The 576,716-nt window shown below is 44.3% G+C and overlaps 3 protein-coding genes and 1 long non-coding RNA gene across 30 annotated transcripts in view; 2 read left to right on the top strand and 2 right to left on the bottom strand.

Annotated features, from left to right (window-relative positions):
* PPRC1 (PPARG related coactivator 1) overlaps nt 1-8,627 on the bottom strand; it is a gene marked incomplete in the record, with an annotated part of 55,153 nt that extends 46,526 nt beyond the window's left edge. Inside the window, 1 exon segment of the mRNA XM_056530777.1 lies at nt 8,501-8,627. Coding sequence (XP_056386752.1) covers nt 8,501-8,581 — 81 coding nt within the window.
* Nucleotides 8,628-137,957: 129,330 nt separating this feature from the next.
* LOC130282775 (uncharacterized) lies at nt 137,958-199,947 on the bottom strand. 6 transcript variants are annotated; one of them, XR_008846529.1, is made up of 5 exons: nt 194,831-195,182; nt 157,098-157,304; nt 155,030-155,163; nt 154,007-154,262; nt 137,958-139,224 (listed from the first exon to the last, which is right to left on the bottom strand). It is a non-coding gene; the product is annotated as an uncharacterized LOC130282775 (long non-coding RNA). The 6 variants fall into 6 exon arrangements; XR_008846528.1 differs by lacking the exon at nt 137,958-139,224 and having other exon boundaries at nt 153,915-154,262; XR_008846533.1 differs by lacking the exons at nt 137,958-139,224; nt 157,098-157,304; nt 194,831-195,182 and adding an exon at nt 199,828-199,947 and having other exon boundaries at nt 153,915-154,262.
* Nucleotides 141,653-378,201, top strand: LDB1 (LIM domain binding 1). Of its 20 annotated transcripts, none has more exons than XM_056531455.1 (13): nt 141,653-141,899; nt 348,909-349,011; nt 349,397-349,498; nt 351,533-351,577; nt 356,349-356,424; nt 356,563-356,665; nt 358,219-358,391; nt 360,445-360,567; nt 361,138-361,221; nt 366,320-366,443; nt 366,535-366,683; nt 368,973-369,044; nt 377,864-378,201. In XM_056531455.1, the coding sequence occupies exons 1-13, from the start codon at nt 141,875-141,877 to the stop codon at nt 378,092-378,094; spliced, it is 1,410 nt and encodes a 469-aa protein (XP_056387430.1). In that variant the 5' UTR covers nt 141,653-141,874; the 3' UTR covers nt 378,095-378,201. The 20 variants fall into 20 exon arrangements, with proteins under 20 accessions (XP_056387430.1, XP_056387437.1, XP_056387428.1 ...); XM_056531453.1 differs by lacking the exon at nt 141,653-141,899 and adding an exon at nt 227,020-227,038 and having other exon boundaries at nt 366,535-366,677; XM_056531452.1 differs by lacking the exon at nt 141,653-141,899 and adding an exon at nt 227,020-227,038.
* Nucleotides 378,202-446,403: 68,202 nt separating this feature from the next.
* On the top strand, nt 446,404-575,345 carry LOC130281998 (prominin-1-like). 3 transcript variants are annotated; one of them, XM_056529808.1, is made up of 25 exons: nt 446,404-446,521; nt 477,153-477,726; nt 500,621-500,676; nt 508,361-508,566; nt 510,376-510,496; nt 514,211-514,274; nt 515,701-515,790; nt 523,097-523,287; nt 524,728-524,802; nt 526,573-526,636; nt 528,721-528,880; nt 531,322-531,474; nt 534,791-534,914; nt 538,069-538,145; nt 542,810-542,894; nt 545,608-545,754; nt 547,026-547,091; nt 549,735-549,830; nt 552,055-552,108; nt 553,500-553,580; nt 556,717-556,785; nt 556,990-557,079; nt 561,619-561,731; nt 563,986-564,009; nt 574,865-575,345. In XM_056529808.1, exons 2-25 carry the CDS (start codon nt 477,597-477,599, stop codon nt 574,917-574,919), a joined length of 2,391 nt encoding a protein of 796 aa, XP_056385783.1. In that variant the 5' UTR covers nt 446,404-446,521; nt 477,153-477,596; the 3' UTR covers nt 574,920-575,345. The 3 variants fall into 3 exon arrangements, with proteins under 3 accessions (XP_056385783.1, XP_056385787.1, XP_056385786.1); XM_056529812.1 differs by lacking the exons at nt 446,404-446,521; nt 477,153-477,726 and adding an exon at nt 482,211-482,287 and having other exon boundaries at nt 574,865-575,344; XM_056529811.1 differs by lacking the exons at nt 446,404-446,521; nt 477,153-477,726 and adding an exon at nt 485,492-485,621 and having other exon boundaries at nt 574,865-575,344.
* The last annotated feature ends 1,371 nt before the right edge of the window (nt 575,346-576,716 follow it).

Here is a 576,716-nt window from a genome sequence, read left to right as displayed (position 1 = left end):
GCAGGTCAGACAGGAAACACCTGAACGCTGCTCCGCATGAGGGACAAGTAGAGACGGCAGCTCCGCACTAATACACAGAGCACGGCGTACTACATGTAGACAGGGAACTGCTCCGACTGCCGCCTACACATCAGGGGGGACATCATCTGAAACGCTAAGGGTGCGTTCACACGGAGTAATTCAAGAGGAATTTACTCGAGTAATTCCTCTTGAATTCTCCGCTTCAAATTAATGCACATCTCCTCTGCCCATTGACTTTAATGTTATTTACGCTGTCCTGTTCACACTGCGGAAATTCTGCTAGTAGAATTCCGACGCTGAATTCCGTTCCGCTTGAAGAACGAACAGAAATCAATTGAAGTCCATGGTTAAAAAAAAAAATTCCGCCAGACATCGTTTTTGTGCGCAATTTGCGGGCAATTTGCGCGCAAATTGTGCGGAATTCCCATGCAATTTGCACGGAAATGGCTGAAAAACCCTTCACTTCTTACTCTCCCATGTACGCGTGCAATTCCGCGCAAATTTCCCGTGATTTTCGCGCAATTTAAAAAAATAAAAAAAAATTCCGCCCGTAAATTTTTCAGCGTTAATTACTCTTCATTTACTCCGTGTGAACGCACCCTAATAGTAAAACTATATTTGCTGCCCACAGCAACCAATCATAGAGCAGCTTTCATATCTTAACCCTTTAGGATCTATTCACACGTACAGTATTCTGTGCAGATTTTATGCGCAGGATTTCAAGCTTCGTTCTGTCAGTTTACAATGAAATCTGCAGCAGAAAATCCTGCGCATTAAATCTGCGCAGAATACTGTACGTGTGCATAGACCAGTGGTCTTCAACCTGCGGACCTCCAGATGTTGCAAAACTACAACTCCCAGCATGCCCGGACAGTCGTTGGCTGTCCGGGCATGCTGGGAGTTGTAGTTTTGCAACATCTGGAGGTCTGCAGGTTGAATGAAGACCACTGGCATAGATCATTGAGGAACAATTAAATTTTTTCCCTCCTTGCCATTTAATAGACTTTTGGCTGTCCGGGCATGCTGGGAGTTGTAGTTTTGCAAAAGCTGAAGACACTGTTTGGAGAACACTGGAATAGACTTACAAGGCAAGTTTGTTGTGCCTATTCTTAGCATTTTCTTCTGAACTTTCAGACCCCAACCGATCATAACTTTTCGCATGTGTATATAACATGTCAATTTTTATTCATTTTTTTTTTTTTTTTTTATATACAAATCATTTAGAGAGTCTGTATAAAATAGATTTTATACTAGCAGCAATGGAAAACTACAACCACCATCATGCCCTGACAGCCACAAGTTACTCCTGCCGCGGTACTCTCAGATAAGCCGTAAAAGGGGTACTCCACTGAAAAACATTTTTTTCTTTTATAAAATCAACTGGCTCCAGAAAGTTAAACAGATATGTAAATTACTTCTATTAAAAAAAATGAAACCCTTCCAGTACTTAGCTGCTGCATACTCCACAGGAAGTGTTTCCAGTCTGACCACAGTGCTCTCTGCTGACACCTCTGTCCATGTCAGGAACTGTCCAGAGCAGGATAGGTTTGCTATGAGGATTTGCTCCTACTCTGGACAGTTCCTAAAATGGGCAGAGGTGTCAGCAGAGAGCACTCTTTCAAAGGAAATTCAAAAAGAAAAGAACTTCCTCTAGTATACAGCAGCTTATAAATACTGGAAGGATTAAGATTTTTTAAATAGAATTTACAAATCTGTATAACTTTGTGGAACCAGTTGATTACAAAAAACAAATAAAATAAATGTTTTTCAGTGGAGTACCCCATTAAAGGGGTACTCCACTGGCCAGCGTGGAACAAATGCTGTTTTCACGCTGCGGGGGTCGGCCACGTGGCCGACCCCCGCAGCGTGAAAACAGCATTTGGAACATTTAGCTCCACGCTGGCCAGTGGCGTATCCCTTTAAAAGTATCTATAAAACATGACTGACTTCATGCCAACTTAAAGAGGTACTCCAATTGGGGGGGGGGGGGGGAGGAAAATTAAATAAATAAATACTAATAAAAAAAAAAAAAAAAAAGGTCGTCAAATCAACTGGTATCAAAATAAACTTGGCCCTCAATTTGCAAAAGAGATCTCTATAGGGAATAAGGTCACTGGGGGAGATTTATCAAAACCTGTCCAGAGGAAAAGTTGCTGAGTTGCCCATAGCAACCAATCAGATCGCTTCTTTCATTTCTCAGAGGCCTTTTCAAAACTGAAAGTAGTAATCCGATTGGTTGCTATGGGCAACTGGGCAACTTTTCCTCTGGACAGGTTTTGATAAATCTCCCCCAGTGACGCTACTTACTCAGTGCACGGCACATGGCCGCCTCTTACTCCGTTCTCCTCCGCAACAGTCCAGTACGATTCTGATCAAGGTCCTTATAGGACCGAAAAGTCAATGTTGTATATAAAGACCGGACATAAAATCTAAATCATCCTGCATTGCAAAGTGCCAAGTTTATTCTGAAGCCATTACAGGCAGTGGGATTCCTACTTTAGCACCGAACAGGGAGTGCCATATCTATTGTTCTAATCAACTGGTGCCAGAAAGTTATACAGATTCGTAAATTACTTCTGCACATAAATCTTAATCCTTCCAGTACTTATAAGCTGCTGTATGCTCCAGAGGAAGTTGTGTAGTTCTTTCCAGTCTGACCACAGTTCTCTCTGCTACCACCACTGTCCGTGTCCGAAACAAATCCCTATAGCAGTGGTCTTCAACCTGCGGACCTCCAGATGTTGCAAAACTACAACTCCCAGCATGCCCGGACAGCCGTTGGCTGTCCGGGCATGCTGGGAGTTGTAGTTTTGCAAAATCTGGAGGTCCGCAGGTTGAAGACCACTGCCCTATAGCAAGCGTCTCCTACTCTAGTCTGGACAGTTCCCGGAACAGACTGAGGTGTCAGCAGAGAGCACTGTGGTCAGACTGGAAAGAACTACACAACTTCCTCTGTAGTGTACAGCAGCTGATAAGTACTTGAAGGATTAAGATTTTTAAATAGAAGTCATTTACAAATCTGCATAACTTTCTGGCACCAGTTGATGTGAAATATATATTTTTTTCCCCACCGGAGTACCCCTTTAAGTGTCTGATCAATGTCTGGCAGTGCAGTCACTCCTGCTCTGAAGCGCTGGCAACTTTCTATCCTAATAGAGAAGCAATAAAACTCCATACAAGTCACAGTAATACAGCGATTTTCCGGCAAAGCCTCTCTAGCCTAAAAGTAGGGTGTTACTTTAAATATGTTGCAATAAGTGACCCCAGAAATGCGAAAATCCTAGGACTGAACTAGTGACTCATTCATTACACTTTTCCAGGCGATTCGTTGATTCATGCCGGGGCCGTAAACTATTACAATGACTCAGGGAATAATTACTACAATTTTAATGCTTTTCTTAAAGTGACAAGACCGTGTAATGCTTCACTTCACCTGTGGCGGTGCTGTGGGGAAAGCAAACATGCTGCCTGGTTCCCACTGCTGATCACTTAGGACAGTGTTTCCCAACCAGGGCGCCTCCAGCTGTTGCAATACTACAACTCCCAGCATGCCCGGACAGCCAAAGGCTGTCCGGGCATGCTGGGAGTTGTAGTATTGCAACAGCTGGAGGCGCCCTGGTTGGGAAACACTAACTTAGGATCTTTACAACAGAACAACCTCTGTATCCAGACTATAGTCCAGGGGACCCTTATGGTAGATAGGATTGTCCTATGCAAACAAACCCTTTAACCTTTATGATTCTAATGGTTAATCCTGTAGAGCGGTGACACTGCTCAAAGTGTTGCAAAACTACAACTCCCAGCATGCCCGGACAGCCTTTTGCTTACATTAGTGCAGTGTTTCCCAACCAGGGTGCATCCAGCTATTGAAAACTACCACTCCCAGCATGCCCTGGACAGTCTTTCGCTTACATTAGTGCAGTCTTTCCCAACCAGGGTGCCTCCAGAAGTTGAAAACTACAACTCCCAGCATGCCCAGACAGCCTTCGGCTTACATTAGTGCAGTGTTTCCCAACCAGGATGCCTCCAGCTGTTGAAAACTACAACTCCCAGCATGACCGGACAGCCTTTTGCTTACATTAGTGCAGTGCTTCCCAATCTGGGTGCCTCCAGCTGTTGCAAAACTACAACTCCCAGCATGCCCGGACAGCCTTTGGCATTACTGATTGTGCATTAGTGATTGTGCAGGGCAGTGTTTACCCACTCAGGTTGTCTCCTGCTGATGCAAAACTACAACTTGGCAACAGCTGGAGGCACCTGGGTTGGAAAACACCGATTTACCTTGTTGAAGCAAAAGTGTTTCGCCAACCTGCAGCTCTCCAGCTGTTGGCAAACTACAACTCCGACACTATGTTCATGCTGGGAGTTGTAGTTTGTAACCATATGCGCCAATCCAGCCAGTCCTAATTCCCATAGTCTCAATCTGCACCATTTTGGTGGAATAACAAAAAAAAGTTGCACATTATGGCACATGCCATATTGGCACAAAAATTAGCAAAGGACAGGAGATGGCAGGGGGTCCCAGAATTTGGACCCCCGCAATCAGATACTTATCCCCCATCCTTTGGATAGGTTAGAGTTTCCCAACCAGGGTGCCTCCAGCTGTTGCAAAACTACAGCTCCCAGCATGCCCGAACAGCCATAGGCTGTCCGGGCATGCTGGGAGTTGTAGTTTTGCAACAGCTGGAGACACCCTGGTTGGGAAAAACTGGGATAGGGGATAAGTTGTCCTGCATGATAGTATTCCTTTAAGAAAAATCTATTTTATTTATGTTAACTTTGTTGGTACAACTTACAGCTAACGAAAGAAAACCAAAAGTAATCAAAAACCCCAAAAAATATAACAAAAAAGTAACCAAACAAAAAAAGTCATGAAATAAAAAAATAAAACCAAATAACAAACATGGTGGTAAAAAGCAAAGTGCAGTAAGTGAAGCGATTCAGGGCGACAACACTGTGGTGACTGACAATGATGGTGACCATGACCCGCTAGTCACTCCGGCACATTACTAGTTAAATGTGATGTCAACAAGCGGCATGGGAGAAACTGCGCACACAGAGCACATGTCACCGGCAGCAGAGCTGTGTACACACGGCCAGGATCCTACCCACAGAGAACACTGGACATAAAGACAGCAAAAATCCATAGACATCAGCAGTCTGAGGTGAGAACGCTGCCCGCGCCAGACACGTGGGGCCCATTCCGCAGCGCCCCCTTCTCCCCACCCAACAGACCACCCTGCACTGCCTGCTACTACAGTATATGGGGAGTTCTCCTTTACACATGTATATACCATAGAAATTCTATATACTAGTGCAAAAGGAAAACTCAGCAGATAAGGACCATTTGGCCTATCTAGTCGGTCCAATATCCTGAATTCTATGAATAGTCCTTGTCCCTATCTTATATGAAGGATAGCCTTATGCCTATCCCTATCTTATATGAAGGATAGCCTTATGCCTATCCCTATCTTATATGAAGGATAGCCTTATACCTATCCCTATCTTATATGAAGGATAGCCTTATACCTATCTTATATGAAGGATAGCATTATACCTATCTTATATGAAGAATAGCCTTATACCTATCCCCATCTTATATGAAGGATAGTCTTATACCTATCCCTATCTTATATGAAGAATAGCCTTATACCTATCCCTATCTTATATGAAGGATAGCCTTATGCCTATCTTATATGAAGAATAGCCTTATACCTATCCCTATCTTATATGAAGGATAGCCTTATTCCTATCCCTATCTTATATGAAGGATAGCCTCATGCCTATCCCTATATTATATGAAGGATAGCCTTATGCCTATCCCTATCTTATATGAAGGATAGCTGTATACCTATCTCTATCTTATATGAAGGATAGCCTTACACCTATCTTTATCTTATATGAAGGCTAGCCTTATACCTATCTCTATCTTATATGAAGGATAGCCTTATGCCTATCCCTATCCCTATCTTATATGAAGGATAGCCTTATACCTATCTTATATGAAGGATAGCATTATACCTATCTTATATGAAGAATAGCCTTATACCTATCCCCATCTTATATGAAGGATAGCCTTATTCCTATCCCTATCTTATATGAAGGATAGCCTTATACCTATCCCTATCTTATATGAAGGATAGCCTTATACCAATCTCTATCTTATATGAAGGATAGCCTTATGCTTATCTCATGCATGTTTAATCTCCTTCACTGTATTTGCAGTGACCACTTCTGCAGGAAGGCTATTCCGTGCATCCACTACTCCCTCAGTAAAGTAATACTCCCTGATATAACTGCAGAAACCTTTCCCCTCTAATATAACACTATATCCTCTTGTGGTAGTTTCTTTTAATCTCCTTTATTACCCCAGATAACAGCTGAACCAACACCAACTACAACACTCATCATCACTGCAGTGCGAACATCTGTGATGACATCACAACACATGGAACGAGACAACTACAGCACCACATCAGATCCTAGACCAGTGTTTCCCAACCAAGGTGTCTCCTGCTGTTGCAAGAGTACAACACCCAGCATGCCCCGACAGCCGTTGTCTTTGTAGCTTTTCAACATCTATATGGTATTATGGGTAACACATTGTTTTTTATATACTCACCTCTCCCTGTTCCTGCCCTTCTCTCCTCTTCTAGGCACCAGCACTGTCCCTGTGTTAGGACGCTGTGTGTGGTAGTAGTAGTGCCCAAGAGTGGAGAGAACAGCAGGATGAGGGAGAGGTGAGTATCCGAGTAATGCAACCACAAAAACTACACCCAGTGCAGACGCCTACCAACAAGTCACCAGTTATAGCACAAGTATATAGTCACCATACTTCTACATGGCCAGAGACGCTGCAGCAAGATGAGGGCTGGAAGTGAATAGGGAAATAACCCACATTTTTTGGTGGCATTTTTAGGGACAGTGGCAGTATTTCCAAAATGGCAGCATGGCATCCATCCCCCCCAAAAAATTAATTAATAAACAAACACTTTGGTGTTTTTCCCCCTATAGGCTTCCATAGGTGAGAGTGTGGGGAAAAAATAGAAATCACAAAAATAAATATAAAAAGCTTTTGCTGCTTAAAATTCAGCACTTTTAATTTTAACTTTATTTTCTCAGAAAATGCTGCCGTATGTCGGAATCTCTGCTCGGAAAATGAAATACGAGCAAAAAATAAATAAACTTAAAAAAATAAAAAAAATGTACCATAAGTTGTTAAAAAACATGGAAAAAAAAGGAGGTATGTTTTTCTTTGAGAAAAAATAAATAAATAAACATGGCCAAGTGTGTCTGTTCATAGCCTTAGGGAGGGCTCCCTGGTTTCTACTTGTTGACATTCTAATACAACTGCAGGAAGTCATAGTGAGCGGAGGGTCAGAATAAAAACAAAAAAACGCATTATGTATTAGGCTGCGTTCACATGGCCGTCTAGACCCGTCCCATTCTTCTCCAGTCAAAAGTAACAGATTTAAAAAATAATAATTTTTAACGGACAACAGATGTTATCCATTTGTATCCGTTATTGTTCTGTTAATAAACCAAAAAATATATATTTTTTTGTTCTGAGCATGCTTGGAAGTAAAAACGGATTGAAAAAAAAACTGATGCAAACGGATCACATTAAAGGCTCATCCATTTAAAGCTGGAAGTTAGAATAGTCTTAATACGATTACCTGCTGTATTAATAACCCCCCCCCCCCCCCCCCCCAAAATATATATTGGTACATTCCCACTAATAATGTACCATAAATGGTGGTGAGATATGAATTATTACTGCATTAGTAGTGGGAACATTCCATTAGTTACTGGGGGTATTATGAACTATTACTACATTAGTAGTGGGAACATTCCATTAGTTATTGGGGGTATTTTTAACTACATTCCATGAGTTACTGGGGAGTTTTATGAACTATTACTACAATTCCATGAGTTACTGGGGAGTTTTATGAACTATTACTACATTAGTAGTGGGAACATTCCATTAGTTACTGGGGGGGGGTGTATTAAAGTATTACTGTATTAAGGAGAATATTCCATTAATTATTTGGGGTATTATTAAGTGACTTATGGTGCATTATTATCAGGAACACTCCACTATATATTGGAGGAGGGGGTATTATTACAGCTGGTAGTATTATTAGGACTGTTCTATTCCCGGGGTGGGGGTGCATACACATGCAGGGCACATGGAGCTCCTGTGCCGGGCGTCTCCTCATCTCTCCCGGGCCTGTCTCCACATGTGCCCGGCCGCCTCCACGTGTGCCCCGGCTCTCTCTACACGCACACAGGCCGCGCAGTGAGGGAGGCTGATGGGTGCAGGGAGCGGTCTCTCCCCGGCCGGGCCCCGGCACACACACGCGTGTCTCTCCCATCCACGTGTCACATGCAGCCGGCTCCCGCAGCCCTTCTCTCCCCTCACAGCGGCCGCCCCGGGCCCGGAGCAGCTCAGCCGGCCTCCGCCCCCCTATCGCCGTACCTGTAGAGGGCCGCCGGCGGTGAAGAGCTCCATTCCTCCGATGGTCAGCGTCTCCTCACCCGCTCCCCACCGCGCCGCCATCTTGGCCCCTCAGCTCCGAGCCTGAGCCGGTCTACAGCCTGGGAACACGTGGTCCTTGCCGCATGGGAGGGGGCGGGGCCAGACGTCACTGTGCCGGGAATAGAGCGACTCAGAGACGACATCTTGGTTGGGGCAGATTGTATCACAGGCAGAGGTGGACTGACAACACTCAGGGGCCCGGACCAAAAAAAGTAAGGCCCCCCCCCTGCGATGCTCTGCTGCTGGTCACACTTCTGCCCCAAATCCCTCCACCAGCCCTACACACAAAATAAGCTGCATTTTATATATAAGAAACACTAGGTAGGTAAAATAATTTTCCATGACTAATAATACCAGCATACAAAGAGTAAATATATGGAGAACATATATACCATCACACAATAACTGAATAATACCGCAATACTGTACTGAATAAAACCACTATACACAGACCAATATATTATACAGGATCTGTATACAATATAAGTGATTATATACAGGACCATATGGCAGTAGATATCAGCTGTACGCAGGATCTGTAGACCATATAAGTGATTACAATTACATCAAGGAACTCTCAATAACAACTTTTCTGATCAGCGACGTCCTCTTTCCTTTTCTTCTCTGTCCGGATGTGCAGCCAGCAGAGTGAGAGTCTCCCCCCCTTGGGTGTGATGGAATGTGTGCCCCCCATAAGAGTGACAGCTATAGCGCCCCATAAGTAACAGTCACATGGTAAGATAGTTCATAAGGTTGAAAAAAGACCAGAGTCCATCAAGTTCAACCTATATCCCTAATGACTCCCTACTGAGTTGATCCAGAGGAAGGCAAAAAAAAAAAAACCTCATCCTAGATGTAAAACTTCCTTCCCGACTCCAAATATCACACCAGAATAAATCCCTGGATCAACCTTCTGTCCCTATAAATCTAGAATCCATAACCAGCGATATTATTATTCTCCAAAAATGGATCCAGACCCCTTTTGAACTCTTTTACAGAGTTCACCATGACCACCTCCTCTGGTAGAGAATTCCACAGTCTCACTGCTCTTACAGTAAAGAACCCCCATCTGTGCTGGTGTAGAAACCTTCTTTCCTCTAAACATAGAGCATTCCCCCTTGTTATGGATACCGTCACAGCCCCCATAATAATAACCGTCACAGGCCCTATATTAATAACCGTCACAGCCCCCATAATAATAACCGCTACAGCCCTGATAATAATGACTGCTACAGCCCCCATAATAATGACCGATACAGCCCCCATAATAATGACCGATACAGCCCACATAATAATAACCGTCACAGCCCCCATAATAATAACCGTCACAGGCCCCATAATAATAACCTTAACAGCCCACATAATAATGACCACTACAGCCCCGTAATAATGACCGATACAGCCCACATAATAATGACTGCTACAGCCCACATAATAATGACCGCTACAGCCCACATAATAATGACCGCTACAGCCCACATAATAATGACCGCTACAGCCCACATAATAATGACCGCTACAGCCCACATAATAATGACCGCTACAGCCCACATAATAATGACTGCTACAGCCCACATAATAATGACCGCTACAGCCACCATAATAATGACCGCTACAGCCACCATAATAATGACCGCTACAGCCCACATAATAATGACCGCTACAGCCCACATAATAATGACCGCTACAGCCCACATAATAATGACCGATACAGCCCCCGTAATAATGACCGATACAGCCCACATAATAATGACCGCTACAGCCCACATAATAATGACCGCTACAGCCCACATAATAATGACCGATACAGCCCCCATAATAATGACCGCTACAGCCCCCATAATAATGACCGATACAGCCCCCGTAATAATGACCGATACAGCCCACATAATAATGACCGCTACAGCCCACATAATAATGACCGCTACAGCCCCCATAATAATGACCGATACAGCCCCCATAATAATGACCGCTACAGCCCACATAATAATGACCGCTACAGCCCACATAATAATGACCGATACAGCCCCCGTAATAATGACCGATACAGCCCACATAATAATGACCGCTACAGCCCACATAATAATGACCGCTACAGCCCACATAATAATGACCGATACAGCCCCCATAATAATGACCGCTACAGCCCCCATAATAATGACCGATACAGCCCCCATAATAATGACCGCTACAGCCCACATAATAATGACCGCTACAGCCCACATAATAATGACCGATACAGCCCCCATAATAATGACCGCTACAGCCCCCATAATAATGACCGATACAGCCCCCGTAATAATGACCGATACAGCCCACATAATAATGACCGCTACAGCCCACATAATAATGACCGCTACAGCCCCCATAATAATGACCGATACAGCCCCCATAATAATGACCGCTACAGCCCACATAATAATGACCGCTACAGCCCACATAATAATGACCGATACAGCCCCCGTAATAATGACCGATACAGCCCACATAATAATGACCGCTACAGCCCACATAATAATGACCGCTACAGCCCACATAATAATGACCGCTACAGCCCACATAATAATGACCGCTACAGCCCACATAATAATGACCGCTACAGCCCCCATAATAATAACCTCTACAGCCCCCATAATAATGACCGCTACAGCCCCCATAATAATGACTGCTACAGCCCCCATAATAATGACCGATACAGCCCCCATAATAATGACCGCTACAGCCCACATAATAATGACCGCTACAGCCCCCATAATAATGACAGCTACAGCCCCCGTAATAATGACCGCTACAGCCCCCATAATAATGACCGCTACAGCCCACATAATAATGACCGCTACAGCCCACATAATAATGACCGCTACAGCCCACATAATAATGACCGCTACAGCCCACATAATAATGACCGCTACAGCCCACATAATAATGACCGCTACAGCCCACATAATAATGACCGCTACAGCCCCCATAATAATGACAGCTACAGCCCCCGTAATAATGACCGATACAGCCCACATAATAATGACCGATACAGCCCCCATAATAATGACCGATACAGCCCCCGTAATAATGACCGATACAGCCCACATAATAATGACCGCTACAGCCCACATAATAATGACCGCTACTGTGACAACTTCAGTGCCCCAATAGGATTCAGCGCTCATAAGAGTGACAGCCACAGCCCCCATAAGTGATAGTTACAGCTCCCCCTATAAATTACAGCTACAGGGCCCCATAAGAGTGTCAACTAGACCTGCCCTATAAGAGTGACAGCCACAATGGTTCTAGACATATTGCCCCCTATAAAGATGACAGCCATGGTGTCACACATCAGAGTAAGAGCTCAGTGCCCCCTATCTGAGGTGGGTAATGGGCCCCGGCTGTCAGGTCACCATTGGTGGTTAAGTGATGGGAGGCAGGACCAACATCTGTCCCTCCAATAAGGTCACAGAGGGGAACCAGGAGAGAAGCCCCCACTGCAGGGAGTCTGCTGGACTCATCCGTCATCCGCACTATGTTATAGGACTAAGGAGACCGTACATATCCCATACATAGCTGTGAAGATAACCTGATTACAGTCATCATGGCGTTTAATTGTGTATAACACGGGCTAAACAATATCCAGACCTAACACATGTCCATCATTGTGATGAATAGCAATAAAATCTCACATTATAAAGCCAAACAGCAGGTGGGGAGGGGGATCATTAAGGGGGTCAGTGGGGAGGAAGGTGTCCGGCCACCTGTCCAGTGCTGACCATGTGTCACCCGGCATTCAGAGGTGTCAGTCAAAATGAAGCGTCCTCCGCACCCTGAGCTGCCATTACCACTGCTGTGTCCAAGGAAGGGAAGCTGAGCCCCATTACGTCAGTGTCTCCCAATCACAGTCGGGGAGATTTATCAAAACCTGTGCAGAGGAAAAGTTGCCCATAGCAACCAATCAGATCGCTTCTTTCATTTTGCAGAGGACTTGTTAAAAATGAAAGAAGCGATCTGATTGGTTGCTATGGGCAACTTTTCCTCTGCACAGGTTTTGATAAATCTCCCCCAGTGTCTCTTGCTGGGGCAGAACTATAACTTCCATCCTATTGTTTTCAATGGGATTCTGCTGCACCGCGCACATGGCGGAAACATCTTCACCGGAAATTCTGATACCGGTCTCTGCGGAAAGTATAGACGTGTCAATTCTTTTGGCGCATTTCAGAGTGGTCCTAGTGCTGGCATATTTAGCCCGGCGCCCGCTATTTGCGGAATGTCTGCCCGTGTTTTCCGAAGTGGACATTTAGCAAAAATTCCACCTTGTGAACATGGCCAAAGGCCGCTTCAGGGTGTGTTCACATGCTAGTAACTAGCAGAGGGTTTCTCGCTGCAGGAATCCTGCTGCGAGTTACGCAACCATTGATTTAAATAGGTCCACAGACAGTCCGCAATAGTGTCAGATTTGCGGACAGTCCGCGGACCCATTCGAATGAATGGTGGCGTAACTCGCAGTGGGAAACCCGCTGCTAGTTACTAGCGTGTGAACGCACCCTCAAGCAGAGCTTTGCTCTAAAGAGCGGGAGAGTTATCAAAACTTATCCAAACTAAAAGTTGCTAAGTTGCCCATAGCAACCAATCAGATCGCTTCTTTCATTTTTCAGAGGCCTTTTAAAAAAAAAAAAAAAAGATTGGTTGCTATGGGCAACTCAGCCATTTTTCCTTTGGAAAGATTTTGATAATTCTCCTAAGGGTCTATTTACACTGTGAAATTTCTACAAGAAATCTCCACAAAGAAATTCTGTACAGATTCCTCTTGCAGCAGCCTCCCATTGGTTTTCATTGTAAATCCCGCCGCTTAGGTAACACATAGAAAGTTTCGTTTTGTAACTGCCAACAAGAAATTAGAATTCAAACACAGATTGAATAAATTTAATCTTCCCGGGTAGAATCCTGTAGATTGCCGTGGAAATAGCAGATTCTAGACCCTTTTGAACAGTGCGGATCCACTGAGAAAATTAATCAAGGAAATTCATAGCTGAATTTCCTCCGTATGAACCCATATGGACTTTAAAGGGGTACTCCACTGCTACAGCGTTGGGAACATTTTTTTCCAAGCGCTAAGTGAGGGCGCCGGTGCTTGTGACATCACGGCCACACCTCCTCGTGACGTCACAGCCACACACCCTCAATGCAAGTCTATGGGAGGGGGCGTCACGCCCCCTCCCATAGACTTGCATTGAGGGGGGCGTGGCATAACATCACAAGGAGTTGTGGCCGTGATGTCACAAGCCCCGGAGCCCGCACTTAGAACAAAATGTTCAGAACGCTGAGTACCCCTTGAAATCCGCAGCATTTATGTTGCGGAAATTCATTAAAATTTTCTGTATATTTTTCCCAGTGACTTTAAATCTTCAAGAAATCCACAACAAGTTTTGCTGTGGAAACGCTATGGATCCACAGCAGAATCAACCACTGCATATTTTATGTATATTTACATATTTTAAGTCCATAGCAGAAAATCTGCACAAAATCTGCACAACGTGGTGTAGATTTGCTGCTTTATATTTGCCAGAGAAATATGTGCAGAAATATGTTACCCTGGCAATGTCTAATCACGGGGGTCCGACTGCTGATACCCCGGCGTTCTGAACATTTATCATAATGCCAGCTGTGCTAGACTTCGATGCGGCCTTGGTTGTCTTCCCACCTCCATTCATGTCTATGGAAGAGGCAGAGATACAGCGTTCTTGTATATCCAGATCTCCCATAGAGATATATGGAGGGGGCGTGTCAAAGATCGCTCCGTTCATGCGGATTCCTGGGGTGCCGGGCAGGAGATCGCGGGGGTCCCAGCAGCCGGACCTCCCACAATCAGATTTTACATTAGGATCTCCAAGTCTTGGCCCCGCTCTCTGGAGTGTGTGGATATGTCTCTCCATTTCAGTCGTTTCTTATTTCCGCCCATATACACAAGTCCAGTGACCTGTATATAGAACCACTAATTATATCGTATTATCTGGCGGCAATGTATATAATTATGCTGAGATGTTCTGTCCCTCTAAAAATCTGTCTAAAATATTATTATACTATAAGGAGTGCTATAAGGACATTGCTCTGTACACGGACCTTGTACTACAGCATGTGCTTACCGCCATATAGAGAGACCTATTCCATAATACTGCATGTGCTTCCTGCCATATAGTGAGACCTATTCTATAATACAGCGTGTGCTTACCGCCATACAGTGAGAATAATTCTATAATACAGCATGTGCTTTCTGCCATATAGTGAGAATAATTCTATAATACAGCATGTGCTTCCTGCCATATAGTGAGAATGATTCTATAATATAGCATGTGCTTCCCGCCATATAGTGAGAATAATTCTATAATACAGCATGTGCTTCCCGCCATATAGTGAGAATAATTCTATAATACAGCATATGCTTCCTGCCATATACTGAGAATAATTCTATAATACAGCATGTGCTTACCGCCATATAGTGAGAATAATTCTATAATACAGCATGTGCTTACCGCCATATAGTGAGAATAATTCTATAATACAGCATGTGCTTCCTGCCATATACTGAGAATAATTCTATAATACAGCATGTGTTTACCGCCATACAGTGAGAATAATTCTATAATACAGCATGTGCTTCCTGCCATATTGTGAGAATAATTCTATAATACAGCATGTGCTTCCTGCCATATAGTGAGACCTATTCTATAATACAGCATGTGCTTCCCGCCATATAGTGAGAATAATTCTATAATACAGCATGTGCTTCCTGCCATATAGTGAGACCTATTCTATAATACAGCATGTGCTTCCCGCCATATAGTGAGAATTTAATTCTATAATACAGCATGTGCTTCCCGCCATATAGTGAGACTACTTCTATAATACAGCATGTGCTTCCCGCCATATAGTGAGACCTATTCTATAATATAGCATGTGTTTACCGCCATATAGTGAGAATAATTTTATTATACAGCATGTGCTTCCTGCCATATAGTGAGAATAATTCTATAATACAGCATGTGTTTACCGCCATATTGTGAGAATAATTCTATAATACAGCATGTGCTTACCGCCATATAGTGAGACCTATTCTATAATACAGCATGTGTTTACCGCCATATAGTGAGAATAATTCTATAATACAGCATGTGCTTCCCGCCATATAGTGAGAATAATTCTATAATACAGCATGTGCTTCCCGCCATATAGTGAGAATAATTCTATAATACAGCATGTGTTTACCGCCATATAGTGAGACCTATTCTATAATACAGTATGTGCTTCCTGCCATATAGTGAGAATGATTCTATCATACAGCATGTACTTCCCGCCATATAGTGAGAATTTAATTCTATAATACAGCATGTGCTTACCGCCATATAGTGAGAATAATTCTATAATACAGCATGTGCTTACCGCCATATAGTGAGAATAATCTTTAATAAATCACGGCGCTTCCTAACCAGGGTGCCTCCAGCTGTTGCACAACTACAACTCCTAGCATGCCCGGACAGCCAAAGGCTGTGCGGGCATGCTGGGAGTTGTAGTTGTGCAACAGCTGGAGGCACCCTGATCGGAAAACACTACTATGGTGGTTGCCAAAGACATTAAGAAAACGCTATAAATATAATTTAGAATAAAAATAAAGATAATTAATTTGTAATAAAAGTTGCAAATCAGTTACTTTTTAAATAATCTTTATTTACAACAGAGAAAACAAGACAGCAGCAGGGGCCTCAGATACACGTCACGCTATCGCTATGCGTACACTCATCCCGGTGACGTAGCCTCTCAGTTGGCGCGAAACACGAGCACTGGGGCTGCGTCCTCCGCGCTGATTGGCTGTTCAGCGCAAAGACCACGCCCAGACGCTTGTTTTCCCGCGAATTCGGCCGCGTGTTTCCCGGAGCTGGGTGTAAACACGTGGTCGGGCGGAGGAGGAAGTGAGGGGGGCACTGTGCTGGAGCGGGGGAGGGGTCTGGTGTAGCCTGGGCTCAGTAACCCTTTCATGGCTGTATGGTACTGAAAGGCAGGAGACCATAGTGTATAAGTATTGGTCAATAGCTGTGTGACATAGGGGTGTGCGTTTTCACTCAATGCGGTTTCTGAATGTTAAGGTATGTTCACATTGAGTTCGCACAAAGCCCCCTTTTTTGTGTTTTTAAGAAACAATACCTGTATAGCATATTTGCCACACTATCGGGTTCTTTTAAAGGGGTACTCCACTGGAAAACATTTTTTTTTCATGGTGCCAGAAAGTTAAACAGATTTGTGAATTACTTCAATTAAAAATCGTAATCCTTCCAGTACCTATCAGCTGCTGTCATGATCCACAGGAAGTTCTTTTCTTTTTGAATTTCCTTTCTGTCTGACCACACTGCTCTCTGCTGACACCCCTGTCCATTTTAGGAACTGTCAAGAGTAGGAGCAAATCCCTATAGAAAACCTCTCCTGCTCCGGACACAGTTCCTAAAATGGACAGGGGTGTCAGCAGAGAGCACTGTGGTCAGACAGAAAGGAAATTCAGAAAGAAAAGAACTTCCTGTGGGTCATAACAGCAGCTGATGAGTACTGGAAGGATTAAGATTTTTTAATAGAAGTCATTTACAAATCTGTGTAACTTTCTGGCACCAGTTGATTTAGAAAATAATAATATCTTTTCCAGTGGAGTACCCCTTAAACCCATTATCTGGTCCTTAAGGACTCAGACAATTTTATTTTTATGTTTTCCTTTTTTCCTCCTCGCCTTCAAAAAAAACCTAATTTTCATCCACAGACTAGTATGAGGGCTTGTTTTTTGCGCGACCAGTTTTCCGTTGTAATGACATCACTCACTTTCTGCAGACTTTGTGCAGAATTCATGCAGAATTTCCACAATGTACTATTCTTATTACAAAAGTAAAATGTTGCTTAGAATCCGCACGAATTCCGCACGAAATTTGCACAATATCGCATTTAGCAGAGAAAAGAAAGTCCTATCGACTTTAATGGGCTTCTGCAACTGAATTCCGCAAAAATTTAAGGCATGTCTTAGCAGAATGTGGAAACTTTAGCTGAAGAACTTCCGCAAGCAAAAATTTAGCAATGTGAATAAGGCTATAAACACATTCCCTTGCAGAAATTCTGTCGTGTGAACAATAGACTAAGGAAGCACCCGGGACAGGAAGACTATTGCTGCGGGGGATCGGAGCAGGACACTGGAGGGATCGTGGGAGCACTGGAGGTAAGTAGATATAAATTTTTTTATACCCCACATAATGGCCGTTATTGACAAAAAAAACTCCCACCGGAGTCCTCCTTTAAATTAGTGTATACAGGCTGAACTAAGTCACTAGGTGATTCAGTTTGGGCCATTAAAATGAAAAGCACCAGCTGCTCTCCGCCACAGTATATGTCAGCATTTCATTCTGGCCGACAGATACCTGTGACAGAAAGTGAAAATGCTGCATGAAGGCCTAAGGGCTCTTTTTTCTATTTATTTTTTTTTTTTTTTTTTAATTATTATTATTTTTTTTACCTGACCTCTTGTACTTAAAATGACATCCTTTATTTCATTATAAAAGGAAGTGGGTTGAAATTTAAACAAAAAACACTTTACATCTTTCAGGTTTTCGTTTTTACACTAGTAAATGTGGCTACGACTAAGCATCATTGATCTGTATCATGTTAGTGTAAAATCACACTACATCAGCGCTCCTGTTAAATCGTATTGGGCGCAGCGGACCTGATTTACCTCTATGGGTAATCACAACAACCCCCAGTATGACTACGCTTAAATTAGCAGAGGGGGTGGCTCTGTCCGGCCATAGAAGTAAATGGGGTCTGATGCTCTCTCCTGCTTTAAAGTGTACCTGTCATCAAACCATATTTTCTAAACTAACTCAGATCATATTCACTAACTACTCCTAACACCCCTCCTGCCCTATAAAAAATTCCGAGCTATAAAAAGCTGTGTATCATACCTTTCCCCTTGCTCACATTGTGTGAGCTCCCGGCAGGAGAAAGTGGGCGTTCCCCAGCAGGGTGTTGTCACTGAAGCCTGCGAGAGCTGTGCCTCCCCATGCCCCGCATGCACTTACTGAGTTTTGACTTCTGAAAGTCCGGATGGAGACCAAATGAACTGTTTGGTGACAGAACAGAGCCACCTAGTGAGAATTTTAACAGCAAGTAAATAGCAAAGTGTCTTATAATAACATAAGAAACAATATATATTAAAAGTTTAGTTTTGTGACAGGTGCTCTTTCACCCGTGTTTTATTTTGCATTTTTTTTGTATCGCCGTTTTATAAAGAAACTTTAAAAATAAAAGATTTTACAGTGTGTGAGCTGGATAGGGACACTTTTTATTTGCATTTTAATCTGTAGTTTTTATTGCCACCATTTTGGAGGATATATATATTTTTGTATTGATTTATAAAAAAAAAAATTTCTGGGATGTGATGTGACAAAAAATTCTGGCATTTTGTATTGTTTTCATTTATGGCTTTCACCATGCTTAAAAAATAAAGTTATATTTTACATAAAATTTTGGATATTTCTGTGAGCGCTCGTCTCAGAAGCAGGAACAAGACAGAAGCATTAAGGGATTTGGGCTTGGTAGGTGTGATGGGGACACCAGCAACATACTACATTTTTGGACAATATTGAAATACCCCTTTAACAACAGCCCAGTGCTGTCAGGGTACTTCCTTCCTTCTAGATTTTGGATACAAGAGGGAATTCTCTTGTATACAACACTGCTCCAGGTTTTAAGGAAATGGGGGGAGATTTATCAAAACCTGTGCAGAGGAAGAGTGGTGCAGTTGCCCATAGCAACCAATCAGATTGCTTCTTTCATTTTCCACAGGCCTCTAAAGAGGCCTGTGGAAAATGAAAGAAGCAAGCTGATTGGTTGCTATGGGCAACTGCACCACTCTTCCTCTGCACAGGTTTTGATAAATCTCCCCCATGGTGCTGATCCAAACCCTCTTTGTACTGTGTCCTGCAGGTGAGAGCAGTCGCAACTAAACGTATGCCCTATTGGTAGAGCACCAAGCTATACCTTATCAGTATGGGGGAATAATGTATGGGGAAATAAATGCAAAATAAGGAGGTGTAAGATCGTGAATGTCAATGAAAGTGGTGGAGAGTGAACCCAGGAGAAAGTAATCATGTTCTTGTATAAGATCCATCTGCTGATCCATCATTTACCTAAAGAGAGTTTAAGTGTAGGATCACACATAGCGCATCCACAGCGTATTTGATGCTGCGGATGCACTACTGACCACATACCGCCCAACCGTCACGGATCCGGCGGGACATTCCCGCTTTTGCAGTGATGTCCCGCCGTCCCAGAACGGCCCCCACATGTCCCGCTTTTAACTGTAAATGGCTCTTATGAGTCATCTACAGTTAAATGTGGACCTCAGTGCGAAGTTTGACAGGATGAAGAGCCATTGGCTCATCCTGTCAATCACTCTTGTGCTCGCTGGCTACATTTAGCCAGGAAACACTAGAGACTGGGACACGAGACTTCTGCGCACGGGTGACGTCATCAGGCGCCGGAGCGCAGAGGACAATGAAAGAGGCCATGCTGAGGGAGCCGCCGGACAGAAGAGGATGTTCAGGGAAGAAGATGGCCGCAGGAGGTATGTATACATTTATGGGCTGGGGACAGGGCCTGGGGACTATGCTATCTAATGTAGGGAAACTGCCACCTAATGTGGGGAAACTGCTACCTAATGTGGGGGAAATGCTACCTAATGTGGGGAAAATGCTACCTAATGTGGGAAAACTGTTACCTAATGAGGGGAAACTGCTACCTAATGTGGGGAAACTGCTACCTAATGTGGGGAAACTGCTATCTTATGTGGGGAAACTGCTACCTTATGTGGGGAAACTGCTACTTTATGTGGGAAAACTACCTAATCAATACATAGAAACAAGAGAGGCACTAATAGTATCAACCATAGGCCTATATAACATGTACACCAAAGCCTTGACAAAGCCTTAGCGAAAACGCGTTCGGGGTGAGGTGAGGTATTGTATGGGGCATATGGTCTGGCCAGTCTTTCATATGTTATTTGTGACCTTTTTTCTTCTCTTCCAGCCCTTTTTCCCTGTAGTGTATAATCATTATAATCATTATGCTTGTCTTGTTTGCGTCTTGTTGATTTTCCTGGATATGGCATACTTCAGCAATCCAGCTATACCGTTTGACCTATTACTATGTAGGTTGATCATTTCCATCAGACGCTTCTTATGATATACTCACCTCCATTTTTTCTGTGTGTGTAACTGCTTTCATAACACTGCCATCTTTTAATCTTTTGGATTGTTTTTATTAAGTTTGTAATAAAAACTACCTAATGTAGGGAAACTGCTACCTAATGTGGGGAATGTGTGTAAGTCTTTGGTCAGCCCTGGTACTGCTGCTGCTCTACTGTGGGGGAATCTGCTGCTGTACCATGGGAGACACAGCTGCTCTACTGTGGAGGACACTGCTGCTCTACTGTGGGGGACACTGCTGCTCTACTGTGGAGGACATTGCCGCCTACTGTGGGGGTACTGACGCCTACTATGGGGGAACTGGCACCTACTATGGGGAAATCTGCCGCCTGCTATAGGAGACATCTGCCGTCTACTATGGGTGGAATCTGCTGGCAACCTAATGTTGGGGACTTCTGCTGTCTACCAAATGTGGGGGACTTCTGCTGCCTACCTAATGTGGGGGTGTTTTGCTACCTACCAAATGTGGGGGACATCTGTTGCTACCCACTATACTAAGGGAGGCATTATTACAGTTTGGGGCATTATAGTTATTGGAAAAGTGCGGAGCCTAAAATGTTTTTTTTTCCGCCATGTTCTCCAGAAATGAGTTGTAGCCAGAAGAAATCATCATGGCGTTTGAGCTGGAGAAGAAAAGGAAAGTGACCGACTCCGATCAGAGAAGACGTCACCTGATATATGACCCTAAAGACGTCATATGATATATGACCCTAAAGACGTATTCCCATTCTGCAGCTACAGGTGTGGTTAGGGCGTGGCTAGGGGTGTAGCTTGTCCCTCTTTGCCCTTAGCAAAAGTTGGGAGGTATGCTGACCGTCCCTAGAGTGTGCCTTCTGCTCTGTCCTGCGTTGTCTGCTTGTAGCAGTAATCCGCTGTTATGAGCAGACACACAGGGATGTGCGAGTTGTGCATGCATGTGCAGTGTACTCACAGACATCATGGCCACTCTCGGCCTAGCTCAGGGAGTAGGGGGAGCGACTGCAAGGTCTGTGAGTGCATTGTGCATGTGTGCGTGACTAGTAGATCCCTGTGTGTCTGCTCATAGCGACGGATTGCTGTTACAAACAGGCACAGCAGGAGGTACACTGTAGGGATGGTCAGTAGTGCATCCACAGTGTCAAATAAACTTTGAATGCTCTACGTGTGACCCTACCCTATAGGTTTCTTACCATGTCGTCCTCCTTCCCATCCACAGTGGTGTAGAGAAGTTTTAAAAGTGTCCTGCATGGTATGGTAATGAGCCTCAAGTATTCTTATGAGCGCGCAGCATCCCAAAGTAGTCACTGTGCCCCAGCTCTAATCAGGCCTATTGATGTGTGATCGACAGTCCAGGCACTGGCCATCATAAGCGCTTTGTTTGCTAAAATCTTGCACAGGCCCAAAACCATTCTTATTAGCCTGTTGACCATTCTTGATAAAATTGGTGTTCAGTCGACTTACTGCTTATGTATGCAGGGCCTTTATACCTATCTACAAAAAATGTTATACCTATCTAAAACAATTTTTTTTTAATATTATCCATACGGCTTGCATGCAATAAATTTAATCTTGTGTGTAAATTCCGTGGTGTAGAAGCCATGTGTGGTCATTCCCTCTTCCTCTAATCACCACTAATGCAAACACAATCATTTCAGGCCTGGCTGGTAACACAGTTTACATTGCAAGTGACGGCTTAAAACAACTGTTATAAATACTTCCTCAAGGCTAGATAACTGCACATGGCCGGTTACTGCTGGTGTAGTAATTCAGCTTTTTTTTTTGTTTTTTTTTACTGAGGGCTCCAGTTTACCTTAACTTAATGAATAATTGTCATCCTAAAATCCAAAAAATGATTTTATAACAGAAATGTGTTTTGAGCTGCGATTGGCTACTGTGAGAAAATCACTAAATGTTTTCTCTTACACAGTTTGATAAATCTGGGCCATAATGTGAGTCCTGCTCCCTATCTACACACAAAGAAAGCTTGTGAGTCCTGCTCCCTATCTACACACAAAGAAAGCTTGTGAGTCCTGCTCCCTATCTACACACAAAGAAAGCTTGTGAGTCCTGCTTCCCCCACCTACTCACAGATAAAGTGAGAGTCCTGCTGGATGCCTACCTAATGTGAGGAACCTGCTGCCTATACCTAATGTAGGGAAACTCTGCAGCCTATACCTATTGTGGGGGTACTGCTGCCTATACCTAATGTGGGGGAACTGCTGCCTATACCTAATGTAGGGAACTGCTGCCTATACCTAATGTGGGGGAACTTCTGCCTATACCTAATGTGGGGCACTTCTGCTGCCTAGCTAATGTGGGGGACTATCTACTATGTTCTTGCCTAGCTAATATGAGGACAGACTACCAAACTAATAGGAGGGCTACCTACTACCTACACAGGGGGTTTTCATACAGGGGGCAGCTATCTGGGGGATTTACCTACAGGGGGCATGACTATCTATCTTGTGGACATTAATTACCTCGGGCATGACCTACTAGAATCCACTACCTCCTGGGTACACTACCTACCTGGCGGCATTACCTACCTGTAAGTTCTGTAAGCAACATCTTATTTTCTATATGCTAACACATAATACTCTGGAGTGCCCCTCCTGAGACTAGACTCTAGATACACCACTGGGTGCAGAGGGGTGCTGGCTACCTACTTGACTAACTACCTGGCTACCTAACCTTATACCTGGATGCCTAACTACTTACCTACATACCTGACTACCTAACTACCTACATACCTGGCCTTCAAACTTGACTGCCTAACTACCTACCTACATATCTTGCTACCTACCTACATACCTGGCTACCTAACTACAAAAATAGCTTCCTAACTACGTACATACCTGACCTTCATACATGGCTTCCTAACTAACTAGCTAGCCCCTACCTACATGCCTGGCTACCTACTTACCTACCTGGCTAGTCATCTACCTACATATCTGGCTTCCTGATCTACTTACCTAGTTACCTGGCTACCTACCTACTTGCCCTTTTACTGTGCAGGACACCAAGGAGGGCATTATCACAGTTTGTGGGCCTATAGATGGGAATATTGTGTAGAGGAGGGGAAAGCACTGAAAAAAATCAGAGTCTGACATGGCGGTCTTATCCGGACGGAGAAGAAGGGGAAAGAGGACAATCAGAAAATACGTAATTGTGAGTCCCTAGATGTAACTGTAATCACTTATGTGGTATACAGATCCTGTGTACAGCTGATATCTACCTCAATATGGTCCTGTATATAATTACTTATATGGTATACAGATCTCTGTACAGCTGGTATCTACAGCTATATGGGCACTGTATATAATCACTTATATGGTATACAGATCATGTGTACAGCTGGTATCTACAGCTATATGGGCACTGTATGTAATAACTTATATACACTGCTCAAAAAAAGAAAGGGAACACTTAAACAACACAATGTAACTCCAAGTCAATCATACTTCTGTGAAATCACACTGCCCACTCAGGAAGCAACACTGGTTGACAATCAATTTCACATGCTGTTGTTCAAATGGAACCGACAATAGGTGGAAATTATAGGAAATTAGCAAGACACCCCCAATAAAGGAGTGGTTCTGAAGGTGGTGACCACAAACTAATTCTCAGTTCCTATGCTTCCTGGCTGATGTTTTGGTCACTTTTGAATGCTGGCAATGCTTTCACTCTAGTGGTAGAATGAGACGGAGTCTACAACCCACACAAGTGGCTCAGGTAGTGCAGCTCATCCAGGATGGCACATCAATGCGAGCTGTGGCAAGAAGGTTTGCTGAGTCTGTCAGCGTAGTGTTCAGAGCATGGAGGCACTACCAGAAGACAGGCCACTACATCAGGAGACGTGGAGGAGGCCATAGGAGGGCAACAGACCAGCAGCCGGACCACTACCTCCGCCTTTGTGCAAGGAGGAGCACTGCCAGAGCCCTGCAAAATGACATACAGCAGGTCAAAAATGTCCATGTGTCCACTCAAATAGACAGAAACGTACTCCATGAGGGCCAGACATCAACAGGTGTCAATTGTGCTTACAGCCCAACACCGTGCAGGACATTTGGCATTTGCCAGAGAACACCAAGATTGGCAAATTCGCCACTGGCGCCCTTTGCTCTTCACAGATGAAATCGGGTTCACACTGAGCACATGTAACAGACGTGACAGAGTCTGGAGACGCAGTGGAGAACGTTCTGCTGCCTTCAACATCCTCCAGCATGACTGGTTTGGCCGTGGGTCGGTAATGGTGTGTGGTGGCATTTCTTTGGGGGGCCGCACAGCCCTCCATGTGCTTGCCAGAGGTAGCCTGACTGCCATTAGGTACCGAGATAAGATCCTCAGACCCCTTGTGAGGTCATATGCTGGTGCGGTTGGCCCTGGGTTCCTCCTAATGCAAGACAATGCTAGACCTCATGTGGCTGGAGTGTGTCAGCAGTTCCTGCAAGAGGAAGGCATTGATGCTATGGACTGGCCGCCCGTTCCCCAGACCTGAATCCGATTGAGCACATCTAGGACATCATGTCTCGCTCCATCCACCAATGCCACATTGCACCACAGACTGTCCAGGAGTTGGCGGATGGTTTATTCCAGGTCTGGAAGGGCATCCCTCAGGTGACCATCCGCCACCTCATCAGGAGCATGCCCAGGCATTGTAGGGAGGTCATACGGGCACGTGGAGGCCACACACACTACTGAGCCTCATTGTGACTTGTTTTAAGGACATTACATAAAGTTGGATCAGCCTGTAGTGAGGTTTTCCACTTTGATTTTGAGTGTGACTCCATATCCAGACCTCCATGGGTTGATACATTTGATTTCCATTGATAATTTTTGTGTGATTTTGTTCTCAGCACATTCAACTATGTAAAGACGAAAGTATTTCATATGATTAGTTCATTCATTCAGATCTAGGATGTGTTATCTTAGTCTTCCCTTAATTTTTTTTTTTCAGCAGTGTCGTATACAGATCCTGTATAGTATACTGGTCTGTGTATAGTGGTTTTATTCAGGACAGTATGGCAGTATTATCCAGTTATTGTGTAGTGGTATATATTTCCTCCTTGTATACTGGTCATGGAAACTTATTTTCCCTACATCAAAGTGATTCTTAAATAAATATATTATATATACAGTCATGGCCGTAAGTGTTGGCAACCCTGACATTTTTCAAGAAAATTAAGTATTCCTCACAGAAAAGGATTGCAGTAACACATGTTTTGCTATACACATGTTTATTCCCTTTGTGTGTATTGGAACTAAATAAAAAAAGGGTAGAAAAAAAAGCAAATTGGACATAATGTCACAACAAACTCCAAAAATGGGCTGGACAAAATTATTGGCACCCTTAACTTAATATTTGGTTGCACACCCTTTGGAAAAAATAACTGAAAGCAGTAATTTCCTATAACCATCAATAAGCTTCTTAAACCTCTCAGCCGGAATGTTGGACCACTCTTCCTTTGCAAACTGCTCCAGGTCTCTCTTATTGGAAGGCGCCTTTTCCCAACAGCAATTTTAAGATCTCTCCACAGGTGTTCAATGGGATTTAGATATGGATTGCTGCCACTTCAGAACTCTCCAGCGCTTTGTTGCCATCCATTTCTGGGTGCTTTTTGACGTATGTTTTGGGTCATTGTCCTGCTGGAAGATCTCGGACAAAAACCCAGCTTTCTGACACTGGACTGTACAGTGCGACTCAAAATCCGTTGGTAATCCTCAGATTTCATGATGTCTTGTACACATTCAAGGCACCCAGTGCCAGAGGCAGCAAAACAACCCAAAATCATCATTGAACCTCCACCATATTTCACTGTAGGTACTGTGTTCTTTTCTTTGTAGGCCTCATTGCATTTTTTGGTAAACAGTAGAATGATGTGCTTTACCAAAAAGCTGTATCTTGGTCTCATCTGTCCACAAGACGTTTTCCCAGAAGGATTTTGGCTTAGTCAAGTTCTTTTTGGCAAAATGTAGTCTTGCTTTTTTATGTCTCTGTGTCAGCAGTGGGGTCCTCCTGGGTATCCTGCCATAGCGTTTCATTTTATTTAAATGTTGACGGATAGTTTGCGCTGACACTGATGCTCCCTGAGCCTGCAGGACAGCTTGAATATCTTTGGAACTTGTTTGGGGCTGCTTATCCACCATCCGGACTATCCTGCATTGACACCTTTCATCAATTTTTCTCTCCCATCCACCCCCAGAGAGATTAGCTACAGTGCCATGGGTAGCAAACTTCTTGATAATGTTGTGCACTGTGGACAAAGGCAAATCTAGATCTCTAGAGATGGACATGTAACCTTGAGATTGTTGATATTTTTACACAATTTTGGTTCTCAAGTCCTCAGACAGTTCTCTTCTCCTCTTTCTGTTGTCCATGCTTAGTGTGGCACACACAGACACACAATGCAAAGGCTAAGTGAACTTCTCTCCTTTTTATCTGCTTTCAGGTACGATTTTTATATTGCCCACACCTGTTACTTGCCCCAGGCGAGTTTATAGGAGCATCACATGCTTATAATAATCTTAGTTTTCCACAATTTTGAAAGGGTGCTAATAATTTTGTCTAGACCATTTTTCCTCCCTTTTTTGGTTTAGTTCCAATACACACAAAGGGAATAAACATGTGTATAGCAAAACATGTGTTACTGCAATCCTTTTCTGTGAGAAGTACTTCATTTTCTAGAAAAAAATCAGGGGTACCAACATTTACGGCCATGGCTGTGTATATTTATATATATATATATGTGAATTCTCCACATTTATTGTCTTAACTCCTGCATATTGGTGAGATGTAACCTGTGTCTTCTGCTTGTGAGCTTAGATTTGCTTTGGACTTGATAAAGGGAGGAATCCCGAAAGCTTCTCTACAAAATTCTGTTAGTCCAATAAAAAAGGTATTACAAGATACTGCAACATTTTTTGATTTGCATATATATATATATATATATATATATATATATATATATATATACATACATACAGTACAGACCAAAAGTTTGGACACACCTTCTCATTCAGAGTTTTCTTTATTTTCATGACTATGAAAATTGTAGATTCACACTGAAGGCATCAAAACTATGAATTAACACATGTGGAATTATAGACATAACAAAAAAATGTGAAACAACTGAAAATATGTCACATTCTAGGTGGAAAGTGTCCCCAAGTGCAGTCACAAAAATCATCAAGAGCTATAAAGAAACTGGCTCACATGCGGATCGCCCCAGGAAAAGAAGACCAAGAGTCACCTCGGCTGCGGAGGATAAGTTCTCAGCCTCAGAAATCGCAGGTTAACAGCAGCTCAGATTAGAGACCAGGTCAATGCCGCACAGAGTTCTAGCAGTAGACACATCTCTAGAACAACTGTTAAGAGGAGACTGTGTGAGGCCTTCATGGTAGAATATCTGCTAGGAAACCACTGCTAAGGACAGGCAACAAGCAGAAGAGACTTGTTTGGGCTAAAGAACACAAGGAATGGACATTAGACCAGTGGAAATCTGTGCTTTGGTCTGATGAGTCCAAATTTGAGATCTTTGGTTCCAACCACCGTGTATTTGTGCGACGCAGAAAAGGTGAACGGATGGACTCTACATGCCTTGTTCCCACCGTGAAGCATGGAGGAGGAGGTGTGCTGGTGTGGAGGAGGAGGTGTGCTGGTGTGGAGGAGGAGGTGTGATGGTGTGGAGGAGGAGGTGTGATGGTGTGGAGGAGGAGGTGTGATGGTGTGGGGGTGCTTTGCTGGTGACACTGTTGGGGATTTATTCAAAATTGAAGGCATACTGAACCAGCATGGCTACCACAGCATCTTGCAGCGGCTGCTATTCCATCCGGTTTGCGTTTAGTTGGACCATCATTTATTTTTCAACCGGACAATGACCCCAAACACAGCTCCAGGCTGTGTAAGGACTATTTGACCAAGAAGGAGAGTGATGGGGTGCTGCGCCAGATGACCTGGCCTCCACAGTCACCGGACCTGAACCCAATCGAGATGGTTTGGGGTGAGCTGGACCGCAGAGTGAAGGCAAAAAGGGCCAACAAGTGCTAAGCATCTCTGGGAACTCCTTCAAGACTGTTGGAAGACCATTTCAGGTGACTACCTCTTGAAGCGCATCAAGAGAATGCCAAGAGTGTGCAAAGCAGTAATCAAAGCAAAAGGTGGCTAGAACCTAGAATATGACACATTTTCAGTTGTTTCACACTTTTTTGTTATGTCTATAATTCCACATGCGTTAATTCATAGTTTAGTTTTGATGCCTTCAGTGTGAATCTACAATTTTCATAGTCATGAAAATAAAGAAAACTCTTTGAATGAGGTGTGTCCAAACTTTTGGTCTGTACTGTGTGTATATATATATATATATATATATATATATATATATATATATATTACTTTTGGTTTGACAGTCAACAACAATTTAGTCATGTCTCCACTAGGTGGCGATATACACATAACATAAATGCAATGAAGCACAAATGAGTTTATGGGCAACATTTTCACAGACAGCAACCATTCAGACAATGACATAATGCATTGTAATATACTGTGCATTCAGTTATCTTTTATTTTATTATTTCTTTTATATGTTTTTTGCTGATATCAGCAACTGTGATACAAAACTGTTCTGCGATCTTATAACGAAAATAACACTAATGATATGCGTGACATTTATTCATAGTTTTTATTCAAGCTGAAAAATATAAAACACAAGCAAACATAATTTAACATAAAAAACAGAGTCTGTAGACAAATGTGTGGGTCCCTTAGTCTATGTTCACACGGCAGAACTTCTGCACAGAATTCTGCATGAAAAATTCTGCAGTAAATTCTGCAGACATTTATTGCCCATTCACTTCAATGGAATTCCTACTGTGGAAAACCTGCAGCAGAAATGTTACTGTGTGAATGGGACAGCGGAATCCCATTGAAGTGTATGGGCTATAAATTCATGCAGAAGTCAGTGTAGAAACTTTGCTGTGTGAACTCGGCTATATTCTGCGACTGGTTTTGTGCTGGCCAAACCAGGGCAGCAATAAGGACTTGCAAGAGGGGAAACAGGACTAATGAACACTAAGTACCAGAGATGGTATCCAGGTGGGATAGACAGAAGCAGAGTCCAGGTGCAAACTTGGTCAGAACTAGAAAACTATGTGGAAACAAGGGGACTTTTGTCAGTATTCACAAAATAGGCTATCTTAATGGAACGTAGGTTACACTGTGCTGACACGTGGGCCAAGACTGGGTACAGAAACAAAACAGAAGAAACTTGGATAGACCACCATGATGAAGTGGCATGTTGTCAGCAGAGGAGAAGTGGGCAACAGCGTAGTTGGTGACAATGTGATGCCTTAAAGGGGTACATTTTTTTTTAAATCATTTAAATCAACTGGTGCCAGAAAGTTAAACAGATTTGTAAATGACTTCTATTAAAAAATCTTAATCCTTCCAGTACTTTTTAGCAGTTTTATGCTACAGAGGAAGTTCTTTTCTTTTTGAATTTCTTTCCTGTCTTGTCCACAGTGCCCACTGCTGACCCCTCAGTCCATGTCAGGAACTGTCCAGAGCAGCATAGGTTTGCAATGGGGATTTTCTCCTGCTCTGGACAGTTCCTGATACATACGGGCGTCAGGTGTCAGCAGAGAGCACTGTGGACAAAACAAAAGAAATTCAAAAAGAAAAGAATTTCTTCTGTAGCATACTGCTGCTAAAAAGTACTGGAAAGGTAAAGTTTTTTTTTAATAGAAGTAATTTACAAATCTGTTTAACTTTCTGGCACCAGTTGATTTAAAAAAAATTGTTTTCCATCGGAGTACCCCTTTAACCCCTTAAGGACACAGCGAAATTTTCACCTCTAGGATGCAGCCCTTTTTTGCACATGTGACCACTGTCACTTTAAACATTAATAACTCTGGAATGCTTTTACTTATCAATCTGATTCCGAGATTGTTTTTTCGTGACATATTCTACTTTAACATAGTGGTAAATTTTTGTGGTAACTTGCATCCTTTCTTGGTGAAAAATCCCCAAATTTGATGAAAAAATTGAAAATTTAGCATTTTTCTAACTTTGAAGCTCTCTGCTTGTAAGGAAAATGGATATTCCAAATTTTTTTTTTTTGGGATTCACATATACAATATGTCTACTTTATGTTTGCATCATAAAATTTACGTGTTTTTACTTTTGGAAGACACCAGAGGGCTTCAAAGTTCAGCAGGAATTTTAAAATTATTCACAACATTTTCAAACTCGCTATTTTTCATGGACCAGTTCAGGTTTGAAGTGGATTTGAAGGGTCTTCATATTAGAAATACCCCATAAATGACCCCATTACAAAAACTGCACCCCCCAAAGTATTCAAAATGACATTCAGTAAGTGTTTTAACCCTTTAGGTGTTTCACAGGAAAAGCAGCAAAGTGAAGGAGAAAATTCAAAATCTTCATTTTTTACACTTGCATGTTCTTGTAGACCCAATTTTTGAATTTTTAAAAGGATAAAATGTATACTTGAATTTGTAGCCCAATTTCTCTTGAGTAAGCACATACCTCATATGTCTATGAAAATTGTTCGGCGGGCGCAGTAGAGGGCTCAGAAGCGAAGGAGCGACAAGGGGATTTTGGAGAGTACGTTTTTCTGAAATGGTTTTTGGGGGGCATGTTGCATTTAGGAAGCCCCTATGGTGCCAAAACAGCAAAAAAAAAAAAACACATGGCATACCATTTTGGAAACTAGACCCCTTGAGGAACGTAACAAGGGATAAAGTGAGCCTTAATACCCCACAGGTGTTTCATGACTTTTGCATATGTAAAAAAATTATAATAATTTTTTCACTAAAATGTGTGTTTCCCCCAAATTTCACATTTTTGCAAGGGTTAATAGCAGAAAATACCCCCCAAAATTTGTAACCCCATCTCTTCTGAGTATGGAGGTACCCCATAAGTTGACCTTTAGTGCACTACGAGCGAACTACAATGCTCCGAAGAGAAGTAGTCATATTTGGCTTTTTGAGAGCAAATTTTGCTCGGGGGGCATGTCGCATTTAGGAAGCCCCTATGGTGCCAGGACAGCAAAAAAAAAAACATGGCATACCATTTTGGAAACTAGACCCCTTGAGGAACGTAACAAGGGATAAAGTGAACCTTAATACCCCACAGGTGTTTCACAACTTTTGCATATGTAATAAAAAAAATGTTTTTTTTTTACCAAAAATGCTTGGTTTAGCAAAAATTTTACATTTAAAAAAAAGATAATAGCAGAAAATACCCCCCAAAATTTGAAGCCCAATTTCTCCCGATTCAGAAAACACCCAATATGTGGATGAAAAGTGCTCTGCTGGCGCACTACAGGTCTCAGAAGAGAAGGAGTCACATTTGGCTTTTTGGAAGCAAATTTTGCTCTGGGGGCATGCTGCATTTAGGAAGCCCCTATGGTGCCAGGACAGAAAAAAAACCCACATGGCATACCATTTTGGAAACTAGACCCCTTGGAGAACGTAACAAGGGGTAAAGTGAACCTTAATACCCCACAGGTGTTTCACGACTTTTGCATATGTAAAAAAAAATTATTTTTTTTACACTAAAATGCTGGTTTTCCCCCAAATTTTACCTTTTTACAAGGGATAATAGCAGAAAATACCCCCCAAAATTTGTAACCCCATCTCTTCTGAGTATGGAAATACCCCATAAGTGGACGTGAAGTGCACTGGGGACGAACTACAATGCTCAGAAGAGAAGGAGCATCATTGAGCTTTTGGAGAGAGAATTTGGCCATGTGCATTTCCAAAGCCCCCCGTGGTGCCAGAACAGTGGACCCCCCCCCCACATGTGACCCCATTTTTAAAACTACACCCCTCACGGAAGGTAATAATGGGTGCAGGGAGAATTTACACCCCACTGGCATTTGAGGGATCTTTGGAACAGTGGGCTGTGCAAATTAAAAATTTTATTTTTCATTTTCACAGACCCCTGTTTCAAACATCTGTCAGACACCTGTGGGGTGTAAATGCTCACTGTACCCCTTATTACATTCCGTAAGGGGTGTAGTTTCCAAAATGGGGTCACATGTGGGTATTTATTGTTTTGCACTTATGTCAGAACCGCTGTAAAATCAGCCACCCCTGTGCAAATCACCAATTTAGACCTCAAATTTACATGGTGCACTCTCCCTTCTGAGCCTTGTTGTGCGTCCCCAGAACACTTTACGCCCACATATGGGGTATCTCTGTACTCAGGAGAAATTGCGTTACAAATTTTGGAGGCTTTTTTTCTTTTACTGCTTGTGAAATTTTAAAGTATGGGGCAACACCAGTATGCTAGTGTACAAAAATGTTTTTTTTTACACTAACATGCTGGTGTAGACCCCAACTTTACCTTTTCATAAGGGGTAAAAGGAGAAAAAGCCCACCAAAATTTGTTAGGCAATTTCTCCCGAGTACGGCGATACCCCATATGTGGCCCTATGCTGTTGCCTTGAAATACGACAGGGCTCCAAAGTGAGAGCGCCATGCGCATTTGAGGCCTAAATTAGGGATTTGCATAGGGGTGGACATAGGGGTATTCTATGCCAGTGATTCCCAAACAGGGTGCCTCCAGCTGTTGCTAAACTCCCAGCATGCTTGGACAGTCAATGGCTGTCCGAAAATGCTGGGAGTTTTTGTTTTGCAACAGCTGGAGGCTCCGTTTTGGAAACACTGCTGTAGGATACGTTTTTCATTTTTATTGGGGGGGAAGGGGGGGGGGTGGTGGTGGTGGGGGGCAGTGTACCTGTGTATATGCAGTGTTTTACTCTTTATTTTATGTTAGTGTAGTGTAGTGTTTTTAGGTTACATTCACACTGACGGCGGATTACACTGAGTCTCCCGCTAGGAGTTTGAGCTGCGGCTGCAGCTCAAACTTGAAGCGGGGAACTCACTGTAATCCGCCGCCAGTGTGAATGTAACCTGTACATTAACATGGGAGGGCGGGGGGGGCAAAACTACAACTCCCAGCTTGCACTAACAGAACGTGCATGCTGGGAGTTGTAGTTTTGCAACAGCTGGAGGCACATTGGTTGGAAAATACTGAGTTAGGTAATAGAACCTATTACCTAACTCGGTATTTCCCAACCAGTGTGCCTCCAGCTGTTGCAGAACTACAACTCTCAGCATGTACTGATTGCCAAAGGAAATGCTGGGAGATGTAGTTATGCAACAGCTGGAGGCACGCAAGTACAACTCCCAGCATGCCGAGACAGCCATTTGCTGTTCCTGAATGCTGGGAGTTGTAGTTTTGCAAGATTTAGAGGGGTTCAGGCTAGAGATCACTGACAGTGGTCTCTAAACTGTGGCCCTCCAGATGTTGCAAAACTACAAATCTCAGCATGCTAAGACAGCAAACTGCTGTCTGGGCATGCTGGGAGTTGTAGTTTTGTAACATCTGGAGGGCTACAGTTTAGAGACCACTGTCAGTGATCTCTAGCCTGAACCCCTCTAAATCTTGCAAAACTACAACTCCCAGCATGCCAACACAGCAAACAGCTGTCAAGGCATGGTGGGAGTTGTAGTTTTGCAATATCTGGAGGGCCACAGTTTAGAGACCACTCTCTAAACTGTCACCCTGCAGATGTTACTAAGCAACAGACTCCCGGACACGCGGCGCCATACTCACCTCCACCGCCGCCATGATCACAGCCGCCGACGGGTAAGTGACCGCCGCTGCCGCCGCTATTACACGGTTCCCCCCGCTGTGCCCGGACACCGATGGGTGGGCATAGCGGGGGGAACCGAACTTTACCCCCCCCCGCCCCCAGTCTGCTATTGGTCGGCCGCTCCGCCGATCAATAGCAGGGATAGGAGGGGTGGCAACTCTGCCATCTCACTCCTATCTCTTCAAGGGGGATCGAGGGTGTCTTGGACACCCCCGATCCCCCTTATTTTATTGCGGCGCCGCCGTTGATGGGCAGGTGGAGAGCGCTCCCCCTGCAAACACCGTAGATGCCGTGATCAGAACTGATCACGGCATCTATGGGGTTAATACTGCCGGGAGCGGCGCGATCGCGGCCCCGGCAGCTGCGGTGGGACTCCGGCTGTGATTGACAGCTGAGTCCCACCCGCGATCTCCTGCGCTGCCCGCGGCAGAGCAGGAGATCGCTTGGACGTATGCATACGTAAATTTGCGCGAACGTGTAGTTCGCCTGGACGTATGCATACGTCCAATAGCGGGAAGGGTTTAAGGGTCTATTCACATGGCGGAATTTCAGCCTCAAATTAAAGCCCATAGTCTTCTATGGGATTCCGCACTTCCATTCAACCTTCTGAAATTCCGCTTGCGGAATTTCAGAAGGTTGAATGGGAGTGCGGAATCCCATAGAAGTCTGTGGGCTTTAATTTGAGGGGGAATTCCGTCGTGTGAATAGACCTTTAGGCTAGGTTCACACTACGGAATCTCCCGGGTAGAAAAATTCCAGCCTGAGATTCCGAGTGCAACTGATTTAGTCAGCACTAGCACTTACTTTTGAAGGCTGCTGCACTGCTCCCTGAAATCAGCTTGTAGAGCACCGGCCACCGCCTTCACACTGCACACAGGGATCCTTCCGCAGCTCTCTGTGAAGGCGCGCGCAGCACTTAGACGCTGCCCACGCCCTCAAGCTCCTCCTCCACGCTCCAGACCTTGCTTCCTCCTTCAAAGCAGCTGCAGCCTGCAGCCCGCTTCTCCCCATCTTTGGCCGGCCTGTTACACTGCGAGCTGTGTTGGCCGCCCGGCACCCCTGTTGCTATGGCGCCCTGTGCGGCCGCACAGCTCGCACACCCCAAAGGCCCGCCCTGCAGAGATGATAGAAAATGGGAAGCTTTTCTGAACAGGAATGCGCATGAGGCTTTGCAAATCAGCAGTATGCTCTCATTTCTTTGTGAAACTTTCCTGCTGCATATATGGATGTCCCGTTCCCTGTTCCCCCCCCCCCCCCCCTAACGTACCGTACAATATATTGCTGCAGTATGAAATCCATTACAGTTGTACCCAGCTTAAAGGGGAACTCTGGTGGAAAACTTTTTTTTTTTTTTTTTTTTAAATCAACTGGTGCCAGAAAGTTAAACAGATTAGTAAATTACTTCTATTAAAAAATATTAATCCTTCCAGTACTTATTAGCGGCTGAATACTACAGAGGAAATTCTTTTCTTTTTGGAACACAGAGCTCTCTTCTGAATCACAAGCACAGTGCTTTCTGCTGACTTCTCTGTCCATTTTAGGAACTGTCCAGAGCAGCATATGTTTACTATGGGGATTTTCTCCTACTCTGGACAGTTCTTAAAATGGACAGAGATGTCAGCAGAGAGCACTGTGCTCGTGATTCAGCAGAGAGTTCTGTGTTCCAAAAAGAAAATAATTTCCTCTGTAGTATTCAGCAGCTAATAGGTACTGGAAGGATTAAGATTTTTTTAATAGAAGTAATTTACAAATCTGTTTAACTTTCTGGCACCAGTTGATTTAAATTAAAAAAAAAGTTTTCCACCAGAGTACCCCTTTAATCTGTCATGATATCACAAGTGAGAGAGACCACCTTCATCCAGACATGAAGCATGAGCCTCCAAGATTGCTTATAATGGGGTCATCCAGTATTAGAAAAACAGATAATTTCTTCCAAAAACTTTTCCACACCTGCCCTCGGGTTGTGTATGGTATTTCAGCTCTGTTCTATTGAAGTGAATGGAGCCAACTAATAATACCACACACAACCTGAGGACAGGGGTGGTGCTATTTTTTTTTAGAAGATATCAGCTCTTTTTTCAAATTCTGGTTAACTTCTTTATTAAAGAGGTATTCTGGGTTTATACATCTTATCCCCTGCGCATGCGCAGCGAAACGCGTTGCATCTAATAAATCCATTGATTTTACTTGGCTGCCTGATGGTTCCTCTCTGCGCCAGACAAACTCCTGACTCCTTGGTCATTCGGTTTTGATTTTACTTGGGCAAAAAAAGGAAGCACAAACCTGTCTTGCATAGGCATCATAGGTTAGATCTGCATTCTGGACTTTCATAGGAAAGTGCTTTAGGCACTTCGCCCACCCAAGGTCCATCTAGTTTATGCTCTTACTGGTGATGCAATAGGTGTTGGTTATTATAGGATTACACTAATCAGTTTTTCATGAGCCAATGACAACATCTTTATTTCCAAACGTTAAAAGCCAAGAAAGCAAACCTGCAACAGGGCACCTACAGTACTGTGCAAACGTTTTAGTCAGATGTGGAAAAATGCTGCAAAGTAACCATGCTTTCATAGTTTGTATGGTTGAAAAAAAGACGTACGTCCATCAAGTTCAACCAAGGAATTGAATGAAGGGGTATGGTGGGATGAAGGGGAAGGGATGTGATTATAATTCTGCATAAGCATTAATGTTATTTTGTTCTAGGAATGTATCGAACCCTGTTTTAAAGCTTTCAACTGTTTCTGCTGTGACCAGTTCCTGAGGTAGACTATTCCATAAATTCACAGTTCTTATGGTAAAGAAGGCTTGTCGCACCTTTAGACCAAACCTTTTCTTCTCCAGACGGAGGGAGTGCCCCTTGTCTTTTGAGGGGGTTTAACTTGGAACAGTTTTTCCACATATTTTTTGTATGGGCCATTTATATACGTTGATCATTTCCCTCCTTAACCCCTTAAGGACCGGGTTTTTTCCCGTTTTTGCATTTTCGTTTTTTGCTGCTTTCCTTTAAAAAATCATAACTCTTTCAATTTTGCACCTAAAAATCCATATGAAGGCTTATTTTTTGCGCCACCAATTCTACTTTGTAATGACATCAGTCATTTTGCCCAAAAATCTACAGTGAAACGGAAAAAAAAATAATTGTGAGACAAAATTGAAAAAAAACCCCGCCGTTTTGTAACTTTTGGGGGCTTCCGTTTCTACGTAGTACATTTTTTGGTAAAAAAGACACCTGATATTTATTCTGTAGGTTCATACGGTTAAAATGATACCCTACTTATATAGGCTTGATTTTGTCGTACTTCTGGAAAAAATCATAACTTCATGCAGGAAAATTAATACGTTTAAAATTGTCATTTCTGACCCCTATAACTTTTTTATTTTTCCGTGTATGGGGTGGTATGGGGGCTCATTTTTTGCGCCGTGATATGACGTTTTTAACGGTACCATTTTTGCATTGATAGGACTTATTGATTTTTTCACGCTATAAAAAGTGTCAAAAATGCACTATTTTGGACTTTGGAATTTTTTTGCGCGCACGCCATTGACCGTGCGGTTAAATTAATGATATATTTTTATAATTCGGACATTTCCGCACGCGGCGATACCATATATGTTTATTTTTATTTACACTGTGTTTTTTTTATGGGAAAAGGGGGGTGATTCAAACTTTTAATAGGGAAGGGGTTAAATTATATTTATTCACTTTTTTTTTCACTTTTTTTGCAGTGTTATAGGTCCCATAGGGACCTATAACACTGCACACACTGATCTTTCACATTGATCACTGGTTTCTCATAAGAAACCAGTGATCGATGATTCTGCTGCTTGACTGCTCATGCCTGGATCTCAGGCACTGAGCAGTCATTCGGCGATCGGACAGTGAGGAGGCAGGTAGGGACCCTCATGCTGTCCTGTAAGCTGTTCGGGATGCCGCGATTTCACCGCGGCTATCCCGAACAGCCCACTGAGCTAACCGGCAGGGTTTTAGTTTCACTTTAGACGCGGCGTTCAAAGTTGAAAGGGTTAATAGCGCGCGGCACAGCGATCAATGCCGCGCGCTGTTAGCCACGGGTCCCGGCCGTTGTTAGAGGCTGGTCCCGACCCGCTATGACGCGGTGCCACGCCGTGGCCCCTCGTTATAGATCGAGAGCGGACACATGACGTTCCAGTATGTCATGTGTCCTTAAGGGGTTAAACATCTCTTCTCAAGACTAAACAAATGTAATTATTTTAATCTTTCCTCATAGCTAAGATGTTCCATGCCCCATATTAGTTTAGTCGCGCGTCTCTGCACCTTCAACAGCTCCACAGCGCCCCTTTTATGGACTGGTGACCAAAACTGAACAGCATATTCCTGGTGAGGCCGTACCAATGCTTTATAAAGGGGTAGTATTATGTCTCTGTCCATCGAGTACATGCCCCTTGTGATACAGGACACTATCCTGCCGGCCTTAGAAGCAGCTGCCTGACACTGCATGCTATTCTGTAGTCTATGATCTACAAGTACACCCAGATCCTTCTCTACCAGTGACTCTCCCAGTTAAACCCCCACCCCCAAGACATAGGATGCACGCAGGTTTGTAGTACCCAGATGCAGGCCCGTCGCTACAGGACCTGCAAACCAAGCATTTGCTTGGGGCCCCGAGGGGGCCAGTGCTTGCCCGTCCTGTAGTGACTGGGCAATTCCCCCCATCACCAGGGCAGGTGTCCCTGCATGTATATGTGTATAAGCAGGTGTGTGTGGATAAATATATATATATATATGTGTGTACATATGTGTATGTTTATGTACTGTGCCTGTGTGTGTTACTACTGTGGATGACTATATGTAAAGTGCATGTGTGTATCTATACCAGTGTTTCCCAACCAGGGTGCCTCCAGTTGTTGCAAAACTACAACTCCCAGCATGCCTGGACAGCCAAAGGCTGCAACCTCTGTAGGCATCCTGGTTGGGAAACACTGATCTATTCTATCTGTGTGTGTATGATTAATGTACAGTATGTAATGTGTACAGTGTGTGTGTATGATTCATGTACAGTATGTAATGTGTACAGTGTGTTGTGTGTATGATGCATGTACAGTATGAAATGTGTAGAGTATGTGTGTGTATGATGCATGTACAGTATGTAATGTGTACAGTATGTGTGTGTGTATGAAGCATGCATGTACAGTATGTAATGTGTACAGTATGTGTGTGTATGATGCATGTACAGTATGTAATGTGTACAGTATGTGTGTGTATGATGCCTGTACAGTATGTAATGTGTACAGTGTGTGTGTATATGATGCATGTACAGTATGTAATGTGTACAGTATGTGTGTATGATGCATGTACAGTATGTAATGTGTACAGTATGTGTGTATATGATGCATGTACAGTATGTAATGTGTACAGTATGTAATGTGTACAGTGTGTGTGTGTATGATGCATGTACAGTATGTAATGTGTACAGTATGTGTGTATGATGCATGTACAGTATGTAATGTGTACAGTGTGTTGTGTGTGTATGATGCATGTACAGTATGTAATGTGTACAGTATGTGTGTATGATGCATGTGCAGTATGTAATGTGTATAGTGTGTTTGTGTATGATGCATGTACAGTATGTAATGTGTATAGTGTGTTGTGTGTATATGAAGCATGCATGTACAGTATGTAATGTGTACAATATGTGTGTATGATGCATGTACAGTATGTAATGTGTACAGTATGTGTATATGATGCATGTACAGTATGTAATGTGTACAGTATGTGTGTATATGATGCATGTACAGTATGTAATGTGTACAGTATGTGTGTATATGATGCATGTACAGTATGTAATGTGTACAGTATGTGTGTGTATAATGCATGTACAGTATGTAATGTGTAGAGTATGTGTGCTGTGTATAATACATGTACAGTATAATGTGTACAGTATGTGTGTGTGTATAATGCATGTACAGTATGTAATGTGTACAGTATGTGTGCTGTGTATAATACATGTACAGTATAATGTGTACAGTATGTGTGTGTGTATAATGCATGTACAGTATGTAATGTGTACAGTGTGTGTTGTGTGTATAATGCATGTACAGTGTGTAATGTTTACAGTATGAGTGCTGTGTGTATATGATGCATGTACAGTATGTAATGTGTACAGTATGTTGTGTGTGTATGATGCATGTACAGTATGTAATGTGTACAGTGTGTGTATAATGCATGTACAGTATGTAATGTGTACAGTGTGTGTGTATAATGCATGTACAGTATGTACTGTGTACAGTATGTTGTGTGTTTGATGCATGTACAGTATGTAATGTGTACAGTGTGTGTGTATAATGCATGTACAGTATGTAATGTGTACAGTATGTGTGCTGTGTGTATGCAATGCATGTACAGTATGTAATGTGTACAGTGTGTGTGTTATGTGTATGATGCATGTACAGTATGTAACGTGTACAGTATGTGTGTTTGATGCATGTACAGAATGTAATGTGTGCAGTATGTGTGTTGTGTGTATAATGCATGTACAGTATGTAATGTGTACAGTATGTGTGTTGTGTGTATGATGCATGTACAGTATGTAATGTGTACAGTATGTGTGTTGTGTGTATGATGCATGTACAGTATGTAATGTGTACAGTATGTGTGTTGTGTCTATGAAGCATGTACAGTATGTAATGTGTACAGTATGTGTGTATAATGCATGTACAGTATGTAATGTGTACAGTGTGTTGTGTGTGTATGATGCATGTACAGTATGTAATGTTTACAGTATGTGTGTTGTGTGTATAATGCATGTACAGTATGTAATGTGTACAGTGTGTTGTGTGTGTATGATGCATGTACAGTATGTAATGTTTACAGTATGTGTGTTGTGTGTATAATGCATGTACAGTATGTAATGTGTACAATGTGTTGTGTGTATGATGCATGTACAGTATGTAATGTGTACAGTATGTGTGTATATGATGCATGTACAGTATGTAATATGTACAGTGTGTTGTGTGTGTATGAAGCATGTATGTACAGTATGTACTGTGTACAGTGTGTTGTGTGTGTATATAATGCATGCAGTGGCGGATCCAGGGGGGGGGGAACGGGGATGCGCTGGCCAGCATGGTAAGTGACCAGCGGCACATCAGCTTCAGTGCTCCGACCACCGCTCCTCCAGTCCCGGGACCTACTGCTATGGTGGCCGGACCAGAGGAGCAGTGGTCGGAGCACTGAAGTAGGGCAGTAATCAGGCATACAGCCTCCAGCCATACACTGTATGTCTGGAGGCTGTATGTCTGTGGGGGAACATACTACACCTAATGTGGGGGAGCTATACTGCACCTAATGTGGGGGAACTACAGCCTAATGTGGGGGACTGTACAGCACCTATTGTGGGGAACTATACTGCACCTAATGTGGGGAACTATACTGCCAAATGTGGGGGAACTATACTGCACTTAATGTGGGGGAACTATACTGCATAATGTGGGGGAACTATACTGCACCTAATGTGGGGAACTATACTGCACCTAATGTGGGGGAACACTGCAAGCCTAATGTGGGGAGAACTCTGCTGCACCTAATGTGGGGGGGAACTCTGCTGCACCTAATGTGGGGGGGGGGAACTCTGCTGCACCTAATGTGGGGGGGAACTCTGCTGCACCTAATGTGGGGGGGAACTCTGCCGCACCTAATGTGGGCGGAACTCTGCTGCACCTAATGTGGTGGGAACTGTGCCGCACCTAACGTGGGGGGAACTGTGCCGCACCTAACGTGGGGGAACTGTGCCGCACCTAACGTGTGGGGAACTGTGCCACACCGAACGTGGGGGGAACTGTGCCACACCGAACGTGGGGGTAACTGTGCCACACCGAACGTGGGGGGAACTGTGCTGCACCTAACGTGGGGGGAACTGTGCTGCACCTAATGTGGGGGCCTCGTATCGACGTTCGCTCACGTCGCGCTCCCAGAATTCAAGGGCCAGCGTTACTACGTCCTGACGCCGGCCCTAGAGCGTGACGTGCGTGAACATCATGGGGGGGGGCCTCCATGTTCATTTTGCTTGGGGCCCCCAAATTCTTTCAAACGGCCCTGCCCAGATGCATAACTTTACATTTATCCACATTGAACCTCATTTGCGAAGTGGATGCCCAGACACTTAGTCTTGTACACTGTAACTTCTGCACATCCTCTATAGACTGTACTGTGCCACAAAGCTGCAAAGATAGAAACAGAGCTGTTAATGCCATCCTCTATATCATAAATTAATTAATTAAACAAGAGCGGTACTGAACCTTGGGGTACACAACTAATAACTGGGGACCAATCAGAGTACAAGTCACCACTCTCTGGGTACGATCCTTAAGACAGTTTTTAATCCGTTACAAAGTAAAATTTCCAAACCCAAAGACCCTAACTTACCTATCTGACGTCTATGAGGGACAGTATCAAATGCTTTTGCAAAATCCCACAACACTATGACAGACATTTATCAAGCGATTTAGTTAAAAAAAAATTCTAAAAATGTCGCACAAATGTCGCACCTGCAACTACGCGATTTTTCGTGCGACATTTTGACTGGAGAGCGAGAAAAGCAAGTTTTCCAAAACTTAACTATGTAGTAATAATTTTAAAATGGACTACGGGTAGTCTGGTATTTATTAACTGCGACAGTCGCAACTGCACACAAAAAAGCCGCAACAAGGTTAAAAATTGACTAAATTTACTCCAGCTCAAACATGGAGCAGAAAAAGCTACTACCAAAGTAAAAAAGAAAAAATTGCTTACATGAAAGAAAATTATCAACAGGCTGAAACCAATTGATAAATAAGTCACACGTAAGCAAAAAAAAAGTAAAGAAATAAGTACTAAAAAAAGGAATACATAAGCAAACATTGATAAATGTCCCTCCATATCCGCAGCCATCCCTCTGTCAAGGCTTCTACTCACATCTTCATAAAAGCAAATAAGTTTGGTTTGACAACTTCTATCCTTAGTAAACCCATGCTGGTTATCACTTATAATACTATTCCCCCCCCCCCCCCCCCCCTATGTATTCCTGTATGTGCACCTATAACAGAGCAAGCCAGTCAACAATGGTACAACAAAGATAGAGCCAACCCCAAACAGTGCACCTATGATAGAGTATGTCAGTCTACACCAAAGATAGAGCCAACCCCAAACAGTGCACCTATGATAGATTATGTCAGTCTACACCAAAGATAGAGCCAACCCCAAACAGTGCACCTATGATAGAGTATGTCAGTCTACACCAAAGATAGAGCCAACCCCAAACAGTGCACCTATGATAGATTATGTCAGTCTACACCAAAGATAGAGCCAACCCCAAACAGTGCACCTATGACAGAGTATGTCAGTCTACAATGGTATACCAAAAATAGAGCCAACCCCAAACAGTGCACCTATGACAGAGTATGTAAATCTACACCAATGATAGAGCCAACCCCAAACAGTGCACCTATGACAGAGTATGTCAGTCTACAACGGTACACCAAAGATAGAGCCAACCCCAAACTGTGCACCTATGACAGAATATGTCAGTCTACTCTAAAGATATAGCCAACCCCAAACAGTGCACCTATGACAGAGTATGTCAGTCTACAACGGTACACCAAAGATAGAGCCAACACCAAGCTCTGCACCTATAACAGAGTATGTCATTCTACAACAGTACACCAAAGATAGAGAAAGTAAGAAAAGGCAGCCACCGGCACTGCCACTACTAGTAATCTCAGTTCAGTTCACATGGATTAAGTTGCCGTACTTCAAGCACCTCCCCTGTTTTGGTTGTGCACAGTGCTAAATAGCATATGTCAAATTGCGAAAATAAAAGAGAAGACAGTAGCCAGCACTCACCATCCAGGGGTCGCTTTATTTTGGGATATAGTGCATTAACAGACGATCATCGGGCAGGGTTAGGAGGAAGGGGGTCTCGGAACAGCACTGTTTAGCGCTACACCTGCGCTTCCACTAGCCGATCGGGTGTAGTGCAGGTGTATCGTGAAGTGCTGTCCCGAGACCCCCTTCCTCCTCACCCTGCCCGCTGATCATCTGTTAATGCACCGTATCCCGAAATAAAGCGACCCCTGGATGGTGAGTGCTGGCTACTGTCTTCTCTTCTATTTTCGCAAACACCAAAGATAGAGCCAACCCCTAATAGTGCACCTATGACCGAGTATGACAGTCTACAATGGTGCAACAAAGATAGGGCCAACCCCAAACTGTGCACCTATGACAGAGTATGTCAGTCTACCAACCCCAAACTGTGCACCTATGACAGAGTATGTCAGTCTACAACGGTACACCAAAGATAGAGCCAACTCCAAACTGTGCACCTATGACAGAATATGTCAGTCTACACTAAAGATAGGGCCAACCCCAAACTGTGCACCTATGACAGAGTATGTCAGTCTACAACGGTACACCAAAGATAGAGCCAACCCCAAACAGTGCACCTATAACAGAGTATGTCAGTCTACACCAAAGATAGAGCCAACCCCAAACAGTGAACCTATAACAGAGTATGACAGTCTACAACGGTACACCAAAGGTAGAGCCAACCCCAAACTGTGCACCTATGACAGAATATGTCAGTCTACACTAAAGATAGGGCCAACCCCAAACTGTGCACCTATAACAGAGTATGACAGTCTACAACGGTACACCAAAGGTAGAGCCAACCCCAAACTGTGCACCTATGACAGAGTATGTCAGTCTACACTAAAGATAGGGCCAACCCCAAACTGTGCACCTATAACTGAGTATGACAGTCTACAACGGTACACCAAAGGTAGAGCCAACCCCAAACTGTGCACCTATGACAGAGTATGCCAGTCTACAACGGTACACCAAAGATAGAGCCAACCCCAAACTCTGCACCTATAACAGTATGTCAGTCTACAATGGTGCTCCCAAAACAGAGCCAGAATGAAGCATAGTATTTATACCAGAGCCCTTCTGTGTGCCTACAGAGTCTGGATGAAGCGGTGACTGTTAAAAGAACCAGCCTCCAACATGCCCGACCCTTTGTAGTGCTGGGAGCTAAGCGCGACCAGAAGTACCTGTCAGCAGCATGTCTCTCTCTCCTCTTTGATATAAGCATGTTTATGGGGAAATAGCTGTGGGTAGTGCAAGTGTTCGGCTGACAGCTATGATTAAAAGTCTTCTGGCGGCCACTAATCTATAGCTCAACATATAAGAGGTTGTCTCAGAATGATCAACCCTTTCTATATGGCTAGTTAGGTCATATGGACATCATAGAGGGGGCCCCTGAATGGAGCTCTCGGTTACCCAGACTAAGAGGGTCTCTTGTTTATGCAGACCAAGCCTGTTATATCTGAATTGCCTGCACATAATAGCATAATAGTACATCACATATGCAGATAGGGGTGTGAATCGCCAAAAATTTGGCGATATGATTCGAATCGCGATACCAGTGTGGCGATTCGATATATCCTGATATATTGTGATACCGTCTAGGTGACGATACATCGCGATGTATCCCAATTCTGTCTCAAAAACAATGTATTTTACACTTTTATTAAAACTTTTTTTTTTATACACTTTATTAGACTTTTAGGAGGAATCATTAGATTCCTCAGACAGATGAATAGAGTTCTATTGAACTCCATTGATCTGCAATCCATTGATAGAGCCTAGTCAAGCCAGGCTCTATCAATGACAGAGCCACGGGACAGCAGGAAGCAGAGGTAAGCCCTACGGCTACCTCCACAGTGGATCGCCCGCCCACGATCGCGCTGCGGGGGGGGGGGGGGGGCATCCACCCTACTAGCCCACCAGGGAGCATTCACAGATCCCTTTACACGCCGCTGTCAGCTTTGACAGCGGTGATCTAAAGGGTTAATAGCCAGCCGCGGAGATCACCGCATGCTGGCTATTAGCGGAGGCCCCGGTTACTGAAAACAGCCGAGGGCTGCAGAGTATGGAGCGGGCAGGAGTGCGGAGCCCGCTCCATACAGACTGCAGAGCGCCGCATGCTGGATATTAGAGGCGGTGATGCATCAGCGGCCGCAGGCTACTGAAATCAGCCGGGGGCCGCAGAGTACGGAGCGGGCACGAGTCGGGAGCCCACTCGTTACACCCAGAGCGACGCCACGTCAGATCCGGCCCTGCTTGCTCGAGACGGAAAAATTCACCTGCCTTGCTCCACAAATGTGGAATTTGTATCTCCTGACGCCCGGGACATGCTGTTCCGGGCATCAGGAGATACAAATTCCACATCCCTAAAAGGATCGATTCTAAAATATTTTGAATCAATTCAGTATCGCCAAATGAAAAATCGCGATAATCGCGCAAATCGATTTTGTTGTTGATTGTTGTTTAGGTCACACGTGCTATATTTTGCTGCCTTTTTTTTTCTACCAATTAAATTTTCCTACCAATTAAAGTCAATTGGAAGCAAAATCAGCTGCAGAAAATAGGCAACAAAATACGGCAAGTGTGACCCTGCCCTAAGAGTGTATTCACACATACAGTATCCTCTGCATATTTTATCTGCAAAAAAAAAATTTGCAGCTTCAAATGTGCGCAGTATACTGTACGTGTGAATGCACTTTTAGGGTAGGGTCACACGTGCCATATTTTGCTGAAAATTTTCTGTAGCAGAAAATATGCAGCAAAATAAGCAGCAAGATACGGCTCGTGTGACCCTACTCTAAAAGTGTATTCACACACATGTACAGTATCCTGCGCATATTTGATGTTGCAGATTTAAAGCTGAGTTCCATCAATTAATTTACAATGAAATCTGCAGCTTCAAATATGTGCAGGATACTTTACTTGTGAATACAGTTTCGGGAAATTATTATTTTTGCACGTGTAAAAGAAAATTGTATAAAATGGCCCAGATTTATCAAAGTGTGTGAGAGAAAAAAATAGAGTGATTTTCCCCCAGCAACCAATCACAGCTCAGCTTTCACTTTACCTCAGCTCATTAGCTGCGCTGTGATTGGTTGCTGTTGGAAAATCACTCTATTTTTTTCTCTCACACAGTTTGATAAATCTGGGCCAATTAAATTATATATAGAGAGAGAGACATATTCTGGCTGCTCAGTGTTTGCTGAGCGTTTGGAACAAACTGTTCCGAATGCTGGAGCCGGGAGCTTGTGATGTCATAGCCCCGCCCCCTCATGATGTCGCGCCCCACCCCCTCAATGCAAGTCTATGGGAGGGGGTGTGACAGTCGTCACGCCCCCTCCCATAGACTCGCATTGAGGGGGCGGGGCGTGATGTCATGAGGGGGCGGCAATATGACGTCACAAGCTCCCGACTCCAGCATCCGGAACAGTTTAAACACTGAGCAGCGGAGTACCCCTTTAAAGTTAATCCGGTCACCAGTGTTGCGACCAGTTGCGGTATCTACCGTCCTTACGGCATGGTTCTCCTGTCGTCCTTTGAGGATTTCTGGTTCTTAAAGGGGTACTCCCGTGGAAAACTGTCCAGAGTAAAAGGAAATCCCCATAGAACTGTCCAGAGTAAAAGGAAATCCCCATAGAAAACATATGCTGCTCTGCACAGTTCCTAAAATGGACAGAGATGTCAGCAGAGAGCACTGTGCTCGTGATGTCAGCAGAGAGCTCTGTATTCCAAAAAGAAAACTATTTCCTCTGTAATATTCAGCAGCTAATAAGTACTGGAAGGATTAAGATTTTTTAATAGAAGTAATTTACAAATCTGTTTAACTTTCTGGCACCAGTTGATTTAAAGAAGAAAAAAAATCTTTCCACAGGAGTACCCCTTTAACCCCTTAAGGACGCAGGACGTAAATGTACGTCCTGGTGCGGTGGTACTTAACGCACCAGGACGTACATTTACGTCCTGTGCATAACCGCGGGCATCGGAGCGATGCCCGTGTCATGCGCGGCTGATCCCGGCTGCTGATCGCAGCCAGGGACCCGCCGGCAATGGCCGGCGGCCCGCGATCTCACTGGCGTCCGCCATTAACCCCTCAGGTGCCGGGATCAATACAGATCCCGGCATCTGCGGCAGTGCGCGATTTGAATGAATGATCGGATCGCCCGCAGCGCTGCTGCGGGGATCCGATCATTCAGGACGCCGCACGGAGGTCCCCTCTCCTTCCTCCGTCCGGCTCCCGGCGTCTCCTGCTCTGGTCTGAGATCAAGCAGACCAGAGCAGGAGATGACCGATAATACTGATCTGTTCTATGTCCTATACATAGAACAGATCAGTATTAGCAATCATGGTATTGCTATGAATAGTCCCCTATGGGGACTATTCAAGTGTAAAAAAAAATGTAAAAGTAAAAGTAAAAAAAAGGGAAAAATCCTCTCCCCCAATAAAAAAGTAAAACGTCAGTTTTTTCCTATTTTACCCCCAAAAAGCGTAAAAAATACATTTTACAGACATATTTGGTATCGCCGCATGCGTAAATGTCCGAACTATTAAAATAAAATGTTAATGATCCTGTACGGTGAACGGCGTGAACGGAAAAAAAAAAAGTCCAAAATTTATTAAAAGTTTTTTATATGCAAATGTGGTATAAAAAAAAGTACAGATCATGGCGCAAAAAATGAGCCCCCATACCGCCGCTTATATGGAAAAATAAAAAAGTTAGAGGTCCTCAAAATAAAGGGATTATAAACGTACTAATTTGGTTAAAAAGTTTGTGATTTATTTTAAGCGCAACATTAATATAAAAGTATGTAATAATGGGTATCATTTTAATCGTATTGACCCTCAGAATAAAGAACACACGTCATTTTTACCATAAATTGTACGACATGAAAACGAAACCTTCCAAAATTAGCAAAATTGTGTTTTTCTTTTTAATTTCCCCACAAAAATAGTGTTTTTCGGTTGCGCCATACATTTTATGATATAATGAGTGATGTCATTACAAAGGACAACTGGTCGCGCAAAAAACAAGCCCTCATACTAGTCTGTGGATGAAAATATAAAAGAGTTATGATTTTTAGAAGGCGAGGAGGAAAAAATGAAAACGTAAAAATTAAATTGTCTGAGTCCTTAAGGCCAAAATGGGCTGAGTCCTTAAGGGGTTAATGTAACATGACCAGTATCAGTCGGCTTCTATGGACAGAATACCTCAGTGCTGTCTCCCTCCATACTGATCGTACAGGGTGCAGCACATTGTCATTCTGCACCATGTGTCTGGTAAATGCATATTGATTGCCGGGTGTCATTTTGCGTTTACAATCTCATGTGAAGGCCTGGGAACATACTGGTACGATGTCTGACTTATTGTGGTTATACAGGACATGACTGGTGATTAGCATCTGGATGTTGATGAATCGTATTGTAGTCTATAGTATAAAATGTCAGCCATATAATGTATCTTATCAGGATAGGACTGAAGGATTGCAGCATAGACAGGGTCACAACAATTGTTAAGTGAATAGATCTATTTCCAGCTGTTACACACTGTTGATCCGTATATGTTTGGGATGAGCTTTAGTACTACGGTTTTAGGTCCGGTCACAAAACTGGATACGGGTCAATAATGAGCCGACCGGAGTCACCGTTTGACTCCGGTCTGCTCATTAAAGTAAATGGATTTCAGCGCTGGTCCGACTGGGGTACGGGAGCGCCCGGTTTTCCCCTCCCCCAGCCGGATCCGGCACCCGAACTGTGAAAACGAGGTGTGAATGCAGCATAATAAAAGTAAGAATCACCCCCCTTTTCCCCATAAAAAAAAAAAACTGTATACAGTGATCCCTCAACATACGATGGTAATCTGTTCCAAACGGACCATCGTTTGTTGAAACCATCGTATGTTGAGGGATCCGTGCAATGTAAAGTATAGGACAGTGGTCTACAATTTGCGGACCTCCAGATGTTGCAAAACTACTACACCCAGCATGCCCGGACAGCCATTGGCTGTCCGGGCATGCTGGGTGTTGTAGTTTTGCAACATCTGGAGGTCCGCAGGTTGTAGACCACTGTTAGAGGAAGTTGTACTCACCTGTGCCCGCCGCTCCGGACCGTCACCGCTCAAAAACCGCTGCCCTGTATGTTGCCCTCCATCGCTGTCACCGCGTCCCCGAGGTGTCCCCGACACTCCAGCAAGGCCTCTGCTTCCCCGGCATCCTCGCTCTCCATCGCCGCCATCACGTCACTACGCACGCCGCTCCTATTGGATGATGGGACGGGGTGCGCAGCGACGTGATGACGACGATGGAGAGCGCCGACGATGCAGAGGATCCTGAAGAGGACGCGCCGGAGCCCCGAGGACAGGTAAATGATCGTCAGCGTACCACACGGGGCACCGTAAACGGCTATCCGGTGGCAGCTGAAGCAGTCTGCGCTGCCGGATAGCCGTTTATGCGATGGCCCCGACATACAAAAGCATCGTAGAGGCCATCGCATGTTGAAATTATTGTATGTCGGGGCCATCACAGGTGGAGGGGTCACTGTAAATAAATATAAACATGTGGTATCGCTGCTTGCAGAAATGTCTGAATTATAAACATTTATTGTTAATTAAACCACACGGTCAATGGTGTACACGCAAAAAAATTCCAAATTCCAAAATAGAGAATTTTTGGTCACTTTTTATATCATGAAAAAATGAATAAAAAGCAATCAAACAGTCAGATCAATACAATGGTACCGCTAAAAACTTCAGATCACGGCGCAAAAAATGAGCTCTCTATCTGCAAAAAAATAAAAAAGTTATAGGGGTCAGAAAATGACAAAATCAAACCTATATAAGTAGGGTATCATTTTAACCATATGGACCTACAGAATAAAGATAAGGTGTCATTTTTACCGAAAAATGTACTACGTAGAAAAGGAAGCCCCCAAAATTACACAAAGATGTTTTTTCTTAAATTTGGTCGCACATTTTTTTTCCGTTTCGCCGTAGATTTTGGGGGTAAAATGACTGATGTCATTGGTGGCGCAAAAAATAAGCCATCATATGAATTTTTAGGTGCAAAATTGAAAGAGTTATGATTTTTTAGAGGTAAGGAGGAAAAAAATGAAAGTGCAAAAACAGAAAACCCCCGGGTCGTTAAGGGGTTAAAGTCAGCATCCCTTGAAGTCTTACCCGTAGTTGAAGTCCATGGAAGAATTTTAAATACAGACCTGAACAAAATTATCCTTCTAAAAAAAAAACACAATGCTCCCTGAAATAACTTGATACTGACAAAAGTAAGAATAAATAATTTACTAAAAATTAATTGATAAAAATCAAACATTGGTTTTTAATGGCAGTTCAACAGAATAATTTAAAAACAAAGTAATGAAACTGTCCTGGACAGAAGTGATGGTCCCTGAACTTAATATTTTGTTTCACAACCTTCTGGGGCAGTCACTGTGATCCAGCGATTCCTGTTACTTTCAATGAGACTTCTGCACTTGTCTCCAGATATCTTGGCCCACTCAAAGGACAAGCTACAAAGCTTCTGGGAGGTTCGGGTATTTTTTGGGGCATTGCTGCATCTGGCACAGGGTGTCTTGGATCTGTATTGGCTACAATGAAATCTCAAGACTATCAAGACATTCTGGAGTGAAATGTGCTGCCCAGTGTCAGGAAGCTTGGTCTTAGGTGCAGGTCATGGGTCCTCCAACAGGATTAATGACCCAAAAAAACACAGCTGAAAACACCCAAGACTGGCTAAGAGCAAAACATTGGACTATTGTGAAGTGGCTTCTATGAATATTGATCTGAATCCTATTGAATAGTCCGGAGAAGACACCTTCACACCTGATACATCTGGAGCAGGATCTTATAAGGAGAGAGCCAAGATACCTGTGTGGTGTCCCGGTACCGCATCCTATCCGGTACCTTTGTATATAAGTCCCCATAGCCAGAGTCCCTAGGACGTCGGGGTTCTTCTTAACTAGCCCGCCCCTAATCACCTCTCATTTAGGTATTTATTATGTAATAATTCTTCAGGATTTGTATATATATATATATATATATATATATATATATATATATAGGATTCTACAAGTGTATATAAATGGTTAATTACCTATGCATAGCGGAACAGGACCTGCGGGTCACGTGACCGGGTGAACTCTATGGTTTTGTGCTTAAGGACCTTTGGAGGCCCCTGTGACATTTATCTCCCATCACTCCTTGTAACGGTGAGTGACAGTTGATTGGACCAGTAAAAGAGGCCCTGCCCATATAAGGGAGCGGCGGCCATTGCTCACTCTCTTTCCTCGTGGGCTGTTGATGGAGAAGGATCTGCGCTGCTGTCATCAGTGAGTTTAGGCCTGAGCCTTGCGGTGACGGCTGATATCTGCTAAATTGTGAGTGTGTAAAACCCTAAACACTCTGTAAGACCACCAGACCTTATCTATCCCCTAAATCCAGATGGATCTTCGCAATATTCCATAATTCAGAGACTTTCATGAGAAGTCAAGGTCCGCAACAATTGTCAGTCATTGCAATAGATAGAGACTGTATTCCTGAGACTGTTACTGTTCATTGGATGTACCACAAACATTTAAGTAAAGTTATCCAAGTTGAAGTACCTTGTGGACCTTCAGTCATTTTATGTATGCACCTATCGTTACTGGGAAGGGCGGCGATAGGCCGGAGAATTACCTCAGCATACTAGCCCTCAGCCTGGCATCACGAACTATAGGGTTAACATTAACCCCTCATCTACCGAAACAACTCCCCAACTACCATACACCCCCCAAGGGCTACCACAAAGCCTTTTTGGCGTTGCACGAACAGGATTCGGGTGTGTGCCTACTACAGTCACCACTAGTGAAAGTGTACTCCCCCCCCCCCCCAGAAAACGAACTTTATTCATGTATTGTGACTTATATGCTGGAGTAAGGGGTTGCGCACACGGTGCTGTGTGGGGGAATTGCGAATTTAAAGTAAGGAGGGAGGCAAATAGCACAGCGGAGCTACAAGCTGTGAAAGAAAGTACTGAAATTAGCGCGGGGCCTCCCTGCGCACGTGATCCAGAGACCCTGCCCACTGAAGCCCTCGGTGCCGTGGCGGCCATTTTGTTGGGGTCTAGTGCCGGAGACAAACAAAAAGAGGACGTTCAGCGCGGGAAAAGGCGCAGAGTGCGACAAAGGGTTGGAAGCTGTAAAGAGCCGGAACAGTACGGGACTTTAAGACACCAGATTGACGAATTGAAGTCCTATATAGAATCACTTCAGCTACCTATCAACGCACTCAAATTTCAATTAAAAGCTGTTGGGTTTCAAGTCACCGCCCTCAAATTTGAAATCTACACTCTCAAATTCCAGATCAGAGAACAACTGCGTATCTTCTGGAGACCTGGGAATTCAAGATCTATTTAAAGGGCCAGCATACCAAAAACAGAAATGTCAGAACCTGCAGCCCCACAGCCCCCATCCGAACAGAAAGGGGGCAATGCTCCAGTGGCCCCACCCCAAGTTACAAGGGTGTTGCCGCCTTCACCAACACCTTCTACTTCACAAAGACGTACTCTACTTGTGATTCCAGCAAGACCTCCATCACCGGCGGAGCAGGACCCAGCAAGTCCACCTCCAGTCTCTCCCTATGTGTTGGGAGCCCCTGTTGCTGCACCTGTCTTCTTGTGGAATCCTGTGCTTCCCACCTACAATGGTTACCCTTTTACATTGAGAGACTTTAAAGAAAAGTTTTACAGCCTCTTCGGATTTTATGCATTACCCCCTCACCAACAGATACAGCTGCTTCTGGGACAGCTCCAGGGACCCGCCTTGGAAGAATTGCGTACCTGGCCGGCCGCTGATAAAGCTACAGTGGGACAGATTTTTGAAGGACTCTCTCAAGTGTTTGAATCGCATTCTCCCTCAGAGGTACGCCTCAGACTATATGAACGACGTCAGAAGCCGGGGGAGACTCTCAGAGCATATGCAGTAGCTTTACAGAGCGCATTAGAGGCGGTACAGAAGTTGGACGGCATCATGCCCGATCAGGGCAATCGAGTACTGATGGACCGTTTTATAGAAGGGGCACTGAACAAATGGGACAAGGCCCAACTTAGGAGGCTGGCCGTGCAAAATCCCGACATGGCTTTCCCAGCTTTTAAGAGACTAGCGGTTAAAGTAATAGAGTCGGGACCTCAGACAGAAGAGACTAGTGTTCCCGCTACCGAATCTTGGGGGCCTTCACCCCAGCCGCCTGTCCCTTCTCAATCTGCCCCATCAACACCTGCTTCTAGCCTTTGGACAGCTGACTTACAAGACATCAAACAGGACATTGAACAGTTAGCCAAGGCCTTTAAAGAGATGGCTGTACAGCCAAATCCTCCTAGATCTGCAACACCACCACCTAAGAAGGCTGACCCTCGCCCTGTTGGTCCACCTAGTACCCCTCCTGTGAGACCACCTGGGTGTCAGAGACCCGATTGTAGTTATTGTAACAAGAATGGACACTGTAAGAGCCAATGCTGGGCTTTAAACGGGCGTCCCCTGGGGTCGAGGACCGCACCCCAGGAGTAGCGGCTGAAGGTCCAGAATCAACCAGTGACAAGAAGGGACTGTCTATGTATGTAGCTCCTTGTCCTTATGTACAGGTGATGGTTGAAGGTATCCGGTTACAAGCTCTGATAGATACGGGGTCTCAGGTATCCACTATTCCGCAGGGGGTTTTCTATAAGTATTGGGGCCCAGAAAGGTTGTGTGAACCTCAGGAAGTGGAGTTTAGAGTAATCGCAGGGAACGTGAAACCAGTACCCAGGCATGGCTACTGGGAGCCCACGGTGCAGGTGGGAAAGCATGTCCTAGAAAGGCAGGGTGTGATTGTCACCAATGTTAGGGACAAAGGGGCAGCTGATTTCATTTTAGGCATGAATATTATGAGGCACTGTTTTGTTGATATTGTCTGTGCACTGCATCCATCTCTACCTGTCACCCCCAGGCCGGTGAGCTGCCCAACACCACCTCAAAATCCTCCAAGCAGGACAGAAGTTCATGAATCATCAAGGAGAAATCTGTCGAGTAAGGATTCAAGATATCCGGGCCGTTAGTCTACAGCCACAGACGGAGACAGTTATTTGGTGTCGTGCCCGACCAGGGGTGAAAAATCAAGATTGCCAAGCGCTCTTGGAACCCCTTCTACTGGAAGATTGCCCCTTGGTGCGAGCCGCTAGAAGCCTGGTAACAGTACGTAATGGGAAGGTTCCAGTGAGACTTATTAACCTCTCTCAAGTTGCTGTCCAACTACCCAAGTATACCCCAGTATACCCCAGTGGTCTCGAAGTCACAAGTGGCTCAACGAGGACCTGACCAGAATCCTGCGGAGCCTTGGTGGAGCCAACTGCAAATAGGGGGCGAAGATACCTCCAAGGAACAGGTGGAAGGAGTCATGCAGGTGGCTAAGAGATATCAGGAAGCTTTCAGCAAGTTTCCCACAGACTTCGGCAGGACCACCATGATCAAACATAGGATTCTCACCGGAGACAATACACCCATTAAAGAGAGACATCGCCCTGTGGCTCCTGGGATGTATCAGACCATAAAGAAAATGCTCGTGGAGATGAAAGAGGCCGATGTCATGCAAGAAAGCCAGAGTCCTTGGGCTGCACCTTTGGTCCTGGTGAAGAAAAAAGATGGGACTATCCGCTTTTGCGTGGATTACCGGAAATTGAACAGCATAACTCATAAGGATGCCTATCCTCTCCCTCGCATCGAAGAATCTTTGACTGCATTGGGGTCGGCCGCCTACCTTTTCCACACTGGATCTGACGAGCGGCTACTGGCAGGTGCCAATGGCAGAAGAGGATAGAGAGAAGACCACATTTCTGACCCCTATGGGTCTCTTCGAGTTCAAAAGTATGCCCTTTGGACTGTGCAATGCACCAGCTACTTTCCAACGCCTAATGGAGCGATGCTTGGGGCATCTTAACTTCCAGAGTATTCTGTTGTATTTAGATGACGTCATCGTCTATTCTCGGACATATCAGGAACACCTGGATCACCTGAAAGAAGTTTTCCAAGTTCTTATCCAACATGGATTCAAGGTTAAACCTTCCAAATGTCACTTGCTAAAGCCACAAGTACACTATCTGGGACACGTCGTCAGTGCCCAAGGAGTCCAGCCTGATCCAGACAAAGTGAGTGCTGTGAAAGAGTGGCCTACGCCCAGGACGGTGCCAGACGTCCGAAGTTTCCTGGGATTTGCTGGATATTACCGGCGCTTCATCCCCCATTTTGCTCAAATTGCTGGACCCTTGACCGAAATACTGAGAGGGACTGCCCGGGATAATTATAATGGGAGGCTCCCCATACAGTGGGTTGAAGAACAAGAAGATGCCTTTCGAGCCCTGAAGTATCTCCTCATGGAATCCCCCATTTTGGCGTATCCTTATTACAGCCTGCCGTTCCGTTTATACACAGACGCTAGCTTTGAAGGTCTAGGGGCGGTCTTATCTCAAGTGCAAGATGGCAAAGAGAGGGTGATTGCCTATGCCAGCCGGCATCTCCGAGGTGCTGAGAAGAATGATGCCAACTATAGCTCCTTCAAGCTGGAGCTCCTGGCCCTGGTCTGGGCCATTACTGAGAAGTTTAAGGACTTCCTGGCTGCTACCCCCTTCACGGTCTACACTGATAACAACCCCTTGGCCCATTTGAACACTGCTAAGTTGGGAGCTCTGGAACAGCGTTGGGCCTCTCGGTTGGCCAACTATGATTTCAACATTAAGTATAGCAGCGGAAAAAACAATGTTAATGCGGATGTACTTTCTCGCATGGCCCTGGGAGAAGCACCTCCTGCTGAGGATGTGTGGGAAGATGTAGAAATGCCTTCCTTCTACCGAAGGTTCGTGAGCCAGAGTGCTCTAACTGCCCAGGCGGGTGACGGACCTGAATCTCCCAAAGTCCCTGAAGATCTGTCCACTTGGAAGACACTTCAGGATGAAAGCCGGGTTATCAGGAACCTCCTAGACTATTGCCTCCACAAGAAAGTTCCCACTCGGGTGTGCAAGGCCCACGGAGACTTCAAATTGAAGCGGCTGTATCGGCAGAGGAATCACCTGTTCCTGCACAAAGGGCTGGTCTACCGAAATTCCCTGGATCCAGTTTCCGGAGACCGCATACACCAGATTGTGGTTCCCAGAAGAGATGCAGGCATGGTCCTGAATGCCTATCATGATTAATCCGGACATCTAGAAATGGTGTGCCGAGTGCTCTGTGCGCAACGTGATAAAGAACCCACGAAGGGACGCAAGGGCCCCTTTACATCCCATCTGTACAGAAAGGCCGAATCAAATTGTTGCCTTGGATCATGTGAAGCTGGCCCCCACTCGATCTGGTTATTGTCATGCTCTAACCATGGTGGATCATTATTCCAAGTGGGTGGTCGTGGTCCCTGTCAAGGATCTTACCGTCAAGACTGCTGCTCAGCTCTTCTATCGACATTGGATCAAACCTCTGGGGTGTCCCGAATCGGTCCTCACGGATCGGGGAACCGCCTTTGAAGCCCAGTTGTTCCAGGAACTTTGCCGGTTGCATGATTGCAAGAAGCTCCGGACGACGGCCTACCATCCCCAAGGGAATGGGCTCTGCGAGAGGATCAGTCAAGTGTTCATCCAAATGCTAAGAGCTGCCTCTGTTTCAAAGCACGAAGAGTGGCCTCAGTTGTTGCCTGAACTCCTAGAAATTTGTCCACTGCTCTACGGGGTACACGCCTTTCTTCCTGATGATGGGCCGACACGGCCAACTGCCAAAGGATCGAACCTTCAGGCTACAGGCACCTTTCAACAATTCTCCTCAGGTTTACCAAGGTTGGGTGTCAGAGCATCAACGAAGAATTGAGGAAGCCAAAGAAATTGTTGAGAAGAAAATGGGTGAAGTTCATGAGCGCCAGCAGAAAGATTATAATCGACATGCTTCGGCTCAGCCCTTACAGCTTGGAGATAAAGATTGGCTCAGAAAATTTCCTAGAACCCATAAATTGGACTCTGTGTGGGAAACGGAGCCACAAACCATTACTGCAGTCCCTTATCCTGAAACGGACGTGTACGAGATACAGAAAGACGGTTCGAGCAACAGGTGGTCCTCAGAAATAGGATAAAGGTGTGCCTGAAAGAAGATGTGCTTTGCCCATCTTCTCTTACTCCTTCTGCTCCTCCTGCTACTTATACTCCACCTCCAACAAGGCCAATGAGAGAATATGTGCCGGGGGAAGGAAATCATCCCACTATGGACGTTCCTTTGTTCCCATCTCAGCAGCCTACCATGTATTGGGGTATACCATTCCCAGCTCCAGCCAGCCGCCACTGGTTGCTCCACCCAGACAGTTGCTGGTAGCCGTACTGCCTGGCCAGTTGCCAGTAGGTGTTGCTTCCTGTCAACCACAATTGGTTGCTACACCCAGCATCAGTCCAGCTCCAGTGACTGCTCCAAGTATTGATGCCACTACTCCACCTGTCTTCAGAGAATCCCCCAGTCCAAACGAAGATATTGCTTTTGTTTCCAGCCCTCCAGCTGGTCCCTCGGGGACTGAAGAAACCCCAAGTGAAGGAACTTCTGATGACTCGGAGGTGGTGTTGCGGCGGTCTCAAAGGACTACACAGGGCAAACTACCCATAAGGTACCAGGACTCACATTTAGTACCTACACACATAGTATCTTTGGTTACCCACTTCAATGCTCTGCCTATCGCTTTTCAGTACTCTAGATTACACACTTAAATGTACTACCTCAAGTTTCTCAAGTACATACACCAAAATAAATATCTCACTCAAGAAAACACTTTAGGGATTGTAGCATATTGATAACCAATTCCTTCCACTGTTAGGTACACTTCTTCTTCTCCTTCTTTGCGTGTGTGAGATGCTCTGCCTGGCCAGTAGGTGCTCTTGCAAATATAGAATTAAACACGTAATTCCAAGAATAACCTAGTTAGGTTGTTTTTAAAGTGCTCTAGGGGTAAGTAGCGTGTAGCCGATAAACCCTAGCAGCCATCCTTACTGTGAACTAGCTTCCGGCGAGCCAGTATAACCTTTCGTGTAATAACAGGTAACTTAATGTTGGCGAATAAAATGTGTGAGATAATAAAAATTGTTTAGTCAGGTTGAAACTAAAGGTATAAAGAGCTGTACCAATGTTTAGTTACACATAAAAATGTGTAGAGAGCTAATAAAATGTCTTAGGAGCTAGCAACTACATGTCAGATAGCTGCCTAATTGTCTAGTAAGCTTTAAAGTGTATAGTAAGTTAATAGAATGTTTAAGAAGCTAGAAACTAAAGGATAGATAGCTTTGTTAATGTCTAGATAGCATTTATGTCTAGATAGCACCAATGTCTAGATAGATTTCTATTGTCTAGTCCAGATACTAGTGAGAGTATCAGAGAATGTAAATGTGTTCAATGTTTACTTAGGATGTATAGCAAATGCAAATTTATAGATCATCCTGTTCTAGTCCCTCTGTCTTAGGGGACAGGCGTTGAGGTCGACTTATCTTAAGTAAAGGGGTTTGTGGTATCCCGGTACCGCATCCTATCTGGTACCTTTGTATATAAGTCCCCATAGCCAGAGTCCCTAGGACATTGGGGTTCTTCTTAACTAGCCCGCCCCTAGTCACCTCTCATTTAGGTATATCTAATAATTCTTCAGGATTTGTATATATATAGGATTCTACAAGTGTATATAAATGGTTAATTACCTATGCATAGCTGAACAGGACCTGCGGGTCACGTGACCGAGTGAACTCTATGGTTTTGTGCTTAAGGACCTTTGGAGGCCCCTGTGACGTTTATCTGCCATCACTCCTTGTGACAGTGAGTGACAGTTGATTGGACCAGTAAAAGCGGCCCTGCCCCTAACCGTATAAGGGAGCGGCGGCCATTTCTCACTCTCTTTCCTTGTGGGCTGTTGATGGAAAAGGATCTACGCTGCTGTCATCAGTGAGTTTAGGCCTGAGCCTTGCGGTGACGGCTGATATCTGCTAAATTGTGAGTGTGTCAATCCCTAAACACTCTGTAAGACCACCGGACCTTATCTATCCCCTAAATCCGGATGGATCTTCGCAATATTCCCTAATTCAGAGACTTTCATGAGAAGTCAAGGTCCGCAACAACTGTCAGTCATTGCAATAGATAGAGACTGTATTCCTGAGACTGTCACTGTTCATTGGATGTACCGCAAGCATTTAAGTAAAGTTATCCAAGTTCAAGTACCTTCTGGACCTTCAGTCATTTTATGCATGCACCTTTCGTTACTGGGAAGGGCGGCGATAGGCCGGAGAATTACCTCAGCATACTAGCCCTCAGCCTGGCATCACGAACTATAGGGTTAACATTAACCCCTCACCTACCGAAAAAACTCCCCAACTACCTTACACCCCCCAAGGGCTACCACACCTGCAGTCTGGAGAAGACACCTTCACACCTGAGACAGCTGGAGCAGGATCTTCTGAGGAGTGGGCCAAGATACCTGCAGTCTGGAGAAGACACCTTCACACCTGAGATAGCTGGAGCAGGATCTTATGAGGAGTGGGCCAAGATACCGGCAGATTAGAGAAGACACTTTCACCCCTGAGACAGCTGGAACAGGATCTTATGAGGAGTGGGCCAAGATACCTGCAGTTTGGAGAAGACACCTGAGACATCTGGAGCAGGATCTTATGAGGAGTGGGCCAAGATTCCTGCAGTCTAGAGATGAAACCTTCACACTTGATACAGCTGGAGCAGGATCTTATGAGGAGTGGGCCAAGATACCTGCAGTCTGGAGAAGACACCTTCACACCTGAGATAGCTGGAGCAGGATCTTATGAGGAGTGGGCCAAGATACCGGCAGATTAGAGAAGACACCTTCACACCTGAGACAGCTGGAACAGGATCTTATGAGGAGTGGGCCAAGATACCTGCAGTTTGGAGAAGACACCTTCACACCTGAGACAGCTGGAGCAGTATCTTATGAGGAGTGGGTCAAGATACCTGCAGTCTGGAGAAGACACCTTCACACCTGAGACAGCTGGAGCAGGATCTTATGGGGAGTGGGCCAAGATACCTGCAGTCTGGGGAAGACATCTTTACACCATGGACAGCTGGAGCAGTATCTTATGAGGAGTGGGCCAATATACCTGCAGTCTGGAAAAGACACCTTCACACCTGATACAGCTGGAGCAGGATCTTATGAGGAGTGGGCCAAGATACCTGCAGTCTGGAGAAGACACCTTCACACCTGAGACAGCTGGAGCAGGATCTTATGGAGAGTGGGCCAAGATACCTGCAGTCTGGGGAAGACATCTTTACACCATAGACAGCTGGAGCAGTATCTTATGAGGAGTGGGCCAATATACCTGCAGTCTGGAAAAGACACCTTCACACCTGATACAGCTGGAGCGGGATCTTATGAGGAGTGGGCCAAGATACCTGCAGTCTGGAGAAGACACCTTCACACTTGAGACAGCTGAAGCAGTATCTTACGAGGAGTGGGCCAAGATACATGCAGTCTGGAGAAGACACCTTCACCCCTGAGACACCTGGAGCAGGATCTTATGAGGAGTGGGCCAAGATATCTGCAGTCTGGAGAAGACACCTGAGACATCTGGAGCAGGATCTTATGAGGAGTGGGCCAAGATTCCTGCAGTCTAGAGATGAAACCTTCACACTTGATACAGCTGGAGCAGGATCTTATGAGGAGTGGGCCAAGATACCTGCAGTCTGGAGAAGATTCCCTCATACCTGAGACAGCTGGAGCAGGATCTTATGAGGAGTGGGCCAAGATACCTGCAGTCTGGAGAAGACACCTTCACACCTGAGACAGCTGGAGCAGTATCTTATGAGGAGTGGGCCAAGATACCTGCAGCCTGGTGAAGACATCTTCACACCTGAGACAGCTGGAGCAGGATCTTATGAGGAGTGGGCCAAGATACCTGCAGTCTGGAGAAGACACCTTCACACCTGAGACATCTGGAGGAGGGTCTTATGAGGAGTGGGACAAGATACTTGCAGTCTGGAGAAGACACCTTCACACTTGAGACAGCTGGAGCAGGATCTTATGAGGAGTGGACCAAGATACCTGCAGTCTGGAGAAGACACCTTCACACCTGAGACATCTGGAGCAGGATCTTATGAGGAGTGGGACAAGATTCCTGCAGTCTGGAGAAGACGCCTTCACACCTGAGACAGCTGGAGCAGTATCTTATGAGGAGTGGGCCAAGATACCTGCAGCCTGGTGAAGACATCTTCACACCTGAGACAGCTGGAGCAGGATCTTATGAGGAGTGGGCCAAGATACCTGCAGTCTGGAGAAGACACCTTCACACCTGAGACATCTGGAGGAGGGTCTTATGAGGAGTGGGACAAGATACTTGCAGTCTGGAGAAGACACCTTCACACTTGAGACAGCTGGAGCAGGATCTTATGAGGAGTGGACCAAGATACCTGCAGTATGGAGAAGACACCTTCACACCTGAGACAGCTGGAGCAGGATCTTATGAGGAGTGGGCCAAGATACCTGCAGTCTGGAGAAGAGACCTTCACTCCTGAGACAGCTGGAGCAGGATCTTATGAGGAGTGGGCCAAGATTCCTGCAGTCTAGAGATGAGACATTCACACCTGAGACAGCTGGAGGAGGGTCTTATGAGGAGTGGGACAAGATACTTGCAGTCTGGAGAAGACACCTTCACACCTGAGACAGCTGGAGCAGGATCTTACGAGGAGTGGGCCTAGATACCTGCATTCTGGAGAAGATGATTTAACACCTGAGACAGCTGGAGCAGGATCTTATGAGGAGTGGGCCAAGATACCTGCAGTCTGGAGAAGACCGCTTTACACCTGAGACAGCTGGAGCAGGATCTTATGAGGAGTGGGCCAAGATACCTGCAGTCTGGAGAAGACATCTTTACACCATAGAAAGCTGGAGCAGTATCTTATGAGGAGTGGGCCAAGATAACTGCAGTCTGGAGAAGACACCTTTACACCTGAAACAGCTGGAGCAGAATCTTATGAGGAGTGGCCAAAATACCTGCAGTCTGGGGAAGACACCTTCACACCTGATACAGCTGGAGCAGGATCTTATGAGGAGTGGGCCAAGATACCTGCAGTGTGGAGAAGACACCTTCACACCTGAGACAGCTGGAGCAAGATCTTATGAGGAATGGGCCAAGATACCTGCAGTCTGGAGAAGACACCTTCACACCTGAGACAGCTGGAGCAGGATCTTATGAGGAGTGGGCCAAGATACCTGCAGTCTGGAGAAGACACCTTCACACCTGAGACAGCTGGAGCAGTATCTTATGAGGAGTGGGGTAAGATACCTGCAGTCTGGAGAAGACACCTTCACACCTGAGACAGCTGGAGCAGGATCTTATGAGGAGTGGGACAAGATACATTCAGTTTGGAGAAGACAACTTTACACCTGAGATAGCTGGAGCAGGATCTTATGAGGCAGTGGCGTTGCGACCCGGGTGCGGGGGGTGCGGCCCGCACCGGGTGACACCAACCTAATGGGGTGACACCAAGACGCTCCGCAACCCCCCCCCCCCCATCTGTGCCCGACCGGCCTCCCATCCCCCCCCCCCCCTGCGCTGTGTGTGCGGTGCGCCCGTCCGCCAGCAACCCCCCCTCTTTCACCTTCACTGTGCGCCCGTCCGCGTCATCACCCCCCTCACCTTCACCAGCATTGTGCCCGTCCTCCGCTCCCACGTCTGCGCCGGCCTGACGTCACACCGCATGGCCGCGCAGGAGGACGTGAGTTACGTCACTCGCACGGCGCCCGCTGAGGAGGAGCGCTGCGCTGGATGGGTGAGTGTGTATGTCTGTCTCTCTGTCTGTCTGTCTCTATCTATGCTTGTGTGTGTGTGACTGTGTGTGTGTGTGTATGTGACTCTGTGTGTGTGTGTGTGTGTGTGTCTGTCTCTCTGACTGTGTGTGTGTCTGTGTTTGTCTCTGTGTTGTATGTGTTTTTTTTTTGTGTGTGTGTGTGTGGGGGGGGGGGGGGGGCTGTATAACCAGCGATCTATTGTGGGGAGACTTTGACCCATTGTGGGGAACCTGCAAGGGAACCTGCGGCCTAATGTGGGGAAACTACTACCAGATGTGCGGAGTCTATGCTACCTAATTTGGGGAGTCTATTCTACCTAATATGGGGAATCTGTGCTACCTTATGTGGGGAGTCTATGCTATCTTATGTGGGGAGTCTATGCTACCTAATGTGGGGAAATCGCTACCTAATGTGGGGAATCTGTGCTACCTAATGTGGGGAATCTGTGCTACCTAATGTGGGGAAATTGCTACCTAATGTGGGGTAACTGGTACATACCTAATGTGGGGGAACTGGTACCAAATGTGGAGAATCTATGCTGCCTAATGTGGGGAAACTGCGACCGACCTAATGTGGGGGCACTGCTGCCTACCTAATGCTCCCCCCCTGGCAGTAGCACCCTCATCGACTGCTGAGACACAATTAGCTCCTAGCAGGCTATAACTACCCCTCCCCCTTACTACAATAAATACTTAAATAATAACTGACACAACAACAATTTAACTTTTCCGTGGGTGGGGATCGGCCACAGCTTTATTTATAAAATTACTTATATAAATAACAATTTAACTGTAACAAAGACACCGATTGGCTTCTTACCAACCCGAGAGGTGCTGCCACACCGTCCTGTGTGGAGGTCTACCCCGGGTTGACCCCGCTTTCACCGTCTTCTTACCGCCAAGCTGTGACTTACAATAAACAAAGATACAAAAAGGGAGGGAGGGAGGGCAAAACTCCGGGTCCTGGGCAGATTGAGGGGGGAAGGGAGGCACCACAGCTATAAATACCCAGGGGAGGGCCTCTGAAAGCCCGGGAAACTATTACACCCCTGATTGGTGCACTCCTTCCCCCCCCACCCATGGGACATACCACTATAGTTACCAACAAGTTTTACAGGCGGGGGAGGGGGCTAAAAAACCTTGCCTGTATATTTCTTAACCCCTTAACTGCTCACCAGTCAGGGGGCAAGCTAGTTATGCACAGCTTGCCCCTCCAGACTGCTGAGACACAATTAGCTCCTAGCAGGCTATAACTACCCCTCCCCCTTACTACAATAAATACTTAAATAATAACTGACACAACAACAATTTAACTTTTCCGTGGGTGGGGATCGGCCACAGCTTTATTTATAAAATTACTTATATAAATAACAATTTAACTGTAACAAAGACACCGATTGGCTTCTTACCAACCCGAGAGGTGCTGCCACACCGTCCTGTGTGGAGGTCTACCCCGGGTTGACCCCGCTTTCACCGTCTTCTTACCGCCACGGAGGAGACCAGTTAGCCCTACACTGGGCTCCGACCCCCACCCAAGAGATAGTGGATAGCCAACACCTGGGGCCACCTCCAGCCCCCCAGCACACCCAACACATTTCCTCTCCAGGAAATCCGCTCAGCGCTTCTCCTCTCCAGGAAATCCGCTCAACACTTTTCCTCTCCAGGAAATCCGCTCAACACTTTTCCTCTCCAGGAAATCCGCTCAACCCTTTTCCTCTCCAGGAAATCCGGGTACCTGCCACCAGGACCAATTTTATAAATTTTTTTTTTTTTTTTTTTTTTTTTTTATAACCCGTGTGAACTCATCTCTCAGACTCGCCCATGCACCGAAGGGTGCTGCAGCACTCGCACCACCTCGAAAGCCGCTCTCAAAACAAAAACACACCTGGGAAACATCAAACTGGGCGAATATAGCAACACAACATGCAGATCGCCCGCGGCCGTCGTGCAGCGCTACCCTCTCCGGAAACCCAGCCACCTCCGCCGGCCCCGATACAAAAAGAGAGCAAATCAAGAACTCACAAAACAGTCATTCGCGGACCCTCATGGAGCACGAGCTGCGTGTCCCGGATCGCCTAAACAGTCTCGGACCGACGGGCCTTTATTATTTTTAATTTTTATTTTATTTTTATAAACTTTTACCATGAAACGCACAAAATAGGCACCCAAAAACACAGACACCCAAGTCCCATGGAAGGAGACGAGGAGAAAGAAAAAGTGCCCCATCCACATAGCCCTGAAAAAAGCTAGCGCAAAAACTCGGATCAGAAAAACAACGCAAAAGCGACAACCAAAAACCTGCAGCCGCCACTAAGCGACCCAAAAACAGATAGGAAAAACCGGCCGCCAACAGCAAGGCCACCCACTCGTGGGCCCAGCCCCTATGTATACACCACCCGCAAAGCAGAAAGAAAATCACCCCCTGCCATGTGCCGTGCAGCACAGCGGGAAAGCCACCCAACTTTTTATTTATTTATTTTTTTAGATTATTTATTATTTTTATTTTATTTTTATTTTTAGCTGATTCACATGAACAGGTGAAGATCCCACATCACATACTCAGAATGTTATTTGGATACACTGAGAACACTGCCCAAATCTCGAACCTCCTTGGAGAGGTGACACAGCAGATAACTTCCGTCATCACATCCTATTAAAACGAAACAGGAAATCAAACATTAGCCTCGTAAGGTCACTTCAAAGGGCATTCCAGGTACCGAAACCAATATTTATTTATTACTTTTTATTTTTTTTTTTTATGTTTTTATCCCCTGTCCACAGACCCTTTAAAACCTCCGGGACCCTCCACGACTGTAGATAGACATCCCGGCCTCCACACCAACACCAACCACTCGCAAGTACCGTACCGTGAGTGCGACCAAGTCGCAGGAGCCACCAAAGCGGACCACAAATTACACCACTCTCCCCGATGACCCACGGGCCGGCCACACAAGCAACCCTCCGGAACTACAGCCAGAGAAAACAGGACAAAGCGTCAACACCCAATACCGACCCAGGGAGCATAGCCCTGAAAGAAATTGTAACTCCAAACAGCGAAGCACTAGATGCAACAGACAGAGCACAGGAAGAAAAACACGCCCCGTGATCACTCAAATCACACACTAGAAAAGAAGAAAAGCATCACAAAATTAGCGCGCAACCAAGCGCAGGGGACTTGCAACCCACACAGTAACGTTACAAGCCTAGAACATGAGCTGCCGAAGCAAGCACCCAAAGTCCCACAACCAACACCAAGGGAGAAGCACAAACAAAACCCCAAGCATGGCAGAAACCCACTGACTACCAAGACCCAGGGGTAAACCACCCCACAGCACCACTGGAAAACCAAACACCACACCAACAACCGACCAAACCAGCCACATCCGAGAACAAAGCGAGCTCCCCGTGCAGGGAACTGAAAGCAGGCCAGGCCACCGCATGACCCTTGAAAAAACCCCAACCAACCGAAATGTCAGCCCAAAGCGTACCAGGGGCACATATGCGGGGGCCCAAATACCAGACACCCTCGGCGGCCAAAGACAACCTGCAGGAAAAAACTCCGCCCAGAACCATATTCCATGCGGAACTTACAGTAAACCAGCAAGGACCGGAACAGGGGCACCTAGCGAGCCCCGAGGAAACCAAAACAGAGAAAACGCAATCACTCCCCGTCCACAGGAAAACTGCAGACCAACGCCAACGCGGCATGCGGAAGACAGCAACAAACCACACCCCAACAAGCGTAGAGCACAGGAGTATCCCCCTCCGGAAAACCACCACAAACAAAAGAAACCACGAGGAAAGACAAACTGAGACTCAAAGCGAAACCTACCCACCGCCACATCAGCTAAAGCACCCAGCACGACATACAGGAGTCCCATGCCTACCAAAGATCGGGAGCAAAACAGGAGAAAACATCAGACAATACACTAGGACAAACAGAGCAGCGGAGAGGGACTACAACTAGTGACGGAGAGAAACACCAAACAAAGGGGGAGAAAACCAAAAGAAACAAAACCGTAACTGGGTGCCACCGATTCAAAATAAGGAACAAGCCTCAGGAGCTAAATCCACAAAACCCGGTTATCCAGAGCGTAAGGCCAAAAGACCACTCACCTAAGCGTGCACCGCAGAAATTGATACCACACCAAAGCACCCCGTCAAGAAGAGACGTACCCAACTCACAACCAGAGACCAACATAGACATACACCTATATCCGAGACCCAAACCCAACAAACCCACAGGAACAAAAGGTGGAAACTACCAGAACAGCCATAAGCACACTAACCGGGGAAGGAGAGGGAACCAACCCAGCTAGCCAGTTGAAGACAACTGGCCTGCCAAAGCACCAAGGGCAGGCACGAAAATAGAGCCCCCCCTGCCCCCCCGCAACAGCACACTCACTAAGTCCAGAAGATGGAGAAGGCACAAAAGCAGGAGGAACCACTTCACCACCGCAGGCGTTGAACAAGGCACGCTGGAGACCACCTGGTTGCGGGTACTCTGCCGCCGCCCGGAATGGCGCCGGGAAACCAGCAGCAGAGAACTCAGGAAGAGGGACAGCAGCGGAGAGGGTTTGGGGTGCAGTGGCTGCCTGAACCATGCGCTGTGATCCGAAGTTTACAGCGATACAATTGTCGTGTCAAACAGAGTTGCGATATAAATATATATATATATATATATATATATATATTTTTTATTTATTATTTTTTAAATTTTTTTTTTTTATAGGTATGAAAAGCGACCAAAATACGCTATATGGGACTGTAGACTTTATATATTTAATTTTTAATTCGCGCTTACACACGGATCAAATGAGGATATATAACTTGATAGTGCGGACATTGACGCACGTGGAAATACCACATGTGCCTGTGCATTGAAATCTACACAGTTCGTACATTTTTTTTTTTTTGTAGTAATTTTTCTTTTCTTTTTTTTTTTTTATTCTTTTTTTATTTTAATTTTTTTTTTTTTTTTTTTATTTATTTAATTATTTATTTTTTAAATTAATTAATTAAGTAAATTTTTTTTTTTTTTTTTTTTTGGGCATACGCCATTGAAGGAATGCTGCAATCGAAGACATATTTAGATAGTACGGACATGTACGCACGCAGCGATACCATATACATGCTTGATGTAATACAGTTTTTTTTTATTTTTTTTTATTTATTTATTTAATTATTATTAGTTATGTATTTATATTTTAATTCATGTTTTTTTGTATGGGGGAAAAAGGGGGGGGGGGGGGAGGAGTGATCCAAACATTTATCATGGCAAGGGTTAAATATTTATTTATTTTTTTTTTTATTTTTTGTGCGCAATGCTATAGCTCCATAGGGAGCCATAACACTGCACACACAGATCACTTGCCATGTATTAACATGGCAATGATCTGGGTTGTCAGTGATTGATTGCTCAAGCCTGAATTTCAGGCTTGGAGCAATCAATCCACGAGCGGACGCGCAGGAGGCAGGTGAGTGACCCTCCTGCTGCGTCCCAGCTGATCGGGACATCGCGATTTAATCGCGTTGGTCCCGATCAGCCCGACTGAGCAGCCGGGACGCCTATACATACATTCAGATGCGGCGATCAACTTTGATCGCCGCATCCGAAAAGGTAATGCCGGACATCTGCCCAATCGGCGATGTCCGGCATTAGCACGGGTCCTGGTTGCTAATAGCAACTGGGACCCGACGGCTATGATGCTCGCTCGCCTTGTGAGCGCGCATTATAGCTGGGAACACGCAAATGGACGTTAATAAACGTCCATTTGCGCAAGGCTACACAAAACAGCCGCAGCAACCCAGGGGCCGCCACCGCAGACGGAGGGGACAGCAACGGGGAAGGAGGCAAAGCGCGCACATAAAGAGCACGCCTGGCAAAGGGGCTCGGGCCAGGGGCAGAGAAGTGGATTGGAGGAACGGGCAAGGAAAAGGATTAAAGGTACGGGAAGAGGATTAAAGGAACGGGGCAGGGAAGAGGAGTAAAGGAACGGGCAGGACAGGCGGACGGGGGGGTGGTGGTGTCAAAGGAGAGCGGGACTGTGAGAGGGCGAGAGGTCCGCCAGCCTCCCGAACCTAACGCCAGGGTGCAACAGGAGGGGAGGCCAGCTAGCCACAAGCGAGCATGCCAACCCTCACCCTCCTGCTCCATCCGGGCCATAATATAAGGGGCAGATACATACCAACCGGCAGACAAAACTCCGGGTCCTGGGCAGATTGAGGGGGGAAGGGAGGCACCACAGCTATAAATACCCAGGGGAGGGCCTCTGAAAGCCCGGGAAACTATTACACCCCTGATTGGTGCACTCCTTCCCCCCCCACCCATGGGACATACCACTATAGTTACCAACAAGTTTTACAGGCGGGGGAGGGGGCTAAAAAACCTTGCCTGTATATTTCTTAACCCCTTAACTGCTCACCAGTCAGGGGGCAAGCTAGTTATGCACAGCTTGCCCCTCCAATCCACCAGCAACACCCCCCCCCCCCCCAGCAGCACCTCCATCAGCAGATCCTGATGGTGGATGATGGAGGTGCTCCTTCCAGGAGGATGATCCTGCGGATGGATGATGGGGGTGATACTGCCAGGGGGGATGGCCAGTAGCACCCTCATCATCCTCCAGCAACACCCCCCCCAGTAGTAGCACCCCCATCATCCACTAGCAACACCACCAATACCCCCCTCCCGTGGTAATAGCATCAGCTAACGGATGTTGAGGGGTGTTACTGCGGTTGTGGTATTATATTCAGAGGGTGCACTGTATGGCAACGTTATATTCAGAGGGCGCAGTTTGTGGTAGTATTATTAGAGATGAGTGAACTTACAGTAAATTCGATTCGTCACGAACTTCTCGGCTTGGCAGTTGATGACTTATCCTGGGTAAATTAGTTCAGCTTTCAGGTGCTCTGGTGGGCTGGAAAAGGTGGATACAGTCCTAGGAAAGAGTCTTCTAGGAATGTATCCACCTTTTCCAGCCCACGGGAGCACCGGAAAGCTGAACTAATTTATGCAGGAAAAGTTATCAACTGCTGAGCAGAGAAGTTTGTGATGAGTTGAATTTACTGTAAGTTCGCTCATCTCTAAGTATTATATTCAGAGGGTACAGTATGTGGCGGTATTATATTCAGGGGTACAGTATGTGGCAGATTTATATTCAGAGGGTACAGTATGTGGCAGATTTATATTCAGAGGGTACAGTATGTGGCAGATTTATATTCAGAGGGTACAGTATATGGCGGTATTATATTCAGGGGTACAGTATGTGGCAGATTTATATTCAGAGGGTACAGTATGTGGCAGATTTATATTCAGAGGGTACAGTATGTGGCAGATTTATATTCAGAGGGCGCAGTTTGTGGAAGTATTATATTCAGTGGGTACAGTATGTGGCAGATTTATATTCAGAGGGTACAGTATGTGTTGGTATTATATTCAGAATGTACAGTGTGTGGTAGTATTATATTCAGTGGGTATGGTGTATGGAAGGTTTATAATCAAAGAGTATAGTGTATAGTAGTATTATATTTAGAGGATACAGTGTCTGTCAGGTTTATAATAATAATTGTTTTCATATAGAGGATGAGAATCCGCTGACATAGTGAGGAGACGTCTGGGCGTCACATTCTGCAGGGAGAAGTTTTAGCTGGAACAAGTCCTGGCGGTATGTACCATCTGAATTAGATAAGGGAAGACTATAGAGAAGAAGTCACCTGTAATCACTGATATCATTGTGTATTCTCACTATAGAGAAGACGTCACCTGTAGTCACTGATATCATTGTGTATTCTCCTCACTATAGAGAAGACGTCACCTGTAATCACTGATATCATTGTGTATTCTCCTCACTATAGAGAAGACATCACCTGTAATCACTGATATCATTGTGTATTCTCCTCACTATAGAGAAGACATCACCTGTAATCACTGATATCATTGTGTATTCTCCTCACTATAGAGAAGATGTCACCTGTAATCACTGATATCATTGTGAATTCTCCTCACTATAGAGAAGACATCACCTGTAGTCACTGATATCATTGTGTATTCTCCTCACTATAGAGAAGACGTCACCTGTAATCACTGATATCATTGTGTATTCTCCTCACTATAGAGAAGACGTCACCTGTAGTCACTGATATCATTGTGTATTCTCCTCACTATAGAGAAGACATCACCTGTAGTCACTGATATCATTGTGTATTCTCCTCACTATAGAGAAGACGTCACCTGTAATCACTGATATCATTGTGTATTCTCCTCACTATAGAGAAGACGTCACCTGTAGTCACTGATATCATTGTGTATTCTCCTCACTATAGAGAAGAAGTCACCTGTAATCACTGATATCATTGTGTATTCTCACTATAGAGAAGACGTCACCTGTAGTCACTGATATCATTGTGTATTCTCCTCACTATAGAGAAGACGTCACCTGTAATCACTGATATCATTGTGTATTCTCCTCACTATAGAGAAGACATCACCTGTAATCACTGATATCATTGTGTATTCTCCTCACTATAGAGAAGACATCACCTGTAATCACTGATATCATTGTGTATTCTCCTCACTATAGAGAAGATGTCACCTGTAATCACTGATATCATTGTGAATTCTCCTCACTATAGAGAAGACATCACCTGTAGTCACTGATATCATTGTGTATTCTCCTCACTATAGAGAAGACGTCACCTGTAATCACTGATATCATTGTGTATTCTCCTCACTATAGAGAAGACGTCACCTGTAGTCACTGATATCATTGTGTATTCTCCTCACTATAGAGAAGACGTCACCTGTAATCACTGATATCATTGTGTATTCCCCTCACTATAGAGAAGACGTCACTGATATCATTGTACATTCTCCTCTCTATAGAGAAGACGTCACCTGTAATCACTGATATCATTGTGTATTCTCCTCACTATAGAGAAGACGTCACCTGTAGTCACTGATATCATTGTGTATTCTCCTCACAATAGAGAAGACGTCACCTGTAATCACTGATATCATTGTGTATTCTCCTCACTATAGAGAAGACGTCACCTGTAGTCACTGATATCATTGTACATTCTCCTCTCTATGTCCTATTAGAGCTGTAGTCACTTGTCAGTTCTACAGTTAGGTCAGTGAAACTACAACTCCCAGCATAACCTCACCACTGCTCAAAGGGGTACTCTACTGGAAAACATTTTTTTTAATCAGCTGGTGCTACAAAGTTAAACAGATTTGTAAATTACTTCTATTTAAAAATCTTAATCCTTCCAGTACTTATTAGCTGCTGTATAAGCGATTCACAGGAAGTTATTTTCTTTTTTAATTTCTTTTCTGTCTGACCACAGTGCTCTGTGCTGACACCTTTGGACAGTTCCTGACATGGACAGTTCCTGACATGGACAGAGGTGTCAGCAAATAGCACTGTGGTCAGACTGGAAAGAACTACACAACTTCCTGTGGAGCACACACCAGCTTATAAGTACTGTAAGTATTAAGATTTTAAATAGAAGTAATTTAAAAATCTGTTTAACTTTCTGGCACCAGTTGATATAAAAGTAAATGTTTTCCAGTGGAGTACCCCTTTAAGTAATTCTGGGAGCTGTATATTTCAATGGTGAAAATTTCTTTAACACTTTCCCATTCTGTGGCAACTGGTATATCTGATTATTATACTGGAATTTCTCACAATGCGCTACAACAGTGGTGTCTGTCACAACAGGCTAAAAGGTACGTATGGGGGTGACGCCATTTTCTACCGCACCGGGTGACACCAAATCTAGCAACGCCACTGTTATGAGGAGTGGGCCAAGATACCTGCAGTTTGGAGAAGACACCTTCACACCTGAGACAGCTAGAGCAGGATCTTATGAGGAGTGGGCCAAGATACCTGCAGTCTGGAGAAGACACCTTCACACCTGAGACAGCTGGAGCTGGATCTTATGAGGAGGGGGCCAAGATACATGCAGTCTGGAGAAGACACCTTCACACCTGAGACAGCTGGAGCAGGATCTTATGAGGAGTGGGCCAAGATACCTGCAGTCTGGAGAAGACACCTTCACACCTGAGACATCTGGAGCAGGATCTTATGAGGAGTGGGACAAGATTCCTGCAGTCTGGAGAAGACGCCTTCACACCTGAGACAGCTGGAGCAGTATCTTATGAGGAGTGGGCCAAGATACCTGCAGCCTGGTGAAGACATCTTCACACCTGAGACAGCTGGAGCAGGATCTTATGAGGAGTGGGCCAAGATACCTGCAGTCTGGAGAAGACACCTTCACACCTGAGACATCTGGAGGAGGGTCTTATGAGGAGTGGGACAAGATACTTGCAGTCTGGAGAAGACACCTTCACACCTGAGACAGCTGGAGCAGGATCTTATGAGGAGTGGACCAAGATACCTGCAGTATGGGGAAGACACCTTCACACCTGAGACAGCTGGAGCAGGATCTTATGAGGAGTGGGCCAAGATACCTGCAGTCTGGAGAAGAGACCTTCACTCCTGAGACAGCTGGAGCAGGATCTTATGAGGAGTGGGCCAAGATTCCTGCAGTCTAGAGATGAGACATTCACACCTGAGACAGCTGGAGGAGGGTCTTATGAGGAGTGGGACAAGATACTTGCAGTCTGGAGAAGACACCTTCACACCTGAGACAGCTGGAGCAGGATCTTACGAGGAGTGGGCCTAGATACCTGCATTCTGGAGAAGATGCTTTAACACCTGAGACAGCTGGAGCAGGATCTTATGAGGAGTGGGCCAAGATACCTGCAGTCTGGAGAAGACCGCTTTACACCTGAGACAGCTGGAGCAGGATCTTATGAGGAGTGGGCCAAGATACCTGCAGTCTGGAGAAGACATCTTTACACCATAGAAAGCTGGAGCAGGATCTTATGAGGAGTGGGCCAAGATACCTGCAGTCTGGAGAAGATACCTTTACACCTGAGACAGCTGGAGCAGAATCTTATGAGGAGTGGCCAAAATACCTGCAGTCTGGAGAAGACACCTTCACACCTGAAACAGCTGGAGCAGAATCTTATGAGGAGTGACCAAAATACCTGCAGTCTGGGGAAGACACCTTCACACCTGATACAGCTGGAGCAGGATCTTATGAGGAGTGGGCCAAGATACCTGCAGTCTGGAGAAGACACCTTCACACCTGAGACAGCTGGAGCAAGATCTTATGAGGAGTGGGCCAAGATACCTGCAGTCTGGAGAAGACACCTTCACACCTGAGACAGCTGAAGCAGTATCTTATGAGGAGTGGGCCAAGATACCTGCAGTCTGGGGAAGACACCTTCACACCTGAGACAGCTGGAGCAGGATCTTATGAGGAGTGGGCCAAGATACCTGCATTCTGGAGAAGACACCTTCACACCTGAGACAGCTGGAGCAGGATCTTATGAGGAGTGGGACAAGATACCTGCAGTCTGGAGAAGACACCTTCACACCTGAGATAGCTGGAGCAGGATCTTATGAGGAGTGGGACAAGATACCTGCAGTCTGGAGAAGACACCTTCACACCTGAGACAGCTGGAGCAGGATCTTTTGAGGAGTGGGCCAAGATACCTGGAGACAAGTGCAGACGTCTCATAGAGAGTTACCGGAATCACTGGATTGTAGCCATTGTCCAAAAGGTTGTGCACAAAATATTAAGTTCAGGGACCATCATTTCAGTCCAGTCTTTATTTAGTTTTTTAAATGATTCTGTTAAACCACAATGTAGAAGTGTGTGATTTTAATCAGTTAATTTTCAGATAAAGGGGTACTCCGCTGCTCAGCGTTTGGAACAAGCAGTTCCGAACGCTGAAGCCGGCACCCGGAGCTTGTGACGTCATGGCCCGCCCCATCAATGCAAGTCTATGGGAGGGGGTATGACAGCCATCACGCCCCCTGCCATAGACCTGCATTGAGGGGGCAGAGTGTGACATCATGAAGGGGCGGGGCTATATAGTCACGAGCTCCCGACGCCAGCTCCAGTGTCCGGAACAGTTTGTTCCAAACGCTGAGCAGCGGAGTACCCCTTTAATGTTAATTCATTATAACTTTTGTCAGATTCATGTTATTTCTGGACCATTGTGGGTTTTTCTGTCTTCAACAGAAGGGACCAACAAAATTATTCACATCTGTATATATCAGTTTCTCTTTCATAAAATTTTGCACAAAATAAAAAAATTATGTTTGTACACCTGAGACTATGTACAAACATAATTTCATTATTTTCACATCTGTTAACCCCTAAAGGATGCAGACACTTTTCATTTTTGTGTTTTTGTTTTTCTTCTCCACACCTTTTAATGCCCATAAATAAATTTTCCACCATATGGGGCCATATGAGGGCTTGTTTTATGGGGGACCATTGTACTTTGTAATAACATCACTCATTGTACCACAAAATCTAGGGTGAAGCCCTTTATTCATTGTCCATGAAGCTGCTGTAGATAGCAGAGTACATCACTCAGTTACAGTCATGGCCGTAAATGTTGGCACCCCTGAAATTTTCAAGAACATGAAGTATTTCTCACAGAAAGGGATTGCAGTAACACATTTTGCTATACACATGTTTATTCCATTTGTGTGTATTGGAGCTAAACCAAAAAAGGGAGGAAAAAAAGCTAATTGGACATACCGTATATACTCGAGTATAAGCCGACCCAAATATAAGCCGAGGCCCCTAATTTCACCCCAAAAACCCAGGAAAAGTTATTGACTTGACTATAAGCCTAGGGTGGGAAATACATCATCCCCCCATGTCATCATCCAGACAGCCCCGTTAGTTGTTACGGGCTGTCCATTTTCACCGGGAGGCCCTCTTCTCCAGGCCGGCCCCGGACTAGCGACGTTGCCTTGACGACGACGCACAGGGACGTTCATGCGCAGGTGAAGATGGACAGCCCGGAACGACTAACCCTACCCACCGGACGGGCCCTGCAGCATAGGTGGCCCGGACCAGCTCACCCTTCCTTCCCGCCGAGGGGAGGTGAGTAGAAAACTTAAAGGGGGGGTCTGGATGATGATGAAGGCCGCAGTGGTCTTCAACCTGCGGACCTCCAGATGTTTCAAAACTACCACTCCCAGCATGCCCGGACCGCCGATGGCTGTCCGGGCATGCTGGGAGTTGTAGTTTTGCAACATCTGGAGGTCCGCAGGTTGAAGACCACTGAAGAAGGGATTGACAGGAAGAGAGTTCACTCGAGTATAAGCCGAGGGGGGGCGTTTTCAGCACGAAAAATCTGCTGAAAAACTCGGCTTATACTCGAGTATATACGGTAATGTCACACCAAACTCCAAAAATGGTCTGGACAAAATTATTGGCATCCTTTCAAAATTGTGGATAAGCATGTGATACTCTTTTAAACTTACCTGGGGCAAGTAACAGGTGTGGGCAATATAAAAATCACACCTGAAAGCAGATAAAAAGGAGAGAAGTTCACTTAGTCTTTGCGTTGTGTGTCTGTGTGTGCCACACTAAGCAAAGACAACAGAAAGAGGAGAAGAGAACTGTCTGAGGACTTGAGAACCAAAATTGTGGAAAATATCAACAATCTCAAGGTTACAAGTCCATCTCCAGAGATCTAGATTTGCCTTTGTCCACAGTGCGCAACATTATCAAGACGTTTGCAACCCATGCCACTGTAGCTAATCTCCCTGGGCGTGGGCAGAAGAGAAAAATTTATGAAAGGTGTCAAAACAGGATAGTTCGGATGGTGGATAAGCAGCCCCAAACAAGTTCCAAAGATATTCAAGCTGTCCTGCAGGCTCAGGGAGCATCAGTGTCAGCGCGAACTATCCATTGACATTTAAATGAAATAAAGACATAAAAAAGCAAGACTACATTTTGCCAAAATGAACTTGAGTAAGCCAAAATCCTTCTGGGAAAATGTATTTTGGACAGATGAGACCAAGCTAGAGCTTTTTGGTAAAGCTCATCATTCTACTGTTTACTGAAAACTGAATGAGGCCTACAAAGAAAAGAACACAGTACATGCAGTGAAATATGGTGGAGGTTCAATGATGATTTGGGGTTGTTTTGCTGCCTCTGGCACTGCGTGCCTTGAATGTGTACAAGGCAACATGAAATCTGAGGATTACCAAGGGATTTGGGGTCACACTGTACAGTCCAGTGTCAGAAAGCTGGGTTTGCATCTGAGATCTTGGGTCTTCCAGCAGGACAATGACCCCAAACATACGTCATCGTCAAAAAGCACCCAGAAATGGATGGCAGCAAAGCTCTGGAGAGTTCTGAAGTGGCAGCAATGAGTCCAGATCTAAATCCCATTGAACACCTGTGGAGAGATCTTAGAATCGCTGTTGGGAAAAGGCGCCCTCCAATAAGAGAGACCTGAAGCAGTTTGCAAGGGAAGATTGGTCCAACATTCCGGCTGAGAGGTGTAAGAAGCTTATTGATGGTTATAGGAAACGACTGATTTCAGTTGTTTTTTTTTCCAAAGGGTGTGCAACCAAATATTAAGTTAAGGGTGCCAATAATTTTGTTCAGACCATTTTTGGAGTTTGGTGTGACATTATGTCCAATTTGCTTTTTTTCCTCCTTTTTTTTGGTTTAGTTCCAATACACACAAAGGGAATAAACATGTGTATAGCAAAACATGTGTTACTGCAATCCTTTTCTATGAGAAACACTTCAATTTCTAGAAAAATTTCAGGGTGCCAATATTTACGGCCATGACTGTATCTCTGGCAGCTTTTGAAACAAAGGGGCACTATACTGGAGACTGCAGGGTGATTACCCCTTTAACCCCTTAACGACACCAGATGTAAATGTACATCCTGGTGAGCTGGTACTTCACGCGCCAGGATGTACATTTATGTCCTATACATAACCGCGAGCATCAGAGCGATGCTCGGGTCATGCATGGCAGGTCCCGGCTGCTGATAGCAGCAGGGACCCGCCGGTAATGGCGGACATCCGCGATCGCGCGAATGTCCGCCATTAACCGCTCAGATGCCGTGATCAACACAGATCACGGCATCTGCAGCATTGCGGACACTAAAATGGATGATCGGATCGCCCGCAGTGCTGCCTGCCATCATCCAGAACGGCAGACGGAGGTCCCCTCACCTGCCTCCGCTGCCTTTCACGGGTCTTCTGCTCTGGTCTGCGCTGAACAGTATTAGCAATCGAATGATTGCTATAAATAGTCCCCTATGGGGACTATTAAAGTGTAAAAATAAAAGTTTATTGAAAACCCCCCCTCCCCCAATAAAAACGTAAATTGTCCCACTTTCCCTATTTCACCCCCAAAAAAGTGTAAAAAAATATTTTATATACATATTTTGTATCGCCGCATGCGTAAATATCCCAACTATTAAAATAAAATGTTAATAATACCGTACTGTGAACACCGTGAACATAAAAAAATAAGTCCAAAATAGCTGCTTTTTTATAACATTTTATTCCAACAAAAAAAAATTAATAAAAAATGTGTTAAAAGTTTTATATAGGCAAAAATGGTATCAATGAAAAATACAGATCACGGCGCAAAAAATGAGCCCTCATACCGCCGCTTATACGGAAAAAGTTATAGGTCTTCAAAACGGGGATTTTAAACGTACTAATTTGGTTAAACAGTTTGCGATTTTTTTTTATGCGCAACAGTAATAGAAAAGTGTATAATCATGGATATCATTTTAATCATATTGACCCAAAGAATAAAGAAACCTTCCAAAAATTGTAAAAATTCTTTTAAATTTCCCCACACAAATAGTATTTTTTTGGTTGTGCCATACATTTTATGGGAAAGTGAGTGATGGCATTACAACGGACAACTGATCCCGCAAAAAACAAGCCCTCATACTAGTCTGTGGATGAAAATATAAAAGAGTTATGATTTTTTTAAGGCGATGAGGAAAAAACAAAAACCTAAAAATAAAATTGTCTGAGGCCCAAATGGGCTGAGTCCTTAAGGGGTTAATTCTTAACTACTCTGGATCAGCAAGGATACTATCAGCATTCCTAGGGGTCTAGACCAGCAAGAAGTTAATGCCTGTTGGTCCAGCCTGTTGGTCCATCAATCTGTCTTTCTCTGGTCTGCCTTCTAGCGCCAATTTACATGTTTCACAGATCCGTATTAGCTAAAGCAGTGGTCACCAAAATGTGAATCTCCAGCAGTTGCCGTTGGCTGTCCAGGCTTGCTGGGACTTGTAGTTTTACAGGGGTCAAGTCTTGGGAAAAAGGTGTGGGAACTCACCCAAGATTTCCACTCAAGGGCTGGTCATACAGGACTCAATGGGAATGGTGTTCCTGCTGTGGAAAAAGTACAGGAACTCAGTTCCCACGCGTTTCTACAGGACTTGAACCCTGGTTTTGCAATATCTGAAGGTCCACAGTTTGGAGATCACTGGCCTGTAGCATTTGTTGACCATATTGGAACCTGAGGCCATTGTATCTTTAGGTATCACTGTATTCTCTTGTTTTGCACTGATCCAACCCGACAGAGGGCGCAGGGGGTCATCTCAGAATCAGATAAGAGTAAAATACAGATATAAATATCAGAATAATAATAGCGTTTTATTCTGTTATTGTGATCGGACTTGACAGGTTCCCGGAGCGTCGCAGAGACTGACCATGTGTGGAGTCACATTAACAACTTCTTCTCATAAACAACAGACAAGGTCACCCCATAACACACCATTAACTTCGTGTACGGGCAGCACCGTCAGCGTTTCCTATGCAAAATGCCAATGTTTACAAATGCCACGGACAAGATTACCAGTTTTTTTTTGTTTGTTTGTTTCGCTGGAGGGAAATAGAGTTGATGTTTCGCAGATAGATGCCGCAACGATGGTGTGCTCAGAATAGAGATACAAATGTTTTGTGAGGTGCATTAATAGAGATAGGAGCATAAAACTGTTACATTAAAGGGGAACTCCAGTACAGTACAAATAATTCTATATCTACAGGATAGGGAATAAGTTTCTGATCGTGGGGGGGTCTGACCACTGGGACTCCCCGCAATCTCCTGCACAGTGCCCTGGTTCTGTCCATGCACTGGTGACAGAGCGGCGGTGGACTCCCACCCCTCCATGCATCTCTACGGAAGAGCCAGAGATACAGCGCTCGTGTATCTCTGGCTCTCCCATAGAGATGCATGGAGGGGGCGTATCCACTACTGCTTTATCCCGTGGTCGCCACAGCTCTGTATACGTACCGCTGGCCACTCTGTGCATGGGAGAGTCAGGTCACAATCATAAACTTATACATTATCCTGTGGATAGGGACAAGTTGTCAAGTTCCCCTTTAACTTCCCCTCGCCATGTGATATTTTCCTGCAGAAATGTCATATATGCCCCAACCATGTATATATGGGTCATCTTCATCAGTCCCATAAAGTTTGAATGGAGCAAACACTCGACCACCGCTCAAAGAGTTCCTGTCATGATATTGTTAAATTTTATAATCCTCCAGTTCACTGTCCCCATCATGATAAACCACCCCCTGCCTTTATTTTTTTTATAATTTTTTTAGTTTTCTACCTTGATATTGCTCTGTTTTTTCTGCTCAGTCAGATTCACAGACTGGGAAGGGGCGTTCCCCAGCAGGTGTCATCTGAAGCCATACAGGGGAGAACTTCCTCCCTCACTCTGCTACACACAGCCCAGAGCAGTCCAGTGTGAGATGAGCTATGATTGGCTAAGGCTGAATTTTCGTGGCAGAGCTTTTCGGCATGGAACATGTTCATTCTTCCACCAAAATCCATTTCCTCATTGGAAGTTCTGCTATGGAACCTCCAATGTGTGAACAGTGGACAAGCCCTTACAGCAGTGTTTTCCAAACAGTGTGTCTCCAGCTGTTGCAAAACTACAACTCTGAGCATGAACAGACAGCCTTTGGCTGTCTGGGCATGCTGGGAATTGCAGTTTCGCAACAATTGGAGGCTCCCTGTTTGGGAAGGCACTCTATTATGGGCCACTGGGAACAAGTCCTTACAGCAGTGTTTTACAAACTGTGTCTCCAGCTGTTGCAAAGCTACAACCTGATGAGCGCCAAAAATGTACTAACCCATTTATTGTGTTTTTCTTTTCTTCTCGTTTAAGATCCACTCGGCTATGTTTACATGGCAGAAATTCTGTGATTCCGCTCAAAATCTGTTCTGCAAAGCTTGCTGCAGATTTTTGCGGTTTTTCGGAATTATTGCAGAATTTCTTAGTGCTCAAAACACAGAATTCTGCCAAAATTCAAAGCCCCATTGATTTCAATTGTATTCCTACTGAAATTCCACAAAATTTAAAGACATCCACAGAAATTCCACCCTGGGGAATGGGACAGCGGAATCCCCATTGAACATAATGGGGGAGATTTATCAAAACCTGTGTAGAGGAAGAGTGGTACAGTTGCCCGTGACCAATCAGATTGCTTCTTTCATTTTTCACAGGTCTTTTCAAAAATTAAAGAAGCGATCTGATTTGTTGCTATGGGCAACTACACCACTCTTCCTCTACACAGGTTTTGATAAATCTCCCCCATTATGTTCAATGGGGATTCCGCTGTCCCATTCCCTGGGGCGGAATTTCTGTGAATGTCTTTAAATTTGCGGAATTTCAGTAGGAATCCAATTGAAATCAATGGGGCTTTGAATTTCGGCAGCAGTCCACCGTGAGCATAGCCTTAAAGTACAAATTTCTGGTGCATTTACAATCAGTAGGGGCCCAGATCTAGGACATGACTGTGTGCATGAGCCCTAATGATGACAAAAATCATGAAATAGTATGTGGAGCATAGCTGCAGTATTAATGTCTTCCTCCATATGGCAGTGCTGTAGATGACATTTTATATGTCCTCTCTGCTACAGCGTTGATACTATCTACTAAAAGCTAATTACCTGAGCACTGTCAGCGGTTTAGTTTTATTAACCAAATGCTAATCAGAAATAGTATTACATTGATTTGGTTGTTTACAGCGACGTGTTTAAAGCAGTTTCTTTGGTGCTTGCGGTAAGTGGTGAGATTGTGGTGGGCCGCTATAGGTGTTTTCGTCCATAGCTTACTATCTAGAATTCAATATGACACATAGGTGGTAGGGGGGCAAATACTTTACAAATACACAGTAGACCAGATCGTTACCATTATAGAACCTTCTGCATTCAGTAGCAGGACATAGGTACATACTATTGTAACTGTAGGGCCACGGATCACTTTATAGACATATACTGGACAAAGTGCAGTGCAACAATGCAGAATCTATCGCAGTGGGTTCAGAAAGGGTCTTGCGGCCCCCACCTATACAAGTAATTTACACAAAATGGATTACAAAACAAATAATTCCGTCAAGGAGTAATACCATGGAAGCGCTAAGGAACTCAAAAAGTCCAGCAAGGAATAACCTTTCATTCCTTAGAGTTTTGCTAATGAATTCACTCCATGTAAAACAGCCGGGGTGTATCAGGATTTTCACGTTCTTTGATGATTCTCTTTTCACGTGATAGAGTTGTCATCTAAACACATATCCTATTGACTACTATGTGTCCCCTCCAGATACCTCTGTCTTCTGCAGAGACTTCTGTCCTTTCCAAACACCATCTGCAGATAGGTGTCTAGCCTTCATGTACCTCTGTCCCCTGTGGACACTTCTGTCCTCTCTAAATACTTCTATCCCCTTCACACACCTGTCCCCTCCAGATACTTCTCTTCTTTCCAGACACCATTGGTTTCCTCTTACCACCTCTGCCTCCTCCAGACACTTGTTCCCTAAATACATCATAATCTCTTCTGTCCCATCCAGAACCTCTGCCGCCTCAAGACACTTCTGCTCCCTCCAGTAGAGCAATAGAGAGGGAAGTGCTTTTGGATGTATATGGAGAGGTATTAGCAACAGAGAGGGAAGTGCTCATAGGAGTACAAGAATAGGTATTAGCAGAAGAGGAAAGTGCTCATGAGTGTATAGGGAGAGGTATTAGCAGTAGAGAGGGAAGTGCTCATGGGTGTATACGGAGAGGTATTAGCATTAGAGAGAGAAGTGATCATGGGTGTATAGGGAAAGGTATTAACAGTAGAGGGAAGTGCTCATTGGTGTATAGGGAGAGGTATTAGCAGTAGAGAGGGAAGTGCTCATGGGTGTATATGGAGAGGTATTAGCAGTAGAGAGGAAAGTGCTCATGGGTGTATATGGAGAGGTATTAACAGTAGAGAGGGAAGTGCTCATGTGGTGTCCCGGTACAGGACCTGGTCCTGTCCCTTGTCTAAAGTCCCCTCAGCTAGAGTCCCTCCATGTCAAAGGGCTCTCCTGCAGGGCTTACCCCTGGTCGCCTCATATAAATTGTGTATAATTGTATGTATATACATAGGTATTATAAATGTATAGGACCTTAGCATGTCATGTGACTAAAATTATGGTTGTACTATTGTTCAAGGACCTTCCAGGGTCATGTGATGTACCCAGAGTTCACTGGGTTCAGGACTATCAGGTTTGCATACCAATGAGCTTAGTCCAGCCCCTTATTATATAAAGGGTTGTAGCCACTAAATTCTCTCTCTTAGTTCCGGATTATCAAGCGAGCACAAATATCTCAGCACAAAACTCAATTCATCTAGGCCAAAGCCTGAAAGAACCAGCAGCCACTAAACCGTGAGTTACCAAGCTCAATCTACCAAATCCTGTGTGACTACTGCCAGCTAGAATATTCTAATTAGTAGCACAGTGGCCTGCATCAAAGCTCATTGCTTCAAAGTCCCAGCAAAACCTGTGAGGAACCTGCATTCCGGTTGTCTCTTAAGAGACTGTTATGTATAGAGACTGTTGCATAAAATCTTCAAGTAAAGTTCTTCAGTTTATTCATAAAGTCTGCTGTGGACATTCCGTTACTTTCCCTGCCATTTCTGGGATGGTTGGTGGTAGGACCATTAACACTGAGGAAATCGCACCCTGGCATCATGATATTTAAGGGTTAATACCACCAGACCCTGCACCTACATCACCGGAACACCCCAGACCCAACAACTCTCCTGGTCCACCACACTCATAAGTGTATAGGGAGAGGTATTAGCAGTAGAGAGGGAAGTACTCATTGGTGTATAGGGAGAGGTATTAGCAGTAGAGAGGGAAGTGCTCATGGGTTTATAGAAAGAGATATTAGCAGTAGAGAGGGAAGTGCTCATTGATGTATAGGAAGAGGTATTAGCAGTAGAGCAAAGTGCTCATAGGTGTATAGGGAGAGGTATTAGCAGTAGAGAGGGAAATGCTCATAGGTGTATAGGGAGAGATATTAGCTGTAGAGAGGGAAGTGCTCATGGGTGCATAGGGAGAGGTATTAGCAGAAGAGAGGGAAGTATTCATGCTGCTGTACAGAGCACTGGTGAAACCTCGCTACTAAATTACTACCTGGACTACAGGATAAAACTTACCAGGAAAGGTTAATGGACCTTAACATGTATAGAAGAAAGACGAGACAGAGGGGATATGATAGAAACTTTAATATACATAAAGGAAATAAACATGGTAAAGGAAGAGAGGAAAATTAAAAGAAGAAAAACTGACATAGTTCTCTATTAGAGGGGCAAAAGTTGCTGTAATAATATCAGGTAGTATATAGCTTTCCTGCAGAAGTAGTCGCTGCACATACAGTAAAATAAGTTAAGCATGCATGGGATAGGCATAAGGATGTCCTTCAAATAAGATAGGGCCAGGGACTATCCATAGTATTTCTGTCCCCTCCAGACACCCCCGCCTCCTTAGACACTCCTGTTCCATCTAGAACCTCTACTTCCTCAAAACTTTTCTGTCCCCTCCAAAAATAATACTGTCTCCTCAAGACACTTCTCTCCCCTCCAGACTTATCTCCTCCTCTGTGTGTACAGTGTATAGAGACATAGAAGTGCAGGATCTCCTCCTCTGTGTGTGCAGTGTATAGAGACATAGAAGTGCAGGATCTCCTCCTCTGTGTGTATAGTCTATAGAGACATAGAAGTGCAGGATCTCCTCCTCTGTGTACAGTGTATAGAGACATAGAAGTGCAGGATCTCCTCCTCTGTGTGTACAGTGTATAGAGACATAGAAGTACAGGATCTCCTCCTCTGTGTGTACAGTGTATAGAGACATAGAAGTGCAGGATCTCCTCCTCTGTGTGTATAGTCTATAGAGACATAGAAGTGCAGGATCTCCTCCTCTGTGTACAGTGTATAGAGATATAGAAGTGCAGGATCTCCTCCTCTGTGTGTACAATCTATAGAGACATAGAAGTGCAGGATCTTCTCCTCTGTGTGTACAGTGTATAGAGACATAGAAATGCAGGATCTCCTCCTCTGTGTGTACAGTGTATAGAGAAATAGAAGTGGAGGATCTCCTCCTCTGTGTGCAGTGTATAGAGACATAGAAGTGCAGGATCTCCTCCTCTGTGTACAGTGTATAGAGACATAGAAGTACAGGATCTCCTCCTCTGTGTGTACAGTGTATAGAGACATAGAAGTACAGAATCTCCTCCTCTGTGTGTACAGTGTATAGAGAAATAGAAGTGCAGGATCTCCTCCTCTGTGTGCAGTGTATAGAGACATAGAAGTGCAGGATCTCCTCCTCTGTGTGTACAGTGTATAGAGACATAGAAGTGCAGGATCTCCTCCTCTGTGTACAGTGTATAGAGACATAGAAGTGCAGGATCTCCTCCTCTGTGTACAGTGTATAGAGACATAAAGTGCAGGATCTTCTCCTCTGTGTGTACAGTGTATAGAGACATAGAAGTGCAGGATCTCCTTCTCTGTGTACAGTGTATAGAGATATAGAAGTGCAAGATCTCCTCCTCTGTGTGTACAGTATAGAGACATAGAAATGCAGGATCTCCTCCTCTGTGTGTACAGTCTATAGAGACATAGAAGTGCAGTATCTCCTCCTCTGTGTACAGTGTATAGAGACATAGAAGTACAGGATCTCCTCCTCTGTGTGTACAGTGTATAGAGACATAGAAGTACAGGATCTCCTCCTCTGTGTGTACAGTGTGTAGAGATATAGAAGTGCAGGATCTCCTCCTCTATGTGTACAGTATAGAGACATAGAAGTGCAGGATCTCCTCCTCTGTGTGCAGTGTATAGAGACATAGAAGTGCAGGATCTCCTCCTCTGTGTGTACAGTGTAAGGGGCATAGAAATGCAGGATCTCCTCCTCTGTGTGTACAGTCTATAGAGACATAGTAGTGCAGGATCTCCTCCTCTGTGTACAGTGTATAGAGATATAGAATAGCAGGATCTCCTCCTCTGTGTGCACAGTGTATAGAGACATAGAAGTGCAGGATCTCCTCCTCTGTGTACAATGTATAGAGACATAGAAGTACAGGATCTCCTCCTCTGTGTGTACAGTGTATAGAGACATAGAAGAGCAGGATCTCCTCCTCTGTGTGTACAGTGTATATAGACATAGAAGTGTAGGATTTCCCCCTCTGTGTACAGTGTATTGAAACATAGAAGTGCAGGATCTTCTCCTCTGTGTGTACAGTGTATAGAGACATAGAAGTGCAGGATATCCTCCTCTGTGTGTACAGTGTATAGAGACATAGAAGTGCAGGATCTCCTCCTCTGTGTACAGTGTATAGAGATATAGAAGTACAGGATCTCCTCCTCTGTGTGTACAGTGTATAGAGACATAGAAGTGCAGGATCTCCTCCTCTGTGTACAGTGTATAGAGATATAGAAGTGCAGGATCTCCTCCTCTGTGTGTACAGTGTATAGAGACATAGAAGTACAGGATCTCCTCCTCTGTGTACAGTATATAGAGACATAGAAGTGCAGAATCACCTCCTCTGTGTGCAGTGTATAGAGACATAGAAGTGCAGGATCTCCTCCTCTGTGTATACAGTGTATAGAGACATAGAAGTACAGGATCTCCTCCTCTGTGTGTACAGTGTATAGATACATAGAAGTGCAGGATCTCCTCATCTGTGTGTACAGTGTATAGAGACATAGAAGTACAGGATCTCCTCCTCTGTGTACAGTGTATAGAGACATAGAAGTGCAAGATCTCCTCCTCTGTGTGTACAGTGTTTAGAGACATATAAGTACAGGATCTCCTCCTCTGTGTACAGTGTATAGAGATATAGAAGTACAGGATCTCCTCCTCTGTGTACAGTGTATAGAGACATAGAAGTACAGGATCTCCTCCTCTGTGTGTACAGTGTATAGAGGCATAGAAGTGCAGGATCTCCTCCTCTGTGTACAGTGTATAGAGACATAGAAGTGCAGGATCTCCTCCTCTGTGTACAGTGTATAAAGATATAGAATTGCAGGATCTCCTCCTCTGTGTGTACAGTGTATAGAGACATAGAAGTGCAGGATCTCCTCCTCTGTGTGTACAGTCTATAGAGACATAGAAGTGCAGGATCTCCTCCTCTGTGTGTACAGTGTATAGAGACATAGAAGTGCAGGATCTTCTCCTCTGTGTGAAGTGTATAGAGACATAGAAGTGCAGGATCTTCTCCTGTGTGTGTACAGTGTATAGAGACATAGAAGTGCAGGATCACCTCCTCTGTGTACAGTGTATAGAGACATAGAAGTGCAGGATCTCCTTCTCTGTGTGTACAGTGTATAGAGATATAGAATTGCACAATCTCTTCCTCTGTTTGTACAGTGTATAGAGACATAGAAGTGCAGGATCTCCTCCTCTGTTTGTACAGTGTATAGAGACATAGAAGTGCAGGATCTCCTCCTCTGTTTGTACAGTGTATAGAGACATAGAAGTGCAGGATCTCCTCCTCTGTGTGTACAGTCTATAGAGACATAGAAGTGCGGGATCTCCTCCTCTGTGTACAGTGTATAGAGATATAGAATTGCAGGATCTCCTCCTCTGTGTGTACAGTCTATAGAGACATAGAAGTGCACGATCTCCTCCTCTGTGTGCAGTGTATAGAGACATAGAAGTGCAGGATCTCCTCCTCTGTGTACATTGTATAGAGACATAGAAGTGCAGGATCTCCTCCTCTGTGTGTACAGTGTATAGAGACATAGAAGTGCAGGATCTCCTCCTCTGTGTACAGTGTATAGAGACAGAGAAGTGCAAGATCTCCTCCTCTGTGTGTACAGTGTATAGAGATATAGAAGTACAGGATCTCCTCCTCTGTGTACAGTCTATAGAGACATAGAAGTGCAGGATCTCCTCCTCTGTGTGTACAGTGTATAGAGACATAGAAGTGCAGGATCTTCTCCTCTGTGTGAAGTGTATAGAGACATAGAAGTGCAGGATCTTCTCCTGTGTGTGTACAGTGTATAGAGACATAGAAGTGCAGGATCACCTCCTCTGTGTACAGTGTATAGAGACATAGAAGTGCAGGATCTCCTTCTCTGTGTGTACAGTGTATAGAGATATAGAATTGCACAATCTCTTCCTCTGTGTGCAGTGTATAGAGACATAGAAGTGCAGGATCTCCTCCTCTGTTTGTACAGTGTATAGAGACATAGAAGTGCAGGATCTCCTCCTCTGTTTGTACAGTGTATAGAGACATAGAAGTGCAGGATCTCCTCCTCTGTTTGTACAGTGTATAGAGACATAGAAGTGCAGGATCTCCTCCTCTGTGTGTACAGTCTATAGAGACATAGAAGTGCGGGATCTCCTCCTCTGTGTACAGTGTATAGAGATATAGAATTGCAGGATCTCCTCCTCTGTGTGTACAGTCTATAGAGACATAGAAGTGCACGATCTCCTCCTCTGTGTGCAGTGTATAGAGACATAGAAGTGCAGGATCTCCTCCTCTGTGTACATTGTATAGAGACATAGAAGTGCAGGATCTCCTCCTCTGTGTGTACAGTGTATAGAGACATAGAAGTGCAGGATCTCCTCCTCTGTGTACAGTGTATAGAGACAGAGAAGTGCAAGATCTCCTCCTCTGTGTGTACAGTGTATAGAGATATAGAAGTACAGGATCTCCTCCTCTGTGTACAGTGTATAGAGACATAGAAGTACAGGATTTCCTCCTCTGTGTGTACAGTGTATAGAGACATAGAAGTGCAGGATCTCCTCCTCTGTGTACAGTGTATAGAGACATAAAAGTGCAGGATCTCATTCTCTGTATATACAGTGTATAGAGACATAGAAGTGCAGGATCTCCTCCTCTGTGTGTACAGTGTATAGAGACATAGAAGTGCAGGATCTTCTCCTCTGTGTGTACAGTGTATAGAGACATAGAAGTGCAGGATCTTCTCCTCTGTGTGAAGTGTATAGAGACATAGAAGTGCAGGATCTCCTCCTCTGTGTACAGTGTATAGAGATATAGAATTGCAGGATCTCCTTCTCTGTGTGTACAGTCTATAGAGACATAGAAGTGCACGATCTCCTCCTCTGTGTGCAGTGTATAGAGACATAGAAGTGCAGGATCTCCTCCTCTGTGTATACAGTGTATAGAGATATAGAAGTGCAGGATCTCCTCCTCTGTGTACACAGTGTATAGAGACATAGAAGTGCATGATCTCCTCCTCTGTGTGTACAGTGTATAGAGACATAGAAGTGCAGGATCTCCTCCTCTGTGTATACAGTGTATAGAGACATAGAAGTGCAGGATCTCCTCCTCTGTGTGCAGTGTATAGAGACATAGAAGTGCAGGATCTCCTCCTCTGTGTGTACAGTGTATATAGACATAGAAGCGCAGGATCTCATCCTCTTTGTGTACAGTGTACAGAGACATAGAAGTGCAGGATCTCCTCCTCTGTGTATACAGTCTATAGAGACATAGAAGTGCAGGATCTCCTCCTCTGTGTGCAGTGTATAGAGACATAGAAGTGCAGGATCTCCTCCTCTGTGCGTACAGTGTATAGAGACATAGAAGTACAGGATCTCCTCCTCTGTGTGTACAGTGTATGGAGACATAGAAGTGCAGGATCTCCTCCTCTGTATGTACAGTGTATAGAGACATATAAGTACAGGATCTCCTCCTCTGTGTGTACAATGTATAGAGACATAGAAGTGCAGGATCTTCTCCTCTGTGTGTACAGTGTATAGAGACATAGAAGTGCAGGATCTCCTCCTCTGTGTGTAAAGTGTATAGAGATATAGAAGTACAGGATCTCCTCCTCTGTATGTACAGTGTATAGAGACATAGAAGTGCAGGATCTCCTCCCCTGTGCGTACAGTGTATAGAGACATAGAAGTGCAGGATCTCCTCCTCTGTGTGTAAAGTGTATAGAGATATAGAAGTACAGGATCTCCTCCTCTGTATGTACAGTGTATAGAGACATAGAAGTGCAGGATCTCCTCCCCTGTGCGTACAGTGTATAGAGACATAGAAGTGCAGGATCTCCTCCTCTGTGTACAATGTATAGAGACATAGAAGTGCAGGATCTCCTCCTCTGTGTGTAAAGTGTATAGAGATATAGAAGTGCAGGATCTCCTCCTCTGTATGTACAGTGTATAGAGACATAGAAGTGCAGGATCTCCTCCTCTGTGTACAATGTATAGAGACATAGAAGTGCAGGATCTCCTCCTCTGTGTACAATGTATAGAGACATAGAAGTGCAGGATCTCCTCCTCTGTGTGTACAGTGTATAGAGATATAGAAGTACAGGATCTGTGCAGTGTATAGCATACACCATTGAGATGAAGACTGCAGAAAATAATTCTGCTGTTAATGCCATATGCACGTTATATAACGGCCAGAAATAGTACTGTTCCTCATGTATACACAAGGCAACTTATTCTGAAAAGTCACCTAAAAAGACCGGTATACTGTTTTGTTTTTTTACAATAAATGTCACTTTCCCATTGAAGTTGATCGAAACAATCCACCATAGAATCGGCAGTAGATCTGCAACATAAAACACAACTCAAAATTACCGTGCAGCTCAGTTTCCACGTGGATTCATTATTGACCTTTTTCTCAGTATGTAAATGAGATTTTTGAAAAACCCCATTCACATCGCTGCTTCTATAATACACTGCAGATTTTCTGCAGGTAAAGCCGCTTCAAAAACTGGCAGCATATCCGACCCCTGGGCATCTCCATGGGCATCTCCATGTATAATAACATGATATAAATAGTAGTATGGGCATTTTAACAATACAGGGAGTGTTGAAGTGTCAGCATTTTGGGCAGGTGAACACAAGCTGCGATATTGTGCAGCCCAACATACTGTACTGTGTCTCCTGCTGAGCTCTATTATGCTTCTGTTTAATTATTTAGGGTTCTATCTGCTTTATTGCTGTTTATTTCCACTCCAGATTTGTTTGCAGAGATTGTGCTGTCAATCAGATCTGCTTCACACCAACATTTCTCGGTAACACCAAGATCTCTAGTCAGAAATCCTGAGTCTGCTGTATTAAGGATTATGTTAATAAATGGTAATTCAGCTCAAACATCCATTGTGTTTCCATTTCTTAACAAAATCTCTGTTTACTGTTACTGAATTGGAACTTTCTTATTTACAATCAAATGTTGGAAAACCACAGAGCTAGTAGCTGTAGCGCTGTACATTGACGTTCCAAGCCACCCTGAGGTCAGACCCCCACTGATCGTATTGTTATGGCATGTCTCTATAACAAGTGGTTATGTCAGATTTTCTTTTTTGATTCAATTCTGGTCTGTTGTGTGCTAAATTCAACAACTGTACTGTTCGATAACAACACCTTCGGATCAAAAGATGGCAGATCTTAGCAGTTGCCTTTCCTGGGTCTTAAAGGGCTACTCTGCTGCTCAGCAAAATGTTCTGAACGCTTAGAGCTGGCGCTGGGGGCTTGTGACATCATGGCCCCTTGTGACGTCACACCCCGCCCCCTAAATGCAAGTGTGGTATCCCGGTACCGTATTGCATACCGTACCTTGTATGGTGGTCCCCAAAGTCAGAGTTACTACGTTCAGGTAGGGTCCCCCAGGTGGGGCAGCCCCTAGTCTCCTCCTCCTTCTCTAATTTTATAGTGTTTATGTGTATATATTTAATAATGTATATTAATATAATTACCTTTATAGCATCGTAGGACCTTCGGTCATGTGACTATGTTAATTCCTTTGGGTTATGCTTTAGGACCTTTCAGAGGTCACATGGTGTGGTCACATGTTAGACCATGATCCTCTGTAAAGATGATTGACAGAAGTTTTTGACCAATCAGCTTAAGGCCAGCCCCTGCCCATATAAGGGAGCTGCAGCCAATGATCGCTCTCTTTGGGTTGCTGCTCTCGTGGATGCCGGACTATCAGGACGGAACTGCGCAACTTACAAAGACAAGCTAGGCCAGAAACCTACCAGCCTCAGCCTGAATCAAACGTGAGTCCTAAACTAAATCCCCGCTAAAGCTAGTGTGACTACTGGATCGAAACTAAATCCCCTAAATCCAGTGGAACAGCGCATATCAGTTTCCGGACTTTAAAACGCTCAAGGTCCCAACCACTGTCAATATCCAAGAGACTTTGCTTGTAAAGAGACTGTTCCTGTTATAAAGCCTGCATAAAATCTTCAGTAAAAGTTTCAACAGTTTTCAGCAAACTCTCCGGTTGTGGACGTTCACTTATTTAATACCTCCCTACCCCTCTTGGGACGGGTGGCGGTAGGACAAGCATTACAGAGGAGCCTTCACCCTGGCATCACGAATAGAAAGGGTTAACCAGGCACCCTTTAGTTACCGCACAGCTACACCCCATATACCCTACAACCCCAGGCTACCACACAAGTCTATGGGAGGGGGTGTGGCGGCCGCCACGCCCCCTCCTATACATTTGCATTGAGGTGGCGGGCCGTGACGTCACAAAGGGCCAGGGCCGTGACGTCACGAACCCCCAGGGCTGGCTCTAAGCGTTCGGAACATTATGCTCTGAATGCTGAGCAGAGGAGTACCCCTTTAACAGTAGATCCTAGTACTCAGATACCCCCAGGACTTTCAGTAAGAAGTGACAGTATAACAACCAGAGAGTCACTAATTTGCATGACCTGTTCAAGTGACAGACATCCCGGCCAATTATATTATTAAAATGTCTTCAACCTATTAAAGATTTTACACCAATAAGGAATCCCCCCAAGTTATATCTCCCCGTTTTTTCCCGGTCTTTCCCACTTTTCAAATCCTTTTCCCTCCCTCCCTGTTTATAAGCATGTTTTGTTAAGCCACGGCGGAGAAATTGTACATTATTTGTTGTCGAGACGTATGCTGACTTGTACCCCGGGCTTGTCTTTCTGTAAGTAACAATTATTTTTGATATTTAAAAGAAAACCGTGGCCTGCCCCACCCATTAAAAAGTTATTGGTTTTGGTGTTTTATTATGTATAATGTCATGCAAGTGTTTTTCTTCCTTTTCTCCCTGTCCCCTTTCCTAAATTGATAGTCACGGCAGTCTGGCTGAACCACACTGCCTGAACCAAACAACTTCAAAAACAATAGTCCATGCTACTATTAACATCAACACATGCTAGGCTGAAGGATATTGCAAAGATAAGATCTAATGTTGTTTTTCAACACATTTTCTAGACCGTCAACACTGATTTGCTTGTTTGCACATGGACATAAGTAAGGCGGGAGCTTTACAAATGTGTTGTCACAAATACTTAAACTACAAATCCTTCCCTGTATTGTAAAAACTGTGTTACCAATGACTGTTGCCATACACACAGACTCTGACGCAGATCTGATCTGTCATACATAAGCAACATTTCCTAAACTGAATAACACTTGTCACCAGTACCACCACGGCCACTGACACTGTTCTCCCCCAGCTTCTTTCCTTTCGGCTGCTTCCCTTCTCTTATGTTAGTGCTGCCCTTGGCCTTCCCACATGGTACTTTTCCCACAACCACTCTCCTTTTGCTGGTACATCTAGTGCTGCATGACATACATGCAAACTGATAGTTTCTTAAAGAGCCAACATGCACTAAAGTTCTTTCCCAGCCATAACAGTTAAAGGGGTACTCTGCTCCTAGATATCGTATCCCCTATTCAAAGGATAGGGGATAAGATGTCTGATCGCGGGGGTCCCGCCGATGGGGACCCCTGCGATCTTGGCTGCGGCATCCCAGACATCTGGTGCACAAAGCGAATTTTGTTCTGTGCCGGATGACTGGCGATGCGTGCGGAGGCTCGTGACATCACAGCCATGCCCCCTCAATGCAAGTCTATGGGAGGGGGCGTGATAGGCGGGGCGCGGCCGTGACGTCACGAGCCTCCGGCGCTGCACCCGATGCTCTAAACGAATGCCGGGTGCCACAGCTGAGATCCCGGGCGTCCCTAGTGGCAGGTCCCCCGTGACCTTTGGATATGGGATAAGATGTCTAGGTGCGAAGTACCCCTTTAAAGGGTCATCGGAACCAAGGCATCCCTTAGAATACTTTTGAGTGCACTCCTTGGAGTAGCACCATGTCAAATCGGTTGAAACCCAGGTAGGCCTTATGTCTGTATATTTTTTTTTTATGTGCCCTATAGAGCCAATAACATTTCTTCAGTATGACAAGTCAGACTTTTCTTCCTACTCTAATAAGTCTGTTAGTACATTTCCCTTGTGTGAGAATATTGATTGCCAGGGAAATAGTTTTCTCAGCACTGGAAGCTTATATTAATTTGGTATGAAGTATCACACCAGCCTCCACCGATTAGCTTGTGGGCAGATCATCAACGAGCCAGCGGGGAGCCATTCGGTGGTATAGTTATACTTCTGACTTCCATGACACAAATCAAATATCTTGGATCCAGACTGCCATCATGGTTCCTGGATGGGAAGCTCTTTCCAGGAGCCAAGCATATGTTTCTTCTGTACAGGAAACCATGATTTCTTTGTAGGCAGCGATCTGGTGATGCCTTCTGTCATGCACCCCATACTGATCATACTCACACCGGGGCAGAAGATCAGTGGTGCAGATGAAAACATGTACACATAGCACACTCATCTGCTAAAGCACCAAACAACTTTCATACCAATTGTTGCCTATGGGGCAGGAGGGTAAAGTGGCATCCTATTTATCTTCCACAGCTCTCTCCTTAATAGCTTCTTTGGATCGCTAAGCAAATTGTGGCATGTCCACAGTCTTCCTCCAAGCTTCCGACCTTCTGTCAGCTTTGCTGTTTTCCTGCTAGTGTCTTAGTGCTTCTTTTGCCAAACCCTGGCTGTTAGGGACCTCCATTCACCAAGGTCCAAATTTCTGTGGTGGGCCAGTACGGGAGGTATTACCCCGTGCCTTCACTGTCCTGTCAGGCAGCCTCCTTTAGTGTTCCCAGGGCCCCCTGCACTAGTTTACCCATTGTAAATATCTTGTATTGTATAAAATGTGTTATCACTTTAAGAGTTATACCATGTGATATACCATGTGATTGTTACCCAGGAGGTACCAGTGACCAGGTGATCCCAGGGGTGACCTATGGGCTCCCTGCTAATCTCCCCCATATAAGCCCTGGGTGGAGCTTCTCTCTCTTTTACACCAAGTCTTTGCTGAGGTCAGTTGTGCCTAGTGTGTGTGTCCAGAGAATTGGAGGCCTCAAGTCAAGTCCTGCAGACACAGTCAAGTGCAAGTAAGCTAAACCTGTAGCATTGTCCATCATCAGTCAAGTCAGTCTTTGTCAAATTGTCAAGCAACGTGGCCTGCACTAAATTGTCTAGTCCCACTACAAGTCCCAGCAAGCCCTTAAGGTCTCTGAGTCACTTGTCACCTCCGTGGGCCCTGGCTGAACTGTATAGACTTTACCATCTGTCTACCCTCAGTAAAGCTACCATTGTCTGTTAATTGGCGTCAGAGTCATTATTGCCCCCAAGCCAAGCCCAGGATTCAGTGGTATACCTTCGTGTGGTTATAGGCTAAACCACACCCTGGCATCACGAATACAAGGGGTTAATGCCATCTGCCCCTTGGGCAACATCTGTGTTCCAAAAAGAAAAGTATTTCCTCTGCAGTATTCAGAAGCTAATAAGTACTGGAAGGATTAAGATTTTTTTTTAATAGAAGTAATTTACAAATCTGTTTAACTTTCTGGGACCAGTTAATTAAAAAAAAAAGTTTTCCACCGGAGTACCCCTTTAATGATGCACGTTAGCACACCAGCAGATGACAAGGCTCCCCAAATCATCGTAATTGGGGGGGGGGGGATTTGGGGTTTTGATGGGTTCTAAGCTATAATCATCGCAATTATGACAAATCACAGCTTGAACTATCTTGCTTTGCATGTAACGAGTCTCTCCCATATATTAGTTTCACCTTTTAAGTTGCATTACTGAAATAAATTAACTTTGCACGATATTAAAATTTTTCGAGTTTCACCTGTATTGTTCACTTTGAACTGTGTCCCAAGCAATTCTGTTCTGACAAAACCAAAGATGCCCACATGTCATTGGTCTAGGCCACACCAACTTGGAATAATACAATTGTGCACTTCTTGGCTATACTTTCAAGGTTCTTTTAGGAACTTGGTCTTACATTTGCTGCTACTTCTGCTGTGTTACGACTAAAGCAAGAAGCTTCTATGGTGGGTTACTTTGCCATCAATTTCTGCACCCTGGCATGGGAGTTAGCATGAAACAGGAGATCATAGAAGGTCCCAGCAGTCGGACTCCCTGCCATTGTACACTTATCCCTATCATGCGGGTAGAGAATCATCACTTAAGGGATTGTCCCACCATTAAAGGGGTACTCGGCTGCTCAGCGTTTGGAACAAATCATTCCGAACGCAGGAGCAGACGTCGGGAGCTTGTGACATCATAGCCCCACCCTCTCATGACATCACACCCCGCCCCCTCAATGCAAGTCTATGGGAGGGGGCGTGACATCCGTCACGCCCCCTCCCATAGACTTGCATTGAGGGGGTGGGGCGCGGCATCATGAGGGGGCAGGGCTATGACATCACGAGCTCCCGGCGCCAACTTTAGCGTTCGGAACAGTTTGTTCCAAAGTTGAGCAGAGTACCCCTTTAAGTTTTGAACATTCCCTCTGTGGGCTTCAGGTTCCAAGAATTCTGTGGACTCAGCTTGTTTTTTGTCAAAAAGCTTCAGCTTTCTTTGCTGCCTCCATAAGAAACTCTATGCCTCTCCTCTGTAATTGGGTTACCATTTTCTTGGGGACATATCAGTCAACATATGGACCCAGTTTGTCTTCAGGTCGGAGTTACCATTTTCTTGGGGACATATCAGTCAACATATGGACCCAGTTTGTCTTCAGGTCGGAGTTACCATTTTCTTGGGGACATATCAGTCAACATATGGACCCAGTTTGTCTTCAGGTCGGAGTTACCATTTTCTTGGGGACATATCCGTCAACATATGGTTCCGGTTTGACTTCAGGTCAGAGTTCAATTTACTGTGACAGTGGAGCTGCTAGAGTGGTATATGTGTCCCTCTAAAGTGGCATATTTCAGACAAAGTGGCAGTTCACTAATGGGGCCTGAGCCTGGTTGTAGGAGTTGGAGGAGAGAAGGTTGTGCTTTTACTCCATCTACTCCACTCATATGTTGAGCTAAGTCATCATGGAGAATTCCCATAAATGAGGTGTGAGCCTCTCAAACAATGCCCCCAGTCTGGGGAAGGAGAGGCTGTGCCAAGGCTCACAGGACGGGAACAAATTGAGGTGAACAAATGCTTGTTTGTTTGGGGTGCTGCATAGTAGGTGCCGGGTCTCTGAGTGAGGGACACTGTATGTGTGTAGTTAGAGGTTAGACAGCCTATGATTTATTTTTGCACTGTGTTTTATTTTTTATTTTTGTGTTAAGATAATAAAGCTGGTTATGGCCAGATTTGAATCTAATCAACTGTGTTAGACTGAGAATTTCTTCCCATGCCAACCATCTTAGCCCGACGATGGCAATCCTGTAAGCTAACTCACAATATGGTTCTTCAGTGTTCCTGTAGTCCTGTATTTGTGGGGCTGACTTAAAGGGGTACTCCGCTGCTCAGCATTTGGAACAAACTGTTCCGAACGCTGGAGCTGGCGCCGGGAGCTTGTGACGTCATAGCCCCGCCCCCTCATGATGTCACTCTCCGCCCCCTCAATGCAAGTCTGCGGGAGGTGGCGTGATGGCTCTAGTAAAGCTACCGTTGTCTGTAACATGGCATTGGAGTCATTATTGCTCCCGTGCCTAGCCCAGGATTAAGCGGTATACCTTAGGGTGGTATTGAGGATAAACCACACCCTGGCATCACAAATACAAGGGGTTAATGCCATCTGCCCTGCATCTCACACTCTCTACCACAACTTTTGGCGTCACGAACAGGATACGGGTGTACGCCTTATGCCTAAAGTCCTTCCCAGACTGAACTGTGTCCAGTATTGTCAGAAAATCACATGCCGATGCGGATAAAATTTGAGCCAGAAAGTGTACGGGACTCTGTCAGTGGACCCGAGGCGCTTGTGAAATAAAGGGGAGGTGAAGAAAAGACTGTCATTTGATATTGTGAACTGCAGAGAGTTGGTACCCGAAAGGGTTAACTTGGTCTAGTGCCTCCCGCGCGTGCGAGCGGTCTCAGCTCCGCCCCGTCAGTCCCCAGCGGTGACGCCTCTTCAGTACAGTAAGGAGGAACCAAAGAGCCGCCCTGTGGTGCACAGGGGAAGATTTTGCCAACCGGACCAAAACCGGAAGTCCCCTGGGTGCAGCCATATTGAAAGCTTCAGCTGCTGCGCTTGTCTCTGCTGTTATCTTTAGAGCACCCACTGCAGTGCAGACTCTGCAAACACCAACGATTGTCAGTATTAAGTCTCCGGTTCCAGCAGCTGTCAGTATTTTCCCGTTAGTGCCCACAAGTCTGACTATTTACAACCGGGTGCCTGCAAAACAGAGGGAGAGCATCCATTACAGTACCCCCATTAGTCAAGTCAAAGCCGCTGCAGTGCTTCAGCAAGCATCTTAAAGGGGGCACACCTTATTTCTCTTAAAGCGACAGTGCACTCAAAAATCAACAGGATGTCAGAACCCAGCTCTCCAGATCAACCAGGCAGCAGCGCCCCTTCATCTCTAGCAGCGAGGTCATCACCTGCCCCAATAGTTGGGACCTTGCCCGCCCTGCCTGCAGTCAACATCAACAGTACTGGTGTTCCAGCGTCTGCACCGGTATTCATGGGGAAACTTGTCCTCCCTACCTACAATGGAGACCCCTTCACCTTGAGGGATCCAGAGTTTGTTCGTCTTATACGCTTTCCCTCCTAACCAACAGGTGCAATTGCTCACAGGACAACTAAAGAGACCAGTGTTAGAGGAAGTCTGCACCTGGCCAGCCTCCGAGAAGGCAACTTTAGAGCAGATCTTTGAAGGTATTGAGTCACATTCTCCATCAGCGGTACGTCTCTGGCTCTATTAAAGAAGACGAAAGCCAGGTTAGACCTTGAGAGCATATGCCGTAGCCCTACAGAATGCCCAAGAGACTGTCCAAAAATTAGATGGTATAACTCCCGAGCAGGGCAACAAGGTGTTATTGGACAGATTTATTGATGGGGCTCATAATATGTGGGACAAAGCCCAGCTGAGAATGTTAGCGGTCCAAAACCCCAACATGTAATTCCTCGCTTTCAAAAGACTGGCTATTTAAGTGATTGAGGCCGGTACTGAGTTAGAGGAAGTTTGTACACCCCTTACACCCGTTCAAGAGCCACTAGGGGCGGTAGCCAAACCTATACCACCACCGTCACAACCCCGCCCCAGTGTCCTCTACTTTGCCAGCGACCGCAGCCTCAGATTTACAGAGTATTAGGTAGGACATTGAACAACTGACTAAGGCTGTGAAGGAGCTTGCCACCTGGGCCACTCCACATGACAGTGAATCACCCCTGCCTAGAAAACCTGCCCCTGCTCCTGCTCCCCTGCAATTACCGCCTTCCTCCGCCCAATAGACCCTCGGGGACTCAAAGACCCTTTTGCACTTACTCTAATAAGTCAGGATATTGGAAAATACAGTAGTGCTGGGATTTAAACGGATTCCGACCCTCAGGAAAACAGTCATCAAGTCCAATCCCCAAACGACCTAAGTCAGGACTCTCACTTTATGTCGCCTCCTGCCCCTATGTAAAAATTGTCTTAGATGGTGTACCCTTGGAGGCATTGATAGATACAGGGTCACAAGTGTCTACTATACCTAAAAGTGTTTTCTATCAGCATTAGGATACTAGTTTATTGTGTGAGCCTGATGATGTTAACTTCCGAGTAGTTGCAGGTAATGGGCAACCAGACATGGATACTGGGAGCCAACCATTCAGTTGGGAGAGCATGTACTTACAGGGCAGGGAGTGATTGTAACTAATATGACAGATAAGGGGTCTGCAGAGTTTATATTGGGGATGAACATTATGAAAAAATTTTGCTGAAATTTTAGACGCTGAGCATGCCTTTCTTCCCCATCTGTCCCCTTCAGGCCAGCGGGCTGCACAGCACCACTTGAAAGTTTTACAGGCGGAGCAGAAGTTTGCCAACAAGCAAGGTGAAATTTGCAGAGTATGAGTTCAAGACAGGTCGGTGACCTTACAACCCAACACGGAGACCATCATCTGGTGTCGTGCACATCCCGGAGTCAAGAATAGGGACCATCAAGCCCTGCAGGAACCTATGCAATTGGAAGATCACCCTCTTGTCTGAGCTGCCAGAAGCCTTGTCACTGTCACCAACGGGAGAGTCCCGGTGCAGTTAGTAAACCTGTCTGATTCTGCTACTGTCTTGCCCAAATACACTCCTGTAGCCCAGCTGTACCTCCTAGAGTCGAAGGAGATTGTGACAGAACGTCTGGTGGCCCAACAGCGTGCAGCTCAAGTGGCTGAAGGGTCCTGTGTGAGCTCTCCCGAGCCCTTGTGGGCGCAACTCCAGTTTGGAGACAACACTACCCCAAGGGACCAAGTCAATAAAATCATCAATGTCGCCAAGAGGTATCATGAGGCTTTCAGCAAGCACCTCACAGACTTCGGGCAGACTTCAATGATCCAGCACCGTATCCTCACAGGTGATAGCCCATCTATCAAGGAAAGACACCGTCCGGTCGTGCCAGGCATGTATCAAACTGTCAAGAAGATGCTGGCTGACATGAAAGAGGCAGACGTGATTCAAGAAAGTCAGAGCCCCATTCGCTTCTGTGTTGATTACAGGAAACTGAACAATGTCACACATAAAGGTGCTTATACTTTGCCAAGGATCGAGGAGTCACTCACAGCCCTCGGGTCGGCTGTTTACTTCTCCACCTGGACTTAATCAGTGGATATTGGCAAGTGCCCAAGGCCGTGGAGGATCGGGAGAAGACCGCATTCCTGACACCCATGGGACTGTTCAAATTTAAAAGTATGCCGTTTGGGCTGTGCAATGCCCCTGCTACGTTCCAGCGTCTGACGGAATGGTGCCTATGCCATCTGAATTTTTAAAGTGTCCTATTGTACCTGGATGATGTCATTGTGTATTCCAAGTCCTAACAGGAACACCTCAGTCATCTGTCAGACATCTTCCAAGTCTTAATGAAGCATGATTAAAGATAAAATCATCCAAGTGTCACCTGCTCAAGCCTCAGGTCCATTACTTGGGTCATGTTGTCAGTGCAGAGGGGTTCCAGCCCAATCCTGAAAAGGTGGAAGCTGTCAAGAACTGGCCTACCCCTCGCCGGCTACTACCGCTTCTTCATTCCCCACTTTGCCCAGATTGCAGAACTCCTTAAAGCTCTTTTACGGGGTACGGCGAAGGAGAACTACAATGGAGGACTATCTATTGAATGGGCCAAAGAGTAAGGCCCCGTTCACACTACGGAATTCTCGCAGCTGAATTCCACGAGCGGAGATTCCGCCTGACGGCCGCCGCCGAAGGTGCTTCGGCGCTAGGGCCGTGGGGCACTGAGCCGTCACCATTGACGGCTATGCAGTGCTCTTGGTATCCGCGCAAAGAATGAACATGTTCTTTCTTTGCGTGGAACAATTTCAGAGGCGGAATTGTCTGCCGCTGAAATTCCGCAGTGTGAACGGGTCTCGCAGAGACCCATTCACACTAATGTTAAGTTCACACCGCGGAATTCCGCGAGAATTCCGTAGTGTGAACGCACCCTAAGAGACAGCGTTCCGAGCTCTTAAACATCTGCTGATGTAGCCACCCATCTTGGCATATCCAGACTACAGTCAGCCGTCCTGGCTGTATACTGATGCCAGTTTCGAGGGTCTGGGAGCTGTTCTGTGCCAAGTCCAGGAAGGACATGAGCGAATAATTGCCTATGCCAGTCGCAACCTGCGAGGAGCAGAGAAGAACGATGCCAATTACAGCTCATTCAAGTTGGAACTTCTCGCCCTGGTCTGGGCCATGGCCGAAAATTCAGACTATTTGGCTGCCACGCCATTTACTGTCTACACGGACAATAACCTGTTGGCCCACCTGAACACTGCCAAGTTGGGTGCCATTGAACAGCGATGGGCTTCAAGACTAGCCAATTACATTTTCACCATCAAGTACAAAAGCGGCAAGTCAAATGTCAATGCCGATGTACTGTCTCGAATGACCCCCGGCGAAGAACCACCTGTTGAAGATGTGTGGGAAGATGTGGAGATGCCCCCATTTTATCAGCAGTTTGTGAACCAAAATCTTGTGACCGCCCTCGTGGATGGTGAACCCAGGTCCGAAAGGTTCAAGAAGACCTATACACCTGGAAGACTCTTCAAGATGAAAGTTGAGTCATGGGGGATCTGTTGGACTACCTTCTAGCGAAAAAGGTGCCAACCCGTCCACGCCGGGCCCAGTGTGACTGTGACTTGAAACGTCTGTGGCGACAGAGGAAATGACTGTTTTTGCACAAAAGACTGTTGTACCAAAACAGTCTCTGGTCTCTGGTGATCGATTTTATCAAATTCTGGTTCCCTGAAGAGACGTGGCGATGGTCCTCAAAGCATACCATGACCAGTCGGGACACTTTGGAGTCCATAAGAACGAAGCTACTGTCAGGCGAAGATTCTATTCGATCAGAATGCTGAGTGACATTGGTAAATGGTGCAGTGAATGTGCAGTCTGTAACGTCATCAAGACGTTGACGCAAGAGCACCCCATCCAGAGTGAAAGGCCCAACCAGTTGGTTGCGCTAGACCACGTCAAATTGTTTCCTACCCAGTCCGGGTATACTTATGCTCTCACCATGGTGGATCATTACTCTAAATGGGTTGTCGTTGTACCCGTCAAAGATCTCACAGCCAAGACAGCCCAGATGTTCTACTCCAATTGGGTGCAGACCATTGGGTGTCCAGAGTCCAGGACCGAGGAATGGCCTTTGAGGCCCAACTCTTCCAAGGGTTATGTCAATTCCATGCCTGTAAAAAAAACTCCAGGACTACCGCTTACCATCCCAAGGGGAACTGGCTCGGTGAGCGCTTGAATCAAGTCTTTATCCACATGTTGCGAGCAGCCTCTGTGTCAAGACACGAAGAGTGGCTCCGACTGCTGCTCGAATTACTGGAGATATATAACAACACAGTCCATTGTTCTACGGGGTAAACCCCTTTCTACTTGATGATGGGGTGGCATGGGCAGCTGCCTAAAGACCCAACATTTGGGCTCCAGGCCCCATTCAACAACTCTCCGCAAGCCTCCCTAGAATGGGTCTCTGACCACCAGAGAAGGATCCAAGAAGCCAAAGAAATTGTCAGCAAAAACATGGGCGAAGCTCAACAGAGACAACAGGAGGACTATAACCATCATGCCTCTGCCAAACCACTTCAATTGGGCGATAAAGTCTGGCTACGGAAGTTTCCAAGGTCCAACAAGCTAGATTCTATCTGGGAGACAGAACCATACACGGTGATGGCCATACCCTATCCTGAGTGCAAAAACCTGGGTATGAGCCACAAGTCGTTCACCAGAATCAAATCAAGTTATTTCTCAAAGAAGATCTACCAATGCTCCTAGCGCCACCTCCTCCAGCTGTCAGACCTGCGAGAGAGTACGTCCCGTTCGAGGGAATCCACCCATCTATAGATTTCCCCATGTTTTCTCCAAATCAGCCTGCAATTTTCTGTGTCTCACCAATCCCTCCACACCAGTCCCAGTCTTGTACCGTGTTTCCCCGAAAATACACCCTACCCCGAAAATAGGCCCTAGCTGGATTATTGGGGTGGGCTGCAATATAAGCCCTACTCCGAAAATAAGACCTAGACCAGTGGTCTCCAACCTGCGGACCTCCAGATGTTGCAAATGTTTGCAGCATCTGGAGGTCCGCAGGTTGAAGACCACTGACCTAGACAATGCCCGGGCTGCAAATATTAAAAAACAAACTTTAACTTACCTTCATCCTCCGTTCCACCGTTGCTAAGGAACCGGCTTCACTGTCCTCTGCTGTTCTCGCTGCGGTCCTGGGGATGGGAACGTCACAGAGCCTTCAGCCTATCACCGGCCGCAGCGATGTCCCGCCTCGGCCGATGATAGGCTGAGCCCACTGTGATGTAAGAAGCAGGCCGGCTTCTTACGTGACAGTCGGCTCAGCCTATCATCAGCCGAGGCGGGACATCGCTGCGGCCGGTGATAGGCTGAAGGCTCTGTGACGTCTCAACACCAGGAAGCAGCAAGAACAGCGGAGGGACCACGAGGCCGGTGCCTTAGCAACGGGGGAACGGAGGACGAAGGTACGGTAAGTTAAGGTTTGTTTTTTAATACCCTATTTGCAGCCCGGGCACAGGAATAGATACAGCGCAGCAGCTGATAATTATTTGGGGGGGAGAGAAGCTGTGCTCGCGGGTGACAAACGATTAGTACCCCGATGTGGGGTGCAGCACTGGGCTGATAGCTGGGCAGAGCTGCGCCCATCACATGATGATAATGGGGGGGGGGGGGGGGTGTAAATACCGGGGAACAGCCATGTTGTTCAATGTGCATGCCGTATTGTAAATAAGTAAGCCCTACCCTGAAAATAAGCCCTAGTGTGTTTTTTGTGGCTAAAATTAATATAAGACCCGGTCCTATTTTCGGAGAAACACGGTAGCTGTTGGCTCCGGCCTATACACCAGTCTCCAGAGCGCCACCCTGTCTCCAGCCTCTGAGTCCAGCCAGTCCTGAACTAATACCAGCTCCTGAGTTTACACCAAATTACTGCAGCAATCTGAGAAAGACTATACAGTGGTCACCCTTCAAACATACTAACCAAACGCAACAGACCAAAGTATACGAATAACAATTGTTTAATTCTTTATTGGTACAAAAAGATATAAAATCACAGAAAACACATATAAATGGGGAGGAATGTTGGATACACAGACAAGAAACAGTATAATGATAGCACCACTATACACATGGCAGCAAGGTGCTGTACAGGATATAAACCTGAATACTAATATAACAGTAATATAAAGTATGTCACCAAAGAAAAAATGTGGCTATCATATAATCAATATCATATGGCCAACATAGAATATAAACACCAAAAGAGAGACCATACAACAACAATATTAATAGAGATGTAGACAATTTTTATTAGAATACAACAATGGTATAAAAACATATAAAAGACATGTATATGTAAAGGTACCACAAAGACTCAGGCAGAAGGGAAGAGAGTGAGAGTACTCCTACAAAAAATACATTCATATATGTAGCAAAAAAATGCAAAGTCTAATGCCTGGGAAAAGAAAATACCTCTAGTAATAGTGGACTAGACTATCAAATCACTAAGAGACTGCCGTGTTGTGTTGGCATAAGCAGGAGACATGTGGTCTCAAGCCTATGTCCGTATCGTCACAGATGGCTAGAATAAGAAGGTGTAAGGAAGTAAAGTGCAACAGTAAATATGTAAAATATGGAAATCATACAAGTACATGACCAGAGCACCCAAGGAGTACCTCTCACCTCTTACCCCAAACGCGTTTTCGCAAACAATGGCTTCCTCAGGGGGCGTCTTTGTGGTACCTTTACATATACATGTCTTTTATATGTTTTTATACCATTGTTGTATTCTAATAAAATTTGTCTAGATCTCTATTAATATTGTTGTCGTATGGTCTCTCTTTTGGTGTTTATAGTAATAATAATTATGTCAAGGATATGGCACAAATAAATATGCAACAAATGACATATAAATCAACAAGAAAACAAAGTATGCACCCTGCCTGTACACCTCACCTTGGCCCCGAATGCGTTTTCACACTTGCTTCCTCAGGGGCTTTCACACTTTGTTTTCTTGTTGATTTATATGTCATTTGTACTAGTCATGTACTAGTATTCAGGTTTATATCCTGTACAGCACCTTGCTGCCATGTGTATAGTGGTGCTATCATTATTTGATTATTACACACTCACCGTTTCTTGTCTGTGTATCTGACATACCTCCCCATTTATATGTGTTTTATGTGATTTTATATCTTTTTGCAGCTCCTGATTTTGCTGAGGGAGAGCCAGCTGCAATGCCAGAAGTTCCAAGAGCTCCAGAAATCTCAAGAGTTCCAGATTCTCTAGAGGTGGTGTTTCAAAGATCCCAAAGGTCGACGCAAGAACAACTACCAGCTAGGTATAAGGAATAATGGTAGGGCTGTGTACAAAGTTGTCAGTATAACACATAGTCTAATTCAGTCAGCTTACATAATGTATTATATAAGCTAAACAAATGTCTAGTTAGGACTGTATCTAACATGTACATTTCCACTCCATAATTCACCTGTCTAACATTTTTCCTGTCCACGTGTACAGGGTACTCTCCTGGCCAGAGGGTTCCCCTGAAAATATAAATAAAGCACGTAGAGCGACAGAGTTGTTGTATATAAAGGTAACACTGGTATGTTATATAAAAACATGCATAGAGTTCTGGGGAGAAGTGGTTAGTGCCGAGGGGCCCCAGTAGCTAAGGCATCAGGTAGAGAGCCTCAGACAGCCTGATCCGACTCCAGTATATTAAATGTGATAAAAATGTAGTTATAAGGGTAAGGACTCTTACATGTTTATGTCCCGTTATTGAAAGGAACATGTATGGACGTTTTCACAAAAATGCTATATGGACTTGTCTCAGTTCTTTTTATTCAGATCTGTGAAGGACATTCGACAATAATGCCCAAGGAACTGTCAGTCTAGGCCCTAGTGGCCACTTCCAGTTGTCCGCCCTCCAGGACTGGGTGCCGAGGATGGTTTTGTTTAAGAGGGGGAGTTTGGGGTGGCCCAGTACGGGAGTTGTTACCCTGTACCCTTGCTGCCCTGTCAGGCAGCCTCCCTGTAGTGTCCCCTGGGCCCTCCCTACATCTGTTCTACTGTAGTTGTATATTATCCCCTATTTTATGTATATAAGAATGTTGTATCTTTAAGAAAGATTAACATGTGATCATCAGTTGTGATGTGAGTTGTCATGTGAGTTGTCATGTTACCCAGGAGGTATCAGTGACCAGGCGACTTAACCTCTTAAGGACGCAGGGCGTACCACGCCCTGTTCCCGGTCCTGGTATATAACGCGGGGTCACGCCGTGACCCCGCGTCATAGCGGGTCGGTCCCGGCGGCTAATGAAAGCCGGGACCCTGGGCAAATAGCATGCGGCACCGTTGGTTGTGCAGTGCACTATTAACCCTTTAGACGCCGCATTCAAAGTTGATCGCCGCGTCTAAAGTAACAAAAATACATTCCCGGCAGCTCAGTCGGGCAGCTCAGTCAGTGAAATCGCGATGTCCTGATCAGCTAGAAAGCAAGCGGAGGGTGCATTACCTGCCTCCGTCACATCCGATCGGCGATTGATTGCTCCAAGCCTGAAATCCAGGCTTGAGCAATCAACCGCCGATAACACTGATCATTGCCATGTTAATGCACGGCAATGATCTATATAGCAGATCAGAGTGTGCAGTGCTATAGCCACTAGAGGGGGCTATAAGGCTGGGTTCACATAACGTTTTTGCCGTGCTGTTTTCAATCAGTTTTTCTAAAGAAAACCGTATGGAAAAAAAACACGGATGGAACCGTATGGGAAAAAGTAAACTGTATGCGTTTGTAAACGGTATACTGTTTTTAAAAGTGTATACGGTTCCATCTGTTTTTATAAAAACATAAGTTTTTGAAAATGTTGTCCATTTTTAATGGGAGGGGTGTTGGGTGGGGACTTTAGGATGCAAATGCGCATGTGCAAATTAAAAACCGTGGACGGTTTCCCATATGGAACCGTATACATGTGTGTTTTCCATTGACGTCTATGTTAAAAAAAAACGTATGGGGTTGCAGTACGGTTTTTAAACCGGAGACAAAACCGTGGTCAACCGTGGTTACTTTTTGCCATACGTTTCGATCCGTTTATTTTTTTTGCCATATGGTTTTCTTTAGAAAAACTGCTTGAAAACAGTATGGCAAAAACGTGGTGTGAACCCAGCCTAACAATTAAAAAAAAAAAGTGTGGAAAAAAAAGTTAATAAAGATCATTTAATCCTTTCCCTAATAAAAGTAAGAATCATCCCCCTTTTCCCATAAAAAAAAACTATGTAAATAAACATATGTGGTATCGCCGAACTATATATATATATATATATATATATATATATATATATATATATATATATATATATATTTAATTAAACTGCACGGTCAATGGCGTACATGCAAAAAAATTCCAAAGTCCAAAATAGCATATTTTTGGTCACTTTTTATATCCTGAAAAAATGAATAAAAAACGAGCAAAAAGTCTGATCAATACAAAAATGGTATCGATAAAAATGGTATCGGAGCAAAAAATGAGCCCATACACGGAAAAATGTAAAAGTTATAGGGGTGAGAAAATGACACATTTAAACGTATAAATTTTCCTGCATGTAGTTATGATTTTTTTCAGAAGTAATACAAAATCAAACCTATATAAGTAGGGTATCATTTTAACCGTATGGACCTACAGAATAAAGATAAGGTGTCATTTTTACCAAAAAATGTACTACGTAGAAACGGAAGCCCCCAAAATTTACAAAATGGCATATTGTCTTCATATTTTCAATGATTTTTTTTCCGTTTCGCCGAGGATATTTTGGTGAAATGACTGATGTCACTGCAAAGTAAAATTGGTGGCGCAAAAAATAAGCCATAATATGAAATTTTAGGTGCAAAATTGAAAGCGTTATGATTTTTAGATGGTGATGAGGAAAAAATGAAAATGCAAAAATGGAAAAGCCCTTAAGGAAGACCAATGGGACCCCACCAGGGTCTCCTCCATAAAAGCCCTGGGAGGAGCCTCTTCTCTCTTTTAGTTCCTGAGTCTTTGCTGAGGTGCAGTCGAGCCTAAGAGTGTGTCTGGGGTCATAGGAGCCTCAAGTCAGGTCTGCAGCCACAAGTTACAAGTCTACAAGTAACTACAGTCACAGCTTAGACTCTCTTCAGTCAAGTCAAGTCAGTCACTGTCATCTATTGTCAAGTCAACGTGGCCTGCACTATATTGTCCAAAACCACTTCAAGTCACAACAAGCCCTTAAGGTCTCTGAAGTCACTGGTCACCTCCGTGGGCCTAGCTACACTGTATAGACCAGTGGTCTCCAACCTGCGGACATCCACATGTTGCAAAACTACAACTCCCAGCATGCCCGGACAGCCAACGGCAACATCTGGAGGTCCGCAGGATGAAGACCACTGATATAGACTGTACCATGTGTCACTCAGTAAAGCTACCGTTGTCTGTAACATGGCGTCGGAGTCATAATTGCTCCCGTGCCTAGCCCAGGATCCAGCGGTATACCTTCGGGTGGTATTGAGGATTAACCATGCCCTGGCGTCACGAATACAAGGGGTTAATGCCATCTGCCCCTAGGGTAATACCATCTGCCCTGCATCACACCCCCATACCACACATTTTTGAAAAGGCCTCTGAAAAATGAAAGAAGCGATCTGATTGGTTGCTATGGGCAACTCAGCAACTTTTCCTCTAGACAGGTTTTGATTAATCTCTCCCTTTATCACAGACTTGCCACCTGCCCAGAGTTACACCACCACATGGACTGCCGGCTCATATTATCTATGATTGTAAGATGCAGAGCTCTATGTAAAGCCTTAAAGATTACCCTTGACATTTCCTCTGCTTGCTATCTACACGGCAATGGTCAGACGGGGTGGATCAATAAAGTCCTCAAGCAATACCTTCCGTACTCTGTACTGTGATTGCTCATCAGAATAATTGACTCATTTTTAGAGTTTGCCAACAAAAACTATGGGGGAGATTTATCAAAACCTGTCCAGAGGAAAAGTTGCCCAGTTGCCCATAGCAACCAATCAGATTGCTTCTTTCATTAACAAAAAAAAAAAAGGCCTCTGCAAAATGAAAGAAGCAATCTGATTGGTTGCTATGGGCAACTCAGCAACTTTCTGTTGTAGCTTGGGGGGTGTAGGGTGAATAGGGTGTAGCTGTGCATGTCAGGATCCGGACTGGTATGCAGCGAGGACACTGGTGGTGGATCCTCTGTGTCAGTGAGGTGATGACGTGGGCCGTACCAGGGGAACGGAGTCTAAGGGGTTACTGGTTTTCACCAGAGCCTGCCACAAAGCGGGATGGACTTGCAGCGGCAGGTAACCCCCAGGTCGTTCCACCCGATAGCGACTCAACCCTAGCTGACAGCTGAGATAGGCGCGGTACAGAAGGACAAGGCAAGAGCAAGGTCGGACGTAGCAGAAGGTCAAGGCAGGCAGCAAGAGTCGTAGTCAGGGGCAACAGCAGAAGGTCTGGAATACAGGCTTGGGAACACAGAAAACGCTTTCACTGGGCACTAGGCAACAAGATCCGGCGATGACAGGAAGGGCAAGTGGGTTTTTATAAGGAGGGCACAGGTGCAGGTACTGATTGGGCCAGGCGCCAATCAATGGCGCACTGGCCCTTTAAATCTCAGAGAGCCGGCGCGTGCGCCCTAGGGAGCGGGGCCACACGCGCCGGGACTGAGCAGACGGAGGACAGGGCAGGTGAAGAGATTGGGATGCGAGTGGGTTGCATCCCCGCCGGTGACACTAGTGCAGCGCTCCCGGTCAGCGGGTCTGACCGGGGCGCTGCACAGAGGTGAACGCTGCGAGCGCTCCGGGGAGGAGCAAGGACCCGGAGCGCTCGGCGTAACAGTGCAGTGATGAAAGGGTGTTGCATTAACCCTTAACTGTCGTGACGCCAGGGTGCGGGTTCCTCTGCATATATATATCCTACCGCCACCCGTCCCAGGAACGATAGGAAGGAATAAAGGGATTGTCCACAACCAGGATTGTAGTAAACTGGAATTAACTTTACTGCAGATTTTATGCAGGATGAAATCAGCAAACAGTCTATATAGAGGACCGGTACTTAGGCTCCTCACAGGTTGGTTGGGACCTTGTAGGGAATAAGCTTTGTGGCTTGTTTTATGCTGTTCCACTGAATTTATGGGTTTGATTTAGGTTCACTAGTCACGTAGGATTTTAGGAGAGAGTTGTATAAACTCACAGTTAGCAAGATGCTGAAGAGATAGGCTTCAGGCCTAGATTTGTCTTGTAGGTATGCACGGAGCTGTGTTCTCTCTGATAGTCCGGAACCCAAGAGAGAGATCATGGGAAACAGCACCCTTATATCTGAAGGGGCAGGCTCAAAGCTTATTGGATCCCCAAACCTGTCAGTCCTATTACAAAGGATTGTGGTACATCAGGTGGCACAACCACGTGACCTGGAAGGTGCTTAATCTTAGCATAACACATTTACTGTAGATCACATGACCTAAGGTCCTGGAAGTAACCTTTATAAAATAAAATATATACAATATACACATTAAATTAAAGAAAGAAGAGGCAACTAGGGGTTATACCATTAAGAGACTCCTATCAGGACGAAAGAACTCTGACTATGGGGACTTACGACACAAGGTACAGGACCATGTCCAGTACCGGGACACCACATCTCCTCTGGACAGGTTATGATAAATCTCCCCCTATATCTCCAAGAACCCCAGTAATTTAGCTTATGAGAACGTCTATGAATGAAGACCAAATATTCCCCGGCCAATCTCTGCTCAGCCTTTAGAACCTGCCGGAATATTCATAGCATCTGGACAGAGGTTCAAGAAACTTGAAGGCTACTGCTGCTAAAGTCAAGAGAAATGCTGATAAACATTAATGTCCTGGTTCCAAAATTGCTGCGGGGTATAGAGTCGAGATGACTGCCAGAAACATCTGTTTAAAGGCTCCATCCTTCAAGCTTGTTCTGCGCTTCATTGGACCATTTTTTATATTGACGCAGATAAACCTGGGTATGTTATATCTCAAGCTGTCATTTTCTCTCCGGATTCCCAACAATTTTTACATTTCCATTCTGTGCCCTCTGGTGAACAACATGTTTTGTACCAAGACTCCTTCTGCTTTTACCCTTGAATTTTAAACTGAGTTTGATCAAAATTTGGCTTGAAGTTTCTCTTCAAGCTTCGCAAAATATTTTTACCTTGCCTTGTTCCTATGCCACAACCCCGTAATTAACCAAAGCTTCTCATGACAGCTACGTAACAACCAGATGCACCCTCTTAAGGGGCATTGTTGACTTGTTTTTGGGAAATGGCTACTTCCTGTTTCTGTGGCCTCCCTCAGACTACAATCCCCAGGATCCTTTGTTTCAAGGTGGGAACCTATTGCGGCACAGCCACACTCCCTTTGATCACAAGCTGTGGATCTGTGTGATGATGAATACACGCACATGTGTGCCAATAACGTCAACAGGGAGCTGGCTTCCCACACCACAGACAAATCAGCCAAGCCACCTTTTAGCACCTGACATGTGATGTATTGTCTCGGGCTGCATAGCAAGCTAGAAAAGGTGAAAGACAACACTTATTTTGTAGGCTTCCCGGGGAAAGGAAAGAAATTCAATACCAGCCACCAAACACAGATAAGTGAAGTATATTAGTAGCTAACTTTGCTACCCATGTCTCACATTCAAAAATTCTGGAATACCCCCTTTAATGGCTTTTGTTGAAGCCCATGGGTTACCCAACAGTGGTGTCTAAGTAGTCTCATAAGAACTGCGATTGGTAATCTCTATTGAAAGAATAAACATGTTCGTTTCGGTGGTGCCCACAGCTGGCGGGATCAACATGTTCATTCTTTCAACGGAGTCCAGAATTGAATTTCTGCTGCGGAATTTTCCACCTTAGAAATGTTGCAGTGTCCATGGTGTAGCAGAATCCCATTGAAGACAAATGCGTCGTTATTTCCACTTCTTCCACGTGAATAGGCTATAAGAAGCTGGTGTCGTGGAAATGGTGACTGCTGGTAGTGAAAGGGTTACATTGCAGATATACTATAAAACGTATGTGCATCTATTGTTATATCGCCTACAGCAGGGTAATGTTCTGTAGATCTATGGAACGTTTTGTAAATTAATTATCCGTCTCAGCTAAAGAAGTGAAACAAAATTGCTCAATGCGAGAACTACAATGCAAGTTAATAAGTCAATAATGCATTCCGTTCTCGGAAGATACTTCAACATCTGAAACTGTTGCCTGGAATGTGATTAGCGGCAGCCGTACTTGCTAGGCTGCGGATAAACCTAGATATTCTGTCAAGTGATTCTAGTGATCTCTACAATCGGGTGGCAATTATTATTCAAAGGGCTGAATAAAATCACCTGCAGTTTAAAAAAATAAAATAAATCGCACTACAAAAATCTCATAGGGAAAAGGTGCAAAAGGCTGTAAGGGTCTATTCACACAGCAGAATTTCCGCTTGCGGAATTTCGCTTGCGGAATTCCGCCTCAATTTAAAGCCCATAGACTTCTATGGCGTTCTGTGCTCTCATTCACATTTCTGAACTTCAGAAGTGTGAATGGGAGCGCGGAATCCCATAGAAGTCTTTAGGCTTCAATTTGAGGCGGAATTCCGCCAGCGGAAATTCTGCCGTGTGAATAGACCCTAAGGGTGCGTTCCCACCTGGCGTATACGCAGCGTATTTCACGCTGTGCAAAATTTGCGGCCTAAGCGGGAAATACGCTGCGTATTCCTCGGTCACTATACGCACAAGGCTTTCCGGCGGCAGCCCTGTGTGTGCAGTGAGTTTTGGAGGCGGAGCCGCGGGTCACAGTTACGCCGGCAAACGGCCCCGCCTCTAAAACTCACGACACACATAGGGCTGCCACCGGAAAGCCTTGTGTGTATAGTGACTGAGGAATACGCAACGTATTTCTCGCTTCTGCCGCAAATTTTGCGTGGTGAGTAATACACTGCTTATACGCCAGGTGGGAATGCATCCTAATAGTGATTTCCATGCGATTTTGTCACATGATTGTTATGTCACTTCTTGTTTGCTGTAACACAGGATGTGTAGGGGTTAAAATAGCAGGGGGCATAAGGGGTTGAAACTTGAAACCTATATTCTTCCATTTTGCAAGAACGACTGCAGATGCCACCCTTGACAAAGCAATCCAATATCACTAGAGTGATTTATCCCTATTGATAAATCGCTGTGAAATGTCTGCTCCTCTCTAGCTACATTTGTCTCAGGTCTGGCGCTAGGACTGCTCAGAAATGGCATCCCCGTAGACGGCATCTCCATAGACGGCAATGCATTACTGATCGGGTTCTGCAGAAAGTATTGACAAGTCAATTCTTTCTGCAGAGTGCGAAAACAGAGTTCCTCCCTGAGCATGATGCAGCAGAACCCCAACTGAAAACTATTTCCGAGCTGTATTTTTCTGCTGGATTCCGCACCGAAATTACGTTGTGGGAATGGGGTCTTAGGGTCTATTCACACGTTAGAATTTCCACTTGTGGAATTTTGCCTCAAATTAAGGCCCATAGACTTCTATGGGATTCCGCACTCCCATTCACACTTCTGAATTTCCGCTTGCGGAAATTCAGAAGTGTGAATGGGAGTGCGGAATCCCATAGAAGTCTACGGGCTTTAATTTGAGGCAGAATTCCGCCGTGTGAATAGACCCTTAGAGTGATTTTGTTTGATGCAGTTTATGAAATTTTGGCTCCATCATTGGAACAGAACAGAAGTGCCAGAAGATCCACCGCACGCTGTACACCAACAGTGCTTACTAGATGGTGCTAACATTGGGTTCCATCATGTTGTCCAGCATTTTACTAGACGACATAACAGGGTGCTGTGCTATTTTGTCTGGTAATTTTTATGGAACCTTCCACAGAGGCTCCTGACAGAAACTCAATTTTTCAAGAAAAAGAAAAGAAAAAAGGGAAATCACCTGCAATTTTGAAGCAATATTTGTCTGATTAAAAAACAAAAACAAAAAAAAAAAAACTATTGATATCTCTACTGATAAATCACTGTAGCACAGTCTAGGTGTATCACTAGCCCTACTTGACACAAACCCATATACAGTAAGGAACCACAGTTGCAATACAGGGCTTTCTGGGACTTGCAGTCTTAACCGACTGTGACATGACTTTGATTGAAATAGACAGGACTTGAGCACACTTGAATTGAATAGTCCTGACCTGACTGGAGGGGCAAGCTGTGCATAACTAGCTTGCCCCCTGACTGGTGAGCAGTAAGAGCTTAAGAAATATACAGGCAAGGTTTTTAGCCCCCTCCCCTGCCTGTAAAACTTGCCAATGGCTACAGTGGTATGTCCCATGGGTGGGGGGGAAGGAGTGCACCAATCAGGGGTTTAATAGTTTCCCGGGCTTTCAGAGGCCCTCCCCTGGGTATTTATAGCTGTGGTGCCTCCCTTCCCCCCTCAATCTGCCCAGGACCCGGAGTTTTGGCTGCCGGTTGGTATGTATCTGCCCCTTATATTATGGCCCGGATGGAGCAGGAGGGTGAGGGTTGGCATGCTCGCTTGTGGCTGAGCTGGCCTCCCCTCCTGTTGCACCCTGGCGTTGGGTTCGGGAGGCTGGCGGACCTCTCGCCCTCTCACAGTCCCCCCCCCCCCCTGTCCTGCCCGTTCCTTTAATCCTCTTCCCTGCCCCGTTCCTTTAATCCCCTTCCCGTTCCTTTAATCCTCTTCCCTGCCCCGTTCCTTTAATCCCCTTCCCGTTCCTTTAATCCTCTTCCCTGCCCCGTTCCTTTAATCCCCTTCCCGTACCTTTAATCCTTTTCCCTGCCCGTTCCTTCAATCCACTTCTCTGCCCCTGGCCCGAGCCCCTTTTGCCAGGCGTGCTCCTTATGTGCGCGCTTTGCCTCCTTCCCCGTTGCTGTCCCCTCCGTCTGCGGTGGCGGCCCCCTGGGTTGCTGGGCTGTTTTGTATAGCCTTGCGCAAATGGACGTTTATTAACGTCCATTTGCGTGTTCTCAGCTATAATGCGCGCTCACAAGGCGAGCGCGCATCATAGCCGTCGGGTCCCAGTTGCTATTAGCAACCAGGACCCGTGCTAATGCCGGACATCGCCGATCGGGCAGATGTCCGGCATTACCTTTTTGGATGCGGCGATCAAAGTTGATCGCCGCATCTGAATGTATGTATAGGCGTCCCGGCTGCTCAGTCGGGCTGATCGGGACCATCGTGATTAGATCGCGATGTCCCGATCAGCTGGAACGCAGCAGGAGGGTCACTCACCTGCCTCCTGCGCGTCCGCTCGTGGATTGATTGCTCCAAGCCTGAAATTCAGGCTTGAGCAGTCAATCACTGACAACCCAGATCATTGCCATGTTAATACATGGCAAGTGATCTGTGTGTGCAGTGTTGTGGCTCCCTATGGAGCTATAGCATTGCGCACAAAAAAAAAAAAAAATTTTAAAAAAAAAATAATAAATAAAAAAAATGTAAAAAAAAAAAAAAAAATAATCATTTTACCCTTGCCATGATAAATGTTTGGATCACTCCTCCCCCCCCCCTTTTTCCCCCATACATAAAAACAAGAATTAAAATATAAATAAATAAATAATAATAATTAAATAAATAAATAAAATAAAAACTGTATTACATCAAGCATGTATATGGTATCGCTGCGTGCGTACATGTCCGTACTATCTAAATATGTCTTCGATTGCAGCATTCCTTCAATGGCGTATGCGCAAAAAAATAAATTAATTAATTAATTAAAAAAAAAATATATAAATAAAAAAATAAATAAATAAAATACAAAAAATTTAGAAATAATAAAAAAAAAAAAAAAAGAAAAGAAAAATTACAATAAAATAAAAAAGTACAAACTGTGTAGATTTCAATACACAGGCACATGTGGTATTGCCACGTGTGTCAATGTCCGCACTATCAAGTTATATATCCTCATTTGATCCGCGTGTAAGCGCGAATTAATAATTAAATATATAAATTCTACAGTCCCATATAGCGTATTTTGGTCGCTTTTCATACCTATAAAAAAAAAAATATATATATATATATATATATATCGCAACTCTGTGTGACACGACAATTGTATCGCTGTAATCTTCGGATCACAGCGCATGGTTCATGCAGCCACTGCACCCCAAACCCTCCATCACCTCTCCGCCCCGATTTCCCGAAAAACCACCACTGCGGCCGCTGCTGTCCCTCTTCCTGAGTTCTCTGCTGCTGGTTTCCCGGCGCCATTCCGGGCGGCGGCAGAGTACCCGCAACCAGGTGGTCTCCGGCGTGCCTTGTTCAACGCCTGCGGTGGTGAAGTGGTTCCTCCTGCTTTTGTGCCTTCTCCATCTTCTGGACTTAGTGAGTGTGCTGTTGCGGGGGGGGGGGGGGGGGGCAGGGGGGGCTCTATTTTCGTGCCTGCCCTTGGTGCTTTGGCAGGCCAGTTGTCTTCAGCTGGCTAGGCTGGGTTGGTGCCCTCTCCTTCCCCGGTTAGTGTGCTTATGGCTGTTCTGGTAGTTTCCACCTTTTGTCCTGTGGGTTGTTGGGTTTGGGTCTCGGATATAGGTGTATGTCTATGTTGGTCTCTGGTTGTGAGTTGGGTACGTCTCTTCTTGACGGGGTGCTTTGGTGTGGTATCAATTTCTGCGGTGCACGCTTAGGTGAGTGGTCTTTTGGCCTTACGCTCTGGATGACCGGGTTTTGTGGATTTAGCTCCTGAGGCTTGTTCCTTATTTTGAATCGGTGGCACCCAGTTACGGTTTTGTTTGTTTTGGTTTTCTCCCCCTTTGTTTGGTGTTTCTCTCCGTCACTAGTTGTAGTCCCTCTCCGCTGCTCTGTTTGTCCTAGTGTATTGTCTGATGTTTTCTCCTGTTTTGCTCCCGATCTTTGGTAGGCATGGGACTCCTGTATGTCGTGCTGGGTGCTTTAGCTGATGTGGCGGTGGGTAGGTTTCGCTTTGAGTCTCAGTTTGTCTTTCCTCGTGGGTTCTTTTGTTTGTGGTGGTTTTCCGGAGGGGGATTCTCCTGTGCTCTACGCTTGTTGGGGTGTGGTTTGTTGCTGTCTTCCGCATGCCGCGTTGGCGTTGGTCTGCAGTTTTCCTGTGGACGGGGAGTGATTGCGTTTTCTCTGCTTTGGTTTCCTCGGGGCTCGCTAGGTTCCCCTGTTCCGGTCCTTGCTGGTTTACTGTAAGTTCCGCATGGAATATGGTTCTGGGCGGAGTTTTTTTTTTTTTTTTTTCCTGCAGGTTGTCTCTGGCCGCCGAGGGTGTCTGGTATTTGGGCCCCCGCATATGTGCCCCTGGTACGCTTTGGGCTGACATTTCGGTTGGTTGGGTTTTATTTATTTATTATTTTTTTTTTTTTCTCAAGGTTCGTGCGGTGGCCTGGCCTGCTTTCAGTTCCCTGCACGGGGAGCTCGCTTTGTTCTCGGATGTGGCTGGTTTGGTCGGTTGTTGGTGTGGTGTTTGGTTTTCCAGTGGTGCTGTGGGGTGGTTTACCCCTGGGTCTTGGTAGTCAGTGGGTTTCTGCCATGCTTGGGGTTTTGTTTGTGCTTCTCCCTTGGTGTTGGTTGTGGGACTTTGGGTGCTTGCTTCGGCAGCTCATGTTGTAGACTTGTAACGTTACTGTGTGGGTTGAAAGTCCCCTGCGCTTGGTTGCGCGCAAATTTTGTGATGCTTTTCTTCTTTTCTAGTGTGTGATTTGAGTGATCACGGGGCGTGTTTTCTTCCTGTGCTCTGTCTGTTGCATCTAGTGCTTCGCTGTTTGGAGTTACAATTTCTTTCAGGGCTATGTTCCCTGGGTCGGTATTGGGTGTTGACGCTTTGTCCTGTTTTCTCTGGCTGTAGTTCCGGAGGGTTGCTTGTGTGGCCGGCCAGTGGGTCATCGGGGAGAGTGGTGTAATTTGTGGTCCGCTTTGGTGGCTCCTGCGACTTGGTCGCACTCACGGTACGGTACTTGCGAGTGGTTGGTGTTGGTGTGGAGGCCGGGATGTCTATCTACAGTCAAGGAGGGTCCCGGAGGTTCTGAAGGGTCTGTGGACAGGGGATAAAAACATAAAGAAGTAAAAAAAAAAATAAAATAAAAAAAAATAAAAGTAATAAATAAATATTGGTTTCGGTACCTGGAATGCCCCTTGAAGTGACCTTACGAGGCTAATGTTTGATTTCCTGTTTTGTTTTAATAGGATGTGATAACGGAAGTTATCTGCTGTGTCACCTCTCCAAGGAGGTTCGAGATTTGGGCAGTGTTCTCAGTGTATCCAAATAACATTCTGAGTATGTGATGCTGGTATCTTCACCTGTTCATGTGAATCACCTAAAAATAAAATAAAAATAATAAATAATTTAAATAAATAAATAAATAAAAAGTTGGGTGGCTTTCCCGCTGTGCTGCACGGCACATGGCAGGGGGTGATTTTCTTTCTGCTTTGCGGGTGGTGTATACCTAGGGGCTGGGCCCGCGAGTGGGTGGCCTTGCTGTCGGCGACCGGTTTTTCCTATCTGTTTTTGGGTCGCTTAGTGGCGGCTGCAGGTTTTGGTTGTCGCTTTTGCGTAGTTTTTCTGATCCGAGTTTTTGCGCTAGCTTTTTTCAGGGCTATGTGGATGGGGCACTTTTTCTTTCTCCTCGTCTCCTTCCATGGGACTTGGGTGTCTGTGTTTTTGGGTGCCTATTTTGTGCGTTTCATGGTAAAAGTTTAAAAAAATAAATAAATAAATAAAAATAAAACTAATAAAGGCCCGTCGGTCCGAGACTGTTTAGGCGATCCGGGACACGCAGCTCGTGCTCCATGTGGGTCCGCGAATGACTGTTTTGTGAGTTCTGGATTTGCTCTCTTTTTGTATCGGGGCCGGCGGAGGTGGCTGGGTTTCCGGAGAGGGTAGCGCTGCACGACGGCCGCGGGCGATCTGCATGTTGTGTTGCTAAATTCGCCCAGTTTGATGTTTCCCATGTGTGTTTTTGTTTTGAGAGCGGCTTTCGAGGTGGTGCGAGTGCTGCAGCACTCTTCGGTGTATGGGCGAGTCTGAGAGATGAGTTCACACGGGTTATAAAAACATAAATAAATAAATTTAAAAAATTGGTCCTGGTGGCAGGTACCCGGATTTCCTGGAGAGGAAAAGTGTTGAGCGGATTTCCTGGAGAGGAAAAGTGTTGAGCGGATTTCCTGGAGAGGAAAAGTGTTGAGCGGATTTCCTGGAGAGGAAAAGCGCTGAGCGGATTTCCTGGAGAGGAAATGTGTTGGGTGTGTCGGGGGGCTGGAGGTGGCCCCAGGTGTTGGCTATCCACTATCTCTTGGGTGGGGGTCGGAGCCCAGTGTAGGGCTAACTGGTCTCCTCCGTGGCGGTAAGAAGACGGTGAAAGCGGGGTCAACCCGGGGTAGACCTCCAGACAGGACGGTGTGGCAGCACCTCTCGGGTTGGTAAGAAGCCAATCGGTGTCTTTGTTACAGTTAAATTGTTATTTATATAAGTAATTTTATAAATAAAGCTGTGGCCGATCCCCACCCACGGAAAAGTTAAATTGTTGTTGTGTCAGTTATTATTTAAGTATTTATTGTAGTAAGGGGGAGGGGTAGTTATAGCCTGCTAGGAGCTAATTGTGTCTCAGCAGTCTGGAGGGGCAAGCTGTGCATAACTAGCTTGCCCCCTGACTGGTGAGCAGTAAGAGGTTAAGAAATATACAGGCAAGGTTTTTAGCCCCCTCCCCTGCCTGTAAAACTTGCCAATGGCTACAGTGGTATGTCCCATGGGTGGGGGGGAAGGAGTGCACCAATCAGGGGTTTAATAGTTTCCCGGGCTTTCAGAGGCCCTCCCCTGGGTATTTATAGCTGTGGTGCCTCCCTTCCCCCCTCAATCTGCCCAGGACCCGGAGTTTTGCCCTCCCTTTTTTTTGTATCTGTTTATTGTAAGTCACAGCTTGGCGGTAAGAAGACGGTGAAAGCGGGGTCAACCCGGGGTAGACCTCCACACAGGACGGTGTGGCAGCACCTCTCGGGTTGGTAAGAAGCCAATCGGTGTCTTTGTTACAGTTAAATTGTTATTTATATAAGTAATTTTATAAATAAAGCTGTGGCCGATCCCCACCCACGGAAAAGTTAAATTGTTGTTGTGTCAGTTATTATTTAAGTATTTATTGTAGTAAGGGGGAGGGGTAGTTATAGCCTGCTAGGAGCTAATTGTGTCTCAGCAGTCTTGATAGCCTTGACTTGACTTGACTTTGGGAGCTGACTATTACTGCCTTGCGCTGCCTCACAGTATGGAATCCAAATTGGGTGCTTACCGCCAGGGTGGACCAGGGCAGCCTGAGCATCTCTACCCTTCTATTCTTGGTTGCTATGGGGCCTGTCAGATTTTTCTATCCTCCCCTAAAGCTTGTGACTAGACTGGACTGAGGACCTAGTCTGCAAGATCCTTGTGAAGAGTGAAGTCGCTTTGAACCAGAATCTTAGCAACTGGGTCTTGGACCTGTCCCCATGTGGTGAGGGGCAGATCACACAGCAGAGATTTTGCCTTTACCTTGACAAAATCTTGGCGTTTCTCTCCCATAGAAGTCTATGGGAGAGGAAAAAAAAACACCATTAAAAACTCCATGTGGGTTTATCATTGGCGTTTTTTCTGGAGTTACTTTACCCTATTTCCTTCACATGATAAAAGAATTACATGACCTGTCAAGATAAAAACGTAGGCAAAGAAAACGCAAAGACTAATACCCACTGTTTTTGAAAAACGCCACAAAAACTGCAAAAACTTAGATTACCTTCAAATTGGTTAAGACAAAGTTCACACGGCTGCTGTACCCTGACCCATAGTGTGACCACTTGTTTTTTTTTTTTTTTGCATCGAACGGACCCAGAATAGCTCGGAGCAAAACTGACACAGTCAGGTCCTGATGGATCCCATTAACTTGAATGAGGTCTGTCAGGTATACGGTATTTTACAGGAGTTGAGTGAAGTCTGAACTGTGAAGCCAGAAATGTGTTGTAAACTTTAGGTGCATTTTTTTGGTGCATGGCGACCCTTTAAACCTGTGCCCCATTTTATGCAAAACCTTACCATTTCTACTAAGCCCCACCACTTGTCCCACCTGCTAAATTTGTTTGAAAATGTGTCTAATAACTTTTATTCATGACTTTTATATATTGTCTATTGTAATGGTTTTTCTTTTTGTGTGTTCCCCCTTTCTAGTGACTATATCCAGCTATAAACGTTCCTGGAATGTCTCCAGTGTCTGAAAACAATGTTACAAAATGTCCAGTCGGAAAAACGCTTCCCGCGATTGGCTTGCGCGGAGCACCCTTTGACCCGAAATACCCCACCCCCTGCTGTTTCCAGACAGTAAAGTGTCTCTCTTAGAAGAGGGGGCGTTTCGACCCTAAACGATATATTGATTTCGTATCACAGGACTGAATCCGATGGTTCTGCTACATTCCACGTCCCGCATTCCTGTGCGTGTCATGCGGACCGTGCCCATTGGGGCAATACATAATAAGCCATAATAACAGTGGGATGTAACCGGTGATAAACACAAGTCTCCAGTGTGGAGTGTATGCCAGACGGAGGATCTTTCGGGTGGGGTTGGTGGAAGGAAGGTTTACGAGTTTTTTTTTTTTTTTGCTGCACAGAAAAGAATTTCCTTTGTTGACATCTAGACATAAACTAGTTTCAATGGCCGCGTTTGAAGCCTCCATATAAAATGACGGGTTGAGCTGCGCTGCGGCGGCTACAGGAAACAATGCGCACTTAATTTACTCCAGCATTAATGTGAAATGTTGCTGTTCAGCACTCATGCCTCCTGTCGGCTCTTGATAAATGGCCCCCCACTATGTGTTTTACCTGCAGTCCCTTCTTTGCTCAGCATCCCAGTCTCCATGGTTACTGGGATCTGATACCCACAAGGAGCGTTCTGTAATTGTTAACACTTTCTGTCTTTAAAGACTCCGCAGGAGTCCTCGTCGCCTGTTCCGTCCGTAACTTAAATTCTTGCGAGGTTCGTGTAGTCCTCGGGCGACGTGGGGTTAAGTAGGAAAAAAAAGAGCAATAATGTGGTATGGATTTTCATATGAATAACTTGTTGCCATAACTATAGCGGAACAACCTGGGAATAGATGCATCAGGGCTTCTTGTTTTCCTCTGTCTTTGAGTGGGGGGTGGTGGTATATCTTTAAGATGGCAATTCTGTATCCATAACTGTTCTCCAAATTGCGGACCTCCAGATGTGGCGAAACTACAACTGTCGTTGGCTTTCCCGGCATGCTGGAAGTTGTAGTTTTGCAACAGCTGGAGGTTCAAACTTTGGAGACCATTGGCATAAGCTATGAAATCTCACCTGAAGAAGCATCTGCTCTGTCCAAGCGAGCGTGCGTGTATAGGTGAGGATCGTCAGAGATAGATCAACATTTAGGCCAACTTGGGACAGATAGGGGGAGATTCATCAAAACCTGTGGAGAGGCAAAGTTGTCCAGTTACCCATAGCAATCAATCAGATCGCTTCTTTCGTTTTTAACAAGGCCTCTGCAAAATGAAAGAAGCGATCTGATTGGTTGCTATGGGCAACTGGGCAACACATCCTCCGGACAGGTTTTGATAAATCTCCCCAATACTGTATATATATTTGTGTGTTTATTACATTTTTTTTACCACTTTTTCCCCCTAAATGTACTAAACCATTTTTTGTTTGTTTGTTTGTTTTTTCTTCTCATTTCAGATCCGTGTACCCTGTGGACTACTTCAGATTTGGTGAACTATAATGACTAGCTTTTATTTTTGTTTAATATTAATAAAATGGTTAGCAAGGGCTCGTGAGTGAGTGTTTTTAAAAAATAAGAGTTTTATTAACGTGTTGTGTTTTTTTTTTATTTACTTTACAGGCTTAGTAGTGGAAGCTGTCTTATAGACGGAATCCATTACTAAGCCGGGGCTTAGCGTTAGCCCCAAAAAAGCTATCGCTAACCCCCAATTATTACCCTGATACCCACCACCACAGGGGTGCTGGGAAGAGCTGGTACCAACAGGCCCGGAGCGTCAAAAATGGCGCACCTGGGCCTAGGTGGTAACAGGCTGGCGTTATTTAGGCTGGGGAGGGCCAGTAACAATGGTCCTCGCCCACCCTGGTAACGTCAGGCTGCTGCTGCTTGGTTGGTATCTGGCTGAGAATGAAAAGACGGGGAACCACACACATTTTTGGTATAAATAATGAAATATTAAAAAAATAAACGCATAAGGTTTCCCCTATTTTTATTCTTAGCCAGATACCAACCAAGCAGCAACAGCCTGATGTTACCAGGGTGGGCGTGGACCATCGTTACTGGCCCTCCCCAGCCTAAATAACACCAGCCTGTTACCGCCTAGGCTCAGGAGCGCCATTTTTGACGCTCCGGACCTGTTGGTACCGGCTCTTCCCGGCACCCCTGTGATGGTGGGTACCGAGATAATAATTGGGGGTTAACGATAGCTATTTTTGGGACTAATGCTCAGCCTGGCTTAGTAATGGACTCAGTCTATAAGACAGCTTCCACTACTAAGCCTGTAAAGTAAATTTTAAAAAAACGCAACACCTTTTAAAAAAAATTTATTTAAAAAAACACTCCCACACAGCCCTCATTAACCATTTCATTAACGTTAAATCAAAACAAAAAACAAAAAAAACGCTGGTCATCATAGTAGTCCATCAAATCCAAGTAGTCCACAGGATACATAGATCTGAAGTGAGAAGAAAATAGGTTAGTACATTTATTGAAAATAGGTTAGTACATTTATTGTCACTCGCTCGCACATCTACTGCCACCCGTCCCGCACTACTAAAACTCCCAGCATGCCCTTGCAGTAAGGACATGCTGGAAGTTGTAGTGGTTAACACCAAAAAAAAAGAAGAGGACACTAGCCATATCATAATTTAGAATACAAAATAAATCTTTATTGAAAATTACAAAGGTAAGTATAAAACTTTAAAATAGCAATGGCACAATAGAGAATACCTATGGTAAACACACACCAAGGAAGGCTATTAAATAATATGCGTAAAGCCAACTAGACCCACAGCCATGCATACACGGGTAACAATATATAAGCATATGGTATAGAGAGCTATATCAAAGCAGGGGGAGGTCAGAAGCAGAAAAAACAGTACCAAATGGTATAATAAGCATTACTGAGGGATGTGCCAAACCCCGACATATGTTTTGCTCTGTCGAGCTTTCTCAGGGTACGCCCCCTGAGGAAGCTCAACGGAGCAAAACATATGTAGGGGCTTGGCACATATTGGGACCATTAGAAAGATTATTTATTTTGCCTAATACTTTGTTCAGGGTGGCTTGGCTGTACTTTGCTTTCTGTTAACATAACTTGTATACAGCAAATAGTATAAACTCTTGTCAAGCACCTGTTTTTTTACATAGATTTGCATGTATTTTGCTGCTCATGACGTCACTGTTTTTGTCGATGGTAAACCTTGTAGCAAGTTATTGCTTGTCCTACTGTGTAGCAAAGCAGAAAGAAGTCGCACTCACCCGGACTAAAGTCCGGGTGAGTGCGACTTCTTTCTGCTTTGCTACACAGTATTACTTGAAGTTTTTCTCATTCATGAATGTCTTCACCCGAGGACACAGACAGCTGCTATCTACACCTATAGCCATATGAGCCAAGTAGAGCTACCTTACGGGACTTTAGTAGTATACAGAGCAGTGCCTGGTACACCTATTATTTGAGTGTGTTTTATTGCTTGTCCTTCTGAGGTGGAGAATGGAGAAGATGTATTTGAGGGCTGAGGGTCCTAGTTAGACTCTGCACACATATGTCTGGAGATCCTTGGCGATTCCATATGCACAATACTAAATTTGATGCATCCGGCATTTTTTTTTTTTTTCCAAATCAACTGGTTCCAGAAAGTTAAACAGATCTGTAAATGACTTCTATTAAAAAAATCTTAATCCTTTCAGAACTTATCAGCTGCTGTATGCTCCAGAGGAAGTTGAGTTCTTTGTTGTAGTTCTTTCCAGTCTGACCACAGTGCTCTCCACTGCCACCTCTGTCCGTGTCAGGAACTATCCAGATCAGGAGAGGTTTGCTATGGGGATTTGCTCCTACTCTGGTAAGTACTGGAAGGATTAAGATTTTTAAATATATGTTATTTACAAATATGTTTAATTTTCTGGCATTAGTTGATCTCCACCGGAGTACCCCTTTAAAGGAGTAGTCCAGTGGTGACTCAGTGGTGAGCAACTTATCCCCTATCCTAAGGATAGGGGATAAGTTGCAGATCGCGGGGGGGTCCGACTGCTGGGGCCCCCTGCGATCTCCTGTACGGAGCCCCGACAGCCCGGGGGAAGGGGGCGTGTCGACCTCCGCACGAGGCGGCGGCTGACACGCCCCCTCAATACAACTCTATGGCAGAGCCGAAGCGCTGCCTTCGGCAATCTCCGGCTCTGCCATAGAGATGTATTGAGGGGGCATGTCGGGCGCCGCTTCGTGTGGGGGTCGACACCCGCTATCTGGGCCGAGAGCCGGGGCCCCGTACAGAGAGATCGCAGGGGGCCCCAGCGGTCGGACCCCCCGCGATCTCAAACTTATCCCCTATCCTTAGGATAGGTGATAAGTTTTCCACCACTGGACTACCCCTTTAAAGAACATGGGTAAAGGAGTAAAGGAAACTTCAATGTTCCACAACACAGGTTCTATACAATATAAGTCATCATTTCTGTAATGATATAGTTCAGTTAGTGCACATATGACAAAATAGAGGGAAGGGGGGACAAACAGGAGGCGCAACCTGTGCCGTTATTCCAATAGGAAACAGTATTACAGTCTGTGCAGTGCTCACCTGGTGGTGTTGTACGCCGGGTACAACACCTATTGTAGCGTGTCACCCAATAATAGGGTATAGAGCCGGGAGCTGCCCGAGGTAATCCCGTGTCAGAGGCAAGTTCTGACCGGTAGAGCATAGCTGAAGATGTCCCGTGGCTCCGGGTGAAAAAGTCCTCGTTGCGGCGCTCACTCGGAGTTAGCTGGCGGTAGTCAGGAGAGGTATGTGTAACCTCAGTGGACAATAACCGATGCGGATATATAAAATAAAGAAACTAAGTTTATTTAACAAGGGACTACGCGTTGCGAGGGGCAGGACCCCCTCGGACCTGATGAAGAGGGGGTCCTGCCCGTCGCAACGCGTAGTCCCTTGTTAAATAAACTTTGTTTCTTTATTTTCTATGTCCGCATCGGTTATTGTCCACTGAGGTTACACATACCTCTCCTGACTACCGCCAGCTAACTCCGAGTGAGCGCCGCAACGAGGACTTTTTCTCCCGGAGCCACGGGACATCTTCAGATAGTTCAGTTAGTAATATACAGATCTACAATATCTTATTGTCCTATTACAACCCCCATAGTGCTACCTACATAGAATCTGGACTTATGGGCTTCCTATGGATGGGGGCTTGTTGCGTCTGTCACCACTGGATCTACTAAAGTTTTGTTTGTTAAAGTTTTAAACCTTTAACAAGTTTTTGCTTGTCCTACCTAGGTGAAGAATGGAGAAGATGTGTTTGAGGGCTGTGGATCCTAGCGAGGTATTGCACACATCTCTAGGGCCATCTTGGATTGCAATTCCAGATGAAGAATGCTGAATTTGAGGCATGTGTTGTCTCATCTGTTGCCCCATAAGCTGAAATGATGGCACCAGACCTAAGGACCATCCATAGTCCCGCTGCCAGACTTATGTGAACCTGGCCTAAGTGGAAACTAGAGGTGTACCTTGAAGAACTTGGATTTCAGTAATGAAAACTTTAATGTTCCACCCTACAGGGTCTATACAATATTAGTTATTATTTCCGTAATGATCTAGTTCTTATTATTAATATAAGTTCAGTTAGTAGTATACAGATATAAAAAACTTATTTTTCTATTACAACCCCCATAGTGCTACCTACATATAATCTGGACCTACGGACTCCCTGGGAATGGGGGTTGTTGTTTCTGTTACCACTGGATCTCCTTAAAAAGTACCTGTTACAAATAAAGTTTTCTAAACTTGCTCAGGCTATGTTCCCTAACTACTCCTAACACTCCTCCCACCCTTAAAAAAAAAATTTCAGAGCTTTAAAAAGCTCTGTATCTTACATTTATTCTTGCTCACATGACATCCCGGAAGCCTGCTGGAGGACCACTTCTGCCCCTCAGATCGTTGCAGTGCTGTGATGAATAGAAGACCTCAGGCTCAATGCATGTTTCAGTGAGGCTCTATGCAGCTGTCAATCAAGCTCAGTGCAAAGAAACACTTCCTGAGTTTGGTCCCCTGCCAGGCCGGGAGGAGACCAAACTCACTGTATTAATTGGGACAGAGAACAGAACAGAGCCACCTAGTGTCCGTTTTTTCCATAACATTTTAAACATATTTATGTTGATCATTTTAAAACTAAGTGAATGGGAAAGTGTCTGCTAAATACACAATTAACATTATATTAAAAGTTTTATTTGGTGACAGGTACACTTTAAGTTTTTCATTGCTGGACAGGATGGAGATTATGGCCAACATTTATCATTGTCTTTAGACTGTATTTTGTATCTAGAAAAAGGCACAGGAAGGGTTTATTTGCACCTTTTGGTTTACACATTTCTGCTGATTTTGAGTTGCAATCCACTGATTTTGGCAATACACATGATATGGATGGGCTTTATGAACTGCGCATTTTTGTAAAAAGGCGCAAAAAAGGCGCAAAGCCACTGACAAGTCTCTAAAACTACACCAGCCCAGACTTAGCTTTTTGGTGTATGTGAAGAGAGAATTTTCAGAAAATGTGACCTGCACAAAATTTATCAAGCGCTCTGTGACCATTTAATTAATTTGGCGCTTCTACACATTATCAGCACACAAAAAAAAAGTCGAAAAATGCTTCACTTACATCTACAATGATAAATGCCGGCCAATGTATATGAAGGGTTCCTGAAATATTATCCCCATGGGATCTATAGAGTGTGAATCAAACAGTTTGACAGAGCTTCCCGGCCACTGGTTTACGGATGTGAAAATGTTTCTTCGTCTGAGATTCTCAGCTGTCATTCAGACAGGGATTCTGACAGCCAGATTGGTTGTAAGTGCATTGATGGCCCCAGTGTCTGATCGTGATACATCATTTATCAAAACGGACTGAGGAGAGATAAGGGCACGTCAAACACATTTTACTAAAACGGCTAAAAATCAATCGGTCTTTCCTAGTTTTAGTGCCTGGAAAATATTGAGTGAGCACTGATTCTTAAAGGGGGCTGCCCCATTAAATCCATGATTCTGCGCCTTCTGGCTGTTTGGTAAAACCCATGATGTTAAAAACAAGTGCCACACAAATAAAACCCACCATGGAACCAAAGTCTGGGACCACTTTTGTCCATATACTGGGGGAGATTTATCAAAACCTGTCCAAAGGAAAAGTTGCCCAGTTGTCCATAGCAACCAATCAGATCGCTGCTTTCATTTTTAACAAGGCCTCTGCAAAATGAAAGAAGCGATCTGATTGGTTGCTATGGGCAACTGGGCAACTTTTCCCAACTCTCCCACTGAATCTAAATGGACACTTTACACAGATTCCCATCTAGTAGCGCGTTAGTTCTCCTTTGGCCTTTAGGACCGCAGTAGTTTACTGGGACATAGGTTCTATAAGGCCATTAATCATTCTGCAAGAATATTGGACCAGGGATCACTTTTTACTGACTTTTAGGAGATTTAAAGGGGTACTCCGGTGGTAAATATATATTTTTTTTTTATGAACTGGTGCCAGAATGTTAAACAGATTTGCAAATTACTTCTATTAAAAAATCTTTACCCTTCTAGTACTTCTTAGCAGCTGTATGCTACAGAGGAATTTATTTTCTTTTTGAATGACTATAAGAAAAACGAAGCGGATCACTCACCACAACTTCAGATGCTGAGTACTTTATTCAATCAATGCTGACAGTGGCTGTACAGACGTAACGGTAGGGCAGTTGGTCTTAGGGAGCCCCGGAAGGGGCTCCCTAAGACCAACTGCACTGCCTTTACGTCTTTACAGCCACTGTCAGTATTGATTGAATAAAGTACTCAGCATCTGAAGTTGTGGTGAGTGATCCGCTTCATTTTTCTTATTGTCATTTTGGATGATTGCCTTGCCGCACCTTTCAGCGTGAGCCTGATGTGAACAAGCGCCTGAGTTACTGACAGCCCTCCGCACCTCACTAGATACCCTTAAGCAGTGCCAGGTGTACTCTATATTTGTGCTTCTTTTCTTTTTGAATTTCCTTTTTGTCTTGTCCGCAGTGCTCTCTGCTGACACCTGATGCCCGTATCAGGAACTGTCCGGAGCAGGAGAAAATCCCCATAGCAAACCTATGCTGCTCTGGACAGTTCCTGACACGGACAGAGGTGTCAGCAGAGAGCACTGTGGACAAGACAAAAAAAAGAAATTCAAAAAGAAAAGAATTTCCTCTGTAGTAAACAGCTGCTTATAAGTACTGAAAGGATTAAGATTTTTAAATAGAAGTAATTTACAAATCTGTTTAACTTTCTGGCACCAGTTCATTTAAATAAAAAAAAGTTTTCCACTGCAGTACCCCTTTAAGTGACCTGGAATGTCTAACACGACTCATGGGGGAGATTAAAGGGGTATTCCAGGCCAAAACTTTTTTTTTATATATCAACTGGCTCCGGAAAGTTAAACAGATTTGTAAATTGCTTCTATTAAAAAATCTTAATCCTTCCAATAGTTATTAGCTTCTGAAGTTGAGTTGTTGTTTTCTGTCTAACTGCTTTCTGATGACTCATGTCCCGTGACGTGACATCATCATTGAGCAGTAAGACAGAAAACTTCAGAAGCTAATAACTATTGGAAGGATTAAGATTTTTTTTATAGAAGTAATTTACAAATCTGTTTAACTTTCCGGAGCCAGTTGATATATATAAAAAAAAGGTTTTGCCTGGAATACCCCTTTAATCAAAACCTGTGCAGAGAAAAAGTTGACCAGTTGCCCATAGCAACCAATCAGATCGCTTCTTTCACTTTTAAAAGGACCTCTCAAAATTGAAAGAAGCGATCTGATCGGTTGCTATGGGCAACTGGTCAACTTTTCCACTACGCAGGTTTTGATGAATCTCCCCTCGGTCTTCCAAATCCTGGCATGAATGAGTATCTTCAGAGTTGCATTTTTACTCTCTATAGTACAGTGTTTCCCAAGCGCTGTCCTCAAGTCCCCCCCAACGGGTTATGTTTTCAGGATTTCCTTAGTCTTTAAAGGGCTACTCCGCTCCTAGACATCTAATCCCCCTATTCAAAGGATGGGGGATAAGATGTCTGATCGCGGAGGTCCCGCCGGTGGGGACCCCCGCGATCTCTGTGAAGCACCTGGAATCCAATTAGAATGCTGGGTGCGGGTAGTCGTGAAGTCACGGCCATGCCCCTCGTGCCGTCACGCCACGCCCCCTCAATGCAAGTCTATGGGAGGGGGCGTGGCAGCCACCACGCCCCCTCCCATAGACTTACATTGAAGGAGCGCGGCGTGAGGGCACGAGGGGCATGGCCGTAACATCACGACCAACGTTCGGAACAAAATGCTGGGGCAGCGGAGTACCCCTTTAAGAGGTGATATAATTGTGGTGATGTCTGAAGCACCGAGCAGAATAATATCACCTGTAAAAGGACTAAGAAAATCCTATAAACATGACCTGTCGGGGGGACCACTAGGATACACTGTACTATAGGAAAAGGTACGACTAGGTGTGCTAAGGCTTGTAACCTTACTGTCTTGACCATGGAGGAATTATTTAGTATGCGCACACGGCTGTTCAGATGTTGTAGATGACCTATAGCACTTGTTTATGATATGTGTTCTTCACCCATGAGCAATGGCCTCGCTGCATCACTTAACAACACGCTCCACGCCTGCTCATCCCCTCCTATAATTGTGGATGGAAGAATGACAAGAGCGCTCGTCTTATGTTGTCAGGAAGCCCTCTCTCCCCTCCGTCCTTCCACAGGTCAATGGACACAGTTTTGCTCTAATTCTCTCAATCTTCCCTGGCAAAACCCTTTGCTGCCGGATATGAGGCGGTAGGGGATTGCTTTAGAGATCGCACCGCCACTAAAGGGTTCAGGTTCAGACTGGAAAAAAAATTAAAATAAAAAATTATAAAAAAAAACAAATAAAAAAAAAAAAAAAATATATATATATATATATATATATATATATATATATTAAATTTGAGTAGCCGTATTAGTCCAGTGATGCAGATGCAAATAAAAAAAAAAATACTGCAACATTTTTTGATTTGCATATATATATATATATATTTATATATATATATGTATGTATACGTATATATATATATATATATATATATATACACATGAATGTAATAAGGACACTCAAGTGCATGAGTATTCCAGACCGATGGCCCTTTCCTGATGACTAATTGTAGCCATTGTTCTCCCGCTCGCAGCCATTTGATACATAATCTTTTAATGCCACCGATGACAAAAAAAAAGCGAATGCGACACATTGACAGATACGATTTTTTTTTCTCTCTTTTCTATAATTGCTCTCATGAGGAAGAAGGAGGGGAGACGCAGCGCCGAATATCTCATTGGTCTCCAGAAGAAACCTCATCTCTAAGCTGGTGAGGCGGCGGGGGAGTCGTGCAATGATTAGCCCTGCCTTTTCCCTATGAGATAGCGAGGCGGAGGGTGCCTTTAGGGATTTACTGAGGTGGCTGACTAAGTAACACAAAGCCCAGGCGGCCAAGTGCAGATGTACAGAGTTATCAGTCCAGCCGGGGTTCCTTTTTTTTTTTCGTAATTTTTTTTTTTTGTCCTTACACCAGTGTTTCCCAACCAGGGTGCCTCCAGCTGTTGCAAAACTACAACTCCCATCATGCCCGGACAGCCTTTGGCTGTCCGGGCATGCTGGGAGTTGTAGTTTTGCAACAGCTGGAGGCACCCTGATGGGGAAACACTGCACTAATGTAAGCAAAAGGCTCTCCGGGCATGCTGGGAGTTGTAGTTTTGCAACAGCTGGAGGCAACCTGGTTGGGAAACACTGCACTAATGTAAGCAAAAGGCTGTCCAGGCATGCTGGGAGTTGTAGTTTTGCAACAGCTGGAGGCACCCTGGTTGGGAAAGACTGCACTAATGTAAGCAAAAGGCTCTCCGGGCATGCTGGGAGTTGTAGTTTTGCAATTGTTGGAGGCACCTTGGTTGGGAAACACTGCACTAATCTAAGCAAAAGGCTCTCCGGGCATGCTGGGAGTTGTAGATTTGCAACAGCTGGAGGCACTCTGGTTGGGAAACACTGCACTAATGTAAGCAAAAGGCTCTCCAGGCATGTTGGGAGTTGTAGTTTTGCAACAGCTGGAGGCACCCTGGTTGGGAAACACTGCACTAATGTAAGCAAAAGGCTGTCCGGTCATGCTGGGAGTTGTAGTCTTGCAACAGCTGGAGGCACGCTAGTTGGGAAACACTGCACTTATGTAAGCAAAAGGCTCTCCGGGCATGCTGGGAGTTGTAGTTTTGCAACAGCTGGAGGCACCCTGGTTGGGAAACACTGCACTAATGTAAGCAAAAGGCTGTCCAGGGCATGCTGGGAGTTGTAGTCTTGCAACAGCTGGAGGCACGCTAGTTGGGAAACACTGCACTTATGTAAGCAAAAGGCTCTCCGGGCATGCTGGGAGTTGTAGTCTTGCAACAGCTGGAGGCACCCTGGTTGGGAAACACTGCTCTAATGTAAGCAAAAGGCTGTCCAGGGCATGCTGGGAGTTGTAGTTTTGCAACAGCTGGAGGCACCCTGGTTGGGAAACACTGCTCTAATGTAAGCAAAAGGCTGTCCAGGGCATGCTGGGAGTTGTAGTTTTGCAACAGCTGGAGGCACCCTGGTTGGGAAACACTGCACTAATGTAAGCAAAAGGCTGTCCAGTCATGCTGGGAGTTGTAGTCTTGCAACAGCTGGAGGCACGCTAGTTGGGAAACACTGCACTTATGTAAGCAAAAGGCTGTCCGGGCATGCTGGGAGTTGTAGTTTTGCAACAGCTGGAGGCATCCTGGTTGGGAAACACTGCACTAATGTAAGCAAAAGGCTGTCCAGGGCATGCTGGGAGTTGTTGTTTTGCAACAGCTGGAGGCACCGTGGTTGGAAAACACTGCACTAATGTAAGCAAAAGGCTGTCCAAGGCATGCTGGAAGTTGTAGATTTGCAACAGCTGGAGGCACCCTGGTTGGGAAACACTGCACTAATGTAAGCAAAAGGCTGTCCGGGCATGCTGGGAGTTATAGTTTTGCAACAGCTGGAGGCACCCTGGTTGGGAAACACTGCACTAATGTAAGCAAAAGGCTGTCCAGGGCGTGCTGGGAGTTGTAGATTTGCAACAGCTGGAGGCACCCTGGTTAGGAAACACTGCAATAATGTAAGCAAAAGGTTGTCCCGGCATGCTGGGAGTTATAGTTTTGCAACAGCTGGAGGCACCCTGGTTGGGAAACACTGCCTTACACACACAAACACAAGTCCATCTTTATGCAGTTTGTGCAGGAATGTAATGTTCTCAGCAGCTCGACATGCAGATCCAATCCTGTAGCCAGATCTGCTCAAATATGTAGCCACCAAGGAATCAGGTTTCAAGAGTTTAGGAACTGGGCAGTGCACTGAGTCAGAATCAAAGTATTTTTTTCTTCTTCTTCTTAGCAAAAAGAAAAGTCAGCTATGTTTATCTTAGGAATACAGACCAGCTATGGGGGGTGCAGAGGTCTTAGGTGCACTGGTGCTTTAGGGGGGGGGGGGGGGGGGGGCAAAGGTTTCTATGCTTAATCAGCACCAGTAATATGAAAGGCACAGGGTAGATGAGAGGGGGGGGGGGGGGGGGGGGCTTTACAGATTTTGCATTGGGGCCCTGGAGTGTCAAGTTACTCCTCTGGCCATTCGGTGGAGCGGTGTTTCCAAACCAGGGTGCCTCCAGCTGCTGCAAAACTACAACTTCCCAGCATGCCAAGACAGCCTTTGGCTTCGGCGTTATGCTGGGAGTTGTAGTTTTGCAACAGCTGGAGGCACCCTGGTTGGGAAACACTGCAGTATAGATTGTAGATGCCCAAAAGGGCCATTGACAGGTGCAGTTGTTGATATCTTTGGGATGAATGTGCAGTCCACGTCATGGATCATGGCAGGTCTGCACTGCTTTTGGTATGGTGGGGGTCACTGTAGTACTACAAATCCCATAAGAAGCCACCAATCTGGGCTGTAATAGGGCTAAAGGCAGCAGAGGTGTAAGTGTGATTGGTCTAGTGCCCATTCTAGGTCAGTACCCCATACGCGTTTCAGTCTATGCACCAACCTGCAATACTAACCACCAAAACTTATTTGCCAGCGTTTCCAAACCACAGTGCAAGTGCTCTCTGCTGACACCTCTGTCCGTGTCAGGAACTGTCCAGAGCAGGAGAGGTTTGCTACGAGGATCTGCTGACACAGACAGAGGTGGTAGAAGAGCACTATGGTCAGACAAAAAGGAACTACACAACTTCCTCTGGAGCATACAGCAGCTGATAAGTACTGGAAGGATTGAGATTTTTAAATAGAAGTAATTTACAAATCTGTATAACTTTCTGGGACCAGCTGATATGAAAAAAAAAAATTTCTCTCCAGAGTACCCCTTTAAAATCCATCAATAATAGATTTTAGTCAGTAGATCCTGTTTATGGACTGTTTTAGGTTAACCACACTATCCGGATCAATATTTCCAATAATAATATTATGTCCCTGAATGCCTTTATATGAGGTGACTAGCTTTCTAACCTAATAATTCTGGTCTCCGGGCCTGACATGATGGCATTAATGCAGATCGCTGCTCGCCCTTCATTTGCAATTTAGACTAATACAGCAATAAGGGGTTGGGAATATGTAGTGTTCGGTAATGCAGAGGAATCAAGTAGACGGTGGACTTTATCATTATGGGCAGCGTTGTGGTTAGGATGGCACCGTAGGGACTATGAGGGGTTAGCTTTGAAGCCGCAGTCGGTTTGCAGTTCACATGTTTGTATTCTGATCATCTGGACTGGAGGTTCACAGTGTCTGCGATACATTAATTCCTCTAGTCACTAGACTATTACCGTGTTATTACTATCGGTTCCTCCCCAGGTTATGATCTGTCACCATTTTCTATGCCTCAAGGTCACCCCCATGCTTGTTACTTGGTATGACCCACCCAGAAGAATGAATGACAACTGCCCAGATCACATTTCTGTCACTGTCAGATGTAAAAACTTTTGATACGTTGTACATCTTGGCAAAACAATCGTTTTTCTAATATACTTCTTTTTAAAAAAAATCACATTTTATTAAAGAAAACTGCCTTTAAAAATCCCACCACAAGGGGTCCCCATACCACCTCGGACACTGATGAGTCCCACAGCAGCATGAGTGTGTCCAAGAGTCATGGACACGAGATGGCTGATTGACAAGGCTGCAGGAGGAACACAGGATGCAGAAACATTACTGTAACACAGAGTTTTACCAAACATGAGCCTCCAAGCATGTCTGGAAAGTCAAATGATGTCTGGGCATGCTGGGAGTTGTAGTTTTGCACAAAAGTTGTGGGTAGAGTGTGGGAGGGGAGGAGTCATCACAGTGCAGGGAAGAGATGGACACGCCCCCTCCCTTTGACAAGATGGAAAAGACATTGAGCAGCTGTAATATGCAATAAGGGTGATAGAGACATAAAAATGACATGTACATGATCAGGATGAGGTACTGAGTAACATATCATAGTTTCGTTAGTTTCGTTTCGTTTTTTTTTTTTTTTTGGGGGGGTGGGGGGGATCTGACAGGTATGCTTTAAGCACCCACTACTGTAATCCTCCCCAATGGGCAAAAGGATTCATCTAACTATTCAAGGTTTATTTTTCATCTGTAGAAGAAAGATAATACCCAGCACAAGTAATGCACAGTAAAGATTTAACGCGTCCTTGTACTACACTATGGCATTGTGGTGGCCCAGTACAGGATGGTGTTGCCCCGTACCTTTCCTGCCCTGTCAGGCAGTGTCCCTCAGTGTCCCCAGGGCCCCCTGTGGTTGTTTCTCCATTTGTATATATGGTGTATATTAAAAGATGTGTTGTGCCTTTAATAAAATTTACCATGTGATTGTTACCCAGGAGGTATCAGTGACCAGCTGACCCCCAGAGTGACCTATGGGCTCCCTGCTGGTCTCCCCCATATAAACCCTGGGTGGAGCTAGCTCTTTCTCTTCTCTCTCTTGCTTCCTGCTGAAGTCCAATGCAGTCGTGCCTAGAGAGTGTGTCCAGAGTAGTGGAGGCCTCAAGTCAAGTGCAAGTAAGATAAAGTCACCGTCCTGTCAGTCACAAGTCAGTCAAGTCAAGTCTTCTGTCTACCCAGCGTGGCCTGCACTAAATTCTCCCATCCATCTACAAGTCCCAGCAAATCTGCAAGGTCTCTGTGTCACTAGTCACCTCCTTGGGCCCTGGTTGTACTGCATAGACTGTTCCAACTGTCTAAATAAAGCTACTGTTGTCCGTAACTTGGTGTCAGTGTCTTCATTGCCCCCCGTGCATAGCCCAGGATCCAGCGGTATACCTTTGGGGGGTTAAGGCTAAACCATGCCCTGTTGTCACGAACACAAGGGGTTAATACTATCTGCCCCAAGGTTAGCATCTGCCCTGCACCTCACACCCCGCCACACCACAGTATAACAAATCTTCACTGTGCATTACTGGTGAGTGCTAGGTATCATCTTTCTTCTACCTTTACCCTACCTTGTGCACAACCGCAGACTCCAAAGAAGTGCCGACATTTCCCTCTATTTTTCCTCTGTGACAACAGTTCTACTTTCAGGTTCTCATACATGCTACAAGTTCATTGTCGATACTGGGCACCCGGCCTTGTGTCACGCTTTGTTTAAGCTCAAAATAATTTGCTGAATGATCAAAACTTTGGAGCGATTGCTAGATAATATCTCAGTATAGTGGATGGCTGGGGTCTGGTGATGCATCTAATTTGGCTGGTCTCCATTTGACTACTTGGTCTCCGTGATGCTCTTCTTTTGGCAGCTGATGTCATAGATGAAGCTGATGGTGAAGCGATAGGAAAGAAGATACAAGGGAATTGATTAATTGGAATATTGATTAATGTAACCAGTCTGGTCACCCCCTGTCTCCAAGTGTAAGAAAGAATGAGTCGGGTTAAGTTCAGCCCCTAATTTCCTTTCCAACGATGGAAGATGATGGGACAGTCAGAATTTGCCCGATACTTGGTCAATACCATCAAAATTTACAGGATCTGCCAATAAATATCTATAAGAGTATGTTCAGCTAAGATCTAGACATCTCATCCCCTATCCAAAAGATAGAAAATACGATGTCTGATCGTGGGGGTCTTGCTGCTGGAGACCCCCGCGATCTCGGCTCTGGTACCCCAGACATCCTGTGCACGGAGCAAACTTTGCTCCGTGCCGGATGACTGGCGATGCGGTGCAGAGGCTTGTGACGTCCCGGTCACGCCCACTCGTGATGTCATGACCACGCCCCTCAATGCAAGTCTATGGGAGGGGCTGTAATGTATGCGACTGTAATGTATGTGAATTTGTTTCTTTTATAATGAGTGATGGAGTGGAATGTTAGTGTCGCATGTGGTATAGTGTGTCGCATGTGGTACGGTGTATAGCTTAGGAAACCTGTGCTGTATATTATACTGTCATGCTTTGTATGATTGTAATTTATCATATGATTAGTAATGATGACTGAATGATCAATAAAGCTCCTTCTGTACCTTTCTACAGATAAGTGACTCTTACTTTTTGACAGTAGAACACACTTAGCCAGACTTGCCAGTTTCAGTCGATACAATGTGTATGGGGGACTCCCAACTATTAAAGCATTTCCCCAATGACACATTATCAGATTTTGAGACAAAGATGAGTCCGGCATGCCCAACCAAGTTGCTACCAAACCAAGAATGCTTGTCTACTGGTGAGTCAGCTATTGGCCAAAATTACTTTTCAGCTTACAGCTAGCCAATGTGTATAGAATAGAATTGGGTGATGTCCAATAAGCCAAAATCTGTATTTGTAGAAAATCATTTACATTTAAGCTGGTCATACACTTGAGATATAGTCATCAATTTCAGCAGGATTGGTTGATGATTGTATGGGATCCTTATAACCGTGCCCTGATATCAGAAGTGTGTGTGTGTGTGGGGGGGGGAGGGGATTAGGCCACAGCTTATGTTGAAATGGACATTCACACTTGGCCAAGTTTACATGTTTATGGGGATGTTAGGAAGAAAGGTTATTGGGCAGACAACCTATATGAAGTGTATCGCTATCCTAAAGGTGCCACTAGGGGAAGTCTATACCAATCCAACATGAAGATGACGACCTAGATTTAGGAAATTTGGAGATCTATTTCTCTTATCTCTTCTTATCCAACTCAATGTATTCTTGATTTGTCATCTCATCTTCCTTCCAGTAACATCATAAAACATAAAAAAAAAAAATCTCAGTTCGGGAATCCTTAATTCCCTCTCCTAATGTAAATGGGGGAGAGATATCCATCTTTCGCACCAGGCAGTAATGTGACTTTGCTGCAGAGCGTCAGACGACCTTTCCAACCATACATCCCAAGAGATAAACAAGTTGGTCCCCCCCCCCCCAAACGTCGAAATTAAAAGACGTCAACCATCCATGTCATGAGGAGCAAACGTGACGTCAGCGTCTTTTCTCCCCGAGTGCTCTTTTGATCGACTTCTTCGGTATATGGTACCTTGGGCCCTCTTTGCGTCTGCCAAAAAAAAAAAAAAAAGACGTGCCCGTACATTAGCGATGGGCAATGGCACTACGCCTACATGCCATCAGAGCCGCCATCAACTGCTTGGATGTCACCCAAACTCTGCATTAATTTTCTGCCTTTGTTACATAACAGATATCTCTATCGAGTGCAGCTTTGTTGTGCGCGGCGGAGCTTTTTTCTTATATGTCTGGTGTATTGCTTCTTTTTTTTTTTTTTTGCACGTTTCGTCTGTCTCGGTAGCGCTGCTTCTCCTTTTGGTTTTTTTTCCGTCTCTCGTCTTTGCTGTTGCGTGTGCGCTGCCTGTCTGTGTCTGTCAGCCTGTGTTAGAACACAGTATGTAACTGAGGAGAACACTCTGTGATGCAGTATGCCTTGTCTCGGTGGCAGGACACCTACAACCACTTCTCCCCGTCTGCCTGTCGTCCTCTCCCATCAAACACGTCTCCCTAATCAAGGGTGCAATCAGCGTGTCTAAGCCCCCCCTAGCCCCCTATATCACCATATATGTATACATCTATCTCTATATGCCTGCATGTGGGTGTGCGTCACATGCTTGTTATTCATTGCACCCATTCTATCTTCTCTCTCTCTCTCACTCTCTCTCTCTCTCGCTTTTCTCTCCCTCTCTCTTTCACTCAGGTCACTTTGACAAGCTCTCTCTCCTCCCACTAGCATTGCAATTAGCATATTAATAAACCACAGTACTGCCAGCAGAGAGAGAGAGAGAAAGAGAGAGAGAGGGAGACACACACACACAAGCACACATACAGAGACAGAATAAAATTCCTTCTGCCTGCTTCCTCTGAGGCCCAATTTCTGCCTTTTACGGGGGCTTGTTTTGTTCTTTTGAGATCTCACAAGGGCATTTTATGCCAGGAGCCTTAGCCGTGGGCAACCAGTACCTGCTCGTCTCCACACCAGGCATGTGAAGATGTCAGTGGGTTGCGCATGTCCTGGTAAGTGCTCCTTCTTCTTATGTTTTTTTTGTCGATTAACTTGCTATGTGTATTGGGTTTGCTGCAGGAGTCGCTGGCTTTTTATTTTTATTTTATTTTATTTCGTCCATTGGATTTGCAAAAAATTTTTTTTTAATAAAATAGGGAAAAAAAAGTACCTGCTTCTTTTTTTTTTTTTTTTCTTCTTTTCATATACCCGGTAAGGGGCAACGATAAAAAAAAAAAATTCCCAGAGTTCCCAAAATGTCACCCAATCAGAAGTGCCTCTGGACTTTTGACCTTAGGTCAAGAAAGGGGGGGGGGGGGGGGTTATGGCAATGTGCTCATTTCTGATCATGCTAATGCGAATGACGTTAATAGATATTGTCATAGCCCCCCCCTATAGAGGAGCGTTACTTATTTTATAACAGCATAAGAATAGGTCATTATCCATACCCCCCTTTTCTCCAATCTTGCGCCCCCCCAGGGGTTACTAAAGGTTGTTGCCAGTTTTGTCGTCAGTGAAAGACCCATTTTGGACCTAGTTTTGAATGATACGCTTGTGCGTTTCCTTCTCTTCTGCTGTTCTAAGTTAACTCTTACAGTGCTGGAGACCAGACAAGGCAGCTTCGGAGTTGCCTGTTGATCACCTTGGTGTGAAAAAAATAAAATAAAAAATAATAATAATAATAAATAATAATAATAATAATAATAAATAATATATATATATATATATATATATATATATATATATACATATATATGATCGTATAGGTATTAGTCTAATGCTGCTGTTGTTGCAGGAGGATTGGAGAGAGATTCACTTTAAAGCAATGTAGCTTTTGCCGTCTGGGTTGTGAAGAAGCGGTGGAGTTACTGCAGACTGGTGCACATTTTGTGTACGCATATTTCTTGCCCTGTTTAGCAAGGACACCTTTCCGGAAAGAGAGAGAAAGAGAGAGAGAGAGAGACAGCACTGACTGCGCCGCAGGGACACATTAGCAATGTCCTAAGGAGAAAAAAAAAAACTAAAAAAAAAAAAAAAAAAAAAAATATTTTTAAATAAATAAATTAATAAAACATTATGGAGGATAAAATAAAGGACTCCACATTCATAATTACCCCCACCCTCTCCTGAAGACCAAACTCTATAGCAACGATGTTACTCTGTGTTGTTTGTTTTGGAGATGAGATGGATACATTGTATCACCTTTTATAGGGCGGCGCATTGAAACTGAAATTGTAAACAAATCTGTTTATGTAAACAAAAGCGACTTTGAATTATTTTTGGGAGGGATATTAACCGATTCGGGGATGGGAGCGAATGAGCCGAGACTTGATATTGTGGTCTCGACATAACATAACAGTACCACAATCAGCTGGGGGAAGATTTTTGCACAATGTTCTTGTTGATAGAAATAGATCTAAGGGGCAGGATTATCGCGGTTATGTCTGGCTCGGTGATATCGGGAGGTTTCTCACAGTTTTCGGTCCAAAAGCAGCTGTTGCGAAACTACAACTCCCAGCATGCACGGACAGCCAAAGGCTGTCCGTGCATGCTGAGAGTTGTAGTTTCGCAACCGCTAGAGCAGTGTTTCCCAACCAGTATGCCTCCAGCTGTTGAAAGGCTACAACTCCCAGCATTCACGTCCCTGCATGCTGGGAGCTGTAGTTTCCCAAAAGATGGCGGCATACTGATTGGGAAACAATGGTCTAATGTATCTTCTTTCATGCTGAGAGTTGTAGTTCCGCAACAGCTAGAGCAGTGTATCCCAACCAGTATGCCTCCAGCTGTTGAAAGGCTACAACTCCCAGCATTCACGTCCTTGCATGCTGGGAGTTGTAGTTTCCCAACAGCTGGCACCATGCTGATTGGGAAACACTGGTCTAAAGTATCTTCTTTCATGCTGAGAGTTGTAGTTTCGCTGGAGTAGTGTTTCCCAACCCAACCAGCATGGACCCAAATGGCACCCATGGAAGCGAAGATACTTTAGACCAGTTTTTCCCTACCAGGTGTTACATAACTACAACTCCCAGCATGCAAGATTGTCCGTGCAGGCTGGGAGTTGTAGTTTTGCAACAGCTGGCGGCACACCGGTTGGGAAACACTGGTCTTAAATATCTTTGCTTCTATGGGTGCCGCCATTGAGTCCGTGCTACAGAGGTGTGGGGGAAGGGTCAGGCTGAAATTAGTTTTTTGTGGTGCTATATGGTGTAGAAATGTCTGTGCTACTTTTACAGGAATATGTTGTGTTTGAAGATTATGTTGTGCAATTTTTCAGCTGTATTTGCTGCTAAGATCTGCAGACACCAATGGATAGCTGTTAGGGTATAAGAGCAAACTGTACCTTCCCAGGAGCTGATGGTGGTTGCCAAAGTTATAAAATTGCCTTTTTATTTCTTGGCAAAGTGTCAAGGAGGCGGAGCCGAACTGCTCAAGTGCCACAAACTTGCACACCTCACCCTGCTCGCTCGCCCTCACCTCCCAGTCCCTTCTAAACTGACATACAGAGCCCCGTACATCAGTCAAGAAAGGGATGGAAGCAGGAATGCCAGCCTGTGACACTTGAGCAACGCGACTCTGCCTCCTTGACACTTGGCTGAGAAAATAAAGAGGCCGTTTCATAGGTTTGGCAACAACCTTAAAGGAGTAGTCCAGTCCTGAAAAACTTATCCCCTATCCTAAGGATAGGGGATAAGTTTCAGATCACGGGGGGGGGGGGGGGGGTCCAACTACTGGGGCCCCCGCGATCTCCTGTACAGGGCCCCAACAGTCCGCGGGAAGGGCGTGTTGACCACCACACGAAGCGGCAGCTGACACGCCCCCTTGATACAGCTCTAATGCAGAGCCGGAGCGCTTCCTTCGGCAATCTCCGGCTCTGCCATAGCGCTGTATTGAGGGTGTGTGTCGACCGCCGCTTCGTGCGGTGTCCGACACGCCGCCTTCCCGCAGACTGCTGGGGCCCTGTACAGGAGATCACTGGGGGCCCCAGCGGTCTGAAACTTATCCCCTATCCTTAGGATGGGGATACGTTTTTCAGGACTGGACTATTCCTTTAAGCTCCGGGGAGGCAATATTTGCTTTCATGCCCTAAGGGCCCATTCCACTATGGAATATCTACCAGGAGAAATTCTGTGGGCAGCAGTCTCCAGGAGAACTAGGACCGCCCCCGGATGTGCGCCATCCGCAATGCAGTCCGGACGGATTCCCGTCAAAAGGTGCATTCTTTTGGAAGAGTGGGGAATGTGAACGCTGCATTAGAATCCCATTGAATGGGAGGCTGCTGCATCCGAATTTTCAAGGGGAATACGTAGTGTGAATGGGCCCTAACAGCTATCCAACAGTGTCTGCAACTCTACAACTCTACAATTCTATGCAATAGACATCAACTAACACCAACAAGAATAAAAAGAATACAAAAAGTCAACGGCAAATAACTTGTATTGGTTGCATTGATATGGTGATCTGTATCTTGTACTGTTTTACTGTAAGTATATTGGTTATATGCCCTGTCTCTTTGTTGTGCCCTGCCAATCATTTATAGCCCTCAGATGCTTTTCATGCATGATTCTATTATATTATTACATTACCGCAGGGCCTGGTTAAAAAGGATTATACAGGAATACAAAAACAGAGCTAATTTCTTCCAAATACAGCACCACCCCTGTCCGCAGGTTGCATGTGGTATTACAGCTTGGCTCCATTCACTTCAATGGAACTGAGCTGCAATATCGCACACTTCCTGACGATAGAGGTGGCGCTGTTATTAGTAATAACCACTTTAACAGAGAAGAGGTCTCCCGTACAGGACTATCATCTATGAGAGGGTTTCTTGGAGGACCTAGCCCAATTATATCAATTGTGTATAGATTTTCATGGGAACTGTGTAATGCTTCATGTCAGCTGTGGTGGCGATGCAGGGACAGGGGTACTTCGGTGGAAAACTCTTTTTTTTTTTTTTTTTTTTTTTTTTTTAAATCAACTGGTGCCAGAAAGTTAAACAGATTTGTAAATAACTTCTATTAAAAAAAAAATAATAATCTTAATCCTTCCAGTACTTATTAGCTGCTGAATACTACATAGTAAATTCTTTTCGGAACACAGAGCTCTCTGCTGACATCATGACCACAGTGCTCTCTGCTGACATCTCTGTCCGTTTTAGGAACTGTCCAGAGCAGTATACTGTATGTTTGCTATGGGGGATTTTCTCCTACTCTGGACAGTTTTTAAAACGGACAGAGATGTCAGCAGAGAGCACTGTGGTCATGATGTCAGCAGAGAGCTCTGTGTTCCAAAAAGAAAAAAATTTTCCTATGTAGTATTCAGCAGCTAATAAGTACTGGAAGGATTAAGATTTTTTTTTATAGAAGTAAAGAAGTAATTTAGAAATCTGTTTAACTTTCTGGTACCAGTTGATAAAAAAAAAATAAAAAAAAGTTTTCCACCGGAGTACCCCTTTAACACTTGCTACAGGGTTGATCATGACTTTACTTTGCATTGACTTTCTGTTGTGTTCCCCCACAGAGTACAGATGTTTACTTGGTGTTTTTAGGTGGTGTTTCCATACCCGGGTGCCTCCAGCTGTTGCGAAACTACAACTCCCAGCATGCCCGGACAGCCTTCGGCTGTCCGGGCATGCTGGGAGTTGTAGTTTCGCAACAGCTGGAGCCACCCTAGTTGGTAAACACTGCACTAGCGAATGATCCCTCTCTACTAGGTAACTGCTTATAGAGTAATTCCTTCACTTGTGTCTACTATTATAAATACATTAAAGCCTTTATCCAGGATTACAAAAACACAGTTGCTTTCTTCTAAAAAAAAAATTAAAAAAAAAACAAAAAAAAAAAAACAGCACCACCCCTCTCCTCAGGTTGTGTGTGGTATTACAGCTCTACTCCATTCACCTCAATAGAACAGAGCTGCAATACCACACACGACCTGAGGACAGGTGTGGCACTATTTCTGGAAGAAAGCAGCTATGTTTTTTGTTTTTTTTCTAATCCTGGAAAACCTTTTTTAATATATTGCAGGACTTACACTTAGCCGTCAGATTATTTATACATTTGAACGTTTTTGACTGCCAAAAGCCTGTGCGGCTAAGTATAACGTTCACAAATCTTGCAGTAAGAGACATCAATGTGTCTTCCAGGCTTCCGTATGCAGCTATCTTTGTGGCTAATACTGTACTATTATATACGACAAGCGTTTTCTAGCACAAGCTTAAGAGACAATGCAAACAAATATCTATAGGCAGATTTTAAATCCTATGTAGTAGTGGTCTCCAAACTGTGGCCCTCCAGCTGCTGCAAAAACTACAACTCCCTGCAAATTGTTAAAAGGGGTTAACCACGTTCAAAAATCCATTTTTTTTTGTTTTTAGAAGAGTATCCCACAAATAAGTGGAGAACTAAATAGCTGGAATTCACAGAGATCAGCAATTTTACTTGGTAGCAAATGTTCAATACCCCTGCAGCGCCACCACTGGTGAAACAAAATTGACACAGTTTTCATCTGTTATATGAGCAATGCGGCACAAAACTAACCTTCCTATGTTACCCAGTTACGCCGATATCGGCGCCCCGTTCCTCCTGTGCCGCTCTGCTTTCTGCTGCTTAGGCTCGGAACGTCACACTGCAGTCATCGTATCCACCGGCCGCAGCGATGTCCCACCTCGGCCGGTGATAGGCTGAGCGCACTGTCATGTAAGGAGCTTGGGCCCCGCCTTCTCCCTGCTGCCCGGCTCCTTACATGACAGTGCGCTCAGCCTATCACCGGTCGAGGTGGGACATCGCTGCAGCCGGCGATACGCTGACTGCAGTGTGATGTTCCGAGGATAAGAAGCAGGGAGCCGAGCAGCGCCGGAGGAACGGGACGCCGATATCTGCACAACGGGTGAACGTAAGAAGGTGAGTTAAAGTTTGTTTTTTTAGTTTTTGCAGACCGGGCACATGGGGGAGTTAAAAGTTTTGTGCCGCATTTCTCCTTTAAAAACATACCCCCCTATCCACATGATAGGAAAAGTGTGGGGTCACAGGGGTTCAGACTGCTAGGATCCCCTGCGATCTCCAGAATGGGGCCTGACTCTTCCCACTGAGTGCTTTGGCCCCCAAGAAGAACTGGTCTTGGCAGTGACTTCCTGCTCAGCTAATCAACAACTATGGTTGGATCTCCTGCGATCTCTAGAGCGGGTCCTGAATCTTCCCGCTGGGAGCTACGACCCCCCACTTTTCGAGACTAACTGGTCTCTGCAGTGATGGCCGGCTTAGCCAATCACCAACTGAGGCCATCGGACCTCCATGGATCTCCAGAATGGGGCCTGACTCTTCCCACTGAGTGCTTTGGCCCCCAAGAAGAACTGGTCTTGGCAGTGACTGCCTGCTCAGCCAATCAACAACTATGGTTGGATCTCCTGCGATATCCAGAGCGGGTCCTGAATCTTCCCGCTGGGAGCTACGACCCCCCACTTTTCAAGACTAACTGGTCTGTGCAGTGATGGCCGGCTTAGCCAATCACCAACTGAGGCCATCGGACCTCCATGGATCTCCAGAATGGGGGCTGACTCTTCCCACTGAGTGCTTTGGCCCCCAAGAAGAACTGGTCTTGGCAGTGACTGCCTGCTCAGCCAATCAACAACTATGGTTGGATCTCCTGAGATCTCCAGAGCGGGTCCTGAATCTTCCCGCTGGGAGCTATGACCCCCACTTTTCAAGACTAACTGGTCTCTGCAGTGATGGCCGGCTTAGCCAATCACCGACTGAGGCCATCGGACCTCCTTGGATCTCCAGAATGGAGCCTGACTCTTCCCGCTGAGTTCTTTGGCCCCAACTTTACGAGACAAATCAGCAGTGATGGCCCTCTTAGGCAGTCACTGTGTCCCATCTCAGTTGGTGATTGGGTGAGTCGGCCGTCACTGCCAAGGCTAGTTTGTTTTGAAAGATCGGGGCTGGAGATTTCAGAGGCTAGAGTTGGGTACCGTTTAGGAGTTCGTGGTGGGTCCCACGGCCCCTGGCAAACATACTCATCCTGTGGATAAGGGATATGTTTTCAATAGCAGGATAACCCCTTTGAAATGAATGGGCTGTCCATGTAATGAACAGACATGCCAGGTCCTCCAGAGAGAAAAACAATCTCTGATCCAGCTAATAGTTCTGAATGGGGGACCCTCTGTTAACTCTAAGTGCCCCTTAGGGGGTATTTGAATTTGAGTTTTCCAGACAATAAAAAAAACAGAAAAAAGGGCAGGACAGATGCTTCTCTGCGCTCAAAATAAGAACAGAGTCCAGAAGTATTTATGAATATAAATGTATTGGTCTCAAATACAACGCATTTCAAGGAAAAAAGTCCCTGGTTCAGGGAGAAACCATCACTCTCGTCTCATCATCTTGCATAATGTCTCACTCTACCTGATGAAGGGGCTTTATGTCTTGAAATGCGTTGTATTCGAGACCAATACATTTCCATTCACCACTGTTTCTAGGCTTTGCCATCATTACGAGAAAGGGGTAAAAATGATCCTGTTTATTTCTGTCTTCCATGACTGAGGGTCATTCAGACCCACCGATGACCCAGCAAAGGGTCCACCCAACAACCAACATAGATCAGCAAGATTACGCCGCGTTCCATCCTTTTCTATGCAAATATTGGGGGAGAGTTATCAAAAGCTGGCCAGAGGAAAAGTTGCCCAGTTGCCCATAGCAACCAATCAGATCGCTTCTTTCATTTTTGAAAAGGCCTATGAAAAATGAAAGACACAATCTAATTGGTTGCTATGGGCAATCTGATTGGTTGCTAAGGCTTTAATAAATCTCCCATTGTTTCTACATATGGTCCTATGAGGTGTGCCGCCTATTTTAGTGCCCATAGGGTTCTATTTTGGCTTCTCTTGAGGATTGTTGTTCTTTTTTTTGCTGTCTTAGGGGCAGACATAACGCTGTCAAAGAACTGGTACAAATTGTAGTAACACCGAGGACTCAGCACACTAAATTTTGTTGTCTTTTTTAATGGGAAGAAAAAAAAAAGACTCATTATTATGTGTGAACTTCACACCCAAAACGCTGCTTGTCACCTCTGGCTGAGACTGTTTGCGTAAGCGCTTATCTAAAATAGGACAGAGAGTAAATAAATTGCTTCATTCCACCATTTACTGTGGCAGTGACTATACCGAAAGCCAAAGCGTATTTGATGGATCGATATATTAACCCCTTAAGGACCCAGGCTTTTTCAGTTTTTTTCATTTTCAATTTTTCCTCCTTAACTTTAAAAACTCATAACTCTTTAAAATTTTCACCAAAAATTCTATATGATGGCTTATTTCTTGCGTCACTAATTCTACTTTGTAATGACATTAGTCATTTTACACAAAAATCTACGGTGAAACGGGAAAAAAAATCAATGTGCGACAAAATTTATGAAAAAACACTATTTTGTAAGTTTTGGGGGCTTCCGTTTTTACACAGTACATTTTTCAGCAAAAATTATACCTTATCTTTATTCTGTAGGTCCATACGGTTAAAATGATACCCTACTTATATAGGTTTGATTTTGTATCACTTCAGAAAAAAATCATGAATACATGCAGAAAAATGTATACGTTTAAAATGGTCATCTTCTGACCCCCTATAACTTTTATTTTTCTGTGTTCAGGGCGCTATGAGGGCTCATTTTTTGCGCCGTGATCTGAAGTTTTTAGCGGTACCATTTTTGTTCTGATCAGACTTTTTGATCACTTTTTATTCACTTTTATGTGGTATAAAAAGTGATCAAAAATGCGCTATTTTGGACTTTGGAATTTTTTTTGCGCATACGCCATTGAACGTGCGGTTTAAAAAGCGGTATATTTTTTATAATTTGGACATTTCCGTATGCGGCGATACCACATATGTTTATTTTTATTTACACAGTTTTTTTTTTATTCTTGGAAATGCCGGATGATTCAAACTTTTATTAGGGGAAGGGATCATTGAAAGGGTTAATGATTTTTTTACACTTTTCTTATGCAATATTATAGCTCCTATAGGGGGGGCTATAACATTGCATGTACTGATCTTTTACACTGATTGATCCATCTCCATAGGAATGGATCAATCAGTGTTTTCAGCGATTGAATGCTCAAGCCTGGATCTCAGACTTGAAGCATTCATTCGGCGATCGGACAGCACAGGAGAAGGTAAGAGACCTCCTCCTGTGCTACAGCTGTTCGGGATGCTGCGATTATACCGCGGCGATCCCGAACAGCTCCCTGAGCTAACCGGCTACTTTCACTTTCGTTTTTATTCGTACGGCTAAGCTTTGAGCGCGCGGCTAAAGGGTTAATAGCGCGCGTCACCGCGATCAGTGCCGCGCGCTATTAGAGGCGGATCCCGGCTTCACTATGACGACCGTGTGACCCCGCATTATATCGCAGGACCGGGACCCAGGACGTACCCATACGTCCTGGGTCCTTAAGAGGTTAAAGGGGTACTCCGGTGAAAAACTTTTTTTTTTTTTTTTTAAATCAACTGGTGCCAGAAAGTTAAACAGATTTGTAAATGACTTCTATTAAAAAAACCTTAATCCTTCCTGTACTTATTAGCTGCTGAATACTACAGTGGAAATTCTTTTCCGTTTGAAACACAGAGCTCTCTGCTGAGATCATGAGCACAGTGCTCTCTGCTGACATCTCTGTCCATTTTTAGGAAGTGTCCAGAGTAAAAGGAAATCCCCATAGCAAACATATGCTGTTCTGGACAGTTCCTAAAATGGACAGAGATGTCAGCAGAGAGCGCTGTGCTCATGATGTCAGCAGAGAGCTCTGTGTTTCAAAAAGAAAATAATTTCCACTGTAGTATTCAGCAGCTAATAAGTACAGGAAGAATTAAGATTTTTTAATAGAAGTAATTTACAAATCTGTTTAACTTTCTGGCACCAGTTGATTTAAAAAAAAAACGTTTTTCCCTGGAGTATAGGATTTCTTACAAAAAACAATCCCTTTTCCATAGGCCCTATTAGGGTGTGTGGATGTCTTGGAGGGGAGGTTAGGGATCCTCCTTGGGACCGCCTCTATGAACAAAGGCTAAAGCCACTAACCGCAAGCCGTTCTTGGTCTGGGGGGGACGCTAGCTATCCAATTAATACATGGACTGCCTGTAATACCAGATTTGACCTGCAGTGGCCACTGCAGGGAATATGTATGATCGGCAACAGCACCTGATCGCTGGAGGTTTCTGATGCCGAAACTGCATTGATCAGCTGATCACTAGGTCATGAATCACAGCCCAAAAAATTGAATAGGTTTACAATAAATTTGGTATTGAAGAAAAATAAACCTAAATTGTAACTTTTATTGAAGTTTTAACATATAAGTCGGATGGCTACTATAGTGAGTATCACAACACTCACCAAGCCCAATCCTAACAATGCATTACAACCCACTAGATAGCATATATATCAGTGGTCTTCAAACTGTGCACCTCCAGCTGTTGCAAAACTACAACTCCCAGCATGCCCGGACAGCCGTTGGCTGTCCGGGCATGCTGGGAGTTGTAGTTTTACAACAGCTGGAGGTCCAAAGTTTGAGACCACCGCTATATGTTCTGTAGTGTCTAGAAAAGGTGGTTCTCAATTGACACCTATAAAGAGAGTTAGAGGGACAAGGTGACTAAAGGCCCAATCACCTATTTCGGGGTCTTGATTGTGGCCACCAGAGGGCAAACAATAATTTCTCCAGGGGACAGATGAAAAGAATCGCCAAGTAGACCTAAAAGGAGTAAAATACATTCCAGACCACTGTTAGTGTATATGGTGTCTCCATAATCTAGGGCTCAAAATACAACATAATCATGTAAAACCATTATTCTCATTGTGCCGACGTGTGTTTCGGCAAAATCCTCTTCAGGGGACACTATACCAGATAGATAAAGACCAGATGTACAGTGGGCCGACATGATGTCGTTACAACTCTGTCTTGATGTAGGCTGAGAAGTGGGTAAATCACCAGGTGGGCAATTTTTCAAAAAGAGTTTGTTATCTGAGAGGTGTGTGGTGTTGTTGTGTTCACGTGCGCTCGAACTCCGAGGTAACCGTGAACAGAAGCAGTCACCAGAGCCAATCACTGCTCTAATCATTATAGTCTTAGTAGAACCAATCTTCTAATCTATCTATCTATCTCATATCTATCTCTCATATCATCTATGTATCTATCTATCTATGTCTTATCTATGTATCTATCTATCTCATATCTATCTATCTCATATCTATCTCTCATATCATCTATCCATCTATCTATCTATCTATGTCATATCTATGTATCTATCTATCTATCTATGTCTTATCTATGTATCTATCTATCTCATATCTATCTATCTCATATTTATCTTATATTTATCTATCTCATATCTATCTCTCATATCATCTATGTATCTTTCTATCTATGTCATATCTATGTATCTATCTATCTCATATCTATCTCATATCTATCTCTCATATCATCTATCTATCTATCTCATATCTATGTATCTATCTATCTCATATCTATCTATCTCTCTCTCATATCTATCTATTTAATATCTATTTATCTGTCTTATATCTATCTATCTATTTATCTATCTATCCATCTAATATCTATGTATCTATCTATCTTATATCTATCTATCCATCTATCTACCTCATATCTTTCTATTTAATATCTATGTATGTATCTATCTCATATTGATCTAAATAATATCTATCTAATCCAGGGGGGAAATCCTGGGAAAAAATGTGGCAACTCAGCCAAGATTTCGACTCAAGGGCTGGTCCTGCACGACTCCTGCTAATGGGAACGGTGTTCCTGCTGTGAAAAAACTGCAGGAACTCTGTTGCCATGCGTTTCTGCAGGACTTGAGGCCTGATTTAATCTATCTACCTCATATGTATCTAAATATCTATCTATCTAACTAATATCTATCTATCTAATATATATATATATATATATATATATATATATATATATATAGTCTCATATCTATCTAATCTATCTCATATCTATCTACTGTATTTATCTATCTATCTCATATCTATTTTCTATCTATCTATATATCTCATATCTATCTATCCATCTATCTTTATGATATAAACTTTGTCTATCTGTCTTTAAAGCAGCAGAACCCACCATCAGGCTATGTAATTCTGAGTAATATGTCTTTGTTAATAACGTTTCTTTCCTGAAATGCGCCTGTCCATTGTTATTTGTGGATTGCGCTGTCTGCTCTTCTATACAGGACCCACAGACGCCTGCTTTATAAAGCTCTCATCCTATTGTCCCAGGAACACTGGGCCCTGCTTTACCTGCAGTTCTGGCGGAAGCTTTTACAGATTCTATTTTAAATTCTGTTTACAGTGTCATCTTCAAGGATGTGATGCCAAAACTGTAAAAAAATAGAAATACTGTCTATATAACAAAACCAGAATCTATATTTGACTTATTTATAACTACCATACACAGAGAATAGCATTCATATGCCTCTAAAAAACTCCCTGCATGCCCGGACAACCAACAGCTGTTGGTTGCATAACGGTAGTTATGCAACATCTGGAGATCCACAGTTTGGAGACCACTGGTACAGATTTTTATCACCATAGCAAATAACAAAGTGGTTTGATGAAAGAATTTGTCAAAACCACACCCCCCTTCTCTGTATCTGTTTGCAGAAGCTGCACCTTATAGGCCTCCTACTGCGCCAGCCCCTTTGCATGCAATCTACACATAATCTATAATGCTGGTACTTCTAAGGACCTTCTGCTCTTTATAGGTTCATCTTGGACCAGAAAGTAGATGAGTCCCCTGAGATAGGGCAGCTAATAATAGTTCCATGCAGAATGCATGCTTGGAGGCAGGAAACACAGAAAGCCTCTAAGGTGCAGCTTCAGCCAATAGTTGCAGAGTAGGAAGTGATGTCAGAGAAGGGGGTGTTGTTTTGGCAACATCTTCTGTAAGGCCCAGTAACATGCAGCAGGAGTTGTTTTTTTTACTATGATGTTAAGGAATTATAGAAAAAATATGCTTATAAGGGACCAGAGTAAAAGCAATAGTGGGCGTGGTACATTTTGACCCAAGTGGCTAAAATTTATAAATTTTACGCTGACAATAAAGAAGCACTCTGTTTTATTTTTTGCCCATATCATGCACACTCACCATTATTGTTCCTACAGTGCCATTTGTTGTATTTTAGCACAGCTACATTTATACTTTGTCATCGTTCGGACTTTCCAAATCTTTCAGTGCTTAATGTGTCAGAACAGGATGTCAGTTCCAGGTCAGGTGACTTCCTGTAAAGTAAAAGGATGACAATATCAGCTACCAGATCCCTGCTGCTAGCTTTTAGATTCACCCCCTCCCAGCTCCATCTGCTATCTCTATGGGATAAGGAGGTTTTATATATATATATATATATATATATATATATATATATATATATATATATATATATATATATATAGTAGTTATACACCTTTCTTGAGGCTGTGTTCACACATTGCATTTCTTTCTGCAGTTCTGTGAAAATCGCTGAAAAAATCTGTGATTTTGGAGAATCATAACTGGAACGGCCAAAATGCTGTGAAAATGCAGCAAACATTCAACATGCAAACCGATCCTAAAGACTTTAAATCTCCCTAAAACACCTCAATTGTGATTATATGGCAAATCACTTTCGCCTCATGAAACTATTTCTCTAAAAAACACACACACACACACACACACACTTTAAATTAGAAAGTGCTTCAAAACCAAAAGTAGTGTGAACTGACACCAACCACCTTATGAGTCTAATGAGTTTACCTTGATTACCTCCAGCACCAGCAGCCTGATTAGATGCAGCGATCAAACACCCCACCCAATCTCTCTGCACAGCCAGATGATTCTTGAGAATTGTAAGTTGCATTATTAAGTCAGTGATGGATTTAAAATCAGAAATGGATAAAAACCCATGCCTGCCATATTAAGTAAAACAGGTAAGCAGAAGGCATACACAAGTACTTCTGCATTCCTAGACTGCTTCTTTACCTGGTCACCCCTAAACAATATGAGATGACTCTGCTCATTCTGTCCCAGTCTATACTATTCAGCTAATAGTTGCAGAGCAGGTAGGGATGTTAGAGAAGGGGATGTTGTTTTGGCAGCTCATTCTGTACAGCTTAGCAAATTGAAGCAGTAGTTGTTACTTTCTATGGTGTAAGGGAGATCTACTGAAATTTTGTATATAAGAAAAAGCTGAAATGTTGTGATCCATTTTACTAATAAGTAACCTCCGCAGGCAGGTAAGTAAACACAGGTTTATTCCCAACATGCAATGCTTTTCTCGTTCAAACAACAAACCGCTTCCTCAGGCATCATGCCTGAGGAAGCGGTTTGTTGTTTGACCGAGAAACGCATTGCATGTTGGGAATAACACTGTCTTTACTTACCTGCCTGCGGAGGTTACTTATTAGTAAAATGGATCACAACATTTCAGCTTTTTCTTATATACAAATTTTCAGTAGATCTCCCTTACACCATAGAAGATCTTACAATTCTCAAGAATCATCTGATCCTGTCCTTATCGGAGGAATTGTTGTTTGCTATATATTGTGGTCGACGGGAAAGCTGCTGGTAACCCCTGGCTTTATCCTATACGCTGTCCTTTTGTTGTGCTGGGCTCACACATCCACCCCTGGTAAGCGCCATTATACACTATGGGGGAGATTTATCAAAACCTGTGCAGAGGAAAACTTGCCCAGTTGCCCATAGCAACCAATCTGATTGCTTCTTTCATTTTTCACAGGCCTTCATAAAAATGAAAGAAGCAAGCTGATTGGTTGCTATGGGCAACTGGGCAAGTTTTCCTCTGCACAGGTTTTGATAAATCTCCCCCTGTGTGTTTACTCTTTTTATTCTTTTTTAATTTGACTAATAAGGAAAGTTTGAGTAAAGTTTCACTTTGCAATGACAAGATTTTTGGGCTTCCTGCTCACAGAGGAGTTGTCTGCACAGAGTCAGGATGGAGGCAGATTTCTTATATTTTCAATGGCCCTTCACCTACTTTTTACCAAGCGGAGGCCTCCCGTTTATACTGAACTCTGCAACTTTATTAAGTCAGACAAAAGTATAAATAAACGTATTTCACAAGTCAATTCCAATAAGACAAAGACTTCATTTCTAGTTTATTGTGGATCCTTCTAGAGAAGGGGGCGGTGGAGTAAAAATAAATAAATAAATAAATTACCGCTGCCAATTTAGCACAGAAAATCTTTTTTTTTGTTGTTGTGTGTGTGAAAGACAAAACAAGCTGATCCAGTAGAAATTCCATGAAAATCGCGCACTAATCAATCCCACAGGGACCCGGCATTCAAAGAGCCTCACGTCACAGGCATCGCTCCGCATATTGTCGCAAATCGCATTTTGTCTGAAAGCAGCAGCCCATCTCTGATGTCTGAAAAAAAAAAAAGAAACGGTTTGACTCTCAGGACGGCCGGCACAAAAACGCGGCTTCTTTTTTTTCTTTTAATTATTCATCTGGAAGACGACCAGGACATTAGACTACATCTGGTATCAGACATCTTGGAATGGCCTGGCCCATAGAGAATAGTGGGATCATTCCAGCCTAGCAGTATTAAGAGCAGGGCAGTCCCTGGAAGCCATGCCATGTTACCAGCAGACATCTGCGCGCTCTCACAAAGTTTTAACACTTTGTTACTGTGTAAAAAATGATTGTATAAAAAGACATAAGGCTCAGATTTGGTTAAAGCTGATAATATTGGTAGCTGCAATGAATGAAAGTTTCCTGACAGAAATGCTAAATTTGAAGATGAGATATAGGCCCTCATTTACTATTGCAAACCCAACATGTTTTGTCGAGTTGTGCCTCAGATTCTGGCTCATTGCGCCACAAATTCTGTCTGCGCCAGAATTGAAAAAACCTGACTAACTCTCCATATTGCTAAGAAAACCCAAAAAGGGGGCATGGTCACCAAAAAGGGGAGTGTTCCCGACATTTTCACAAAAACCCAACATATTTACTAAGGTTTCCACAGAAAATGCGGTGGATTTCAGCTGAGGAAAACCCAACAGATCAGAGCATGAGTAAAAAAAAAGCATGGGGAAACCTTAGTAAATACTGTGGAAAAAAAAATTGTAGGGAATTGAAACCCACAAAGAAACCTACACAACACTCTTAGTAAATAAGGGCCATAGTGTAACTATATAGCAGATGTCAGGAGAGAGAATGGTTGACCATGTTTGATGTCAACATGCCTTATACCTTTTTTATACAATACAGGTGTCATTAACTAACTACCCTGTTATTATTATAACAGGGTAGTTAGTTAATGACACCTGTATTGTATAAAAAAGGTATAAGGCATGTTGACATCAAACATGGTCAACCATTCTCTCTCCTGACATCTGCTATCAGGATAAGGTCAGACTATCCTGTTGAAATTGGCGCATTCAGTCAACTGTAATCTAATCCATATGGCAAACCTTATACAATAGTTTTCCCAGCAATGTCAGCCAATCCGTGGGGGCTTATCAAAAACAGCTCCTGTTTTCTGGAGCTCACTGGTCAGCTTTGCTGTACAGAGTGGGACAGAATGAATAGAGTCATTTTATTATTTTAAAAGTTATGTTATGCTGCTGGAGGTCTAGATAAGGCAGGATAGTTACACCATGGCCCTTATTTACTAAGAGTGTTGTGTAGGTTTCTTTGTGGGTTTCAATTCCCTACAATTTTTTTTCCACAGTATTTACTAAGGTTTCCCCACGCTTTTTTTTGGGTCAGGATCCGGATGGGTATACAGTGAGGATACTGGTGGTGGATCCTCTGTGTCAGTGGGGTGATGACGTGGGCCGTACCAGGGGAACGGAGTCAAAGGGGTTACTGGTTTTCACCAGAGCCTGCCACAAAGCGGGATGGACTTGCAGCGGCAGGTAACCCCCAGGTCGTTACACCCGACTCAACCCCAGCTGACGGCTGAGACAGGCACGGTACAAGGGATTAGGCAAGAGCAAGGTCGGATATAGCAGAAGGTCAGGAACACATGCTTGGAACATACACAAGAAACGCTTTCACTGGCACAATGGCAACAAGATCCGACAATGCTAGGAAGGGGAAGTGGGTTTATATAATGAGGACACAGGTGAGAGTACTGATTGGGCCAGGCGCCAATCAATGGCGCACTGGCCCTTTAAATCTCAGAGAGCCGCGCGCGCGCCCTAGGGAACGGGGCTGCGCGCGCCGGGACTGAGCCGACGGAGGACGGGACAGGTGAGGGGATTGGGATGCGAGCCGCGGACGGGCGCGTCCCGCTACGCGGGTCGCATCCCCGCCAGTGACATCAATGCAGCGCTCCCGGTCAGCGGGTCTGACCGGGGCGCTGCATGGAGGTGAACGCCGCGAGCGCCCCGGAGCGCTCGGCGTAACAGTGTAATAATGAGATCATTCTGTTAATTCTGTCCCAGTCTATACAGCAAAGCTGAGAAGTGAAATACAGTAAAAAAAAAAAAACTGTTAGCCTATCATGTATGCCCTAGTGTCCAGTGTGAAAACTGCACAAACTTGAGCGTTTAGGCATCAAAGGCATAGCCTAACTATATGCCATCAATGTCTACAGCGAGACAACACTTTTATTTGTACATTGTTTCACCAAGAGCCAAGACATTTAAACTAACGAACTGTCTTTGGATATAACATGTCACGCTTGATGTCACTGGTTCCTGAACAGTGAAAGCCCTGAAATAAGTTGTCTCCACTGAGTAGAGGTTCATGGTGTGATTTTCAATGGTGTCAGCACTGATCACTTTCCCACAGTCATGGCTTTTTGGTAGGAGATCAGATTAGATATACGGGCAGTCTTCTCACTTCCTAACTTCCAGTATTCACTGTGCGCTGAATGGGAAAGGGAAAGCTCAGTTCCCAGTGTCTATATATATCTCCTCAGCCGATGTGTGTGAGAAGAAAAACAAGACTTTCTGTCTGATTCTTTACTTGGCAACTCTATACTAGGATCATGAAAAAAGATTGAAAGGGTAACTCCATGGACATATACCAAAAATCTTCTACCTCAGCAGGTCCATATTCTAAATATTAGTGAATAGTATTATAGTAGATAGTGCTGCTGTAGTAAATTTATTTATACTTAGTTTATCTTGAATGGTCATTATTAGGGACTTTTATAGCACCTTGTACAAAGTACATAAGTCAACAAGGGGCAATGGTGAGCTCCAAAGAAAACTTTAAAGAGTACCTGTCATCACACCATATTTTCTAAACTAACTCAGATTACCGTATTTTTCGCCCTATAGGACGCACCGGCGTATAAGACGCACCCAATTTATAGGTGCAAAATCTAAAAAAAATAAAGATTTTGAACCCAATAGTGGTCTTCAACCTGCGGACCTCCAGATGTTGCAAAACTACAACTCCCAGCATGCCCGGACAGCCGTTGGCTGTCCGGGCATGCTGGGAGTTGTAGTTTTGCAACATCTGGAGGTCCGCCGATTGAAGACCACTGCATAGGAGGTAATACTCACGTGTCCCCGCCGCTCCGGACCCATCACCGCTGCCCTGGATGTCGCTCCATCGCTGTCACCGTGTCCCCGTCGCTCCGGAACATCTCTGCTGCCGGCCGGGTATCCTCACTCTCCGTCGCCGCCATCACGTCGTTACGCACGCTGACGCACGTACGTGACGACGTGATGACGAGGAAGGAGAGCGCCGGCCATACAGGGGATCCCTGAACGGAGAAGACACAGAGGAGGCAGGTAAGGTCCCTCCCGGTGTCCTGTTAGCACTAACCCGGTTATTCAGTCGGACTGTTCGGGACCGCCGCTGTGAAATCGCGGCGGTCCCGAACAGCCCGACTGAACAGCCGGGTTAGTGTCACTTTCCCTTCAGATGCGGCGGTCAGCTTTGATCGCCGCATCTGAAGGGTTAATACAGGGCATCCCCGCGATCGGTGATGTTCTGTATTAGCCGCGGGTCCCGGCCGTTGATGGCCGCAGGGACCGCCGCGATAGGGGTGTATTCGCCGTATAAGATGCACCGACTTTTTCCCCCAGTTTTGGGGAAGAAAAAGTGTGTCTTATACGGCGAAAAATACGGTATATTCCCTAAATGCTCCTAACATCCCTCCTGCCCTTAAAAAAAAAGTTTTCCAAGCTTTAAAAAGCTGTGTATCATACATTTCCCCTTGCTCACATTGTGTGAGCTCCGGGCAGGAGAAAGTGGGTGTTCCCCAGCAGGCGCGACGTCACTGAAGCCTATGATAGCTGTGCCTCACCATGCCCCGCACCCACTTCCTGAGTTTGGTCTACTGCCAGGCTGGGATGAGACCAAACTAACTGTTTGTCTTGCGCAGGGAACAGAACAGAGCCACCTAGTGGTAATTTTTTTCAATCACATTAAAAACATATAAAAAAGGTAGTAATATACTAATGGTTATGCTTAACACTGACCAGTTGACCAGTTTGGGAGTTATACAACATTTCTAAAAATGTAGTCTACAATACCATTCACCCTAGTTTCTATTTAAGCAAATTAAATTTCCTTCAAAAAAGTTAGTAATGGGTCATTACCTATATGTTCCAGATTTACCATGATACTAGGGGTGTTTACCAATGGGTTATGTAAACATGTTATGTTGTTGGGATAAGTTGATCCTAGAGATCCTTTTCAATCAGCTACTATTCCAAGGACGACCGCTGTGCAAGTGTCCAATATGGAAAGAGAAAATATAAAAAACATCTTTTCCAGGTAGCCTGACAGTAAAACATACAGCACAGGACTCTTTACACTATACATCATACCACATGCTACACTAACATTCCTGCACACATTGTAAAACAAAGTCAAACAATAAAACATTGCAGACAATAATAGGGGGTGGGATTTGGGAAAGAAGGGGGTTGGGAGGGGAAATCACAGGTCCAAAGCTTTATTAGATTTCCCCTTATCAGTACAGAGTAGGCTCCTCGATGGCTGGTGAAAGGCCTATAATCGTAAGACCAAAGGGGTTAATTTATAGCCCATTTATGCTCCACTGGGAAGTCTGAGAAAAAAGGATAAGCAAATCCTCTCTCATGCTAACTTTTCCAGGTAGCTGTCACGATGCCGGCTGGCAGGTAGTGGATCCTCTGTGCCAGAGAGGGATTGGCGGGGACCGCGCTAGTGGACCGGTTCTAAGCCACTACAGGTTTTCACCAGAGCCCGCCGCAAAGCGGGATGGTCTTGCTGCGGCGGTAGTGACCAGGTCGTATCCACTAGCAACGGCTCACCTCTCTGACTGCTGAAGATAGGCGAGGTACAAGGGAGTAGGCAGAAGCAAGGTCGGACGTAGCAGAAGGTCGGGGGCAGGCGGCAAGGATCGTAGTCAGGGGCAACGGCAGGAGGTCAGGAACACGGGCTAGGAACAAACAAGGGAATGCTTTCACTAGGCACAAGTGCAACAAGATCCGGCCAGGGAGTGCAGGGGAAGTGAGGTGATATAGGGAAGTGCACAGGTGGAAACTAATTAAGCTAATTGGAAGATTGGGCCAGGCACCATCATAGGTGCACTGGCCCTTTAAATCGCAGAGACCCGGCGCGCGCGCGCCCTAGGGAGCGGGGCCGCGCGCGCCGGGACAGGACCGACGGAGAGCGAGTCAGGTACGGGGACCGGGGTGCGCATCGCGAGCGGGCGCCACCCGCATCGCGAATCGCATCCCGGCTGGAGGCGGGACCGCAGCGCACCCGGTCAGTGGATCTGACCGGGGCGCTGCAGCAACGAGGATGAGGCGAGCGCTCCGGGGAGGAACGGGGACCCGGAGCGCTCGGCGTAACAGTACCCCCCCCCTTGGGTCTCCCCCTCTTCTTGGGGCCAAAGAACCTGAGGAAAAAAAGGTCAATTTTTCCGTGATGAGGTCCGATGCACATTAGGAGGGGTTCTGTGCGGAAACGCATGAGACAGTCCAATCTTTCATTGTTAATACAATAGATGTAGAGGGGTCTGGCGAGACTGGTCACAGGGACGTAGAACCTGTTGATAAGAGAGGCCAAAAAAATTTTTCCTGCAGATCCGGAATCCAAGAAGACCATAGTAGAGAAGGAGAAGGTAGAGGCAGATATCCGCACAGGCACAGTAAGGCGTGGAGAAGCAGAGTTGACATCAAGAACTGTGTCACCTTTGTGCGGAGTCAGCGTACGTCTTTCCAGGCGGGGAGGACGGATAGGACAATCCTTCAGGAAGTGTTCGGTACCGGCATAGTACAGGCAAAGATTCTCCATGCGGCGTCGTGTCCTCTCTTGAGGTGTCAAGCGAGACCGGTCAACTTGCATAGCCTCCACGGCGGGAGGCACAGGAACGGATTGCAGAGGACCAGAGGAGAGAGGAGCCGGGGAGAAAAAACGCTTCGTGCGAACAAAGTCCATATCCAGGCGGAGCTCCAGACGCCATCCGGAAGAACGCATGTCAATGCGAGTGGCAAGATGAATGAGTTCATGCAGGTTAGCAGGAGTTTCTCGTGCGGCCAGAACATCTTTAATGTTGCTGGATAGGCCTTTTTTAAAGGTCGCGCAGAGAATCTCACTATTCCAGGACAACTCGGAAGCAAGAGCACGGAACTGAATGGCGTACTCGCCAACGGAAGAAACACCCTGGGCCAGGTTCAGCAGGGCAGTCTTGGCAGAAGAGGCTCGGGCAGGCTCCTCGAAGACACCACGGACCTCAGCGAAGTAGGACTGGACTGTGGCTGTGGCAGGATCATTGCGGACCCCATCAAATTTGTCCGGCAGGGACAAGCAGGGGTTAGGAGCGGCCGGTTGCTGCGGAGGAGTTGCAGGAGCCGGCGGAGGAGATGGTTGTTGCAGCTGTAGCTGTGACTGAATTTGCTGTATCTGTGACTGAAGATGCAGTGTCACGGAGGTCAAGTATGCCAGCTGTTGATTTCGTTGGGCGATCTTTAGGGCTTGCTGGGCGACCAGTGTAGGGAGGTCGGTGACAACTGGCAGAGGAACTTCAGCGGGATCCATTGCCGGATCTACTGTCACGATGCCGGCTGGCAGGTAGTGGATCCTCTGTGCCAGAGAGGGATGGCGAGGACCGCGCTAGTGGACCGGTTCTAAGCCACTACAGGTTTTCACCAGAGCCCGCCGCAAAGCGGGATGGTCTTGCTGCGGCGGTAGTGACCAGGTCGTATCCACTAGCAACGGCTCACCTCTCTGACTGCTGAAGATAGGCGAGGTACAAGGGAGTAGGCAGAAGCAAGGTCGGACGTAGCAGAAGGTCGGGGGCAGGCGGCAAGGATCGTAGTCAGGGGCAACGGCAGGAGGTCAGGAACACGGGCTAGGAACAAACAAGGGAACGCTTTCACTAGGCACAAGTGCAACAAGATCCGGCCAGGGAGTGCAGGGGAAGTGAGGTGATATAGGGAAGTGCACAGGTGGAAACTAATTAAGCTAATTGGAAGATTGGGCCAGGCACCATCATAGGTGCACTGGCCCTTTAAATCGCAGAGACCCGGCGCGCGCGCGCCCTAGGGAGCGGGGCCGCGCGCGCCGGGACAGGACCGACGGAGAGCGAGTCAGGTACGGGGACCGGGGTGCGCATCGCGAGCGGGCGCCACCCGCATCGCGAATCGCATCCCGGCTGGAGGCGGGACCGCAGCGCACCCGGTCAGTGGATCTGACCGGGGCGCTGCAGCAACGAGGATGAGGCGAGCGCTCCGGGGAGGAACGGGGACCCGGAGCGCTCGGCGTAACAGTACCCCCCCCCTTGGGTCTCCCCCTCTTCTTGGGGCCAAAGAACCTGAGGAAAAAAAGGTCAATTTTTCCGTGATGAGGTCCGATGCACATTAGGAGGGGTTCTGTGCGGAAACGCATGAGACAGTCCAATCTTTCATTGTTAATACAATAGATGTAGAGGGGTCTGGCGAGACTGGTCACAGGGACGTAGAACCTGTTGATAAGAGAGGCCAAAAAAATTTTTCCTGCAGATCCGGAATCCAAGAAGACCATAGTAGAGAAGGAGAAGGTAGAGGCAGATATCCGCACAGGCACAGTAAGGCGTGGAGAAGCAGAGTTGACATCAAGAACTGTGTCACCTTTGTGCGGAGTCAGCGTACGTCTTTCCAGGCGGGGAGGACGGATAGGACAATCCTTCAGGAAGTGTTCGGTACCGGCATAGTACAGGCAAAGATTCTCCATGCGGCGTCGTGTCCTCTCTTGAGGTGTCAAGCGAGACCGGTCAACTTGCATAGCCTCCGCGGCGGGAAGCACAGGAACGGATTGCAGAGGACCAGAGGAGAGAGGAGCCGGGGAGAAAAAACGCCTCGTGCGAACAAAGTCCATATCCAGGCGGAGCTCCAGACGCCATCCGGAAGAACGCATGTCAATGCGAGTGGCAAGATGAATGAGTTCATGCAGGTTAGCAGGAGTTTCTCGTGCGGCCAGAACATCTTTAATGTTGCTGGATAGGCCTTTTTTAAAGGTCGCGCAGAGAATCTCACTATTCCAGGACAACTCGGAAGCAAGAGCACGGAACTGAATGGCGTACTCGCCAACGGAAGAAACACCCTGGGCCAGGTTCAGCAGGGCAGTCTTGGCAGAAGAGGCTCGGGCAGGCTCCTCGAAGACACCACGGACCTCAGCGAAGTAGGACTGGACTGTGGCTGTGGCAGGATCATTGCGGACCCCATCAAATTTGTCCGGCAGGGACAAGCAGGGGTTAGGAGCGGCCGGTTGCTGCGGAGGAGTTGCAGGAGCCGGCGGAGGAGATGGTTGTTGCAGCTGTAGCTGTGACTGAATTTGCTGTATCTGTGACTGAAGATGCAGTGTCACGGAGGTCAAGTATGCCAGCTGTTGATTTCGTTGGGCGATCTTTAGGGCTTGCTGGGCGACCAGTGTAGGGAGGTCGGTGACAACTGGCAGAGGAACTTCAGCGGGATCCATTGCCGGATCTACTGTCACGATGCCGGCTGGCAGGTAGTGGATCCTCTGTGCCAGAGAGGGATGGCGAGGACCGCGCTAGTGGACCGGTTCTAAGCCACTACAGGTTTTCACCAGAGCCCGCCGCAAAGCGGGATGGTCTTGCTGCGGCGGTAGTGACCAGGTCGTATCCACTAGCAACGGCTCACCTCTCTGACTACTGAAGATAGGCGAGGTACAAGGGAGTAGGCAGAAGCAAGGTCGGACGTAGCAGAAGGTCGGGGGCAGGCGGCAAGGATCGTAGTCAGGGGCAACGGCAGGAGGTCAGGAACACGGGCTAGGAACAAACAAGGGAACGCTTTCACTAGGCACAAGTGCAACAAGATCCGGCCAGGGAGTGCAGGGGAAGTGAGGTGATATAGGGAAGTGCACAGGTGGAAACTAATTAAGCTAATTGGAAGATTGGGCCAGGCACCATCATAGGTGCACTGGCCCTTTAAATCGCAGAGACCCGGCGCGCGCGCGCCCTAGGGAGCGGGGCCGCACGCGCCGGGACAGGACCGACGGAGAGCGAGTCAGGTACGGGGACCGGGGTGCGCATCGCGAGCGGGCGCCACCCGCATCGCGAATCGCATCCCGGCTGGAGGCGGGACCGCAGCGCACCCGGTCAGTGGATCTGACCGGGGCGCTGCAGCAACGAGGATGAGGCGAGCGCTCCGGGGAGGAACGGGGACCCGGAGCGCTCGGCGTAACAGTAGCTTTATATGTAACATAGTACCCAATAAAGTCATCTGGTGTCCATCAATTTCAATATTTAAGGAAGAGTAAGACATGAATTTTACATTGGTGGATGAACATCCCCTGGCCCCCTTATGTATATAAGAGTGCGGTGGCTTGGATCTCTGCTCCTGAGTGAGTTGGAGATATCTGTAGCCAACTAATCTAGACTTACCAACAAGTCTAAGAGGCAAAGAGACAGAGACAATTCTACTGACAAACCAAGATAGCTCCATAAAAGGCAGGGGGCTGCATTTCCAATTATTACCACCTGATTCTCCTTGTAGAAATCCAGCTAGAAAAAAAAGCTTTAAAACATAACTTGGGCTATTAGCTAAACCAAAGACAATGCTGTTTTTGATCCTTGCCACTATAAAGCAGAAGTCTGGTTGGCAATATGAGATGCTGTATATACTGACTCTTGAATAGTATGGATTCTTTAAATGGAGATTAAAGGGGTAGTCCAGTGGTGAAAAACGTATCCCCTATCCTAAGGATAGGGGATAAGTTTGAGATCGCGGGGGGTCCGATCGCTGGAGCCCCCTGCGATCTCTCTGTACGGGGGCCAGGCTCTCCGGCAAGATAGCGGGTGTCGACCTCCGCACGAAGCGGTGGCCGACACGCCCCCTCAATACATCTCTATGGCAGAGCCGGAGATTGCCGAAGGCAGCGCTTCGGCTCTGCAATAGAGTTGTATTGAGGGGGCGTGTCAGCCGCTGCTTCGTGCGGAGGTCGACACGCCCCCTTCCCGCATTCTACCGGGGCCCCATACAGGAGATCGCAGGGGGCCCCAGCAGTCGGACCCCCCGCGATCTCAAACTTATCCCCTATCCTTAGGATAGGAGATAAGTTGTTCACCACTGGGTCACCACTGAACTACTCCTTTAAGCTGGTATGGGAACTGATTTTTCCTTGTGGAGGAGGGTTATTGTGCAGCCCATCTGATTGGTACTTTATAGGGCTCTTTGGGGGCTGTATGATGGGTACAGGGCAACGCCCATGAGGAGAAACTTCTATGGTGATTGTACCCTGCTTGTTTCCTTATATGGGAAAAGTAAGTCAAGTTGGCCCTAAATCTAACATCTTCATATTTTTCTGCTTTAAGTGTTGCTTCTTTTTCATCTTACGGTATAATTGTGTTCCAAGTGACTGGCAGAGGAGCCCTGGCTGATCACCCATGTAAATAAATACATAGTGTGGTAGCGTTGTTATGCTTTTTAACCATGTAAGACACGCCACCGGATCTCATGTATCTGAGGTCTGATGTACCACCTGTCATCTCCGTACGAGCTATGGGGATTATCAAATTCTGCAAGCTATGCCAACTCCGTTGCTTTTCCGATCTTTCTGAAATACAGCCAACAAGTATTGGTTGAAATGAAGTCTGGAAGCTTACATGTGGTCCCGGCAGAAGTGTTGATGATAGTTTTATCCTCCTGTCAGCACACATCTTCAGCATACAATTTTTTTGGGGGGAATTTCGGTCTGAAGTTACAAGAAGAATTTGACCACTGTGTTTTTATGACCCAAGAATTGCATAATATTATGGAAAATGGAATGAATGGTGTTACATTTATTAACTGTGCCCAGGATGTATTATGAAGGATTACCTGATATGCGGGTTAGCAAGAAGGGGATCAATGGATGGGTGTAGGTTTTTGGATCGGACTACACACAGAGCTGACTTTTTAGTACATGGCGGCCAAACATATGAATAGCTGCCGTGTAATACTATGTTCTCCCTGCTGTGGCGGCTGTCCATGTGTGAAGTACGTGTCAGCACCAGGCAAACCTGGGCAAATGCTAGAGGAGTTGTGGGTCTGAAGTATTCTCGGTTAACATGCACTTTTCTTGTCATGCTAAAGGTATGGTCAACGGGGTCCCAATCTTACTCCCTGAGCGTGTCACCTGGAGCCAGTCTTGGGAAGCCTAATGTTAGTATCTGTTATCCATTGTAACTCCACCTTATGAGTAGAACAACAAAAACTAAGGTGGGGCTAGAGCCATTAAAGAATGAAAACATGCAATGCCCGATGGACTCCATTATCTGTAATAAGGTCCATTGGGTTTTCTGGCACGGTTTCCAGCATTGTAGCAGACAAAATAGTGCTGCATGCTGTGGTATTTTGCCCTAGATTTTTTTTCAGAATGGGAAATGGAGGCTTTTAACGGACCCTCAGAAGCCAGTGTAATTGGGACACCTACCGTATTTTTCGCCATATAAGACGCTCCGGCATATAAGACGCACCCAATTTTAAAGGATGAAAATCTAGAAAAAAAAGTTTCTGAACCTTCAACCTGCAGACCTTAAGATGTTGCAAAACTACAACTCCTAGCATGCCCGGACAGCCGTTGGCTGTCCGGACATGCCAGGAGTTGCAGTTTTGAAACATCTGGAGGTCTGCAGAGTGAAGACTACTGGTATAGGAGGTAATACTCACGTGTCCCCACCGCTCCGGACCCGTCAATGCTGCCCTGGATGTCACCCTCCATCGCTGACGCCGCGTCCCCGGGGTGTCCCCGTCGCTCCGGAACGTCTCTGCTGCTCGGTATCCTTGCTCTCCATCGCCGCCATCACGTCGCTACACATGCCGCTCCTATTGGATGACGGGATGGCGTGCGCGACAACGTGATGACGACAAAGGAGAGCGCCGGCCATGCAGGGGATCCCGACACGAAGCAGACACCGAGGAGGCAGGTAAGGTCCCTCCCGGTGTCCTGTAAACTGTTCGGGACGCCGCGATTTCACCGCGGCGGTCCCGAACAGCCCGACTGAGCAGCCGGGTTAGGGTCACTTTCACTTCAGACGCGACTGTATTAGCCGCGGGTCCCGGCCGTTGATGGCCGCAGGGACCGCCGCGATAGGACAGGTTTTAATGTGTATTTGCCGTATAAGACGCACCAACTTTTCTCCCCCAGTTTTGGGGAAGAAAAAGTGCGTCTTATACGGCGAAAATTACGGTAGTTTTATTATGTATGCTTAAAATGGTGTTTTGTTGTGAATGGGCTTTGTGTTCATGTACTCAAGAAGAAGCAGGTATTAGTACTAGAATTATTATTTAAAGGGGTCATCCAGCCTGTAACAAAAATAAATGGTGCTGGGGCAGGGGGTTAAATAAAAAAAATACATACTTACCAACCCCTATATCTCTGCTTGTCCCCTGCCGCTCTGGGTTTGTCTCTGTATGGTCCACTGATCTTCTCTCATCTTCCTGCATCCATGCTGAGAGCTGTGTGCAGGACCTGCTGGCTCAGCCAATCACCGGCTAAGACGGAACACCGCTGCGGCCAGTGATTAGCTGAGTCAGCAGTCTCAGAAACCAGGAAGAAGAGAGAAGACTGGAGGATCGGATGGAGGTGAACTCGGAGCAGTGGAGGACCAGGGCTTGTTAGTGTAGTTTTTTTTTCTAACTCACGATCATAGCGGTTCTCAGGATCGGGACCCAAATCGATCTAAACTTTCGACATGTCTGGATGAGTAAAGAGCCCATACGCCTTCAATAGCTGTTGACCAAATCTCTCCTTTTCATCCCATATGCATGAACATTCAGCTTGGCCGAGCGCTCATGTGTTGTGATAGAAAAGTAGAGGATAAACCACTGCCAAACAGAAGAGTCTAGCCATAAAAATCTGAAGACTAATATACATTTTTGGACTTATTTTGAGATTTGTTCTAGAAATGCGAATTACATGGTGATTCCAACATTTTTCTTCAACATTGACTGGTTTCATAATTTTTATCCTCTACCTGGAAAAAACATTAATAAAATAAATTTATTTTCATGTATATGAGAGATGTTTCATCTGTGATTTGTTGTGTTTGCTATGTAGAAAAAAGTTGGGTGGCCATCTGGTATGTGTACGGATACCATCATTTTTGTCATGGATGGTAGAGTTGTATAGAGTGGCTTTACGTATCCTGATCCCCTGCTCCATACAAAACCATCTCGCTGTTGCTATAATGGTACAGACTGGGATGAGAGACTGGAGCCACTCATTCAATAGTGGCCTCAGGGATCAGACCTCCAACTATATAAAGGTAGCCATCCATTATATAGATGGTCGATCATTTGTGTGTTCAGAATGAAGAGAGGAAAAGGAGATGGTGAGATGCACCAGACAATCAGGAGATCACCTATGCAGATGGTCCCACCAAAATCGGCAAGTTCAACTGATGCATGTCTATGGGAGCCTGAAGTTCAAAAATTTTCACCTATTTTGTGGAGTTGTCCAGAATAAGAAAAAAAAAGACACCTTTTGCTTAAATAGAAAGGGTTACTCCGCTGCCCCAGCGCTCGGAACATTTTGTTCCGAATGCTTGGAGCAGGTGGCAGGGTCGTGACATCACGCCACACCCCCTCAATGCAAGTCTATGGGAGGGGGCGTGGCGACAGCCACGCCCCCTCCCATAGACTTGCATTGAGGGGGTGTGGTGTGACATCACAAGGGGTGTGTGTGTCACATCACGACCCCCACCGCCCGAATCCAGCATTCTAAACAAATGCCGGTTGCGGCACAGAGATCGTGGGGGTCCCAGGTGCGGGACCCCCGCGATCAGACATCTTATGCCCTATCCTTTGCATAGGGAATAAGATGTCTAGGGGCGGAGTACACCTTTAAATGAGCTGCAATACCATATGCAACCCACAGACTAATGCGGCACTGTTTCTGGTAACAAGTGCATCCTTTTTCCTAATCCACAACGTTCACAATCTAATCCAAATGCAGTTGGCTATGGGCTCTTTTACAGGGAAGGAAGAACAGACGATCAACACGAAATAAATTCCCGCACAAGCTATTAATGGTTTGTTGCTGTCAATTAAATGGAAAGATAAAATTTACCTCATCAAGGTCAAAGCGAGAAGCCATTAAATCAAGCGCTGCTCAGCAAGAGAGCCTACCCTGCCGGAACGCAGGATTGTCCTTATAATGGGGGTTTTATGTCTCTCTGGTATTCATGTCTCCTCAATGGACACCTGAGTTTACCCTTTGCTTGCTGTAAGCTTGTGATAAAACCTCAGGCTGTACCCAGTATACCGGTGGCTGCCACTTCCTAGCATAATTGATTATAAAGTGTGCCGAGGTCCAGCGGAAACATCATATTGAGTATCAGATGACATGATCAAATGTGTCTGTCTATAGGAAACGCCGAACAATAAGCAGAGAGATTTACCGTGATCGGTGAGATTGGGAGATCCTGATTTGTAGTTGACCTCACTGGAGCTGCATATTCAGGACACATTAGTCATTCGGAGAATCCTTTGTTTAAAGCATCAAGACACATATTGCATTTCTGGGGGATGTCTATGGAATTCATAAGACACTGCCTGATCCTGAGTTATAACTTAAATGGGATGACAAAAAGGAGTAATGGAAGGCACTCACGGTTCTGATGGCGTGCAAGTTTCTTTATTTTGGGTGAATAAAATCTCCAGCAGTGGGATGCCGGGCCAGGATTAAACAAGTATAATGGTTGTAGCCATTTCGCGCCTGACCTCTGGCGCTTCATCAGACTGATGAAGCGCCGCAGGTCAGGCGCGAAATGGGTATAACCATGATACTTGTTTAATCCTGGCCCGGCATCCCACTGCTGGAGATTTTATTCCCTCCTGAATAAACTTGCACGCCATCAGAACCGTGAGTGCCTTCCATTACTCCTTTTTGTCATTGGTTTATACTCTATGCTACAGAGAAAGAGCACCACGGTATATAGTGCACACACCTGTGTTTCCTTGCGTCCACGTGAAGTTTGGCTTATGTGGCAATATAGTTTTCACCGTCATTTAGTCAGTGCCGATCACTGTTTCTACTCTGTTATAACTTAATTGGGCACTGTCAGATCCAAAAACTTTTTATATGTTGTTACTGATGAATACTAAAGACCTTTTGTAATATGGTTGTTTAAAAAATGTTGAATATTTAATATAGAAAACGACTCCTGAAAATCCCACCACTAGGGGTCCCCATACCAACAGGGACACTAACCAGTCCTGCAGCAGCATCAGGCTTGTCCATGAATCGTGGACAAGAGATGACTCATGGACAAGGCTGCATGAGCAGACACACCAATCACCTCCCGCCACCCCTTTTGACCACACCCCTTTTGACCACACACCAATCACCTCCCCCCACTACATGGAGGGACACGTCTCCTCCCACCAGACACCAATCACCTCCCCCCACCACAAGGGAAGGACACGCCCCCTTCCTATGGAGAGGATTTCTAACCCTGTGAGCCAATGAAAAGAGGTATTTTATAATAAATATAGACGGTAGAGGCATAAAATTTAGATATATATGGTCAGGATTAGGTACTGAGTGACATATAATTTATTTATTATTTTGTGGTATTTGACAGGTACTCTTAAAGGCTCCTTGACCCCATTAATGCCCTCCTATGTGGCAGAAGGGTCTGTGGACCTACTAAGACAGCAGGGTCTAGGTATACTTGCTACATCTACACCCTATATAGCTGTCTCTGCTCTGAACCCCATGGGCCCAGGCCCCAGTTGATAAGCTATTATAGTTGTGGGAAGTTGCACGCAGCCGTACTTTGTAGTAATGTATGTGGAGTCCCTTTCTAATAATTGCCCATGAAATATATAGATTTCAGGCTGCTGATATTCAGAGGTCTCCGCTGTGGCTTTCAGAAGCGGTGGCGAGCTGAGGACCCCCTTTCCCCATGGAACATATTGACAGGGATTGTCTTGATGTGACAGTTCTTTATAATTTGTCAGGTGGTCCAGATGAGAGCTAAAGACCACATCCACAAAATATACATACTTTGTTATTTGGTAAAGTCTATAGGCACTTTCACTTATTTTCATGGTGCTCATACACCTCCAATAGCTGTCAGCCCAATGCTCATTTGACCAGCAGCTATCCCTTATGCTATTTCTCCTGATTTCAGTCAATGGGAAAAGGAAAGAAAGCCAAAGCTAAACACCTATAAAAACACAAAAAGAATTGTGAGCTGTCACGCCCTCTCCCATAGACTTGCATTGAGGGACGGGGTATGACGTCACACGGGGGCGGAGTCGTGACGTCACGATCTTCCATCCCGGTGGTCGTGATGGACTCAGCCTGAGGACCTCCAGCGGTTCTGGAAGCCACTACAGGTGGGTGCTGCATGGTAGATCCAGGGGTCCCCAGCAGCAGGACCCCAGCGATCTGACATCTTATCCCCTATCCTTTGGATAGGGGATAAGATGTCTAGGGGCGGAGTACCCCTTTAAGGGGTATTCCAGGATTTTTGGTTCTCAGAATGTAAGACAGGCAGCAAAGCTAGTCTAGGTACTAATATACTTCACTTACCTGTGTTTGGTGCCTGGTATCAACTTTTCCCTGGAATTTCATGTTTTGCAGCCTATAAAATGAGTGTTGTCTCTGACCTTTTCCAGCTTGTTGTGCAGCCCGAGACAATACATCACAAGTCAGGTGCTAAAAGGGGACTTGGCTGCTTTGTTGTGTGTGAAGCCCCCTGATGATGTTACCAAAGCACATGTGCCTGCATTCATCATCATGAAGAGCCACAGCTTGTATGTTAGGTTGTGCTGTGCTGCAATAGGTGGGGCGACCGACAAGCCATCTGAATGATAGGGGACACAAGACACGACCATTTACCACCAACACAAGCACAGATCCTTGGTAAGCATGTCCATTACTGTTTGTCACTCAATTACTAAAGTCACCTTATGTTGGATAACCCCTTTAAAATTCAACATGCCTGACCCTGCTTTCCCTGGACAGACATCATCCATCATCAGGAAGCCCTCGTACACATTAGTCGTCCAGTGATGCAGAAATCGGTCGGCACAGTTTGTTTCGAGGTTTTGCTACAACTCTTGCAAATATCAGATACAAGTGATAACAAGTATTTGAAGATTAACTTCCTCATGTAAACAGTTACAAACCTCGGCGATGACCTACAAAAATACTGCCAATATTTACAAAATTGATTGTGCAACAATTTGCATGTAATGCTATGGTATTATTATTATTATTGTTCCATTTTGCTGTATAGCCCTGTTATTTGCGGCATTGTGGTGGCTTTATTTTGGCACTATTTTATTCCAATAGTGCATTTGTGCATTTGATTTTTAACTTATTGAAAGACTATTGTTGTGACTTTCTTATTGTACACCGCCGGGAGCTCGTGATGGCATAGCCCCGCCCTTTCATGACATCACGTCCCGCCCCCTCAACGCAAGTCTATGGGAGGGGGCGTGACAGCCATCACGCCCCCTCCCATAGACTTGCGTTGAGGGGGCGGGACGTGATGTCATGAAGGGGCAGGGCTATGACATCACGAGCTCCAGGTGGTGTACAATAAGAAAGTCACAACAATAGTAAAAAATCTAATGCACAAAGGCAGTATTGGAATAAAACCATAGCATTACATGCAAATTGTTGCACAATCAATGACATCGTGAGGGGGGTGGGGCTATGACATCACGAGCTCCCAACGCCAGCTCCAGCGTTCGGAACAGTTTGTTCCAAATGCTGAGCAGCGGAGTACCCCTTTAAGTCCTTTTATAATGGTGCTGACTTCTGCTGGACAGTGGACCTTCATGGCCCATTATTGAGTCAGAGCCCGGAAAGATTCTCAGGAACTCTGCTCAGTCAAGCCTGCTACTATAAGGCTATGTTCAATGTCAGAATGTCCGCATGGAAAATCTATGTGCGGACATTCTGCAGACTGCGGGCACTGGCATGACATGCCGGTACTAGGACTGCTCGCGAGTGTGCCGCCTCGTAGATGGCAATGCATTATGTGCAGAGTCCACAGAAAGAATGAACAAGTCCATTCTATCTGCGGAATTTGAATTTCCAAGCCAGATGTTTCTGCCATGTGGGGCTCTGCTGCTGCAGAATCTCCGTGCGGAATTCCAATGTGGAATTCCACAAGGAAAATCTGGCGTGTGAACATAGCCTTAGTCTACAGGAGGAATGTCTAAACACTTGATATGATTATATATACTGGTTACATATCGGTTAGCTCAGTACTAAGGGGGGAGAAGGGGATAAGATGCAGACTAAGGCTGCGTTCACCCGGCCGTCTGTCCCCGTTTTTTTTCCCCCCGTTTGGGTTCCATTGGTGCTGCTTGTAAACGGATTACAAACGGTTGTAAAATAATCCCATTGATGTCAATGAGACTTTTTTTTTACAATCCTTTCACATCCGTTTGCACCCGTCTGCGCTCATTTCCGTTTTTTTATTACTGGAGAAAAAACGGTGCATGCAGTAATTTTTCTTCCGTCAAAAGAATGGAAGAAAAAATGGATACAGTAATATTACATTGAAGTCTATGGAAAACGGATGAGCCTTTAATATCCTCCATTTGCATCCATTTTTTCAATCCATTTTTGATCCGTTTTTACTTCTGAGCATGCTCAGAACAAAAACAAAAAAAAAATTTTTTTTTTGTTTATTAACTGAACAATAACGATCCAAAGGGATAACAGCCATTTGCATCCGTTATTGTCCATTTTTATTTTTGACGGGACGGGTCTAGACGGCCGTGTGAGTGCAGCCTTACCGGCCTGAGAACAAAGCATAATGAAATCCAACATGCCCAATCCTTCTTTTCCCCGAAGTCTGGTGACCCCCATACACACTTGACGGTCAGCCCATCCTGCCAGAATAGATTGGTTTGACTGACATGTACCTTATGTGTATGGTAGGGATCGACCGATTATCGGTTTGGCCAATATTATCAGCCGATGTTCACGATTTTGGACGTTATCGGTATCGGCAATTACCTTGCCAATAATCTGATAATGCCCCGCCCCCCACCGCACAGCCCTGGCCAGAGATCACCACCGCCGCTGCCCCATTGCCTCCCCCATCCCCGGTTTTATAATTATCTGTTCCCGGGGCCCAGGCTCCAGCAGGGTCCTGTGCTACACTGTGCGTTGCGCAATGACGAGTGACGTCCTCAACTCGACATCACCGTCAGTGCGCACAGTGACAGCTCAGGAGGACGCCACCAGAGCCAGAAGTAGCGCGGACCCCAGGAAAAGGTAATTATAAAACCGGGAATGGGGGAGGCAATGGGGCAGCGGCGGCAACGGTCTCTGGCCAGAGCAGTGGGTGGCGGTGATAGGACTCAGGAGCACCCCAGGATAGGCGGGGAAGAGAAGCGGGTGGCGGCGGCGGTCTCTGGCACCGCAAAAGCCGCTGCAGTTCAGCAGTTCATTGATTTAAAGCGGTGCCGCTGGAGGGGGGGGGTCGGTGGGGACTGGAGATAAATAGCCGATAACTTATACCGGAATATCGGTATAAGGTATCGGCTATCGGCCCTAACCTCCACAGAGTATTGGTATCGGCCCTATAAAAATCGATATCGGTCGATCCCTAGTGTATGGGCATCTTTGGTGATCAAATTACCTGCACATCTATGACAAGATCCTGGGTAATTAGTTTTCCATTATAGGTGATACATTTCGTCTTTGTAATTCTTTGTCCCCATATTTTCTTTTGTTCATGTAGATGAGCAGCTTGTTACAATGTATTATGTCCGGCCATTCGGCTCTGACCTTCTGGATAAATCCATGAGCCATGAAGGAACATATCTTACTCTGCTCATTAGCTATAGGACGCGAGCATCTAGGTTGTTCCTCAGGGCTTTTTAGTATGGATTCATGTGATGTTGTGTATGATCTTGACAGCAGTAAACAGACAAAATCTAACGTAAAAAAATAAATAATATATATATATATATATATATATACACAAAGTCAATGTAGGAAGTGTCACTATCACCACAAACATCAGATGATCAGACATTAGGAATTATACTAAATTAAGTGGCTTCAGGTTTAATACATAATAATTTAAGAAACTAAAATGATGTTCTTTATTAAGGACTGATGCTTAAAAAAAAAAAAAAAAAAACGCACGAACATACATTTTGGAAATGCGTGGATAGAAAGTAACAATAGTTAATGTCAGGACTAAAACATAGAACAAAAGACACCTCTGGATTTCCTCCATCCAGGCACCTCCATAACATAAGCACGGTTATTTAGGCATAGTGTGACGTTGTTATTATTTGAGTATTGTGTAGGTCTGTTATTTGGGCATTTTGGTGACTTTAAAGTATTTGTGCTGTATATAATGGTATTATTTGAACACTATATGGTGGTATTAGGTGTGTACAATATGGTGATATTAGTTGGGCTCTATATAGTGTAATTATTTGGGAACAAAATGGTAATATTAATTGGGCTCTATATAGTGGTATTACTTGAGTAATGCATGGTGATATATTATATATGTGTATATATATATATATATATATATATATATATATATATATATACCGTATATACCCAAGTGTAAGCCGACCCGAATATAAGCCGAGGCCCCCTTATTTTACCCCAAAAACCCAGGAAAAGTTATTGACTCGACTATAAGCCCAAGGTGGGAAATACATCATCCCCCCATGTAATCATCCAGACCCCCGTCATCATCCCCCCCTTCATCATCACCGCCTGTCAATCCCTTGATCAGTGGTCTTCAACCTGCGGACCTCCAGATGTTGCAAAACTACAACTCCCAGCATGCCCGGACAGCCGGGCATGCTGGGAGTTGTAGTTTTGCAACATCTGGAGGTCTGCAGGTTGAAGACCACTGAGAAGGGATTGACAGGCGGAGAGTTCACTCGAGTATAAGCTGAGGGGGGCGTTTTCAGCACGAAAAATCGTGCTGAAAAACTCGGCTTATACTCGAGTATATACGGTGTGTGTGTGTGTATATATATATATATATATATATATATATATATATATATATATATACATAGAACATTTGGTCTCTATATAGTGATATTACTTAGGCATTATATGGTGGTATTATTGAACACTATATTATTGAACACTATACTTGGGCAATATATGGCAATATTATTTGTGCTCTATAAAGTAGTATTACTTAGGCACTCTATGGTGGTATTATTTAAACACTGTTTGGTGCTATTACTTGGGCATTCTATGTTTTTTTTTGGCTTTAAATATATTATATGGGAAATGTATGATGGTATTACGGTATTTAAACACTATAGTGGTACTACTAGGGCACTATATGGTAATATTATTTATGCTCTTTATAGTGGTATTACTTGGGCACTATATGGTGATATATGGTGTAACATTGTATGGTGCTATCGGGCATTCTATGTTAATATTATTTGGGTTCAAAATTTAATGTTATTAATTGGACATATATGATGGTATTATTTGAACACTATGGTGGCATTTGCACAAATGAATCAAAAGAGCACAAACCGGGCACTGCTTGCGGGCAGAAAAGTGGATGTGAATGGAATGTTCCTATGGCAGTGGGATCAAAAACCGGTAGGTTTGGACATTCTGACACCCCTGGACCAAGCAGAGCTGGAGCGGCAGGAGCTTCACACCTGGACGACAATGCTGTTTCACGCTCAGAGGCGTGAAACAGGTGCTCCGCTTCTTTCTTCTTTATTGGACTATGGTGGCACTACTTGGGCTCTATATAGTGGTATTACTTGGGCAGTATATGATGGTATTATGTGAACACTAGGGCAGTATTACTTGGACACTATATGGTCATAGTATTTGGGCTTTAAATAGGGGTATTACTTGGGCACTATATGGTGCTATAACTTGAGAACTATATCATAATATAATTTAGGCTTTATGATTTAGTCTGGCGTTCCTGAGCTAATCTCCCTTGACTTCCTTCCAAAAAAGGGAGGGTAATATTTTTTTTTGCCTAAGGTCCTTCACTCACCTAGATCCAGCCCTGGCTAGTGTGATAGTAGGATCTGAGATAAGGATGTAAACAGGCTTAAGAAGTACAGTAAGTACAGTAGGAATTTTTTGGGTCTATTTCCAGTTTAGGGTCAGGAAATTCTTTATTTGGAGATGTTTTGGAAACGGATTTAGGTTAAATGTACATGGCAAAATGTTACGGAAGGCAGATTATGCCATCTCTAGTTGCTGTTGTACCTGTCGATTCTCCAAAATTTTCAGACCATGGCTAAAGAGTCAACATTACCCTAAGGCCATGTTCACATGTCAGAATTACCGTGCAGATTCTGCTTGGCATTCTGCACAGAGATTCTGCTGCAGCAGAGTCCCAATGAATTCAATGGGATTCTGCTGCACAGTGCACGTGGTGACATTTCCGTGCCAGATGTTTCCAAATTCTGTGTTTGCAGAAAGAACGATCCTGTTCATTTTTTCTGAAGACTCCGCACGGAATGTATATCCACCTATAACAAAGTGCATTCCCGTGCTGTCCTAGCGCCAGCATAATATGCCCGCGGAGATTCCGAGATGTGAGCATAGCCTATGGCGTTTCCTCACTTCTTTATGTAAACCCAAACAGGGTAGCCCATAAAAAATAGAGGCAGCAATAGCCTAATAGTTTACAAAACCCCAACGGGTACACTTATGTCCATTGTCGTGTATGGGTGCCATTCAAATACCAAGCTTGGAGAACCGAATGTGACCTTAAAAACCAGTATTTGTGAACTGGCTGGATCCCACCTCTGCTATAGTGGTAAAAAAAAAAAAGGGAGGGTCATATCCAATTTTTTTTTTTACCAAAAACCCACCTAAAAAAAAGTGAAGTGGTAATACTAGTCATATCATCAGGGCCGCCTCTGCCTATAGGCAAAATGGTGAATAAATATTGGAAAAGCCTGGTTGAAGCGCAAACCACAAGGACATCTGCTTGTTAGATGCAAAGGTTACTTTATTTAAGCCAAACAACAACGCGTTTCGAGGCAGCAGTGTCCACACAAGCCTTTTACCTGAGGAAGAGGCACTGCTGCCTCGAAACGCGTTGTTTGGCTTAAATAAAGTAACCTTTGCATATAACAAGCAGATGTCGTTGTGGTTTGCGCTACAACCAGGCATTTCCAAGATTTATTCGCTATCTACAGATCGGCTAGGGATGCCCTGACGCCGACTCCGGGAAGCAGCACCACTTTTCTATTCATGCGCATATAGCAGTTGTGTCTCACACAACTCCACCAGGTGAGCAAACCTGTACTACTAACTGTTTTCTAGACGCGTTACAATCTCCTGCACAAACGATATTACGCAGTAGGAAACTCTGCCTTTGTCTTTATTTCAGGATACAGTATAGGCAGAATAGGCAGCCACCTAGGGCGCCCTCTTAAGGGGGGGTGCTGCCCTGCCCGCTGCAAGAAACTGAGCCTACAGCTTCTGAACCACCCACTCACAGCCAGCACCACTTTCATTGAACTGACATCCTGACAGCATGCACTCAATACCACCGAATCCCCCCCCCCCCCGTACAATAATAATTAGCATTCCTCAGTCTGTAAGAGGAGCGCAGCACCACTGCATGCAGCACTCCTCTCCTCCATCCAGCATCCTGACAGCATCATAACATCCGTCTCTCTGACACCCCCCTCCCCAGTGTGTTACCTCAACAGTATGGAGATATTACATAAGGAGGGGCTTTGTTACAGTGTGTCACCCCAGTAGTAAGGAGATTACATGAGGAGGAGGTTTGTTACAGTGTGTCACCCCAGAAGTAAGGAGATTACATGAGGAGGAGGTTTGTTACAGTGTGTCACCCCAGTAGTAAGGAGATTACATGAGGAGGAGGTTTGTTACAGTGTGTCACCCCAGTAGTAAGGAGATAACATGAGGAGGAGGTTTTTTACAGTGTGTCACCCCAGTAGTAAGGAGATAACATGAGGAAGAGGTCTGTTACAGTGTGTCACCCCAGTAGAAAGGAGATTACACGAGGAGGTTTGTTACAGTGTGTTCCCCCCAGTAGTAAGGAGATTACATGAGGAGGAGGTTTGTTACAGTGTGTCACCCCAGTAGTAAGGAGATTACATGAGGAGGAGGTTTGTTACAGTGTGTCACCCCAGTAGTAAGGAGATTACTTGAGGAGGAGGTTTGTTACAGTGTGTCAACCCAGTAGTAAGGAGATTACATGAGGAGGAGGTTTGTTACAGTCTGTCTCCCCAGTAGTAAGGAGATTACATGAGGAGGAGGTTTGTTACAGTGTGTCACCCCAGTAGTAAGGTGATTATATGAGTAGGGGGTTTGTTACAGTGTGTCACCCCAGTAGTAAGGAGATTACATGAGAAGGAGGTTTGTTACAGTGTGTCACCCTAGTAGTAAGGAGATTACTTGAGGGGGAGGTTTGTTACAGTGTGTCACCCCAGTAGTAAGGTGATTACATGAGGAGGGGGTTTGTTACAGTGTGTCACCCCAGTAATAAGGAGATTACATGAGGAGGGGGTTTGTTACAGTGTATCACCCTAAAAGTAAGGAGATTACATGGGGGGGGGGGGGTGACAGTGGGGTGTCAATAGCGGGGTCAAGGGGGCAGCAATATTAGCTTTTGCCTAGGGTGGCAAAAATCCTTGCACCAGCCCTGCATATCATCATGGTAGAAGCTGGACCCTGTGGATGATAACATGAAGAAGATAAAGTGGCTCTCGCAGTCAGGCATGGATGTCCGAGCTGTTCCAATATAGACAATGAATTGGGGGAATTGCTAAGTAAGAAGTTGCATGAATATACAAGTGAGGACGGTTGCGTTCAGTGGAGACAGTTCAATGTATAGACCAGTGGTCTCAAACTACGGCCTTTCAGATGTTGCAAAACTTCCACTCCCAGCATGCCCGGACAGCCGTTGGCTGTCCGGGCATGCTGGGAGTGGAAGTTTTGCAACATCTGGAGGGCCACATTTTGAGACCACTGGTATAGACTGAGTAAGCAGGTAGAAAAGAAATCCCGACACTCACTGTAATCTTCTGCCAAGTGTTACGTGTTTATTTACACAGTGCTAGTAACAAGAATAGACAGGTTTCGGCCAAAGCCTTACTCAGACTGACATCTGAGTCTGAGTAAGGCTTTGGCCGAAACGCGTCTATTCTTGTTACTGTAATCTTCTGCCAAGTGTCACTTGTTTATTTACACAGCGCTTGTAACAAGAATAGACGCGTTTCGGCCAAAGCCTTACTCAGACTCAGATGTCAGTCTGAGTAAGGCTTTGGCCGAAACGCGTCTATTCTTGTTACCAGCACTGTGTAAATAAACAAGTGACACTTGGCAGAAGATTACAGTGAGTGTCAGGATTTCTTTTCTACCTGTGTACTGCCTTCCGCGTTCACCACTACGGGACACGAGTGCCGAACCTTTCTTTTGTTTTAGACGGAGTAAGCGTCTGCCTCTCCGGTGGAGAATTTTCCGGCTGTTGTATTTCTTGGGAAGGTCCAGACTACGTATTTGTCAGGGGACAGCGCCATGAATATATCCCATCCGTGTTTGAACAGACTATAAATAGGCTCTAAACTACTTCTAACCAAAGGGCAGCGCTGGGGCGATGAGAAGTTCAAGCCTGGCTCGTAACTGCATCATTTCCACAGCAACAGAGTTGTGAGGTCACAAGCAGAAAATCATTAAATCATGGAGGATGAACGTGAAACAGCAGTGATTCAGATGTTACAAGACGCTGTAGGGGAAATAAAGCCCGCAGATCAGTGCAGAGCCTCATGCCTCTAATGACTGCGCCGTATAATGACAACAGCTCTGCGCTGAGCCTTTTGTGTCTTATCGACTCTAAGAGGTGACCCCCCGATCCAGGGAGCGTGCAGCCGTCTTTTTTTCGAGAAAACATTCATCTGGAAAAAGGCCACACAGGCAATAAAATATAGTTTCTGGGGAGGTTGCGAATTGAAGCACTCAGGACTCAGGAACGTATGTGGCACATGGCTCTTATGGCTTCACAATATGGAGTCAATGGGGGGAGATTTATCAAAACCTGTGCAGAGGAAGAGTGGTAAAGTTGCCCATAGCAACCAATCAGATCGCTTCTTTCATTTTTATAGAGAGGCCTGGGAAAAATGAAAGACACAATCTGATTGGTTGCTATGGGCAACTGCACCACTCTTCCTCTGCACAGGTTTTGATAAATCTCCCCCATAGACACTTTTAATGGTGCCGCCATATTTTCCCGTAGAACCATATCTCTAGGGAATACCACTAGAGATGAGCGAACTTACAGTAAATTCGATTCGTCACAAACTTCTCGGCTCGGCAGTTGCTGACTTTTCCTGCATAAATGAGTTCAGCTTTCCGGTGCTCCGGTGGGCTGGAAAAGGTGGATACATTCCTAGGAAAGAGTCTCCTAGGACTGTATCCACCTTTTCCAGCCCACCGGAGCACCGGAAAGCTGAACTAATTTATGCAGGAAAAGTCATCAACCGCCGAGCCGAGAAGTTCGTGACGAATCGAATTTACTGTAAGTTCGCTCATCTCTAAATACCACCATGGAACATACCATGTTTTTAATTTTTTTCTCATAGATATCCATAATAAAAATCCTCCATATGTATAAAGTTGAATCTGTAAAATGACTGTGCGCCTGAGCGTAAAGTTGGCTAGTGTTGAGCGGCATAGGCCATATTCGAATTCGCGAATATTCGCGAATATATGGACGAATATTCGTCATATATTCGCGAATATTCGCATATTCGTTATATGCTCGTTTTATTTTCGCGTATGCGAAAATACGCGCATGCGAAAAGTAGCATATGTGGAAATTCGCATATGCGAAAATTAGCGTATGCGAATTTTCGTATATGCGAATTTTCGCACGCCAGTCTCACACAGTAGTATTACAGCCTTCTTTACACCACACAAGCTGGAAGCAGAGAGGGGTGATCACTGTGATGTGTACTGTGAAGAAAAAAAACAACAAAAAAAACGAATATTCGTAATTACGAATATATAGCGCTATATTCGCGAAATTCGCAAATTCGCGAATATGCGATATTCGCGAATAATATTCGAATTGCGAATATTCGCGAGCAACACTAAAGTTGGCCATACGTATTAGATAGCTGTTGGCATTGGTACATGCCCATCTGAGTGCGCATGTGTTTTTGGTGAGGTTTTCGGACCCCTTTAGCACTTTCTTCCCTCTTTATAACTATACCAAGGCCGGTCCAGGCTGGTAATAGTGCCCCTATTTACCCCCAAGTAGCAAATTTAATCATTGAAATGGACATTTCAATGACATATTAAAGGGGTACTCCGGTGGAAAACTTTATTTTTTTTTTTTTAAATCAACTGGTGCCAGAAAGTTAAACAGATTTGTAAATGACTTCTATTAAAAAATCTTAATCCTTCCATTACTTATTAGCTGCTGAATACTACAGAGGAAATCTTCTTTTTTTTGGAACACAGTGCTCTCTGCTGACATCTCTGTCCATTTTAGGAACTGTCCAGAGCAGCATATGTTTGCTTTGGGGATTTTCTCTCCTACTCTGGACAGTTCTTAAAATGGACAGAGATGTTAGCAGAGAGCACTGTGCTGGTGATGTCAGCAGAGAGCACTGTGTTCCAAAAAGAAAATCATTTCCTCTGTAGTATACAGCCGCTAATAAGTACTGGAAGGATTAAGATTTTTTTTTTTTTTATAGAAGTAATTTACAAATCTGTTTAAGTTTCTGGCACCAGTTGATTTAAAAAAAAAAAAAAAAAAAGTTTTCCACCGGAGGACCCCTTTAAAGGAGTTAACCACCATAAGGTGATTTTAGTACATACCTGCCAGGCTATACTTTTGTTAACTGGGTATTTCCTGTTGGAGTTTGGTCTCTTAAACTACACATCCAATAGTTCCACGCTTGTAAGTGTAAAGTTTCTTCCTCCCTCCCACATATCAGCCACCCCACCCATTGCAGCACAAATGAGCTGCATCCATTCAAAAGACCAGTGTTCTCTAATCAGGGGGAAAATAATCTCTCCCACCCAGCGATCGCTCCACCCATTGAAGCAGGACAGGTTTCCTTTGCACAACTGACTAGTGATGTCAGGTCTCGACGAACTGCAATCTGGGAAATCCCAAGACCTGAGTAATTTTGTATGCTGTTAAAATAAATATCAGGGCGAAAACTCACATAAGAATTGCGAGACCACTGTCACAGGGACAGACACTATATTATGAACTTCACTAACTTTACAGCCCCTGTAGCATAGTCAAATAAAAAAAAATAAAAAAATTCCTGGAATACCCCTTTAACATTCAAACCATGAATCTAAGGCCTACTACAGTATATACATTATATGGCTCTTGCCTTATAACACTCATCTCTTCCAATGACATCTATGTTTAACGTTGTTGGAATTGTAAGCTAAGGGGTCCTTTTGACATAGGTCAGGTCATCAACTGGCTCCAGAAAGTTAAACAGATTTGTAAATTACTTCTATTAAAAAATCTTAATCCCTTCAATAATTATCAGCTGCTGAAGTTGAGTTGTTCTTTTCTGTCTGGCAACAGTGCTCTCTGCTGACATTTCTGCTTGTCTCGGGAACTGCACAGAGTAGAAGAGGTTTGCTATGGGGATTTGCTTCTACTCTGGACAGTTCCCGAGACAGGTGTCATCAGAGAGCAGTTAGACAGAAAACAACAACTCAACTTCAGAAGCTAATAACTATTGGAAGGATTAAGATTTTTTTAATAGAAGTAATTTACAAATCTGTTTAACTTTCTGGAGCCAGATGATTTATATAAAAAAAGTTTTTTCCTGGATAAACCCATTAATCCTTTCTAGAAGATGCCAAAAATATGCCCTAATTCTATGAGGAGTTTGCAATGCACGTGGGCATATGACTGGTTAATAGCAAGCTATTCCGATCATCAGTTCTCATAAATATTCGTTTTTTTCTGGCCAGTTCCATTGTGTTCCAAAAAGATATTACTCACCAGAGGAGACTGGCAGCCACTCAATCCACCATCTCTAAAAGAATTGATATGGACATTTGGCCAAGCTGATCAAATAGCAATGTCCAGGGTTTAGTCACAAAGATTTAGTGATATGGCGGAGGCATTGCTCCCAGAAAAACGGAGGCTGTGAGCGCCATATATCAGCACATGGACGCCTACTGGTCAATGATACACAGTTGTAGTATATTCATGTGCTGTCTGGAATTACGAGGCCTTAAAGGGGTACTCCACTGCTGGCTGCGGGGGTCGTGACGTCATGACCACGCCTATCGTGACATCACCCACGCACCCTCAATACAATTCTAAGGGAGGGGGCAAACAAGGGATCTAGGGACTTGTAGTTGGAGGGAGGGAACTCCAACAGGAAACAGCTATTTCACAAAAAGAAAGACTCCCAACACAGCCATTTAGCCCCAAGACAAGTGCGGATCCTTACCGAGCAGATTCATTATTGTCTGCAGGTAAGTACCAAAGTCCCATTATGGTGGATAACCCCTTTAAGTTATGTCTTGCGCTAGGCATTATATAACTTGGGGAGGTGACATTCATATATAGCGGCTTACAGAATGGAATATAGTGTCTATCCCACCTGGAAAAAAAAAATCCCCAAATCAAATCAATCAGTAATTAGCTGTAATTTGTCTGGTGGAACTTAAAGTCAGCGTCTAATTGGTTGCTATGGTTTAATGCAAAACGGGAATCTAAATGTAATGTTTAGGTGTAGAATAATGGAGGTGTAAAAGGAACATAGAACCATTACGGAGCACACAAAATCGTTTGGTTCGATGCATCACCTGAAATTTCACTGTGTCAGAAATTGTGAATCTTCATTTTATATATATATATATTATTTATTTATTTTTGCTTGGAAATCACAGAATTTGGCTATAATGGGGTTCTCCAGGGCTTCAACATTAAAGGGGTATTCCAGGAAAAAACTTAGATATATATATATATATATATATATATATATATATATATATATATCAACTGGCTCCAGAAAGTTAAACAGATTTGTAAATTACTTCTATTAAAAAAATATTAATCCTTCCAATAATTATCAGCTGCTGAAGTTCAGTTGTTCTCTTCTGTCTGGCAACAGTGCTCTCTGCTGATATCTCTGCTTGTCTCTGGAACTGCACGGAGTAGAAGAGGTTTTCTATGGGGATTTGCTTCTACTCTGGACAGTTCCCGAGACAGGTCTTATCAGAGAGCACTTAGACAGAAAAGAACAACTCACCTTCAGCAGCTCATAAGTACTGAAAGGATTCATATTTTTTAATAGAAGTAATTTACAAATCTGTTTAACTTTCTAGAGCCAGTTGATATATATATTTTAAAAAAAAATTCCCCTGGATAACCCCTTTAATGATGTATTCTAAGAATACAAAGTTGGAATCTTCATTACAGTCTCCTGCTACTTTTAAAAAATTCATTGAAATGTTACCTTTTTTCTTCACAATTTTAGAAAACTAACCTCAGCTTTACATTGTTTGACAAAAAGGCCAATAGCTTTAACAATTTTTGTTGTCTTGTTGTCATTTCATATAAAAGAAATAAATTAAAAAAAAAAGGTAAAACGCAACAACCAGTGAATTCTCATGGTGTTACATGAATAAAACCCTATGGGCCCATGTGTGAATATATATATATATATATATATATATATATATATATATATATATATATAGTGTCCCGGTACAGAACATGGTCCTGTACCATCTCTAGGTCCCCTCCGGAAGAGTCCCTGCAGTCCCATATATATTAACACACATTGTTCTAATTTGTAGTGCTGAGCAGAATCAGTCTCCTTCCTCCTCTGGAAGCTGGAGCTGTTCCAATATAGACACTGAATTGGGGGAATTGCTAAGTAAGAAGCTGCATGAATATAAAAGTGAGGACGGTTTCGTTCAGTGGAGACAGTTCAATGTATAGACCAGTGGTCTCAAACTGTGACCCTCCAGATGTTGCAAAACTTCCACTCCCAGCATGCTGGGAATGGAAGTTTTGCAACATCTGGAGGGCCACAGTTTGAGACCACCAGTATAAACGGAGTTAGCGCCTGCCCCTCTGGCTAACAATTCCCAGCTGTTGTATTTCTACGTATTTGTCGTATTTGTCAGGGGACAGCACCATGAATATATCCCACCCGTGTTTGGAAAGACTATACATAGGCTCTAAACGACATGGAAGCTGAAAACATAGAAGCCCGTAGCAGCCAATCACAGTGCAGCATTTTTTTCTTTCCTTTTTTAATTTTCCTTTGGTAATTTACTCCAGTAACAGTGCCACGCCTGTCCTCAGGTTGTGTGCGGTATTACAAGTTGCTTCCCTTCATTTTAGTGGAACTGAGCTGCAATACCACACACAACCTGAAGACAGATGTGGTGCTGTTTTTTTTTTGAAAAAATAAATAAATAACTAAATAAATAAAAATCAGCTCTGTTTTTGTAATCCTGGATAACCCTTAGGGTACGTTCACACAGGCGGATTACCTGCATAATTTCCGCAGCGAATTTGCTTCCATTGAATTCAATGGGTCAGAAGGAAAATCTGCAAAACTGCCTCTATTACGGTTTTTCCGATGACCCATTGAAGTCAATGGTAGCAAAATACGCTGCGGAAATTCTGCAGGTAATCCGCCTGTGTGAACGTACCCTAAGGGTGCGTTCACGCGCTTTTTGTTTTTGCGGGTTTTCCGCTGCATATTTGACTGGCTCCAGAAAGTTAAACAGATTTGTAAATTACTTCTATTAAAAAATCTTAATCCTTTCAGTACTTATGAGCTGCTGAAGTTGAGCTGTCTTTTCTGTCTAAGTGCTCTCTGATGACACCTGTCTCGGGAACTGCCCAGTTTAGAAGCAAATCCCCATAGCAAACCTCTTCTACTCTGCTCTCTGCTGACATCTCTGCTTGTCTCGGGAACTGCACACTGTTGCCAGACAGAAAACAACAACTCAACTTCAGCAGTTGATAATTATTGAAAGGATTAAGATTTTTTAATAGAAGTAATTTACAAATCTGTTTAACTTTCTGGAGCCAGTTGATATATAAAAAAAAAGTTTTTTCATGGAATACCCCTTTAACCAAATGCATCATTCGGCACCACTGCTTTCTCATTCAATCAGTTCATACACATGCACACTCGGCTTGGCTGAGCATGCATGTGTTTTAAAGGGGTTATCCAGAAATAGAAAAACAGAACTAAAATTTCTTTTTTTTAAAAACACTCCCCCGTCTGTCTCCAGGTTGGGTGTGGTTCTGCAGCTCATTTCCACTGAAGTGAATAGAGCCAAGTTGTAATACCACACACAACCTGGGGACAGACTTGGAGCTGTTTTTAAAAGAAATTAGCTCTGTTTTTCTATTTCTGGATAACTCCTTTAAATAGAGATAAGACCATGTCTGCTGCCAGACTCTTCAGCCTGAAAACAAAAGGATAAAGTAAAGTTGATAAAGTAGCCTAATCCTTTTCTACCACCACCTCTCTGTCAGGGAAAAGTCGGAGGCCAACATACACACTAAAGGGGTACTCTGGAGAAAAGAAAAACATTTTTTCAAATCAACTTGTGCTAGAAAGTTATACAGATTTATAAATGACTTCTATATAAGAATCTTAATCCTTCCAGTACTTGTCAGCTGCTGTATGCTCCAGAGGAAGTTGTGTAGTTCTTTCCAGTCTGACCACAGTGCTCTCTGCTGACACCTCTGTCCGTGTCAGGAACTGTCCAGAGCAGGAGAAAATCCCTGACAGAGAGCTGGTGGCAGAAAAGGATTGGCTTCTATTTCAAATAGCCATTCCTTTTGTTGTCAGGTAGAGGAGTCTGGCAGCAGCTTTGCCTTATCTCTATTGAAAACACATGCATGCTCAACCAAGCCGAGTGCGCAATGTGTACGAACTGATAAAGAGATAACAATGGTGGTGAATAAACATTCAGATAACAGCTATCTTAACATAACCTTTTATGGGTAGGGGAGTCTGGCAGCAGTTTTGCCTTATCGCTATTGAAAACACATGCATGCTCAACCAAGCCGAGTGCGCATGTGTACGAACTGACAAAGAGATAACAATGGTGGGGAATGAGCATTTGAATAACAACTATCTTAACATAACCTTTTATGGGTAGGGGAGTCTGGCAGCAGTTTTGCCTTATCTCTATTGAAAACACATGTATGTTCAGCCAGGCTGAGTGTGCACGTGTGCGAACCGACTGCAGGAGATAGCCATGGTGCCGAATAAGCATTTTGATAACACCTATCTTACCATAACATTTTAAGGGTAGGGGAGTCTGGCAGCAGCTTTTTGCCTTATCTCTATTGAAAATACATGCATGCTCAACCAAGCCGAGTGTGCATGTGCGCAAACCGACTGCAGGAGATAGCCATGGTGCCGAATAAGCATTTGGATGACCGCTATCATAACATAAACTTTTAAGGGTAGGGCAGTCTAGCAGCAGCTTTGCCTTATCTCTATTAAAAACACATGCATGTTCAGCCAAGCCGAGTGCGCATATCTTCGAACTGACAAAGAGATGACAATGGTGGTGAATAAGCATTTGGATAACAGCTATCTTAACATAACCTTTGAAGGGTAGGGGAGTCTAGCAGCAGTTTTGCCTTATCTCTATTAAAAACACATGCATGCTCAGCCAAGCCGAGTGCGCATGTGTGCGAACCGACTGCAGGAGATAGCTGTTATCCGAATGCTTATTCGGCGCCATGGCTATCTCCTGCAGTCCGTTTGTGCACGTGCACACTCAGCCTGGCTGAGCATGCATGTGTTTTCAATAGAGATAAGGCAAAACTGCTGCCAGACTCCCCTACCCATAAATGGTTATGTTAAGATAGTTGTTATTCAAATGCTTATCCGGCCCCATGGCTATCTTAACATAACCTTTTAAGGGTAGGGTCACACGTAGAATTTTCCGCTGCGGAATTACGCAAATGGAAAATCCCAAAGCGGAACCCATTGACTTTAATTTGTAACGATATAATCTGCTTGCGGAATTGTGACCCTTACCCCATAAGCGATGCCGCCTCTGCGACTATCAATAGGGTCAAATCCTCTAGATCTTCTAAGACAGTGTTTCCTAACCAGGGTGCCTCCAGCTGTTGCAAAACTACAACTCCCAGCATGCCCGGACAGCCTTCGGCTGTCCGGGCATACTGGGAGTTGTAGTTTTGCAACAGCTGGAGGCCCCCTGGTTAGGAAACACCAGATATATGGAAATCCAGCCGCTATCAATTCCAATTAAAAAAAAACTCCTAAACTCAGATAGTTAAGGAAGAAAAACCCGCCCGCCGCTACCGCCTTCCTCCTAACTAAAATAAGGGCTACATTGGGGACTCGGACTTAACTCTTCGACGTCCTGTCCCCAGGAAAAAATCCTTACGTGCTTATCCGTAAAAAGCCTCCATTGCTACAATTTCTTTTTTTTTTTTTTATAATTTTTTTATTATAATTTTTTAAATAAGGTGACTGCCGAGCGGAACAAAAGAAATAGCGCCGTCACGCCATCTCGCTTATTATTTTTTTTATTTTTTTTTTTCCTCCTTGCGCTTTAAATTCTTGGCCTGGCTCACGAGAAAAGTCATGTGACTTTCTGCTTGAGGAAGCAGAGCGCTGGCAGCTTCCAGAGGGAGAAAGAAGTAGGAGGAAGGTGGGGGAAGGGGCAGCTTAAAGCTTAATGGGGAGCAGAGCAATGCACAAAAAAAAAAAAAAAGGAACAAAGCAAGGAAGAAAAAAAAACAAAAAAAACGTGTTACGGATAGGGATGCTGAATCATAGCGTGGCCGCGCACCACCTTGTAGGGAACGTGCTGGGAGTCAATAACAGAAGCTAATGCTCCATTCCCCATAGCTTTGTATTGGGGTCAGCTGTATAGCAGAATTCACGGCGTCGAGGGCCCTGGCGAGGGCGAGATTGGCGCATGTACGGAGAGAGGGAGGCCAGGCGACCTGGGAATAGCAGCTGCAGCGTTACAGTCTTGTAGCATAGAGGTTTTGTTGTTGTTGTTGTTATTGTTCAAAGCCAATGATTATTTCAGTCAACCAGAGGGGGCGCAATGAGCACATAATACGGATTCGGGGGATTTCTGTGCATAGCAGTATAAGGCTCATTTGATTCCACTTATAAGAATCCTACTATTTAAGTGTCAGTCTCTGACCTACTACCAAAGTCAGGGCCGGCTCTGCCTATAGGCAAAATAGGCAGCTGCATAGAGCGCACTCTGGATGGGGGCGCCCGGAGACCGGAGCAATAAAGTTAGCCAGCCTCCGAAGCACCCGCCCATCTAGCAATGGTTCAATGGTTGAGGCCTCCAGATGTGCTGGACACCGACCCTGAGACGTCTGGACTGGACTTGATCTCAGCAGAAAGAGAAACACAAGAGAGAAAAGAGACTGATTGCAGCTCCTCACTTCCTTATGAAGGGGGGCTGTGCTAGGAGCTGATAGGCTAGCTGCTGGTCACCTGGTGCTCTCTGGGTAACAAACATATGACTTAAACATGTGACAAACATTATCACATGACTAGCAATCATGTGACCCACGTCAAAGGTTCTTTAAACTTAACATACAACCTATACACATTATGGGGGAACACTGCAGGAGAGCCCTGAGGACGTACAGGGACTCAACCTCACAGGACTGTAGGAACATATCCCGTACTGGGACATCACAGTAACAAACCCCCTCCTCATGTTATCTCCTTACTACTGGGGTGACACACTGTAACAAATGTCCTCCTCATGTAATCTCCTTACTACTGGGGTGACACACTGTAACAAACCTCCTCATCATGTAATCTCCTTACTACAGGGGTGACACACTGTAACAAACCTCCTCCTCATGTAATCTCCTTACTACTGGGGTGACACACTGTAACAAACCTCCTCATGTAATCTCCTTACTACTGGGGTGACACACTGTAACGCACCCCCCTCCTCATGTAATCTCTTTACTACTGGAGTGACACACTGTAACAAGCCTCCTCCCCATGTAATCTCCTTACTACTGGGGTGACACACTGTAACAAACCTCCTCCTCATGTAATCTCCTTACTACTGGGGTGACACACTGTAACAAACCTCCTCCTCCTCATGTAATCTCCTTACTACTGGGGTGACACACTGTGACAAACCTCCTCCTCATGTAATCTCCTTACTACTGGGGTGACACACTGTAACAAACCCCCTCCTTATGTAATCTCCTTACTACTGGGGTGACATACTGTAACAAACCCCCTCCTCATGTAATCTCCTTACTACTGGGGTGACACACTGTAACAAATCTCCTCCTCATGTAATCTCCTTACTACTGGGGTGACACACTGTAACAAACCCCCTCCTCATGTAATCACCTTACTACTGGGGTGACACACTGTAACAAACCTCCTCCTCATGTAATCTTCTTACTACTGGGATGACACACTGTAACAAACCTCCTCATCATGTAATCTCCTTACTACTGGGGTGACACACTGTAACAAACCTCCTCATCATGTAATCTCCTTACTACAGGGGTGACACACTGTAACAAACCTCCTCCTCATGTAATCTCCTTACTACTGGGGTGACACACTGTAACAAATGTCCTCCTCATGTAATCTCCTTACTACTGGGGTGACACACTGTGACAAACCTCCTCCTCATGTAATCTCCTTACTACTGGGGTGACACACTGTAACAAACCCCCTCCTTATGTAATCTCCTTACTACTGGGGTGACATACTGTAACAAACCCCCTCCTCATGTAATCTCCTTACTACTGGGGTGACACACTGTAACAAACCTCCTCCTCATGTAATCTCCTTACTACTGGGGTGACACACTGTAACAAACCCCCTCCTCATGTAATCACCTTACTACTGGGGTGACACACTGTAACAAACCTCCTCCTCATGTAATCTTCTTACTACTGGGATGACACACTGTAACAAACCTCCTCATCATGTAATCTCCTTACTACTGGGGTGACACACTGTAACAAACCTCCTCCTCATGTAATCTCCTTACTACTGGGATGACACACTGTAACAAACCTCCTCCTCATGTAATCTCCTTACTACTGGGATGACACACTGTAACAAACCTCCTCCTCATGTAATCTCCTTACTACTGGGATGACACACTGTAACAAACCTCCTCCTCATGTAATCTCCTTACTACTGGGATGACACACTGTAACAAACCTCCTCCTCATGTAATCTCCTTACTACTGGGGTGACACACTGTAACAAACCTCCTCCTCATGTAATCTCCTTACTACTGGGGTGACACACTGTAACAAATCTCCTCCTCATGTAATCTCCTTACTACTGGGGTGACACACTGTAACAAACCTCCTCATCATGTAATCTCCTTACTACTGGGGTGACACACTGTAACAAACCTCCTCCTCATGTAATCTCCTTACTACTGGGATGACACACTGTAACAAACCTCCTCATCATGTAATCTCCTTACTACTGGGGTGACACGCTGTAACAAACCCCCTCCTCATGTAATCACCTCACTACTGGGGTGACATGCGGCTCCACTCCAGCTCAGCTCAGCCTCCTCCACAGCATCACACAGGTCCTTCAACCACCATTACATCTATTCTGCACGGTCACATGATGGTCACATGAAAGTGACATCATCACAGGTCCTATAACATCAGCATCTAGGCCGGCGGAGGGAGCGGGTAATGTGACGGTGCTGCGCTCCTGACAGCAGGTAACTAGATAGAGGAGCGCAGCCCCGCCATTATTGTCTTAGGGCTTCCTAAAAAAAAAAGGAAAACTGAGGCTGCGATCGGGTGCGCTGCAGGCAGCTGCCTTATATGTCTATGTGGTGGGCCGGGCCTGCTTACAAGTGGGACAGAAGGGGGCCATTCCAGGACAGTGGGACATGACCCCGAAAATGGGACTGTCTTGCTCAATCCAGGACAGTTGGGAGGTATAAAACCTGTGCAGAGGAAAAGTTGCCCAGTTGCCCATAGCAACCAATCAGATTTCTTCTTTCATTTTTAACAAGGCCCCTGCAAAATGAAAGTAGAGATCTGATTGGTTGCTATGGGCACCTGGGTAACTTTTCCTCTGGACAGGTATTGATAAGTCTCCCCCGCCCCGCCCCCCCCCCCCCCCCCCCCATGTGACTTATATTGTCTCTGGCCGCATGGAATGCTGGGAAAGGTCATAGACAACAATACAATAAAAAGATTTGCACTACAGCACTTCCGGCTGTGGGTCCTGTACATAAAAACGCAACAAAGCTGTAATAAAAGCAAATTACACAGTATCATAACTTGGTATCAGGGGCTCAAAAGCTGAAAAAATCCTGCAATTCCGTCTTAATATGGTAGTTGTGGGGTCCTCTCTTTCCTAAGTATTCTTCTGAACCCTGTCCCCACGTCATAACACAACCCAATGCTCAATCCAAAGCCAATGCATGGATGGCTGTACAGAATGGGTTAATGAAGGGTCAGGTGCTCCATCCAGTTCTCAGGCTTGGCCGCACATAACTCAGTGCGACAGGCGCTTCAGGGAGGGAGCAGGGCTGACTGTACAGAGAGAGATTGAATTTAGCTCTGACCTGCGGGAGGATAGCTGCACAAGATCAGGGGGTGGGGGGTTGTGAGGAAGCCATGGACTGGACAAAATTTTACTACAGCTATCTAGATCAGTGTTTCCCAACCAAGGTGTCTCCAGCTGTTGCAAAACGACAACTCCCAGCATGCCCGGACAGCCTTCGGCTGTCCGGGCATGCTGGGAGTTGTCGTTTTGCAACAGCTGGAGGCACCCTGGTTGGGAAGTACTGATCTAGTAGTAGTAGTAAATACACTGCTCCAAAATAATAAAGGGAACATTAAGATAACACATCCTAGATCTGAATGAGCTAATCGTATGAAATACTTTCGTCTTTACATAGTTGAATGCGCTGACAACAAAATCACACAAAAATTATCAATGGAAATCAAATGTATGAACCCTTGGAGGTCTGGATATGGAGTCACACTCAAAATCACAGTGGAAAACCCCACTACAGGCTGATCCAACTTTATGTAATGTCCTTAAAACAAGTCACAATGAGGCTCAGTAGTGTGTGTGGCCTCCACGTGCCCGTATGACCTCCCTACAATGCCTGGGCATGGTCCTGATGAGGTGGAGGATGGTCTCCTGAGGGATGTCCTCCCCGACCTGGACTAAAGCATCCGCCAACTCCTGGACAGTCTGTGGTGCATGGAGCGAGACGTCCCAGATGTGCTCAATCGGATTCAGGTCTGGGGAACGGGTGGGCCACTCCATAGCATCAATGCCTTCCTGCTACAGGAACTGCTGACACACTCCAGCCACATGAGGTCTAGCATTGTCTTGCATTAGGAGGAATCCAGGGCCAATTGCACCAGCATATGGTCTCACAAGGGGTCTGAGGATCTCATCTTGGTACCTAATGGCAGTCAGGCTACCTCCGGCTGTGCGCCCCCCCCCCCAAAGAAATGCCACCCCACACCATTACTGACCCACCGCCAAACCAGTCATACTGGAGGATGATGCAGGCAGCAGAACGTTCTCTACGGCGTCTCCAGACTCTGTCATGTCTGTCACTTGTGCTCAGTGTGAACCTTTCATCTGTGAAGAGCACAGGGCGCCAGTGGTGAATTTGCCAATCTTGGTTTGCTCTGGCAAATGCCAAAGGTCCTGTAAGCACAACCCCCACCTGTGGACGTCGGGCTCTTATACCACCCTCATGGAGTCTGTTTCTGACCGTTTGAGTGGACACATGCACATTTGTGGCCTGCTGGAGGTCATTTTGCAGGGCTCTGGCAGTTCTCCTCCTTGCACAAAGGCAGAGGTAGCGGTCCTGCTGCTGGGTTGTTGCCCTCCTACGGCCTCCTCCACATCTCCTGATGTACTGGCCTGTCTCCTGGTAGCGCCCCCATGCTCTGGACACTACGCTGACTGACACAGCAAACCTTCTTGCCACAGCTCGCATTGATGTGTCATCCTGGATGAGCTGCACTACCTGAGCCACTTGTGTGGGTTGTAGACTCCGTCCCATGCTACCACTAGAGTGAAAGCACTGCCAGCATTCAAAAGTGACCAAAACATCAGCCAGGAAGCATAGGAACTGAGAAGTGGTCTGTGGTCACCACCTGCAGAACCACTCCTTTATTGGGGGTGTCTTGCAAATTGCCTATAATTTCCACCTGTTGTCTGTTCCATTTGCCCAACATAATGTGAAATTGATTGTCAATCAGTGTTGCTTCCTGAGTGGACAGTGGGATTTCACAGAAGTGTCACTGACTTGGAGTGTCCTCTGGGCCCCCTTGCAACTGTCCCCCATGTAAATATGTTTCTAATGTAATGTGTTCAGAAAGCGCTGTCACTTTGAGACTGTTTACCATGTGACTTATCATGTGATTGTTACCCAGGAGGTTTCAGTGACCAGGTGATCCCAGGGGAGACCCCATATAAGCCCTGGGTGGAGCTAGATCGGTCTCTTAGTTCCTGAGTCTTTGCTGTGTGTCCAGAGTCATTGGAGGCCTCAGATCAAATCTGCAGCCACAGTCAATTTAAGTCATCTACAGTCATAGCTTTGTCAGTCATCAGTCAAGTCAAGTCCCTGTCAGCAACTGTCAGTTGTCAGTGTGACCTGCTTTATATTGCCCAGTCCTACTACAAGTCCCAGCAAGCCCGGTCTCTGAGTCACTGGTCACCTCCGTGGGTCCTGGCTGAACTGTATAGACTTTACCATCTGTCTACCCTCAGTAAAGCTACCGTTATCCTTAACTTGGCGTTGGAGTCTTTATTGCCACCATGCCTAGCCCAGGATCCAGCGGTATACCTTCGGGTGGTTAAGGATAAACCATGCCCTGGCGTCACGAACACAAGGGGTTAATGCCATCTGCCCCAGTGCAACAACATCTGCCCTCATCACACCCGGTTACCACACCCATATAATATAGCTCAAAGGGATATTCCAGAGAATTATTTTTTTTTCAACTGGTGCCAGAAAGTTTTACAGATTTGTAAATTACTTCTATTCAAAAATCTTAATCCTTTCAGTAGTTATCAGCTGCTGTATACTACAGAGGAAGTTCTTCTCTTTTTGAATTTCCTTCCAGTCTGACCACAGTGCTCTCTGCTGACACCTCTGTCCATGTCAGGAATTGTCCGGAGCAGGAGAGGTTCTCTATCGGAATGTGCTCCTACTCTGGACAGTTCCTGACACATTTAGAGGTGGCAGCAGAGAGCACTGTGGTCAGATTGTAAAGAACATAACTTCCTCTGAAGCATACAGCAGCTGATAACTACTGAAAGGATTAAAGGGGTTCTCCACCATAAGGTGATTTTAGTACCTACCTGGCAGACAGTAATGGACATGCTTAGGAAGGCTCTGCGCTTGTCTTGGGGCTAAATGGCTATGTCATAAGATTACCATAACACTGTGGCTAGCTTTCTGTGAACTGGTATTTCCTGTTTGAGTTTTCTTCTTTTGCCTACAAATCCCATAATTCCATTTTCCTCCCTCTCACACATCAGCCACCCCACCCATTGAAACATAAATGAGCTGCATCCATTCAAAAGACCTGTGGTTTTCAATCAGGGTGCCTCCAGCTGTTGCATTAGTTGCAGATTGATCTCTCTCCCACCAAGTGATCGCTCCTCCCATTGAAGCAGACAGGCTCCCTGTCATCAGCTGACTAGTGAGTCAGGTCTCGGCCGCATTGCATCTGGGAAAAATCTGAGACAACAGTCATTTTGTATGCTGGTAAAAATAAATATTGGGGTGAAAATTACCTAAGAATTGTGAGAAAACCGTCACACACAGGTACAGACAGTATATTATGGACTACACTAACTTTACAGCCCCTGTGGCATAGTCACATAAAAAAAAAATTCTGGAATACCCCTCCAGAGGAAATTCTTTGCTTTTGGAATTTCCTTTCTGTCTGACCACAGTGCTCTCGGCTGACACCTCTCCAGAGAAGGATAGGTTTGCTATGGGGATTTGCTCCCACTTACATGGACAGAGGTGTCAGCAGAGAGCACTATGGTCAGACCGGAAAGAACCACACAACTTCCTCTAGAGCATACAGCATCTGATAAGTACTGGAAGGATTAAGATTTTTTTTAAATAGAAGTAATTTACAAATCTGTTTAACTTTTCGGCACCAGTTGATTGAAAAAAAAAAATTTGTTTTACACCGGAGTACCCCTTTAAACACTTTATCTGAACTACAAATTCTCTGAAAGTTTGGGTAAACTCCTTGTGCAGCAGGATCCCTCTTTAAGTGTAGGGGATCCCGGCCACCATCTAGGACCAGCTTTAGACCATCATTACAAATCCCCCCCCCCCCCCCACAAAAAAAGGCCCCCATCATTTTGCTGGTTTACACAATGCCACCCTAACAGCCAACAACATCACCCTCAGGCGAGTTCCCCTCACTGTGCACAGAGGGATCGTTCTGTAGTTGAGGCCAACAATGGGGCCTATTTGTACAGGGGCCCCACCATTCCCAGATAACCTTGGTGGGGAGATCCGAAGATGCTGCTGGTGTTTTCTGTTCTAGTTCCAGGCTCCCCAGAAGTAATGCTTCACAGCTGCACTCCATCTGACCTACAAAGGCTTGTTTATTGCCACACGTACCAGGAACACCCATGCTGGCCCTTGTCATATGGGGCTGATGCATTCCATTCACCTGAAAGCATATGTACAACATGATTGTTTCAACACGCTGCTAAACAGGAAGCGCTGGCAGCACGAGCGCACACTCGAAAACAATGCAAGTCACTTCATGTAGGTGCAAAATTCACCGCCCCGCCCCGTCGTTATCGTATCGCTATTGGACTATTGCTAAACAACAATCTGTCGGGACTACATTAATGTATGCAAACCGTAGGCCATACTGTAGAGTCATATGCTTGTGTGAATGCCTCCAGCAGGTCCATACAGAAGTAGCCTCCATCCTGTTAGACCACCGGATAAATCTAGGCAGATGCACTAGAGAATGATCATGCTTAAAGGGGTACTCCGCTGCTCAGCGTCTGGAACAAACTGTTCCGAACACTGGAACCGGCGCCGGGAGCTCTTGCCGTCATAGCCCCGCCCCCTCGTGCCGTCACGCCCTGCTCCCTCAATGCAAGTCTATGGGAGGGGGCGTGACGCCCCCTCCCATAGACTTGCATTGAGGGGGCAGGTCGTGACGTCATGAGTGGGCGGGGCTATGACGTCATAAGCTCCCGGCGCCGGCTCCAGCGTTTGGAACAGTTAATGCTTAAAGGGGTACTCTGCTGCTCAGCGTTTGGAACAAACTGTTCCGAACGCTGGAGCAGGTGCCGGGAGCTTGTGCCGTCATAGCCCCGCCCCCTTGTGCCGTCACGCCCTGCCCACTCAATGCAAGTCTATGGGAGGGGGCGTGACGCCCCCTCCCATAGAATTGCATTGAGGGGGCAGGCCGTGACGTCATGAGCGAGCTGTGCTATGACATCATAAGCTACCGGCGCCAGCTATGACAACATAAGCTACCGGCGCCGGCAGGAGCAGGCGCCGGGAGATCGTGCCATCATAGCCCCGTCCCCTCGTGCCGTCACGCCCTGCCCCCTCAATGCAAGTCTATGGGAGGGGGCGTGACGCCCCCTCCCATAGACTTGCATTGAGGGGGCAGGCCGTGACGCCATGAGGGGGCGGGGCTATGACATCATAAGCTACCGGGGCCGGCAATGACATCATAAGCTCCCGGCGCCGGCTCCAGCGTTTGGAACAGTTTGTTCCAAACGCTGAGCTGCGGAGTACCTCTTTAATGGGGTACTCCGGTGGAAAACAAATTTTTTCAAATCATCTGGTGCCAGAAAGTTAAACAGATTTGTAAATTAGGGAAAAAGTATGTGCAGCTCACAATTGTATAACCTACCGAGGACAAATGGGTAATGCACCTATGGTGCCAATGTTAAAATATACAAAAAGGACAAAAAAATACCCAGCCCTCAAGGAAGGTGTAGTGGATTTTTCTTCTTTTTTCTTACTTTTCTTATTTTATCCGTTCGGGGCTGAAAAATAAAAGAAAACACACTTTCTCTTACCTGCCTAGGCTCCCCCGGTACACTCCGGTACAGGTGTTCGGTCCCCAGGCTGTATTCTTCTTACTTCCTGTTATCCCGACACGTCATACGGAGCTTCAACCTATCACTGGCCGAGGCGGGACATCGCTGCGGCCGGTGATAGGTTGAAGCTCCGTGTGGCGTGTCGGGCTAACTGGAAGTAAGAAGAATACAGCCCGGGGACCGAACACCTGTACCGGAGCTCCGGGGGAGCCTAGGCAGGTAAGAGAAAGTGCGTTTTCTTTTATTTTTCAGCCCTGAACGGATAAAATAAGAAAAGTGAGCACCGGAGTACTCCTTTAAAGAGACTATCCAGCAACCAAGTGTCTTTTACTGTTTCAGCATATATCAGCACATGTTATTTACTGTTTCAGTTTATTAGTGCATTCTGTGATTGAAAAATTAGAAAAAATAGTTTACACTATTTACCAGTGTCAGTTCATATTTTTAGGTAAATGTATACCCCTCTCACAAGGGCCCCTTGTGAGGTGGAACTTTTTTTTATCAGTCTATTATAATATTTTTAATAAAATTCTATACTTTATTATAATTGAAGCACAATCTTTGGATTTTCAATTATAGTCTAATTTATTATATCCAATACACCTTCCATTGCTCCAGAGGAAGTTGTGTTGTTCTTTCCAGTCTGACTACAGTGCTCTATGCTGCCACCTCTGTCCATGGCAGGAACTGTCCATAGCAGGAGCAATTTCCTATAGCAAACCTCTCCTGCTCCGGACAGTTCCTGATACGCGGCTCAGTTCCACAGCAGAAAACATGCGAGGAAAACTGTGAAATGTTTTCATAATTTTTCTGATCCGATCAATTCTGATAGATCGCTATACTTATTATTGATAAATTTCTCATTGTATAGATTATACATTTCACATAGATTGCTGCATTAATTTTTTAAATTATATTTTTCACATTATCTTGATTATATATTTCACATAAATTGCTGTATTTATTTTTTTAATTATATTTTTCACATTATCTTGATTATATATTTCACATAAATTGCTGTATTTATTATTTATATATTTGACATTATATTGACTATATATTTCACATAAATTGCTGTATTTATTTTTTTAATTATATTTTTCACATTATATTGATTACATATTTCACATAAATTGCTGTATTTATTTTTTATTATATTTTTCATAATATATTGATTATATATTTCACATAAATTGCTGTATTTATTTTTTTGAATTATATTTTTCACATTATCTTGATTATATATTTCACATAGATCGCTGTATTTATTATTTATTATATTTTTTTCACATTATATTGATTATATGTTTCACATAAATTGCTGTATTTATTATTTATATATTTGACATTATATTGACTATATATTTCACATAAATTGCTGTATTTTTTTATTATATTTTTTCACATTATATTGATTATAGATTTCACATAAAATGCTGTATTTATTTTTATTATATTTTTCTCATTATTTTGATTATACAGTATATATTTCACCTAAATTGGTGTATTTATTATTTATATATTTTACCTTATATTGTTTAGATTTTTCACAATTTTTATATTATATTTTTTACATTACTTGTGACCAGATTTTAGGAAGTGTCCTTCGTAGCAAATCTGTAAAACACACTTTTTTGCACCAATTTTATAATTATTTTCCAAAGCCGTAGCCACAATAAATTGTGCATTGTTAAACAGTCATAACAATCTCATGCTTCGAGATTAGGGATATTTATTTTTTATTTGTCCCACAAGCTCACATTAAATATGTAGCCCTGAAAAGACCTTGGAAGGTGCACGCCGGCAGTGGTGAACGCCACGAGTAGCTGCTTTATATTCTGCATCTTTAATTGTCCTTCAGTAAATCCCGCTCATCCTGGGTCAGGAATCAATGATTTACAGGGAACGACCAGATAATCAGCTGCTGAATTATTTAAAGGACTTGTTTATTTCAGGTATTATCCAGATTACACCATTATATGAAAGTGCATGTCCGGCTGCCTGCAGATAGATTTGGCGTCGTACAAAACCATTTGCAGTATGATGGAATGGGCAGAAGAAGAAAAGTCTTCAGGTCTCATGCATAGTGCAAAGCCATGTAACTGGACCATGTGTGACAGCATAGACAGTAGGGCTGCATGATAGGGGGAAAATGTGCGATTGCGATTTTGGGCCTAAATATTGCGATTTCGATATGCGATATAATAAAAATAATTGTGAAATCCCCCCATTTCATGTCCAATCGCCTCCATTTCACATCTACCTACCCATTTTATGCCCACCGCCTATTTCACATCTCCCCCATCACATTCTCCCCCCCGTCACATTCTCCCCCATCACATTCTCCTCCCCATCACATTCTCCTCCCCATCACATTCTCCTCCCCATCACATTCTCCCCCCATCACATTCTCCACCCCCGTCACATTCTCCTCCACCGTCACATTCTCCTCCCCATCACATTCTCCTCCCCCGTCACATTCTCCACCCCCGTCACATTCTCCTCCCCATCACATTCTCCTCCCCATCACATTCTCCTCCCCATCACATTCTCCTCCCCGTCACATTCTCCTCCCCATCACATTATCTTCCCCATCACATTCTCCACCCCCGTCACATTCTCCTCCTCATCACATTCTCCACCCCCGTCACATTCTCCTCCCCATCACATTCTCCTCCTCATCACATTCTCCTCCTCATCACATTCTCCTCCCCATCACATTCTCCTCCCCGTCACATTCTCCTCCCCATCACATTATCTTCCCCATCACATTCTCCTCCCCATCACATTCTCTTCCCCATCACATTCTCCCCCTTGTCACATTCTCCTCCCCGTCACATCCCCCCTTGTCACCCCCCCTTCTCACATCCCCCCTTATCACATTCCCCCCCTTGTCACATCCCCCCTTGTCACATTCTCCCCCCAAATCACATTCTCCCCCCCTTGTCACATCCCCCTTGTCACATTCCCCCCCCCCTTGTTACATTCCCCCCCCCCCCCCTTCTGTCACATTCTTGTATTTTTGTACTGCACCAATACACTGGGTTTCCCGGACGGGAGCCGGGAAACCCAGTGTATTAGTGCAGTACAAGACCTCTCCCCATCAGCCAATCACTTGCTTGACACGTGACACCACTGCGGCCAGTGATTGGCTGAAAAGGGAAAGGTCCTACTGCCTGTACTAAGAAGAGAGGAAACTCCGGAGAACACGGAGACGAATCTGCAGGGATCGGGACTAGGTGAGCAGAAGTTTTTTTTTTTTTTTTTCTCCCTGCGTCCTTAGCTCAGTGTTTTTCTAGCAGGGTGCCTCCAGCTGTTGTGAAGCTACTACTCCCAGCATGCACGGTCCGGGCATGCTAAAAGTTGTAGTTTTGCAACAACTGGAGGCCCCCTAGTTGGGAAACACTGACTTTTAGTATTTAAATTAGTTTTTACCTGCTGTTGCAGCCCCCGCCATGGGAGCCATCCTGAGCAGATAATCGCATGTTTTCCCTGGGGGGCGTATTGCTATATCTCAAAAAGCTAAAATCGCGATTTGATTGCTTTTGCGATATATCGTGCATCCCTAATAGACAGGTACGTAGCTATAGGGGTGCACACTTAGCCTTATGTCTAAAGCAATGTTTCCCAACCAGGGTGCCTCCAGCTGTTGCAAAAGGACCACTCTCAGCATGCCCGGACAGCCAACGGCTGTCCGGGCATGCTGAGAGTTGTCCTTTTGCAACAGCTTGAGGCACTCTGGTTGGAAAACACTGGTCTTAAGAGACATCATAACACATTGTAGGTAGTAGAACTTAAACAGGTTTTAGTCCTCGTCTTTATGATTCTGTATAAAGTCATGGACAACCATATGATGTCTCTTGGAGGAGTTCATGTTATCTTAGTTAAAGATTACCTGTCTTATCCCTCAAAAAAAGTTGTATGTGTCACGATGCCGGCTGGCAGGTAGTGGATCCTCTGTGCCAGAGAGGGATTGGCGTGGACCGTGCTAGTGGACCGGTTCTAAGCCACTACTGGTTTTCACCAGAGCCCGCCGCAAAGCGGGATGGTCTTGCTGCGGCGGTAGTGACCAGGTCGTATCCACTAGCAACGGCTCACCTCTCTGGCTGCTGAAGATAGGCGCGGTACAAGGGAGTAGGCAGAAGCAAGGTCGGACGTAGCAGAAGGTCGGGGCAGGCAGCAAGGATCGTAGTCAGGGGCAACGGCAGAAGGTCTGGAAACACAGGCAAGGAACACACAAGGAACGCTTTCACTGGCACTAAGGCAACAAGATCCGGCAAGGGAGTGCAAGGGAAGTGAGGTAATATAGGGAAGTGCACAGGTGATTACCCTAATTGGAACCACTGCGCCAATCAGCGGCGCAGTGGCCCTTTAAATCGCAGAGACCCGGCGCGCGCGCGCCCTAGGGAGCGGGGCCGTGCGCGCCGGGACAGAACAGACGGGGAGCGAGTCAGGTAGGGGAGCCGGGGTGCGCATCGCGAGCGGGCGCTACCCGCATCGCGAATCGCATCCCGGCTGGCAGCGGGATCGCAGCGCCCCGGGTCAGAGGACGTGACCGGAGCGCTGCAGCGGAGAGAGAGAAGCGAGCGCTCCGGGGAGGAGCGGGGACACGGAGCGCTCGGCGTAACAGTATGTTACTCAGTAACTAATCCTAATCAAGTACATATAATTTGTTTGTGTCTAGCACCTATAGTTCTCTCACAAATACCTTCTTTTTAGTGCTCACTTGGTTTTTCATCCTGTGCTCTAGAGGGGGGCCTGTCCGTCTCTTGCCTTTTCTCACAATGAATTTACTTCCTCCCAGCATCTGCTGTGCTGGGTATCTTCATCCAATCACTGCAGGCTCCTCTGTAACCCCCTCCTCTCTGTTTTCATGCTGTAGTCTGATAGGACAGGAGTGAGCACAGAGGAGTGCTAGTCCTGCCCACACTTCCTGTACTTTTTCCCAGCTTGTGCTTCAGCTAGGACAAAGATGATGCTGCAGCCGGAGAGGATTATGTTCTGTATGGTATAGGGACCCCTAGTGGTACTTTTTTTTTTATAAGCCATGATTTCTATTAAAAGGAGATAACATTTTCACATTAAAAGGGTACTTCAATGGAAAACAAATTTTCTTTTTGTCAACTGGTGCCAGAAAGTTAAACAGATTTGTAAATGACTTCTATTAAAAAATATTAATTCTTCCAGAACTTATCAGCTGTTGTTCTTTTCTTTTTGATTTTCTTTCTAGTCTGACCACAGTGCTCTCTGCTGACACCTCAGTCCGTGTCAAGAACTGTCCAGAGTACAAGCAAGGGCCCATAGCAAACCTCTCCTGCTTCAGACAGTTCCTGACAGGGACAGAGGTGTCAGCAGAGAGCACTGTGGTCAGACAGAAAATAAATTTAAAAAAGGAAAGAACTTCCTCTGGAGCATACAGAAGCTGATAAGTACTGGAAGGATTAAGATTTTTTAATAGAAGTAATTTACTGTATAACTTTCTGGCACAAGTTGATTACAACATTTAAGTATATTAGAGAGGATAAAAGGGGTTGTCCTGGAAAAGAAAACCAAAGCAAATTTTTTTCCAAAATAACGGCACCCTTTTCCTCAGGTTGTGTGTGACATTGCACCCCTTTCCTCAGGTTGTGTGTGACATTGCACCCCTTTTCTCAGGTTGTGTGTGATATTCACTTCAACTTACATTAAAGTGAATAGAAAAGTTGGAAATACCACACACAATATGAGGACAGGAGTGGGACAGATTTTGAAAGAAATTAGCTCTGTTTTTTTAAATTCCTGGATAACCCTTTTTAATCTTCTGTCAAAATGTACAAGATATAAAAAGTTCTTGAATCTGACAGGGCCCATTTAAGATCCGTTGAAGAAAAAAGCTTCATATTTATTAATTCAGCATTCAGCATTCTCTATAAAGTTGCATCAGTCATAAAACTTAAGTGCTCCACAGGGTGATCCGTGCTCATTGACGATCACAGGCAGTAAATAGGGGGCCGCAGGTGAACGCTGTATAAACCCTGGAGACTGAGAGATAATAAGGTAATCATGGTGCGTAATTGGTGGGAAATATAATAGTTCCGGACTCCAGGTTACAGATCATGCAACACACATTCACAATTCCCAGGTCATTCCAATCCAATTTTATATTTATATATTTAAAATTTATTATTATTAGTTTATAATAATATTATTATTAATCATATATTTTATTTTGTTTCCATAAAAAAAAATCTGATAAAATTTTTTTTGCTCTACTATAACGATTCCCTCTAAAGCTCATTTTCTTCACAGCTCCCCCACAGGAAAAATGAAATATTTCACTTGTATCATTTAAACCAGTAGGCTGCCCTCTGTGAATAGGTCCTCCAGAAAAAGAGGGACTCTTTGTAGTCACTCTTTACCCTTACTTATAGGGGTACTCCCCCCTAGACATCTTATCCCCTATGCAAAGGAGGCTAGCGGGACCCCCACAATCTCCGTGCTGCACCCGGCGTTTATTTAGAGCAGGGCGTGACCGTGATGTCATGAGCCTCCGCCCCACATCGCCAGTCATCCAGCACGTAGCGAAGTTCGCTCCATTTATCGGATGTCTGGGTTGCCACACCCAAGATTGCGGGGGTCCCCAGTGTATAGGGAATAAGATGTCTAGGGGCGGAGTACCCCTTTAAGTTGGCCATACACACGAGATAGATGTCTGCTGAATGCATCTTTGGCCAATGCCTATCTTGTCTGATCACCCCATACACAAGTTCATGGTGGTAGTGGGGTCGAAACTGTTAACAGACTTAAAACCCAATTACCTGATCTTTAAGGTGTATCAGTTGTTATATACATATATATATATATAAAAACTTTTCACACACCTTAGGGACGTATGAAACGTTTTTATTGGTCAGGGTCTGATCACTAGAATGAGCGGGAGAGAAACGCGTTGCTGCTCGCTTCTGCTCCCGGTTTATGTCTATGTGAGTGAGATGATCTCGTAGATTTCCATTATAAGACCGTCTTGATCACAGGACACAGATACAGGAGAGAATACACTAAGCCCACACTTCATCCGGCTCGTTCTACTGATTAGAGTAGTGTTCAGACCCCAACCAGTCAGAACTTTGCATAAGTCTCTTCGTCATATCAAGTTTGTTGCACATTTAAAAATGGCCATACACTTTCAATAGTGTTCATTTGTTTAGCCAACAGATACATATTTGCTCAATCAAATATTCATGTGTTCTAAATGAAGAAAGAGGAGGGTTAAACCACTGCCAGATCACTCCTCTGGTGGCTTATCTTTCTAACAACAACAGTTAAAGGGGTACTCCACTGCTCAGCATTTGGAACAAACTGGAGCCACCACTGGGAGCTCATGACAACAAAGCCCCGCCCCCTCATGGTGTCACGCCCCCGCCCCCTCAATTCAAGTCTATGGGAGGGGCATGATGACCATCACTCCCCCTCCCATAGACTTGCACTGAGGGGGCAGGGCTATGACGTCACAAGCTCCCGGCTCCAGCGTTCGGAACAGTCTGTTCCAAATGCTGAGCAGTGGAGTACCCCTTTAAAATCAAATCAAGATCCTTCTTCTCCTCAACATCATGTGTTAGGGGGAAGACAAGAGGCCCTAATACACATTAGACGTTGTCTTCTCTTGTCAAAGTCTTCAGGGTCATGTACTTAAAGGGGAGCCCTATAACACCACCGTTAAAGTGCCCTAATAAGACATGGCTAACAGATGACTTTCATGGACAATGGACCTCCGTCTAATTGCACAGAATTCTAGAGCTAAACTACGTTCATTTCCATAAAAGTTTGAATATAGACAATGACACCTTATAAAGGATCCAGTAACTACCCTCTCTATGGGCCCTACTGTCCCTAGTTATTTTTTAAAGTGGTTGTCCAGTGCCACATGTTATTTTTTTGTCTGGCGTTATACTCTGACTGGTCCATTCACCATGGTGACGGTCCCTTCTAAACAGTGCTTCCTGTTTTCACCTCTACATGCAGGAAATTGTTACGCCGAGCGCTCCGGGTCCCCGCTCCTCCCCGGAGCGCTCGCAACATCCTCGCAACTGCAGCGCCCCGGTCAGATCTACTGACCGGGTGCGCTGCGATACCGCCCCCAGCCGGGATGCGATTCGCGATGCGGGTGGCGCCCGCTCGCGATGCGCACCCCGGCTCCCGTACCTGACTCGCTCTCCGTCGGTCCTGTCCCGGCGCGCGCGGCCCCGCTCCCTAGGGCGCGCGCGCGCCGGCTCTCTGCGATTTAAAGGGCCACTGCGCCACTGATTGGCGCAGTTGGTCTAATTAGTGTGTTCACCTGTGCACTCCCTATGTATACCTCACTTCCCCTGCACTCCCTCGCCGGATCTTGTTGCCATTGTGCCAGTGAAAGCGTTTCCTAGTGTGTTCCTAGCCTGTGTTCCAGACCTCCTGCCGTTGCCCCTGACTACGATCCTTGCTGCCTGCCCCGACCTTCTGCTACGTCCGACCTTGCTCTTGTCTACTCCCTTGTACCGCGCCTATCTTCAGCAGTCAGAGAGGTTGAGCCGTTGCTAGTGGATACGACCTGGTTACTACCGCCGCTGCAAGACCATCCCGCTTTGCGGCGGGCTCTGGTGAATACCAGTAGTAACTTAGAACCGGTCCACTAGCACGGTCCACGCCAATCCCTCTCTGGCACAGAGGATCCACCTCCTGCCAGCCGTATCGTGAAAGTAGATCCGGCCATGGATCCCGCTGAAGTTCCACTGCCAGTTGTCGCCGACCTCACCACGGTGGTCGCCCAGCAGTCGCAACAGATAGCGCAACAAGGCCACCAGCTGTCTCAACTGACCGTGATGCTACAGCAGCTACTACCATAGCTCCAGCAATCATCTCCTCCGCCAGCTCCTGCACCTCCTCCGCAGCGAGTGGCCGCTTCCGGCCTACGACTATCCTTGCCGGATAAATTTGATGGGGACTCTAAGTTTTGCCGTGGCTTTCTTTCGCAATGTTCCCTGCACTTGGAGATGATGTCGGACCAGTTTCCTACTGAAAGGTCTAAGGTGGCTTTCGTAGTCAGCCTTCTGTCTGGGAAAGCTCTGTCATGGGCCACACCGCTCTGGGACCGCAATGACCCCGTCACTGCCTCTGTACACTCCTTCTTCTCGGAAATTCGAAGTGTCTTTGAGGAACCTGCCCGAGCCTCTTCTGCTGAGACTGCCCTGCTGAACCTGGTCCAGGGTAATTCTTCCGTTGGCGAGTACGCCATCCAATTCCGTACTCTTGCTTCCGAATTATCCTGGAATAATGAGGCCCTCTGCGCGACCTTTAAAAAAGGCCTATCCAGCAACATTAAAGATGTTCTGGCCGCACGAGAAATTCCTGCTAACCTGCATGAACTCATTCATCTAGCCACTCGCATTGACATGCGTTTTTCCGAAAGGCGTCAGGAGCTCCGCCAGGATATGGACTTTGTTCGCACGAGGCGTTTTTTCTCCCCGGCTCCTCTCTCCTCTGGTCCTCTGCAATCCGTTCCTGTGCCTCCCGCCGTGGAGGCTATGCAAGTTGACCGGTCTCGCTTGACACCTCAAGAGAGGACACGACGCCGCATGGAGAATCTTTACCTGTACTGTGCCGGTACCGAACACTTCCTGAAGGATTGTCCTATCCGTCCTCCCCGCCTGGAAAGACGTACGCTGACTCCGCACAAAGGTGAGACAGTTCTTGATGTCAACTCTGCTTCTCCACGCCTTACTGTGCCTGTGCGGATATCTGCCTCTACCTTCTCCTTCTCTACTATGGCCTTCTTGGATTCCGGATCTGCAGGAAATTTTATTTTGGCCTCTCTCATCAACAGGTTCAACATCCCGGTGACCAGTCTCGCCAGACCCCTCTACATCAATTGTGTTAACAATGAAAGATTGGACTGTACCGTGCGTTACCGCACGGAGCCCCTCCTAATGTGCATCGGACCTCATCACGAAAAAATTGAGTTTTTGGTCCTCTCCAATTGCACTTCCGAAATTCTCCTTGGACTACCGTGGCTTCAACGCCATTCCCCAACCCTTGATTGGTCCACAGGAGAGATCAAGAGCTGGGGTACTTCTTGTTTCAAGGACTGTCTTAAACCGGTTCCCAGTACTCCCTGCCATGACCCTGTGGGTCCCCCTGTAACCGGTCTCCCTAAGGCTTATATGGACTATGCTGACGTATTTTGCAAAAAACAAGCTGAGACTTTACCTCCTCACAGGCCTTATGACTGTCCTATTGACCTCCTCCCGGGCACTACTCCACCCCGGGGCAGAATTTATCCTCTGTCCGCCCCAGAGACTCTTGCTATGTCTGAATACATCCAGGAAAATTTAAAAAAGGGGTTTATCCGCAAATCCTCCTCTCCTGCCGGAGCTGGATTTTTCTTTGTGTCCAAAAAAGATGGCTCCCTACGTCCTTGCATTGATTACCGCGGACTTAATAAAATCACGGTAAAGAACCGCTACCCCCTACCTCTTATCTCAGAACTCTTTGATCGCCTTCAAGGTGCCCACATCTTTACCAAACTGGACTTAAGAGGTGCTTATAATCTCATCCGCATCAGGGAGGGGGACGAATGGAAAACTGCATTTAACACCAGAGATGGACACTTTGAGTATCTAGTCATGCCCTTTGGCCTGTGCAACGCCCCTGCCGTCTTCCAAGACTTTGTTAATGAAATTTTTCGTGATCTCTTATATTCCTGTGTTGTTGTGTATCTGGACGATATTCTGATTTTTTCTGCCAACTTAGAAGAACATCGCCAGCATGTCCGCATGGTTCTTCAGAGACTTCGAGACAATCAACTTTATGCCAAAATGGAGAAATGTCTGTTTGAATGTCAATCTCTTCCTTTCCTAGGATACTTGGTCTCTGGCCAGGGACTACAAATGGACCCAGATAAACTCTCTGCCGTCTTAGATTGGCCACGCCCCTCTGGACTCCGTGCTATCCGACGTTTTTTGGGGTTCGCCAATTATTACAGACAATTTATTCCACATTTTTCCACTATAGTGGCTTCTATCGTGGCTTTAACCAAGAAGAATGCCAATCCTAAGTCCTGGTCTCCCCAAGCGGAAGACGCATTTAAACGGCTCAAGTCTGCCTTTTCTTCTGCACCCGTGCTCTCCAGACCTGACCCATCTAAACCCTTCCTATTGGAGGTTGATGCCTCCTCAGTGGGAGCTGGAGCGGTCCTTCTACAAAAAAACTCTTCCGGGCATGCTGTTACTTGTGGTTTTTTTTCTAGGACCTTCTCTCCGGCGGAGAGGAACTACTCCATCGGGGATCGAGAACTACTGGCCATTAAATTGGCACTTGAGGAATGGAGGCATCTGCTGGAGGGATCAAAATTTCCAGTTATCATTTACACCGATCACAAGAATCTCTCCTATCTCCAGTCTGCCCAACGGCTGAATCCTCGCCAGGCCAGGTGGTCGTTGTTCTTTGCCCGTTTTAACTTTGAAATTCATTTTCGCCCTGCCGACAAGAACATTAGGGCCGATGCTCTCTCTCGTTCCTCGGATGCCTCAGAAGTAGAGGTCTCTCCGCAACACATCATTCCTCCTGACTGTCTGATCTCAACTTCTCCAGTCTCCATCAGGCAAACTCCTCCAGGGAAGACCTTCGTTTCTCCACGCCAACGTCTCGGGATTCTCAAATGGGGTCACTCCTCCCACCTCGCAGGCCATGCGGGCATCAAAAAGTCCTTGCAACTCATCTCTCGTTTCATTTGGTGGCCGACTCTGGAGACGGATGTTGTTGATTTTGTGCGGGCTTGTACTGTCTGTGCCCGGGATAAGACTCCTCGCCAGAAGCCTGCTGGTCTCCTTCATCCTCTGCCTGTCCCCGAACAGCCTTGGTCTCTGATTGGTATGGACTTTATTACAGACTTACCCCCATCCCGTGGCAACACTGTTGTTTGGGTGGTCGTTGATCGATTTTCCAAGATGGCACATTTTATTCCTCTTCCTGGTCTTCCTTCAGCGCCTCAGTTGGCTAAACAATTTTTTGTACACATTTTTCGTCTTCACGGTTTGCCCACGCAGATCGTCTCGGATAGAGGCGTCCAATTCGTGTCAAAATTCTGGAGGGCTCTCTGTAAACAACTCAAGATTAAATTAAACTTCTCTTCTGCTTATCATCCTCAATCCAATGGGCAAGTAGAAAGAATTAACCAGGTCCTGGGTGACTATTTACGGCATTTTGTTTCCTCCCGCCAGGATGACTGGGCAGATCTTCTACCATGGGCCGAATTCTCGTACAACTTCAGAGTCTCTGAATCTTCTGCTAAATCCCCATTTTTCGTGGTGTACGGCCGTCACCCTCTTCCCCCCCTCCCTACTCCCTCGCCCTCTGGTTTGCCCGCTGTGGATGAAGTGACTCGTGATCTTTCCACCATATGGAAAGAGACCCAAAATTCTCTTTTACAGGCTTCTTCTCGCATGAAAAAGTTTGCCGATAAGAAAAGAAGAGCTTCCCCCATTTTTGCTCCCGGAGACAAGGTATGGCTCTCCGCTAAATATGTCCGCTTCCGTGTCCCCAGTTACAAACTGGGACCACGCTATCTGGGTCCTTTCAAAATCTTGTGCCAAATTAATCCTGTCTCTTACAAACTTCTTCTTCCTCCTTCTCTTCGTATTCCCAATGCCTTTCATGTCTCTCTCCTTAAACCACTCATCATCAACCGTTTCTCTCCCAAACTTGTTTCTCCCACTCCTGTTTCCGGTTCTTCTGACATCTTCTCCGTGAAGGAGTTACTGGCCTCCAAGACGGTCAGAGGGAAAAAAAATTTTTGGGTTGATTGGGAGGGCTGTGGTCCTGAAGAGAGATCCTGGGAACCTGAGGACAACGTCCTAGACAAAAGTCTGGTCCTCAGGTTCTCAGGCTCCAAGAAGAGGGGGAGACCCAAGGGGGGGGGGGGTACTGTTACGCCGAGCGCTCCGGGTCCCCGCTCCTCCCCGGAGCGCTCGCAACATCCTCGCTACTGCAGCGCCCCGGTCAGATCTACTGACCGGGTGCGCTGCGATACCGCCCCCAGCCGGGATGCGATTCGCGATGCGGGTGGCGCCCGCTCGCGATGCGCACCCCGGCTCCCGTACCTGACTCGCTCTCCGTCGGTCCTGTCCCGGCGCGCGGCCCCGCTCCCTAGGGCGCGCGCGCGCCGGGTCTCTGCGATTTAAAGGGCCACTGCGCCACTGATTGGCGCAGTTGGTCTAATTAGTGTGTTCACCTGTGCACTCCCTATGTATACCTCACTTCCCCTGCACTCCCTCGCCGGATCTTGTTGCCATTGTGCCAGTGAAAGCGTTTCCTAGTGTGTTCCTAGCCTGTGTTCCAGACCTCCTGCCGTTGCCCCTGACTACGATCCTTGCTGCCTGCCCCGACCTTCTGCTACGTCCGACCTTGCTCTTGTCTACTCCCTTGTACCGCGCCTATCTTCAGCAGTCAGAGAGGTTGAGCCGTTGCTAGTGGATACGACCTGGTTACTACCGCCGCTGCAAGACCATCCCGCTTTGCGGCGGGCTCTGGTGAATACCAGTAGTAACTTAGAACCGGTCCACTAGCACGGTCCACGCCAATCCCTCTCTGGCACAGAGGATCCACCTCCTGCCAGCCGTATTGTGACAGAAATGGCTGTATCAGTGACTGTGATTGGCTGAGCAGGCATTTCCCACCTGTTGAGTTGATAACAGGAACATGGAAGTTATAAAGAATCAGGCAGGGGAGTAAAACTTGTTTTTTATTTGTATGCCAACCTGAGCCCATAAAAATATTACTCTTGGCACTGGACAACACCTTGAATACCAAAATTTACCATGTGAGTTAAACTTTTGGGAGTTAATGGGGTACTCCACTGGCAAACATTTTTATTTAAATCAACTGATGCCAGAAAGTTAAACAGATTTGTAAATGACTTCTATTAAAAAATCTTAACCCTTACAGTACGTATCAGCTGCTGTATGACCCACAGGAAGTTATTTTCTTTTTGAATTTCCTTTCTGTCCAAACACAGTGCTCTCTGCTGACACCAGAGAAGGAGCAAATCCCCCATAGAAAACCTCTCCTGCTCTGGACAGTTCCTGACATGGACAGAGGTGTCAGTAGAGAGCACTGTGGTCAGACAGAAAGAAAATTCAAAAAGAAAAGAACTTCCTCTGGATCATACAGCAGCTGATAAGTACTGGAAGGATTAAGATTTTTTTTTTTTTTTTTTATAAAAGTAAATTACAAATCTGTTTAACTTTCTGGCACCAGTTGATTTAAAAAAAAATGTATTCCAGTGGAGTACCCCTTTAAGTTGCATCGAGGAGGTTGAAGTAGTTTCCTGAGCATGGGCTTTACAGGTTATGGAATATAAGTATTAGTATTTTGCCCCAACCCTCCAAAAACAAAAAATTAAAAATAATTTAATGGCATTTTCCTTTCCTCTGTAAGACGTATAACAGGGAGCCGAGCGCACAACATTGAGCGCACAAGTTCTTTTTCTTTCCCTTGTAATTCTTGTACAAAGCAAATAATAAAGCAGCCTATTGTCATGGCAGGCGAGGAGGTATTCCCAGTGGTGAGGTTTGTTCCACATGTCTCTAGTGTTCTTTACTTGTCCTGTGATTATCGGCGCACTACCAGGCGATCGTGACCTTAAAAAGACAAATTATATCTCAGATGAAAAGATGTCACCGGCTTCTTAGCTCCCAAGCTGGGAGCCATGTTTTAATATCCTGTGGGGCGCGCCTCAGAGGAATATCAGTGGAGACATAAGGGGTATGGAGAGACTTCAGTACATGTAAGAACAGTGTGACGGCTGAGGGTGCATGAGCTCGTTCTTCAATCGCACACCCACGCCTCGAGGGTCTGCCAGAATAGGAACCTGCAGAAGAAATGAAACCCCGGCATGAAAGCTTTTTCACATCAAAGACAGGAATAGACCGTAATAGGAAGGAACCTGTCAATGACTAAGATAAATGAACATGGGAGACCGATGAAAAAGAAGTATGTCCCCTTTAAATATGCAGCGTATAAAGACGTAAAGTGTAGCTAAAATGTTGAACGTGTGGCGAACAAGTGGCACGGTAAAAAGTTTTCGCTCTATATATGTTGGCTTAGACTGTAGCCCAGGTCGAGAAAAGGCTCAGTAGGAGAGGATAATGTCATTGATGCGCAGAGAAGCACATTGGATTCTAAGACTGGAAGCTACCGGAGCCTTGGGTCTAAACGACAGAATAGAGTTAGTACCGTTCCTTTAAGTGCTCTCTGTACTATAAACGTCCAATTTCGCCTCCTTGATTTATGCTTATTATATATGTCACTTGTCAGATTAATATGTATTTATAGGGAACCAATCATCAGATTTTACCCTATATAATGCTTGGCAAAGTGTTAAATAGGGTAAAATCTTTATTTTCACCATTACCGGGGGACGCTCCTGCCCCCAGAGATGGTGAAGATATGAAGTTATAAACTAGTCACCGCCGCCGCCGTAAGTAGTCACCTGGGCGGGGAGCTCTTCTCACCTACTGCCGTTCTTCGTCCGGGAGCGACACCCCCTCCGCTCGATTGATGGGCCGCGTCATCACTCTGCTTCGTCTGTTCAGTGAGCGGAACAATGACGCGGCCCATCAATCAAGCGGAGGGGGCGTCGCTCCCGGCCGAAGAACGGAAGTAGATGAGAAGAGCTCCCCGCCCAGGTGACTACTTACGGCGGCAGCGGTGACTAGTTTATAACTTCATATCTTCACCATCCCTGGGGGCAGGAGCGTCCCCCGGGAATGGTGAAAATAAAGATTTTACCCTATATAACGCTTTACCAAGCAATATATAGGGTAAAATCTGATGATTGGTTCCCTTTATGTTTTTAAAGGGGTACTACCGTGGAAAACTGGTGCCAGAAAGTTAAACAGATTTGTAAATGACTTCTATTAAAAATTCTTAATCCTTTCAGTACTTTTTAGGGACTGTATACTACAGAGGAAATGCTTATCTTTTTGGATTTCTCTTATGTCACGACCACAGGTGCTCTCTGCTGACCTCTGCTGTTCATTCTAGGAACTATCCAGAGCAGGATAAAATCCCCATAGCAAACATATGCTGCTCTGGACAGTTCCTAAAATGGACAGCAGAGGTCAGCAGAGAGCATCGTGGTCGTGACATAAGAGAAATCCAAAAAGATAAACATTTCCTCTGTAGTATACAGCCGCTAAAAAGTACTGGAAGGATTAAGATTTTTTTAATAGAAGTAATTTACAAATCTGCTTAACTTTCTGGCACCAGCTGAGTAAAAAAAAAAAAAAAGTTTTCCACGGGAGTACCTTTTTTAACTTTTAGTCACATGACTTGTAGCAACATTTGTCGTATCACGTGTGTTTATTTTGGTCACATGATATCATTACCTGGAACACCTGTTGATGACGTCGCTACCTGTGCCGCCTATATAGGACGTCACACTGTGAGCGCGTGTTGTACACCGGCTTGAGGAAGCGCTGTGATAGCGTGAAACAGTCTATCCCGGCTGTGCTACCCAACCTCCACGTGGGCACACATTCCTTGTCATCATAACGCTTGAATAAAGCCGAGTTGGATGGTGAGTGCTCTCCTGTTCATACATTGTCTATTGACTTTGTTGGACACTGCACCACCGTTACCATCCGTTATCTGGATCACGCTTCTGCAGTCCTCCGCTAGCTATTCCTGCTTACCCTAGTCCTGTTAGTGCCGGACCATCCTATTTCATCTGGATTCTACGTATAGTTCAGGATGCAGTTTGCAGAGGTTTAGCTAACGTATATGGAGAATAGAAATTACATAAGCAGCACTCACCACTAGTGAATAGTTTCTTTATTTCTTCAGTACACTACAAGTACAAGCAGGGACGGCTGGACAGACCGGGGGCGATTATCGCCCCCGGTCTGTCCAGCCGTCCCTGCTTGTACTTGTAGTGTATTGAAGAAATAAAGAAACTATTCACGAGTGGTGAGTGCCGCTTTTCTAATTTCTATTCTGCATATACATTTGAGACTTGTCAGTCTTTTGAAACTGTGCACCGCTAGCGTGATTCATTGTGACCAGGTGATTTTCTACCTTTGTCCACTGACAAAGAAATGACTGGTCTATAATTTTAAGGGTCGGTTTATTTGAACAGCGAAAGACAGAATAACAACATCAAAAAATATCCAGAAAAACGCATTTCAAACAAGTTTTGAACGGATGTGAAATAAATATTTGATCCCCTATCAAGCAGAAAGATTTCTGGCTCACATGTGTCTTTAATATAACTAATGAGTTGAGATTAGGAGCACTCTCTTAGGGCTTGGTTCACATGTTCAGATTTTTAATTGTAATTATTGACTACAAAGCCACAAACGGGAAGAGAAAAGTCTCAGTCTTTCCTTTTATATGTATTCTGAACGTATGATCTGTTCCTGGCTTTGTATTCAATTACTGGAATTAAAAACCTGAATTTGTGAACCCAGCCTAAAGTGAGTGCTCCTAATCTCAGCTTGTTCCCTGTATAAAAGACTCTTACCTGTCCTCAGAAGCAATTAATGACTGTTGAGACCCAATTACCTATTAGCAGGCTATAACTACCCCTCCCCCTTACTACAATAAATAATTAAATAATAACTGACACAACAACAATTTAACTTTTTCGTGGGTGGGGATCGGCCACAGCTTTATTTATAAAATGACTTATGTAAATAACAATTTAACTGTAACAAAGACACCGATTGGCTTCTTGCCAACCAGAGAGGTGCTGCCACACCGTCCTGTGGGGAGGTCTACCCCGGGTTGACCCCGCTTTCACCATCTTCTTACTGCCAAGCTGTGACATACAACAAACAAAGTTACAAAAAAAGGGAGGGAGGGAGGGCAAAACTCCGGGTCCTGGGCAGATTGAGGGGGGAAGGGAGACACCCCAGCTATAAATACCCAGGGGAGGGCCCCTTATAAACCGGGAAACTATGAAACCTCTGATTGGTGCACTCCTTCCCCCCCCCCCCCACCCATGGGACATACCACTACAGTTACCGACAAATTTTACAGGCGGGGGAGGGGGCTAAAAACCTTGCCTGTATTTTTCTTAACCCCTTAACTGCTCACCAGTCAGGAGGCAAGCTAGTTATGCACAGCTTGCCCCTCCAGAATCAGATTTCGAACTCTCCACCGTGACCAAGACCAAAGAGCTGTCAAAGGATGTCAGGGACCAGATTGTAGACCTATACCAGATACCTGTCAATCTCCCTAAGTTGGGGGCTCCATACAAGACCTTGTGGAATTTTATTCATCATGAGAACGGTGAGGAATCAGCCGAGAACTACATGGGAGGGTCTTATTAATAATCTCAAGGCAGCTGGAACCATAGTCACCAAGAAAACAATTGGTAACACAATAGTCTGTGAAGGACTAAAATCCTGCAGTGCCCACAAGGTCCCCCTGCTCAAGACTGCTCATGTGCAGGAACGTCTATTTATTGAATTATCAATTATCATTGGCTAAAACAATAGTGCACTGTTAAATTTCACCCGACCAATGATCATTTTGGTTAAAATTGTTCACTTTAGTCAGCAAAGTGCATGGTCACCATTCAGGGCCCTATTACAGACTCCAACCCGCACAGTAAATTAACCCTGATATAGTAGATCAGCATTTGTTTACAGATGAGGGTCACATGGACGATCACCGGATCGCTGCAATCAGCCATCGGCCCACATTATTACAATGGGAGATGTTTGGTTGGCGGCTGATGATTTTTTTCAGGGATTAAAATGACCCATTCAACAAAGTTTTCTCAGGTGATTGCTGCCCCCCTTACACTGGGCAATGTCAGCCTCTTTGGCTGATAATGCCCCATATAATAGGCCCCTTAGGCACCAAGTATAATATAGGAAAACTATCTAGCATCAATCATATACCTGGTAACAATAAATACTCACAGTATATACACCTAGAATTGTCACCACAATAATCACCACCATATAATATCAAAAATCAATACACTTTATTATAGCACAAATATAGAAAAAACTAAATACAACTGGAAAGACACCCCTAACCCATAAAATACATATACCCCACAAATAGCATGGGATCCCCGGTCACATCAAATATAATATATAGGAGTATGCCAGATAGCTAGTAAATCCTCCATATAACAAAGTAAAGGTAATGTCCGCAATGCATAAATACACAATATTGAAAAAATGAGGAACATCAAGCTACTACATTGCCTATAGTAGGCATACTTCCAGTGGCCATCCAGGGACCCCGTGCACCCTCAACGGACGTCGTTTCATGGGTCTCCCCACTTCGTCAGGAGGTCAAGCCCTAGGTGAGTTCTACATCTGTGTTTATAGCTAGGCCCTTGAACCCAGCATTACTTTAAAGGGGTACTCCACTGCTGCCACGCCCCCTTTCATAGACTTGCATTGAGGGGGTGTGGTGTGACGTCACAAAGGGCGTGGTCCTGACATCACATCGTCCACTGCCAGCACCCAGCATTCTGAACGAACGCTGGGTGCTGCACAGAGATCGCGGGGGTCCCAGTTGTGGGACCCCTGCGATCAGACATCCTATCCCCTATCCTTTGGATAGGGGATAAGATGTCTAGGGTTGGAGTACCCCTTTAACACAATACCCAGGTATGTCTCTGCAGGTGAGCTTCCCAGCTGTCCGTTTCAATGGGACCGTATATTAGGTGGAAATGCACCATAAGCTCGCCTCCTCAACGTTACATAGATGCCCTAGCGCACAAGGCCCCGTCTGGTAATTTTTACGATTCCTCATTCCAAGTCTATTTTCGCAGCTCCTCATTTTACTGCAAACAAATAATACCATTGTCTGCAATGAAGGGAAGATAAGAAATCTTTGTACGTTACAAGTAGCCAAATTACCCCATTATGTAATGAATATTACCAAATGCAACAAATTAACAAATCCAATTTCCCACTTTAAAGTGTTTCTATCAGCGCTATAGCGTGGTGATCGCACTAAAGTTAATAAGACTTTAATCTACGAAATAATTAACTACAATTGTGGCTGATAACAATACAAATACATATTTTTTTTAGCTTCACGGTGCATAAAATGAACAATTACCAAACTTTGCTAATCCTATATGAATATTTATTCAAGAAAAAATATATACAAGGTTCTTAAATGAAGAGACATCTGTGTGGTTTTACAGAAAATGACAGAAAAAGCTAAATATTCCTTCCTATTCTGCTATTTTTAGGCTTTCTCTTAAATCTTTCTGTGATTTTGAGTATTAAAAGAGTAACTTTTGCATTCCCCGGTGAGTAAGGGTTTGAAAGGGGTAAATGGTATTCCCGTATCACCTGGGAGGGAAGTAGATAATTAGAATCCAGGGTAATTGCTTGTTTGCCACCCCTTAAAGGGGTATTCCAGGAAAATACATATATATATATATATATATATATATATATATATATCTCAACTGGCTCCAGAAAGTTAAACAGATTTGTAAATTACTTCTATTAAAAAATCTTAATCCTTCCAATAATTATCAGCTGCTGAAGTTGAGTTGCTCTTTTCTGTCTGGCAACAGTGCTCTCTGCTGACATCTCTGCTTGTCTTGGGAACTGCACAGAGTAGAAGAGGTTTGCTATGGGGATTTGCTTCTACTCTGGACAGTTCCCGAGACAGGTGTCATCAGAGAGCACTTAGACAGAAAAGAACAACTCAACTTCAGCAGCTCATTAGTACTGAAATATTTTTTAATAGAAGTAATTTACAAATCTGTTTAACTTTCTGGAGCTATTTTATATATATATAAAAAAAGTTTTTTCCTGGATAACCCCTTTAAGCTCAGCTGTATGTCCTTGAATTCCACTCAGGATGTTAAAGGGGTATTCCAGATTTTTTTAATTTTATTTGACTATGCTACAGGGGCTGTAAAGTTAGTGTAGTTCATAACATAGTTTCTGTACCTGTGTATGATGGCTGGTTTTGCAAATCTTATACAATGTTTATTTTTAACAGTATACAAAATGAGTGTTGTCTCAGGTTTTTCTAGGTTGCAGTGCGGAAACATTACATCACTAGTCAGGTGTTAAAAGGGAGCCTGTCTGCTTCAATAGGTATTGGGGAATTGTAGTTTCAAACAAAGCACAACATGGTAAGCAGCTCAAGTGGGCTTCAATGGGTGGGGTAGCTGATGTGTAGGAGGGAGTAAAGTGACCTCACATTTACAAATAAGGCATCCTGGGACTTGTAGTTTGAGGGAGGGAACTACAACAGGAAATAGCCATTTCACAAAAAGATAGCAGAGTTATGGTGGACTCATAACACAGCCATTTAGCACCAAGACAAGCACAGATCCTTCCTAAGCATGTCCATTACTGTCTGGCAGGTAAGCACTAAAATCATCTTATGGTGGAGAACCCCTTTAAGAACTGAACTGAAGTAGAAAAAAATGATTTAAACAAGCCCATGGAGATGTAAACCTACACAAGAAATGACTCAGTGTTAACATCCATCCACCATGGCTCAAGTCACCTTACTCTTCCAGAATAAATGCATTATCTGGTATAAGCATTCCAAAGAACCAGCCTCAGCACCAGATGCTTCCCGGCTCTCAGACACTCTGGCTCCAGACTCATGTTACTACAGAGAGTGCGTGAGTCTGGATTCCTGTTCTTTATACTCGACAATCATCATCTGTAAGTTATATTCTGTATTACAAGGAAAAAATAAGATCTATGGTAGCTTTTCCATGTGAGGTCCACTTATGTGGTTATTCAGGCACATTTCAATATCCTAGTCTTTTTCCTGGTCTTTCGAAACACCTGTAAAGGTCTTCTGTAACTGGTTGTCCATGTTCAGTTGATAGCCCAAAAATAGGTTATAAGGAAAGACTAAGGAATGATTTCTCTGGGGGTCTCTGATCCCAGTTGCCCAAACACTTCCTTAAAATGACATTGGAATGGAAACATTTTTGAAGGTGTGCTACAGGGCTAAAAGATAAACGCCTCAAAAGGTGTCCCAGATGTCAGACATTGGTGACGTAGGCTTACACCCTTCATGCACACTCTTCATAGACGAACTTTACCATGAGGTCTGACATCAGTCTCTCTGTATAAAAGTTGTTGCATGCAAGTACGAGACCTCAGAGATATTTGATGTAAGCAGGCCCCTTGAACTATAGAAGCACTTCCATAGCACATGACTTCCATAGCAGTAGTGCCATCTAGCTGACATTTCGGTAGCTTTGTCTATGGACGTCATCTGACATCCTCTACTAACCAAACATCTGATGAGTCAGATTTCTTTGAGCTATTCTCGATGGTTACCACTAAGATAAGCCAGTGCCGCACTATAAACATAGATGCGTCAGTGACCGAGGAGAGAGTGTTTATGGAGAGACATTTCCAAAGAGATCATTTATAGCATTGATGACAACCAAGACTGCCCTTCTGACCTCCATCGCTCAAGAGGGGCCACAGAAGGCCTGGCATCTGACTTATGAAAACCACAAATCTTATTTATAGAGCAGTTTTATTTATACAGTAAAATCATTATTGGCTTTCTAGGAATGTCAGTAATGGTGATATCTTGTATTGGAACACCAATGATCCTCAATTATGTGACCAATTGGTATGATGCTATGTCTCCATATATAAAACAAGGATTTTAATTGACTAAAAACACATAAAAATAAATAAATGAATAATCAAAGTGTCAAAATGAGATGCAAGTATTTAATATACATATATATATATATATATATATATATATATATATATATATGCTAAAAAGAATACACAAATACACAGCCGGTAATGCTTTGGGGTGTACGCATAGCAATATTTGTATATGCCAATACCGAGAGCCATCTACATCCAAATCTTATGCCCAACCCAAAATCGGTAAAATCAGTCAGATGTGGATGCTTCTTTCAGCTCAAAGTTTTAACATAACTATAATTCCAGACATAAGGTTGAAATAAATAAATAGTTACAGACCATGTGTTTCGAGGGTTCAGCCCTCGTCTTCAGATCCTCTGGACCTGACGAAGAGGGTTTAACCCTCGAAATGCGTTGTCCATGACATTTAATTGCAAGACCAAAGTTCCAGGCCTGTGCGAGATGGGAAAACACAGGCCACGGTTGGTGAGATTCAACATGGACCAGGGGTCTCTGATCAAACAAAGAGGAAGGCATTTCATACCCAATTTCTCTTACAATGCATCCTAGAACACCCTTAGGATTAGTTTGTTGGGACTAGCTATTCTCACTCATGGACTGACAGGGCACCCACCCTAAAAAGGGTGATCCATGCTGCAAACTATACCTTGGACTATCCCTGGTACTGACTAAAGTTCTTACCATACGTGTTTCTAATACATTCGTGAATTCATCAGGGGTCAGTAATTGGGGTTAGGATTAGTCAAGTAAGTATATAACTAGAATATAATAGAGTAAATTGACAAAGAATGTAAGTCAAAAAAGTTCCTTAGTCCACAGTTAGGTGTTAAGCAAGGGCATGTGGTCTACAGTGGTAGAGTATACTGGATCTATCTGGAAAAAAAAATCTACCATTTCCTTCCATGAGGTAGTTTTTTGTCATCTGTGTTTTTGTTGGTGACCATCCAGTAATTATACCTCTGCATTGACATAGCTTACAACCCTGGGTCGCACCATTGTGGAACACTGACCTTATTTTTCTTTCTTCTGCCCCTTAGGCAGGTTACACAACAGATTGTCATCCTGGTGTAAATGATTTCCTTATTGAAGTAAATGCTAATGTGATGACAATTTGTAGATCAATTAAGTCGTTGTTTATGGGACAATTTATGAGACGTATATGTTATTTTTTTTTAAGGAGATGGAGAACGGCCAACATTTAAGAGTCTAGGAAAGCTTGGTGATCACCTCTGTTGTCTTGGCGGCCATATTGAGAGTCACTCTGCTAATAATGGATGTAAATAATAGTAGGAGGCAGCAGACTTTTAACACTTACATAGAATATTACCTGTATGAATAGGGTTGAGTATAGTTTTTTGTGCAGTTTTGTCCCATTCTCCTTCAGCATTTTGACATACAGCTTTAGCCTATAGCCTTGCATTGATGCTCTTCTGGTATGAACATTACATCTTATATAAGAATTACTCCGCACGCAGACTCTCACCAACGCAGCCCATAATCGCAGACATATTTTATACCTTGACAGTCACCAAGCTCATATAGAAGTCTATACGGTGGCTACAGAATGCTGTCAGTGACTGACATATAAAATGTTAGATATAATTTATTATCTGATGTAATGCAATCCTCTGCCTTTATCAGCGGCGCTGTATGTATGCTTTTTATTACCTTTTAATTTACAATATTACAGATCTCCTATTGATCACTTAATGGACACTGATAACTGTGATCGGTGCCCAGGGACAGGGCTGGTATTAGTGTCAAGTTATGCTGGCCAGCTGCCAGAGAATAAAAGGCTTGGGTGGCCCATGGCAACCTGGGTAGGCAGGGGCCCTCTATGACTGTCACTCAAGGGCCCATATACATGTCATGTGTTTCCTGTCAATGGTGTGAGGAACACTGACCACCTTTTTTCAGTTCTACTCCTCCAAGTCTGCAGGAGGCAACATTTTATTAGCCGTGTCATGTAGAAATCCCCCGCCCTTTAGGAATATAGATTGTGCCCTCCTCTAATGGTGGGAATTGGCAGAGGAAGAGGGAGTTACATGAAACAACTACTGATAGGCTGATCACATGACTTATTCACTATGGATTGTAGAGAGAACAGGGTAGAAGCTCAAGACGTACAGTAAGGCGTGACTTTGGGATATTATGATGGGGACTATTTTGCTGACACTAGGGGCACTGGAATTACTATGGCCGGGAGTGATCTGGAAAGAGAGACCAAAGTATTTATGCCTATTATAATGATATATATATATATATATATATATATATATATATACTTGCCAGTCTTTTCCATCTCCTAATTGGAGTTGTTTTTTGCCTGACTACTATGCCAGGACCTGATTCTCCTGAAAAACCAACTCCAGGTGGGCCATGTGAAACCTGGATGCTTTACCATTTTAAATTCTACCTACGGCCAAATTGATGCATGAATTGCCTGTTTGCAAACCCAAATGTGCCCATTGATACTATGTGCACCAAGACTTGGACTAATGAAGTCACTGTGTCCAGTAGTATTATAGCAAGTGTGAGACTTTCAGCCTTCAGCCAATTGACTGTACAGCAAAAAGTACTTGCACCCATGCAGGGCAAAGCTTAAGGTTGGCCAAACACTCTACACAGGGCTGTAGTTAGACTTACTTCCACCTGAATCAAATACTTAGTTTGCCCTATATCTAACACCAACCAAGGTAAATTAGCTTGTTGGTGCCCCTTCGGGACTCAGCACCTGGGACACATGTCCTGGTTGCCCCCCCCCCCCCCCCCCTTGCTAGACCCCTGCATTACATTACAGTTGGCTTAACCAGAGGACTGTGGTCAGATTGGTCAACTGTCTAATGCGTATGGGGCTTATCAACTCTCCCCCAAATGCAGATGTCAGGGAAGAGAACAGTTGGAAATGCTGAAATCCAATCCCTTTGTTTAGAAGTGACTTTCTCCCCTCAGCCCATCCAGAGGACATGTAGGTGTATGGAGGGATCAGAAAAAATAGTTTGTTGTCCAACAGGTATCTCAAATGCATTTGCAGCTTTACTGTCCTGAAAAACAACTTTAACATGTTACTCACACCTGAGACCCTCCGCGACCATGAGATATAAGCCAGAGAAGCAGGTGGCACTGCGCTCCACTCCCTGGCCGGCTTGCAGATCTGACCTTTTTTTTTTTTGCATAGAAGTCAATGCAGAGAAAAGGTCAGATCTGCCAGCCGGGGACCAGAGCGCAATGCATAATGTTAAGTGTATGGCAGATGTTTTGAGAAAGAAGGGTTGAGCATGTTGAATTTCCCAATGCTCAGTTATTTTGTTCTCATGGAAGTTAAGCTACTCTTACTTTGCCCGGCCAAGCAAGCATGTGTATGGTGGGGTTGGGAGGAATAGCCCCTCGCAGCGTACACCACGCCCCCACAATGCAAGTCTATGGGAGGGAGCGTGAAGTCATGACCCCGGCCGCTCACTTCAAGCATTCTAAATGAACACCGGGTACTGCACAGAGATCGCGGGGGTCCCAGCACAGGACCTCCACAATCACACATCTTATCCCTTATCCTTTGGATAGGGGATAAGATGTCTAGGGGCGGAGTACCTCACCTGTCATTACTGGAGGGGGCACCATCGGCACTTGATCACCTCTGCACTTAGAAGGAAAGTATAGACACAGCAATATTTGTAATTTATAAGATAACATCCTTACCCCCCCCTTATCCCTTATCATGTCCCCTGTCCAGCCATGCACCTGTATATTAAACCACATCCTCACCATACCTACTGAACAATCCGGTGCCTCGGCACTTAGCATTGGTACAGGTTGCAGGGAGCAGACATCTCTTCTCCCGAGTCTAGTACACTTCAACTCTCGTTAAAGCTGAGAAGAAAAGGTTGAAAAGTGGAGAAATGTGCAGATTTGCATGAGTACACAAGCTGTTTGTTAGCTGGAGGCTTAGCACAGCTCTCTGCCGGTACAGTAAATACAGTAAGCATCTCTACCGCACAGACACAATTACAGGTTACCTTCTGCACGGAGGCGTGACGTTCTTGGCAATGTTATGACTCGACTTAATGGGATAACTGTGCTTCTTACAAGACTCATGAAATGTTACTCCACTTAATTCTGTAAAGGGGTTCGAAACCTTGTAAACAAAACCGCTTAACCTCGAGTCCTCTCACCTGGGGTACGATGATCTCAGGAAATACTTCTTTTCATCCACACATGCGGCTGCAAAGTTCATCCGGGCAGCCTGCCCACATGGACTAGATGCATACGTAGCAGTCAATGTACAGGAGAGCTGGAGCAAATATGCACAGACAGCTGTACGTAGTAAGATATCTAGTTTCATTTGGATTTTTCTAGATTCTCCTTCCAGGCTCAGTCAAGGATCAGAACTGCATTAAAGGAAATGTATCATTTAGATTTTTTTAATCTTTTCTATTTTATAATTGGAAAAGTTTTTTGTTTTTAAATGGTCGCCATATAAGCCTGTGAGTGATGGACACCAATACATGTATCCATTACAGGTATCCATTTATAGCAGTGGTGCCCAACTTAGTCCTCAGGGCGACAAACAGTTCAGAATTTTAAGTTTTCCCTTTTCTATTCCTTTGGAGTGAATGAAAAAACCCAGAATGTTAGTAGGCCTTGGGGACTAGTGTGGTGTCCCGGTACCGGATTGCATCCGTTACCTTGTGGTGAGGTCTCCAAAGTCAGAGTCCCTAGGTGGGGTCCTCATCAATAGTTAGCCCCTTGTCACCCCTTTAATAGTTAAAATTATTCAAATTCAATGTGTAAATATGTAAATAAAGTGTACTTACCTTGTTGTGGCGTCGCAGGACCTGCGGGTCACGTGATGCGTTCCAAAAAACTCTATGGTTTTCTGGTTCAAGGACATTTGGAGGAAGTCAGGTGATCGCCCACCATGCATTGTAACGGTGAGTGACAGCTGACACGGACCAATCCAAAACGGCCCTGCCCATATAAGGGAGCGGCGGCCATTAATCTCGCTCTTTCCTCGTGGGCTGCTGATAGAGGAGGATCTGCGCAGCTGTCATCAGCAGTGACTAGGCCCAAGCCTTGTGGCAACGGCCATCTTTACAAAACTGTGAGATATCACAATCCCTGTAAACTCCGCAAGACCACCGGACCTAAATAGACCCCTAAATCCGGACGGATCTCTGCACCAGTCCTAATTTTAATAATCCTTTGGATAAGTCAATGGTCCTCAGCATCTGTCAATCACTGCCGTGCTGTATAGAGACTGTATTGCTAAGACTGTTGCTGTTAATTGGATGTACCGCAAGTACCTCAGTAAAGTTTATGCAAGTTCAAGTTCATCTCTATTGTGGACCTTCATTCATTTAAGCACGCACCTATCGTTTCTGGGAAGGGTGGCGATAGGCCGAAGATTTACCTCAGCGTATTAACCCTCACCCTGGCGTCACGAGTGACAGGGGTCAAATTAACCCCTCATATACAGAAGCAACACCCCAACTACACTCACCCCAAGGCAGTTACCACACTAGCTTGGGAGAAAACATGGTGAACTCCAGAATTTTCTACTAAAATGAGAGGTGAAGCGTCTCCTCATAACAGATTACTGCAGACTCAGAGCTGTGACAAAGCACCTTACCTGCTCCCAATGATGTGCCTCAGGGATTCTCACACAACTGCAAACCAGATGCCAGTGTCACCCATCTTCATAGATGTACGTTTGTCTAATCTGTGGTAATGATTACACGAATCTGGCGTTTATTCAGATACTCTTCTACAAATGCAAAGATCCGATCGTATCCTGTATGATAACAAGTGAATGTGTACAACAATTGCCTAAATGGGCGCTGTCAGATTCAAAAACTTGTACATCTTGGCAAAACATTAACCTTTCTAATAAACTTCATAAGAAAATTGTATTTCCTTTTTTACAGAAGTCATGGCTTAAAAAATCATGGCTTTGTCCAGGCTGAAGCACAGGCATGGACAAAGTCCAGTAAGTGAGGGTGAGCTAGTACTCCCCTGTGCTCTCTCCTGTCTGATAGTACTCCTCTGTGCTCTCTCTTGTCTGATAATACTCCTCTGTGCTCTCTCCTGTCTGATAATACTCCTCTGTGCTCTCTCCTGTCTGATAGTACTCCTCTGTGCTCTCTCCTGTCTGATAGGACTCCACTGTGCTCTCTCCTGTCTGATAGTACTCCTCTGTGCTCTCTCCTGTCTGATAGGACTCCACTGTGCTCTCTCCTGTCTGATACTACACCTCTGTGCTCCCTCCTGTCTGATAGTACTCCTCTGTGCTCTCTCCTGTCTGATACTACTCCTCTGTGCTCTCTCCTGTCTGATAGTACTCCTCTATGCCCTCTCCTGTCTGATAGTACTCCTCTGTGCTATCTCCTGTCTGATACTACACCTCTGTGCTCCCTCCTGTCTGATAGTACTCCTCTGTGCTCTCTCCTGTCTGATACTACTCCTCTGTGCTCTCTCCTGTCTGATAGCACTCCTCTGTGCTCTCTCCTTTCTGATAGTACTCCTCTGTGCTGTCTCCTGTATTATAGCACTCCTCTGTGCTCTCTCCTGTCTGATAGGACTCCTCTGTGCTCTCTCCTGTCTGATAGCACTCCTCTGTGCTCTATCCTGTCTGATAGGACTCCTCTGTGCTCTCTCTTGTCTGATAGCACTCCTCTGTGATCTCTCCTTTCTGATAGTACTCCTCTGTGCTTTCTCCTGTCTGATAGGACTCCTCTGTGCTCTCTCCTGTCTGATAGGACTCCTCTGTGCTCTCTCCTATCCTATCACAGATCAGGCTGCGGAAGGATTTCTACCCAAATGCCTTTTGCTGCTGGAGCCCTTCGGCTATAACTACTTCTCCCCAGAACATTACACACGTAAATATACATTTTCTGACAAAATATGACAATATTACCTATACACATAGTAGCTCTGTCACTGTACATGTTTACCTAGGCTTCCAGATGAACTCTTGCCAGTAGAGCGCCCTGTGCACGATAGACAGGAATATAGTTAGACATTAGATATGACATTTGATGACTGATGTGGACTGGAAATATAAACTGGTCAGCTACAGTACTAACTAGACATGACATTTGACTAGTTTAGATACACACAACGCTATGTACACTAGGCTTAGTTATTCTGTACTGATGATCGATGGTGGTTGCAGAGCCTGTGATGCAGCGTGGCTTTGTGGGTGACTGCCGGAGACGGGTGCTGTAGCCGGAACCTCTAAGATGGCTGCGCCCAAGGAATTTCCTGTCTAGGTCCGGTCAGCAAAATCTTCCCCTGTGCAGCATAGGGCGGCTCTTTGGTTCTTCCTCGCTTGATTGAAGAGGCGTCACCACTGGGGACTGACGTAGGCGGAGCTGCGAACGCTCGTCTGCGTGGGTAACACCGGACCAGAATAACCCTTCCAGGTACAGATTCTATACAGTTCACAATGGCAGATAACAGTATTTTCTTCACCTCCCCCTATATTTCACAAGCACCTCGGAATAAAAACTTTTTACTGACAAAGTCAGGCACACTTTCTGGCGCAATTTTTGTTCCCATCTGCATGCAAATTTTCGGCAATACTGGATACAGTTCAGACTGGGTGGGTACTTTTTGCATAAGGCGCACACTCGTATTCTGTTCATAGGACACCAAAAGTTGTGGTGAGGGTGTGATGAGGGCAGATGGAATTACCCTAGGGGCAGATGGCATTAATCCCTTGTGTTGGTGATGCCAGGGCATGGTTTATCCTCTACACCACCCGAAGGTATACCGCAGGATCCTGGACTAGGCACAAGGGGCAAATAATGACTCCGGCACCAAGTTACTGAACAACGGCAGCTTTACTGAGTCAGACAGATGTAACAGTCTATACAGCTTGGCTAGGCCCAAGGAGGTGACCAGTGACTTCAGAGACCACAGGGCTTGCTGAGACTTAGGGTAATCTTGGACAATTTGATGCAGGGCCATCATGCTGACTTGAGACAGATTGACTTGGATTGACTTGACTGAGACTGACTATGACAGACTTCACCCCGTTTGTAGCTTACCAGGTTTTGACTTGCACCTGTGGGGTAGTAGACGTGTGGATCCGTGGCTGCGTGGTAAACGTTGGGCCTTCTTAGGACACCAGACACTCTCTCAGGACTTGACCTCACTGCAACTCAGCAAAGGCTCAAAGAGACTGAGGAAGCTCCACCCAGGCTTATATGGGGAGACTCAGGAGGGGTCCCATAGGTCCCTTTGCAGGTCACATGGTCACTGGTACCTTCCCTGGTTACAATCACATGACAACAAAACTTAACTCCTTAATGACGTAGGACGTATATTTACATCCTGCGCCGGCTCCCACGATATAACGAGGCGTCACGCGTTGACCCCGCATCATATCGGGTCAGTCCCGGCAGCCATCAACTGCCTGGACCAGCGGCTAATACCTGACATTACCGATCGCGGTGATGCCTGGTATTAACTCTTCAGACGCGGTGATCAAAGTTTATCGCCGTGTCCGAAGTGAAAGTGAAAGCTTCCCGGCAGCTAAGTGTTGCTGTTCGGGACCGCCGCGGTGAAATCGCGGCATTCCCGAACAGCTTGCAGGACGCAAGGAGGAGCCCTACCTGCCTACTGAGCGTCCGATCGCTGAATGACTGCTCCGTGCCTGAGATCCAGGCAGGAGCAGTCGAGCGGCAATAACACTGATCAATGCCGTGCTATTGCATGGCAGTGATCAGTGTAGGAAATCAGTGTGTGCAATGTTATAGTCCCCTATGGGGGTTATAATGGGGGCTATAACATTGCAAAAAAAAAAAAAGTGAAAATAAAGTGTTAATAAATGGGATTTAACCCCTTCCCTAATAAAAATCTGAATCACCCCCCTTTACCCATTTAAAAAAAAAAAAACTGTTGTAAATAAAAATAAATATAAACATATGTGGTATCGCCACGTGCGTAAATGTCTGAACTATAAAAATATATTGTTAATTAAACCGCATGGTCAATGGCGTACACATAAAAAAATTCCAAAGTCCAAAAATAGGGTATTTTTGGTCACTTTTTATACCATAAAAAAATGAATAAAAAGCGATCAAAAAGTTTGATCAAAACAAAAATGGTACCGATAAAAACTTCAGATCACGGCGCAAAAAATTTGCCCTCATACATATGCGGAAAAATAAAAAGTTATAGGGGTCAGAAGATGACATTTTTAAACCTATTAATTTTCCTGCATGTAGTTATGATTTTTTCCATGAGTACGACAATATCCAACCTATATAAGTAGGGGATCATTTTAATCGTGTGGACCAACAGAATAAAGATAAAAGGTGTCATTTTTACCGAAAAATGCACTGCGTAGAAACGGAAGCCCCCCCCCCCCCAATTTTGTCGCACAATGATAATTTTTTTTGGTTTTGCCGTAGATTTTTGGGTAAAATGACTGATGTCATTACAAAGTAGAATTTGTGCCACAAAAAATAAGTCATCATATGGATTTTTAGGTGGAAAATTTAAAGGGTTATGATTTTTAAAATGTAAGGGGGAAAAAATGAAAGTGCAAAAACTGAAAACGCTGAGTCCTTAAGGGGTTAAAGGTATATAACATTTTATGTACATCACATGATATAACACAGGCACTTAGGGGAATACATAAGACACAAGTACAAGGGGTGGTGGGGCAGGGGTCACGGAATGGAGTCTGCCAGACAGGGCATCAAAGGTACAGGGGTGCAACTCCTGTACTGGGCTACCACATCACACATTATCTATCTATCTCATATCTATCTATCTATCTCATATCTATCTATCTATTTATCTATCTCATATCTATCTATCTATCTATCTCATATCTATCTCATATCTATCTATCTCATATCTATCTATCTATCTCATATCTATCTATCTATTTATCTATCTCATATCTATCTATCTATCTATCTCATATCTATCTCATATCTTTCTCATATCTATCTATCTCTCTCATATCTATCTAGAGAAGCAGGTGGAGCAGCACTCAAGTTGAGTTAGGTGCAGTGGGTGCAGGCTGTGGATGGGCCCTGGTCCTCGGGCCCCGATGAAATACAGCAACCAAGTAAACGCAGCAGCACTCCAGCGTAGTGAAGAATAGTGACTTTTATTTATCACCAAAAAGCAATAGCGACGTTTCAACCACCTCACGTGGCCGTCCTCAAGCCTTGAGGACGGCCACGTGAGGTGGTTGAAACGTCGCTATTGCTTTTTGGTGATAAATAAAAGTCACTATTCTTCACTACGCTGGAGTGCTGCTGCGTTTACTTGGTTGCTCATATCTATCTATCTATCTCATATCTATCTATCTATCTCATATCTATCTATCTATATATCTCATATCTATCTATCTATTTATCTATCTCATATTTATTTATCTATCTAATATCTATCTAGCAAACAGGTAAATGCCGCAGCACTCTAGCGTAGTGAGAAATAGTGACTTAATTTATCACCAAAATACACCACCTCTCGTGGCCGTCCTCAAGGCGCAATGTATTTTGGTGATAAATTAAGTCACTATTTCTCACTACGCTAGAGTGCTGCGGCATTTACCTGTTTGCTATATCTAATTGGGGCTCGAGGACCAGGGCCCATCCACAGCTTGCACCCTCTACAACACGTCTATTTGAGTGCTGCTCCACCTGCTTTTTCTTCTAATATCTATCTATCTATCTCATATCTATCTATCTCAATCTCATATCTATCTATCTCATATCTATCTATCTCATATCTATCTCGTATCTATCTATCTCTATCTATCTCATATCTATCTATCTCTATCTATCTCATATCTATCTATCTCTATCTATCTCATATCTATCTATCTCATATCTATCTATCTATCTCTATCTATCTCATATCTATCTATCTCATATCTATCTATCTCATATCTATCTATCTCATATCTATCTATCTCGTATCTATCTATCTCTTATCTATCTATCTCATATCTATCTATCTCTATCTATCTCATATCTATCTATCTCATATCTATCTATCTCTATCTATCTCATATCTATCTATCTCATATCTATCTATCTATCTCATATCTATCTATCTCATATCTATCTATCTCTATCTATCTATCTATCTATCATATCTATCTATCTATCTCATATCTATGTATCTATCTATCTCATATCTATCTATCTATCTCTCATATCTATTTATCTATCTATCTATCTCTCATATCTATTTATTTCATATCTATCTATCTCATATCTATCTATCTATTTATCTCATATCTATCTATCTATCTCATATCTATCTATCTATCTCTCATATCTATTTATCTATCTATCTCTCATATCTATTTATCTATCTATCTTTCATATCTATTTATTTCATATCTATCTATCTCATATCTATCTATCTATTTATCTCATATCTATCTATCTATCTATCTATCTATCTCATATCTATCTATCTATCTATCTATCTATCTATCTATCTATCTACCTATCTATATCATATCTATCTATATCTACTGCCAGACATTGTCTATCCTTACACTCAGGTGACGGAATGATCATCTGTGTAATGTCTATGAGCACGTTGGTGCTATATTACTATTAGCTTATGCTATATATCGGTAATACGGCAGCTGTGCCCGAGCTGTGGCGCCTCCGACCACCGTACGTCTGTGGTGTGTTTCCACGGATGGCTGTACTTTTTTTTGTCAGCGGCCTATGTTTAGTATGCACGCGGCATATCAGGATGTGAATGAATTCCTTGGAACAGTCTGTCTCCATGGGCACAGCCTGCACAGCTGCAGCATATGGGATATGTTTGTGCAGTGTCCCTGTGTATATGTGTGTGTGTGCGCGCGCGCGCGCCTTTGTATACATGTGCTTGCTGAATTCCCCGGCTGCCTGTGACGTGCGCTGCAGAGTTTCAGCGTCTCGCTGCTCACATGTATCCGACATGTGACACCGCAAAACCGAGTTAAGAATTAACTCATGCCCCATTTTTCTTTCTTTTTTTTTTTTTTTAAAGCAGGATGACCGAATATAAAGAGTCTCCGTACTGCACACACGCAGGAGAATCAATGGCTGCTGATGCTGTTCATCATGGCCAGATGTTCTCCAGCGATTATGCTACGGCTTTGATTATAAGACTGGAGCGAGGATAGAGAAATCCTTGAAAGAAATGTAGAGTGCAATATAAGCAGAAGGTTAGGGGGGCTAAGAAACCCCTTAAGGGTGCAGACATTTTTTTTAATTTCCAAAGTGCCTCCAGCTGTTGCAAAACTTCAACTCCCAGCATGCCCGGACAGCCTTCGGCTGTCCGGGCATGCTGGGAGTTGTAGTTTTGCAGCAGCAGAAATGCACTCTCATTGGGAAACATATTGTTGGGGGTCCCATATGTCATCCCCCCCCCCCACTGTTCACATACTTCTCACCTATCCTGTGATATAAGCCTTTCAAAGTGCATAACATAAATTTGTTATCTGTGGTTTTACTATGGCGCACCCTAGAGGTGAGGGCAGGTAGCCGGAAATTAAGCCCTTGAAAAAGGGATTTGGGGTTCTGTATCCCTAAAAAAGAAGATAATGGTATAATTGGATATGTCTGGGCATAGTTTTGCAACAGCTGGAGGCACGAAGGCAGTTTGGGCATGCTGGGAGTTGTGGTTTTGCAACCGCTGGAGGCCCAAAAGCTGTCTGGGCATGCTGGGAGTTGTGGTTTTGCAACAGCTGGAGGCACGAAGGCAGTTTGGGCATGCTGGGAGTTGTGGTTTTGCAACAGCTGGAGGCACAAAAGCTGTCTGGGCATGCTGGGAGTTGTGGTTTTGCAACAGCTGGAGGCACAAAGGCAGTTTTGGCATGCTGGGAGTTGTGGTTTTGTAACAGCTGGAGGCACAAAAGCTGTCTGGGCATGCTGGGAGTTGTGGTTTTGCAACAGCTGGAGGCACAAAGGCAGTTTGAGCATGCTGGGAGTTGTGGTTTTGCAACAGCTGGAGGCTGGAAGGCAGTTTGGGCAAGCTGGAAGTTGTGGTTTTGCAACAGCTGGAGGCACAACGGCAGTTTGGGCATGCTGGGAGTTGTGGTTTTGCAACAGCTGGAGGCACAAGAGCTGTCTGGGCATGCTGGGAGTGGTAGTTTTGCAACAGCTAGAGGCACCCTGGTTGAGAAACACTGGTCTAAGGCATCTCTTCAGCCAAACAGCTGTCGGCAGATAGGAGACATGTCCGTTCAGAGCAGCCTGAAGTGATTGGATGAAGAAACCCAGCCCAACACAGTAGACTCAGGGAGGAAGTGACTGCATGGTGAGTGAGGGCAGGCTCAGTGCTTGCCTTGGACACGCCCCTTCCTGAGCAGTGGATATCAGAATGAGCGAGCAGCAGAACAGAGGGATTTGTGAGCCAAATACAGAAGCTAGACACATAGAAAAGCCATGTAAAGCATCTGCATGACCTAGTAACATATAGAAGCATCATTTTTTTGTGATACGACAAAGTCACAATACTTTTACACTAACCCCCACTTTGCGCAAAAATGTTGTGACTTTTCTAAAACTTTAAGGCTTGCTTTGCAAGTGGGTGGAACTTGGTATAAAGTGGGCATGAAAGGGTTGTAAGCGCCAGTGTAAATTGTAGCTAAAATCTACGTAGCGAATGATTCCAGAACGCCACCCGGTACCGGCATATGAAATGCTCTGTACAGCTGAGCCTCCATTGTGTACCCCAGGTAAGTAAAGATTCATTTATTTTGGGGGGGTTGTAAATATTTTGGGGTGTGCTGAAGGGAGTCATATGAAATATTTTTGATTCAAATGCTATAGGTTGGGGCATATTTCTTTCTACACCAGAGTGCCTCCATCTGTGGCAAAACTACAATTCCCAGCATGCCTGTAGTTTCTGATATAAAGATCAGTCATAAAGGGTTGTAAAAGATCAGAAAAGGCATCTTTCCTTTTTTTCCCCCTTAAAAAGCACCACTCTCTTTCATACACTGTGTCTGGTGTGGCACCTCTTGCCTTTTCAATTGCATTAGGCTGCAATACCAGATATAACCTATGACAGGAGTGGTGCTGTTTCCGTAAAAGTAAACATTTGTTCTAATCTGACTCCCTCACTCTGGATACACGTCTACATTATGTGAATGTGATTTGCGTTCCCCTGTAACTAATACAAAGAAACCTCAATTTAATAAACAGGTGCGTCACCATATTAATCTCCTGCATTAGCCGGGGGCTGTTCCTACAGTCCTGTGGTTGGAAAGATAAATATACTTTGGATGTTTCCACCTTTCCTATATTGGGAGGAAAGTTGTCGCCCCTCCCTACGAAGAACAAGTTGCACAAGAAGTTATTTTTGGTTCTAAAAAACATCTGATCCCTACAGGCAGATCCTGACTTTTTGGTGGCGGGGGTCTGTAAAGCACGTGTTTGTATGATACAGGGGCTCTAGGACACGCTCTGATATGCAGATTGAGGATATATAAGTCATATCAAGCATATACATTTTTAAAGATAAGAAAGTTTTCCCAAATCCACAGCTTGAAAACAGTTTACACATTGGACTCAATAATAACTCAGTATGCAGTTAGCTTATAAGCTCCCTCTAGTGGTGGCTGACGGAAGGCAGAATTTTATACGGTATGTTTAGTTTACACCTACTTGGTTTCAGTGGATAGTGAAGGTTAGGGTAAAATGTTTATTTTTTTTTTTCGAATTTGCGATATTTCGCGAATATACGGACGAATATTTCGCATATTCGCTATGTTTATTCTTTATTTTCATGCGAAAATTCGTAATGAAATAGGCCTAGTGCATATGCGCGATTATATCTTTCACCTAAAAGATGGGCGGGATCAGTGTTCTCTAACTGGAAATGCTGACATTCACGAATATTTGCATATTCGCAAAAAAGAAAAAAAGAAATATATATATATATATATTCATCAGTACAAACATATATCACTATATTGTAAATATTTTCGAAATCGCGAAGTGCTGATATTCACGGTAAAAATTTGTATTTCGAATATTCGCGCTCAACACTAGTGTCGGGTTGTGCATGAGCCATTGCTCCATTCATTCTCTGTGTGAGCCATGGAAATAGCCAAATTCAGTGTTTGTTCCAGCGGTTGGATCCCTCGCGTTCAGCTAGTTAAAGGGGTACTCCACTGCCCCAGCATTTGCCCCCTCCCATAGACTTGCATTGAGGGGGCGTGGCGTGATGTCAGGAGGGGCGTGGCTGTGACATCACGACTCCCGCAGCCCACACCCAGCGTTTGGAACAAAATTTTGTGAATGCAGAGGCAGTGGAGTACCCCTTTAAAGTGGTACTTCTAAGTAGAGTTTTTAATTTTTTTAAAGATGCCTAGCCTGTTTTACCTTTACTCACTGCTAGAGCTCCATAGGTGCCTCCACTACTACTGCTGCGGACCCCAATGCAATCTTCTTCCTGGTGCCGGTGGTCAATCCGTCCCAATGCAGCTCAGCAAATGGTTGACCATAGCTGTGTCCCAGTTTGACCAGTGAGTGGAAATGTGACATATTGAGCCCTGGCACCAGAAAGAAGACAGGGCCAGGGATCAATATTTCACACGCAGGGCATCTTAAAAAAAAAAATAAACACCTTATCCTGGAGTACCCTTTTAACTTTCTCATGGCTGCCTTCAAGCACCACTAGAGGGAGCTTATGAGCCAATTGCATACTGAGTTATTATTGAGTTCAATGTGTAAGCTGTATGTCCTACTTTTTCAAGCTCCCTCTGGTGGCAAGAATATTCTCATTGACTATATTCAGAGGATTTGGGACAGTGTATCAGTAAAACAGATTGTTAACTGATAAATATGTAGTAAGCAATGAATCAAGGCCGCATTTTTAGTTGGCTTTGGGGGCTTATATTGAAGTTTCTGGTGCCAATGCAAAATCTGTAACATGGTCCCCACCCGGGGCTGATGCAAGGATTTTTGCCACCCTAGGCGAAAGCTAATTTTGGGCCCCTTGACCCCTCACATTGGCTCCGCCCCACCTTACTACTGGAGTGACACACTGTAACAAATCTCCTCCTCATGGGGCGTATGTATGGAGGCACGCTCGATGTCAAGATGCTGGACGGAAATAACCTGCCTGTCTCACCTTGGAGGTGGCACTGCATCGGGGGGGTTGAAATGGTGATGCTGGTTGGTCAGGTGCTTCGGATGCTGGCTGGCTACTAACTTTCATGCAGTGAGCAGAGTGGCGCCCCCATCAAGAGGGCGCGCTAGGCAGATGCCTATTTTGCTTATAGGCAGAACCGGCCCTGTCTCCCCCACCTGTCATGTGTCTTCCTATGTGGCATCAGCACCCTGGGCCCCTCCAGGCTATCTGGGTACCAGCAATTGCTCTGCCACTGGTAAGGGACAAGGGGACATCTGCACCGAATTCAAATTTCGTCATACTCGCAGATGGTAAATTGCCGCTTTCATTGCCGCCTCTCAGTTCTACGTGTTTTTCGGGAAGAGCTGTTCCAGTGGCGTATACCCCCCTCCCCCCCCATCCTCATAGGTGAGAAGAGGCCGCTAATGGCCGCTCATTACCTGGGATAATGAACATGTGCGCTCCTCATACCTGGGGATTCTAAGCAGAGCTGCTATTTCGTTCCCATGGCCCTTCACCTTGAGACAGGTATCCAAGCAACTGCCTCATAGGGAATTAGCTCCAGACGGCAGCCGAGGCTCAACGTGTTATCTGTATTTTACTATAGTTCTAGTGTAACCTCCTGCATTACCATCCAAGGACGAGCAGAGCCATACGCTGCATTCAGGGAGCTGTAGTGGAAAAGGACCTGGAGACCGCAGAATGACCCGATTTTATTCTGCACGAGCAAGATGCATTATATTCTATACCACTGTTTCCCAATGTACCTCCAGCTGTTGCAAAACTACAACTCCCAGCATGCTCAGACAGCCTTTTGCTTACATTAGTGCAGTCTTTCCCAACCAGGGTGTCTCCAGCTGTTGCAAAACTACCACTCCCAGCATGCCCGGACAGCCTTTTGCTTACATTAGTGCAGTGTTTCCCAACCAGGGTGCCTCCAGCTGTTGCAAAACTACCACTCCCAGCATGCCCGGACAGCCTTTGGCTTACATTAGTGCAGTGTTTCCCAACCAGGGTGCCTCCAGCTGTTGCAAAACTACCACTCCCAGCATGCCCGGACAGCCTTTTGCTTACATTAGTGCAGTGTTTCCCAACCAGGGTGCCTCCAGCTGTTGCAAAACTACACTCCCAGCATGCCCGGACAGCCTTTTGCTTACATTAGTGCAGTGTTTCCCAACCAGGGTGCCTCCAGCTGTTGCAAAACTACAACTCCCAGCATGCCCGGATAGCCTTTTGCTTACTTTAGTGCAGTGTTTCCCAACCAGGGTGCCTCCAGCTGTTGCAAAACTACACTCCCAGCATGCCCGGACAGCCTTTTGCTTACATTAGTGCAGTGTTTCCCAACTAGGGTGCCTCCAGCTGTTGCAAAACTACAACTCCCAGCATGCCCAGACAGCCTTTTGCTTACATTAGTGCAGTGTTTCCCAACCAGGGGGCCTCCAGCTGTTGCAAAACTACAACTCCCAGCATGCCCGGACAGCCTTTGGCTGTCCGGGCATGCTGAGAGTTGCAGTTTTGCAACAGCTGGAGGCATGCTGGTTCGGAAACACTGTTCTTTGTACTAAAAAAAAAATCGTCCTTTTTACACTTCCTTACATTTCAAAATAAGGATCTCTTCTTGCTGTCAGTGAATGGAAACGTTCTTACCTTTATTCACAAGCTGGAAAACTTTCCCTGGCCCAGCTCGGCTTAACCAGTTCCAGTTATGCTGAAATGTATCAATGCCTGGAATCCTAAGCAAGTTAAACCTAGTAGAAGCACAATTTAAAAAAAAAATTAGAGCAATGAAATACATTTTTTACTTCAATATTTAAAAAAAAAGTTTACATTAAACTGAGTAGAAGCACCTTTTTTTAAATGATGGCATTAAATATATATATATATATATATATATATATATATATATATATATACACACACACACATATATTTTTATGTATTATAAAATAATGGCAGTTTGCTACAATGTATCAAGTCAGGGAATCCTCTTTGAGTTAAACACAGCAGAAGCACAATTAAAAGAATTATGGCAGTTTAAAAAATGTAATTTATTATTATTATTTTTTAATGATGGCTGTTTGCTACAATGCATCAATGCCGGGAATCCTCTTTAGCACAGTTTCTTTTTAACATTTATGGCAGTTAAAGAAATTATAAAAATTATTTAAAAAAATAAAAAATAATAATAATAATAATAATGATATATATATTTATATATATATATATATATATATATATATATATATATTAACTATGACAGTTTGCTACAATGTATCAAAGCAGGCAATCCTCTATGAGTTAAATCCAGCAGAAGCACAATTTTTAAAACTGATGTGGGTTCACGTGCAGGATTTTGGTCAGTATTTGATCAGAAATCCTAGCCAAAATTAAAAGGGGTACTCCGATTGGAAAAATATATATATTTTTTAAATCAACTGGTGCCAGAAAGTTAAACAGATTTGTAAATGACTTCTATTTAAAAATCTTAATCCTTCCAGTACGTATCAGCTGCTGTACACTACAGAGGAAGTTCTTTTCTGGTTTTTTTTTTGTATTGCAAAACCTGCCTGTGATTCTCGAGATGCTGCATGATAATTGATCATGTAATGCGCGTCAAACAGGTCGCTGGAGTACATTTCTGCAAAATTAATTTTTGCGCAAATGATAATTTCAGCGCACCAGCCAGTGCATCTGCAAACCACAACCCCCTGAAAAGGTACAGCAAGAAAAATGATCAAGCCAGTGCAGACAACATGAAAATGGTGCAAAATTAGATATAACTTTGGTGCAAAATTTTTCAGGTGCACACTCCTTTCCAGATAAATTCCAGCCTTACACCTGCTGACAAGTTTCTATGAACCATGACTAAGGGCACATGAATGCATCCAAAACGCGTCAGTCCATACTGGCTTTTAAAAAAAATTAGATCAATTAAAGCATTAAAGATTATTTTGTCCGGGAACGGATTCTTTTTTTCTACATATCAGCGTTTCCATTCAATGACAGCAAGCCTGAAATCATCACAATGTTAACGAAAAAAATAATACAGGGAGCGGATCCAACAGGAAAGAGAAGACTTGCGCTCTTTTCAGTGAAGTTGTTTTCCTGGCTTAGGTTTGGGGTTGAAACTGCACCCAGAGGTGTAAGTTGTAGCTTCTGGGCCCCAATGCAAAATCTGCAACAGGGCCCCATGTGCCAATTATAATACTGGTCTCTTATGGGAGAGATGTGCTTTGGGGCCCCCTGAGGCACCAGGGCCCCCAATGCGACTGCTGCCTCTGCACCCCCAATAGTTACACCCCTGATTGCACCCCAATGTGTAAAGTTGCAGAACTTTAGGGTATCGCTTATTCAAAGTGTAAAGTTCATTTAAAGGGGTACTCCGGTGGAAAACTTTTTCTTTTAAATGTACTGGTGCCAGAAAGTTAAACAGATTTGTAAATTACTTCTATTAAATAATCTTTACCCTTCCAGTACTTATTAGCAGCTGTATGCTACAGAGGAAATTCTTTTCTTTTTGAATTTCTTTGTTGTCTTGTCCACAGTGCTCTCTGCTGACACCTCTGTCCCTGTCAGGAACTGTCCAGAGCAGCATAGGTTTGCTATGGGGATTTTCTCCTGCTCTGGACAGTTCCTGATAAGGGCATCAGGTGTCAGCAGAGAGCACTGCGGACAAGACAAAAAAGAAATTCAAAAAGAAAAGAATTTCCTCTGTAGCATACAGCTGCTAATAAGTACTGGAAGGGTAAAGATTTTTTAATAGAAGTAATTTACAAATCTGTTTAACTTTCTGGCACCAGTTCATTTAAAAGATATAAAAATTCCACCGGAGTACCCCTTTAAATTTATTTATAACTTGTAACAATGCAAACTCTTTGCTGCTTATCTTGTGTTAGATCCTGTTCTCTTCTCCATTCACAGCCAAAGCTGCAGTGAGAATTCTGCTTGCTGGGATGAGGCATATAGGCAGATGTAGGATCGATAGCAGTGTTTCCCATCCAGTGTGACTCCAGCTGTTGCACAGCTACAACTCCCAGCATGCCCGGACAGCCTTTGGCTATCCGGGCATGCTGGGAGTTGTAGTTGTGCAACAGCCGGAAGTCACACTGGATGGGAAACATGGATCTACAGGGTAGGAGATTTCTAAAATAATCTGCCTTACGTATATTGCTCAGTTCTTTGGTTAAAGGGGTATTCCAGGAAAAAAACATTTTTTTTTTTTTTATATCAACTGGCTCCAGGAAGTTAAACAGATTTGTAAATTACTTCTATTAAAAAAAATCTTAATCCTTCCAATAATTATCAGCTGCTGAAGTTGAGTTGTTCTTTTCTGTCTGGCAACAGTGCTCTCTGTTGACATCTCTGCTTGTCTCGGGAACTGCACAGAGTAGAAGAGGTTTGCTATGGGAATTTGCTTCTACTCTGGACAGTTCCCGAGACAGATGTCATCAGAGAGCACTTAGACAGAAAAGAACAACTCAATTTCAGCAGCTCATAAGTACTGAAAGGATTAAGATTTTTTAATAGAAATAATTTACAAATCCGTTTAATTTTCTGGAGCCAGTTGAGATATATATATATATATATATATATATATATATATATATATATGTATATATACGCACACACAACCAAAGAATAAGTTGGCCAGCACTATTAATTCCAAACTATTGTGAAAACCTGGCTTGCAGGTGCAGGCTGCTGGGCTAAATATACAGCAACAGGAGAATACAGCAGCACACTGCTAGCACAAAGATATAGATAAAACATGAGTATATAGGTAAAACATGAGTATATAGATAGAACATGAAAAGCTATACAGCTGTAATGTAATAAATGAAGATATGAAACTATGAAATTATGAGGTACTTCGCTTGCAAATTTGGCACCAAATAGCGTGGACCGTCCCACCACGGTAAGGTGACCTCATTCTGTGACGGACCCTACACTGTGAATATGCCTCTGTGTGAACAGTACAGCAGGCATGCAAGGTCTGAAACATCCAAGGCACCTTATATATACCTGATAGAGGTGGGTGGGGTGCAGGAGCCAACAATATATATATAAAGTTTTTTTTCCTGGATAACCCCTTTAAAGGGGTACTCCGGTGAAAACCTTTTTTCTTTTAAATCAACTGGTGGCAGAAAGTTAAACATATTTGTTAAGTACTTCTATTAAAAAAAATCTTAATCCTTCCAGTACTAATTAGCTGCTGAATGCTACAGAGGAAATTCCTTTCTTTTTGGAACACTGATGACATCACGAGCACAGTGCTCTCTGCTGACATCTCTGTCCATTTTAGCAACCATGCATAGCAGAAGGGCAGCATGGTGGGTCAGTGGTTAGCACTGCTGCCTTACAGTGCTGGGGACTTTGGTTCAAATCCCACTAAGGACAACAATAAATAAAGTGTTATTATTATTATTATTATAATAACATCAGTAGAGAGAACTGTGGTCGTGATGTCATCAGAGAGCATTCCAAAAAGAAAATAATTTCTTCTGTAGTATTCAGCCGCTAATAAGTACAGGAAGGATTAAGATTTTTTAATAGAAGTAATTTACAAATATGTTTAACTTTCTGGCACCAGTTGATTTAAAAGAAAAAAGCTTTTCACCAGAGTACCCCTTTAACCTTCTAAGATCAGTGGCGCCTGAAGTGTCCTGGCCGCTGCTCGTCTTCCCTCAACACAACTCAACATTCTAAATAGGATAGATAGACTAGGCAAAGGCGCTCAAGATCCTATGGATACAGCATGGGAACTCAACATTCATCTCAGAGCAGTGTTTTCCAACCAGGGTGTCTCCAGCTGTTGCAAATCTACAACTCCCAGCATGCCCGGACAGCCTTTGGCTGTCCGGGCATGCTGGGAGTTGTAGTTTTGCAACAGCCGGAGGCACACCCGTTGGAAAGCACTGTCTTAGACTATTTCATTACAAAGCTATTTAGTTGTTTTTGTGTTGTTTTCTTGCCTCGTTTTCCATAATCAATGCGAAACCGTCAGAATTGCGGCAAAAAAAAAAAAAAATCACAGACACCGCTGCAATACGTCTAAAGGCGACTGTAAGTAATAACCGTAGGCAGATAATCAGCCGGAATCTGTGTCATAGTCTGAAAGCTCAGAATAGGTGAGACGGTATCTGCACTGAGCTTCCTGAACATGATTGTTAGAGGAAAGGGAGATTTCCATTCGGTAATGAAGGATTTGCTGCACTCTAGTGTCCGATATTGGGTACTGCGAATTATACTATTGCTATTCCGTATGGCAGTGTTTTCCAGCCAGTGGGCCAGCAGCTGTTGCAAAACTACAACTCCCAGCATGCCCAGACAGCCGTTGGCTGTCCGGGCATGCTGGGAATTGTAGTCTTTAAACAGCTGGAGGCCCACTGGTTGGGAAACACTATTCTATATACTGAAAGTATAGCATTTTTACACTTCCTTAACTTTTTTAAATCAAGATATTTTCTTGCTGTCAGTGAATGGAAATTAGCATCTAGACCCGTCCTGTTCTCCTGTCAAAAATAAAAAAATGGACTTTGAAAAAACAAAAACGGACATCAACGAATGCAATCAGATGTTATCCCTTTGGATCCGTTATTGTTTAGTTAATAAACCAAAAAAAACATGCTTAGAAGTAAAAATGGATCAAAAAACGGATTTAAAAAAAAAACGGATGACATTAAAGGGGTACTCCGGTGGAAAACTTTTTTTTTTTTTTTTAAATCAATTGGTGCAAGAAAGTTAAACAGATTTGTAAATTACTTCTATAAAAAAAATCTTAATCCTTCCAGTACTTATTAGCGCTGAATACTACAGAGGAAATTATTTTCTTTTTGGAACACAGAGCTCTCTGCTGACATCATGACCACAGTGCTCTCTGCTGACATCTCTGTCCATTTTAGGAATTGTCCAGAGTAGGATAAAATCCCCATAGAAAACATATGCTGCTCTGGACAGTTCCTAAAATAGACAGAGATGTCAGCAGAGAGCACTGTGGTCATGATGTCAGCAGAGAGCTCTGTGTTCCAAAAAGAAAATAATTTCCTCTGTAGTATTCAGCAGCTAATAAGTAGTGGAAGGATTAAGATTTTTTAATAGAAGTAATTTACAAATCTGTTTAACTTTCTGGCACCAGTTGATTTAAAAAAAAAAAAAAAAAAAGTTTTCCACTGGAGTACCCCTTTAACCCCTTAAGGACTCAGCCCATTTTGGCCTTAAGGACTCAGACAATTTAATTTTTACGTTTTCATTTTTTCCTCCTCGCCTTCTAAAAATCATAACTCTTTTATATTTTCATCCACAGACTAGTATGAGGGCTTGTTTTTTGCGCGGCCAGTTGTCCTTTGTAATGACATCACTCATTATATCATAAAATGTATGGCGCAACCAAAAACACTATTTTTGTGGGGAAATTAAAACGAAAAACGCAATTATGCTAATTTTGAAAGGTTTCGTTTTCACGCCGTACAATTTCTGGTAAAAATGACATGTGTTCTTTATTCTGAGGGTCAATACGATTAAAATGATACCCATTATTACGTACTTTTATATTATTGTTGCGCTTAAAAAAATCACAAACTTTTTAACCAAATTAGTACGTTTATAATCCCTTTATTTTGATGACCTATAACTTTTTTATTTTTCCGTATAAGCGGCGGTATGGGGGCTCATTTTTTGCGCCGTGATCTGTACTTTTTTTTGATACCACATTTGCATATAAAAAACTTTTCATACATTTTTTATAAATTTTTTTAATAAAATGTATTAAAAAAGTAGGAATTTTGTACTTTTTAAATTTTTTTTCGTTCACGCCGTTCACCGTACGGGATCATTAACATTTTATTTTAATAGTTCGGACATTTACGCACGCGGCGATACCAAATATGTCTATAAAAAATGTTTTTTACGCTTTTTGGGGGTAAAATAGGAAAAAACGGACGTTTTACTTTTTATTGGGGGAGGGGATTTTTCACTTTTTTTTTACTTTTACTTTTACATTTTTTTACATTTTTTTTTACACTTGAATAGTCCCCATAGGGGACTATTCATAGCAATACCATGATTGCTAATACTGATCTGTTCTATGTATAGGACATAGAACAGATCAGTATTATCGGTCATCTCCTGCTCTGGTCTGCTCGATCACAGACCAGAGCAGGAGACGCCGGGAGCCGCACGGAGGAAGGTGAGGGGACCTCCGTGCGGCGTTATGAATGATCGGATCCCCGCAGCAGCGCTGCGGGCGATCCGATCGTTCATTTTAATCGCGAACTGCCGCAGATGCCGGGATCTGTATTGATCCCGGCACCTGAGGGGTTAATGGCGGACGCCCGCGAGATCGCGGGCGTCGGCCATTGCCGGCGGGTCCCTGGCTGCGATCAGCAGCCGGGATCAGCCGCGCATGACACGGGCATCGCTCCGATGCCCGCGGTTATGCTTAGGACATAAATGTACGTCCTGGTGCGTTAAGTACCACCTCACCAGGACGTACATTTACGTCCTGCGTCCTTAAGGGGTTAAGGACATTACGTCAAAGTTGGATCAGCCTGTAGTGTGGTTTTCCACTTTGATTTTGAGTGTGACTCCATATGAGGCTTGATTTTTGCACGACCAATTGTACTTTGCAATTTCACCTTTTTTTCCACCTTCATTTTACCATAAAATGTACAGCAAAACAGAAAATAATATTATTTGGGGTTGGGGGGGGGGGTTGCGGGGGTGTGGAATTTATAAGAAAACCACAATTTTCTACCCCTATAACCTTTTTGTTTCTCTTTATACTGGGATGTTTATCAGTAATATCGATACCATTTTTGTTTTGTTGGGACTTTTTAATAGACTTTTATACATTTTTCTGATAGATGATGTGACCAAAAAGATGCATTTTTGGTGTTTGGTATTTTTTTTGCGTTTACGCCATTTACCATGTGGGTTCATAAACAATGTATTTAAATATTTTGGACAATTATGCATGTGGCAATACAAAATTTGTTTATTATTTTTATGAAAGACGGGTGGTTTTATTATTTATTATTTTAGGTATTTGGGGAGAGGATTTTATTTATGAATTTTCTACATTATTCAAGTCGCCATAGGGGACTTTTTTTATGCAATCAATGCATAAAAAATAAATAAATGGCTTAGCATTATACAGTGAGATTGGCAATCCACTGACACAGCCTTGGCTAAGCCCCAGGCTGCATCAGTGACTCAGTGATCGGCGGCTGGAGGCAGGTAAGGGGACCCTCCTCCAACATTCTAGCTCATCGGATCCCTGTGTCCGATGTTGCAGTGGGCCAATGAGCACCCTGAGCTAGTCGACATATTTGACTTAGCATTTAAGACACCGTGATTGGCATTGATAATGGCATCTAAAGGGTTAATGATGGGCATCGGTGGGTTGTCGCTGCTCGTCTTTAGCAGTGAGCGTCCGGCTACTGATAGTAGCCAATCCTTACCGCTATGAAGTGAGTGCAGCTCCTGCGCTCGCTTTAAAGTCAATTACATGCACACCATGGTTTTTGATTGAAAATACGCCCGAACATGAAGGGTGTACTTGTACAGGTTAATTACTGTACATAGCACGACAGTACAACATACATCATACCACATGCTGCACTAGGGCGAAGAAAATGAAACTGAATTAAAGGGGTTCTCCACCATAAGGTGATTTTAGTACATACCTGGCAGACAGTAATGGACATTAGGAAGGATCTGCGCTTGTCTTGGGGCTAAATGGCTATGTTGTGAGATTACCATAATACTGTGGCTAGCTTTTTGTGAACTGGTATTTCCTGTTTGACTTTTCTTTTTTTGACTACAAATCACCACAATTCCATTTTCCTCCCTCCCACACACCAGCCACCCCGCACATTGAAACATAAATGAGCTGCAGACCTGTGGTTTTCAATCAGGGTGCCTCCAGCTGTTGCATTAGTTGTAGATTGATCCCTCCACCCATTGAAGCAGACAGGCTCCCTGTCATCAGCTGACTAGTGATGTCAGGTCTCGGCCGCATTGCAAGCTGGGAAAAATCTGAGACAACAGTCATTTTGTATGCTGGTAAAAATAAATATTGGGGTGAAAATCACAGAAGAATTGTGAGAAAACCGTCACACACAGGTACAGGCACTATATTATGAACTACACTAACTTTACAGCCCCTGTAGCACAGTCAAATAAAAAAAATTCCTGGAATACCCCTTTAAGTAATATAATAAAACATGGAACACACTGCAGATGTTACGCCGAGCGCTCCGGGTCCCTGCTCCTCCCCGGAGCGCTCACGGCGTCTCTCTCCCTGCAGCGCCCCGGTCAGTCCCGCTGACCGGGAGCGCTGCACTGACATGCCGTCGGGGATGCGATTCGCACAGCGGGACGCGCCCGCTCGCGAATCGCATCCCAAGTCACTTACCCGTCCCGGTCCCCTGCTGTCATGTGCTGGCGCGCGCGGCTCCGCTCTCTAGGGCGCGCGCGCGCCAGCTCTCTGAGACTTAAAGGGCCAGTGCACCAATGATTGGTGCCTGGCCCAATTAGCTTAATTGGCTTCCACCTGCTACCTGGCTATATCTGCTCACTGCCCCTGCACTCCCTTGCCGGATCTTGTTGCCTTGTGCCAGTGAAAGCGTTTAGTGTTGTCCAAAGCCTGTGTTACCTGAACTCCTGCTTTCCATCTTGACTACGAACCTTGCCGCCTGCCCCGACCTTCTGCTACGTCTGACCTTGCCTCTGCCTAGTCCTTCTGTCCCACGCCTTCTCAGCAGTCAGCGAGGTTGAGCCGTTGCTAGTGGATACGACCTGGTTGCTACTGCCGCAGCAAGACCATCCCGCTTTGCGGCGGACTCTGGTGAACACCAGTAGCCTCTTAGAACCGGTCCACCAGCACGGTCCACGCCAATCCCTCGCTGACACAGTGGATCCACAACCTGTAAGCCGAATCGTGACAGTAGATCCGGCCATGGATCCCGCTGAGGTGCCGCTGCCAAGTCTCGCTGACCTTCCCACGGTGGTCGCTCAGCCATCGCAGCAGATTGCCCAACAAGGACAGCAGCTGTCGCAGTTGACCGCCATGTTACAGCAACTTCTGCCTCTGCTACAGCAGCAACCATCTCCTCCGCCAGCTCCTGCACCTCCTCCGCAGCGAGTGGCCGCTCCTAGCCTCCGCTTGTCCCTGCCGGACAAATTTGATGGGGACTCTAGACTCTGCTAGAGAGATGTTGTCGGACTTGTTTCCTACAGAACGGTCTAAGGTGGCGTTCGTAGTGAGCCTTCTTTCAGGAAAGGCCTTGTCTTGGGCCACACCGCTCTGGGACCGCAATGATCCTGCCACAGCCACAGTCCAGTCCTTCTTCGCTGAAGTCCGTAGTGTCTTCGAGGAACCAGCCCGAGCTTCTTCTGCCGAGACTGCCCTGCTGAACCTGGTCCAGGGTAATTCTTCAGTGGGCGAGTACGCCATCCAATTTCGTACTCTTGCTTCCGAATTATCATGGAATAACGAGGCTCTCTGTGCGACCTTTAAAAAAGGCCTATCCAGTAGCATCAAGGATGTGCTGGCCGCACGAGAGATTCCTGCCAACCTGCAAGAACTTATCCATTTGGCCACACGCATTGACATGCGTTTTTCTGAGAGACATCAGGAGCTCCGCCAGGAAAAAGACTTAGATCTCTGGGCACCTCTCCCACAGTATCCTTTGCAATCTACGCCTGGGCCTCCCGCCGAGGAGGCCATGCAAGTGGATCGGTCTCGCCTGACCCAGGAAGAGAGGAATCGCCGTAGGGAAGAAAATCTTTGTCTGTACTGTGCCAGTACCGAGCATTTCTTGGTGGATTGCCCTATTCGTCCTCCACGTCTGGGAAACCCACGCACGCACCCAGCTCACGTGGGTGTGGCGTCTCTTGGTTCAAAGTCTGCTTCTCCACGTCTCACGGTGCCCGTGCGGATTTCTCCTTCAGCCAACTCCTCCCTCTCAGCCGTGGCCTGCTTGGACTCTGGTGCCTCTGGGAATTTCATTTTGGATTCTTTGGTGAATAAATTGTGCATCCCGGTGACCCGTCTCGTCAAGCCGCTCTACATTTCCGCGGTCAACGGAGTTAGATTGGATTGCACCGTGCGTTACCGCACAAAACCCCTCTTAATGTGCATTGGACCCCACCACGAAAGGATTGAATTTTTCGTCCTCCCCAACTGCACCTCTGAGGTCCTCCTCGGTCTGCCATGGCTCCAGCTTCATTCTCCCACCCTTGACTGGACCACCAGGGAGATCAAGAACTGGGACTCTGCTTGCCACAAGAGATGCCTCTCCCCCCCTCCCAGTCCCGTCAGGCAAGCCTCAGTGCCTCCTCATGGCCCCCGTCCTTGTGTCACCCTGCCCCGTGCCAAGCTTCACCCTCTGCCCTCCCTCCCCATTCCCACTCCTGCTGTACGGCCTGCCTTTGAGGAAACCCTTCAATCACTCCCGGTGTCCTCGTCCCAGGTAAAGCAGTTGTTGGACAAAAAAAGGGGGAGACCTAAGGGGGGGGGTACTGTTACGCCGAGCGCTCCGGGTCCCTGCTCCTCCCCGGAGCGCTCACGGCGTGTCTCTCCCTGCAGCGCCCCGGTCAGTCCCGCTGACCGGGAGCGCTGCACTGACATGGCCGTCGGGGATGCGATTCGCACAGCGGGACGCGCCCGCTCGCGAATCGCATCCCAAGTCACTTACCCGTCCCGGTCCCCTGCTGTCATGTGCTGGCGCGCGCGGCTCCGCTCTCTAGGGCGCGCGCGCGCCAGCTCTCTGAGACTTAAAGGGCCAGTGCACCAATGATTGGTGCCTGGCCCAATTAGCTTAATTGGCTTCCACCTGCTACCTGGCTATATCTGCTCACTGCCCCTGCACTCCCTTGCCGGATCTTGTTGCCTTGTGCCAGTGAAAGCGTTTAGTGTTGTCCAAGCCTGTGTTACCTGAACTCTTGCTATCCATCTTGACTACGAACCTTGCCGCCTGCCCCGACCTTCTGCTACGTCTGACCTTGCCTCTGCCTAGTCCTTCTGTCCCACGCCTTCTCAGCAGTCAGCGATGTTGAGCCGTTGCTAGTGGATACGACCTGGTTGCTACTGCCGCAGCAAGACCATCCCGCTTTGCGGCGGGCTGTGGTGAACACCAGTAGCCTCATAGAACCGGTCCACCAGCACGGTCCACGCCTATCCCTCGCTGACACAGTGGATCCACAACCTGTAAGCCGAATCGTGACAGCAGAGTTGGTTTTCCTGTACTTTTAGAAGGAATTAACTGATGTAAGGAATATTATGAGCAATGCTCCATGGGAAAAAAATATGCGAAATAGCCTTCTTTAGCAGGAAGAAAACTCCCCACTGCCACCTATTGGTAGCTTCCCTGTAAGGCAATTTCAAGCCTTTACAGACCTTGTCTTATGAGTGCATCCTGTGCTCAATAGGACAAACCTTATTGACCATATAAAGCTCTTCATACCAGAATTTCCTTCTACATGTGCATGCAGGGGTGAACAAGACACCCAGGGCAGGTATAGATTTTAGAAGGGGTCCCAGGTTTGAGCACATTCTATTCCTGTGTTAAACCAAAGGCCCATTGTACCCAAGTACCAACAGCATTATAAACAGCATGCATGTCATCCCTCTGTAATCCTTCCCTTAGCAGCTGACTCGCTCCTCTTAGGGTATGCTCACATTCAGGAAATACCGCAAGGAATATGCTTTCATTTTGTGCAGAATTTGCAAACAAAATGAATCCCTGAAATTCACCATCACATTGACTAATGGGCTTTTGGGTGCAATTAAACTCCTCATCGGAAGTTCATCTACGGGCCCTATTACAATTTTTGTAATTTATTTGTTACTTCGCCTTTTTGTACACCTCTGCTCGTTCTGGCCTATATAATGCCAATATTATTCTTACTTTATGTTCACGCACTTTGACCAGCTTTCACAGACAATATTCTCTCATTGAGAAGTCTGAACCTTATGCAAGGAGCGGCTGTCATACCATCTGTGTTATGGCCACAACACTCAGACCACTCCTTTCGTCCTGGTTTTACTTAAAGGGGTACTCCGGTGAAAACCCTTTTTTCTTTTAAATCAACTGGTGCCAGAAAGTTAAACATATTTGTAAATTACTTCTATTAAAAAATCTTAATCCTTCCAATACTTATTAGCTGCTGAATGCTACAGAGGAAATTCCTTTCTTTTTGGAACTCTGATGACATCACGAGCACAGTGCTCTCTGCTGACATCTCTGTCCATTTTAGCAACCATGCATAGCAGATGTATAGCAGATGTATGCTAAGGGCAGCATCATGGCTCACTGGTTAGCACTGCTGCCTTGCAGTGCTGGGGACTTGGGTTCAAATCCCCCTAAGGACAACAATAAATAAAGCATTATTATTATTATAATAACGTCAGCAGAGAGAACTGTGCTCATGATGTCAACAGAGAGCATTCCAAAAAGAAAAGAATTTCCTCTGTAGTATTCAGCAGCTAATAAGTACAGGAAGGATTAAGATTTTTTAATAGAAGTAATTTACAAATATGTATAACTTTCTGCTACCAGTTGATTTAAAAGAAAAAAGGAGTACCCCTTTAACCTAACTTTCGTGGCCATAGGGTCAGTGGTGTACACAGTAAAGAAGGTATCCTGCTGCAGTGAAAAAAATTGGCAACTGAAAGGGGTACTCCGCTGCTCAGCGTTGGAATAAACTGTTCCGAACGCTGGAGCTGGCGCTGGGAGCTTGTGACATCATAGCCCTGCCCCTCACGAGGTCACGCCCCGCTCCCTCAATGCAAGTCTATGGGAGGGGGTGTGACGGCTGTCACGCTCCCTCCCATAGACTTGCATTGAGGGGGCGGGGCGTGATGTCCTGAATGGGCGGGGCTATGACGTCACAAGCTCCCGGCGCTGGCTACCTGAGCGGGTTCAGAACCCCTATGTTTCTATGTTCACCCTTGCATATGGTTAAAGGGGTACTCCCGTGGAAAACTTTTTTTTTTTTTTTTTTAATCAACTGGTGCCAGAAAAAAATCTTAATCCTTGCAGTACTTTTTAGGGGCTGTATACTAAAGAGAAATCCAAAAAAGAAATGCATTTCCTGTGATGTGCTGACCACAGTGCTCTCTGCTGACCTCTGATGTCCATTTTAGGAACTGTCCAGAGGAGAAGAAAATCCCCATAGCAAACAAATGCTGCTCTGGACAGTTCCTAAAATGGACAGCAGAGGTCAGCAGAGAGCACTGTGGTCATGACATCAGAGGAAATGCATTTCTTTTTTGGATTTCTCTTTAGTATACAGCCCCTAAAAAGTACTGGAAGGATTAAGATTTTTTTTAATAGAAGTGATTTACAAGTCTGTTTAACTTTTTGATTTAAAAAAAAAAAAAGTTTTCCACGGGAGTACCCCTTTAAGAGAGAGAATTTTGTGGTATTTTAGCATAGAAAAGATTATCCTAGACAACACTTTGCAGGGCCCGAGGGGGTGGAGCATGACCCAAAGGATTCCCGTCTGGCTGTCCTTAGAATCTCTTCGTCATGTTCCGCCCCCGCGGGCCCTGCCCTAAGCATAACACCATAAAGCTGTTTCTTTAAGTATTATCGTTACAATTACTATTATTATTATGTATCATTTTTACTTTTATATTCCCCTCACTTTCCCTTTTAATGGTCTTTTTTATTATGTACCTTTCAGAGTCGTTTAGGGAAACCAATTTCATATTTTATTTTATGTCGCTATTTCTCCTTTACCATATTTCCGATACAGCGCAGAGTCTATTTATCTCATAGCTGCGAGCAGTTACATCACAAAAAATCCTCAATCTGCACTAAATAGCTATGAAATTTCTATGTAATCCAATAAAAAAGCCGCTGTACTGTGTATAACGGTGGAATGACAGCTAGGACGGCTCTGCCTTCACTCATTAAGGAATAGTACATTAGGAAGTTCTTTATTATACCGTATACTATTATTATCATCTCCTTGTCATCATCTGCGATCAGTGCGCAATATACGTGGAAATGAAGTGGAAATCATTGCGGTATTGTTTCTGATGTACGACGTTACAATCTGTAATTATATGTTACCAAACACCAAAGCCAGACTGTTGGGGAGGAATACAACAACCCGCACATACTATGCTAATATCAGTCTGATTTAACCCCTTCAGGACGGAGCCCATTTTGGCCTTAAGGACCGGAGCATTTTTGCACATCTGACCACTGTCACTTTAAACATTAATAACTCTGGAATGCTTTTAGTTATCATTCTGATTCCGAGATTGTTTTTTCGTGACATATTCTACTTTAACATAGTGGTAAATTTTTGTCGATACTTGCATCCTTTCTTGGTGAAAAATCCGTAAATTTGATGAAAAATTTGAAAATTTTGCATTTTTCTAACTTTGAAGCTCTCTGCTTGTAAGGAAAATGGATATTACGAATACATTTTTTTTTTTGTTCACATATACAATATGTCTACTTTATGTTTGCATCATAAAATTTATGAGTTTTTACTTTTGGAAGACACCAGAGGGCTTCAACGGTCAGCAGCAATTTTCCGATTTTTCACAAAATTTTCAAACTCAGTATTTTTCAGGGACCAGTTCAGGTTTGAAGTGGATTTGAAGGGTCTTCATATTAGAAATACCCCATAAATGACCCTATTATAAAAACTACACCCCCCAAAGTATTCAAAATGACATTCAGTCAGCGTTTTAACCCTTTAGAATAGCAGCAAAGTGAAGGAGAAAATTCACAATGTTCATTTTTTACACTCACATGTTCTTGTAGACCCAATTTTTGAATTTTTACAAAGGGTAAAAGGACAACATTTTTACTTGTATTTGTAGCCCAATTTCTCTCGAGTAAGCACATACATATAGGGTAATAGCAAAAAATACCCCTAAAAATTTGAAGCCCAATTTCTCCTGATTCAGAAAACACCCCATATGGGGGTGAAAAGTGCTCTGCTGGCGCACTACAGGTCTCGGAAGAGAAGGAGCCACATTTGGCTTTTTGAAAGCAAATTTTGCTCTGGGGGCATGCCGCATTTAGGAAGCCCCTATGGTGCCAGGACAGCAAAAAAAAAAACACATGGCATATCATTTTGGAAACTAGACCCCTCGGGGAACGTAACAAGGGGTTAAGTGAACCTTTATACCCCACAGGTGTTTCACGACTTTTGCATATGTAAAAAAATAATAATAATTTTTTACCTAAAATGCTTGTTTTCCCAAAAATTTTACATTTTTAAAAAGAGTAAAAGCAGAAAATACCCCCCAAAATTTGTAACACAATTTCTCCCGAGTACGGCGATACCCCATATGTGACCCTAAACTGTTGCCTTGAAATACGACAGGGCTCCAAAGTGAGAGCGCCATGCGCATTTGAGGCCTAAATTAGGGACTTGCATAGGGGTGGACATAGGGGAATTCTACGCCAGTGATTCCCAAACAGGGTGCCTCCAGCTGTTGCAAAACTCCCAGCATGGACATACAAAGATATAGGACAATGATAGGACACAAATACATCAAAATATGCAAATATAAGGAGTAAATGCCATGGTAGCTGGTAGGATACAAGGGTGATACCTGCCAAAAGTATGCAATAAAGGGTGCCAAACCATACCTACACCTGAACCCCAACGATCGTTTCGCTGTTATGCCGCTTCTTCACGCCCCCTGAAGAAGCGGCATAACAGCGAAACGATCGTTGGGGTTCAGGTGTAGGTATGGTTTGGCACCCTTTATTGCATACTTTTGGCAGGTATCACCCTTGTATCCTACCAGCTACCATGGCATTTATTCCTTATACTTGCATATTTTGATGTATTTGTGTCCTATCATTGTCCTATATCTTTGTATGTCCACCAGTGCCTATTCATTCTCTGTTCTAATTTTAATATCTATTTTTTATTACTAAATTGTATTAATAAAGTTGATTTTGTACATTCTATTACTTTTCTGTTTAATGTGTGGTATGGTTCTCTTTTTGGTGTCATAATTACAATTACATACCTTTACCTACTATATATGTAGGGTTATATATACCTTTGGTGAAAACTCCCAGCATGCCTGGACAGTCAACGGCTGTCCGACAATACTGGGAGTTGTTTTGCAACAGCTGGAGGCTCCGTTCTGGAAACAGTGGCGTACCAGACGTTTTTCATTTTTATTGGGGAGGGGAGGGGGGTTGTATAGGGGTATGTGCATATGTAGTGTTTTTTACTTTTTATTTTATTTTGTGTTAGTGTAGTGTAGTGTTTTTAGGGTACAGTCGCACGGGCGGGGGGTTCACAGTAGTTTCTCGCTGGCAGTTTGAGCTGCAGCAGAAAGTTTGCGGCAGCTCAAACTTGCAGCCAGATACTTACTGTAATCCTCCGCCCATGTGAGTGTACCCTGTACGTTCACATTGGGGGGGACATCCAGCTGTTGCATAACTACAACTCCCAGCATGCCCGTTGGCTGTCTGTGACTGCTGAGAGTTGTAGTTTTGCAACAACTGTAGGCACACTGGTTATGTATCACTGAGTTTGTGACCCAACTCAGTGTTTCACAACCAGTGTGCCTCCAGCTGTTGCAAAACTACAACTCCCAGCATGTACGGTGCATGGTGTACGGTGACTGCTGAGTTGTAGTTTGCAACAGCTGGAGGCACACCGGTCGTGAAACACTGAGTTAGGTAAAAAAAAAAAAAAACTGGTTTCACAACCAGTGTGCCTTCAGCTGTTGCAAAACTACAACTCTCAGCAGTCACCGACAGACAACGGGCATGCTGGGAGTTGTAGTTATGCAACCAGCAGATGCACCATTACAACTCCCAGCATGCACTTTAGCTGTTTGTGCAAGCTGGGAGTTGTAGTTATACAACAGCTGAAGGTACACTTTTCCATAGAAAAAATGTGCCTCCAGCTGTTGCAAAACCATAAGTCCCAGCATGCCCATAAGGGAATGCTGGGAGTTGTGGTGGTCTGCCTCCTGCTGTTGCATAACTACAGCTCCCAGCATGCCCTTTTTGCATGCTGGGAGCTGTTGCTAAGCAACAGCAGGAGGCTGTCACTCACCTCCAACGATCCAGCCGCATGGTGTCAGTCCCTCGTCGTCGCCGCTGCTCCTGGGGCCCCGATCCCAACATTGATGCCGGGGATCGGGGTCCCCAGCAACCGGGGTGCACGTCCCGCACCCGCTCACATCCTCCGGAAGAGGGGCGGAGCGGGTGCAGGAGTGACACCCGCAGCAGGCGCCCTGATTGGTCGGCCGGTAATCCGGCCGACGAATCAGGGCGATCGTGAGGTGGCACCAGTGCCACCTCACCCCTGCAGGCTCTGGCTGTTCGGGGCCGTCAGAGACGGCCCCGAACAGCCTGTAATTCCGGGTCACCGGGTCACTGGAGACCCGATTGACCCGGAATCGCCGCAGATCGCTGGACTGAATTGTCCAGCGATCTGCGGCGATCGCCGACATGGGGGGACATAATGACCCCCCTGGGCGATATGCCGGGATGCCTGCTGAACGATTTCAGCAGGCATCCGGCTCCGGTCCCCAACCGGCTAGCGGTGGGGGCCGGAATTCCCACGGGCGTATGGATACGCCCTCGGTCCTTAAGGACTCGGGATGCAGGGCGTATCCATACGCCCTATGTCCTGAAGAGGTCAAAGGGGTATTCCAGGAAAAAAATTTTTTATATATCAACTGGCTCCAGAAAGTTAAACAGATTTGTAAATTACTTCTATTACAAAAATCTTAATCCTTTCAGTACTTATGAGCTTCTGAAGTTAAGGTTGTTCTTTTCTGTCTAAGTGCTCTCTGTTGACACCTGTCTCGGGAAACGCCCAGTTTAGAAGCAAATCCCCATAGCAAACCTTTTCTAAACTGGGCGGTTCCCAAGACAGGTTTCATCAGAGAGCACTTAGACAGAAAAGAACAACCTTAACTTCAGAAGCTCATAAGTACTGAAAGGATTAAGATTTTACAAATTTGTTTAACTTTCTGGAGCCAGTTGATATATATATTAAAAAAAAGGTTTTTTCCTGGAATACCCCTTTAATACTCAAGGGAGTTATTATCAGATATAACAATAAACAGACGTGAGAAGGCCGACTCTATAGACCTCTGAGGGTGTCCTGTGGTATCTCAAATAAGATGTTTGCAGCTGATCCTTTAAAGGGGTACTCCGGTGGAAAACATTTTTTTTTTTTAACCAACTGGTGCCAGAAAGTTAAAGGGGTTATCCAGGAAAAAACTTTTTTTTATATATATCAACTCACTCCAGAAAGTTAAACAGATTTGTAAATTACTTCTATTAAAAAAATCTTAATCCTTTCAGTACTTATGAGCTGCTAAAGTTGAGTTGTTCTTTTCTGTCTAAGTGCTCTCTGATGACACCTGTCTTGGGAACTGTCCAGAGTAGAAGCAAATCGCCATAGCAAACCTCTTCTCCTCTGTCTCCTCTGTACAGTTCCCGAGACAAGCAGAGATGTCAGCAGAGAGCACTGTTGCAAGACTGAAAACAACAACTCAACTTCAGCAGCTGATAATTATTGAAAGGATTAAGATTTTTTAATAGAAGTCATTTACAAATCTGTTTAACTTTCTGGAGCCAGTTGATATAAAAAAAAATATGTTTTTTCCTGGAATACCCCTTTAAACAGATTTGTATATTCCTTCTATTAAAAAAATCTTAATCCTTCCAGTACTTATTAGCTGCTGAATACTATATAGGAATTTTTTTTCTTTTTGGAGCACATTGCTCTCTGCTGACATCACAAGCACAGCGCTCTCTGCTTACATCTCTGTCCATTTTAGTAACTGTACAGAGTAGCATATGTTTGCTATGGGGATTTTCTCCTACTCTGCACAGTTCTTAAAATGAACAGAGATGTCAGCAGAGAGCACTGTGGTCATGATGTCAGCAGAGAGCACTGTGTTCCAAAAAGAAAATAATTTCCTCTGTAGTATTCAGCAGCTAATAAGTACTGGAAGGATTAAGATTTTTTTTTATAGAAGTAATTTACAAATCTGTTAAACTTTCTGGCACCAGTTGATTTAAAAAAAAGTACCCCTTTAAAGCGTGCCTGTCATCACAGAAAAAAAATTATGTTTCTATCAGTTACTCACTAGGTCATGCAGATGCTTTACATGTATTTTTATGTGTTTAGCTTCAGTGTTTTGGCTCACAGATCCCTCTGTTTTGCTGCTCGCTCATTCTGACATCCACTGCTCAGGAAGAAGCATGTCTGAGACAAGCATTGAGCCCGCCCTCACTCACTATGCATTCACTTCCTTCCTGAGTCTGCTGTGCTATGCTGGGTCTCTTCATCCAATCACTGCAGTCTGACCACAGTGCTCTCTGCTGACACCTCTGTTTGTGTCAGGAACTGTCCAGAGCTGGAGCAAATCCCTATAGCAAACCTATCCTGCTCTGGACAGTTCCTGACATGGACAGAGGTGTCAGCAGTGAGCGCTGTGGTTAGACTGGAGAGAACTACACAACTTCCTCTGGAGCATAGAGCAGCTGATAAGTACTGGAAGGATTAAGATTTTTAATAGAAATAATTTACAAATCTGTATAACTTTCTGCTACCACATATGTTTTCCACCGGAGTACCCCTTTTAAGGGTACAGGATAGTAGATAAGTGTTTAATTGCGAAGGGTCTGACTGCTTGAACCCCCGCAATCTCGAGAAAGAGCACCCAATCTCACCATACACAGTAGCAGCATATTTTTTAATGGGCCCCTGTTCTCTATGTACAACACTGTCAGGGGGTCTTGTGTATTGTACAAACAAAGTTATTTAGTGGGTAGAGGTATAAGTACCTAATTAAAGGGGTATTCCGGGCAAAAACATCTCATCCCCTATCCAAAGGTTAGGGGATAAGATCTCTGATCGCGGGGGGCTCGCTGCTGAGACCACCCGCATTCTATGCGGGGCAGCGTGTCCGGTTTCGGAAACTTCCGGTTTCCGGGACTGGGGACGTGACGCCACGCCACGCCCCCTCCATTCATGTCTATGGGAGGGGGCGTGACGTCCGTCACGCCCCCTCCCATAGACATGAATGGAGGGGGCGTGGCGTGACGTCACGTCCCCAGTCCCGGAAACCCGGAGGTTTCCGAAACTGGAGACGCAGCCCCGCATAGAATGCGGTTGCTGCAGGAGATCGCGGGGGGTCTCAGCAGCGGCCCCCCCCCCCCCCCCCGCAATCAGGCATCTTAGTTCCTATCCTTTGGATAGGGGATGAGATGTTTTTTGCCCGGAATACCCCTTTAAGTAAAACCATTTACCGGCCAAACTCCCTTTGGCCCAGGTTTTTCTGAATGAATTACTTTTTCAGCTTTTCTATTACATACACGTGAGTCGCCCTTTGTGCGGGAAAATAATATTTGATTGTATTTGATCCAGTAAAAGGATAATCAGTGGAAAGCTCCGCAATCACGCCGGAGCCCTATGGATAGTTCTCGGAGGGCACTGAATAGTTTTTCTTTAAAGTGAAATTATACGCCATCGGAATCATTTAGCCGTAATTAATTAACGACCTTCAAACAATCAGTTGTCTTCCCGGCCTCCATTTGTTCTGTTGAATTGAACAGACGTGCCCCAATTATCCCATACTCCACAAGTCATTTCATCACACAACAGAAAGGCCCCGGTAATGAAGGGTTCTTATGGGTTTCACTTCTGTCTAATTAAACACCTTTTAATCACCGCTAACTCCGGCCACACAGGTCGACAAGTTACCGAGCACTACAATTGAGAGTCCGTACAGCATCCGGCTTCACACACCTTGTTGTATCGCCATGTCCTTACACCCCTTTTGGAATCTCTCACGGTACATACATTACATTACTTATCCTGTACTGATCCTGAGTTATATCCTGTATTATACTCCAGAGCTGTACTCACTATTCTGCTGGTGAGGTCACTGTGTACATACATTACATTACTTATCCTGTACTGATCCTGAGTTATATCCAGTATTATACTGCAGAGCTGTACTCACTATTCTGCTGGTGAGGTCACTGTGTACATACATTACATTACTTATCCTGTACTGATCCTGAGTTATATCCTGTATTATACTCCAGAGCTGTACTCACTATTCTGCTGGTGAGGTCACTGTGTACATACATTACATTACTTATCCTGTACTGATCCTGAGTTATATCCTGTATTATACTCCAGAGCTGTACTCACTATTCTGCTGGTGAGATCACTGTGTACATACATTACATTACTTATCCTGTACTGATCCTGAGTTATATCCTGTATTATACTCCAGAGCTGTACTCACTATTCTGCTGGTGAGGTCACTGTGTACATACATTACATTACTTATCCTGTACTGATCCTGAGTTATATCCTGTATTACACCCCAGAGCTGTACTCACTATTCTGCTGGTGAGGTCACTGTGTACATACATTACATTACTTATCCTGTACTGATCCTGAGTTGTATCCTGTATTATACTCCAGAGCTGTACTCACTATCCTGCTGGTGAGGTCACTGTGTACATAGATTACATTACTTATCCTGTACTGATCCTGAGTTATATCCTGTATTATACCCCAGAGCTTTACTCACTATTCTGCTGGTGGGGTCACTGTGTACATACATTACATTACTTATCCTGTACTGATCCTGAGTTATATCCTGTATTATACTCCAGAGCTGTACTCACTATTCTGCTGGTGGGGTCACTGTGTACATACATTACATTACTTATCCTGTACTGATCCTGAGTTATATCCTGTATTATTCTCGAGAGCTGTACTCACTATTCTGCTGGTGAGGTCACTGTGTACATACATTACATTACTTATCCTGTACTGATCCTGAGTTATATCCTGTATTATACTCCACGGCTGCACTCCCTATTCTGCTGGTGAGGTCACTGTGTACATTACATTACTTATCCTGTACTGATCCTGAGTTATATCTTGTATTATACTCCAGAGCTGCACTTACTATTCTGCTGGTGGAGTCACTGTGTACATACATTACACTACAGGATTGCATACATTACATTACTTATCCTGTACTGATCCTGAGTTATATCCTGTATTATACTCCAGAGCTGTACTCAGGGGCGTACCTAGAGCATTTGGCACCCGGGGCGGACCCTTTGTTTGGCACCCCCCCCCCCCCCACACACACGCACCCCCCTTAATTACACCCCCTCCCTCCCCTCCCCCCAGGGGCGGACTGACAACACTCGGGGCCCCCGGACCAAAAAAAAGGCAAAGGCCCCTGCTAGGCTCTGCAGCTTGTCAATCTTCTGCCACACTCCTATTCCACCCAAATCCCACACACAATAAATTAAAATTTATATATGTAAGAAACACTTTAACATAGGTAAATTTCCATGAACAATAATACTGGTATACAAGGAGTAAATATCTACCACCACACAATAACTGGATAATACCGCCATACTGTACTGAATAAAACCACCATACACAGACCAGTATACTATAAAGAATTTGTATACAATATAAGTGATTATATACAGGACCATATGGCAGTAGATATCAGCTGTACACAGGATGTGTATACCATATAAGTGATTACAGTTACATTTTGGGACTCACAATTACGTCTTTTCTGATCAGCGGCGTCCTCTTTCCTTTTCTTCTCCGTCCGGATAAGACCGCCATGTGGATCTCTTAACATCTGCAGGAAAAACATGTCAGACTCTGCATATATTCAGTGCCCTCCTCTACACAATCTTTCCATCTATAGGCCCACAAACTGTAATAATGCCCTCCTTGGTGTCCTGCACAGTAAAAGGGCAGGTAGGTAGGTAGCCAGGTAACCCCCTCTTTCCCATAGGTATATGCAGAGTTACACCCCCCCTCTTTCCCATAGGTATATGCAGAGTTACACCCCCCCTCTCTTTCCCATAGGTATATGCAGAGCTACGCTACACCCCCCTCTTTCCCATAGGTATATGCAGAGTTAAACCCCCCTCTTTCCCATAGGTATATGCAGAGCTACACCCCCCCACCCCCTCTTTCCCATAGGTATATGCAGAGTTACACTCCCCCCTCTCTTTCCCATATGTATATGCAGAGCTACACCCCCCCTCTTTCCCATAGGTATATGCAGGGTTACCCCCTCTTTCCCATAGGTATATGCAGAGCTACCCCCCTCTTTCCCATATGTATATGTGGAGCTACACCCCCCATAGGTATATGCAGAGCTACACCCCCCCCCCCTTTCCCATAGGTATATGCAGAGCTACACCCCACCCTCTTTCCCATAGGTATATGCAGAGCTACACCCCACCCTCTTTCCCATAGGTATATGCAGAGCTACACCCCCTCTCCCTCCCTTTCCCATAGGTATATGCAGAGCACCCCCCTCTCCCTCCCTTCCCTATAGGTATATGCAGAGCACCCCCCTCTCCCTCCCTTCCCTATAGGTATATGCAGAGCACCCCCCTCTCCCCCATAGGTATATGCAGAGCACCCCCCCTCTCCCCACTTCCCTATAGGTATATGCAGAGCACCCCCCCTCTCCCCACTTCCCTATAGGTATATGCAGAGCACCCCCCTCTCCCCCCTTCCCTATAGGTATATGCAGAGCACCCCCCCTCTCCCCCCTTCCCTATTGGTATATGCAGAGCACCCCCCTCTCCCCCCTTCCCTATAGGTATATGCAGAGCACCCCCCCTCTCCCCCTTCCCTATAGGTATATGCAGAGCACCCCCCTCTCCCCCTTCCCTATAGGTATATGCAGAGAACCCCCCCCCTCTCCCCCTTCCCTATAGGTATATGCAGAGCACCCCCCCTCTCCCCCCCTTCTCTATAGGTATATGCAGAGCACCCCCCTCTCCCCCCTCCTCTATAGGTATATGCAGAGCACCCCCCCTCTCCCCCCCTTCCTTATAGGTATATGCAGAGCACCCCCCCCTCTCCCCCCTTCCCTATAGTTATATGCAGATCACCCCCCTCTCCCCCCCCTTCCCTATAGGTATATGCAGAGCACCCCCCCCTCTCCCCCCTTCCCTATAGTTATATGCAGAGCACCCCCCCCTCTCCCCCCCTTCCCTATAAGTATATGCAGAGCACCCTCCCCCTTCCCTATAGGTATAGGCAGGGTTAAAAAAAAAAAAAAGGATGCTCACCTGATATCCCACGCAGCGATCTCCTCAGCTGCAGGGCCCGCGTCTTCTCTCCTCCACAGTACAGGCACCGATGAGTGACGTCACCGGCGCCTGTACTGCGTGCTGCGGTGGGGCGGAGGTCACGTCTCCTCTGTGTAGCTGCAGATGCGGCTCACACAGAGGGGACACCTTCTCCTGTATGTGCATGTATCGCGCATACAGGAGAATGCACCCCTGTCTGCTGGAGATCTGGGACGAGCATCCCGGACCTCAGTAGCGGCGGCGGCGGCGGGTCAGTCCGCCCCTAGCACCCCCCTTGAAAGTGGCACCCGGGGCAGGCCATAGCTGTACTCACTATTCTGCTGGTGGGGTCACTGTGTACATACATTACATTACTTATCCTGTACTGATCATGAGTTATATCCTGTATTATACTCCAGAGCTGTACTCGCTATTCTGCTGATGGGGTCACTGTGTACATACATTACATCACTTATTCTGTACTGATCCTGACTTGGCTATTGGATCTAGAATTTCAGTGGTGGAACATCTACAGTGGACATTCCTTATTGTGAGGGGAGGCTGCTGCATTGCATTTTCTGGAGCGGAATTCTGCTCGGATAATATGTAGTGTGAATGGGCCCTAAAAGGCCTTCCAGACATTCACTTTAAGCTAGGAACAAATAGCCCATGGGAACAAATCACATTTTTGTATAATTTCTATTTTTTTCTAAGAAGAAATTTGTTTGCAATTTAAATGGGGAAACCATGATGAACCGGGAAAATCAACCCATAAATTACACGTGACTTGCTTATAGGGTCACGCACAATTTTGGTTGCACAACTATTTTGCACTTTTACATAGCTTTTTAGTGTTATCATGCAGTCCTAGACTGATGCTCACTAAATGTATTTCTGTACTTTATCAACAGATGGCGCTGTTCTGAGTACAGATCTCTGTATGTAGATGCACAATTTGCAATAAACCTCTAGTCTAAGGGGCTTTCATTGCACTAAAAAGTTTACTTTTTATTTCTTCTTTTAATTTTGTACTTTTTGCTACTGTGCTCCTAATGTTGCTGTTGAGTGTAGTGAAAAGACTGGACAATGCAGGACCAAGATACAGGAAAACTTCTCAAAGGGCACCAGAATGTATAGGAAAAAGTGGACTGCTTATGTTATATCCCTGGACTGCAAACCTCCCCGTGGAGGGACACTTATTTTTTTAAATATATCCAGTGCACTGCTTTTGCATGTCTATTTTGCACTGCCATTTGTAATAAATGTTCCTAAGACGTACTTCATATACTGTATGTGAACAATGCTAGAGCTGCCTAGGCATGTGGCTTATAGTACTTATCATAGATAAGTGTTTCCCAACCAGGGTGCCGCCAGCTGTTGCAAAACTATAACTCCCAGCATGTCCGGACAGCCGAAGGCTGTCCGGGCATGCTGGGAGTTGCAGTTTTGCAACAGCTGGCAGCACCCTGGTTGGAAAGCACTGCCAGAGATTGAAAATCTAGACCAGTGGTATCTAAACCATATGTTGCCAAAGGCTGTCCGGGCATTCTGGGAGTTGTAGTTTTGCGACAGCTGGTGGCACCCTGGTTGGAAAGTGCTGCCATAGATTGAGCATCTTTGGTGCCACAGGGGTGCTAGGAAATACCTTATCACTTTGTGACGCCAGGACACCGTTAACCTATACACGGTCCGAGGTTGGAGACAGCTTCTCCTGGGCTAGACACAGGGAAGACACCGACGTCAGCTAAACCACGAGAACTCAATAGAAAGCGTAATTAGTCCCTCAGTGGGCCCAACACCTGTGCCGCATGTCTGCCTGAGGAAGTCCGAAGGAACAGGCCAGCCTTTGGTTCTGGGATGCCACACATATAGAACAGAGGTATCTAAACCAGATGTTGCATGCCCAAACAGCCAACCGCTGACATCCAGCACCCCAGCTTATCATTGCATTACACAATGAACGGAGCCAAATGCCTGAACTGTTCATTGTTTAGTGCTAGGCTGACCATACGACCAAATCGATTGTGTCCCGTTTTTTAAACATATTGGAACAAAGTCAACATCCTGCAGCCACTGGTACCTGTTCTAAAAGTGGCCACGGCCCTTGCTGCCTGATCTTAAAGTGGCAGCCAACGCCGCAGTCAGTAAGCAGTGACTGCCGATAACTTGTGGCACATCACTCCCCTGACATCGTGTCCTGAGAAAAGGGGCAGGACATCAGGGGATCTCCGCACTGTAGAGAATGAGTCTGAACCATGGTGCGGAGACGGGAACAAGCACCCAGCACCAGGCTAGTAACTAGATATAGTGAACATCAGCTTAAGTGCTACACTGCTCCTCTGGTCCCAGTATGGTGTACTGTGTCCCCAGTATAATAGGATAAGGGGGCACAGTGGGGGCCTATAACTGTATATGGGGCAGTATAGGGACCTACAACCCCCATTTATAATTTTAGGCCTCTAAACTCATATATGGGGACATATAGAGGAGGCATATAGAGGAGAGGAGGAATATAACTATTTGGGGGGCACATAGGGGCCAACAACTATATATGGGGCAGAATAAGGGCCTACAACTATACATGGGGGCCTACAAATATATATGGGGGTGGTATGGGGACCTACAACTATGTATAGGGGCAGTATGGGGGCCCGGGCCTACAACTTTATGTATGGGGGCCTGCAACTACATAAAGGGGCAATATAATGGCCGGCAACTATATATGGGGCAATATAATGGCCTGCAACTATATATGGGGGCAGTATGGGGGCCTAAAAATATTTATGGGGGCAGTGTAGCTATATATAACATAAACCCATTTTTGTCTCAAGAATATATGGTCGGCCCAGTAGAGGTGGGACTGTGTCACTGCAGCTCATTTTTCATTCAGATCAGTAGGAGCTGAGCTGCAGTAACACGTCACCACCACCATACAATGAACGACGCACGGCTTCTGGCCCTGTGCTGGGCTGATTGGCGGGTGTGTCGGGTGTCTGCATCCTGACCGATCAGGGATTGATGGTCTTACCTGAGAATAGGCCAACAATCTTTTTCAACCTGAAAACCCAGTGTAACCAGTTGGAGTTATTTTTGGATAGTGCTGCAAGTGGGTGGTAGGACCCAAATAGCTCCAACCCTCATGCAGAAAATCTCATCATAGTCTTCTCATATTGGAACATATTTAAAGACATCAATCCTACTTTATGTTCTATATACAATGAGGTAGATTTTCGGATGGTTGGCAGTAGGTTCAATCCAATGTATGCTGATACCAATGGCATAATATTTGGTGTACCTCCAAAAACTGACATTTGGTATTCAAATAATACCAACATCTTATTCAAAAATAGCTCTGTGGAGTGCTGTACAGAAGTCATCATAACACCAACATAAAGTAAATAAAGAATACCACTATATAGTGCATAAATATTATAATGTTGAGTCCAATGTTCTGCTACTAGAGGCTTTGAGAACAGCTAGCCAAGATGGCTACAGGTGCAGGCTGGCTGGAACAAGCTGCAAGCATACAGAGAGGACAGTCCAAGATCTTACACAGGAGATAGTCAGAGCCCGAGGAATGAGCCAAAGTCCTGAATACAGGCAGGGATCAGCAACACAGAATCAGCAGACAGACAGGCTTCAGAGACCTAGCAATGCAGAATACACAACCTTGCTGAGGCCAGGAACAGCAGGTATGGCAGACTTATATATACATTGGTTGGCTGGGATTGGAGGAGGAACCATGCACGCTAGCTCTATAAAACTCAGCCACTGCTCGTACGGGGCCCCTACTGGACAGAGTGGAGACTGAAGCAAGAGACATACCAGAGCAGGAAGACTAGGAAATATAGTAGACATATGACACAGAGAATGTTGCCTGATGCTAGTAAGAACCAGGACACATGGAACGCTGGTGGTTGCCAACCAGCAGCATTACACTGATCAACCATATAATTCTGTACATCTGCCCTTTGGGTAGCTTGTCATCATCACCTGCAGTGGCAGTTTATTGCTTAGACCAGGGCTGCTTTTGTAATGTAAACCTTTCCCTGCTGTTATCCCTTGCTTCACTCCTTTTAGTTTGTTATCATACTCATCAGCAGATCACTATTTAAACCAGGGCTGATTTTGTAATTGAACCCCTTCCTTGCCGTGATCCTGTTGCAATTTTCCATTATTGCAAAGCCAGTACATCAATTTCCCACTTCTCTCCCCAACATGCCATCTATAGTACTGTACTCTATATCACCCCCATCACAGTGCCAGACTGTTCAGTCCAGTGCACTTTATCCAGCAGTATATCATGTCAAACAGAGAGGAGTAGGTACTTTCCTGTGATTGGCCAGAGAAGTAAGGAATAGGAAGTCTAGATGGTTGTACTACTGGCAAACAGTCCAGCTTAGTTCCTGCCCACTAAGAGAATGCTCTATATATAGGGAAACCTCAGGAGCTCAATAACAGCAATGAGTGCACTAAAAGCATCCATCACCACCCTGTAGATTAATGTAACACAACCTGGTAGGTTTGTAATTTTTGGAATTTTTTTTATAGATAAGTACGATTTACCTTTGTTTGTGAGAGTGATCTGCATGTAGTATCAGTTGAGTAGCCATGGTCAACATTTGCAATGAATTAGTATATTCTGTCTATGTTTTCATGGGTTTCCTCTGTCTACTTTGTTTTCCCCTTATACTCTGATTGATAAGATTGTAGATCCCAGATTTGTCCCGGAATGATGTATGATCAGCTCACATGGTTAGGACTGCTGCCATGCAGCACTGGGGCCATAGGTCAAAGTTTACTACAAGTTTATTTTTGTCCTATATATCTCCATCATTTTGCTCTGATGTCCTACACTATTGGGTCTTTGCTTGGTATTATATTGTGAGAGCCTTTGGGGCAGAGACCATTGTGAATACATTCTTTGTATAGTGCTGTGGCATACGTATGTGCTATATATCTTTTAAGTGGTAAATAAGAATGGGGCTTCAACCCTGGCGATGTACTATTGATTGGTGCCCGCTATGACGATAGATGAGAAGCCCGCTCACAAAGCTACGCCAAATTGACACGACCTGCTTTAGGCCCCAGGATCTATGCTCAGTGCATTGCACAATAGACTTGGCCTTGTTGTAGCATCGAAGGCTTTGTCTTTGGCGAATGACCCCCATGATCTGAGAACACATCTAGGCTCTGTACCAAGGATGGAAAGAAAGGGTAGGTGGGGGGTTCAGTAGCTCTTATCAATGTTGCTAATGCGGATTGCTGACTTAAGTCCCTGGGGAGCCATTTCCCTCCCCCACCCCCTCGTTCTGCTGGCTATGGTGAGTGAGGCTGGGCCGCTATCAGCTCTCCCTCAGGTTGAAGAGATGGTTTCCTGTGGTAGAGGGCGGGGTGTTCATACAAGCCACAGTACACAAGGCAGGCTCAACACGAGCTGTCACAGCAGCCTGTACCCATCCTGCACTCTGTGCTATGATGGCCACTTGTGCATGACAGTAGGAGAACAGGGAAGACAGAGGAGAGACGAGTGTCCGGGAATAACAATTCCTCCTTCCTCACACTTCTCTTTTTTTGTTGTCATTGATGAAAAGGAAATTACAGGACCCTTTAACAAATGGCTGAAGACTTTGACATAGCAGGTAAGAAAAGTGGCGCTGATAGCGTTTAGCATTTCATAGCTACAGCGGTGATTGTGAGCCTTCTGTGGTCATGAAATGGTTAACAGTACCTCAAGACGTCACCAAATTACCAATGCCGGGGTACTTTTATGGGTACGGTATTAGCATCGCATAGTCCAGTGTGGACAATCCAATAAACCATACGTAAGGGGGGTGTTAATTTTTTTTTTTTTTAAGTAGAATGGCCTATATATGCATGGCCGTAAGAGGAAAGGGCTAATAATAAAAAAAATATTTGGTCATGTTGCTGGAATGAAGTTCCCAAATGAATCTTCCATTATTACAGTAATAATGAGTCACATGACCGGGGTTTGTTTACATCAGCTCCTGCGGTGTAGGAGTATGTGAATGTTATATGATGCTAAATGCTATACCTACTGTATTTAATGACTGCAGTACATAGCTGTATGCCCGGTGTATATAGCAAATACATTGTCCTCGCAATATGGCATTTCAGTAGGAGGGCAACTGCTAAAAAGACAAAAGTTTACATTGTGCTGAATCACTCATAGCTGCTTCTACCTAAAACCAACATTTTCTCGGACAATACTGTAAAGTGTTATTGAGTAAATAAATTCAAAAGTATTAAGAGAAAACTCTCATCTGCCACCGATTCTGACCTTAGCCAAACTGCAACCACTTGACCCCGTCCATGTGACCAAATCCATATGGTACTGTCCATGTGACCAAGTCAATATGACAAAGTCAATGAGATTCCAGTCCATATGACCAAACCCATAAGACCCAGGTTATATGACCAAGTCATGGGACCCATTCCACGTGACCAAATCCTTAAGACCCCGTCCATGTTATTCCAGTATATATGGCCTAGTCTGTGTGACCAAATCCATGAGACCAAGTCCATGTGACCCCAGTCTATATGGCCCAGTCTATGTGACCCCATTCCATGAGACCTAGTCCATGTGAACCCAGTTTATATGACCAAGTCATGAGGCCCAGTCCATGTTGCCAAATCCTTAAGACCCAGTACATATCACCTAGTCCATGTGATCCCAATTTATATGACATTATTCATGTCATTTAATCCATAAAACCTAGTCCATGTAATCCCAAAGGAAGTGACCTAGTCCATGTGACTCCAGTCCATATTACCTAGTCCAGGTGATCCCAGTCCATCAGATCCACTCCATGTGACCAAATCCATAGGACTCCATATGACCTAGCCCATATGTTTAGAGCTTGGAGATCCAACATGTCCGGCCCTTCTCTCACCTAACATCTGCCATCAGGCGGAGATTCAGGAGGCCACCATACATACAAGATTTTTGTCCAATACTGATGAAATCTGCGCAATCCTATGCAAGCCATTCAATCCATATTGGTCTTTTTTGGAAGCATTCTTGGAATTTAATCTTAAGAAATTTTTCACTGAGGTCCTGGGGTATTTGTGACATCTGGCTACTGTGGTCATACACTGTACTGCCTTGTACACAGACAGTAGATGACCACAGACAGGTCCATAGCTGGTGGAGAAAAAAGGGTCAGGGGCATAGGAATTAGTCAAGTCTACATTTTAAGGGACATCTTGCAGCCTGTTATTCATTTAAATCAGGATTTTATATTAAAGGGGTACTCCGCTGCTCAGTGTTGGGAACAAACTGTTCCGAACGCTGGAGCCGGGAGCTTGTGACATCATAGCCCTACCCCCTCATGACATCACGCCCCTCCCCCTCAATGCAAGTCTATGGGAGGGGCGTGACAGCCGTCACACCTCCTCCCATAGACTTGCATTGAGGGGGTGGGGCATGATGCCATGAGGGGCGGGGCTATGATGTCACGAGCTCCCGGCGCCAGCTCCAGCGTTCGGAACACTTTGTTCCAAACGCTGAGCAGCAGAGTAACCCTTTAAGAATGAAGACTAGAAAGTGGCTAAGTTGCTTAGGATCCATCTAAGGAGATAATTCTGAGGTCCCTTAATAATGCTAAAAAAAAAAAGTCAATACGGCTGCATTCACACCTCGTTTTCAGCCTACGCCTGCCGGATCCGGCTGGGGAGGGGAAAACCAGGCACTCCGTACCCCACCCAGACCGGCGCTGAAATCCATTTACTCTAATGAGCCGACTGGAGTCAAACGCACATTTTTGACCCTTATCCGGTTTCTTGACCGGACCTAAAACTGTAGTATACTACGGTTTTATGTCCGGTCAAGAAACCGGATAGGGGTCAGAAATGAGCCGACCGGAGTCACCGTTTGACTCCAGTCGGCTCATTAGAGTAAATGGATTTCCGCGCCGGTCCGGCTCGGGTACGGGAGAGCATGATTTTCCCCTATCCCAGCCGGATCCGGCAAGCGTAGGCTGAAAACGAGGTGTGAATGCAGCCGTATTGACTTTTTTTCAATTCTACATGAGTCTAAAGTACTCTGAGTACAGCAGTATGTGTAGTATAGCAGTATTATGGACTTTATGTGTGTTGTAAACTGTACTGTGTGTGTGGTTTAGCAGTACTATATGTGTGTGGAATGCTTGCACTGTGTATGTGTGTGGTATAGCATTACTATGTATGTGTGTGGTATAGCATTACTATGTACAGTAAATGTATGGTATGTAAGAACTATATATGTATGTGTGGTATAGCAATATGATGTACTGTACTGTATGTGTGTGGTATAGTTGCACTGTGTATGTGTGTAGTATAGCAGTACTATGTATGTGTGTGGTATAGCAGTACTATGTATGTGTGTGGTATAGCATTACTATGTACAGTAAATGTATGGAATATAAAAACTATATATGTATGTGTGGTATAGCAATATGATGTACTCTACTGTATGTGTGTGGTATAGCTGCACTTTGAATGTGTGTAGTATAGCAGTACTAGGTATGTGTATGATATAGCAGTATTATGTACTATATGATTATGGGATAGCAGTGCTATGAATCTGTGTGGTATAGTACACAACAACCAACTTCATGTATAGTACAATATGATATATGAGAAGCTTATGTAGTATCTGGCACAAAACATCATGTAGAACCACAAGTCTCAGCATGAACTAGCCGTCAGCAGCATACTGGGTGACTACTGCTGTAGCCTTAATAAGTAGAAGTCTAATGCACAGTAATACTGATTCTTTGCCAGGTATTTCATCCCCATAGAGCGACACATTTCTACCTATAGCATTCAGAGCAGTATAGTGTGGTCCTCACCCTATCTATGTTACACGTATGGCACCAGAACACATGTGAGCAGGGAGATAAGCGTAATCGTGTGTATAGCAGCTGCTGATCTCCACCTCTGCTGTACACCTAATAAACAGTCACACTCCGCTGTAGCTTACAAGTCATAGTCTTTTCTTTTTGTTTTATATTTGTATTTTGTCACAATTTTTCTCAGTAATGACGGCAATGATTAAAAGTAGAGATGAGCGTATTTTTAAAAAATTCCATTTTAGGCGATTAGCTGAATTTTCCGAAAAAAATCGGTTCGGTCTGAATTTTTTCGCTGTGAATCGCTATTAAAAACGGCTATTTCAGGGCTACAGAGAGCCTCAATAGGGGTGTAGAACACTTTGCATTGTCGTAACACGCATAGGGAGTGTGCTGGCGTAGTGAAATAATACTGTTATTCAGTATGACATGCAGATTACAGGCTGCAGGGTCGGGAGACCCTATGGCGTCACAATTGAAGAGATTAAAGAGGTTTTTTAATTTAATCATTATTCTATTTAATTTGAATTTTTTTATTTTTTTAAATGCTTTTTCAGGACCCATTCTGGTGAGCATCGAGCTGGCGGTCTGCCGCAAGGCGAGCTACCACCTGTTCCAGACCCTACTCTCAGCGACACCCCCCCCCCCCTCAACTGTCTAAGAGTACGTTCACATGGGCAGATCCCCAGCACGTATTACGCTGTGGATCCGCCACTGAAGGACCGCTGTATGCTGCCTTTACAGGTGCCTGCTCGCAGCAGCAATCCCCCGCTACTAGCAGACACACTGCAATGTGCGTGTTGCCATGTGTATAGAGCAGGGGGAGAGGCTGCGGTGTATGCGAGTACACCGTGCATGCGCAGCGACTCACACATTGCTTCAGTGGTCGTCTGTGAGGCGAGCTACCACCTGTTCCAGACCCTGCCTCTCAGCACTCTCAGCACAACGCCACCCCCCCCCCCTCCGACTGTGAAAGTGTGAATGTTTCATTTAATCAGTTATGGTTCATTATTATCGCACCAACCTGTTTAGTTGGATTCTTGTGGTAATTTCACAGGTAATATATGATGACAACCATTAGAATTTTAATTGAAGATTTTTATTAGATTCCCAAGTTTAATGTCCCGGGGGCCCGAAGCGTTTACTTTCAACTAACACTGTATGACCACAAAACCCCATATAACAAGTGTCACGATTCGGCTTCCAGGTAGTGGATCCTCTGTGTCAGCGAGGGATTGGCGTGGACCGTGCTAGTGGACCGGTTCTAAGAGGCTACTGGTTTTCACCAGAGCCCGCCGCAAAGCGGGATGGTCTTGCTGCGGCAGTAGCAACCAGGTCGTATCCACTAGCAACGGCTCTACCTCGCTGACTGCTGAGAAGGCGTGGGACAGAAGGACTAGGCAGAGGCAAGGTCAGACGTAGCAGAAGGTCGGGGGCAGGCGGCAAGGTTCGTAGTCAGGATGGGTAGCAGAAGTTCAGGTACACAGGCTTTGGACACACTAAACGCTTTCACTGGCACAAGGCAACAAGATCCGGCAAGGGAGTGCATGGGAGGAGGTCAGATAAAGGCAGGGAGCAGATGGAAGCCAATTAAGCTAATTGGGCCAGGCACCAATCATTGGTGCACTGGCCCTTTAAGTCTCAGAGAGCTGGCGCGCGCGCGCCCTAGAGAGCGGAGCCGCGCGCGCCAGCACATGACAGCAGGGGACCGGGACGGGTAAGTGACCTGGGATGCGATTCGCGAGCGGGCGCGTCCCGCTGTGCGAATCGCATCCCCAACGGCCATGACAGTGCAGCGCTCCCGGTCAGCGGGACTGACTGGGGCGCTGCAGGGAGAAAGACGCCGTGAGCGCTCCGGGGAGGAGCGGGGACCCGGAGCGCTAGGCGTAACAGTACCCCCCCCTTAGGTCTCCCCTTCTCTTTGTCCGGTAACTGCCTCCCCTGGGATGAGGACACCGGGAAAGAATGGAGGGTTTCCTCAACGGCAGGCAGTACAGCAGGAGTGGGAATGGGGAGGGAGGGCAGAGGGCGAGGCCTGGCACGGGGCAGTGTGACACCAGGACGGGGGCCATGGGGAGGCACAGAGGCTTGCCTGACGGGACTGGGAGGGGGGGAGAGGCACTTCCTGTGGCAGGCAGAGTCCCAGTTCCTGATCTCCCCGGTGGTCCAATCAATGGTGGGGGAATGAAGCCGGAGCCAAGGCAGACCGAGGAGGACCTCAGAGGTACAGTTGGGGAGAATGAAGAACTCAATCCTCTCAAGGTGGGGTCCAATAGACATGAGAAGGGGCTCTGTGCGGTAACGCACGGTGCAGTCCAATCTGGCTCCGTTGACCGCGGAAATGTAGAGCGGCTTGACGAGACGGGTCACCGGGATGCTGAATTTATTAACAAACGACTCCAAAATAAAATTTCCAGAGGCACCGGAGTCCAAGCAGGCCACGGCTGAGAGGGAGGAGTTGGCTGAAGAAGAAATCCGCACGGGTACCGTGAGACGTGGAGGAGCAGACTTGGAACCAAGAGACGCCACACCCACGTGAGCTGGGTGCGTGCGTGCGTTTCCCAGGCGTGGAGGACGGATAGGGCAATCCACCAAGAAATGCTCGGTACTGGCACAGTAAAGACAGAGATTTTCTTCTCTACGGCGATTCCTCTCTTCCTGGGTCAGGCGAGACCGATCCACTTGCATGGCCTCCTCGGCGGGAGGCCCAGGCGAAGACTGCAAAGGATGCTGTGGGAGAGGTGCCCAGAGATCTAAGTCTTTTTCCTGGCGGAGCTCTTGGTGTCGCTCAGAAAAACGCATGTCAATGCGGGTAGCCAAATGGATGAGTTCTTGGAGGTTGGCAGGAATCTCTCGTGCGGCCAGCACATCCTTGATGCGACTGGATAGGCCTTTTTTAAAGGTCGCGCAGAGAGCCTCAATATTCCAGGATAGTTCAGAAGCAAAAGTACGGAATTGTATGGCGTACTCGCCAACGGAAGAATTACCCTGGACCAGGTTCAACAGGGCAGTCTCGGCAGAAGAAGCTCGGGCTGGCTCCTCGAAGACACTCCGGAGTTCAGCGAAGAAGGCCTGGACTGTGGCTGTGGCAGGATCATTGCGGTCCCAGAGCGGTGTGGCCCAAGACAAGGCCTTTCCTGAAAGAAGGCTTACTACGAACGCCACCTTAGACCGTTCTGAAGGAAACAAGTCCGACAACATCTCCATATGCAGGGAACACTGAGACAAAAATCCACGGCAGAGTTTAGAGTCCCCATCAAATTTGTCCGGCAGGGACAAGCGGAGGTTAGGAGCGGCCACTCGCTGCGGAGGAGGTGCAGGAGCTGGCGGAGGAGATGGTTGCTGCTGTAGCAGAGGCAGAAGTTGCTGTAACATGGCGGTCAACTGCGACAGCTGCTGTCCTTGTTGGGCAATCTGCTGCGATTGCTGAGCGACCACCGTGGGAAGATCAGCGAGACTTGGCAGCGGCACCTCAGCGGGATCCATGGCCGGATCTACTGTCACGATTCGGCTTCCAGGTAGTGGATCCTCTGTGTCAGCGAGGGATTGGCGTGGACCGTGCTAGTGGACCGGTTCTAAGAGGCTACTGGTTTTCACCAGAGCCCGCCGCAAAGCGGGATGGTCTTGCTGCGGCAGTAGCAACCAGGTCGTATCCACTAGCAACGGCTCTACCTCGCTGACTGCTGAGAAGGCGTGGGACAGAAGGACTAGGCAGAGGCAAGGTCAGACGTAGCAGAAGGTCGGGGGCAGGCGGCAAGGTTCGTAGTCAGGATGGGTAGCAGAAGTTCAGGTACACAGGCTTTGGACACACTAAACGCTTTCACTGGCACAAGGCAACAAGATCCGGCAAGGGAGTGCATGGGAGGAGGTCAGATAAAGGCAGGGAGCAGATGGAAGCCAATTAAGCTAATTGGGCCAGGCACCAATCATTGGTGCACTGGCCCTTTAAGTCTCAGAGAGCTGGCGCGCGCGCGCCCTAGAGAGCGGAGCCGCGCGCGCCAGCACATGACAGCAGGGGACCGGGACGGGTAAGTGACCTGGGATGCGATTCGCGAGCGGGCGCGTCCCGCTGTGCGAATCGCATCCCCAACGGCCATGACAGTGCAGCGCTCCCGGTCAGCGGGACTGACCGGGGCGCTGCAGGGAGAAAGACGCCGTGAGCGCTCCGGGGAGGAGCGGGGACCCGGAGCGCTAGGCGTAACAACAAGGAGTCACATGGCGACACAATCGCAGAGCCCAGAGGTTTCAGCAGCCCAGCGAGACCATAGGGCCTCACAATTGAAAAGATTAAAGATATTTTGTAAAATTTTAATTGAAGATTTTATATGCATTTAACATTTTTAAGTTTCCTTTAATGTGCCAACAGCATGAGGAGACCATATGGTGGCACAATGATACAGCCTGGAGGTGGTAGCAGCATGAGGAGACCATAATGTGGCAGAATGACACAGCTTGGAATTGGCGGCAGCAAGAGGAGACCATATCATATAAAATCATATATTTTATACTAAGAAAATTTACGTTTTAGCTAATGCATATCCTCAGTACTTACTTGTGGTCTAATGCGGAGGAATTTCTGTAACTGGGGACCAGCACCTTAATTATGTTTTGCAGTATCCATAGCAGCACAATGAGAGAGCCTGAAGGTGGCAGCATTATTATGAGGAGACCATATGGCAGCACAATGAGAGAGCCTGGAGGTGGCAGCATAAGCATGAGGAGACCATATGGCAGCACAATGAGGGCCATGCCAACTGAAACTGAGGGTTGAGTCTGAGGAACCCACTGACTGTTGACTGGTGGTGTCGGATGTCACTTGGGATGAAGTGGATGACCGAGTGAACCAATCAATCACGGCTTCTGGGTTGCTGGTCGAGAAACGACTGCTAGCTGACACCGAGAGCTCAGACCTCCTGCTGCCACCCGCCCCTACTCTGCTGTGACCTCTGCCTGCGCCTGATGAATTTAGGCCTCTGCCACTCCTCTGTGCATGTCCTGGCACTTCTCTGCCTGACATACTTATACACCAGCTGAGTGCGTATATGTTACACTTATGAGAGGAGGAAAATGCGCTCCACTACGCTTAAAACTTTGTTACACTACAGAAACAAGGGTGTAGCTTTGGCTGGCCTTTCACAGTAACTAGGCCCAAATGAGTTTTTCAGGAAAAAAAAAAAACTACACCACGTAGGTGTATGTACAGTTTAAACTCCACCACAAACTGTATAAGGCTACAGAAACAAGTGGGTAGCTTTGGCTGGCCTTTAACAGTACCTAGGCCAAAATCAGTTTTTCAGGAAAAAAACATACACCACGTAGGTGTACGTACAGTTTAAACTTATGAGAGAAGGACTATGCGGACTATGCGCTCCGCTTAAAACTGCATAAGGCTACAGAAAAAAAAAATAATAATGTACACCACCTATGTATGCACAGGTTACACTTATGAGAGGACAATAAGCTCCGTTACGCAACTTGTATTAGGCAATGTAATCAGGTGACTATGGCTTTTTGTGCTCACCCTAACTGGCCACTGTTAGCTTTAGAGTTGTTGTACAACCAACTGCAGCAGGACAGAATCTATGTGTAGTAGAGCCCAGTACAGTATTATTAGGCACTAGTGTTGAGCACGAATATTCGAAATGCGAATTTTGACCGCGAATATAGGCACTTTGCGATTTTGAAAATATTTAGAATATAGTGAGATACATTTGTAATGACGAATATTTGTTTTTTTATGCGAATATCGGCACTTCTAGACTGGACACTGATCCCTCTCTTCTTTTAGGTAACAGATATAATTGCGCATGCGCACTATGCGATTTTCATTACAAATGTTCTCATGGAAAAAAAAGATAATTAACTTAGTGAATATGCAAATTTCTCGTACATAGGACGGATATTCATGAATAAAATTAGCGAAATATCACAAATTCGAATATGGCCCCTGCCGCTCATAACTATTAGGTACCCTAATAGCAGGTGACAATGGCTTTTAGTGCTCTGCCTAACTGGCCCCTTTAACCCCTTAAGGACCAGGGGTTTTTACGTTTTTGCATTTTCGTTTTTTGCTCCTTGCCTTTAAAAAATCATAACTCTTTCAATTTTGCACCTAAAAATCCATATGATGGCTTATTTTTTGCGCCACCAATTCTACTTTGTAATGACTCCAGTCATTTTGCCCAAAAATCTACGGGGAAACAGGAAAAAAAATCATTGTGCGACAAAATTGAAAAAAAAAAAAACGCTGTGTTGTAACTTTTGGGGACTTCCGTTTTTACGTAGTAAATTTTTCGGTAAAAATGAAACCTTATCTTTATTCTGTAGGATCATACGATTAAAATGATACCCTACTTATATAGGTTTGATTTTGTCGTACTTCTGGAAAAAATCATAACTACATGCAGGAAAATTAATACGTTTAAAATTGTCATCTTCTGACCAATATAACTTTTTTATTTTTCCATGTATGGGGCGGTATGAGGGCTAATTTTTTGCGCCGTGATCTGAAGTTTTTAACGGTACCATTTTTGCATTGATAGGACTTATTGATCATTTTTTAATGATATAAAAAGTGACCAAAAATGCACTATTTTGGACTTCGGAATTTTTTTGCGCGTACGCCATTGACCGTGCGGTTTAATTAACGATATATTTTTATAATTCGGACATTTCCGCAAATGATACCATATATGTTTATGTTTATTTTTATTTACACTGTGTTTTTTTTTTATGGGAAAAGGGGGGTGATTCAAACTTTTAATAGGGGAGGAGTTAAATGATCTTTATTCACTTTTTTTTTTTACTTTTTTTTTTCCACTTTTTTTTCACAGTGTTATAGCTCCCATAGGGACCTATAACACTGCACACACTGATCTCTTATGCTCCCATAGGGACCTATAACACTGCACACACTGATCTCTTATGCTCCCATAGGGACCTATAACACTGCACACACTGATCTCTTATGCTCCCATAGGGACCTATAACACTGCACACACTGATCTCCTATGCTCCCATAGGGACCTATAACACTGCACACACTGATCTCCTATACTCCCATAGGGACCTATAACACTGCACACACTGATCTCTTACGCTCCCATAGGGACCTATAACACTGCACACACTGATCTCTTATGCTCCCATAGGGACCTATAACACTGCACACACTGATCTCCTATGCTCCCATAGGGACCTATAACACTGCACACACTGATCTCCTATACTCCCATAGGGACCTATAACACTGCACACACTGATCTCTTACGCTCCCATAGGGACCTATAACACTGCACACACTGATCTCTTATGTTCCCATAGGGACCTATAACACTGCACACACTGATCTCTTATGCTCCCATAGGGACCTATAACACTGCACACACTGATCTCTTATGCTTCCATAGGGACCTATAACACTGCACACACTGATCTCTTATGCTCCCATAGGGACCTATAACACTGCACACACTGATCTCTTATGCTCCCATAGGGACCTATAACACTGCACACACTGATCTCTTATGCTCCCATAGGGACCTATAACACTGCACACACTGATCTCTTATGCTCCCATAGGGACCTATAACACTGCACACACTGATCTCTTATGCTCCCATAGGGACCTATAACACTGCACACACTGATCTCTTATGCTTCCATAGGGACCTATAACACTGCACACACTGATCTCTTATGCTCCCATAGGGACCTATAACACTGCACACACTGATCTCTTATGCTCCCATAGGGACCTATAACACTGCACACACTGATCTCTTATGCTCCCATAGGGACCTATAACACTGCACACACTGATCTCTTATGCTCCCATAGGGACCTATAACACTGCACACACTGATCTCTTATGCTCCCATAGGGACCTATAACACTGCACACACTGATCTCTTATGCTCCCATAGGGACCTATAACACTGCACACACTGATCTCTTATGCTCCCATAGGGACCTATAACACTGCACACACTGATCTCCTATACTCCCATAGGGACCTATAACACTGCGCACACTGATCTCTTATGCTCCCATAGGGACCTATAACACTGCACACACTGATCTCTTATGCTCCCATAGGGACCTATAACACTGCACACACTGATCTCTTATGCTTCCATAGGGACCTATAACACTGCACACACTGATCTCTTATGCTTCCATAGGGACCTATAACACTGCACACACTGATCTCTTATGCTCCCATAGGGACCTATAACACTGCACACACTGATCTCTTATGCTCCCATAGGGACCTATAACACTGCACACACTGATCTCTTATGCTCCCATAGGGACCTATAACACTGCACACACTGATCTCTTATACTCCCATAGGGACCTATAACACTGCACACACTGATCTCTTATGCTCCCATAGGGACCTATAACACTGCACACACTGATCTCTTATGCTCCCATAGGGACCTATAACACTGCACACACTGATCTCTTATGCTCCCATAGGGACCTATAACACTGCACACACTGATCTCTTATGCTCCCATAGGGACCTATAACACTGCACACACTGATCTCTTATGCTTCCATAGGGACCTATAACACTGCACACACTGATCTCTTATGCTCCCATAGGGACCTATAACACTGCACACACTGATCTCTTATGCTCCCATAGGGACCTATAACACTGCACACACTGATCTCTTATGCTCCCATAGGGACCTATAACACTGCACACACTGATCTCTTATGCTCCCATAGGGACCTATAACACTGCACACACTGATCTCTTATGCTTCCATAGGGACCTATAACACTGCACACACTGATCTCTTATGCTCCCATAGGGACCTATAACACTGCACACACTGATCTCTTATGCTCCCATAGGGACCTATAACACTGCACACACTGATCTCTTATGCTCCCATAGGGACCTATAACACTGCACACACTGATCTCTTATGCTTCCATAGGGACCTATAACACTGCACACACTGATCTCTTATGCTCCCATAGGGACCTATAACACTGCACACACTGATCTTTATCATTGGTCACTGGTTTCTCATAAGAAACCAGTGATCGATGATTCTGCCACTTGACTGCTCATGTCTGGATCTCAGGCACTGAGCAGTCATTCAGCGATCGGACAACAAGGAGGCAGGTAGGGACCCTCCCGCTGTCCTGTCAGCTGTTCAGGATGCCGCAATTTCGCTGCGGCTATCCCGAACAGCCCACTGAGCTAAACGGCAGTTTTTACTTTCACTTTTAGCCGCGTGGCTCAGCTCTGAGCGCGCGGCTAAAGGGTTAATAGCGCGCGGCGGCGCAATCGGCGCTGCGCGCTATTAGCGGCGGGTCCCGGCGTCACTATGACGCCGGGCCCGCTGAGATATGATGCGGGATTACCGTGTAACCCTGCGTTATATCAAGGGAGCAGGACCAAGGACGTACCGGCACGTCCTTGGTCCTTAAGGGGTTAAAGGAAAACTCCCCTCAAAAAAAAAATTAATGCCATAATGTAGCCCATTAAAATACATTTTGATGGAGCCCTCAATCGTGTAGAAGGGCCCAGCCGTTTTCGCGCTACGTGCCTGGCCCGCGCTGTAAAAACTACATCTCCCAGCATGCCCGCTCGTCACATCCGGCCAGCTCCTGCCTATATCTCCCCTGCTCGGCCCCCTCCAGAAATTATAATAAATCACGCCCCCTCCGCGTTTGCTGAGCTGAGCCTATGGCTGAGGGGGGAGTAGCCGACTCCGGGCTGGGAGGCCGGCAGAGCCCGCAATGACTCATGGGAGGTATGAGTCACCGGGCTAAGTTGCCGGCGGAGCGCTCGGATTAAGCGGTCGAGCGTCATCAAATGCAGGTAAAGGACCCAGCTTCCGGTCGGCGGAAAAATGCAGGAGAAGAATGGAAAAGGGGCCATATGGAAAGCGCAAGTATATTAGAATGTTATATAACTTTGCTTAATGCTTCTTTTGCCCCAGAAAAGATTTGCATCGGAGTGCTCCTTTAAGCTTCAGAGTTGCTGTACATCTCACTGCAGCAGTGAAGTCGCTGTGTATTACACCCAAAAGTGTACTTTATACCTCTTTCTATCAGTGCATTTATGCAGTGATTTGGGCTTGTGCTGAATCGCTGCTGTTAAGCTGTTTTTCCCTGAAATTCGTAACGAATTTGCATTCGTCATATTCGATTCGCTCATCCCTAATTAAAAGGATTTATTAGGAGGCAAACAAGTTACATAGGTAGACTCCTTAGATATGGCTGTCCTGTACAGTATGTGTGGGGTTGTTATTAAAATGGTTTGCGGGGTTGGTGTGAATGAGCCAAAATATTTATGGACTCATTTTGTTATGTTTTTGTTTATGGTTATTGTAACATTTACATTTTTTTAAATAAAAATAGGAATAGAAAAACATACATGAACAGACAGGTCGGGGGGGGGGGGATGGTTTCACCAGACAATGGTCGTCCTGGAACCAATTAATATTGTAACTTGAGGGACCACTGTATATTAAACCAAATGGAAACAACAGCTCACGCCTTGCACCTGCGCTTGGACTAACTGGCAGAGCCTTTGGCCAGCACTGCTCAACACAGGAACCCCACAAGTGCAATCTTGCATCTGATCAACCCCCGAATTTGCACTGTATGTTTGGACCTGAGGAAGGCACTCTCTGTGTGCCGAAATGCGTCGTTCATTGTATCAAATAAAAATATTTATTGTCCTGTGCTGGCTCGAGTCCTCCCATTTGTGACCATGTTGGTGCGCAGCGCCTCTAAGACCGTATTTTCTCAATTTTTCACGTGTTTGGACCAATATGGGAGAATTGAAAAAATATAAAAGGGATATCCAGTGCATGATGTGCAATAAAAGCAGTGACACTTACTAGGAAAACAACGCAGACACGTTTTGAATCCTCCAAGATCCTTAGTCATGGCATCCTAAGGCATGTCATGACTAAGGATCTTGAAGGATCCAAAACACGTCGGTTTTATTGTTCTAGTATGCCGTACTCTGTGAGATGACTCAATTAAGTGTTGATATTCATTTGTTTTAAAAGTAATGGATAAAAAAAAGAAATGATCTGAGATAATGGTTGACAGCCGGGGATAGTAGAGATACATAAGGGGATAAACTTCTCCCAGGAAGGAAGACATGCACTCTAGGTATACATTAATGATGTGATGCGGCTTGGGGAATACATACATGAGATTACTGCTGAACACTTACCTACCATGCTGTCCTTTCATTATATATGTTTATGAGAAAAAGAAAATCCTTTATAATTTCAAAACTACAACTCTCAGCATGCCCGGACAGCCTTTGGCTGTCCGGGCATGCTGTGAGTTGTAGTTTTGCAACAGCTGGAGGCACCCTGGTTGGGGAAACACTTCCTTGGATTGGATTCTTCTGTGTTTGGCAACCACAGGTCTCTGTTCATACTAGCATCATGACGTCCATCTATGAGTAGAAAATGGAGCAATGGAACCCCCATTATCAGAGCCTTAGGGCCCTATGAGGCTGTTTACATATTGCGTTACCACGTCATAGTACCGCAGCGTTTGTACAGCCAATAAAAGCAGAAAATTATGCAAATCATGTCATTTTTTTAACACAATTTTGCTAAAGCGCAGAAAAAACGCAGCAGTACCCCGACACGGTAAAACAACCTGTGAACACAGCTGATGTCGCTATGTCAGTGTTTCCTAACCAGGGTGCCTCCAGCTGTTGCAAAACTACAACTCCCAATAGGTACATTCACACATTAGATTGACACCGAGCTCTAAGGCTGGGTTCACACCACATTTTTGCAATACAGTTCCCGTATACGTTTTCAATTTGAAAACCGTACGGAACAGTATTGAAAACCGTATGCATTGACTCTCAAAACCGTATGACAAAAGATGCATCCAGTTGTGTCCGTTTTGCATCCTGTACGGTTTTGCCAGTTTTTTTCCCGTGCCCAAAAGCGTAGCCTACCACGGTTTTTGGTCTGGGTGAAAAACCGTATTGAAACGTATCCTTTTTTTTAAACATGGGAGTCAATGGGAACCGTACAGAAGCGTATGTGCGTACGGTTCCATCTGGTTTTCACCATACGGTTTTTGACTTTGCAGAGTTTTTTTTCTTAGAATTTCAATCAAACAACTGAAACTTTATTCATAATGGAGTGAAAAGTTAAAAACGTATACTTTTTTTTCTTAAAAAACGGATGCAACCGGACATCATTTTTCAACCGTATATGGATTTTGAGGAATCCGTTTTTTTTTTAAATCAAAAACCTGATACAAGAACTGTATTGCAAAAACGTGGTGTGAACCCACCCTTACAGTGTTTCTCTACCAGGGTGCCTCCAGCTGTGGCCAAACTACAACTCCCAGCATGCCCGGACAGACTTTAGCTGTCCGGGCATGCTGGGAATTGTAGTTTGGCCACAGCTGGAGGCACCCTGGTTGTGAAATACTGATCTATTAGGCTGGGTTCACACTACGGTTTGTAACTACGGTTCCCGTATACGGCTGGGAGGAGGGGTGGGCGGGGCTTAATCGCGGCGCCCGCACTCAGCCGTATTCGGGAACCGTAGTTAATGTATGTCTATGAGCCGACCGGAGTGAACCGCAGCCTCTGGTCGGCTGCTTTTTTGGCCGTATGCGGTTTCCCGACCGCAGGCAAAAACGTGGTCGACCACGTTTTTGCCTGCGGTTGGGAAACCGCATACGGACAAAAACGGCCGAAAATGGGAACCGTAGTTACAAACCGCAGTGTGAACCCTAAGTCAGGTTTTGAGGAATCCGTTTTTTTTAATCAAAAACCTGATACGGGAACTGTATTGCAAAAACATGGTGTGAACCCGGCCTCACACAGAGAATGTTCACAGTGTACAATAACAGTATATGTATCATATACAGTGGTCCCTCAACATACGATGGTAATTCGTTCCACACGACCCATCGTTTGTCGAATCCATCGTATGTTGAGGGATCCGTGCAATGTAAAGTATAGGAAGCTGTACTTACCTGTCCCCGCCGCTCCGGACCAGGTCCTCACCGCTCCCGCTGCTGTCCCAGGGGCTCCCGATGCTGTCCCGCTGCTCCGGTGTCTTCTTCGCGATCCTCCGGTGTCTTGCGCATCTTCTGCAGGGTCCGGGCCTCGCTTTCTGGTGACGTTATTACGTTGGTGCCCCGGGATGGCGTGCGTAGTGACGTAATAACGACGCCGGAAAGCGAGGCCCGGACCCTGGAGAAGATGCGCAAGACACCGGAGGATCGCGAAGTGGACCCGGAGCAGCGGGGATAGGTAAGCGAACCTGCCAGGGATGCTTAAACTGCTATCCGACAGCAGCTTCAGCATTTTGCGCTGTCGGATAGCAGTTAATGCGATGGCCCCGACATATAAAAGCATCGTATGTCGATTTTATCATATGTCGGGGCCATCGTAGGTCGGGGGGTTACTGTAATCTAGTATTTACAACCAACTGCACTTCAATGGCTTTGCTGTCTATCCATAGTTCTGTTGGAATCTTTAGTGCCTCCTATCTGCTTGTCCACCTTCCCTAGATCTAAACAAAGGAGGAGGCAGACATAGTACAGTACCACTCAGTGGGGGAGATTTATCAGAGGATTTATACTGGTTTTCCAGTCTAAATTTGTCGCACAGAAAGTCGCAGTCTAAATATGTGCAACTTTTTTTTGCTTTTGTTCTAGAGGATTTTTAGAACATGATGCATGCAAGTCTATTTTAGACTGAAATGCATTGAAAAATGCATTGGTGCTGAATTTATCAAAAGCGACTTTTGTGCGACAAGTCGCATAGGCTGAAAGTACGCTGAAATGTCAGACCATGTTGGAGCAGGTTTAAATACAATCTAAAGCATAGATCACAAAGTCTGTGCGCAGAATTTATCAAGAGCCGTCCTCCTTTTGATAAATTAGGCGCACAATAGACCAGCCTAACCCTCTGTAGTTTGGTCTATATTGATGCGCGACATAGATAACTTTGATAAATATCCCCCAGTGAGTTTAAAGCGCAACTCTGCTCTAACTCTGGTGGCAGGATATCTGTATAAAGGGGTACTCTGGTGGGAAAAACAAGTTTGCAAATCAACTGGTGACAGAAAGTTAAACAGATTTGTAATTTACATCTATTTAAAAATCTTAATTCTTCCAGTAATTATCAGCTGCTGTATGCTCCACAGGAAGTTGTATAGCTCTTTCCAGTCTGACCACAGTGCTCTCTGCTGCCACCTCGGTCCATGTCAGGAACTGTTCAGAACAGAACAAGTTTGCTAAGGGGATTCACTCCTACTCAGTACAGTTCCTGACATGGACAGAGGTGTCAGCAGAGAGCACTGTAGTCAGACTGGAAAGAACTACACAACTTCCTCTGTAGAATACAGCAGCTGATAAGTACTGGAAGGATTTAGATCTTTAAATAGATGTAATTTACAAATCTGTTTAACTTTCTGGCACCATTCTTTTTTTTCACTCTGGAGTACTCCTTTAAATCTCCTGCAACTTTGTAGCCCAAGGCCACAGCAATCAGGATACCTATTTGCTGAAATTCCTATAGACTTGCATTGGGCTTCCTTCAGGCAAATCCGTATCTTGATCGCTTTAGCAGCTGGCAAGTCTTGGGCTTCAAAGTTTAAAGGGGTACTTCACTGCTCAGCGTTTGGAACAAACTATTCCAAACGCTGGAGTCGGGAGCTTGTGACGTGATAGCTCCGCCCCCCTCATGACATCACGCCCTGTCCCCTCAATGCAAGTCTATGGAAGGGGGCGTGATGGCTGTCCCCTCCCATAGACTTGCATTGAGGGGGTGGGGCGTGATGTTATGAGGGGGCGGGCTATGACGTCACGAGCTCCCAGCATCGGCTCCAGCTGAAAAGTTTGTTCCAAACGCTGAACAACGGAGTAACCCTTTAAGGAAGATTTAGGGTAGGGTCACTGGTAACGGATCTGCAGCGTATTTTACGCTGCAGATCTGCCGATGAACCGACCCATTTTGTGCCTCCAGCTGTTGCCACCCCCTGGTCCCCTGCCTCGCTCCACCACTGGCCTGTTTGCAGCAGCAATCCGCTGCTACGAGCAGCCACACAGGGGGCCTGCGAGTCACCGAGTCCACTGAGACATCGCAGAGCACCCGCGATGACTGAGTACACTGCAAATGCGCAGTGCACTCAGACATCGAGGCTGCTCCGCAATGTCAGAGTGCACTTGTCTACTCACAGGCCCCCTGTGTGGCTGCTCGTAGCAGGGGATTGCTGCTGCAAACAGGCCAGTGGTGGAGCGAGGCAGGGGACCAGGGGGTGGCAACAGCTGGAGGAACAAAATGGGTTGGGTCACCGGTGGATCTGCAGCCTAAAATACGCTGCGGATCCGTTACGTGTGACCATTGCCTTAAACAGCTATCCTGACACAGGAATGCACAACGCAAATTTTTTTTTATACTCACAAAACAGTAAAAAAAAATAAAAATACATTGTAAACTCTTTGGCCAACAGCATGCCACACATCATCCTATACCCAACCGTGGGGTTTCACCCTCTGCAGCTTTTTCCTAGGCAATGTGGCACTGCCAAAGGCTGTCCGGGCATGCTGGGAATTGTAGTTTTGCAACAGCTGGAGGCACTCTGGTTGGAAAAATACCACTCCATAGAATAGCTGTATGTTAGGAAAACTTTATTTCATCCCATGTGATCATTGTAATGGCCACTATATTTGTAGTCACAATGGGCACCTTTTTTTTATTGTACCCTTAGCCTATTGTTTCCCAACCAGGGTGTCTCCAGCTGTTGCAAAACTACAACTCCCAGCATGTCCGGACAGCCAACGGCTGGGAGTTGTAGCTTTGCAACAGCTGGAGGCACCCTGGTTGGGAAACACTGCCCTAGCTTGACAAGCAAACAGCATGATCGCCATTGGCTTGTCTGGTATCTACCCATCTGTGCCTAGTGCCGATGCTGGCCTGACAAGCTTGTGTTAGTTGGCAATATGCTTTAGCCAGTGAATGATCGCGAAACAAATGGGTAGATATATATATATATATATATATATATATATATATATATATATATACCAGCTAACAATTCCCATACTTAGGTATAAACTGACATCCTAGACCAGCACACATTCACTTTATCCATCAGTAACAAGATAACCTGCAGAGCCATCCCCAGGTGAGTGCCCGCTTCATTATCCAGATGCCCATTCTCCTTTTTCGGAAAAAGGCATGGTGGTTATTTTTACATTAACCCCTTAAGGACTCAGGGTTTTTCAGTTTGTGCACTTTCGGTTTTTCTCCTTACCTTTTAAAAATCATAACCCTTTCAATTTTCCACCTAAAAATCCATATTATGGCTTATTTTTTGCGTCGCCAATTCTACTTTGCAGTGACATCAGTTATTTTACCCAAAAATGCACGGCGAAACGAAAAAAAAATCATTGTGCGACAAAATCGAAGAAAAAACGCCATTTTGTAAATTTTGGGGGCTTCCGTTTCTACGCAGTGCATATTTCGGTAAAAATGACACCTTATCTTTATTCTGTAGGTCCATACGGTTAAAATGATATCCTACTTATATAGGTTTGATTTTGTCGCACTTCTGGAAAAAATCATAACTACATGCAGGAAAATGTATACCATATATACTCGAGTATAAGCCTAGTTTTTCAGCACGATTTTTCGAGCTGAAAACGCCCCACTCGGCTTATACTCGAGTGAACTCTCTGCCTGTCAATCCCTTCTCAGTGGTCTTCAACCTGCGGACCTCCAGATGTTGCAAAACTACAGCTCCCAGCATGCCCGGACAGCCATCGGCATGCTGGGAGTTGTAGTTTTGAAACATCTGGAGGTCCGCAGGTTGTAGACCACTGCGGCCTTCGTCATCATCCAGATCCCCCTTTAGTTTTCTACTCACCTCCCCTCGGTGGGAAGGAAGGGTGAGCTGCGCATGAACGTCCCTGTGCTTCGTCGTCAAGGCAACATCACTAGTCCGGGGCCGGCCCGGAGCGAAGATGGACAGCCCGGAACGACTAACCCTCTCCACCGGATGGTCCCTGCCGCAGAGATGGCCCGGACCAGCTCACCCTTCCTTCCCACCGAGGGGAGGTAAGTAGAAAACTAAAGGGGGGTCTGGATGATAATGAAGGCCGCAGTGGTCTTCAACCTGCGGACCTCCAGAGGTTTCAAAACTGCAACTCCCAGCATGCCCGGACAGCCATCGGCTGTCCGGGCATGCTTGGAGTTGTAGTTTTGCAACATCTGGAGGTCCGCAGATGTTGAAGACCACTGATGGAGGGATTAACAGGCGGTGATGATGTATTTCCCACCCTAGGCTTATAGTCAAGTCAATAACTTTTCCTGGGTTTTTGGGTTGAAATTAGGGGTCTCGGCTTATATTCGGGTCGGCTTATACTCGAGTATATACGGTACGTTTAAAAATGTCATCTTCTGACCCCTATAACTTTTTTATTTTTCCATGTACAGGGCGGTATGAGGGCTCATTTTTTGCGCCGTAATCTGAAGTTTTTATCGGTATTTTTGTTTTGTTTGGACTTTTTGATCACTTTTTATTAATTTTTTAATGGTATAAAAAGTGACCAAAAATGAGCTTTTTTTGACTTTTGAATTTTTTTGCTCGTACGCCATTGACCGTGCGGTTTAATTAATGATATATTTTTATAGTTCGGACATTTACGCACGCGGTGATACCACATATGTTTATTATTATTTTTTTTTTTACACTGTTTTATTTTTTTTTATGGGAAAAGGGGGGTGATTAAAACTTTTATTAGGGAAGGGGTTAAATTACCTTTATTAACACTTTTTTTTTAACCTTTTTTTTCAGTGTTATAGGTCCCATAGGGACCTATAACACTGCACACACTGATCTCTCATCCTGATCACAGGCGTGTATTAACACGCCTGTGATCAGTGTTATCGGCGCTTGACTGCTCCTGCCTGGATCAGTCATTTGCCGATCGGACACCGAGGAGGCAGGTAAGGGCCCTCCCGGTGTCCTGTAAGCTTTTCGGGACCCGAACAGCCCGACTGAGCAGCCGGGTCCCTTTCACTTTAGAAGCGGCGATCAGCTTTGACAGCCGCTTCTAAAGGGTTAATACCGCACATCACCGCGATCGGCGATGTGTGGTATTAACCGCGGGTCCCGGCCGTTGATGAGTGCCGAGACCGACGAGATATGATGCGGGTTCGCGGCGCGATCCCGCTTCATATCGCGGGAGCTGGCGCAGGACATCCTGCGTCGTTAAGGGGTTAAAGGGCTACTCCGCTAGAAAACATTGTTTTTTTCTAAATCAACTGGTGCCAGAAAGTTAAACAGATTTGTAAATGACTTCTATTTAAAAATCTTAATCCTTCCAGTACTTATCAGCTGCTGTATGCTCCACAGGAAGTTATTTTCTTTTTGAATTTCTTTACTGTCTGACCACAGTGCTCTCTGCTGACACCTCTGTCCATGTCAGGAACCTCTGTCCAGAACAAAAGAAGTTTGCTATGGGGAATCGGCAGAGATCTCTGTGGTCAGACTGGAAAGAACTACACAACTTCATCTGTAGTATACAGCAGTATACAGAGTACAAGCAAATGCCCATATCCAACCTCTCCTGCTCTGGAAGGTTCCTGACATGTACAGAGGTGTCAACAAAGAGCACTTCCTGTGGAGCATACAGCAGCTGATAAGTATTGGAAGGATTAAGATTTTTAAATAGAAGTAATTTACAAATCTGTTTAACTTTCTGGCACCAGTTGATTTAAAAAAAAATAAAATAAGGAAACTTCTGTGGCGAGAATGTGTCCCTTTCCCCGCTGTCCTTGTATTTACACCTTTATGACCACTGAGACCAGTCGTCCAGAGGATGAGGAGGGCACAGAGATTTGTTATTTATTTATTTAGGACGCAGCCATCTGTCCCTTTTTTTGTCACCAGATCGGTTTCTCTCCTCTGCCTGTGAACATGGATTACTGATGACCTAAAGGCAAATCTGTTGCAGGGGTTGGGATGAGACTGAATAACAAAGGATAAAAGTGCAGCACATCCATCTCTGCCCTTACAGGGCCATCCTGACCCTATCCAGAGGGGTCTCTCTATGGATACTGCTATGGAATACTTAGGAATCTTCATGTATCATTGGATCCCCTTATCCCAATATTCCCTATAGCATATTAAAATGTATTCTAGTATTCATGTCATTGCTTATAGTCATCACCTATAGTGGTAACATAGTCTGCAGCTCTGTACAGAGAATCCATTATAGACACATAAATGCTACCAACATGGCCACGGTATATGTGTCATAACCATAGGACCCTGGTCATATCTATCATAGACATAGGACCCTCGTCATATCTATCATAGACATAGGACCCTCGTCATATCTATCATAGACATAGGACCCTCTTCATATCTATCATAGACATAGGACCCTCTTCATATCTATCATAGACATAGGACCCTGGTCATATCTATCATAACCATAGGACCCTCTTCATATCTATCATAGACATAGGACCCTCATCATATCTATCCTAACCATAGGACCCTCTTCATATCTATCATAGACATAGGACCCTCTTCATATCTATCATAGACATAGGACCCTCTTCATATCTATCATAGACATAGGACCCTCTTCATATCTATCATAGACATAGGACCCTGGTCATATCTATCATAACCATAGGACCCTCTTCATATCTATCATAGACATAGGACCCTCGTCATATCTATCATAACCATAGGACCCTCTTCATATCTATCATAGACATAGGACCCTCATCATATCTATCCTAACCATAGGACCCTCTTCATATCTATCATAGCCATAGGACCCTCTTCATATCTATCATAGACATAGGACCCTCTTCATATCTATCATAGACATAGGACCCTCTTCATATCTATCATAACCATAGGACCATCTTCATATCTATCATAGACATAGGACCCTCTTCATATCTATCATAGACATAGGACCCTCTTCATATCTATCATAGACATAGGACCCTGGTCATATCTATCATAACCATAGGACCCTCTTCATATCTATCATAGACATAGGACCCTCATCATATCTATCCTAACCATAGGACCCTCTTCATATCTATCATAGACATAGGACCCTCTTCATATCTATCATAGACATAGGACCCTCTTCATATCTATCATAGACATAGGACCCTCTTCATATCTATCATAGACATAGGACCCTGGTCATATCTATCATAACCATAGGACCCTCTTCATATCTATCATAGACATAGGACCCTCGTCATATCTATCATAACCATAGGACCCTCTTCATATCTATCATAGACATAGGACCCTCATCATATCTATCCTAACCATAGGACCCTCTTCATATCTATCATAGCCATAGGACCCTCTTCATATCTATCATAGACATAGGACCCTCTTCATATCTATCATAGACATAGGACCCTCTTCATATCTATCATAACCATAGGACCATCTTCATATCTATCATAGACATAGGACCCTCTTCATATCTATCATAGACATAGGACCCTCTTCATATCTATCATAGACATAGGACCCTCTTCATATCTATCATAACCATAGGACCCTCTTCATATCTATCATAACCATAGGACCCTCTTCATATCTATCATAACCATAGGACCCTCTTCATAACTATCATAACCATAGGACCCTCTTCATATCTATCATAACCATAGGACCCTCTTCATATCTATCATAGACATAGGATCCTCTTCATATCTATCATAGACATAGGACCCTCATCATATCTATCCTAACCATAGGACCCTCTTCATATCTATCATAGCCATAGGACCCTCTTCATATCTATCATAGACATAGGACCCTCTTCATATCTATCATAGACATAGGACCCTCTTCATATCTATCATAACCATAGGACCATCTTCATATCTATCATAGACATAGGACCCTCTTCATATCTATCATAGACATAGGACCCTCTTCATATCTATCATAGACATAGGACCCTCTTCATATCTATCATAGACATAGGACCCTCTTCATATCTATCATAACCATAGGACCCTCTTCATAACTATCATAACCATAGGACCCTCTTCATATCTATCATAACCATAGGACCCTCTTCATATCTATCATAACCATAGGACCCTCTTCATATCTATCATAACCATAGGACCCTCTTCATAACTATCATAACCATAGGACCCTCTTCATATCTATCATAACCATAGGACCCTCTTCATATCTATCATAGACATAGGATCCTCTTCATATCTATCATAACCATAGGACCCTCTTCATATCTATCATAGACATGGGACCCTCTTCATATCTATCATAGACATGGGACCCTCTTCATATCTATCATAGACATAGGACCCTCTTCATAACTATCATAACCATAGGACCCTCTTCATATCTATCATAACCATAGGACCCTCTTCATATCTATCATAGACATAGGACCCTCTTCATATCTATCATAACCATAGGACCCTCTTCATATCTATCATAGACATAGGACCCTCTTCATATCTATCATAACCATAGGACCCTCTTCATATCTATCATAACCATAGGACCCTCTTCATATCTATCATAGACATAGGACCCTCTTCATATCTATCACAGACATAGGACCCTCTTCATATCCATCATAACCATAGGACCCTCTTCATATCTATCATAGACATAGGACCCTCTTCATATCTATCATAGACATAGGACCCTCTTCATATCTATCATAACCATAAGACCCTCTTCATATCTATCATAGACATAGGACCCTCTTCATATCTACCATAACCATAGGACCCTCTTCATATCCATCATAATCATAGGACCCTCTTCATATCTATCATAACCATAGGACCCTCTTCATATCTATCATAACTAGTGTTGCTCGCGAATATTCGCAATGCGAATTTTATTCGCGAATATCGCATATTCGTGAATTCGCGAATATAGCACTATATATTCGTAATTACGAATATTCGTTTTTTTTTTATTTAAATATTTTTTTTTTTCACAGTACACATCACAGTGATCACCCCTCTCTGCTTCCAGCTTGTGTGGTGTAAAGAAGGCTGTAATACTACTGTGCGAAAATTTGCGTATGCTAATTTTCGTATATGCGAATTTTGAATATGCTAATTTTCGCATATGTTAATTATCGCATTCGCAAATTTTCGCTTATGCGAAAATAAAACGAGAATATTACGAATATGCGAATATTCGCAAATATATGACGAATATTCATCCATATATTCGCAAATATTCGCGAATTCGAATATGGCCTATGCCGCTCAACACTAATCATAACCATAGGACCCTCTTCATATCTATCATAGACATAGGACCCTCTTCATATCTATCATAGACATAGGACCCTCTTCATATCTATCATAACCATAGGACCCTCTTCATATCTATCATAGACATAGGACCCTCTTCATATCTATCATAACCATAGGACCCTCTTCATATCTATCATAGCCATTGGACCCTCGTCATATCTATCATAGCCATAGGACCCTCTTCATATCTATCATAGCCATAGGACCCTCTTCATATCTATCATAACCATAGGACCCTCTTCATATCTATCATAGCCATTGGACCCTCTTCATATCTATCATAGCCATAGGACCCTCTTCATATCTATCATAACCATAGGACCCTCTTCATATCTATCATAACCATAGGACCCTCTTCATATCTATCATAACCATAGGACCCTCTTCATATCTATCATAACCATAGGACCCTCTTCATATCTATCATAGCCATAGGACCCTCTTCATATCTATCATAGACAAAGGACCCTCTTCATATCTATCACAGACATAGGACCCTCTTCATATCTATCATAGACATAGGACCCTCTTCATATCTATCATAACCATAGGACCCTCTTCATATCTATCATAACCATAGGACCCTCTTCATATCTATCATAACCATAGGACCCTCTTCATATCTATCATAGCCATAGGACCCTCTTCATATCTATCATAGACATAGGACCCTCTTCATATCTATCATAACCATAGGACCATCTTCATATCTATCATAGACATAGGACCCTCTTCATATCTATCATAGCCATAGGACTCTCTTCTATCGTAGTACAAGCAGTAAAGGAACAGTATCTCCTTCTTGGCATTATTGTCTCCATCAAAGCCACAGTTCCCCCTACACAGCTATAGTGCCCTCTCATAGTAACCTGATCACAGTCTTGGTACCTCCATCCTACCCACAATTCGCTCAATTCATCCATGGCGTTCCCTTTTCATAGCCATAGTACCTCGATCATAGCCACAGTACTTGCAGAACAACCATAGTTACCCCTTCAAAGCCACAGAACCCCCTTCACAGTATATCGGTTATAACCACAGCTACAACTCCCCTTTCACAGCCCTCATGTTAACCACAATGTCCCCATAAAAACTACAGTACCACACACTGCAGCCATAGTACAACCCTCACAGCCATAATGTCTCCATTATAGGCACAGCATCCACAGTATAACCATTGTGCCTCCATTACAGTCTCAGTATGTGCAATCCAGCCATATTGCCCCCCTAGCAGCCACAGTAGCTTCCCATCCCAGCCATAGTAACTCAATCCCAGCCACAGTACATGCCAAACAACCATAATAACCCCTTCACAGTCACAGTGTGTTATAACCACAGTACATGCAGTACATCCATAGAACCCCTTTGCAGCTAAAGCTCCCTTTTCATAGCCCCCATCCCAACCGCAATGTCTACATCGTAACCACAGTACCAAACTTCTGCACAATACCCCCTTTATAGCCATAGACCCCCCATTACAGCCACAAAGCACCATCATAGCCACAGACCCCCAGTCAAAGTTATAGTGCCCATTAGTGTCAGAATATGAGCTGTAAATAGCCCACATTACTTCTATGTACTGTATAGAAGATGTGACTGTTCTGCCATTATTTCTGGACATTCAGAGAATAGACAAGTTTGACTCATATCTCCCTCTATGCCGAGTGTGACTCAGGAGTTAACATCTTTGACACATACACCCTAGGGCCAATTTGTAATGATGCCAGCAAAGCTATGAGTCTAATTTTGGGGTGTAGGCTGAATACTTGAGCAACTTTGGGAGGAGGGGGAAGATAAGTCGCTACCAGACGAGTCTGGCAGTGGATTACCCTTCCTCTCTCCATTCGAAAGATCTTAAGAGGTCTCTGCTGGCAAACATTTTATTTTCTTTAAATCAACTGTGCCAGAAAGTTAAACAGATTTGTAAATTACATCTATTTAAAAATCTTAATCCTTCCAGTACTTATCAGCTGCTGTATGCTCCACAGGAAGTTCTTTTCTTTTTGAATTTCCTTTCTGTCTGACCACAGTGCTCTCTGCTGACACCTCTGTTCATTTTAGGAACTGTCCAGAGTAGGAGCAAAACCCCCAAAGCATACCTATCCTGCTACAGACAGTTCCTTACATGGACAAAATTATATGCAATGGGAATTCGCTGTCCCATTCACACAGTGGAATTTCTGCTGGGGAAATTCCACATTCTGGATTCTGTAAACGTCTTCTAATTTTACAGAATTCCACTCAGAGCCCTATTAAAGTTAATGGGACGGGAGGGGGCGTGATAGCTGCCACGCCCCCTCCCGTAGGCTTGCATTGAGGGGCGGAGCGTGACGTCACACGGGGGCGGAAGCGTGACGTCACACGCCACCGGCCTTGGGGTCGTTGGTAATCAGACCCGGAGCGAACATGCTTCGGGGACTGATTACAAACAGGGTGCCGCGTGCAAGATCCCGGCGGTCCCCAGCGGCGGGACTCCCGCGATCAGGCATCTTATCCCCTATCCTTTGGATAGGGGATAAGATGTCTAAGCACCGGAGTACCCCTTTAAGGTCCGTGGTCAGTGATACTAAAGACTACGTATGAAGCGGGGGGTCTACGTATTTGGTATTTTGGTCATATATAAACATCATCATACCAAATCACACCATTTAAATTGACAGAAGTCCCAGCACGTTGCCATGGCAACTACAGTGATTTGCATCAACTAAGGAACTGGCATAAAACTCAGTGGAGAAGGGAAATCAGCAAGCGGCGCACGGAATATAGAGTGCGGAGGACTACTTGTGCATGTTATTACACACATTTACGGATTACAGCTTTTTTTAAACATGTATAAAACGTTATGCGAATTTTTAAAGTGCATCCGCTATTATACGATAAGGTGGTCTATGAATGTACTGTCTGTTCTGTGCGCTTAAGAATTGTTATGCAGATTCTTTTTTTAGACCTTCCCCGATGGTGCCACAAGTGGTAGCTGGGATTTGTGGTGGACTTTAATGACATTTTGGTGATTTTTTGTAGCTGTAAATGGTTTAGCTATTGAATGACACAGTCAGCCGTGGGCCCCAAGGTCTACTAGAGTGAGTTGCTGATCATAGAGCCCCCATTGGTAGGTGCCCTGTACAGCCCCCTTCCCAATATGACTTTCTCCCAAAAAAAAAAAAATGGCGCCTGCCAAGGGGTGGGATATATTAGACTGAAAATAAACAGTCAGTTCTTGGGGTTGATTTTGGAAGCAGGAAAAAATGCAAGGGTCTAAATGACTATGACAAGGAGCAAATTGTGGTGGCTAGCCCAGTGTTTCCCAATCAGGGTGTCTCCAGCTGTTGCAAAACTACAACTCTCTGCATGCCCGGACAGCCTATGGCTGTCCGGGCATGCTGGGAGTTGTAGTTTTGCAACAGCTGGAGGCACCCTGATTGGGAAACACTGGGCTAGGTAAATGGGTCAGAGCATCTCCAAAAGGACGGTCTTAGTCCCTAACAAAGTCTATAAGTAAGAACAACCAGTGAATTTGAGACAGCATCATGGACACTCAATGGTCTTTAAAGGGGTACTCCGGTGGAAAACAATTTTTTTTTTTTTTTTTTTTTAAATGAACTGGTGCCATAAAGTTTTTTATTTATTTATTTATTTATTATATTTTTTTTAATTAATTTTCCAATAATACAATACAAAGAGAAAAAAAAGGACAACAATATACAACATGACAAACAAAACTTACCTACATTCACACCTAGTCCTGTACCCTTCCTCAATCCAATCTTCTCTCCCTCTCCAGGTATATTTATAACATGGTGATGTAAAGAACTCTATAATCGTCTATAGCCTATACGGCACTATACCCCTCTTATCTCTTTTATTTTTTCTATCCAATTGTCCCACATCCTGCATTTTGCATCCAGAGGGATCAAACTGTCTATTTTATCTAGTCTAAGTCTTTCCATTGTGCATACGTGGGTTAGGGAGTTTAAAATTTCTATTATGCTGGGGACTTTAGTGGACTTCCAATTTTTTGCTACTGCCGTACGGACCACAGATAACACGTGGAAGCTTATAGCCCTGTCTTTAAATATACCGTATTTATCGGCGTATAACACGCACTTTTTAGGCAAAATTTTTTAGCCTAAAGTCTGTGTGCGTGTTATACGCAGATACACCCCCAGGAAAGGCAGGGGGAGAGAGGCCGTCGCTGCCCGCTTCTCTCCCCCTGCCTTTCCTGGGGTCTAGAGCCCTGCTGCCGGCCCTTCTCTCCCCCTGGCTATCGGCGCCGCTGCCCGTTCTGTCCCCCTGACTATCGGTACCGGCGCCCCATTGCCGGCACCGATAGCCAGGGGGAGAGAAGCGGCGCCGACAGCCAGGGGGAGAGAAGGGGCAGCGGCACCCATTGCTGGCGCCGCTGCCCTGTTGCCTCCCCCCATCCCCGGTGGCATAATTACCTGGGTCAGATCCGCGCTGCTGCAGGCCTCCGGCGTGCGTCCCCTGCGTCGTTGCTATGCACGGCGCGGCGCACTGACGTCATGCGCCGTGCAGCGCATAGCAACAACGCCGGGGACACACGCCGGAGGCCTGCAGCAGCGCGGATCCGACCCAGGTAATTATGCCACCGGGGATGGGGGGAGGCAACGGGGCAGCGGCGCCGGCAATCGGTGCCGCTGCCCCTTCTCTCCCCCTGGCTATCGGCGCCGGCAATGGGGCGCCGGCACCGATAGTCAGGGGTACAGAACGGGCAGCGGTGCCGATAGCCAGGGGGAGAGAAGGGCCAGGAGCAGCAGGGCTCTAGACCCCAGGAAAGGCAGGGGGAGAGAAGCGGGCAGCGACGCCCTCTCTCCCCCTGCCTTTCCTGGGGGTATATTGGGGTATACACGCGCACACACGCACCCTCATTTTACCATGGATATTTGGGTAAAAAACTTTTTTTACCCAAATATCCTTGGTAAAATGCGGGTGCGTGTTATAGGCCGGTGCGTGGTATACCCCGATAAATACGGTAAGTTTGTCCAAGCCGATATTCAGGAGAGCCATCCCAGGACCCCATTCTATTTGTTTTCCTAAGATATTATTTAGCAGTATTTTTATTGCTTCCCATAAGGGCTGTATCGCTCGGCAGCTCCACCAAATATGTAAAAGTGTGCCCTGATCCTGCATGCACCTCCAACACACAGCTTTGCTATTCTCCATGTGGTACATTTTCGCCAGACGGGTTGGTGTATAATACCAGCAATACATGAGTTTAAACAGATTTGTAAATTACTTCTATTAAAAAATCTCAATCCTTTCAGTACTTATTAGCAGCTGTATGCTACAGAGGAAATTCTTTTCTTTTTTTAATTTATTTTCTGTCTGACCACAGTGCTCTTTGCTGACACCTCTATCCGTGTCAGGAACTGTCCAGAGCAGCATATGTTTGCTATGGAGATTTTCTCCTGCTCTGGACAGTTCCTGATATGGGCATCAGGTGTCAGCAGAGAGCACTGTGGACAAGACAAAAAAGAAATTCAAAAAGAAATTAATTTCCTATGTAGCATACAGCTGCTAATAAGTACTGGAAGGGTAAAGATTTTTTTTTAACAGAAGTAATGTACAAATCTGTTTAACTTTCTGGCACCAGTTGATTTAAAAAAAAATGTTTTCCACCGGAGTACCCCTTTGATACATGTAAAGAAGGAAGGCTAGCCAACTGGTCCAATCTTAAAAAAAGATCTACTGTAAAATCAATTGGTAAAAAAAAAATGTTATAGGGGTACTTTTCTAGGATAGAAACGCGTTGTACACTGTAAAATAAAGCAACCGCTCATTTTCATCATAGACCTTGATGGTAGTTGTCAGCTGCAATATTTCCAAAACTCACAATTTCTTATTTTTGAGATGGGGAGACCTGGAACAAAAATTGAGAAAAAAAAAAAAGATTTTTCTCCCCATTTTTAAAAATGTTTTCCAGAAAAAATAAAGTCTGGAATATGTTTATATATAACATTTATACCTTCATGAAAGGAATGGGAATCTTATTTTGTAAGGTCTCCAGTTCTCACCTGAATAGGGTTGCCAAAAATACCGGCCATGCTAATTTGCATAGTTAATTATATATGCGTTACATCACAGGAAGTGATATAAGCAAGGCTCAAGTCCTACAGAAACGCATGGGAACTGAGTTTCTCAACTTTTTACACAGCAGGAACGCCATTCCCATTAGCTAGAGTCCCGCAGGACAAGCCTCTGAGTGGAAATCTTGGGTGAGTTCCCACACTTTTTTTTCTCAGGACTTGGCCCCTGGATATAAGAGATATAGGGGGAGATTTGTCAAGACCTGTGCTGAGGAAAAGTTGACCAGTTGCCCATAGCAACCAATCAGATCACTTTAATTTCTCTGAGGCCTTTTCAAAAATGAAAGAAGCGATCTGATTGGTTGCTATGGGCAACTGGTCAACTTTTCCTCTGCACAAGTTTTGATATATCTCCCCCATAATACATATACAGGAAAATGTAATGCCTAAATTAAGCAATACAGTACCATTTTTGTGGTAACCCTCTTGTGCAGGGTTAAAGGGGTTAGACAACTTTAATGTCTTTAACCCTTTGCCCTATCCACTCCTGGGGCACGCAAAAGGGTATTTCCTGAATCCCTCACATGTGTGGTATATTTATCAGTGTTTCCCAACCAGGGTGCCTCCAGCTGTTGCAAAACCACAATTCCCAGCATGGCCAGACAGCCAAAGACTCTCTGGGTATGCTGGGAGTTGTAGTTTTGCAACTATTGAAATCACCTTAATTGGAAAACACACATACACACAAATACACCTCCCCCTTCCTCACATGCAGGGCTGTGATAAGGTACTTACTGACAGGAGATGGATGTATTTAGTGCCGTCTGCAGTGCCCCCTCCAGGTGACCTCCGGGCAGTGTACACAGGAGAGCAGACGTGCCCAGTGCAGATTGATAGGAGGAGCAGCAGAGCTCCATAGAGACACAGAGAGTTAACTCCTTCTACTTGCATTGCCTGTCAGTCTGCCTTGAAGTAAAGGGACAGGGATGGGCCAGATTAATATAGGCACTCCTGGAGCTCCTGCTCCTGGCCCCGTGCCCCCAGCTGATTTACCCCTGATGCGGTTGTGTGCTGCTCCCCTACCTGCTGAAGAGGAGCAGAAGCTCTAGGAGCACCTATATTAATCTGGCCCATCCCTGTTCTGAGAAATACCGGCCATTGCATGGCCGGTATTTTGAATGCAAAGTTACCAGCAGGGTGTTGGAAATACTGGCCGGGTGGCAACCCTACACGTGAAGACAAGCAAATCCTACAATACAGTTCAGATACTGAGAATGCAATTTTTCAAGAAGAGCAATATGCATTACTGTCTCTAGGGGCGCTGCAGGGAAAAAGTTTTCAGTTAAGGTAGGTTGTGGTTGGGCTCAGTATTGTTGGTATTACTGTAGTTGATTGTTTCTGTCCTTTTAGATTGGCCTTAAATGACATTCATCTATCTGATTCTTATTATGTTCACTGCCATTGCAGATAATGTTCTCCCCCATTGCAGATAAGGTTCTTTCCTCAATCACAGATAAAGTTCTCCCCTATCACAGATAATGTTCTCCCCTATCAGAGATAATGTTCTTCCCATCACAAATAATGTTCTCCCATCACAAATGATGTTCTTCCATCACAATGTTCTATCCCATCACAGATAATGTTATTTCCATCACAGATGTTACGCCTAGCGCTCCGGGTCCCCGCTCCTCCCCGGAGCGCTCACGGCGTCTCTCTCCCTGCAGCGCCCCGGTCAGTCCCGCTGTCCGGGAGCGCTGCACTGTCATGGCCGTCGGGGATGCGATTCGCACAGCGGGACGCGCCCGCTCGCGAATCGCATCCCAGGTCACTTACCCGTCCCGGTCCCCTGCTGTCATGCGCTGGCGCGCGCGGCTCCGCTCTCTAGGGCGCGCGCGCGCCAGCTCTCTGAGACTTAAAGGGCCAGTGCACCAATGATTGGTGCCTGGCCCAATTAGCTTAATTGGCCCCCACCTGCTCCCAGACTATATCTGCTCACTGCCCCTGCACTCCCTTGCCGGATCTTGTTGCCTTGTGCCAGTGAAAGCGTTTAGTGTGTCCAAAGCCTGTGTTACCTGAACTTCTGCTATCCATCTTGACTACGAACCTTGCCGCCTGCCCCGACCTTCTGCTACGTCTGACCTTGCCTCTGCCTAGTCCTTCTGTCCCACGCCTTCTCAGCAGTCAGCGAGGTTGAGCCGTTGCTAGTGGATACGACCTGGTTGCTACTGCCGCAGCAAGACCATCCCGCTTTGCGGCGGGCTCTGGTGAACACCAGTAGCCTCTTAGAACCGGTCCACTAGCACGGTCCACGCCAATCCCTCGCTGACACAGAGGATCCACTACCTGTGAGCCGAATCGTGACAGTAGATCCGGCCATGGATCCCGCTGAGGTGCCGCTGCCAAGTCTCGCTGACCTTCCCACGGTGGTCGCTCAGCAATCGCAGCAGATTGCCCAACAAGGACAGCAGCTGTCGCAGTTGACCGCCATGTTACAGCAACTTCTGCCTCTGCTACAGCAGCAACCATCTCCTCCGCCAGCTCCTGCACCTCCTCCGCAGCGAGTGGCCGCTCCTAGCCTCCGCTTGTCCCTGCCGGACAAATTTGATGGGGACTCTGCCGTGGATTTTTGTCTCAGTGTTCCCTGCATATGGAGATGTTGTCGGACTTGTTTCCTACAGAACGGTCTAAGGTGGCGTTCGTAGTAAGCCTTCTTTCAGGAAAAGCCTTGTCTTGGGCCACACCGCTCTGGGACCGCAATGATCCTGCCACAGCCACAGTCCAGTCCTTCTTCGCTGAAGTCCGGAGTGTCTTCGAGGAGCCAGCCCGAGCTTCTTCTGCCGAGACTGCCCTGTTGAACCTGGTCCAGGGTAATTCTTCAGTGGGCGAGTACGCCATCCAATTTCGTACTCTTGCTTCCGAGTTATCATGGAATAACGAGGCTCTCTGCGCGACCTTTAAAAAAGGCCTATCCAGTCGCATCAAGGATGTGCTGGCCGCACGAGAGATTCCTGCCAACCTGCAAGAACTCATCCATTTGGCTACCCGCATTGACATGCGTTTTTCTGAGCGACACCAAGAGCTCCGCCAGGAAAAAGACTTAGATCTCTGGGCACCTCTCCCACAGTATCCGTTGCAATCTACGCCTGGGCCTCCCGCCGAGGAGGCCATGCAAGTGGATCGGTCTCGCCTGACCCAGGAAGAGAGGAATCGCCGTAGGGAAGAAAATCTCTGTCTGTACTGTGCCAGTAGCAAGCATTTCTTGGTGGATTGCCCTATCCGTCCTCCACGTCTGGGAAACGCACGCACGCACCCAGCTCTCGTGGGTGTGGCGTCTCTTGGTTCTAAGTCTGCTTCTCCACGTCTCACGGTGCCCGTGCGGATTTCTCCTTCAGCCAACTCCTCCCTCTCAGCCGTGGCCTGCTTGGACTCTGGTGCCTCTGGGAATTTTATTTTGGAGTCATTTGTGAATAAATTCAGCATCCCGGTGACCCGTCTCGTCAAGCCGCTCTACATTTCCGCGGTCAATGGAGTCAGACTGGATTGCACCGTGCGTTACCGCACAGAACCCCTCCTGATGTGTATTGGATCCCACCACGAAAGGATTGAGTTATTCGTCCTTCCCAACTGTACCTCTGAGGTCCTCCTCGGTCTGCCATGGCTCCGGCTTCATTCTCCCACCCTTGATTGGACCACCGGGGAGATCAAGAACTGGGACTCTGCCTGCCATAGGAAGTGCCTCTCCCCCCCCTCCCAGTCCCGTCAGGCAAGCCTCAGTGCCTCCTCATGGCCCCCGTCCTGGTGACACACTGCCCCGTGCCAGGCTTCGCCCTCTGCCCTCCCTCCCCATTCCCACTCCTGCTGTACTGCCTGCCGTTGAGGAAACCCTCCAGTCTTTCCCGGTGTCCTCATCCCAGGGGAGGCAGTTACCGGACAAAGAAAAGGGGAGACCTAAGGGGGGGGGGGTACTGTTACGCCTAGCGCTCCGGGTCCCCGCTCCTCCCCGGAGCGCTCACGGCGTCTCTCTCCCTGCAGCGCCCCGGTCAGTCCAGCTGTCCGGGAGCGCTGCACTGTCATGGCCGTCGGGGATGCGATTCGCACAGCGGGACGCGCCCGCTCGCGAATCGCATCCCAGGTCACTTACCGGTCCCGGTCCCCTGCTGTCATGTGCTGGCGCGCGCGGCTCCGCTCTCTAGGGCGCGCGCGCGCCAGCTCTCTGAGACTTAAAGGGCCAGTGCACCAATGATTGGTGCCTGGCCCAATTAGCTTAATTGGCCCCCACCTGCTCCCAGACTATATCTGCTCACTGCCCCTGCACTCCCTTGCCGGATCTTGTTGCCTTGTGGCAGTGAAAGCGTTTAGTGTGTCCAAAGCCTGTGTTACCTGAACTTCTGCTATCCATCTTGACTACGAACCTTGCCGCCTGCCCCGACCTTCTGCTACGTCTGACCTTGCCTCTGCCTAGTCCTTCTGTCCCACGCCTTCTCAGCAGTCAGCGAGGTTGAGCCGTTGCTAGTGGATACGACCTGGTTGCTACTGCCGCAGCAAGACCATCCCGCTTTGCGGCGGGCTCTGGTGAACACCAGTAGCCTCTTAGAACCGGTCCACTAGCACGGTCCACGCCAATCCCTCGCTGACACAGAGGATCCACTACCTGTGAGCCGAATCGTGACAACAGATAATGTTCTTCCCCCCCATTACAGACAATGTTCTCCCTCATGACAGATAATGTTCTCTCCATCACAGATAACGTTCTCCCTTATCACAGATAACATTCTTTCCCCATCACAGATAATGTTCTTCCCCATCACAGATAATGTTTTCCCCGTCACAAATAATGTTCTCCCTCATCACAGATAATATTCTTTCCCCATCACAGATAATGTTCTCCCCCATCACAGATAATGTTCTCCCCCCATCACAGATAATCTTCTGATAATGTTCTCCCTCGTCACAGATAATGTTCTCCCAGTAAATTGGGATTGGTCCTAAGTGAGCTGGACCCTCTTATCATGGTCCCCACTGGAGATGACTGGGCTGCCTCTATGGTTTGTACGTCCTTATGTTTGGTTGAACCAATCTTGCATGCCCATAGGAGGGGATAGATGTCGAACCAAATGATCATTCAGCCAAAAACTGTTCTCATATGAGGCCGAGTGGTGTCAGGACCCCCTCTGGTGCCTGCTACATCACTTCCAGGTTTTTTAGGTAGATAAGAAGGCTTGGGCTTTACAGTCACTACATTGTTATTATAACTGTAATATTGTGATTTGGGTATAAGCATTGATGTTATAATAACACACATATCTATGTATAGCCCTGCCCCTGGTTGTGTGATATTATTATTATTGGTTAGTGGTGCCAGTGATATTTATTGAGGACGGTGCCCTTTAGGAGGGGCCCCTCTGGTTGTGAGAGGGTTTGGGTTTTTCATTAAACCCTTCATTCCTTTTTAAATTGATTTCAATTTGTTTGTATGATTATATACAACTTGGCTCTATTCACATTAATGGAACTGAGCTGTAATACCACACACAACCTGAGGACAGGGGTGGTGCTGTTTTTTTTTTCCCAAAATGAAAATCGGCTCTGTTTTTCGAATTCTATATAACCCTTTTAAAATCCGGCGTGTATTTTGCCTGCAGAAATCCAAGACTTGGTTTTCTGTTGCACATGTGCTGCATGTTGCATCAAATCCGCAGCAGATTCCCTTGAAGATGAGCACGATTGTCATTCAGTCTGACATTTTTGTCATAAATTAGTGACATGCCACTTATTTCCGCGGCCGATTTTTGTTTTACGAGGTTCATGGCAAAATATTAGTATGCAAAGTTTTTATTTTGCGTGAATAGGGCGCTATTAACCACACTGTGTCAAAGTCTGCACGAAAAAAAATTGTTGAACGTGAACATGGTCTTAGGGTACATTTACACGGGCGTATTTTTGCTGCAGATTTGCTGCTGCAGATTTTGGTGCCCATTGACTTCAATGGGTAACAAAATCTGCTACACTAAACCTGCAGCAAAAATATGCACGTTTGAATGTACCCTAAAGTTACGTTCACATGGGCAGATTACCTTAATTTTCGCAGCTTATTTGCTGTGGATCCGCAGCAGATTTTGCTACCATTAACTTCAATGGTTCCGAAGGAAAATCTGCAAAACTGCCTCTATTGCGAATTTTCTGCTGACCCAAAGTCAATGGTAGCAAAATCCACTGCAGATTTTCCACAGCAAATACGCTGCGGAAGATCCACAGCGTATTTTACGCAATACGCTGATACAAGCAGACACGCTGCTGTGATGTGCGAGGAGCCGTGCATGCACAGTGTACTTGCACACATTGCGGCCGCTCCCCCTGCTCCCTGAGCTAGAGCAAGAGCAGCCGCAATGTGCGAGTATACTGTGAGCGTACCCTAAGGCTGGGTTCACACTGTGGAATCTCTGGATGGAATTCCCGCTGGAGATCCCACGGGCAGCGCTAAGAACATGCGGACTGCATTGTCGTCTCCATAAACGGCAATGCATTTCTGAGTGGCTTTTTAAGCAGATCTGCACAGAAATGCATTTATGCATCTATGGGGATGGTAATGCGGCCCGTGCGGTTGTAGTGCTGCCTGTGGGATCTTCAGTGGAAATTCCATCTGGAAATTCTTCAATATGAACCCAACCTTAGGTTACATTCACATCACGGATTTTCCACGCAGGAATTCCGATTAGGATTTCTGTTTAGAGATTCCTTCTGAACAGTCGCACCCAAAATCCTTCTACGGCAACGCAGTCTGTGTGTAATGCTTCCGGAAGAATAAACTTTCATTCTTTTGGCGGATCAATTTTCTTCTGCTGAAATTCCGCATGGTGAATGGGTCAGCAGAAGACCCATTCACACCACTGTTTAGGTTCATGCAAGGGAATTCTGTAGTGTGAACGTACCCGCAGGCTGGATTCCTACTTAGTATTTTGATCAATATTTGTAGCGTAACTGTCACGGTGCCGGCTGGCAGGTAGTGGATCCTCTGTGTCAGAGAGGGATTGGCGAGGACCGCGCTAGTGGACCGGTTCTAAGTCACTACAGGTTTTCACCAGAGCCCGCCGCAAAGCGGGATGGTCTTGCTGCGGCGGTAGTGACCAGGTCGTATCCACTAGCAACGGCTCACCTCTCTGACTGCTGAAGATGCTGAAGATAGGCGAGGTACAAGGGAGTAGGCAGAAGCAAGGTCGGACGTAGCAGAAGGTCGAGGCAGGCAGCAAGGATCGTAGTCAGGGGCAACGGCAGGAGGTCAGGAACACGGGCTAGGAACAGACAAGGGAACGCTTTCACTAGGCACTAAGGCAACAAGATCCGGCCAGGGAGTGCAGGGGAAGTGAGGTGATATAGGGAAGTGCACAGGTGGGAGCCAATTAAGCTAATTGGGAAGATTGGGCCAGGCACCATCATTGGTGCACTGGCCCTTTAAATCGCAGAGACCCGGCGCGCGCGCGCCCTAGGGAGCGGGGCCGCGCGCGCCGGGACAGGACCGAGGGAGAGCGAGTCAGGTACGGGGGCCGGGGTGCGCATCGCGAGCGGGCGCTATCCGCATCGCGAATCGCATCCCGGCTGAAGGCGGGACCGCAGCGCACCCGGTCAGTGGATCTGACCGGGGCGCTGCAACAACGAAGATGAGGCGAGCGCTCCGGGGAGGAACGGGGACCCGGAGCGCTCGGCGTAACAGTAACCAGTTCTAAGGGTCGGAACCACTACGTTTTGGCCCCCCGTCAATCGTTCCTGTCGGCATCCTGCCTGTTAACGGGGGCAGCTATTTTAAGCGCACTCATGACAGGGGCTGTCGTGCTTTTGAAATAGCGCACGCGTTCCGAAAGGAGTCACTAGGTGACTCCTTTCGGCCATAGAATTAAACGGGGTCCGCTGCGCCCATTAACTGTATACATCAGCAGCTCTTTTTCGGTGGGATGCCGACAGATACGATTAACGGAGGCAAAACGTAGCGTGTTCCGACCCTAAGTTTGGGCTTAAAATACTGACCAAAATACCATGTGCGGACCCGGCCTTAGAAGTGAATGCGGACTGAAGAATCGGCTCTGCGTATACGGATTTGTAAGAAACCTCGATACACAACTCGGATTGGACAACTTGTTGTGGTTGTGTAATTTTTTACACACTATGCTGCCTTTTTAGGCCCCCCACGTCCGGCGTCTTTTGTCAGTTCCCTCCGGTGCTGCAAAAGCTGCGCCGGAAGAAACATGAAGCCAGAACCGATCCCATTCATTTTAATGGGACTGTTCACAATCATCCGGTGTCTCAATTTAGATGATTGGACTCTCCGGACCAGCACATACAGGGGAACGCATCTTGCTGCGTTCCCCCGTCTGGCGATCACAAACAATGGATGCCGAATGATGCACAACTGATGCCGACTGATGCACTTCTGTTGCCGCATCAGTTGTGGCAATTTTCATTCAGTTTTGTCGGAGCCGGATATATATAAACCTAGCCAAAGTGAATAAAAACCTTTCCTGTCCTAGAAATATAAATGAACAGGGGGTCGTTTTCCTGATCATCATTCACTATCACAGTTTCACGGTATCAGATCATTGAGCCAATTCGGGCATCTTCTTCCTCATGGCCGTACGTGAAGCTATAGGACGTAGAAAATTTGGGTCATGCATACGCTGCTGGTCAATATGCGGAGGGAACTACTACACCCACCATCCTCTGCTCTGTGTACACAATGAGAAGGCAGAGGAATAACCTCTCTCTCTCTCTCTTGTCTTTTGTTGTCCTCCCAACCTATGACTGCTCCAGCTCCCTCCCATCCTCCTCCTCCTCCTCCTCTTCCTCCCCCCATTCTCGCTCCTGTATTCATGAGAGTCAGAGAGAGGAGTAGCCCTAGAGAGCAAGTAGCAAGAAGGAGAAGGAGGGAGGGGGAAGGGTGCAGGACAGGGCCACCTCCTGGGCCTCTTTGTGGGAGACACAGAAAGGGGAAGGAGGGGGTTAATGTGGGAGTGAGTGAGAGAGCAAGCAAGCACCCTACCCTGCAAGCTCCTGCACTCAGGACTTCTGCAACAACCCATCAGAGGGCCCACAAGCCAGCAGCAGCAGCAGGGCTGGCATTTGCAGGAGCAGCCATTGTTGCATTGCAAACAAAGAGGGGGGAAAAAAAATAAAAAATAAGCAGGCACCCACCCACCCTCCACCTTTCAGCCTTCCTGTTCCCCTTAGGCTGCCATTATCCCCAGCTCCAGCTAGGCCTCCAGCCTCCCCAGCCTGCCTGCCTGCCTGCAGCTTTTACATGACATTTCCCTTTGGCCTGGATCCCCATACAGACATGTTTTAGCTCTTTTTTATTGGAAATCTCTTGGGTTGTTCTTTTATTTTCCTTCTATTCTGTTTCATTTCTTCAGGTAAGTGTGTGTGTGTGTGTGTGTGTGTGTGTGTGTGTGTGTGTGTGTGTGTGTGTGTGAGACTGCTGGGCTCTATTTACTACTTTTATAGTCTTGTGTATTATTTATTATTATTTATTATATTTTATTATTTATTATATTTTTATTATGTTTTGTTGTTGTGTATTTTGTGTGCTTTTGATTCTTACGGCTCCTATTTGGTGACAGAGGCCTTGCTAGCACATTGCTCTTGGTATGTAATGTCTTCCAGGCCTCTCTTTTACAATGAAGGTGTTATCATTCTTATTTAAAGCTACAGTGCTCTTATATTTCCTCCTTTCCCCACCTATGAATGGTATTGCTTTTTTTTTTTGTTGTTGTTACATTTGTATGATATATACTTTGTTGCAATCTCCACAGTAATCTTGTACATTGTTACTGGTTACCTTGTTTGTGTACATTGTTGTTTGTGTCTCCTGCTGTTGCAAAACTATAACTCCCAGCATGCCCGGACAGCCGAAGGCTGTCCTGGCATGCTGGGAGTTGTAGTTTCGCAATAGCAGGAGACACACACACTGATAGAAATCATGCTGGGAGTTGTAGTTTTGCCACAGCTGGAGGCACTCTGGTTGGGAAATGCTGCTTTAGATTATTGTCCCATGCACTTATGAGACACACTGCTGTATATAGTTGATCTAACCGGTCTTGGCTTGCGCATATATATATATATATATATATATATATATATATATATTCACTGGACTAGTACAGCTACTCAGATTTACTATCTATCTATCTATCTATATATATATATATATATATATATATATATATATATATATATATATATATATAAAATTTTGTAGCCGTACTAGTCAAGTGAATATCATTTTTTATATTTTTTTAAAATTTTTAAAAATTTTTTTTTTACAATTTATTGTCTCAGCCCACTTTCTATTGGGTCACCTTCCAAGACAAATATTCTTCCGACCCGGGTGCAAACTTTAATTAGAATTTTATTAAAGTTGTGCCCGTCTACGTAATATACTATATTTGCTGTCGATAGTGTATATATGTGTATTATTACCCATTCAATGCCAAACGTGGGCCCCCCCCAGCGCCCAGATGTCCATGTGTATTGTATCCCATCTCATGTGCATATATTGTCTCCTAGAAGTAGGCCAGGCATGAAGGGGTTAAGGAGAAGGCTAGAGGAAGCTCATCATAGTACCCCCCCCTTTTTTTTTTTTTTTTTTTTTTTTTTTTTTTTTGCTGTTCAGTCCCATCCCCCCCCCCCCCCCCCCCCCCCCCCCACCACCCTCCTTCCTTTTACTGTTGCTTTGATAATCTCTGCTTGCTAAAACAAATGATTGCTTCAAAGAAAATAAACAGCTGTATCCTGTGCAGGAGAAGCAGGATAAATCATAAAGAAAATGGTTATATAGTAACCAATACCTGCAACACATTGTAGGAGGCTTCATAAGTAGATCTCGTCATATGGTGGTCTGTCCCTTTAATGCGTTGTTGTTGTTTTCCCGGAAGACATATATAATTTTTTTTTTTTTTCACTGTGTATATGTTTTGTATTTTTGTAATATTTGTTTTGGGAAGCGACATTTATTTTTTATTTATTGCTAGAGGTTTGTAGCCATTGGTGAACTTAGTTTTGCTTTTTTTTTTTTTTTTGGTAAACATGATTATTCAGTTTTTTTTTATTTTTTATTACAACTTTATACGTAAATAACGCCGCAGCGTAGGCGTCTGTATTGAACCATTTGGGTACGATGTGCAGATAAGCTATTATTGGAGAAAGTTATGAAAGTTCCTTTAGGACAGGATGTGGTCACATACACAGGCTAAAACCACATTGAGGGTGCGTTCACATGTGCGTATTTTTGCTCCAGATCTTGCTGCTGCAGATTTTGCTGCCCATTGACTTTAATGGGCAGCAAAATCTGCAGAAGCAAATCTTCAGCAGATCTGCAGCAAAAATGCGCACGTGTGAACGCACCCTTAAAATCTACTGTGCAAATTTTGATGTGGATTTTATTTTATTCCCCCCCCCCCCCCCCATCAAAACTCCAAAAACAATGCAATGTGGGTTTTGGAAAGAGCCCTATTATTTCACCATTATCCATTTTAAAGCAATGGGAGTTGCGTTTTAGAGGCAAAATTGTCCAGATTTTGACGCAGGAAATCTACATCAAAATCCGTATCGTTTTTTTTTTTCACCTTTTGGTTGGGTCCATGCTCTGTGTTTCTAATAGGTTTTATTCACTTGCTAGATGGAGGTAAAATGGTTTTGGAAAACCACGTGTTTACCTCAGTTTTGCAATGGATTCTGAAGAAAACACATGAGGGGAGATTTATCAAAACCTGTGCAGAGGAAAAGTTGCCCAGTTGTCCATAGCAACCAATCACATCGCTTCTTTCACTTTGCAGAGGCCTTGTTACAAATGAAAGAAGCGATCTGATTGGTTGCTATAGGCAACTGGATAACTTTTCCTCTGCACAGGTTTTGATAAATCTCCCCCCATGGTTTTTACAGGTGAATTGCATAAAATGTGTAGTCAGTAAAAACCTGTATATGAAAAAAACTGCAATGCTAAACCGCCACACATGCGGTTTTCTAAAGCATTTTAGGGTACGTTCACACTGCGTTTTCATTTTCTATTAAACTTGTATGTTTTTGTTAAGAAAAACAATATAAATGTTGTTGTATGCCATTGGTTTCCCACTGACATTTTAGGGTAGGGTCACACATAGCGTATAAGCAATGTATTTCGCGCTGCGCGAGATCTGCTGCACAGCGGTAAATATGCTGCGTGTTCTCCTATGAGTAGACACACAGGGCTACCCAGCAGTAGCCCTGTGTGCTCACTGAGGTTTGAAGACTGGCCAATGCGTCACGGTCACGTCGGCACGCAGGCCTCACCCCCAAACCTCACTATACACGCAGGTCTGCGGCAGGTATGCAGGTAGCCCTGTGTCTGCTCATAGGAAAATATGCAGCGTATTTCCCTCTGTGCAACGTATTTTGTGTAGTGTGAAATACGCTCCATATACACTGTTACTATACCCTTAAGAAATAACGGGTCTGTTTTTATTTGACTTTCACGTTTTCTGTATACAGCAAAACTAAAGGGACTGTAACGGAAACAATGAAAGGGATACAAAACCGCATTTAACAAGCAGATAAAACCACAAAAAGAAAAACTCTGTATATGCACCCATGTTTGCACATAACGGTATTGCTTCATGTTGGCACATGGAAAATCTGTGGTACAGAACATGAATGTCGGGGTCTATTCAAACGGCAGAATTTCGGAAATTCGGAAGTGTGAATGGGAGTGCCAAATCCCATAGAAGTCTATGGGCTTTAATTTGAGGTGGAATTCCGCAAGCGGAGATTCTGCCATGTGAATAGACCCTTAGTATATCTCATCTACATGCAATGGAAAAATTTGCCTGCGGTGTGGACTTTTAAATGACAGATTTTGCTTCTGAATATTATACAAGTTTCAGGGGGTTAACCAGTCTATTAAAATTGATGGCCTAGTGTTAGGATACAGGATAGGCCATCATTTTTAGATTGAGGGAGGTCTGACTCCTTGCCGATCAATTGTTTGAAGAGGCTTTGGTGGTCTCTTCAGTATTTACTAACGTTTGTACCTGCAAAACTGTACTATTAGTAGCAGCGATCCAAGGTTCTGCAGCTTGTCCTGTTCACTTACCACATTACCAATAGTACATAGATGCAGGTATGAGCGCTGCCACACATTTAAAGTGTACATGTCTTTAGAAAAAACTTTTCACATGTCAAAAGTTTTTATAATAAGTAATGGGAAGATCCCAGCACTCAACATGTTGGATGCAATAATTGTAGTGTTAATTCACATCTGATCATATTAATGGTACAAACAGGACATGTTTCGGCACAACAGGCCTTACTTGGCTGTCTCGACATCTGAGGAAGGCCTGCTGTGCCAAATGCGTCCTCTCTGTATTGTTACTATGACCGGATTTAAATGATCTCTACAATTATTGCATCCAACATTCATTACCTATTCTACTGGATTTGGTATCGCCACCATCGCAGTTGTGCTGACATTTATCCAACATAAGTTTTTATTTATCGTTCAGGATCTGAGAACGAGCAGGCTGCATGCTTCTCTCCCCGCTCTTTTAAGACCTGGTCCAGGTCACCTGACACAGAGCCGGGAGAGAACAAGCATGCGCTGCTTTGGGCTTCTTCTCGTAATTGACGTGTCTATGACGCACACGTGGCACCGACGGCACTGCAGACCAAGCTCCTGGCTGGGAAGCTCTGTGTTTCTGCTCGTAGCAGGAAATGAGCCACTATGAGCGGACACACAGCAGTCCGGAGCTCGCTCTGCAGTCCCTTTTGTGACGGCGCCTTTTCACCCTGTCCTTAGATGACGTTTGTCATAGTGAAGAGAAGCGTACACCACCGAAGGTTAATTTCTAGTGTGAACCTATCCTTTGGGCAGATTCATACAGTTAAAGGGGTAGTCCAGTGGTGAAAAACGTATCCCCTATCCTAAGGATAGGGGATAAGTTTGAGATCGCGGGGGGTCCGACCGCTGGGGCCCCCTGCGATCTCTCTGTACGGGGGCCAGGCTCTCCGGCCAGATAGCGGTTGTCGGCCTCCGCACGAAGCGGCGGCCGACACGCCCCCTCAATACATCTCTATGGCAGAGCTGGAGATTGCCGAAGGCAGCGCTTCGGCTCTGCCATAGAGTTGTATTAAGGGGGCGTGTCGGCTGCCGCTTCGTGCGGAGGTCGACACGCCCACTTCCCGCGGGCTGTCTGGGCCCCGTACAGGAGATCGCAGGGGGCCCCAGCGGTCGGACCCCCCGCGATCTCAAACTTATCCCCTATCCTTAGGATAGGAGATAAGTTGTTCACCACTGGACTACTCCTTTAATAACCGCATGGCTTTTGATGTAGGGACCACACAGATTTCTGCATCAAAAACCGTGTGTTCCTTTAGAAAAACCCACTCAGACAGGGAACCACATAAAAAAGAAGGGGACATTACTAGTTTCCCCACAGTTTTGCGATAAAGTTGCCCTGCCTGCATGAACTGCGGCTCAGAGAAAACAAAGTGCATATACCCTAAGGGTACGTTCACACGTGCGGATCCGCCGCTGAAGGACCTTCTGTATTCTGCCTTCACATGTGCCTGCTTGTAGTGGCAATACGCTGCTACGTGCAGACGCACTGAAACGATGTGTGAGTTGCCTCAATGAGCTAGGCCGAGATCTGCAATGTGAGAGTATACTGCACATGTGCGCGTTGACTCGCACTGTGTCTGGTTGTAGCGGCGTATTGCTGTTCCGAGCAGGCACATGTAAAGGCAGAATACAGAGGGTCCTTCAGTGGCGGATCCGCAGCTAAATACGCTTCGAAAATCCGCTTGTCTGAAGTACCCTAAGGGTATGTTCACACAGCGAATCTTTTGCTGTCCGGGAAAAATTCTGATGGACGTTCTGCAGACAGCGGGTGCCAGCAGAACATGCCAGCGCTAGGACTGCTTGGAAATGCTGTATCCAATGCACTAAGGCCTAGTTTACATGGCGGAATTTCCTAGCATAATCTGGCGAAAAAATTCTGCTGTGGAAATTCCAATTCCCGGCCTTTTTAGAAAGAATTGACATGTCCATTCTTTCTTTGGAATCCGCTCGGAACGCATTGTCGTCTATGGAGACGGCACATTTCCAAACGGACCTAGCACTTTCTGCTGAATGTTCGCCGCAAAAAATCCACCGTGGTTTGCCCCAACAGTGCGTTTTGTTTTTTTGTCTTGTTTTTTATAGTGTTTGAGCCCTAAGGGGGAGACTTATCACAATCTGTCCAGAAGAGAAGTTGCCCATAGCAACCAATCAGATTGCTTTTTTCCTTTTTAACAAGGCCTCTGCAAAATGAAAGATTTGATTGGTTGCTATGGGCAACTCAGCAACTTTTCCTCTGGACAGGGTTTTGATAAATCTCCCCTCAAGTGTCTAAAACAGTCTTTGTTGCTCATAGCAACCGATCATGGCACAGTTTTCATTTTTCAAGGGAACAATATGAAATGAAAGCTGCACTCTTGTTGCTATGGGCAACAAACTCTCTTGTAGACCATTTATTTATTCCAGTAGGTCTATCTATCTGTCTAAACCTGAGATTCTTTGTTGCCCGCTGCAACCAATCACAGCTCCGCTTTCATTTCTGTTAAAATGAAAGCTGAGCTGTGATTGGTTGCTATGGGCAACATAGACATTCTTTCTATTAGACAGTTGATACATTTTCTCCAAAAACTTGGAAAATGCCACAAAAACAGCCTAAAAGTACCCCTCATGAGGTACACACTTAAAGCTAAATTTATTATTTTTTTTTTTTTTACATTTATTTAGGCTTTTTAAGCTATAAAAATTAAACTCTAAGAAAAATTGTGTTATGGAGGCCTTATATTGCTGTATGGATGCTATTAATATTGGGGATTTGACCCATATTCTGGATGCTAAAAAGTGGCCACATGAAGGTATGTTCACATATCACAGTGTTTCCTAAACAGCATGTCTCCAGCTTTTGCAAAACTACAATTCTCAGCATGCCAAAGGTTGTCCGGGCATGCTGGGAGTTGTAGTTTTGCAATAGCTGGCGCTGTTTGAGAAAACACTGCCGTATATGTTGAGGCCACGTGAGCGGCCGTCTGGCAAAATCATGCGGTCTTTGGCAGCTGCATCTTGGCCTTGTGTTGGCTAACGCTCATAGTGTTTGTGCCCATTGGGGCAGCTTGCGGAGTCGTGAAACTCTGTATACAATTTCATTTGTTTTAGGGGGTTTCTTTTTCACCCTTATGGGGAGATTAATAAAAACCTGTACAGAGGAAAAGTTGACTAGTTGCATATAGCAATCGATCAGATTGTTTCTTTCATTTTTCAGAGGCCTTTGTAAAAATAAAAAAGCAATCTGATTGGTTGCTATGGGCAACTAGTCAACTTTCCCTTTGCACAGGTTTTGACAAATCTGCCCAATATGTGTCTAGTTAGGTGATTTTTTTTAGGAAGAGTTGATAAAAAAAAAAAAAGTACAGTTACTATATATACAGTCATGGCCGTAAATGTTGGCAACCCTGAAATATTTCTAGAAAATGAAATAACACATGTTTTGCTATACACGTGTTTTTTTTCCCTTTGTGTGTATTGGAACTAAACCAAAAAAAGGGAGGGAAAAAAAAACCAAATTGGACATAATGTCACCAAACTCCAAAAATGGTCTGGACAAAATTATTGGCACCCTTTCAAAATTGTGGAAAAATAAGATTGTTTCAAGCATGTGATGCTGCTTTAAACTCACCTGGGGCAAGTAACAGGTGTGGGCAATATAAAAATCACACCTGAAAGCAGATAAAAAGGAGAGAAGTTCACTTAGTCTTTGCATTATGAGTCTGTGTGTGCCACACTAAGCATGGACAACAGAAAGAGAAGAGAACTGTCTGAGGACTTGAACCAAAATTGTGGAATAATATCAACAATCTCAAGGTTACAAGTCCATCTCTGCAGATCTAGATTTGCCTTTGTCCACAGTGCGCAACATTATCAAGAAGTTTGCAACCCATGGCACTGTAGTTAATCTCCCTGGGCGTGGACAGAAGAGAAAAATTCATGAAAGGTGTCAACGCAGGATAGTCCGGATGGTGGATAAGCAGCCCCAAACAAGTTCCAAAGATATTCAAGCTGTCCTGCAGGCTCAGGGAGCATCAGTGTCAGCGCAAACTATCCGTCGACATTTAAATAAAATGAAACGCTATGGCAGGAGACCCAGGAGGACCCCACTGCTGACACAGAGACATAAAAAAGCAAGACTATATTTTGCCAAAATCCTTCTGGGAAAACGTCTTGTGGACAGATGAGACCAAGATAGAGCTTTTTGGTAAAGCCCATCATGCTACTTCTTACCGAAAACAGAATGAGGCCTACAAAGAAAAGAACACAGTGCCTACAGTGAAATATGGTGGAGGTTCAATGCTGTTTTGGGGTCGTTTTGCTGCCTCTTGCACTGAGTGCCTTGAATGTGTACAAGACATCATAAAATCTGAGGATTACCAACGGATTTTGGGTCGCACTGTACAGGCCAGTGTCAGAAAGCTGGGTTTTTGTCCGAGATCTTGGGTCTTCCAGCAGGACAATGACCCCAAACATACGTCAAAAAGCCCCCAAGAAATGGATGACAACAAAGCGCTGGAGAGTTCTGAAGTGGCCAGCAATGAGGCCAGATCTAAATCCCATTGAACACCTGTGGAGAGATCTTAAAATTGCTGTTGCTTCCAATAAGAGAGACCTGGAGCAGTTTGCAAAGGAAGAGTGGTCCAACATTCCGGCTGAGAGGTGTAAGAAGCTTATTGATGGTTATAAAAAGCCACTGATTTCAGTTATTTTTTCCAAAGGGCGTGCAACCAAATATTAGGTTAAGGTGCCAATAATTTGTCCAGCCCATTTTTGGTGTTTGGTGACATTATGTCCAATTAGCTTTTTTTTTTCCTCCCTTTTTTTTTGTTTAGTTCCAATACACACAAAGGGAATAAACATGTGTATAGCAAAACATGTGTTACTGCAATCTTTTTCTGTGAGAAATAGTTAATTTTGTAGAAAAATTTCAGGGGTGCCAACATTTACAGCCATGACTGCATATTGGAAAAATAGTAAGGTTATGTTCACATTACATTTGGGCTCTGTTGGTGTGCCACTGAAAAAGTTTTCCAAAGTATATGATTATTGCAGGACTCAAAAGTGCTTAAAGTTTTAGTTTGGAAAATGGACCAATGGTGGAAAAATTATTACATTTTAATTTTTGGTCCATCTCTGACAAGTACACTGTGGTTTATGTTGGCCTATAATATATCTCTGACATTGATCCAGAACATGGCATGGCCTAAAGGTGTGTTCACACTTTGTTTTTTAATTTTTGCTCTCATTTCTAAAGGGAAAATAAATAAAATGAAACTAAACATATGTATGTATTGTTCACATATGACTACAAAATCCTAATAGCTGATGGATAGCCCTCTGCTTGCAGATTTTCCACCCCTGAATTCCGCAAGTGGAATTTCCGCTACAGAAAATCCACAAGCAGAACCCATCGACTTTAAGGCTCACACTGCGGAATTTCTTCCTGCAATTCCGCTTTGAAATTGCAGCCAGAAATTCCACTTACTAAAATTTTTGAAGCAGAATTTGTGAACGGAACATTTGCTTTCAAATTTCCTCCTGAAGAATGGCGGTACTCATTCTTCATGCGAATCTACTCGCGGAAGACATAGTAGTCTATTGGGGTCAGCAATGTCCGCGCGGTCCTAGCGTCGACTGATTCAGTTGGCACTGGCCACACTCGGAATCTCTATACAGAATTTTTCCGTCTGGAGATTCCGCGTGAATCTAGCCTAATAAGTAACAGCATAACCTGCTTGCAGAATTTGCAATTAGAATATCAGCTGCGGGAAACACTCTGCGGGTGTGCTACATGTTACCCTACCCTAAAAAGACATATGGTTATTTATTAATTTTTTATATTTATTGGATCCAGCTGGATGGGATAGCACAGAATTATCTGCATTATTCCTTCCAGAAAACCCTGACGCATACATCACAAACTATGGGAAATTGAGTGCGTTATCCGGGACTATATTAGCACTTGGGGGCCGCTGTCTATTAATCTAATGGGATTCTGCTGCTTAGTTAACATGTTTCTGATGTGTGAACTGAGCAGCACAATCGCTTTGAGGGAAATGGGAGGCTGCTGCATGTGGAATTGAAATCTGCGAGAAGATTGAACATGTTCATCGGAATCCTCAGCAGTTAACTTTTAATGGGATGTCCCAAACTGCTGTGGAAATAGGTGTCCATTCCGGATCATTGTGAATGGGAAGACTAACCCTATTACGCCCATATAAAACCAGCCTCGTAAAGATTTGATTACACCGGTGTCCTTTTGGGTTCAATCGTAATTTTCACTTAGGGTAGGGTCCCATGGAGCGTAAATGCAGCGTACTTTGCTCTGTATTTTCTGCAGCTGAAATTGCTATTCATTGACTTCATTGGGTAGGAAAATACACAGCAGTAGAATACGCTGTGTATACTCTACGTGGGTCTCTACCCCAAAGGTGGTTTCACCTGAGCGTTACACGGATGCAGGGCCTAGCCTAATGACTTGTATTAGTACTTTTTCTCATGTTAATCCATCCTTTGGCTTTGTTTAAAGGAAAACGGTCACCAGTTTACCCGCACTATAACCCGATACACCGGATTATAGTGCGGGTGAGCAGGAGACCGATTCGGGGTCTCGGACTGTTATACCTACCTGCACTTCCTAAGGTCCCCCTCTTCCAGTGCTGGTCACGTGAGCGCTCGTGCCTACTGACTGCTCATGTGACCGGCGCTTATGAATATTTAAATCTAGCCGGCAGGCCCACCTCAAAGTGCAAGTCAGCACTGGAAGAGGGGGGACCTTTGGAGGATCGGGGGTCCGGACTGCAGGTAGGTATAGCAGGCCGAGACCCCGCATCGGTCTCCTTTTCGCCCGCACTATAACCCGGTGTATCGGGTTATAATGCAGGAGAACTGGTGACCGTTTTCCTTTTTAAACATTGTTAACAACTATTTTTGGGAATCCTGGTAAAATATGTGACATTACCACAATATTGCTACAAAATGTGAACACAGTCTTTAAAAAAAAGTGAAAATGAAAATAATCTAGCAGTAAGTGTAGTGATTGTGGTTGGATCACCGAAAGGAAGATATATAAACATGTTGATGAAAATCATTTTAGCATTATTATTATTTTTTTTTTTAAATCTTTCTGTCAGAACATTGGAAACAATTGGACACATTATATCATTGACAAAGGTGCGATGAGTCAGCGACCATGGGAGTTGGTGAGAAATCTCAGTTTGGCTGGCTTCACATGTATTGTTGGTCATAACGTACCTTTTAAAGGTTTCTCTGAGACTTAAAAGGAGCCTGGGGACAGATGGAGGCGTCGTGTACTTTACGAAAGTTCGAAGACTTCATTTCCTGAAACACCTGAGACCTAAAATTATTCTGTAAGGGCTCATTCAGACGGCAGTATACCTGCTAGGACCCCTCGGACATGTAGCATCTCTGTTGACGGCAATGCATGTCTAAGCGGATTTCACTGAAAGAATGACCACGGAATCTGAATTTCCATGGAAGAATTTTTAGATTTACAAAAAAATTCTGCCATGTTTTTAGGCCCTAAAACATAGTTTACATTTTTATTTTGTTTTATCTGCCCCCTTAAAAGGGGTTATCCATCCTTATAAAAGTTGATGGTTTAGCCAAGGAATAGGTCATCAGTATTAGGCTGGGTTCACACCACGTTTTTCAAATACGGTAACCGTATACGGTTTTCCGCAAAAAAACGTATTTGACCGTATGCATAGAGAATGCATTGTAAACCGTATTCCAAATGTTGTGTCAATTTGCATCCGTTTTGCCTCGGATACGGTTTTGCCGATTTTTCAACCGTAGGCGAAAACGCTGTCGACCACGTTTTTGCCTCCGGTTGGAAAACCGTATGCGTTTTTTTTTAACATTGTTGTCTATGAGAACCGTACACAGAATTTCAGAATACGGTTGCACACGGTTTTTCTAATCCGTTTTTGGAGTTGACACATGCGCAGATTGGAATTTCAATAGAACAATAGTAACTTTATTAAATTGCTGGAAAACCTAATTCCAACAAAATAGCAAAACCGTTGGCAAAAACTGATGCAAACGGATAGAACCGTACGTACGTCTTGGAACCGTATATGGGGAAAAACCGTATACGTTTTAATTTGGAGTCATATGGTTGCATACGTTTTTTGCCATACGTTTTTTAGCGGAAAACTGTATACGGTAACCATATTTGAAAAACGTGGAGTGAACCCAGCCTTAGATTGTCAGGGTTCTGACTGACACCCCGCAGATCAGCTGTTTGAAGAAGCCGTGGTCCTGTGGTATCAGCTCGGCAGCCCCTTCAGTTCTTACCTCTGATTCAGCTCCATTCTTACTTACAAACGCTGTACTAGTTATGGTTCACTTGAATATTCCTGCAGTACCTTGCATCACCACTACAATAGTCAAGGTAAACCAAAGTAAATATTAAAGAGGATGCATCGTTCTTGGGGTGCATTCACACCACGTATTGTTGTTATGGTCACCGGATCCGGCTGCGGTACGTCAAAGCCGAGTGCTCCTGTATCTCAGCTGGACCCGGCCTGCATCTCATTCATTTGATAGTGACTCTGGTCGGCTTATTTTGCCCCATATCCAGTTTTGTGACCGGACCTAAAACCTTAATATACCGCAGTTTTAGGACCGGTCACAAAACCGGATATGGGGAAAAAAATCAGCCGACCGGAGTCACTACCTGACTCCGGTCGGCTCATTCAAATGAATGAGAAGGGGTCTGGGTCCGGCTGGGATTTAATAAACGTAGTGTGAACCCAGCCTTACAATGTTTGTTATTATCATTGAGGGCTTAACTAGAGATGAGCGAACTTACAGTAAATTCGATTCGTCACGAACTTCTCGGCTCGGCAGTTGATGACTTTTCCTGCATAAATTAGTTCAGCTTTCAGGTGCTCCCGTGGGCTGGAAAAGGTGGATACAGTCCTAGGAGACTCTTTCCTAGGACTGTATCCACCTTTTCCAGCCCACCGGAGCACCGGAAAGCTGAACTAATTTATGCAGGAAAAGTCATCAACTGCCGAGCCGAGAAGTTCGTGACGAATCGAATTTACTGTAAGTTCGCTCATCTCTAGGCTTAACAAAAGTGTTTATATTGTCCAAACCATGCAAAACTACAAAAGAAATTCCAATTATGTAATACGGGGTTTCCCGATCAGGGAGTTGTAGTTTTGAAACACTGATGTAATGCACCCTTCCATGAGCTGTTCTTTCAGTAAGGAATTTCATTGCTTGTCTCATTGCTTCTCTGTGAGCTGCTGAAAGGGACATATATGCAAAATGCTGTATGCAAGGTGCTGAAAAAAATGTTTTCTGAACACTTTGGTATTTCGGTCCCCCCCCCATCCCCTCTGGCAGCTGCTCATCTTCAGTGAATGAATGAAGACACGCCATCAGGTTGTGTTGCGTTCTCAATTCTGATTCTGCAACAAAACTGTGTGGAACCTGGGAGAAAAAATACTGCAAACTCAGTCTTTTTCTCCCCCTACTCCCGCTACAAAACAGTGCCCAACAGACCCCCATTGACTATAATATGATCCATCGGGACCCGTTGTTGCCCGTTGTGCCACCTTCCGATAACAGCCTATGCTTTGAAATGTGGAACGAAACCAGGAGATAACATGGAAAGAACATATGGGATTTAAACCCAGGACCCAAGCGCTGCAAGGCAACAGTGCTAAACCCTGAGCCCCTGTGATAGCCTGGGGGAGTAGGGTATGGGGAGTGTAGCTGTGCGGTGATTAAAGGGTGCTTGTTAACCCTTGCTATTCGTGACGCCAGGATGAGGGCTCCTCAGTAATGCTTGTCCTACCGCCACCCTTCTCGAGCGATAGGGAGGTAGAGAATAATAGAATGTCCACAACCGGAGAGTTTTCTGAAACGGGTATAACTTTTACTGAAGGTTTTCTGCAAGCTTCATAAACTAAACTGTCTCTATTCATACAACTGCTTTCTTTGGAGATTGACAAAGGTTGGCAAATTCTAGTCTAAGTATTAGGCGCTGTTCCACTGGATTTATCAGCAACCCAAGAGCGATAATTGGCTACAGCTCCCTTATATGGGCAGGGGCTGGACTAGTGCTAATTGGTCCATTACTGATGTCAATCACCATTAAAAAGAATTGTGGGCAACACGTGACCCAAGGACCTCCAAAGGTCCGCCAACATACCATAGATGATATTAACATGGTCACATGACCGAAGGTCCTGCGACGCTAAACAAGGTAAGTACTCTACATTATATTTCGCAGGCAGTTCCCGGTCGCACACAACTTGCAATAAGGTCAGCATTGGCAAACTGTTGGACGTTGTGTCACTGTTGTGTTGCATAATGTCGCACTGTGCATACCTGTACGTTACAGATTACTGTATTTCTTTGTTATAAAAATGTAATAAAAACATTTCGACAATCAATAGACGTCATGTGACAATGTGACATTGTGATCTTCATGTCGCTGTATAGCCCTAGTCTTAGGCTAGGTTCAACACCATGAAATTTCCGAGGGGAATTCCGCTTGGAAATTCTGCTGCAGCAGAGTCTCATTGCGGTCAATGGGATTTCGCTGCACAGTGCACATTACGGAATTTCAACTGCAGATTTTCCGGTGCTAAAACTCTGCCACCGAAAGAATGATCTTGCTTATTCTTTCGGCTAAATCTACCTAGAAAACGTTGCTATCAATGAAGGCTGAAATGTACGCACGGTCCTGGCGCTGACTGAGCTGCACTCAGAATCTCCGATGACATTTTTTCCAGCCAGAGTTTCCGTAGTGTGAACCTAGCCTTAAATTATTATTTTTTGCTTTATATAGCGCACCATAGGCTATTATCCGAGAATAATGTAGCGATTCTTGTGTATGCCTTGTTCTTACCTGTTTTAGCTGATGGGGCAGGCATGAGTTTGGCTTCATACTGGATGCCGTTGGGTCACTGAAATGATTTCCTAAGGCTTTGCTGAATGATGAAGTAGAGTCTCATCACTGCACTTGGTCATCTAATCAGGCTGCTTTTGCTGGAGTTTACCCAGGTGAACTCATAAGGCTATGTTCACTAGTGTTGCTCGCGAATATTCGCGATTCGAATATTATTGCTGAATATCGCATATTCGCGAATTTCGCGAATATAGCGATATATATTCGTAATTACGAATATTTTTTTTTTTTTTTCTTCACAGTACACATCACAGTGATCACCCCTCTCTGCTTCCAGCTTGTGTGGTGTAAAGAAGGCTCTAATACTACTGTGTGAGACTGGCGCGCGAAAATTCGCATATGCGAAAATGAAATGAGAATATAACAATATTCGCGAATATATGACGAATATTCGTCCATATATTCGCGAATATTTGCGAATTCGAATATGGCCTATGCCGCTCAACACTAATGTTCACATCACAGAATGTCCGCATGAAAAATCTCAGTGCGGACATTCTGCAGACTGCGGGCGCCCGCAGTCTGCAGAATGTCCGCACTGAGATTTTCCGTGCCGACACGGCACGGGAATGCGCCCTCTCATAGACTGCAATGCATTCTGTGCAGAGTCAGCAGAAAGAATGGACAGGTTCATTCTTTCTGGGGACACGTTTCTGGCACGGAAATTCCGCCATGTGCACAGTGCAGCAGAATCCCATTGAATTCAATAGGGTTGCTGAGGAATTCCGCACAGAAATTCTAACATGTGACCATGCAGTCAGTTGAGGTTGGGGTGCATAAGACTTTAGCACATCTCCCCAAGATCCAAATTTCCAGCAATTTGTGCTTCTCATGTCCAGTATGAGTTTGTTCGTATCTGAGACCATACAGAGATACTATGTTCTAAGATCATTTTTACGCCAGAAAATTTAAGGGGTTATAATATAATATAATATAATATAATATAATATCTGGCTCCAGAAAGTTAAACAGATTTGTAAATTATTTCTATTAAAAAAATCTTAATCCGTTCAGTACTTATGAGCTGCTGAAGTTGAGTTGTTCTTTTCTAAGTGCTCTCTGATGACACGTGTCTCGGGAACTGTCCAGAGTAGAAGCAAATCCCCATAGCAAACCTCTTCTACTCTGTGCAGTTCCCGATACAAGCAGATATGTCAGCAGAGAGCACTGTTGCCAGACAACTCAACTTCAGCAGCTGATAATTATTGAAATGATTAAGATTTTTTAATAGAAGTAATTTACACATCTGTTTACCTTTCTGGAGCCAGTTGAGATATATATGTTTTTTCCTGGATAACCCCTTTAATTTTCTGGCGTAAAAATGATCTTAGAACATAGTATCTCTGTATGGTCTCGGACAGCGTTTATAGTTTTGCCATATAAGTATATACTACTATACATCTATAGCGATTAGTCAAAGGGGCCCTGGTAAGAACATTGGGACCCCAGAGCTTCAAGCTATGTTTTCACACAAGATGCCAGGTACAGTGATCCCTCAACCTACAATGGCCTCAACATACAATAGTTCCAACATACAATGGTCTTTTCTGGACCATTGCAAGTTGAAACCAGACTCAACATACAATGCTATGGACAATCCAGATCTGTGCAACGTGTCAATGGCCGGAAGAACCAACCAATCAGAATGGGCAATTACTGGTAAAACCCCTGTATTACTGAAGCGTATGCACTGACTGATGTCTGGTTGCGCCCCCTACAGTACAGGAGGTATTACATGTTCTGTACTCTTTACCTGTATTACTGAAGCGTATGCACTGACTGATGTCTGGTTGCGCCCCCTACAGTACAGGAGGTATTACATGTTCTGTACTCTTTACCTGTGCCAGGTTTAGCTGCTCCTTTGGACACCAGGTAAGGGCGACTCCATTTAACTTTTTTAGGACATCGCATGTACTGTACAGGACCCTGAAGAAGCTCCTGTCCTCTACATAAACCAGTGCTTCCCCAAGCATGGTGCCCCCAGCTGTTGCAAAACTACAACTCCCAGCATGCCCGGACAGCCTTTGGCTGTCCGGGCATGCTGGGAGTTGTAGTTTTGCAACAGCTGGAGGCACCCTGCTTGGGAAACACTGACATAGACAGTGATTTACAGCTCCCAGCAGATCTTTCTTACTTTTATATGTAAGGATTTGCTTTATCTATATTAGTTATCTACTTATTTTTCTTTAATATTCACTTTTTTCCTATTTTTGGATGACATTTTGGGGGCTCCAGGACCAATTACCAGGTTTCCATAGAGTTCTGGTCTCAACATACAATGGTTTCAACCTACAATGGTCGTCCCGGAACCAATTAATATTGTAACTTGAGGGACCACTGTATTGCCTTACATTGTTGGCCAATCATTCCAATTTTGATTAAAAAATTTTTTGGGGGGCTTTTAACTATGAGGCCACGTGTAGACATTGAAGAATTGACGTAGATTTTACGGCTATACTGGGAGTTGTAGATTTGCAACATCTGGAGGTCCATAGTCTGGAGACCACTTATTCAGAAAGTATTTTTTTTTTTTAAATATCCTATGACTTATCAGAAGCCATTATTTATTCCTTTCTATTATTGCAGACAATTGCAGGTCCTGTCATAAAGACACATCTGTTTATTGGGGAACATATATATGTTGGCAAAGTTACTAGTATCCTGCACGTGGCATAACCAGTAATCTGCAGCAATAATGCACATATTTGGCCTATTGGAAGACTCCTTTGAGACCCTACTTTTATTGATTTCAGGGTAGGAATAAAAAATGATACATTTTTGTTAGACTCATATTTTGCAGCACCTATTTCGATTCAGTTTGTGGTTCAAATCTGGTGCATTTTGGAAGCGAGAACTGCTCCGCTCCTTGTGAGATGTCGGAGCCCTGCGACTCGTCCGCTCTAAGCTCCTGTTGTTAAAGGGGTACTCCGCCCCTAGACATCTTATCCCCTATCCAAAGGATAGGGGATAAGATGTCTGATCGCCGGGGTCCCGCTGCTGGGGACCCCGGGGGATCGCTGCTGCGGCCCCCCCTCCCCGCTATCATTACTGCACAGAGCGAGATCGCTCTGCACGTAATGATGGGCAATACAGGGGCCGGAGCAGCGTGACGTCATGGCTCCGCCCCTTGCGACGTCACGGCCCGCCCCCGTCAATACAAGTCTAAGGGAAGGGGGCGTGGTGGTCGTCACGCCCCCTGCCATAGACCTGCATTAAGGGGACAGGGCGTGATGTGATGAGGGGCGGAGCCATGACGTCACGCTGCTCCGCCTCCTGTATCGCCCGTCATTACGCACAGAGCGAACTCACTCTGTGCAGTAATGATGGCGGAGTGCCGCAGCGGCGATCCCCGGGGTCCCCAGCAGCGGGACCACGGCGATCTAACATCTTATCCACTATCCTTTGGATAGGGGATAAGATGCCAGGGGCGGAGTACCCCTTTAAGCACAGGATTTTAAGTATAGTTGGTGACTACTGAACATTACCGGGGTTGTATTGAATATCACTATAGACAACCATGTCCCATAAAGGCCAAAGATCTGGCTCCATGTGAGGTGCAGTTACCATGAACTATCATTTATTAAAGGGGTACTCTGGTGGAAAGCTTTTTTTTTTCTTTTCTTTTCTTTTTAAATCAACTGGTGCCAGAAAGTTAAACAGATTTGTAAATTACTTCTATTAAAAAATCTTAATCCTTCCAGTACTTATTAGCTGCTGAATACTACAGAGGAAATTCTTTATTTATTTAAATTTTTTTTTTTTTTTTTTTGGAACACAAAGCTCTCTGCTGACATCTCTGACCATTTTAAGAACTGTCCAGAGTAGGAGAAAATCTCCATAGCAAACATATGCTGCTCTGGACAGTTCCTAAAATGGACAGAGATGTCAGCAGAGAGCACTGTGTTCCAAAAAGAAAAGAATTTCCTCTGTAGTATTCAGCAGCTAATAAGTGCTGGAAGGATTAAGATTTTTTTTATAGAAGTAATTTACAAATCTCTTTAACTTTCTGGCAGCAGTTGATTTAAAAAAATAAAAATAAAAAGTTTTCCACAAGAGTACCCCTTTAAGACTCTCACATGATTGCCCATTACAACTATAATAGGAGGCCACTCAGGACCCCCTTGGCGCGCATATATATACAGTGATCCCTCAACTTGCAATGGCCTCAACATACAATAGTTTCAACATACAGTGGTCTTTTCTGGACCATTGTAACTTGAAACCAGACTCAACATACAATGCTTTGGAATCTGCGAAACGTGTCAATGGCTGGAAGAACCGACCAATCAGAATGGATATTTCACTGGCAAAACCCCTGTGCATGCACTGACTGGTGTCTTGTAGCGCCCCCTACAGTACAGGGATGTATTACATGTTCGGTACTCTTTACCTGTATTACTGAAGCGTATGCACTGACTTTTGTCTGGTAGCACCCCCTACAGTACAGGGAGGTATTACATGTTCTGTACTCTTTACCTGTACCAGGGTTAGCTGCTCCTTTGGACACCAGGTGAGGGCGGCTCCATTTTCCTTTTTTTAGGACATTGCGTGTTCTCTACAGGACCCTGAAGAAGCTCCTGTCCTCTACATAGACCAGTGTCTCCCAAAGAGGTTGCCTCCAGCTGTTGCAAAACTACAACTCCCAGCATGCCCGGACAGCCAAAGGCTGTCCGGGCATGCTGGAAGTTGTAGTTTTGCAACAGCTGGAGGCACCCTGGTTGGGAAACACTGAAATAGACAGTGATTACAGCTCCCAGCAGATCTTTATTACGTTTATATGTAAGGATTTGCTTTATCTCTATTAGTTATCTACTTATTTATCTTTAATTCTCACTTTTTCCTATTTTTGGATGACATTTTGGTGGCTTCAGAACCAATTACCAGGGTTTCCATAGAGTTCTGGTCTCAACATACAATGGTTTCAACATACAATGGTCGTCCTGGAACCAATTAATATTGTAACTTGAGGGACCACTGTATATATTATGAATGAATTTATATTGTAACTGCCCTGTACAGGCTGCTGTGAGGTAGGAACTCTCGTAATGGAGTAATATAGAAGGATTTCCACTATCACCATAGAGAACTGCGAAGAGTCAGGATCCTATAAGTTGTAAGGGATCCTGTTGGCTGTAGATAAGGAAGACATTGCTTCATGTGCATCAGATGGCAGAGCTGAGCTTCTGAGCTTTATATGTTGTGAAGCAAATGATGTGTTCACCAATGCTGCCTTATTGCCTTTATAGAAAGACGTCTGTATGTTCAAACCATCTCTGACCGTTCTTCTTTAAATCTCTGGTCCTCATAGACATGTATAACCTGAAAAGGCTCTCACAGGCTGCAGTGACATCAGAGGTGCAGTGTCTGTCTCACAGGCTGCAGTCACATCAGAGGTGCAGGGTCTGTCTCACAGGCTGCAGTGACATCAGAGATGCAGGGTCTGTCTCACAGGCTGCAGTGACATCAGAGATGCAGGGTCTGTCTCACAGGCTGCAGTGACATCAGAGGTGCAGGGTCTGTCTCACAGGCTGCAGTCACATCAGAGGTGCAGGGTCTATCTCACAGGCTGCAGTCACATCAGAGGTGCAGGGTCTGTCTCACAGGCTGCAGTCACATCAGAGGTGCAGGGTCTATCTCACAGGTTGCAGTCACATTAGTGGAGGTGCAGGGTCTCTCACAGGCTGCAGTCACATTAGTAGAGGTGCAGGGTCTGTCTCACAGGCTGCAGTCACATTAGTAGAGGTGCAGGGTCTGTCTCACAGGCTGCAGTCACATTTTCTTCCCTTTTTCAGGAGAAAGTCAGAAGGCTACACGGCCCAGATTTACTATTGTAAACCCGACATGTCTTGTCGGGTTGTGCGCCAGAATTGTCTGCGCCAGAATTGGGAAAAAAAAAAACCACCAACTCTCCATTTTACTGAGAAAACCCCCCAAAAGGGGCATGGTTGCCGAAAAGAGGGAAAGTCCCCGACATTTTCAAAAAATCTCAAAATATTAACTAAGGATTTGAGCTGAGGAAAACCCGACCGCTCAGAGAATGTAGGGAAACCTTAGGCCTCTGCAAAATGAAAGAAGCGATCTGATTGGTTGCTATTGGCAACTCAGCATCTTTTCCTCTGCACAGGTTTTGATAAATCTCCCCCTTAGTAAATTAGGACCAGTGTGTCAGATGGTTGGTCCTGTGAAATTGCCAGGTTCGGCCGACACACGTCTTATTCTATACATTTTATCATGGATGTATTACAAGATTTTGTGCAGTTTTCATTCAATACATTGCAGTGAAATCCCCAGCAGGCCCTGATTTCTGCGAGAATGTTCTCATGTTGGTTTTTGATAACCTTATACCCATGTATTGTCCTGTAAAATGTAACAGCCCCGAAAATGGGAAAACATTCAGTTCTGGTGAGAACTGGGCCGTACGCTGCGTGTTATGGTGCTCTGCATTATGTAGTGTCTTTTAACCCTGTATACAACTGGAGGTGCCCAGATTTCCTATTCCCTGTGTTTTCCGGGAGCTCTGTGTTTACGGACAGTGTCTTCCTGGAGAGCGAGCTTTTATAGCTGGGAAGTTATGATGCCAGGAATAGATCTGCTAATCTTACGAGACCCTCCCACACTCATGTGTACCATGGAAATTGTCAAGTCTTCAGCCTCTAAGCCATGGTGGGATTAAGCAAAGTTTACTTTTTGATACCAGGGAGTTACTTAAGCTCTGGATTCCTCTTATATCTTTTGTAGGTAAGAATTGGGCTCTTGGGTCAGTTCTCCGATTGCTTATAATGTTGTGGAGTTTGTTGAAAGTGAAGTGGCTCCTATACAGGTTCATGACCCGAATGGAATGGGGGATGGGTGACTTGAGCTGACCCCGCTCTCAAGGGACTCTATAGCAGCTGCTTGGTTCGTGGTAGACTATAAGGCTTGAGCAGGGCATAGATAAAAGATGGCTTAGATGAGATATCATTTGGACAACAGCCAAATGGCCCATCTTCCTCGACTCCTCTTCGTAGATTTGTCTTCCTTCAACAAAACAAGCATGTTCTTTCTATGGTGGGAGATAGATGAGGTACAAAATTCTGGTGCTACTTTATCACAGTAAGGGAATATAAAAATTGGCGAAGTCCACCCAAAAAATTCCATTGGGGGCTCAAGCACATGGCCATATTATATCTTGTTTAGCCTCAGCATTTTGCAAATCATTGATGTAATGTTCCACAACGGGTAGAAACAATGAGTAGCGGATGAACGCTTTGGTTGTACATAAGAGTTAGGTCCCTTTTTAAAGGAGATTTGTAGTGTAAATTTTTTTATAAACCCCTGTGCCTGGGCTGCAAAAAGTAATAAAACAAACTTTAACTCTCCTTCCGTCATCCCCCCCTTGCGCCAATATCTGTGTTCCGGTACTCCGGTGTCTGTCCTCTTCCTGCTTCCTAGTGACGATGAGTCATACTGCGCTCAGTGTATCGCTGGCCGCAGCAATTTCCCGCTTTGGCCGGTGAAGGGCTGAGCCCACTGTCATGTAAGAGCCTGGGCCTAGCCTTCTCCCTGCTGCCCGGGCTCGTTACATGACGGTGCGCTCAGCCTATCACTGGCCGAGGCGGGACATTGCTGCGGCCAACAATACACTGAGCGCAGTAGGACTCATTGGCCTCAGGAAGGAGGAAGAAGACAGACACCGGAGGACTGGGACACCAATATCGGCGGAACATTAGAAGGTGAGTTAAAGTTTGTTTACTTTTTGCAGCCTGGGCACAGGGGATTCTAAAAAGAATTTACACTAACGATCTCCTTTAAGGGCCAAAGCACATGCCAGGTACATGTCTATAAAAAAACAAAAGGCTGCCCTATGGGATGGAAAGGAGATAATTTTGATGTTGGGATGACCCTTTTATGTCATTTTCCCTGTGGCTGGAGTTTAGTTTTTAGATGACTGTGTAAACTGGTGTTGGATTAGATATTTTAAGTAATTTATTTATTTTAATTTTTTTATTAGATATTTATTGATGTTAAGAAACCTGTTGCAATGTAATGGTTTCTTGTTACTATGTGGAAACCATACTATGGAGCTGGGAACGTGCTTACATTTATGTTAGATTGGAGGCTCATGAATATCCATTGCCATATTATCGAACCATTGTGCCGTAAGTCAGCAACATGCCTACGCAACCTCATGACCTTCAAAAAATGATATACTGTGAAGGGCCAGTTTAGGATTCTCACCGGCCAAATGTTATGTACATGAGGAGGGTTTGCTGACAACATGCTCGACTTGTTCACATGAGTTTAGTCTCTGCTCGAGTTGTCTGGCTGTGGATTGTTCTTTTATCCCCATTGAGAACACAAATACACATTGCCCAGCGTCAGGGGTTAAATCCCGGGACAAAAAAGTGTAGGACCTTACACAAGATTTCCACTCAAGGGTTGGTCCTGCAGGACTCCTGCTAATTCGAACAGTGTTCCTGCTGTTGAAACAGTGCAGGAACTCCATTCCCATGCTTTCCTGCAGGACATGAGCCCTGCCCAGCGTACCTGTGAGGAAGAATGGCCATATGCTGACTAAATTGGCCCCTAGCTATAAAAGGTCACCCATGGTACTTAAATTTGGGTGTGTATGTGTGTGTGTATATGTGTGTGTGTGTATGTATGTATGTATATATATATATATATATATATATATATATATATAATATTTATATTATATAATTTCATTCCCATGGTTCATGGATATAATCCAGTGTATCTGTTCCAAAAAATGACATGTATTTTATTTCTTACGTGGAAATGTTCTGTAGCATGTGAACAGGGCTTAGGAGAAAACCCTTTTAGGTATGTATGCCGATTGTCTTCAGATTTGAAGATGTTTTGGGTTGGGCTTGAATCTGTTCCATATAAGTGGAGCCTAAGATCCCAAACTGTTTTGCTATCTAAAAAGTCCAAGTAGGCAACGGCAACAATTATGGCGTGCATAAGATAACTTTTGAGTTATTTTTATATTATATTGTTGGGCCCCTTAAGAACTATGGCCCTCCAGATGCTGCAACGTCTGGAGGACCACAGTTTGAGACCATTCCCTTAGAGAGTTGCCCAAACCTGCAGGGGCTACAGTGGGTTCCAACGACTTTAGTATAAGGCAGTGGTTCTCAACCTGGGGTACAAGTACTCCCTGGGGTACTTAGCAGTTCTCCAGGGGGTAGTTGAAAAAAAAAATCCGTAATGGCAGCCACAACCACTGGTTACTGGTCTGCACCACTTTGAAAGAAATGGTCGGCTGATGTCACTGCACCGAGGAGCAGAGCAGGAGGACAGCAAAGGGGAAGCGGGGGCACTGGGTGCTGTGGGCAGTAACTACCATCAGCTTTGTTGCTCCACTGCCCCTGCAGACCAGGGACCTACTGCTATGAGCCATAACAATAGGTTCCCAGACCAGCAGTGGAGCACCACAGCAGGACAGTATGGTGGCCTACAACTATATTTGGGGCAATATAGGGGCATACAGCTATATTTGGGGGCACAGAGGGGGCCTAACAACTTTATGGGGATGCAAAGCAGGTACTATTACTGTGTGTGACAATAAACATGGGGAGTTTGTAAATACGGTAGGTGGGTATTGTTCTGCAGAAAGGAGACTTATATGTTTGTTTGGCTGGTTCTGTGGAGAAGACTTGTATGGGAGAAATCTTAATGGCGGTCTAGGCCAGATAGTGCAGAAAAGAAAAGTAAACCACTCCGGTTAGAGAAGACGTCACCTGTAAATTGGGGGACTGGGGAGATAGGGAAAGTAAAGCATATGAATTATACTATGATCACTACAAAATGTCTCTAATATGGGGGTAAAATTTTTGGGGGAATGAGCTGTCAAGGGGTACTCAGGCAAAAATGGTTGAGAACCACTGGTATAAGGTATATGGGCAACTTAAGGCCCAGATTTATTAATCAGAGGCAAGACCTGGAGTGAGTTTGCCCATAGTAACCAATCACAGCTCAACTTTCACCAGAGCTTGTTAAGATATGAAACAGGAGCAGTGATTGGTTGCTATGGGAAAATCACTGCAGTATTTGTCTAATACAGATTGATAAATTGGGGCCTTAAGCCTTGTTCACATTGCAGTCAGACTCTATTTGGCGTTCCGTCGGCAATGCCGTCAGAACGATGGGAGGGTTTTCTCTGCTAAACTACCGGATCCTCGAGGGACCCCATTAAAGTGAATGTGGTCCATCAGGACCTGGCAGCATCCGTTGTGTTCCGACCTGTTTCAGGGTCCGTTCTGCTCTTCTTCTTTTTTTTTTCCTTCATAACGACAACGTCAGTGTGAGCCTAGCCTTGATGTCTTAATATCACCATTGAGGCACTCCATCCAGACTTCTGCTTTCTTGGTCATATTTATTTTCAGACTTCCCAACTTTCCATCAATGACATCTACGCTGTCCTTCACTCACTGCTGGTTGCATTCACATCACGATTTAGCCATATTGTTTTGGATCAGTTTTTCTATTAGAAAACTGTATATAACCGTATTGCTTGCATTATACATTGACCACCCATATAAGAACGTACACAATCTGATGCATCTTTTTGTGTTTTTGTACTTATCTGGTCTGAACTCGACTGTGACACTTGCTAGAAGAGCTATCCATAGTAACCGGAGATGGGACTAATTTTTGGAGCTTTTTGTGGGACCTGCTGACTGTGTATGGGGCCTCCTGACAGATGATGTATGGGGAGAGAAAGATTGAGCATGTTGGAATTCAACTGCCCGGTCATTTTGTTCTCTGGGAAACATATCTCTCCATTCAGAACTTGTCAATCCTCATCTCTCTTGACTTCATCTGTCGGAGGAGAGTCATGAGTCTCTCGTACAAATCAGATGGTTGGTGGGTTTGGCTGAGACAGGTGTAACCAGCCTGCTGGTATGGAAGTCCCCCATGGTTTGCATGCCCTAATTCCAGGGGTCAATCCTACTGGAGAAGTGAATCAGATGAGGGCACCTTACTTTATACTTTTTGGTCATCTCCTTGACTGTTCCAATTTTGCTGAAAGGTTTCCCCAGTCATTGCTCAGTCACTTAAGAGATAAAAAAATAACTTTTGGAACCATCGTTTTAATAGACCTATCTACAGGGATCAAGTCCGAGGGAAAAAAAAAAGTGTGGGAACTCATCCAAGATTTTCAGACCGGTTCTGCTATATAAAAAGTGCAGGAACTCAGTTCCCATGCAGTCCTGCAGGACTAGAGCCCTGTCTATCTATCTGCCATTTGTTTTTCCTGTAATTGCCACCTTACCCCTCTTGTAATCTCCCCCCCCCCTTTTCTTCACCTTTTTTCATCCTTCTTGTTCTTCCTACTCTTTGTGCTGTTTTTTCACCTTGTCTTAGTCTTGAGTTGTTGAATTCTTAGAGGCAGATCCGGAGCAGAGTGCTTTGGACCCTCCTGCTTATACTTTTGACCATTGTTTATGTAACAACACCGCTGTTTACCTTCAACTTATCTGTGCCTGTTTATTTTTGTAACTTTTTCTTCCTTGTGTTACATATATGGGACTACGATCTTTATTATTTGTATATAAAGAATATATTTAAAATAGTTGTTGTGAAGTCCATGGTGACCACTTATTTGTAAAATCTCAGTGGCGGTGGTTGCACATGCATATGACCTTCTCCACCGGACCTGATGTCTGTAAAGATTAAAGGTGGCCATACATTTTCAAATCTTTTGGCTGAATCCTCATTTGTCTGTCTGTTACATCTCCTGATCTTCCCATACACTTGAGCAAGTCGCACAACCAAATGTTAATGGACTTGTGCGGTCCTACTGGTATTTGTAAGTTAGTGAGGAGTAGTGGATTTTCCCGGTCCGTACATCAGAACAGCTTTCCTGTTTTCCCATTTGGAAATTTGATTTATATTTACAGAAAAACACATAGTTTCACTGCAAAACTATGCCCATTTTATTCACTTTCCAATTAGAAAAGTTATGTGACTTTTGTTGCCTTGGTAATCTCTGAAACCCTTTTTAGAAAGCCTTTGCAATTAAAGGAGTTCTCCACCATAAGGTGATTTTAGTACGTACATGGCAGACAGTAATGGACATGCTTAGGAAGGATCTGCGCTTGTCTTGGGGCTAAATGGCTATGTTTGAGATTACCATAACACTGTGGCTAGCTTTTTGTGAACTGTTATTTCCTGTTTGAGTTTTCTTCTTTGCCTATAAATCCCATAATTCCATTTTCCTCCCTCCCACACATCAGCCACCCCACCCATTGAAACATAAATGAGCTGCATCCAGCTATTGCATTAGTTGCAGATTGATCCCTCCACCCATTGAAGCAGACAGGCTCCATGTCATCAGCTGACTAGTGAGTCAGGTCTTGGCCGCATTGCAGCCTGGGAAAAATCTGAGACAACAATCATTTTGTATGCTGGTAAAAATAAATATTGGAGTGAAAATCACATAAGAATTGTGAGAAAACTGTCACACACAGGTACAGACACTATATTATGAACTACACTAACTTTACAGCCCCTGTAGCATAGTCAAATAAAAAAAATTCCTGGAATACCCCTTTAATTTCTGACGTTCCCCGTTGGCTGTCCGGGCATGCTGGGAGTTGAAGTTTTGCAACATCTGGAGGGCCACCAGTTTCAGACCACTGTTTTCAATCATCTCTGCTCCTTTTGTTTGTATATTGTTATATTGTATATTTATTTTTGTCTGTCAAAGAATCAACTTTATTTTTTTTGCCGTTATGTGTAATGTTGCATAAATAATAAAATTGATTAAAAAAATAACAATACACGTGAACTATGCAAACACAAAATTTGCGTCAGCCCATTGACTTCTGTGGGCTGTAAAATACACCCACACGTGTCTGTCACATAACTTTAAAAATGTTGTTTGTTTTTTTTCTGTGGGGGGGGGACGTCTATTTTATAATTACTCGATATGAGGATTTGTAAGTTAGTCAGGAGTAGTGGATTTTCCCGGTCCATACATCAGCACAGCTTTCCTGTATTCCCATGGGGCATTTGGTTTATATTTACAGAAAACCGCATAGAGTTAAAGATTTTTTTTTTTCTTTTAGAAGTCTTCCGCTGGTAATAAGGAAATGGATAAGCAGCTAATGAGATGTGGCTCCCTGGGGAGGGGGATGTGTGATTTCCTATGTGTGCCTTCAGAAACATGAAATATAAGAATGTAAAGAATAGATGAGTTATTAGTCAGTTATAGAAATGTGTGTTTTTTTTTTTTGTATTTATCAAGTTTTATTTTTAAATTTTTACATTTCGTTCGATTATAAAAGTCTGAAGGTCTGGTGCACATTGGGTTGGTCAAAGGGGTACTCCGGTGAAAACCTTTTTTCTTTTAAATCAACTGGCTCCGGAAAGTTAAACGGATTTGTAAATTACTTCTATTAAAAAAATCTTAATCCTTCCGGTACTTATTAGCTGCTGAATACTACAGAGGAAATTCTTTTCTTTTTGGAATGCTCTCTGATGACATCACGAGCACAGTGTTCTCTGCTGACGTTATTATAATAATAAGTCTTTATTTATTGTTGTCCTTAGTGGGATTTGAACCCAAGGCCCCAGCACTGCAAGGCAGCAGTGCTAACCACTAAGCCACCATGCTGCCTTTAGCATACATCTGCTATGCAAGGTTGCTAAAATGGACAGAGATGTCAGCAGAGAGCACTGTGCTCGTGATGTCATCAGTGGATCTCTCGGCAATAAATATGTTGATGTTGAATCCGTAACGCATGATCAGAAATAAAACATCACCAGGTTTAAAATCTGCTCATTTTGGAGAGCTGTAAATGGCTACTGTGGGGGGGGGGGGATTTATTTTTATTTTATATATATATATATATATATATATATATATATATATATATATATATAGTAGATAACTTTATATTTGTAATATACATTGGTTAAAAAAAGTGTATATTTGTGGATGATAAAATGCTCTGTATTTCTTACTACTTGGGGTCCCTCCACTGTCCAGAACATAGTCTTGTCCCTGCAGCTATTGTCTGTGTATCTCTGTACTGAGACAAGTTACAGGAAATGTTGACAGGACTCTGTGCAGGCTTTTGTCTTGTCAGTCGGCCTACTTTGTGAGCCGGGGTGTGTTATAGACTCAATGCATACAACAGCCAGTTGTCAGTCCTGAAAAGTGAGTGGAGGAAGTTACCAAATGAGATGTAAGTGCAAGCAAGGGAATGCCCCCTCCTCCTCGGTGAACTGCATGTATTAACATAAACAAGTGTATTAGGAGCCATAAAGGGATAAGCCTGTAGCATTTTTATTTATTTATATATATTTTTAAATCTCTTTAAGGGCCTGAAAAAAATGCTACACATTTTGGATTTTACGGATCCTTTTTCGAGGCATATAAAATATATATACACAAACAATGTTGTATAGTTTTATCATAAATTTTCTAATTGGAAAGGGAATTAAATGGGTACTCCGGCAAAATCAATTATTCTGTCTTTCACTGCAGCTTGCAGATTTATATATGAGGGCCAGTCTAAAGTACCTTGTCTGAAGAATGCATATCAGATTTATTCTAAAATGTCTGCTGCGCCAGAAGTGTTAAGCTTGTCTGCAGAAATCGGCGTGCCAGGCTCATCCCTTACTGCTGCGGCGGCCATTTTGGCCCGGGACATCACGAGTCGGTGATTGAGACTCATTTGCTGAACCTTCACAAGGCTCGATCAGTCGTTCAGGGGTAATCCGCCAGAAAACATTTTATCCCCTATCCAAAGGATGAGGGGATAAGATGTCTGATCACTGGGGTCCCGCCGCTGGGTACCTCTGTGATCTCCAGGCTGGCAGTAGCGGCATCCGGTGGAGCTTCTGTGTTTGTGATGTCACACCACGACCCCTCCACGTGTATGGGAGGGGGCATGACGTCTAGTATGTAGCCATCATGCCTCCTCCCTTAGACATAAATGGAGGGGGCGTGGCAGTTGTAGTCGCCAGTAATCCGGCACGGACTCTGGGGTGCCACAGTGAAGATTGCAGGAGTCCCCCCAGTGAGGACCCCCCCACATGATTAGGGCCAATTGTCCAGAATGAACGGTCCTAGGAATGCTTGTTCAGGCGATAATCGGCCTATGTAAAGGGACCTTTAGATTAGGTTTGGCGTGATCACGTGGCCTAGTTCCAAGCTGTATAAGAGACCACCGAACGGACATGATGGGGGAGATTTATCAAAACCTGTCTGGAGGAAAAGTTGCTGAGTTGCCCATAGCAACCAATCGGATCGCTTCTTTCATTTTTGAAAAGGCCTCTGAAAATGAAAGAAGCGATCTGATTGGTTGCTATGGGCAACTCAGCAACTTTTCCACTGGACACGTTTTGATAAATCTCCCCCGATGACGTTTCCTTAGGCGCCACGGTAACCACATATTATAGCTGATAGGGGCAGCTCTTCAGCAAAGTAGGCGGCTCATCTGGTCTCTCCAGGTCTATAGGAAACAGTTTGTGGTTGTTGTGTGAAAAGGTTGGTCATTGTGGATACCCGTTTCCTAATTTTTATTCATTTTACTTTTTTTACGTGACTTTGTTGCCTTGGTAATCTCCGAAACCCTTTTAAAAAGCCTTCGCAATTAATCATTTCTGAAGTTCCCTTTAGGGTATGTTAACGTGGTATGAATATGAAAGGATAGTATTTGTAGAAATCCCAGGCACACCCAATAGGGGAAATAATTTAAAGGGGTACTCTGGTGAAAACCTTTTTTCTTTTAAATCAACTGGTGGCAGAAAGTTAAACATATTTGTAAATTACTTCTATTAAAAAAATCTTAATCCTTCCAGTACTTATTAGCTGCTGAATGCTACAGAGGAAATTCCTTTCTTTTTGGAACACTGATGACATCACGAGCACAGTGCTCTCCGCTGACATCTCTGTCCATTTTAGCAACCTTGCACAGCAGATGTATGCTAAGGGCAGCCTTGCAGTGCTGGGGACTTGGGTTCTAATCTCACTAAGGACAACAATAAATAAAGCGTTATTATTATAATATCGTCAGCAGAGAGAACTGTGCTCGTGATGTCATCAGAGAGCATTTCAAAAAAAAGAATTTCCTCTGTTGTATTCAGCAGCTAATAAGTACAGGAAGGATTAAGATTTTTTAATAGAAGTAATTTACAAATATGTTTAACTTTCTGCCACCAGTTGATTTAAAAGAAAAAAGGTTTTCACCGGAGTACCCCTTTAATTATTAAAAATTATTAATTTTATTAATTATAAAAAATCTTTTTTATATATACAGTGGATATATATAGATAGGTACATATATATATATATACATACATATCTCTATCTATATATAATATATTAAAACACATTAGATTTGAAAAAAAAAGTGCTGATTTATATACGGTACATGTTTTTTTACTACAGTTTTGAGTTTACAATGTGTGGACATAGCCTCAAAGTGGAATGCTGCAAAGAAACAAACAGTGGTTGTGGTCATCAAAGGAGACCATAGGCTGTTGATGTGTTCATGGACATAAGGGCTCATTCACACTTGCAACTAAGGGTCGGAAACTGGTGGCCCTCTAGATTTTGCAAAACTTCAACTCCCAGCATGCCCGGACACCCGTTGGCTGTCCGGGCATGCTGGGAGTTGAAGTTTTGCAACATCTGGAGTAGGGATCGACCGATATTGGTTTTTTTAGAGCCGATGCCGATAATCGGTGGAGGTTAGGGCCGATAGCCGATAACTTATACCGATATTCCGGTATAAGTTATCGGCTATTTATCCCCCCGTGACACCGCTGCAGATCATTGATTTAAAGAGGGCGCTTTAAATCAATGCACTGCAGTGGCTTTTGCGGTGCCATAGGCCGCCACCGCCGCCACCACCCGCTTCTCTCCCCCTACCTGTGAGGGTGGTCCGGGCCATCCTTCCTTCCTGTAGTGTCCGGCGGCATTCCGGGTGGAGGGTGAACCGGTCCGGGCTGTCCTTCTTCTCCGGGGGTCATCTTCTCCACTCCGGGCAGGCTCCGGCCTAGTAACGCAGCATAGACCCCGCTGCGTAGTCACGCCCGTAGAGACGCACCTGACGTCACAGCGTAGCGGCGTCTATGCAGCGTACTAGGCCGGAGCCTGCCCGGAGTGGAGAAGAGCACCCCCGGAGAAGGACAGCCCGGACCGGTTCACCCTCCACCCGGAATGCCGCCGAACACTACAGGAAGGAAGGATGGCCCGGACCACCCCCATTACGGGTAAGTTTAATTTTTTTTATTAACTCGGAGGGTGGGGGAGGGGCCCGACCGGTATAGCGGTATGGGCAAAAATCCATACCGGTATACCGCCCAGCACTACGGTGGGGGGTGCGACGCGGTGCGGTGGGTCGGGGGGGCGGTCGCGGTGCGGTGGGTCGGGGGGGGCGGTCGCGGTGCGGCGGGTCGGGGGGGGGGGCGTTCACAGTGCGGTGGGGGCGGGGCATTATCGGCTTATCGGCAAGGTAATTGTCGATACCGATAATGCCCAAAATCGTGATTATCGGCCGGTGATATCGGCCATACCGATAATCGGTCGATCCCAAATCTGGAGGGCCACCAGTTCCAGACCACTGTTTTCCACCATCTTTGCTGTTTTTGTTTCTATATTGTGTTATATTGTATTGTATATTTATTTTTGTCTGTCAAAGAATCAACTTTTTTTTTTCTTTTTTTGCCGTTGTGTAATGTTGCATAAATAAAAATGATTGAAAAAAATAACAATACACGTGAACTATGCAAACACAAAATTTGCTTGAGCCCATTGACTTCTATGGGCTGTAAAATACACCTACACGTGTCTGTCACATAAAAAAAAAAAGAAAAAAACATTTTTAAAGTTATTTGCTGTGTGGGTTTTTTTTGGCCTAAAATGCATGTAATGTTTTTTCAGCAAGAACTGGTTATAGAAATAGTGTGAAAATTGGCCAATTATAAGGCAGTAAATCACATATTGCTTTTTGGAATCTGGTTATTGGTCGTAAGGCTTTTACAGGTGAGTCGTGTTAAAACGGGTCTACTTTTAAAGGGGTTTTCCATGAATGGAAAAACCAACTAATTTCCCTCAAAATCAGCACCACACTTATCATCAGGTTGTTTGTGGTATTACAGCTTGGCTCCATTCACTTCATTGGAAATAAGCTACAATACCACCACACACCCTGAGGATGGTACTGACCCAGATGTAAACTGCATGTGATTTGCAGATATGATTTTCCTGCCGTGATGTATTCTAAGGGTAGGGTCACACAGAATGGATCTGCGGCATATTTTACGTTGTGTATCCGCTGATTGTGTGCCTCCAGCTGTTCCTGCTCGTAGCGGTAATCCACCACTACGAGCAGACACACGGGGAGATTTATCAAAACCTGTGCAGAAGAAAAGTTGCACAGTTGCTCATGGCAACCAATCAGATCGCTTCTTTCATTTTTGAAAGAAACCATCTGATTGGTTGCTATGAGCAACTGGGCAACTTTTCCTCTGCACAGGTACAGTATTGATAAATCTCCCTCACAGTGTTCTGTGAGCCGCCACGTGCATGCGCAGTATACTCGCACACATTACGGATGCTCAGGGAGCAGGGGGAGCGCCCGCAATGTCTGCAAATACACTGCGCATGCACATTTCGACTCGCAGATCAACGTGTGTCTGCTCGTAGCGTTGGATTGCCGCTACTAGCAGGCAGGCACAGCTGGAGGCACACTGTAGGATCCGTCATTGGCGGATCCGCAGAGTAAAATACGCTGCGGAACCGTTCCGTGTGACCCTACCCTAAAACCATCATTACCGCAATGTTGTTGCTAGTGCAGTAATATGCCACTCGGGGTGATCACAAGCGATATGATTGTTTTTGTTTTTTATTCGCACTACTGTGTGTATTTTTATTTTTATTTTTTTAATATTTTGATGATTTTTTTTCCCCCATAAATTTATGCCTCATGCTTTTTGCAAAACTCAAAACCATTTACAACAGAATAGATATGGAAATTTTAGTTTGTTTATATGTTTGTAAGTATAAAGTGACCGGGGGATGATGGGCCGCCTGATCTCCACAATGGCTTGTCTGCTAATCTGTGTGTAGACCTTGTGACTCCGGTTGACGGCCGGTTTATTTACAATGGAAATTCAGCTTTAAGAAAGACAAAAGGCTCAGAGTGGTGTCCATACAAGCCGCCATGCCGGGGAACAAAGGATGTGGGTCACCCCGCTGGGGGAGGGGTAACCTCAGCCTGTGGCATGCCATGAAGATGTGCCATGGACTAGTGATTTTTATCTCTTCATGAGACAAGGACAGGCTACTCCGCCCCCCCCCCCCCCTCTTCCCCAGCATTTACAGGTTGTCATGGGTAAAACCTTGTAATAGAGAGATCTGTGACTAAACAGTGATTCTGAGTTAAGGTGTGGATGTTCTGCGCTGCCAGGGCCGCCCTTCAGCCATTATGTGTATAGCGCCACCTAGAGTGCAGTATAACCAGTAAGACTATTGTGTTCTCAGTTTTAGTTGCAATTGCCAAGTGTAATGTGCCACTGTGGTTTGTGGAAAATAGAAAAAAATGTCCTACCAGTTCTGTCCTTTAGCAATTATGTCTATAGTGCCACATATAATGCACGTAACCAGCAAGCTTATTGTGCCCTCTGTTTCAGTTGTAACTAACAAGTATATTGTGCCATATAACTTGTCATTTATTTATCTTAATCTGGATTATTTATGAGTTTAGAAGTCCAGTGGATGGTCTCCGTCAATGGCAGTTTTTCCTTTATGACAGTATTGAGAGAGCTATCAATCACTGATTAGGACCGCCCACTGGACACCTAAGCCAAGAAAGTCATTCTATGGAAAAAGGTTCAGTATAACTTATTTATGGATCTAAACCTCTGTTTATTCTGGTCTTAGGAGTCCAGTGGGCGGTCCTAAATGGTGATTGACGGCTATTTCTCTACACGTTCATATAGGGAAAACTGTCAGCCATTGACGGAGACCGCCCACTGGACTCCGAAGCCAAGAATAAGAAAAAGTTTGGCTTCATAAATGACAAGTTATACTGATTTATTTCCCCATAGAGCTATATATCAGTCAGTTGATCCTACTCTATAATATGCTTCCTGCAAAGACTGAATTTAGGTGACAGGTAATCCAGAAAGATTTCTGCCCCAATAATTACTTTGTGACGCATTTCGAGTGCTGGGAGCCTCCAGAAATATTTCCTGGGTTCACAATGTGCTTTTAGTTGTGTTTTTGCCATGTGCTTTTACCTCTGATCAGTCAACTCTCATTGAGAGATGAAAGTTCATCAACACAAACCGACGCTTGGTAACACGCAGTGTGAAACAGTCTTTTTAACGGCATTTACAGACATATACATATAGTTCTGAGGTCTGCCAGTTTACGGTATGATTACGTTATGATTCCACCACATTTGCCATCATATGTGTCGATATGGGCCTCGTGGGATAATATCACTTTAATCTGTGGGTGTTGACAACCCAAAGAAGCATCATTACGGGTGTGGATTGAAGCTTTTGGGTGTAGTAGGTCAAGAACATGGGATTCCTAATAAGTGCAGTCACAGGTGTAATTTGTCAATTGCATTTCACACAGGGAATCTCTTAGCTCTATATCATGCTCCGAGCTGCAGACATGGGCAAATAGCTCATAGGGAGATAAAACAAATGATACCTGTCTCTTAGCCGATCGATGTTTTCAAAATTTTTAAATATTTTTCAAATAAACTCCGTAGTTGTACCGGACAATCTGAGCTGCAGCATGCATGCCTTTTCCCTCCACCACTCCTTCTTCCAGCACTGAACTCTGTACATCAGTTATTGAGGGCAAGGGGGAGTGGTGGAGGGAGGGGGCATGCATGCAGCAGCTCAGTACTGCCCCCTACGACTTGCACTCATCAGAAAAATATTATTTTATAACTTTTCAAACAGCCATCAACTGGCCGGCATGCAGAGTCCCTTCCAGTCCATATAATTTGTGCCATATGGTACCCCGAAAGGTGCTTTTTATTTATTTATTTTATATATATATTAAAATCCTCAATTTTTATTTTATTTAATTTTTTTTTTAATCGCCCAATCATACTCAAGTACTATATGGGCCCATAGCAACAAGTCTGTACATTATTTATCCATAATACAGTTTGGGTTCTTGAGGCTTATTAGTAGAGGTTTCCCTTTTTTTGATAAAAATGTGTATTAAGTCTTTTTAGGTGTTTAATATTTTTGTGCATTTTTATTAATTTTTTTTGTATTCATTTTTTTTTCTTTTTATACAGGCTGTTCCTCCAAGTCATTCAAGCTGTACTCTCCAAAGGAGCCCCCCAACGGCAACGCCTTTCCCCCCTTCCACCCAGGCACAATGCTGGATCGAGATGTGGGGTGAGTGCACAACATTTCCTTTTTTTTTTTTTTTTTGTTAACTGGTTGGTTGGAGACCCAACCTCTTTTATTGGTTATATAGACCAGTGTCTTCCAATTAGTGTTCCCCCCAGATGTTGCAAAACTACAACTCCCAACATGACCGAACAGCCAATGGATGTCCGCTCATGCTGGGAGTTGTAGTTTTGCAACAGCTGGGGGCACCCTGGTTGGGAAACCTTTAATATAGACACTGAGTTTGGTCCAAAAATAGCTGTGCCTTGTATTGCAGATTGGTTCTACGCAGTTGAAACCGACTGAACTGCAATACCAGGCACGGCCACGCTCTTATATGTGGCGCTGGGCCTGTGTGAACAGTTAAAAGGGTATTCCCATTTATCCACAGAATATGCCCTAAATGTTCGATAGATGGGAGTCCTACATGTGGCACCTGCATCTCGACAATGATGGCCCCCAGCCCCGTCCAGCCTGCTTGCGGCGGCCAGAGGTAGTCGAATTACTGAAGACAGCCAAATGGGCTGTTGTATAAACTTTACGTAACTCCCCTAGAGGTTAATGGGAGTTGCATAAACTGCGTAACACCACAAGCTATGCTGTTTCCGTAACTTGAAGGGATTATCCAACAGAGCGCCCCCACAAAGTTGATCATGGATGTAGACTTTTCAACCCAAGAATCCCACTCCATGGCCCCTGACCACGACTGTAAAATCTTCATTACAAAGCCATTCTCGTTTGGCCTCGCCTTTCCTCCCTTTTCTCCAACTGCTGTATGGCCCCCATCCCATCCATACCCCTCCCATACATTAGGATAACATTGTGCATGGGGTGGCTTTAGTCCCTGTATGCTAATCTGTCGGGGATCACGAGGTCGGTAACGCAACGCAGTGCGATGTAAAGATGTGACGTCACATTACAAAACGGTAGACGCACTAAGAGAGCGGGGATGGACGCTATCAGATTCCGAAGAACTAACAACATTATGGGTGGGGGGGGGGGGGTAGGGGTACCCCTGGAGTTCCCTTTTAGGGTGTATTCACACCCACAGTTGCAGATTTTAAAGGCAATCGAAGCAGTGTGTCTGCTTGTAGCAGCGTATTGCCGCTCCGTGCAGGCACATCTGAGTCACCCTGTAGGGGTCAATCTGTGGCGGGTCCGCAGTGTAAAAAACGCTGTGGATCCGCCCGTCTGAACGTACCCTTAAGGTTCGTTCACACGGTCGGATTTCCTGCTTATTCTTTCAGCGGATTTTCTGTAAAAAAAAAAAACTCAGCAAATTCTGCTACCATTGACTTTAATGGATCAGCATAAAATCTTCAAATTTGCCACCATTGCAGATTTTCTGCTGAACCAGTGAAGTCAATGCAGCAAATCCACTGCAGGAAATGCGCACAAAATATGCTTGTGTGAATGTACCCTATGGGCCCATTCACACGAACTCATTTAATTGCGAACTCACAGCGGGAAACGCACTGAGAGTATGTGCACTCTCCACTGCACACCTCATTGACTTCAATGGATAGCAAAACCAGCTGCAGAAAATCTGCAGCAAAATATGCATGTTCAAGAAACAATGTAGTGTGAGGTGCTACACAGCAGTCTGGAAAACGGCAGTGTTTCTGCACCAAAATCTGCAGCCAAAAAATCGCCACCTGCAGAGTTTCTGCTGTGGATTTTTGGTGCGGTTAATGATGTAGAAGGAAAAACACCAGTTGTGGATTTGACTGGCGAACTCCAAAATTTCTTCAGCAGAATTTGCAGCAACTGCAGATTTATTGCTGATTTTGACTTCTGGGAAAAATCCTGACTAAGGGCCCATTCACACTACGGGACTCCATGTGCAGCGGCCGCCACTGGAATCGATAACGTCAGTATTGATAGCAATGTAGTCTACTGTAGAAAGAATGAACATGTTCATTTTTTTTTTTTTTTTTCGGCACAGTTTGGAAATTGAACTCCTGCTGCAAAATTTTCCTCCAAGAAAATTCTGCAGTGTGCACGATGCAGCAGAATCCGATAGAAGACAATGGAGGGCTGCTGCTGTGGAATTTCTGAGCGGAATTTCTCAGCTCGGAAATTCTGCAGCATGAATGGATCTAACATTTTTTAACATACCCTGAAGCAGTGCTTACCAACCAGGGTGCCTCCAGCTGTTGCAAAACTAAAACTCCCAGCATGCCCGGACAGCCTTTTGGCTGTCCGGGCATGCTGGGAGTTGTAGTTTTGCAACAGCTGGATGCACCCTGGTTGGGAAGCACTGACCCAAAGTCTTACAGGGTTATTTTCCCCTAAACAATCCATAACACAACCTGAAATTTGACGGAGAGACCCCCCCATATGACATTGGAGACACATGGTGGTCCTGTAGGGCCTCCTAGACTGAAAGCACTGATCTGTACTGTAGGATCTGTTTAGCGTACACTGCAGTTTGTTACAAATAGTCTATGATGTCTGAAAGAAAAATTAATAAAAAATAAAAAAATAAAATAAATACTTTTTGCTAAACAATTTTTTGTCCCTTCAGACCGACTCCGATGTATCCGCCCACGTATCTGGAGCCCGGGATAGGGTATGTACATTGGCATGTTTGCTCATTTTATTAATACCCCATGAAACTAATGTTTGACAAGTAAAGATATTACTGTAAAATATTCTATTAAAAAATCTGATTAATAATATAGGCAGGGATAGGGAACGTGGTGTATCTGGTGGCTAGAAATCTTCCCCAGTGTGTCCATCGCAAAGTATTAAAGGGGTATTCTAGGCCAAAATTTTTTTTTTATATATATATATCAACTGGCTCCGGAAAGTTAAACAGATTTGTAAATTAGTTCTATAAAAAAATCTTAATCCTTCCAATAGTTATTAGCTTCTGAAGTTTTCTGTCTAACTGCTCAATGATGATGTCACGTCCCGGGAGCTGTGCATGATGGGAGAATATCCCCATAGGAGCTGGACAGCTCCCGGGACGTGAGTCATCAGAAAGCAGTTAGACAGAAAACAGCAACTCAACTTCAGAAGCTAATAACTATTGGAAGGATTAAGATTTTTTAATAGAGGTAATTTACAAATCTGTTTAACTTTCCGCAGCCTATATATATATATATATATATATATATATATATATATATATATATATATATATATATATAAAGATTTGGCCTGGAATACCCCTTTAACATTGGACTCTGGGGTCTTAAAGTCCATCTTGCTGTTTCCTTTAGATTAAAGGGGTATTCCAGGAAAAAAAAATATTTTTATATATCAACTGGCTCCAGAAAGTTTTTAAACAGATTTGTAAATGACTTCTATTAAAAAATCTTAATCCTTCTAATAATTATTAGCTGCTGAAGTTGAGTTGTTCTTTTCTGTCTGGCAACAGTGCTCTCTGCTGACATCTCTGCTTGTCTCGGGAACTGCACAGAGTAGAAGAGGTTTGCTATGGGGATTTGCTTCTACTCTGGACAGTTCCCGAGACACGTGTCATCAGAGAGCACTTAGACAGAAAAGAACAGCTCAACTTCAGCAGCTCATAAGTACTGAAAGGATGAAGATTTTTTTATAGAAGTAATTTACAAATCTGTTTAACTTTCTGGAGCCAGTTGATATTTAAAAAAAAAAAAAAAGATTTTTCCTGGATAACCCCTTTTAAGATTCTCCAACGGGAGCTCATCCTGTTGACTGATATGACGCACACACCACGTAAGAAAGAAATATTTGTGCGTTTCTCAAGTAGAATTAAAGGGGTACTCCGGGGGAAAACATTTTTTTTTAAATCAACTGGTGCCAGAAAGTTAAACAGATTTGTAAATTACTTCTATTAAAGAAATTTTTATCCTTCCAGTCCTTTTTAGCAGCTGTATGCTACAGAGGAAATTCTTTGCTTTTTGAATTTCTTTTTTGTCTTGTCCACAGTGCTCTCTGCTGACACCTGATGCCCATATCAGGAACTGTCCAGAGCAGGAGAAAATCCTCATAGCAAACCTATGCTGCTCTGGACAGTTCCTGACACGGACAGAGGGGTCAGCAGAGAGCACTGTGGACAAGACAAAAAAGAAATACAAAAAGCAAAGAATTTCTTCTGTAGCATACAGCTGCTAATAAGTACTGGAAGGATAAAGATTTTTTAATAGAAATCATTTACAAATCTGTTTAACTTTCTGGCACCAGTTCATTTAAAAAAATTTAAAAAATCCACCTGAGTACCCCTTTAACACAACCCTTTTTTTCTCATTTCTTCTGCTATAGTTATTAGATTTTTCTAAGTTTACTCCTTAGGGTACTGATCGCGGGGGTCCGATCTCGCACGATCTCTGCTGCGGCACCCCAGACATCCATTGCACGATGTGAACTTCGCTCCGTGCGGATGACTGGCGATGCGGGGCAAGGGCTCGTGACGTCACGTTCACGCCTTGTTCGTGACATCACGGCCACTCCCCCTCAATGCAAGTCAATGGGAGGGGGCATGGCGGCCGTCACGCCCCCTCCCATTGACTTGCATTGAGGGGGCTTGGCTGTGACGTCATGATCAGGGGCCCATACGTGACCTCACGAGTCTCCGGCGATGCACCCGATGCGCTGAACGAATGCCGGGTGCAGCAGCTGCAGAACCCCCGCGATCAGATATCTTACCCCTTTTATCATTTTAAATTGCAACACCAAGATTGAAAAGTCGTGGAATTATGGAAATCGCATGGAAACAAAATATTCAAAACATTTGTTTCATTAATTATTGAATATGAAGCCATGCGCCAAAAAAAATCACGCTTACGCACCATGGCATGCTATCAATGAGGTGGTTATTGGTCTTCAGAGGAATGTTCTGCCACGCTGAATGCACTTGGGCAGGAAAGTCGTCAAAATCCGCTGCTGACTGTTCCCTTTGCGGTTGCCAATCAAAGATGGCCCTGATGTGCGGACAAGTCCAGAGACGTGTCAGACCATTGTAGCACATACATACAGGCTGCTCACAGTAGTACGAGAAACATTCAGCCTAGTTTTGTCATGAAAATTTGGCTCCTTCCTGGGACCCTTTAGAGGAAGGACCATACCATAGGTTCCACAAGCAAATTAACGTAACCCGAGCTGTTAGTGTGCCTAGAATGGTGACTAGAGGGGTTAAATGGGTACTCCGCCCCTAGACATCTTATCCCCTATCCAAAGGATTGCTTTCGATCTGGCTTATTTTATTGAATCCTCTTCCACATAGTTGAATGATTCCCTTTCCATTGAATAGTTGGTCATTGGCAGATCTTGGTGACATCTGTTACTCCCTCAATTTCCATAGTATTACAGTCTGTCATTCTTGGTGTTGCAATTTCAGTGTTTAAAGGGGTAATCCTGTGGAAAACTTTTTTATTTTTTTTAATTTATTTTTTTTAAATCAAGTGGTGCCAAAAAGTTAAACAGATTTCTAAATCACTTCTATTAAAAAATCTTAATCCTTCCAGTACTTTTTAGCGGCTGTATACTACAGAGAAAGCCAAAAAAGAAATGCATCTCCTCTGATGTCACAAGCACAGCGCTCTCTGCTGACATCTCTGTCCATTTTAGGAACTGTCCAGAGCAGCATATGTTTGCTATGGGAATTTTCTCCTACTCTGGACAATTCTTAAAATGGACAGCAGAGGTCAGCAGAGAGCACTGTGGTCATGACATCAGAGGAGATGCATTTCTCTTTTGGATTTCTCTTTAGTATACAGCAGCTGATCAGTACTGGAAGGATTACGATTTTTTAATAGAAGGGATTTACAAATATGTTTAACTTTCTGGCACCAGTTGATTTAAAAAAAAAACAAAAAACTTTTTCAACAGGTGTACCCCTTTATTAAATCAGTTAAAGGGGTACTCTGGCGGAATTTTTTTTTTTTTTTTTCAAATTAACTGATGCCAGAAAGTTAAACAGATGTGTAAATTATTTCTATATAAAAATCTTAATCCCTCCAGTACTTATCATTTCTTACTGGAGTTCTTTCCAGTCTGATCACAGTGCTCTCTGCTGACATCTCTGTCCATGTCAGGAACTGTCCAGAGTAGGAGCAAATCCCCATAGCAAAGCTATCCTACTCTAGACTGTTCCTGATACGGAAAGAGGCGTCAGCAGAGAGCAGTGTGGTCAGACTGAAAAGAACTACAACTTCCTGTAGAATATACAGCAGCTGATAAGTACTGGAAGTATTAAGATTTTTAAATAGAAGTAATTTACAATTTTTTCTTTACTTTCTGGCACCAGTTGATTTGAAAAAAATTGATTTCCACCGGAGTACCCCTTTAAGATGGAGACAGTTTCTTATCCAGTAACATTATCATCCTAAAGGAGTTGTCCCTTCTCCTTTCTTGGCTTTTTCCGGCCTGTTTGCAGCGGCCAGAGGTGGTCCTAAAAGCCAAAAGTAGCCAAAGGTGGGAAGTTACGCAATTTGCGTAACTCCCATTGACTTTAATGGCAGTTATGAGAAGGCCTTTTGTGTTTACGTAACTCTAGGAGTTATGTAAAAAGCGTCTCTCTTGGGGTTACGCAATTTACGTAACTTCTATTGACTTTAATGGGTGTTATGTAAATTGCTTAACGTCCCCGCTAACAAGATGGGACAACCCCTTTTTAAGGCTCGCACACTGTGCAAAAAAATAAAAAAATAAAATAATGTTCTGTTGAATTAATCTATAAAAAATGTATTTAAAATTCGTTGCGTAGAAATAGTTTAAATCAATTTTCGGATTCTCTCTTCTGAGCTAGTAGAGGGGAGTCACATCTATTTGCCACATCAAAGCGTCGCTCTGTAGGGTCTAAGGGGGGTGGAGCCTGACACAGGGAATATTTCCAGTGATAAGAGCAGTGTTTCCCAACCAGGGTGCCTCCAGCTGTTGCAAAACTACAACTCCTAGCATGCCCGGACAGCCAACGGCTGTCCGGGCATGCTGGAAGTTGTAGTCTAAGGGGGTGGAGCCTGACACAGGGAATATTTCCAGTGATAAGAGCAATGTTTCCCAACCAGGGTGCCTCCAGCTGTTGCAAAATTACAACTCCTAGCATGCCCGGACAGCCAACGGCTGTCCGGGCATGCTGGGAGTTGTAGTCTAAGGGGGTGGAGCCTGACACAGGGAATATTTCCAGTGATAAAAGCAGTGTTTCCCAACCAGGGTGCCTCCAGCTGTTGCAGAACTACATCTCCCAGCATGCCCGGACAGCCGTTGGCTGTCCGGGCATGCTGGGAGTTGTAGTTTTGCAACAGCTGGAGGCACCCTGGTTGGGAAACACTGGATCAGAGACAAGAAAAAATGGTTCCAAGTCAACCAGACAACATTTTTTTTAAATTAAAAATGTTTTTTTGTTCTTCTTAAAGGAGACATACACCGTATGGGAACCAGACAGACTATAGAATATTTGAACTGAACAAACGTCTTCAGAATTGGACAGAGGTAGGAGGACGTCGTGTTCTGCAATGTTTGTCTTTGCCATGAGACCGTCTGGTACATCTCCTATACTCCTGTACACCTATAATTGTATAAATTCTCTCTCCTGCCCATATTAAGTAATCAGAGCTTCTTTTTTAACAGGAATGTGACAATCTCTGGTGGGACGCCTTCACCACAGAATTCTTTGAAGATGACGCCATGTTGACCATCACTTTTTGCTTGGAAGACGGACCAAAGAGATACAGTGAGTCGTGTTACCTTGTTTGGGTAAAGCTGGTGACGTGGTGCCAGAAAGTTATACAGATTTGTAAATGACTTCTAAATAAAAATCTTAATCCTTCCAGTACTTATCAGCTGCTGTATGCTCCACAGGAAGTTGTGTAGTTAATTCCAGTCTGAACACAGTGCTCTCTGCTGACACCTCTGTTCGTGTCAGGAACTGTCCAGATCAGGATAGATTTGCTATGGGGATTTGCTCCTGCTCTGGACAGTTTCTGACATGGACAGAGGTGGCAGCAGAGAGCACTGTGGTCAGACAGAAAAGAACTACACAACTTCCTCTGGAGCATACAACAGCTAAGTACTGGAAGGATTAAGATTTTTATATAGTTATTTACAAATCTGTATAACGGTATGAAACAAATTGATTTAAAAACCTTTTTATTCCTCCAGAGTACCCCTGGGGGTACTCCCGTGGAAACCTTTTTTTATTTATTTATTTTTTTTAAATCAACTGGTGCCAGAAAGTGAAACAGATTTTTAAATGACTTCTTCTATTGAGAAATTTTAATCCTTCCAGTACTTTTTAGGGGCTGTATACTACAGGAGGAATTGCTTTTCTTTTTGGATTTCTCTTCTGTCATGCCAACAGTGCTCTCTGCTGACACCTCTGTCCATTTTAGGAACTGTCCAGAGCAGCACATGTTTGCGATGGGGATTTTCTCCTGCTCTGGACAGTTCCTAAAATGGACAGCAGAGGTCAGCAGAGAGCACTGTGGTCATGACAGAAGAGAAATCCAAAAAGAAAAGCATTTCCTTTGTAGTATACAGCCCCTAATAGGTACTGGAAGGATTAAGATTTTTTTTAATAGAAGTCATTTACAAATCTGTTTAACTTTCTGGCACCAGTTGATTTAAAAAAAAAATAAATAAAAAAAAGTGTACCCCTGCATCCTCACTTTTTAGTGGAGCTGAGTGGCGGGGCTATGACGTCACGAGCTCCCGGCACCGCCTCCAGCGTTTGGAACAGTTTGTTCCAAATGCTGAGCAGCGGAGTACCCTCTTAATTATTTCGGCGGCGTCTGGGGTCCGGAATTTCCGCTGCGGAATGTCTGCTGTAGAAATTCCGTATAATGAATGGTGCAGCAGAATCTCATTGAGAACCATGGAAGACTGCTGCATCGTATTTTCCGAACAGAAATCCGTAGTCTCAATGAGCCCTTACATGGGAAAGAGGATTATTGAAACTGTGGGGCTATATACAGTAGCCCAGTGTTTCCCAACCAGTGAGCTTCCAGCTGTTGCCAAACTACAACTCCCAGCATGCCCGGACAGCCTTTGGCTGTCCGGGCATGCTGGGAGTTGTAGTTTGGCAACAGCTGGAGGCACACTGGTTAGGAAACACTAACACCCTGTGGACTGTCTACAGCGCCTGGGCCACCACCTACTCTGCACCTTTTTATAATACTGCTATAGTTTTATATGGCCCGGATGTGTCCCCTCGTGCATGGAGTACGATGACTCTTGTAAGAACTGATGTAACACGCACTTTTTTTATATTTTTTTTTATCTTGTCAGCAATTGGACGGACGCTTATTCCCCGGTATTTCCGCAGCATATTTGAAGGTGGCGCCACAGAGCTATACTACGTCTTGAAACACCCCAAGGAGTCATTCCACAATAACTTTGTCTCTCTGGACTGCGATCAGTGCACAATGGTCACACAGCACGGCAAACCCATGTTTACACAGGTATGATCGCCACACTGAGGATTTAAAGAGTACCCCCTCATGATCTCTCTGGTTACATTTTATTATCCTCCCAGGTCACTGACCCCCATCGTGATAAACAAGTGCTTTGTATTTTCTGCTCAGTCTCAATCAGATTCAAAGACTGGGAAGGGGCGTTCCCCAGCAGGTGTGACCTCATCTGAAGCCATACAGGGGAGAACTTCCTCCCTCACTCTGCTACACACAGCCCAGAGCAGTTCAGTGTGAGATGAGCTATGATTGGCTAAAGCTGCACCCCCCCCCCTTCAGCATTTCCTGTTTTTGGACTTCTGCCAGGCCAGCAGGAGTCCAAAGTCTGTGGAAGAGATGGGGGGAATGTGCTCTAGACAAATAGGGAGACACCTAGTGGCAGCTTTTTTTTTTTTTAAACACAAATAAAACATAGAAAACTTCATTTAGTTTTATTTTTCAAAACAAAGTATATTAGAAAGATTTTTTATTTACCATAAGGAGTGCAATAGCAAAAATTAGTTTTAATGACAGAGCCCATTTAAAGGGACAGTGCAGTCTAATGTTAAAGAAAGCTTATTCATCTCAAAATTTAAGCTTTTTAATATACTTAGTTTTATTTAGTTTTTGACATTTTTCAACATTTCCACATGTTTAATGACCTAAAGCAGTGTTTTCCAACCAGTGTGCCTCCAGCTGTTGCAAAACTACACCTCCCAGCATGCTCCCAGGAGGCACACAGGTTGGCAAACATTGACGTGAAGACAGAAAATGGTATAAAGAGTAAGGTTTGTATTACCAGCCTATTACTCAAGGCTAATACATTGGGAAAAACCTTCAGAATTCTGGGATTTGTTTTAGACAAATTAAAGGGATTTAGAAAATACAGCAGAGCCTAGTGCAAGTGTTTGTGCACAGCAGGGGGACATATTTAAAGGGGTACCCCGGCAATAAACATCTTATCCCCTATACGAAGGGTAAGGGATAAGAGGTCTGATCATGGGGGTCCCGCCGCTGGGGACCACCGTGATCTCCAGTGCGGCACCCCGGTCGTCCATGCACTGAGAGAATTCTGCTCTGTGCCTGATGACTGGTGACTACAGCTGCCACGCCCCCTCCATTCATGTCTATTGGAGGAGGAGTGACGGCTATGTACTAGCTGTCACGCCCCCTCCCATAAAAATGAACGAAGGAGTCATGTAACGAACACGGAAGCTCCAAGCTTCCATGTTCCGGACAGCGCCGCTGCCAGTCCGGAGATCGCGGGTTCCCCAGCGGCGGGACCCCAGCGATCAGACATCTTATCCTATGGATAGGGGATAAGATGTTTATTGTCGGAGTACCCCTTTAAATTTTTTTTACTAAGACTAGGCAGAAAAATTCCGCTTGGAGTTTCAGTTGCAGCAGAGTCACGTTGTTTTCAATGGGATTCTGCTGCGCTATCCACATGCATGGATCTTTCGCAGCAGAAACTTCTGCCGCAGAAATTCCGATAGCGGAAGCCTGCTCGTAAGTGCATTGCCATCTATGGTGACAACGCATTTCCGAGCAGTCCTAGCACCAGCAGGTAAATTTGACCAATATTCCACAGATAAATGGGCACCAAATCATGTAGATTTTTCTTTGGAGATTTTAAATCTGCAGCATATGGTGGTCTCATTCACATGCGTGGTACTGTAATCTGCTGCAGATAATACCTGTTGAAATCTGTAAGTAAAATCGGTTCCTTGTGAACTTGCCCTAAGAACTGCATTTTTTTTATTTATTTATGACTATAGTGCTGTGTAGGGCAACTTTCAGCCAAAAACCATTGTAAGGTTACATGTAGCCTCATACACTCCCCCTTCCAATAGGCTATATGTGGCAAAACAAGTGGGAAATGGGGGGCGTCTTATATGGGCAGATAAAAAGTGAGATGTGTAGTATCTATTAATATGGGGGAGAACAAATAGCCATAGTGCCATCTAGTGGTCATGTATTAGTATAGCAACCTTGTAGTTTCGTTAATGTTCTTTATAGTTCTTGGATTTCTGTTTGACCTGATCTTTTCCCATTATTTCTGCAGGTATGCGTAGAGGGGAGATTATACCTGGAGTTCATGTTTGACGACATGATGAGGATAAAAACGTGGCATTTCAGTATCCGGCAACATCGAGAGCTTATTCCCCGCAGTATCCTTGCCATGCATGTAAGTCTGGAAATTTAGAAAACAATTTCAGTGTGGTTTTCCTGGAATATTTGGTAGTGTGTCTTATCAATATCTGATTGGTGAATGTCCAACTCTTGTCAATCCCCCCTACCCTCCGATCAGCTGATTTAAGGCACCGATCCTTACATTCAGATCTGTGCCTGGCAGGAAGTGAACAGGATGCAGTGCTGGCACAAGTGCCGTGGCCCCTTCAGTGACTCGTCTGTTGGGGTGGTGAGAGTCGGACCATCCTAAAAATACTGGAATCTTCCTTTAAAAGGGTTACCCAGTCCCTCAATCTTATCTCTTCTTGGTACAGGACCTGCCCGCTCAGCCAATCAGTGGCCCAGATGGAACACCTCTGGCTAGTGATTGGTTGAGCTGGCAGGTCTGGACCCAAGCTCTTGTCGCGGATGCAGGAAGGAGAGGGAGGATCGGAGGACTGGAGGGAGGTGAGCCAGGACTGCAGGTACCGAGGTTAGACATGTATGAATATAATTTTTTTTTAAATTTCAAAAAATTTATTTTTTACTTTTAATTAAAATTTTCTTTTTCTTTTTTTATTTAAAGGCCCAGGACCCCCAAATGTTGGACCAGTTGTCGAAGAACATCACAAGATGTGGACTGTCAAACTCTACGCTCAACTACCTCCGGGTAAGCAGCTCATACTTCATTTTTCTTAGGTCCAGAATCACAGACATACAACATTTTTTATATATTGACCATAAATCCCAAGTATATGGCAAATGGGGCAGGGGACAAGGGCCACTGTGCTGGATTAGTAATGGTGGGTTCACACCACCTTTTTCCCGTATTTAAGTTTTCAATGTGGAACCGTATTGAAAACCGAATGCATTGACTCTCCATTGAAAACCGTATTATGCCAAACGATGCATCCAGTTGTGTCCGTTTTGCATCCTGTACGGTTTTCTCTGCAGCCCTGTATATGGAAGAATGAGAAAGTTAAAGACTTTATTTGTTAAAAAGTCTTTAGTTTTTTGGACCCCTTAAGGACTCACCCATTTTCACCTTAAAGGGGTTGTGCACTGCCCGGCCTTTCGGAGCTCCGCACGCAGCGTCCAGAAGTTCATTACTCCGAACGCTGTGTGCAGGCTTCCGTGTTCGCGGCCGCTGGGCGTGACGTCACCCCCGGCCCCTCGTGACGTCACGCCCGCCCCCTCTACCAAAGTCTATGGGAAGGGGGCGTGACAGCGGTCGTGCCCCCTTCCAATAGACTTTGGTAGAGGGGGTGGGCGGGACGTCACGAGGGGGCCGGGGGTGACGTCACGCCCAGCGGCCGCGAACACGGAAGCCTGCACACAGCGTTCGGAGTAATAAACTTCCAGACGCTGTGTGCGGAGCTCCGAAAGGCCGGGCAGCGCACAATCCCTTTAACCTCCCTGGCGGTATGATTCTGTCTGGAAATTTGGACCAAAAGCGGTACAATTTTTTGCATTGAATTTCACATCTCCCCCGCCCATTTCACATCTCCCCCTTGTCACCTTCTCCTCCCCCTTGTCACCTTCTCCTCCCCCTTGTCACCTTCTCCTCCCCCTTGTCACCTTCTCCTCCCCCTTGTCACATTCCCCTCCCCCCTTGTCACATTCCCCTCCCCCTCTGTCACATTCTTCCCTCTTGTCACATTCATCCCCCCCCCCCCCCCCCCTGTCACCTTGTCCTGCAGCAGAATACACTGGGTTTGCCGGGCAGATTTCAAACCTAGTGTATTTGCTGCAGAACAAGTCCTTTCCCCTTCAGCCAATCACAGGCTTTACACCACTGCGGCCTGTGATTGGCTGAAAAGGGAAAGGTCCAGTAAGATGAATAAAGAATAGAGCAGGGACCGGAACGCATGGAGGGGAACGGCATCTGCAGGGACCGGGACTAGGTGAGCAGAAGTTTTTTTTTTATTTTACTCCTTTTTCCTTTTACACGTAGCTCAGTGTTTTTTCTAACAGGGGGCCTCCAACTGTTGTGAAACTACTACTCCCAGCATGCCCGGACAGCCTTTGGCTCTTTGGGCATGCTGAGAGTTGTAGTTTTGCAACAGCTGGAGGCCCACTGGTAGGGAAACACTGACTTTTAGTATTTTTCTTTACCTGCTCTGGCCGTCCCCCGCCACGGGAGCCGACCCGAGCAGATAATCGCATGTTTTCCCGAGGGCCGCATCGCTATATCGCATTGCTTTTGCGATATATCGTCCAGCCCGGCCGGCAACTCTGCAATTCTACCCCGAGCGTGACTCGGGGTTACCGATCCTGGCAGGGAAAATTAACCCTGAGACACGCCCGGGATTACTGCTCATGAGGTTAAGGACAAATTTTAATTTTTGCACTTTCATTTTTTCCTCCTTCCCTTCTAAAAATGATACTGCTTTCAATTTTGCACCTACAGACCCATATGAGGTCTTGTTTTTTGCGTCACTAATTGTACTTTGTAATGACATCACTTATTTAATAATATAATCGGCGGCGAAACAAAAAAAAAATTTTGTGGGTTGAAATAACAAAGAACGGAAAAAAAAAACGCCATTTTGTAACTTTTGGGGGCTCCCATTTCTATGCAGTGCACTTTTCGGCACTTATTGACAAGACTTTTTGATCGCTTTTTATTAATATTTTATGGCATATGAAGTGACCAAAAATGCACAAGTACGCCATCGACCGTGGAGTTTAGCTAACCTTATATTTTAATAGTTCGGATGTTTACGCATGCGGCGGTACCACGTATGATTATTTTTACTCTTTATTACATCATTTTATTTAAAAAATGGGAAAAGAGGGGGGGGTGATTTAAACTTTTAATAGGGAAGGGGATAATGAATTTTATAAACTTTTTTTTTATGCAATCTTCTGATTGCATATACTGATCAATTCTATGGCATAGCATTGATCAGTCTTCTCGACGCTCTGCTGCTCCAGGCATGGAGCAGTAGATCGCCAATCGGACGACGAAGAAGCAGATGAGCACCCTCCCGTCGTCCTCTAAGCTGAACGGGACATCGTGATTTAGTTGCGATAGTCACAATAAGCTTCGCTGAGCTGCCGGGATACTTTCACTTTTGTTTTAGATGCCGCAATCAACTTTAATCGCGGCGTCTAAGCGGTGCCCAGCATTGGCCGTGGGTCCTGGCTGCCGGTAGCAACCGGGACCCACCAGGTATAACCTGTTCTCCTCTGGTCAAAACGGTTTAAACCTGGTAAACGGGATCAGGGCGTACAGGAATGCCGTGAGTCCTTAAGTACCAGTGCTTGAGGGCATACCTGTATGCCCTGTGTTCTTAAGGGGTTAAAATCAGTACAATAATAGAAAAGCATATAATATGGGGATCATTTACATTGTATGGACCTACAGAATAAAGAGAACTTCTCAGTTTTACCTTAAAGTGCACTGCATGAAAAATAATCCTCCAAAATTAGCAAAATTGTGGTTTTTCTTCAATTTCCCCACAAAAAAAATATTTTTTTGGTTGCACCATTAATTTAATGGTAGAATGAAAGGTGTTATTACAAAGTACTATACATGGTGCAAAAAAACAAGTACCATATGGGTCTGTGGATGGAAAAATATAAGTGTTATGGCAAAAATCTGAATTAGCTGTGTCCTCACAATATCTTACAGCAATAAAAACTGCTCAAAAAAATAAAGGGAACACTTAAACAACACAATGTAACTCCAAGTCAATCACAATTCTGTGAAATCACACTGTCCACTCAGGAAGAACACTGATTGACAATCAATTTCACATGCTGTTGTGCAAATGGAACAGACAACAGGTGGAAATTATAGGCAATTAGCAAGACACCCCTCAATAAAGGAGTGGTTCTGCAGGTGGTGACCACAGACCACTTCTCAGATCCTTTGCTTCCTGGCTGATGTTTTGGTCACTTTTGAATGCTGGCGGTGCTTTCACTCTAGTGGTAGAATGAGATGGAGTCTACAACCCACACAAGTGGCTCAGGTAGTGCAGCACATCCAGGATGGCACATCAATGCGAGCTGTGGCAATAAGGTTTGCTGTGTCTGCCAGGATAGTGTCCAGAGCATGGAGGCGCTACCAGGAGACAGGCCAGTACATCAGGAGATGTGGAGGAGGCCGTAGGAGGGCAACAACCCAGCAGCAGGACCGCTACCTCCGCCTTTGTGCAAAGAGGAGCACTGCCAGAGCCCTGCAAAATGACCTCCAGCAGGCCACAAATGTGCATGTGTCCACTCAAACGGTCAGAAACAGACTCCATGAGGGTGGTATGAGGGCCCGACGTCCACAGGTGGGGCTTGTGCTTACAGCCCAACACCATGCAGGACGTTTGGCATTTGCCAGAGAACACCAAGATTGGCAAATTTGCGACTGGGGCCATGTACTCCATTGAAATGAGATCCTCAGACCCTTGTGAGACCATATGCTGGTGCGGTTGGCCCTGGGTTCCTCCTAATACAAGACAATGCTAGACCTCATGTGGCTGGAGTGTGTCAGCAGTTCCTTCAAGAGGAAGGCATTGATGCTATGGACTGGCCCGCCCGTTCCCCAGACCTGAATCCGATTGAGCACATCTGGGACATCATGTCTCGCTCCATCCACCAACACCACGTTGCACCACAGACTGTCCAGGAGTTGGCGGATGCTTTAGTCCAGGTCTGGGAGGACATCCCTCAGGAGACCATCCGCCACCTCATCAGGAGCATGCCCAGGTGTTGTAGGGAGGTCATACGGGCACGTGGAGGCCACACACACTACTGAGCCTCATTGTGACTTGTTTTAAGGACATTACATAAAGTTGGATCAGCCTGTAGTTTGTTTTTCCACGTTGATTTTGAGTGTGACTCCATATCCAGACCTCCATGGGTTGATACATTTGATTTCCATTGATAATTTTTGTGTGATTTTGTTGTCAGCACATTCAACGATGTAAAGACGAAAGTATTTCATACGATTAGTTCATTCATTCAGATCTAGGATGTGTTATCTTAGTGTTCCCTTTATTTTTTTGAGCAGTGTATGTGCTGTAATTGAATATTTGAACCCCCCCCCCCCCTTATACTTTCTTCTATTACCTTTATTACCTTATTTTTCCATCCATTGCCCAGAGCCCATACACACACAGCACAGACTTACTATGGATCTTCCAAGACCTGCGATGACCTCATCAGGAGTCCTAGCCTATAGGAGTCATCGCAGGTCCTAGAAGGTCCATAATAAGTCTATTAGTGCTGTCTGCAGCCCGGACAGCTTTAGGGCTATACTAACACTACTGTATTTTTCCACGATATGTGGCAAAAATGCCACGATTTTACAGCGATTTTGCGCTAACTGCAGTATTGTTAGTAATGCCCTAAAGCTTTTCAGAGGCCCTCTTTAGGATGGGGGCCCTGGGCAACTGCCCGGTTTGCCCCGCACTAACGCCGGCCCTGGTCCAATGCGATCTAGTAGTCCAGTGTTTCCCAACCAGGGTGCCTCCAGCTGTTACAAAACTACAACTCCCAGCATGCCCGGACAGCCGTTGGCTGTCCGGGCATGCTGGGAGCTGTAGTTTTGCAACAGCTGGAGGCACTCTGATTGGGAAACACTGAGTAGTCTATGATAAGCGCTGATGTTTTTCTTCCATACGAGTGGACCCTGTTGCCCTATGGTCCCCTGTGAAGCTGTACAAGTTGCACATATGGTATATTCACCCATAGATACAGTCTAGCACATCTATTATGAGATCTAGCTTTATCCTGAGGTCTAACCACTTTCTTATGTTTCCCCCTGACAGCTGTGTGTAATTCTGGAGCCCATGCAGGAGCTCATGTCCCGGCACAAGACGTACAGTTTAAGCCCAAGAGATTGCTTAAAGACGTGTCTATTTCAGAAATGGCAGAGGATGGTAGCGCCACCCGGTGAGCATTCATAATAGCTGCACTTCTCGTTCTGCATTCCTTATGAGTCGTGTGCGCCTTTCTGACCTCCTGTTTTGTGTTACGCCTGCAGCCGAACCAGCCCGACAGGCTCCTAACAAAAGGAGGAAAAGGAAGATGTCTGGGGGGAGCACAATGAGCTCTGGAGGGGGCAACACAAACAACAGCAACAGTAAGAAGAAAAGTCCGGCCAGTACCTTCGCCCTCTCCAGCCAGGTACCTGTAAGCATCACCTTTTAATTTTATCTTTATCCCCCCCCAATTGCCTGACATGTGCCCCAGTTATACGATACTAGTGATGAGCGGTGAGCACAGTGTGGCGGTTTTATTAAATAGCGCAAATATAAAGAATTTGCTCATATTCGCAAAGTATTCATTTACCCATCTTGTGTGATGGGTAATTTGATGGGTTTCTATGGGCAACCTTATTATTTAGATTTGCGCTAGAATTTTGTAAGTCTGCCCCAGTGTTATGTTCCCGCTTAAAGTTGCCATTGTGTGTTAATCAATGAATAGGACCACTAGAGAAATGTTTTTTTTAAGGGATGGTGCCACATAAGATACAGGAGCAATAAATGCCTTGTTAACATTAAAGGGGTACTCCCGTGGAAAACTTTTTTTTTTTTTTTTTTTTTTATCAACTGGTGCCAGAAAGTTAAACAGATTTGTAAATTACTTCTATTAAAAAAATCTTAATCCTTCCAGTACTTTTTAGGGGCTGTATACTACAGAGAAAATGCTTTTCTTTTTGGATTTCTCTTCTGTCACAACCAAAGTGCTCTCTGCTGAACTCTGCTGTCCATTTTAGGAACTGTCCAGAGCAGCATACACTTGCTATGGGGATTTTCTCCTGCTCTGGACAGTTCCTAAAATGGACAACAGAGGTCAGCAGAGAGCACTGTGGTCATGACATCAGAGAAATCCAAAAAGAAAAAAATTTCCTCTGTAGTATTCAGCAGCTGATAAGTACTGGAAGAATTAAAACATTTTAATAGAAGTAATTTACAAATCTGTTTAACTTTCTGGCACTAGTTGATTAAGAAAAAAAAAAGTTTTCCACGGGAGTACCCCTTTTTAATGCTCTGTTAACATTGAATAGATTTTTCAATGCAATATCATCACAAACTGAAGACCTAAGTAGCATATATTTGCCTATAGGTGGTAGATGTGGGTTAGGTAGGTAGATATGAGGGAGGTAGGTAGTAGTGATGAGTTGCAGGAGCCATATTCAAATTAGCGATATTTCGCCAATATATGGACAAATATTCGTCCTATGTTTGCCAAAATTCTCTTATTTGCGATGTTCCTTTTTTTTCCATGCGAAAATTCGCATGAAATTTGCATAGTGCGCATGCGCGATTATATCTTTCACCTAAAAAAGGAGGGATCAGTGTCCTCTGACTGGAAATGGCGATATTCGCGAATATTTGCATATTTGCATACATTTGCATATTCACACAAAAAAGAAGAATATTTGTAATTACGAATATATATCACTATATTCTAAAGATTCGCAAAATGCTGATATTCGCGGTAAAACATTTTCATTTCGAATATTCACGATAAACACTAGTAGGTAGATATGAGGTAGATATTAGAGAGAGAGAGAGATATATGTGGGTATAGAGAGAGAGACTAGCCACTATATAGGCCCTACCATATAGAGTAGAGATGAGCGAACTTACAGTAAATTCAATTCGTCACGAACTTCTCGGCTCGGCAGTTGATGACTTTTCCTGCATAAATGAGTTCAGCTTTCAGGTGCTCCGGTGAGCTGGAAAAGGTGGATACAGTCCTAGGAGACTCTTTCCTAGGAATGTATCCACCTTTTCCAGCCCACTGGAGCACCTGAAAGCTGAACTAATTTACGCAGGAAAAGAAATCAACTGCCGAGCCGAGAAGTTCGTGACGAATCGAATTTACTGTAAATTCGCTAATCTCTAATATTGAGTATGGTATCCCCACCAGTTTGCCTCCAGCTGTTGCAAAACTACAACTCCAAGCATGCCCGGACAGCCAACAGCTCTCCAGGCATGCTGGGAATTGTAGTTTTGCAACTGCTGGAGGCACACAGGTTGGAGACACTGATATAGAGTATAGAATACTCCTTTGGCATTGATTAGGTGAATGGACACGTTTCCCCTATGTCAGTGCATATACAGAACATAGGCCTCAAATATAATGGGGAGATTTATGAAAACCTGTCCAGAGGAAAAGTTGCTGAGTTGCCCATAGCAACCAATCAGATTACTACTTTCATTTTTGAAAAAGCCTCTGAAAAGTGAAAGCAGCGATCTGATTGGTTGCTATGGGCAACTCAGCAACTTTTCCTCTGGACGGCTTTTGATAAATCTCTCTCAATGTGAACAATGCCTTGCAGCCTACACCCACCCGTGCTCGTCCTTACAGAAGTGAAATCATGTGATCTTGAGTGTTAGTTTTTGTCTTGGGCTAAAAATTGTAGGAATTTTACTGTTTTTTCTTTTTTGTTTGTTTTGTTTTTAAATATAGAACAGGCTGAAACGGGTGAAAAAAGAAAGAAAACCGTTACTCGACCCTAAATTTTCCCCTGCAATGCCACAGGTACGGTGCTCCCCACCGACGTCACATACTTTGGTCACGTGATGCTGCTGCGGCCAATCACTGGCTTCAGCAGTCGCGTGCTGTACAAGCGAGAAGAGACCCCTGAGGCCAGTGACTGGCTGCATTGTTACGTGACCAGTGTTGGTGAGGTAATTGAAGCAGCGGTGAATTTAGGGGGTGCGTAAAGGTTGTTTGTTATGTTTTCTTGTATTGTGTTTTTTTTTTTTTTTATTGTTTTCAGCTCTGTTCCAGCCTGTCCTTAAATTTTTTTAAACTACTAAAAAAAAGCTCCTTTATAAGTAAACACCAAAATAAAACTTTATAAATGAAGAGTTGGGGATATGTGAGATAAAGTAGTGACCTTAGAGACCTTAAAGGGGTATTCCAGGCAAAAACTTTTTTTTTATATATCAACTGGCTCGGGAAAGTTAAATAGATTTGTATATTACTTCTATTAAAAAATCTTAATCCTTCCAATAGTTATTAGCTTCTGAAGTTGAGTTGTTGTTTTCTGTCTAACTGCTCTCTGATGACTCACGTCCCGGGAGCTGTCCAGCTCCTATGGGGATATTCTCCCATCATGCACAGCTCCAGTGACGTGACATCATCATCGAGCAGTTAGACAGAAAACTTCAGAAGCTAATAACTATTGGAAGGATTAAGATTTTTTTAATAGAAGTAATTTACAAATCTGTTTAACTTTCCGGAGCCAGTTGATATATAAAAAAGTTTTGCCATGAATACCCCTTTAATGTTCCTATGCCAGGCATAGACCACCTTCAGTGCTGCAGATGTTTTGGACTACATCTCCCATGATACTCTTACAGCCAAAATGGTGCCAAAGCATCATGGGAGATGTAGTCCTAAACATAAGCAGTGCAAAAGGTAGCCCATGCCTGTCCTATGCTATCAGAAATCAGGACCCACAGCTAATACTTGACATGGAACACTGGAGCCAGCGCCGGGAGCTCGTGATGTCATAGCCCCACCCCCTCATGATGTCACACCCCGCCCCCCTCAATGCAAGTCTATGGGAGGGGGCGTGACGGCTGTCACGCCCCCTCCCATAGACTTGCATTGAGGGGGCGGGGCATGATATCATGAGGGGGCGGGACTATGAGGTCTCAAGCTCCCGGCTCCAGCGTTCGGAACAGTTTGTTCCAAATGCTGAGCAGCGGAGTACCCCTTTTAGCACTTTCAGATGGCCATGATCAAAGTTGATCATGGCGCCTAAATGCAGGAAATTTTCCAACTAGCTCAGGGGGCTGATCGCGACCACCGCCATAAAATCGCGGGCTTCCGGTCAGCTCAGAGGACGAGTAGAATACCAGTAGACACAAAAGAATACCAAAGTCCATGATTACTGCTTTTTTGGTCGCTTCTTATACCATAAAAAAAAATAACAGCGATTAAAAAGTCCTTAAATAACAAAATGGGTACCAAGAAAAACTACAAATCATGGTGCAAAAAATGAGCCCTCACACATCCCTCTATATCGAAAAATAAGAACTATAGGGGTCAGAAGAGAACAATTTTAAGCATACTGATTTCTGTACAAAAAATGTAAAAGTAGTAAAATAAAACAAAACCTATATAAATTGGGTATCATTGTAATCGTATGTACCTCCAGAATAAAGATAGTGTATCATTGTCACCGTAAAGTGCACGGCATAGAAACGGGAGCCCCCCAAATTACAAAATTTCGCCCCACAAATAATTTTTATTTTTATTTTATTTTGTTTATTTTTTTCTTACCTTAGATAAGTGATGTCTTTACAAAGTACAATTGGTAGTGCATCTCTATGGGAGAGTTGGAGATAAAAGAGTACAGCGCTTTGGCACTCCCATAGATGTGCATAGAGACCCCCGCTTCGTGCAGGAGGAGAGCCTAGACCCAGTAGTCGGACCCCCCACAATCACACTTTTTTTTTTTTCTCCCCAGAGATACATTTTTCAAAGCTGGAAAACCCCTTTTGGGTACATGCCTACCTGGCGTATACGCAGCGTATTTCACGCTGCGCAAAATCTGCAGCACCAGCGGTAAATACGCTGCGTATCCCTCGCTCACCATACACACAGGGCTTTCCGGCAGCAGCCCTATGTGTGTAGTGAGTTTTGGAGGCGGAGCCGCAATTCTCTGTCACGCCGGCAGATGGCCCCGCCTCCAAAGCTCACTGCACACACAGGGCGGCCGCTGGAAAGCCTTGTGTGTATGGTGAGTGACTGATATGCAACGTATTTCCCGCTGCTGCTGTAGATTGAAATACGCTGCATATACGCCAGGTGGAAACGTACCCTTAGGGTCTATTCACACGTACAGTATTCTCCGTATTCAGATGTGATGTGCAGGGTTTCAGGCTGTGTTCAGTCATTCAGTTTACATTGAAATCTGCAGCAGAAAATCTGCGCATCAAATCTGTGCAGAATACTGTACGTGTGAATGGACCATTAAGGGGTTTACATTTTTTTAAATTTTTTTATTTGGAATTTGTTCGTAAGCGCCAACTAATTTCCTTAGCAAATCCGCACCACTTGTAATTTTGAGCTGCATTTTACCCTAAAAAATAAAAGTCCTTTTGACTAATAGGCTTTTCCGAGCGGATTTCGCTAAAGAATAAACATGTTTATTCTTTCGGGGAAATATGGATCTCTGGCAAAGTTCCTGCTTCGGAACTTCCCTAGTGTGCACTGAGCAGCCAAATCCTATTGAGATTAATGGGATTCTGCTGCAAGTGGATGCGCTTATATTCCCTTCTGATGCGAATTTCTGTGAACGGTTTTAAATATATGAAATAGCGGTGCGCCTTTTTTCAAGACGTGCGTCTCTTGTAGAATTAATCTGCATGTTATAAAAAGTGGAAGCAGGTGCTCCGCTTTTCACATGGTGCGTGTCAAATTCCATGCCAAATATACCTAGCTGTGAGAAAAACACAAGGTTTTCACACTGTTAGAATTAGTGAAATGTGTTTGTGTATGCCCCCCCCCCCCAAAAAAAAAAAGATTTTGCGCATGAAGCCAATCCATTTTTTGTATGTGTGTGTATATTTAATATATATAAATGTTTTTTAAATAAATATTTATATAAAGATATATAAAATATTTATATAAAGATATATATATATATATATATATATATATATATAAAGATATATATATATATATATATATATATATATATATATGTATACTGTATAACATTTAAATTATATATTTTATATTTTTTTTATTTATATAAATATATATTTATATTAAAGGGGTATTCCAGGCAAAACCTTTTTTTATATATATATCAACTGGCTCCGGAAAGTTAAACAGATTTGTAAATTACTTCTATTAAAAAATCTTAATCCTTTAAGTAGTTATTAGCTTCTGAAGTTTTCTGTCTAACTGCTCAATGATGATGTCACGTCCCGGGAGCTGTGCATGATGGGAGAATATCCCCATAGGAGCTGGACAGCTCCCGGGACGAGAGTCATCAGAGAGCAGTTAGACAGAAAACAACAACTCAACTTCAGAAGCTAATAACTATTGGAATGATTAAGATTTTTTTAATAGAAGTAATTTACAAATCTGTTTAACTTTCCGGAGCCAGTTGATATATAAAAAAAAAATTTGGCCTGGAATACCCCTTTAAAATATATATATATATATAATTATAATATATATATATAATATATATATATATATATATATAAAATATATATATATATATATATATAAAAATATATAATATAAAATATAAAAATATATAAAAAAAAAATATATATATATATATATATATATATATAAATTTAAATATACAAAATTAACTATTAAAACCTTTTATATGGCTGAAATGCAATGCAACTAAATTTCTGCAGTTACCTCCTATACCAGTGCTTTCCAACCAGTGTGCCTCCAGCTGTTGCAAAACTACAACGCCCAGCATGCCCGGACAGCCGGGCATGCTGAGCGTTGTAGTTTTGCAACAGCTGGAGGCACACTGGTTGGGAAAAACCAATGCACCACATACAGTACCTCCTGCTAGACTTTGTGGCACCGTTTCTTTAAATTAATTTGCTTACTTGGCTGCTGTAAAATCCTGAGATGTGTTACGTGCTCTTTTGCGTTGAAATGAAATGTTCCGCTTTTTTTGATGTGTATTTTGCCCCAAGCCCCTGCCTGCAAAAGTGTGTAATGTTCTCCATAGCCAATACCGGCACGCAGAACCAGACCTGCCTTGGAATCTAGTTTCCCCCATATCTCGAGTCTTATTTTCGGCCGACATTCCTAGTGCAGCGATCTCCTTCATCATGGGAAACCACTTCACAATTCCTGGAAACTTGGCAGAAGGGTCCCGATGGCTGCCCGATTGCTTTATTCTGCGCTCGGGACGTCATATGTTTAAGCGAGAAGTATCATGGGGGGAAAAAAAACGTATCCCCTATTCAAAAGATATGGGATAAGTTTAAGATTGTGGGGGGTTCGATTACTGGGACCCCCCCCCCCCCCGCGTACTCCTGTACGGGGCACGACTTTCCCTGGGAGCGGCAAGTCATGACCCCCGCAGGAAGTGACGGCCGACGCACCCCCTCCATATATCTCTGAGAGAGCCGAAGATAGCCAAATGGTTCCTTCATAGAGCTATATAAAGGGGGCATGTCGGCTGCCGCTTCGCTCTTTTATTTGATCTATGTATGATTTCAGGCCCTCGTTCAATCTTTGTTGGGGTGGGTTCACCCCACGATTTTTCTATACAGTTTTTGGATACGTTTTAAAAAAAAAAAAAACAACAAAAACTATGCAACCGTACAGCAAACCGTGACCATAGACTTTCCATTCAAAACCGTATGCACCATATTGTATACGGGTGTCTCCGTTTTTCAAACCACACGGTTTAACTTTTTTTTTTCTGGACAGAAAACTGTAGCCTACCACGGTTTTTGGTCCGGGTGAAAAAACGTATTAACCTGTATATGTTTTTTTTTTTTAACATGGGAGTCAATGGGAACCGTACAGACCTGTATGTGCGTACGGTTCCATCCGGTTTTCACCATACGGTTTTTGACTTTGCACAGTTTTTTTTTTCTTGGAATTTCAATCAAACAAGTGAAACTTTATTCATAATGGAGTGAAAAGTTCAAAACGTATACGTTTTTTTTTTCTTAAAAAACGGATGCAACCGGACATCATTTTTCAACCGTGTACAGATAAATCTTTGTACACACGTTTTGATACAGTTTAGTCAGGTTTTGAGGAATCAATTTTTTTTATCAAAAACTTGATAAAAAAAACTGTATTGCACAAAGGCTGGGTTCACGCCACGTTTTTGCAATACAGTTCCCGTATCAGGTTTTTAATTAAAAAAACAGATTCCTCAAAACCGGACTAAACTGTATCAAAACTTGTGAACAAATTTTAATCCATATACGGTTGAAAAAAAAGAAAAAAAACGTATACGGTTTAACAAAAAAAAATGTATAGGTTTTTAACGTTTCACTCCATTATGAATAAAGTTTCACTTGTTTGATTGAAATTCCAAGAAAAAAAACTGTGCCTAGTCAAAAGCCGTATGGTGCAAACCGGATGGAACCGTACACACATACGCTTCTGTATCGTTCCCATTGACTCCCATGTTAAAAAAAGAAAAGTATACGTTTCCTTACGGTTTTTCACCCGGACCAAAAACTGTGGTAGGCTACAGTTTTGGGTACGGGAAAAGAAAATGACAAAACCGTACAAGACGGAAAACGGTTGCAACCGGATGCATATTTTGGCATACGGTTTTCAATGGAGAGTCAATGTATACGTTTCCGTACGGTTTTCAAATTGAAAAGGTATACGGGAACTGTATTGCAAAAACGTGGTGTGAATCCAGCCTTACCCGATTTACATTATGGGGGAGATTTATGAAAACGTGTCCAGAGGAGAAGTTGCTGAGTTGCCCATAGCAACCAATCAGATCACTTCTTTCATTTTTTAAAAGGCCTCTGAAAAATGAAAACAGCGATCTGATTGGTTGCTATGGGCAACCGGTCAATTTTTCCTCTGGACACATTTTGATAAATCTCCCCCTATTTATTTTCCGAGCGGAATTCCGCTTGAAAAAATCCGGTGCAACAGCCTCCAATTGCTCTCAGTGGGATTCTGCTGCACCATTCACAGTACGGCATTAACGCAGGAACATCCCCAGATTTCGCCGAAAGAATAAACTTGTTCGTCCTTTCGTCGGAATTTGCTCCAAAATGCATTGCCGTCTATTGAGATGGCGCATTTCCAAATGGTCCTAGCACCTTTTTTGTTTTTGCAGTCATTTGCTCCATACGGAATCTCTGCCCGAAATATTTCTGTAGTGTAAATGAGCCCTTACACCAGTGTTTGCCAACCAGTTTCCCTCCAGCTGTCACAGAACTACAAGTCTCAGCATGCCTGGACAGACTTTGGCTGTCCGGCCATGCTGGGAGTTGTAGTTTTGCAACAGCGGTAGAGCAGTGAGAACTGTATAGCTTTATATGTGTACTATACAGTGGCCGGAGGTGGTCAGAAAGCTGGATTTTGTTCTTGAAATAGATAATATGCCATAAATGTCTTGGTTCACACGGGCGTATTTGCTGCGGAAAGGATTTTTCTACCATTGACTTCAATGGTCATCAGAAAATCCGCAATAGAGGCAGTTTTGCAGATTTTTCCTTCGGACCCATAGAATTCAATGGTAGCAGATTATCTGCTGCGGATTTTCCACAGCAAATACGCTGCAGAAATTCTGCAGGTAATCCGCCTATGTGAACGTATCCTAAAGGGGTTATCCGGGAATAGAAAAACAGAGCTAATTTCTTTCAAAAACCGCTCCCTGTCTGTCTCCAGATTGGATGTGATATTGCAGCTTTAGTTCCATTGAAGTTAATGGAGCAAAGTTGTAATACCACACACAACCTAGGGACAGACGTGAAGCTGTTTTGGAAAGAAATTAGCTCTGTTTTTCTTTTTCTGGATAACCCCTTTAAGGATATGCTCACATGACGGAATTCCATGGAGGAATTCTGCCGAATTTTACCGCCCATCCCATCCCCACAGCGGAATTTCAGAGGAAAAAATTCCCCATTCCGTAAAATTTAAAGACCCCTTTCATTTTGCGGAATTTCGTGGCGACTCCAATCCCATTGAAGACAGTGGGGCTTTGAGTTTCGAGAACACTGAAATTCCGCCAAAGTTCTTCCAGGACTCCCCTGCAACGTGAACATAGCCAAAAAAGGCTCTGGCTTGCGGTGTAGTCACCTACAGGGGGCACTGAAGAGACAACCTTCTTCTAGTTTTGTAATTCTGCCCAATCGCAGTGGCTGGCTCAGCACCTGTTGCAGAACTACAACTCCCAACATTCTTTGACAGCTAGAAGCACCCAGTCAGTGTATAGTGTTAGATGTCTGCTGCGAGTATTGGTTGTGGAGAATCCCGCCTCAATATTTATGAACCAGTTGCATATTATAGAGTTAATTGATATATTTAACATATTTGTACATATACCAGTTTTTTTTTTACCCCAACCAAGGTGCCTCCAGCTGTTGCAAAACTACAACTCCCAGCATGCGCTGTCCGGGCATACTGGGAGTTGTAGTTTTGCAACAGCTTGAGGCACATTGGTTGTGAAACACTCATTTAAAGGGGTGCTCCACTGGAAAACATTCTCTTTTAAATCAACTGGTGCCAGAAAGTTAAACAGATTTGTAAATTACTTCTATTAAAAAAAAATCTTAATCCTTCCAGTACTTATCAGCTGCTGCATGTGCCACAGGAAGTTCTTTTCTTTTTGAATTTCCTTTCTGCCTGACCACAGTGCTCTCTGCTGACACCTCTGTCCATGTCAGGAACTGTCTAGAGTAGGAGAGGTTTGCTATGGGGATTTTGCTCCTACTCTGGACACAACCTAAAATGGACAGAGGTGTCAGCAGAGAGCACTGTGGTCAGACGGAAAGGAAATTCAAAAAGAAAAGAACTTCCTCTGTATTCTACAGCAGCTGATAAGTACTGGAAGAATTAAGATTTTTAAATAGAAATAATTTACAAATCTGTTTAACTTTCTGGCACCAGTTGAGAAAGAAAATGTTTTCCAGCGGAGTACCCCTTTAAAGGGGTACTCCGCACCCCTAGACATCTTGTCTCCTATCCAAAGGATAGGAGATAAGATGTCAGATCACTGGGGTCCCGCTTCTAGGGACCCCCCCCCCGGGATCTCGTCTGCAGCACCCACCTTGTACGGCTTCCACCTCACACCGGCAACGCTGGAGGCTTCGGATCCCGACCACAATGGCGGACGAGCGTGACGTGACGACTCCGCCCCATGTGACGTCACGCCCCGCCCTTTCAATGCAAGTCTATGGGAGGTGAGTCGTTACGTCACGCTTGTCCGCCATTGTGGTCGGGATCCGAAGCCTCCAGCGTTGCCGGTGTGAGGTGGAAGCCGTACAGGTGGGTGCTGCAAACGAGATCCCGGGGCTCCCCAGCAGCGGGACCCCGGCGATCTGACATCTTATCCCCAATCCTTTGGATAGGGGATAAGATGTCTAGGGGTTGTGGAGTACCCCTTTAAACCCAGGCAGAACTTGCATTCATGTGACTAGTCCCATGCAAGGTTCTATACCAGGAGCAGATATGGGTAATGCGTAACACTTGCTGCTTTTGTACTGACCGTAGGGCTTTAATCCTACATCCCTTTACGTTGCGTACATTTTTGCAGGCCTCCGCTTTCCCCTGACCTCCGAGAAGCCGCTTCTGACCACGCGTAGTAGTGGAAGGAAGGGACACGCCTCTGCCTTGATTATGTTTCTGGAACTCTTCCCTTTCAGGATGTAATGGTGGTGGGCGAACCAACCCTTATGGGAGGAGAATTCGGGGATGAAGATGAGCGACTGATAACCCGCCTGGAGAACACTCAGTTTGATGCTGCCAATGGAATTGACGACGAGGATAGCTTCAATAACTCCCCCGCACTAGGCGCCAACAGCCCCTGGAACAGCAAACCACCTTCAAGCCAAGAAAGCAAATCGGAGAACCCAACCTCACAGGCTTCACAGTAAAGATTAAAAAAAAAGAAAAAAAAAATAGAATAAAATATATATATGTGTATAACAGGCCGATGTGGAGGAACAAAAAAAAAAATGTTTGTTTTAAAATAAAAGTCGAGAAAAGAAAAAAAAAAAAAAAAGTTGAAACTTATCTACCTGTAAATTGAAATAAAAAAAAAAATTACATTTTAAAATGAACCCCCCCTTTTGCTGCAGGTTATACCTTTTTTGAGGAAAGGGGTTACAGTGAGCGGAACAGAGGTACTGTGGACCTGTAACTGCATATGAACAAAGTTAGTCGGGGGCGGGGGCTTGTGCATTCAAAGGCGTAGTGCGGGGGCGGGTTTTATTGTCAACACTAAAATGCTAGCGGGCCGTCATGTAGCATCTGATTGGTTGGGCTAATGGACGAGTGACCTCACTGAGGATCACTAACAAAGCTAGTAACAAGTGGCTGCCATGAATGCATGCTAAATTGGCTATAGATGGCGCCGTCGTTCCAGGGAAAGACTTGTGACCAGTAGGGGTGCTGTGTCACCAGTTGCTGTTCTTGGTTATTAGCCAATGTAGTTAAACATTTTAAATATCAAAAACTGGATTATTTTATTTTTAGTCCTCCCCCCTTTCATTCTAGCAATGAGTGTAGGGTTGTCTCGTTCTCAGGTCCCAACTAATAACTTATTAAAATCTTTCGATTTATAAAAATATATCCAAGAAAATCACTGGTGTCATGTCCGAATTAAAATGTGCCTACTTTAAGATGACTTTCATTAAGCCCCCTTAAAAGTAGCCTTTGAATTAATCAGAGCTTAAAGTCAATTTCCACCTTTTTTTTTTTAACACTTTGACGGTTTTAGCCCTAATATTCTGTGTGGATTTATTTCCATATAGATCTTTTTATGATGGTTGGAGCTTATTTTTTCCTACACAGTGGAGCAAATCTCTTGTATAGACAGAGAGCTGAATGATAAACATGGGGGAAGATTTATCAAAACCTGTCCAGAGGAAAAGAGGCCCAGTTGCCCATAGCAACCAATCAGATCGCTTCTTTCATTTTTGAAAAGGCCTCTGTAAAATGAAAGAAGCGATCTGATTGGTTGCTATGGGCAACTCAGCAACTTTTCCTCTAGACAGGTTTTGATAAATCTCCCCCATGGTTTTCTGTGGCCACCACTAGGGGGAGCTAAGGTGCTTACTGTTTTACCATAGAGTTCAGTGAATAAACATTATGCAGTAAACTACTAGACTCCCTCTAAAGGTGGCAGCAGTAGGCACGATGTTTATAAAATAAAACTCTATGCAGAGAATGTGGCGCTTTGTATCAGGAAAAAATTAGCTCGAATACCTTCAAAAATATATATATAGAATTATGAATTTTATCCCTTAAAAAGTTGGTCGAAGTCTGACTGTTCCCAGATTCTTGGCGGGAAGAGAACAGAGAGGCTGAGCGCTTCTCTCCCTTGAATCAACCGAGACCGTCCCATAGACTTACACAAGGAGTCCGTCGCGGTCACGTTGTATGGAGCTTAGTAGGGGATGCGCGTAGTGTGCACTTCTCCCATCTTCTTCTAGTGTTTGAGTCTGAATACCCAGACCCCCGACTGATCAAAACTTCCGATATGTGGGGGGGAAATTAGTGACGGTGCCCAAATTTTAAACCAAAAAATAAATATTTTAAGAAAAAAAAGTTAAATCCGTATAGAATTTTGGATTTAGACTAAACACAACATGGTGTGCTAGGGTGGAAAATTACTTTAAAGAAGTCTATGCCATTTTTGCTTCCCAATGTGCAGCTCAAGTAGACCCCTGACTATTCATGGACCTCCAGCTGTTGCAAAACTACAACTCCCAGGAGTTGGCTGGCCGGGCACGCTTGGAGTATTAGTTTTGCAATAGCTGGAGGTCCGCAGTTTGAAGACCACTGCTTTATGCACATGATACCACAACTACATAAGGAATAGAGTGGAAATGCTACTTTTATTCCCTATATAGATATTGATTATACTGATACCTCCAATGGCGTCCTAACAGGGTTGTACGTAGAGGGGAGAGCAATAATAGACCCCCCCCCCCCCCCCACGAAAATATAAATGCAAGACTATGGCCACACAGGTATCCTCTTCCGTCAGGTAGCTTGGCATGACGTGGGCATTAAGTTAAGTTTTCCTATTGTATATGACATTATCCGTATATATATAAATTTTATTATTTTTTTCTTTTTTTAACCAACAGCACTCTTGGTCAAAAAAATAAATAAATAAATAATTATATATATAATTTTTTTTTTTTTTTTTGCCAAGAATCCTAATGCAAACATATTTTTTGTTTATATGTGTATGTTTATATATATATATATAATATTATACAAAAAATATGGTTGCATAAGTACTCTTGGTAAAAAAAAAAAAAAAATATATATATATATATACACATGTGTAAGATAATTATTTTTTTTTTCATTATTATTATAGCTCATTGTACATATCCATCCCATATCTTTCATAAATATTAATATCCAGCAGTTGCGGTCTCCACAGTGCCTCGTTCTTTCTCGCCTTTAAAAAAAAAAAAAAAAAATGAAGAAAAATTTTTTTTGTTTGTTTTTTTTTATTCTGTTTATTTTATTTTTTATTTTTAAATAATATTATTAAAAAAAGAAAAAGTAAGTTAAAAAAAAAAACAACAACGCTGTCCTGATTTTTGTACTGGCTTATTCTCTATCTCTGGGGAATCTTGTTTTATACAGTTCCGGGAAAAAAAAAAAAAAAAAAAAGCTTCAAACCAAGGAAAAAGACTTTTGCCGAATTCCTTTGTAATCTCTCCCGAGTGGAAGAGAGGAGACCGATAAGGCTCGCGCTTTTCCCTTCTATGTAAAATTGTGTGATAATACCACCCCCCCCCCCTTTTCTTTTTTTCTCCGTACCAACCTGTTCTTTCTCTCTCTCTCTCGCTTGGGTTTATGTATCTTGTGCCTGTACATTTCCGCTCAGTAGAAAAGCTGTGTGTAATTCTAGTCTTAATGTATTATCATTTTAGAAAAAAAAATTATAAATTTTTTTTTTTTTTTATATATATATATGTATAGGTAATATGATATTTGGGGTGGGCGGGAGGATTTTTTTTGTATCCCCATAATGAGGACTGTAATAAATAGGGGGGTTTATTTTTGGTCACCAGTTCTCTGTAACCATGTATTGTTCAATGGTCTATTTTGCATCCATGCATGTGTGTTTATGGGCCCAAGCCTCCTTTTTGTTCCGGGCGCTCTTGAGTCTTAAAGGGGTACTCTGCCCCTAGACATCTTATCCCCTATCCAAAGGATCGGGGATAAGATGTTAGATCGCCGTGGTCCCGCTGCTGGGGACCCCGGGGATCGCTGCTGTGGCACCCCGCTATCATTACTGCACAGAGCGAGATCGCTCTGCACGTAATGACGGGCAATACAGGGGCCGGAGCATCGTTACATCACGGCTCCACCCCTCGTGACGTCACGGCCCGCCCCCGTCAATACAAGTCTATGGGAGGGGGCGTGGCGGTCGTCACGCTCCCCTGCCATAGACTTGCATTAAGGGGACGGGCCGTGATGTCATGAGGGGTGGAGCCATGACGTCACGCTGCTCCGGCCCCTGTATTGCCCGTCATTACGCACAGAGCGAACTCGCTCTGCGCAGTAATGATGGAGGGGTACCGCAGCGGCGATCCCCGGGGTCCCCAGCAGCGGGACCGCGGCGATCTAACATCTTATCCCCTATCCTTTAGATAGGGGATAAGATGCCAGGGGCGGAGTACCCCTTTAAAGGGTACTCCTGTGGAAAACATTTTTTATTTTTTTTTAAATCAACTGGTACCAGAAAGTTAAACAGATTTGTAAATTACTTCTATAAAAAAAAAACTTAAACCTTCCAGTACTTTTTAGCAGCTGTATGCTACAGAGGAAATTCTTTTCTTTTTGAATTTCTTTTTTGTCTTGTCCACAGTGCTCTCTGCTGACACCTGATGCCCGTATCAGGAACTGTCCAGAGCAAGAGAAAATCCCCATAGCAAACCTATGCTGCTCTGTTCAGTTCCTGACACGGACAGAGGTGTCAGCCAAGACAAAAAAAGAAATTCAAAAAGAAAAGAATTTCCTCTGTAGCATACAGCTGCTATAAAGTACTGGATGGGTAAAGATTATTTTTTTTTTAAATAGAAGTAATTTACAAATCTGTTTAACTTTCTGGCATCAGTTTATTTAATAAAAAAAAAAAATTCCACCGGAGTACCCCTTTAAATCCGTTTTGTTCAAAGCAAAAGAATGAAAGGGGTAGCATTTAAATTTCAAAGGGGGCGCCCTACTGATTGCTGCTTGTGGATATATAGCTATACGGTCTTGTTAGGCCTATGGTCTATGATGGTCTCCAAACTGTGGACCCCCAGCTGTTTCAAAACTACAAATCCCAGCATGCCCGGACAGCCGTTGGCTGTCCGGGCACGCTGGGAGTTGTAGTTTTGCAACAGCTGCCATTCGAATGGCAAAACTATAGCGAATAACTCCTTTAAAATGTAATCATGTTGCATTGTAAAAGCCGCTTTAATTAAAAGGTGTTGTCCAGAAATAGAAAACCTGAACTATTTTCTTCTAAAAAAAAAACAGCGCCACCCCTGTCCTCTGGTTTTGTGTGGTATTGCAGTTCAGTTCCATTGAAGTGAATTGAGACAAGTTGTAATACCACACACAACCTGAGGACAGGGGTGGCGCTGTTTTTGAAAGAATATATAGTTCTGGTTTTCTATTCCTGGACAACCCCTCTAATTATTTTTCATTTTATTTTCATGTCTTGGCCCTTGGGTACGACCCAGAACTGCCACCTATACAGTGATGTCTGATGCAAGTCTATATTGTGTTCAAGGACATTAAAAAGAGAATGAACCAGGAAGAAAAAGCTATGTTTTTGTTGTTGCAAATAGCCTTCTTTTTCTACCATTATTTTAAAGGGTTTATTCAGGAGTAGAAAAACAAATTTCTTCCACAAACAGCGCCACCCCTGTCCCCAGGCTGTGTGTGGTATTACAACTTTTCTCCATTCACTTCAGTGGAACTGAGGTGTAATACCACACACAACCTGAAGACCGGGGTGGCACCGTTTTTGGAAAAAATTAGCTCTTTTAAAAATTTTTTTTATCCTGGATAACCCCCCCTGTTTTTAAGCCTTTCCCTCGACTCCCTTGTGAAACAATGTGGTACTAGCAGTATAAACCCAGCCTTTGAATTTTAATAGGATCCCAACAATTTTGGTAAAATAAAATAAAAAAAATAGAAAAAATACCAAGGGGTTGGTCTACAAGAGTGTCTCTTGCTTTGCAACAGTGGTCTCCAAACTGTGGCCCTCCAGATGTTGCAAAATTACAACTCTCAGCATCCACTGTATGGAGAATTAGGATCTGGCACTACCATACAGATAGTTGTGTGACGTTCACTTTGGATTCTAAGTGTGTACTGGAACAACTACAACTCCCAGCATGTACGGACAGCCAACGGCAACATCTGGAGGGCCACAGTTTGTAGACCATTGCTTTGGAGGACCCATCAGGTCTGTTGATTATTCCAATAGCTTTCAGTTGGGACGGTGTAGTACTTTATTTCTCCAGTGGTGGCGCTGTGGGAAAACTGAACACTTCCTTATGAGTTCCTCCAGATTACAGATGATCTCTGTTGATTCTGGGAGGGGTTATATTGAAGCGGGAGAATAAGTGACATCGTAACTAGAGAGCTGGAGGATCGTCCATTTGCTTAGACCAGTGTTTTTCAACAAGGGTGCCTCCTGCTGTTGCAAAACTACAACTCCCAGCATGCCCGGACAGCCTTTGGCTGTCCGGGCATGCTGGGAGTTGTAGTTTTGCAACAACTGAAAACACCTTTGTTGGTAAACGCTGATCTAGGGGCACATAAAGATGAATATAGTATTTAACCTATGTATATAACTCTGCCAGCATTATGCTTTAAAGGGGTACTCCACTGGGGAAAAAAAATTCTAAATCAAGTTGATCGGAGTTGCACTTTAAATCTGCAGAGGATTTAAAGGGGTACTCCACTGGAAAACATTTTCTTTTAAATCAACTGGTGCTAGAAAATTAAACAGATTTGTCAATTACTTCTATTTAAAAATCTTAATCCTTCCAGTACTTATCAGCTGCTATATGCTCCACAGGAATTTCTTTTCTTTTAGATTTTCCTTTCTGTCTGACCACAGTACTCTCTGCTGACACCTCTGTCCATGTCAGGAACTGTCCAGAGCAGGAGCAAATCCCAATATCCCCATATCCCTCTCTTGCTCTGGAGAGTTCCTGACATGGACAGAGGTGCCAGCAGAGAGCACTGTGGTCAGACAGAAAGGAAATTCAAAAAAAAGAAATTCCTCTGTAGTATACAGCAGCTGATAAGTACTGGAAGGATTGGGATTTTTTAATAGAAGTAATTTACAAATCTGTTTTAACTTCCTGGCACCAGTTGATTTAAAAGAAAATGTTTTCCAGTGGAGTACCCCTTTAAATCCTCTGCAGATTTAAAATGTAACTCCGATCAAGCAGGTCTCATTGACTTGCAGGGGACTTTTTAGGTCAAATTTGTGTCTTGGTCGCTGTAGTCACGATGTTGCCGGGAGATTTAAAAAGACCTCGCACCATCGGAGCGTGATTGGAGTTGCGCTTTAATTAATGTAAATAAATTAGTACAAATCCGCAGCTTTATTTAATACATTAAGGGGTCGTGGTGCGTTGGTATAAAAACATGGATCCTTTTTGGAAGAAGCAGCGGGTGCACCTGTCATTGAGTTGTGTCCTGAATGAACTCAAGCTGAGATGCAGTACCGCACACGGCCTGTGGATAAGTGTGGCACTGTTTTTAGAAGAAAGCAGCTAAGGTCCACAACTAATTTTTGCAATTTTTTTTTTTTTTTTTTTTGGACAGGACACAAATTATACAGAATGTTTTTTTTATTTTATTTTTTACTTTTTTTGTGCCTAGTGTAATAAGGCACTAACAAAATTAAAGGAGTAGTCTCATGGGAAAAAACGAATGTTTTTTTACATCGTGGGGGTTTGTGCGCAGGGGTCCTCCACGATCTCCTTAATGGAGCCCCGACTCTCCCCTGGAGCGGCACGTCATGACCCCCGTCCATTTTTGGGGGGACAAAAGGACCCATTTTTCCCATTTTTGGGATTCTGAAATCCTTTCTTGGCTTATCAGAGATCTAGGCTATTGTCATTTCTTGTTACCCTAAAAGTTATGGTAAACTACCGTACAAAATTTTTCTTCACTTTAGTTCAGTGTTTTCCGACCAGGGTGCCTCCAGCTGTTGCAAAACTACAACCCCCAGCATGCCTGGACAGCCTTTGGCTGTCCAGGCCTGCTGGGAGTTGTAGTTTTGCAACAGCTGGAGGCACCCTGGTCGGGAAACACTGCTTTAGATTATTTCACCATATACTTTTTACTATAAACATACGATACAACTAGAGATGAGCGAATTTACAGTAAATTCGATTCGTCACGAACTTCTCGGCTCGGCAGTTGATGACTTATCCTGCGTAAATTAGTTCAGCCTTCAGGTGCTCCCGTGGGCTGGAAAAGGTGGATACATTCCTAGGAAAGAGTCTCCGAGGACTGTATCCACCTTTTCCAGCCCACGGGAGCACCTGAAAGCTGAACTAATTTATGCAGGATAAGTCATCAACTGCCGAGCCGAGAAGTTCGTGACGAATCGAATTTACTGTAAATTCGCTCATCTCTAGATACAACACTCATTTTACATGTCTTGTAATCTCGTTGTTGGCCTCTAGAGGGCTCAGTTGTCACATATACCGTTTGTCGAAAAATATTCTAGACAATAAAGAGGCATTCTCTTAAAAAAAAAAAAAAAACTCTCCTTGAATATAAATATTGAGGTTCCTGATTTTGTAAATAAGTTTAAAGGGGTACTCCGGTGGAAAACTTTATTTTTTTTAAATAAACTGGTGCCAGAAAGTTAAACAGATTTGTAAATGACTTCTAGTAAAAAAAATCTTTTTAGCAGCTGTATGCTAAAGAGGAAATTCTTTTCTTTTTGAATTTCTTTTTTTATCTTGTCCACAGTGCTCTCTGCCGACACCTCTGTTCGTAACTGTCCAGAGCAGCATAGGTTTGCTATGGGGATTTTCTCCTGCTCTGGACAGTTCCTGATACGGGCATCAGGTGTCAGCAGAGAGCACTGTGGACAAGACAAAAAAGAAATTACAAAAGAGCAATTTCCTCTGTAGCATACAGCTGCTAAAAGGTACTGGAAGGGTAAAGATTTTTTAATAGAAGTAATTTACAAATCTGTTTAACTTCCTGGCACCGGTTGATTATTTATATATATTTTTTTAAAGGGATACTCTGGTAGAAAACTTAAAAAAAAATAAGTTTTCTACCAGAGTACCCCTTTAAAAAATATATATAAATAAATCAACCGGTGCCAGGAAGTTAAACAGATTTGTAAATGACTTCTATTAAAAAAAATTAAATTGTGCCCCAAATGCCCAGAAAAGTGGTTTAAGATACACTGGTTGGAATTGGATACAATCAATCCCTTTTATGGGCAATTTGGGACACTTTTGATTCCAACTAGAGATGAGCGAACTTACAGTAAATTCGATTCGTCCCGAACTTCTCGGCTCGGCAGTTGATGACTTTTCCTGCTTTCAGGTGCTCCCGTGGGCTGGAAAAGGTGGATACAGTCCAAGGAAAGAGTCTCCTAGGACTGTATCCACCTTTTCCAGCCCATCGGAGCACCGGAAAGCTGAACTAATTAATGCAGGATAAGTCATCAACTGCCGAGCCGAGAAGTTTGTGACGAATCGAATTTATTGTAAGTTCGCTATCTCTAATTCCAACCAAATTTTTTTTTTTTTAGACCTAATCAATGGACAATTTGGTTGGCTTTCTAAAATTACAATAATTCGGTCAGAGTTGAGCCCATGGGCCGTCGACCTGGTTTATTTGGCCGGAATTGAAAGTGCCCTAATTGGCCAGAAAAGTTATTGGAGATACTCTACATACTATACCAGTGCTTCCCAACCAGGCTGCCTCCAGCTGTTGCAAAACTACAACTCCCAGCATGCCCGGACAGCCGTTGGCTGTCCGGGAATGCTGCTGTCCGGGAATGCTGGGAGTTGTAGATTTGCAACAGCTGGAGGCACCCTGGTTGGGAAGCACAGTACTATACTCTGGGCATGCTGGGAATTGTAGTTTTGCATCATCTGGAGGTTCACAGTTTGGAGACCACTGCTTTATATTATTAGATTTATATATATATTTTTCTTTTTATTTATTTGGTTGTTTTTTGATACTACCCGCATTCACTCTTTTGCTTCTAAAATGTTTCACCAATGTTTTCATTTTTTCCCCCTTTAGTTCTGTCTTCCCTATTTGTAATCTGCAGCAATACATTCATTGTAAACCCCCCTGTCCTATATTTCTATGTATAGCTTCGCCCCCCCCCCCCCGGGGGTTGGTAATGGAGGAGACCTGTAGAATATATATATGTATATATAAATGTGTGTGTGTGCGCGTTCTACATTATATTTTTTTGGTTCTTACGGATACAATGTACAATGAGGTCAGAGAATGCCATGAACCCCTCTTCCTCTTTAGGATTTTTTATGTTGTGAAATGGTGACATTTTTGATCCTTTGCCCCCCCCCCCTTCGCCCTGTAGACTTTGCCAACGATCAGCGCACTCACATGACAATGCGTAGTTTGTGCCATTGAGTCCTGTATGGTACCAATAATAAAAATAAAAAAAATCCAGTTTCATAATGTTCATTTTGGATCATTGTTCCCCCCACCCCCACCCCCCGCCTCATTATTCGGGCCTCTATAATCGGAGGTTCTTCTCTGGTTTCTTTATAAATATGTTGTATAATAAACTCTACCTGGGTTTCTATGTGTGAACGTTTTCACTCTGGTTTTTCTCTTTTATTATTGTACAGGTGTTTGTTCGGTCTTTGTGTCTATTGTGAATGTTTGAGGTCATGTGATCTTAAAAAAAAAAAATATATATATATATATATATATATATATATATATATATATATATATATATATATATATATATATATATATATATATATATATTCCGAACTATAGACTTAGAACATTATACCAACCACCGGATGTAACTAGAGATGAGCGAACTTACAGTAAATTCGATTCGTCACGAACAGTTGATAACTGATCCTGCATAAATTAGTTCAGCTTTCCGGTGCTCCGGTGGGCTGGAAAAGGTGGATACAGTCCTAGGAGACTCTTTCCTAGGACTGTATCCACCTTTTCCAGCCCACCTGAAAGCTGAACTAATTTATGCAGGATAAGTCATCAACTGCCGAGCTGAGAAGTTCGTGACGAATCGAATTTACTGTAAGTTCTCTCATCTCTAGATGTAACTATAATACAGTGTTAAGCTACTCAGTACATGAATATAATACAATTCCATCTTACTGTCTACATACCACATAACACCTATCAACATGACGTAATGATTGGATAGGACCATAATACAATTCTATTATACTCTATACAAACAACACATCCCCCCCCCCCCCCAAAAAAAAAATAATAACATAATGGACGTGACCATAATACACTGCTCAAATACAAACACATCCCCCCCCCCCCCCCCCAAAAAAAAGACAAAAAACAAAAAACATAATGGACGTAACCAATAAAAATAAAATAAAGGGAACACTTAAACAACACAATGTGACTCCAAGTCAACGACACTTCTGTGAAATCACACTGTCCACTCAGGAAGAACACTGATTGACAATCAATTTCACATGATGTTGTGCAAATGGAACAGACAACAGGTGGAAATTATAGGAAATTAACAAGACACCCCCCAATAAAAGAGTGGATCTGCAGGTGGTGACCACAGACCACTTCTCAGTTCCTATGCTTCCTGGCTGATGTTTTGGTCACTTTACAATGCTGGCGGTGCTTTCACTCTAGTGGTAGCATGAGACGGAGTCTACAACCCACACAAGTGGCTCAGGTAGTGCAGCTCATCCAGGATGGCACATCAATGCGAGCTGTGGCAAGAAGGTTTGCTGTGTCAGTCAGCGTAGTGTCCAGAGCATGGAGGCGCTACCTGGAGACAGGCCAGTACATCAGGAGATGTGGAGGAGGCCATAGGAGGGCAACAACCCAGCAGCAGGACCGCTACCTCCGCCTTTGTGCAAAGAGGAGCACTGCCAGAGCCCTGCAAAATGACCTCCAGCAGGCCACAAATGTGCATGTGTCCACTCAAACGGTCAGAAACAGACTCCATGAGGGTGGTATAAGAGCCCGACGTCCACAGGTGGGGGTTGTGCTTACAGGACGTTTGGCATTTGCCAGAGAAAATCAAGATTGGCAAATTCACCACTGGCACCCTGTGCTCTTCACAGATGAAAGCAGGTTCACACTGACACATGTGACAGACGTGACAGAGTCTGGAGACGCCGTGGAGAACGTTCTGCTGCCTGTAATATCCTCCAGCAGGACCAGTTTGGCGGTGGGTCAGTAATGGTGTGAGTTGGCATTTCTTTGGGGGGCGCACAGCCCTCCATGTGCTTGCCAGAGGTAGCCTGACTGCCATTAGGTACCGTGATGAGATCCTCAGACCCCTTGTGAGACCATATGCTGGTGCGGTTGGCCCTGGGTTCCTCCTAATACAAGACAATGCTAGACCTCATGTGGTTGGAGTGTGTCAGCAGTTCCTGCAAGAGGAAGGCATTGATGCTATGGACTGCTAGTTCCCCAGACCTGAATCTGACTAATCACATCTGGGACATCGTGTCTCGGTCCATTCACCAATGCCACCTCATCAGGAGAATGCCCAGGCATTGTAGGGAGGTCATACGGGCACGTGGAGGCCACACACACTACTGAGCCTCATTGTGACTTGTTTTAAGGACATTACATAAAGCTGGATCAGCCTGTAGTGGGCTTTTCCACTTTGATTTTGAGTGTGACTCCATATCCAGACCTCCATGGGTGGATACATTTTAGAGATGAGCAAACTTACAGTAATTTGATTCATCACGAACTTCTCGGCTCGGCAGTTGATGACTTTTCCTGCATAAATTAGTTCAGCTTTCAGATGCTCTGGTAGGGTGGAAAAGGTGGATACAGTCCTAGGAGACTCTTTCCTAGGACTGTATCCACCTTTTCAAGCACACTGGAGCACCTGAAAGCTGAACTAATTTATGCAGGAAAAGTAATCAACTGCCGAGCCGAGAAGTTTGTGACAAATCGAATTTACTGTAAGTTCCCTCATCTCATTTCCATTAATAATTTGTGTGTGATTTTGTTGTCAGCTCATTCAACTACAGGGTGGGCCATTTCTATGGATACACCTTAATAAAATGGGAATGGTTGGTGATAATAACTTCCTGTTTGTGGCACATTAGTATATGTGAGGGGGGAAACTTTTCAAGATGGGCGGTGACCATGGTGGCCATTTTGAAGTCGGCCATTTTGAATCCAACTTTTGTTTTTTCAATAGGAAGAGGGTCATGTGACACATCAAACTGTCCGGGCATGCTGGGAGATGTAGTTTTGCAACAGATGGAGATACCCTGCTTGGAAAACACAAAGCCTTAGACGATCCAGTTAATAATAATACATAACATCCTGTATCCGGAAGGGAACAGCTGTCAGATGAGGAACTGCTCTTCTTAACCCCTTAAGAACTCAGGGTTTTTCCCTTTTTGCACTTTTGTTTTTTCCTCCTTACCTTTTAAAAATCATAACCCTTTCAATTTTCTACCTAAAAATCCATATTATGGCTTATTTTTTGCGTCGCCAATTCTACTTTGCAGTGACCTTAGTCATTTTACCCAAAAAGTCACCGCGAAACGGAAAAAAATATCATTGTGCGACAAAATCGAAAAAAAACGCCATTTTGTAACTTTTGGGGGCTTCCGTTTCTACGCAGTGCATATTTCGGTAAAAATTACACCTTATCATTATTCTGTAGGTCCATACGGTTAAAATGATACCCTACTTATATAGGTTTGATTTTGTCGCACTTCTGGAAAAAATCATAACTACATGCAGGAAAATTTATACGTTTAAAAATGTCATCTTCTGACCCCTATAACTTTTTTATTTTTCCACGTACGGGGCGGTATGAGGACTCATTTTTTGCGCCGTGATCTGAAGTTTTTATCGGTATGATTTTAGCTTTGATCGCAATTTTTGATCACTTTTTATTCTTTTTTTAATGTTATAAAAAGTGACCAAAATACGCTTTTTTGGACTTTGGAATTTTTTTGCGCGTACGCCATTGACCGTACGGCTTAATTAATGATATATTTTTATAGTTCGGACATTTACGCACGCGGCGATACCACATATGTTTATTTATTTATTTTTTTACACTGTTTTTTTTTTATGGGAAAAGGGGGGTGATTCAAACTTTTATTAGGGAAGGGGTTAAATGACCTTTATTAACACTTTTTTTTAACTTTTTTTTTGCAGTGTTATAGGTCCCATAGGGACCTATAACACTGCACACACTGATCATTGTTATCCCATAGGGACCTATAACACTGCACACACTGATCTCTCATCCTGATCACAGGCGTGTATTAACACGCCTGTGATCAGCATTATCGGCGCTTGACTGCTCCTGCCTGGATCTCAGGCACAGAGCAGTCATTCGTCGATCGGACACCGAGGAGGCAGGTAAGAGCCCTCCCGGTGTCCGATCAGCTGTTCGGGATGCCGCGATTTCACCGTGGCGGTCCCGAACAGCCCGACTGAGCAGCCGGGATACTTTCAGTTTCACTTTAGAAGCGGCGGTCAGCTTTGACCGCCGCTTCTAAAGGGTTAATACCGCACAACGCCGCGATCGGCGATGTGTGGTATTAGCCGCGGGTCCCGGCCGTTGATTAGCGCCGGGACCGACGCGATATAATGCGGGATCGCGGCGCGATCCCGCTTCATATCGCGGGAGCCGGCGCAGGACGTAAATATACGTCCTGCGTCGTTAAGGGGTTAAGAAGGAAGGTTTGGAAGGTAATAAGTGACACTCACATTGAGACATTGCTTAGGCCGGATTCACACAAACACATTACAGGCACACTTTTTATTCCTGTATTATGGCTGCTAATCTTTGATGTTGTCGGTTTAAATCATTAGACTCTGTCCGCGTTATGCTTGTGTGAATACAACCTTACAGATTCCAGGAAACAATCAGTGGCATCTCCGGACAATGTAACATTCTGCACAGTCGCTAGTCCCGGGTCAGGCCCTCTTTAGCCTTCATTCTTTATGGTATACTTTCTACAAGGTACAGGAAACATTCCTTTAGCTCCATATGGACATGATGACATCACACAGTTCCTCCATATGGACATGATGACATCACACAGTTCCTCTATATGGACATGATGACATCACACAGTTCCTCCATATGGACATGATGACATCACACAGTTCCTCTATATGGACATGATGACATCACACAGTTCCTCCATATGGACATGATGACATCACACAGTTCCTCTATATGGACATGATGACATCACACAGTTTCTCCATATGGACATGATGACATCACACAGTTCTCCCATATGGACATGATGACATCACACAGTTCCTCTATATGGACATGATGACATCACACAGTTCCTCTATATGGACATGATGACATCACACAGTTCCTCCATATGGACATGATGACATCACACAGTTCCTCTATATGGACATGATGACATCACACAGTTTCTCCATATGGACATGATGACATCACACAGTTCTCCCATATGGACATGATGACATCACACAGTTCCTCTATATGGACATGATGACATCACACAGTTCCTCTATATGGACATGATGACATCACACAGAATCTCCTGTTCCACCACATCCCAGCGATGATCTATTGGATGAGATCTGGTGACTGTGGACGCCATTAGAGTCATGTGATCTCATTGTCCTGGATGAGATGATGTCATGTGACATGGGGCATTATCCTGCTGGATACTCAGGTAGTACTAGGGGGCCCATAGTGTGCTCAGAAAATGTCCCCCACACCATTACACCACCAGCATGAACCACTGATACATGGATGGATGAATCCATGCTTCTTTATGCCGAATTCTGACCCCGCAATCGGAATGTTGCAGCCGGAATGGACACTCATCAGATCATACATCGTTCTTCCATCTTTCATTGTTCTATTTTGGTGTATGTGTGAATTACATAGTTACATAGTTAGTACGGTCGAAAAAAGACATATGTCCATCAAGTTCAACCAGGGAATTAAGGGGTAGGGATGTGGCGCGATATTGGGGAAGGGATGAGATTTTATATTTCTTCATAAGCATTAATCTTATTTTGTTCCAGGAATGTATCTAACCCTGTTTTAAAGCTGTTAATTGTTCCTGCTGTGACCAGTTCCTGAGGTAGACCGTTCCATAAATTCACAGTCCTCACGGTAAAGAAGGCGTGTCGCCCCTTGAGACTAAACTTTTTCTTCTCCAGACGGAGGGAGTGCCCCCTCGTCCTTTGGGGGGGTTTAACCTGGAACAGTTTTTCTCCATATTTTTTGTATGGGCCATTAATATACTTATATACGTTTATCATATCCCCCCTTAAACGTCTCTTCTCAAGACTAAACAATTGTAACTCCTTTAATCGCTCCTCATAGCTAAGATGTTCCATGCCCCATATTAGTTTAGTCGCGCGTCTCTGCACCCTTTCCAACTCCGCAGTGTCCCTTTTATGGACAGGTGCCCAAAACTGAACAGCATATTCCAGGTGAGGCCGTACCAATGATTTATAAAGGGGGAGTATTATGTCCCTGTCCCTTGAGTCCATGCCTCTTTTTATGCATGACAATATCCTGCCGGCTTTGGAAGCAGCAGCCTGACATTGCATGCTATTCTGTAGTCTGTGATCTACAAGTACACCCAGATCCTTCTCTACCAGTGACTCTGCCAGTTTAATCCCCCCTAAGACATACGACGCTGCAGGTTATTAGTACCCAGATGCATAACTTTACATTTATCCACATTGAACCTCATTTGCCAAGTGGATGCCCAGACACTTAGTCTATCCAAGTCATCTTGTAACTTATGCACATCCTCTATAGACTGTACCGTGCTACAAAGCTTGGTGTCATCTGCAAAGATAGAAACAGAGCTGTTAATACCATCCTCTATATCATTGATAAATAAATTAAACAACAGCGGTCCCAGTACTGAACCTTGGGGTACACCACTAATAACCGGGGACCAATCAGAGTACGAATCATTGACCACCACTCTCTGGGTACGATCCATGAGCCAGTGTTCAATCCAGTTACAAACTAAAATTTCCAAACCCAAAGACCTTAACTTACCTGTCAGACGTCTGTGAGGGACAGTATCAAACGCTTTAGCAAAATCCAGAAACACTATATCCACAGCCATTCCTCTATATACAGAGCCCCCCTCTATATACAGAGCCCCCCTCTATATACACAGCCCCCCTCTATATCCACAGCCATTCCTCTGTCAAGGCTTCTACTCACCTCTTCATAAAAGCAAATTAGATTGGTTTGACAACTTCTATCCTTAGTAAACCCATGCTGGCTATCACTTATAATACAATTATCCCCTATGTATTCCTGTATGTAATCCCTTATAAGTCCTTCAAACAATTTACCCACAATGCACGTTAAACTTACCGGTCTATAGTTTCCTGGGGAAGACCTAGAGCCCTTTTTGAAGATTGGCACCACATTCGCCTTGCGCCAGTCCCTTGGCACAATACCAGACACCAGAGAATCTCTAAATATCATGAACAGGGGTACAGATATTACTGAACTTACCTCTCTAAGAACTCTTGGGTGTAGTCCATCCAGCCCTGGGGATTTGCTTACATTTATATCACTTAACTTACCTTGTACCATCTCTACATTAAGCCAGTTCAGTACATTACATGATGTGTTACCAGCACTGACCTGTACATGATGTGTTACCAGCACTGACCTGGCCAATGTCAGCTCCTTCTTCCATAGTATATACAGAACTAAAGAACCCATTCAGTAGCTCCGCCTTCTCTTGATCGCCTGTGACAACCTCCCCATTATCATTATTAAGGGGTCCTACATGCTCTGTCCTTGGTTTTTTTGCATTTATATATCTAAAAAAATATTTAGGATTAGTTTTGCTTTCTTTGGCCACCTGTCTCTCATTTTGAATTTGTGCTGTTTTTATTACATTTTTACAGATTTTATTAAGCTCCTTGTACTGTTTAAATGTTATCGCTGACCCATCAGATTTGAATTTTTTGAAGGCTATTTTTTTGTTGTTTATTGCTCTTTTAACATCATTTGTCAGCCATGTAGGATTTAGTTTTAATCGTTTATATTTGTTCCCCTTTGGTATTTATTTAGCTGTATAGTTATTTAGAGTTGATTTAAAGATGTCCCATTTACCTTCTGTATCAGTATTTGAGAACACCTCCCCCCAGTCTATGTCCTGTAGTGCGGCGCTCAGCCCAGGGAAATTTGCCTTTTTAAAGTTATATGTTTTTGCCTTCCCCGTCTGTCTTTGTTTTCTACATTTTAGTCAAAAGTAACTATATTGTGGTCGCTATTACCAAGGTTTTCCCGCACAGTTACATTACCAATCAGCTCTGCGTTGTTGGAAATGATCAGATCCAACAAGGCATCACTTCTTGTTGGGTCCTCCACAAACTGGCCCATAAAATTATCCTGCAATAAATTTAGGAATTGTCGCCCCTTTGTAGTTTTAGCCAACCCCCGGACCCAATCTATATCTGGATAGTTAAAATCTTCCATTATTACCACTGTACCTGCCCGGGCGGCCCTCTCTATTTGTTTATGAAGCTGAACTTCTATCTCTTCAGTGATATTAGGGGGTCTGTAGATTACCCCAAATATTATTTTTTCAGTATCTTCCTCCTTTTGTAATTCTACCCACAGTGATTCCACATCCTCAGAATCATCACACACTATGGCATCGTTCACACTGACTTTCATACCACTTCTTACATACAGACAGACTCCACCACCTTTTCTGTTCATTCTATCCTTGCGAAACAATGTAAACCCCTGCAGATTAACGGCCCAGTCATGCGAGGAGTCCGGCCATGTCTCAGTGACCCCAACTATATCAATATGTTCCTCCAGTATCAAGGCCTCAAGCTCCCTAGCCTCAGTTATTTAAGGACAGGGCCAATTTTATTTTTGCGTTTTCGTTTTTTCCTCCTCGCCTTCTAAAATCCATAACTCCTTTATATTGCCATCTACAGACCCATATAAGTGCTTGTTTATAATGAAACCTCTCATTTTACCATAAAATGTGCGGCGAACCCCAGAATTTTTTTTTATGGAGGAAATTTAAATGAAAACCACAATTTTGCGCATTTTGGAGGGTTTTGTTTTCACACTGTACACTTTACGGTAAAAATTACGTGTTCTTTATTCTGTGGGTCAATATGATTAAAATGATACCCATGGCTAAATACTTTTATATTTTTGTACCGCATACAAAAAAAACGAAAACTTTTTGTACAAAATCAGTAATCTAAAATCGCCCTATTTTGACCACCTATAAATTTTTCATTTTTCCGTATATAGGGCGGTATGAGGGCTCATTTTTTGAGCTGTCATCTGTACTTTTTATTGATACCACATTTGCATATATAAAACTTTTAGATAATTTTTTATAAATTTTTTTTTAAATAAAATGTGACAAAAAAGCAGCATTTTTGGACTTTTTACATTTTTTTAAGTTTACGCCATTCACTGTTAACATTATATTTTGATAGTACGGACATTTACACACGCGGCGATACCAAATATGTTTATTTTAAAAAATTATGCTTTTTGGGGGTAAAATGGGAAAAACTGACAATTTTTATTGGGGGGAGGGGATTTTTCACTTTTTTTTTACTTTTTATTTTTAAATTTTTCAACTTTTATTTTACACTTTTTATGTCCCCATAGGGGACTATCTATAGCAATCCTTTGATTGCTAATACTGTTCAGTGCTATGCATAGGACACAGCACTGATCAGTATTATCGGTGATCTTCTGCTCTGGTCTGCTCGATCTCAGGCCAGAGCAGAAGACCCTGGTAGACGGCCGGAGCCAGGTGAGGGGACCTCCGGCCCACCATGCTGGATGATGCTGGATGATCATGGCATCTGAGGGGTTAATGGTGGACATCCGTGCGATCGCGGATGTCGGCCATTCCGGCGGGACCCCGGCTGCTAGTAGTATGACCGTAATCATACCTGCCGTGTATGACGCGAGCACCGTTACGATGCTCGCGGTCATTCACAGGACGTAAATGTACATCCTGGTGCGGGAAGTCCCGCCAAACCAGGACATACATTTACCTCCGTGGTCATTAAGGGGTTAAAATGTACCTGTCAGATCCCACAAAACTGTTATATGTTACTCAGTACCTCATCCTGAACATGTGCATATCATTTTTATGTCTCTATCACCCATATTTCACTCAAAAAATTGATTATTACAGCTGCTCAATGTCTTTTCCATCTTGTCAAAGGGAGGGGGCATGTCCCTCTCCTGCCTGCACTGCGATGTCTCCTCCCCCATCCCTCACTCTGCTAACTCACTTCTCTGGGGAGCCTGGCAGCCCTGCTTTGTAACCCTTTCCTCTCTGGTTTTATGCTGTACACACATACACACACATACACACAATGGTTATTGGAGATTGCCTGTACTCTACCACCAAAGACAATATGTGAGTGTATAACTGAAATCGCGGCGTCCCGAACAGCTTACAGGACACCGGGAGGGAACTTACCTGCCTCCTCGGTGTCTGCTCCGTGCCAGGTTACCCTGCATGGCGGCGCTCTCCTTCGACGTCATCACGTCGTCGCGCACGCCGTCCCCTCCTCCAATAGGAGCGGCGTGCGTAGCGACGTGGTGACGGCGACGGAGAGTGTGGATCTAGGGGAAGAAGACGTCTGGAGCGACGGGGACACAGCGATAGTGATGGAGCGACATCCAGGGCTGCGGTGACGGGTCCGGAGCGTCAGGGACACCTGAGTATTACCTCCTATACCAGTGGTCTTCAACCTGCGGACCTCCAGATGTTGCAAAACTAAAACTCCCAGCATGCCCGGACAGCCAACGGCTGTCCGGGCATGCTGGGAGTTGTAGTTTTGCAACATCTGGAGGTCCGCAGGTTGAAGATCACTGTTGGGTGCAGAATCTTTTTTTTTTTTCTTCTAGATTTTGCACTTTTAAAATTGGGTGCGTCTTATGTGCCGGTGCGTCCTATAGGGCGAAAAATACGGTATTTCTCAAGAGCGTGCTCCCTGCTGCGGCTGATATCTCTGTGTCTCAATCCATGAAATCTACAAGTGGACACACAGTATATTATTCATTTTTTCAATTTCAAACTGAAAGTAAAAGTGTTTTGTGCCATGTGTTGTGGTGCTGCATTGCTGATCTCAAGGAGTGGTGGGAAAAAGGTTGTAATTCAAGATGCCAAAGTCGGTTTCTGAAGGAGACCCCCTTCAGTTGCGTTACATGCCGAGGGTCTTGTTTTGACCTCGGCATATCACCGGGTTAGCAGTCGGCGGAAGGTCCCGGCTGTCATTCGGAGCGACCAGGCTGCCGCTGTTTGTGGTATAAGGGTGTGATGAGGGCAGATGGAATTACCCTAGGGGCAGATGGCATTAATCCCTTGTGTGTTCGTGACGCCAGGGCGTGGTTTAACCTCTTCACCACCTGAAGGTATACCGCTGGATCCTGGGCTAGGCACGGGGGGCAAATAATGACTCCGACACTAAGTTACGGGATAACGGCAGCTTTACTTAGTTAGACAGGTGTAATAGTCTTAACAGCTTAGCCAGGCCCAAGGAGGTGACCAGTGACTTCAGAGACCTTTGGGTTCGCTGGGACTTGTAGTGGATTTGGACAATTTGATGCTGGGCCACGCTGACTTGACACAGAAAAATCTTGACTGACTTGACTGGGACTGACTAGACAGGCTTCACCCCATTGGTAGCTTACCATGACTGGGGGAGATTCTAGTTGCTTGGTCCTTGCTACCTTACCCAACACTTCTTCCCATTAACGACAGACACAATCGTTTTGGTGCAAAGGCCACAGCAGCCCAATTTTATTTAACAAAAACAACTAACATTGTAACAATAAACTTTGTATGAACATCATACATTAATATGAACAATCATGAGAGAGAAAAGAGAAAAGCATACCTGTTTCTGTAGGACAGAAGGATGTTTCAGTACTGACACTTTACTAGTAGTGTTGAGCGGCATAGGCCATATTCGAATTCGCGAATATTCGCGAATATATGGACGAATATTCGCGAATATTCGCATATTCGTTATACCCTCGTTTTATTTTCGCACATGCGAATATTCGCGTATGCGAAAATTAACATATGTGAAAATTAGCATATACAAAATTAGTATACACTACAATTCGCATATGCGAAAATTAGCATATGCTAATTTTCGCATATGCGAATGTTCGCACGCCAGTCTCACACAGTAGTATTACAGCCTTCTTTTCACCACACAAGCTGGAAGCAGAGAGGGGTGATCACTGTGATGTGTACTGTGAAAAAAATAACGAATATTCGTAATTACGAATATATAGCGCTATATTCGCGAAATTCGCGAATTCGCGAATATGCGATATTCGCGAATAATATTCGAATTGCGAATATTCGTGAGCAACACTATTTACTAGGAAACAGGTGTGCAGAGTAGTGCTGGAGGTCAGACTGAAGGCTTGATTGAGCTGAATTAAGCGTACAGTGACCCCCTGACCTACGATGGCCCCGACATATGATCAAATCGACATATGATGGCCTCTCAGAGGCTATCGCATGTCGATGTCAGCATCAACATACAATGCTTTTTTATGTCGGGGCCATCGCATTAAGTGCTATCCGGCAGCACCAAATGCTTAAGCTGCTGCCGGATAGCAGCTTAATGTTCCCCGCGTGGTGCGGTAAGTATTACTTACCCCTCCACGATGCTCCAGGGTGCCCTCCGGGTCCAGCGCTGGTCTTCCGGTGTCTTCCCAGCCCTCTCCGATGATGTCAATACGCTGCTGCCGCACGTCATCCAATAGGAATGGCGTACGTAGTGACATAATGACGTCGCTACGCAGGCCCAGTAAGGCCTTGCGGAAGACAGAAGAGGACCGGAGAAGACAGACGAGGACCGGAGAAGACCAGCGGAGGACCGGAGAAGACCAGCGGAGGCCCGGGGTCACCATCGGGAGCGGTGGGGACACCATCGCGAGCGGCGGGGACAGGTGAGTACAGCTTCCTATACTTAACATTGCACGAATCCCTCAACATACGATGGATTCGACAAACGATGGGTCGTTTGGAACGAATTACCATCTTATGTTGAGGGACCACTGTACAAGAAAGTGGATGGTTGTTAATGGATGGTCTATAATTCTTACTGTATATACTTATAGATGTACTGCTGGTGTGTTGGTCCCGTACCTTACGCAGCTCAGCAGCAATTGTGTGTGTTAGCGCCCTCCGTGTGGCTGGTTGCTCTGGGTGATGCCCGTTCAGATAAATAGATTATTGCCTACTGCACGTGTTTCTAAAAACACAGCAAAGTTAGAGAGCAATAAGCAACAAAGTTGGAGGACCATAATTGGTTGTTACAAGTGCGCTTAGCGATCTGTTAGCGATCCTGCACTGATAGTTAGCGGAGCTTTCGTGTCTCAAGTAGAGAAATGATGCCTGAGTTCATTCGTAGCGTTAATAATCCATAGTTGTAGCACTGATTACCGGTTACTGATGGTATGGAGGGTCCTCAAACTCTGGCGCGGTGGTTCCGTCTCGGTGTCCGTGGAGTTTCCTCCTGTGATGCAGCGGGAGATCGCCCCGGCCGGTGGCGTCTCAACCAAACTGCTGTGCTGTATGAAAGCAAAGTGAGGAGTAGTGACGTCACTACAAATGTTCCTATAGTCCACAATACCCTCGAATAGTTTCGGAAACTTGGGGCGGTTTCCTTCGTCTGGCCATATAGGGGGAGACTTATCAAAACGTGCAGAGGAAAAGTTGCTCATAGCAACCAATCAGATCGCTTCTTTAATTTTTCAGAGGCCTGGTCAACTTGTCCTCTGCAGAGGTTTTGATTTAAAAAAAAAAAAAATCCCCCATAGAGCGTCACAAAATATGCTGCAGCTAGTCATTTTCTTCTAATTTACGTCCCTGCCTGGTGGCGACATGGGACAAAATTATGTTTGTTTCCCCCCCCACCACACTTTTCAGGGGAAAGTCGCAATGGTAAATTCAAGGGGTACTCGGTCCCAAACATCTTATCCCCCATCCAAAGGATAGAGGATAAGATGTTAGATTGCAAGGGTCCCGCCGCTGGGGACTCCCACGATCTCCGTGTCGGCAGCGGCGAAGTTTGAAACGTCACATCACGCCCCTCCATTCATGTCAATGACTTAGCCGTCCCACCTCCTCCAATAGAAGTGAATGGAGGGGGCATGGTGGCCGCATCGACACTCGTCGGGCATAGAGCGGAGTTCACTTTGTGCGCTGAATGACGGGGTGCCATGCCAGAGATTGCGGGGGTCCCCAGCGGTGGGACCCCGCTATCTAATATCTTGTTCCCTATCCTTTTGCGGATAAGATGTTTGGGACGGAGTACCCCTTTCAAGACTGCTGCCTTGACTTTGTTTTCATAAAGATGCTGCCAGTGACAAACAAAGCAAAAAAAAAAAAAAATGCAAACAAACGCTGTGTTCACATGACGAAATTTCCGAGCGGAATCCGACGGACATTTCGCTCTGAAATTCCGTTGCAGCACAGTCCTCTTGCCTTCAATGGGATTGTGCTGCACCCTGAACATGACAGAATTTTCTCAACATGTCGATTATTTTCGGAGAATCCGCTTGCTACTTGCAGAATGTCTGCCTGTGTTTTTCGGGCAGACATTTCGCATAATTTCCGTCGTGTGATAAGGTTACCATAGTGCGTAATATTAGGGAGTATTCACACTTAGGGGTTATATACAGGGGTCAAGTCCTGGGAATAAAAGTGAAGGAACTCACCCAAGATTTCCACCCAAGGGCTGGACTCTTGCTAATGGGAACAGTGTTTCTGCTGTGGAAAAAGTACAGGAACTTAGTTCCCATGCGTTCCTGCAGGACTTGAGCCCTGGTTATATATATATATATATATATATATATATATATATATATATATATATATATATAGTTGGTTTGTGTCCAGACACGTGTTTCCTAACCGGGGTGCCTCCAGCTGTTGCAAAACTACAACTCCCAGCCTTCGGCTTTCTGGCCGTGCTGGGAGTTGTAGTTTTGCAACAGCTGGAGGCACCCTGGTTGGGAAACACTGTTCCATACAATAATAGTGATGACTATAGCTTGTATATATGAGTGTATAAATATATTTTATACACTCATATATACAAGCTATAGTCATCACTATTATTTGCATGTAATAGCTATCGCTGCATTATTTTGTGCTGTCCATAGAAATCTGTGTTTCCTGAAACGCTCAAGCTCTGGTGCTAAGAGGAATATGTCATCCCCAGGGGCTTCAGCATTGCCATGGTGAGGCAGTCATTATTGTGCCATGTGCACGGGGAGAGGTACCCATGGGAACAAACTAAATCTTAGGGCTTGTAGAGTTTAAGTACCCCTAGTATCACGCTCTCAATAAATAACACACATTTTCATCCATGTTGCTGATCTGTATGTTTCCTGGGTCATTGACACCTTATGGCTATGTTCACACCCCAGAATGTCCACACGGAAAATCTCAGCACGAACATTCTGCAGACTGCGGGCTAGGGCCGCACGGGAATGCGCCGTCTCATAGATGACAATACATTCCCTGTGGGGTCTGCAGAAGGAATGGCCATGTCCGTTCTTCCTGCAGACACCGGAAGCGGAATTTCGGCACCAGAAACATATGGCACAGGAATTCTGCAGTGTGCACAGTGCAGCAAAATCCTATTGAAATGAATGGGACTCTGCTGGTGCGGAATGTCCGAGGGGAATTCCAATGCGGAATTCCGCACAGAAATTCTGACATGTGAACATAACCTTAAGCGTACCTGTCATATCACAGAAAAAAATAATAATGCTTCTATATGTTACTCACTAGGTCATTGTTACGCCGAGCGCTCCGGGTCCCCGCTCCTCCCCGGAGCGCTCGCTACACTTCCCTCACTGCAGCGCCCCGGTCGGTTCCACGGACCCGGGGCGCTGCGTTACTGCCTCCGGCCGGGATGCGATTCGCGATGCGGGTAGCGCCCGCTCGCGATGCGCACCCCGGCTCCCGTACCTTACTCGCTCCCCGTCAGTTCTGTCCCGGCGCGCGCGGCCCCGCTCCCTAGGGCGCGCGCGCGCCGGGTCTTTGCGATTTAAAGGGCCACTGCACCGCTGATTGGTGCAGTGGTTCCAATTAGTGTTTACACCTGTGCACTTCCCTATATCACCTCACTTCCCCTTCACTCCCTCGCCGGATCTTGTTGCCCTAGTGCCAGTGAAAGCGTTCCTTGTGTGTTCCTTGCCTGTGATTCCAGACCTTCTGCCGTTGCCCCTGACTACGATCCTTGCTGCCTGCCCCGACCTTCTGCTACGTCCGACCTTGCTTCTGTCTACTCCCTTGTACCGCGCCTATCTTCAGCAGCCAGAGAGGTTGAGCCGTTGCTAGGGGATACGACCTGGTCACTACCGCCGCAGCAAGACCATCCCGCTTTGCGGCGGGCTCTGGTGAAAACCAGTAGTGACTTAGAACCGATCCTCTAGCACGGTCCACGCCAATCCCTCTCTGGCACAGAGGATCCACTACCTGCCAGCCGGCATCGTGACAGTAGATCCGGCCATGGATCCCGCTGAAGTTCCTCTGCCAGTTGTCGCTGACCTCACCACGGTGGTCGCCCAGCAGTCACAACAGATTGCGCAACAAGGCCAACAGCTGTCTCAACTGACTGTTATGCTACAACAGTTACTACCACAGCTCCAGCAATCATCTCCTCCGCCAGCTCCTGTACCTCCTCCGCAGCGAGTGGCCGCTTCTGGAATACGACTATCCTTGCCGGATAAATTTGATGGGGACTCTAAGTTTTGCCGTGGCTTTCTTTCCCAATGTTCATTACACTTGGAGATGATGTCGGACCAGTTCCCCACTGAAAGGTCTAAGGTGGCTTTCGTAGTCAGCCTGCTGTCTGGAAAAGCCCTGGCTTGGGCCACACCGCTCTGGGACCGCAATGACCCCGTCACTGCCTCTGTACACTCCTTCTTCTCGGAAATTCGAAGTGTCTTTGAGGAACCTGCCCGAGCCTCTTCTGCTGAGACTGCCCTGTTGAACCTGGTCCAGGGTAATTCTTCCGTTGGCGAGTATGCCGTACAGTTCCGTACCCTTGCTTCAGAATTATCCTGGAATAATGAGGCACTCTGCGCGACCTTTAAAAAAGGCCTATCCAGCAACATTAAAGATGTTCTGGCCGCACGAGAAATCCCTGCTAACCTACATGAACTCATCCATCTTGCCACTCGCATTGACATGCGTTTTTCCGAACGGCGTCAGGAGCTCCGCCAGGATATGGACTCTGTTCGCACGAGGCGTTTCTTCTCCCCGGCTCCTCTCTCCTCTGGTCCCCTGCAATCTGTTCCTGTGCCTCCCGCCGTGGAGGCTATGCAGGTCGACCGGTCTCGCCTGACACCCCAAGAGAGGACACGACGCCGCATGGAGAATCTCTGCCTGTACTGTGCTAGTACCGAACACTTCCTGAAGGATTGTCCTATCCGTCCTCCCCGCCTGGAAAGACGTCCGCTGACTCCGCACAAAGGTGAGACAGTCCTTGATGTCTACTCTGCTTCTCCACGTCTTACTGTGCCTGTGCGGATGTCTGCCTCTGCCTTCTCCTTCTCTGCTGTGGCCTTCCTGGACTCTGGATCTGCAGGAAATTTCATCTTAGCCTCTCTCGTCAACAGATTCAACATCCCGGTGACCAGTCTCGCCAGACCCCTCTACATCAATTGTGTAAACAATGAAAGATTGGACTGTACTATACGTTTCCGCACGGAGCCCCTTCTAATGTGCATCGGATCTCATCACGAGAGGATTGAACTGTTGGTCCTCCCCAATTGCACTTCTGAAATCCTTCTTGGACTTCCCTGGCTTCAACTCCATTCCCCAATCCTGGATTGGTCCACTGGGGAGATCAAGAGTTGGGGGCCCTCTTGTTCCAAGGACTGCTTAAAACCGGTTCCCAGTAAACCTTGCCGTGTCCCTGTGCTTCCTCATGTAACCGGTCTCCCTAAGGCCTATATGGACTTTGCGGACGTTTTTTGCAAAAAACAAGCTGAGACTCTACCTCCTCACAGGCCTTATGATTGTCCCATTGACCTCCTCCCGGGCACTACTCCACCCCGGGGCAGAATCTATCCTCTGTCCGTCCCAGAGACTCTTGCCATGTCTGAATACGTCCAAGAAAATTTAAAAAAGGGCTTTATCCGTAAATCCTCCTCTCCTGCCGGAGCCGGATTTTTCTTTGTGTCCAAAAAAGATGGCTCTCTACGTCCTTGCATTGACTACCGCGGTCTTAATAAAATCACGGTTAAGAACCGCTACCCCCTACCCCTCATCTCTGAACTCTTTGATCGTCTCCAAGGTGCCCATATTTTTACCAAACTGGACTTAAGAGGTGCTTATAATCTCATCCGCATCAGAGAGGGGGATGAATGGAAAACGGCATTTAACACCAGAGATGGACACTTTGAGTATCTGGTCATGCCCTTTGGTCTATGCAACGCCCCTGCCGTCTTCCAAGACTTTGTTAATGAAATTTTTCGTGATCTACTATACTCCTGTGTTGTTGTATATCTGGACGATATCCTGATTTTTTCTGCCAATCTTGAAGAACACCGCCAGCATGTCCGTATGGTTCTTCAGAGACTTCGTGATAATCAACTCTATGCCAAAATAGAGAAATGTCTGTTTGAATGCCAATCTCTTCCTTTTCTAGGATACTTGGTCTCTGGCCAGGGACTACAAATGGACCCAGATAAACTCTCTGCCGTCTTAGATTGGCCACGCCCCTCCGGACTCCGTGCCATCCAACGTTTTTTGGGGTTCGCCAATTATTACAGGCAATTTATTCCACATTTTTCTACCATTGTGGCTCCTATTGTGGCTTTAACAAAAAAAAATGCCGATCCCAAGTCTTGGCCTCCTCAAGCGGAAGACGCCTTTAAACGACTCAAGTCTGCCTTTTCTTCGGCTCCCGTGCTCTCCAGACCTGACCCATCTAAACCCTTCCTATTGGAGGTTGATGCCTCCTCAGTGGGAGCTGGAGCTGTCCTTCTACAAAAAAACTCTTCCGGGCATGCTGTTACTTGTGGTTTTTTTTCCAGGACCTTCTCTCCGGCGGAGAGGAACTACTCCATCGGGGATCGAGAGCTTCTAGCCATTAAATTAGCACTTGAGGAATGGAGGCATCTGCTGGAGGGATCAAGATTTCCAGTTATTATTTACACCGATCACAAGAACCTCTCCTACCTCCAGTCTGCCCAACGGCTGAATCCTCGTCAGGCCAGGTGGTCTCTGTTCTTTGCCCGATTTAATTTTGAAATTCACTTTCGGCCTGCTGATAAAAACATTAGGGCCGATGCTCTCTCTCGTTCCTCAGATGCCTCTGAAATTGAACTCTCTCCTCAACACATCATTCCTCCTGACTGCCTGATTTCCACTTCTCCAGCCTCCATCAGGCAAACTCCTCCAGGAAAGACCTTTGTTTCTCCACGCCAACGCCTTGGGATCCTCAAATGGGGTCACTCCTCCCATCTCGCAGGTCATGCGGGCATCAAGAAATCTGTGCAACTCATCTCTCGCTTCTATTGGTGGCCGACTCTAGAGACTGATGTGGTGGACTTTGTGCGAGCCTGCACTATCTGTGCCCGGGATAAGACTCCTCGCCAGAAGCCCGCTGGTTTTCTTCATCCTCTACCTGTCCCCGAACAACCTTGGTCTCTGATTGGTATGGATTTTATTACTGACTTACCCCCATCCCATGGCAACACTGTTATTTGGGTGGTCGTTGATCGATTCTCCAAAATGGCACATTTCATCCCTCTTCCTGGTCTTCCTTCAGCGCCTCAGTTGGCTAAACAATTTTTTGTACACATTTTTCGTCTTCACGGGTTGCCTACACAGATCGTCTCGGATAGAGGCGTCCAATTTGTGTCTAAATTCTGGAGGGCTCTCTGTAAACAACTCAAGATTAAATTAAATTTTTCTTCTGCATACCATCCTCAATCCAATGGACAAGTAGAGAGAATTAACCAGATCTTGGGTGACTATTTACGACATTTTGTTTCCTCCCGCCAGGATGACTGGGCAGATCTTCTACCTTGGGCCGAATTCTCGTATAATTTCAGAATCTCTGAATCTTCCTCCAAATCTCCGTTTTTCGTGGTGTACGGCCGTCACCCTCTTCCCCCCCTCCCTACCCCCTTGCCCTCTGGTCTGCCCGCTGTGGATGAAATTTCTCGTGATCTTTCCACCATATGGAAAGAGACCCAAAATTCTCTCTTACAGGCTTCTTCTCGCATGAAGAGATTCGCAGATAAGAAAAGAAGAGCTCCTCCCATTTTTTCCCCTGGAGACAAGCTATGGCTCTCCGCTAAATATGTCCGTTTCCGTGTCCCGAGCTATAAGTTGGGACCACGCTATCTTGGTCCTTTTAAAGTTTTGTGTCAAATTAATCCTGTCTCTTACAAACTTCTTCTTCCTCCTTCTCTTCGTATCCCTAATGCCTTTCACGTCTCTCTTCTTAAACCTCTCATCCTCAACCGTTTTTCTCCTAAATCTGTTCCTCCCACTCCTGTTTCCGGCTCCTCGGACATCTTCTCTGTCAAAGAGATTTTGGCCTCTAAAAAGGTCAGGGGAAGAACTTTTTTTTTAGTGGATTGGGAGGGTTGTGGTCCAGAAGAGAGGTCCTGGGAACCTGAGGACAATATCCTGGACAAAAGTCTGATCCTCAGGTTCTCAGGCCCCAAGAAGAGGGGGAGACCCAAGGGGGGGGGTACTGTTACGCCGAGCGCTCCGGGTCCCCGCTCCTCCCCGGAGCGCTCGCTACACTTCCCTCACTGCAGCGCCCCGGTCGGTTCCACGGACCCGGGGCGCTGCGTTACTGCCTCCGGCCGGGATGCGATTCGCGATGCGGGTAGCGCCCGCTCGCGATGCGCACCCCGGCTCCCGTACCTTACTCGCTCCCCGTCAGTTCTGTCCCGGCGCGCGCGGCCCCGCTCCCTAGGGCGCGCGCGCGCCGGGTCTTTGCGATTTAAAGGGCCACTGCACCGCTGATTGGTGCAGTGGTTCCAATTAGTGTTTACACCTGTGCACTTCCCTATATCACCTCACTTCCCCTTCACTCCCTCGCCGGATCTTGTTGCCCTAGTGCCAGTGAAAGCGTTCCTTGTGTGTTCCTTGCCTGTGATTCCAGACCTTCTGCCGTTGCCCCTGACTACGATCCTTGCTGCCTGCCCCGACCTTCTGCTACGTCCGACCTTGCTTCTGTCTACTCCCTTGTACCGCGCCTATCTTCAGCAGCCAGAGAGGTTGAGCCGTTGCTAGGGGATACGACCTGGTCACTACCGCCGCAGCAAGACCATCCCGCTTTGCGGCGGGCTCTGGTGAAAACCAGTAGTGACTTAGAACCGATCCTCTAGCACGGTCCACGCCAATCCCTCTCTGGCACAGAGGATCCACTACCTGCCAGCCGGCATCGTGACAGTCATGCAGATGCTTTACATGTCTTTTTATGTGTCTAGCTTCTGTATTTGGCTCACAAATCCTGCAGTTCTGCTGCTCACTCATTCTGACATACTCCACTCAGGAAGAGGCGTGTCTGAGGCAAGCACTGACCCAGCACTCACTTCCTCCCTGAGTCTGATGTGCTGTGCTGGATCTCTTCCTGCAATCACTTCAGGCTGCTCTGTAACCCCCTCCTCTGTTTTCATACAGAAGTCTGATAGATAGGACAGGAGTGAACACAGAGGAGTGATAGTTCCGCCCCCACTTCCTGGACTTTGCCCCAGCTGGGACAAATATGATGCTGCAGCTGGACAGGATTATGTTCTGGATGGTATGGGGAGATAACACTTTTAAAGTATATTAGAAAGGTTAAAGAGTACCTGTCATCAAACCATATTTTCTAAACTAACTCAGATTATATTCCCTAACTACTCCAAACACCCCTCCTGCCCCTAAAAATTTTTCCGAATGAAAAAAAAAACTCTGTATCATACCTTTCCCCTTGCTCACATTGTGTGAGCTCCTGGCATTTCCCAGCAGGCGCAATGTCACTGAAGCCCACAAGAGCTGTGCCTCGCCATGTCCCGCACGCACTTCCTGAGTTTGGTCTCGTGCCAGGCTGGGAGAAGACCAAACTATCTGTTTGACTTGTGCAGGAAACAGAACAGAGCCACCTAGTGGTCATTTTTTCAATCACATTAAAACATATAAAGGTTGAGAATTTTAACATCAAGTAAATAGCAAAGTGTTTTGTAATTACACAAGGGACAATATATTCAAAGTTAAGTTTGGTGACAGGTTTGGTTTGGTTTTCAATGTTTTCTATGTTGTACATGATTAATGTACAACATATAAAAAGCTTTTGATTCTGACAGTGTCCATTCAGGGCCAAGATGGTGACTGATTCTTCCCATCCACAGGATCTTAGTTAGACTAAGTTTTCAATTGCGTTTTTTGACCTAATAAAAAGTAACAAAAGCCACAAAATCTGCCCTTTTATTTAGCCCTCCCAAGTTGCAGTTCTTGTGATGCCATAGACTCAGCATGTTGCGATTTTGTAAAAATAACACTGAGCCTAAAACCACAGAAAAAATGTAAAGATGAGTGAAAAAAATTAGCAGTTCTAATATGGGGGTAAAAATATTTCGGTATAATGCTTTTGTGATACCGGCCTTTGGCTGATTGTACGCAAACTTGCCAGATGTTTCCGTAAGTCTTTAGTGCACTATTACCTCCAGCACATACAAAACATTTTTGCTGTCGCTTTTGTTTTTCAAAATGCAACATGCTCTAGGTACGGTGGTTTCTTTCTGGCATTTTGTTCCACATAGGCTCTGTTCAAAAAGTGTATTTAGGGTACATTCCCACACGGCGTATTTGCTGCGTATTTGCTGCTGCGTATTTTATTTTCTCTGTTGAAGTCAATGGGTAGGAAAATACGCAGCACCAAATACGCAGCAAATACGCAGCAAAATACGCCGTGTGGGAACGTACCCTTAAAAAACAAACAAATAAATAGATAAAAATTTAAAAAAATTAAATACCAGAAGTAAACAAGGACATATTTTGAGGTGTAAAATTGTTGTTTTTCACCTCAAAATACCTAAGAGTTGAAAAACTCAACAGAAATGCTTAGTTTATGGGTATGGATACACACAGTGCAATATACTTGTGGATGTGCTGTGTGTTACCCAACCCTAAGTGTATGTTCACACGATGGAATTTCCATGCAGAATTTGGCATTAGAATTCTGCACGGAAATTCCACAGCTGCAGAGTCTCGTCGATATCAATGGGATTTTGCGGCACTGTGCACACGGCAGATGTTTCTGTTGCAGAAATCCCGATTCCATAGTCTGCATAGAAATGCATTGCCGACTTTAACTCTGTGATGACTGTTGAGGAGGACTGGAGACGGACAGAGATGGGTACTGGTACACAGACGCGCCGGGGGGACCGTATTATTTCTCCATGGGTATCCCAGGTAGGACTTGATGACCCCTGGTGCCTATTACTTCCTGATTCTAGGGAATACACCCATTTTTGGCAGGCACATAATTCCTGGTCACGAATGGACTACATACTTACCACTCCCTCTCTCCTGCCCCAGATCACATAACATCGTATCACTGACATAGTTATTTCCGATCATGTCCCGCTAGTTCTATCCAGCACAGATATCTTCCCTTGGGGGATGGATTATATTTGGCGCTTTCCACAGGGATTAGCAAAAGAAGAACAGTTTCCATCTGTTCAGGGATGGTCGGCTGAATACAAATTGCATAATTCTACTCCTGATGTGGATATATTGGGAGGCTGCAAAATCAGTATTGAGGGGTCGAATTATGGCGTATGTGGAGTCTTCTAAAAAAAAAGGCGTGGGACGACACGTCTCTGAAAAGAGTGAGCGTCTTTGGACGGCTTACACTGCTTTTCTAACATCCCCCAATGACTTCCATAAGGCCCAATGGAAGGTTGCTAAATCTGATTATGAGACGTGAGTAGAAAAGAGGGAAAATCTGAACAGGTCCTATCTTGAGGCAACGTTATTCCGTTTTGGCAATAAACCAGGGAAATTGTTAGCACATTTTGCTAAAGGGACACATGCTCCTACTCCTTTGTTGAAGGATGTGAGAGGGACCCATGTAACCGACCCGAAGGATATCTGTGCACTGTTAAGGACCTATTTTGAGGCACTGTACTCTGACACTGATACTTCTCTTCCCCCCCTTAGGAGGTGGATAGAAGATGCCAATCTCCCCACTCTGACAGTGGAGGAACTTGACAATATGAATGCCCCTATCATCAATGATGAACTGTGTGCCGCAGTTAAATCTTTACCATCAAGCAAGGTCCCGGGACCAGATGGTTTTTCCGGGGATTTTTACAAACTTTTACTGATGAGGTAACTCCCCTGTAGCTGAAATTGTTTAATTCCTATTTGGGTGGTGTTGGTATCTCGAAGGAGATGAATACGGCCTATATACGGGTCATGCCAAAGCCGGGTAAGGATCATACCACTCCAGATGGTTACAGGCCTATCTTGCTTATTAATGTTGATCTGAAGCTTCTTTCTAAGATAATGGTCGACCGCCTGGCTTTGGTGTTACCTCGTCTTGTTCATCCCTCCCAGATGGGTTTCGTTAGGGGTAGGGAGGCAGAGGCTAGTATACGAAAGGTTTTGGGGCTATCTTGGATGATATTTACCTTCATCCAGATCTGTACCCATCTTCTGTTATTTTATCCATTTATGCCAAAAAGGTTTTTGATAGCGTGAGATGGGAGTAGCTTTTTTTTTGGGGGGGGGGGGGGGGGGGGGGTCATGCGAGCTATGGGTTTTAATGGAAGGTTCATGGATTATGTTCTTACACTCTATGATTCCCCCATACCGAGAATTTCACTTCCTAGCTTTATCTCTGCTCCCTTTGCCCCTCAGAGGGGAACCCGCCAGTGTTGCCCCCTGTCCCCTTTATTATTTAATTTAATTTAGCACTGGAACCCCAGGCTCGTTTTTTTTAATAACAATATGGATATTGCAGGTATTAAGGTGGGCACAATGACTCTTCACTCGGCACTTTTCGCAGATGATATTCTGATATTTTTAGCTAATCCGGTTGGAGATGTAGGGAAAGTTTTTGACTCATTCCGTGACTTTGGTCTCATGTCTGGGTTTCGTGTTAATGTCACAAAGAGTGTTATGTTAGATATCCGCTAAGTCACGCCTTCGTCTGGAAGGAGGCCTGCAGGGTTGCTTCCTGTCCCTATACATATTTCTTATAGAAACATAGAGTGTGTCGGCAGATAAGAACCATTTGGCCCATCTAGTCTGCCCAATAATCTGAATCCTATCAATAGTCTCTGGCCCTATCTTATATGAAGGATAGCCTTATACCTATCCCTATCTTATATGAAGGATAGCCTTATACCTATCCCTATCTTATATGAAGGATAGCGTTATACCTATCTCTATCTTATATGAAGGATAGCCTTATACCAATCTCTATCTTATATGAAGGATAGCCTTATGCTTATCCCATGCATGTTTAAACTCCTTCACTGTATTTGCAGCGACCACTTCTGCAGGAAGGCTATTCCATGCATCCACTACTCTCTCAGTAGAGTAATACTATTCATTATCTGGGGATCCACATTGATTGTACTCCTAGTTTTCTCTATACTCTAAACTACCCACCACTCTTCCAGAAAATTATAACAGAATTTCATAGATGGCAGTCGCTCCCTCTTCCTTTTGTGGTGTCCCGGTACCGTATTGCATACCGTACCTAATGTAGAGGTCCCCAAAGTCAGAGTAACTACGCTCAGGTAGGGTCCCTCAGGTGGGACAGCCCCTAGTCGCCTCTCCTCAAGTCTAATTCTTTAATGGTAATACATGTATATATTTAATAAATAATGTATATCTAATATAATGTAAAGTACTTACCTTGTTTAGCGTCGCAGGACCTTCGGTCATGTGGCCGTGTTAATATCCTCTATAGTATGTTGGAGGACCTTTGGAGGTCCTTGGGTCACATGTTACCCACAAGCCTTTGTAATGGTGATTGACACAAGTATGGACCAATTAGCACTAGTCCAGCTCCTGCCCATATAAGGGAGCTGTAGCCAATTATCGCTCTCTTGGGTTGCTGCTCTCGTGGATGCCGGACTAGCAGGATGGATCTGCGCAACTTGCAAAGACACGCTAGGCCTTAAAAACCTACCGGTCTCAGCTGAACTAAAACCGTGAGTTCTAAACTACCCCCACTAATGCTAGCGTGACTACTGGACCGCAACTAAATCCCCTAAATCCAGTGGAACAGTGTCTAATACCTAAAGAATCTAAATTGCTAAAGTCCCAACCTTTGTCAATCTCCAAAGGAAGCAGTTGTACGCATAGAGACTGTTCAGTTTATGAAGCTTGCAGAAAATGTTCAGTAAAAGTTATGCCTGTTTCAGAAAACTCTCCAGTTGTGGACATTCTATTATTATCTACCTCCCTATCGCTCTTGGGAAGGGTGGCGGTAGAACAAGCATTATTGAGGAGCCCTCACCCTGGCGTCACAAATAGAAAGGGTTAATAAGCACCCTTTAATCACCGCACAGCTACACTCCACATACCCTACATCCCCCAGGCTATCACCCTTTTATTGCTCGGTGCTATTTGCTTAAAATTATGAGCTTTTCTAAATTGTTAAATCCCATGCAAACTATCCCTGTACTGTTAAAACATAAAGATGTAAATAGATTAAACTCAGAATTTGTTAGGGTCATTTGGGCAGGGAAGAGACCTCGAATTGCCCTTAGGAAACTGATGTTACCAAAGGAACAGGGTTGGCTTAATTTCCTGGACATTAGGCATGTCTGTTGAGTGTGTATTCAGTGTATCCGATGGAGGAAGAATTGGTTTTGCCCTGGTCGTTGTCCGATCTGCTCCACACTCGTTATGCTGCTTTGCCACCTTTGATTAAACGTAGACTACTTTGCGATACTATCGTGGCATGGAAAGGCTGTCATGAAGAAAGGAAGCTTCCGTTTCTCTTAAGTAAGGATATCCCATTATGGACTCCTCCGGAGTTCCCCATGGGACACCAAAATGTGTGGAGGGAGCCGGTATCACTCAGGTCAAACATATATTCCACGACAGGGAACCCCGTTATCGTACTCTAGCGGAATTAACGGAGACTTTTGGTATAGGCCCCTCATATTTTTTGCAATGTACCCAGTTATTGACCTTTTAACTCCCTAGGCTATTGAACTTACATCCAGAATGGGCAGTGACACCTTTTGATGACTTTATATGTAGCTCCGATGTCTTACACTTTATTTCATACTTATATTGGAAAATAATACGAAAAGGTAGTGACACGGTGAGCTCTTCACTCTTCAGGTATTGGAAAGAGAAATGGGTAGCCCGGACTTGACCAAACCGATCTTAGATGGTTGGGCATCGATTAGGAAGGCGGTTGTGGGAGAGGTATGGAGGGAGGCACAATTTAAGATCATACATCATGCTTTGTATGGGTTTACTCTTCCAGGACTGAGGAACATCCTGACAGGCTTGAAGCGTGCCCTAATTGGGGTTTATTAAGATCAGACCTCTTACACGGTTTGGTAATGTGCCCAGAAACATGATTTCTGGTCCTCACTGTTTCGATTCATAAATGCAAAATTTTGCTGTCAACTCATAGTTGACCCCTTGTTAATATTATTTCAGATACCACAGAATGACGATATTCTGACTCTTCTCTTACACACCTTCTTACTAGTAGGCAAACAAAGTCTATTGGCTCAATGGCTGGTCGCCTCTTTGCCCACTATTTCAGATGTTATGTGCCAGATGAAACGTTGTCTCCTTCTGGACCGTTTAGAGTACGGTAGGGTAGCTGATAAATCTGTTAAAAAGTTTTCCAAGAAATGGAAAACTTTTATGTTGTCATTTCTTACCGATGAGGAGATTGCAACAGCGATTTCCCCGTTGGTACATAAGAAAGGCTGTGGCTGGGACCCTAAGTAGACTACGGATTCCTCAAAGGGATATTTCTGCATAAAACGGTGGTGGTATTACTCGATATTGTCTCATTGTTAGTTTCTTTTTGAAATTGCGGGGTGATGGGTAGGCCCTACTAATAAGTTGTTCTTGATGTGTGAACAATCTATGGTTTCCTGAGCTACGGGTGGTGGGTAGGTTAAGGCGGGAAGTGTGGGTTATTGTGGATATGTTTATTTCTATGTTTGGTATATGTGATTCTTCTGCTCGCATCACCATTTCCCTATGTCAATGCTGGTTGTTCCAAGATGTCGTACACTTTCTATCCGAGTGTGTTGCCTCGGTCCACTGAATTTTATAAAATGAAAAACTTAATAAAAATTATACTTAAAAAAAGAAATGCATTGCCATCGATGCCAGCTAGTTCTGTAGGTGCTCCGCTGTGGGGGCAATGGGGAAGATTTATCAAAACATGTACAAAGGAAAAGTTGCCTAGTTGCCCATAGCAACCAATCAGCTCGCTTCTTTCGTTTTCAACAAGGCCTCTGCAAAATGAAAGAAGCAATCGGATTGGTTGCTATGGGCAACTGGGCAACTTTTCCTTTGCACAGGTTTTGATAAATCTCCCTGAATGTCTGCACAGAAATAGCCTAAGTGTTGCAAAGTTTTAAAAAACAAAAACAAAACACTAGCTGTGGGAAACCTGCTTCGGATGTGCTATGTGTGACCCTACCCTATTGTTTTCCTAACAGTGTTGTCTGCAGCTGTTTGAAAACTACAACTCCCAGCATGCCTGGATAGCCAAAGGCATGCTGGGAGTTGTAGTGCTGCAACAGCTGGAGACAGCCCTGTTTGGAAAACACCACTCTACCCTTAAAGCACTTTAAAAACAAAACAAACGCCATGAAGCCTCTTTCACGCACTTTTGTGTTGTCTTTTTCTTGCTTAATAAAAGGCGTCCAAAAAAATGTCAGTAATTTCTTTGTTTTTTTTGTCATTTTTCCCATCACAAGTCATGCGATTCATGGATTAAAGTCACGCAGTTATGTTTTTCTTTGAATTAACATAATTTGCAATGTGAAAAAAAATAAAAGTTAAATAAAACTGCCCCTAAACATGTGTTACACATGAAAGGCTGTTTGGGCATGCTGAGCGTTGTAGTTTGGCAACAGCTGGAGGCACCCTGGTAACTTTGGGTTATACGCTAAGGCTCCCAATGAAGTCATGTGATTCTTTTACCATGTGACTCAAGGCTTTCTATTAAAGAATGGGTGGTGGGCTGTGGGCGCTAGTAAAATCATCTTTATACATACAGTATATACATTACATACTCAGCATGCTGCCATTTTGAAAAACTGCCACTGAGCCTAAAAATGATACTAAAGGGTTAAAGTATGCAAAAAAATAAAATATTTAATAAAACTAAAACGCCATGTGGGTCTGGCTTTTCATATTTGTTTTAATGTGTGTCTTTACTTGCTAGGGACAGAAAACGCAAGTGACATCTTGTTCACGTATATGTAACATGGCCGCAGAGGTAACCTGTGCAGGTTGGTTGCTATGGGTTACACATTAGGCCTATGTTCATTACTATACACGAGGGGCTGTGTGTTTGTGTCAGCAATCTGTCCATTATTATACACAGCTGCCGCCATGACAGGACGCTCACCCTCTCCTAAATCACCTCATACCTGCAGCCATGGAGGACATAGTGGCGCCCTGCACATGTCTGTAAGTCTCTTCTTTAGTATTTGTGTAACGTTCTCCCATCTTTACTGCGATTTATGTGACTCACAATAGTCTGAGGTAACATGACTGAGCACAATAAGGGAACTTTATAAACAAAGACAATCTACCAAGGTCTGTAAAAATAGCGCAGTTTGTATGCCATTTATACATATACGATTTTGGGACAGCTACTTTGTATCACTCTTTATAAATTCCTACACGTATGCGCCATATAAGACAACACCCCCAATATCAAAACCTGGGGAAAGGCACATGAAACAAAATGGTGGCCAGAAGATTTACAACGCTGGCCCAGCTCTTCATTTCGTGTTTCCGCATGCCCATCTTTCGTAGAGTTACCAGTTACCCATGGCTATCATCGCTAGTCACCTAGATTCAGATGCTTCATAATATTGTACTCACACATTGCAGTCGTGTCATGTTATTATTGGGTTATTTTTTCCACAATTTTACCAAAATTTTGGTCGAGTGCAATGATTTTGCTACGATTTTGTGACTATTGGGGGGAGGAAGTGTCGTAAGTTTTAGTGTTGCCGTCTATGTGGTGTTTTTCTCCAAAATATTGTGTCTTAGTGCAGTTTTTTGGGGGTTGTGTTATTTCAAATTTTTTTTTTATAAATTACAAATCGTGTAAATCAAGAATTTGTCTTCAATAATATGAAAAAATACCATAAAAAACTCACAAAAATATGCAACGCACATTTACACTTTTTTTTTTTTAAGAAAAGAAACAAAACAAAACAATAGAGCTCTATGAGAGAAAAACAGCAAAAACTATCATGAACATTGAGCAGTTGCATTGGGTTACAGTTGGCGGCCATAAGCAATAAGTACATATGAAATACTGCTGAAAACACACACAATAAAAAAAATAAAAATAAAAAACGCCCTGTCTTTTTTACTTCTAAGATGTGGTGTTTTTTTTTCCAAATATTTAAGATTTATCAAAACCTGTGTAGAGAGAAAAGTTAAACAGATTTGTAAATTACTTCTATTCAAAAATCTTAATCCTTCCAATAGTTATTAGCTTCTGAAGTTTTCTGTCTAACTGCTCAATGATGATGTCATGTCCCGGGAGCTGTGCATGATGGGAGAATATCCCTTGCATGATGGGAGAATATCCCCATAGGAGCTGGACAGCTCCCGGGACGTGAGTCATCAGAAAGCAGTTAGACAGAAAACAGCAACTCAACTTCAGAAGCTAATAACTATTGGAAGGATTAAGATTTTTTAATAGAAGTAATTTACAAATCTGTTTAACTTTCCGGAGCCAGTTGATATATATATAAAAAGTTTTTGCCTGGAATACCCCTTTAATATCTGCAAATGTAGTTTAGCCACAGACATAGCATTCTACAAAATTTCTATTAGATTCCAGAAAAGGAATAGGAAACATGAAGAGAAAAAATAAAAGTGTTTTCTTTTTTTAAACGGCCTCTGAAAAATTAAAAGTAGTTGTCTGGTTGCTATGGGCGACTGCAATACTCTTTCTCTATACAGGTTTTGATAAATCTTCCCCATTGTGAGTATTAGTATAGGCGTTTTTTTATTTTTTTTGGTGTTTTAAACCCAAGTCATATGATTATATTCATCATGTAGATCAAAGATTTCTATTGAAAAATTGGCAGAAATAATGCCAATACTGATACACACGGGATGTTTTTTTCCACCTATAGGCTAAGTTTCTACTTGTTTTTTTTTTTTTTTTTATAATGCCAAGAAAAACGCCAACTCTGCCGCATGGCGTTTTTTCAGCCAAAAAAACGCTGCGGCCAGATGTTAGCTGTAAATCAATGAGAAATCACTAAATTCTTATTACATTTGGCATTTTTCTCTTTGGCGTTTTAAAAAAAATCTTTTTGGGCGTTTTTCACCTCCTTGGCAGTTTTCCAAATTCGCAGCATGTTGTAGTGTTGGCGATTTTGTAGTCAAAATTGTGGCGTTTTTCTCCCCTAGAAGTCTACGGGAGTGAAAAAACGCCAAGAAAAATTACATGTGGGTTTTAACTTTGGAATTTTTGCAGGCGGTTTTTATTCTTTTTTGGATTTTAGTGATCCAAAAAAGTGATGGAGATACCTTCTTTAATAACATTTTGTAGGGTACCATTAAACTAAATAAATAAAAAAGATACAGTAGTGAAGGAAAAAATTGTATCTAACGAAATGTATCTTTTTTATAACAGCATTTTTATTAAATTTTTAAAACAGGGATCAGTGGGCGGGCGAAGACCTAAAAAGGTAACCGACAATAATAAAAATGTAGTGTGTGTATGTTTTTCACTTTTTTTCTTTATTTTTTTTATTTTTTTTAGGTAGTACTACTACTCCCAGCATGGAACACACTGTTCCATGATGGGAGTAGTAGTACCTGTACTAATTGACAGATCGCCCATTGCGATCCTCCTGTATAATGTATACATGCGGCCGTCTGCTCTTCTATGTCCCCAGCACTGACGTATATATACACATATTCATATTTCCCGCAGAGCTGTGATTGGTCAGATGGTTCCAGCCAAACACAACTCTCTGTGGGAAATATGAATATGTGTATATATACGGCAGTGCAGGGGACCATAGAAGAGCAGCCGACCACATCTATAAATTATACAGGAGGATCACAGCGGGTGTCAGGAGTGACATCTACTGTGATCTTTTCTTAACTGCAGGTACTACTACTCCCAACATGGAGCACACTCCGCTCCATGCTGGGAGCTGTAGTACCTGCATTAATAGACAGATCGCAACAGGTGTCAGAAGTTACACTCGCTGCGATCTGTCTATTAATGCAGGTGCTACAGCTCCCAGCAGGGAGCAGAGTGAGCTCCATGTTGGGAGTAGTAGTACCTGCAGTTAAGGACAGATCACAGCAGGTATCACTACTGACACCCGATGCGATCTGTGGTGTCCCAGTACAGGACCTGGTCCTGTCCGTGTGTAAAATCCCCTCAGCTAGAGTCCCTCCCCTCGGTCGCCTCATATAAATATATTTTTGTATAGTGTACAAATGTATAGGACCTACCCAGGTCACATGATCATATAATGGTTGTATAGATATTTAGGACCTTCCGGGGTCATGTGTTGTTGTCATGTGATGCTACCTGAATAAAGAAACCTGCATTGAACGAAGTACCGTCAGTGCCCCCGTGATTTCTTTCTTTTGCATTGTTAAGATTGACGTATCTCTATGCAGGTTGTGCACCGGGTGAAATTCATAGTAACAGGAGTTGCTGCCGCATCACTTCCCTAGCCGAGTGTACCCATAACCACTATATATAGCTTTTCACCAGTGCCAGCATCTCTACCTTGCTTTCAATCAAATAAAAGTTCAAGTAAAAGTTTCCAGTTCTCATAAATTCTGCTGTGGACATTCCGTTTATCATCCCTGCCGTTTGTGGGCCGGTTGGTGGCAGGATCTCTAATACTAAGCAAACCGTACCCTGGCGTCACGACAAGTAAGGGATAATACCACCAGACCCTGTAATATCATTGCAACACCCCAGTCACCACAGATCGTCCTGTCTATTTCAGAGATGGAGCAGCTGTATACAGCACTCGCATCTCTGCACTTTACTCCGACCGGCCACTCACTCATTCATATTTCCCTCAGAGCTGTGATTGGCGGCAACCATCCGGCCAATCCCCACTCTGGGCGGAAAATATGAATGAATGATGTTCTATTCACATCACTGGCCGGAGTATAGTGCAGAGATGTGAGTGCTGTATAGAGCCGCATCTGCTATATTATGGACGATCGCATCGGGTGTCACGACTGACACCCGGGGCGATATGTCTATAAGTACAGGTACTACTACTCCCATCATGGAACAGTGTGTTCCATGCTGGGAGTAGTAGTACTACCTAAAAAATTTTAAAAATAGAGAAAAAAAGTGAAACACACACACACACTTTATTAAAAATGAATAAAAATGTTGTTATAAAATATATACCGTAAACTCCGTTAAATAAATTTTTTTTCCATCACTACTGCATCCTTTTTTTTTTGGTACCCAACAAATTTTGGGTCCCAAAAAAAAAACGCTAAAGGTGCCAAAAATGCAATTTCCACACAAACGCCAGAAAAAAAAAGCCAGACGCAGGAAATTGCACTGCTGTTTTTTTCAGGCATTTTTTTCAAACCATAAAACGCAGGACAAAAAACAAAGTAGAAACTAGAAGTCTACTTTGGAAAAAATTGGAAAATAAAAATGGTCAAAAACAGAAAAGAGAAGAGTGAATTTATTTCTGGAGAACACCTTCTGTGTGAAACCAACCTCTAGGTGTATATATAAGTCTTGTTCACAAATCACCATAACACCCATAATAGTACTGCAGCAGGTGAATGACGGGTGACAATTTGGTACAAATTCTGTTTGTTGAATTTTAATAAAGGGGTACTCCACTGGAAAACATTTTTTTTATCAATTGGTGCCAGAAAGGTAAACAGATTTGTAAATGACTTAAATTTAAAAATCTTAAAACCTTCCAGTACTTATCAGCTGCTGTAAGCTCCACAGGAAGTTCTTTTCTTTTTGAATTTTCTTTCTGTCTGACCACAGTGCTCTCTGCTGACACCTCTGTCCATGTAAGGAACTGTCCAAAGAAGGAGCAAATCCTCATAGAAAACATATCCTGCTCTGGACAGTTCCTAAAATGGACAGAGGTGTCAGCAGAGAGCACTGTGGTCAGACAGAAAGGAAATTCAAAAAGATAAGAACTTCCTGTGGAGCATACAGCTGCTGATAAGTACTGGAAGAATTAAGATTTTAAATATAAGTAATTTACAAATCTGTTTTACAAATCTGGCACCAGTTGATTCAATTTTTTCCCCCCAGTGGAGCACCCCTTTAAGTCTAAAACGTCTCATAAATGTTTCGAAAAAAAAACATGTGAAAATCTCATGTACTACAACTCAGTATATGGGTACGTTCATACGGGAAGATTTTTTTGCGGGTTTTCCGCTGCTATTTGAAAGTGGGTGGGTTCTTCTCGGCTGTCCGCAGTAGATTTTCTGCAGCGGAATTTACACTGCGGAAAATCTGCCGCAGTCCCTACTGATTTCAATGGGACTTGCGGCGGCTTTTCCGCAGCATAAATTCCGCCGCGGAAAATCTTCTGCGGACAGCCGAGAAGAGCCCGCCCACTTTCAGATACGCAGCGGAAAACCCGCAAAAAAATCCGCCCATGTGAACCTACCCTATAAGCGTGGACCTATGGTTTTCTGTAGAAATGATTCTATGAGCATTTCAGACAAGTGTCTCTTTTATCACACAGTGCTCTGCAATGTTTAGATTACAGTGCCACACTTGTCCTCAGGTTATTTTTGGTATTGCAGCACAGCCCTGTTCACTTCATGGGATAATTGCTACCGTTCCAGACACAACCCATGGAGAGGCATGTGACCTTCAGGAACAAACCAGTCATGTATATCCCCTTTAAATGACCCGTATGAACTTGAAATCTATTTTTAGCCAAGGACCGCGTTACAGGTTTGTCTGGTCACATAAGTGACATAACGTCACGTGTCATCTCAGTCATCTGAAGCTAAAAATATGCATTCCTGCAGATTGCCACATTCATCTAAATTCATGGGAAATTCTGCCTAAAAAACATTTCCTTGTTAGAGTTTCATTCACACACTGTATTAGGGTTTATTCACGTAGCCAAATTTCCACTTGTGGAAATCCGCTTGCAGAATTCCGCCTCAAATTAAAGCCCATAGACTTCTATGGGATTCTGCACTCCCACTGAATGTGAGTGCGGAATCCCATAGAAGTCTATGGGCTTTAATTTGAGGCACAATTCCGCAAGTGGAAATTCTGCCATGTGAATAAACCCTTAGGCTAGGTTCACACTGTGGAATTTCTGGGCAGAATTTCTGCCGGAGATCGAGCCGGCGGCACTAGGACCGCGCGGACTACATTGCCGTCCCCATAGATGGCAATGCATTTCTGAGCAGATCTCCCAAAAGATCCACCCAGAAATGCATCGCAGTCTATGGGGGCAGCAGTGCTGTCTGCTCGGTCCCAGTGCCACCGGCTCAATCTCCGGCAGAAATTCTGCCCTGCAGCAGGGGATGTGCAGAAGCAGTCCCTCAATGCTGCGGGACTACTACCACTCATGGGACAGACTCTGTTCAATGTTTAGAGTAGTAATACGGCAGTGCTGAAGGGACCGCTTCTGCATATCCTCCACTGCGGGAGTCTGCAGATCCGGCTGGCTGGGGAGCATAGCGGCATGCCACCCGCATCACAGCCTTATATGTTAGGATCGCAGCAGGTCTCAGAAGTGAGACCTGGTGCAATCAGTCCCTCAGTGATGGTACTACTACTTCCAACATGGAACAGACTCTGTTCCATGATGGGAGTGGTGGTACCTGCGCTTCTGAAGAGTCACCACAGCTGCCCGTAGACTCTAGAAGCCGGTACATGTGTAGGAGCTGTCCCTCACAGTTGCGGTACTACTACTCCCATCATGGAACAGATGAATGAAGGTCCTATGAAGGTAGTAGTACCGCAGCACTGAGGGACCGCTTTTGTACATCCCCTGGCTGCGGGAGTCACTCACGGGCATGGATTTTTGACCTTTATAAAAAAATTAAAAAAACATATACAGTTTTTATAAAGATAACATACGGTTTTGTCAGTTTTTTGTTTCCCATTTTGGGAAAAAAAAGAAAACAATACAAAACTGTATTAAAATCATGATATGAATGTAGCCTAAGAAGTATGCAAAATGGGAACTTTTATATTGTGTTAAATAGTTTTTGACAATATCAATTATTTGCATTGCTAATTCTGAATTTGATATTGCACAGGAAAGGGGCAGAGTCACTGATTACCATATTAAAAATATTTTATTGATTTGCATAAAAACATAATTTCACAATACAAAACATCACATGGGAGGGAGAATCTCCGTTTGATAGCGAAAAGGCGCCACTCCAGACAATTCCACATCACAAAAATGCACTATACACATAGTATGGGGTGACGGTTCCTCATATTGCAAGTGAAAAAATCTTTCACTACTTATAAGGTGCAAAGTTAGAAGAACATATACATACCACTGATTTAAATACAATGCACAATGCACCACCACAATGCACGTTTCGGGATGTCCTTCGTCCTGGGGGGGTCACACTTGTGGATATTTGCAACATGAGGAACAGTCACCCCATACTATGTGTATAGTGTATTTTTGTGATGTGGAATTGTCTGGAGTGGCGCCTTTTTCGCTATCCAACAGTGATTCTCCCTCCCATGTGATGTTTTTTTTATCGTGTAATTATGTTTTAATGCATATCAATAAAATATTTTGATATGGTAATCAGTACCCGTGGGCCGCACATTAGTTGATATAGAGCACGTGCAGATAGTCACTATTCAGAAGAAGTATTAATTTAAATTGCCCTTCTTTGTATAATTCTGAACTTATAGGACAATGCACATTGACAAGACAGATCGGTGACGTCTCAAGGAAATGGATAAGTACACACTCAGTGCTGCGGGCCTCAATCTGCAGGTAAAATATGTGACTTCAGTAATGAAGGGTGCACTAAGTGTGGTGGCCCAGTACAGGAGTTGCACCCCTGTACTCTAGCCGCCCTGTCCATCAGATTCGATACAGTGACCCCTGCCCCCCCCCCCTCCCCTGTGTTCTACCTACTCCCTTAAATGCCTATGTTATACCATGTAATGTACAATTTTAACCCAGAGAGGTATCAGTGATCATGTGACCTAAGGGTGACCTATGGGACCCCTCCTAGTCTCCCCCATATAAGCCCTGGGGGGAGCTAGCTCTCTTATGCTCTTCTATGCCGAGTTGCAGTGAGGTCAAGTCCTAGGTGTGTGTCTGGAGCCCAGAGGATACCCAAAGTCAGACGAGCAGCCACCGATTCTCAAGTCCATTGACCCACAGGTCAAGTCAAAGCCTGGTAACCTACAGAAGGGGTGAAGTCAGTCATAGTTTGTCACAGTCAAGTCCGTCCAAGTCATCCTGTCTCAAGTCAGCGTGGCCTGCATCCAAATTGTCCAAGTCCACCACTATAAGTCCCAGCGAGCCCTAAGGTCTCTGAAGTCACCGGTCACTTCCGTGGGCCTAGCCAAGCCGTATAGACTGTTACACCTGTCTGACTCAGTAAAGCTGCCGTTGTTCCATAACTTGGCATCGGAGTCATTATTTGCCCCCGTGCCGAGCCCAGGATCCAGCGGTATTCCTTCGGGTGGTGTAGAGGATAAACCATGTCCTGGCGTCACAAACACAAAGGGTTAATGCCATCTGCACCTAGGGTAATTCCATCTGCCCTCATCACACCCCATACCACACAAGCGTGAATTATATAATGGCATAGCAGAGACAGTGGGGGATGGCTGGGGAATGTGCATTGTGTTTATATTGCTTGGAGTGTTGTAAGACATATGTTCGGCTCTTCTCTGTGCAATGTTACTTACCACAACTGATCTGTTTCTCCAAATTTAAAACACTGATTCACTTCCTTAACTCCTGCGTTACCAAGGTCAGATGTGTTGTGGATCCTGATCAAATCTAAGTGGCATGAAGCCATAATATGGCACCCATAAGTCTACAGGGCCATACATTTCATATAAAGGAATGCAGACGTTTTTGTCTAGATTCATATGGGTTGTATACAGAGGCGGTGGCAGTCGGTACCAGGCTCTGCTTTGTACATGAGGCCAAAAGAGCATGCAACCCCTGGCAAAAATCATGCAATGGCCACACTTAGTATTGAACTAGCAGTTTGCCGGCAGTGCCCAGTCTTCCTACCTAAACCTTATATCTCAGATCTCGTCCTCATCGCCCGACCTCATATCCCATCCTCATATCATGACCTCATATTTCGTCCTCAATTCCAGACCCCAAATCTCGTCCTCATATCCCGACCCCAAATCTCGTCCTCATATCCCGACCCCAAATCTCGTCCTCATATCCCGACCCAAAATCTCGTCCTCATATCCCGACCCAAAATCTCGTCCTCATATCCCGACCCCAAATCTCGTCCTCATATCCCGACCCCAAATCTCGTCCTCATATCCCGACCCCAAATCTCGTCCTCATATCCCGACCCCAAATCTCGTCCTCATATCCCGACCCCAAATCTCGTCCTCATATCCCGACCCCAAATCTCGTCCTCATATCCCGACCCCAAATCTCGTCCTCATATCCTTTGCGTTTTTTGTTTCCAACAGGTATTTTTCAACTGAATTTACTTTTCTATCTTGTACAGTGACCCCCCCGACCTACGATGGCCCCGACATACAATAATTTCAACATACGATGGCCTCTCAGAGGCCATCGCATGTTGAAGGCAGCATCAATATACGATGCTTTTGTATGTCGGGGCCATCGCATAAACGGCTATCCGGCAGCGCAGACTGCTTCAGCTGCCACCGGATAGCCGTTTACGGTGCCCCGTGTGGTCCGCTGACGATCACTTACCTGTCCTCGGGGCTCCGGCGCGTCCTCTTCGGGATCCCCTGCATCGTCAGCGCTCTCCATCGACGTCATCACGCCGCTGCGCATGCTGTCCCGTCATCCAATAGGAGCGGCGTGCGTAGCGATGTGATTGCAGCGACGGAGAGCGCGGATGCCGGGAAAGCAGAGGCCTTGCCGGAGCGTCGGGGACACCTCGGGGACGCGGCGACAGTGATGGACGGCGACATCCAGGGCAGCGGTGACGAGCGGTGACGGTCCAGAGCGGCGGGGACAGGTGAGTACAACTTCCGTTGGCTGTCCGGGCATGCTGGGTATTGTAGTTTTGCAACATCAGGAGGTCTGCAGGTTGTAGACCACTGTCCTATACTTTACATTGCACGGATCCCTCAACATGCGATGGTTTCAACAAACGATGGTCCGTTTGGAACGGATTACCATCGTATGTTGAGGGACCACTGTATTTGGCAACTTTCCCCTTTTCTCTGATAGCCACGCCCCTTTGTAGGGTTTTCTGAGTAAAGTGGAGAGTTAGTAGGGTTTTTTGGATTTTTTGTTTGAAATTCTGGCGCACAGCACATGCGACACAAAACAAAAAAAAAAAAAAAACTACAAAATCTACTCGGAAAAGCCTTAGTAAATGAGGCCCACTGAGTTTCTTTTATGTTTTCTTTACCATTCCTGTTGTGCTGAACATTCATGGGGAGCACAAGTGTGAGATACTTGATCTATCCCAACCTATCCATCATTTCATACTTTTTCCTGTTAAGTTGTGTTTTTATTATTTGTATATATGGCTTGAAAGTCATGTATTACTTGATTTTGGCCGAATCTTAGATGTGGGTGCACTGTTAAAGGGGTATTCCAGGCAAAAACTTTTTTTTATACATCAACTGGCTCCGGAAAGTTAAACAGATTTGTAAATTACTTCTATTAAAAAATCTTAATCCTTCCAATAGTTATTAGCTTCTGAAGTTTTCTGTCTAACTGCTCAATGATGATGTCACGTCACGGGAGCTGTGCATGATGGGAAAATTTCCCCATAGGAGCTGGACAGCTCCCGGGACGTGAGTCATCAGAAAGCAGTTAGACAGAAAACAGCAACTCAACTTCAGAAGCTAATAACTATTGGAAGGATTAAGATTTTTTAAGTAATTTACAAATCTGTTTAACTTTCCGGAGCCAGTTGATGTATAAAAAAAAGTTTTTGCCTGGAATACCCCTTGTTACGCCGAGCGCTCCGGGTCCCTGCTACTCCCCGGAGCGCTCACGGCGTCTCTCTCCCTGCAGCGCCCCGGTCGGTCCCGCTGACCGGGAGCGCTGCACTGACATGGCCGTCGGGGATGCGATTCGCACAGCGGGACGCGCCGCTCGCGAATCGCATCCCAAGTCACTTACCCGTCCCGGTCCCCTGCTGTCATGTGCTGGCGCGCGCGGCTCCGCTCTCTAGGGCGCGCGCGCGCCAGCTCTCTGAGACTTAAAGTGCCAGTGCACCAATGATTGGTGCCTGGCCCAATTAGCTTAATTGGCTTCCACCTGCTCCCTGGCTATATCTGCTCACTGCCCCTGCACTCCCTTGCCGGATCTTGTTGCCTTGTGCCAGTGAAAGCGTCTAGTGTTGTCCAAGCCTGTGTTACCTGAACTCTTGCTATCCATCTTGACTACGAACCTTGCCGCCTGCCCCGACCTTCTGCTACGTCTGACCTTGCCTCTGCCTAGTCCTTCTGTCCCACGCCTTCTCAGCAGTCAGCGAGGTTGAGCCGTTGCTAGTGGATACGACCTGGTTGCTACTGCCGCAGCAAGACCATCCCGCTTTGCGGCGGGCTCTGGTGAACACCAGTAGCCTCTTAGAACCGGTCCACCAGCACGGTCCACGCCAATCCCTCGCTGACACAGTGGATCCACAACCTGTAAGCCGAATCGTGACACCCCTTTAATAAGAATGTAAAGATAAATTTTTTTCCCCACAATCTGAAATGGAATTTAATGTATTGTGTTGTCAGTATTTAAACTATGGATTATTATAAACCATTTTTTGCATTATTGTGGCTTTTTTTTCTGACTATTCATAGAAAAACACCTGAAATATTAAACTTTTACACTGGCCTCTAGAGCAGATGTAATAGGCTGACATTTCCTGTTATCTGTAGCTCACTTGTCAGCTTTGCTGTGTAGACTGGGACAGAGCAATGTAAGTTATTTATGATGAGATCATTAGATATACTAATTTCATTATTGTCATTAGAAGGTGGAGGATTAAATAAAATCCATATCATGCTATAGGAGGACTGGATGAGTAAAGATGGTAAAATTATACACTATGCACAGATAAGACTCTGTCCCCTGTGACTCCCTAGTCTCTGAGGTAGGGGGCTCTACTCCATCTCTTCCTGGAGACTGTATTGGTCTATGGACAAGGTATGGTCCATTAAAGGAGTAGTCCAGTGGTGGCTCAGTGGTGAACAACTTATCCCCTATCCTAAGGATAGGGGAAAAGTTGCAGATCGCGGGGGGTCCGACCGCTGGGGCCCCCTGCGATCTCCTGTATGGAGCCCCGACAGCCCGCGGGAAGGGGGCGTGTCGACCTCGCGCTGCCTTCGGCAATCTCCGGCTCTGCCATTGAGATGTATTGAGGGGGCGTGTCGGCCGCCGCTTCGTGCGGGGGTCGACACCCGCTATCTGGGCGCAGAGCCAGGGCCCCGTACAGAGAGATCGCAGGGGGCCCCAGCGGTCGGACCCCCCGCGATCTCAAACTTATCCCCTATCCTTAGGATAGGGGATACGTTTTTCACCACTGGACTACCCCTTTAACACCCATTCATTGCACCTTCCAGAAAGCAAACACACCCTGCTGTACGGACAATGCAAGAAGGAAGTGTGTATTCCCAATATAGCCACTCACAAGGAAGTATATAAAATTAAAAAATAAATATATAACACAAAGCAAATACACGATCTCTTGTACAGACAGGTAGTGGATTGTGGGTGCTGCTGGGGTCCTGTCCACCTTCTATGTTATTAAAGGAGACACGACTTATTGCTATGGATAACTTGTTTGGTTGACCTTGAGGGGTGAATTTATGGTATATGACATCTTTGTCTATAATCACTCCTGCGTATATGACAAACAGAAACTCTGGGGAACAATAGAGCTCTTAATGAGCATTCTGTCTCTGGGTATGTGTGAACTGTGTCTCATATGACTCCTAGAAATTGTTTGTCAAGGGAAATATGTTTCGTGTATTTCACTCTTTGAATCTTAGGGGTTTTTTCTTTTAATGGCTCGACCAATATTGTGCATTGATGTAAACTTCATCATTTATAGATTCATAATTTACTTTAGATTATTTTCTTAAAGGGGTTATCCACCATAAGGTGATTTTAGTACGTACCTGGCAGACAGTAATGGACATGCTTAGGAAGGATCTGCGCTTGTCTTGGGGCTAAACGGCTATGTTGTGAGATTACCATAACACTGTGGCTAGCTTTTTGTGAACTGTGTATTTCCTGTTGGAGTTTGTTCTCTCAAACTACATATCCCACAGTTCCTTGTTTGTAAGTGTTGGGTCACTTTCCTTCCTCCCACACATTAGCCACGCCACCCATTGAAACACAAATGAGCTGCATTCCATTCAAAAGACCAGTGTTTTCTAACCTGAGTGCCTTCAGTTGTTGCAAAAATACAGTTGCAGAATGATCTCCCACCCAGCAGTCGCTCCACACATTGAAGCAGGACAGGCTCCTTTTGCACACCTGACTAGTGATGTCATGTCTCGGCCACACTGCAACCTGGGAAAACCTGAGACATGAGTAATTTTGTATGCTGCTAAAAATAAATATTGGGGCAAAAATCCCAAAAAGAATTGCGAGACCACCGTCACACACAGGTACCGACACTATATTATGAACTACACTAACATTACAGCCCCTGTAGCATAGTCAAATAAACAAAATGCCTGAAATATCCCTTTAATATATATTTTTGACAGTTGTTGCTTTGTTTTTCTTATAGATGGGTCCAAATCTCCTGCATAGGTATGAATTATAAAGGATAACATTTTGGCTGCCTGCAGCCACCATTAGAGGGAGCTCAAGAGTGTATTGCATGTTCTTTATTTAATTGCATTCAATGATGGACAGTATGGAGTAAGTGTCTAAGCTTCCGCTAGTGTTGGCTGCAGGTAATGATCATACAATCTTCTAAACCAGTGCTTCCCAAGAGCAGTCTTCAAGGACCTCCAATAGGTCGTGTTTGTAGGATTTACTTGGCCTTTCATGGGTGATATATTTACGGTCAGTGCATTAGGCATCATCACAATTATATCACATGTGAAAGACTAAGGAAATCGTATAAACATGACCTGTTGGGGGGACTTGAGGACTGTGCTTGGGAAACAGTGTTCTGAACCCATGTTTATGAAGAATTTGGAGCTCCGAGAACAAAGCTATGGCCACTCTGTATGAAAAAATAAATACTATAAATATACGAACACATACAATGCGTGGGCCCCTATATTGCCATCAAAACAGCTCTGACTCATCAAGGCCTGGACTCCATAAGACCTGTGAAGGTGTCCTGACACCAAGACATTAGCAGAATATAGTTTAAAGGGGTATTCCACCCCTAGACATTGGCCCGGGGGGTCTCGCTGCTGGGACCCCCGCAATCTCTGTGAAGCACCTGGCATTCATTTAGAACACTGGGTGCAGGCAGCGGGGGTCATGACAACACCCCACTTGATGGCACGCCATGCCCCCTCAATGCAAGTCTATGGGAGGGGGCGTGGTGGCCACCACGCCCCCTCCCATAGACTTACATTGAGGGGGTGTGGCCATGATGGTACGAGCTCCAAGCATTCGGAACAAAATGTTCAGAATGCCGGGGCAGCGGAGTACCCCTTTAAGTCCTGTAAATTAAGGTGGAGCCACCATGTGTTGGGCTTGTTTTCCAGTACATTCCACAGATACTCGATAAGATTGCAATCTTGGGAATTTGAAGACCAAATCCAAAACCAAAAAAACTTGAAATATTTGTCATGTTCCTTAAAGGATATCTGCAGCAAAAGACAAGTTATGCCCTATCCACAGGATAAGGGATAAGTGTCTGATCGTGGGGGGTCTGACCACTGGGACCCCCTGCGATCTCCCAAACAGGGCCCTATGTGAGCGGCTAATGCACGTAGCGTCAACCTCTCTGAAGGCGATGGGATGCCTCCTCCACGCTCCCTCCCCATACAGTTCTATGGGAGAGGCGGGGAGGCACGAACACTGCCTCCCCACCTCTACCATAGAGATACATGGAGGAGGCGTGTCGGCCCCCTGAGATCGTGGGGGTCTCAGCAGTCGGACCCCCCTCCTGTGTATAGGGGATAAGTTGCCTTTTGCTGCAGAAGTCCTTTAAATCTTTCCTGAAATGTTTGCAATGTGTCCTGGGCATTATCCTGCTGAGAGAGGGAGGGCACTGTCATTATTCCGCTGCCATAAACGGGGGTGAGCACAGATTCTATATAATGTGTAGGTAGTTGGTATGTGTCACCGTAACATCCACATGTCTCCAGCAGAACATTTCACAAAACATCACATTGCCCCCACCAACTTGTCTTTTATCTATAGTGCATTTTGGTGCCATCCCTTCTCCACGTTTTTGCAATACAGTTCCCGTCTCAGGTTTTTGATGAAAAACGGATTGCTCAAAACCGGACTAAACTGTATCAAAACGTGTGTACAAATTTTAACCCGTATACGGTTTGAAAAAAGATGTCCGGTTGCATCCATTTTTTAAGAAAAAAAAGTATACATTTTTAACTTTTCACTACATTATGAATAAAGTTTCACTTGTTTGATTGAAAAAAAACTGTGCAAAGTCAAAAACTGTATGGTGCAAACTGTCTGGAACCGTAAGCAGATACGGTTTTGTACGGTTCCCATTGACTCCCATGTTAAAAAATAAAGTATACAGTTTAATACGGTTTTTCACCCGGACCAAAAACTGTGGTAGGCTACGGTTTTGGGTGCGAGAAAAAAAAACCGGACAAAACAGTACAGGATGCACAACGGATGCAACTGGATGCCTCGTTTGACCTATGGTTTTCAATGGAGAGTCAGTGCATACGGTTTTTAATACGGTTCCGTACGGTTTTCACATTGAAAACGTATACGAGAACTGTTTTGCAAAAACGTGGTGTGAACCCAGCCTAAGTGACGCACACACGCACCCGGCCATCCGCATGAAGTAAAAAAATATGATTAACCAGACCAAGCTGCCGCCACCTTCTGCGTGCTCAGTTCTGATGCTCATGTGCACATTTGTGGTGTCCCACACCAATAGTTGTCGTGTAGCTTTGGACTCTTTCAGGCAGCTTGGTAACACAAGGTTTTGGGCCCACTAGAGACATATAGTCATATTAATTATGTTTACATTCTATTGCAAAATAATATATTTTTCTGAATGAATTATATTATTGTTATATGTATATATGTTATCGTGTGTTACTGAGTGAGCAGTGAACCCCATTTGACCCTGCCTGCCAATGGGAACCCCTAAAGTATATATAGAGTAGTGGGGAGAGGAGTTACCCAGAGTTCAGTTGCTGTTGAGTCACAGTGTGCTTCAGGTGTGCTGTGTGTCGTGTGCTCTGAGGAGAGGTCTAGCTCAAATCTTATCTCAACTGGTCATTCTGTAAGGATTACTTGCACGGTGGAAGTTCATGCCCCTACGGAGAAGGCTTCAGTACCTTGACAGGACCCTACCTACCAGGATTCATCTACCCATCTCACAAGTCAGTATTAATCTGTTTGGTGAAAGCACCACAAGTCCCAGCAAGGGGTTACCCTGCACTCTCTCACCTAAAGCCAGCTGTATGTGTATTACCATCGGCACCAGCTCAGTACAGACAGTTATACGTAACCTGACGTGAGTGTGTTCATTTACTCCCCGTGTCTGGCCCAGGAGAAGCTGTCTCCAACCTCAGACCATGTATAGGTTAACGGTGCCCTGGCGTCACGAAATGATCAGGTATTTTTACTAACACCCCGTGGCTACCACACATTTTCAGCAGTGGACAGAGGTTGGCACGGGCACTCTGATGGGCCTGCAGCTGAACTTCCTCATATACTGCAAGATATGATGCCCTGTGTGTTCTGACACTTTTTTTTTGCAGGAACTTTTTTTAGGAAATTGCTCTATAGAAGCTCTTCTGTGAGGTCTTTACAGGACATTGCTCAAGAGTGCAAAAATGCAATAAAATAAAACAAACCATTACTCGCCTATTCAATCCCCAGCTGCTCCAGCACGGATGTTCTTATAACTCCCTGCTCCTAGTTTACATTCCAGCAGTGATGACGCTGCAGCCTATCTCATATATAGACAGTATACCACAAAGAACACATAAATAATGTACACACAGATTGATAAGGAAATTCAGTGTAAGGCTTTATTATATACACCTGTGGGGCGGGGTGTGAGGTGCAGGGCAGATGTTGTTACCCTAGGGGCAGATGGCATTAACCCCTTGAATTCGTGATGCCAGGGCATGGTTAAGCCTATAACCACCTTAAGGTATAACGCTGGATCCTGGGCTAGGCATGGGGCAAAATAAAGACTCCGATGCCAAGTTACGAACAATGGTAGCTTTTCTGAGGGTAGACAGATGGTAAAGTCTATACAGTTCAGCCAGGGCCCAAGGAGGTGACCAGTGACTCAGAGACCTTAAGGGCTTGCTGGGACTTGTAGTGGGACTGGACAATTTAGTGCAGACCATGTTGCTTGACAGTTTGACAGAGACTGATTCGACTGACAACGAACAATGCTTCAGGTTTAGCTTACTTGCACTTGACTGTGGCTGCAAAGACTTGGTATAAAAGAGAGAGAAGCTCCACCCAGGGCTTATATGGGGAAGGGAGCCCATAGGTCACCCCTGGGATCACCTGGTCACTGGTACCTCCTGGGTAACAATCACATGGTATATCACATGGTATAACTCTTAAAGTGATAACACATTTTATACAGTACAAGATATTTACAATGGGGAAACTAGTGCAGGAAGCCCTGGGGACACTGAAGGAACAACAACTCCCATACTAGTTCACCACACACCAAAAATGAGCTACACTTAAAAACAGACACTAGAGGTCCATTAAAAATGATAATGATCCCTCTGCAGTATCCACTCCTAATAAAGTGCACAAAATAACACACTTCAATGAGAGGATAAAAATTGGCGCAATGTAAAAAAAACATCCAGGTGAGAAGTGAAGACCACAAAAAGCTCTGTTCACAATCTTTCCATGCAGTTACTGTCAAAAAGGCGTAGCAGCATGCTTTGTGAGACATAACGCTTGCGTCAGGCTTGGCTATGGACGTGGGTGCAATGGGTCCGTACTCTGATTTAATTAAATTTGCTGTGTCGCTATTTGAAAAGAATTGCTACTTGGAAATACTTGAAGCAGGTCTGTGAATTCCTCTTTTCAATATATTGTCGGATCCTCTGTTGTATTTATAAGAAGTGTCTGATCCAGGGCAAGATGGATCACTGAAGACAGAGAGACTGTGAGTATCTGCACAGGCTCAATGTATGTAGAATGTGATCTTATTTATCATATCACACACAAACAATATATGTAAATACACAATAAAAAAAACATGTGCCAATTCCAAATGGTTGGAAACAAAACTTTTTTTTGACTGGCCCACTGTACATGACAGCAAAGTCTTTCTTAAAGGGGTACCCCGCTGCTCTGCAATTGGAACAAACTGTTCCGAACGCTGGAGCCGGCGCCGGGAAGCTCGTGACATCATAGCCCCGCCCCCTCATGGCATCACACCCCGCCCCCTCAATGTAAGTCTATGGGAGGGGGCGTGACGACTGTCACGCCCCCTCCCATAGACTTGCATTGAAGGGGCGGGGCATGACATCACAAGAGAGCGGGGCTATGATGTCACGAGCTCCCGGCTCCAGTGTTCGGAACAGTTTGTTCCAAATGCTGAGCAGCATCCCTTTAATGTTCCCCTTTAATGTACCCCTTTAATGTTCAGTTAAAAAAAGATATGTCATCACATATCGCCCCAATGGAGACCAAATCTTATTATCATTCATTGCATGACTTTTCTTGTCTCCTTTAACTGTGTGCTTTGGAGCTTTCGGTCAACGTTCAACAAAACGCCGTACATTCAGGACTTATTCCTTTATTCCTACATTCAGGACTTATTCCTACATTCAGGACATATTCCTTTATTCCTACATTCAGGACTTATTCCTTTATTCCTACATTCAGGACTTATTCCTTTATTCCTACATTCGGGACTTATTCCTTTATTCCTACATTCAGGACTTATTCCTTTATTCCTACATTCAGGACTTATTCCTTTATTCCTACATTCAGGACTTATTCCTTTCTTCCTACATTCAGGACTTATTCCTTTATTCCTACATTCAGGACTTATTCCTTTATTCCTACATTCAGGACTTATTCCTTTATTCCTACATTCAGGACGTATTCCTTTATTCCTACATTCGGGACTTATTCCTTTCTTCCTACATTCAGGACTTACTCCTTTATTCCTACATTCGGGACTTATTCCTTTATTCCTACATTCAGGACTTATTCCTTTATTCCTACATTCAGGACTTATTCCTTTATTCCTACATTCGGGAGTTATTCCTTTATTCCTACATTCAGGACTTATTCCTTTATTCCTACAATCAGGACGTATTCCTTTATTCCTACATTCAGGACTTATTCCTTTATTCCTACGTTCAGGACTTATTTCTTTATTCCTACGTTCAGGACTTATTCCTTTATTCCTACATTCAGGACTTATTCCTTTATTCCTACGTTCAGGACTTATTTCTTTATTCCTACGTTCAGGACTTATTCCTTTATTCCTACATTCAGGACTTATTCCTTTATTCCTACATTCAGGACTTATTCTTTTATTGCTACATTCAGGACTTATTCCTTTATTCCTACATTCAGGACTTATTCCTTTCAATATCTCTTAGTCTCTCTTAGCTCCCATTACGGCTCTGAATCCTTGTGGTCTACACTTCTCTCATACAGAACTGAGAAGAGGCATGGCGGAGGAGTTGGCCAATGTCTTTCCCATACTGGTCAGTCCTACATTTCCTTTAGGTCCACGCCCTGAAACTATTTTACCCATTTTCCCTGCAGTTGGTTTTTGTCTTTTGATCCCCTGAAAGTTCTTTGATGCTTTGCTTCCTCATTTCCTAACTTGTAAAACTCACATGATGGGTAACATCCCCCATTGATAGCCCAATCTTTCCTTCTGCTTAACCTCCTCCTTAGGCCTCTCAGGTCTTTTTATATCGATCTGAAACATGCCAGTGTACTTCCCCCCCCCCCCCCCCCCCAATCTTAAAGAGAATGAATGGGGACGGCACTAGTGATACGGTTTTTCAGAATGTCCTCAGTGCATTCAACTAGCAGGTGGATACATAGCTTCCATTCCGAAGGTGTGAGTGAGAGGTGAACCAACGTGTTTGGAGGTGCTCAATGTATGTCGGAAAATGGCAATGGCACATACTAACTGTAAAAGAAAAGAAGATACGGAGCACTCGCTCTGCGACATTTGAACGAAGGTGATCGGCTGAAGATGATCTCAGTCCCGGGTGTCCATAGCGGGGAGCCTCAGACGCCGGCCACGGACCGTATCACGCCCACGCCAGTGGGCGTGATACGGTCCGTGGCCGGCGTCTGAGGCTCCCCTCGTTACACCTGCCGACTCCCCGCCATGGACACCCGGGACTGAGATCATCTTCAGCCGATCACCTTCGTTCAAATGTCGCAGAGTGAGTGCTCCGTATCTTCTTTTCTAATACAGTTAGTATACTTTTTTTTTTATTTTTTGTTAGTTTTTTTGCTATTATGGGGATTTATCTCTCTTTCATCATTATGGTGCCCACAAAGAAGGTGTAGTCGTCTAGGGTACCCCTGTGCAAAATCCAAACAACATGTTCTTCTTATGGCACAGGGCAGCAAGTTACGGTACTTTAGGAGCGAGAGTTGCTTTGTAAACAGTTATACTGACAAAAAGTCTCCAGATACGCTTTCGCCCTTTTGTGTTGTTATGGGTGAAGTATATGCATTCCAATAAGAAGATTTTTTTTTTTTTTACTAAAGGGCGCCTACACAGGTTGGCTGACCGAGGTGGAAATACTTGGGAAGACTTTACTTCACGGTCACCAATCGTAGGGTTTATGCTATGATTGTGACGTGATAGCCATGCAGCGCTATCCACAAAGAGCTATGTGTTTGCAGAAGAGTCCCTGCTCAGCCATTTCTCTCTTCTGACTAGATGGTTCTCCCTCTCGAAAAAGGAACAGAATTTTAGAGATGAATGCATTCTTAGCATGGACTGGAGAAAGTCTTGGGTGAAAACTCCTGTAGCGCCACGTAGGGTTATGATGACCGTGACCGATCCAGTAACAGTAAGCAAGTGGAACTGGAATCACTGGCAAAGCCATGGCTTAGCTGGAATCTAGATACTGACAATGCCTAAAACTCCTTCTCCACATATGGCCTAGCAGGCACCTAGGGAGAGAGGGTTGGACTTAGAGACTCCTCCCTCACAAGATTTTAAGACTAGGTTCAGACTACGGAATCTCCGGGCAGAAAATTTCCGCCCGGAGATTCCAAGTGCGGCCAGCGCTGACTGAATCAGTCAGCGCTAGGACCGCGTGGACACTGCAGTCTCCAGTAGACTGCAGTGTGTTCTGCGCGGATTTCCGCCTGAAGAAAGAGCAACGCCATTCTTCAGGCGGAAATTTTCAAGCGGATTTTCCGTTCACAAATTCCGCTTCACAAATTCCGAAGTGTGAATTTGTGAACGGAAACCCATTCACTACACTATACATTTTAGGGGAATTGCAGGCGGAAATTCCGTAGTCTGAACCTAGCCTTATAGTTTGTGGAGTGTGCAGAATTTGTGGGACCCGCAGGCTGCACCTGACCACCTGCTCCTGCCCGCAGCAGCCTCATTCCCGCCTGCACCTGCATGTTTTTCATTGGGTCCAGCGGGATCCCAATTCAGGGCTCTACTCTGCACCCCTTAAAGCAGTGTTTCTCAAACAGTGTGCCTCCAGCTGTTGCAAAACTACAATACCCAGCATGCCCGGACAGCCTCTAGGAAACTGGTTTGGATTTGGTTGGGAAACCTCATATAATGGGTACTAAACAAAACAATAAATTCCACAAACCTGCCACCAAGGTTAAATATTGCTTCAAACTGTAAAGACAGTAAAGTAATTTGATTTTATGGAGCTAAAGTGTGCATCAATGGATAATCCTGTATGGGGGAGTAAAGCACTAAACACGTGAAGTCAGAGGATGAAAAGAAGCTGTAAAAGAGAAAAACTTCCTCATCCTGCTACAATGGCATAAATACGTGCAGATCAGACATATAAAACTGCAGCTCAGACATATATATATATATAAAAACTCCAATGGCGCAGCACTGCAATAAAAAAGGTGCATTTTATTCACACATATCTCAGTACAGCAACGTTTCTGCTCCTATGGAGCCATTTTCAAGCCTTTCAGGATAAATAACGCTCCTTTTACCATACGCTTTACCAAACTGATTTTGTATGTTTGTTGTTTGTATTTTGTAGTGGTCCTGAATTCTGCAATTCCTCAAAAATTCTGTTCTTCAAAGTTTGCGGCGGTACTGGCGGGGGAATCACTGTGTACATTATCGCTGTACTGTGACATCACTGTGTACATTATCGCTGTACTGTGACATCACTGTGTATATTATCCCTGTACTGTGACATCACTGTGTATATTATCGCTGTACTGTGACATCACTGTGTATATTATCGCTGTACTGTGACATCACTGTGTGTATTACCCCTGTACTGTGACATCACTGTGTATATTATCGCTGTACTGTGACATCACTGTGTGTATTATCCCTGTACTGTGACATCACTGTGTATATTATCCCTGTACTGTGACATCACTGTGTATTATCGCTGTACTGTGACATCACTGTGTATATTATCCCTGTACTGTGACATCACTGTGTATTATCCCTGTACTGTGACATCACTGTGTATATTATCCCTGTACTGTGACATCACTGTGTATATTATCCCTGTACTGTGACATCACTGTGTATATTATCCCTGTACTGTGACATCACTGTGTGTATTATCCCTGTACTGTGACATCACTGTGTATTATCCCTGTACTGTGACATCACTGTGTATATTATCCCTGTACTGTGACATCACTGTGTATATTATCCCTGTACTGTGACATCACTGTGTATATTATCCCTGTTCTGTGACATCACTGTGTCTATTATCCCTGTACTGTGACATCACTGTGTATTATCCCTGTACTGTGACATCACTGTGTATATTATCCCTGTACTGTGACATCACTGTGTATTATCCATGTGCTGTGACATCACTGTGTGTATTATCCCTGTACTGTGACATCACTGTGTATTATCCCTGTACTGTGACATCACTGTGTATTATCCCTGTACTGTGACATCACTGTGTATTATCCCTGTACTGTGACATCACTGTGTACATTATTGCTGTACTGTGACATCACTGTGTGCATTATCGCTGTACTGTGACATCACTGTGTACATTATCGCTGTACTGTGACATCACTGTGTATTATCCCTGTACTGTGACATCACTGTGTATTATCACTGTACTGTGACATCACTGTGTATATTAACCTTATACTGTGACCTCACTGTGTGTATTGTCCCTGTACTGTGACATCACTGTGTATTATCCCTGTACTGTGACATCACTGTGTATATTAACCTTATACTGTGACATCACTGTGTGTATTATCCCTGTACTGTGACATCACTGTGTATATTATCCCTGTACTGTGACATCACTGTGTGTATTATTCCTGTACTGTGACATCACTGTGTGTATTATCCCTGTACTGTGACATCACTGTGTGTATTATCCCTGTACTGTGACATCACTGTGTATTATCCCTGTACTGTGACATCACTGTGTATTATCCCTGTATTGTGACATCACTGTGTGTATTATCCCTGTACTGTGACATCACTGTGTATTATCCCTGTACTGTGACATCACTGTATATATTATCCCTGTACTGTGGCATCACTGTATATTTTATCCCTGTACTGTGACATCACTGTGTGTATTATTCCTGTACTGTGACATCCCCATGTATATAATCCCTGTACTGTGACATCACTGTGTGTATTATGCCTGTACTGTGACATCACTGTGTATATTAACCTTATACTGTGACCTCACTGTGTGTATTATCCCTGTACTGTGACATCACTGTGTATATTATCCCAGTACTGTGACATCACTGTGTGTATTATTCCTGTACTGTGACATCACTGTGTGTATTATCCCTGTACTGTGACATCACTGTGTGTATTATCCCTGTACTGTGACATCACTGTGTATTATCCCTGTACTGTGACATCACTGTGTATATTATCCCTGTACTGTGACATCACTGTGTGTTTTATTCCTGTACTGTGACATCACTGTGCGTATTATCCCTGTACTGTGACCTCACTGTGTGTATTATCCCTGTACTGTGACATCACTGTGTAATATCCCTGTACCGTGACATCAATGTGTATATTAACCTTATACTGTAACCTCACTGTGTGTATTATCCCTGTACTGTGACATCACTGTGTATATTATCCCTGTACTGTGACATCACTGTGTGTATTATTCCTGTACTGTGACATCACTGTGTGTATTATCCCTGTGCTGTGACATCACTGTGTATATTATCCCTGTACTGTGACATCACTGTGTTTATTCACCCTGTACTGTGACATCACTGTGTGTATTATCCCTGTACTGTGACATCACTGTGTATATTATCCCTGTACTGTGACATCACTGAGTATATTATCCCTGTACTGTTACATCACTGTGTATATTATCCCTGTACTGTGACATCACTGTGTATTATTCCTGTACTGTGACATCACTGTGTATATTATCCCTGTACTGTGACATCACTGTGCATATTATCCCTGTACTGTGACATCACTGTGCATATTATCCCTGTACTGTGACATCACTGTGTGTATTACCCCTGTACTGTGACCTCACTGTGTGTATTATCCCTGTACTGTGACATCACTGTGTATTATCCCTGTACCGTGACATCAATGTGTATATTAACCTTATACTGTAACCTCACTGTGTGTATTATCCCTGTACTGTGACATCACTGTGTATATTATCCCTGTACTGTGACATCACTGTGTGTATTATTCCTGTACTGTGACATCACTGTGTGTATTATCCCTGTACTGTGACATCACTGTGTATATTATCCCTGTACTGTGACATCACTGAGTATATTATCCCTGTACTGTTACATCACTGTGTATATTATCCCTGTACTGTGACATCACTGTGTGTATTATCCCTGTACTGTGACATCACTGTGTATTATCCCTGTACTGTGACATCACTGTGTATATTATCCCTGTACTGTGACATCACTGTGTGTTTTATTCCTGTACTGTGACATCACTGTGCGTATTATCCCTGTACTGTGACCTCACTGTGTGTATTATCCCTGTACTGTGACATCACTGTGTATTATCCCTGTACCGTGACATCAATGTGTATATTAACCTTATACTGTAACCTCACTGTGTGTATTATCCCTGTACTGTGACATCACTGTGTATATTATCCCTGTACTGTGACATCACTGTGTGTATTATTCCTGTACTGTGACATCACTGTGTGTATTATCCCTGTGCTGTGACATCACTGTGTATATTATCCCTGTACTGTGACATCACTGTGTTTATTCACCCTGTACTGTGACATCACTGTGTGTATTATCCCTGTACTGTGACATCACTGTGTATATTATCCCTGTACTGTGACATCACTGAGTATATTATCCCTGTACTGTTACATCACTGTGTATATTATCCCTGTACTGTGACATCACTGTGTATTATTCCTGTACTGTGACATCACTGTGTATATTATCCCTGTACTGTGACATCACTGTGCATATTATCCCTGTACTGTGACATCACTGTGCATATTATCCCTGTACTGTGACATCACTGTGTGTATTACCCCTGTACTGTGACATCACTATGTATATAATCCCTGTATTGTGACATCACTGTGTATATTATCCCTGTACTGTGACATCACTGTATATATTATCCTGTACTGTGACATCACTGTGTATATTATCCCTGTACTGTGACATCACTGTGTATTATCCCTGTACTGTGACATCACTCTGTGTATTATCCTGTACTGTGACATCACTGTGTGTATTATCCCTGTACTGTGACTTCACTGTGTGTATTATCCCTGTACTGTGACATCACTGTGTGTATTATCCCTGTACTGTGACATCACTGTGTGTATTATCCCTGTACTGTGACATCACTGTGTATATTATCCCTGTACTGTGACATCACTGAGTATATTATCCCTGTACTGTCACATCACTGTGTATATTATCCCTGTACTGTCACATCACTGTGTGTATTATCCCTGTACTGTGACATCACTGTGTATATTATCCCTGTACTGTGACTTCACTGTGTATATTAACCCTGTACTGTGACATCACTGTGTATATTATCCCTGTACTGTGACATCACTGTGCATATTATCCCTGTACTGTGACATCACTGTGTGTGTTATCCCTGTACTGTGACATCACTGTGTGTATTATCCCTGTACTGTGACATCATTGTGTGAATTATCCCTGTACTGTGTCATCACTGTGTGTATTATCCCTGTACTGTGACATCACTGTGTGTATTATCCCTGTACTGTGACATCACTGTGTGTATTATCCCTGTACTGTGACATCATTGTGTGAATTATCCCTGTACTGTGTCATCACTGTGTGTATTATCCCTGTACTGTGACATCACTGTGTGTGTTATCCCTGTACTGGGACATCACTGTGTGTATTATCCCTGTACTGTGTATTATCCCTGTACTGTGACATCACTGTGTGTATTATCCCTGTACTGTGACATCACTGTGCGTATTATCCCTGTACTGTGTATTATTCCTGTACTGTGACATCACTGTGTGTATTATCCCTGTACTGTGACATCACTGTGTGTATTATCCCTGTACTGTGACATCACTTTGTATTATCCCTGTACTGTGACATCACTATGTGTATTATCCCTGTACTGTGACATCACTGTGTGTATTATCCCTGTACTGTGACATCACTGTGTATATTATCCTTGTACTGTGACATCACTGTGTATTATCCCTGTACTGTGACATCACTGTGTGAATTATCCCTGTACTGTGACATCACTGTGTATATTATCCTTGTACTGTGACATCACTGTGTATTATCCCTGTACTGTGACATCACTGTGTGTATTATTCCTGTACTGTGACATCACTGTGTGTATTATCCCTGTACTGTGACATCACTGTGTGTATTATCCCTGTACTGTGACATCACTGTGTGAATTATCCCTGTACTGTGACATCACTGTGTGAATTATCCCTGTACTGTGACATCACTGTGTATTATCCCTGTACTGTGACATCACTGTGTGTATTATCCCTGTACTGTGACATCACTGTGTGAATTATCCCTGTACTGTGACATCCCTGTGTATTATCCCTGCACTGTGACATCACTGTGTGAATTATCCCTGTACTGTGACATCACTGTGTGTATTATCCCTGTACTGTGACATCACTGTGTGTATTATCCCTGTACTGTGACATCACTGTGTGTATCATCCCTGTATAGTGATATCATTTCTGCGCATTATATAGATTACAATAAGAATAAGTGTTTCTGATGTTGCTATTGAAAGGGAATATGGTAGAGTTGGACACCAATTCAAGTTTTTTTTACAAGGGGCCTATTATTTTTGGTTACACCCCGCTGCAAACCCATGAATACATTTACAGTAAATGTTTCCCCACTGATTTACAAATAAATAAAAAATCCCTTAAAGGGGTGTAACTCCTTTTTATACGTGCTATTAAGTTATGAGTTGATTTAGACTATTCCCATAAAAATAAAATCTTGGCTGCTGCAGCCATCACCGGAGAGAGGTTACCGAATGTTGACATAGTACAACCAGCAAAGGGTTGTACAATATTATAAGAATATGTCTGCCTTCTTGCTGGACCAGAGCCATTTCTGTCCATAGGTACTGGCTGATAATTCACTGAAATAGATGGCAGGCTGCAGTACCAGACATAACCTGTAGATGGGTGTCACACTGATTCTGGAATAAAGCAGTCATGTGTTTCTTATAATGCTTTACGCCCCAGTTGTGTGACTGTGAAGCATCAGGAGAAATGGTTGAATATTAACAGTATTCTGCGATCCATTGTACACACCATTAACTCTTCAGTAATCATTCTACAGATGTGCCGCCCCTTCTAATTGTGAGAAAATATCTCCCCATCCCCCAATACCATCAGCAGGAAAAACTGAATTATAGGAAAGTTGCTCCGTTTAAAGGGATTGTCCAGTACTGTAAAATCCTCGGGAGAGGTTTGCTATGGGGATTTGCTCCTACTCTGGACAGTTTCTCACATGGACAGGGGTGTCAGCAGAGAACACTGTGAATAGGCAGAAAATAACTATTCAACTTCCTGTGGAGCACACAGCAGCTGTTAAGTACTGGAAGGATCAAGATTTTTAAATAGAAGTAATTTACAAATCTATTTAACTTTTTGGCACCAGTTAATTAAAAAAATAAATAAAATTACTTCCACCAGAGTACCCCCTTAATCCTTCTAGTACTTATCAGCTGTCGTATACTCCAGAGGAAGTTGTGTAGTTCCTTCCGGTCTGACCACAGTGCTCTCTGCTGCCACCTCTCCATGTCAGGAACTGTCCAGAGCAAGAAAGGTTTGCTATGGGGATTTGTTCTTGACACGGACAGAGGTGGCAGCAGAGAGCACGGTGATCAGACTGGAAAGAACTAAACAACTTCCTGTGGAGCATACAGCAGCTGAAAAGTACTGGAAGGATTAATATTTATATATATATATATATATATATATATATATATATATATATAGATATAATTTACAAATCTGTTTAACTTTCTGGTACCAGTGGATTTCAAAACATTTTTTGTTTCCTCCAGAGTACCCCTTTAACATGACTACGATGATGGTGGCCGCCGCCGCCGCCGGCGGCTACTACAACATGACAACCTGGCCTTATAGCCCTGCTTTGGTTTATGCCATTGACCCCCGTGGTATTGGGAATGGGGCGGGTCCACGTTAAGACTTCTTCCTTTCGCCATTCTTGTAACTACACCACTAATTATACCCTATTATATTGCAGTCCCTTTCTTACGAGCCGCACAATACAGCCGCCTATTATTTGTTATGCCGCCGCGCCAACTAGAAAACCACATATGTAAATCCAAAAATCAAACAAAAGGCCGGGGAAACCGTCCAAGCTGCAAACCTGCCAGCACTTGTTATATTGTGAACCCGGAAAGTCCACAATATAATACAAAGGAAGTGTGTGGGGGGGCTTGGACAAACTTTTATGTCCCCCTGGAGAGAATGTTTTGCTGTAAGAGTTTAAACAGCGGAGTATCTCCAGCGGTTGCAAAACTACAACTCCCAGCATGCCCGGACAGCCAACGGCTGTCCGGGCATGCGGGGAGTTGTAGTTTTGCAACCGCTGGAGGCACACTGTTTGGCACACTGCCTTAAAAAACACAAGAAAAGTCCTGCCTCCTACTGAATGGGGGGAAGGCTTGACTAGGGAGGTAGTAATAAACAGAGCTAAGAGGCTTCCTCCTCAGCAGACCTGTGCAGCTGAGTCCCATTTCACACCACTGCGCCTGTTTACCTCAACCCCTCCACACAACATAACGCTCGCACACTAGCAGCAGAGCAGGGTGAGTAGCCTAGTGCACAGCTTTACTCCTTTCTTCCATTGTTCTCCCCCCCACTTACTTGCTCTTCTTGCCTTTTTATTCATTTATTCATTCGTTCCCTTTCACGTCTTCGACAATAACCCTGAGAAGACTTTCCGTGACTCCTTGGAGTTTTCATAGCTCGGGGATATATATATATATATACGTGAGAGACGTTGCTCATTTTTTCATGTCTTCTAATAGCAGCGAAACAGTAAATCCTTGGGGATTTTGTAGTCTATAATATTCTTAAAATAAATGTAATAATAAAAAAAATTATAATTAAAAAAAATTATAATAATATAAAATTTCAAATAAAAAATAAATATAAAATTAAATATAAAATAAATATTAAATATAAAATTAAAATCTAAACAAATAAATATAAAATTTAATATAAAATAAATATTAAATATAAATATAAAATTAAAATATAAAAATATATAAAATAATAATAAAATATATATATTTATAAATATTATTAATAATACAAATAATGATTCATAATTAATAAATAAATATACTATAATATTTATAGAATATGTTAGAATTTTTGTTTCTTTTAAATGTAATAATAAAAAAATTATAATAATATAAAATTTAAATATAAAAAAATAAATATAAAATTAAATATAAAATAAATATTAAATATAAAATTAAAATATAAAAAAATAAATTTAAAATTAAATATTAAATAAATGTAAAATATTAAACATAAATATAAAATTAAAATATAAAAATATATATAAAATTAAATAATAAAAAAAAATATATATATATTATTATTATTATTATTAATAATACAAAAAATGATTAATAATTAATAAATAAATATTATAATATTTATACGGTTAGAATTTTTGTTTCTTTTAAATGTAATAATAAAAAAATTATAATAATATAAAATTTAAATATAAAAAAATAAATATAAAATTAAATATAAAATAAATATTAAATATAAAATTAAAATATAAAAAAATAAATTTAAAATTAAATATTAAATAAATGTAAAATATTAAACATAAATATAAAATTAAAATATAAAAATATATATAAAATTAAATAATAAAAAAATATATATATATATTATTATTATTATTATTAATAATACAAAAAATGATTAATAATTAATAAATAAATATTATAATATTTATACGGTTAGAATTTTTGGTTCTTTTAAATTAATTTATTTTATTTTATTTTATATGTGTCTCAGCCCTGCGACCTATTCCCTTAGAATACGAAGATCTATGTCTGTTGACTATTTTGTCGTGTTTTTACGTATTATTTCTTAGATGTGTCAGTTATTGTATTTATGACTTCAGGTTCTCACGATTTTTTAGGGCTCGTTCACACGGGCCGATTACCTGCGGAATTTCAATGTGGATTTTGCTATTATTGCTTCAATGAGTCCGAAGGAAAATCTGCAAATCCGTCTCTATTGCGGATTTTCTGCTGACCCAGATATGCTGCGAAAAGTCCACAGGTGATCCGTTCGTGTGAACGTACCCTTAGGGTACGTTCACACGCGCGGATTTTTTAGCGGGTTTTCCGCTGCGTATTTGAAAGTGGGCGGGCTCTTCTCTGCTGTCTGCAGACGATTTTCTGCGGCGGAATGTACACTGCGGAAAATCCGCCGCTAGCCCCATTGAAGTCAGTAGGGACTGTGGCGGATTTTCTGCAGTGTAAATTCCGCCGCGGAAAATCTGCTGCGGACAGCTGAGAAGAGCCCGCCCACTTTCAAATACGCAGCAGAAAAATCGCTAATAAATCCGCGCGTGTGAACTTACACTAAGGCTAGGTTTTCACTTTTTTGACCTGAAAAAACACAACAAAAATACGCCACCACAAAAAACTAAATAGTGGGTTTAAGTCTTGGCGTTTTCTTGGTGTTTTTTTAAATGTAATTTTTATTTTTTATCACAAGTCATGTGATTCTTTCATTGTGTGACTCAAGGATTTTTTTTTTAAATAAATGATGGGAAAACATCCTTGCTTAATCCACATGGCGTTTTTTTTCTTTTTTTTTCTTCTACAAAATTCTATGGGAGAGAAATGCCAAGATTTTGTCCAAAAAATAAAAATCAACACGCTGCGATTTTGGAAAACTGCCACGGAGTTCAAGAGCGCAGAAAAACGTGGGTTTGTCGTTTTATCAATTCCTATTGACTTTCAGCCATCATCTGGCCGCAGAGTTTTTCTGGTTGTTGCTGTGCGGCTGTTGCTGCATTTTTCGATCATTTTTACCTCAGCGTTTTTCAGTTTTTGCATTTTCGTTTTTTCCTCCGTACCTTTTAAAAATCACAACACTTTAAATTTTCCACCGAAAAATCCATATGATGGCTTATTTTTTGCACCACCAATTCTAATTTGCAGTGACATCAGTCATTTTACCCAAAAATCCACAGCGGAACGGGAAAAAAATCATTGTGCGACAAAATTGAAGAAAAAACACAATTTTGTAACTTTTGGGGGCTTCCGTTTCTACGCAGTACATTTTTCGGTAAAAATGACACCTTATCTCTTTTCTCTAGATCCATACGGTTAAAATGATCCCCTACTTATATAGGTTTGATTTTGTCGCACTTCTGGAAAAAATCATAACTACATGCAGGAAAATGTATATGTTTAAAAATGTCATCTTCTGACCCCTATAACTTTTTTATTTTTCCACGTCCAGGGCAGTATGAGGGCTCATTTTTTGCGCCGGGATCTGAAATTTTTTTCAGTACCATATTTGTTTTGATCGGACTTTTTGATCGCTTTTTATTAATTTTTTAATGGTATAAAAAGTGACCAAAAATACACTATTTTGAACATTGTAATTTTTTTGGGCGTACGCCATTGACCGTGCGGTTTAATCAACTATATATTTTTTATAGTTTGGACATTTATTCATGCGGCGATACCACATGTTTATTGTGTTATTTTTTTTTATGGGAAAAGGGGGGTGATTCAAACTTTTATTAGGGAAGGGGTTAAATCACATTTATTTTTCACTTTTTTTGCAGTCTTATAACACTTATAACACTGCGCACACTGATCTTTTACACTGATCACTGGCATGCATTAACATGCCATTGATCAGTGTTATCGGCACTTGACTGCTCCTGCCTGGATCTCCCCGTGTCCTGTAAGCTCTTCGGGATTTCATCCCGGTGGTCCTGAACAGCCCGACTGAGCTGCCGGGATACTTTCAGTTTCACTTCAGACACGTTGGTCAACTTTGATCGCCGCTTCTGAATAGTTAAGACAGGGCATCACGCGATCGGTAATGTCCTGTATTAGCCGCGGCTCCCGGCCGTTGATGGCTGCCGGGACCGACCCAATATGACGCAGGACGTAAATCGCGGGAGCCGGCGCAGGACGTAAATATATGTCCTGTGTCGTTAAGGAGTTAAAGGGGTACTTTGGTACTGAACAACCGATCTACTATCCACAGGATAGGGAATAAGTGTCTGATTGCAGAGGATGAAAGCGCTGGGACCCCATCCCCTGGAATCTTCTGCCCAGCGCCCCAGCCCTCCCCATGCACAGTGCGGGCACCATTCTATGCACAGAGCTGTGTGGACCACCACATAAAGCAGTGGCTGACAGGCCCCCTCCATCTCTATGGGCGAGCCGGGGCTACAGCGCTGGTGTCTCCAGCTCTCTCATAGAAATGCATGGAGGAGACGTGTCAGTGCAGTGATCAGCACAAGGTGGTGCCCGGAGATTTATCATTGCTGTTTTTGGAAAGTGTGTTTCACAGTCATTTTTTATTTATTTTTTATTTTGCTTTGGTTTTGCTCACATGTGACATATTTATCATAATATTGCAGGGGGTTGATAAATTTGTTGATAAATCACTTCAGAACACCATTTTGTATGACTCCTCTGCGGTTGTTTGCACAAAATGTGCAACTTTTTAAAAGTGTTTTCAAAGGCAGTTTTGTAAGTCAGGTCTGGGCTGGTGCAGATTGTGCTTTGAAGAGGTTTGCGACCATTTGTGATACATTTCTACTTGATAAATTTGTTACCCCTTCCAGTATTTTTGGTCAGGATTTTTAATGCCTTCATGCCCTCTAATTTAGATTTCTGGCTTACGTTTTCTTCCTCCTCACCTTCTAAGACCCACACATTTTTTTATTTCTTCACTGACATAGTTCTATCCGGGCTTATTTTTCATGAAACAAGCTGTACTTTTCATTGGCACCCTTTATTTTATCATATCATGTACTCTGAACCAGAAAATATATATAGGGCACAATTGAAAAAATATAGAATTGCGCAAATTTGTGGGGCAGTAATTTTTTCTGAATTCACAATATGGTAAAACTGACGTGCTTTATTCTATGGGTCAGTAGAATTCCAATGATACCAAACTTGTGTCCTATTGCGGTTAAGAAAAAAGAAATTAAAAATTGTTCATTGCCGTGTTCTGACCCCTATAACTTATTTTTTTTCCTTCTACTGAGCTGTGCTGGGGTTTTATGTGTAGTTATGTCTTTTTGATGACTCTTTGTAAATGTATAATTTTTTTACATGTAATGTGACCCAAAATCAGCAATATTGGTGTTTGGAACCTTTTTGTGTTCGTGCCATTGATTGTGCAGGATCAGGAATGTAATATTTTAATAGATCGGACAATAACACACGCGGTGACATTAAATACGTTGATTTATTTTATATTTACTGAGGGATTTAAAAAAAGATATTAAAAAAATAAAAAAAAAATTCCAAAATATTTCAACCTCCCCTCCAGAGGCGTAGTATAAACCATCAGTGGAGGGCTTACATAGATCAATTTAAGGATATTGCTTTACTTTGATCTATGCTATCAGTGCTCGATTGCTAAGGGCTTATCCAGGAATAGAAAAACAGATCCAATTTCTTTCACAAACAGCTCCACGTCTGTCCCCAGGTAGTGTGTGGCTCCATTCACATCAATGGACTGAGCTGCAAAATCACATCCAACCTGAAGACAGACAGGAGCGTTTTTTTTGAAAGAATTTAACCCTTTTTTCTATTCCTGGATAACTTCTTTAACCATCGCTGATGCAGGGAAGACATCGAGGCACAGGTATGGCCCTGGGCTTCCCCAGCAACCGATTACATCACGGGGGTGCTGATGGGACCACTGATACCAGTGATTCCTGGCATTTTATGTTTACATCTGTACAGATTGCTGTGTAATGTCCCAGTACAGGTACACAGTCCTGTACTACCTGTAGGCCCTGTCAGGTTGAGTCCCTCAGTGACCTGGGGGCTACCCTGCAGAGTCCCCCCTGTTGTCTCCCTGTTGGTTTTATAAAGGTGTGTGTGTCACTTTAATGCCTAGACAGGATCCCTATGTATATATGGTATAAGGGACCTGTAGGAGGTCTCAGGGACCTGTGTACAAGTTTGTCACATGTTGTGTTATGTTGTCACATGATTTGTTGTCACATGTTCTCCCAGAGAGCACCAGCTTAATCTATGACCCACAGCTTGACCAACTGGCTTTAGTCCAGCCCCCCACTATATACAGGGGCAGCCATTACAGTTCACTCTCTTTGAGAATAAGTCTTTGCTTAGACAGCAACCACCAAAGACCTCAGTCTCTCCAGTAAGTCTCAAGTCTATGTCTGCTGTCACTGAAACTAGTCAAGTCCTGCATACAGTCAAGTCAAGTCTAATTACAAGTCAAGTTAATTACAAGTATATTGGTCCAGCAAGCTGTGAGGTCCTTCTGGGTCCTGGCTACTTCTCTGGGAAATCTGGCCTTAACTGTGAAGATAATTCCATCTGTCTTATACTCAGTAAAGCCTCAGTTTGACCATAACTGGTTGTGGACTCTCATTTCACTACTAGCAACTGGGATAGCGGAGAATCCGGGCGTGTGGTGTTCCAGAACCTGAGAACCACAATGGCATCACAAACACATAGGGGTTAATACCATCCGACCCCTGGGGTTAATAACATCAGATCCAGTGCTCAAGTCCTGCAGGAACTCATGGGAACGGAGTTCCTGCACTTTTTCCACAGCAGGAACGCAGTTCCCATTAGCAGGAGTCCTGCAGGACCAGCCCTTAAAGGGGTACTCCACCCCTAGACATCATATCCCCTATCTAAAGGATAGGGGATAAGATGTCTGAACGTGGGGGTCCCGCTGCTGGGGACCCCCGCGATCTCGGCTTTAACACCCCAGACATCCGGTGCATGGAGTGAACTTCGTTCCGTGCCGAATGACTGGCGAAGGGGGGGCAGAGGCTTGCGACATCACAGCCATGCCCACTCAATGCAAGTCCATGGGAGGGGGCGTGACGGCCCACATGCCCCCTCTCATAGACTTGCATTGAGGGGCTGTGACGTCACAAGCCTCCGGCGCTGCACCCAACTCTCTAAAGGAATGCGGGGTGCAGCAAAGAGATTGAGGGGGTCCCCAGTGCTGGGACCCCTGCGATCAGACATCTTATCCCCTATCCTTTGGATGGGGGATAAGATGTCTAGGGGCGGAGTACCCCTTTAAGTGGAAATCTTGGGTGAGTTCCCACACTTTTTTCCCCAGGACTTGACCCCTGATCAGATCCCACCACTCACACCGCCAAACCAGTGGTCCCGCCATTCACCCGGAGGTGCACCACAGCTTGCATTGAGGGGGTGGGGCGTGATGTCCAGAGGGGGCGGGGCTATGACGTCACAGGCTAGCGGCACTGGCTCTAGCGTTCGGAACAGTTTGTTCCAAACGCTGAGCAGTGGAGTACCCCTTTAACCATTTAAATAATGGAGATCAGTGTGATCTTCGATGTCTGTCATTAGCATTAGATGTCTGCTGATTTCATCTGAAATCGTTCTGCAAGGAATTGTAGTTTTGCAACAGCTGGAGGCACTCTGGTTAGAAAACACTGGTCTACTGCATGGAAGGGAGCACAGGTGTGTTTTAATGGGTGGGGTGACTGATGTGTGGAAGGGATAAAAGTGACACACTCACACTTACAAACAAGGAATCATGGGACTTGTAGCTGTAAGGTGGGAACTCCAACAGGAAATAGCCTATTCACTAAAAGATAACCTCAGCATTATGGTAATCCCACAACACAACTATTTAGCTCCAAGACAAGCACAGATTCTTCCTAAGCATGTCCATTACTGTCTGTCAGGTATGTACTAAAATCACCTTATGGTGGAGAACCCCTTTAAGTAGAAAGAAAAGGGAGCTCAACAAATTTGTGTAAATCCTGGGTGCTGGTAATGAAAAAAGCTGAGGACCTTTATACAAAAAGAAAGACAGCCACCGTCCTCCAGCTAGGTTGGTTTGTATGTGAATGTGTGTAGTGCAAGAAGTGCCTGTATAGTATGTGACTAATTATAAAAAGTAATAGACAGAAATAAAATAGAAATATTAATAATGTTATTGCTACTAAAAATAGTGGTAACTTGCTAAAATATTGGCCTCAGGATGTAATCAATATTAATATATTATTTATTTATATAAAAGACTCATACTACAATATAAAGTGCAAACTGCAGGGTCCAAGCAGATGCTACAGTACAGAATAGTAAAATAATCAAACAATATATTAAAATAGTATATAAAAATCCACTATAAAGAAATCCACTATGCCTTGCCAAATAGGTCAGAAGAAATATTCTTCACAGAATTACGGTACTTTAGTTGGATGAGGTTTATATTAGAAACAACAGAAAAGATACTTAAAGGGGTACTACCGTGGAAAACTTTTTTTTTTTTTTTTTAATCAACTGGTGCCAGAAAGTTAAACAGATTTGTAAATTACTTCTATTAAAAAATCTTAATCCTTCCAGTACTTTTTAAGGGCTGAATACTAAAGAGAAATCCAAAAAAGAAATGCATTTCCTGTGATGTCAGCTCTCTGCTGACCTCTGCTGTCCATTTTAGGAACTGGAGAAAATCCCCATAGCAAACATATGCTTCTCTGGACAGTTCCTAAAATGGACAGCAGAGGTCAGCACAGAGCACTGTGGTCAGGACATCACAGGAAATGCATTTCTTTTTTGGATTTCTCTTTAGTATACAGCCCCTAAAAAGTACTGGAAGGATTAAGATTTTTTTTTTAATAGAAGTGATTTACAAAACTTTCTGGCACCAGTTGATTTAAAAAAAAAAAAAAAGTTTTCCATAGTAGTACCCCTTTAACTCCTGTAGTTGCTACTGTGCACTTATATACATTGCTGCTTCTCATAGTTCTATGATTATTTTGTATAGAATTTCTTTGCTATATGATCCCTGTGAAAACATTGGAGAAAATGTTGTCTCCTGTAGATCCAGAAAAGTTGTTTATTAAATAATGAAATAAAAGCCGCTGCAGTGAATTTATCATTGTCATTGTACGCCCGTTTGCCTAAGCGTACATCATGTGTACTCAACACATTTATCAAAGAGGTGCACGTTCTTCCTAAATGGCAAAGTAGCTTAGATGTAGACAAGTTTCTAAGTCGTTCAAACACGACTCCTTTACTGCTTTAGGGTAGAGTCACATGGGAGCCCATCCACAGCATATTTGACGCTACCGGCAGTCACTGCTGCTGCTATAGCTCTGTGTGTCCGCTTGTGACTGCCGGCGGGAAATCTGCAGATACGAGCTACGGCTCGCTCTGTGACTGCCGGCGGGAAATCTGCAGATACGAGTGGACACACAGAGCTACGGCTCGCTCTGTGACTGCCGGCGGGAAATCTGCAGATACGAGTGGACACACAGAGCTACGGCTCGCTCTGTGACTGCTGGCAGTGCATCTGGCAAATATGCTGCGGAGGTGCTCCTGTGGCGGCTACTGTTACTGACTATGTGCAGGGTGTATAGATCAGTTTGTGACGCCAGGGCAGTGTTAACCTACATGAGATTGAGAGAACCTCTCCTGTGCCAGGCACAGGGTAAATAATACATTGATGCAAGGTTATGGATCACTATCTTTTCTGTTGCTGAAGGTAGCAGATCTTAAACAGTACTGACTTTTGTTCAGAGGGATGGGCATAGTGGAACGCGGGGAGCCTGTTGCCTTGTTGATAGAAAATGGAAAAAGAACAAAAAAACGGAGAGCTCTCTCGTATGCTGTCGTCAAATGGGAAAGGGAAGAGACCCACCACCTCACCTAATGTGCTGTGCCGACCTGCTGAGAGGATGCAACAGTGCCAGCCCAACAATGTTGGGAGGTATGGGTGGAGATCAGTGCATGCAGTATGCAGCTCTATCTCCCATATCCGTATCCCTTTGGGTACGGAATAATGAAGGAAGAATAGGTAAATAAAAGTGGGGAATTTGTAGAGCGCTCCTGCTATTAAAGGACGGACTCAAGACGCCACAGTTGCACAGGACAATTTATCGAAATTTGTTCGGACAACGCGTTTCGGCGTTACGAGCCATGCGTCCTGAGGTGCCGACTGTGCATGAGTGGCTAAGCCACTCATGCACAGTCGGCACCTCAGGACACACCTAACTTATCTGTTTGTGGACCTGATGAAGGTGCATGTGAGTCTGTCCAGAGCAGGAGAAAATCCCCATTGCAAACCTATGCTGCTTTGGACAGTTCCTGACATGGGCAGAGGTGTCAGCAGAGAGCACTGTGGACAAGACAAAAAAGAAATTCAAAAAGAAAAGAATTTCCTCTGTAGCATACAGCTACTAAAAAGTACTGGAAGGTTAAACATTTTTTAATAGAAGTCATTTACAAATCTATAAAATGTAAGTGTGTGTGTGCAGCTCACAAACCAAAAATCCGAGGATGTGGTTGGTTATATGCCGAAACCCCAACGGCCGTGAATAAAATATATAGGAAAAGAATATATAACCAATCCTTCTAGGATTTTACCCCGAAAGGTACACAATGAATTCCAAATGAATATAGAGATGCTTCAATTAATAACATTTTTTTATTAAACATATATAAAACAATTGTATAAAATTACTATAATCCTGGCACAGATGTATTAAAGGTGAAAGTCCACTGGGCCCTAGTGGTGTTAATTGCCAAAATATAATAATTTAATGGAAGACTTTAAGTTCTGGCAACCATATAATAAGTATTACTGGAAGTTCCAGTCTGGAAAGAAATATTGTGTCCTTTTTTGGTACAGCTGATACAAAAAAAGTCTTTGCAGTAAATGTAAAAGCAAATGTAGCCTTTGTAATAGATATAATAGATGATATAATAGATAGTGTATCCAATATGTGGTAACTTGTTTCAGTCTTTTTAGCTGATACAGGCTTTGAACTGGTCTGTATTGAACACTGCTGATACAATGTATCTCACCCGCTCCTGGCGCTCGATGTTATCTCCGTTCACCACATGCCGGCTGCGCTGGCACAGGGCTGGCACTTGTGCAGAGTTTTAATTGTGCAGGGGTGCGTTTGGCACAACGTCCCCAGTAGGCTCCGTACTACTCCTGTGATGATGTTATGGGGCGGGCACAGCGCTGGCGTCCCTCATGGTGGATGGTAATGGAGAATGATGTGGTCTCAGGGTGGATGGAAGGTAGATCTTTCCCAGCAGGTTCGGGTTGGTGGCAAATCACGGTGAAAGTCCAGACTGCAACTGCAATGGTTGTCGCTTCCAATGAATCGTGAGTCTCTATGCCAGGTTCACACCATCTGTGTGTTGCAAGGTGCGGTAATTGACCTAGACGCGTTTCAGGGTTGTTTCGCTATATTGCATGACCCTTTCTTCAGTAGGAATTGAAGTAAAAAGTATATTGAAGCTTCTCTTATGGATCACTTCTATATGGTGGTTCACATTTGGAGCTACTTCATTAAGAGGTCAGAGATAATATCTGGCCTGGATTAAACATCTAAATTATATCCAGTATCTATTGATCCAGTTCACACTGTATCATAGCGTTTTTATATCCTATTTCACATATATATATTAGAGGAGAGCAGTTAAACAGCAGCTTATATAAAATTTCTACAATCTATCTATAAGCTGCTGTTTAACTGCTCTCCTCTAATATATATATATGTGAAATAGGATATAAAAACGCTATGATACAGTGTGAACTGGATCAATAGATACTGGATATAATTTAGATGTTTAATCCAGGCCAGATATTATCTCTGACCTCTTAATGAAGTAGCTCCAAATGTGAACCACCATATAGAAGCGATCCATAAGAGAAGCTTCAATATACTTTTTACTTCAATTCCTACTGAAGAATAGTGTTGCTCGCGAATATTCGCAATTCGAATTTTATTCGCGAATATCGCATATTCGCGAATTCGCGAATATAGCGCTATATATTCGTAATTACGAATATTCGTTTTTTTTTTTTTGTTTTTTTTTTCACAGTACACATCACAGTGATCACCCCTCTCTGCTTCCAGCTTGTGTGGTGTAAAGAAGGCTCTAATACTACTGTGTGAGACCGGTGTGCAAATGTTCGCATATACGAAAATTAGCATATGTTAATATTCGCATATGCGAATTTTCGCATATGTTATTTTTCGCACACGCGAATATTCACATATGCGAAAATATAACGAGGATATTACGAATATGCGATTATTCGCGAATATGACGAATATTCGTCCATATATTCGCGAATATTCGCGAATTCGAATATGGCCTATGCCGCTCAACACTAGTGAAGAAAGGGTCATGCAATATAGCGAAACAACCCTGAAACGCGTCTAGGTCAATTACCGGACCTTGCAACGCACAGATGGTGTGAACCTGGCATAGAGACTCACGATTCATTGGAAGCGACAACCATTGCAGTCTTCCATTAAATTATTATATTTTGGCGATTAACACCACTAGGGCCCAGTGGACTTTCACCTTTAATACATCTGTGCCAGGATTATAGTAATTGTATACAATTGTTTTATATATGTTTAATAAAAAATTTGTATTAATTGAAGCATCTCTATATTAATTTGGAATTCATTGTGTACCTTTCGGGGTAAAATCCTAGAAAGATTGGTTATATATTCTTTTCCTATATAATTTATAAATCTGTTTAACTTTCTGGCACCAGTTGATTTAAAAAAAAAAAAAAAATGTTCTCCCCTGGAATGCCCCTTTAATGGACGCTTGCTGCCCATGGAATATTTGACTGGAATTTTTTCCCGGCCAGAAATTCTACGTAAGTCTGTCTTTCTGTGAAATGGATCTAACATCAGGGGTTAGAATTAGAGATGAGCAAACTTACAGTAAATTCGATTCGTCACGAACTTCTCGGCTCGGCAGTTAATGACTTTTCCTGCATAAATTAGTTCAGCTTTCAGGTGCTCCCGTGGGCTGGAAAAGGTGGATACAGTCCTAGGAGACTCTTTCCTAGGACTGTATCCACCTTTTCCAGCCCACCGGAGCACCTGAAGGCTGAACTAATTTACGCAGGATAAGGCATCAACTGCCGAGCCGAGAAGTTCGTGACGAATCGAATTTACTGTAAGTTCACTCATCTCTAGTTAGAATGAAGCAGTTTTCAAGATCTCTGCTTACTGTACAGTAAATGTTACGAGCCATGCATGTATTTGTCCATCACATGACAAGGACAAACTAAGAAGGAAGCAATGAGGGCTCTGTGACGTGTCAAAGGTTTTAGTTTGACAGGTACAGCCTATACTACCCATATAATCGTGTGGTGTCTATTGTACGCCTGCATTGTTTGCCCTATGGTTATGACAACCGTTAACTGAAGACATGTCACAGCCCTACATCCACCTCCTAATATCTAATTCCAAACAGCAAAGTGGCAGCACTTTTTGGAGTACTGCTACTTTTGCTGTCTGGTTGACGTTGACTGTCCGGCCATGCTTGGAGTTTTAGTTTTGCAACAGCTGGAGGCACCCTAGTTGGGAAACACTGCCTTAGATTGTGCACCCTATTTGTATCTTGTTAAATATATATAATCTTACTAAACTTTGAGTTAGGATTAAAATAGGGGTTTCCTTTTTGTCATCGTTATTATTGTCCATTTCCTGGAATCGTCTTGAATGGAGCCGGTGTCCTGGCGTTGGTTTGTGAAATTTACCGTCTTGACTTCAAGGTTGTACTTCCAACTTTATTGTTGTAACGTATTTATAAAACCTTTAGCAAACAGTAGGTGAGGTTTTATAGCCGAAGGCAGGATTAGGCTACATTCACATCTATAAAGGGCACTATGCACGGCAATACATCAGGATATTAGCAAATAGATATTACTATCTGTATTGTGTCATACCCATTGCAGTCTCATTTAATTTAAAGTAGTATTCTGGCATTTAGATAAAAAATGGTTTATTGCTGATGCACCAAAAAAAAAAAAATGCTATACTTACCTACCCCTAGTCCCTTGCAGGTCCAGTCTCCTCCCCTTCCAGTCTTCCTCTGATCCTATCTTCTACTTGCTTACAAGGGGAGACCTCAGAGCAGGACCACAGGATAGGGCAGTGTTTTCCCTTTCCCCCTGATGTAGGGGTTAGTTTGCCTCCTGTATGTAGGACTCTCCTGTAGGTAGTTTGCCCCCTGCATGTAAGACCCTGCCTGTAGATACTTTGCCCCCTATATATAAGACCCACTGTAGGTAGCTTGCCCCCTGTAGGCAGGACCCCACTGTAGGTGGCTTGCCTCCATATAGAGGACCGTACTGTAGGTAGGACCCCACTGTAGGCAAGACCCTCTGCAAATATTTTGCCATCTTCCCCACCGGACTGTCGTGGGACACCTGGCTGGCCCTTACGGCACACCGATTGGGAACAACTGGGGATGACAAGCTTGGTCTGACCGCCCCATTGATACCAAGCCCTTTGACCCCCGAGTGAATATCGTGGCACATGCTTGACTGCGGCTCCATTCACTCTCTATGCAAATAGGGGGCCTCCAGCTTTTGCAAAACTACAACTCCAAGCATGCCCGGACAGCCTTCGGCTGTCCGGGCATGCTTGGAGTTGTAGTTTTGCAACAGCTGGTAGGGAAACACTGCTCTTCAGGACATCCAAACACAGCCAAGTGCTGTACGCACCCCTTGTTTTCTATTTCTAACAATAAGGCTCCTCAGGGGAGGGGAGTCCTGCACAGTTTCTCCTCATTAAGCTCATCAGCAAACCAGAGTACAACACCTACTCTTTAAAGGCCCCATAGGAGCCCTATAGTGTGCCTGTATGATGTGCGCACCCTTCCAATTTTCATTAAAGGAGTAGTACAGTGGTGAAAAACATATTCCCTATCCTAAGGATAGGGCATAAGTTTCAGATCGTGGGGGGTCCTACCGCTGGGGCCCCCTACGATCTCCTGTACGGGGCCCCGACAGCCAGTGGGAAGGGGGTGTGTTGACCACCGCACGAAGTGGCGGCTGATGCGCCCCCTCAATACAACTCTATGGCAGAGCCGGTGCGCTGCCTTCGGCAATCTCCGGCTCTGCCATAGCGATGTATTGAGGGGGCATGTCGGCCGCAGCTTCGTGCGGTGGTCGACACCCTCTATCTGCCCAGCGAGCCGGGGCCCCGTACAAAGAGATTGTGGGGGGGCCCAACGGTCAGACCCCCCCCCCCCCCCCCCCCCCCCGTGATCTGAAACTTAATCCCTATCCTTAGGATAGGGGATAAGTTTTTCACCACTGGACTACCCCTTTAAGCTGGAGTCACTAGAACAGATTTTGTACCAATGGAAATATCACTGTACTGTGTCAGCATCTACCAACCTTTATAGAATGCTGAGATTGTATATGATTGTCCAGTCGTGTAAAACTCACAGACAACCGCATGATTATTACACGTCCTTGTGTTGTAGTTAATTTTATATTCACTATTTTATACCAATTTTCTGGAATCCGCACAAAAAAGACATTCTAGAAAATCTCTGCTGATACTGTGGTGAGCCACGGGGTGTGAAGGGGAGGTGTATGGGGCAGATGTTGTAGCCCAGGGGAAGGTGTTATTAACCCCTAAATGTTCGTGATGCCAGGGCATGGTTTTCCTAAGTAACCACCCAAAGGTAGCTCTGCCAGCCCAAGGTTAGGCAGGGCAATAATAGTCCAAGACCAGGTTAGGGTTGACGGTAGCTTTACTGAGGTAGACAGGTGGAAATAGTCTTTACAGCTAGGCCGGGATCCCAGAGAGGTGACCAGTAACACAGAAGGACCTCACAGCTTGCTGGGACTTGTAGTGACTTTGACAGACTTGGGCAGCCACGCTGACTATAATAGACTTGACTATAGACTTGACTGTAGGCAGTGACAGCAGACAGAGATGACTTGACTTACTGACATATGGCTGTAGGTTAGGCTTGAGGCCTCCAGGTGTGCTGGACACTGGCTCTGAGACGTCTGGTCTTTACTGTACCCCAGCAGAAAAGCAAAAGAGACAGATTGCAGCCCCTCCCTTCCTTATAAAGGGGGCTGTGCCAGAAGCCCATAGGTCAAGCTACAGGTCACCTGGTTAGCTGGTGCTCTCTGGGTAACAAACACATCATTTGAACGCAATATCATGTGACTAACTCAAAGGTCCTTAAAGGTTCTTTATACATAACACACATAACACTATACATTATATATATATATATATATATATATATATATATATATATATATTACTATGGGGGAGACACTGCAGAAGGTCACTCAACATGACAGGGCCTAAGTACTGTACGGGACTATATCCCATACTGGGACATCACAATACCAACGCATTCTCTTAGGTTAACCAGTTTGGTTGATTACTAGTGGTAGGACGCTTCAGACACTTATCCCCTGTCCTGTGTATAGTGGATAAGTACTTGTCTCATGTACTGGAGTTTAATCCCCTTTAATGTAAACTTCTTTCTTGCAAAAAAATGGCACCACTCCTGTCCTGAGGTTGTGTCTGGTATTGCAGCTCAGCTCCATTTAAGTGAATCGGACTAAAATGCAGTACTATAAACCACTTGATGACAGGAGTGATGCTGTTTTAGCATTTCTGGAAACTCTTTTAATACAAGTTGCACTTACAATCTTACTTTGGTCCGATTACAACAAATCTGTTCCTCTGTTCTAAAGAAGCAAAAAAAAAAAAATGTTTCATTATTTGTAGATGTAATTTTTTTTTTTGCTGCAAAAAACATTTACCGTACGTGTCGTGTGTCAGCAATTTGTGCAAAATATTTCTTAGAAAATACTGTATATTGAAGCATAAGACGGGAAGGATCTCATGACCCTTTATAGTTTCCACTGATGTATTTCTATTTCTTTTTTGCTGTCACCGTGATGTGTTATATTGTGTGGAAAGATGACAGCGCTATGTACTGAGGGAGACAACGGAGCACGTGCAGTTTGGTGGAATTTTTTTTGTCACCTATAGTTGGTTGAGACCAGAACTGTTCGGTAAAGGCTCACCCCCGGCAGATACACAAGGCCTGTGTAACCTTCCAGGAAGCAAAAAGATTCAGCCGGTAAAAACCCAAACTCTTGACCTTGTTTTCGCTGACAGTAAGTGTCTACCAAGCCCTGGTACACTTTAGGTCAGTGGTGCCCAAACTGTGAGCCTCCAGATGTTTCATAACTACAACTCCCATATGGAGGCCCACAGTTTGGAGACCACTGCTTTCGATAGCTGGCGGTTCCTTATGCACGTTGTCTGCTACTGAATCTTTGTGAACCACGCCGTAATATACCGCACACCATCCTGTGCCCCATCTTGTTCTTTATCAAGTCAAAACATCTTCATGTCCTCAGTTCAGCATAAAGCGGAGCTCTAAGTTTTACTTGTCTTATACATTTTAGGTACATTGGGGGAGATATATCAAAACCTTTCCAGATGAAAAGTTGCTGAGTTGCCCATAGCAACCAATCAGATCGTTTCTTTCATTTCTCAGAGGCCTTTTCAAAAATGAAAGAAGCGATCTGATTGGTTGCTATGGGCAACTCAGCAACTTTTCCTCTGGACGGGTTTTGATGAATCCCCCCCCCAATGATTGTTCTGTGCTGATTTCACTTCTTAATATATCACAAGAAGATCTGCTTAACTAAGAACAGAAAGAACAGTACCTAACTCCATATAATGGATACACGGACTATAATCATAGGGCCCATTCACACTAACAAAGTGGAAAAATTCTGCACCGTGCACACTGCAGAATCTCAGTGGCGAGAAATTCAAATTCCGGACTCTGACGAAAGAATGTGTGGTGTCCCAGTACAGGAGTTGTTACCCTGTACCCTTGCTGGCCTGTCAGGCAGCCTCCCTGTAGTGTCCCCTGGGCCCCCCCTGCATCTGTTCTACTGTAATTGTATATTATCCCCTATGTTATGGAGATAAGAATGTTGTATCTTTAAGAAAGGTTGTCATGTGAGTTGTCATGTGATTGTTACTCAGGAGGTATCAGTGACCAGGTGACTTAAGGGTGACCAATGGGACTCACCAGAGTTTCCCCCATAAAAGCCCTGGGAGGAGCCTCTTCTCTCTCTTAGTTCCTGAGTCTTTGCTGAGGTGCAGTCGAGCCTAAGAGTCTGGAGTCATATGAGCCTCAAGTCAGGTCTGCAGCCACATGTTACAAATAACTACAGTCACAGCTTAGACTGTCTCCAGTCAGTCAACTATAACAAAATAAAAGAGCGCTACATAGCGTAAAACCGCCAGTGTAAGGTTCGAATAATTGATTAGAGAAACCCTTACCAGAGGTGGTTGTGTGAGCTCACGCACAACAATGGTCAGAGTGAGTATTAGGCCTGGTCTGCAGCCTCCCCAGCCATGCGAACAATACCAGGTGAAGACTTCCAGAAAGCGGTGGGCTTCAGCGGCGCTGACCAGGAATGGACACGTCAGGTGAGTAGAAAAGGAGTTTATTGGAACAATGCAACGCGTTTCGCCGCACTTGCACGGCTAAACGCATTGCATTGTTCCAATAAACTCCTTTTCTACTCACCTGACATGTCCATTCCTGGTCAGCGCCGCTGAAACCCACCTCTTTCTGGATGTCTTCACCTGGTCCAGTCAGTCAAGTCAGTCACTGTCATCTATTGTCAAGTCAATGTGGCCTGCACTAAATTGTCCAAAACCACTTCAAGTCACAACAAGCCCTTAAAGGGGTAGTCCAGTGGTGAAAAACGTATCCCCTATGCTAAGGATAGGGGATAAGTTTGAGATCGCAGGGGGTCCGACCGCTGGGGCCCCCTGCGATCTCTCTGTACGGGGGCCAGGCTCTCCGGCCAGATAGCGGGTGTCGACCTCCGCACGAAGCGGCGGCCGACACGCCCCCTCAATACATCGCTATGGCAGAGCCGGAGATTGCCGAAGGCAGCACTCCGGCTCTGCCATAGAGTTGTATTGAGGGGGCGTGTCGGCCGCCGCTTCGTGCGGGGGCCGACACGCCCCCTTCGCGCGGGCTGTCGGGGCCCCGTACAGGAGATCGCAGGGGGCCCCAGTGGTCAGACCCCCCGCGGTCTGCAACTTATCCCCTATCCTTAGGCTAGGGGATAAGTTGTTCACCACTTGTTCACTACTGGACTACTCCTTTAAGGTCTCTGAAGTCACTGGTCACCTCTGTGGGCCTAGCTACACTGTATAGACTGTACCATCTGTCAATTAGTAAAGCTACCGTTGTCCATAACTTGGCGTCGCAGTCATTATTACCCCCGGGCCTAGCCCAGGATCCAGCGGTATACCTTCAGGTGGTATTGAGGATAAACCATGCCCTGACATCACGAATATAAGGGGTTAATGCCTTCTGCCCCTAGGGTAATTCCATCTCCCCTGCATCTCACACCCCCATACCACAAATGAACATTGCTCATTCTTTTGGTGGAAATCTACATAGATTTCATTTTCAATGGTGACGGCGCATGTCTACACAGTCCTAGCACCAGTGGATTTCACCGGCAGAGATTCCCTAGTGTGAATGGGCCCTTACAGTACTACTCTCCATTCTGGTTCATAGCAGGGGCCCTCCCTTTTTATGAATGGTACATTTTACCAGATGCCAAACTTAACCATTGCCCAGCATCCCCATTTCTTAAGGGCGCAAGTTCGCCGGAAGCAATGCAAATCTTACAAATGATCTCTTCATTATTGTCCTAGACAAGTGATTCTTGTCGGTCCTGCCTCCATGATGTCCTGTCTACTTAGACACCCCTCGCAGCTGATGCTCCGTTCACTCCGGTGACAAAAGATCCTCCATTCTTTTGATCAGTAGGGAAATACTAGTGTAAACACAGCCTTGAGGTACATATACATGTTGATATCATCTGCTGCTATCGGGGATTTTGCACAGACCATTGAAGTGAATGGTAACAAAACTCGCAGCGGGTAACCCGCTGCGAGTTTTGTTACCATTCACTTCAATGGGTCAGCGAAAAATCCGCGATAGCAGCAGATTTGCAGATTGCCAACTGGCCCATTGAAGTAAATTCTAGTTAAAGGAGTACTCCGACGCGCACTTTTTCCCTTTTATCCCGTCCGGGCTGCAAAATAAAAGAAAACAAAACTTTCTCTTACCTGCCAACGAGCCCCCGGGCTGTATTCTTCTTACTTCCTGTTAGTCCGGCATGTCACACGGAGCTTCAGCCTATCACCAGCCGAGGCAGGATATCGCTGCGGCCGGTGATAGGCTGAAGCTCCGTGTGACATGCCGGGCTAACAGGAAGTAAGAAGAATACAGCCCGGGGACCGAAAACTTGTACCGGAGTGTACCGGAGCTCCGGGGGCTCGTTGGCAGGTAAGAGAAAGTGTGTTTTCTTTTATTTTGCAGCCCGGACGGGATAAAAGGAAAAAAAGTGCGCGCCGGAGTACTCCTTTAAACTTACAGCAGGTCTCTCCCATGTAAATGTACACATAGGGTCTATTCACACGTACAGTATTCTGTGCAGATTTGATGCGCAGGATTTCAGGCTGTGTTCAGTCATTCAGTTTACATTGAAATCTGCAGCAGAAAATCCTGAGCTTCAAATCTGCACAGAATACTGTACGCGTGAATACATCATTAAAGGGGTACTCCCCTGGAAAACATTTTTTTTTTTTTTTTTAAATCAACTGGTGCCAGAAACTTTGTAAATTACTTCTATTTAAAAATCTTAACCCTTCCATTAATTATCAGCTGCTGTATCTTCCAGAGGAAGTTCTTTTCTTTTTGAATTTCTTTTCTGTCTGAAAACATTTTTTTAAATTTTTATTTTTTATTTAAATCAACTGGTTCCAGAAAGTTAAACAGATTTGTAAATTACTTCTATTTAAAAATCTTAATCCTTCCAGTACTTATCAGCTGCTGTATGCTGCAGAGGAAGTTGTGTAGTTCTTTTCGGTCTGACCACAGTGCTCTCTGCTGACACCTCTGTCCGTGTCATGAACTGTCCAGAGTAGAAGCAAATCCCCATAGAAAACTTATCCTGCTCCGGACAGTTCCTGACATGGCAGAGAGCACTGTGGTCAGACTGAAAGGAAGTCAAAAAAGAAAAGAACTTTCTCTAGAAAATACAGCAGCTAAGTATTGGAATGGAAGGGTTAAGATTTTTCAATATAAGTAATTTACAAATCTGTTTAACTTTCTGGCACCAGTTGATTAAAAAAAAAGAAAAGATTTCCAGGGGAGTATTTCGTCGCATGTTTCGATACGTGTAATCCTAAGTACATGAACACACCCAATACCCATACAACAGATAATCTCTGATCAGGATAAGGCTGCGTTCACACGGCCGTCTAGACCCGTCCCGTTCCTCTCCCGTCAAAAATAAAAACAGACTTAAAAAAAAACGGACAATAACGGATGCAACGGATGCAATGGATGTTATCCGTTTGTATCAGTTTGTATCCGTTATTGTTCAGTTAATAAACCAAAAAAAATTTTTTTTTTGTTTTGTGTTTTTTTAGACTTCAGTGTTAAATTTACTGTATTAATTTTTACCTTCCGTTTTTGTTTTTTTTAAATTTTTTTTTGATGGGAGAAAAAATACTGCATGCACCGTCTTTTCTCCCGTATAAAAACGGAAACGAGCGCAGACGGGTGCAAACGGATGTGAAAGGATTGTAAAAAAAAAAAAATCCAATTGACATCAATGGGATTATTTTGAAACAGTTTGTAATCCGTTTACAAGCAGCAACAACGAAACCAAAACGGGGGGGGGGGGGGGGGGGCAGAACTGGGACAGACGGCGTTGTGAACCCTTAGTGAAAGTGCTGCGTAAAATGTGAGTCACCATCAAATCACCAAGGAAGTAAAGGTAAAAAAAAACCATGCATGGTGTCATATGAATTTACAATCATTCTGATGTGTATTTAGTGATTGCAGTGTATGGAGTTTCCATTGTTTTCTCTGACAAGCGCTCGGGGCATGGTTAAGGGTCTGAAGGTGCCCGGGTGTAATGGATACGTCGGTTCAGGTGACCAAAGACGACGCGTCCTTCAGACCTGGAAACAAAGCCTTGGAACCTTTTTTTTTTTTTACTTTTGTTTACTGTGATTTTTGAGTGTGATAAAATATTTCTAGAATTTACATACCAAACTGGAATCTTCTCTAGAAACATTTGCTCCTAAAACTCATTTTTTTCCAATTACTACACCTGGAATAAAAAATAAATAAATAAAATCTCTTTAAAGGAGTACTCCGGTGGAAAACTTATTTTTTTAAATGAACTGGTGCCAGAAAGTTTAAACTGATTTGTAAATTACTTCTATTAAAAAATCTTAATCCTTTTAGTACTTTTTAGCAGCTGTATGCTACAGAGGAAATTCTTTACTTTTTGAATTTCTTTTTTGTGTTGTCCACTGTGCTCTCTGCTGACACCTGTGTCAGGGACTGTCCAGAGCAGCATAGGTTTGCTATGGGGATTTTCTCCTGCTCTGGACAGTTCCTGATACAGGCATCAGGTGTCAGCAGTGAGCACTGTGGACAACACAAAAAATAAATTAAAAAATAAAGACTTTCCTCTGTAGCATACAGCTGCTAAAAAGTACTGAAAGGATTAGGATATTTTAATAGAAGACATTTACAAATCTGTTTAACTTTCTGGCACCAGTTCATAAAAAAAAAAAAAGTTTTCCACTGGAGTACCCCTTTAATTAAACTTTCTATCTGTGAGTCATATATGTTAGGGATTACAATAATAGGGCAAAAGGATACATCGATTGGGGGAACTGTACAATTGAATGGAGGCTCGGGGACACTGTTGGGCCAGCTCTAGCCTGGATACAAGTTAAAGGGGTATTCCGGGAAAAAACATTTTATCCCCTATCCAAAGGATAGGGGATAAGATGTCTGATCGAGGGGGGCCCGCCGCTGGGACCCCGCGTGATGACCCTGCAGCACCCGCATTCTATGCGGGAGCTGTGTCTCCAGTTTCGGAAACCTCCAGGTTTCGGGGACGTGACGTGACGTATATCTCAGTCAGCAGCCAACGTTGATGAAGATGTTCAAAAACTCAGTGGTATTCCAAATGTATGAAAGATGGGGCAACTATTTGGATGACTGGCTGTCCCTGATCAAGTGGCTGCGTGCAGAAGTGCAAGCCTATCTGTTATCTGGGGAGGATGGGACAACAAAAAGATAAGGTGTTCCTCAAATTGCTGACATTCGTATTGATGTTTCCAATGATGTTTGTCTTGATCCTGGGTCCTCGCTGGTCCTCTTTGGAGTTCCGGTCTTGACTCTCTGTTTTTTGGACAGTCTAGGAGACAGCCCCGGCTGGTAGCGTCTCTACCAGAGCCCGTTCCTGCCGTTGGGTGTAAGTAAGGTAATTGGAGGTTCGAGCTGTTAGTGACATCACTATGGGTGCGAGTTTGGACCCCAAAACTCTGACGTGTTTCGAAAACTCACTGTTTCCTTCATCTGGGAGTGCCTTCAGTCCGTGATTACCCACTTTCTATATCGGCAGCAGCCTATATATGGAGTTTGGGAATAATATTATACAGGTGTTCACGGATTCTTTTGGAAAGCAATCTTTTAGTTCTTCCAATATACAACTTTTCACAAGGACACTTTATAGTGTATATCACACCCTTTGATTTACAATGTGTGAATTGTTTTATTTTTATTTCTTTGTCCTGATGTATAAAGGAATGGATAGGATTCTTGTTATTAGTGCTCACGCAGGCTTTAAAGCTTTTGCAGGGGGAAAAAACACTTTTTCTGGAACACTGTATGCTATATTGTTCTTATTGTCCTTTTTATGATTATTGATTTTCTGCGGGTTTTTAATGGTAGGGGCTACATAGTTCCCTATAATCAGTGCATTTTTTTTTAAATAAATCAGGGTGCTTTTGAAGTATCCAAGCAAGATACAGCTCACTCCTGCAATGCGCACACCTGTGTCTCGGACCCGCCGGCACCGCCCCGGCTTCCACAGTAAATCCAACACAAACGAATGTCCAGCACTTGGTATGCGAATAAAATTATTTCCGTTTATTGAAGTTGCACAGGACAAACAGGTACAAGTGGTCTTTCTGACGCGTTTCGCGCTTAGATGCGCTTAGTCATAGAATAGTCTATGACTAAGCGCATCTAAGCGCGAAACGCGTCAGAAAGACCACTTGTACCTGTTTGTCCTGTGCAACTTCAATAAACGGAAATAATTTTATTCGCATACCAAGTGCTGGACATTCGTTTGTGTTGGATCAGGGTGCTTTTGGTACAAGTTCACCTATTTCTTTATCGCTTTTTAGAATATCTCAATGTTTTGCCACTATTCTTTTTATTATGTGACTTTGTTTATTATATGTGGTGATTAAGTGATACTCATCTCCATTGGTGGGTGCTCTGTATGTTTGTCCTTATCTTGGTGATTTTTTTAGGTAGTTCTTCTATATCTCCTATATTGATTTTCTCTTGTTTCTTCTGCAGTAGTACTTTCTTCCTGTCCATTATCATATCTTCCTCATTTACTTTCTGTAAATGTGTTTCCTCATATCCTTTCTCCAGAAATTTTTGTTTTAGGGCTTCCACTTCCTGTTGATAGTCCTCCACATACGTGCAATTGCGTTTGAGACGTAGAAATTGGATATGTGGTATATTCTGTAGCCAAAGTGGGAGATGACAGCTACTTCAGTGTATGTAACCGTTGCTTTCCGTAGGTTTGTAAAAAGTTTTTGTAACAATTTTGTTGTCTGATGCTGATTGTTGGATCTAAAAAGTTAATTTCCTTAGTACTGTAAGTGGTGGTAAAATGTAAATAAAAAGCATTTTTATTAATATTCATTAAAAACTGTTCCAATGCTTCCTCACTTCCCTTCCATGTAAAAAACACATCATCGATAAAACGCTTCCAGAGGACCAGGTTCGCGCCCAGGTTGCCACTGGGAAATATCGCTTTCTTCTCCCAATGACCAACAAATAAATTAGAATAGCTGGGCCTTAAAAAGTACCTGTCACCAAATAAACTTTTCTAAACGAACTCAGGCTATGTTCCCTAACTACTCCTAACACTCCTTCAGCTCTTTAAAAAAGTTTCAGAGCTTTAAAAAGCTGTGTATCATACCTTTATTCTTGCTCACATAGTGCCATCTCCCAGCAGGAGAAAATGGGCGTTTCCCAGCAGGCATGACATCACTGAAGCCTGCTGGAGGACCACTTCCGCCCTCACATAGTTGCAGCACTGTGATGAATAGAAGATCTCAGGCTCTGTGCATCTTTCAGTGAGGCTCTTTGCAGCTGTCAATGAAGCTCAGTGCAATGAAACAACTCCTGAGTTTGGTCTCCTGCCAGGCCAGGAGGAGACCAAACTAACTATTACCGTATTTTTCGTCCTATAGGACGCACCGGCGTATAAGACGCACCCAATTTATAGGTGCAAAATCTAAAAAAATAAAGATTTTGAACCCAATAGTGGTCTTCAACCTGCGGACCTCCAGATGTTGCAAAACTACAACTCCCAGCATGCCCGGACAGCCGTTGGCTGCCCGGGCATGCTGGGAGTTGTAGTTTTGCAACATCTGGAGGTCTGCAGATTGAAGACCACTGCATAGGAGGTAATACGGACCGGACCCGTCGCCACTGCCCTGGATGTCGCTCCATCGCTGTCGCCGTGTCCCCGTCGCTCCAGAACGTCGCCGCCATCACGTTGTTACGCACGCCAATGCACGTACGCAACGACGTGATGACGAGGAAGGAGAGCGCCGGCCATACAGGGGATCCCTGAACGGAGAAGACACCGAGGAGGCAGGTAAGGTCCCTCCCGGTGTCCTGTAAGCACTAACCCGGCTATTCAGTCAGGCTGTTCGGGACCGCCGCGGTGAAATCGCGGCTGTCCCGAACAGCCTGACTGAACAGCCGGGTTAGTGTCACTTTCCCAGTGATGTCCTGTATTAGCCGCGGGTCCCGGCCGTTGATGGCCGCAGGGACCGCTGCAATAGGGGTGTATTCGCCGTATAAGACGCACCGACTTTCCCCCCCCCCCCCAGTTTTGGGGAAGAAAAAGTGCGTCTTATACGGCGAAAAATACGGTAATTGTTTCAGTGAACAGAACAGAGCCACCTAGTGGCTGTTTTTTCTATTACATTTTAAACATATTTATGTTGATAGTTTTAAAAGCAAACGAATGGGAAAGTGTCTGCTAAATACACAAGGAACATTATATTAAAAGTTTTATTTGGTGACAGGTACTGTTTAAAGGCCATGTTCACACTGTGGAATTTATGAGCGCAATTCCACTGGAATATTCAGAGGAAGTCTCATTGATTTCAATAGAATTCTGCTGGACTGTGCACATGGTGGAATTTCTATGACTGTTCGCAGGAAGAATAGACTTGTCCATTCTTTCTGCGGATTCTGCTGGTAAATGCATTGCTGGTAAATGTCCGCCAGGGTGTTTTCAGGGAGGACATTCCACACATTTTTGGCCATGTGAACATGGTCTAAAGAGGATATTGTTCAAGTCTGTTGCAGTCCAGGTTTCTTGTTCATGACACCTCTTCAAATGAAGGCAACTGTGGCTGAGCTGTAAGTGGGAGGAGGCATATTGGGCGCTGTAACACCAAATTTTTTAGAACACAGGGAATAATAAATGTTTACTGTACATGACGACGAATATAGCACAATAATTGGTGTAGAATATGAGAAATATGTGGCAGGTTTTATTTCTATAAAGGGGTACTCCCGTGAAAAACTTTTATTTTTTTTTAAATCAACTGGTGCCAGAAAGTTAAACAGATTTGTAAATTACTTCTATTAAAAAAATCTTAATCCTTCCAATACTTTTTAGAGGCTATATATACTACAGAGGAAATGCTTTACTTTTTAGATTTCTCTGATGTCCTGACCACAGTGCTCTCTGCTGACCTCTGCTGTCCATTTTAGGAACTGTCCAGAGCAGGAGAAAATCCCCATAGCAAACATATGCTGCTCTGGACAGTTCCTAAAATGGACAGCAGAGGTCAGCAGAGAGAACTGTGGCCATGGCATCAGAGAAATCTAAAAAGTAAAGCATTTCCTCTGTAGTATATATAGCCCCTAAAAAGTACTGGAAGGATTAAGATTTTTTAATAGAAGTAATTTACAAATCTGTTTAACTTTCTGGCACCATTTCATTTAAAAAAAAAAAAAAAAAAAGTTTTCCACATTAGTACCCCTTTAGTCATCAAATGGGTAAAAGCCTATCTGCTTCCTGGTAGATAAGTAACATGCTTTTGATTGTTCTGTATCGGGACTTTATACCAACAAAAGCAAAATTATTTTCCTCAAACATTTTGTCATACATCATGTCACTGTGTGTTTGAAATTGTTATGGAGACGCCCATCTATCTCTAGAATAAAGGTGCTGTAAGGGCCAGATAACACTGATAAATTCCACCCAGAGAACTTCTAGTGCAGGGAATTCTGCCTAAAGAGTTAACATGCACAATCCGATTGTTCCAAACGCTGAGTAGCGGAGTACCCCTTTAAGAAAGCAGCTGGCTTGGCACACAGCCATTCTCTTATTCGTCTGCATTAAAATGCCCACATTTTAAAGAGAATCTGACACCCTGTTCACCCGTACTAAACCCGATATACTTCATAGTATCAGAACTCTGCATATACTCAAAGGATTTAAGTAAGTGACCCCTCTTTGTAAAACTGTTTATCCGCACTATAACCCAGTATATTGGTTTTTGTGCGGGTGAACAGGATTTCAGATTCTCTTTAAAACGTACCTGTCATATCCTACATAAAAAAAATGTTATATGTTACTTAGTACCTAATCCTGATCATGTACTTATAATTTGTATGTGTCTTGCCCCTATATTTCTCTCACAAATACCATAAGTTGAACACTTGGTTTTTCATCCTGTGCTTTGGTGGGGCATGTCCTCACTCTGCTTGACTCATCTTCCCCTGAGTGATGGGTCTCTTCATCCAATCACTGCAGGCTCCTCTGTAACCCCTTCCTCTCTGTTTTCAGGCTGCAGGCTGATAGGACAGGAGTGAGCACAGAGGAGTGCTAGTCCCGCCCTCACTTCCTGAACTTTGTCCCAGCCTATGCTTCAGCTGAGACAAGGATGATGCTGCAGCCGGACAGCATTATGTGCTTGATGGTATAGGGACCCCTAGTGTTTTTAAGTTTGTAAAAAAATTTTTATAAGCCATGATTTCTATAAAAAGGTAATACCATTTTCTAATTAAGTATATTAGAAAGGTTAATATTTTGCCAAGATGTACAACATATGAATCTGACAGTGCCCATTTAAGGCTTGGAAACTAAGAAATAGCCCTGTGGGCATCATTATTATTGGTATTCGTACAAGTGGCTGAGCTGCAGTACCAGGCACAGTCACACTTTTATGTATGGCGCTGTGATTAGGCAAACAAGATGTTTGTCTTGGGCAACTGAAAGTCTTGGACAACCTGTGTAAGGGTCAGTTCACACGTGTGTATTTTCTGCTGCAGATTTGCTGTAGCAGTTTTTGCTACTTATTAAATCAATGGGCGGCAAAATCTTCAGTAGAAAATACAGATATGTTAACTGACCCTAAGGCCGCGTTCACACAGTGGAAAATCGTCACAGAATTATGCAAGAATTTATTGCCCATTAACTTTAATGTGATTCCGCAAGTTCATTCAGACAGCAGAATTTCCGCATTCGGAATTCCGCTGCTGAACTTCGGCATTCTGTGGTTCGGAAAAATATGTCTGGTCTTATATTTTTCCGGACCACAGAATGCAGAATTTCAGCAGCGGAATTCCGAATGCGGAAATTCTGCTGTCTGAATGAACTTGCGGAATCCCATTAAAGTTAATGGGCAATAAATTCTTGCATAATTCTGTGACGATTTTCCACTGTGTGAACGCGGCCTTAGGGTCAGTTAACATATCTGTATTTTCTACTGAAGATTTGCCGCCCATTGACTTTAATAAGTAGCAAAAACTGCTACAGCAAATCTGCAGCAGAAAATACACACGTGTGAACTGACCCTTACACAGGTTGTCCAAGACTTTCAGTTGCCCAAGACAAACATCTTGTTTGCCTAATCACAGCGCCATACATAAAAGTGTGACTGTGCCTGGTACTGCAGCTCAGCCACTTGTACGAATACCAATAATAATGATGCCCCCAAGGCTATTTCTTAGTCCTTATTTCTTAGCACTTCGGCTGCGGAATCTTATTAAAGTCAATGGCGCCAACTTTCAGCCGAATTTGAGCGGAATTCGTGCCGAATGTATGCAGAATGCATGTGGAATCCGCAAGAACTATCATGTTTAGTTTAATAAATAAAAATTTCCACAGGGGGTACTACTACTTCCATCAAGAAACTGGGTCTGTTCCATGTTGGGAGTAGTAGTATAGGGGTTGATAGTTAGGAATTGGTTTGCTAGGAAAATTCCATCCATCCAGGTATGGGAACTATTAGTAGAAAGAATTAAAAAGTATGAGATCCCTCTAATGAATGATAAAGGGGGAGGAGATAAAAAAAAAAAAAGAGCCTATCAATGAGGAGTATGAATGGGATTTATAAAGAAATATATGTTTTATCAACGTCTTTGAGAAATATGTGATATTCATTTTATGTAAGTGATGAGTTTATATGCAACTTTTTGTTGAAGTATCACTTATGTACTTGTATTTTGTACACACTGCATATACTCAAGTATAAGCCGAGTTTTTCAGCACGATTTTTCGTGCTGAAAGCGCCCCCCTAGGCTTATACTCGAGTGAACTCTCCGCCTGTCAATCCCTTCATCAGTGGTCTTCAACCTGCGTCCGCCCGGACATGCTGGGTGTTGTAGTTTTGAAACCTCTGGAGGTCCGCAGGTTGAAGACCACTGCAGCCTCCATCATCATCCAGCCCCCCCCCCCTTTTGTTTTGTACTCACCTGAAGTTAGGGTGAGCTGGTCTGGGCCATCTATGCTGCAGGGACTGTCCGGTGGGGAGGATTAGTCGTTGTGGGCTATCCATTTTCACCGGGCGGCCTCTTCTCCACGCTTCAGACCGGCCCCGGACTAGTGACATTGCCTTGACGACAACGCACAGGGACATTCATTTGCGTCGTCGTCAAGGCAACGTCACTAGTCCGGGCCCGAAGCGCGGAGAAGAGGTCCCCCCCCCCGGTGAAAAATGAGAGCCTGGAACGACTAACCCTCCTCACCGGACGGTCCCTGCAGCATAGATGGCCCGAACCAGCTCACTCTAACTTCCCGCCGAGGGGAGGTGAATACAAAACTAAAGGGGGGGGGGGGGGGCTGGATGATGACGAAGGCCGCAGTGGTCTTCAACCTGCGGACCTCCAGAGGTTTCAAAATTACAACACCCAGCATGCTGGGAGTTGTAGTTTTGCAACATCTGGAGGTCCGCAGGTTGAAGACCACTGATGAAGGGATTGACAGGCGGTGATGATGAAGGGGGGGGATGATGACAAGGGTGATAATGACGGGGTCTGGATGATGACAGGGGGGGGGATGATAAAATGGGGGGATGATGTATTTCCCACCCTAGGCTTGTAGTCGAGTCAATAACTTTTCCTGGGTTTTTGGGGTAAAATTAGGGGCCTCGGCTTATATTCGGGTCGGCTTATACTCGAGTATATACGGTAAGTGCAACTTTGTATATTTCTGCATGGAATGGAATAATGTTCTTATATGATTTCTAATAAAATGTATTTATGTGCAATATTTTTGTGAATTAACTCAATTCACTCAAATTCTAAAATGGATCAGGTGTATTATATAGATGGCTGGACAGGGAGCCATCTCCCCTACTACAGCTCCCATCATGGAACAGACACTGGGGACCACTGCACTTGATCCTAAAGCATTTTTGCAAATTTGACCCATTGACCCATAAAATGCACCCCAAACATGGAAAAATTTTATTTAAAAAATAAAATTATAGGTAGAATATTTTATATTTTCTTTTGAGTTTTTTTTATATTTTTTTTTTATACAATATCTGTCCACAACGTCTTAAAAAAATAAAACTCAGTTTTCTCAATAAAACACTGAATTAAACCGCCCTAAATGTAACTAGAAGTAGAAGAATTTCTTGTATATAGTGTAATCTCCTTGACCCCATACTGTGAATAGCCTTCAGAATGCAAATGAGATGATGGTGCTGTCTCTGCTAGTTTGGAATGTAGAGGCGGAGGGGGGTGGGGGGTGATTTTACTCTACATTATCTCTTAAATACTTAGTGTCTCCATTCTGCAGATAACAGGGGGAAGAGCTTCTCCAGCTCATGATTCTGCACCCACACGAAGGGAGACGTGAGCATAAGAGAGACTTTTTTTTATTTATTAACAAGTTTTTTTGTGTTTTTTTTTTTTTTTTAATTTGCAGGAAATCCCATTGTACTCTGGAAGGAGACCCCACCTGACCAACAAAACTGAAAGCGTCTTGCAAATTGGAGAACTATTTTCAACTTTTTCCTCCAAAATTTTTTTTATATTTTTTTTTATATTTTCAATTTATTTATTTTTTAACGGACCCATAATTCTGAATTTGAAATGAAAATACTGTGGGAAACTTCCGCCTCAAGGACTGAAGATTTGGTCGCTCAGGAATTTCTCCAGGAACAATAGATTTACGATTCTGTTCACCACAGAACACAACTGTCTCTAAACAAAAAACGGGTTTGGCGACTCCAAGAAGTTTCTGTAGAGCACATGTGCGTCTTGCTGCTGTAGGACCTTTTATTTTCCAGGAGCTCCTTTTTAAGAAGAACATTTTTTTTGTTTATTTTTGGCTACCTCGGCATATCCTGCGTCACAGTAATCCGAAAAAATGGAGTACGGGAACCTGACGAACCCATCATACAGTCCGCCAGCCGCCTCCGAAGATGCGGCCATGAAAGTCTTCAGCAGCATGGTCCATTCATACCTGGATTTGGTTCAGAGAAACGCATTCCCACCTGGTAGGTAGATCAATATTTATTCAATATTGTCGTATCAGAAATCTTTTTAAAAGGGAAGACAAAAATCCATATATTTAAAAAAAAAAAAATAAAAGATTTTACTATCATCAAATAGCTCAGGGTGCCCTGGTCACATGCTTTTTTACAGTTTCTTGATACACCCTCACATACTTAATTTAAAGGGGTACGACAGTGAAAACTTTTTTTCTTTTAAATCAACTGGTGGCAGAAAGTTAAACATATTTGTAAATTACTTCTATTAAAAAATCTTAATCCTTCCACTACTTATTAGCTGCTGAATGCTACAGAGGAAATTCCTTTCTTTTTGGAACACTGATGACATCACGAGCACAGTGCTCTCTGCTGACATCTCTGTCCATTTTAGCAACAATGCATAGCAGATGTATGCTAAGGGCAACATGGTGGCTCAGTGGTTAGCACTACTGCCTTGCAGTGCTGGGGACTTGGGTTCTAATCTCACTAAGGACAACAATAAATAAAGCATTATTATTATTATTATTATTATTATTATTATAACGTCAGCAGAGAGAACTGTGCTCGTGATGTCATCAGAGAGCATTCCAAAAAGAAAAGAATTTCGTCTGTAGTATTCAGCAGCTAATAAGTACAGAAAGGATTAAGATTTTTTTAATTGAAGTAATTTACAAATATGTTTAACTTTCTGCCACCAGTTGATTTAAAAGAAAAAAGGTTTTCACCGGAGTACCCCTTAAAAGGGGTGTTCCGGGCAAAACCATGCCCCCTCCATTCATGTCTATGGGAGTGGGCGTGACGGCCGTCACGCCCCCTCCCATAGACATGAATGGAGGGGGCGTGGCGTGACATCACATCCCCAGTCCCGGAAACCCAAACTGGAGATGCAGCTCCCACATAGAATGCTGGTGCTGCAGGGAGATCGCGGGGGGTCCCAGTGGCAGGGCCCCCCACGATCAGACATCTTATCCCCTATCCTTTGGATAGGGGATAAAATGTTTTTGCCCGGAATACCCCTTTAATAATGGGAGTGATGGTGATGGGCAGGATTATACAGTCAGGAGGTGTGAATGTTGTACATTCAGGGGCGTGTATGCCTAAGTCACACCTTCTTTACTGTATAACCCTGCCCAAATTTAAAGGGGTTATCCAGGAAAAAACATTTTTTATATATATATATATATATATATATATATATATATATATATCAACTGGCTCCAGAAAATTAAACAGATTTGTAAATTACTTCTATTAAAAAATCTTAATCCTTTGAGTACTTATGAGCTTCTGAAGTTAAGGTTGTTCTTTTCTGTCTAAGTCCTCTCTGATGACACATGTCTCAGGAACCGCCCAGTTTAAAAGAGGTTTGCTATGGGGATTTGCTTCTAAAATGGGCGGTTCCCAAGACATGTGTCATCAGAGAGCACTTAGACAGAAAAGAGCTACTCAACTTCAGCAGCTCATAAGTACTGAAAGGATTAAGATTTTTTAACAGAAGTAATTTACAAATCTGTTTAACTTTCTGGAGCCAGTTGATTATATATATATATATATATATATATATATATATATATATATATATATATATATATATAAAGTTTTTTCCTGGATAACCCCTTTAAGTTCACACCCATCTGACTAATTCCCTGAATTGCCAGACCAATTCTAAACCCTCATATCTCGGGAATGGGAGGGAGTATCAAGAAACTGTAAAAAGGAGCGTGGTCAGGGCACCCGGAGCTATTTAATGATAATGAGATCAAATTTTTGGGGGGTTTGCCACAGGTCTTCTTTTAAGGTGTAGTTCGAGGTCCATTTACATATCCCCTATCCACCACCCACAATCTGCAGAACAGGGCCCTGGGTCTTTGTTATAAATGGAGTGGCGAGTCGAACATTTGTGCCATCGCTTCATTCATTGTCCATGGATCTGCCGATGATAACTGGATACAATACTTGGCTTCCTTCGGCAGCTCCTATACTGAATGAATAGAGCGACTCGTCACTGGAGGGAGGTAAGTGACCGCTGGGATCTGACATAGTTGCAGTTGTTATAAGTGCTTCTTAGGATTACACATTTATGGCACAACAAAAGAAGCTATTTCTCCATTGTAGTGCCTGGATCCTCCATCAATCAATGCACTGTATGTCACAGCGTTTCCCAACCAGTGAGCCTCCAGCAGTTGCAAAACTACAAGCATGTCCAGACAGCCAACCAGAGCACGTGTACACTAGTGCCCAGAGGTCACTATTCATTTGTGGTACTGATTTGATGTCAATTCATATGGTGGCACCTTGTAGAGGTTGCCAAATTAGTACACAATAGCAGTGACGCCAATGCATCTGCAGTGTGTGGATGGATGTAAACAATGTGGCTTCCCTTTCCTTTGGATAGGAGATAAGATGTCTGTGGGCAAAGTACCCCTTTAACCCCTTAAGGACTCAGCGTTTTTCCGTTTTTGCATTTTCATTTTTTCCTCATCACCTTCTAAAAATCCTAACGCTTTCAATTTTTCACCTGAAAATTCCATATGATGGCTTATTTTTTGCGCCACCAATTCTACTTTGCAGGGACATTAGTCATTTTACCCAAAAATCCACGGCGAAGCGGAAAAAAAAATCATTGTGCGACAAAATTGAAGAAAAAATTTAATTTTGTAACTTTTGGGGGTTTCCGTTTCTACGCAGTGCATTGTTTGGTCAAAGTTACACCTTATCTTTATTCTGTAGGTCAATACGATTAAAATGATTCCCTACTTATATAGGTTTGATTTTGTCGGACTTCTGAAAAAAATCATAACTACATGCAGGAAAATTTATACGCTAAAAATTCTCATCTTCTGACCCCTATAACTTTTTTGTTTTTCCGTATATGGGGCGATATGAGGACTCATTTTTTGCGCCGTGATCTGAAGTTTTTATCGGTACCATTTTTGTGTTGATCGGACTTTTTGCTCGCTTTTTATTCATTTTTTTATGATATAAAAAGTGACCAAAATTACGCTGTTTTGGATTTTGGAATTTTTTTGTGCGAACGCCATTGACCGTGCGGTTTAAGTAATTATATAATTTTATAGTTCGGACATTTACGCACGCGGCGATACCACATATGTTCATTTTTATTCACACAGTTTTTTTTTTTATGGGAAAAGGGGGGTGATTCAAACTTTTATTAGGAAAACTTTTTGCAGTGTTATAGCTCCCATAGCTTTGCACGGATCAGTCAGATAGGGGCTTGATTGCTCAAGCCTGTAGCTCAGGCTTGGAGCAATCAATCGACGATCAGACGCCGCGGAGTCAGGTAAGGAGACCTCCGCCTGCGTCCCAGCTGATCGGAACATTGCGATTTTATCGCGATGTCCCAATCAGCCCGACTGAGCTGACGGGAAGCGTTTACTTTCACTTTCAGACGCGGCGGTCAACTTTGATCGCCACGTCTGAAGGGTTAACAGCGCGCGGCACAACGATCAGTGCAACACGCTGTTAGCCCAGGGTCCCGGCTATCATTAGCAGCCGGGACCAACCCGGTGTGATGCACCAGGACCGGGCTCAGGGCGTACAGGTACGCCCTGAGTCCTTAAGAGGTTAAAGGAGGTCGGAGTATCGTGACGTCACAACTCCACCCTCGTGTGACATCACGCCCCGCCCCCTCAATGCAAGTTTTTGGGAGGGGGCGTGATCACCGTCACGCCCCCTCACATAGACTTGCATTGAGGGGGCGGGGCGTGATGTCACACGGGGCGGAGTCGTGGCATCACGATACTCCATCCCAGTGGTCAGGAGGCAGAACACTGAGAGCCGCCAGCGATTCCTGCAGTACTTACAGGTGGGAGCTGCATGCTAGATTGCGGTGGTTCCCAGCGGCGGGACCCCCGCGATCAGACATCTTATCCTCTATCCTTTGGATAGGGGATAAGATGTCTTGGAGCCGGAGTACCCCTTTAAAATCCTAAACGTCGCTACTTGCTACATGTTTTGCCACTAGAGTGGCTTTTTTAAGGGAAGAACTCAGACTGCTAATAAGGCACGTGTGACCCTACCCTTATCTAGACTAAACAATTCTGCTGCTGCTTGGGTTTTGGTTATGCCCGATCTCTCATGTCAAATTAAAGGGATATTCCAGGATTTTTTTTTTCTTCTGCCTTTTGAGTCAATGATGCCCAGTTCTAATACTGTGTGATTTGCTTCTATTACCTCCGTGTGTCGCTTTGTCCCGTTTTTATGCACAAGACCCACAGCCCGAAGTACTGTAGTGCAAGTCTTTTTATTTTACTGATGTCTCTGACTTTTCCCAGCATTCCATGTGGCCAGAGACGGTAGGTCATAAGTCACATGGTCTCCAGTGGCCGGGGCTATGCTGCAGCGAGTAAGTGGATCGCAGAGTGGAAGGGATTTACTGAAGTTGTCCTATGTACCCACCCCACTGCAGCATAGCCACGCCCCCTGGAGTCCATGTTATTTAGGACATTTTTGTCTCTGGCCGCATGGAATGCTGGGAAAGACTTGCACTACAGCACTTCCAGGTATGGGTCTGGTGCATGAAAATGGAACAAAGTGGCGCACACAGGTAATAGAAGCAAATTACACAGTATTTTAACTTGGCATCATGGGCTAAAGGAATAATAGGAACTGCACAAATCATTCCTAATCCTAATGTGATAGAATATTCAGAGGACTTGCCTTCACCATCTGAGAAATACCCTACAGGCGATGAGCTTGTGCCCTGGTGACTGACGTCATCCTCCCGGTATCAGTAGTTTCATGTATCCCTCATTGTTGTCCCCATACCTGGTACTCTTCTGGACAGCTGCCCCTAGGACAGAAGTGGACACCTATGACCCTGTCATTGGTTTTGGGTACAGAACACATTAGTAATACCATGTAATCTATATATATATATATATATATATATATATATATATATATATATATATATAAAAAACTCAACGTGTGTATGTATGTATGTATGTGTGTGTGTGTGTGTGTATATGTGTTTGTGTGTGTGTGTATATGTGTTTATATGTGTGTGTATGTATGTGTGTGTATGTATGTGTGTGTGTATGTGTGTGTATGTATGTATGTATGTGTGTGTGTGTGTGTGTATGTATGTATATGTGTGTGTATGTGTATGTATGTGTGGATGTATGTATGTGTCTGTGTGTGTGTGTGTGTGTATGTATGTGTGTGGGTATATGTGTGTGTATGTATGTATGTATGTGTGTGTATGTATGTGTGTACAGTGGTCAACATACGATGGTAATTCGTTCCAAACGACCCATCGTTTGTCGAATCCATCGTATGTTGAGGGATTCGTGCAATGTAAAAAGTGCAGTTAATACTCACCTGTCCCCGCCGCTCTGGACCGCGTCCTCACCACTCCCGATGCTGTCCCAGTGGCTCCCGATGCTGTCCTGCTGCTCCGGTGTCTTCTTCGCGATCCTCCGGTGTCTTCCGCATCTTCTCCGGTGTCCGGGCCTCGCTTTCTGGTGACGTTATTACGTTGGTGCACCGGAACGGCGTGCACAGCGATGTAATAACGACGCCGGAAAGCGAGGCCCGGACCCCGGAAAAGATGCAGAAGACGCCGGAGGATCGCAAAGTGGACCCAGAGCAGCGGGAATAGGTAAGTGAACCTGTCCGGGATGCTTAAACTGCTATCCGACAGCAGCTTAAGCATTTTGCGCTGTCTGATACCAGTTAATGCGATGGCCCCGACATATAAAAGCATCGTATGTCGATTTGATCATATGTCGGGGCCATCGTATGTCGGGGGGTTACTGTATATGTGTGTGTATGTGTGTGTGTGTATGTATGTGTGTGTGTGTGTGTATGTATATATGTATGTATGTATGTGTGTGTATTTGTGTGTATGTATGTGTGTATGTATGTGTGTGTGTGTGTATGTATATATGTATGTATGTATGTGTGTGCATGTTCCAGCATCACGTCCAAACGGCTAAAGATATTAACATGAAACTTGGCCACACGTGTTACTTATATGTCAACAACAAACATAGGCTAGGTGATTTAACCCTTACTCACCCCCATTTGCCAGGGGCGGGGTTTTTGTTTAAAGTCCCATACAAGTCAATGGGAAATAAATGTTACTGCATAACTTCCAAACAGCTGGAGATATTTCGATAATACTTGGTCACATGTTACTTATATGTCCACTTAAAATATAGGATAGTTAATTTAACCCTTAACTACCCCCATTTGTGAGGGTGGGGTTTTTTGTTTAAAGTCCCATGCAAATCAATGGGAAATGTATGTTCTCACATAACTTCTGTACGGCTGGAGATATTTCAATTCCTGGTACACATATTACGGGTCGGGATATGAGGACGCGATGGGAGGTCGAGATAGGAGGTCGGGATAGGAGGTCGGGATAGGAGGTCGAGATAGGAGGTCGGGATAGGAGGTCGGGATAGGAGGTCGGATAGGAGGATGGGATAGGAGGACGGGATAGGAGGACGGGATATGTGATTTGTGATATGACAACTATGTATGAGGACGGGATATGAAGTCAAAAGTTTCCTCCTTTGTTTATTTTCCTCCCCAACAGGGATTAGGGAAGAAAAACCGGGCAACGCCGGGTATTAAGCTAGTATTATCTAAAAGTAAAGGGACAAGCGCTCCATAGAGTAGTAACGTTTAAAATCCCATGGTGAGTAGGATATATAAATTAAATGCTCACCCTGGATGGTTGTGTAGCCTCATACACAACAATGATAATAACGTGTAATCGTAGGTCGTCTGCTGCCCTCCGGTAGGTGTATGGCATTAGGAGAGTTAGCTTCAAGAGAACCCGGCTCAACGGCACTGATGGACCACAACAGGTGTATGGATAAAAGAGGTTTTATTGACCAAGATGCAACGCGTTTCGCTGCGCATGCGCAGCGAAACGCGTTGCACCTTGGTCAATAAATTCTCTTTTATCCATACATCTGTTGTGGTCGATCAGCGCCGTTGAGCCGGGTTCTCTTGAGGCAACTCTCCTAATGTAATATTGTCTTACTTTTCACATTCTCCTCTTGCATGGCAGGTTTTGTCTCTAGCTACGGGAGCGCTTCAGCGGGTTTAGAAAATTTGGTTACTTCTTTGGCATCGCTGCAGAATTCTACACATTTGTGTCCTATTTCCATTCCACATTTTCATAGTTTCTCAGTGTTCTTGTTTGACATGCAAATTTCTCTATCCTGGATTGAAAAGGAAATTTATTTGGATCATATTAAAACCCTGTGGCTAAATTTAGTTTTAAAGAGAAACCAACCCTAAGGCTGTTATCTATCCATATATATATATATATATATATATATATATATATGTATAGCACTGAAAATTGTGAGACATACCAGCTGCTGCTTTTTAGCTTTTTGTTTATTGCATATAAAACAAATTTATATATATATATATATATATATATATATATAATTTGTTTTATATGCAATAAACAAAAAGCTAAAAAGCAGCAGCTGGTATGTCTCACAATTTTCAGTGCTATATATATGGAAAACAGTGAGAAACTATAAGAAGTCTATTTACTGTGTTAATACACAGATCAGTGCAATATATATATATATATATATATATATATATATATATATACTCAATGGGGGAGATTTATCAAAACCTGTGCCGATAAAGTGTGGTGCAGTTGCCCATAGCAACCAATCTGATCGCTTCTTTCATTTTCCACAGGCCTCTTTAGAGGCCTGTGGAAAATGAAAGAAGCGATCTGATTGGTTGCTATGGGCAACTGCACCACTCTTCCTCTGGACAGGTTTTGATAAATCTCCCCCAATGTGTGTGTATGTTCCAGCATTACGTCCAAACGGCTAAAGATATTAACATGAAGCTTAACACACGTTACTTATATGTCAACAACAAACATAGGATAGGTAATTTAACCCTTACTCATCCTCATTTGCCAGGGGCGGGGTTTATGTTTAAAGTCCCAAACAAGTCTATGGGAAATATATGTTACTGCATAACTTCCAAACGGCTGGAGATATTTCGATAATATTTGGTCACATGTTACTTATATGTCCACTTAAAATATAGGACAGTTAATTTAACCCTTAACCACCCCTATTTGTGAGGGTCGGGGTTTTTGTTTAAAGTCCCATGCAAATCAATGGGAAATGTATGTTCTCACATAACTTCCGTACGGCTGGAGATATTTCAATAATACCTGGTACACATATTACTTATATATCAAATAAAAATATATGATAGTTACCTACACCCTTACATAAAAGATGTTTTTTTTTTTTCAAGTCCCATGCAAGTATATGGGACTTCCAGTACATTACTCCACAAGCTCCGCTCTGCATCTCCTGGTAAATGTGTCAATCTGGCTTGCAAGCTACACCCCATCTCACAAAGACATGCCCAAATTTTAAGCCCCACCCCTTTTATTATCTAGCCTTTTTGTGCATCGGTCTGGCTTGCAAATCACGCCCAGTCCCACAAAGCCACGTCCCCTTCTATTTTCAGCTTACAATATCTTCATCACAAATCAGTCCCACCGGAGGACGGGATAGGAGGACGGGATAGGAGGATGGGATAGTGTTACGCCGAGCGCTCCGGGTCCCTGCTCCTCCCCGGAGCGCTCGCGGCGTTCTCCTCTCTGCAGCGCCGCGGTCAGACCCGCTGACCGGGAGCGCTGCATTGTCACTGCCGGCGGGGATGCGATCCGCGTAGCGGGACGCGCCCGCCCGCGGGTCGCATCCCAATCTACTCACCTGTCCCGTTCCCCGGCTGTCACGTTCCGGCGCGCGCGGCCCCACTCTCTAGGGCGCGCGCGCGCGCCGGCTCTCTGAGATTTAAAGGGCCAGTGCACCACTAATTGGTGCCTGGCCCAATCAGTGTCAATTAGCTTCCCTGCTCCATGCCTATAAAAGCCCACTTCCCCTTCCTGTCCTTGCCGGATCTTGTTGCCTTGTGCCTAGTGAAAGCGTTTGTATTGCCCTTACCAGTGATTCCAGACCTTCTGCCGTTGCCCTTGACTACGAACCTTGCCGCCTGCCCTGACCTTCTGCTACGTCTGACCTCACCTCTGTCTAGTCCTCCTTTACCACGCCAGTCTCAGCAGTCAGTGAGGTTGGGCCGCTACCGGTGGACACGACCTGGTTGCTACCACCGCAGCAAGACCATCCCGCTTTGCGGCGGGCTCTGGTGAAAACCAGTAGCAACTTAGAACCGGTCCTCCGGCACGGTCCACGCCAATCCCTCACTGACACAGGGGATCCACCACCAGCCTGCCGAATCCTGACAGATAGGAGGATGGGATAGGAGGATGGGATAGGAGGATGGGATAGGAGGACGGGATAGGAGGACGGGATAGGAGGACGGGATAGGAGGACGGGATAGGAGGACGGGATAGGAGGACGGGATAGGAGGACGGGATATGAGGACGGGATATGAGGACGGGATAGGAGGACGGGATAGGAGGACAGGATAGGAGGTCAGGATATGAAGTAAAAAGCTTCATCCTTTGTTGATTTTCCTCTCCAACAAGGATTAGGAAGGAAAAACCGGGCAACGTCGGGTACTCAGCTAGTTTACTATATAGTTGAATGTCGTCTATTGTTTTCTGTTATCAGGCATCTATAACTAGGGAAAGGCTATCTATAGCAAACCTCTCATGATCATCGCTCTGTATCACAAACACATATCCTATTAAAAGTGCTTATATGCCTTGGACACATGGAAGGAGATTTATCATTCTTTTCATACCTATGGCTTTTATATGACAATTTTTTTTACTTACTTTTGCTTACATGTGACCTATTTATCAAATAGTTGCACGACCTTGATAAATAAATCACAAGTAAGCAAAACCCGGGAAACCCGATTACAAAAGCATTTTTTAAAGCAGAAAAGTTTTCCCTTATGTTAATAGCCGAGGTTCTTTATCTACCCTTTATTACCAGTAGTGTTGCTAGAGAGTGACGGGGAGGGAGGGGGGGGGGGGGGGGGGTACCGCATCGGGTGACACCCTGACTGGCCTGCCTGGCACTAAATAGCTGCACTCCAACTATCCCGCAACAACCCATCCACCCTTCTCAGAAATTAAAAAATATTAAAAGCATACTATGCCGCACCATGAATATCCGTACTCTGGAGGCTTTCTTGTTTAATTCTGAGCCCACATTTTGTGACGTTGGTGGGCGGAGTCTTGCATCACTGCGCTGAGGTTAGAGTTTACATCAGGAAGGAAGAAAGCGCAGCACCAACAGGCACGTTAACAATTGTGAAGCCACAAAAAATAAAAAAAAACTGCTCTGTAGGTTACCCACCCAAAAATGTGCATGAAGCTTTATTACTATGGATGTTTCTGTTTTTAAAGAAAAATTTTAGCGCCTCATATGGGTTATTTACGTAGTCTGTAAAAATTCTTACACAATTATTTTGTGCCTTATTCTATTTTAACACAACATTCATTAAAAAATGTAGTGGGTACGCCAGCATGTACTTGTTCGTGTTATTAGATATATAATTAATTTTTTCTATAATTAACATTAATGTAGTAGCTTTGTTTCATGATGCAGAACAAGAGCAGTTGTTAAAGTGGGTGTTAATTTCCTTTTCTGCAGACGTCTGCACTTTCTGTAAGCCAGGTTGGACCTGGAAAACATATGCGACTTTTAAATGGATCTGATTACGGGCGACTACATGGCCAGCGGCGTGTGATGTCACGCCTCCGCCCCGTGTGACGTCAAGCTCCGCCCCTCAATGCAAGCCCACGGGAGGGGGTGTGATAGCTATCACACTAAACCCAATACACTGGATTATAGTGGGGGTGAACAGGAGTTCATACAGGGGTCACTTACATTTTTTGTTTTTGATGCCGCCGAGTTTTCATGCTCTAAAGTTCCATAATTCACCTCCTCAGTTGCGCTCTGCAGGCGTGTCCCCCGCCAGCAGTCATGCTTTGGGTTCCGGAGGAAGGGGCTTAAGACCACCCCCTTATTTGCATATTCATTTTCTTTAACTCCACGGCCTAGTGATTTGGAGTCGCACACCCCCTGAGCACAGCGCTCCGTTTGCAGAGCGCATGCGCTGACGTTTTTACCCAGCTCTCACGTCCTGATGACGAGCTGAGCGTCGGGAGAGCCGCTCTGTGCAGCGTAACTGCATATGCGCCGGTCCCTCGCTACCCGGAAGTCTGGTGTAGCAAGGGACCGGTGCATGCGCAGTTACGCTGCACAGAGCATCATCAGGACAAAAACAAAAAAACATCAGCGCATGCGCTCTGCATACAGAGCCTCCACGTCACTAGGACGTGGAGTTAAAGGGGTACTCCACCCCATCCAAAGGATAGGGGATAAGATGTCTGATCACAAGGGTCCTGCCGCTAGGGACCTCTTTTTATTTATTTTTTCATGATATAAAAAGTGACCAAAAATACGCTATTTTGGACTTTTTTTGCGTGTACGCCATTGACCGTGCGGTTTAATTAGTGATATATTTTTATAATTCGGACATTTCCGCATGCGGCGATATCACATATGTTTATTTTTATTTACACTGTTTTTTTTTGTTTGTTTTTTTTTAATGGGAAAAGGGGGTGGTTCAAACTTTTATTAGGGAAGGGGGTAAATGATCTGTATTAACTTTTTTTTTTGAATTTTTTTTCCCACTTTTTTTTTTTTTTAGTGTTATAGCCCCATCTAGTGGCTATAATACTGCATTAACTGATCTTTTACATTGATCTTTGTTATCTAATAGGATAACATTGATCGATGATTCTGCCACTTGACTGCTCATGCCTGGATCTCAGGCACTGAGCAGTCATTTGGCGATCGGACACGCAGGAGGAAGGTAAGGGCTTTCCTTGTGTCCTCCAGCTGTTCGGGACGCTGCGATTTCGCCGCGGTGGTCCCGAATAGCTGACTGAGCTAGCTGGGAGCAGTTTTATTCTCACTTTAGACGTGGTGATCAACTTTGAACACGCGTCTAAAGAGTCAATAGCGCACGGCACCGCGATCAGTGGCGTGCGATATTAGCCACACCATGGCCCCGCGTTATAGAAAGGGAGCGGGCTCAGGGCCTACAGGTATGCCCTGCGTCCTTAAGAGGTTAAAGGGGTACTCTGCTGGAAAGCATTTTTTTTTTTTACATCAAGTGATGTCAGATAGTTAAGCAGATTTGTAAATGATTTCTATTATAAAATCTTAATCCTTCCAGTACTTATCAGCTGCAGTATGCTCCACAGAAAGTTATTTTCTTTTTGAATGTCTTTTCTGTCTGACCACAGTGCTCTCTGCTGACACCTCTCTCCATGTCAGGAACTGTCCAGAGCAGGAGCAAATCCCCATAGAAAACCTCTCCTGCTCCGGACAGTTCCTAACATGGACAGAGGTGTCAGCATAGAGCACTGTGGTCAGACAGAAAAGACATTAAAAAATAAAAGAACTTCCTCTAGAGCATACAACAGCTTCTAAGTACTGGAAGGATTAAATGGGTATTCCAGGCAAAACCTTTTTTTATATATATCAACTGGCTCCGGAAAGTTAAACAGATTTGTAAATGACTTCTATAAAAAAAATCTTAATCCTTCCAATAGTTATTAGCTTCTGAAGTTTTCTGTCTAACTGCTCAATGATGATGTTACGTCCCGGGAGCTGTGCATGATGGGAGAATATCCCCATAGGAACCTCACAGCTCCCGGCATGTGAGTCATCAGAGAGCAGTTAGACAGAAAACAACAACTCAGCTTCAGAAGCTAATAACTATTGGAAGGATTAAGATTTTTAAATAGAAGTAATTCACAAATCTGTTTTACCTTTCTGGCATCACTTGATTAAAAAAAAAAAAAAATAAATGCTTTCCAGTGGAGTACCCCTTTAGGGGGTGGCCTTCGCAAAGAAAATGGCCAATATGCATAACATATGATGGAATACATACATATAATTTAGCTACACATGGGTCATTTCTTTCCTAGCAGCCTCCCAGTCTGACTGGGAGAGCTTGGTAAGTGAGCTGTTACACCTTGTTCACACTGGTGTGGTGCTGTGCGGTGTCCGTTGCTGCCGTGGCGCCGTGTCTGCAGGGGGGTGCGGCCCATAGACTGGTTTGAGTGGCATTGGGGCTGCTCTGCTGGTGGGTCGTTCCCCCCCTGTGGGCATTGGTGTCGCGGCGGTGGTGGTCGCCGCCCGGTGCTGCGCCATTTTATGCTAGGGACGTTAGGGACCCACTCTAAATAGGTGGCCTTGACGTGGCGAGTGGGCTTGTACTTTTTGATCAAAAATGTATACTAACAACCTGTTAGTTTTTGATATTATGCTGAGAAGCAGTCAGATCATTATACAAGATTGTAGATGTGCACCATGTCTGTTTTTCTACCTGAATTCACATACATATAATTAGTTTATTTTTTTATTATAGGAACTTATGGGTTACAGACTCTATTATATGACGTTCATCAAAGGCATTTGTTATATATACAGTCTTGGCACCCCTGAAATTTTTCAAGAAAATGAAGTATTTCTCACAGAAAAGGATTGCAGTATCACATGTTTTGCTATACACACGTTTATTCCCTTTGTGTGTATTAGAACTAAACCAAAAAAGGGAGGAAAAAAAGCAAATTGGACATAATGTCACCAAACTCCAAAAATGGGCTGGACAAAATTTTTGGCACCCTTTCAAAATTGTGGAAAAATACGATTGTTTCAAGCATGTGATGCTCCTTTAAACTCACCTGGGGCAAGTAACAGGTACAGGCAATGTAAAAATCACACCTGAAAGCAGATAAAAAGGAGAGAAGTTCACTTAGTCTTTGCATTGTGTGTCTGTGTGTGCCACACTAAGCATGGACAACAGAAAGAGGAGAAGAGAACTGTCTGAGGACTTCAGAACCAAAATTGTGGAAAAATATCAACAATTTCAAGGTTACAAGTCCATCTCCAGAGATGTAGATTTGCCTTTGTCCACAGTGCGCAACATTATCAAGAAGTTTGCAACCCATGGCACTGTAGCTAATCTCCCTGGGCGTGGACAGAAGAGAAAAATTTATGAAAGTTGTCAACGCAGGACAGTCCGGATGGTGGATAAGCAGCCCCAAACAAGTTCCAAAGATATTCAAGCTGTCCTACGGGCTCAGGGAGCATCAGTGTCATTGCGAACTATCTCGACATTTAAATGAAATGAAACGCTATGGGAGGAGACCCAGGAGGACCCCACTGCTGACACATAAAAAAGTAAGACTACATTTTGTCAAAATGAACTTGAGTAAGCCAAAATCCTTCTGGGAAAACATCTTGTGGACAGATGAGAACAAGATATAGAGTTTTTTGTGTAAAGCCCATCATTCTACTATTTACCGAAAACTGAATGAGGCCTGCAAAGAAAACAACACAGAACCTACAGTGAAATATGGTGGAGGGTCAATGATGATTTGGGGTTGTTTTGCTGTCTCTGGCACTGGGTGCCTTGAATGTGTACAAGGCATCATGAAATCTGAGGATTACCAACGGATTTTGGGTCGCACTGTACAGCCCAGTGTCAGAAAGCTGGGTTTCCGTCCGAGATCTTGGGTCTACCAGCAGGACAATGACCCTAAACATACGTCAAGAAGCCCCCAGAAATGGATGGCAACAAAGCGCTGGAGAGTCCTGAAGTGGCAGCAATGGGTCCAGATCTAAATCCCATTGATCACCTGTCGAGAGATCTTAAAATTGCTGTTGGGAAAAGGCGCCTTCCAATAAGAGACCTGGAACAGTTTGCAAAGGAAGAGTAGTCCAACATTCCGGCTGAGAGGTGTAAGAAGCTTATTGATGGTTATAAGAAGCCACTGATTTCAGTTATTTTTTCCAAAGGGTGTGCAACCAAATATTAAGTTGAGGATGCCAATAATTTTGTCCAGCCCATGTTTGTCCAGCCCATGTATGTCCAATTTGCTTTTTCCCTCCCTTTTTTGGTTTAGTTCCAATACACACAAAGGGAATAAACATGTGTATAACAATCCTTATTGTACTGCAATCCTTTTCTGTGAGAAATACTTCATGTTCTTGAAAAATTTCAGGGGTGCCAACATTTACGGCCATGACTGTGTGTGTGTAATATATACTGTGTGTGTATATATATAAATATTTATATATATATATATATATATATATATATATATATATATAATATTACGTCATGAGTATTTTGTGACATAAGCGTTAACTAGAAGCCATTAACGCTAAGTAAAAAAGCCTTTTTTATATTTCCTGCTGGTTTTCATGGTTTCTATAGGGAGACAAGTGTGAGAAATGACTATATGCTTTGTGACTGGTTTTTAGATAAACTACACAGATAAGCCTTTTCCTGCTATTTCTAGCCTGACGTACTCCCCGGGTCTCAGTTATAAATGAGTTTTCTATGTTACTGAAAGCAAACACTACAACAATGCTCCTATACACAGGCAAGACAAACACCATCTAAGTGATGTGGCCTACAGCGCACATAAAGATAACCCTTCTAACATCTGTTCTTATGGGAAAATAAATCTGCCCATACACCTTCATGTCAGCTGAACCTGCTGCTTTCGGGATTGGCTGATCATCGAATATGGTGTTTTACAAACAGTGTGCCTCCAGCTGTTGCAAAACTGCAACTCCCAGCATGCCGGACAGCCTTCGGCTGTCCGGCATGCTGGGAGTTGTAGTTTTGCAACAGCTGGAGGCACATTGATTGGAAAATGTTGATCTCATGTGTATAGGGGCTTCCTGAATCTTTCCTGATGGCAGGAATAAAAGCATCAGGGATGTTGGATTTTAATTTGCTCAGTACTTTCCATAGTTAGATAAATCACTTTCTTACATGCATGCTCTGCTGAGGAGAGCGTGCATGTGGGGAGCGGATGAGAGAGCTGTTGGCTTAGCTAGTGTTCTGCAATGTATGACCAGCTTAAGGGTACGTTCACACGGGTGGATTTTTGCAGCGTATTTAGCTACGGATCCGCTGGTGAAGGCCCCGCTCTATGCTGGCTTTACATGTGCCTGCTGGTCAGTGGCGGATCCAGGGGGGGGGGGGCAATGGGGCAATTGCCCCCCCCCGAGATTGTTGCCACCCCTCCCGTACTATAGCAGGGTGGAGCGGGAGCTGTCAGCTGTCCCGCTCCACCAATCTCTAACCTTTCTCACACGCTGGGGTTGCTCCATATCTGCAGTCAGTGAGAGCCGCGGGGACGCCATCCACGGCATTACACCGGCGCGATGACATCACATCATCGCGCCGGCGCCCGGAAATCACGTCCCCGCGGCTCTCACTGGCTGCAAGAACGGAGCGGCCGCAGCGTGTGACAAAGGTGACGAGAGAGAGAGGTGACGGTTGAGAAAGGGCGGGGCGGGGGCAGGGTTGAGCAAATTATAAGTGAGAGGGGCAAAATTGACAGGTGAGAGGGGGGAGGAAGCTAATTATAAGTGAGAGGGGCAAATGATGAGTGAGGGGCACATGTCAGGGCGCATTATATGTGGGGGCACATGACAGGGGCCCCCCTGTCATGTGCTCATATAATGCACATATAATGCCCCACTGACATTTGCCGCTTACTTATAATACCCCTGTCCTGTGCCCCTCATATATAATGCCCCGTCATGTGCCCCCACATATAATGCCCCCTGACATGTGCCCCTTACATATAATGCCCCCCTGTTATGTGCCCCTCATATATAATGCCCCATGTCCTGTGCCCCTCACATATAATGCCCCCTATCCTGTGCCCCTCACATATAATGCCCCCTATCCTGCCCCCTCACGGGGCATTATATGTGAGAGGCACAGGACATGGGGCATTATATGTGAGGGGCACAGGACAGGGGGCATTATAAGTCAGGGACATATGTCAGGGGGCCATTATATGTGTATTATATGGGCACATGACAGGGGGGGCTGTCCTGTGCCCCCACATATAATGCCCCCTGAGGGGGCAGGACAGGGGGCATTATATGTGAGGGGAACATGACAAGGGCATTATATGTGAGGGGCACAGGACAGAGGGCATTATTATTATGTGGGGGGAACAGGACGGGTTATAATTATTATATGTGGGGGCACAGGATGGGGCATTATTACTATATATGAGGGGCACAGAGCGTTTTGCATTTCGGAGGTATAGGCCGGCATTTATCTTTGTAGGTGTAAGTGAAGTATTTTTCTACACCTTTTTTTTTGGGTGCTGTAATGTGTAGGAGCGCCACATTTATTAAAAAGTAGCAGAGCATTTGATAAATTTTGTGCAGGTCACATTTTCTAAAATTTCACTCTTCACATACACCAAAAAGCTAAGTCTGGGCTGGTGTAGTTTTAGAGACTTTTCGGTGGTTTTGGAACTTTTTTTTTGCCTTTTCACAAAAAGGTGCAGTTCATAAAACCCGTCCATATCACGTGTATTGCATAAATCTGTGGATTGCAACTGAAGCGCAAAAAGGTGCAAATAAACCCTGCTTGCGCCTTTTTTTCACAATTTTTAGACACAAAAAACTGTCTAAAGACAATTATACATGTCGGCCATAGTGTATATTTTTGGGGTAGTATGGCTTTTACGGGCCACAATACATTACGGTATTGTATTCAGAGGGTGCATGGCAAGGTTACATTCCGAGAGCACAGTATGTGGTAGCATTATATTCAGAGGGTTCAGTGTGTTGTAGAAATATATTCAGAGGTTACGGTGTGGCGGTTTTATATACAGAGGGTACGGTGTGTGGCGGTATTATATTCAGAGGGTACAGTGTGTTGTAGTCATATATTCAGAGGTTACGGTGTGTGGCGGTTTTATATACAGAGGGTACGGTGAGTGGCGGTATTATATTCAGAGGGTACAGTGTGTTGTAGTAATATATTCAGAGGGTTCAGTGTGTAGTAGTATTATATTCAGAGGTTATGGGGTGTGGCGGTTTTATATACAGAGGGTATGGTATGTGGCGGTATTATATTCAAAGAATCAGTGTTTGGCAGTATTATAATAATTATTGTTTTCATATAGAGGATCAGAATCTGCTGACATAGAAACCATCTGGGTATCAAGTTCTGCTGAGTGAACATTTAGCTGGACCCGGCGGTATGTAGCATCTGAATTAGATAAGGGAAGACTATAGAGAAGACGTCACCTGTAATCACTGATATCATTGTGTATTCTCCTCACTATAGAGAAGATGTCACCTGTAGTCACTGATATCATTGTGTATTCTCCTCATTATAGAGAAGACATCACCTGTAATCACTGATATCATTGTGTATTCTCCTCACTATAGAGAAGACGTCACCTGTAGTCACTGATATCATTGTGTATTCTCCTCACTATAGAGAAGACGTCACCTGTAGTCACTGAGATCATTGTGTATTCTCCTCACTATAGAGAAGACGTCACCTGTAATCACTGATATCATTGTGTATTCTCCTAACTATAGAGAAGACGTCACCTGTAGTCACTGATATCATTCTGTATTCTCCTCACTATAGAGAAGACGCCACCTGTAGTCACTGATATCATTCTGTATTCTCCTCATTATGTCCTATCAGAGCTGGAGTCACTTGTAAGTTCTGCAGTTATGATGGGTGAAACAACAACTCCCAGCATCTCCTCGCCACTACTTAGGTCATACTGGGAGCTGTAGTTTTAAATGGTAAAAAAATCTATAGCGCTTTCCCATTCTGTGGCAATTGGTATATTTGATTATTATACTGGAAATAATTTTCTGCAACATGCTACAGCGCGGGCATCACAACATGCTTCAGTGCGGGCATCACAACATGCTTCAGCGCGGGCATCACAACATGCTTCAGCGCGGGCATCACAACATGCTACAGGGCGGGCATCACAACTTGCTACAGGGCGGGCATCACAACATGCTACAGCGCGGGCATCACAACATGCTACAGGGCGGGCATCACAACATGCTACAGAGCGGGCATCACAACATGCTACAGGGCGGGCATCACAACATGCTACAGGGCGGGCATCACAACATGCTACAGGGCGGGCATCACAACATGCTACAGGGCGGGCATCACAACATGCTACAGCGCGGGCATCACAACATGCTACAGCGCGGGCATCACCGCATGCTACAGCGCGGGCATCACAGCATGCTACAGCGCGGGCATCACAGCATGCTACAGCGCGGGCATCACAACATGCTACAGCGCGGGCATCACAACCTGCTACAGGGCGGGCATCACAACCTGCTACAGGGCGGGCATCACAACCTGCTACAGGGCGGGCATCACAACCTGCTACAGCGCGGACATCACAACCTGCTACAGCGCGGGCATCACAAGATGCTACAGCGCGGGCATCACAAGATGCTACAGCGCGGGCATCACAAGATGCTACAGCGCGGGCATCACAAGATGCTACAGCGCGGGCATCACAAGATGCTACAGGGCGGGCATCACAAGATGCTACAGCGCGGGCATCACAAGATGCTACAGCGCGGGCATCACAACATGTTACAGTGCGGGCATCACAACATGCTACAGCGCGGGCATCACAAGATGCTACAGCGCGGGCATCACAAGATGCTACAGCGCGGGCATCACAACATGCTACAGCGCGGCATCACAACATGCTACAGCGCGGCATCACAACATGCTACAGCACGGGCATCACAACATGCTACAGCGCGGGCATCACAACATGCTACAGTGCGGGCATCACAAGATGCTACAGCGCGGGCCTCACAACATGCTACAGCGCGGGCATCACAACATGCTACAGGGCGGGCATCACAACATGTTACAGTGCGGGCATCACAACATGCTACAGCGCGGGCATCACATGTTACAGTGCGGGCATCACAAGATGCTACAGCGCGGGCATCACAACATGTTACAGTGCGGGCATCACAAGATGCTACAGCGCGGGCATCACAACATGTTACAGTGCGGGCATCACAACATGCTACAGTGCGGGCATCACAAGATGCTACAGCGCGGGTATCACAACATGTTACAGTGCGGGCATCACAAGATGCTACAGCGCGGGCATCACAACATGCTACAGTGCGGGCATCACAAGATGCTACAGCGCGGGTATCACAACATGCTACAGCGCGGGCATCACAACATGTTACAGTGCGGGCATCACAACATGTTACAGTGCGGGCATCACAACATGCTACACCGCGGGCATCACAACATGTTACAGCGCGGGCATCACAACATGTTACAGCGCGGCATCACACCATGCTAAAAAAAATCAGGGCCTATATCCCTTAATGTTATGTTTTTGTAAATATTTATCCAGTTGCTGTTTAAACGTCTGTACAGACTCTAATAAGATCATATCTGCAGGCAGAGGATTCCACATCCTTATTGTTCTTAGTGTATAAACCCCTTTCCTTTGCCTTAGACAAAATCTCCTTTCTTCCAGTCTAAAAGTTGCTGAGTTGCCCATAGCAACCAATCAGATCGCTTCTTTCATTTGTAAAAAGGCCTTGGTTGCTATGGGCAACAGGTGAACTTTTCCTCTGGACAGGTTATGATAAATCTCCCCCTAAATGTGTGACCGTGTCCTATGTGTCGTCCTGTTTATGTAAACATTCTAATATATTAGACCTAAACTGCTTAAAATGTCTTATGATCTTTGTAATATTGATATCTTTTTAAACATATCCTATTCGTCCGCAGAGTCTCTGTGCGCACAGCCGCCTCCTAGATGGTTAAGCATTCCGTGCGGTGTCTGCACAAAGATTGAACGTGTTCATTCTTTCTGCGGAGACAGAGAACGGAATTTCCGTGCTGGAAACATCTGGCATGGATATTCTGCCATGTGCACAGCGCAGCAGAATCCTGTTGAATTAAATGGGACTCTGCTACAGCGGAATGCCCGGGCTGAATTCCGCATTGGAAATTCTGACGTTTAATATTGTAAGTACCTTAAGCAACACCTTATTTTCTGTCCGCCAACACAAAGTACTCTAATAGTGCCCCTCCCGAGACTAGACTCTGGATTCGCCCCTACTGCTGGTAGCGGCAATATGCCGCTACGAGCAGACACACTGCAGCGATGTGCGCAGTGTACTCGCACATCGCGGCCGCTCTCCCTGTTCTGAGCTAGGCAGAGAGCTCCCGCGATGTGAGAGTATACTGTGACTCGCACATCGCAGTGTGCCTGCTGGTAGCGGTGTATTGCCACTACAAGCAGGCACATGTAAAGCCAGCATAGAGCGGGGCCTTCACCAGCAGATCTGCAGCGTAAAATCTGCTGAAAATCCGTGCGTGTGAACGTACCCTAAAGGGGTATTCAGTGAAAAAACACTTTTTTTTTCTATATAAAATGGCTCCAGAAAGTTAAGTAGATGTGTAAATTACTTCTATTAAAAAAAAAATCTAAATTTTACCAGTACTTATCAGCTGCTGAAGACTGAAGTTGAGTTGTTCTTTTCTGTCTGACCACATTGCTCTCTGCTGACACCTCTGTCTGTCTCAGGAACTGTCCAGAGTAGCAGCAAATCCCCATAGCAAACCTCACCTGCTCTGGACAGTTCCTGAGACAGAGGTGTCGGCAGAGAGCACTGTGGTCAGACAAAAAAGAACAACTCAACTTCAGAAGCTGATAAGTACTGGTAGGATTAAGATTTTTTTTTAATAGAAGTAATTTACAAATCTGTTTAACTTTCTGGAGCCAGTTGATATGGAAAAATGTTTTTTTTTCATGGAATACCCCTTTAAGACTCATGGTTACCATCATGAGTTTCCGGACCCCTATAATGTCAAGGGTTTTAGGCCCTTGCCCTCTAGTACAATGGGGTAGGTGTGTTAGATATAGGCAGACAGAGGCAGAGGCATTGTGGAAATGACAGTGGCAAGTATGGTATGCAGGCACAGCAGCCTAGAGGGGGCGCCGATAGGGAAAGAGGCCTGAGGGGTTGGCTGGGGTTTGTGGTCCCCATGCTGGTCACTGTCTGTATTATACTATATCACAGTGACTGAAGGGCTTTTACAGGAACCCCCCCCTCGCTTCATAAGTGATGTGGTCAAAGCCATACGGTGAAAAGAATAATAATAACAGCAACAATTAAAAATAATAGAGATGAGCAAACTTACAGTAAATTCGATTAGTCACAAACTTCTCGGCTCGGCAGTTGATGACTTATCCTGCATAAATTGGTTCAGCTTTCAGGTGCTCCCGTGGGCTGAAAAAGGTGGATACAGTCCTAGGAGACTCTTTCCTAGGACTGTATCCACCTTTTCCAGCCCACCGGAGCACCTGAAAGCTGAACTAATTTATGCAGGATAAGTCATCAACTGCCGAGCTGAGAAGTTCGTGACGAATCGAATTTACTGTAAGTTCCCTCATCTCTAAAAAATAATAGCAATATAAAATAACAGTAATAATAATAGTAATAATAAATATTATATGCTTGTGATTATTTTACATTATTATTATTTTTATTTTATATTATTATTAATAATAATTAATATTACTATTATTATTTTATATTATTAATGTTTTATATTACTATTATTATTATTTACCTCTGGATAGACTTTCTGATGTTTTGTGTAAGTTTGCTCTTACCTGCATGTACCATTACATTGCTACTGTTGTTTAAGCGTTTCATTTTGTAAATCAATAAATGATGTAAAAAAATTAAAATTAAATAATAATTAAATAAATAATAATTATAATATTTATATAGCACCAATCGATTCTGCGGCACTTTACTAAAAAACACAATATATTATAATATTCGTGAGCTGCGCCGTCACCCAGTGTCAGTGCTAATGGGAACGACTGAGCGTTATCATTCTAAGGCTGCGCATTTTGGTATTTGTTGTATGGCCGATTCTGCGCTGCATCTTGATTTTTGTTATAAATTGAAGACTTGATGGAGATAGGGAAAAAAAAGACGTAGTCTATATCTGTGAAATGACGATTCTTTTTATTTTCTTGCAGCGTTTCTGGAGCAGCTGATTAAAACTTTTCAATTTGGCGCTATTGATTACAAAGAGGTAAGTGATGAACTTTTCTACTTCCTATGTCATCAGACTTCCATGCTTTATACTGCAGCTCTCCTTTATTCAGACTGAATGCACAGGCCTGCGGGGAAGTCAGCGCAATATTGTCAGTGTTGTATTAGTAGGCCAGGTTCACACTGCCGAACCACATTCTCCAAACCACATTTTTTCCAGCGTTCGGGTGGGTGGCCCGAGTACCGCACGGACTGCATTGCCGCCCCCATAGGCGGTAATGCATTTCTGAGCAGATCTTTTGGTGGATCCGCTCAGAAATGAATTGCCGTCTATGGGGATGGCAATGCAGTCCGTGCGGTCCCTCCGCCGCCCACGGGATCTCCGGTGTAAATTCCATCCTGAGATTCCACAGTGTGAACCCGGCCTAACAGCATAGATGTAGAACAATGGATTGTGAGCGACAAACCAACAGTGCTAAATAAATACATAGGCCAGATTCACACGAGAGTATTAATGGCCAAAATTTATAATTGATTTTACACTTTTTTTTTGGGTGGTAAAAAGTCGCAATGCATATAAAAAAACAAACTGAATGCACCGCGGCATGGTCAGATTTTTCAGGGAGTTATCAACTGTGACGCTTAACAAATTTTTTAAAAATTTTTAGCGCAAAAATACAAATTTGCTAATTTTATGCACAGCGGGATAAAAAGTCCCAAACAACTAAACCATAGAAATTTTATCAAATGCCCTGTGACCATTTATTAAATTTGTCGCACCTACACATTAGCAGCACACAACATAAAGGGGTACAGAAATGGTTCACATACACCAACAATGGTAAATTCTCCCCCCTATGAGCATATATCTGACTGAATGCCCTGACCATATATGCGTGTGGTGTCCCGGTACCGTTTTGCAAACCGTACCGAGTGTAGTGGCCCCCAAAGTCAGAGTAACTACGCTCAGGTAGGGTCCCCCAGGTGGGTCAGCCCCTAGTCGCCTCTTCTCAATGTAGAAGCCCTTGGGGGGTGTATGGTAGGGATGGTATGGTGTTGGTATATGTGGGGTTAATATTAACCTAGTCACTCGTGACGCCAGGGTGAGGGCTGGTATGCTGAATCTATGTTCCGGCCTATCGCTGCCCTTCCTAGAAGCGATAGGTGCAATGAAATGACTGAAGGTCCACAAGCAAATTTAACTTGAACTTGAATAATTTTACTGCAGTGCTTGCAATATCCAATGCGTAGTAACAGTCTCATATAACAGTTCTTAGGTTGCTTAGCGACTGGCAGAAGTTGCGGACCTTGCATTAAACTTATAGTCTCTGAATTTAGGGAGTGATGTGCAGATCCGTCCGGATTTAGGGGAAATATTGGGTCCGGTGATACTGCAGAGTGCTTAGGGAATGATACACTCTATAATTTAGATCATTCAGCCGTTGCCACAAGGCTCAGGCCTAACTCACTGCGATTACTGCGATATAGGTCTTCTCTCATCAAGAGCGAGAAGATGGCCGCCGCTCCCTTATATGGGCAGGGGGCGTGGCGAATCCGATTGGTCCGAATGTCTGCCACTCACTTTACATGGTATCATGGGATTGCTTACATCACAGGATCTATATACATTGCAAAAACCCAAAATGAGGCTAGAGATACCAAAGTGAGGCCTGTAACGCATCCAGAATGAGGCTTGGAACACATCACATGACCCGAAGGCCCTGCAACACCATGGAAACAAGTAATTAACCATTTACATACAGAAATAATACTATATACATTATTCTATGGACAAATTAGAAATCTATATACTACAATAGAGGCGACTGGGGGCTGACTGACTAATAGAGATTACTAAGTTCTAGGGACTTTGGCTACAGGGACCCATAGATAAATAAGTACCGTATGAAATGCGGTACTGGGACACCACATCAACACTAATTCTATACTGTTAATACCTGTATATATTTAGTAATAATGTATATTTAATATAATATATGTATAGTACTTACCTTGTTTAGCGTTGCAGGACCTTCGGTCATGTGACCATGTTAATATCCTCTATGGTATGTTGGAGGACCTTTGGAGGTCCTTGGGGCACATGTTACCCACAATCCTTTGTAATGGTGATTGACACAAGTATGGAACCAATTAGCTCTAGTCCAGCCCCTGCCCATATAAGGGAGCTGTAGCCAATTATCACTCTCTTGGGTTGCTGCTCTCGTGGATGCCGGACTAGCAGGACGGATCTGCGCAACTTGCAAAGACACGCTAGGCCTGAAAAACCTACCAGCCTCAGCGGAACTTAAACCGTGAGTTCTAAACTACCCCTGCTGAAGCTAGCGTGACTACTGGACCGCAACTAAATCCCCTAAATCCAGTGGAACAGCGCATATTATCCTAAAGAGTATAAACTGCTAAAGTCCCAACCTTTGTCAATCTCCAAAGAAAGCTTGCATGTATAGCAACTGTTCCGGTTGTGAAGCTTGCATAAAATCTTCAGTAAAAGCTTCAGCAAACTCTCCGGTTGTGGACATTCCATTATTATCTACCTCCCTATCGCTCTTGGGAAGGGTGGCGGTAGGACAAGCATTACTGAGGAGCCCCCACCCTGGCGTCACGAATAGCAAGGGTTAACAAGCACCCTTTAGTCACCGCACAGCTACATCCCATACCCTACTCCCCCAGGCTATCACATGCGTAACATCACAGGATACACATATGTGAGGGAAATTGTATCCTATTCTGATCCCTATAACTTTTTTTTACCATTTTTGTTTTGGTTTGACTTTTTTTGATTGCCTTTCTAAGAGAGCGTGCAGAGGCTCCACCCAGGGCTTATATGGGGGAGGCTCTGGGGGGGTCCCATTGGTCACCCCTAGGTCACCTGGTTACTGATACCTCCTGGGTTACAATCACATGACAAATCACATGGTAAACAGTCTTAAAGGTATAACGCTCTTACATATATAACATAGGGATTATATACAATTACAATAAACAGATGTGTGTAGGGGGGATGCTGCAGGGGTATGGGGTAACACCTCCCATACTGGGCCACCACACATTTGTAGTGATAGAAAACTTGCAGAGGTTTACATCAGTGCCATAGAAATGTCCTCATCCCCAAGCCGCGTCCTTTCCCTAAATACAACAGCAGAATGGCCAGATGTACCCGGGCGTCCCGCAGCGAGCAATCCACACAATGACCTGACCCACAGGGAAGAGGAAACCTGCATCTTCTGCCCAGGGATCCATTGTTGGTCACAGGATATGATGGTTTCCCCTGCTCCTCTAACAATGGTTATCATTTCTGTCAAGTGAAAGAGGGCTGCAAAGCAAGCATTGCATTCTGGGAAATCTATAGAGGCTTTGGTTTCCTCATATATGTGATTAGGAAATAGAAAAAAAAAAAACAGCGGTTCCTAGATTTTTCTTCTATTCTTCACGTTCATACAGTGCCGCTTTCTACAAACTCACAAGCTCAAACTACAAGCCCACTGCAATTGTGGGGGGGAGTAAAAGAAAATGGGGGCACTCAGGATCCCTGTACTCACAGAAAATGCTCCTTGGGCCCAATACCAGATTGGAAACAGGGTCTCCTCCCTGTTACTTAACATTTATTACACTGATGTCTTGCCATTACTACTTCTGCACTCCCTATAGCTATACCCCTTCTGATACTTGTTATTGGTTGGTTCCAAGCATTTATTACCAATCCCTTAAAGGGGTACTCCGGCGCTAAGACATCTTATCCCCTATCCAAAGGATAGGGGATAAGATGCCTGATCGCGCAGGTCACTGCCACTGGGGACCCCCATGATCTTCCACACCGCACCCCGTTAGAATCAGCCCCCGGAGCGAGCACAGCTGTCACGCCCCCTCCATAGGCTTGCATTGAGGGGGCGGAGCGTGACATCACACGGGGCGGAACCGTGACGTCACTATGCTCCATCCCCATGATCGCCAGTAATCATACCCGGAGCGAGCATGCTCCGGGGGCTGATTCTAATGGGGTGCGGCATGGAAGATCACGGGGGTCACCGACGGTGGGACCCCCGCGATCAGGCATCTTATCCCCTATCCTTTGGATAGGGGATAAGATGTCTTAGCACCGGAGTACCCCTTTAAAGCATGCCTGTCATATTACAGAAAAAATAATAATGCTTCTATATGTTACTTCCTAGGTCATGCAGATAGCTTCTGTATTTGACTCACAAATCCCTCTGTTCTGCTGCTCACTCATTCTGACATCCACTGCTCAGGAAGGGGCGTGTCCGAGACAAGCACTGAGCTCACCCTCTCTCACCATGCATTCACTTCCTCCCTGAGTCTGCTGTGCTGGCTCTCTTCAAACACTGGAGTCTGCTCTGTAATCCCTCTTCTCTGCTTTCATGCAGCAGTCTGATAGACAGGACAGGAGTGAGTACAGAGGAGTGCTAGTCCTGTCCTCACTTTCCGGACTTTGTCTCAGCCTGTGCTTAAGCTGGGACAAAGATGATGCTCTAGCCTGACAGGATTATGTTCTGGATGGTATGGGGACCCCTAGTGGTCTTTCTTTATAATCCATAATTACTACAAAAAGGAAATACACATTTTCTATGAAGTATATTAAAAAGGTTAAAGTTTTGCCAAGATAAACAACATATTAAAAGTTTTTGATCCTGACAGAGCCCTTTTAAACATTTGTACAGTCATGGTTATATGTAGTGATTGACCCTGTACATTTGTAGCACCTAAAATCACGTCATTATCCGCCCCTTGAAATCCCAAGGTCCCATTTACTTACTACCAGGATGGTAGCGCCAGTGTTTGCTTTAGCTTTCATCCTTTAACTCACAGTATCCCTTTCAACAACCAGTTTGTTAGGTCTCTGTCTCACCGTTCCCTATTCTTCATAGGTGTAGACTTTCTCTTATTTGCCTTGGGATTGTAAACATTTTATCCTCCGGTATGTTCCTGTACTGACAGACGGAGCGATGGCGGTTATCTTCATAAATCACAGTAAAACTAGCCGTGCTCTTTCTTGTTACTTATCAAACTCTAAAAGGATGTATTTGCCCAAACTTACAAAATCCCTACAACGGCGTTTCGCAAACAGGGCACCTCCAGCTGTTGCAAAACTACAACTCCCAACATGCCCGGACAGCCAACGGCTGTCCGTGCATGCTGGGAGTTGTAGTTTTGCAACAGCTGGAGGCACCCTGTTTGCGAAACGTTGCTTTATGTATGAAGCTTTTACTTTCCCATTCCATCAGATTTACTTGCAGTCTACTTTTTGGTTGGCGTACTTTATAGTTTTTTTTATGTGCGCCTTTCTGCACCTTTGTGCCACAGAACAATGTGCGCTGAGTCACGCATATGACGTCCTTAATGTGTTGTGACTTTTCATCTACTGAGCTGCTTTGTCAGTCTCCATATGCAAAATCGACAAAAACAGAACCTTAAAGGGGTACTCTGCCCCTAGACATCTTATCCCCTATCCGAAGGATAGGGGATAAGATGTCAGATCGCCGGAGTCCCGCTGCTGGGGACCCCGTGGATCCCTGCTGCAGCACCGCGCTATCATTACTGCGCAGAGCGAGATCGCTCTGCACGTAATGACGGGCAATACAGGGGCCGGAGCAGCGTGACGTCACGGCTCCACCCCTCGTGACGTCACGGTCCGCCCCCGTCAATACAAGTCTATGGGAGGGGGCGTGCCATAGACTTGCATTAAGGGGACGGGCCGTGATGTCATGAGGGGCGGAGCCATGACGTCACGCTGCTCCGGCCCCTGTATCGCCCGTCATTACGCACAGAGCGAACTCGCTCTGTGCAGTAATGATAGCGGGGTGCCGGAGCAGCGATCCCCGGGGTCCCCAGCAGCGGGACCGCGGCGATCTAACATCTTATCCCCTATCCTTTGGATAGGGGATAAGATGCCAGGGACGGAGTACCCCTTTAAAGAGCACCTATCATGATCTTGTTACATTTTATCATCCTCCCAGTTCACTGCCCCCATCATGATAAACCACCTCCTGCCTTTTATTTTTATTATTTTTCAATTTTCTACCTTGATATTGTTCTGCATTTTCTGCTCAGTCAGATTCACAGACTGGAAAGGGGCGTTCCCCAGCAGGCATGACATCATCTGAAGCCATACAGGGGAGAACTTCCTCCCTCACTCTGCTCCTGATTTTGGACTTCTGCCATGCCAGCAGGAGTCCAAAGTCTGTGCAAGAGATTGGGGAGGGGGGAGGGGATGTGCTCTGGACAAGTAGGGAGACGCCTAGTGGCAGCTTTTTTAAACACAAATAAAACATAGAAAACTTTTTTTAAACATTTTTTAATCCTATTAACAAGATTTTTTATTTACCAAAAGGAGTGCAATGGCAAAAATGTGTTTTAATGAGTCACCATTTAAGCATGTGATAAATCTTTCAGGAAAATTTAGAAAACACAAAAAAATAACAAAAAATAACAAAAAAAAGTTTGCTTTTTGTTTTAATAATTCTTGCCCACTGTCACAATATATAGCGCTTCATTGTATAATTTCGGTACATGCCTCCATTTGGGTTTGCCTTGCACTGCGACCATTCCTCTGCCAACATGGCAGCCCTTTGTCTTGACAGAGCAGTGTGGCAAGAGAGACGCTTCTAATGTGTGTCAGAAAATATTCAAGTTGGCAGAGCTAGCCTTATATCTATATACATAGGATAGGGACAGAATAGGGGATTGCAGCCTTAGCCAATGATAGCTCATCTCACACTGAACTGCTCTGGGCTGTGTGTAGCAGAGTGAGGGAGGAAGTTCTCCCCTGTATGGCTTCAGATGATGTCATGCCTGCTGTGGAACGCCCCTTCCCAGTCTGTGAATCTGACTGAGACTGAGCAGAAAATACAGAGCAATATCAAGGTAGAAAAATAAAAAAATTATAAAAATAAAGGCAGGGAGTGGTTTATCATGATGGGAGCAGTGAACTGGAGGATTATAAAATGTAACAAGATCATGAGAGGTACTCTTCTTAGATCACTCATAGTCTACCTTCAGAACCCCCAGCGATTTTGAGAACTGTCCCTGTCCCTGTCGCCTGTCTATCCTGTGGATAGTGTATATGATATGATCAACACTCCATTTAGACAGGCGATTCATGACACCAGTTATCAAATTTGCTAGGGGTCCTAGTGGTAGACTAGTGGTAGACCAGTGATCTTGAGAACTGGGGTCCCGAGTCGCTTGTCTAAATGGGGTGGCTATCATATACACTATACACAGAATAGGGGATACCGGTAAGTGTATGATGTAATCGCTGCTCCATTCTGACAGGTAATTTGGGATACCAGTTCTCAAGATCAATGGTGGTCTACTGCTAGGACCCCCAGCGACTTTAAGAACTGGGGTCCTGATTCGCCTGTCTAAGTGGACTGATGATCATATCATACACTTTTCCCATATCCTGTAGATAGTGTATATGACAAGCGACTTGGGGCCCCAGTTCTCAGGATGGTTGGGGGTCCTAGTGGCAGACTAGGGGATCCTAATAACTGGTTTCCCAAGTCTCCCATCTGAATTGAAGTGGCGATCATATATGCACATTGCCGCTCTATTTACTGTCCATTGGATAGCCAGGGCTTAGCTATAATCTCATTTTAGGCTACGTGTCTATGACAAGTATGTTACTACCTGTTTTTATTCACTATATACCGGTACATTGTAAGGTTTTACTGTCTTGTTCCCCCTAGGTGCTGATGTATGAGGTGGGCTACCTTGTAGCATTAGCCATCGGGGTGTTATTCATTATAGTGATGACGCTGGTTGGCTTATTCTTTGCCTGCTGTCGCTGCTGCGGAAATTGTGGGGGAAAAATGTATCAGAAACAGACAAAGAACATGAACTGCAAGAGGAGATTCGAGTACTTATTCCTTCTTATCATCACCCTAGTTATTCTGTGAGTATTGGGCCAGTCCTGTATACTTGGTTTTACACCTACATACATTGGCTAATTCCCGTTAGGACGCTTACTGAACAATAAAGAGTAATGGTTCCTATGGTGAATTATCCTCTTCTGCATCTCCAGAATCAGGAAGATCCTTTTACATTAGGGAATCTTTAGCGGGTATAACTGGACCTATTTAAAGGGGTACTCCGGTGGGGAAAAAATGTTTTCAAATCAACTGGTGCCAGAAAGTTAAACACATTTGTAAATTACTTTCATTTAAAAATCTTAATGCTTCCAGTACTTAACAGCTGTTGTATACAGAGGAAGTTGTGTAGTTCTTTTCTGTCTGACCACAATGCTCTCTGCTCACACCTCTGGTCTTGTCAGGAACTGTCCAGAGCAGGTGAGGTATTTTATGGGGATATGCTTCTAATCTGGAAATTCCTGGCATGGACAGAGGTGTCAGCAGAGAGCAGTGGGGTCAGACAGAAAAGTACAACTCAACTTCCTCTGGAGCATACAACAGCTGATAAATACTGGAAGGATTAAAAAAATTTAAATCGAAGTAATTTGCAAATTTGTTTAGTTTTCTGGCACCAGTTGATTTGAAAACATTTGTTTTCCACTTGTTCCCCTTTACTAGCTATCTCAGCCAAATGGAAGCTGAAAGAGATCACATGACATCCTTACACACATTACTTTCAAAATACTGCTGGTTGCCCTTAGAAACAGACAGCAGACATTTCCCGCCACCTTGTCAGACATGACCTAACAGCTCTAAAGATGCCCATACAACTTGCTTCGCATACAGGCACGCTAGGTCTGCCTGGGCATGCATATGTGTTCATTAAGGCAGTGTGCTGCCTGCCAGACACATCTCTAGCGGACTAAAAAACAAATTTAGAGAAAAGTTGCTTTTTTTAATTCATAGTAAAAAAACATTTTCATCATTTGGTTTTTCCTAAAATTGTTGGTAAATAAATCTTAGCTACAAAAAAAAATAAAAAAAAATAAAAATGTATTACTACATGCAGACATGTCTAAACTATTAAAATTGTGATATTTTTCCTGCATGGTGAACATCACAAACGAAAAAAAAAATACCCATTACATTCCAGAAAACAAGGAATAAAAAACGTTTTTCATTAAAAAGGCTCAAATACCCACAAATGACGCAAATAAAAATAACAGATCAATGCGCAAAAGACAAACCTTTACACAGCTACACAGAAGAGAAAAAGTTAAAAGTTATGTTAAATTTTAGTAGTAGAAGAAGATAACAAAAACTATATAAATAGGGTATCGCTGTTATCGAATAAAGATAACAAGTCATTTGTACTGTACAGTGACCTCGGCAAAAAATAATTGCCCCACAAATATGTTTTCTTTTTTTCACCCTACAAATACTTTTTTATTTTAATATTTCCTGGTTATGCAGTACACTATATTAAAAAATAGTGTGGCAATAAAAAAATAAAAAAATACAAGAATTAGGCCCCCGTACAACCTGACACTGTTGATGGCAAAATAAAAAATAAAATAAAAAAACATTATGGATCTTAGAAAGTAAGGAGGAAGAAAACAGGCGGAAATGGGAAAATCCATGTAACAGGAAGGGGTTAACTATAAAAAAATAAATTAAAAAAAACATCACTGTTTCCACTTCAGAAACAAGATGATTGATGGCAGACAAATACCACATGGTCCTTAGAATATTTACCTTTTTTTTGCCTTAGGAATTCTATATGTTTATATAATGTACTTTATGTTGATTTTTTCAGGAATTTATTTTGTCTTTTTTTTTTGTATCTTTCTCAGGGCTGGGGACATTTGTGCTTTTTACAGCAATAGCAAAATAAACAAAGATGTCAAAAACAGTTTCACATCCTTCAATAATACGGCCAACAACCTGAAGACCTATGTCAATTCAGTGCCCAAGGTACCGTACCCAGTGCCAAGTAGGGTAGCCACCTGGCCGGTAATTGACTGGCACAGCCGGTATTTTGGCCACCCTGCTGGTATTTTTATGTTAAAAATACAGACATTGCAATGGCCGGTATTTATCCAACCAATCCTCCAACTCCTGTAATGTTGCACCATGTACTATACCAGTGTTTTCCAACCAGAGCACCTCCAGCTGTTGCAAAACTACAACTCCCAGCATGCCCGGACAGCCGTTGGCTGTCCGGGCATGCTGGGAGTTGTAGTTTTGCAACAGCTGGAGGCACCCCTGGTTGGGCAACAATGACCTATACTATATACTAATATATAGTCCAACATGCTGGGAGTTGTAGTTTTACAAGAGCTGGAGGCACCCCTGGTTGGGAAACACTGACCTATACTATATACTACTATAAAGTCCAACATGCAGGGAGTTGTAATTTTGCAACAGCTGGAGGCACCCCTGGTTGGAAAACACTGACCTATACTATATACTACGATATGGTCCAACATGCTGGGAGTTGTAGTTTTACAACAGCTGGAGGCACCCCTGGTTGGGAAACACTGACCTATACTATATACTACTATAAAGTCCAACATGCTGGGAGTTGTAGCTTTGCAACAGCTGGAGACACCCCTGGTTGGGAAACACTGACCTATACTATATACTACTATATAGTCCAACATGCTGGGAGTTGTAGTTTTACAACAGCTGGAGGCACCCCTGGTTGGGAAATGCTGACCTATACTATATACTACTATATAGTCCAACATGCTGGGAGTTGTAGTTTTACAACAGCTGGAGGCACTCCTGGTTGGGAAACACTGACCTATACTATATACTACTATATCGTCCAACACGCAGGGAGTTTTAGCTTTGCAACAGCTGGAGGCACCCCTGGTTGGGAAACACTGACCTATACTATATACTACTATAAAGTCCAACATGCAGGGAGTTGTAATTTTGCAACAGCTGGAGGCACCCCTGGTTGGGAAACACTGACCTATACTATATACTACGATATGGTCCAACATGCTGGGAGTTGTAGTTTTACAACAGCTGGAGGCACTCCTGGTTGGGAAACACTGACCTATACTATATACTACTATAAAGTCCAACATGCTGGGAGTTGTAGCTTTGCAACAGCTGGAGACACCCCTGGTTGGGAAACACTGACCTATACTATATACTACTATATAGTCCAACATGCTGGGAGTTGTAGTTTTACAACAGCTGGAGGCACTCCTGGTTGGGAAATGCTGACCTATACTATATACTACTATATAGTCCAACATGCTGGGAGTTGGACTTTTCTTTTGGGGCAGCTGCTGAGCCACAGGCTATATCAGGGCATGATGGGAGTTGTAGTTAGTAACTAACTGCAACTCCTGAATTTAATTTAAAAAAATAAGCTATCAAAAAATGATACTGTTAAAAACTACAGATCGCAAAAAATCAGCCCTCATACAGTCCCGTAGAAGGAGAAATAAAAAAAGTTATAGGGGTCAGAATAGGACAAAATTCCCCCCGCATATGTGTATCTTGGGATATTGCACATATATAATTAATTATGCAAATTAGCACGGACGGTATTTTTTTTTTGCACGAAAGGTGGCAACCCGAGTTCCAAGCTAATGTACCAGATGGAGCAAACACTACAACTCTAAGCATACCCTGCCCGCTAGCTAAGTAGGTAGCATTTGCATAGGCCGGCAGTAAATCACACCACTTGTCTGGAGAACATCCTTTATTGAACTGAACCATCTGCTGAGTCAATGGAAGGATTACACAGCTCCCAGAGAACAAGGGTTTTATGGCTGGAAACAAGCAGAATGGTGAAAGAAGCTGTAAAGATTCATGGGGGATTCAAAACAAAAGGCAATGACCTGATACTACAGCAACAAAGCAATCAGATATGTATAAGAGAATACCGACATGTAGATACATCTTAGTGGGTACGTATACCTGCACGCCACTGGTGGACTGACACATATTGGAGCAGCACTCCGGTGGAAAACTTTTTTTATTTTATTTTTATTTTTTTTATTAACTGGTGCCAGAAAGTTAAACAGATTTGTAAATTACTTCTATTAAAAAATCTTAATCCTTCCAGTACTTATTAGCTGCTGAATACTACAGAGGAAATTATTTTCTTTTTGGAGCACAGTGCTGACATCACGAGCACAGTGCTCTCTACTGACACCTCCTGTCCATTTTAGGAACTGTCCAGAGCAGCATATGTTGGATTTTCTCCTACTCTGGACAGTTCTTAAAATGGACAGAGATGTCAGCAGAGAGCACTGTGCTCGTGATGTCAGCAGAGAGCTCTATGTTCCAAAAAGAAAAGAATTTCCTCTGTAGTATTCAGCAGCAAATAAGTACTGGAAGGATTAAGATAGATTTTTTAATAGAAGTAATTTACAAATCTGTTTAACTTTCTGGCACCAGTTGATTTAACAAAAAACTAAAGTTTTCCACCGGAGTACCCCTTTAATGTAGCTTCCTGTCTATTCCTCAAATGTATGTGTATATGTATTTTTTTATCTGCAGAACTTAAAGGGATACTCCACCCCTATACATCTTATCCCCTATCCAAAGGATAGGGGATAAGATGATGTCTGATCGCGGGGGTCCCGTGGGGGTGGGGCGGGTGAGGATTCCGCAAGCGGAAGTGTGAATGGGAGTGCGGAATCCCATAGAAGTCTACGGGCTTTAATTTTAGGCGGAATTCTGCAAGCTGAAATTCTGCCGTGTGAGCCTTAGTTCTCCCTGTCTGTGACCTCAATATGGTGGTCTATGATTGCACCCAGGGGTGTCACTAGAGGGGAGCTAATAGGGCTGAAGCCCTGGGTCTGACACCCATAGCCCTGGGTCAGACTGGCTGGTTCACCACCTAACAAGTCCATACAGCCTAACAAATCCAGAATCCCGCTGCTGGTGCCCTCTCGGCTGCTGGTAGCAGATGTGCCATGTGCAGGCACGTCTGCTAGAAGTCACAGGCTGTGGTGACTGAGGGTGTGGTTAGTGGCATGGCTGGGGCTATAGGCTCTAGCCCCAGATCTTTCGAAGACCAAACAACGCCCCTAATTGCCCCTATATCACAAAAAGGTAGGGAGACAGTCTCTCACTTTGGGGACAATTCTCATAGGCTCTGCCCCTTTGTAATTTGTTTTGTGAGACAATTCTGTGAAAAAATGGGATTTTAGGGAGGTAAGTCAACTCTACCGTAGTAGGAACTTACCAAACCTCATATCTCAGAGCATCTTGAACCTGGCCAGGGCAGTTACCCTGTACAGTAAAGATAAAGTAAAGCGATCAAGCTAAATACAAAGCAACAAGAGCGACAAGATATAAAGAAGTAAACAGAAATATATAAAACAACAAAATACACTTAGCTGTGAAGTAACCTTTGGGATAAAACACACGGGCTGTCAGCCACACATGCTGATTGGCTCCCGCTGCCCATGTGTTTTCACCCTTAGATTTTCATCCACAGTGCGAGCAGTGCACATGTTACTATAAAGAATGTGGTGTCGTGTTCATCTGTACCAGGCACCACAATTGGGAAAGTGTTATAAAAGAAACCGAGGTAAAAGTAAATAAGATCATATCTTAAATCAGGATAACTGGAGGTTGTACTTGAGTAATTCATAGACCAGAATATACAAAGTCAGATTCCTGAATACATTCTATTATACTTTTGTTTTTCAGGACATCGACATTATTATTAATTCAAGCAGTGTTCCCATTAACTTGGCCAACAGCAGCATTACTGGTAAGTCCAGGTATAGCCCCATATAGGTCTGTGATTTGTAAACCACATGCGGACAACGTGTGTGTGTGTGTGTGTGTATGTGTATATATATATATATATATATATATATATATATATATAAAATCTTATATATATCTTATATTTATTTTAGGGTTTTCAGAAAAGCATTACAATTGTATATTCTCTAATAACTGCACATATATATATATATATATATATATATATATATATATGCAGAGAAAACCTCTGCAGCACTCCAAGATGAAATCAAAGGTGATTTTATTTTCCCATAGTGATACAACGTTTCACCGATCTCACACCGGCTTTTTCAAGCATCATGCTTGAAAAAGCCGGTGTGAGACCGGTGAAACGTTGTATCACTAAAGGAGAATACAATCACCTTTGATTTCATCTTGGAGTGCTGCAGAGGTTTTCTCTGAATATACCTGGCTGACAGACCGTGACCTGGGCTGTGCCGTCGGCTCCCAAATATACCTCTGCAACATCAGGGTAGTGCTGCTTGAAAGATTCTTGGAGTATGTATATATATATATATATATATATATATATATATATATATATATGGGTATGCATGGAAGGCCTTAAAGGGGTACTCCGCTGCTCAGAACAAAATCTTCTAAAGGCAATTGTCTATGCTGTGAAGATACGAGATGTGCAGCACCTGAAACTACAGATACTGGAAGCCTGTGCTAGAATTTCTCCTGCGGTGTATATAGTAGTGTATAGCAGTGTATACGGATACTGGAAGCCTGTGCTAGAATTTCTCCTGCGGTGTATATAGTAGTATATAGCAGTGTATACGGATACTGGAAGCCTGTGCTAGAATTTCTCCTGCGGTGTATATAGTAGTATATAGCAGTATATACGGATACTGGAAGCCTGTGCTAGCATTTCTCCTGCGGTGTATATAGTAGTATATAGCAGTATATAGAGAAGAGGGTTGCATTGACAATCCAACACAATGGGCAGCACATTGAACACATTTTATAAGTGGTCAGAAACTTGTAAATAACTCATGAATAATAAAGTTACATTAAAACCAAGCACATCATTGTTTTTCTTGTGAAATTCCCAATAAGTTTGATGTGTCACATGACCCTCTTCCTATAAAAAATAAAAGTTGGATTCAAAATGGCCAACTTCAAAATGGCCACCATGGTCACCGCCCATCTTAAAAGTTTCCCCCCTCACATATACTAATGTGCCACAAACAGGAAGTTATTATCGCCAACCATTCCCATTTTATTAAGGTGTATCCATAGAAATGGCCCACCCTGTAGATCTAAGAAGCCCAAACACTTCTATTGAGAACCTAAGAAGTCATGACCCCGAGTAGAAAATTACCTTTTTTTAAAGTTATAAATTGACTCTTTTTTTCCCTTTTTTTTTATTGTGTGTTTTATAGGAATCGGCCCAGTTCTTGGAGGGATGATTAAAAGAAGTATTGAGCAACGGGCAAATATAACACTAAATACTATTCAAACAACGATGGATGGTAAGGATCCATGTGTTTACTTCATATATATACTGTATATAAATGTGTTTTTGTCAATCAAATTGCAAGACTTTGCGATTCTCAGGATTGTGACTTTATCAGAGCTTAGTCATCTCTAGAACTGTTCTAAACTTACTAAAGTTGTCCAAACGCTTTAGATAGCTTTCGTCTGAATACTCATTTGAAAGGGAACTATTTCTCCCGATTCGGTCACATACATGCACGATATGGGGAGCAGGGAAAATGTTGCCCTCAGGGTAGAGGCTTCGCTCCTGTGGGAACAAGGGATCAGGCATGTTGGGATCATCGAGGGAAGGTCGGGAACTCTATACATATTCAACAGTTAACTGGTCCTGCGGAAATGGGTCGATTTGGCAAACTTTTATATGTAAAGAATTACATTTAAGAAAAATTAAAGTAGACATGGATATGTGGATCAAAAATTCAGCAACTGCCCTTAAAGGGGTACTCCGGTGAAAAACTATTTTTTCAAATCAACTGGTGCCAGAAAGTTATACAGATTTGTAAATTACTTATATTAAAAAAACTTAATCCTTACAGTACTTATCAGCTGCTTTATACTACAGAAGAAGTTTAGTTTTTCCTTTCTGTCTGACCACAGTGATCTCTGCTGACACCTCCGCCCATGTCAGGAACTGTCCAGAGTAGGAACAAATCCCCATAGCAAATCTCTCCTGCTCTAGAAAGTTCCTGACATGGACAGAGGTGTCAGCAGAGAGCACTGTGGTCAGATAGAAAAGAACAACTTAACTTCCTCTGTAGTATACAGCAGCTGATAAGTACTAGAAGGATTAAGATTTTTTAACAGAAGTAATTTACAAAACTGTATAACTTTCTAGCACCAGTTGATTTGAAAAAAATTTTCCCCACTAGAGTACCCCTTTAAGCTTGACCAAAACTGATGTCACTTAAGATGGCCAAACATTTTTAACAGCTGTCATCCTCATGTTCACTAGACAGCTCTGATGGCAGGTCATCCTTTGGAGAAAAAAAGGGCCGGGCAATTGATATCCAACATGCTTGCCCTATCTCTCCCCTGACAGATAATATGAGAGATGGAAGGCCCCATACACTTTAGAAAGGTTGCGGTGTTGCCGGATAGGGTTGGTTCAATCTACTTTTGACTACAGTGAATGGGAACTTTAAAGGGGTACTCCATTTGGAACATTTAGTCAGGCCATGATGTCAGGGCATGCCCCTTAAATGGGTACTCTGCTTCTCGGCGGCGTCGAGAGCTTGTGATGTCATAGCCCCACCCCCTCATGACGTCACGCCCCGCCCCCTCAATACAAGTCCATAGACTTGCATTGAGGGGGTGGGGCGTGATGTCATGAGGGGCGGGGCTATGAAGTCACTAGCTCCCGATGCCAGCTCCAGCGTTCGGAACAGTTTGCTCCAAACGCTGAGCAGCGGAGTACCCCTTTAATGCAAGTCTATGGGAGGGGGTGTGGCGGCCCCTCCCATAGACTTGCACTGAGGGGGAGTGGCCTGATGGCACAAGGGGGCATGACTGACCCCCGCAGCGCACACACAGCGTTCCAAACTAAATGTTCCGAACCCTGGCCAGTTATCTATAAATATTTGTGATTTCTTATTTATTAAATATTATTTTTGTTACTTCCTTACTGCTCTTGGGAAGGGTAATTTGTAAACAGTGATGTAAAGTGTATGAAACAATAATAGTCAACAATTAAAGGGGTATTCCAGGCAAAAACTTTTTTTTATATATATCAACTGGCTCCAGAAAGTTAAACAGATTTGTAAATTACTTCTATTAAAAAATCTTAATCCTTTCAGTACTTATGAGCTTCTGAAGTTAAGGTTGTTATTTTCTGTCTAAGTGCTCTCTGATGACACGTGTCTCAGGAAACGCCCAGTTTAGAAGAGGTTTGCTATGGGGATTTGCTTCTAAACTGGGCGTTTCCCAGTTTGTGCTGTAGTGCTGTAGTGCTCTAAACTTATCCCCTATCTGAAGGATAGGGGATAAGTTATAGATTGCAGGGGGTCTGAGCGTGGCAATGTACAGGAAAGGGGGCCGGCGTGCCCGCTGCCGCGTCATGCAGGGACAGAACGCCCCCTTTCCTGTACATTGCCGCGGCCCCATACAGGAGATCGTGGGGGGCCCCAGTGCTCGGACCCCCCGTGATCTATAACTTATCCCTATCCCCTATCTGTAAGCACTACAGATCTCCTTTAAATTAGGGGACAAATGACTGCATGCTCAGCCGCTACCATAGACACAGTAGGTCTTATATAATAGCTGTATACACACAATGGTAGACGATTTGGAATAATAAAGTCTATTTGCAAAGTTGATTAATTATTCATTCAGATGCATTGGAGAAATGGAAAAAATGGTAATGCAGGTAGACAGACCCTTTAATCTGACTAATTATATTTTCAAAGGCTGCTGCAATCTTTGTTCCTTGGTATTGACTCAGTGATTCATAATATTCAGCTACTGTAAATTAGTCCTTGAACAAACATTCTTATCAGAGAAATTGGCCCAGACCTATCAATCTGTCTGAAATCGAAACTCTCTGCTTTTGCCCAGAACAACCAATCACAGCTCAGCTCTTATATCTTAACCAGCTCTGGTAAAATGATAGATGAGCTGTGATTGGTTGTTGTGGGAAAAACCAGACCATTTTGGTTTCAGATAAATCTGGGCCATTGTGTGTCATAGTGTATATAGTTACAGATCATAAATTTGATCTTCGGTTATTTGCGCAACAAAGAATTTATACTGAAAGTACATTAAGGTTAACATTGCTTCACATTAACCAAATCAACTGAGCTGAACCAGTCATGTAAGAACGTCCTGTGCACTCCTTAACCCACTAACACTAACAACAGCTTATGCATCGACAAGATAAATGTTGGCCAAACCTATCAATGTAGGTAGGTAAAGACAACTATCTAAAGTGTATGGTGGCTTCCTGACTCTCTGCTGTCGGCAGATACAGGAGGATATCAACAGGCGCAGGCCTTGCTCAAAGGAGTCTGGCAAGGGCTTATTTCTCCCGTTCTATTGAAAAAACAAAAACATGCATACTTGGCTAAGTGCATGAGCATGGTGGAGTTGGTGTTATAGCTGTAGGACAAACACACATTCTGGGGTCAGTTGTTGTGTATTTTAGGCTTATTTTGTTTCAAAATTTTAGTACTTTATGGCATTTGCAGCAACCCCATTGCAGCTCCTAAAATGATAAACCAAATTGCCCAAGGGCAATGTGAAGTTTTGACACATAAAAGGGGTGCTCTGGGGAAAATAAGAAAAATTAAAAAAAAATGTCCCAAATCCACCCCAATACCTGTTCAGTTATCCTTGTGATTTTGCCAGCTCCTGTGGCCCCTATTGTTTCCTGAATATTCTTTTTCCTTGCTTGCACCTCAGACGACAATTCCCAGCATTCAGTGTAATGGCTACCAGCCAATTGCTTTTACTATCTGTGTGCATGCTTTGTTGTTGTTAACGCACAGTGAGCAGTGCACACTGTACAAGTCTTTTCTTTCAAACTATCCTTCCCCACAGCAATAAATCATGATATGCTCTGAATGGCAGCAGTAAGGGATTAGATCTACAGCAGGAAAAGAGCAGCATTATGTGCTGAGTTGTGACTGAGAATCTTCACAGGAGACACTAGGCTTCTCTGCCGGTAAGATCCTCACACAGGGAGGGGAGGGGGAGAGGATATGTGGCTGTGAAGCCAGACCCCTAGACAAGATAGAAATTACGTGGTGTTTGTCTTCCAGAGGGGTTGGGGCTGTTCTTATTGAGGGCTTTGCACAAAGAAAAGGTGTATCTGATAATGACGTCTTTCTCTCACTCCCTGCATGTAAGTGACAGCTGAAAGAGAGAAACTGCTCTATACGGCTAATAAATGATATTTAGACAAATAAATGGGTTGGTGAGATGGAAATGATGGGCTTTGGGTTTAGTTCCCTGGAGTACCCCTTTAACCACTTATTTATTTTTAACAACTGTATAAGGGATGACATTTGATTGTGGGAAAAAGGTTATTCAACCAACGATAGGAAGAATTCTCTACAGTAAGAGTGGATAGGATGTGCAGTGGCCTAAATTCAAATCATATGTCTAATGAATGGTAGTGAACATTATAATTTAAAGGATTACTCCGCTGCCCTGCTTCCGGAGCTCCACTCCCCGGCATCCGGAAGTTTATTGTTCCAAACACTGTGTGCGGGCTTCCGTGTTCAGGGCCGCCCCTCGTGACGTCACGCCTGCCCCCTTGTGACGTCACGCCCGCCCCCTCAATGAAAGTCTATGGGAAGGGGGCGGGCGTGACGTCACAAGGGGCGGCCCTGAACACGGAAGCCCGCACACAGCGTTCGGAACAATAAACTTCCAGACACTGGGGAGCGGAGCTCCGGCACCAGGGCAGCGGAGTACCCCTTTAATAAGAGATTAGTATAGCGTTCATTTGCTCTAGAAAACGTATCTAGATATGGGTGAAACAATGGCATTTTCCCATTTTACCCAATCTAGGAAAACCCTGGATTGAAAAACTGACATCTGCATTCTGTGGTTGCTTTTTAAAAAATTATAATTAAAAACTTTAATTTAGAAATTATGGTATATGATGTTACTAACGCATTATATGGCATTGATATTTGGCCACTATATACTTGGTTATCAATGAGTTATTGTTTTGTACACTGTGCTACTATTTTGCCAGAGTTAATTTCACTTTACTGAGACATAATAAGTACAATTACCCAAAAGGTCCCCCAACCCCCCCCCCCACTTCATCAGGTCTTTGAACGATTCAGCTTTATGAACATTAGTTGCTATGTGTAGAACACAGATGTGAGCGGGAAGCACTATGCCTGATGCAAAAAAGAGCATACTCTATTAAAGGGGTATTCCGCTGCTCAGCGTTTGGAACAAAATGTTCTGAATGCTTAGAGCCGGCGTCGGGAGCTCGTGACATCATAGCCCCGCCCCTCATGACATCATGCTCCGCCCCCTCAATGCAAGTCTATGGGAGGGGGCGTGACGGCTGTATAGACTTGCATTGAGGGGGCGGGGTGTTACATCATGAGAAGCCTAGGGTAGAAGTCTGGTTGAGAAAACAAATCATTTTGGTCAATGTAAGCTTGCCACACACATACATTTTGTAGGAACTTACTGATGTAAATGAGATAGGCCAACTATATAATGTGTATGGAGGCCTCCCAGTTGCTCCCTGTAGATGTTTGGGGAAGAAGATGCCGGTCATGTTGGTTTTCCAACACGGCACGATGCTTAGAAATACTGCTGCCATCGTGGTCGCCTGGCCTTGGCCTGTTTCACTCTTCCATTAAAATAAGCATGCACAGTAACCCCATAGCGGTGCCTAAAATGTCATCATATGACAGTAAAGGGTTAAATCTTGCTTCTGTGATCAGGAAATGCATTGGAAAAAACATATGCAGTCATGTGTATAGAGGTGTAATCATTCGTGGAACTGAATCAGGTCTGAGTGGAATGTCTCACGCTTTGTAGGGCTGGTCAGACGAGAGAACGCTCCATCTCTTTATATAACAGCAAACCTGTTTGTTTAAGATAATCGCTTTATCAGTGCGAATGGGGTTTATGTTTCACCTGTGATGTGACTATTGCTACTGTAACATGTTACAGACTGTGCTATTGTCATTTTACCAAAAGGGATGGTAACGGGCAACCAAGGTCCCATAAAAGAATCCTATGTAACCCTTTCTTTCCAATATATAGAGAACGGTGGGGTTCTATAGAAAATATAGCTTTAGTCTTTATGGTGTTCTACTAGTATCACTGCGCTCATAACCACTCGGAGCAGGAGGGCTTGGTGCTTTGTTTTTTTTTTACTTTCCCATCTTCTTGTTTGGTAACATTGCACTTGTAGAGATCTACAGGTTGTCACCAAACCTTAGAATGGGGACTAGATCGACTTGACATGGCCCCATCTCTCTAGGGGCCCCATAGCGGTCACACAGGTTTCCTATGCACATTTTTATTCCCTGACTTGGTTGGGAAGGGGTGTTTGGAGCAGGTTCAGTAGCCAAACTCCCTCCATACACGGCGGGTTCCGGCTGCTATCTGCAACTGACACCTGCCGCTAATAACCAAAATAACATCCGTGCTATCAGTGCTGTCATGTGATCATTAAAACCAGTGGTCTCCAACCTGCGGACCTCCAGATGTTGCAAAACTACAATTCCCAGCATGCCCGGACAGCCAACGGCTGTCCGGGCATGTTGGGAGTTGTAGTTTTGCAACATCTGGAGGTCCGCAGGTTGAAGACCACTGTTCTAAACCAATGTTTCCCAAACCTCGGTGCCTCCAGCTGTTACAAAGATACAATTCCCAGCCAAAGGCTGTCCGGGCATGCTGGGAGTTGTAGTTTTGCAAAAGCTAAAGGCACCCTGGTTGGGAAACACTGTTCTAAATGCTATTATTAATAGCAATCAAGACATGTGCCCGTCCTGCCAAACTTCTAATCTAATCCGCACCCCACGCAATGCAGTTGTGGGGTTCCAAACAGTCACTATGGTAGATTGTACCAGTAACTATTTGCATGTTATGTTTATTAGACAGTATGAAAATGTACTAACATATTTTTTTTACAGTAAAGTTCAGCCTTATGCCCTCAGCTGCACAGGTTACTCAAATGACTTCTCAGCCCATATATCAGTAGTTCCGCATTCAAAGTGCCCCTACTGCCCAAAATACCCCAGTACGACAACATAAGGTCTCATAGGAGCGTAGACAATAAATACAGTCCTAAGAGTCCCCAGATTACCAAACTGAACTTCTTTAGCCAATCGAGCACTTTGACTGCAGAACAACTTTTCGAAGAATAAACTGTTACTGTAAATTTGCCTAACTCTAGTTACAAATATTTTATAAATTTAACCCCTTTACGACTTCCACTTGGAGCCAAACTCACTCCATACACGGCGGGTTCCGGCTGCTAACTGCAGCTGACACCTGTCGCTAATGACCAAAATAACATCCAGTGCTGGTCATTTAAGGGTTATTCAGGGGAAAAAAATGTATATATCAACTGGCTCCAGAAAGTTTAACAGATTTGTAAATTACTTCTATTAACAAATCTTAATCCTTTCAGTACTTATGAGCTGATGAAGTTGAGTTGTTCTTTGCTGGGAGTTATAGTTTTGCAACAATGTTGCAACCACCACTAGTTAGAAAACACTGGTGTATTATATGAAATTGTTATTTTTATTTTTTTTACTGTTATGGATTAAACAACACTTCTTCCTCCTCTTTCTTTTCTTATAGATTTAAATTCCACCGCCATAGCCTTGAGAGCTGTGAATGATTCCTTTAACACCCTGCTAGCCACCCAGCAGCAGCTCGTCCAGAACCTCACCACCATTAGAAATCAGATTAACCAGACGCTGTCTTCATGCAGCACGTGTAGTCCCGCTCCTTCAGTCAGTGACCTGACCATGGATGCCAACTTCAACAATGTAAGTGACATTTCGCCATATCCTAACATCCTAACTTTTGGACCTTATTTACTTCCCTATCAAATAAGGCACAATGGGCTATGAATAAAATCCTCAAAACATCCTCTCAGAATCATATACAGGTAATATGGTAAGAACAGCACAAACGACCCTGTACTATTGCAAGAATTCCAACACAGGTTATTTAAAGCATAACTGTCATTATATTGCAGTAGAAGCTGTGCTGTGTGTATATATAAGGAGCAGCACTATTTCTGCCCATTATATAACTTGTATATGGTATTTTCAGTAGCTTTCTGCTCTTCAGGCTTCATCTATAATTTGCAGTTCTCCTAGAGCTTGTGGGCAGAGCTCCCTCATCCCCTCTATAGACTTGTATTTCTTGTCTTGAGCTCCATCCTTCCCTCTCCATAAACTTGCATTACTTGTCTTGAGCTCCCTCCTCCCCTCCATAGACTTGTATTGCTTGTCTTGAGCTCCCTTCTCCATCCTCCATAGACTTGTATTACTTGTCTTGAGCTCCCTCCATCCCCTCCATAGACTTGTATTGCTTGTCTTGAGCTCCCTCCTCCATAGACTTGTCTTGAGCTCCCTTCTCCCTCCTCCATAGACTTGTACTGTATTACTTGTCTTGAGCTCCCTTCATAGACTTGTATTGCTTGTCTTGAGCTCCCTCCTCCATAGACTTGTCTTGAGCTCCCTTCTCCCTCCTCCATAGGCTTGTACTGTATTACTTGTCTTGAGCTCCCTCCTCCATAGACTTGTATTGCTTGTCTTGAGCTCCCTTCTCCATCCTACATAGACTTGTATTACTTGTCTTGAGCTTCCTCCATCCCCTCCATAGACTTGTATTGCTTGTCTTGAGCTCCCTCCTCCATAGACTTGTCTTGAGCTCCCTTCTCCCTCCTCCATAGACTTGTACTGTATTACTTGTCTTGAGCTCCCTCCTCCCCCTTCATAGACTTGTATTGCTTGTCTTGAGCTCCCTCCTCCATAGACTTGTCTTGAGCTCCCTTCTCCCTCCTCCATAGACTTGTACTGTGTTACTTGTCTTGAGCTCCCTTCATAGACTTGTATTGCTTGTCTTGAGCTCCCTCCTCCATAGACTTGTCTTGAGCTCCCTTCTCCCTCCTCCATAGACTTGTACTGTGTTACTTGTCTTGAGCTCCCTCCTCCATAGACTTGTATTGCAGACACAGGACAAAGCTGAGCACATTTTCAGAGAAAAAGATTTGAGCAGCAGTAGGGAAAAAGTTTGATAACAGGAAAAACATTTGTTTTCCACAGGAGTACCCGTTTAAGTAATGTTCTTTTTTTGACCACTAGCTTGACTAAAATGTGTGACTATTGTATTCCAGAAAGGTGGCGAACATGCTTTAATAAATTTCACCTCTGTGTCACCCTAGTTATTTCTAACTCTTATGAACTGTATTTTTACAGTTTCCAGACTTTACAAACCAGCTGAAAACCATTGACGATTTTTTGAACTCAGGAGTTGGAGACAGTATCCAGAAGGTAAGTCTTATGTTGTGTAAATCTGTGGGATCTTCAGCTTTACTGTAAAAATAAAAAAAATAAAAAACTTTCTACATACATATACATATATACAGTCCTTTTGTATTAAGATCACACCTGACTTTGTCTGCAGGGCAACTTATTACAATAGGACTACTCCCCCTGCTCCTTTGTCTGCAATAGAGCAACGCTAAGGCTATATTTACATGATCGGAAAATATGCGGAATGTCCACACAGAAAATAGGTGCAGACATTCCGCACATTTGACTAACCAGCGGGCGCTAGGACTGCTCGGAAATGCGCCATCTCACACACGGCAATGCATTGCATGCATGGCGTTTTTTCATTTGTGTGGAAATTGCACCTTGGCATTTTTTTTGGGTACCCAAAATTTGTTGGGTACCAAAAAATAAAAAATAAAAAGGATAGGGGATAAGATGTCTGATCACAGGGGTCCTGCCCGCTGGGGACCCCATGATCTTCGTTTAGAGCGTCGGGTGCAGTGCTGGAGGCTCGTGACGTCACGGCTACGCCCCCTCAATGCAAGTCTATAGGATGGGGGCGTGACGGATGTCACGCCCCCTCCCATAGACTTGCATTGAGGGGGCGTGGCCGTGACATCACGAGCGGGCGTGACCCTGACTTCACGAGCCTCTGCCCCACATCACCAGTCATCCGAACTTCGCTCGGTGTATCGGATGTCTGGGGTGCCACAGCCGAGATCGCGGGGGTCCCCGGCGATCAGACATCTATAAGATGACTAGGGGCGGAGAACCCCTTTAAGTGCCTACATTAGACACTCCTGTCTAAAATACACACACCCTGCCTTAACGTTCCGCTAGATAACTAGCTTTCTCAAAAGGACACCCGGTGTCAGGTAGTGTGATGAGACACTTTCAGCACTGGACTACCCCTTTAACTTGACTTCTAATTAGACCTGACTTGACTATGTACAGAACTTGACTAGGTGTAGAGACTGTAGCTTTTGGGGTACTTTAGATGCTGGTCACTTGTCCTGAGATCTCTGGTTGCTGCTTCAGCAAAGACTTTGGTGATACAACTAACAGCACTTAGCTCAAAGAGAGTAATGGTACAAGAGCTGCTTACAGCAAGAGAGCTGGCAGCCAAGAAAGCGAATCGCAAATGGCCTGCCCTTTATATAGTGGGGGGCTGGACTATAGCCCATTGGTCAAGCTGAGGGTCATAGGTTAAAGCTGGTGCTCTCTGGGAGTCCATGTGACAACAAATCAGGTGACTTAACATAACATGTGACCAACTTACAGGTCCTTGAGACCTCCCATAGGTCCTCGAGACTATCTAGACATAGGATCCTGTCTAAGCATTAAAGGAACATACACACATTTATTAAATCAACAGGAAAACAAAGGGAGACCCTGCAGGGGAGCCCCCAGGTCACTGAGGGACTCAATCTGAGAGGGCCTACAGGTAGTACAGGACCATGCACCTGTACTGGGACATCACACATATATGAGTAAAATGTCAATAGGGTGTGTTTGCTACAATTTGTCCTGACCGGTCCAAGAATATACTAGGCCATAGCAACTCAATGAAGCAGCCACCACTATGGATGCATTCTAGTGTAGACCCAGGTCTGGTGGGGAACTGGCACACAGGACAGTAGGAGGTTTTTGTTTTTTCTTTATTTCTTTTTACACATTTAATTTTCCCAGCTGTCCAGTGTAATATATAAGGTATGTGATGGATATTTTGTACATTTGGGATATTAATTTCTATTAATTTGACTCCAGGCTCGTCAGACTCTTAATGACATTCCTCAGACTGTGTCCAACCAGACCAAGACTTCTGTACAACGTAAGCGCCAACCTCTATCCTCATAGATCTGTAAATGAGAACATTGTTTCAAACAGCAAAATTAAAGGAGTTGTCAAGTGGGATAAAAAAAAAGGAGGAGGGTGGCAGACTTGGTGAAAAATAAGAATACAGTACTTACCTCACCATTTCCTGACATTGCTGATCAGCCAATCACTGGTTGCAGCGTTGACCCTCCTCAGCCCGGATTGGCTAAGCAGCAATTTTCTCATGGTGGTGTTGTTTAATTTTATTATAATTATTATTATTTATTTTTTATAAAGCCCTTAGTTCCAGTGCACTGTACATATGATAAGAAATTAAAATGGAAGTGGAAAAGAAGACCGCACAGGACCAAATCACTGTGCAGGTGACCGTCCGGATGGCCAGTCCAGAATATCCAAAACAAATCCAGGTCACAGCATTGAGCAAAAGACTCCAGTTTAAAGGGGTACTCCACTGGAAAACCTTTTTTTTTTTTTTTTTTTTTTTTTTTAAATCAATTGGTTCCAGAAAGATAAACAGATTTGTAAATGACTTCTATTAAAAAAAAATCCTCAAAGTACTTATCAGCTGCTGTTATGATCCAGAGGAAGTTCTTTTCTTTTAGAATTTCCTTTTTCTGACCACAGTGCTCTCTGCTGACACCTCTGTCAATTTTAGGAACTGTGCAGAGTACAAGCAAATCCCCATAGAAAACCTATCCTGCTCTGGACAGTTCCTAAAATGGACAGGGGTGTCAGCAGAGAGCAATGTGGTCAGGCAGAAAGGAAATTAAAAAAGAAAAGAACTTCCTTTGGATCATAACTGCAGCTGATAAGTACTGGAAGGATTAAGATTTTTTAATAGAAGTAATTTACAAATCTGTTTAACTTTCTGGCACCAGTTGATTAAAAAAAAATGTTTTCCACTGGAGTACCCCTTTAAGTGCAAAAAGCTGTTGAATTTATTGGCTCCCAATCCGCTTAGCTCAACAGCTTTTTGGGAGTTGTAGTTTTGCAACAGCTGGAGACACACAATTTGAAAAACACTAGGTTAGAGATCTGTTTTACTGATATAGAGCTCAAAGTCGTCTTCTCCTTCTTACACAGCCTGTGAGTTAATGAGATTTTCCAGGACTTTATTTATGACCTGTTCTTAGTATAGGCCATTGATATCTAAACTTGGGGGGAGGTTGGTAGGGGTTTAAAGTGGCCACAGCCCCTACACACAAGTATTGCAGCCCCTTCAAGTCAGCAGATTGGACCCCAACCAATCACATGCTCCTCACTGAGAGAGCAGTGTTCCCAAAGATCGCAAGGGGTCCCAGCGGTCATATCCCCGGGATCAGCCACTTATCTACTATCCTGTGGCTGGAGTTCTCCTTTAAAGTGGTATTCCAGCAAAAAAATATTCTTATATATTGATTGGCTCCAGAAAGTTAAACAGATTTGTAAATTACTTCTATAAAAAAATCTTAATCCTTCCAATAATTATCAGCTGCTGAAGTTGAGTTGTTCTTTTCTGTCTGACAACAGTGCTCTCTGCCGACATCTCTGCTTGTCTCGGGAACTGCACAGAGTAGAAGAGGTTTGCTATGGGGATTTGCTTCTACTCTGGACAGTTCCCGAGACAGGTGTCATCAGAGAGCACTTAGACAGAAAAGAACAACTCAACTTCAGCAGCTGATAAGTACTGAAAGGATTAAGTTTTTTTAATAGAAGTAATTTACAAATTTGTTTAACTTTCTGGAGCCAGTGGATATATAAAAATGTATTTTCCTGGATAACCCCTTTAACACTCAATGATATCAGGAGAAGCACTGGAGATACGTGTGCAGTAGGGCGCCCCTAGTGCCAACTGCAAGAAACTTTTGCAGAAGATTTGTCTTCTGTGCCGTACAATCCAGGAAAGCGGACACGTATGGCCTAACACTCATATGAAGTCACGAAAGTTAGCTGTGACCCCCTTAAAGTTCTCAGCACCCCTCCTGCCTGAAATGGGTGATACTAGACAACAATGGCCTGCAATCATAGAATCCCCAATGGTATGACTGAGATTGTGGGAGAGATGGGTGATCCCTAACATTATCACATTCTATTCTGCAGAGGTACAAAATCAACTGATGAATATAAAACAGAAAATTCAGGATGCCCGAAATAGCTTCTCTGTCGTGGATGAACTGGATAAAGTGAATTCTTATTTAGATATGGGAACCGGCAATGCAACCCTGTATGAGCCGGACTTGGTGCGATACGAATATTACAGGTAAGATTTGGATCCTTTATTTAGCGTATTTCTTAACAGTCCCCATTATTGGTGGACAGTCCTGTCAATCCGGCCATGAAAGGGGTGGGGTGTATGGAAATTTCTTAGCTAATTCTGGTCATTTGAGTGGGTGTTCTCATGTGGAATAGGGCACAACCATAGTTTGTTAGAATACATCAAACTCATGGCTTGCCTCACGAATAACTTTAAAGGGGTTATCCAGGAAAAACATTTTTTTTATAGATCAACTGGCTCCAGAAAGTTAAACAGATTTCTAAATGACTTCTATTAAAAAATCTTAATCCTTTTAGTACTTATCAGCTGCTGAAGTTGAGTTGTTCTTTTCTGTCTAAGTGCTCTCTGATGACACGTGTCTCGAGAACTGTCCAGAGTAGAAGCAAATCCCCATAGCAAACATCTTCTACTCTGTGCAGTTCCCGAGACAAGCCGGGATGTCAGCAGAGAGCTCTGTTGCCAGACAGAAAAGAACAACTCAACTTCAGCAGCTGATAATTAATGGAAGGATTCTGATTTTTTTAATAGAAGTTATTTATAAATCTGCAATAAAAGGAATGTCCAGCGAAGGGAAATTGTGCCAAAAAGAGAGAGTTCTTCTTTATTGAATTAAAAGCCAGCATACAGGAACACACACGTACATTGTACGACTAAGGGTGCACTACGACACCTGAAACGCGTCACATTGTCCATGTGTGTTCCTGGCTTTTTATTCATTAAAGAAGAACTCTCTCTTTTTGGCACAATATCCCTTCGCTGGACATTCCTTTTTATTGCTGTTCTGCTCTGTGTGCCTGCCATAGCACAGTCCGGGCGAAGAAGCGACTGCACGATGAGCTGGTTTTCGTGTCTACTATACCTGTTATTTGCAAATCTGTTTAACTTTCTGGAGCCAGTTGAGATTAAAAAAAAAAAAAAAAAAAAAAAGTTTTTTTTCTGGAATACCCCTTTAAGGATGGTCATCCACTCTTTTTTTCCCTTGTGTGGGACTCTCATAGTCTTGAAAAACAATCTCTGCCCATACACATTGCACATCCAGGACATAACCTGTCATCTGACATAACTCATGGGCAAAAGTTCAGCTCACTCCTCTCCAGGATTTACCCCAAAAAATATTTTCCTCCTTTATCATCTGCATCCTGTGTAATCAGGATACACAGAGAGGCTGTCTAACATATAAAGCAGTTTCCCAACCAGGGTGCCTCCAGCTGTTGCAAAACTACAACTCCCAGCATGCTGGGAGTTGTAGTTTTTCAACAGCTGGAGGCACCCTGTTTGGGAAAAGGCGCTATAAAGAATAGGACAAATGGTGGAATGGTACTGGATCCAGGCTTAAAGGGATATTCCAGGAAAAAAATATATATAATTTTTTATATCAACTGGCTCCAGAAAGTTAAACTGATTTGTAAATTGCTTCTATTAAAAGCAAAAAGCAGCTGCTGAAGTTGAGTTGTTGTTTTCTGTCTGGCAACAGTGTTCTCTGCTGACATCTCTGCTTGTCTCGGGAACTGCACAGAGCAGAAGAGGTTTGCTATGGGGATTTGCTTCTAAACTGGGCGGTTCCTGAGACAGGTGTCATCAGAGAGCACTTAGACAGAAAAGAACAACTCAACTTCCGCAGCTCATAAGTACTGAAAGGATTAAGATTTTGTAAGAGAAATAATTTACAAATCTGTTTAACTTTCTGGAGCCAGTTGATATATAAAAGTTTTTTTCCTGGATAACCCCTTTAAAGGGGTACTCTGGTGGAAAACTTTTTTTTTTAAATCAACTGGGGCCAGAAAGTTAAACAGATTTGTAAATTACTTCTATTAAAAAATCTTTACCCTTCTTGTACTTTTTAACCGCTGTATGCTACATAGAAAATTCTTTGCTTTTTGAATTTCTTTTTTGTCTTGTCCACAGCGCTCTCTGCTGACACCTGATGCACATATCAGGAACTGTCCAGAGCAGGACATTATCCCCATTGCAAACCTATGCTGCTCTGGACAGTTCCTGATATGGGCATCAGGTGTCAGCAGAGAGCACTGCGGACAAGACAAAAAAGAAATTCAAAAAGCAAAGAATTTTCTATGTAGCATACAGCGGTTAATAAGTACTGGAAGGGAAAAGATTTTTTAATAGAAGTAATTTACAAATCTGTTTAACTTTCTGGCCCCAGTTGATTTAAAAAAAAAGTCTTCCACGGAGTACCCACCTTTAAGCCTGGATCCAGTACTATTCCACCATTTTTCCTATTCTTTATAGCACCGTTTCCCAACCAGGGTGCCTCCAGCTGTTGCAAAACTACAATGCAATTGCACCCAGTTGATATGGACATGTATTTTAGCAACACTCTCATAATTTACTTGGGAATATATGGAGTATGGGATGGCATGGAACGTAACCCATACGTAACAAATTCCTCTGTGTCCTGTTTGTTGCAGGTGGATAGTTGGGATCTGTCTCTCCTGCATCATTCTGCTGATAGTTGTGTGTAACCTGTTTGGTTTGCTGCTCGGGCCGTGTGGCCATAAAGCTCATGCGGATCCCACTGAGCGCAACTGTGCTTCGAATTCAGCAGGAGACTTCTTAATGGCGTAAGTAAACATGGAACGCTGAGACTCTCGCTATCCAGTTCTATGTCTTTTGCCACCCTGGGAAAGACATGCAGCAGAACACCCTCCCAGGCAGCAGAACCCATAGGCCAGTAGCATCATGATCCGAGAGCAGTGGTCTTCCACCTGCGGACCTCCAGATGTTTCAAAACTACAACTCCCAGCATGCCCGGACAGCCGTTGGCTGTCCGGGCATGCTGGGAGTTGTAGTTTTGCAACATCTGGAGGTCCACAGGTTGGAGACCACTGCCCTAGAGTAACCTCCCCCAGTGTCATGACTACTATATGACGGACGGACCGGATCAGGTGACAGTTTCGGAACATTCCGAAATGTTCTGCACTCTTTTTTTTCACCAGTTTTCCACCAGTTTTCACCAGTCTTCCCCCTGAAAGCTGCATCTCTAATCTTCATCTGTCCCCAAGCTACTGGGTGTAGATTAGCTGCCGTGATGTCTCCCATACACGGCACATAGGAAGGGAAATTGCTTCTCTGTGGTGGGAGATTTATAAAAACCTGTCCAGAGGGTAAAGTTGCTGAGTTGCCCATAGCAACCAATCAGATGGCTTCTTTCATTTTGCAGAGGCATTGTTAAAAATGAAAGAAGCCATCTGATTGGTTGCTATGGGCAACGCAGTAACTTTTCCTCTGGACAGGTTTTCATAAATCTCCCCCCTATATCTCTATGGCATACCATCAGAAACAGCCTAAAAGACATTATAGAGCAGTAGTGAGAAGTGTAAGCTGTGTATCTGGCACTGGGTCTTTACATTATAGAGCAGTAGTGCAGTAGAGCAGTAGTGAGAAGTGTAAGCTGTGAATCTGGCACTGGGTCTTGGGTCTTTACAGCCGCTCCCTTCTTGTAGCCCTATTTTCTCCATTGACTTATGTGAGCTGCACCAGTAAACTAATCCCTCAATCAGCTGATCATCCATCTCTAAAGACAGATTTTACGATTTTACTAGTTAATTCAGAATAATTAATGTGATTTTTTTTTCATCACTGTACGCACTATTGTGGAAAGGGTCACTAGAACGTTATCTGCAGGCGTTTTCTTACAGCCCCCAAAGCCTCTCCAGCAAAGCTTCTATTACTTTGAATTGAGGTTATATAAGAGAAGATTTAGACATTATCTGATTGCCCTGGTCAATCATAGGGATCAGCTATCCACGGCCATGTGATTTGATGTTGACCCTCTGACCCTTTCTACAATAGACTTAAAGGGTTACTCCAGTGGAATATTTTTTTTAATTTTTTTTTTCAAATTAACTGGTGTTAGAAAGACTTAGTCCTTCCAGTAAAAAATCTTAGTCCTTCCAGTACTTATCAGCTGCTGTATGCTCCACAGGAAGTTGAGTAGTTCTTTTCAGTCTGACCACTGTGCTCTCTACTGACACCTCTGTCCGTGTCAGGAACTGTCTGGAGCAGGAGAGGTTTGCTATGGGGATTTGTTCCTACTCTGGACAGTTCTTGACACGGAGCACAGAGAGCACTGTGGTCAGACAGAAAAGAACTACACAACTTCCTCTGTAGCATATAGCAGCTGAAAAGTACTGGAATAATTAAGATTTTTTTTACTAGAAGTAATTTACAAATCTGTTTAACTTTCTGGCACCAGTTGATATGAGTACCCCTTTAACCCCTTAACGACGCAGGACGTAAATGTACGTCCTGGTGAGCTGGTACTTAACGCACCAGGACGTACATTTACGTCCTATGCATAACCGCGAGCATCGGAGCGATGCTCGCGTCATGCGCAGCAGGTCCCGGCTGCTGAAAGCGATCGCGGATGTCCGCCATTAACCCCTCAGATGCCGTGATCAATACAGATCACGGCATCTGCAGCATCGCGGTACTTTAAATGGAAAATCGGATCGCCCGCAGCGCTGCCGTGGCTATCCGATCATCCAGCATGGCAGCCGGAGGTCCCCTCACCTGGCTCCGGCCGTCTCCCGGGGTCTTCTGCTCTCGTCTGAGATCGAGCAGACCAGAGCAGAAGATGACCGATAATATTGATCAGTGCTATGTCCTATACATAGCACTGAACAGTATTAGCAATCGAATGGTTGCTATAAATAGTCCCCTATGGGGACTATTAAAGTGTAAAAATAAAAGTAAAAAAGTAAAAAATAAAAGTAAAAAAAAATCCCCCAATAAAAACGTAAATTGTTCCATTTTTCCTATTTCACCCCCAAAAAGTGAAAAAAAATATTTTCTATACATATTTGGTATCGCCGTGTGTGTAAATATCTGAACTATTAAAATAAAACGTTAATGATACCATACGGTGAACGGCATGAACGTAAAAAAAAAATATAAAATAGCTGCTTTTTTATAACATTTATCCCAAAAAAAAAATAATAAAAAAAGTATTAAAAGTTTTATATAAGCAAATATGGTATCAATAAAAAGTACAGATCACGGCGCAAAAAATGAGCCCTCATACCACCGCTTATACGGAAAAATGAAAAAGTTATAGGTCTTCAAAATAGGGGGATTTTAAACGTACTAATTTGGTTAAACAGTTTGTGATTTTTTTAAGCGCAACAGTAATAGAAAAGTACGTTATCATGGGTATAATTTTAATTGTATTGACCCAAAGAATAAAGAACACACGTCATTTTACCGTAAATTGTACAGTGTGAAAACAAAACCTTCCCAAATTTGCAAAATTGCGGTTTTCTTTTTAATTTCCCCACACAAATAGTATTTATTTGGTTTCGCCATAAATTTTATGGTAAAGTGAGTGATGTAATTACAACGGACAACTGGTCGCGCAAAAAACAAGCCCTCATACTAGTCTGTGGATGAAACTATAAGAGTTGATGATTTTTTTGAAGGCGAGGAGGAAAAAACGAAAACAGAAAAATAAAATTGTCCTTAAGGCCCAAATGGGCTGAGTCTTTAAGGGGTTAAAGGGGTACTCCGCTGCTCAGCATTTGGAACAAACTGTTCCGAACGCTGACGTCGTGATGTCATAGCCCCGCCTCCTCATGATGTCACGCCCCACCCCCTCAATGCAAGTCTATGTGAGGGGGTGTGACAGCCGTCACGCCCCCTCGCATTGAGGGGGTGGGGCGTGACATCATGAGGGGGCAGGGCTATGATGTCACAAGCTCCCGACGCCGGCTTCAGCGTTCGTAACAGTTTTTTCCAAACACTGAGCAGCGGAGTACCACCTTTTAATGCGCTGCATTGTGTACAATACTAACAGTACCTGCACCCAGCACTAGATGGCAGTATAGGTCAGATACAGTTTTGAACTCTTCTGTATGATAAGTAATTGTCCTTTTCTTTCAGGGGAGCTGGGTTCAGCTTTATTTTTGCGTGGCTTCTCATGTTGGTGACTGGGGTGATGTTTGCTGTCGGAGGAAATTTCTACACGTCCTTATGTAAACCATGGAGCAACCAGCAGCTGTATCAGGTGACTCCTATGTCCTATAGACAGGACAAGCTAGAGATGACATCATTTGGTGTAATGATAATATATTGTGATGTTAGAGCATTTCCAGATACAATCTGGAAAATGTTTTCTTGGGTCGTCCACTTCTGTCATGTGTTTATAAATGGGGAAAGAACTGGATAAGGTTTTTTTTTTTTTTTTTTTTTCTATCTGCTTCTGGGAAAGCTGGATAAGGGTTTATTCACACGTACAGGATCTGCTGAACATTTAAAGCTGCAGATTTCAATTTAAACTAAATGATTGAAGACAGCATCAAATCTGCAGAATGTAATAGGCAGCAGATCCTGTACGTGTAAATACAACATAAAGATTATGCGGAACACCGCAAGTCATAAAGGGGCAAAGAATATCCTACTACATAACATAATACAGTGACCCCCCCCCCCCCCCCCGACATACGATAATTTCAACATACGATGCTTTTGTATGTCGGGGCCATCGCATAAACGGCTATCCGGCAGCGTTTACTGCTTCAGCTACCCCCAGATAGCCGTTTACGGTGCCCCGCGTGGTCCGCTGACGATCACTTACCTGTCCTCAGGGCTCCGGCGCATCCTCTTCGGGATCCCCTGCATCGTCGGTGCTCCCCATCGACGTCATCACGTCGCTGCGCACGCCGTCCCGTCATCCAATAGGAGCGGCGTGCGTAGCGACGTCATGGCGGCAACGGAGTGCGAGGATGCCAGGGAAGCAGAGGCCTTGTCGGAGGGTCGGGGACACCCTGGGGACGCGGAGACAGCGATGGAAGGAGACATCCCGGGCAGCAGTGACGGTCCGGAGCGGCGGGGACACGTGAGTACAACTTCCTCTAACAGTGGTCTACAACCTGCGCACCTCCAGTTGTTGGCTGTCCGGGCATGCTGGGTGTTATAGTTTTGCAACATCTGGAGGTCCGCAGGTTGTAGACCACTGTCCTATACTTTACATTGCACGGATCCCTCAACATACAATGGTTTCAACAAACAATGGTCCATTTGGAACGGATTACCATCGTATGTTTAAGGAACCACTGTATTTGTCCTCCAGGAGCCTAGGAAAGTCTGATCATTTGGGGGAGGGGGTTGTCTGACTGCTAGGACCCCTGCCAATAAGAATAACGGAGGTCACATGCTCCCTCCCTGTGTAAATGGAACAGCAGTTGAGCATACGCGCTGCTGCTCTGTTCACTCTATATAGGACCAACGGAAAATAGCTGAGTACATTGCTATAAGTATTTGATGGGTAGAGGTCCAACTGCTGGGACCCACACCGATCAAAAGAGCAGGAGTCCCTTGTATGAGTCAATGGAGTGGCAATCAAGCATGCGCAGTGCTTCTCCATTCATTTGCTATGATACTGCTGCAGCAGCACTGCGCATGCTTGAGTGATGTCCCAGTACAGGACATGGTCCTGCACTACACTTAGGCCCTGTCAGGTTGAGTCCCTCGGTGACCTGGGGTCTCCCCTGCAGGGTCTCCCCTGCTGTTGTTATAGTGTTATTTAATGTAATAGGATTATAGTCAGTACGTCAATGTATAGTCAGTATAAAGGACCTTTGGAGGACTCCAGTAAATGTCTAAAGGACCTGTGAAAAGTCACATGTTATGTTCATGTTATCACATGTTACCCAGAGGGCATCAGTTTAACACATGACCAGCAGCTTGACCAATGGGCTTTGGCTCAGCCTCCCTCTATATAAGGGGGCGGCCATTACAATTCTCTCTCTTGTACCAGCAAACACTAGATGTCTCAGTGCTAGTGTCCAGCACCTGGAAGGCCTCAAATCTACAGTCACTTCCAGTAAGTCAAGTCTATGTCTGCTGTCACTACTATCTACAGTCCAGTTAAGCCTCAAGTCAATAACCTAAAGTCCATTACAAGTATAATTGGTTCCAGCAAGCTGAGAGGTCCTTCTGTGTTTTCCGGGCCACCTCTCTGGGATTCTGACCTAGCTGTAAAGATAAGAACACCTATCTGACCTCAGAAAACCTCCGTTAAACCATAACCTGGTTGTGGACTCTCATTTTCACTGCCTAGCTGTTGGAATAGCGGAGATACGGTTTGGGTGGTTCCGGTACCGAAAAACCACTCTGGCGTCACGAACATTAGGGGTTCATAACACCTTGCCCCTGGGGTTAAAGGAAAACTGTCATATGTTTTGTCCTGCACTATCCACCTGTACCTGTGGATAGTGCGGGAGACGCTGAACATTTTGAGTCCTACCTTGCCCGGATCCGCTGCACCGTTCGCCCGTTATAGCTGCTAACTGGCATGGGCAGGGTTACTGCCTTCACCTGGCACTGTGACGTAACCGCCGCCCGGCTAATGAATATTCATACGTTGTCTTACACTCTCTGTCTCATCTCGGCCGAGTCCTGGACGATACTGCGCATGCACCCTTACTCCAGCGCTACTCCGGACTAATGAAGCAACGCTGAAGACCACTTCTGGGTATAGTAGGAAATCCTGCGCATGCGCAGTATCATCCGGGACTCGGCCGAGATGAGACAGAGAGTGTAAGACAACGTATGACTATTCATTAGCCAGCGGTGCTGCGGGCCGGGCGGCGGTTACGTCACAGTGCCAGTTGAAGGCAACCCTACACGTACCAGTTAGCAGCTAATTTGAATGTACCGAAAAACCAGTTATAACGGGCGAACGGCGCAGCGGACCCGGGCAAGGTAGGACTCAAAATGTTCAGCGTCTCCCGCACTATCCACAGGTACCCGTGGATAGTGTGGGACAAAACATATGACAGTTTTCCTTTAATACCATCTGGCCCCATCCACCTACACCGTTACACCCCGTGGTCCCGCCATCACCGTGGGTCACTATACTCTACTGCCACTCCATTCACTCAGATAGACAAGGGACTCCTGTTCTTTTGATCTGTGTGGGTCTCAGCAGTTGGACCTCTACCCATCAAATACTTATCAGCTGTTCTGTGGATAGGCCATAAGTTGTACTCTTGGGATAACCCTTTTAACAATGTAATAGGAGGGAATAACTCCCGGATATCATACCTTTTTATTTCAGGTAGTAGTGTTGTTATAGCTGCTCCTTAGTGTTGTATTATAGTGTTTTTTGCTTTTTTGCTCCCATACATTAAAACATTCATATTCTTATTTATTTTCAGCTTGTCGATAAAAACATCAATATAAGCCAGAAGCTGAATCTAGGCCTCAGTAACCTGAACCTGACAACTGTGTATGGGTATGTAAAACAAAGGAATCATCGTCCCCTTAAAATAACTCTACTCCTCACTGGCTGCGTCGCCAAATCTGTTAGGAAAATAATTTTACATTATTCTGAAATTCTGTTGTGGCACCCATGAGGGGGATGGGAATAGTATGGTAGGGCCAGCTTGGGGTAGTAGTACACCTATAGCAGTCTATGGTATCATGGTAGCTTTGAGGGTCTGGCTGGACCTTTGAAATTCTTCTGTGGGCTTAAAGGGGTTATCCAGGAAAAACTTTTTGTTATATATCAACTGGCTCCAGAAAGTTAAACAGATTTGTAAATTATTTCTATTAAAAAATCTTAATCCTTCCAATAATTATCAGCTGCTGAAGTTGAGTTGTTATTTTCTGTCTGGCAACAGTGTTCTCTGCTGACATCTCTGCTTGTCTCTGGAACTGCACAGAGTAGAAGAGGTTTGCTATGTGGATTTGCTTCTACTCTGGACAGTTCCCGAGACAGGTGTCATCAGAGAGCACTTAGACAGAAAAGAACAACTCAACTTCAGCAGCTCATAAGTACTGAAAGGATTAAGATTTTTTAATAGAAGTAATTTACAAATCTGAATTCAGGTAGAAGACAGACATGGTGCACATCTACAATCTTGCACAATGATCTAATTGCTTCTCAGCATAATTTCAAAAACTAACAGGTTGTTAGTATACATTTTGATCAAAAAGTACAAAGCCCACTCGCCACGTCAAGGCCACCTATTTAGAGTGGGTCCCTAAGTCCCTAGCATAAAATGGTGTAGCACTCAAACCAGTCCATGGGTCGCACCTCCCCGCAGACACGGCGCCACGGCAGCAGCGGACGCCGCACAACACCACACCAGTGTAAACAGGATGTTACAGCACACTTACCGTGCTCTCCCAGTCAGACTGGGAGGCTGCCAGGAAAGAAAAGGCCCATGTGTAGCTAACTACTACTTATATAGGGTTGGGCTGAGGGGGTGGGGAAGAGTGCAGACATTTGAACATGTGTCTGCACTCTTCCCCACCCCCTCAGCCCAACCCTATATAAGTAGTAATTAGCTACACAAGGGCCATTTCTTTCCTAGCAGCCTCCCAGTCTGACTGGGAAAGCTTGGTAAGTGAGCTGTTACACCTTGTTCACACTGGTGTGGTGCTGTGCGGCGTCCGTTGCTGCCGTGGCGCCGTGTCTGGGGGGGGGAGGGGGGTTTGTGGCCCATAGACTGGTTTGAGTGGCATTGGGGCCGCTCTCCCAGTGGGTCGTTCCCCCCCCCCCCCCCCCCGTGGGCACTGGTGTCGCGGCGGTGGTGGTCGCCGCCCGGTGCTGCGCCATTTTATGCTAGGGACGTTAGGGACCCACTCTAAATAGGTGGCCTTGACGTGGCGAGTGGGCTTTGTACTTTTTGATCAAAAATGTATACTAACAACCTGCTAGTTTTTGATATTATGCTGAGAAGCAATCAGATCATTACACAAGATTGTAGATGTGCGACCATGTCTGTTTCTTCTACCTAATTTACAAATCTGTTTAACTTTCTGGAGCCATTTGATACATAAAAAAAAGTTTTTTCCTGGATAACCCCTTTAAAGGGGTACCCTGCTGCTCAGCTTTTGACGCTGGAGCCGGCGCCAGGAGCTCGTGACGTGATAGCACCGCCCCCACAATGCAAGTCTATGGGAGGGGGCGTGACGTTGTCACGACCCCTCCCAAAGACTTGCATTGAGGGGGCGGGGGCGTGATTTCACAAGGGGGCGGGGCTATGACGTCATGAGCTCCCGCCGCCAGCACTCGGAACAGTTTGTTCCAAAAGCTGAGCAGCGGATTACCCCTTTAACAACTTTTGTAATAGGTTGGTTTGCACATATAAGGGTAATCCTTAGTCAGATGAATGTAGTAAATTTTAGAAACACTTTAGGTGTTGCTTTAGAATAAAAAGTCCTAAACAGATTAACTCTACTGAGAGGGGTCTTCACAGCTTGACTCACTGTGGTGTATATAAAGAATTCTTTTACTCTGGGTAGTTGCATTACAATTCCCTATCACAGGATGTAAGAGAGTGAATATTGGGGCTTCTACATCACGTGTCTCTGACCCTAGCCAGAGGCCTACAAACAGTCCCGTGGTAGCAGAAGAGCCCTTGTACAACTTCTCTCTCTTCTGACTTAAAAATAATCTCCCTTTTGGAGTAGAAATTCAAAGTTGAGAAGAGATACCCCTTTAGTGTGTACTGGAGACAGGTCTTGAGTGTAAATTAACTCCATTCATGTGGTTCATTGTGAATAACCCAAAGCTGAGTTGGAACAGCACCTTGAATAGGATTAAAGTTGGCAGACCCTGAATTTCTGCATAGTAGACTTGCTGGCAGGGTAGAAACACAGAGGAGTTCATTTACTGGCCTGAGCCAGATTAAGACTAACTAGGGTCTGCTCAGTAGCAGAGGTAAGAGACACAACCTCTGACTACTCTGGTAAGGACGGATTGCACTGACTAATGACTAGAGGTTGCAGTGATTGGTTCAAGCCCTTTGGAAAGAGTTTTAAATTAGGGGACTTCTCCGTCAGAACTCTACAGAATGTTCTAGCAGCCGATGGAGGATGTGTTGGTCATGTGATCAGCTTCCTATATACATTTACACAAAATAAATTACTATCCTTTGATGCCACCTAATGGTGGATTCATTTCTTACATTTAACCATTGCACATCTTAAAGGGGTTGTCCAGTGAAAGACCACTTATTTTCTATCCACAGGATAGGGGATAAGGGTCTGATCACGGGGAAGGTATGATCGCTAAGTCCCCCCCCGCGAAATCCAGAATGGGACCCCAGCTCTCTGAGGGAACAGAGCTGTCTGCAACACACTCTCTATTCATTTCTATGGGAGCGCTGGAGATGCCCGAGTACTGTACTCAGGTCTCTTGAGCCCCTTTATAGAAATGAATGTGGTACGTGTCATCTGCAGCATGTGCTTCTCTCAGAGAGCCAGATCCGGAGTTGTGACATTGGGCTCCGCTCCCTGGTGGGCTGAGAGATCCCTCCATTTCTCTGCATAGTAGTCTATTCAGAGAAATGTACGGATCTCACAGACGGCCGGCGAGTGTAGCCCAATGCCACCGCTTCTGCCACCGCCAATGCCCGACTTATTTCTCACGTTCACAGAGGGTCTCAGGAGTGAGACCCGGTGCGATCCATAGCTGTCAACTGAAATGTAAAAAGTTGTTTTAAGTGACAGTAATGTTTTAATATTTCAGTGTATGCACATACAAGAAGGGTTTAGCAATGCAGCATATGTTACTCGTGTTTAAAGGGGTACTCCGGTGGAATTTTTTTTTTTTTAAATCAACTGGTGCCAGAAATTAAACAGATTTGTAAATGACTTCTATTAAAAAAAAACTTTACCCTTTCAGTACTTTTTAGCAGCTGTATGCTACAGAGGAAATTCTATACTTTTTGAAAACTTTTTTGTCTTGTCCACAGTGCTCTCTGCTGACACATCTGTCCAAGTCAGGAACTGTCCAGAGGAGCATAGGTTTGCAATGGGGATTTTCTCCTGCTCTGGACAGTTCCTGATAAGGGCAGCAGGTGTCAGCAGAGAGCACTGTGGACAAGACAAAAAAGAAATTCAAAAAGTATAGAGTTTCCTCTGTAGCATACAGCTGCTAAAAAGTACTGGAAAGGTAAAGATTTTTTAATAGAAGTAATTTACAAATCTGTAGAAATATATATATTAGGGCTCAGGGTTTGAGACAACTGGACAGGTTGTGTTTAAAGTAATATTTCAATTTATTGATTGTATATAATGTGACAATTGAATATTAGATAAAATGTAAATAGCAGCAACTGCGTCTCACAGGGCCCTTGTGTAGGCGCAGCACCAACTATTAAGAACTATAGCATATGTATAGTACAGTATATAAAATATACTTGTAAAAAATTATAAAAGATATAAAATAAGAATATAGAGACCACCATAAACATATATATAGAGAGGGATCTGGGTGGGAGAGTCTTAGACCATCCTCTATGGTAAATAATCTCCTCTCATAAAAAAGTCCTGCTCATATAGACCGATTCTGGTATTGTGGTAACCAATGGCAACCATAAGGTTAGTAACCCGTAGCAACCGTTCTGATGAGTCCCGCTATTTAAGCACTTCAACGTTTAAGTAGAAGATAAACTTGATATTTGTAGACAATATTCAACATGAACAGCTAGTGTGCAGTCACTGTTAATATGCATGCATATTTGTATGATACTTTGTATGTCACCGCTCCCGGACACTGATGCGCTGAACTTCACGGGGATGCTGTGATCTCCTCCTGATGCGCTGTGTAATCCTGCAGTGTATTAGCACTGAGTAGCTGTCTTGGTAAGCGGCAGCATCACCGGAGACTCGGGCGTCTCCCACAGTGGTGATGTTGGTAGATGGTGGGTTGCGGGTGGTGTTGTCGCAGCGGTTCTGCGGATGCGCACGTACATGTGCCGGTCACGCCCCCTCCCATAGACTTGAATTGAGGGGGCGGGGTGTGACATCATGAGGGGGCGTGGTTGTGACGTCACAAGCTGCCGGCTCCAGTGTTCGGAACAGTTTGTTCCAAACGCTGAGCAGCGGAGTACCCCTTTAACTCTGACATTGTTCTTTTGTATTTCTTCTGCTTTTCTCTTGCAGAGACTGTGCAAAGGATTATTCCCTGTGGAAGACACTAAATCTGAGCTCTATGTACGATCTGGATAACTACCTCAATATCAGTCAGGTGAGTGTATAGAAATTACCCAGCAGTCACTTTTAACAATACAAGGCCTAGGAGGAACGGATTAACTAAACCTTTTCCAAATCAATACAGCAGGGGTCCTCAAACTTTTTAAACAGGGGGCCAGTTCACGGTTCCTCAGACCGTTGGAGGGCCGGACTATAGATAAAAAAACATGAACAAATTCCTATGTACACTTATATATCTTATTAGTGGACTACCCCTTTAAGTACGCAGCACAGTTCCCCCAACAGTAGGTTGGCAGTATAGATCCCCCCACATTAGGTTGTAGTTCCCACACATTAGGGTTGGCAGTACAGTTGCCCCACATTAGGTGCAGTACAGTTGCCCCACATTAGGTGCAGTACAGTTCCCCCAAATTAGGTGCAGTATAGTTCCCCCACATTAGGTGCAGTATAGTTCCCCCATGTTAGGTTCAGTATAGTTCCCCCCACATTAGGTGCAGTATAGTTCCCCCATATTAGGTTCAGTAAAGTTCCCCCCACATTAGGTGCAGTATAGATCCCCCACATTAGGTGCAGCATGTTCCCCCACATTAGGTGCAGTATAGTTCCCCCACATTAGGTGCAGTATAGTTCCCCCACAGAAATACAGCCTCCAGCCATACAGTGTATGGCTGGAGGCTGTATGCCTGTGTTCTGTCCCACTTCAGTGCTCCGACCACCGCTCCTCCGATCCCTGCATGCGCCACCTTCCCGGCGGCCCCTGCGTTTTTGAAGTAAACGCGGGGCCTCCGAGAGCGCATCCCTGTGTCCCGAAAACATCTTTCGGGACACAGGGATGTCCCAGGCAGCGGCGGGCCGGATAAATGTCCTCGGGGGCCGCATGTGGCCCGCGGGCCGTAGTTTAAGGACCCCTGCAATACAGCAATGGTGTAACTCAATAAATGCTGTCATAGATGTTATATAAAGTATATGCAAATAGTGACCTAAATATATCTGAACTCATGATCCTAGTCTTGCTATCCAGTTAAAATGTTGTTTTCCAGGTCATAATACGCTTATTATTTAGTTGGTTCTTAAAGTTAAATCTTAAGACTAGAGTTGAGCAAATCTATAGCAAGATATGCCAAACTACAATCTAATAAATCGTCCTCATGGAAAGCTTGGTAGAATGACTTTCACGTGACTAAATTATTCAGCGGCTGATTTATTAGATTTAGTTTACACTAATCTCACTAATCTCAACTCTAGTCTGAAAAAGGGGCATCCAGCAGAAGAAACAACATAAATAAATGTGTATGGTGTCAAAATGTATAATAAAATGTATAATAATATAATGTTATTACCCATACTGCACAGATCTTCAATAAAAACTGGGCTGTCTGACTTATAGCTGTGATGTCACATTTTCTGTATGCAGAGCTCCTGTCCCTGCTTCCCCCTCCCCTCCTGTCTGCTCAGGATGAGACCCGTGATGTGAAGTGGGGGGAGCTCATATTACTACTCATTAGATTTATGCCTCTCTTGATAAAGAGCAGTCACAGTAGTTACAGTAGTTTCAGTCACAGTAGCTTCAGTCATCACAAACTCATTGCTGTCTAATGAGCAGTAATACAAGCTCCTCCCTTCACTTCACTGGTCTCATCCTGAGCAGACAGGAGGGAAGGTGGAAGGAGGGACAGGAGCTCTACATTCTGATTATGTGACGTCACAGCTACAAGCCAGACAACTCAGCTATTATGAAAGATCTGTGCGCCAGAGCAAATAACATTATATTATTAAGTTGCTTTGTTACACTTTTTGACACCATAAACAGGTTGTTTTTTTCCTTGGACAACCCCTTTAAGGTGCATTGACTGTCAATTAATTTACCGTATTTTTCGCTGTATAAGACGCACTTTTTCTCCCTCAAAACTGGGGGAAAAAGTTGGTGCGTCTTATACGGCGAATACACACACCTATCGCGGCGGTCCCTGTGGCCATCAACGGCCGGGACCCGCGGCTAATACATGACATCACCAATCGCGGTGATACCCCGTATTAACCCTTCAGACGCGGCGATCAAAGCTGACCGCAGCTTCTGAAGTGAAAGTGACACTAACCCGGCTGTTCAGTCGGGCTGTTCGGGACCGCCGCGGTGAAGTCGCGGCGTCCCGAACAGCTTACAGGACACCGGGAGGGACCTTACCTGCCTCCTCGGTGTCTGCTCTGTGCCGGGATCCCCTGCATGGCCGGCGCTCTCCTTCGACGTCATCACGTCGTCGCGCACGCCGTCCCGTCATCCAATAGGAGCGACGCGATGACGGCGACGGAGAGCGTGGATCCCGGGGAAGAAGACGTCCGGAGCGTCGGGGACACCACGGGGACAGCGATGGAGGGCGACATCCAGGGCAGCGATGACGGGTCCGGAGCGGCAGGGACACGTGAGTATTACCTCCTATACCAGTGGTCTTCAACCTGCGGACCTCCAGATGTTGCAAAACTACAACTCCCAGCATGCCCGGACAGCCAACGGCTGTCCGGGCATGCTGGGAGTTGTAGTTTTGCAACATCTGGAGGTCCGCAGGTTGAAGATCACTGTTGGGTTCAGAATCTTTATTTTTTTCTAGATTTTGCACCTTTAAAATTGGGTGCGTCTTATATGCCGGTGCGTCCTATGGGGCGAAAAATACGGTAGTCTTGTAAAAGTCATTTAGCTCTCCAAGTGTTCTGCTTTAGGGATCCAGGACTAACTCGCTCTTCCTTCTCTCCAGTACACAGGGGAAGTGAACTCTACATTAGAAAACACTAATATCAATATATCTTCTATCACTTTCCTGAGCGCCGCTCAGAAAGACAAAGTCACCAATGTAGCGACATCTGGAATAGACACGTTCGACTTCACCGACTTTAACCAGCAGGTATGAAAGTATCTCAGCATGTTCCTAACCTCATGGAGTAAAGGGATGAATAGCTTAGCAGGTTGGCTTAAAGGGTAACTCTCATTAAAACTAATTTTTGCTATTGCACTCCTTATGGTAAATAAAAAAGATTTCTAATATACTTTGTTTAAAAAAAATGAAGTTTTCTATGTTTTTATTTGTGCTTAAAAAAGCTCTAGAGCACATTTTCCCCCCATCTTATACACAGACTCAGGACCGAAGCCCAAACACAGGAAGTGCAGCCTGGAGTGCTGAGGGGGGTGTGTCCAACCAACAGCATATGGCAGTTAAGTGTGAGAGGAGCTATGATTGGATGAGGCTGGACACACCCCCCTCAGCACTCCAGGCTGCACTTCCTGTGTTTGGGCTTCGGTCCTAAGTCTGTGTATAAGATGGGGGGAAATGTGCTCTAGAGCTTTTTTAAGCTCAAATAAAACATAGAAAACGTCTTTTTTTTTTAAACAAAGTATATTAGAAATATTTTTTATTTACCAAAAATTCGTTTTAATGAGAGTGACCATTTAAAAGGGTTTCATAATAATAATAATAATAATTGCCTGACCATTGGGCTATGGCCTAGTATACCGGAACAGCACCAGTCCTTGCCAAGAATGACGCAACAGTCGCATACCAACAATCAGAACGGTGTTAAAGGGGTACTCCGGTGGAAAACTTTATTTTTTTATTTTTTATCAACTGGTGCCAGAAAGATAAACAGATTTGTAAATTACTTCTATTAAAAAATCTTAATCCTTCCAGTAGTTATCAGCTGCTGAATACTACAGAGAAAATGATTTTCTTTTTGGAACACAGAGCTCTCTGCTGACCTCACGAGCACAGTGCTCTCTGCTGACCTCTGCTGTCCATTTTAAGAACTGTCCAGAGTAGGAGAAAATCCCCATAGCAAACATATGCTGCTCTGGACAGTTCCTAAAATGGACATGAGATGTCAGCAGAGAGCACTGTGCTCGTGATGTCAGCAGAGAGCACTGTGTTCCAAAAAAGAAAAGAATTTCCTCTGTAGTATTCAGCAGCTAATAAGTACTGGAAGGATTAGGATTTTTTAATAGAAGTAATTTACAAATCTGTTTAACTTTCTGGCACCAGTTGATTTATATATATATATATAAATAAAAAATAAAGTTTTCCACCGGAGTACCCCTTTAAAGTTCTGGAAAAAGTAAAGGAGGTACTCAGTGGTTTGAGCCCAAGAACAGACACAATTGCATAACTTCTTATTCTCATTTCAGGTGTCCAAGAACATTACCAAAACAAGTCTCACATCATTTGCAAACCAATTAGACAGCCTGGCTGCGGTAAGTCATGAATGAAACTCATGGCGGATGATGATATATGTTGCTGGATGGGGTCACCATTGTAGCCTATGATTACTCCGCACCCTCCTGTTTTAGTAAATACTTGCATTTCCCGTGAAATAACAATTTTGGGGAATCTTTTCTGTTATACTTAAAAAAAATTAAAAAAAATAGCCACAACTGGGTATTACCGCTCCTGTGTCCCACCATTGTCCGTGATTGGCTTTGACTGGATAGTCATACAAACTATATGGACATTACAAAGCTGGGTGCAGGATACATAACTTCACCATTGTTGTGTCTGGTATTGGATCCTATATATTTATTTTTCTAATCATCTTCCCAGCTAGGGTTGCCACCTTTCTTTAAAAAAAAAAAATACCGCCCATGCTAATTTGCATAATTAATTATATATTCTGACTAGAGATGAGCGAATTTACAGTAAATTTGATTCGTCACAAACTTCTCGGCTCGGCAGTTGATGACTTTTCCTGCATAAATTAGTTCAGCTTTCCGGTGCTCCGGTGGGCTGGAAAAGGTGGATACAGTCCTAGGAGACTCTTTCCAAGGAATGTATCCACCTTTTCCAGCCCACCGGAGCACCGGAAAGCTGAACTAATTTATGCAGGAAAAGTCAGCAACCGCAGAGCCGAGAAGTTTGTGACGAATCGAATTTACTGTAAGTTCGCTCATCTCTAATTCTGACCCCTATAACTTTATTTCCCCTTACACGGGCCTGTTGGAGGGCTCATTTTTTACGCCCCGATCTGTAGTTTTTAACAGTACCATTTTTGTTTTGATGTGACTTTTTGATCCCCTTTTTTTAAATTAAATCCAGGAGTTAGTTAGTTACTAACTACAACTCCCAGCATGCCCTGATACAGCCTGTGGCTCAGCAGATGTCCCAAAGGAAAACTACAACTCCCAGGATGTTGGCCTATAAAGTAGTATATGGTATAGGTCATTGTTTCCCAAACAAGGGTGTCTCGAGCTGTTGCAAAACTACAACTCCCAGTATGCCCGGACAGCCAACGGCTGTCCGGGCATGCTGGGAGTTGTAGTTTTTGCAACACCTAGAGGCGCTCTGGTTGGGAAACACTGGTATACGTTTTGGTGCAGCATCCCGGGAGTTGGAGGATTGATTGGATAAATACCAGCCATTGCATTGCCGGTATTTTTAATATAAAAATACCGGCAAGGTGGCCGAAATACCGGCTGTGCCGGTAAAATACCAGCCAAGTGGCAACCCTACCTTTTTAAAGGGGTTATCCAGGAAAAAACTTTTTTTATATATATCAACTGGCTCCAGAAAGTTAAACAGATTTGTAAATGAATTCTATATTTTTTTTTAATCCTTTCAGTACTTATGAGCTGCTGAAGTTGAGTTGTTCTTTTCTGTTTAAGTGCTCTCGGATGACACCTGTCTCGGGAACTGTCCAGAGTAGAAGCAAATCAACATAGCAAACCTCTTCTACTCTCTGCAGTTCCCGAGACAAGCAGAGATGTCAGCAGAGAGCACTATGGCCAGACAGAAAAGAACAACTCAACTTCAGCAGCTGATAATTATTGGAAGGATTAAGATTTTTTTTATAGAAGTAATCTACAAATCTGTTTAACTTTCTGGAGCCAGAATATATAAACAAGTTTTTTTTCCTGGAATACCCCTTTAATATATGTGGACTTTGTGTATTTTTCCTATATCTTTGCACCCAAAAAACATTGGTCCATACAATGTCCACTAGTGCAACTAAGCCAAAAAAGGGGCAGAAGTTTATGCATGCCCTGTCCAAAAGTGGTAACATGGCAAGGCTTAAAGGGGTACTCCAGAGGAAAACATATTTTTTTTTTAATCAACTGGTGCCACAAAGTTAGACAGAATTGTAAATTACTTCTATTTGATTAAAAATCTCAATCCTTCCAGTACTTATCAGCTGCTTTATACTCTGTATGGTCCAGAGGAAGTTGTGTAGCTCTTTCCAGTCTGACAACAGTGCCCTCTGCTGACGCCTCTTTCCGTATCAGGAACTGTCCAGAGCAGGATAGGTTTGCTATGGGGATTTGTTCCTACTCGGGACAGTTCCTGACATGGACAGAGGTGTCAGCAGAGAGCACTGTAGTCAGACAGAAAAGAACTACACAACTTCCTCTGTAGCATACAACAGCTGATAAGTACTGAAAGGATTAATTTACAAATCTGTTTAATTTTCTGGCACCAGTTGATTTAAAAAAATAAAATAAAATATTCCAGGGGAGTACCCCTTTAAATGGGCACTGTCACTTTTGACATGTCTCAGGTTTTTATCGGTCTGGGTCTCAGTGCTGATACCCCCACTGATCAGGAGAACGAGCGGAGAGAACTGCATTGCATTGCTCTTCACTCCCCGACACCTAGTGATCTTTGCCTCCCTGCTCCATAGACTTATAATGGCCTCCTTTTTCTGGTCGGTGGGGGGCTCAGCACTGAGACCCCGACCAATTAATACATTTGACATGTCAAAAGTTTTTCTAAGTGACAGGGACACTTTAAATCTGATTTTTGGCTACTGTTGTTTTCACCTTTTGATGATCCTGTCCTGTAGTAATAAAACTACTACACCCATCAGAACTGAGGTTATACTAAGTGTCTGACTTCTTCTTTTTCAGAAGAGTAATTCATCAAAGCAAACTGAGCTCAGGGATGAGGCCACCGCTCTACGGAACATACAAAATTCGATCGACTCCCTCCTGGTCCCACAAATTGTTAGTATATATGACTATCATCAATAGATTATATATGCTGCATTTTTATGTAGATTTATGATATATCAAGTAGCAATAATATTTATATGAATTACTAACCCTCCCCACCGGATGGTCCCTGCAGCATAGATGGCCCGGACCAGCTCACCCTTCCTTCCCACCGAGGGGAGGTGACTAGAAAACTAAAGGGGGTCTGGATGATGACAAAGGCTGATGACTGTCCGGGCATGCTGGGAGTTGTAGTTTTGCAACATCTGGAGGTCCGCAGGATGAAGTGATTCACAGGCGGTGATGATGAAGGGGGGGGGGGGATGATGACAGGCAGTGATGATGACAGGCGGTGATGATGACATGCGGTGATGATGACAGGCAGTGATGATGACAGGCGGTGATGATGACATGCGGTGATGATGACAAGCGGTGATGATAAAGGGGGGGATGATGACAGGTGGTGATGATGACAGGTGGTGATGATGACATGCGGTGATGATGAAGGGGGGATGATGACAGGTGGTGATGATGACAGGCGGTGATGATGACAGGCGGTGATGATGACATGCGGTGATGATGAAGGTGGGGGGATGATGACAGGGGGTGATGATGACAGGCGGTGATGATGACAGGCGGTGATGATGACAGGTGGTGATGATGACATGCGGTGATGATGAAGGTGGGGGGATGATGACAGGTGGTGATGATGACATGCGGTGATGATGAAGGTGGGGGGATGATGACAGGTGGTGATGATGACATGCGGTGATGATGAAGGTGGGGGGATGATGACAGGTGGTGATGATGACATGCGGTGATGATGAAGGTGGGGGGATGATGACAGGCGATGATGATGACAGGGGGTGATGATGACAGGCGGTGATGATGACAGGCGGTGATGATGACAGGTGGTGATGATGACATGCGGTGATGATGAAGGTGGGGGGATGATGACAAGTGGTGATGATGACAGGCGGTGATGATGACAAGCGGTTATGATGACAAGTGGTGATGATGACAGGCGGTGATGATGACAAGCGGTTATGATGAAGGTGGGGGGATGATGACAGGTGGTGATGATGACAGGCGGTGATGATGACAGGCGGTGATGATGACAGGCGGTGATGATGAAGTGGGGGGGTGATGATGACAGGCGGTGATGATGAAGGTGGGGGGATGATGACAGGCGGTGATGATGATAGGCGGTGATGATGACAGGTGGTGATGATGACATGCGGTGATGATGAAGGTGGGGGGATGATGACAGGCGGTGATGATGACAGGCGGTGATGATGACAGGTGGTGATGATGACATGCGGTGATGATGAAGGTGGGGGGATGATGACAGGCGGTGATGATGACAGGCGGTGATGATGACAGGTGGTGATGATGACATGCGGTGATGATGAAGGTGGGGGGATGATGGCAGGTGGTGATGATGACAGGCGGTGATGATGACATGCGGTTATGATGAAGGTGGGGGGATGATGACAGGTGGTGATGATGACAGGCGGTGATGATGACATGCGGTGATGATGAAGTGGGGGGGTGATGATGACAGGCGGTGATGATGAAGGTGGGGGGATGATGACAGGCGGTGATGATGACAGGGGGTGATGATGACAGGCGGTGATGATGACAGGCGGTGATGATGAAGGTGGGGGGATGATGACAGGTGGTGATGATGAAGGTGGGGGGATGATGACAGGTGGTGATGATGACATGCGGTGATGATGACAGGCGGTGATTATGACAGGTGGTGATGATGACATGCGGTGATGATGAAGGTGGGGGGATGATGACAGGTGGTGATGATGACATGCGGTGATGATGAAGTGGGGGGGTGATGATGACAGGTGGTCATGATGACAGGCGGTCATGATGACAGGCGGTGATGATGAAGTGGGGGGGGATGATGACAGGCGGTGATGATGAAGGGGGGGATGATGAAGGGGGGATGATGACAGGGGTGTTAATGACGGGGGTCTGGAAGATGAAAGGGGGATGATGACATGGGGGGGGGGGGGATGTATTTCCCACCTTAGGCTTATAGTCGAGTCAATAACTTTTCCTGGGTTTTTGGGGTGAAATTAGGGGCCTCTGCTCATATTCGGGTCGGCTTATACTCGAGTATATACGGTATATAAAATGATTTAGGGACATTAGATTGCACCCCAGTGGTTAGTAGATCTTTTATACTGTATTTTCTAAACACTGAACTTTTACCTTCCAGAATAACCTCAGTACAAGTATTGCTAAAGTAGAAGAAAAAGGGAAAGCTTTACCAGTAAGTGCAATCTAATGGGATACATTCTTGGTGCAAATCATAAAAACATAATAATTGCTCGCTACATTAGTATTACATTAATGGCAAATATTGAGGGAGATTTACCAATACTGACACTGTTTATATGCTGGCACTGCTGAGGGGCCGGGCAGACATCTTGAATAAGCTGAACGCAATGCCGGATGGACTTGTTGGTTTTCCGCCCTTTTCTAAGTTGTAGGGCATTTTGGGACAAACACTCACTGGTCACTTTATTAGGTAAACCTCAGTAGTCTGGGTTGGACCCCCTTTTGCCTTCATTCTTTTTGGTATGCTTTCTATTAGTGATATTTCGCGAATATATGAACGAATATTCGTCCTATGTTTGCGAAATTCGCATATTCACTATGTTCGTTCTTTTTTTTTTTTTTTCATGCAAAAATTTGTAATTACATTTGCATAGTGTGCATGCTTTCACCTAAAAGAAGAGAGGGATCAGTGTCCAGTCTGCATAATTTGCATAAAAATTTGCATAAAAAAAAGAATCTTCGTAAATATGAATATATATCACAAAATTCTAAATATTCGCGATATCACCAAGTGCTGATATTCACGGTAAAAATTTGCATTTGGAATATTCCCACTCAACACTACTTTCTAGGAGGTGCTAGAAACATTCTTCAGATTTTAGTCCATATGGACATGATGGCATCATGCAGTCCTCTGCACATCCATAACGGGGGCGCTGTTGCACTGGGATCTAAAGACAAGGTTTGCCTCTAGTAGAGGTGAAATGTGGTACTGCAGAAAACTTTAACTGCAATAAGACACAACGTTGCTACAACCATACAAAAGGAATATAATGATACCTATACATGTTTGTTAAAGGGGTACTCCGGTGGAAAACATTTTTTTTTTTTTTTCAAATCAACTGGTGCCAGAAAGTTAAACAGATTTTTAAATGACTTCTATTTAAAAAATCTTTATCCTTCCAGTACTTTTTAGCAGCTGTATGCTACAAAGGAAATTCTTTTCTTTTTTAATTTCTTTTTTGTCTTGTCCACAGTGCTCTCTGCTGACACCTCTGTCCGTGTCAAGAACTGTCCAGAGCAGGAGAAAATCCCCATTGCAAACCTATGCTGCTCTGGACAGTTCCTGACACGGACAGAGGTGTCAGCAGAGAGCACTGTGGACAAGACGAGAAAGAAATTCAAAAATAAAAGAATTTCCTCTCCAGCATACAGCAGCTAAAAAGTACTGGAAGGGTAAAGATTTTTTAATAGAAGTTAATTTACAAATCTGTTTAACTTTCTGGCACCAGTTGATTTAAAAAAAAAAAGTTTTCCACCGGAGTACCCCTTTAAGGTGTAAAGCGCATTGAATCCTGTTTTTTTCTTTTTCTTTGAATGCAGGGATCTTTAAATGCAACCCTTGCGAGCATTAATCAAGCACAGAACTTTGTGAACACCCAAGTGGCTGGCATTGTGAAGAGCGTAAGTTGTGTTATATAAAAAATCCCAATAACTTACCTGGAGATATGAATATGGTGTCGGTATGGTATGCTTATGGGGTATTCTTGAGGTAGGCATCTGAACCTCATGGAGACTATATCAATGAGTATTGTTATTTTAAAGCATTGTTATACACCCTGGATACAATGGAGGAAGGATCCGGCTTCTCATCAAAGACTGCTAAAATCCAAACTTTATTTGTTCATTAAAACATTGGAATTGAAGGGAAGATAAAAGACACGCCGACGCGTTTCGACCTGAATGCTGGCCCTTAGTCATGACTAAAATCCAAACTTTATTTGTTCATTAAAACATGGAATTGAAGGGAAGATAAAAGACACGCCGACGCATTTCGGGCTGGATGCTGGCCCTTAGTCATGACTAAAATCCAAACTTTATTTGTTCATTAAAACATGGAATTGAAGGCAAGATAAAAGACACGCCGACGCGTTTCGACCTGGATGCTGGCCCTTAGTCATGACTAAGGGCCAGCATCCAGCACGAAAAGCGTCGGCGTGTCTTTTATCTTCCCTTCAATTCTATGTTTTAATGAACAAATAAAGTTTGGATTTTAGCAGTCTTTGCTGTGAAGCTGGATCCTTCCTCCATTGTATTCATTTACTACGGGCAGGCGGCCCGCTACTTCCGAGCTCCATCGCCTTGTTCCCAGAGCAAGTCTTTCTACATCTGGTCCCTGTGGTGAGTGAGCTGAGTTGCTTCTTCTACTATAATTTATACACCCTGGAGCCTGGTAACAGGATAAAAACTCCTCTATGCCATCCGGTGCCTACTAGACTACACCCTGTCCATATACCCTATTGGAGCGTATTGATGTCATAGAGAGGGATCCGCCACTCAAGACTCTCCCCTCCCTATTTATATCAATGGCCGCCATGTTATACTACCTTTTCCTTGTAACTGAATCCCCCCTGAAAAATCTGTTAAATACTGTGATGAGGCAACACCCGCTGTCAAAACATGCTGGGAGTTGTAGTTTTGCAACAGGTTGGAGATCATGGCTTTAGCTCTACTGATAGAATACTGTAGCATTGTGTAGATCAGTGATCTTCAACCTGCGGACCTCCAGATGTTGCAAAACTACAACTCCCAGCATGCCCGGACAGCCAACGGCTGTCCAGGCATGCTGGGAGTTGTAGTTTTGCAACATCTGGAGGTCCGCAGGTTGGAGATCACTGGTGTAGATCATTAGACTATGTTCACACTACAGAATCTCCATCAGCTGTGGGCGCTAGGACCACGCAGTCAGCGAGATCACTATTGACGTGCTTATTCTTTTGTCCAGGAGTCCAGGATTTTGCCAACAATTCTGCAGTGTGCACGCTGCAGCAGAATCCCATTTAAATCAATGGGAAGCTGCTGCATCGGCATCTTCAAGTGGAATTTCTCAGCTCTGAAATTCTGAAGTATTAACGGGGTACTCCGGTAGAAAAAAAATATTTTTAATCAACAGGTGCCAGAAAGTTAAAGGGGTACTCCGGTGAAAAACTTTTTTTTTTTTTTAAATCAACTGGTGCCAGAAAGTTAAACAGATTTGTAAATTACTTCTATTAAAAAATCTTAACCCTTCCTGTATTTATTAGCTGCTGAATACTACAGAGGAAATTCTTTTCTTTTTGAAACACAGAGCTCTCTGCTGACATCATGACCACAGTGCTCTCTGCTGACATCTCTGTCCATTTTAGGAACTGTCCAGAACAGCATATGTTTGCTATGGGGATTTCCTTTTACTCTGGACAGTTCCTAAAATGGACAGAGATGTCAGCAGAGAGCACTGTGCTCATGATGTCAGCAGACAGCTCTTTGTTTCAAACGGAAAAGAATGTCCACTGTAGTATTCAGCAGCTAATAAGTACAGGAAGGATTAAGATTTTTTAAAAGAAGTAATTTACAAATCTGTTTAGCTTTCTGGCAGCAGTTGATTAAAAAAAAAAGTTTTTCACCGGAGTACCCCTTTATACAGATTTGTAAATTACTTCTACAAAAAAATCTTTATCCTTCCAGTACTTATTAGCAGCTGTATATTACAGAGAAAGCTCCTTTCTTCTTGGATTTCTTTATTTTTTTCTGTCCACAGTGCTCTCTGCTGACACCTCTGTCCGTATCAGGAACTGTCCAGAGCAGGAAAGGTTTGCTATGAAGATTTGCTCCTACTTTAGAAGGGAGATGTTTTCCACAGGAGAACCCCTTTAAAGTAAAATATTTTTAAAGAATTGATAAAAATAAAAAAAAGTAGAAATATAAAAATTGGATTTTTTTTCGCCCGAAAAAGAAAAAAAAAGATTTGCTCCTACTCTGGACAGTGTCGGCAGAGAGCACTGTGGACAGAAAAAAAAAAAGAAATCCAAAAAGAAAAGAACTTTGTCTGTAGTATACAGCAGCTAAAAAGTACTGGAAGGATAAAGATTTTTTTAATAGAAGTAATTTACAAATCTGTTTAACTTTCTGGAGCGAGTTGATTAAAAAAAAAATGTTTTCCACCGTGGTACCCCTTTAACATAGCCCCAGGGCAGTGTTCCCCAAACTGTGTCTCTCCAGCTGTTGCACGACTACAACTCCCAGCATGCCCTGACAGCTTTTGCGTGTTGTTTTTGCAACAGCCGCAAGTTTGGGAAACACCATGTCAGAAAATTGCATTAGTAGCAATCAAACAATATAATGAGTCTATTATATAGATTGATGCTCTGGGCCGACTCTGCCTATGGGCAACATAGGCAGCCGCCTAGAGCGTCCTCGTGATGGGGGCGCCGCTCTGCCTGCTGCAATAGAGAAGCCAGCATCCAAAGCATCCGCCCATCCGAAACACCTGCCCATCAAGCAAAACCCCACCACGCTACCCTTACCCCACCCATACTAGAACAATCTGCTTTTTTCAGCCAGCTGGAGGAGCGCAGCGCAACCTCCAAGGCAGACGGGGAGATCACTAAGGTCAGGTCCATCCAACATCCTGTCATCGCGCGCGCCTCCATTGATGGGTCAAGGGGTGGCAAAATTAGCTTTCGCCCAGGGTGGCAAAAACCCTTGCACCAGGCCTGCTGATGCTGTAAGTTGTTGGCTACAGACATAACATCTAACATATTTTCTCCTCTTGTATCCATAGGAGACCCTGCAATATCTAAACACCATAGTGGGATATTTTGAGTCCTACATCACTTGGACAAAGACAATGGTGAGTGCCGATTTTTTTAAATTTTTTTTATTTTATTTACATCATTCGATTACTTTCCAAAGTTCATAATAATGCAAAAGGTTGTAAAAAGGACATAATGAAAATAAAAAATTATATGCAAAAAATAAATGTATTTTCTCTTATAAATCTAGTACCTAAACCCATGTGACTTTAATTTTTCCTACTGTGCTCTTATTCTTGTAGCTGACTCAAAATTTAGCTCGCTGTGGACCCATCGCCAGCGCTCTGGATTCCGCCCAGGTCATTGCTTGTCAGTACCTTGTGGACACTTGGGTAAGAATACTCACACGTGCATGAATGTTTGCATGGAACCTGCGGATACAGTTTATGCTGTGTACTGCCCCTTTAAAGGGGTACTCCAGTGGAAAACTTTTTTTTTAAATCAACTGGTGCCAGAAAGTTAAACAGATTTGTAAATTACTTCTATTAAACAAAAAAAAATCTTTACCCTTCCAATACTTTTTAGCAGATAAAATTATTTTCTTTTTGAATTTTTTTTTTGTCTTGTCCACAGAGCTCCCTGCTGACACCTGATGCTCGGATCAGGAACTGTCCGGAGCAGGAGAAAATCCCCATAGCAAACCTATGCTGCTCTGGACAGTTCCTGACACGGACAGAGGTGTCAGCAGAGAGCACTGTGGACAAGACGAGAAAGAAATTCAAAAAGAAAAGAATTTCCTCTGTGGCATACAGCTGCTAAAAAGTACTGGAAGGGTGAAGATTTTTTAATAGAAATTATTTACAAATCTGTTTAACTTTCTGGCACCAGTTGATTTAAAAAAAATAATAATAATGTTTTCCACCGGAGTACCCCTTTAACATAGTGATAAATAGTGCAGTGTTCTTTGATCAGGTGTAAATTTACCTGTGGTCTCTGAACTGTGGACCTCCAGTGATTGCAGAACTACAACTCCCAGCATGCCCGGACAGCCAACGGCTGTCCGGGCATGCTGGGGGTTGTAGTTGTGCAACAGCTCCTCCTTGTGAGTAACAATGCTTCTTGCATAAAATACTTTCACAATAAGGCATCTGAGGGAACATGTCCCAAAAATAATGCTTATGTGTTACTCACTAGGTCATGTAGATGCTTTACATGTCTACTTTTATGTGTCTAGCATCAGTATTTGGCTCACAAATCCCTCTGTTCTGCTGCTCACTCATTCTGACATCCACTGCTCAGGGAGGGGAGTGTCAAAGTACAGCACAGCAACCACCCTCACTCACCATGCATTCACATTCTTCATGAGTCTGCTCTCTTCTTCCAATCACTGAAGGCTGCTCCGTAACCCCCTCCTCTCTGTTTTTAGACAAGAATCTGATAGGACAGGAGTGAGCACAGATGAGTAATAGTCCTAACTTCACTTCCTGGACTTTGTCCTTGCCTGTACTTTAGCTGGGACAAAAATGATGCAGCAGCCAGACAGGATTATGTTCTGGATGGGATGGAGACCCCTAGTGTTCTTTTTTTTATAGGGCATGATTTCTATAAAAATTAGTAATTTTTTGACCGTGCCCATTTAAGAGGGTTCCACCTTTTATAAAGTTATTGCCTTTTGCCAAAATTATGATCAGTAAGGTCCAGTGGATACCCAGTGAACTAGAGAATAAAGAGTCCCGACCATTTAAAGTGTACCTGCCGTTAACAAAAACTTTTTATATATTGTAGATACTACCATTAAACACTGCTCAAAAAAAATAAAGGGAACACTTAAACAACGCAATGTAACTCCAAGTCAATGACACTTCTGTGAAATCACACTGTCCACTCAGGAAGAACACTGATTGACAATCAATGTCACATGATGTTGTGCAAATGGAACAGACAACAGGTGGAAATTATAGACAATTAGCAAGACACCCCCAATAAAGGAGTGGTTCTGCAGGTGGTGACCACAGACCAATTCTCAGTTCCTATGCTTCCTGGCTGATGTTTTGGTCACTTTTGAATGCTGGTGGTGCTTTCACTCTAGTGGTAACATGAGACGGAGTCTACAACCCACACAAGTGGCTCAGGTAGTGCAGCTCATCCAGGATGGCCCATCAATACGAGCTGTTGCAAGAAGGTTTCCTGTGTCTGTCAGCATAGTGTCCAGAGCATGGAGGCGCTACCAGGAGACAGGCCAGTACATCAGGAGATGTGTAGGAGGCCATAGGAGGGCAACAACCCATCAGTATGGTCGCTACCTCCGCCTTTGTGCAAGGAGGAGCAGGAGGAGCACTGCCAGAGCCCTGCAAAATGACCTCCTGCAGGCCACAAATGTGCATGTGTCCACTCAAACGGTCAGAAACAGACTCCATGAGGGTGGTATGAGGGCACAACGTCCACAGGTGGGGGTTGTGCTTACAGCCCAACACCGTGCAGGACATTTGACATTTGCCAGAGAACACCAAGATTAGCAAATTTGCCACTGGCGCCCTGTGCTCTTCACAGATTAGAGCAGGTTCACACTGAGCACATGTGACAGACATGACTGAGTCTGGAGACGCCGTGGAGAACGTTCTGCTGCCTGCAACATCTTCCAGCATGACTGGTTTCGCGGTGGGTCAGTAATGGTGTGGGGTGGCATTTTTTTGGGGGGCCGCACAGCCCTCCATGGCTGCCATTAGGTACCGAGATGAGACCCTCAAACCCCTTGTGAGACCATATGCTGGTGCGGTTGGCCCAGGGTTCCTCCCAAAGCAAGACAATGCTAGACCTCCTGTGGCTGGAGTGTGTCAGCAGTTCCTGCAAGAGGAAGGCATTGATGCTATGGACTGGCCGCCCGTTCCCCAGACCTGAATCCGATTGAGCACATCTGGGACATGTCTCGCTCCATCCACCAACGCCATGCTGCACCACAGACTGTCCAGGAGTTGGCGGATGCTATAGTCTAGGTCTGGGAGGACATCCCTCAGGAGACCACCCGCCACCTCATCAGGAGCATGCCCAGGCGTTGTAGGGAGGTCATACGGGCACGTGGAGGCCACACACACTACTGAGCCTCATTGTGACTTGTCTTTAGGACATTACATAAAGTTGGATCAGCCTGTAGTGTGGTTTTCCACGTTGATTTTGAGTGTGACTCCATATCCAGACCTCCATGGGTTGATAAATTTGATTCCCATTGATAATTTTTGTGTGATTTTGTTGTCAGCGCATTCAACTATGTAAAGACGAAAGTATTTCATACGATTAGTTCATTCATTCAGATTTGGGATGTGTTATCTTAGTGTTCCCTTTATTTTTTTCAGCAGTGTATGTAAATTTCTAATATACATTGGTTTAAAAAATGTGTATATTTTAGTCCCTTCAGCTATTGTCTGTGTGTCCCTGTGAGGAGTCCAAATACAGGAAGTGTGGGTTCTGTACACTGAGGACAAGCAGGGTTCTGTACACTAAGGACAAGCAGGGCTCTGTACACTGAGGACAAGCAGGGTTCTGTACACTGAGGACAAGCAGGGCTCTGTACACTGAGGACAAGCAGGGCTCTGTACACTGAGGACAAGCAGGGCACTGTACACTGAGGACAAGCAGGGCTCTGTACACTGAGGACAAGTGGGGCTCTGTACACTGAGGACAAGCGGGGCTCTGTACACTAAGGATAAGCAGGGCTCTGTACACTGAGAACAAGCGGGGCTCTGTACACTGAGGACAAGCAGGGCTCTGTACACTGAGGACAAGCAGGGCTCTGTACACTGAGGACAAGCAGGGCTCTGTGCACTGAGGACAAGCAGGGCTCTGTACACTGAGGACAAGCAGGGCTCTGTACACTGAGGACAAGCAGGGCTCTGTGCACTGACGACAAGTAGGGCTCTGTACACTGAGAACAAGCAGGGCTCTGTACACTGAGGACAATCATGACGCTGCAGTGAGGACAAGCAGGGCTCTGTACACTGAGGACAAGCATGACGCTGCAGTGAGGACAAGCAGGGCTCTGTACACTGAGGACAAGCAGGGCTCTGTACACTGAGGACAAGCGGGGCTCTGTACACTGAGGACAAGTGGGGCTCTGTACACTGAGGACAAGTGGGGCTCTGTACACTGAGGACAAGCGGGGCTCTGTACACTGTGGACAAGCAGGGCTCTGTACACTGAGGACAAGCAGGGCTCTGTACACTGAGGACAAGCAGGGCACTGTACACTGACTGAGGACAAGCAGGGTTTGTACACTGAGGACAAGCGGGGCTCTGTACACTGAGGACAAGCAGGGCTCTGTACACTGAGGACAAGCAGGGCTCTGTACACTGAGGACAAGCAGGGCTCTGTACACTGAGGACAAGCAGGGCTCTGTACACTGAGGACAAGAGGGGCTCTGTACACTGAGGACAAGCAGGGCTTTGTACACTGAGGACAAACAGGGCTTTGTACACTGAGGACAAGCAGGGCTCTGTGCACTGAGGACAAGCTCCCGGCTCACACAGCAGGATGGTTGACAAGCTAGGAGCCTGCACAGAGCCCTGCTTGTCCTGCCCTTACTTCCTGTATTTAGACGCCTCATAGAGACACACAATCAATATATATCACAAATATACATAGAATAGTATTATGTTCATTATATGAAAAGTTTTTGTTAACAACAAGTACACTTTAAATAGTACCGGCTGCAGTTCCCATGTACAGCAGGTGTGAGGGGAAAACACAGTGAAGGGGGACAGAGCTAATATGGAATCATTGTCATGATCAGTAGGGGTCCATGAGGTAAGACCCCACTCATCCTAAAGTGATGGCATATCCTGGTAAGATAAGATAACACACTAACTTTTTCAATGCAATGTAACAGTTTTTTTTCTTTTATCTTTGCGCTAATCATCATTGTTTGTCTTCTTTCCCAGAATGCATTTTGGTTCAGCCTGGGCTGGTGCACAATTTTCTTCATCCCCAGCATTATCCTAGCAGTGAAACTGGCAAAACATTATAGGAGAATGAAGACCTCCGATGTCTACGAGTAAGTGTTTGTGCTGTTCTGTTTAGCTAGGTGCTGGGATTGTGAGCCCTGTTTTTTGGTGTGTGTATATATATATATATATATATATATATATATATATATATATATAGTTGTATGGGCAAAGTACACTTCTGCAGCTATATTTGCAGATGATACTAAGCTCAGAGGAGGATATCACACTAAAAAGGGATCTCGCGAAGCTGGAGGCTTGGGCAGAGTGATGGCAAATTAAAGTGGTACTCCAAACATTTATCCCCAATGAGCCAAATATGTTTTAGTTGTGGGGCTTGGTGGGTTGTTCGACCACTGAGACACCCCCCCCCCCTGCAATCTCCAGAATGGGGCCCTGCATGGAGCGATGGAGTCGGCACGGGCTCCATGTACTGTCCATGGGAGTGTGGAAGATGCCAGAGTACAGCACTTGTGTATTTCCAGCACTCCCACAGACAGTGCATGGAGTTTGTGCCGGCCCCATCGCTTCATGAAGGGAAAAGCAGGGTCCCAGTTCTGCCCTGCAAATAGGGGATAAGTTCAAATGTACTGTAGTACCACTCTAAGAGAGCATAAACATACCTTAACTAAACTTCCGCTGCTCCGCCGGTGCACAGAGATCAGTCTCCCATCCTTCAGCCCCGATCATCTTCTGCATTCTGGGGCCCGACGTTTCCCACTATACTGAGGCCGGTACCTGCTACGCGACACTGCTGCTCAGCGCATCACCAACTGAGGCGCGACACTCCTGCGGCCGGCGATAAGCTCAGCACAGTGGGACGCATCAGGCACCAGAATGCGGAAGATGATCGGGGCCTAAGGATGGGAGACTGATATCTGCGAACTGTGGAAGCAGGGAAAGGTAAGGTTTGTTCGTTTTCGTTTTGCAGCCCGGTCAGAATGGAAACATAAAAAAATCACCGGATAACCCTTTTGAGCTTAAAGGGGTACTCTGCTGCTCAGCATTTGGCATAAACTGTTCTGAACGCTAGAGCCGGCGCCGGGAGCTCGTGACGTCATAGCCCCGTCACCCTCATGACGTCACGCCCTGTCCCCTCAATCCAAGTCTATGGGAGGGGACGTGACGGCTATCACGCCCCCTCCCATAGACTTGCATTGATGGGGCGGGGCGTGATGTCATGAGGGGCGTGGCTATGACGTCAGGATCTCCCAGCGCCGGCTTCAGCGTTCGGAACAGTTTGTTCCAAACACTGAGCAGCAGAGTACCCCTTAATGTGGATACATGTAAGGTTATGTACTTATGCCGAAGCAACAAAATGTACAATTATGTGCTTGATAATAATATACTGGGTAAAACTACCACTGAAAAGGACTGGTGGACAGTAAACTCTACTTTAGTGATCAGTGCCAGGCAGCAGCTGCCGAGGATAAAGCCATGGGATGTATCAAGAGAGGCACAGAGGCCGGGGACAAGGACGTAGTTTTGCCTCTGTAAAAATCACTAGTCAGACCACATATAGAGTACTGTATCCAATTTTCAAGATTTATGAAGAAGGAACATTGATCTAGACATGTATTCTGTCATATATGGAGTCACAATGGAATTCCTCATAAGGGTTTTTTGCCTTCCTCTGGACCCAAAAAGTGCCTGGTTTTCCTATAGCAACTAGAGGTGAGCGAACTTACAGTAAATTTGATTTGTCACGAACTTCTCGGCTCGGCAGTTGATGGCTTTTCCTGCATAAATGAGTTCCGCTTTCAGGTGCTCCCGTGGGCTGGAAAAGGTGGATACAGTCCTAGGAGACTCTTTCCTAGGACTATATCTACCTTTTCCAGCCCACCGGAGCACCTGAAGGCTGAACTAATTTATGCAGGATAAGTCATCAACTGCCGAGCCGAGAAGTTTGTGACGAATCGAATTTACTGTAAGTTCGCTCATCTCTAATAGCAACCAATCAGAGCTCAGCTTTTATATAAAAAAAATAAAAAAAAAACGAAACCTGAACTGTGATTGGTTGCTATAGGAAAACTCGACTGTTTTGACAGATTGATATATCTCGTCCCGTAGGTGTTTTTTCCACTGTTACTATTTTTCTTCCTCCAAGTCATCTACAAAATAAAGCAAAATGTTAAATAGTCTTGTTTCAAAAATGATTATAGTTATGTAAAAATATATTATACAGGCCTATATGTATGTCAGTGGTTATATACCCTGTGTAGCCTGACCACGGCCTGTGTTACCTCCTCTCATATATAGTAATATTGTGGTTCTAATCTGTTAATATTTCTCTTGTTTCCACAGAAACCACAATGATCACTTGGAGATGTAAGTGCTACATACACATTATATATTATTATCTACAAGCATTGCAAGTTTTTTGTGTCATTTTCTGGCACATATTTAGTCACCACAATTCAATCAAGATTATAACACAATGGGCTATATGACATAATAGTACAGATCATTAAAGGGGTATTCCAGGAAAAAAACTTTTTTTTATATATATCAACTGGCTCCAGAAAGTTAAACAGATTTGTAAATTACTTCTGTTAAAAAATCTTAATCCTTTCAGTACTTATGAGCTTCTGAAGTTAAGGTTGTTCTTTTCTGTCTAAGTCCTCTCTGATGACACGTATTTCGGGAAACGCCAAGTTTAGAAGCAAATCCCCATAGCAAACCTCTTCTAAACTGGGCGGTTCCTGAGACACGTGTCATCAGAGAGCACTTAGACAGAAAAGAACAACCTTAACTTCAGAAGCTCATAAGTACTGAAAGGATTAAGATTTTTTTTAATAGAAGTAATTAACAAATCTGTTTAACTTTCTGGAGCCAGTTGATATATATAAAAACCGCTTTAAAGGGGTACTCCGGCACTAAGACATCTTATCCCCTATCCAAAGGATAGGGGATAAGATGCCTGATCGCGGGGATCCCACCGCTGGGGACTCCCATGATCTTGCACGCAGCACCCTGTTATAATCAGTCCCCGGAGCATGTTCGCTCCGGGTCTGATTACTGTTGATCACGGGGCCGGAGCATTGTGACATCACAGCCCCACCCCCATGTGACGTCACGCTCCGCCCCCTCAATGCCAGCCCATGGGAGGGGGCGTGACAGCTGTCACGCCCCCTCCCATAGGCTTGCATTGAGGGGGCGGAGCGAGATGTCACACGGGGGCGGGGCGCTGCGTGCTATTCTGTCATTGTGACTCCAAATATGACAGAATAAATGTCTAGATCAATGTTCCTTCTTCATAAATCTAGCTCACTGCTCTTACAGTAAAGAATCCTCATTCGGGATGCCTTCTTGCATGTTATCGGCCAAGGCATAAAAATATCACTAGAAAGATCTCTGTACTGTCCATTCATATAATTGTACATTGTGATCAGATCGCCCCTAAAATGTCTTTTCTCTAAACTAAATAACCTCAAGCTTGTTAACCTGTCTTGGTCCTGTAATCCTCCCATAACATTAATTATCCTTGTCGCCCTCCTCTGCATCCTCTTCAGTTCAGCCATGTCCTTCTTATATACATTGGGCAGAAAATTGGATACAGTACTCTATATGTGGTCTGACTAGTGATTTATACAGAGGCAAAACTACGTCCTTGTCCCCGGCCTCTGTGCCTCTCTTGATACATCCCATGGCTTTATCCTTGGCAGCCGCTGCCTGGCGCTGATCACTAAAGTAGAGTTTACTGTCCACCAGTCCTTTTCAGTGGTAGTTTTACCCAGTATATTATTATTAAGCACATAATTGTACATTTTGTTGCATAGGCCCAAGTGCATAACCTTACATGTATCCACATTAAGGGGTACTCTGCTGCTCAGTATTTGGAACAAACTGTTGCGAACACTGGAGCCGGTGCCAGGAGCTCGTGATGTCATAGCCCCTACCCTCATAACGTCACGCCCCGCGCCCTCAATGCAAGTCTATGGGAGGGGGCGTGATGGCCCCCTCCCATAGACTTGCATTGAGGGGGAGGGGCGTTATGTCATGAGGGGGCGGGGCTATGACATCACAAGCTTTCAGCTCCAGCGTTCGGAACAGTTTGTTCCAAACACTGAGTAGCAAAGTACCCCTTTAAGCTGAAAAGGGTTATCCAGTGATTTTTTAATGTTTCCATTCTGACCGGGCTACAAAAAGAAAATGAACAAACCTTACCTTTCCCTGCTTCCACAGTGCGCAGATATCAGTCTCCCATCCTTCGGGCCTTGATCATCTTCCGCATTCTGGTGCCTGATGCGTCCCACTGTGCTGAACTTATCAACGGCCACAGGAGTGTCGCGCCTCGGTTGGTTATATGCTGAGCAGCAGTGTCGCGTAGCAGGTACAAGCCTCAGTATAGTGGGAAACGTCGAGCCCCAGAATGCAGAAGATGATCAGGCTGAAGAATGGGAGACTGATCTCTGTGCACCGGCGGAGCAGCGGAAGGTTAGTTAAGGTATGTTTATTTTCTCTTAAAGTGATACTACCGTACATTTGAACTTATCCCCTATTTGCAGGGCAGAACTGGGACCCTGCTTTCCCCTGTATGAAGCGATGGGGCCGGCACAAACTCCATGCACTGTCTGTGGGAGTGCTGGAAATACACAAGTGCTGTACTCTGGCATCTTCCACACTCGCATGGACAGTACATGGAGCCCGTGCCGACTCCATCGCTCCAGAATGGGGAGAGGCAGGGCCCCATTCTGGAGATTATGGGGGGGTCCCGTAATTGCCAGTAATCAGACCCGGAGCGAACAAGCTCCGGGGACTGATTATAATGAGGTGCTGCATGCAAGATCACGGGGGTCCCCAGCGGCGGGACCCCGGCGATCAGGCATCTTATCCCCTATCCTTTGGATAGGGGATAAGTTGTCTTAGCGCCGGAGTACCCCTTTAATATCTTCATTATTGTTATTGCAGAAGGTCTCAATGGTAAGATATTGGTCTTTTTGCTGATGACACAAAGATTTGTTTCAGGGTTGATGATCCTGGAGGAAAACTCCAAATGGAAAAGGATTTAGGCAAAGTAAAGGAATGGTTAGAACTCTGGACACCAGGGCAAGATAAAAACCTAAGAAGAGAAGGAAGGATATGTGATTCCTAAGAGGGATTTCGGGGTCATTATTTCAGAAGACTTAAAAGTAGGAAGACAATGTCTTAGAGCAGCAGGAAACGCTAGCAGAATGCTTGGTGTATAGGGAAAGGTATTAGCAGTAGAGGGAAGTGCTCATGGGTGTATAGAGAGAGGTATTAGCAGTATAGGGGGAAGTGCTCATTGATGTATAGGGAGAGGAATTAGAAGGGAAGAGGGAAGTGCTCATGGATGTGTTGAGAGAGGTATTAGCAGTATAGAGGGAAGTACTTATGAGTGTATATGGAGAGGTATTAGCAGTAGAGAGAAAAGCGTTCATGGGAATATAGGGAGAGGGGTTAGCAGTAGAAATGGAAGTGCTCATGGGTGTATAGGGAGAGGTTTAGCAGTAGTGAGGGAAGTGCTCATGGGTGTATAATGGAGAGGGATTAGCAGTAGAGGACAAAATGCCTATGGGTGTATAGGAAGAGGTATAAGCAGTAGAGAGGGAAGTGCTCATGCCGCTGTACAGAACACTGGTGAGACCTCTCTTGGAGTATTGTGCGCAGTACTGGAGGCCGTATCTCCAGAAGGATATAGATACTCTAGAGAGAGTTCAGAGAAGACACTAAACTAGTACATGGATTGTAGGATAAAACTTACCAGGAAAGGTTAAAGGACCTTAAAGGGGTATTCCAGGCAAAACCTTTTTTTATATATATCAACTGGCTCCGGAAAGTTAAACAGATTTGTAAATTACTTCTATTAAAAAATCTTAATCCTTCCAATAGTTATTAGCTTCTGAAGTTTTCTGTCTAACTGCTCAATGATGATGTCACATCCCGGGAGCTGTGCATGATGGGAGAATATCCCCATAGGAACTGCACAGCTCCCGGGACGTGAGTCATCAGAAAGCAGTTAGACAGAAAACAGCAACTCAACTTCAGAAGCTAATAACTATAGGTATAAGGCTGTCCTTCATATAAGATAGGGATAGTTATAAGGCTATCCTTCATATAAGATAGGGATAGTTCTAAGGCTATCCTTCATATAAGATAGCGATAGGTATAAGGCTATCCTTCATATAAGATAGGGATAGGCATAAGGCTATCCTTCATTTAAGATAGGGATAGGAATAAGGATATACTTCATATAAGATAGGGATAGGTATAAGGCTATCCTTCATATAAGATATGGATAGGTATAACGATATACTTCATATAAGATAGGGATAGGTATAAGGCTATCCTTCATATAAGATAGGGCTAGGTATAAGGCTATCCTTCATATAAGATATGGATAGGTATAACGATATACTTCATATAAGATAGCGATAGGTATAAGGCTATCCTTCATATAAGATATGGATAGGTATAACGATATACTTCATATAAGATAGGGATAGGTATAAGGCTATCCTTCATATAAGATAGGGCTAGGTATAAGGCTATCCTTCATATAAGATAGGGATAGGCATAAGGCTATACTTCATATGAGATAGGGCTAGGTATAAGGCTATCCTTCATATAAGATAGGTATAGGTATAAGGCTGTCATTCATATAAGATAGCGATAGGTATAAGGCTATCCTTCATTTAAGATAGGGATAGGCATAAGCCTATACTTCATATAAGATAGAGATAGGTATAAGGCTATCCTTCATATAAGATAGGGCTAGGTATAAGGCTATCCTTCATATAAGACAGGGATAGGTATAAGGCTGTCATTCATATAAGATAGGGACAGGCATAAGGCTATCCTTCATATAAGATAGCGATAGGTATAAGGATATCCTTCATATAAGATAGGGATAGGCATAAGGCTATCCTTCATATAAGATAGAGATAGGCATAAGGATATCCTTCATATAAGATAGGGATAGGCATAAGGCTATCCTTCATTTAAGATAGGGATAGGCATAAGGCTATCCTTCATTTAAGATAGGGATAGGCATAAGGCTATACTTCATATAAGATAGGGATAAGCATAAGGTTATCCTTCATATAAGATAGGGCTAGGTATAAGGCTATCCTTCATATAAGATAGGGCTAGGTATAAGGCTATCCTTCATATAAGATAGGGCCAGGGACTATTGATAGTATCAGGATATTTGGCCGGCACATTCTATGTTTCTATCACATATCACAACTCTTTTTCGGCTCATTAATGTTTGCAGGAAATGCAGTTTACCATCACAGCACTAGGAGGCGATCTGTAGACGTGGCTCTTCCATTCTACATTATTTGTGTATTTTGCTGATAAACTCTCATGACAAGGGACTTTTTTGAAACAGAAACTTACCAGCGTTTTTTTTGTTTATTCCTAATGGTTCGGGAGGGTTCACAATATATTTTTGTTTCTGTTTAACATATACATTTATACACAAAATTAAATAAAACCTATTTGTTAATTGGTGCGGCCATATGCCATACAGTAGAATCAGTTTCCCATTGACTTACAAATAAAAAATGGATTGCAGCATAGATGTACAGAACAATGTAGCTGACGACATCTTTGTATACAACAAAACAGAATGTGTAACCAGCCTTAGATGTCAATAAATAAAAGCTTAAAAGTGAGAGAAGAAAAAACACATAACAGACCCTTTCCAATGTTAACATTCAGGTGCTCAGTATAGCACTAACCTTTCAGGGTCTTTGCTGAAGTATTTTTGTGAGAAAAGCTGGGTGGTCTTAATTAAGTGCTGCTTCGCCATATAACCTGGCCAGCGTGGTGCCCTGCCTGACATATAAGGTGGTGCCCTGCCTGACATATAAGGTGGTGTCCTGCCTGACATATAAGGTGGTGTCCTGCCTGACATATAAGGTGGTGTCCTGCCTGACATATAAGGTGGTGTCCTGCCTGACATATAAGGTGGTGTCCTGCCTGACATATAAGGTGGTGTCCTGTCTGACATATAAGGTGGTGCCCTGCCTGACATATAAGGTGGTGTCCTGCCTGACTTATAAGGTGGTGTCCTGCCTGACATATAAGGTGGTGTCCTGCCTGACATATAAGGTGGTGTCCTGCCTGACATATAAGGTGGTGTCCTGCCTGACATATAAGGTGGTGTCCTGTCTGACATATAAGGTGGTGCCCTGCCTGACATATAAGGTGGTGTCCTGCCTGACATATAAGGTGGTGCCCTGCCTGACATATAAGGTGGTGTCCTGCCTGACATATAAGGTGGTGCCCTGCCTGACATATAAGGTGGTGTCCTGCCTGACTTATAAGGTGGTGTCCTGCCTGACATATAAGGTGGTGTCCTGCCTGACATATAAGGTGGTGTCCTGCCTGACATATAAGGTGGTGTCCTGCCTGACATATAAGGTGGTGTCCTGTCTGACATATAAGGTGGTGCCCTGCCTGACATATAAGGTGGTGTCCTGCCTGACATATAAGGTGGTGCCCTGCCTGACATATAAGGTGGTGTCCTGCCTGACATATAAGGTGGTGTCCTGCCTGACATATAAGGTGGTGCCCTGCCTGACATATAAGGTGGTGTCCTGCCTGACTTATAAGGTGGTGTCCTGCCTGACATATAAGGTGGTGTCCTGCCTGACATATAAGGTGGTGTCCTGCCTGACTTACAAGGTGGTGTCCTGCCTGACTTACAAGGTGGTGTCCTGCCTGACTTACAAGGTGGTGTCCTGCCTGACATACAGTGGCGTTGCGACCCGGGTGCGGGGGGTGCGGAGCGCACCGGCTGACACCAGCCTGGAGGGGTGACACCACGGCCGGCAGCACCCACACATCTGCACACCGTCACTCATCTCAGCCGGTATTTGCAGCATCCCCAGACAGAAGAGGCTTCTTTCCTGACCTACAGGCTGCCGCACTCCAGTTTCAGCCCCCGACACTAAATCCTATCCCCCAGCCCCAGGAAGCTGCCTCTTTAAGACGTGCAATGCTTTCTGGGAACAGAAGTGCCCTGCGCACGTCTGCTCCCTCCCCCGACGTGTCCCTGCCTCATGTGCTCCGCGTCTTCTGAGGATTCATGGGAGATAAATTCCTCCCCAACCCCCGGACATTCCTGGACCTGGAGCCGCAGAAAGTGAAAGTGAAGACAAGAGACTGGTGAGACCTCTCTGCAAAACGGTGTATTTAATGCAGTGTTTCCCAACCAGGGTGCCTCCAGCTGTTGCAAAACTATTACTCCCAGCATGCCCAGACAGCCTTTGGCTGTCAGGGCATGCTGGGAGTTGTAGTTTTGCAACAGCTGGAAGCACCCTGGTTGGGAAACACTGATCTAATGTTTTAATGTAACAGGGAGAAAGGGGGTGCTGAGATGATCCTCCTTATGTATGATGGGGGTGCTACTGATGAATGATGGGGGTGTAGCACCCCATCATCCATCAGCAGGATCATCCTTCTGGGTGTAGCACCCCCCCCAATCCATCAGCAGGATCATCCTCCTGGGTGTAGCACCCCCATCATCCATCAGCAGGATCATCCTCCTGGGTGTAGCACCCCCATCATCCATCAGCAGGATCATCCTCCTGGGTGTAGCACCCCCATCATCCATCAGCAGGATCATCCTCCTGGGTGTAGCACCCCCATCATCCATCAGCAGGATCATCCTCCTTATGTATGATGAGGGTGTATGAGGAAAGACTATGGAGAAGTCACCTGTGTATTTTCCTCATTATGTCCCATCAGAGCTGTATTCTGCAGTTGTGATGAGTAAAACTACAACTCCCAGCCAGGGCCGGTGCAAGGATTTCTGCCTACACAAGCGAAGCTCCATTTCGGGAATCTTGGTGGGCCGCAGCAATAAAACCAGAGAGGGTGGAGTGGTAGCAGTGGCCTCTGCTGGGCGCACAGGTGGGGGTCTTAGTATAAAAAAAAGTCTTCATTCTTCCGCCCCCATCAGCTGCGAGTCCATGCGCCCTCAAGCGGACGCATGGTTAGCCTTATGACAGCACCGGGCCTGCACCCAGCATAACCTCACCACTGCTTAGGTCATACTGGGAGCTGGAGTTTTAATTGGTGAAACCTTTTTTAGTGCTTTCCCATTCTTTGGCAATTGGTATATTTGATTATTATACTGGAATTTTTCACACTGCTCTACATCAGTGGCGCCTGTCACAACAGGCTAAAAACGTACTGGGGGGGGGGGAGGTATGGGGGTGACACCATTTTATATCGCACCGGGTGACACCAACCTTAGCAACGCCACTGCTGACATATAAGGTGGTGCCCTGCCTGACTTATAAGGTGGTGCCCTGCCTGACATATAAGGTAGAGGTGGGTGCCTGCAGCCTGCACCTTAGCCCCCTATAGTTTGTGTCAAGAATTGCAGATCTTCCCATTCACTTCAGAGGCAATACTAGACACAGCTCATGGACAAAACAGACATAGGCACCCAGGACACAAACTATAGAACCATATAACCCCCCCCCCCCCCCCATCATCCTGTGCCCCCCCCCCATCATCCTGTGCACATATAACCCCCCCTCATCCTGTGCCCCCCCCCCCATCATCCTGTGGTGCCCCCCCCCCCATCATCATATGGACATATACCCTCCAGTATAAATGAAGACTGGAGTGGCTAAAACCCACATGGGAAATCCCCCCCATGTTTAGGTTGGCACGCTGACAGGCCTGGTTAAGCTTCTTCCCTTTCCTCTGAAATCCCCAGTTGTTCTGTATTATCAGATTATCCCTGGCTGGGGGCCCGGGGCCGGCAGAGCAGACAGTAATACTTATCAGACATGATCACTGATAAGGGTTTTAAGGGTTTTCCAGCTCTCACCTGATATTGATGATCTATTCTAAGGAAAGGTCATCAAGAATTTTGCCTGAACTGCAGTAACCCCGCATAAACCTGTAGAGCGCTGTCTGCTCCTGGCTCTCTGACTGTGTACACCCCTGCCGTGGCCCCAGCAAAGAGCTGATCAACAAGGGTGCTGGGTGTCAGACATCACTGATCTGATATCGGCCTATTCTGAGGCTGTGTTCACACGTTCAGGCTTTATCTTTGCAAATACAGTGACCCCCTCGACCTACGATGGCCCCGACATACGATCATTTCAACATACGATGGCCTCTCAGAGGCAGCATCAACATACGATGCTTTTGTATGTCGGGGCCATCGCATAAACAGCTATCCGGCAGCGCAGACTGCTTCAGCTGCCACCGGATAGCCGTTTACGGTGCCCCGTGTGGTCCGCTGACGATCACTTACCTGTCCTCGGGGCTCCGGTGCGTCCTCTTCGGGATCCCCTGCATCGTCGGCGCTCTCCATCGTTGTCATCACGTCGCTGCGCACGCCGTCCCGTCATCCAATAGGAGCGGCGTACGTAGCGAAGTGATGGCGGCGACGGAGAGCGAGGATGCCGGGGAAGCAGAGGCCTTGCCGGAGCGTCGGAGACACCCCAGGGACGCGGCGACAGCGATGGACGGCGACATCCAGGACAGCGGTGACGGTCCGGAGCGGCGGGGACACGTGAGTATAACTTCCAATACCAGTGGTCTTCAACCTGCGGACCTCCAGATGTTGCAAAACTACAACTCCCAGCATGCCCGGACAGCCGTGCTGGGTGTTGTAGTATGCTGGGTGCTGTAGTTTTGCAACATCTGGAGGTCCGCAGGTTGTAGACCACTGTCCTATACTTTACATTGCACGGATCCCTCAGCATACGATGGTTTCAACAAACGATGGTCCATTTGGAACGGATTACCATCGTATGTTGAGGGAACACTGTATTGAATTCAAAGCCAGGAACCGATTATAAATAGAAATACTTGTGGTGGCCCAGTACGGGATGGTGTTGCTCCGTACGTTTCCTGCCCTGTCAGGCAGTGTCCCTCAGTGTCCCCAGGGCCCCCTGTGGTTGTTTCCCCATTTGTATATATGTTGGATATTAAAAGATGTGTTGTGCCTTTAATAAAATGTACCATGTGATTGTTACCCAGGAGGTATCAGTGACCAGCTGACCCCCAGAGTGACCTATGGGCTCCCTGCTGGTCTCCCCCATATAAACCCTGGGTGGAGCTTCTCTCTCTTGCTTCCTGCTGAGGTCCAGTATGTCATGGCTAGTGTGTTTGTCCAGAGTAGTGGAAGCCTCAAGTCAAGGGCAAGTAAGATAAAGTCACCGTCCTGTCAGTCACAAGTCAGTCAAGTAAAGTCATCTGTCTACCCAGCATGGCCTGCACTAAATTCTCCCGTCCAACTACAAGTCCCAGCAAATCTGCGAGGTCTCTGTGTCACTGGTCACCTCCTTGGGCCCTGGCTGTACTGCATAGACTTTACCATCTGTCTACTGCATAAAGCTACCATTGTCCGTAACTTGGCTTCGGTGTCTTCATTGCCCCCGTGCCTAGCCCAGGATTCAGCGGTATACCTTCAGGTGGTTAAGGATAAACCACGCCCTGGCATCACGAACACAAGGGATTAATAACATCTGCCCTGCACCTCACACCCCGCCACACGGACTCACCACCCTCCTGTTTCATTCTCGGCATTGTATTTAATCATTGAAATTAAAAACCTGAACCTGTGAACAGACCTGTCAGATAAGTGATCAATCAATTTTGCATGGAAATCACTTTTAAAAGGGGAATTTGCATAGGCTTGTCATACCTGTGCTGAAATTTAAAGGGGTACTCCAGTGCAAAACTATTTTTTTATTTTTTTTAAATCAACTGGTGCCAGAAAGTTAAACATGTTTTGTAAATTACTTCTATATAAAAATCTTATCCCTTCCAGTACTTATCAGCTGCTGTATACTACAGAGTAAATTATGTAGTTCTTTACAGTCTGACCACACTGCTCTCTGCTGACACCTCTGTCCATGTCAGGAACTGTCCCCATAGCAAACCTCTCCTGCTCTGGACAGTTCCTGACATGGGAGAGGTGTCAGCAGAGAGCACTGTGGTCAGACTGAAAAGAAATTAAAAAATAAAAGAACTTCCTCTGAAGCAAACAGCAGCTGATAAGTACTGGAAGGATTAAGATTTTTAAATAGAAGTAATTTACAGATCTGTATAACTTTTTGGCACCAGTTGATTTAAAAAAAATTAAAATAAAATAGTTTTCTACTGGAGTACCCCTTTAAGACCAACTTTTCTTGTTAAGGATAACAGAATCTCAATAACCAATATATTTTTCTCCCTGCAGGACAACCACCACATCTCAGCAGTTCCTAATCCCTCGAGTTACCATGAAATCGTGAGGCGCTCACAAACCCTCAGCGACTGAACAAGACATTTGCACAGCACTATCCAAAATGGCGCCAGCCTCCGTGTTGTCCGCCGCCCTCCTGGAGACTTTTTTTTTTCCTTTTCAAGAAGAAGTGTCTATTAATGAAATTGTATTTATTTTCCGATTCTTTAACTTTGACTGTGAAGAATGAATACAGAGCAGCGTTGCCCAAGCCCCCAATGAATGTAGACTCTGCTGATGGGGTCTCGGCAGCACCTTCGGACTCATATTTTTATACCAAGATGTAAAGTTTTTTCTTTTTTTTTTCTCTATTTTGATTTTATAAGGTTTCTACTATTTTTTTTCTTTAACAGATTAACATCATGTTAAGTTATTTGCAAAGGTGTTCTGGATAAAGCGCATTTTTGCATTAAAAAAAAAATTCTGTGTGATTTGTGTTTTTTTTTTTTTATTATAAATGTTGCATGAAGAGGGGGATTTATCAAAACGTGTCCAGAGGAAAAGTTGCTGAGTTGCCCATAGCAACCAATCAGATCGCTGCTTTCATTTTTGAAAAGTCATCAGAGAAATGAAAGTGATCTGATTGGTTGCTATGGGCAACTCAGCAACTTTTCCTCTGGACAGGTTTTGATAAATCTTCCCCAAAATGTCTCACATGCGCAAATTTTTTTGCCATTTTTCTGTAACCCCCCTGCAATATTATAATAAATACAGTCATGGCCGTAAATGTTGGCACCACTGAAATTTTTCTAGAAAATGAAGTATTTCTCACAGAAAAGGATTGCAGTAACAGATGTTTTGCTATACACATGATTATTCCCTTCGTGTGTATTGGAACTAAACCAAAAAGGGAGGAAAAAAAGCAAATTGGACATAATGTCACCAAACTCCAAAAATGGCCTGGAAAAAATTATTGGCACCTTAACTTAATATTTGGTTGCACACCCTTTGGAAAAAATAACTGAAATCAGTTGCTCCCTATAACCATCAATAAGCTTCTTACACCTCTCAGCCGGAATGTTGGACCACTCTTCCTTTGTAAACTGCTCCAGGTCTCTTATTGGAAGGCGCCTTTTCCCAACAGCAATTTTAAGATCTCTCCACAGGTGATCAATGGGATTTAGATCTGGACTCATTGCTGCCACTTCAGGACTCTCCAGCACTTTGCTGCCATCCATTTCTGGGGGCTTTTGTCCTCCTGCAAACCCAGCTTTCTGACACTGGGCTGTACAGTGCGACCCAAAATGCATTGGTGATCCTCAGATTTCCTGATGCCTTGTACACATTCAAGGCCCCCAGTGCCAGAGGCAGCAAAACAACCCCAAATCATCATTGAACCTCCACCATATTTCACTGTAGGTACTGGGTTCTTTTCTTTGTAGGCCTCATTCTGTTTTCGGTAAATAGTAGAATGATGTGCTTTACCAAAAAGCTCTATCTTGGTCTCATCTGTCCACAAGACGTTTTGCCAGAAGGATTTTGGCTTACTCAAGTTCATTTTGGCAAAATGTAGCCTTGATTTTATTATGTCTCTGTGTCAGCAGTGGGGTCCTCCTGGGTCTCCTGCCATAACGTTTCATTTAAATCTCGATGGATAGTTCCCGCTGACACTGATGCTCCCTGAGCCTTGAATATCTTTGGAACTTGTTTGGGGCTGCTTATCCACCATCCAAACTATCCTGCATTGACACCTTTCATCCATTTTTCTCTTCCGTCCACGCCCAGGGAGATTAGCTACAGTGCCATGGGTTGCAAACGTCTTGATAATGTTGCGCACTGTGGACAAAGGCAAATCTAGATCTCTGGA

This window comes from Hyla sarda, chromosome 7 (genome assembly GCF_029499605.1).
Source record: "Hyla sarda isolate aHylSar1 chromosome 7, aHylSar1.hap1, whole genome shotgun sequence".
NCBI lineage: Eukaryota > Metazoa > Chordata > Amphibia > Anura > Hylidae > Hyla > Hyla sarda.
The sequence above is the reverse complement of the archived record's forward strand: the minus strand, read 5'-3'. Positions and strand labels throughout refer to the sequence as shown.

Coding starts and splice junctions, on each gene's coding strand:
- LOC130281998 (XM_056529808.1), top strand. CDS start 477,597: ATGGAGTACGGGAACCTGACGAACCCATCATACAGTCCGCCAGCCGCC. Junction 545,755..547,025: donor TCACCGACTTTAACCAGCAG/GTATGAAAGTAT, acceptor TTCTCATTTCAG/GTGTCCAAGAACATTACCAA. Junction 556,786..556,989: donor TCACTTGGACAAAGACAATG/GTGAGTGCCGAT, acceptor TTATTCTTGTAG/CTGACTCAAAATTTAGCTCG.
- LDB1 (XM_056531455.1), top strand. CDS start 141,875: ATGTCAGTGGGTTGCGCATGTCCTG. Junction 351,578..356,348: donor TATCTGGAGCCCGGGATAGG/GTATGTACATTG, acceptor TTCTTCTTAAAG/GAGACATACACCGTATGGGA. Junction 356,425..356,562: donor GTCTTCAGAATTGGACAGAG/GTAGGAGGACGT, acceptor CTTTTTTAACAG/GAATGTGACAATCTCTGGTG.